Source organism: Ambystoma mexicanum, chromosome 2q, assembly GCF_040938575.1.
Source record: "Ambystoma mexicanum isolate Mex_15411 chromosome 2q, UKY_AmexF1_1, whole genome shotgun sequence".
Taxonomy (NCBI): Eukaryota; Metazoa; Chordata; class Amphibia; order Caudata; family Ambystomatidae; genus Ambystoma; species Ambystoma mexicanum.
Genome location: NC_090924.1, coordinates 534,981,572 through 535,558,287, shown reverse-complemented (window position 1 = coordinate 535,558,287; position 576,716 = coordinate 534,981,572). Strand labels below are relative to the sequence as shown.

General features: G+C 47.4%; 2 protein-coding genes across 4 annotated transcripts; both read right to left on the bottom strand.

Moving 5' to 3' along the window:
* Positions 1–144,095: 144,095 nt before the first annotated feature.
* LOC138568986 (melanin-concentrating hormone receptor 1-like) lies at positions 144,096–145,547 on the bottom strand. Its single transcript, XM_069646723.1, has one exon. The coding sequence runs from the start codon at positions 145,521–145,523 to the stop codon at positions 144,546–144,548; it is 978 nt and encodes a 325-aa protein (XP_069502824.1). The 5' UTR covers positions 145,524–145,547; the 3' UTR covers positions 144,096–144,545.
* A 154,242-nt stretch (positions 145,548–299,789) lies between these two features.
* On the bottom strand, positions 299,790–563,613 carry LDAF1 (lipid droplet assembly factor 1). 3 transcript variants are annotated; one of them, XM_069647673.1, is made up of 6 exons: positions 563,444–563,612; positions 452,517–452,584; positions 448,478–448,611; positions 353,898–354,066; positions 310,652–310,790; positions 299,790–307,574 (listed from the first exon to the last, which is right to left on the bottom strand). In XM_069647673.1, the coding sequence occupies exons 3-6, from the start codon at positions 448,568–448,570 to the stop codon at positions 307,478–307,480; spliced, it is 498 nt and encodes a 165-aa protein (XP_069503774.1). In that variant the 5' UTR covers positions 448,571–448,611; positions 452,517–452,584; positions 563,444–563,612; the 3' UTR covers positions 299,790–307,477. The 3 variants fall into 3 exon arrangements, with proteins under 3 accessions (XP_069503774.1, XP_069503775.1, XP_069503773.1); XM_069647674.1 differs by lacking the exon at positions 452,517–452,584 and having other exon boundaries at positions 448,478–448,582; positions 563,444–563,613; XM_069647672.1 differs by lacking the exon at positions 452,517–452,584.
* Positions 563,614–576,716: the final 13,103 nt, after the last annotated feature.

Here is a 576,716-nt window from a genome sequence, read left to right as displayed (position 1 = left end):
ATGTCATACAGTTCAAGTAATCCTGCATCCCTGTCCCCAAGACCTCCTTTGTTGGCTGGGCATCACATCTAGCTCTATCTCTATATCTTCGTTTTACATTGAACTATCCCCATAAGAGGGGTCCTCATTCTTCTGCCCGTGACTATCTCGTGCGGCGTGAGATGATGGTCGGAGCTGGGTTGGTTCCGTAGTGCATACAATGCCAGTGGTAGACAGTGCAACCATCCCTTTTTTAATGTGAGTTTCAGCTTGGCTATCCTCTCCTTTAACAGGCCTTTGAGCCACTCACATACGCCATTCCCCTCCGGATGATACGCAGACGAGAACTTGTGCTTTATACCAAGCAACAAGCTGATCTGCTCGAACACTGAATTGACAAAGTGAGCCCCATTATCTGACCTCATTACCTCGCACACCCCCCCCTCTAGGGAACACTTCCCTCACCAGAAATTTGGCAGCACAAGTTGAATCTGGGTGTGTACAGGGACCTGCTTCTATCCATCTAGAGAATGGATACACCACCACAATTAAATACCTGTACCCATTGCATACTTGGATCATGTCGACGTAATCGACATGCAGATGCTGAAAAGGCCCATTTGGCCGGGGGATTACTCCTCTCATTACCTTTAATGTGTGCCCAGTGGTGAACTACGGGCAGATAATGCAGTTCACCATGAAAAATGCAACATGCTATGCTAAATTTGGTGTAAACCAGTCGTCTGTGAGCGTTGCAGCGAGATTTTCTTTTGTCATGTGTATAGGGTAGTGTAATTGCTCCAATGCTACCTTCAGTAGGGCGACAGGCATTACTAATTTACCAGTGCTGTCTTGCCTCCACAATCCGTCAGAGGGGCTTAAAGAGCACCCACAACGCTTCCATAAATTCTTCTCCTACTGAGGTGCCTCCCCCTGGAGCTCCATTAGCTGAGTCTGCCCCATGTTGCTGTAGGCCTCGGGTGTGGCTCGTGCTACTATCATACGTTCATGGGTACGTGCCACCTCCACGTCCATGATCGTTTCATTCTTGGATGCCATCCGTTTGGCTTCTGTGTCCGCTTCATGGTTTCCACGTGACACGAAATCCATCCCTTTGGTGTGGGCGGAGCATTTCATGACCGCTATGCCCACTGGGAGCTGTAGTGCTTTTATCAACCTGTCCAATAAGGCTGCATGTTGCACTGGCGTGCCGTCCGCTCGGAGATAGCCCCTCCTTTTCCAGCGTGCTAAACATGCGTGCACGGTTGATGTCACATAGGCAGAGTCACTGTACACCATTACTTCCTGGTCTGCATGATTCTCAATGGCGAGTATTAATGCCAATAATTCTGCAGCCTGTGCTGAATAATGAGATGGTATTCGTGCACTAACGAGTACTTGAAACTCCCCGTTTGCCATGTGTTTTATTACGGCGACGCCTGTATATCTTTGTCCGTCTTCTTGGTTGATTCTTGAAGAACCGTCAATGAACACGATCTCACCACCAGCCAGGGCATTTTCTTTGACCCTGGGGATTTCATCATAGAATTCCTCATAATTCGCACAGTCGTGTATGGGTTCTCCCTCTGCGACTGGCTCAGCTATGAACGTAGCGGGATTTACAGTTTTACATCGAACTATTTTGATTGACGGGTTAGAGATAATCACCTCATAGGCGGATGCTCTCTGAGATGTCAGCGTGCCCTTTCGTTTTTCTAGTATGGCGAATAATGAGTGCTCGACATACAAGGTCATGGAGCATCCCATCACTATGGATGATGCCTTCTTGATGGCGAATGCGGCAGCAGCGAGATTTTGTTCGTATGGGAAGTGGCCTCTCATGACCGGGTCCAGACTCCCACTGTAATACGCTAGGGGCTTGTACCCCAGCGAGGTTCGCTGAGCGAGCACTGCCGTCATAAAATTGCCATCGGTATGTGAGAACAGGTAGAATTCCTCTGCATAATTAGGAATCCCGAGAACTGGGGCATTACAAATCGACCCCTTGAGTTCTGCAAACCCCTTCTCCATTCCCGCCGTCCATTCCATTTTTTCTTTTGTCGTCTGGGCCTTTTTTAGGGCCTGAAACAAGGGCTTGGTATATGAGCTGTAATCGAAGACCCATGCTCTGACATAATTGCACAGGCCTAAGAAGCTTTGCATTTGTTTTATCGTGAGCGGCTTAGCCGTGTTCATGATAGCTTCAGCTCTTTCCAGGGTTACCTTTTTCCCTCGTGTGAGATTAGCTGGCCTATGTACAGCACCTCTTGTTGACAGTATTGTAATTTTTCCTTATCAACTTTATATCCTTTCTCAGCCAAGATAGTCAGTAGCAGGACAGAGTCGCGCCTGCATTGTTCCTCAGTGATGTTGCAGATCAGAATGTCATTCACATACTGCAAAACAACACTGTCAACCGCAATATTGCTCAGGTCCATTTGCAGGACTCTGTTGAAAATGGACGGAGACTCACAATACCCCTGTGGCAATCTTGTGCTTTTCAGACGCATTTGTCTGAATGTAAATGATGTCAGATCTTGTGAGTCACGGTGCAATGGGATTGAGAAAAACACATTTTTCAAGTCAATCACCGTGAAATATTTTGCCTCAGTGGGTATGTTACATAGAATTGTGGATGAATTAGGGACTAGAGGGAACTCGGCTTCAACAATATCGTTTAATGCTCTTAAATCTTGGATTAAACGCCAAGACCCTCCCTTTGATTTCTTGACAGGATAAATCACTGTGTTGCAAGGTGATTCTGACGTCACTAGGATGCCCTGCTCCATCATGGCGGAAATTGTCTTTGTGATCCCTTCATCCACTTCTCTGGACATGGGATATTGTCGCGCTCTCTGTAAAATTGCTCCTAGTTTCAATTTAATTTTCACCTCACCTGCCCTCTTAAGGAGGCCTACGTCATAGGGCCCTGTAGTCCATACTGTGACAGATACCTGGGCCATGTCATCTTCAAAGTATTCTGGACGTATCAGTGCCAACATCATTCTCTGTGGTACCTCTCTTTTGATCATTTTGACCCAAAATATGAGACTCACTTCCACCCTTGTCTCTTCTAGGTCATGGTGTTCTTCGAACAGATCGTCATCGGTGACGTCAATCACTCAATACCCTTCTTCGATGGCGATAACCGCGCACCATTGTCTACCTTCGTCATCGTATCCTTCGACCAATACCACTTTCCCTCGCACTGCGGCATATTGTATCATTAAGGGAAATACTTGTCCCTCTTCTTCATGCATCAGTATTCTGGGTCTGAATAAGAACACATCAGGTGTCCTCAAAGTTCTATCTGCGAGGCCTGGCAATCCTGCCATGAGCACCCGCACTCCATATGCGAAGACATCTGGCTCTAACGGTATTGCTCTCATGGCTATACGTCCTGAGTATGCTCTGATCATTTTGCACACGTTTGAATAATGCATCCCTGGAGTGGAGCACGCTATACCATTCTCGGTAAACGAGATTGTCATATTCAACTTTGTCATCAAGTCCCGACCCAGGATGTTTACTGGGGTCTGACGTGAATACAATAAGAGTACATTAATTTCGCACTCTCCTACAGAGACAGGGAGTGCGTCTGTAAAGGGAACTCTACTGTGAGCTCCTGTGAAACTCTGAGTATCTATGGCCTCGCCGGACAAGGAAAACGTACCTTCTCGTATGCATGAGCGCGTGGCACCCATGTCAACTAAGAAGAAATATTCCTTGCCCCCTATGACGACATTCACCCTAGGTTCCCTATTAGGGTCTGGTGTCACTGATAGGATAGAACACATCAGAGTCCCCCGTGAGCTGTCCTATTTTATATATAGGTTCGGCCCACTGTATATTTGTGGATTTCCCCCATTTCCAGGGTTGACTCCCCCTCCGGAGTTAGTTCCCTGAGGCATTTGCGGCAGTGCCTGCTGGGATTGTCCCTGTGGCAAGTTCCCCATGTTCGAGGGTTGAACCACTTGCTGTGCACCTTGCTGCGATCCTGACGCCTGCTGCTGCATTGCGTGATTTTGTGCACCGCCCTGTTGTGGGACGGCAGGCTGGTTCACCATGCCTGCCCCACTTCCTTGGCCATTTTGCCACATGCCTTGGCTTCTGCACAGGCACGCCACATGTCCTGCCATTCCACACAGCCAACACACTGGCGGTGGTCGGGCCATCTGTCCATCTGGCGCAGCTGGACTGCCCATCTGCACATTTTGAAATCCACCTTGGTTAGCCTGAAAACCTCCCTGGTTACCTCGAAACCCACCCTGGTTACTCTGCTATCCTCTTCCTTCGAAACCCCTACCCCTCGGGTAAAATCCCACGCTACCCTGGTTATTCTGGGACGGGTTAGTCGCTTGTTGTGCGGTTGGTTCAGCTGGGCTTGTCAGCATCGCTCCTTCGAGAGCATACTTTGAGAGTTTCTTTTGCACCAGATTCGCCTCCTCACCCTTACGAGTTGCCTCTTTTTTTCGGTTGTTTTCTTGCGACAATCTACAGTAGTGTGCAATTGTCAACTATATTTCGGGCCATGATTTAGCTTCTACTCCTATCAATTTCTTGAGTTGCTTTTGCACCGGTTCAGTCAACCCCTGGTATAATATGTGGTAGAATACAGGGATAGATTTCGTCCAAGACTCATGCGTTTCGAGCACCCACGCGTCTTTAAAATTCTATATATAAATCAACAGATCCTCTGACTCTTTCATTTTCCGAGTCATTATAGCTCCCATATCTGAAGTGTCTGGATATAGCATTCGTAGCGCTTTCCACACTGCTGCTCTAGAATTATCAAATGGCGCTCCGTCATGGGAGGTGTTAATTATGGTTACCCTAGGGTAGCCTTCCCGTTTCCATACATCGTCTGCTCTTTCACCAAGTATGGCGATTAGGAGGCCCTTAATGTCCCCTATAGCTAAGGTGACACCCCCCGTCATTTTCTCTAACTCATGTATCCACTTCCCAGCTCTGATGTCAGCATTGGAAGCTTATTTGTTAGGTTCTCTCTGTCCATGTGTGGCCATGGAATATATTGCGGTCTTGCTCCCCCCTTTTCTAGCAGCGGGAATTGGAATGCGCAGTCGCCCTTCTCTCTTCCCATAGTCCTCTTATCCTCCGCTGGGGTAGCATTCCCGCCTTGCCGTCTACCTGGCAATGCCCTTAATCTGTCTGCATAGGCAGGTGCTGACGCCCCCCTCTGACCGTGGGGTGTTCCTTCATGTCGGCTGGACTGCGCGGCAGACTTTGATGTCCTAGTTGTAGATTTGCTGGCGTCTGACCATCGTACCCCTCGGTCCCTTGGGAGCCATTCTTCGCACCGTCTCCCTTCCTCATGTGCCTCATCCTCCGTTTTCCCACCGGAGTCAGATTCTGAATACTCCCAGTTTACACAACTCCTTGCATCTTCTTCGTTCTGCCCAATCTCCAGCCTGTCTAGGGACAATCCCCTGATCCCACTACTTCGGGTGACATCCTCAGTGTCATATAGCTGAGTGCTCTCCAAGCGCTCGTCTTCCCTTCCCCCTTGGGAGATTTGCTCCAGTCCCATCTCATCATATATTTTATCGATCGTTTCCCCGATGCTTCTGGTGTCGAAGTCATCTTCAATATTCGTCCCACTTATAGCTTGCACCGAGTCGTTCACAGGAAAGAATTCTTCTATGTCTTCCCATTCTACAACAGGATTGGGTTTTTTAACTTCCCACTCCAAATAGTCAAGATCCCGTGCCCTCTGTCTGCTCTTATGTTCTGCTTCGTCATCTACTTCCTTGCGTTTCCTCGCTTCTTCTCTAGCCTTGTCCACTTCCCTTATCCTTTCTTTTCTACGTTCCTTTGCCTTTCTAATTTCCTCATCTTCTCTTCTCTTCACTCTCTTCTCATGTACCCTTTGCTCTTCTTCCAACCTTTGCATATTCTGTTTGTACTGGTCGTAGGCTGCCTTCTGTTTGCGATCGAGCTGTTTCTCTTGCTCATTGCGATATAGCTGTTCTCGCTTCAGCCTATCCTTCCTTCTTATCCTTTTGTCCCTTATTTCCCTCTCTTTTTCTCTCTCTCTCCTTTGCGTCTCATCAGACCTCTCTCTCGGTGTCACATCATCACTTCCTTTTCCACCTAGTTTCAACAGTATCTGTCCTCCCATCCATTCGTCTTTTGCGAATGTTATCTCATCAGTTCTACCTTCGTTTCCCTTTCGTTTCTTTCCCTCTCTCTCTTTATCAAGAGGTGCACTAATCGGTGCCTGGTCCTTCCTTTAATCTTCGCGTCTCTCCTTGTCCCTCGGGACTGCAGAGGCAAGATTGTTTTCCTGTTCCTTTCCCTTATTGTCGTCACTACTGTACGTGGGCGACTCATATGCGGGATTGCTGTACCCTGTGGCTGCCTTAAGTTCTCTTAGCGGGTAGAGTCCCTCTGACTTACTTCCCTCGATGGGTGGCTCAGGCGGTGCTGGTGGTGCGGTAGGCGTCTCACCCCCCTCCGTGCATACGTTTAATATCCAGTCTGTGGGCGGTTCTTCCAAAGTTCCAGAACAGTGAGGCGTTTCTCTAATTTTTTACCTGTGTAAGTGGCATGTAGGTAAGTCATCATATGTTGTAAGACGGCTTTAGATAGGGACCCATTCTGTGGCCACGCCATAAACATTTTGTGAGCGGTACCCTTAACCCACTCTGTGCTGTACTTTTTGAGTTTAGGTGCATGCTTAGGTAGCTGCTTGCACAGATGCGCAAGTGGGGTAACTTCCTCCATTCTTAATTTTGTCAACGACAATATTTATACAGTTTTTTATCCTACCAACAGTATGATCGAGCACCAAATACGCAAGCTCCAATCCACTCTTTTCCCGCCAAAATGTATACTACCAATTTACTCAAGAACATCAATTCATTGGCGATTCCCTCTCAGTTACGGAATTGCGTAAAACCAAATTTCGTTTTAAACAATCAAGGATACAGTTCTTCTTACATTCACCATACAACAGAGCACATATGACAGACACTTGACAGACTAGACGGACACCAGCTGGTCACACATATACCTGCCTTCTAATTAATACCCCATCATGGAGTTTAAACAAACTCCTTTGATGCGTCTTTAAACGTCACTGTAGTCTAATTGTCCCTCATTATGTGGGCTATGAGTTCACGTTTCTTATGACCGCTGTATTAAAGCGCAGAAACAAGGCGTATCCTTACGTTTTTCTCTCGGGTGCCCCCCCCCGGTAACCTTATGTTTTTCTCTCGGGTGGTGCCCCCCCGGTAATCTTACGTTTTACTCTCGGGTGCCCCCCCGGATAACCTAACATTTTTCTCTCTTATACTTGATTCATTAACCCCTTATATATATATACAGTCTTCTCTACTTCTGACTATTTTATTTTTTCTCCGCCACCCTCCCTTACCTTTCCCTTACTTATTTTAATGCCTACATGACATTTGCCAAAGTAACAAGTTTACTGTTTCACTCACCGATCGCATTTTTTCCTCTCTGGAGCTTCGGGATCACCGCCCCTTCCTCTTCAGCCCCTTGCAGTCTTTTCGTCCGATTGGCTGCCCGTGGGAATGAGAAGGGTTATGCTTGGAAAGGTGGGTTCCTTCAGACCCACTGCAGATTTTTATGGATTTATACTATCATTGTCCACGGGAAGCTTCTCAGCCTACTCAGCCGAAATGGCGAAAGGACTCGTGATATTGCCGAAGACCTAGAGTTACTTCGTGCCGTCGGTCTATAGGTGTCTTAAAACTATATAGTATAATCAATAATCGATGGCCAAAACCATCCTCACGCTACCAAGTGTACGAGAGGGCGGGATATCCACTGACGGGCCCATAGATAAGGGCTCACCCTCTAGTACATGTGAGACAAAGATAGCTGCACCATGTGAGGGATGGGGGTGCAGGATTCACTTACTCCAACACGACTCAATAATGAGGACTCAGTAATTTGGCAAAGGGAAGTCAGTTTAATGACAAGTACATCAAACAGGGAAACAATTGGGAATCAGCATCGTTGCGATCACCTGTCTCGCTCCAACTTCCTCGAACTTCAGTTGAACAGCAACTTTTATGCATAAAACTCGTCATCATTGACGTCTAACTCTACAAAAACTCGTCATGCAATATAATTGGTTAGGAAAGGTAACTTAAGTATAGGTGCTATATCTGTATATGATAATAGACCATGCAGATTGGATAACTCTTATCGGGTGGGCGTCTACGCCCCTCCCTCTACATCACACGTGATAGACGTCACTACAAGTATGACGTCTTATTGGTTCTACTATCTATAGGACCCTAGATTACATGGTCCATTGTGATTGGGCAGGTTACACTCCTAGACATAAATCCCCATTTTAATTAGCAGCATGCAGAATGGACACCCAGGTGCCTGGTGTCCCAAGATTCACCCTGCCTCCCTTCCATCAATCAGTATCTTAGGGCTATGTGTCAATTAGTTGGCTGGGTATGGCCTCGAAACTGTAGCCTCTTATCAGGAAAAGTTATGGCATCCTCGGGTTCTGGATGACATTAGGCGGTGGTACCTCTTCGCGCCTGGCTGGTCACGTGTTAGTTCACCATGAATCTGCTTCAGTTTCCAGCTTTTAGTGTATTTAATTCTGCTTTGGCCCTGCCACCTGCATGGGCCTCCCTTCACGGGGCAGGCTGGTATTCTCTGAAGTTTCGATTCCTGTTAGCTGATGCTCTCTTCCCTTTCTCTGGTTGACCTCGATTTCCCAGGCATGAGCTGCTCTTTGTTGAGTTTCGATTCCGCTCCTTCTCCTGGCTTTGGCTGGGATATGAAACCAGGCCTGTTAGGCCTCTGGCCGCCTGGGCATACTTCTGTTTATACAAAATGGAGTCGCACTTGTATAGCGTGCCTTATTGAGGTAGATATAGTTGGCGCTTGCCGCTCTATTCTTTTACTAAGCATTGCAAGCAGTATCGTTTTCTTAGCTTCTTCCGTTCCAAGCCTATTTACATGCGTTTAACTGGTTGGTTACTTCCATCTTGTCTCATAGCAACGTTTCCTCACGTTTTAACATTGTCTGTCCAGGCCCTTGTGTCATTTCCACTGGCCTTCCATTAAGGCTCTTTGGGTCTCTTCATGGACCTTCTGTAGGTACTCTTCATTCCGTCTCAGCGGCTGGTACGGATGTCTGATAGGGTACCGTGCTGCCCAGGGCTGTCTGGTTATGGGCGCTTCAATAGGTATGGCTCTTCTGATGTACACTGTGCAGAGTCCCAGTGCAGCTCTCTGTTGGTTCATTTGCTCCTTATACGTCACATACCTTGGTGAATACGCTCCTGGTACCTCAAAATGGGGGGCAGGGGTGCAGGCCATGCCCGGGACCTCCTCTACACGACTTTCCTAGATAGAGGAAAAAATCTTAAATTACAAACACACAGCAAATGCAAAACATCCAGATTCAGATTTCATAGATAGAGGGGAAAAGCCCGATATGGCTAACTGCGACAATTCATCTAATGCCAGACATGGATAAAATATAATTGTGAGGGACGTGCACAGACTGCAAGCTTAGCTAATAGGAGTAATAAGTGTCAGGTCCTGTGGTTCTCAGGTGGGATTTTCTGTGTAACTAAGATAAAAACAATGTATGTTTTATACTGTTAGTGATTTGTTTTACACACAGTTCAGTTTCATTTACCTTAATTCTAATTGTACATCAGGAAGATTCCCCAAGCCATCATGGAGCTCAGGAGGCTGGGTCTTGATTGGTGGGAAGTAAGCCGTAAGATGATTGGCGGTTGAAAGGGTTTGGAGGCTGTGCTTGAGTTCTAAACTGCCTTTCATTGTCCTCCTTTAAACAGGAAGGTCCTGTTTTATGGATCTGGATCTATTTTGTAAGCTCCTATTTAGTCCCCTAATGTTGAGTCCAGGTTGGTGAAGCAGCTGAAGGAATCAGATCTTTGTGGGACAAGACATGCAGTAAAGTCTGGTGGGAGCGTTTCTTGTTAAAGCACTGTAAAAGATTTGACATTGAAGAGCAAGTGTTATTTTCTGTTTCAACTGATCAGTTTGTCTTCTGAAACAAGCAAGTTTAGTTTAGGCATTTAGTTAGTTAAAGACTCTGACTCCTGAGTGAGTCTTTAGTTTCAGTAATTCCAGAAGAAACTCAAAACCAAAGTAATCCAGCGGCAGTGTTTGTATTTTGAATGCGTATTTAGAACACTCTGTTTTAAAACTTAAGTGGATGCCGGTGAGCGTGTAGTGTTACTCAGTAACTGAGACACTAACTGGGTTACACACGCGCTGTCAGAATTATTCCTTGTTGCCGCTAGTGTGCATGAACTGATGTGTAGTGTATCACGGTAATGAAGATACAAATTTGTAAATTCTCGCGCCAACGGCATTTCATTCTGTTAGTCGCTCATGCGCATGATTAAAAGAAAGGTGTTTCCCATTCACGGAAGCATTCATTATTTGAAGCAAGCGCCGTCGGCATATTTATTTTGATTTTTGCCGTACGAGCGCTAGTTAAGGAGAGCAGTGTTTTACCCTCCTTAAGTAGGGTGTCAGACTCTGATGCGCATGTGTGGCAGCGACCGTAGTTAGTGTTTGTTTATTCGGTCATCGCGCGCATGCGTCTCGGGGTATAGCGTTTTCTTTTGAGATACAGTGCTTCAGAGTTCTTCAGTTTCAGTGAGTTAGAAGCAACAGAGAACTGAGCTCGCTTTTGTGTCTTGTGGCAACCAAAGAACCTAAATTTGAAGACAGTAGCACTGACTCTGTTCCTTTTTTATGACAACAAGTTAAAGACTTTAAGACTCAGCTGGCAAAGCTCAACTCTGGGGGCAAATTAAAAGTTGAATTAAAGAACAGAAGACAAAGACTTCATTTAGCTCAGAAAGCACTTTTTTCATTGGTCATCATTCCTTAAATGGACAATTCAATATAGACAAAAGAGAATCTGAGAACAATACAGTTTTCAGAAAGGAGTTTCTTCCCAAATCTAAAGAAGCTGAAACTTATGATGTGGGACAGTATTAATTCATCTTTCAGATATCCAGGAAGACACACAGGTATTGAGTCAATTCTGGGAAGTAATTTTGGAAATTAATAGTCAGACGGAAAGGTTTTAATCTCTTACTTTCACACCCTCTGCAGGAGAAGCTCGGCTGTTTGAAGAGAGAGTGAGTGACCTGTGTTCAGTTTTTTATTTTATTTTTATCCACTTTCCCCCTTCCCTTCGGGGTGTTGAGACTTCTGTTGTTTCTATCAGCAGTTGACTAGACATTCAGGAGGGACTGTGGGGCTCAGCAGCTCCCACGGATCAAGATTCAGGACCCGGACAGAATGAAAGGCCATTTTATAGATCCGCCTGGGCTGCTGAACCCACTTAAAACTATGGCAGGATTGGAGGAATTAACTAGAGAGATTAGGGATGAGCTTGGGTTTCCCATCAGGAGAATGAAAAACTGAGTAGGAGAGTAGAAGAGTTGGGAGAAGTAGTAGGTCAGATTCAGGTTGCGGTGAGGCCGCCAGGTTTGGAGTCAGGAGATCTTCAAGAGCAACCTCCAGTGTTGGTTAGGGAAGAATGGAGACTCAGAGCTAGAATGGACAGATTTTCAGAGGGGTTTGTGACACCAGTTCCATTGGCCCCTCTGGACCATTTTAGTGGGGACCCAAAGTGATTCCAGACCTTTCTTACCCAATGCAAGTTACATTTTCTTTGTAGACCTGGGAGGTTTGTAACGGAAGAGGCCAGGGTAGCGTTTATCCTCTCATACCTGTCAAGGGAGGCTGCGTCTTGGTCAGTGTTACTAGTCAGTCAGAAGAGTCCAGTTGTGAAGAATCTATCTTTATTTCAGTTGGAGTTCAAGAAGATGTTTGGGAAGAGGCAGTTGTCTTTAGAAGTAGATAGTGAATACTGGAGCTCCGGCACGGAGGAAAGGATTTAGTAAGCTATATCACTCAGTTTAGGTCACTTGTGATGAAAAGTGATTGGCCGAAAGAAAAGAGGACTACATTGTTTTATCCAGGTCTTAGGGAAGACATTAAGGATGCCTTGGCATATATAGTTGAGCGACCCAACACTTGTGATGCTTTGATCGATCTAGTTTTGCAGGTTGAGTTTAGGTTAAATGAGAGAAGAGGTGAGAAGAGGAGAGGCTGGGGAGAAAGTAAAGTGGTTCAGCGAGGTGACAAACAGAGGGAGGTTGTCAATAAGGATGACAAGAGTAGGGGAACAGAGGTTGGTAGAAGAATTTGAGGTCCTTTGTCCAAGGATGAGAAGGATAGGCAGAGACAAAATAATGTATGTTTGTATTGTGGGAGGAGTGGGCATTTTCTGAGTAATTGTCTGTACACTCCTAAAAGATCACAGACATCCGGTTTCAGAACGCAGGTTGCTGCCAACACTCTTCAAGCAGCTGTGCCACATATCACCATCAACGTATCCTTATTTTGCTTGGGGGAATTAAAGGGATCTAGTCCTGCAATGATTGACTCTGGGGCAACCGGGAATTTCATGGATAGAGGATTGGCAAATTTGGGGCAATTGTAGGAGTTTTTCTGGAGTGTTACCAAGACTTTGCAGATGTGTTTGATGAGATCGAGGCAGGTGAATTGCCTCCACATAGATCTTATGATTACAAGATTGATTTGGAGGATTGTGCTATGCTACCTTGTAGTAGGGTATATGCACTTACGGAAAAGGAGAATGAGAACCTAAAAGAATATTTGGATGAAAACTTGGCTAAGGGTTTCATAAGACATTCTCAGCCCCTTGCGACATCCCCCTTGTTCTTTGTTCCAAAGAAAGATGGAAAGTTAAGGACGTGTATTGATTATCGCTCTTTGAATAGGTGTTACGCTCACCTGATATCCACGGGGACGCCACCCAGCCCTGGTTGGATGATTTGCACTCTCGAACCCTCTCCCGGTCCCTTGGTAAGGCCTCTGGTTAAAGATGGGTCTGCAATATAGGAGAGCTGGATTCAATACCAGATTGTCTTTATGTTTTCCCACCTCCCTTGACCTCAACTCCTTCCTCCCCCTTGGGCCCTCTCCACACCTTAATATTGTAAAAGGTGGATTCTCCATCCTGCTCCTCGTGGCAGGGGCATGTAGATGTGGGGGGCGAGCAGCGACCAAGTTACTTCACTGGTGCAAGCCACCCCTGTGAGAATCCAGGCCTGCTGCGACTCCGTAGGTTTGCTGCTTTACAGTCTTTATATGCAGTTCTTATGTTCCTCTTAGTTCGAATAATAATGTCTTGCTTCTTTCCTTTTAGGTATGGAAAGGTATTTTGGTAATGTCATGCAGTTTGAAGATGAGCATGGGCCGGTAGGCGAAAGCGCGGTGTGCGCGATGCTGTCCGGTGAGTAATGCGCGATGCATGGCGCTGTTTCGCCTTTTATATTGCTAACCTGTTTCTTTTCTCTCCTTGCAGGTTGCGATGTTCCTCGCCGAGCGCCGTAATGTTCCAGCAATGATACTGACCAGGAGATGACTACCCAGGTAAGAATTGTGTGGCTTTTTTCATTCGGGAGGAAACGTGAGTAAACGCTTACTAATGCTGTCTTTCTTTCTCCTCTTTCCAGGTTATGGTATTCCCGGATGCATGCGGTGCCGGATGATGGAGTACGTACCTTCAGGTGAGTGGAACTGAAATCAGCGATGGATTGAAGACAGGATACTGTTCCAGGTAAGTTTCGTAGTGTTCTTTCTCTCTCTGCAGATCCTTGGTTTCAGGTAAGCTGGCATCAAAGAACTGGACACGGTGAGCGTTACGCTGCCCACAGCAGAATAACGCAAAACATGTTCTGCTGTTTGGGTGCGGTTTAAATAGTCTCAGGTAAAGTAGTCCAGGTAGAATAGTCCCAGACCGGCCACACCCAAAGTAGTCCAGGTAAAGTAGTCCCAGGCCTGCCACACCCAAAAGACTAGACCGCATAGCTCAGTTCCGTGTAACTGAGCTATGTGTGTGACTCCATGTTGGCTGAACCCCTCCAAGTTAAATAGTCCCAAGTAAATAGTCCCATTCTAATGTTGGTCTTCATGATGGTTATGAGCCTGACGCCAAAGGCTCCAGGACTGACTCCAAGAGAGTCTTGAATGAGGTTTTAAGGCCTTTGACCTGGCCCTAACTGGAAGGCTGACTTGCCAGTGAGGGCCAGGGGCAAGGGTCATGACAATAGGATTACCATTAAAAATCAATATCCATTGCCTTTTATTTCAGAGATGTTGGATCAGATTCAGGGAGCGACCATATTTTCTAAATTGGATCTCCGATGGGGTGTCAGGATCCACCCATGGAAGCTATGGCAGAAGTGGAAGATCACGCCGCGGAGAACCTTCTGCTAGCGGGCCAGTCCTCATCCAACATGGCCGCCTTCATTATTTAAGCAAGCCACGCCCCCCTCTCAGCGCGTTGTATCTGTGTTATTCCTTCGTGATACCAGCGCTCGACTAAATCTGTTTAAACCACCTCCTGTGCCTTCTGCAGTTCTCTTCCTCGCCCGCGTACCCTTGCGCTTGCTGGCTTTGCTTTGATTCCCCTTTCCCTTTCACGGCTCTCGTCCGTTTCACTTTCTTTAACTTTTCTTCGCTCTGCGTCTTTTCATTCACACTAGCGGCTAGCCGCCATTCTCGCGTTTCTACGCGTTCCTCCCTGTGCATTTCGTGGATCTTGCCGTATCTGGTAAGTAGGGACTTTTCAGCTTTCTTCCTATCTGTACCATATCTTCTGGGTTCGGAACGTTTCCCCGTTCCGGGGTTACCCCTCTTCTCTTTTCTCACTAAGCTCCTCTCATTGTCTACTTACCTACGTCCTGCCAATTAACCCACGGATCGGTTCCTGCCTCCTTTCCTCAGCTGTATCCATATTGGAGGACGGTCAGTCTTACCTGATCCACGATTTCCTGGTTCACGCCGGATCACGAACAGCCACATCTACCATTGGAGTGCATAATATTCGTCACGATCTCCGGAAGACTACACAGGGTTTTTTACTGTCCATCAGTCTTTTCCCTGTTGCGGGACCTTGGCTCCTCGGGGCCCCCCGAGACAGGTCCCACTCCCTGTCGAGGTGGCCTCCGAGGGAGCCAGGCCCTACTTGCACGATAGGAAGTCCAGAGACAAGCCCGCAAAGGAAGACACCAGGAGTCCCCGAAGGCCTTCCAAGCACTCCAAGGATAAACCAGAGGAAGCCACAGGTGAGGTGAAGGGTGGTGAGGTTCAACCATCTGACATGGGGTTACCATCTGGTTCGAGTCAGAGAGGGGGATGAATGGAAAATGGCATTCAAGACTCGGTTTGGTCTTTTCGAATATCAGGTTATGCCGTTTGCGTTGTGTAATGCTCCAGCTGCCTTTCAATTTTTTATTAATGACATTTTAAAAGAGTATTTGGATATTTTTGTGGTGGTCTATATAGTTGATATTTTAATCTTTTCCCCAGATGAGAAACATCAGAGTCATATAAAGTTAGTGTTGAAGAAGTTACAAGAACATAATCTCTTTGCTAAACTCAAAAAGAGTAAATTTCATACCAAGACAGTAGAATTTCTTGGGTTTGTGATCTCTCCTTCCGGGCTGCAAATGGATGATAAGAAGGTGCAAGCTGTCAGGGATTGGCCTTCCCCTACTAAGGTTAAAGAGGTCAAAAGTTTTCTCAGATTCGCCAACTTTTATCCAAGATTTATTGAGGGATTTTCCCAGATCATCACTCCAATCACAAGACTTTTGAAGAAGGGGGTGGAATTCTGTTGGAATGAAGAGGCAGAGAAGGCAGTTCAAGTTCTTAAGGGAAAATGCATCTCTGGTCCAATACTGCATCATCCTAATCCCTCCAAGGCTTTCTTTGTTGCGGCAGACGCTTCAAATTTGGCAATGGGGGCAATTCTGTCCCAACGACATGAACGTACTGGGCAATTACATCCTGTAGCCTTTTTCTCAAAGAAATTCTCTGAAGCTGAGTGTAATTATACTATCATGGATCGTGAACTTTTGGCTATAAAGGCCACCTTTATGGAGTGGAGACATTATTTGATGGGAGCCAGACACAAGGTCATGGTTCTCACGGACCATAAAAATGTATTATTTTTTAAATCAGCAAGAACTCTAACTCCTCGACAGTTACGATGGTCCTTATTTTTTGCCGATTTTGACTTTGTGGTAACTTTCAGGTCCGGGAAAATTAACTGGAAAAGCTAATAGCTTGTCGAGACAGTTTCTTGACAGTGAGCAAGATGTAGAAGTGAGCCCTAAACCGATTCTTCCACAGGATCATTTTATTTCATCAAATCTATCCTTCAATCTAGATTTGAAGAAAGAAATTCAAGACACCTTAAGTTTAGAAGAAATGGAGAATTGGGCATGTCAAGATCCAGTTAGGTCTGTGGTGGAAGGGTTACCTTATAGGGGAGAGAAATAGTTTCTTCCTAGGGAAATTTTACAGGAAAGGGCTCTGAAGGAGTGACATGATTCTGGTTTGGTTGGGCATCTAGGTTATCGCACACTCTACATTTGGTGCAAAGAAATTATTGGTGGAAAACTATGAGAGTGGATGTATTGAATTATGTTAAAAAATGTGAGGTTTGTGCCAAGGCCAACATTGCAAGTGGAAAACCTATGGGACTGTTGGAACCTCTCCCTATACCTCTGCATCCCTGGCATATTGTCTCTTTGGATTTTTTTGGTTGATTTGCCTGTGGATCATGGTTTCTCAGTAGTTCTAATTGTTGTGGATTTGTTAACGAAAGAAGCTAATTTTATTCCAGTGAAAGGTCAAGCTTCAGCAGCTATGTTGGTGCAAATGTTCTTGCAAGAAGTGGTTTGTTTGCATGGTTTGCCGAGTAAGTTCATTTCTGATTGTGAGCCACAGTTTGTTTCAAAATTTTGGAGAGCCTTTTGCAAGGAGCTTGGCATGGAAATTCATCTGACCTCTGGTTATCATCCCAAAGCAAATGGGCAAGTGGAATGAGTCAACCAAGAGCTGGAAAAATGTCTTCGTTGTTTTTGGCAAGAAGAAAGAGGATTGGTAGATCAACTTTGGATGGCTCAGTTCGCTTACAATAATTCTAGGAAAGATTCCACATCCATGTCCCCTTTCTTTTGAAGTAGGGGTTTTCATCCTCGCTTTCTTAGAGAATCAATTCAGAAAGATATTTCCAGTCCGGCAGTGGAGGAGAGGTTGCAAACTATGAGAAAAGGATTAGAGGAGATAACTAAATCTTTACAGTTCAGTGAGCAGAGTTATAAAAAATGTGCTGACAGGAAACGTAACATAAGTCCTAGATATGAAATTGGAGATTTGGTATGGCTATCCACACAGTTTCTTAGATTAAAGGGTCGGAATAAATGTAGTTCTCGTTTCGTTGCACCTTTTGAGGTTGAAAAGATTATCAACCCAGTGTCTGTAAGATTGAAGTTATCAGTAGGGTTGAAGGTGCATCCCACTTTTCATGTGAGTTTACTTAAGCCTGTGGTCAAGGGTACCATACTAAATTTGATCCCTCAAGAGGTTTCGACTGAGGGGAGTTCTGAAGAATTTGAGGTAAAAGCCATCTTAGATTCCAGGAAGTCTAGAGGAAGGATCCAGTATTTAATTGATTGGCTAGGCTATGGGCGTGAGGAAAGATCATGGGAGTTTTCAGAGGATGTCCATGCGCCAGGGTTGATAATTAAATTTCACACAAAAAATCCTTTTAAACATTGCCCCTGAAGACAGGGCTTAAGGAGGGAGTACTGTCAGGTCCTGTGGTTCTCAGGTGGGATTTTATGTGTAACTAAGATAAAAACAATGTATTTTTTATGCTGTTAGTGATTTGTTTTACACACAGTTCAGTTTCAGTTACCTTAATTCTAATTGTACATCAGGAAGATTCCGCAAGCCATCATGGAGGTCATGAGGCTGGGTCTTGATTGGTGGGAAGTAAGCGGCAAGATGATTGGAGGTTGAAAGGGCTTGGAGGCTGTGCTTGAGTTCCAAACTGCCTTTCATTGTCCTCCTTTAAACAGGAAGGTCCTGTTATATGAATCCTTTTTGTAAGACCCTATTTAGTCCTCTAATTTTGAGTCCATGTTAGTGAAGTAGCTGAAGGAATCAGATCTTCGTGGGAAAAGATAAGCAGTAAAGTCTGGTGGGAGCGTTTCTTGTTAAAGCACTGTAAAAGATTTGACATTGAAAAGCAAGTGTTATTTCCTGTTTCAACTGATCAGTTTGTCTTCTGAAACAAGCAAGTTTATTTTAGGTATTTAGTTAGTTAAAGACTCTGAATCCTGAGTGAGTTTTTAGTTTCAGTAATTCCAGAAGAAACTCAAAACCAAAGTAATCCAGCGGCAGCGTTTGTATTTCAAATGCGTATTTAAAACTCTCCGCTTTAAGACTGAAGTGGATGCCGGTCAGCGTGTAGTGTTTCTCAGTAACTGAGACACTAACTGGGTTACACGTGACGCGCTGTTGGAGTGATCCCTTGTTGCCGCTAGTGCGCATGAACTGATGTCTAGTGTGTCACAATAACGAAGACACAAATTTGTAAATTCTCGCACCGACTGGCATTTCATTCTGTCAGTCGCTCGTGTGCATGATTAAAAGAAAGGTGTTTCCCTTTCACGGAAGCATTCATTATTTGAAGCAAGCGCCGTCGGCATATTTATTTTGATTTTTGCCACACGAGCGCTAGTTAAGGAGAGCAGTGTTTTACTCTCCTTAAGAGTAGCAGATCAATGTATAAGTGGAATGTTCACCTCTTATAGGAAACTTCAGCAAATAGGTCAAATCAGGCAGTAGATAAAATATATAAATGGAATGTTCGCCTCTTATAGGGAACTTCAACAGTTACATATGGGTCAAAACAAGCAATGAGGGTAGAGCATAGGAGGCAAAAGGGTTAACTACAGTCATGGTATAGTAGCGATTGTAGATTGTGTGAATGGAGGCACGCTGTACTTGTTACGTGAAAGTAAAGGAATGCAAAATATGAGTAGGGCAGCAAAGGAGAAATGTAATTGCTATTCTTTTACAAATGTAAGAGATATTCAGACATGATACTTAGCATTGAGAGGTAGAAGTAGCGATTAGTGACAGCAACTGAATGGCGATATTACATACTGTAGCAAGATAAAGGAAGACAGTTCTGCATTTGTTGTCATGGCAAAGACCATGGTACTGATCAGTTCGATTCAAGTAGATGCAGAATTAGAATAAAGTTAAGATCTCTTAGTTGTAGCAAAGGCCGACTAAAGTTCAGAGAGTCTCAGTGATGTGTAATCACAGGTACAGACAGAAGGCAGTGCAGGATAAAACTTTGCGAGGAGAGAGACAAAGTGCGCAAAATTGAGGCAAAAGATTATGACTTCTGGGTTAACAGAGGGACGATCTCCTAATGCTGGATGATGAAGGATTGAGCACTACAGGCGGCGTGAGGGGGTGTTAGTGGGAGACTCTAACATTGTGGCATTACCTGATGTCGTATAGAGGCGAGTGGGTGGTTATAGATGGCCACAAGCAGGTATATGCAGTGAGGTCAAGGCCCGGGAAAGGACAGGGAAAAGCCAGGATAAGGCCTTGGAAGCTGGACCCGGCACCGCCTCACGGCTCGGCTGGTCCGCAGCATTTGTTGTTGCGGTGAACCAATCAGGTGGCAAGGAGAGGAAGTGCCTCTCGCCAGCAGCCAACTCCAAAACAAAGTGAAATTGTGGCGGCCAACTTCGACGCTCCGGCGTCTGCTTCCACTCGATGGAGGCTGCATTAGATGTGTGTCTGGGGGTGAAGGCACAACCATCCTAGGTGGGGAACACAGGGAAAAGACAGGATCAGGCCTTGGAAGGTGGCCTTCGAATGTTGGACACGGCTCCGCCTCACGGCTCGGCCAGGCCTCAGCATTTCTAAAAGGATTTTGACATTAAGGATTTTGAGTTTGTCATTCGAAGAGTTGATAGAGTTTATTTTTTATTTATGCACTTCAGTACATATGTGTGAAGCTATTACCAAACCAAGTTCATCGGGGAGTTTTTATCCACAGGAGTGCATTTAGGTCACCCACTGGCAACAGTGGGTTTAATTGCCATATTAAACCTATGGCAGGCAGTATTATAATGACGAAAGAAAAAACACATTTGAAGGTTCTGAACGTTTTTGTAATTATTGCCACTCGAACGTTAAAATTGTATTTTGATCAGTTAATAAACACCACTTACTTTTCACCCCACGTTCAAGACCTGTTTCGAAAATACGTGAGTCACCCCAAACTGGAAACAGTATCAATAGCAATATGAAGTGGCCCAAGCAGCTGTTGGTGTTGTACAATACATCATAAATTAATAGGTATCCAAAATGTTGTCAGCAGTGCTCAATTCATTGTTGCTGAAAACAATCAATTAGCAGATGTTTTTTTAAGAAATAAGAACACTATCTTTGCTCCCAGAACAGTGGCATAGCGTATCAGCGATTCCTACAAGTCACATATTTATTTGTGTGAATGATAGTAACAATACATTCAAAACTCCTGACCATTTTCATATGACTTAAAATGGGGAAAAGCCCACCTTCAGAATTCCTCTTCTAATGATCACATATTTGTGACTAATTATCTCATATTTGTGCTTTACTATCAAGAGTGGCGGTTAATGAAGAAGCATAATATGATTTCATGATTAAGATGTCACATGATCTTGAAGAAAGGATTATGAATAAGAAGTACATGTCTTAAGTGAGAACGCTGGTGTGGAAGGTTTCCCAGAGCAATGCCAGTGGTTCAGATTTATTCAAAACCTTCCACCCATCACTTTGTGGGTCATGTGTTCAATGAGAACACTGAAAGACAGCCATCCTGCTAAATGGATAACCATTCTGAATTAAACAGATGCAACGTGGATGAGGAAAAGTGTTCTGCACAGTGGTCACTGTTTGTATATTGGTTTTGCAATGTTGTATTTCCCTGATGAATGTCCTCCACTTTTGACCAAGTTCACAAACATGTAGGATTACTGTACACATGAGATATTTCACATGTTTCATTTAGTAATTTAGTTTACTTTCAGATTGTCCTTCAGTGAATTATATTATTAACGTGCCAGGTCCATTTGGCCTAAATTGTATGTAACGCTACTATGGAGTTCCTCATCAGGGCCTTGGCGGTATCCCAACGGTAATTGCACTGGGATACCGTCAACCCTATAAGCATTACCACAACTTGGCCTGGTGCAATTTGTGCCGGATCCGAGTTGTGGTGGTGCTGTAATTCCCCATTTATTTAGAGTCCATGGGACTCTATAGGGCTTTTCAGCACTAAAACCGCCGGCGGTAATAGTGCTGGCAGTTATAGTGCTGAAAATGGGCCCAAAGCTGGAGATTTACCTCTAATCTTCAGCTTTCCACCCAATTCGGGATTGGGCAAAGCTGTAATGCGGCGGTAATAGCGTTACCACTGCATTTTGGCCCCTCCTCCCAACCACTGATGAGGCTAGTCTTTTTTGTGCATCTGGAAACAATGTAACTGGTCGTTCTTCTGTGCAATAGATAATTTAACATATCTTATTATTTGGGGGGATAAAACTAGTCTTTCAGAGAGAATATGAGAGCATGCAGTTGTGATGAACCACACGGGTATCTACTTTTCAGATTACATAGTAACTTTTTGGGTAGGCTCTATTTCAGATGTAACATACTGAAATGGGTTGGTCCATGAACCATACATTAGATCTGTACTTGGCTGCCTTCTGTAGGTAAAGTAATTCTAAACACAAGCAATCACTGATGGCAGATGTATTTTCCAACTCGTTTTTCAATGGCTCAGCAGTATTATATTCTTAAATAAAATATTTTGTTAACTTTCTGCAGTGTTCTATCATAGCTGACATGACATTATTGCTTTTCAACAAATGCATTTAATTTGACAATAAGACATAACAGATAGTAAACTACTATGACGTGAGTGAGAGCTATTGTAAAAAAAAAAAAAACAGTGCCATCACATACACAGGTGCACCCTAATAACCCCAAATAAGAGACTCTCGGCATCACTGAGAAATGGCCCAAGCTCCTGTAACAAAGGCAAGCATGGAAACAATGTAATTGGCTTGCAAAACACTCCTATGCAACAGAAATATTCCTCACTTTATGGCAGTGATTAATTTACTAAAATGCATCATTATATGTCAGAGTTCAAAGTTGCACACGCTCTTACATCGTCAGGATTTTCCTACCATACCAAGATGGTGACTGTGAAAATAACGCTTTAGTTAAAATAGAAATTCCTAATGCAAAATGCAAGTCGATCTCTTCATAACAGAGCAGCTGATTGTAATGGATTGTGAGCCCCTTCCTCATATTCTTTAATGCAGCACAAAATTGGAAAAGACAACAATAAGTAGCATAGAAATAAAAGAAGTTCTTAAATGGAACATTCGCCACCTGTCTGCCCAACGTACATAATAACACAACACCAGGGGCGTTGCTAGGGGGGGCTAAGGGGGCTATAGCCCCCGATCTTTTGGTTGTAGCCCCGGATAGAATCTCAGGAGCTACAGCCAAAAGACTAGCTAGGCCCAAGTCCCAACAGTTCCAACATCAGCTTAGCCCCGGGTCTTTTCCAGACCTAGCAACTCCCCTGCACAACACTACAAAATGACTGATACTACAAAAGCGATTTCATCTTTCTGCATAACAGAACAGTTGATGGACGCCAGGGACGTTTTATGGACTGCTGCAAGAGCCCTGGAAGAGAGCTCAAACCCTCTCCATCCTGACTTAAACACGCATTGGTAATGCCAACAGGTTTGGCTTTTGTATAAGCACTTGCCAGGCACTGACGTAGTAGTTTAACTGACCATTTAGAGTAGCAGCTGCAAAATGGTGCGACTATCTGGGAATCTAATAGCAGTGCCTGGCAAACGCCTAATCCTTATACATAAGCCAAAACTGTTGGCTTTGCCAAAGCTTGTATTTAACAGGACTTCAGTAAAGGACACGCATATTGCTTATAAATCAGTTGCTGAAGACAGACCTGGTTAAGACATATTTATTACATCTGTAGCAGGATTACAACTTCAATTGAGTCATTAGCTCTCAGATGACTGCTTTGCAAAAACAGTGACAGGCACTTCAAGTGCGAGGTTTCATGGTAAGGCTCCCGGTGGTAGCTCTCTCAGTCAAAAGTTGTACCCATGCTCACCTCCATTTATTTTTTAACCCCCCCCCTTTACTCGTTTTCAACATTCATTTTAAACACCCCTTATTCCCGAAATCAAGGAGTCAGTAAAACAAATAAAACCACCCTTATGCTTGAACATGTCTTACCTAAACAGATAACCAGGCATTTGGTATTTAAACAATTCCTAAAGTCACTTTCACACAAGCTCCTTGTGAATAAAGCGTGCAAGCATGCAATGCATTATTAACACACTGTTGTGGTAAGTTAAAAAATAAAAACAGGTTTATGTAGTGAAGGTATTCACTAGATCAGTGGCTTTGGGATGCAAATTACCTCTTTGAAGAATGGAGATGACGCTTTGTATTGGAGGATTGGTACAAGTTTATTTATAACATTAAGTCCCAGGTAAATTATAGCAGGCCCCTCACAACAGAATCCACCCTTCTCTATCCAACCCGCTCCAACCGTCTCGCTTAGAACCGTTCCACCACCTCCTAGATTCCACATTCTACATTCCCACATTGCATCCCGCAGTTCTAACCTAATGCACTACCTAGATACTACACATCCCCTTCCCCTAAATTAAACAACTAAATATGTAATAAGAAAAGGCAAAGCCAATATTTTTCTTTTTTGTTAATAACAGTACAGATCAGTAGTATAACACCCAATTATAGTAGAAAACGTCTCAGAAATTAAATAACAGAAAATAATCATAGTAAAACATGTTGCAATAAAAGCAACACAAGTATCATTACATTAATATACAGTACTTATCTATACATAAGAATTCCTTGAATTTGGTGGGCACGTTGCGCACTTTGCACACCCTCGAACTCTGCTTACCCGCCTGGACAGAAGAATCAAACAATTCCTCATTCTGATCCACTTCCACATTATTATCACCACACCCATTGCTCACAGAATAATGTCTTCATCCATTGCCACACACCTCCTTGTTCCACACCTTACCGCCTTCTACCCTGACCACAGTCTTAAAACACTCAGTAACACTCAGTGGATTAGAAAACTTGGATTCTCCCTTTTTACTCATCCTCTCCCCTTCTTCACTCTCACCAAATCTCCTACACAAAAATCGTCCTTTTCCAAGTAATGCCACCCTTAAACCTTTTGTCATGCTATTCTTTATATTTTCTCTGACTCAGTCATATCCTTTTGGCCACCAAATCTTTATAAATAACTGGTACACCTAAATCGTCATTCAGCACAATTTACTGTTTGGGTCTCCGCCCCTCATCAACCTGAAAGGGGAAACACCTGTGGTACTATGCAGTGTTGTCCTAATACTCCACAATAAATACCCAAGACTGTCTTTCCAGTCCAAGCCGTTAGCTAACACTAACTGTATGCACTCATCAATCACTTTGTTTAATCTTTTCACCATACCACTACTCTTGGGATGATACACCGAGGAATATTTTCATTGAAAACCCATTTTGTCACCAAATTCATTAATCTCTTTACTGTTAAATTGAGAACCATTATCACTCATGATTACACTAGGTAATCCCTCTTTACTGAACACCTTTTCCAAAAATTCAATAATTCTTTTAGCTGTGATGCAATCCATAATAGCAACTTCAGGCCATTTGGTGTATCTGCTCACTAACACCAACAAAAATGTATTACCACTTCCCAAACTTTCATAAGGACCCATGACATCAACAGCCAACTCCAACCATGTTCATCCGGAACTGGAATAGGAGTTAAAAGCGATCTCTTGATGACCATATTTTTGTTGCAATTATTATAAACTGCACACAAGCGTAAACATCCCTCCACTTACCTGTCCATAGCTGCCCACCAAAACCTTTCTCTTATCTTTCTCTTAGTTATTGACAATCTTGGATGACCTTCATGGGCGAACCCTATGATCTCCTCCTTCAATATCTCTGGCGGAATCACTTTACTGCCTCTCATAATCAAATCACCCTCAACAATGAACTCATCCCTAACCACAGAATAAGCCTTAAATTAATCATAAATTTTGTCTGGCCAGCCATCCATTATCCATTCAGTCACTTGTTTAAGCATCATGTCTTTGGTCTATTCTTCTCTCCACCGTTCTATACTCACAGCCGAGAGCACACCACATACATGCACCCACACATATTGCCTATAATGTTCCACTCTCCAACAACAAGCTAATAATTCTCTCTCAACCACAGAATATCTCACTTCTGTTTCATGTATAGCTCTAGAAGCAAAGATTATGATTTTCTCTCTCCATCACTTTGAGATAAGACAGCACCCAATCCCTTGCCACTGGCATCTACAGTAATTGTACATTTCCTGCCCGTACAAAACCTCCTAACAATACTGCATCAATAATACATTTTCTAATAGTATCTAAACACTTTTCATGTTCACTGTTCCAAACAAATGTTACATATCTTTTCATCATCTTTCTCAATCGTTGAGTTATTACAGTGAAATGTTCTACAAATTTATTATAGTACTTTGCTAATCCTAAAAATGAAGGCAAATCATCTTTGCTGCTAGGATAAGGCGCCTTCTCAATGGCTTCCATGGCTTTAGGTTTGGGTTTTTAACCACCTTTAGACAGTGTGCCCCAAATAATCCACCTCTTCACTTCCAAACTTACACTTAATGTATTCTACGGTTAAACCTTTTTCTTCTCTTTTTTTAAAACCCTAAACAATCTTTGTTTGTGTTCTTCTGCACCCAATCCACACACTTATTTGTAATCCTGGAAAACAAACTCCAGATATCCCTTCCAAGAAATGTGACATTACTCTCTGAAATTCAGCCGCCGCCGAAACCAAACCAAATGGCATCCTGGCATATATATACATTCCAAATGGAGTGTGATAAAGCTATTCCGAAAGGAGTCTCTGCAGTAACAGGCTAACCGGCAAGGGGAAAGCTTAAGGATAGTAAGGCAGGACTGGGGAATGGATTGACAGCTTATTCTGCCAAGGAGATGCAGAGTTGAAGGACTAGGGTGCTTTTCTCTTCTAACTTGATCTCTCTGTGTTCTGTTGCTAGGAGACTGGAGCCGAGGAGAGTGAGACCGTTATTTACGAATGGGCATACTAAAGAAAAATGTAAAACCTTATTATAGAAAGTACCGCGCTGTTGCACCACATGAACTGTTGATCCTGGTTAAAGAAATTTCCTTCGTTGTTGACTACCGGCAGAATGAAAGAGACGAGGTGCTAATGACACTAATGCGTCTCCTTTCCGCGACGCTTGCGACGGAGGAGGTGTGTCCGTAATGTCCGCGATGAAGCGAACTGTAAGCAGAAAATGTTGTAAACTGTGAACTAGACTCGTACTTCAGAGCCAATCGAGGCGTTGACGCCGCCCAGAACGGGGAAGGAGCTGGTAATCATACGGAGGCGCGTCCTGGGAGGCCTATCCCTGGAAGAGTAACGCCCAGAAAGGGGAGGAGTGGTGAGTGGAGACGCGGCTCCCCGAGACTTTTCCCCACCGCGTACGAGCTATTCAGACTGAGAACGAATCGGTAAGGAAGTGCGACAGGAGGGTCTGCATATTGTCACGTCTCCTTCCAGTTTAACGAGGTTATACCCTATTATAAATGCCTGAAGCAAAGAGAGCGGGCGTGTAACGAAACATTTGTGCAAGTCACCTGCTACGAGGAGGTTTATAGAAATCACGAACCTTGGCACAGGACTCTGTCTCAGTATTTAGATTGTAAGACTTGTTGTTGGGGAACAATTCGCCTAGAAGGAAAAGAGAGGAAAAGCCAAGAAAAGGCTAAAGATAGTAGAGAGTATAGAGAGGCTGTGTCTTCTGAAGACAAACATCCTAATGCGGAAGAGATGAAGAGACTAGACTTTTCAATAAAGGAAGAAGGAAAACTAAAAGAGTAACAAATTTAAAAAAGGTTACGCAGTAGAACACTTACCTTCAAACAGAGAAGAGGGTCCTGGAGTATCCTGAAGTAGTCTACAGCAACACGTATCCTTTGAAAAAAAAGAAAGAGAGAAAGTTACCTGTTGACATCTTATTACTGTGTCAGTGTTTCACTCTTATCCCCACATACTGAATTATTGACATTTGGTGGCAGCGGTGGAATAAGGAGTGGACACCATGGAAGCCTTAATTAAAACCCTTAGTGAAGGTCAACACCTGTTACAACAAGCCTTACAGCCAGTGACGTTGCCAGGAACCAAATTTAGGAGGGGCACAGAGGGGGCCAAAGACAAAAGTCGGGGGCACAGACAGAAGTAAGGGGAGAACATGGTCACTGCTTGTCTTAGGTAGGGGGATACAAGGGTTTCACAGGGGGGGGCCCCGGCCCACTCAGCCCCCCCTAGCAAAGCCACTGCTTACAGCTACAGAGCCAACAGGCACAGGCTGATCGCCAGGCTTTTCAACAAGCTCTCCAAGTACAGCAGGTGCAATTGAAGCTACAAACGAACTGAGACATGCTCAAGTTCCAGCCACTGTACTTCAAATTATACACCAGGGGAAGACCCTGCACATTTCTTTGGGAACTTTGAATGAGTGGCCAGAAATGTACAGTGGCCCATAGACAGGTGGTGCCATTACATAGCACCGCTCATGACGGGAGAGATGCAGAGTGCATACCAGGCAGCAAACCCGACAGGTGTGATGATGCCTACCCCCGGAGCACCAAGCCAGGCCCAGCACCCCCGGGAGCAGGCATCATGCCCCCGGGTAAAAGCCTAGCGGCCCCTTATAGGGGCTCTTTGGACTCTGTCCTGGCGCCTTTGGCGCCAGGCTCATGTTGGACATCAGTCCTGGCGCCATAGGCGCCAGGCTCATAAAGGAAAGTGTTTGGTGCACTTACCTGATGCAGACCATGCTGCATACTCACCTGATGCAGACCATGCTGCATGAAGACCCAAGCCAAATGAGGCTTAGGAGGGACTATTTTACCGAAGGGACTATTTTGTTATTTGGGTGGGGCTGTGAAAGAATACTTACCTAGGACTTCTTCCAAGGCTATTTAAGCCATGCCCGGACAGCCACACGTGCTTCGCGTTGTTCTGCATCCCAGCAGCTGAACGCTCACCGTGTCTGCTCCTGCACCTAGACTCCAGCCACGCCCGCCTCGAACCTGGAACACCTGTAAGGAAAGAAGAGAAGAGAAAGGTGAAAACCAAGAACTTATTCAAACTTCTTACCTGCATCCGGAATCTTCACGCCAGCATTCTTGAAGAAAGACTTCCATTTAAAAGCATCGCGTTACTCGCTGCAGCGCCGCGCTTCACTCACCTGTTCTTGAGACATCTCCCGACTCCATCGCGGCTGTCAGCACCGGTCGCCACATCTCTGCACCTAGGGGAGAGAAGAAGAGACAAAAGGTGAGCAGAGGGAACACAGGAGGAAAGCCGAATTTTCAGCCATAATACTTACCAGCTTTTCTTGGTGAACCATTCCACATTTCGGGTCGGCGCCGCTTCGTTGGCAGGTACCGCACCCTAGCCCCTATGGGGAAAGGACAAAAGACATTACTGGGGAATTATAAAGACATTTAGAGGGGTCACCCTCATCACTAACTCACCTGATTTTACCATCGGCAATTTAACCCCTCAACGCATCGCCTTCGTTCTGCACCTGAAAATAAAGGACAGATCACAGGTTAGGAAGACAACATAAAAAGAGGCTCGCACTTGAACTTTTGAATCTTCATACTTACGGCGTATCGCTCAGAAAAGTCAAGTGGATTTTGCCAGCGCCATTCTGAAAACCAGTGAAGTAACTGGACGAACGCGCGCCCCTGCACCAGAAGCAGGATGGAGAGTTCATCCTTCCAAACCATAAGGTGAGCTTAAACCGGGGGCTTTGGAGGAAGTCAGAGAAGAACGAAGGGTGAAAGGGGGGAGCAAACACACTATTCTGCAGACAGTTAATCCCCTTTCTCATCTGCAGAAGGATATTCCTACGGGCCAGACAAGCAAGATTTGGGGGTCCTGTTCAATCAGTGGTCGGAGTTCTGCGCATCACGCTTGAAGAGGCCACAGCAACCCAGAGTAGACCAGCGCCTCCGTGGGAGCCAGGTGAGCGTTACAGAACACAAAGCCTTCCTACAAATTCCCACCCAGGCGCTATGGAAACTTCTGAGACTGACCAGTTGGCCCAACTACTGAGGGAATTACGGGCCGAAGTACACGCCGCTCGTCAAGAGACTAATGCTCTCAGGAGGGAAGTGATTGTAACAAAGGAAAGAGCTGATGACCTGGCTAGACAGCTTTTGCAAAGTCAAGCTGGACAAACTCCTTTACCCGGTTCCGGGGGAAACCCCGCTCCTGTGCTTTCCAGTAACCCGGTGCAGATTAATCTACCTGGAAACATGCCGCTGGCCCCACCCGAACGCTTTGCTGGGGACCCCAAACGATTCGCCGTATTCATGAATCAGTGTCGTTTGCATTTCCTATGCAGACCTGGGGCCTTCCCTAATGACCAGACCAAGGTAGCCTTTGTATTGTCATATCTCAGCGGCAGTGCTGCCGATTGGTCAGTTCCACTGGTAACTCAAGATGACCCGATTCTTCGTGATTTTCAAGGATTTCAAGCAAGCATGGAAAGGTTATTTGCTCGTCACTCCCAGGGGCAGGCTCTGGACGACGAACTTCTATCTCTGTGACAGGGCAATCAAGACCTCCTATCCTACATTGCAACCTTTAATAGACTAATTGTGGAAACTGGGTGGCCAGAGGATAAAAGAATCACGTTATTTTATCGAGGTCTACGCGGAGCACTTAAAGATGTCCTGGCCCAAGTTGTAAATCCGCCCCAAGAATGCTCAGAATATATAGACTTAGTGGTCCAATTGGATCACAGACTGCAAAACAGAAAAGCAGATCGGTCCAAGTTTGAGACCCGGGTGTTGGTCAAGACCCACGCTAACCTCAAGGGGGCTGAAGCCTCTGAGCCAATGCAAATCGGAGGGGTTAAAGGACCTCTAACTCAAAAGGAACGTGAAAGAAGACGGCAGATGCAAATATGTCTTTATTGTGGGTCCTCTGGACACTTTCTACGAGATTGCCCGGCAAAGCCGCCCAAGAAGGTGGTAGGAGCAGCTGATAAAATCCATGAATACTCTGTATCGGGAAACGACCACGCCCGACAAGCGTAGGGGTCCGCTTGCTGAGCTTGAAAACGAACTCTCAGACCTCGCATTTCATTGTGCCAATGGTCCTCGTAGATCGGGAACAGCCTAAGCGATTGCATGCAATAAAGGCATACATAGATAGTGGGGCTATAGGAAACTATGTGGATCGTGAATTGGTCTCCAGGATTAACCTCCCTCTGCGTCCTAAAACCAGCAAAGATGTCATCACCACTGTCGGGGGGAAATTCTCCCGGGGTCGGCTGGGCCGTCCGCGGACCTCCGGGCAGGGAGGCCCCAACTCCTCCCGTATATCTCAAAAAATGAGTATGAGACACACGCAAGAAGCAAGGTGATTCTGCTGTTTATTAAACAAAACGGCAGGGATGGGTCAAGGATCGTACGCGTCCGTCCTGACTCTCTTCAATCGTGGGGCTCGCAGGCCCTTTTTACCTTAGTATGACGCGCTACTTGCGTCACCTGGGAAAGTTAGCAAAAAACCTATCGCCACTCTGGATTGGTTCCTCGAGTGGTAGGGTTAGTATAGCATACGTATAGAGAGCGTTAATTGTGGTTGAGGGTCAGTTAGGTGGTATACTTGGGTTGTCCCTTCAATTTGATACATGAAAATTGTTACATGAAGACCCCTGAGGATTGGCTAATGTTAATGGTGTCAGTGATAAGAGCCCCATGTTCTGATTGGTCCACTCGCGAGCCCCCCAGTCTGGGACCATCGCTGTTCCCAGCTTGCGGTGCACCTGTCATTTGCAACAATGTATCACTATGGGTATGTGCAGACAATGTGAGGATTTATTCATATGCTGGAAGGCAGACTACTCCCCCCGCCGCAGATGTCCATTGAGTCGCTTAATTGTATCTGCCTGTGTCTTGAAACGTGGGATCCAGGCGCCTCCCTCCTCCTGGGCCTGGCACCCTGTCAGGTTCGGCTTGGTCACGTGAGGCGAGACCGTGGTTGAGGCAGAATTCTGCACAATTAATATTGCATTTTCCACTGTGTGCCTGGCTTAATTTTCAGGTGTGACCTTGGCGTCGGCTTGCGGCATGCGAGTTTGCAACATTGTGCCCTTGACTGTCTGCTCTCGCCGGGCTCATCTGTAACGCTCACCTGATTCCCGTAGAGGCGCCGGTCTTGACTGGGCGTATACTGTATCTTCAAAGGTGATGTGTAACACACGGCTGGCTCTTTGGGCTGGACCTCTGTGCACTGTATGTCCGACTCGAAGGGTAAGATGTCTGCAGATAGAAAATATGGGATTAAGGAACTGGGTTATTGAATGTCTCTCTCTTCTTCCCTTTCTCTTCTCCTGTAGAACCCCAAAGGTTAACGCTCTCACCTTAGGTAAGTGAACGCTGTGCTCTCCATCTGCCTCGGGGCAGGGTGCTGTAACCAGTTTCTTCACTGGATAAGGGGAGCAGGCCTCTTGACTTCAGAGGACTGCTGTCCATCGTTTACTGCACGAACGGTAAGTTTCGAGTAATTCTAATGTCTTTAAAGTCTTTAGTAATGATGTCTCTTGTTTTGCAGGGTTCCGGCGATGGCGGGCTGAAGTGAGTTGAAGATGGAGCCCGTGTGATGAATAGAAGCGCCTGGAAGCACGTAAGTAAGCGCTTGTTGCCTGCTTCACGATGCGCTCTAACTGTCTTTTTATTTTGCAAGTACAAGTTCGGAGCGGCTGCAGGGTGCCGGAATACCCACTGGGTTAGATGTGGAAAGGAGTAATGGCACGTGAGTATTAAAGTTCCCCAATGTCTTTAAACGCACCTTGTTTTGTCTTTCAGATGCGGGATGCAGCGCCGAAGGCCTCCGGAGCGTGCGAAGAGTTGGTAAGCTTTTGTCTTTCAGATGCCGGAATGCAGTGTGAAGACCTCCGGAGCGCACGAAGAGTAGGTAAGCCTTTGTCTTTCAGATGCCGGAATGCAGCGCGAGGCGTTGGTGACAGCCGATGGACCAGGTAAGTGAAGAGCTGTCACTGAAGACCGTAATGCTAACCTGTTCTTTCTTGTCTTTATAGGTGTTGCTGAAGACTGAATTCAGGATGGTAAGCCTTTTTCCTTAGGCCCAGGATCAGATGCAGAAGACACGATGAGCGTTCTGCTGCAGAGGATGCAGAATAACGCAAAGCAAGATTCATCCATCGGGTGTGGTTTAAATAGCCTCCTGTAGTGCTTAGGTGTCTCCTTCCACAGCCACGCCTAGGTAAGAAAAGAGTTCCTGCTTTCCAGAAGAGTTCCAGTGTTCTGAATCTAGGGAGTGGCTCCTGCCCCACCCAACAGGAAAAGTAGTTCCAAACAGAAGAGGATCAGAGGCTCAACTGGCAGGCAAGTAAGCAGCATGGTCTGCTGCAGGTAAATCCACCCAAGCATTATGAGCCCGGCGCTTCCAGCGCTGGGACTGGGCATATTTATGAGCCTGGTGCCACTGGCGCCAGGACTGGGTCCAAAAGGTCCCAATTGGGACTGGTTGGCACTCGGAACCTGGGTTATGGATCTGCTTCCAAGGGAGTTGGGAAAACCCTGACCTTTTTGAAGCAGAGATCATGACAGTACCCCCCCTCAAGGCCCCTCCCAAACCGGGCTTCTCCGGGGGTTTTGGCTTGTCAGGAAATGTTCGGTGAAATCTTTTGATTAGGCGAGGAGCGTGGACATATTCAGCAGGTTCCCAGGATCTCTCTTGGGGGCCGTAGCCTTTCCAGTCAATTAGGTAAAATAGTTTAGATTTGGAGATCTTGGAGTCCAGAATGCTTTTGACTTCAAACTCGAGTTCTCCATCAACTAGGATAGGTTTTGGAGATTTAGTTAGTCGGGTTTGAGGTTGCACGGGTTTTAATAGAGAGACGTGGAAGACCGGATGTATCTTTATGTGCGGGGGCAAGTCCAACTTGACCGCTACTGGGTTTACTATGGTAGCGATGGAATAGGGACCAAGGTATCTTGGGTTGAATGTGCGTGGCCCTTTTAGAGGTAGATATTTGGTGGATAACCAGACTTGATCCCCTACTTGATATTGAGGGGCTTCCTTCCGATGTTGATCTGCTCCTTTCTTGTATTGTTCTTTAGCCCTTTGAAGGTGAGAAACAGCTTCCTTAACGGCTTGGGTGATTGTAGAATGCAGGTAGTCTACTGCTGGTGTTTCAAGATCTTGGAGGGGATCCAACTGCGAGGTTCGAGGGTGACTGCCGTACAAAAGAAAAAACGGGGTTTTCCCAGTTCCCGAATGGACAGAGTTATTGTAGGCATATTCGGCTATCCAAAGGATGTCTTTCCAAGTTTTTTCAGTTTGTTGCAGCATGCAGCGTAAATACTGTTCCAGAGTTTGATTGGTCCTCTCGGTTTGTCCGTCGGTCTGAGGGTGGTGACTGGTCGATAGTCTCACATCAATTTGAGCCGAACGACAGCAACTTCGCCAAAAATGAGAAATAAATTGACTACCTCGATCCGAAATTAGAACCGAAGGAAAACCGTGCAGTCGGACGATGTTTTCGAGAAATTCTCGGGCCAGAGTTGCTGCTGTTGGCAAGCCTTTGAGCGGAATGAAATGCGCCATCTTGGAGAATAAGTCCACGATTACTAGAATCGTATTGTATCCGGAGCATGGAGGTAGATCGGTGATGAAGTCCATAGAAAGCGTATGCCAAGGGCGAGGTGGGATGTCAATAGGGCGTAAGAGGCCTGCTGGTCTTTCCTTTTGACTCTTGTTTTGGGCGCATACTCCACAGGACATTATAAAGTCTCTGATATCTTTTTTCCAAGACGGCCACCAGAAGTAGCGCTTGATCTTTTCTGAGGTCTTGGCCATACCGGGATGTCCTTCCATTAAAGAATCGTGATAACAAGAGATTACTTTTTTCTGTAAATCTGTGCTGGGTAGGTATAATCGTTCTTGGAAATACAATAAGTTGTCCTTTACTGCAAAGTCCTTTCCCTGCAGATGCCAATTCTGTATGTCTGCTGGAGTTACAAGTTGCCTGGCTTTATCCTTAACTTCCTCTATGGATTCTGTGGCGATTACACCCAGAATTCTTTGTTCGGGAATGATTGGTACAGGTTTAGGGTTGATCAAGTGTTCTTCCACTCCCATCCGAGAAAGGGCATCAGCTTTACCGTTCTTTGTACCAGGTCGATAGGTAATTATGAAGTCAAACTCGGCAAAGAATAATGCCCAACGGAGTTGTCTAGAGGATTGGGCTTTTGCGGTTTTCAAATATTGCAGGTTTCGGTGATCCGTAATCACAGTAACGGTGTGTCGGGCCCCCAGCAGATAATGCCGCCAAGCCTTAAAGGCAGACTTGATAGCCAGAAGTTCCTTGTCAGTAATCGTGTAATTGATTTCAGGAGGCGAGAATTTGCGGGACCAAAATGCCACGGGATGCAACTGATTGGTTACCGGGTCCTTTTGTGATAGAACTGCCCCCATGGCAAGGCTTGAAGCATCAGTTTCCACGATGTAGGGGAGTTCGGGGCGAGGGTGTTTTAAGATTGGTGCAGAGATAAATTTAGTCTTCAAATCCTGGAAAGCTTGTTCCGCCTCGGTAGACCATTCAAAACGTTTGTTTTTCTTTAACAAGGCAGTGATGGGCTGGACTATTCGAGAGAATTCGGGGATAAACCTGCGGTAAAAGTTAGCGAAGCCTAACATGCTTTGCACACCTTTTACGGAGGATGGTGATGGCCATTTGAGAACTGCATCGACCTTCTTTGAATCCATACGCACTCCGCCAGGTGATAATATGAATCCCAAGAATTCAACTTCAGTCACGTTGAAAACACATTTTTCCAACTTAGCGAAAAGTTTGTGTTGACGCAATCTTTCGAGGACCATTTTCACGTGTTTCCGATGTTCAGATTCCGATGAAGAATAAACGAGGATGTCGTCAATGTAAACAACAACACACATGTCTATGAGCTCTCTGAGGACATCGTTCATAAAATATTGAAAGGCGGCCGGGGCATTGCAAAGTCCGAAGGGCATGACCTGATATTCAAATAGCCCATACTTGGTGCGGAAGGCCGTCTTCCATTCATCGCCCTCTTTTACTCGTACCAAGTGGTAAGCTCCTCTAAGATCCAGCTTTGTATATATGCATGCTTTTCTGACTTGGTCCAGGAGTTCAGGGATCAAAGGTAACGGATATCTATTCTTAACAGTGATCTGGTTCAGGGAGCGATAATCTATACAAGTTCTAAGGTCTCCTTCCTTTTTTGGAATGAAGAACAAAGCTGAAGAAGCAGGGGACTTGGAAGGACGAATAAACCCATTTGCCAGGTATTGATCCAGGTATTGTCGAAGGTGAAGGTTCTCAGGCTCGGTGAGGGCATAAATTCTACTACAAGGAGGAGTAGATCCAGGTATCAGGTCTATCTGGCAGTCATAAGACCTATGAGGAGGTAGAGAGTTAGCCTGATCCTTCCGGAAAACATCTTGGTATTCTAGGTATTCGGGAGGTAACTGGGGAGTCTCTGAAGAAATTGCTGCCAGTGCAACACCAGGTGGAGGGTGAAAAGTAGAGACACATTCTGGAAACTGGACCGTTCTTGCTCGCCAATCGATCAGAGGATTGTGTTTCTCTAACCAAGGTATTCCTAGAATAATCTGAAACTGAGGGGCCTTGATCACATCGAACACGATCTTCTCATGGTGTCCATCTTGACTTACTAGCGTCACCTCTTGAGTGATATGCGTTACTGGCCCGGAGGCTATCTCCGTACCATCCACCGTAGTAATGACGTCCTTTACAGCCTTGGGACAAAGAGTTAGATTCATCCTCAAAACCATTTCATGATCCACATAATTGCCGATGGCACCGCTGTCGACGTAAGCTTCAATTGCATGTAATCGATCCGGATTATCAGGGTTAATGAGGACCATAGGTATCACGAAATGCGAGGTCACGGAACTGGTTTTCACGCTCGGCAAGAGGACCTCTATTCTTGTCGGGCAAGGTCGTTTCCCTGCTCAGAGTTTGTAACTTTGGTAACTGCAGCTCCTACTGCCTTCTTGGCAGGTTTCACCGGACAGTCTCGAAGAAAGTGCCCTGAGTTTCCGCAATAGAGGCATAATTGCAACTGTTTTCTCCTTTCCCGCTCCTTTTGTGTTAGAGGACCTTTCAGACCCCCTATTTGCATGGGTTCCCTGGAGTCTACTCCTTTGAAAGGAGTTGGCGGTTTGGAAAATACTCGAGCATCAAACTTGGAACGATCGGCCTTCCTGTTCTGCAGTCTGTGATCTATTTGAACGACTAAGTCTATATAGTCCGAACAATCTTGTGGGGGATTCACTACTTGGGCTAACACATCTTTGAGCTCTCCACGTAGACCTCTATAAAACAGCGTAATCCTTTTGTCCTCAGGCCATTGAGTTTCCACTATCAGTCTGTTGAAAGACGCAATATAAGCCAAAAGGTCTTGATTACCTTGTTGCAACGAAAGAAGCTCATTGTCCAAGGCCTGCCCCTGTGAATGTCTTGCGAACAGTTTTTCCATACTGAGCTGAAAAGCTTGAAAATCATGGAGGACCAGATCATCTTGATTTACTAGAGGGATCGACCAGTCTGCCGCATTGCCACTAAGGTACGAAAGCACGAAAGCTACGTTAGCTTGATCAGTTGGAAAGGCTGCTGGCCGGCATAAGAAATGCAACCGGCACTGATTGATAAATACTGCAAACCTCTTTGGGTCACCAGAAAATCGTTCGGGCGGAGCCAGAGGTACATTCCCAGGTAGGTTGATCTGCACTGGATTCATAGAGGATGTAGAAGGAAGATTTCCCCCAGATGCGGGTAACGGGGTCTGTCCGGCTTGTGACTGTAGCAATTGTCTAGCGAGATCATCTGTTCGCTCCTTGGAAATAATCAGTTCCCTTCTTAGAGCGTTCGTTTCCTGACGGGCTGCATGCACTTCTGCCCTTAGTTCCCCAAGTAACTGGGCTAGCTGGTCGGTATCCGAGGTTTCCATAGCGCCTGGACGGGAGTTTTGTGGTAGGCTTTGCGTTCTGTAACGCTCACCTGATTCCCGTAGAGGCGCCGGTCTTGACTGGGCGTATACTGTATCTTCAAAGGTGATGTGTAACACACGGCTGGCTCTTTGGGCTGGACCTCTGTGCACTGTATGTCCGACTCGAAGGGTAAGATGTCTGCAGATAGAAAATATGGGATTAAGGAACTGGGTTATTGAATGTCTCTCTCTTCTTCCCTTTCTCTTCTCCTGTAGAACCCCAAAGGTTAACGCTCTCACCTTAGGTAAGTGAACGCTGTGCTCTCCATCTGCCTCGGGGCAGGGTGCTGTAACCAGTTTCTTCACTGGATAAGGGGAGCAGGCCTCTTGACTTCAGAGGACTGCTGTCCGTCGTTTACTGCACGAACGGTAAGTTTCGAGTAATTCTAATGTCTTTAAAGTCTTTAGTAATGATGTCACTTGTTTTGCAGGGTTCCGGCGATGGCGGGCTGAAGTGAGTTGAAGATGGAGCCTGTGTGATGAATAGAAGCGCCTGGAAGCACGTAAGTAAGCGCTTGTTGCCTGCTTCACGATGCGCTCTAACTGTCTTTTTATTTTGCAGGTACAAGTTCGGAGCGGCTGCAGGGTGCCGGAATACCCACTGGGTTAGATGTGGAAAGGAGTAATGGCACGTGAGTATTAAAGTTCCCCAATGTCTTTAAACGCACCTTGTTTTGTCTTTCAGATGCGGGATGCAGCGCCGAAGGCCTCCGGAGCGTGCGAAGAGTTGGTAAGCTTCTGTCTTTCAGATGCCGGAATGCAGTGTGAAGACCTCCGGAGCGCACGAAGAGTAGGTAAGCCTTTGTCTTTCAGATGCCGGAATGCAGCGCGAGGCGTTGGTGACAGCCGATGGACCAGGTAAGTGAAGAGCTGTCACTGAAGACCGTAATGCTAACCTGTTCTTTCTTGTCTTTATAGGTGTTGCTGAAGACTGGATTCAGGATGGTAAGCCTTTTTCCTTAGGCCCAGGATCAGATGCAGAAGACACGATGAGCGTTCTGCTGCAGAGGATGCAGAATAACGCAAAGCAAGATTCATCCATCGGGTGTGGTTTAAATAGCCTCCTGTAGTGCTTAGATGTCTCCTTCCACAGCCACGCCTAGGTAAGAAAAGAGTTCCTGCTTTCCAGAAGAGTTCCAGTGTTCTGAATCTAGGGAGTGGCTCCTGCCCCACCCAACAGGAAAAGTAGTTCCAAACAGAAGAGGATCAGAGGCTCAACTGGCAGGCAAGTAAGCAGCATGGTCTGCTGCAGGTAAGTCCACCCAAGCATTATGAGCCCGGCGCTTCCAGCGCTGGGACTGGGCATATTTATGAGCCTGGTGCCACTGGCGCAAGGACTGGGTCCAAAAGGTCCCAATTGGGACTGGTTGGCACTCGGAACCTGGGTTATGGATCTGCTTCCAAGGGAGTTGGGAAAACCCTGACCTTTTGGAAGCAGAGATCATGACATCATTCTGCAGGGTCAGCAACTGTACTCTTGCTCATTCAATGTTCATGGAAGCTCTTGCTTGCGGCCTACTTGGGCCTGGTGCATAGGTGGAAACGTATGATACACAGCGCTTTAGGTTATTGTATCATATTGCTTTATCCCCAGTATCATGTCTTCGTTATATTTCTCATTGCAATGCATGGGTTTAGGAGAAGCGTGAGCAAGCATTTTAGATGAGTTCATTGTGCGTCTTGCGTTTCTGCATTTTGAAAAGCCTATGTGAAAAATAATAAAGATGCTCGTCAGTGGGTGTGTCCGTCACCTACGTCATAGCACTGAATATGTTCTTTCTTGTGGATTGGTGTGGGAGTGTCCAGTGTGCATGTTTGCACGGGTGTGCTGACCGTTGGCTAGGTCGTCATGGCATCTCTAACGATGTGTTGATTTAGTGTTGGATGGTTCAGTCGAGTTCATCCATGCCGCAGGTGTCGGCATGGGCAGGGCAGGCTGGTGGGCAGGCGGGTGGGCAAATCCGTATGTTCCTGTACCAGGGTATTTGGTCGTCTGGTAGATGGGCAAACTCCTCTCGTGGCGGGTGCCTGGGCCGTGATCCTCTAGGCCAGGGGTGTGAGGGGATTAGTGGGAGCCTTTTGTTCCATTCTCCCACTTCAGTCCCCCCTCTGGTCGACTTGTCGACCACAAACATATCCTTTTCCTTATCTCCTCTCACTCTCCATATTTTAGTTACTCCTCCCAAATGTCCATAGTGGTTGACATGGTCTTCAAATGACCAATACATATATACACAGGTTCCTCCAGGTGTGCAGTATACCCATTTCCCTATGTAGCTCCTTGGGTTTCTTGGGTGTTCGAGCTTCACAGATGGTGGTTGGTGATGATCTGGTTGCACAATTTCTCTCTCTCTTTTATTATTGTGCCTGTGTGTTGGCCATCATCTGCCGGCATCAAGGGGTGCATACCAACCATTTCGATCATTTCGTCTGTGGTGCGTGCCTTCCGGGCCTTCCAAAATCTTATTATGATCAGTGCAGCTCCAGCCAAAATTATGCATCCAACTATAATCTTCAGTCCGTCCGACAGCCAAGATGGCATCCATGACCATAATAGCGAAAACCAGCTGTCATCCTTTTTCACACCTTTACTTTCATCCATCATTTTGGAGTGCATCTGGGCCAGTTGTGATACTGCTTCTGTCAGTGTACCATTGTCAGCATCGTTAGCAGGAATGAATGTGCAGCATGATTGTCCTATCTTTGCGCCAACTCCTCCTTCCATTGCTGTAAGGAGGTCCAGTACATATCTGTTCTGTAGTGCTACCATCCTTACTGCTCGCAGTTCCTCTTTTATTGCGTTGAATCCATTTACTGTAGAATTAATTGTCATCATTAGTTCCCATCGAGTTATCTGGAGCCATTTTGCGTTTGCGTAAGCTTGTAGTCCCGGATGTATTATTGAGGAGAAGAACATTGCTGCTCTGCTGAATAGTCTGTGTTCTGGTGGGATTGAAGTGAGTGCTGTTTCCGACCTTCCCCATAGGTAATTCCCTGTCAGAGGTTCTCCTTGTCTCTTCTTTCTATTCAGGACAGTGTTGTTGCTGTTGTTATGGTTCTCTGGCCCCTTCTGAGGTTGTACAGATCTCTTTTTCCTCTTGTTTCCTTCATCCATTTTAGGGAAGTTCGCCACGTTCACATGTTTTTTGGGGCACCACTAGTGATGGTACATTAACATGTACCATTATGCATATACCATTCCACAGAGGGGGCAGTGTGTGGTATGCCTTGTCTCCGCAGGCCCAGTAATGGTCCATTAATACGGCTGTTCCTGCTCCCCCCTCAGGTAACTCCATCACGCTTGCACAGTTGGTGTTGTATCCCACGTCCACTTCTCCTCTATGTTGGTAGCATATCTTAGGTGCAGACAGCGGCAGTATGCTTATTGGGTCTTCATCCTTCTCTATCCACGTTAGCATGGGTACGTACTTGACCCAAGTCGTCCAACATCTGTCGTTGTGTTCAGCAATAGTTGTAGTATCCTCTCTTGTTACCATGTTGCTGCCAACCACTCCTATGTCCCATTTGTTGTCCAGGTACACCTTCCCTGTTATTATTACCAGTGGTCTTTCCCAACATCCTTGTTTACCAGGAACTTCAGTGGCGTACCAATCACATGGTAGCTATTGTAGTGTTACTTTCTTTGTTTCTCCTTTTTCAGGGCCACTTGTCATGTATCTAAATGCTTCAGCATGCAAACTGGTCTTGTGGTAACTCAAATAAGTCTTGAGGAAGTTGTTTTCGTATGGATATGTGTCTCGCGTTTTCCATACCAGGTGCACCGTCGTCCCTTGAAATCTCCCTTCCGTTTGGAACAGTGCCAAGTATACTATACATCGTGCTGTCTTTTCATCTATTTCCGTGACAACGAAAGTTCGAGAAGCGCTCATGGCGTATGGGATCAATGAGCAAACGTAGCAGCTGTCTTCTGTTGTCTGCTTACCTATTTGGGTCATGTGTTGGTACCACATGTTGTTCGAGACGTGAGCTGAATCTTGTATGTAGTTGTCAATACCTTTATTATCTGAGTATGTGCTGCGTTTAACTCTATTTCCCTTGTGTGGAATTTTGCTAGTACCACCTGACGTAACACCTGTTGCAGCCGTGGGTGGGGGTATATTAGGTTTGGGTACAGCCAAAATATTGATAGCATAACATTTCTGCCATACAGAGGCAGCCAAGAACCCGGTGATCATCAAAATACCTATCATCTTTATTACAGAGGCTAGTCTCACCGGCATTTTGCTCTTACCTTGCTGCAGTCCGGCAGCTTATTCTTGCAACGTTAAAGTTGCCCGCCTGAAAATTCTCAATATGCTTGTTATTAGTGTTAGTTGTTGTTTTCAAGCTCTCCCTACCAAGTAGTCGTTCAGTGCCCAGGCGAAGAGCTGTTCCCACGCCAATCTAAGCGATCTATCTCTTAGGGCAGGCAAGTGTTGGTGAAGATGGGGCATTGATTGTTCTATGGCCAAGAGAAATGCTGTGTAGTAGACACGTACCCTCCTTCTTTTCAGGTACTTTGGCCTTTTTATGTGATAGACAAATTGGTGTGATAGCTCTTCAGGGTAGTTATTGTCTGAGGGTAGCATCTACTCCTGGGCAATGAGCTTTGTTAGTTATCTGTTTCCTTAGCAGTACAATAATACGCGGTACCTGCATGTGCGAGAAAGAAAAAAGAGAACATTCAAGTGTTTACATGTGTATATGTGCAAGATAATGTCCTTCAGTCGGGTGATTACTGCAGTGGGTAGGGGGTCGATGGGCAGAGGGTTTAAAGCTCAACTGGCGGAAGTCTCTTTACTCTTTGATCGTGTGACCATGGGGTGGGCGGTATGGGAATTACCCTTCTCTATTTCAGTAGTTGTCTCTGGGGAATCTGGGGGGTGGTAGGGTATGGAGACACTTAGGTCGTCAGCTGTGGTAGAAGTCTCTTCCTCCGTGGGTGACGCTGTTGCTGTTCTTCCAATGGCCCTGTCGGTGACGCTAGGGCGGGTCTGGAGTTTGCAGATATTTACGTCGTGTAGGTGATTCCAAGCACGTTTGTCCTGTATCTTTACTGCTCTCGTAGATACTTCCTCTACCAGGTGGGGGCCAGTGAAGCGTGGGCTGTTCCACTTTCTGTTGAAATTGCGGAGTAGCACGTGGTCACCTTTAGCAATTTTGCACAGTTTTCCCTTTTCCAATTCTTTATCCGCGTCTTCTTGTTGATCACTCTTAGACCCGCCCCGCGTGCGCTCGAGCTGTTGAGACACAAACACTACACTAGTAATCAAAGAAGACACATATTGGTACATTTCATCACCAAGAACAGTTGCAGTGTTTTCATAATCTGTGAATGCTCTTGATGTTGGCGTTAGAGGAAGGCGCATTTGACGTCCGGTCACCACCTCGTGAGGGGTGAGGTGGTGATCTGAGCCTGGTCTATTCCTTAGCTCAAATAGGGCTAGCGGAAGGCAATACAACCAACTCTTCTTTGTTGTTTGCTGTATCTTTGCAATTGCCTCCTTCAGTAGGCCATTCAGGTGTTCGCATATACCGTTGGCCTGCGGGTGATATGCACATGCAAATTTATGCTTGATGTTCAGTAAGGATGTGATGTGCTGGAACATTTCATTAGCAAAATGCGGGCCATTATCTGACCGCAGTACCTCGCACACTCCCCACCTGGGGAAGACCTCCCCTCACTAGAAATTTAGCTGCTCTGAATGCATCTGGGTGTGAGCAGGGTCCTGCCTCAATCCACCTGGAGAATGGGCATACTACTACAATCATATACCTATTTCCTTGACATACGTTGATCATATCAACATAGTCAATATGGATGTGCAGGAAGGGTCCCTCTGGCCGGGGTATAGTACCTTTTATCACCTTCAGCGTGTGACCGGCCGTGAACTGTTGACATGTGAGACAATTGCTGATAAAATTTGTCACATGGGAATTTAACTCGGGACAGAACCAATCTTCCCTAATTCGTGCTGCAATAATTTCCTTGCCTGTGTGGGCTGGGTGGTGGAGTTGGCTCAGGGCGGTGTTCAATAGTGCCAATGGCATTACCATCTTTCCAGTGTTACTCTGGCGCCATAGTGCGTCAGTTGGTGACACTGTACATCCTCTTTTTACCCATATTTCTTTTTCTGCCATTGGTGCAGCCGCTTGTAGTTCCATCATCTGTGTGGCTGGGAGATGGGTGTACCCTTCTCTTATCAACATCTCCTTAGCTATCCCCCTCCCTCTCCCTCTCTCTAACTCTGGGGGGTTCCATATCTCACCAAAATATGCAGCATACTTCGCATGTGCGTCTGCTGCTGCATTCCCCTTTGAGATATGATCTTCTCCATTAGTGTGTGCGGTACATTTGACCAAAGCTAATTCTTGGGGGTCATTTATTACTTCAATTAGTTCAGCTAACAAGAGAGCATGTTGTACTGGGGTGCCGTCAGCTCTCCTAAACCCTCTTCTCCTCCATTTGGACAATCCTGAGTGGACAGTAGACGTGACATATGCGCTGTCAGAATATATAGTCACTCTTTTGTCAAAGCTTTCCTTCAATGCCAAGATCAGTGCAACCAATTCAGCTGCTTGAGCAGAGTAATTCTGTGGTAATTGTACGCATTTCATCGCCACACACACCGGTTCCTCTGTCATTTTTACCACTGCTGCCCCAGTTCTCCTTATCCCATCACTTTGGTCTATTGTTGATGACCCATCAATGAACAAGAGCTCACCTCCTTCTAGTGCGTTCTCTTCAACTTTTCTAGTACATGAGTACATTTCGGTAGTCTGCGTACAATCATGTGCATAGTCTCCTTCCTCAATTACTTCTGCTATAAACCTTGCAGGGTTAACCGTGCTGCATCTAACAATTGATAGTTCTGGTCTAGATAAGATTATTTCATAACCTCACGCCCTCTGCGTGGTTAGTGTGGACTTAGGCTTGTTCAATATTGCAAATAGTGCATGTTCCACAAATAGTGTGGTTGGGCACCCCATTGTTATTGATGATGCTTTCTCTACCGCAAAGGCAGCTGCGGCGAGACCTTGTTCGCAAGGGAAATGACCTAACATCACAGGATCCAAGTGGCCGCTGTAAAACGCTACTGGTTTGTAACCCATGCTTGTTTTTTGAGCCAACACTGCTTTCATTACTGCTGAGTCGCAATGTGAAAATATAAAGAATTGTCGTTCATAATCTGGGGTGGCCAGTACCGGAGCAGTTGATATTGCATCTTTCAGTTCATCAAAGGCCTCTTTCATTTCCATTGTCCACCCCAACTTTTTCTCCCCTTTGTTAGCTTCTTTTAACCCTTTAAGTGCCAAGGACGAGGTATCTCGTCCTTGGAAGTGCACACGCAGTGCCAAGGACGAGATAGCTCGTCCTTTTCGGCACCTTGTTTTGAGCGATCCCTGCAAAGCAGGGATCGCTCAAAACTGTAATCCAACCCCCGGGCTATGTGAGGGGGAGGTCCCCCCTCACTGCCCGGGGGTTGGATTTCCTTCAGTTTCACGCCGACGTGCGTGACGCACGTCGGCGTGAAACTGAAAGCAATTCCACCGCAGCAGCCATTTTCGGCTGCTGCGTTGGAGAGAGAAGGTGAGTGCCCTTCTTGTTCCGCCTCGATCTCCAGCTGTATTTCAAGCCGGAGATCGAGGCGGGTATCGTTGGAAAGGGGAGATCTTCCCCTTTCCAACGGTACCCATTGTGTGGCTTTGCTGCTCGCGGATCGGGCGCAGGGCGCCTCGATCCGCGGGCAGCAACGTCACGGATCAAACGAAGATCCTTTTGTGACGCGTGGGGGAGGGGGGGCTGCTTACTAGGTAAGCGGCCCCCTTCCCCCGTGGCCCCAAAGCATGGGGCCACAGCGCCAGGGACCCCTGGGGGCAGATGATCACTGCCCCCAGGGGTGGGGGAAAAAAAAAAAAAAAATCGAGGGAGGGAGGTGGGAGGGGGTTTTGGGCCCTGGGGCCCACTGGGCCACCAGCGATTGACCTAAAAGTGGTGTCCCTGGAAAGGGGACTTTCTCCCCTTTCCAGGGACACCACTCATATGCCGCATTGCTGGTCACGGATCAGCGCAGAGCGCTGATCCGTGACCAGCAACCCACTGAACCACCATGGATCTGTTTGCGAGTTGGGGGGGAGGGGGGCTGCTTCAGGTAAACAGCCCTCTCCCCCCCCCCCGGTCCCCAAAGCATGGGGACACATGAAAATGAACCCTGGGGGCAGATGGCTGACCATCTGCCCCCAGGGAAATGTATAAAAGAAAACGTGAAAATAATCCGAGGGATGGGGGGAGGTGGGAGGGGGTTTGGGGTCCTGGGGCCCACTAGGCCACCAGGGATTGAGCAGAAAGTGGTGTCCCTGGAAAGGGGACTTTCTCCCCTTTCCAAGGACACCACATATGAGGCATTGCTGGTCACGGATCGGCGCAGAGCGCTCGATCCGTGACCAGCAACCCACTAGACCACCATGGATCTCTTTGTGAGGTGGGGGGTGGGAAGGGGGCTGCTTCAAGTAAGCAGCCCTCTCCCCCCTCCCGACCCCAAAGCATGGGGGCACGTGTATGTGAACCCTGGGGCAGATGGCTGACCATCTGCCCCAAGGGAATGTAAAATAAAAAATAAAAATGAAATGATGGGAAACAGGGTTGGGGGAAGGGGTGGGGGCCACTAGCCACCATGGATTTTTTACTGAATGAAAGGAAGGGGGTGTCCCCCCATAGGGGGGGGTGCCCCCCCAACCAAAGTAGAAAGGGGGCACCCCTTGTAACCCTCCCTGGGGGCAGATATCTGTTCCTAGGAAGGGCCATCTGACCCCAGGGAGGGATGCATGAGGTGGGGCCCCCCCTATCTGCCCCCAGGGAGGGTTGCATGAGGTGGGGCCCTCCATTTGGGGTGGGGGGGGGTTGAGGGCCACCCCCCGTTGCGGTACATCATGCGCTGCCAATTTAGGGTGGCCCTCAGCCCCCCCTAAAAAGCAGCCTGTGGTTTTGTATATTTTTTTTTGTTTACCCAACTTTGCTTGGTGCAGATGGCCACATTAGTGTGGCTATCTGCCCCCAGGGTGCCCAAACCCTACTGCCCCATCTATTGGGGGTCCTGCCCCACCTTTTGGGGTGGCCCTCTCCCCCCTCACCCCAAATGGAGGTGGGGTGTACCTCACGCAGCCGTTTGGAGGAGGCCCAGGGAGGCCTGCATGAGGTGTGTCCCCCAGCCATTGGGGGTGGGGTGGGGGGGGGCACCCCAAAAGGTGGGGCAGGACCCCCAATAGATGGGGCAGTAGGGTTTGGGCACCCTGGGGGCAGATAGCCACACTAATGGGCCCATCTGCACCAAGCCAAGTTGGGTAAACAAAAAAAAATATACAAAATCACAGGCTGCTTTTTAGGGGGGGCTGAGGGCCACCCTGAATTGGCAGCGCATGATGTACCGCAACGGGGGGTGGCCCTCAACCCCCCCCACCCCAAATGGAGGGCCCCACCTCATGCAACCCTCCCTGGGCGCAGATAGGGGGGGCCTCACCTCATGCATCCCTCCCTGGGGTCAGATGCCCCTTCCTAGGAGCAGATATCTGCCCCCAGGGAGGGTTGCATGAGGTGGGGCCCTCCATTTGGGGTGGGGGGGTTGAGGGCCACCTCCCGTTGCGGTACATCATGCGCTGCCAATTTAGGGTGGCCCTCAGCCCCCCCTAAAAAGCAGCCTGTGGTTTTGTATATTTTGTTTTTGTTTACCCAACTTTGCTTGGTGCAGATGGCCACATTAGTGTGGCTATCTGCCCCCAGGGTGCCCAAACCCTACTGCCCCATCTATTGGGGGTCCTGCCCCACCTTTTGGGGTGGCCCTCTCCCCCCTCACCCCAAATGGAGGTGGGGTGTACCTCACGCAGCCGTTTGGAGGAGGCCCAGGGAGGCCTGCATGAGGTGTGTCCCCCAGCCATTTGGGGTGAGGGGGGAGAGGGCCCCCAAAAATGGTGGGACAGGCCCCCCCAGTGGGTGGGGCAGTAAGGTTTGGGCACCCCGGCGCCAGATTGGCACACCAATGTGACCCTCTGCACCAAGGGGAGTTGGGTTACCAAAGGAAAAAAATGAAAATGGTGGAACGCTTTTTAGGGGGGGCGGTGGGGCACCCCAATGGGTCAGGGAATTTTCTAATGGGATGGGGCGTTGACCCCCCCCCCACCCGCAATGGAGTGGGTGCCAAGTCATGCAGCCCTTCCTGGGACCAGATATCTGCTCCTAGGAACGGACGCCTCAGCCCAGGGAGGAGTGCAGGACAACCCCCCCCCCTATCTGCCCCCGGGGAGGGCTACATTTTGCTGGTGTGACCATAGGTAACACATGTTCTTTGTTTTGTTTACAGCTTTTTCTACCCGAGCAGCTGCAACGTTATGTGAGTACTGTTTTTTATTATTCTATGGTTAGGGCCCACTGTCAGTGGGGTGGGTGAGACTGGGGCTGGATTGTTGGTGGTGTGGGTGGGAATGGCCCGTCTGGGCAGATCACCTCCAACTGTCCTGGAGTTGCGGCTTGGCTGCATTACAGCTTTTCCCTTCGGGGAGGTATTAGCACACTGCCGAGACTCCTTGGTGGGGAGAAGCTGTAACGCAGGGCAGCCAGGGCTCCAGCAAAGTCGGCGGTAATATCCCTGGCCTTGGGCACCCTTCTCCCATGTGGGTCTTTGCTGGTGGTTCTGGGTATTACATTCTGGGCCGATTTGCGTAAGTCAGACCTCTGTGGATTCCCACGGGTGTCCTCTTTTGGGAAATGCATGGGGTTCCCTGTTTCCCTTGCTGGCTGCGACACCCTAGGCCCAAATCTGTAGGTTGCCCACATGAACAAAATGGGCAGTGGCGAATGGCTTGGGGTTCCCAGTCGGTTACCCTTTTCCTTTTGCGCCCCCGGTAGGTGCACCCACACATGTGAGGTACCGTTTTCATCGGGACACGTGTGGGGACACGGGAAGGTAGGCCACGTGTTGTGGGGGGCGTGTTTCGATGGGTGCGGCGAGCGAAATGTGCGGAAAAAGCGTTTTTTTCCCCACATTTCCGACTTTGCAGGGCTGTCTGGGTAAAAAAATCTGGGGCGATGGGCGCAAATCACACCTCTGCGGATTCCCACGGGTGTCCTCTTTTCGAAAATGCATGGGGTTCCCTGTTTTGCTCGGTGGCTTGGACACCCGAGGCCCATATCTGTAAGTTGCGCCGGTCGGCAGAATGTCGGAGATTTCCCTCTGACAACAGACTTGGGGTTTCTTGTGTTTTAGGCTTTCCCCTTGGCGGCCAGGTAGGTGCACCCACACATGTGAGGTACCGTTTTCATCGGGACACCTGTGGGAACGCGGGACGGTAGGCCATGTGTTGTGGGGGGCGCGTTTCGATGGGTGCGGCGAGTGAAATGTGCGGAAAAAGCGTTTTTTCCCCCACATTTCCGACTTTGCAGGGCTGTCTGGGTAAAAAAATCTGGGGCGATGGGCGCAAATCACACCTCTGCGGATTCCCACGGGTGTCCTCTTTTCGAAAATGCATGGGGTTCCCTGTTTTCCTCGGTGGCTTGGACACCCGAGGCCCATATCTGTAAGTTGCGCCGGTCGGCAGAATGTCGGAGATTTCCCTCTGACAACAGACTTGGGGTTACTTGTGTTTTAGGCTTTCCCCTTGGCGGCCAGGTAGGTGCACCCACACATGTGAGGTACCGTTTTCATCGGGACACCTGTGGGAATGCGGGACGGTAGGCCATGTGTTGTGGGGGGCGCGTTTCGATGGGTGCGGCGAGCGAAATGTGCGGAAAAAGCGTTTTTTTCCCCACATTTCCGACTTTGCAGGGCTGTCTGGGTAAAAAAATCTGGGGCGATGGGCGCAAATCACACCTCTGCGGATTCCCACGGGTGTCCTCTTTTCGAAAATGCATGGGGTTCCCTGTTTTCCTCGGTGGCTTGGACACCCGAGGCCCATATCTGTAAGTTGCGCCGGTCGGCAGAATGGACAACAGACTTGGGGTTACTTGTGTTTTAGGCTTTCCCCTTGGCGGCCAGGTAGGTGCACCCACACATGTGAGGTACCGTTTTCATCGCGACACCTGTGGGAACGCGGGACGGTAGGCCATGTGTTGTGGGGGGCGTGTTTCGATGGGTGCGGCGAGCGAAATGTGCGGAAAAAGCGGTTTTTTCCCCACATTTCCGACTTTGCAGGGCTGTCTGGGTAAAAAAATCTGGGGCGATGGGCGCAAATCACACCTCTGCGGATTCCCACGGGTGTCCTCTTTTCGAAAATGCATGGGGTTCCCTGTTTTCCTCGCTGGCTTGGACACCCGAGGCCCATATCTGTAAGTTGCGCCGGTCGGCAGAATGTCGGAGATTTCCCTCTGACAACAGACTTGGGGTTACTTGTGTTTTAGGCTTTCCCCTTGGCGGCCAGGTAGGTGCACCCACACATGTGAGGTACCGTTTTCATTGGGACACCTGTGGGAACGCAGGACGGTAGGCCATGTGTTGTGGGGGGCGTGTTTCGATGGGTGCGGCGAGCGAAATGTGCGGAAAAAGCGTTTTTTTCCCCACATTTCCGACTTTGCAGGGCTGTCTGGGTAAAAAAATCTGGGGCGATGGGCGCAAATCACACCTCTGCGGATTCCCACGGGTGTCCTCTTTTCGAAAATGCATGGGGTTCCCTGTTTTCCTCGGTGGCTTGGACACCCGAGGCCCATATCTGTAAGTTGCGCCGGTCGGCAGAATGGACAACAGACTTGGGGTTACTTGTGTTTTAGGCTTTCCCCTTGGCGGCCAGGTAGGTGCACCCACACATGTGAGGTAACGTTTTCATCGGTACACCTGTGGGAATGCGGGACGGTAGGCCATGTGTTGTGGGGGGCGTGTTTCGATGGGTGCGGCGAGTGAAATGTGCGGAAAAAGCGTTTTTTCCCCCACATTTCCGACTTTGCAGGGCTGTCTGGGTAAAAAAATCTGGGGCGATGGGCGCAAATCACACCTCTGCGGATTCCCACGGGTGTCCTCTTTTCGAAAATGCATGGGGTTCCCTGTTTTCCTCGGTGGCTTGGACACCCGAGGCCCATATCTGTAAGTTGCGCCGGTCGGCAGAATGTCGGAGATTTCCCTCTGACAACAGACTTGGGGTTACTTGTGTTTTAGGCTTTCCCCTTGGCGGCCAGGTAGGTGCACCCACACATGTGAGGTACCGTTTTCATCGGGACACCTGTGGGAACGCGGGACGGTAGGCCATGTGTTGTGGGGGGCGCGTTTAGATGGGTGCGGCGAGCGAAATGTGCGGAAAAAGCGTTTTTTTCCCCACATTTCCGACTTTGCAGGGCTGTCTGGGTAAAAAAATCTGGGGCGATGGGCGCAAATCACACCTCTGTGGATTCCCACGGGTGTCCTCTTTTCGAAAATGCATGGGGTTCCCTGTTTTCCTCGGTGGCTTGGACACCCGAGGCCCATATCTGTAAGTTGCGCCGGTCGGCAGAATGGACAACAGACTTGGGGTTACTTGTGTTTTAGGCTTTCCCCTTGGCGGCCAGGTAGGTGCACCCACACATGTGAGGTACCGTTTTCATCGGGACACCTGTGGGAACGCGGGACGGTAGGCCATGTGTTGTGGGGGGCGTGTTTCGATGGGTGCAGCGAGCGAAATGTGCGGAAAAAGCGTTTTTTTCCCCACATTTCCGAATTTGCAGGGCTGTCTGGGTAAAAAAATCTGGGGCGATGGGCGCAAATCACACCTCTGCGGATTCCCACGGGTGTCCTCTTTTCGAAAATGCATGGGGTTCCCTGTTTTCCTCGGTGGCTTGGACACCCGAGGCCCATATCTGTAAGTTGCGCCGGTCGGCAGAATGTCGGAGATTTCCCTCTGACAACAGACTTGGGGTTACTTGTGTTTTAGGCTTTCCCCTTGGCGGCCAGGTAGGTGCACCCACACATATGAGGTACCGTTTTCATCGGGACACCTGTGGGAACGCGGGACGGTAGGCCATGTGTTGTGGGGGGCGTGTTTCGATGGGTGCGGCGAGCAAAATGTGCGGAAAAAGCGTTTTTTTCCCCACATTTCCGACTTTGCAGGGCTGTCTGGGTAAAAAAATCTGGGGCGATGGGCGCAAATCACACCTCTGCGGATTCCCACGGGTGTCCTCTTTTCGAAAATGCATGGGGTTCCCTGTTTTCCTCGGTGGCTTGGACACCCGAGGCCCATATCTGTAAGTTGCGCCGGTCGGCAGAATGTCGGAGATTTCCCTCTGACAACAGACTTGGGGTTACTTGTGTTTTAGGCTTTCCTCTTGGCGGCCAGGTAGGTGCACCCACACATGTGAGGTACCGTTTTCATTGGGACACCTGTGGGAACGCGGGACGGTAGGCCATGTGTTGTGGGGGGCGCGTTTCGATGGGTGCGGCGAGCGAAATGTGCGGAAAAAGCGTTTTTTTCCCCACATTTCCGACTTTGCAGGGCTGTCTGGGTAAAAAAATCTGGGGCGATGGGCGCAAATCACACCTCTGCGGATTCCCACCGGTGTCCTCTTTTCGAAAATGCATGGGGTTCCCTGTTTTCCTCGGTGGCTTGGACACCCGAGGCCCATATCTGTAAGTTGCGCCGGTCGGCAGAATGGACAACAGACTTGGGGTTACTTGTGTTTTAGGCTTTCCCCTTGGCGGCCAGGTAGGTGCACCCACACATGTGAGGTACCGTTTTCATCGGGACACCTGTGGGAACGCGGGACGGTAGGCCATGTGTTGTGGGGGGCGCGTTTCGATGGGTGCGGCGAGCGAAATGTGCGGAAAAAGCGTTTTTTTCCCCACATTTCCGACTTTGCAGGGCTGTCTGGGTAAAAAAATCTGGGGCGATGGGCGCAAATCACACCTCTGCGGATTCCCACGGGTGTCCTCTTTTCGAAAATGCATGGGGTTCCCTGTTTTCCTCGGTGGCTTGGACACCCGAGGCCCATATCTGTAAGTTGCGCCGGTCGGCAGAATGGACAACAGACTTGGGGTTACTTGTGTTTTAGGCTTTCCCCTTGGCGGCCAGGTAGGTGCACCCACACATGTGAGGTACCGTTTTCATCGGGACACCTGTGGGAACGCGGGACGGTAGGCCATGTGTTGTGGGGGGCGTGTTTCGATGGGTGCGGCGAGCGAAATGTGCGGAAAAAGCGTTTTTTTCCCCACATTTCCGACTTTGCAGGGCTGTCTGGGTAAAAAAATCTGGGGCGATGGGCGCAAATCACACCTCTGCGGATTCCCACGGGTGTCCTCTTTTCGAAAATGCATGGGGTTCCCTGTTTTCCTTGGTGGCTTGGACACCCGAGGCCCATATCTGTAAGTTGCGCCGGTCGGCAGAATGTCTGAGATTTCCCTCTGACAACAGACTTGGGGTTACTTGTGTTTTAGGCTTTCCCCTTGGCGGCCAGGTAGGTGCACCCACACATGTGAGGTACCGTTTTCATCGGGACACCTGTGGGAACGCGGGACGGTAGGCCATGTGTTGTGGGGGGCGCGTTTCGATGGGTGCGGCGAGCGAAATGTGCGGAAAAAGCGTTTTTTTCCCCACATTTCCGACTTTGCAGGGCTGTCTGGGTAAAAAAATCTGGGGCGATGGGCGCAAATCACACCTCTGCGGATTCCCACGGGTGTCCTCTTTTCGAAAATGCATGGGGTTCCCTGTTTTCCTCGCTGGCTTGGACACCCGAGGCCCATATCTGTAAGTTGCGCCGGTCGGCAGAATGTCTGAGATTTCCCTCTGACAACAGACTTGGGGTTACTTGTGTTTTAGGCTTTCCCCTTGGCGGCCAGGTAGGTGCACCCACACATGTGAGGTACCGTTTTCATCGGGACACCTGTGGGAACGCGGGACGGTAGGCCATGTGTTGTGGGGGGCGTGTTTCGATGGGTGCGGCGAGCGAAATGTGCGGAAAAAGCGTTTTTTTCCCCACATTTCCGACTTTGCAGGGCTGTCTGGGTAAAATAATCTGGGGCGATGGGCGCAAATCACACCTCTGCGGATTCCCACGGGTGTCCTCTTTTCGAAAATGCATGGGGTTCCCTGTTTTCCTCGGTGGCTTGGACACCCGAGGCCCATATCTGTAAGTTGCGCCGGTCGGCAGAATGTCGGAGATTTCCCTCTGACAACAGACTTGGGGTTACTTGTGTTTTAGGCTTTCCCCTTGGCGGCCAGGTAGGTGCACCCACACATGTGAGGTACCGTTTTCATCGGGACACCTGTGGGAACGCGGGACGGTAGGCCATGTGTTGTGGGGGGCGTGTTTCGATGGGTGCGGCGAGCGAAATGTGCGGAAAAAGCGTTTTTTTCCCCACATTTCCGACTTTGCAGGGCTGTCTGGGTAAAAAAATCTGGGGCGATGGGCGCAAATCACACCTCTGCGGATTCCCACGGGTGTCCTCTTTTCGAAAATGCATGGGGTTCCCTGTTTTCCTCGGTGGCTTGGACACCCGAGGTCCATATCTGTAAGTTGCGCCGGTCGGCAGAATGGACAACAGACTTGGGGTTACTTGTGTTTTAGGCTTTCCCCTTGGCGGCCAGGTAGGTGCACCCACACATGTGAGGTACCGTTTTCATCGGGACACCTGTGGGAATGCGGGTAGGCCATGTGTTGTGGGGGGCGTGTTTCGATGGGTGCGGCGAGTGAAATGTGCGGAAAAAGCGTTTTTTCCCCCACATTTCCGACTTTGCAGGGCTGTCTGGGTAAAAAAATCTGGGGCGATGGGCGCAAATCACACCTCTGCGGATTCCCACGGGTGTCCTCTTTTCGAAAATGCATGGGGTTCCCTGTTTTCCTCGGTGGCTTGGACACCCGAGGCCCATATCTGTAAGTTGCGCCGGTCGGCAGAATGTCGGAGATTTCCCTCTGACAACAGACTTGGGGTTACTTGTGTTTTAGGCTTTCCCCTTGGCGGCCAGGTAGGTGCACCCACACATGTGAGGTACCGTTTTCATCGGGACACCTGTGGGAACGCGGGACGGTAGGCCATGTGTTGTGGGGGGTGCGTTTCGATGGGTGCGGCGAGCGAAATGTGCGGAAAAAGCGTTTTTTCCCCACATTTCCGACTTTGCAGGGCTGTCTGGGTAAAAAAATCTGGGGCGATGGGCGCAAATCACACCTCTGCGGATTCCCACGGGTGTCCTCTTTTCGAAAATGCATGGGGTTCCCTGTTTTCCTCGGTGGCTTGGACACCCGAGGCCCATATCTGTAAGTTGCGCCGGTCGGCAGAATGGACAACAGACTTGGGGTTACTTGTGTTTTAGGCTTTCCCCTTGGCGGCCAGGTAGGTGCACCCACACATGTGAGGTACCGTTTTCATCGCGACACCTGTGGGAACGCGGGACGGTAGGCCATGTGTTGTGGGGGGCGTGTTTCGATGGGTGCGGCGAGCGAAATGTGCGGAAAAAGCGGTTTTTTCCCCACATTTCCGACTTTGCAGGGCTGTCTGGGTAAAAAAATCTGGGGCGATGGGCGCAAATCACACCTCTGCGGATTCCCACGGGTGTCCTCTTTTCGAAAATGCATGGGGTTCCCTGTTTTCCTCGCTGGCTTGGACACCCGAGGCCCATATCTGTAAGTTGCGCCGGTCGGCAGAATGTCGGAGATTTCCCTCTGACAACAGACTTGGGGTTACTTGTGTTTTAGGCTTTCCCCTTGGCGGCCAGGTAGGTGCACCCACACATGTGAGGTACCGTTTTCATCGGGACACCTGTGGGAACGCGGGACGGTAGGCCATGTGTTGTGGGGGGCGCGTTTAGATGGGTGCGGCGAGCGAAATGTGCGGAAAAAGCGTTTTTTTCCCCACATTTCCGACTTTGCAGGGCTGTCTGGGTAAAAAAATCTGGGGCGATGGGCGCAAATCACACCTCTGTGGATTCCCACGGGTGTCCTCTTTTCGAAAATGCATGGGGTTCCCTGTTTTCCTCGGTGGCTTGGACACCCGAGGCCCATATCTGTAAGTTGCGCCGGTCGGCAGAATGGACAACAGACTTGGGGTTACTTGTGTTTTAGGCTTTCCCCTTGGCGGCCAGGTAGGTGCACCCACACATGTGAGGTACCGTTTTCATCGGGACACCTGTGGGAACGCGGGACGGTAGGCCATGTGTTGTGGGGGGCGTGTTTCGATGGGTGCAGCGAGCGAAATGTGCGGAAAAAGCGTTTTTTTCCCCACATTTCCGACTTTGCAGGGCTGTCTGGGTAAAAAAATCTGGGGCGATGGGCGCAAATCACACCTCTGCGGATTCCCACGGGTGTCCTCTTTTCGAAAATGCATGGGGTTCCCTGTTTTCCTCGGTGGCTTGGACACCCGAGGCCCATATCTGTAAGTTGCGCCGGTCGGCAGAATGTCGGAGATTTCCCTCTGACAACAGACTTGGGGTTACTTGTGTTTTAGGCTTTCCCCTTGGCGGCCAGGTAGGTGCACCCACACATATGAGGTACCGTTTTCATCGGGACACCTGTGGGAACGCGGGACGGTAGGCCATGTGTTGTGGGGGGCGTGTTTCGATGGGTGCGGCGAGCAAAATGTGCGGAAAAAGCGTTTTTTTCCCCACATTTCCGACTTTGCAGGGCTGTCTGGGTAAAAAAATCTGGGGCGATGGGCGCAAATCACACCTCTGCGGATTCCCACGGGTGTCCTCTTTTCGAAAATGCATGGGGTTCCCTGTTTTCCTCGGTGGCTTGGACACCCGAGGCCCATATCTGTAAGTTGCGCCGGTCGGCAGAATGTCGGAGATTTCCCTCTGACAACAGACTTGGGGTTACTTGTGTTTTAGGCTTTCCTCTTGGCGGCCAGGTAGGTGCACCCACACATGTGAGGTACCGTTTTCATCGGGACACCTGTGGGAACGCGGGACGGTAGGCCATGTGTTGTGGGGGGCGCGTTTCGATGGGTGCGGCGAGCGAAATGTGCGGAAAAAGCGTTTTTTTCCCCACATTTCCGACTTTGCAGGGCTGTCTGGGTAAAAAAATCTGGGGCGATGGGCGCAAATCACACCTCTGCGGATTCCCACCGGTGTCCTCTTTTCGAAAATGCATGGGGTTCCCTGTTTTCCTCGGTGGCTTGGACACCCGAGGCCCATATCTGTAAGTTGCGCCGGTCGGCAGAATGGACAACAGACTTGGGGTTACTTGTGTTTTAGGCTTTCCCCTTGGCGGCCAGGTAGGTGCACCCACACATGTGAGGTACCGTTTTCATCGGGACACCTGTGGGAACGCGGGACGGTAGGCCATGTGTTGTGGGGGGCGTGTTTCGATGGGTGCGGCGAGCGAAATGTGCGGAAAAAGCGTTTTTTCCCCCACATTTCCGACTTTGCAGGGCTGTCTGGGTAAAAAAATCTGGGGCGATGGGCGCAAATCACACCTCTGCGGATTCCCACGGGTGTCCTCTTTTCGAAAATGCATGGGGTTCCCTGTTTTCCTTGGTGGCTTGGACACCCGAGGCCCATATCTGTAAGTTGCGCCGGTCTGCAAAATGTCTGAGATTTCCCTCTGACAACAGACTTGGGGTTACTTGTGTTTTAGGCTTTCCCCTTGGCGGCCAGGTAGGTGCACCCACACATGTGAGGTACCGTTTTCATCGGGACACCTGTGGGAACGCGGGACGGTAGGCCATGTGTTGTGGGGGGCGCGTTTCGATGGGTGCGGCGAGCGAAATGTGCGGAAAAAGCGTTTTTTTCCCCACATTTCCGACTTTGCAGGGCTGTCTGGGTAAAAAAATCTGGGGCGATGGGCGCAAATCACACCTCTGCGGATTCCCACGGGTGTCCTCTTTTCGAAAATGCATGGGGTTCCCTGTTTTCCTCGCTGGCTTGGACACCCGAGGCCCATATCTGTAAGTTGCGCCGGTCGGCAGAATGTCTGAGATTTCCCTCTGACAACAGACTTGGGGTTACTTGTGTTTTAGGCTTTCCCCTTGGCGGCCAGGTAGGTGCACCCACACATGTGAGGTACCGTTTTCATCGGGACACCTGTGGGAACGCGGGACGGTAGGCCATGTGTTGTGGGGGGCGTGTTTCGATGGGTGCGGCGAGCGAAATGTGCGGAAAAAGCGTTTTTTTCCCCACATTTCCGACTTTGCAGGGCTGTCTGGGTAAAATAATCTGGGGCGATGGGCGCAAATCACACCTCTGCGGATTCCCACGGGTGTCCTCTTTTCGAAAATGCATGGGGTTCCCTGTTTTCCTCAGTGGCTTGGACACCCGAGGCCCCTATCTGTAAGTTGCGCCGGTCGGCAGAATGTCGGAGATTTCCCTCTGACAACAGACTTGGGGTTACTTGTGTTTTAGGCTTTCCCCTTGGCGGCCAGGTAGGTGCACCCACACATGTGAGGTACCGTTTTCATCGGGACACCTGTGGGAACGCGGGACGGTAGGCCATGTGTTGTGGGGGGCGTGTTTCGATGGGTGCGGCGAGCGAAATGTGCGGAAAAAGCGTTTTTTTCCCCACATTTCCGACTTTGCAGGGCTGTCTGGGTAAAAAAATCTGGGGCGATGGGCGCAAATCACACCTCTGCGGATTCCCACGGGTGTCCTCTTTTCGAAAATGCATGGGGTTCCCTGTTTTCCTCGGTGGCTTGGACACCCGAGGTCCATATCTGTAAGTTGCGCCGGTCGGCAGAATGGACAACAGACTTGGGGTTACTTGTGTTTTAGGCTTTCCCCTTGGCGGCCAGGTAGGTGCACCCACACATGTGAGGTACCGTTTTCATCGGGACACCTGTGGGAACGCGGGACGGTAGGCCATGTGTTGTGGGGGGCGCGTTTAGATGGGTGCGGCGAGCGAAATGTGCGGAAAAAGCGTTTTTTTCCCCACATTTCCGACTTTGCAGGGCTGTCTGGGTAAAAAAATCTGGGGCGATGGGCGCAAATCACACCTCTGTGGATTCCCACGGGTGTCCTCTTTTCGAAAATGCATGGGGTTCCCTGTTTTCCTCGGTGGCTTGGACACCCGAGGCCCATATCTGTAAGTTGCGCCGGTCGGCAGAATGGACAACAGACTTGGGGTTACTTGTGTTTTAGGCTTTCCCCTTGGCGGCCAGGTAGGTGCACCCACACATGTGAGGTACCGTTTTCATCGGGACACCTGTGGGAACGCGGGACGGTAGGCCATGTGTTGTGGGGGGCGTGTTTCGATGGGTGCAGCGAGCGAAATGTGCGGAAAAAGCGTTTTTTTCCCCACATTTCCGACTTTGCAGGGCTGTCTGGGTAAAAAAATCTGGGGCGATGGGCGCAAATCACACCTCTGCGGATTCCCACGGGTGTCCTCTTTTCGAAAATGCATGGGGTTCCCTGTTTTCCTCGGTGGCTTGGACACCCGAGGCCCATATCTGTAAGTTGCGCCGGTCGGCAGAATGTCGGAGATTTCCCTCTGACAACAGACTTGGGGTTACTTGTGTTTTAGGCTTTCCCCTTGGCGGCCAGGTAGGTGCACCCACACATATGAGGTACCGTTTTCATCGGGACACCTGTGGGAACGCGGGACGGTAGGCCATGTGTTGTGGGGGGCGTGTTTCGATGGGTGCGGCGAGCAAAATGTGCGGAAAAAGCGTTTTTTTCCCCACATTTCCGACTTTGCAGGGCTGTCTGGGTAAAAAAATCTGGGGCGATGGGCGCAAATCACACCTCTGCGGATTCCCACGGGTGTCCTCTTTTCGAAAATGCATGGGGTTCCCTGTTTTCCTCGGTGGCTTGGACACCCGAGGCCCATATCTGTAAGTTGCGCCGGTCGGCAGAATGTCGGAGATTTCCCTCTGACAACAGACTTGGGGTTACTTGTGTTTTAGGCTTTCCTCTTGGCGGCCAGGTAGGTGCACCCACACATGTGAGGTACCGTTTTCATCGGGACACCTGTGGGAACGCGGGACGGTAGGCCATGTGTTGTGGGGGGCGCGTTTCGATGGGTGCGGCGAGCGAAATGTGCGGAAAAAGCGTTTTTTTCCCCACATTTCCGACTTTGCAGGGCTGTCTGGGTAAAAAAATCTGGGGCGATGGGCGCAAATCACACCTCTGCGGATTCCCACCGGTGTCCTCTTTTCGAAAATGCATGGGGTTCCCTGTTTTCCTCGGTGGCTTGGACACCCGAGGCCCATATCTGTAAGTTGCGCCGGTCGGCAGAATGGACAACAGACTTGGGGTTACTTGTGTTTTAGGCTTTCCCCTTGGCGGCCAGGTAGGTGCACCCACACATGTGAGGTACCGTTTTCATCGGGACACCTGTGGGAACGCGGGACGGTAGGCCATGTGTTGTGGGGGGCGCGTTTCGATGGGTGCGGCGAGCGAAATGTGCGGAAAAAGCGTTTTTTCCCCACATTTCCGACTTTGCAGGGCTGTCTGGGTAAAAAAATCTGGGGCGATGGGCGCAAATCACACCTCTGCGGATTCCCACGGGTGTCCTCTTTTCGAAAATGCATGGGGTTCCCTGTTTTCCTCGGTGGCTTGGACACCCGAGGCCCATATCTGTAAGTTGCGCCGGTCGGCAGAATGGACAACAGACTTGGGGTTACTTGTGTTTTAGGCTTTCCCCTTGGCGGCCAGGTAGGTGCACCCACACATGTGAGGTACCGTTTTCATCGGGACACCTGTGGGAACGCGGGACGGTAGGCCATGTGTTGTGGGGGGCGTGTTTCGATGGGTGCGGCGAGCGAAATGTGCGGAAAAAGCGTTTTTTTCCCCACATTTCCGACTTTGCAGGGCTGTCTGGGTAAAAAAATCTGGGGCGATGGGCGCAAATCACACCTCTGCGGATTCCCACGGGTGTCCTCTTTTCGAAAATGCATGGGGTTCCCTGTTTTCCTTGGTGGCTTGGACACCCGAGGCCCATATCTGTAAGTTGCGCCGGTCTGCAAAATGTCTGAGATTTCCCTCTGACAACAGACTTGGGGTTACTTGTGTTTTAGGCTTTCCCCTTGGCGGCCAGGTAGGTGCACCCACACATGTGAGGTACCGTTTTCATCGGGACACCTGTGGGAACGCGGGACGGTAGGCCATGTGTTGTGGGGGGCGCGTTTCGATGGGTGCGGCGAGCGAAATGTGCGGAAAAAGCGTTTTTTTCCCCACATTTCCGACTTTGCAGGGTTGTCTGGGTAAAAAAATCTGGGGCGATGGGCGCAAATCACACCTCTGCGGATTCCCACGGGTGTCCTCTTTTCGAAAATGCATGGGGTTCCCTGTTTTCCTCGCTGGCTTGGACACCCGAGGCCCATATCTGTAAGTTGCGCCGGTCGGCAGAATGTCTGAGATTTCCCTCTGACAACAGACTTGGGGTTACTTGTGTTTTAGGCTTTCCCCTTGGCGGCCAGGTAGGTGCACCCACACATGTGAGGTACCGTTTTCATCGGGACACCTGTGGGAACGCGGGACGGTAGGCCATGTGTTGTGGGGGGCGTGTTTCGATGGGTGCGGCGAGCGAAATGTGCGGAAAAAGCGTTTTTTTCCCCACATTTCCGACTTTGCAGGGCTGTCTGGGTAAAATAATCTGGGGCGATGGGCGCAAATCACACCTCTGCGGATTCCCACGGGTGTCCTCTTTTCGAAAATGCATGGGGTTCCCTGTTTTCCTCAGTGGCTTGGACACCCGAGGCCCCTATCTGTAAGTTGCGCCGGTCGGCAGAATGTCGGAGATTTCCCTCTGACAACAGACTTGGGGTTACTTGTGTTTTAGGCTTTCCCCTTGGCGGCCAGGTAGGTGCACCCACACATGTGAGGTACCGTTTTCATCGGGACACCTGTGGGAACGCGGGACGGTAGGCCATGTGTTGTGGGGGGCGTGTTTCGATGGGTGCGGCGAGCGAAATGTGCGGAAAAAGCGTTTTTTTCCCCACATTTCCGACTTTGCAGGGCTGTCTGGGTAAAAAAATCTGGGGCGATGGGCGCAAATCACACCTCTGCGGATTCCCACGGGTGTCCTCTTTTCGAAAATGCATGGGGTTCCCTGTTTTCCTCGGTGGCTTGGACACCCGAGGTCCATATCTGTAAGTTGCGCCGGTCGGCAGAATGGACAACAGACTTGGGGTTACTTGTGTTTTAGGCTTTCCCCTTGGCGGCCAGGTAGGTGCACCCACACATGTGAGGTACCGTTTTCATCGGGACACCTGTGGGAACGCGGGTAGGCCATGTGTTGTGGGGGGCGTGTTTCGATGGGTGCGGCGAGTGAAATGTGCGGAAAAAGCGTTTTTTCCCCCACATTTCCGACTTTGCAGGGCTGTCTGGGTAAAAAAATCTGGGGCGATGGGCGCAAATCACACCTCTGCGGATTCCCACGGGTGTCCTCTTTTCGAAAATGCATGGGGTTCCCTGTTTTCCTCGGTGGCTTGGACACCCGAGGCCCATATCTGTAAGTTGCGCCGGTCGGCAGAATGTCGGAGATTTCCCTCTGACAACAGACTTGGGGTTACTTGTGTTTTAGGCTTTCCCCTTGGCGGCCAGGTAGGTGCACCCACACATGTGAGGTACCGTTTTCATCGGGACACCTGTGGGAACGCGGGACGGTAGGCCATGTGTTGTGGGGGGTGCGTTTCGATGGGTGCGGCGAGCGAAATGTGCGGAAAAAGCGTTTTTTCCCCACATTTCCGACTTTGCAGGGCTGTCTGGGTAAAAAAATCTGGGGCGATGGGCGCAAATCACACCTCTGCGGATTCCCACGGGTGTCCTCTTTTCGAAAATGCATGGGGTTCCCTGTTTTCCTCGGTGGCTTGGACACCCGAGGCCCATATCTGTAAGTTGCGCCGGTCGGCAGAATGGACAACAGACTTGGGGTTACTTGTGTTTTAGGCTTTCCCCTTGGCGGCCAGGTAGGTGCACCCACACATGTGAGGTACCGTTTTCATCGCGACACCTGTGGGAACGCGGGACGGTAGGCCATGTGTTGTGGGGGGCGTGTTTCGATGGGTGCGGCGAGCGAAATGTGCGGAAAAAGCGGTTTTTTCCCCACATTTCCGACTTTGCAGGGCTGTCTGGGTAAAAAAATCTGGGGCGATGGGCGCAAATCACACCTCTGCGGATTCCCACGGGTGTCCTCTTTTCGAAAATGCATGGGGTTCCCTGTTTTCCTCGCTGGCTTGGACACCCGAGGCCCATATCTGTAAGTTGCGCCGGTCGGCAGAATGTCGGAGATTTCCCTCTGACAACAGACTTGGGGTTACTTGTGTTTTAGGCTTTCCCCTTGGCGGCCAGGTAGGTGCACCCACACATGTGAGGTACCGTTTTCATCGGGACACCTGTGGGAACGCGGGACGGTAGGCCATGTGTTGTGGGGGGCGTGTTTCGATGGGTGCGGCGAGCGAAATGTGCGGAAAAAGCGTTTTTTTCCCCACATTTCCGACTTTGCAGGGCTGTCTGGGTAAAAAAATCTGGGGCGATGGGCGCAAATCACACCTCTGCGGATTCCCACGGGTGTCCTCTTTTCGAAAATGCATGGGGTTCCCTGTTTTCCTCGGTGGCTTGGACACCCGAGGCCCATATCTGTAAGTTGCGCCGGTCGGCAGAATGGACAACAGACTTGGGGTTACTTGTGTTTTAGGCTTTCCCCTTGGCGGCCAGGTAGGTGCACCCACACATGTGAGGTACCGTTTTCATCGGGACACCTGTGGGAACGCGGGACAGTAGGCCATGTGTTGTGGGGGGCGTGTTTCGATGGGTGCGGCGAGTGAAATGTGCGGAAAAAGCGTTTTTTCCCCCACATTTCCGACTTTGCAGGGCTGTCTGGGTAAAAAAATCTGGGGCGATGGGCGCAAATCACACCTCTGCGGATTCCCACGGGTGTCCTCTTTTCGAAAATGCATGGGGTTCCCTGTTTTCCTCGGTGGCTTGGACACCCGAGGCCCATATCTGTAAGTTGCGCCGGTCGGCAGAATGTCGGAGATTTCCCTCTGACAACAGACTTGGGGTTACTTGTGTTTTAGGCTTTCCCCTTGGCGGCCAGGTAGGTGCACCCACACATGTGAGGTACCGTTTTCATCGGGACACCTGTGGGAACGCAGGACGGTAGGCCATGTGTTGTGGGGGGCGCGTTTCGATGGGTGCGGCGAGCGAAATGTGCGGAAAAAGCGTTTTTTTCCCCACATTTCCGACTTTGCAGGGCTGTCTGGGTAAAAAAATCTGGGGCGATGGGCGCAAATCACACCTCTGCGGATTCCCACGGGTGTCCTCTTTTCGAAAATGCATGGGGTTCCCTGTTTTCCTCGCTGGCTTGGACACCTGAGGCCCATATCTGTAAGTTGCGCCGGTCGGCAGAATGGACAACAGACTTGGGGTTACTTGTGTTTTAGGCTTTCCCCTTGGCGGCCAGGTAGGTGCACCCACACATGTGAGGTACCGTTTTCATCGGGACACCTGTGGGAACGCGGGACGGTAGGCCATGTGTTGTGGGGGGCGTGTTTCGATGGGTGCGGCGAGTGAAATGTGCGGAAAAAGCGTTTTTTCCCCCACATTTCCGATTTTGCAGGGCTGTCTGGGTAAAAAAATCTGGGGCGATGGGCGCAAATCACACCTCTGCGGATTCCCATGGGTGTCCTCTTTTCGAAAATGCATGGGGTTCCCTGTTTTCCTCAGTGGCTTGGACACCCGAGGCCCATATCTGTAAGTTGCGCCGGTCGGCAGAATGTCGGAGATTTCCCTCTGACAACAGACTTGGGGTTACTTGTGTTTTAGGCTTTCCCCTTGGCGGCCAGGTAGGTGCACCCACACATGTGAGGTACTGTTTTCATCGGGACACCTGTGGGAACGCGGGACGGTAGGCCATGTGTTGTGGGGGGCGTGTTTCGATGGGTGCGGCGAGTGAAATGTGCGGAAAAAGCGTTTTTTCCCCCACATTTCCGACTTTGCAGGGCTGTCTGGGTAAAAAAATCTGGGGCGATGGGCGCAAATCACACCTCTGCGGATTCCCACGGGTGTCCTCTTTTCGAAAATGCATGGGGTTCCCTGTTTTCCTCGGTGGCTTGGACACCCGAGGCCCATATCTGTAAGTTGCGCCGGTCGGCAGAATGGACAACAGACTTGGGGTTACTTGTGTTTTAGGCTTTCCCCTTGGCGGCCAGGTAGGTGCACCCACACATGTGAGGTACCGTTTTCATCGGGACACCTGTGGGAACGCGGGACGGTAGGCCATGTGTTGTGGGGGGCGTGTTTCGATGGGTGCGGCGAGCGAAATGTGCGGAAAAAGCGTTTTTTTCCCCACATTTCCGACTTTGCAGGGCTGTCTGGGTAAAAAAATCTGGGGCGATGGGCGCAAATCACACCTCTGCGGATTCCCACGGGTGTCCTCTTTTCGAAAATGCATGGGGTTCCCTGTTTTCCTCGGTGGCTTGGACACCCGAGGCCCATATCTGTAAGTTGCGCCGGTCGGCAGAATGTCGGAGATTTCCCTCTGACAACAGACTTGGGGTTACTTGTGTTTTAGGCTTTCCCCTTGGCGGCAAGGTAGGTGCACCCACACATGTGAGGTACCGTTTTCATCGGGACACCTGTGGGAACGCGGGACGGTAGGCCATGTGTTGTGGGGGGCGTGTTTCGATGGGTGCGGCGAGCGAAATGTGCGGAAAAAGCGTTTTTTTCCCCACATTTCCGACTTTGCAGGGCTGTCTGGGTAAAAAAATCTGGGGCGATGGGCGCAAATCACACCTCTGCGGATTCCCACGGGTGTCCTCTTTTCGAAAATGCATGGGGTTCCCTGTTTTCCTCGGTGGCTTGGACACCCGAGGTCCATATCTGTAAGTTGCGCCGGTCGGCAGAATGGACAACAGACTTGGGGTTACTTGTGTTTTAGGCTTTCCCCTTGGCGGCCAGGTAGGTGCACCCACACATGTGAGGTACCGTTTTCATCGGGACACCTGTGGGAACGCGGGACGGTAGGCCATGTGTTGTGGGGGGCGTGTTTCGATGGGTGCGGCGAGTGAAATGTGCGGAAAAAGCGTTTTTTCCCCCACATTTCCGACTTTGCAGGGCTGTCTGTGTAAAAAAATCTGGGGCGATGGGCGCAAATCACACCTCTGCGGATTCCCACGGGTGTCCTCTTTTCGAAAATGCATGGGGTTCCCTGTTTTCCTCGGTGGCTTGGACACCCGAGGCCCATATCTGTAAGTTGCGCCGGTCGGCAGAATGTCGGAGATTTCCCTCTGACAACAGACTTGGGGTTACTTGTGTTTTAGGCTTTCCCCTTGGCGGCCAGGTAGGTGCACCCACACATGTGAGGTACCGTTTTCATCGGGACACCTGTGGGAACGCGGGACGGTAGGCCATGTGTTGTGGGGGGCGCGTTTCGATGGGTGCGGCGAGCGAAATGTGCGGAAAAAGCGTTTTTTTCCCCACATTTCCGACTTTGCAGGGCTGTCTGGGTAAAAAAATCTGGGGCGATGGGCGCAAATCACACCTCTGCGGATTCCCACGGGTGTTCTCTTTTCGAAAATGCATGGGGTTCCCTGTTTTCCTCGGTGGCTTGGACACCCGAGGCCCATATCTGTAAGTTGCGCCGGTCGGCAGAATGGACAACAGACTTGGGGTTACTTGTGTTTTAGGCTTTCCCCTTGGCGGCCAGGTAGGTGCACCCACACATGTGAGGTACCGTTTTCATCGCGACACCTGTGGGAACGCGGGACGGTAGGCCATGTGTTGTGGGGGGCGTGTTTCGATGGGTGCGGCGAGCGAAATGTGCGGAAAAAGCGGTTTTTTCCCCACATTTCCGACTTTGCAGGGCTGTCTGGGTAAAAAAATCTGGGGCGATGGGCGCAAATCACACCTCTGCGGATTCCCACGGGCGTCCTCTTTTCGAAAATGCATGGGGTTCCCTGTTTTCCTCGCTGGCTTGGACACCCGAGGCCCATATCTGTAAGTTGCGCCGGTCGGCAGAATGTCGGAGATTTCCCTCTGACAACAGACTTGGGGTTACTTGTGTTTTAGGCTTTCCCCTTGGCGGCCAGGTAGGTGCACCCACACATGTGAGGTACCGTTTTCATCGGGACACCTGTGGGAACGCGGGACGGTAGGCCATGTGTTGTGGGGGGCGTGTTTCGATGGGTGCGGCGAGCGAAATGTGCGGAAAAAGCGTTTTTTTCCCCACATTTCCGACTTTGCAGGGCTGTCTGGGTAAAAAAATCTGGGGCGATGGGCGCAAATCACACCTCTGCGGATTCCCACGGGTGTCCTCTTTTCGAAAATGCATGGGGTTCCCTGTTTTCCTCGGTGGCTTGGACACCCGAGGCCCATATCTGTAAGTTGCGCCGGTCGGCAGAATGGACAACAGACTTGGGGTTACTTGTGTTTTAGGCTTTCCCCTTGGCGGCCAGGTAGGTGCACCCACACATGTGAGGTACCGTTTTCATTGGGACACCTGTGGGAACGCGGGACGGTAGGCCATGTGTTGTGGGGGGCGTGTTTCGATGGGTGCGGCGAGTGAAATGTGCGGAAAAAGCGTTTTTTCCCCCACATTTCCGACTTTGCAGGGCTGTCTGGGTAAAAAAATCTGGGGCGATGGGCGCAAATCACACCTCTGCGGATTCCCACGGGTGTCCTCTTTTCGAAAATGCATGGGGTTCCCTGTTTTCCTCGGTGGCTTGGACACCCGAGGCCCATATCTGTAAGTTGCGCCAGTCGGCAGAATGTCGGAGATTTCCCTCTGACAACAGACTTGGGGTTACTTGTGTTTTAGGCTTTCCCCTTGGCGGCCAGGTAGGTGCACCCACACATGTGAGGTACCGTTTTCATCGGGACACCCGTGGGAACGCGGGACGGTAGGCCATGTGTTGTGGGGGGCGCGTTTCGATGGGTGCGGCGAGCGAAATGTGCGGAAAAAGCGTTTTTTTCCCCACATTTCCGACTTTGCAGGGCTGTCTGGGTAAAAAAATCTGGGGCGATGGGCGCAAATCACACCTCTGCGGATTCCCACGGGTGTCCTCTTTTCGAAAATGCATGGGGTTCCCTGTTTTCCTCGGTGGCTTGGACACCCGAGGCCCATATCTGTAAGTTGCGCCGGTCGGCAGAATGGACAACAGACTTGGGGTTACTTGTGTTTTAGGCTTTCCCCTTGGCGGCCAGGTAGGTGCACCCACACATGTGAGGTACCGTTTTCATCGCGACACCTGTGGGAACGCGGGACGGTAGGCCATGTGTTGTGGGGGGCGTGTTTCGATGGGTGCGGCGAGCGAAATGTGCGGAAAAAGCGTTTTTTTCCCCACATTTCCGACTTTGCAGGGCTGTCTGGGTAAAAAAATCTGGGGCGATGGGCGCAAATCACACCTCTGCGGATTCCCACGGGTGTCCTCTTTTCGAAAATGCATGGGGTTCCCTGTTTTCCTCGCTGGCTTGGACACCCGAGGCCCATATCTGTAAGTTGCGCCGGTCGGCAGAATGTCTGAGATTTCCCTCTGACAACAGACTTGGGGTTACTTGTGTTTTAGGCTTTCCCCTTGGCGGCCAGGTAGGTGCACCCACACATGTGAGGTACCGTTTTCATCGGGACACCTGTGGGAACGCGGGACGGTAGGCCATGTGTTGTGGGGGGCGCGTTTCGATGGGTGCGGCGAGCGAAATGTGCGGAAAAAGCGTTTTTTTCCCCACATTTCCGACTTTGCAGGGCTGTCTGGGTAAAATAATCTGGGGCGATGGGCGCAAATCACACCTCTGCGGATTCCCACGGGTGTCCTCTTTTCGAAAATGCATGGGGTTTCCTGTTTTCCTCGGTGGCTTGGACACCCGAGGCCCATATCTGTAAGTTGCGCCGGTCGGCAGAATGTCTGAGATTTCCCTCTGACAACAGACTTGGTTTTACTTGTGTTTTAGGCTTTCCCCTTGGCGGCCAGGTAGGTGCACCCACACATGTGAGGTACCGTTTTCATCGGGACACCTGTGGGAACGCGGGACGGTAGGCCATGTGTTGTGGGGGGCGTGTTTCGATGGGTGCGGCGAGCGAAATGTGCGGAAAAAGCGTTTTTTTCCCCACATTTCCGACTTTGCAGGGCTGTCTGGGTAAAAAAATCTGGGGCGATGGGCGCAAATCACACCTCTGCGGATTCCCACGGGTGTCCTCTTTTCGAAAATGCATGGGGTTCCCTGTTTTCCTCGCTGGCTTGGACACCCGAGGCCCATATCTGTAAGTTGCGCCGGTCGGCAGAATGGACAACAGACTTGGGGTTACTTGTGTTTTAGGCTTTCCCCTTGGCGGCCAGGTAGGTGCACCCACACATGTGAGGTACCGTTTTCATCGGGACACCTGTGGGAACGCGGGACGGTAGGCCATGTGTTGTGGGGGGCGTGTTTCGATGGGTGCGGCGAGCGAAATGAGCGGAAAAAGCGTTTTTTTCCCCACATTTCCGACTTTGCAGGGCTGTCTGGGTAAAAAAATCTGGGGCGATGGGCGCAAATCACACCTCTGCGGATTCCCACGGGTGTCCTCTTTTCGAAAATGCATGGGGTTCCCTGTTTTCCTCGGTGGCTTGGACACCCGAGGCCCATATCTGTAAGTTGCGCCGGTCGGCAGAATGTCGGAGATTTCCCTCTGACAACAGACTTGGGGTTACTTGTGTTTTAGGCTTTCCCCTTGGCGGCCAGGTAGGTGCACCCACACATGTGAGGTACCGTTTTCATCGGGACACCTGTGGGAACGCGGGACGGTAGGCCATGTGTTGTGGGGGGCGTGTTTCGATGGGTGCGGCGAGCGAAATGTGCGGAAAAAGCGTTTTTTTCCCCACATTTCCGACTTTGCAGGGCTGTCTGGGTAAAAAAATCTGGGGCGATGGGCGCAAATCACACCTCTGCGGATTCCCACGGGTGTCCTCTTTTCGAAAATGCATGGGGTTCCCTGTTTTCCTCGGTGGCTTGGACACCCGAGGCCCATATCTGTAAGTTGCGCCGGTCGGCAGAATGGACAACAGACTTGGGGTTACTTGTGTTTTAGGCTTTCCCCTTGGCGGCCAGGTAGGTGCACCCACACATGTGAGGTACCGTTTTCATCGGGACACCTGTGGGAACGCGGGACGGTAGGCCATGTGTTGTGGGGGGCGTGTTTCGATGGGTGCGGCGAGTGAAATGTGCGGAAAAAGCGTTTTTTCCCCCACATTTCCGACTTTGCAGGGCTGTCTGGGTAAAAAAATCTGGGGCGATGGGCGCAAATCACACCTCTGCGGATTCCCACGGGTGTCCTCTTTTCGAAAATGCATGGGGTTCCCTGTTTTCCTCGGTGGCTTGGACACCCGAGGCCCATATCTGTAAGTTGCGCCGGTCGGCAGAATGTCTGAGATTTCCCTCTGACAACAGACTTGGGGTTACTTGTGTTTTAGGCTTTCCCCTTGGCGGCCAGGTAGGTGCACCCACACATGTGAGGTACCGTTTTTATCGGGACACCTGTGGGAACGCGGGACGGTAGGCCATGTGTTGTGGGGGGCGTGTTTCGATGGGTGCGGCGAGCGAAATGTGCGGAAAAAGCGGTTTTTTCCCCACATTTCCGACTTTGCAGGGCTGTCTGGGTAAAAAAATCTGGGGCGATGGGCGCAAATCACACCTCTGCGGATTCCCACGGGTGTCCTCTTTTCGAAAATGCATGGGGTTCCCTGTTTTCCTCGGTGGCTTGGACACCCGAGGCCCATATCTGTAAGTTGCGCCGGTCGGCAGAATGTCGGAGATTTCCCTCTGACAACAGACTTGGGGTTACTTGTGTTTTAGGCTTTCCCCTTGGCGGCCAGGTAGGTGCACCCACACATGTGAGGTACCGTTTTCATCGGGACACCTGTGGGAACGCGGGACGGTAGGCCATGTGTTGTGGGGGGCGCGTTTCGATGGGTGCGGCGAGCGAAATGTGCAGAAAAAGCGTTTTTTTCCCCACATTTCCGACTTTGCAGGGCTGTCTGGGTAAAAAAATCTGGGGCGATGGGCGCAAATCACACCTCTGCGGATTCCCACGGGTGTCCTCTTTTCGAAAATGCATGGGGTTCCCTGTTTTCCTCGGTGGCTTGGACACCCGAGGCCCATATCTGTAAGTTGCGCCGGTCGGCAGAATGGACAACAGACTTGGGGTTACTTGTGTTTTAGGCTTTCCCCTTGGCGGCCAGGTAGGTGCACCCACACATGTGAGGTACCGTTTTCATCGCGACACCTGTGGGAACGCGGGACGGTAGGCCATGTGTTGTGGGGGGCGTGTTTCGATGGGTGCGGCGAGCGAAATGTGCGGAAAAAGCGTTTTTTTCCCCACATTTCCGACTTTGCAGGGCTGTCTGGGTAAAAAAATCTGGGGCGATGGGCGCAAATCACACCTCTGCGGATTCCCACGGGTGTCCTCTTTTCGAAAATGCATGGGGTTCCCTGTTTTCCTCGGTGGCTTGGACACCCGAGGCCCATATCTGTAAGTTGCGCCGGTCGGCAGAATGTCGGAGATTTCCCTCTGACAACAGACTTGGGGTTACTTGTGTTTTAGGCTTTCCCCTTGGCGGCCAGGTAGGTGCACCCACACATGTGAGGTACCGTTTTCATCGGGACACCTGTGGGAACGCGGGACGGTCGGCCATGTGTTGTGGGGGGCGTGTTTCGATGGGTGCGGCGAGCGAAATGTGCGGAAAAAGCGTTTTTTTCCCCACATTTCCGACTTTGCAGGGCTGTCTGGGTAAAAAAATCTGGGGCGATGGGCGCAAATCACACCTCTGCGGATTCCCACGGGTGTCCTCTTTTCGAAAATGCATGGGGTTCCCTGTTTTCCTCGGTGGCTTGGACACCCGAGGCCCATATCTGTAAGTTGCGCCGGTCGGCAGAATGTCTGAGATTTCCCTCTGACAACAGACTTGGGGTTACTTGTGTTTTAGGCTTTCCCCTTGGCGGCCAGGTAGGTGCACCCACACATGTGAGGTACCGTTTTCATCGGGACACCTGTGGGAACGCGGGACGGTAGGCCATGTGTTGTGGGGGGCGTGTTTCGATGGGTGCGGCGAGCAAAATGTGCGGAAAAAGCGTTTTTTTCCCCACATTTCCGACTTTGCAGGGCTGTCTGGGTAAAAAAATCTGGGGCGATGGGCGCAAATCACACCTCTGCGGATTCCCACGGGTGTCCTCTTTTCGAAAATGCATGGGGTTCCCCGTTTTCCTCGGTGGCTTGGACACCCGAGGCCCATATCTGTATGATGTGAGAGTGTGACATTTCCGGTGTGAAAACAGACTTGGGGTTACTTGTGTTTTAGGCTTTCCCCTTGGCGGCCAGGTAGGTGCACCCACACATGTGAGGTACCGTTTTCATTGGGACACCTGTGGGAACGCGGGACGGTAGGCCATGTGTTGTGGGGGGCGTGTTTCGATGGGTGCGGCGAGCGAAATGTGTGGAAAAAGCATTTTTTTCCCCACATTTCCGACTTTGCAGGGCTGTCTGGGTAAAAAAATCTGGGGCGATGGGCGCAAATCACACCTCTGCGGATTCCCACGGGTGTCCTCTTTTCGAAAATGCATGGGGTTCCCTGTTTTCCTCGGTGGCTTGGACACCCGAGGCCCATATCTGTAAGTTGCGCCGGTCGGCAGAATGGACAACAGACTTGGGGTTACTTGTGTTTTAGGCTTTCCCCTTGGCGGCCAGGTAGGTGCACCCACACATGTGAGGTACCGTTTTCATCGGGACTCCTGTGGGAACACGGGACGGTAGGCCATGTGTTGTGGGGGGCGCGTTTCGATGGGTGCGGCGAGCAAAATGTGCGGAAAAAGCGTTTTTTTCCCCACATTTCCGACTTTGCAGGGCTGTCTGGGTAAAAAAATCTGGGGTGATGGGCGCAAAACACACCTCTGCGGATTCCCACGGGTGTCCTCTTTTCGAAAATGCATGGGGTTCCCTGTTTTCCTCGGTGGCTTGGACACCCGAGGCCCATATCTGTAAGTTGCGCCGGTCGGCAGAATGTCGGAGATTTCCCTCTGACAACAGACTTGGGGTTACTTGTGTTTTAGGCTTTCCCCTTGGCGGCCAGGTAGGTGCACCCACACATGTGAGGTACCGTTTTCATCGGGACACCTGTGGGAACGCGGGACGGTAGGCCATGTGTTGTGGGGGGCGCGTTTCGATGGGTGCGGCGAGCGAAATGTGCGGAAAAAGCGTTTTTTTCCCCACATTTCCGACTTTGCAGGGCTGTCTGGGTAAATAATCTGGGGCGATGGGCGCAAATCACACCTCTGCGGATTCCCACGGGTGTCCTCTTTTCGAAAATGCATGGGGTTCCCTGTTTTCCTCGGTGGCTTGGACACCCGAGGCCCATATCTGTAAGTTGCGCCGGTCGGCAGAATGGACAACAGACTTGGGGTTACTTGTGTTTTAGGCTTTCCCCTTGGCGGCCAGGTAGGTGCACCCACACATGTGAGGTACCGTTTTCATCGGGACACCTGTGGGAACGCGGGACGGTAGGCCATGTGTTGTGGGGGGCGTGTTTCGATGGGTGCGGCGAGCGAAATGTGCGGAAAAAGCGTTTTTTCCCCCACATTTCCGACTTTGCAGGGCTGTCTGGGTAAAAAAATCTGGGGCGATGGGCGCAAATCACACCTCTGCGGATTCCCACGGGTGTCCTCTTTTCGAAAATGCATGGGGTTCCCTGTTTTCCTCGGTGGCTTGGACACCCGAGGCCCATATCTGTAAGTTGCGCCGGTCGGCAGAATGTCGGAGATTTCCCTCTGACAACAGACTTGGGGTTACTTGTGTTTTAGGCTTTCCCCTTGGCGGCCAGGTAGGTGCACCCACACATGTGAGGTACCGTTTTCATCGGGACACCTGTGGGAACGCGGGACGGTAGGCCATGTGTTGTGGGGGGCGCGTTTCGATGGGTGCGGCGAGCGAAATGTGCGGAAAAAGTGTTTTTTTCCCCACATTTCCGACTTTGCAGGGCTGTCTGGGTAAAAAAATCTGGGGCGATGGGCGCAAATCACACCTCTGCGGATTCCCACGGGTGTCCTCTTTTCGAAAATGCATGGGGTTCCCTGTTTTCCTCGGTGGCTTGGACACCCGAGGCCCATATCTGTAAGTTGCGCCGGTCGGCAGAATGGACAACAGACTTGGGGTTACTTGTGTTTTAGGCTTTCCCCTTGGCGGCCAGGTAGGTGCACCCACACATGTGAGGTACCGTTTTCATCGGGACACCTGTGGGAACGCGGGACGGTAGGCCATGTGTTGTGGGGGGCGTGTTTCGATGGGTGCGGCGAGCGAAATGTGCGGAAAAAGCGTTTTTTCCCCACATTTCCGACTTTGCAGGGCTGTCTGGGTAAAAAAATCTGGGGCGATGGGCGCAAATCACACCTCTGCAGATTCCCACGGGTGTCCTCTTTTCGAAAATGCATGGGGTTCCCTGTTTTCCTCGGTGGCTTGGACACCCGAGGCCCATATCTGTAAGTTGCGCCGGTCGGCAGAATGTCTGAGATTTCCCTCTGACAACAGACTTGGGGTTACTTGTGTTTTAGGCTTTCCCCTTGGCGGCCAGGTAGGTGCACCCACACATATGAGGTACCGTTTTCATCGGGACACCTGTGGGAACGCGGGACGGTAGGCCATGTGTTGTGGGGGGCGTGTTTCGATGGGTGCGGCGAGCGAAATGTGCGGAAAAAGCGTTTTTTTCCCCACATTTCCGACTTTGCAGGGCTGTCTGGGTAAAAAAATCTGGGGCGATGGGCGCAAATCACACCTCTGCGGATTCCCACGGGTGTCCTCTTTTCGAAAATGCATGGGGTTCCCTGTTTTCCTCGGTGGCTTGGACACCCGAGGCCCATATCTGTAAGTTGCGCCGGTCGGCAGAATGTCGGAGATTTCCCTCTGACAACAGACTTGGGGTTACTTGTGTTTTAGGCTTTCCCCTTGGCGGCCAGGTAGGTGCACCCACACATGTGAGGTACCGTTTTCATCGGGACACCTGTGGGAACGCGGAACAATAGGCCATGTGTTGTGGGGGGCGCGTTTCGATGGGTGCGGCGAGCGAAATGTGCGGAAAAAGCGTTTTTTTCCCCACATTTCCGACTTTGCAGGGCTGTCTGGGTAAAAAAATCTGGGGCGATGGGCGCAAATCACACCTCTGCGGATTCCCACGGGTGTCCTCTTTTCGAAAATGCATGGGGTTCCCTGTTTTCCTCGGTGGCTTGGACACCCGAGGCCCATATCTGTAAGTTGCGCCGGTCGGCAGAATGGACAACAGACTTGGGGTTACTTGTGTTTTAGGCTTTCCCCTTGGCGGCCAGGTAGGTGCACCCACACATGTGAGGTACCGTTTTCATCGGGACACCTGTGGGAACGCGGGACGGTAGGCCATGTGTTGTGGGGGGCGTGTTTCGATGGGTGCGGCGAGCGAAATGTGCGGAAAAAGCGTTTTTTTCCCCACATTTCCGACTTTGCAGGGCTGTCTGGGTAAAAAAATCTGGGGCGATGGGCGCAAATCACACCTCTGCGGATTCCCACGGGTGTCCTCTTTTCGAAAATGCATGGGGTTCCCTGTTTTCCTCGGTGGCTTGGACACCCGAGGCCCATATCTGTAAGTTGCGCCGGTCGGCAGAATGTCGGAGATTTCCCTCTGACAACAGACTTGGGGTTACTTGTGTTTTAGGCTTTCCCCTTGGCGGCCAGGTAGGTGCACCCACACATGTGAGGTACCGTTTTCATCGGGACACCTGTGGGAACGCGGGACGGTAGGCCATGTGTTGTGGGGGGCGCGTTTCGATGGGTGCGGTGAGCGAAATGTGCGGAAAAAGCATTTTTTTCCCCACATTTCCGACTTTGCAGGGCTGTCTGGGTAAAAAAATCTGGGGCGATGGGCGCAAATCACACCTCTGCGGATTCCCACGGGTGTCCTCTTTTCGAAAATGCATGGGGTTCCCTGTTTTCCTCGGTGGCTTGGACACCCGAGGCCCATATCTGTAAGTTGCGCCGGTCGGCAGAATGTCGGAGATTTCCCTCTGACAACAGACTTGGGGTTACTTGTGTTTTAGGCTTTCCCCTTGGCGGCCAGGTAGGTGCACCCACACATGTGAGGTACCGTTTTCATCGGGACACCTGTGGGAACGCGGGACGGTAGGCCATGTGTTGTGGGGGGCGTGTTTCGATGGGTGCGGCGAGCGAAATGTGCGGAAAAAGCGTTTTTTTCCCCACATTTCCGACTTTGCAGGGCTGTCTGGGTAAAAAAATCTGGGGCGATGGGCGCAAATCACACCTCTGCGGATTCCCACGGGTGTCCTCTTTTCGAAAATGCATGGGGTTCCCCGTTTTCCTCGGTGGCTTGGACACCCGAGGCCCATATCTGTATGATGTGAGAGTGTGACATTTCCGGTGTGAAAACAGACTTGGGGTTACTTGTGTTTTAGGCTTTCCCCTTGGCGGCCAGGTAGGTGCACCCACACATGTGAGGTACCGTTTTCATTGGGACACCTGTGGGAACGCGGGACGGTAGGCCATGTGTTGTGGGGGGCGTGTTTCGATGGGTGCGGCGAGCGAAATGTGCGGAAAAAGCGTTTTTTTCCCCACATTTCCGACTTTGCAGGGCTGTCTGGGTAAAAAAATCTGGGGCGATGGGCGCAAATCACACCTCTGCGGATTCCCACGGGTGTCCTCTTTTCGAAAATGCATGGGGTTCCCTGTTTTCCTCGGTGGCTTGGACACCCGAGGCCCATATCTGTAAGTTGCGCCGGTCGGCAGAATGGACAACAGACTTGGGGTTACTTGTGTTTTAGGCTTTCCCCTTGGCGGCCAGGTAGGTGCACCCACACATGTGAGGTACCGTTTTCATCGGGACACCTGTGGAAACGCGGGACGGTAGGCCATGTGTTGTGGGGGGCGCGTTTCGATGGGTGCGGCGAGCGAAATGTGCGGAAAAAGCGTTTTTTTCCCCACATTTCCGATTTTGCAGGGCTGTCTGGGTAAAAAAATCTGGGGTGATGGGCGCAAATCACACCTCTGCGGATTCCCACGGGTGTCCTCTTTTCGAAAATGCATGGGGTTCCCTGTTTTCCTCGGTGGCTTGGACACCCGAGGCCCATATCTGTAAGTTGCGCCGGTCGGCAGAATGTCGGAGATTTCCCTCTGACAACAGACTTGGGGTTACTTGTGTTTTAGGCTTTCCCCTTGGCGGCCAGGTAGGTGCACCCACACATGTGAGGTACCGTTTTCATCGGGACACCTGTGGGAACGCGGGACGGTAGGCCATGTGTTGTGGGGGGCGTTTTTCGATGGGTGCGGCGAGCGAAATGTGCGGAAAAAGCGTTTTTTTCCCCACATTTCCGACTTTGCAGGGCTGTCTGGGTAAAAAAATCTGGGGCGATGGGCGCAAATCACACCTCTGCGGATTCCCACGGGTGTCCTCTTTTCGAAAATGCATGGGGTTCCCTGTTTTCCTCGGTGGCTTGGACACCCGAGGCCCATATCTGTAAGTTGCGCCGGTCGGCAGAATGTCTGAGATTTCCCTCTGACAACAGACTTGAGGTTACTTGTGTTTTAGGCTTTCCCCTTGGCGGCCAGGTAGGTGCACCCACACATGTGAGGTACCGTTTTCATCGGGACACCTGTGGGAACGCGGGACGGTAGGCCATGTGTTGTGGGGGGCGTGTTTCGATGGGTGCGGCGAGCGAAATGTGCGGAAAAAGCGTTTTTTTCCCCACATTTCCGACTTTGCAGGGCTGTCTGGGTAAAAAAATCTGGGGCGATGGGCGCAAATCACACCTCTGCGGATTCCCACGGGTGTCCTCTTTTCGAAAATGCATGGGGTTCCCTGTTTTCCTCGGTGGCTTGGACACCCGAGGCCCATATCTGTAAGTTGCGCCGGTCGGCAGAATGTCGGAGATTTCCCTCTGACAACAGACTTGGGGTTACTTGTGTTTTAGGCTTTCCCCTTGGCGGCCAGGTAGGTGCACCCACACATGTGAGGTACGGTTTTCATCGGGACACCTGTGGGAACGCGGGACGGTAGGCCATGTGTTGTGGGGGGCGCGTTTCGATGGGTGCGGCGAGCGAAATGTGCGGAAAAAGTGTTTTTTTCCCCACATTTCCGACTTTGCAGGGCTGTCTGGGTAAAAAAATCTGGGGCGATGGGCGCAAATCACACCTCTGCGGATTCCCACGGGTGTCCTCTTTTCGAAAATGCATGGGGTTCCCTGTTTTCCTCGGTGGCTTGGACACCCGAGGCCCATATCTGTAAGTTGCGCCGGTCGGCAGAATGGACAACAGACTTGGGGTTACTTGTGTTTTAGGCTTTCCCCTTGGCGGCCAGGTAGGTGCACCCACACATGTGAGGTACCGTTTTCATCGGGACACCTGTGGGAACGCGGGACGGTAGGCCATGTGTTGTGGGGGGCGTGTTTCGATGGGTGCGGCGAGCGAAATGTGCGGAAAAAGCGTTTTTTTCCCCACATTTCCGACTTTGCAGGGCTGTCTGGGTAAAAAAATCTGGGGCGATGGGCGCAAATCACACCTCTGCGGATTCCCACGGGTGTCCTCTTTTCGAAAATGCATGGGGTTCCCTGTTTTCCTCGGTGGCTTGGACACCCGAGGCCCATATCTGTAAGTTGCGCCGGTCGGCAGAATGTCTGAGATTTCCCTCTGACAACAGACTTGGGGTTACTTGTGTTTTAGGCTTTCCCCTTGGCGGCCAGGTAGGTGCACCCACACATATGAGGTACCGTTTTCATCGGGACACCTGTGGGAACGCGGGACGGTAGGCCATGTGTTGTGGGGGGCGTGTTTCGATGGGTGCGGCGAGCGAAATGTGCGGAAAAAGCGTTTTTTTCCCCACATTTCCGACTTTGCAGGGCTGTCTGGGTAAAAAAATCTGGGGCGATGGGCGCAAATCACACCTCTGCGGATTCCCACGGGTGTCCTCTTTTCGAAAATGCATGGGGTTCCCTGTTTTCCTCGGTGGCTTGGACACCCGAGGCCCATATCTGTAAGTTGCGCCGGTCGGCAGAATGTCGGAGATTTCCCTCTGACAACAGACTTGGGGTTACTTGTGTTTTAGGCTTTCCCCTTGGCGGCCAGGTAGGTGCACCCACACATGTGAGGTACCGTTTTCATCGGGACACCTGTGGGAACGCGGGACGATAGGCCATGTGTTGTGGGGGGCGCGTTTCGATGGGTGCGGCGAGCGAAATGTGCGGAAAAAGCGTTTTTTTCCCCACATTTCCGACTTTGCAGGGCTGTCTGGGTAAAAAAATCTGGGGCGATGGGCGCAAATCACACCTCTGCGGATTCCCACGGGTGTCCTCTTTTCGAAAATGCATGGGGTTCCCTGTTTTCCTCGGTGGCTTGGACACCCGAGGCCCATATCTGTAAGTTGCGCCGGTCGGCAGAATGGACAACAGACTTGGGGTTACTTGTGTTTTAGGCTTTCCCCTTGGCGGCCAGGTAGGTGCACCCACACATGTGAGGTACCGTTTTCATCGGGACACCTGTGGGAACGCGGGACGGTAGGCCATGTGTTGTGGGGGGCGTGTTTCGATGGGTGCGGCGAGCGAAATGTGCGGAAAAAGCGTTTTTTTCCCCACATTTCCGACTTTGCAGGGCTGTCTGGGTAAAAAAATCTGGGGCGATGGGCGCAAATCACACCTCTGCGGATTCCCACGGGTGTCCTCTTTTCGAAAATGCATGGGGTTCCCTGTTTTCCTCGGTGGCTTGGACACCCGAGGCCCATATCTGTAAGTTGCGCCGGTCGGCAGAATGTCGGAGATTTCCCTCTGACAACAGACTTGGGGTTACTTGTGTTTTAGGCTTTCCCCTTGGCGGCCAGGTAGGTGCACCCACACATGTGAGGTACCGTTTTCATCGGGACACCTGTGGGAACGCGGGACGGTAGGCCATGTGTTGTGGGGGGCGCGTTTCGATGGGTGCGGTGAGCGAAATGTGCGGAAAAAGCATTTTTTTCCCCACATTTCCGACTTTGCAGGACTGTCTGGGTAAAAAAATCTGGGGCGATGGGCGCAAATCACACCTCTGCGGATTCCCACGGGTGTCCTCTTTTCGAAAATGCATGGGGTTCCCTGTTTTCCTCGGTGGCTTGGACACCCGAGGCCCATATCTGTAAGTTGCGCTGGTCGGCAGAATGTCGGAGATTTCCCTCTGACAACAGACTTGGGGTTACTTGTGTTTTAGGCTTTCCCCTTGGCGGCCAGGTAGGTGCACCCACACATGTGAGGTACCGTTTTCATCGGGACACCTATGGGAACGCGGGACGGTAGGCCATGTGTTGTGGGGGGCGTGTTTCGATGGGTGCGGCGAGCGAAATGTGCGGAAAAAGCGTTTTTTTCCCCACATTTCCGACTTTGCAGGGCTGTCTGGGTAAAAAAATCTGGGGCGATGGGCGCAAATCACACCTCTGCGGATTCCCACGGGTGTCCTCTTTTCGAAAATGCATGGGGTTCCCCGTTTTCCTCGGTGGCTTGGACACCCGAGGCCCATATCTGTATGATGTGAGAGTGTGACATTTCCGGTGTGAAAACAGACTTGGGGTTACTTGTGTTTTAGGCTTTCCCCTTGGCGGCCAGGTAGGTGCACCCACACATGTGAGGTACCGTTTTCATTGGGACACCTGTGGGAACGCGGGACGGTAGGCCATGTGTTGTGGGGGGCGTGTTTCGATGGGTGCGGCGAGCGAAATGTGCGGAAAAAGCGTTTTTTTCCCCACATTTCCGACTTTGCAGGGCTGTCTGGGTAAAAAAATCTGGGGCGATGGGCGCAAATCACACCTCTGCGGATTCCCACGGGTGTCCTCTTTTCGAAAATGCATGGGGTTCCCTGTTTTCCTCGGTGGCTTGGACACCCGAGGCCCATATCTGTAAGTTGCGCCGGTCGGCAGAATGGACAACAGACTTGGGGTTACTTGTGTTTTAGGCTTTCCCCTTGGCGGCCAGGTAGGTGCACCCACACATGTGAGGTACCGTTTTCATCGGGACACCTGTGGAAACGCGGGACGGTAGGCCATGTGTTGTGGGGGGCGCGTTTCGATGGGTGCGGCGAGCGAAATGTGCGGAAAAAGCGTTTTTTTCCCCACATTTCCGACTTTGCAGGGCTGTCTGGGTAAAAAAATCTGGGGTGATGGGCGCAAATCACACCTCTGCGGATTCCCACGGGTGTCCTCTTTTCGAAAATGCATGGGGTTCCCTGTTTTCCTCGGTGGCTTGGACACCCGAGGCCCATATCTGTAAGTTGCGCCGGTCGGCAGAATGTCAGAGATTTCCCTCTGACAACAGACTTGGGGTTACTTGTGTTTTAGGCTTTCCCCTTGGCGGCCAGGTAGGTGCACCCACACATGTGAGGTACCGTTTTCATCGGGACACCTGTGGGAACGCGGGACGATAGGCCATGTGTTGTGGGGGGCGCGTTTCGATGGGTGCGGCGAGCGAAATGTGCGGAAAAAGCGTTTTTTTCCCCACATTTCCGACTTTGCAGGGCTGTCTGGGTAAAAAAATCTGGGGCGATGGGCGCAAATCACACCTCTGCGGATTCCCACGGGTGTCCTCTTTTCGAAAATGCATGGGGTTCCCTGTTTTCCTCGGTGGCTTGGACACCCGAGGCCCATATCTGTAAGTTGCGCCGGTCGGCAGAATGGACAACAGACTTGGGGTTACTTGTGTTTTAGGCTTTCCCCTTGGCGGCCAGGTAGGTGCACCCACACATGTGAGGTACCGTTTTCATCGGGACACCTGTGGGAACGCGGGACGGTAGGCCATGTGTTGTGGGGGGCGTGTTTCGATGGGTGCGGCGAGCGAAATGTGCGGAAAAAGCGTTTTTTTCCCCACATTTCCGACTTTGCAGGGCTGTCTGGGTAAAAAAATCTGGGGCGATGGGCGCAAATCACACCTCTGCGGATTCCCACGGGTGTCCTCTTTTCGAAAATGCATGGGGTTCCCTGTTTTCCTCGGTGGCTTGGACACCCGAGGCCCATATCTGTAAGTTGCGCCGGTCGGCAGAATGTCGGAGATTTCCCTCTGACAACAGACTTGGGGTTACTTGTGTTTTAGGCTTTCCCCTTGGCGGCCAGGTAGGTGCACCCACACATGTGAGATACCGTTTTCATCGGGACACCTGTGGGAACGCGGGACGGTAGGCCATGTGTTGTGGGGGGCGCGTTTTGATGGGTGCGGTGAGCGAAATGTGCGGAAAAAGCATTTTTTTCCCCACATTTCCGACTTTGCAGGGCTGTCTGGGTAAAAAAATCTGGGGCGATGGGCGCAAATCACACCTCTGCGGATTCCCACGGGTGTCCTCTTTTCGAAAATGCATGGGGTTCCCTGTTTTCCTCGGTGGCTTGGACACCCGAGGCCCATATCTGTAAGTTGCGCCGGTCGGCAGAATGTCGGAGATTTCCCTCTGACAACAGACTTGGGGTTACTTGTGTTTTAGGCTTTCCCCTTGGCGGCCAGGTAGGTGCACCCACACATGTGAGGTACCATTTTCATCGGGACACCTATGGGAACGCGGGACGGTAGGCCATGTGTTGTGGGGGGCGTGTTTCGATGGGTGCGGCGAGCGAAATGTGCGGAAAAAGCGTTTTTTTCCCCACATTTCCGACTTTGCAGGGCTGTCTGGGTAAAAAAATCTGGGGCGATGGGCGCAAATCACACCTCTGCGGATTCCCACGGGTGTCCTCTTTTCGAAAATGCATGGGGTTCCCCGTTTTCCTCGGTGGCTTGGACACCCGAGGCCCATATCTGTATGATGTGAGAGTGTGACATTTCCGGTGTGAAAACAGACTTGGGGTTACTTGTGTTTTAGGCTTTCCCCTTGGCGGCCAGGTAGGTGCACCCACACATGTGAGGTACCGTTTTCATTGGGACACCTGTGGGAACGCGGGACGGTAGGCCATGTGTTGTGGGGGGCGTGTTTCGATGGGTGCGGCGAGCGAAATGTGCGGAAAAAGCGTTTTTTTCCCCACATTTCCGACTTTGCAGGGCTGTCTGGGTAAAAAAATCTGGGGCGATGGGCGCAAATCACACCTCTGCGGATTCCCACGGGTGTCCTCTTTTCGAAAATGCATGGGGTTCCCTGTTTTCCTCGGTGGCTTGGACACCCGAGGCCCATATCTGTAAGTTGCGCCGGTCGGCAGAATGGACAACAGACTTGGGGTTACTTGTGTTTTAGGCTTTCCCCTTGGCGGCCAGGTAGGTGCACCCACACATGTGAGGTACCGTTTTCATTGGGACACCTGTGGAAACGCGGGACGGTAGGCCATGTGTTGTGGGGGGCGCGTTTCGATGGGTGCGGCGAGCGAAATGTGCGGAAAAAGCGTTTTTTTCCCCACATTTCCGACTTTGCAGGGCTGTCTGGGTAAAAAAATCTGGGGTGATGGGCGCAAATCACACCTCTGCGGATTCCCACGGGTGTCCTCTTTTCGAAAATGCATGGGGTTCCCTGTTTTCCTCGGTGGCTTGGACACCCGAGGCCCATATCTGTAAGTTGCGCCGGTCGGCAGAATGGACAACAGACTTGGGGTTACTTGTGTTTTAGGCTTTCCCCTTGGCGGCCAGGTAGGTGCACCCACACATGTGAGGTACCGTTTTCATTGGGACACCTGTGGGAACGCGGGACGGTAGGCCATGTGTTGTGGGGGGCGTGTTTCGATGGGTGCGGCGAGCGAAATGTGCGGAAAAAGCGTTTTTTTCCCCACATTTCCGACTTTGCAGGGCTGTCTGGGTAAAAAAATCTGGGGCGATGGGCGCAAATCACACCTCTGCGGATTCCCACGGGTGTCCTCTTTTCGAAAATGCATGGGGTTCCCTGTTTTCCTCGGTGGCTTGGACACCCGAGGCCCATATCTGTAAGTTGCGCCGGTCGGCAGAATGGACAACAGACTTGGGGTTACTTGTGTTTTAGGCTTTCCCCTTGGCGGCCAGGTAGGTGCACCCACACATGTGAGGTACCGTTTTCATCGGGACACCTGTGGAAACGCGGGACGGTAGGCCATGTGTTGTGGGGGGCGCGTTTCGATGGGTGCGGCGAGCGAAATGTGCGGAAAAAGCGTTTTTTTCCCCACATTTCCGACTTTGCAGGGCTGTCTGGGTAAAAAAATCTGGGGTGATGGGCGCAAATCACACCTCTGCGGATTCCCACGGGTGTCCTCTTTTCGAAAATGCATGGGGTTCCCTGTTTTCCTCGGTGGCTTGGACACCCGAGGCCCATATCTGTAAGTTGCGCCGGTCGGCAGAATGTCGGAGATTTCCCTCTGACAACAGACTTGGGGTTACTTGTGTTTTAGGCTTTCCCCTTGGCGGCCAGGTAGGTGCACCCACACATGTGAGGTACCGTTTTCATCGGGACACCTGTGGGAACGCGGGACGATAGGCCATGTGTTGTGGGGGGCGCGTTTCGATGGGTGCGGCGAGCGAAATGTGCGGAAAAAGCGTTTTTTTCCCCACATTTCCGACTTTGCAGGGCTGTCTGGGTAAAAAAATCTGGGGCGATGGGCGCAAATCACACCTCTGCGGATTCCCACGGGTGTCCTCTTTTCGAAAATGCATGGGGTTCCCTGTTTTCCTCGGTGGCTTGGACACCCGAGGCCCATATCTGTAAGTTGCGCCGGTCGGCAGAATGGACAACAGACTTGGGGTTACTTGTGTTTTAGGCTTTCCCCTTGGCGGCCAGGTAGGTGCACCCACACATGTGAGGTACCGTTTTCATCGGGACACCTGTGGGAACGCGGGACGGTAGGCCATGTGTTGTGGGGGGCGTGTTTCGATGGGTGCGGCGAGCGAAATGTGCGGAAAAAGCGTTTTTTTCCCCACATTTCCGACTTTGCAGGGCTGTCTGGGTAAAAAAATCTGGGGCGATGGGCGCAAATCACACCTCTGCGGATTCCCACGGGTGTCCTCTTTTCGAAAATGCATGGGGTTCCCTGTTTTCCTCGGTGGCTTGGACACCCGAGGCCCATATCTGTAAGTTGCGCCGGTCGGCAGAATGTCGGAGATTTCCCTCTGACAACAGACTTGGGGTTACTTGTGTTTTAGGCTTTCCCCTTGGCGGCCAGGTAGGTGCACCCACACATGTGAGATACCGTTTTCATCGGGACACCTGTGGGAACGCGGGACGGTAGGCCATGTGTTGTGGGGGGCGCGTTTTGATGGGTGCGGTGAGCGAAATGTGCGGAAAAAGCATTTTTTTCCCCACATTTCCGACTTTGCAGGGCTGTCTGGGTAAAAAAATCTGGGGCGATGGGCGCAAATCACACCTCTGCGGATTCCCACGGGTGTCCTCTTTTCGAAAATGCATGGGGTTCCCTGTTTTCCTCGGTGGCTTGGACACCCGAGGCCCATATCTGTAAGTTGCGCCGGTCGGCAGAATGTCGGAGATTTCCCTCTGACAACAGACTTGGGGTTACTTGTGTTTTAGGCTTTCCCCTTGGCGGCCAGGTAGGTGCACCCACACATGTGAGGTACCATTTTCATCGGGACACCTATGGGAACGCGGGACGGTAGGCCATGTGTTGTGGGGGGCGTGTTTCGATGGGTGCGGCGAGCGAAATGTGCGGAAAAAGCGTTTTTTTCCCCACATTTCCGACTTTGCAGGGCTGTCTGGGTAAAAAAATCTGGGGCGATGGGCGCAAATCACACCTCTGCGGATTCCCACGGGTGTCCTCTTTTCGAAAATGCATGGGGTTCCCCGTTTTCCTCGGTGGCTTGGACACCCGAGGCCCATATCTGTATGATGTGAGAGTGTGACATTTCCGGTGTGAAAACAGACTTGGGGTTACTTGTGTTTTAGGCTTTCCCCTTGGCGGCCAGGTAGGTGCACCCACACATGTGAGGTACCGTTTTCATTGGGACACCTGTGGGAACGCGGGACGGTAGGCCATGTGTTGTGGGGGGCGTGTTTCGATGGGTGCGGCGAGCGAAATGTGCGGAAAAAGCGTTTTTTTCCCCACATTTCCGACTTTGCAGGGCTGTCTGGGTAAAAAAATCTGGGGCGATGGGCGCAAATCACACCTCTGCGGATTCCCACGGGTGTCCTCTTTTCGAAAATGCATGGGGTTCCCTGTTTTCCTCGGTGGCTTGGACACCCGAGGCCCATATCTGTAAGTTGCGCCGGTCGGCAGAATGGACAACAGACTTGGGGTTACTTGTGTTTTAGGCTTTCCCCTTGGCGGCCAGGTAGGTGCACCCACACATGTGAGGTACCGTTTTCATTGGGACACCTGTGGAAACGCGGGACGGTAGGCCATGTGTTGTGGGGGGCGCGTTTCGATGGGTGCGGCGAGCGAAATGTGCGGAAAAAGCGTTTTTTTCCCCACATTTCCGACTTTGCAGGGCTGTCTGGGTAAAAAAATCTGGGGTGATGGGCGCAAATCACACCTCTGCGGATTCCCACGGGTGTCCTCTTTTCGAAAATGCATGGGGTTCCCTGTTTTCCTCGGTGGCTTGGACACCCGAGGCCCATATCTGTAAGTTGCGCCGGTCGGCAGAATGTCGGAGATTTCCCTCTGACAACAGACTTGGGGTTACTTGTGTTTTAGGCTTTCCCCTTGGCGGCCAGGTAGGTGCACCCACACATGTGAGGTACCGTTTTCATCGGGACACCTGTGGGAACGCGGGACGGTAGGCCATGTGTTGTGGGGGGCGCGTTTCGATGGGTGCGGCGAGCAAAATGTGCGGAAAAAGCATTTTTTTCCCCACATTTCCGACTTTGCAGGGCTGTCTGGGTAAATAATCTGGGGCGATGGGCGCAAATCACACCTCTGCGGATTCCCACGGGTGTCCTCTTTTCGAAAATGCATGGGGTTCCCTGTTTTCCTCGGTGGCTTGGACACCCGAGGCCCATATCTGTAAGTTGCGCCGGTCGGCAGAATGGACAACAGACTTGGGGTTACTTGTGTTTTAGGCTTTCCCCTTGGCGGCCAGGTAGGTGCACCCACACATGTGAGGTACCGTTTTCATCGGGACACCTGTGGGAACGTGGGACGGTAGGCCATGTGTTGTGGGGGGCGCGTTTCGATGGGTGCGGCGAGCGAAATGTGCGGAAAAAGCGTTTTTTTCCCCACATTTCCGACTTTGCAGGGCTGTCTGGGTAAAAAAATCTGGGGCGATGGGCGCAAATCACACCTCTGCGGATTCCCACGGGTGTCCTCTTTTCGAAAATGCATGGGGTTCCCTGTTTTCCTCGGTGGCTTGGACACCCGAGGCCCATATCTGTAAGTTGCGCCGGTCGGCAGAATGTCTGAGATTTCCCTCTGACAACAGACTTGGGGTTACTTGTGTTTTAGGCTTTCCCCTTGGCGGCCAGGTAGGTGCACCCACACATGTGAGGTACCGTTTTCATCGGGACACCTGTGGGAACGCGGGACGGTAGGCCATGTGTTGTGGGGGGCGTGTTTCGATGGGTGCGGCGAGCGAAATGTGCGGAAAAAGCGTTTTTTCCCCACATTTCCGACTTTGCAGGGCTGTCTGGGTAAAAAAATCTGGGGCGATGGGCGCAAATCACACCTCTGTGGATTCCCACGGGTGTCCTCTTTTCGAAAATGCATGGGGTTCCCTGTTTTCCTCGGTGGCTTGGACACCCGAGGCCCATATCTGTAAGTTGCGCCGGTCGGCAGAATGGACAACAGACTTGGGGTTACTTGTGTTTTAGGCTTTCCCCTTGGCGGCCAGGTAGGTGCACCCACACATGTGAGGTACCGTTTTCATCGGGACACCTGTGGGAACGCGGGACGGTAGGCCATGTGTTGTGGGGGGCGTGTTTCGATGGGTGCGGCGAGCGAAATGTGCGGAAAAAGCGTTTTTTTCCCCACATTTCCGACTTTGCAGGGCTGTCTGGGTAAAAAAATCTGGGGCGATGGGCGCAAATCACACCTCTGCGGATTCCCACGGGTGTCCTCTTTTCGAAAATGCATGGGGTTCCCTGTTTTCCTCGGTGGCTTGGACACCCGAGGCCCATATCTGTAAGTTGCGCCGGTCGGCAGAATGTCTGAGATTTCCCTCTGACAACAGACTTGGGGTTACTTGTGTTTTAGGCTTTCCCCTTGGCGGCCAGGTAGGTGCACCCACACATATGAGGTACTGTTTTCATCGGGACACCTGTGGGAACGCGGGACGGTAGGCCATGTGTTGTGGGGGGCGTGTTTCGATGGGTGCGGCGAGCGAAATGTGCGGAAAAAGCGTTTTTTTCCCCACATTTCCGACTTTGCAGGGCTGTCTGGGTAAAAAAATCTGGGGCGATGGGCGCAAATCACACCTCTGCGGATTCCCACGGGTGTCCTCTTTTCGAAAATGCATGGGGTTCCCTGTTTTCCTTGGTGGCTTGGACACCCGAGGCCCATATCTGTAAGTTGCGCCGGTCGGCAGAATGTCGGAGATTTCCCTCTGACAACAGACTTGGGGTTACTTGTGTTTTAGGCTTTCCCCTTGGCGGCCAGGTAGGTGCACCCACACATGTGAGGTACCGTTTTCATCGGGACACCTGTGGGAACGCGGGACGGTAGGCCATGTGTTGTGGGGGGCGCGTTTCGATGGGTGCGGCGAGCGAAATGTGCGGAAAAAGCGTTTTTTTCCCCACATTTCCGACTTTGCAGGGCTGTCTGGGTAAAAAAATCTGGGGCGATGGGCGCAAATCACACCTCTGCGGATTCCCACGGGTGTCCTCTTTTCGAAAATGCATGGGGTTCCCTGTTTTCCTCGGTGGCTTGGACACCCGAGGCCCATATCTGTAAGTTGCGCCGGTCGGCAGAATGGACAACAGACTTGGGGTTACTTGTGTTTTAGGCTTTCCCCTTGGCGGCCAGGTAGGTGCACCCACACATGTGAGGTACCGTTTTCATCGGGACACCTGTGGGAACGCGGGACGGTAGGCCATGTGTTGTGGGGGGCGTGTTTCGATGGGTGCGGCGAGCGAAATGTGCGGAAAAAGCATTTTTTTCCCCACATTTCCGACTTTGCAGGGCTGTCTGGGTAAAAAAATCTGGGGCGATGGGCGCAAATCACACCTCTGCGGATTCCCACGGGTGTCCTCTTTTCGAAAATGCATGGGGTTCCCTGTTTTCCTCGGTGGCTTGGACACCCGAGGCCCATATCTGTAAGTTGCGCCGGTCGGCAGAATGTCGGAGATTTCCCTCTGACAACAGACTTGGGGTTACTTGTGTTTTAGGCTTTCCCCTTGGCGGCCAGGTAGGTGCACCCACACATGTGAGGTACCGTTTTCATCGGGACACCTGTGGGAACGCGGGACGGTAGGCCATGTGTTGTGGGGGGCGTGTTTCGATGGGTGCGGCGAGCGAAATGTGCGGAAAAAGCGTTTTTTTCCCCACATTTCCGACTTTGCAGGGCTGTCTGGGTAAAAAAATCTGGGGCGATGGGCGCAAATCACACCTCTGCGGATTCCCACGGGTGTCCTCTTTTCGAAAATGCATGGGGTTCCCCGTTTTCCTCGGTGGCTTGGACACCCGAGGCCCATATCTGTATGATGTGAGAGTGTGACATTTCCGGTGTGAAAACAGACTTGGGGTTACTTGTGTTTTAGGCTTTCCCCTTGGCGGCCAGGTAGGTGCACCCACACATGTGAGGTACCGTTTTCATCGGGACACCTGTGGGAACACGGGACGGTAGGCCATGTGTTGTGGGGGGCGTGTTTCGATGGGTGCGGCGAGCGAAATGTGCGGAAAAAGCGTTTTTTTCCCCACATTTCCGACTTTGCAGGGCTGTCTGGGTAAAAAAGTCTGGGGCGATGGGCGCAAATCACACCTCTGCGGATTCCCACGGGTGTCCTCTTTTCGAAAATGCATGGGGTTCCCTGTTTTCCTCGGTGGCTTGGACACCCGAGGCCCATATCTGTAAGTTGCGCCGGTCGGCAGAATGGACAACAGACTTGGGGTTACTTGTGTTTTAGGCTTTCCCCTTGGCGGCCAGGTAGGTGCACCCACACATGTGAGGTACCGTTTTCATCGGGACACCTGTGGGAACGTGGGACGGTAGGCCATGTGTTGTGGGGGGCGTGTTTCGATGGGTGCGGCGAGCGAAATGTGCGGAAAAAGCGTTTTTTTCCCCACATTTCCGACTTTGCAGGGCTGTCTGGGTAAAAAAATCTGGGGCGATGGGCGCAAATCACACCTCTGCGGATTCCCACGGGTGTCCTCTTTTCGAAAATGCATGGGGTTCCCTGTTTTCCTCGGTGGCTTGGACACCCGAGGCCCATATCTGTAAGTTGCGCCGGTCGGCAGAATGGACAACAGACTTGGGGTTACTTGTGTTTTAGGCTTTCCCCTTGGCGGCCAGGTAGGTGCACCCACACATGTGAGGTACCGTTTTCATCGGGACACCTGTGGGAACGCGGGACGGTAGGCCATGTGTTGTGGGGGGCGTGTTTCGATGGGTGCGGCGAGCGAAATGTGCGGAAAAAGCGTTTTTTTCCCCACATTTCCGACTTTGCAGGGCTGTCTGGGTAAAAAAATCTGGGGCGATGGGCGCAAATCACACCTCTGCGGATTCCCACGGGGGTCCTCTTTTCGAAAATGCATGGGGTTCCCTGTTTTCCTCGGTGGCTTGGACACCCGAGGCCCATATCTGTAAGTTGCGCCGGTCGGCAGAATGTCGGAGATTTCCCTCTGACAACAGACTTGGGGTTACTTGTGTTGTAGGCTTTCCCCTTGGCGGCCAGGTAGGTGCACCCACACATGTGAGGTACCGTTTTCATCGGGACACCTGTGGGAACGCGGGACGGTAGGCCATGTGTTGTGGGGGGCGCGTTTCGATGGGTGCGGCGAGCGAAATGTGCGGAAAAAGCGTTTTTTTCCCCACATTTCCGACTTTGCAGGGCTGTCTGGGTAAAAAAATCTGGGGCGATGGGCGCAAATCACACCTCTGCGGATTCCCACGGGTGTCCTCTTTTCGAAAATGCATGGGGTTCCCTGTTTTCCTCGGTGGCTTGGACACCCGAGGCCCATATCTGTAAGTTGCGCCGGTCGGCAGAATGGACAACAGACTTGGGGTTACTTGTGTTTTAGGCTTTCCCCTTGGCGGCCAGGTAGGTGCACCCACACATGTGAGGTACCGTTTTCATCGGGACACCTGTGGGAACGCGGGACGGTAGGCCATGTGTTGTGGGGGGCGCGTTTCGATGGGTGCGGCGAGCGAAATGTGCGGAAAAAGCGTTTTTTTCCCCACATTTCCGACTTTGCAGGGCTGTCTGGGTAAAAAAATCTGGGGCGATGGGCGCAAATCACACCTCTGCGGATTCCCACGGGTGTCCTCTTTTCGAAAATGCATGGGGTTCCCTGTTTTCCTCGGTGGCTTGGACACCCGAGGCCCATATCTGTAAGTTGCGCCGGTCGGCAGAATGTCGGAGATTTCCCTCTGACAACAGACTTGGGGTTACTTGTGTTTTAGGCTTTCCCCTTGGCGGCCAGGTAGGTGCACCCACACATGTGAGGTACCGTTTTCATCGGGACACCTGTGGGAACGCGGGACGGTAGGCCATGTGTTGTGGGGGGCGTGTTTCGATGGGTGCGGCGAGCGAAATGTGCGGAAAAAGCGTTTTTTTCCCCACATTTCCGACTTTGCAGGGCTGTCTGGGTAAAAAAATCTGGGGCGATGGGCGCAAATCACACCTCTGCGGATTCCCACGGGTGTCCTCTTTTCGAAAATGCATGGGGTTCCCCGTTTTCCTCGGTGGCTTGGACACCCGAGGCCCATATCTGTATGATGTGAGAGTGTGACATTTCCGGTGTGAAAACAGACTTGGGGTTACTTGTGTTTTAGGCTTTCCCCTTGGCGGCCAGGTAGGTGCACCCACACATGTGAGGTACCGTTTTCATCGGGACACCTGTGGGAACGCGGGACGGTAGGCCATGTGTTGTGGGGGGCGTGTTTCGATGGGTGCGGCGAGCGAAATGTGCGGAAAAAGCATTTTTTTCCCCACATTTCCGACTTTGCAGGGCTGTCTGGGTAAAAAAGTCTGGGGCGATGGGCGCAAATCACACCTCTGCGGATTCCCAGGGGTGTCCTCTTTTCGAAAATGCATGGGGTTCCCTGTTTTCCTCGGTGGCTTGGACACCCGAGGCCCATATCTGTAAGTTGCGCCGGTCGGCAGAATGGACAACAGACTTGGGGTTACTTGTGTTTTAGGCTTTCCCCTTGGCGGCCAGGTAGGTGCACCCACACATGTGAGGTACCGTTTTCATCGGGACACCTGTGGGAACGCGGGACGGTAGGCCATGTGTTGTGGGGGGCGTGTTTCGATGGGTGCGGCGAGCGAAATGTGCGGAAAAAGCGTTTTTTTCCCCACATTTCCGACTTTGCAGGGCTGTCTGGGTAAAAAAATCTGGGGCGATGGGCGCAAATCACACCTCTGCGGATTCCCACGGGTGTCCTCTTTTCGAAAATGCATGGGGTTCCCTGTTTTCCTCGGTGGCTTGGACACCCGAGGCCCATATCTGTAAGTTGCGCCGGTCGGCAGAATGTCAGAGATTTCCCTCTGACAACAGACTTGGGGTTACTTGTGTTGTAGGCTTTCCCCTTGGCGGCCAGGTAGGTGCACCCACACATGTGAGGTACCGTTTTCATCGGGACACCTGTGGGAACGCGGGACGGTAGGCCATGTGTTTTGGGGGGCGCGTTTCGATGGGTGCGGCGAGCGAAATGTGCGGAAAAAGCGTTTTTTTCCCCACATTTCCGACTTTGCAGGGCTGTCTGGGTAAAAAAATCTGGGGCGATGGGCGCAAATCACACCTCTGCGGATTCCCACGGGTGTCCTCTTTTCGAAAATGCATGGGGTTCCCTGTTTTCCTCGGTGGCTTGGACACCCGAGGCCCATATCTGTAAGTTGCGCCGGTCGGCAGAATGGACAACAGACTTGGGGTTACTTGTGTTTTAGGCTTTCCCCTTGGCGGCCAGGTAGGTGCACCCACACATGTGAGGTACCGTTTTCATCGGGACACCTGTGGGAACGCGGGACAGTAGGCCATGTGTTGTGGGGGGCGTGTTTCGATGGGTGCGGCGAGCGAAATGTGCGGAAAAAGCGTTTTTTTCCCCACATTTCCGACTTTGCAGGGCTGTCTGGGTAAAAAAATCTGGGGCGATGGGCGCAAATCACACCTCTGCGGATTCCCACGGGTGTCCTCTTTTCGAAAATGCATGGGGTTCCCCGTTTTCCTCGGTGGCTTGGACACCCGAGGCCCATATCTGTATGATGTGAGAGTGTGACATTTCCGGTGTGAAAACAGACTTGGGGTTACTTGTGTTTTAGGCTTTCCCCTTGGCGGCCAGGTAGGTGCACCCACACATGTGAGGTACCGTTTTCATCGGGACACCTGTGGGAACGCGGGACGGTAGGCCATGTGTTGTGGGGGGCGTGTTTCGATGGGTGCGGCGAGCGAAATGTGCGGAAAAAGCGTTTTTTTCCCCACATTTCCGACTTTGCAGGGCTGTCTGGGTAAAAAAATCTGGGGCGATGGGCGCAAATCACACCTCTGCGGATTCCCACGGGTGTCCTCTTTTCGAAAATGCATGGGGTTCCCTGTTTTCCTCGGTGGCTTGGACACCCGAGGCCCATATCTGTAAGTTGCGCCGGTCGGCAGAATGTCGGAGATTTCCCTCTGACAACAGACTTGGGGTTACTTGTGTTTTAGGCTTTCCCCTTGGCGGCCAGGTAGGTGCACCCACACATGTGAGGTACCGTTTTCATCGGGACACCTGTGGGAACGCGGGACGGTAGGCCATGTGTTGTGGGGGGCGCGTTTCGATGGGTGCGGCGAGCGAAATGTGCGGAAAAAGCGTTTTTTTCCCCACATTTCCGACTTTGCAGGGCTGTCTGGGTAAAAAAATCTGGGGCGATGGGCGCAAATCACACCTCTGCGGATTCCCACGGGTGTCCTCTTTTGGAAAATGCATGGGGTTCCCTGTTTTCCTCGGTGGCTTGGACACCCGAGGCCCATATCTGTAAGTTGCGCCGGTCGGCAGAATGTCTGAGTTTTCCCTCTGAAAACAGACTTGGGGTTACTTGTGTTTTAGGCTTTCCCCTTGGCGGCCAGGTAGGTGCACCCACACATGTGAGGTACCGTTTTCATCGGGACACCTGTGGGAACGCGGGACGGTAGGCCATGTGTTGTTGGGGGCGTGTTTCGATGGGTGAGTCGAGCGAAATGTGAGGAAAATGCGTATTTTTTCCCACATTTCGGACTTTGCGGGGGTGTCTGGGTAATAAATTCTGGGGCGATTTGGGCATATTATACCTCTGCGGATTCCCACGGGTGTCCTCTTTCCGGAAATGCATGGGGTTCCCTGTTTTCCTTGGTGGCTTGGACACCCGAGGCCCATATCTGTATGATGTGAGAGTGTGACATTTCCGGTGTGAAAACAGACTTGGGGTTACTTGTGTTTTAGGCTTTCCCCTTGGCGGCCAGGTAGGTGCACCCACACATGTGAGGTACCGTTTTCATCGGGACACCTGTGGGAACGCGTGACGGTAGGCCATGTGTTGTTGGGGGCGTGTTTCGATGGGTGCGTTGAGCAAAATGTGCGGAAAAAGCGTTTTTTTCCCCACATTTCAGACTTTGCAGGGGTGTCTGGGTAATAAATTCTGGGGCAATTTGGGCATATCATACCTCTGCGGATTCCCACGGGTGTCCCCTTTTCGGAAATGCATGGGGTTCCCTGTTTTCCTCGGTGGCTTGGACACCCGAGGCCCATATCTGTACATTGTGCCGGTCGGCAGAATGTCTGAGTTTTCCCTCTGAAAACAGACTTGGGGTTACTTGTGTTTTAGGCTTTCCCCTTGGCGGCCAGGTAGGTGCACCCACACATGTGAGGTACCGTTTTCATCGGGACACCTGTGGGAACGCGGGACGGTAGGCCATGTGTTGTTGGGGGCGTGTTTCGATGGGTGAGTCGAGCGAAATGTGAGGAAAATGCGTATTTTTTCCCACATTTCGGACTTTGCGGGGGTGTCTGGGTAATAAATTCTGGGGCGATTTGGGCATATTATACCTCTGCGGATTCCCACGGGTGTCCTCTTTCCGGAAATGCATGGGGTTCCCTGTTTTCCTTGGTGGCTTGGACACCCGAGGCCCATATCTGTATGATGTGAGAGTGTGACATTTCCGGTGTGAAAACAGACTTGGGGTTACTTGTGTTTTAGGCTTTCCCCTTGGCGGCCAGGTAGGTGCACCCACACATGTGAGGTACCGTTTTCATCGGGACACCTGTGGGAACGCGTGACGGTAGGCCATGTGTTGTTGGGGGCGTGTTTCGATGGGTGCGTCGAGCGAAATGTGCGGAAAAAGCGTTTTTTTCCCCACATTTCGGACTTTGCAGGGGTGTCTGGGTAATAAATTCTGGGGCAATTTGGGCATATCATACCTCTGCGGATTCCCACGGGTGTCCTCTTTTCGGAAATGCATGGGGTTCCCTGTTTTCCTCGGTGGCTTGGACACCCGAGGCCCATATCTGTACATTGTGCCGGTCGGCAGAATGTCTGAGTTTTCCCTCTGAAAACAGACTTGGGGTTACTTGTGTTTTAGGCTTTCCCCTTGGCGGCCAGGTAGGTGCACCCACACATGTGAGGTACCGTTTTCATCGTGACACCTGTGGGAACGCGGGACGGTAGGCCATGTGTTGTTGGAGGCGTGTTTCGATGGGTGAGTCGAGCGAAATGTGAGGAAAATGCGTATTTTTTCCCACATTTCGGACTTTGCGGGGGTGTCTGGGTAATAAATTCTGGGGCGATTTGGGCATATCATACCTCTGCGGATTCCCACGGGTGTCCTCTTTCCGGAAATGCATGGGGTTCCCTGTTTTCCTTGGTGGCTTGGACACCCGAGGCCCATATCTGTATGATGTGAGAGTGTGACATTTCCGGTGTGAAAACAGACTTGGGATTACTTGTGTTTTAGGCTTTCCCCTTGGCGGCCAGGTAGGTGCACCCACACATGTGAGGTACCGTTTTCATCGGGACACCTGTGGGAACGCGTGACGGTAGGCCATGTGTTGTTGGGGGCGTGTTTCGATGGGTGCGTCGAGCGAAATGTGCGGAAAAAGCGTTTTTTTCCCCACATTTCGGACTTTGCAGGGGTGTCTGGGTAATAAATTCTGGGGCAATTTGGGCATATCATACCTCTGCGGATTCCCACGGGTGTCCTCTTTTCGGAAATGCATGGGGTTCCCTGTTTTCCTCGGTGGCTTGGACACCCGAGGCCCATATCTGTACATTGTGCCGGTCGGCAGAATGTCTGAGTTTTCCCTCTGAAAACAGACTTGGGGTTACTTGTGTTTTAGGCTTTCCCCTTGGCGGCCAGGTAGGTGCACCCACACATGTGAGGTACCGTTTTCATCGGGACACCTGTGGGAACGCGGGACGGTAGGCCATGTGTTGTTGGGGGCGTGTTTCGATGGGTGAGTCGAGCGAAATGTGAGGAAAATGCGTATTTTTTCCCACATTTCGGACTTTGCGGGGGTGTCTGGGTAATAAATTCTGGGGCGATTTGGGCATATCATACCTCTGCGGATTCCCACGGGTGTCCTCTTTCCGGAAATGCATGGGGTTCCCTGTTTTCCTTGGTGGCTTGGACACCCGAGGCCCATATCTGTATGATGTGAGAGTGTGACATTTCCGGTGTGAAAACAGACTTGGGGTTACTTGTGTTTTAGGCTTTCCCCTTGGCGGCCAGGTAGGTGCACCCACACATGTGAGGTACCGTTTTCATCGGGACACCTGTGGGAACGCGTGACGGTAGGCCATGTGTTGTTGGGGGCGTGTTTCGATGGGTGCGTCGAGCGAAATGTGCGGAAAAAGCGTTTTTTTCCCCACATTTCGGACTTTGCAGGGGTGTCTGGGTAATAAATTCTGGGGCAATTTGGGCATATCATACCTCTGCGGATTCCCACGGGTGTCCTCTTTTCGGAAATGCATGGGGTTCCCTGTTTTCCTCGGTGGCTTGGACACCCGAGGCCCATATCTGTACATTGTGCCGGTCGGCAGAATGTCTGAGTTTTCCCTCTGAAAACAGACTTGGGGTTACTTGTGTTTTAGGCTTTCCCCTTGGCGGCCAGGTAGGTGCACCCACACATGTGAGGTACCGTTTTCATCGGGACACCTGTGGGAACGCGGGACGGTAGGCCATGTGTTGTTGGGGGCGTGTTTCGATGGGTGAGTCGAGCGAAATGTGAGGAAAATGCGTATTTTTTCCCACATTTCGGACTTTGCGGGGGTGTCTGGGTAATAAATTCTGGGGCGATTTGGGCATATCATACCTCTGCGGATTCCCACGGGTGTCCTCTTTCCGGAAATGCATGGGGTTCCCTGTTTTCCTTGGTGGCTTGGACACCCGAGGCCCATATCTGTATGATGTGAGAGTGTGACATTTCCGGTGTGAAAACAGACTTGGGGTTACTTGTGTTTTAGGCTTTCCCCTTGGCGGCCAGGTAGGTGCACCCACACATGTGAGGTACCGTTTTCATCGGGACACCTGTGGGAACGCGTGACGGTAGGCCATGTGTTGTTGGGGGCGTGTTTCGATGGGTGCGTCGAGCGAAATGTGCGGAAAAAGCGTTTTTTTCCCCACATTTCGGACTTTGCAGGGGTGTCTGGGTAATAAATTCTGGGGCAATTTGGGCATATCATACCTCTGCGGATTCCCACGGGTGTCCTCTTTTCGGAAATGCATGGGGTTCCCTGTTTTCCTCGGTGGCTTGGACACCCGAGGCCCATATCTGTACATTGTGCCGGTCGGCAGAATGTCTGAGTTTTCCCTCTGAAAACAGACTTGGGGTTACTTGTGTTTTAGGCTTTCCCCTTGGCGGCCAGGTAGGTGCACCCACACATGTGAGGTACCGTTTTCATCGGGACACCTGTGGGAACGCGGGACAGTAGGCCATGTGTTGTTGGGGGCGTGTTTCGATGGGTGAGTCGAGCGAAATGTGAGGAAAATGCGTATTTTTTCCCACATTTCGGACTTTGCGGGGGTGTCTGGGTAATAAATTCTGGGGCGATTTGGGCATATCATACCTCTGCGGATTCCCACGGGTGTCCTCTTTCCGGAAAGGCATGGGGTTCCCTGTTTTCCTTGGTGGCTTGGACACCCGAGGCCCATATCTGTATGATGTGAGAGTGTGACATTTCCGGTGTGAAAACAGACTTGGGGTTACTTGTGTTTTAGGCTTTCCCCTTGGCGGCCAGGTAGGTGCACCCACACATGTGAGGTACCGTTTTCATCGGGACACCTGTGGGAATGCGTGACGGTAGGCCATGTGTTGTTGGGGGCGTGTTTCGATGGGTGCGTCGAGCGAAATGTGCGGAAAAAGTGTTTTTTTCCCCACATTTCGGACTTTGCAGGGGTGTCTGGGTAATAAATTCTGGGGCAATTTGGGCATATCATACCTCTGCGGATTCCCACGGGTGTCCTCTTTTTGGAAATGCATGGGGTTCCCTGTTTTCCTCGGTGGCTTGGACACCCGAGGCCCATATCTGTATGATGGGAGAGTGTGACATTTCCGGTGTGAAAACAGACTTGGGGTTACTTGTGTTTTGGGCTTTCCCCTTGGCGGCCAGGTAGGTGCACCCACACATGTGAGGTACCGTTTTCATCGGGACACCTGTGGGAACGCGGGACGGTAGGCCATGTGTTGTGTTTGTGTGGTTTTCATAACGTTTTGACCCATTTGCTGGAGCCCTTTGTCTCACAACCCTTTCTTTTCCCAAATGTGACCTACATTTAGTCGCTGCTTTAGCCACCATACACTTTTGTAACCTGCACAAGTCACCTACCCTTGAAAAGGTCTGCCTGTGCTCTTTCAAAAAATGTATGGCTGCCGTTCCTCACCACATTGGTTTTCCCAATTTACACATGCTAAGTGCGTCTGGTCAGGCCGTGAGCGTAAAACTCCTGTGTACCATGGCTCAGTGTTTGGCTTGTGGTATTGCTTGTTTTGTACAAACACTACAAAAATGGTATGCTCTCCTAACTGCAAGAGTCGGGGGAATGTAGCGGAGCATTGCTTTTCTCAAAATTCATAGAAGCCATTGCCGTACCAAGCCAACCATGTCCAACACATACCTTTTTTTTCAGTCATTTTCCCGCTTTTCCCCCATTCGATGGCAGTTTCCCCTACCTAGTTGTTGCCTGACCTATACAAATCACCCCTTCCTAAACTTGGAATTTTGTCTACTTTTCAGAAATATATGCCTTTCTGTCCTCCAATTTGGCTTTCCTGCCCTTTTCTTCCATTCCGTCCATGCATGTCCAATTGGCAAAAATGGCAAAAATCGCCTACCTCTCACAAAACGGTTGATATCCCCATCAAAATAATTTTTTTCCATTTCCACTCAACCTGTTCCTGAAAGCCAACACATTGGGGAACTCAGCACAGCAAACCATTTGTTCCTAGCTCTTACAAGGAAAAAACCACAGGCTTCTTTGTGCATCATTTTATTGGCATTTTATGAAAAAACCCAAAATTTTCGCACATTTTCCTTATTTTCTCTCACCCCCCTACAGCAACCTGGGATTCCTGGGTGGCGTTACGACCGCCTACATGTGGGAAGAAAAGGAGCCAAATTTGGCCGAGATATCTCATGTAACAAAAAAGTTACAAGCCATTGAATGGCCACATACCAAAATCACCAAAAAAGGCTCTGGCACTGGGGAGAAATACCCATGGCACTTAAAGGGCTAATGCCTCAAGTAGGGGTCCTATGTATGAGCTGTAATCAAAGACCCAGGCTCTACAGTAGATGCACAGTCCCAGGAACTGTTGCAGTTCCCTCACTGTTTGGGGCAGCGGCGTTTTTGAAATGCCCTGTGCTCTTTGTGATGCAATCTTTCTTCCGTGTTGGGATATGAGCTGACCAATGTAAAGTACCTGTTCCTGACAGTACTGTAACTTTTCCTTGTCTACCTTGTAACCCTTTTCAGCCAATATTGTCAGCATCTTCAATGAGTCCTCTCTGCACCTTCTTTCGTTTGTGCTGCAAATTATTATGTCATCAACATACTGCAACACTGTGCTTTCCACTTCAATGTTACCCAAGTCCATCTCTATTACTCTGTTGAAAATTGAGGGGCACTCGCAGTACCCTTGTGGCAATCTGGTGTGTTTCCATTTTGTATTTCTGTACGTGAAGCTTGTCAGATCTTGTGAGTCTGGGTGCAGGGGTATTGAGAAAAAGGCATTTTTGAGGTCTATCACTGTAAATCGTGATGCCTCTGCTGGAATGCCACACAATATTGTGGCCGGGTTTGCTGCTATGGGGTATTCTGCTTCCACTATGTTGTTCAAGGGCCTGAGGTCCTGTATGAAGCGCCAAGACCCCCCTTTAGCTTTGCGCACTGGGTATACAGCTGTGTTACATGGTGATTCTGATGGTACCAATATGCCATTATTTATAAGGGCCGTTATTGTTTCATATATGCCCTCATCTGCCTCTTTTGATAGTGGGTACTGCTTCACTCTGGGGAGTATTGCACCTTTTTTCAATTTTATTCTTACTCCCCCTATACTTTTTATGCATCCCACGTCATAGGGACTAGTAGTCCATAATGATGTTGGTACCTTTGCCATATCCTCCTCAAAGAAGGGAACTGGGGTGGATGTGGGTGCTTCAAGTGCCATTGCAATTTTCTGTGCCACTTGTTTGTACGCCACTCTTAGCCATATTTCTACACTCATCATAAACACCATTTCACCTTCTTCCTTTTCTTCTGAGAAGAGCTCCTCATCTGACACCTGGGTGAGCCTACATCCCTCTGCTAGTGCTATCACTGCCCTCCATGCTCTTCCTTCTCTGTCTTGGGCATGTACTGCGATGTAATCAGCAGTTGCAATAATGCTCTCTATGTTCACTGAAATTACCTTTCCTTCTGGTTCTTTGGCTGGTGTTTCTGGTCTAAACAAATAGGCTGCTGGCCTCCTCCAGATCTTTCCTTCTATTCCTGGCATCCATGCAAATGCCATGTCTGTCCCGTACTGGAACAGTTCACCAACTACTGGCTCAGCCCTAATCACTGTCTGTCCACAGTATGCTTGCATAATTTGTCGTGCAGTGAGCATGTTAATTCCTGGAGTGGAGCAAATTATGCTGTCCTCCGTAAAGGAGATCATCATATTCAACCTGCTCATTATGTCTCTCCCCAGTATGTTTACTGGTGAGGCCCTAGAATATAAAAGCGGGACTGACATGTCATAATCCCCTATTGATAAGGGAATGTTATCAGTAAAGGGAACCAACCCCCTAGCCCCAGAGAATCCTTGGGTGTTCATGGCTTCACCTGACATCTTAAATTTACCTTCCCTTATGCAAGACCGGGTCGCCCCGGTGTCAACAAGGAATGATCATTTTTTGTCACCTATCGTTACCTCTATGCATGGTTCCTCCACACTATTAGGTGTTACCGACAGGATGGGACACACCAAGGCCGTCTGTGGGCTGTCCTATTGAGGGTATAATGATTGACCACTTCCTGTGTAAGGGTTGTGTCCCAGGACCGTCACCCTTCCCAGTTGTGTTTGCTGTAGTTGTGTATTGGTAGAGGTTATGTTATGGTCTTGGATTTGGGCAGGTTGCTGTACTTGCTGTACTTGGGGTTGTTGTGTTATCGCTACCTGTTGTTGTGGCAGTGAATATGTCTGTGGCTGTTGTTGTGTTACTAGTTGTTGCTGCCCATTTCCCTGTTGCAATGCCTGTTGTTGCTGGATGCCCTGCTGTTCCTGTGTAGGCCCTTGTTGTCCCTGTTCACCCCATGATGGTGTGCCTGGTCTCACTCTACACGTGCGTGACATGTGCCCTACTAATCCACAAATCCAACACACCGGTGGTTCCCTGTTATGCCATGGAAAGCTTCCTGGGTTGTCCTGGTATATTGGTTGCCCGGTGGGGTAGAAATTTCTAAATCCTCCCCCCTGCTGTTGTGTGTTATATCCGTATTCTCTCCCCCTCATCATTCCTCCCCTTCCCCTGTTGTAATTATAATACCCAGCTCCTGGCGTTGAGTATCCTCCTCCCATGTTAGTCGTGTATGGTTGGAGTGGCGGCAGCTGTTGTGTTACAGTCTGTGATGATTGTATTTGGGAGGGATCTTGTGCAGCCACTACTTGTGTGGGGCTTTGAGTCATTGTTGCAGGTGTAGTTATTAGTGCACCTTCCATCGTGTATTTAGTAAGTTTTTTTCTGTACTAATTTAGCCTCTTCCGTTTTTCTATCCTCTTCCTTTTGTTTCATTTTTTCTTGCCATGTCCTACAATGATGCACTATCGTCAGTTGTATTTCTGGCCATGCTTTAACTTCCATCCCCACTACTTTCTTCAGTTGTTTCTGAACTGCTTCTGGGAGCCCTTGTACTAGTATATGATAGAATATTGCTGGTGTCTTGTCCCATTGTTCTCTAGTTTCCATACGCCACTTCTCTTGAATTTCCTGGATATAATCAACAGGATCTTCGTTCTCATGCATCTTGCGTGAGGTAATTGCTCCTATGTCTGATGTGTCTGGGTACTGTACCCTCAGCGCCTACCATAATGCATGTCTGCAGTTTGCGAATGGTGCCCCATCGTGTGATGTGTTTGTTATTGTGACCCCGGGGAAGCCTGCTCTCTTCCAGATGTCATATCCTGCATCCCCTAATATTGATATTAGAAGGCCCTTTACATCCCCCACTGCCAATTTCTGTCCTGCGGTGTGTTTTTCCATTTCATATATCCATTTTCCCGCACCTCCACTTAATGATGGGAGCCTGCACCTTATATTTTCCTTGTCTGCATGCTTCCAGGGGACGTATTGTGGTCTAACCCCTCCCCTCTCCAGAAGTGGCATTAAGTTGTGTCCTGGTTGGCCCCTTGGGTCCCACACAATCGAATCCGTACACCCCTCCTCTTCTTCCCTGTCTTCTACATCGTCAATGGGGTCCATATTTCCCCTGCTCGTAACTGTTTCTCCTCCATCTCTTCCCTTTCTTTTATCATTTCCTTTATTTAATGTGGGCGTGTGTATTCGTTCTCCCTGCCTGCGTCCTGGGAGGTCTCTAAGCCTGCCTGCATAGGGTGTCAGTTCGTGGGGGAAGGGCGCAGGTTTAGATGGGCATGTTGCACGTAATGAGTGTGAGGTAGTGGAGCATGTGGGATGGGATGGTGAGGGTGTGGCTGCACGTGTCTGCCTTTCCGCTATTCCTTGCTCTTCCTCCTCACTTCCCTCCAGTTCTTCCTTTCTCCTGCAGATCCATGGTGATTCTCCATTTGTCCGGGTGATGTATAATTTATCTAAGCTTTCCCTTTCACTGTCTCTCCCTTCCTTCTCCATTCCTTCTCCTTCCTCACTGCAAAAGTCCTCCATTAATGGCAACCCCCAATCTGTCTTTTTCCCCCTAATCGTTACTGTTTTTAAGTCTATTAGATCCGTTCCTCCCTTGTCTTCTTTGCCAATTGCTCCCCTTTGTGCTGATGTTGTTGCTACTTCTGTGTCTCTGTATACATACCTCCTTACTTCTCTCCCCCCTCTCCTATCTTCTCTTTCCCCTTCATTTTTCTCCGCTATTTCTCTACCAATTTCCTCTCTTTTCTTTTTCAATTCCTCCATTACTTCAATACTCATCTTTTCCATTATCCTTTCTTCTTCTTTCTTCCTTTCCCATCTCGCTCTTTCCCGCTCTAATATACCCTCTATCATCCTCCCTTCTTCGTATTTCCTTGTCGTTTCTGATAGTAATCTCCTTCTCCATATTTCCATTTCCTTTTCTTTCTCTTCTTCCTCCCTTTTCTTGTCACACAGTGCTGCTCTGGATACCCTTTCTGCTACTGCCTTCACCCTTTCTGCTTCTCTCTTTTGCTCCTCAGTTCGTTCCCTCATTTTGTCCAACTCATTCTTGCTTTCTTTCCTTTCCCGTGCTCTCTCTCTTTCCTCTCTCTCGAGCTGCTTGATCAGTGCATTCTGCTCATCCCTTAATTCTGCTAATCGTTCTTCCAAAATCTCTTCCTTCTGTCGTAACAGCTCTTCCCCCTTTCTTTTCCCCTCTTCCCCTTTCCTTTCACTCTTCCTGGTGTTGTCCTCGTCCATTTTCCTTACTACCTCCTCCTCTTCTTCTGTTAATGAACCTCGTAATTTTAATAATACCTGCGCAGCTACCCACTCATCCTGCCCTATTACTGCGATCTGCTCTTTGCCAATCCCTCTTTCCCCTGCGGGCATTTTCGTGCGAGCTGATCCCGTTGTGCTACTCTGCTCCCTTCCTGTGTGGCTACCTGTGGCTGTATATGGTGGCGGGCTGTATGCCGGGTTCGAGTACCCCTCAGCCGCCCTTAATTGAACCATGTCTCGTAGTTCTGTTAAAGGATATAACCCCCCTTCCTCCTTTTTCACTACCTTCGCTAGGGGTATATCGTCGCTCTGTTCCTTTTTTATTTCCTTTTCGTTTATGTTGTTACTCTTCTCTCCTCCCTCTTCTCCGTGTTCTGTTTTCCTTCACTCTCTTTTTCCCCATTCTCCCCTTCCTCCTTAATCTTCTCCTCTTCCGTTGTTTCCCCCATAATGAACATTCTGTTTGGTCCTGGTCGGGACCCTTGGAACATCCTCCATAAATTAAACACCTGCACGTGGTGCATCCACTTCTTCCCCTTGTATGTGTTATGCAGATGGGTTAATAGTGAATGTTGGGTATATGGATCGAAACTGCCATTAGGCGGCCATGGTGTTGTCATTTTGTTGTCCGTCCCCTGTGTCCATTCTATGCTATACTTGATCAGTTTCTCCCTATGGGGTGACAGTGTTTTACATATGTGCTGTAGCGGGGTAGTGAGGGTGTTCCCCCACCCTCCCGATCCTGCCCCGTATGACATAGTAGCGCTTCACTTGTTATCCTTCCCCTATTTGGTAGCGGTTATCTTACTAACTTACTATACAGCCTTAGATCTTTACCTGGCCCCGTAAGTTTAGGGACTTGCGATAGTCCGCTAAGGAAAAATAGTAAAATATAGCATTTGCATTTGTATATTCTTTTCTTTCTTTTCTTCTTTTACCGAACACCTTTACGGCCCCCTGCGGCCGAGGCGCACGTAGCCCCCTGCGGCTGCGTGCCCCTTGTGACGTTCTTATACAGCCGTCCCACTTTCTCTTACTCCTCCTCCCCTTTCTTCACTTGCCGTGGCCGGCGTTCTCCGTGCGCAGCCACGTCCCCCTTTTCACCTTCCCCCCGATCAACTCGTTACCGTTTACCTCCGTTTCCACTCCCTTACCATAATTCTCTTCCCCACCACTCTCAGAAAGAAAAATGCCTTGTGTTCGAGATATCCTATGAAAGCCCTACTGGTGACGTCACTGATCTCTTCAAAACTACTGGTAAGTTCTTCATATGTTTTTAAAAGTTCAAAATATGCTTGCAATCTACCCCCGTTAACCCCACAGCTGTCTTCCTGTCACGCCTGGAACATGGTAATCAACAATATAATCGGACTGCGCACGCTGCGTCGCCTCGCGTGTGATACGCCCCTCGACAGGAGGGCTTAACCAGCCAATTATCTTCCGTATTAGGCAACCAGCTAGCTACCGCCTACAGGGAAACGTCATCTATCTATCGAGTTTCCTGCTCGATCAATAGGGATCCTCATCTACTCATTGATCAATAATTACCAAATCGTAGGAAACCGCACACACACACACACCCTTACACGTGGTCGCGACCTAGGCCAATCAGTGTCTACGAGCGGCCGCACGTGATGTTTTCGTGCTCCGCCCCCTCCTCTTCCGTAACGTAGCGGACTGCTCTCGCACTTGTCCAGCTACCATTCATTGCACCGTCAACACTAATTTATCAAACCTTCGCCGCGCACCTGTGTAACACCTCCCGCCTCCCGTATTCAATTCCTCCCCCCTCCCTCACAATTTCACATTGCTTGTTGTGCGTGGCATACTCACCAAGTTCTCTTGATGCGGGGCCGCTCGACTGCGTGCACCCCTCCAAGCGGCTCGCCACCTCCCCTCGTCTGGACCACGTCTGGACACTCGCCAACCGCGGGCGGGATACTTCTCAACCGGCTCCCGAAGGCCAATATCCGGATTGTGCTGTCCGGTCTTCTCGCAGTTCCGCGATGGTCCTGTAGTCCTCAAAAGGGGGCAGCAGCAGAGGGGGCCGCGCCGCCGGGCCTCCTCGCAACGGGAGTACTCGGAAAAATAAAATAAAAGCAGACCTTAAACAGATCTCAGCAGTGCCTCCAACTTGTCGGGGGGAAATTCTCCCGGGGTCGGCTGGGCCGTCCGCGGACCTCCTGGCAGGGAGGCCCCAACTCCTCCCGTATATCCCAAAAAATGAGTATGAGACACACGCAAGAAGCAAGGTGATTCTGCTGTTTATTAAACAAAACGGCAGGGATGGGTCAAGGATCGTACGCGTCCGTCCTGACACTCTCTCATCAATCGTGGGGCTCGCAGGCCCTTTTTACCTTAGTATGACGCACTACTTGCGTCACCTGGGAAAGTTAGCAAAAAACCTATTGCCACTCTGGATTGGTTCCTCCAGTGGTAGGGTTAGTATAGCATACGTATAGAGAGCGTTATTAGTGGTTGAGGGTCAGTCAGGTGGTATACTTGGGTTGTCCCTTCAATTTGATACATGAAAATTGTTACATGAAGACCCCTGAGGATTGGCTAATGTTAATGGCGTCAGTGATAAGAGCCCCATGTTCTGATTGGTCCACTCGCGAGCCCCCCAGTCTGGGACCATCGCTGTTCCCAGCTCGCGGTGCACCTGTCATTTGCAACAATGTATCACTATGGGTATGTGCAGACAATGTGAGGATTTATTCATATGCTGGAAGGCAGACTACTCCCCCCGCCGCAGACGTCCATTGAGTCGCTTAATTGTATCTGCCTATGTCTTGAAACGTGGGATCCAGGCGCCTCCCTCCTCCTGGGCCTGGCACCCTGTCAGGTTCGGCTTGGTCACGTGAGGCGAGACCGTGGTTGAGGCAGAATTCTGCACAATTAATATTGCATTTTCCACTGTGTGCCTGGCTTAATTTGCAGGTGTGACCTTGGCGTCGGCTTGCGACATGCGAGTTTGCAACATTGTGCCCTTGACTGTCTGCTCTCGCCCGGCTCATTCTGCAGGGTCAGCAACTGTACTCTTGCTCATTCAATGTTCATGGAAGCTCTTGCTTGCGGCCTGGTGCATAGGTGGAAACGTTGGATACACAGCGCTTTAGGTTATGGTATCATATTGCTTTATCCCTAGTATCATGTCTTCGTTATATTTCTCATTGCAATGCATGGGTTTAGGAGAAGCGTGAGCAAGCATTTTAGATGAGTTCATTGTGCGTCTTGCGTTTCTGCATTTTGAAAAGCCTATGTGAAAAATAATAAAGATGCGCGTCAGTGGGTGTGTCCGTCACCTACGTCATAGCACTGAATATGTTCTTCGTGTGGATTGGTGTGGGAGTGTCCAGTGTGCATGTTTGCACGGGTGTGCTAACCGTTGGCTAGGTCGTCATGGCATCTCTAACGATGTGTTGATTTAGTGTTGGATGGTTCAGTCAAGCTCATCCATGCCGCAGGTGTCGGCATGGGCAGGGCAGGCTGGTGGGCAGGTGGGTGGGCACATCCGTATGTTCCTGTACCAGGGTATTTGGTCGTCTGGTAGATGGGCAGACTCCTCTCGTGGCGGGTGCCTGGGCCGTGATCCTCTAGGCCAGGGGTGTGAGGGGATTGGTGGGAGCCTTTTGTTCCATTCTCCCACTTCACCACAGTTGATGGAACCGAAATTGCCTCTGGACCGGTAACACATTCCACAGCTGAGGTGACACTTTTAGGTCCGGACGGCCATCGGGAGGCAGTTGTGTTTGATGTAATCAAGGCTCCACAGTTTCAGGTTATTCTCGGAATCCCTTGGTTAGAGACACATAATCCTCGAATTGATTGGCGAGCGAAGAGAATAACCTTCCCGGATTGTGCACAAACCTGCTACCCAGAAAATCTGAAGATCCGTCTAGCATCAGTAACCTCTGTCTCCGTGCAACTACCTCCGGAATACCAAGACTTTCAGGACGTCTTCCAAAAGGAACAGGCCAACACATTACCTCCTCACAGATCGTACGATTGCCAAATCGATCTGGTGCCCGGTGCACAACCCCCTTGTAGCAGGATTTATGCCCTTACTGAACCGGAGAATCTGCATTTGAGACAATATTTAGATCAATACCTAGCCAATGGTTTCATTCGCCCGTCAAAGTCTCCGGCATCCTCGGCTTTGTTCTTCGTGCCAAAAAAAGAAGGCGACCTTAGAACTTGTATCGATTACCCCGCATTGAACCAGATAACTGTTAAAAATCGTTACCCTCTGCCTTTGATCCCTGAACTCCTTGACCAGGTGAAGGACGCTTGCGTATACACCAAGTTAGATCTCCGGGGGGCTTATCATCTGGTACGAGTAAAAGAAGGCGACGATACTTGGTTTTGCCAATTTTTATCGCAGGTTTATCCCGGAATTTTCACGTGTGGTGCAACCCATCACTGCACTCTTGCGGAAAAATAAACGTTTTGAATGGACCGAGGAAGCTGAACAGGCCTTTCAGGAATTGAAAGCTAAATTTACGTCCGCACCTATTTTGAAACACCCGAGTCCCGATCTCCCATATATAGTCGAAACCGACGCGTCCAGCTTAGCCATGGGAGCTGTCCTGTCTCAGAGAGACCCCGAAACCAACCAACTGCACCCCGTAGCATTTTGGTCCAGAAAGTTCTCGCCGCCGGAGATAAATTATGCAATCACCGATAAGGAATTATTAGCCATTAAGTCCGCCTTTAAGGCTTGGCGCATTATCTTCTTGGCGCCAGGCATACCATCACCGTGATCACTAATCGCCGAAATGTACAATATTTAAAAACTGCGAAAGGCTCAGTCTTCACGACAGCTCCGATGGGCTTTGTTCTTTGCTGAGTTCGATTTTGTAATCACTTACCGTCCCGGCTGTAAGAATGGCAAAGCGGACGCGCTATCTCGAATTGGAATGGGAGAAATGGACACAAACTCAGAACCTGTGCCGATAATTCCCAAACAAAGAATTTTAGGGATAACCACTTTACAAACCCTTGAAGACATTCAAGCACGGGTAAAACAATTCCTGGACTCTTCAGCCTTGCAGGATTGGATCAAAAGGGGGTCTTACTTTTCAGTCAACGATGGCTTACCTTACTTCCAAGGACGCTTATTTTTGCCAGAAAAGGAATTGCAAGAACTGGTTATTTCCCGTCATCATGATACTCTGATGGAAGGAAATCCTGGCATTGCCAAAACAGAGGAAAAAATTAAACGACAATTCTGGTGGCCTTCCTGGCGAAAGGATATTAAATCTTTCGTGATGTCTTGTGGAGTTTGCGCCCAAAACAAAGGTCAAAAAACAAAACCTGCCGGTCTTCTTCAACCCTTAGACATTCCACCAGCACCTTGGCACACCTTGTCACTAGATTTTATCACGGACCTGCCCTCTTGTAATGGATACAATACTATTCTGGTTGTGGTGGATTTATTTTCCAAGATGGCCCATTTTATTCCGTTGAAAGGATTACTTTCAGCTTTTGTTCTTGCCAAGGAATTCCTCGAAAATATCCGTTTGCATGGATTCCCGTCCATACTAGTCTCCGATCCGGGAAGCCAGTTTATTTCTCATTTTTGGAAAAAGTGTTGTCAACTGGCACAAATCGACGTAAGACTCTCAACCAGTCACCACCCACAGACCGATGGTCAGACGGAGAGAACGAACCAGACCCTTGAACAATATCTACGATGTATGTTGCACCAATCGGAGGGTAATTGGAAGGATATTTTATGGGTGGCTGAATATGCATACAATATCTCAATACACTCTGGAACTGGTCAGAGCCCCTTTTATACCCTATATGGACATCACCCTCGTACTTCAGACTTGGACTCACCTTTGAGCCTTGAAATGCCCGCAGTGGACCATTTGCATTCTACGATTACTCAAGCCTTCAAGGATGCAACTGCACACTTACAACATGCGAAAGGGAAATGTAAAAAGAATGCGGATCTGCATCGAAGAGAGGCGCCTCCATACCAAATAGGGGATCAAGTATGGTTGGCAACCAAACACTTATCGCTCAAGGGACCTCGGACTTTTAATCCAAGGTATTTAGGCCCTTACTCGATCAAAGCTATAATTAACCCAGTGGCAGTCAAGCTAGATCTACCAGCTAACATGTGGATTCACCCCGTTTGTCATGTGTCACTTTTGAAACCAGTGCAACCAGGAACCAGATTAATAAAGCCACCAGAACCAATCCAGATAGATGGGGAGCCTGAATTCGCGGTGAAGAACATTTTGGATTCTAAGATCTCAAAATCAAAACTTTTCTATCTAATTGATTGGAAAGGGTACGGGCCTCAGGAAAGGTCTTGGGAACCCAGCGACCACGTACATGCACCTCGGCTAGTAAAAAGGTTCCATCGGAATTTCCCAAACAAACCGAAACCTCCAGAGGGAACGACCTTGGGAGGGGACTTGGGGGGGAGTGCTGTCATGATGCCTACCCCCGGAGCACCAGGCCAGGCCCAGCACCCCCGGGAGTAGGCATCATGCCCCCGGGTAAAAGCCCAGCGGCCCCTTATAGGGGCTCTTTGGACTCTGTTTTGGCACCTTTGGCGCCAGGCTCATGTTGGACATCAGTCCTGGCGCCATAGGCACCAGGCTCATAAAGGAAAGTGTTTGGTGCACTTACCTGATGCAGACCATGCTGCATACTCACCTGATGCAGACCATGCTGCATGAAGAGCCAAGCCAAATGAGGCTTAGGAGGGACTATTTTACTGAAGGGACTATTTTGTTACTTGGGTGGGGCTGCGGAAGAATACTTACCTAGGACTTCTTCCAAGGCTATTTAAGCCATGCCCGGACAGCCACACGTGCTTCGCGTTGTTCTGCATCCCAGCAGCTGAACGCTCACCGTGTCTGCTCCTGCACCTGGACTCCAACCACGCCCGCCTCGAACCTGGAACACCTGTAAGGAAAGAAGAGAAGAGAAAGGTGAAAACCAAGAACTTATTCAAACTTCTTACCTGCATCCGTAATCTTCACGCCAGCATTCTTGAAGAAAGACTTCCATTTAAAAGCATTGCGTTGCTCGCTGCAGCGCCGCGCTTCACTCACCTGTTCTCGAGACATCTCCCGGCTCCATCGCGGCTGTCAGCACCGGTCGCCACCTCTCTGCACCTAGGAGAGAGAAGAGGAGACAAAAGGTGAGCAGAGGGAACACAGGAGGAAAGCCGAATTTTCAGCCATAATACTTACCGGCTTTTCTTGGTGAACCATTCCACATTTCGGGTCGGCGCCGCTTCGTTGGCAGGTACCGCACCCCGGCCCCTATGCGGAAAGGACAAAAGACATTACTGGGGAATTATAAACACATTTAGAGGGGTCGCCCTCATCACTAACTCACCATATTTTACCATCGGCAATTTAACCCCTCAACGCATCGCCTTCGTTCTGCACCTGAAAATAAAGGACAGATCACAGGTTAGGAAGACAACATAAAAAGAGGCTCACACTTGAACTTTTGAATCTTCATACTTACGGCGTATCGCTCAGAAAAGTCAAGTGGATTTTGCCAGTGCCATTCTGAAAACCAGTGAAGTAACTGGACGAACGCGCGCCCCTGCACCAGAAGCAGGATGGAGAGTTCATCCTTCCAAACCATAAGGTGAGCTTAAACCGGGGGTTTTGGAGGAAGTCAGAGAAGAACGAAGGGGGAAAGGGGGGAGCAAACACACTATTCTGCAGACAGTTAATCCCCTTTCTCATCTGCAGAAGGATATTCCTACGGGCCAGACAAGCAAGATTTGGGGGTCCTGTTCAATCGGTGGTCCGAGTTCTGCGCATCACGCTTGAAGAGGCCACAGCAACCCAGACTAGACCAGCGCCTCCGTGGGAGCCAGGTGAGCGTTACAACAGGAGACACAAATTACATGGATATGAAACGAGTAGTACTCGAATGCCTCGGACATGATGAGGAGGCTTATAGAATAAAATTCAGGGAAATCAAGTTACAGTCGGATGAAACTCCACGCCAACTCTTCTATCGCGTGAAAGAACTCTGAGACAAGTGGCTGCAGACAGTCACCACAACACCCCAAGAAATGTCTGAAAAAATTGTATTGGAGCAGTTCATTGAAGCGCTGCCTTTACCCATACAACGTTGGGTCCGACAACATCACCGACCCACCCTCATTGAAGCAGTCAATATTGCCTCAGCTTATCAAAAGGCAAGGCAAGCCCGATTAATCACTTATTCAGGGAGCCCCAGGCCGGTCAGTGGCCTATCCAGTACATCTGGCAGACCAACGAGCAACCAAAGATGGCCGAACTCCATGGTCAGGAGGTCTGACTGGGAAACTACTAGGCAACAACCAATTAGTGAGAATCCTGTCAGAATTCGCCTTCCTGGGCCTACTCCTAAAGGGCTCCAATGTTTTGAGTGTGGAGAATGGGGGCACCTAGCCAGATTGTGCCCTAAACACGTCAAACCCGAACCAATGGATGTAGGGTCGATTGAAGTTCCAAAAAGTGGAGCGTCCCAGAATTTTTACCTTCACCTAAATCACCTTATATATATACCTGTGATGCCGAAGTTGATGGTAAACCAACCAGAGCCATGAATGATTCAGGGAGCCTGCAGACCGTAGTAAGCGCTGATCTGGTAGGTGAAAGTGTGGATATGACTAAATAAATTCCTATTAGGTGTGTACACGAAGATGTAAAGAGTTACCCTACCAAGGAAACAAAAGTAAAAGTGGCTGGGGAACAAATGGGACTTAGGGCCGCTGTGATGCCTGTACTGCCAGAGCCTCTTTTAATTGGGTCAGACGTATCCAGTTTTACCCAAATAATAAAGAACTTAGAAGAGAATTGGTTAGAAAATGCCCCTTTTTACAATCACGAAATTCCTGGCACTAAGGGTAAAGTGAGAAAGAGCCGAGCTCAAATAAGGGAGATGAAGAAAGAGTGGGGAGAAAGAAATGTTCAACCAATTGCGGGTGACTGGAAAATTGTCACAACCCTTGACCTAAAACCTCACTGGCATGCCCACATGCCAGGTAGGGCCAGGACTCGGGGTTCAATTGGGGCCTCAGGAGCCTTGCACTTTCTTCATGGACTCTCCTGGAGTCAGTCCTTGCGCCTTTGGCGACAGGCTCATGTTCAGGATGGGAAACCTCCTTGAAGGGACTACTTTTTCTTTGGAGACATGCAGCAACATGGAGGCACCCACACAGTCTAGTTCTTAGAACCAGACTGTGCGGTGCAGTGTTTTAGGGTGTGGTAGCCTGGACTACTTTACCTGGACTGCTTTACTAGAGGGCTATATAAACCACACCTAAGGTGCTTTGCGTTATTCTGCAGCCAGCAGCGTGACGCTCATCGTGTCCAGCGACATGATACCAGCGATCCTTGCACAACGGACCTGCAGAGGAGACAAAGAACATCATTGTTAGTCTCTACTTACCTGTGAATTCCATCCCCCCTTCTTCTCGTCGATTGTCCATCCTTCTGCTGCCTGCGGTCATCCATCCAGTCATCAGAATCTTCAGGACACCACGAACGCACCGGAACGAAGCAACCTGGAGAGAGAGAAAAAGAAAGACAACGTTAAAACAAGTTACGCACAGCGCTAGCCGCAGTCATCACGAGAACCTCACCTGGTTGGACATTTCTAGGCCGGCATCGGTCCGGAACTCTTCGCACACCATAAAAGACCATCGCGACCTGAAAAGGAAGAAAGAATACAGGTTAGCAAGTAAAAGACAAAACCGCGCCGCACTTCACGCATTACCTACCAAATCTTTGTACGCTCTTGCGTCCTCCATTCTGGCAGGAGCTCGCTCCAAGCTGCGCTTTCACCGAACCTCCGTGCACCTAAGGGGCAATAAAGAAAGACATTAATCACAAGAAAGGAAGGCAAGGACATTTAAAGACTGCTGCAATTAGACTTACCTCCCTTAAAAGACACTTGAATGGGCTTGCACCAGTGAAGTTAACTGGATCGCTCAAGCCCGCAAAAGACTACGTACCCCTGCACAGAAGGCAGGACGGAGAGCATGCCAGACATCACAACAAGGTGAGGAGAGGCCCATAGGGTCGAATCCAGGGGCAGGTGGGAGGAGAATAAACCTGAACCTAAATCCAGTCCTCCTGTGCTTTCAGGCCCAACTTCCATTGCAGGCACCATCCGGGTTCGGGAAGGGTCCAGGGTGAATCCAGCAACCAGGGCTGAGTGGCGTCCCTGTGGATACCAGGTGAGCGTAACAAAAATTGATGAAGAGGGGGATAGTTTTAGAATGGCTCAGGAATTGGACCCCCTTTTGAAACATGGCAGAACGGCAGCCTGAGAGAGCTCACCTAAAAAGGAACCTTATTTCATTCAAGAGAAAGGTTTATATTTCCGCGTCATGAAGGATGAAGGTGGGAAGACGGTGCAACAATTGTTAGTACCCAGTAAATATTATAAAGCAGTGTTGGAGGTGGCACATGTACAGGTTGGAGAAGGACACCTAGGAAGGAAAAATGGCTGACAAATTCACCACACAGAACAAATTCAGCCAGAGTGCAAAAAAGAGGTGTGGTTGGAGGGACATGGATGGGAAAGTGAGGCAAATCCTATAGATTTCACTTAGCAATGGACATCAAATGGGTGGGGCACATAGCCAAATTACATCCATCCATCCTCATATGTCTTCTGCATTGAAAAGCATTATAAACCTACATTTAAAGCCCAAATTTCAAGCTCTTATGTTACAGCTCTTATTTTAATGACAATAGTTTCGGCTTTATAGGTAGCGCTTTCAGCACCACCTAATAACCAAAACTAAAAAGGAGTTCACTTCTGAGAGGCAGAATCAAGAACTGATCAGCAGTGGCTAGTGCCTGCGCAGTCTATGGTGCTATTGAACAGGGTATCTCAACTATTCAGAAGCAGTTTCCTCCTAATGCTAATAAACGGGTATAATGAAAACATTTCTAAAGTACTTACTTCAGCAAATTGTGGAGGTTATGTAATCTGCCATACATGTTTGCCTGTACACCGCTAAATTGCCACCATAGTGGCCGCTTAGCAATGCCTCTGGGGAAAAACTGCTGGGTCTACAAGAGACTCTACCCACTCTAGCAATAGACTTCTTGTTTATTAGCAAAATATCCACGTTTTATGGTGTCTGCATAAGATGAGCGGAGCCTCTATTCTAGCAAGTTCTAGAGGTCTTTAGTGCCACAATTGAGGAGGTCCTGTCCCCTATTCGAACTTATTCAATTCTTACTGCCTCATTTCAGGACACTACAAAATTGAACAAATGTGAGAAAACCTGTGCACACAAACATCCTGCGTGTCTTCCCAAATCTACATCATTGTGATTCAGGATTCCTGCACAGAGCAGGAAGCATGGCGGGAAATACCCGGTTTGTCTTTCTCCACGCCAGGAAATCCAGATGAGTCTCTGGCCAAATCTGTATTTTGGTTGTGGCTTGAGGGGTTTGGATCCTGATGCCATTTCTCGATTGTTAGCATTTGCTAAGAGCAGGTGGGATCCCTACAGAGATGTCATAGGTTTACATTTCTGCTGCCATTACTCATTGCCGCTCCATCTTGGGTGCATGGCATGCACGCCAGTGTTTGAAGCTCATTCTTCACTAGATGAATTATTAGTCAGTGGACACGTGACTCGCCAGCTTTCCTGTGATTTACAATGCAACTTGCGATACATTGTGGGAATCCAATGGATTCTCAGCGAATTCTCAGGCATCAGGGAACGGGGTAGCTACTGGACTCTTTCTGACATGTCCACGCGAATGAAAATTAGGGCCTATGTTTTTACCTATCTTTTTTTAAAGGCCTGGTGGGGCTTTATCAAATTAACATATTAATGAGCAATTGAGGGCCAACCCTGTATAAAATGGCGATGCGCTGTTTCTAAAGCGCACATAAAGATGCACATAAACACTCAATGGCCCGTTCCGGTTACAAAAACCCTACTTCTGTACTTGCAGTGGCAATGACTGACTGCGATGTCAGTTCCGGTGCATGAGGTCGAATGGCTGCGCCTCCACATGACGGCACTGCATGCCATCTGATAACTGCCAAATGATGTTGCCTGTGGTCTGAGATCCTGGGTCTATCCTGACACAACATGGCGAAGGATTCTACTGCCTGCCACTAAAATGGCAACAGCTGGCAAACGATGTGAGCACCAGTATACATGGTGGCAGTCACGGGCATAGTCCTATCCAGTGTCTAATGAAACACCACAACTATCGGTTTTGCCATGATTTTTTGGATGTGTTTGTTGTGTACTGGTTATTTTCATTCTTTTTTCTAGATTATCATATGCACTGTTATATAGGCCTGCAGCACGTCAGTGCCTATACTGTCATATGTGCCATACTGCAATGAAATAAAGAGAAGAGAATCATAAATAGAGGCTGTACCAGTAAGCAGATCAGTGGATACATTTTTTTTTAGAACAGTAGACCCAGTTGGCAGGAAGGATCAAGAGATTTGTATTCGGTATATTTTTTTGACTTGATGTTGTGGTGTTGCAAATGAGAGGGGTTCAACGTGCTCTGTTTAAAACAAAATATCTTGGATGCTATCATTTTAAGTTTATTTATTTCTTAAGTTTGTTCTGTTAGTATGGATGCGGGATTCGGAATTTTAGCAAAATTGGTTTGCTGACTATCTACCTAATTATAAAAAAGAATCTTAAAACATATGGAATTGATTAGATTAAAAACCTCGGATGCAGGCCACCACTGTTTCAAATGTGTATACAATGCATTGAATACATTTTTGTTTTTTTATTAAATTGACTGTACTCATGTATTTATTTTGAGCGTTTGCTATGCTTCAGAAATCCAATGAGATGGTCTTTATACTTGGGAAATGTGATCAGAAATTCAGTGGCTTGGACGTGTTCATTTTTAAGTCAAAATACGAAGATTTAAAGGATGTTGGTTTATGTGATGCGTGATATACGATTGTCGAAGATTCCGGATTATTTGTATTTATCTGGTTTTGTTTCCATCGCAGTCTTTTACGGTGTTATTTGGTTTAAATCGATAGTGGGGTCAGCCCTTGCGTGTTCTTCTCTAAAGAATGCATTTCTGGAATCAGCGGTGGACTTGAGGAAGTGCTTGACGTAGGAACTTTCAAGATTGGAGGTTTTTCATTCCACTGAGAGAGGGTTCCCGAGCAATGTGTGTATTTTTTAGAATGCATAGTGTATATTTGGAAAACATTGAACATCAAATTGTACAATTTAGGGTGTGCCCTGTTTTGAGAATTCACTTTGAAATGATAGTTGTTACTCTCCTTAATTAAGAACGGAAAGTCAAAGAAGGGGAGTTTAACCAGTTCCATATCTGATGGACGCTGGACAGGGACAGAAGCATCGGTGCAGTTTCACAAGCAAGTATTTGTGAGATATATATCCAGCATCAAAAGATTAAACGGTACATCCCCGTACGCGATGCTTGGTGAAAACTAAGGGCAGCACCCTCCAGACAATACAAATGAGGTATATCCAATAAGCAGATGCTGACAAAATTGAATACATTCACAACTCTTTCATTCACATTTGAGCCGCAAAAACATCTCAAAGGGGCCAGATTTAGACTTACCCCCTTCAAAGGAAGCAGTGGTTGAAAATCAGGTTGCTGCGGCCAACAAATTGAATGGATGAATAAGTGAATTGTATAGGCCTTTAAAAAAAAAAAGAATGTACTGCATAAGCAACATTGAGCGTTGTGGGAAGTCAGACATAGGATACGGGCACGAAGAAAAGAAAGAAATGCCTATTCTAGTCCTACCTCTAGTGATGATGATGATGATGGCTCCCTGTTCTAATGCATAACGTAAATGGGGCTTGTCAGGATGTCGTTTAAAAAATTACCTTCAACCTGCATCCCAAACCTGTTCTATCCGATTGCCTGCCATACCACTAACAACAAAGGAACAAAAAGTGGCCTATGGAAGTATTCTACTCCCTTCTTGGCCGGGGATGGTTGCATTTGACCACCACCCAGTTACAGTTCATTTCTTTCCCCTTCTTGGTTCAGGCTTCAGCCTGAAGATACAGTTCAAAAACCAGTTCTGTGCTTCTCGCAAAACTATGTAAAAGGGCAAAAGATGGAAGATGAGTTCTGTAATGTGGACGGGCAACGTCATATGTCCACATGTGTTCAAAGCAGACTGATGTGCCCCACGTATGGGAATGGGAAAATGGATGGCTGGATGCTCAGGTGAAGGAGAATGGGTGCAATGGAGTGTTGCCTTCAAAATTTTACATGGAGGCAGCAACCAAAAAAAGAGCCAATTGCAATAGGAGTGTCAAATGACTTTGATGTAACATCTTTGCGGGTGTAGTCTGAAACAGTGCCCAGTATGCCAGGTTAAACAGAATGCATGTCTAAAGAAGCATGCGCCCTGAAACACCTGTGTATGCCGCAATATAAATAAAATATCATATCATGCTGTAAAGCGGTAGCATTGCCATCTAAACAAATGGCTAAATAAATAGATTGGGAGCTCAATGTATGACACCGCTTGAGAGAGCAATGCGGGAAGTACATAGTGTTGGATGGCCCACGGCAACTCCTAGGGTGGAGAGGGTCTCAGGGAAAAGAGGTACACGTTTGGAAACCCTTTATACAATTATTCCGCTTCTACCCGGTCATTATATGTAACCAATCAACAGTGCCATTCAAACCTAGGGTGTGTGGCCCCAGTCTGGGAATCCAACACTGTCCCATTTTAGATACCCAATGGTTTACTGACTTCACTCTCTCATCCGCTTGATCCGTTCCTAGAAGGACCCAATTCATATTTTAGTCACCTCTAGGAAACGTTGCACCCTGGGTATCTGTGTGATCCCCAATCAGAGGTGTGATCGATGTTCAAGTGTTATTTTCTTGTACTGTGAAACGGCAACAGAGCGATAGAGCAATAGTGGACTCCAACAGATCATATCCAGGGGTTGGCAGTACCTCCAGGAGAAAGGATGATCGCGCACTCTTCGAGCATCCCTTTCTGCACCCGGCGGATAGGGTTAAAACATACCATTTTTCTCACATCTTCCAATTCTCCGAGTGTGGAAGGTCTGGTTGCACTGTGCCTCCATGCCTGCCGATTTACCGTGGACATGAGCTGCAGACAGGCGCCAGATCGGAACATCAGACAGTCATGTAATGCTAGGATTGTGTGGTTTTCCTGTGGACCATCTCCATCATGCCAAGCCGGAGCACCCCGCAGGGTGAAACATTGTAGAGCCATGCTACTGCAGGCAGGTCTGGTGGGGGCAGGCAGCTAGGACCACGATGGGGTTGGTTTTCTCCTTTTCACTGAGCTTTGCAAAATGCTTGCATGAGAAAGTGAAAACGTGTCTCTCTGCATAAATGCAGAGACCCAGAGGAAGCAATTCTGCGGCTCCTTCCACCGGATCGCTGCAGAATGCACAGGGGTCGGATTTTGAGGAGAATGTACCATGAAGAGCCAGCTCCGAGGACATAGAAGGGACTTAAAAAATTCAAATGGAACTATAATGTGTGACTTACTTTCTTTTGAGAAAGCACGCGTCAACACAACAGCAAAGCTAAGCTGCTTTTCCTTATTGCCGCCCTAACTAGCCCCAGCCCTCGCCCCACTCTCAGATCCAGCTGAACTCAAAGGGTCGCATGAAAGTTCTGTGTGAAACCCAATGAACAATGGGGCGCCATAATGCAGCCGGCTTCATCACGGAGGCTAGGTTATCAGTTTCTAGCAGGCCCATCGACGAGGACAATGTGGTAGGTTAACGCCGGGGCTATTGGAAAAGTTAAAGGGAGGGGGGAGAGGGATCTCCAGCATCCAGAAAAAGCATGCTGTCATAAAATACCATTGGGTTTGACAAATGGGGCCCATGTTACAGAACCTTTGCAACCAGTTCCAAACTGCCCCAATGCAAAGCGCATTGAGGCAATGCAGAGTGGCACTGCTGTGAGAACTGCACTGCGCCTGCGCGATGATTCTGCAATACAGGCCTGAAAAGGACACTGAAATGATGGCAGAAGAGGAATGAACAGAGGCAAGAAAGAAACTGTATTTATTACTGCTTCTTTAATATCCCCAGAGGGCATAACACCTAATGTATTAATTTATTTCGGCGGGAATTCACAAGCATAGAGCTGCAACCTATTTTATATACAGGGAAGGCAGATTGTATGATTCTCTGAATTATTCCTGCTCCAAGTGTAGGTGAATTATTAATTGCTTGCTACTTGATGTACATTATTAACTACTAGAACTGCCAGTCAGATCCAGGCAGAGCTCTTTTGCTCAGATCCTGGGCTCAGCGTGCACTGATGTGCTTATTAACTCCATGCCACTGCCCTTGCAATGTATTTCCATCCTAATTGGCAGTGAAACTGTGAAAGGGTTAGCGTTTTACGTCATAACGTCGACCATAAGTTACTCAATAATAAGTAATGCGTGGCAGAGGCTTAGGTTATCAGAATGGCGCCAGTTCTCGATTTTCTCCGAGGAGCACACCTTGAAACAGGTTCCTATGACTGCAAAGTTATGCTGGATTCCTCGAGGTAAAATGGCGCCATTGAACCTGGCGCGCCTCAAGGAGGCGGCAAGAACCCAGACAGACCGATTCCAGGAAGCAATTACGTTACCACTTCGTGGGCCTGTGGTGTGTCAAGGAGGCGTATCTTGACAAACAGTAACCGTTTCTGACAAAGTATGTCGAAGTAATTGGATATTTTGAGAGCTGGATGGTAAAAGGTGCTTGCTATTCCTTTCACGCAGCGGCTCCATCACACGATGCTGCAATATATACATACACGGGAACAGCCGTCAAAAGAAATGTTGCCTTTATGTCTTGAATGATGCAATCAAAGTAAACCGCAGTGATCAGAAAACCTCAGTCCCACTGACTGCCCTACAAACTAGTTTGCAGGTTTTTTCTCTTTTGCTATGCTTGGTCGATCCCATTCCCGTTTGCCATGTCGTCTCGGAAGGATAGCTTCGGGGCAACGTCCTTTCTTTGGACGCAAGACGACATGGAGCAACATAGGTTCGATCCCTGGGTCCGAAGTGCGTTATAAATAACCTATCATATCATGTTTGGTCCTCACACACCTCTGCTCTGCTATACCTGGTCCTCATGCACAGCTCATTTGCTATGTCTGGTCATTCACTTCTCTTTTGCTAAATCTGGTCCTCATACGCCTCTATTTTGCTATGTCTGGTCCAGCCCCTTCTCTTTTGCGAAGGCTGGCCCCCACGCACCTCTCTTTTCCTATGTCTGGTCCATGCACCTCTTTTGTTATGCACATCTCTTTTACTGTAGCTGGTCCTCATGCACCTCCCGCTTGCTGAGTCTGGTGCGTGTGCACCTCTTTTGAATGCCTGGTCCTCATGCACCTCGGTTTTGCCATGTCTGGTCCTCATCAGTGGTGGAAATGGAAAAAATGTGGTGGGGGATCCCACGAGTGCCGGGGTGGGGGAGGAGTTGGGGGGACTCAGGGGGCGTGGTCTAGAGGGGGCGGGGTTGATAGTGGCCATCCGATCAAATAAATACTTTTTAAAAAAGAAAGAAAAATAAGCGCCCACAACGGTAACATTGCCTTTTACCGCCGGCCAGGGCTTTAAGTGGGACGGGGCCGGCCGGGGATTAGCCCCGGCAGGCTCCGAAATTTCCTTTGAGGCGGGGCCCTGTGGGGCCCACTAATCTCCCCTGCCAGCCCCGGCCACTACACGAAAAGGATTTTTTTATGAAGCCTGAAGCTCTCGCTCGTGTGCGAAAGCTTCAGGCTCCAGAAAAAAATGCCTTTCAGCCATAATGGTGGCGCCGCACCTGCGAGGCATCCCTATAAGCAGGAGATTCCCGTGGGCCGGCGCCACCATTATGGAGAAAAGGCGAGGCCGCTGGAAGCTGAGGCCATTTTCCTGGAGAGTTTAAGTCTTCAGGAAAACGGCCTCTGCTTCCAGCGGCCTCACCCTTTCAGCCTTAATGGTGACGCCGCGCCTACCCAGCTGGCAAGGGGCAGCGCCACCATTAAGGCTGAATAGGCGAGGCCCTGTCCCCTGCCAGGCAAGCCTATAGAATATAAATGCAGAGATCAACACCCTCTCCCCCTGGGGAGAGGGTGTTGATCACTACAAAAGTTTGCCTGGCAGGGGTGCCATTAGCCCATTGAGCCGGGGCTCGTCAGGGGGGCGTGGCCTAACGGCCCGCAGGACCCCTGCAGTTAGGCCAGACCCCCTTGATGAGCCCTGGCTCATTTTGTTGTCCGAAAAAAAGGAAAAGAAAAAAAAACGCCCGCGAGGGTAGCATTGACTTTTACGCAGCTTTGGCACTGTTATGTTATGTTATGTTACCTGAATTTGTAGAGCGCACGGTCGCCCAGGGGCATCATGGCGCTGATGAGGAAGCTATCAAACAGAGAGAACAGTAATAGTCGGAGGGCTAGAATAGAGTAGTTTTCAGGGCTTTCCTGAAAGCCAGATGGTTGGAGATAGACTTGAGTGGCAGTGGAAGGGTGTTCCACAGCCTTGCCGCAGCAATGGAAAAGGCTCTGCCACCGAGTCTTTCTCGGTTATACTTAGGAACCACCAAAAGGTTGGTGTTCAGGGAGCGAAGATTGCGTTCCGGGATATAACGGACAAATTTGGTTTGAAGAAACTCAGCGCCAAGGCCCTGGATTGCCCGGTGGACAATGCACAGTGACTTGAACTTAACTCGCTGGGCCACCGGGAGCCAGTGGAGTTGGCGAAGCACTGGCGAGATATGAGCTCCATAGGGGGAACCTGTGGCCAGTCTGGCTGCCAGGTTCTGTATGCGTTGGAGACGTTGGAGAAGGCCCATTGGCTGGGCGAGGTATAAGGAATTGCAATAGTCCAACCGTGAGAGGACTAATGCAGCTACCACAGGGGGGCGCATAGCCTCTGGGATCATAGGGAGGACCCTCTTAAGTACCCTAATCTGGTGATGGGCAGATTGGCAGACCGTAGAGACCTGGTTTGTCATGGACAAGGAAGTGGAAAGAATGACTCCTAGGTTCTTTACTTTGTCCACTGGACAGGGCAGGGGGCCCAGTGAGGTAGGCCAAAAAGCAGGGGTCCATAGTGACGGGCAGGGGGGACAACCCACCAACATCACCTCAGTTTTGTCGCCATTAAGCTTGAGCCAGTTTTGGTCCATCCAAGCGCCGACTGATGTCAAACAGTCATGAAGAGAAGCTGAGGCCTTGGTGTGATCCTGATCTAAACGGATCAGGATTTGAGTGTCATCCGCGTAGGAATAACAGTTAAGTCCATACGAACGAATAAGGCAGACCAGTGCCCATATGTAAATATTGAATAGAATAGGGGAAAGAGAGGATCCCTGGGGAACACCGCAGGTGAGGGCACAAGGGACAGAAAGGAAAGGGGGCATAGCAAGGGTCTGAGTGCGGTCTGCAAGAAAGGAGGTAAACCAAGCCAGGACTGATCCAGAGATCCCGATTTGTGCTAGACGTGAGAGGAGAATAGGATGGTCCACTGTATCAAAAGCAGCGGACAAATCCAGCAGAATCAAAGCTCCGACTCCACCTGCGTCCGCAAGTCTAGACATGTCATCTTGCACTGAGACAAGCACACTCTCCGTTCCCCTACCAGGTCTGAAACCTGCCTGGGCAGGATTAAAGATCTTAGAGGATTCCAGGAAGGAGGAGAGGAGGGGCGTGACCAGAGATTCCAAGAGCTTAGACAAGAACGGGAGCAGGGATATGGGGCGAAAATTAGAGGGGATAGTAGGATCAAGGGACGGCTTCTTAAGCAGGGGAATAACCCTAGCCGATTTGAGTTCCGGCGGGACCAGACCAGACTGGCATGAGTTATTTATAGCCATTGTGACGTCAGACAGGATGTCTGGGGCAATAGTCTTCATCATACTTGCCGGAATGGCGTCCTCTGGAGAGGAGGACTTAATTTTAAGAATCGCTGCTAAAACCTCTGCCTCAGTAAATAGAGGAAAGGTGGACCAGCTGGCCGGGGGGTCAGTGGAGGTGAGTGGCACAAAGCTAGTAGTGCCGGAAGGTTGCGTGGCGAGAGATGTGGCGATGTTAGATCGTATCACAACGATTTTCGTAATAAAAAACGATGCCAGGTCATTGCATAGCTTTTGCAATGGTTTGACCATCGAGGTGAGGGGTTCAGAGGAGGAAAGTGATTGAACAATAGAAAATAGTGTTTTGGGTTTACACAGAGCACTTTCAATTTGTTGAGCGAAGAAAGTAGCTTTAGCCAGCTTAACATTGGCTAGGTAGGTGGAAAGACTGAGCTTGTACAGGTCTTTAAGCAAAGGGTTGTAGCTAGCCCGCCATTTGCGTTCGGCTTGTCTGAGTAGCAGGCGGGCGCTTTTTAGCTGATCAGTAAACCAGGGCTGAGAGAGTAATCTCCGACTCTGGGTAAGTTTAGGTGGAGCGAAAACATTAGCGGCGGAAAGCAGCGATGTTGAGAGCGTGGATAGAGATACCGGTCCCAAGGAGGTGCACTTGGAAACGATACAGGCACCGAGTGCCTTGGGGTCAACTGATCGCCAAGAACGGAGTAACGTCTTGGGGGGGCGAACTTTACAGACAGGGGTGGCTAGAATAAACGGGCATGAAATCAGATGGTGATCAGACCAAGTCACTGGCTCAATAAGGCCAGGGCCAAGTAAAGCATCATTGGCAAATACCATGTCTAGAGTATTTCCATGCAGATGGGTGGGTGCTTGGATCAATGGGCAGAAATGAAGATCAGAGAGGCTATCTAAAAGCAAGTTTAGTTCATCTGATCTTGGAGGGTTAAAATGCAAATTAAAATCACCTAATACCACAAGATTGGTATACTGCAGGTTTAGGGCGGCAATAAGGTCAGCTAAGTCTTTCCCAAAAGTTCCCATAGGGCCTGGGGGGCGGTAAATAAGCAGGAGGTGGGAGGCACATGATGTCGATAGCTCGCATCGGCAGAGGAGGGCTTCCATATTAAGTGTATGCGAGCAAGGTATCCGGCTCACCGTGTACTTGTCTCTGAAAATAACTGCAATGTCTCCACCGCGCTTGGGGGGGGCGATCATAGTGAATGATGCGGTAGTTGGGGGGGGAGAGCTTGCACTACTGTAGGTGCCGAGCTCGGTGTCAGCCAAGTTTCAGTTAGGCATAAAAGAGCTGGTTGCCTATTAATTAACAGGTCCCAGATTTCACCCGAGTGAGCAGGAAGGGACCTTGTGTTAAGCAGGCACAGAGTAGGGTTATCCGGCGTGGGCTCGTTGCTAGGAGTGCTTCTGGTGGGAGAGGGGGTGGGTGGGGTTGTGTTATGGTTCCAGCCAATTGGCCATCTGGTGCTGGGGTGGGCTAAGGAAATTAATACATTTCTATCTAGGTAGCCCTTCCAGCACGCCCCTGCACGGACGGGCACAGACGGGCTTGCCTTAAGCGCGCCTTCGGCGCGCTGGCGGCGCGCCCGCTGCGCCCGCCCGCTGCGCGGGCGGCCGATCCAGCACATAAGTGCCTGGAGCGGTATGAAAGCGAGGCGGGAGGCGGAGGCTGAGCCCAGGACACAGAAAGAGGACTGGTGGGTAGTCTGAGCCCAGAGGATCCCCTCAGCACTGCCGGAGGAATAAGCAGTCGCTCAGAACCTTCAGACATTCAATACCTTCATACATCCAAACATGTCAAAACATACTGCTGCACAGTTGTTATGCCAGGAAAACAATAATAAAAATCAAAGCACAATACTTTAAACAGATGGTTAAAAACCGATTTTGGGAACTGTCCTCGAGTGGAGCAGCTTCCTCAATGCGCGCGGGCGGCCGATCCAGCACATAAGTGCCTGGAGCGGTATGAAAGCGAGGCGGGAGGCGGAGGCTGAGCCCAGGACACAGAAAGAGGACTGGTGGGTCGTCTGAGCCCAGAGGATCCCCTCAGCACTGCCGGAGGAATAAGCAGTCGCTCAGAACCTTCAGACATTCAATACCTTCATACATCCAAACATGTCAAAACATACTGCTGCACAGTTGTTATGCCAGGAAAACAATAATAAAATCAAAGCACAATACTTTAAACAGATGGTTAAAAACCGATTTTGGGAACTGTCCTCGAGTGGAGCAGCTTCCTCAATGCGCGCGGGCGGCCGATCCAGCACATAAGTGCCTGGAGCGGTATGAAAGCGAGGCGGGAGGCGGAGGCTGAGCCCAGGACACAGAAAGAGGACTGGTGGGTCGTCTGAGCCCAGAGGATCCCCTCAGCACTGCCGGAGGAATAAGCAGTCGCTCAGAACCTTCAGACATTCAATACCTTCATACATCCAAACATGTCAAAACATACTGCTGCACAGTTGTAATGCACAATGTTCGCTACATGTACAACTGATTCCTTTCAGTTGTACATGTAGTGAGCATTGTGCATTATACATCAGTGCCAAAGCCGCAGTAAACGGCAAATGCTGCCGTCGCGGACGCTTTTTTTTTCTTTTTCTTTTTTCCAGCGCGGTTCATGGGCTTGGGCGCTGACTCTGGCCGGATCCCGAGATCCGGCTACACATCTGGTGGCGGATCTCGGATCCGCCGAGAGCCGGCCCAATGACCAGCACTGGTCCTCATGCGTCTCCCTTTCTACTAAACGTTTCAAAGGGATCTGAAACATAAAAGAGGTTTCCCGCTGCGTCCACCAAATGCGCTTCTTTGTTCATGGGTGACATCTCGAAGATCACTTTTAAGAGCCATCAAAGGGAACTGTGTGCAGACAACTTGCACGCTTGAACCTTTGAATGTTTGTAGACTTCACATGACAGTCAAATGTAACAAACAACCTCACTAACATTGTATAGTCCATTCACTTCGCTTTTGCTATATCTGGTTTGCTATATCTGGTACTCACGCCCTCCCTTTTGCCATGTCTGCTTCACCCACTTCCCTTTTGCAATATCTGGCACACATGCACATCTCATTTGCTATACCTGGTCCTCATGCGCCTCTCTTTTGCTATGCCTGGTCATTCACTTCTCTTTTGCTATGTCTGGTCATTCACTTCTCTTTTGCTATGTCTGATCATTCACTTCTCCTTTGCTATGTCTGATCATTCACTTCTCCTTTGCTATGTATGGTCCTCATACACCTCTATTTTGCTATGTCTGGTCATTCACTTCTCTTTTGCTATGTCTGATCATTCACTTCTCCTTTGCTATGTATAGTCCTCATACACCTCTATTTTGCTATGTCTTGTCCATTCCCTTATCTTTTACTATAGCTAGTCCTCATGCGCCTCTTGTTTGCTATATCTCGTCTATGATCCTCATGCACCTCTTTAGTTATATCTGGTACATCCACTTCTCTTTTACTATAGGTGGTCCTCATGCACCTCTTGTTTGCTATGGCTGATCCTCACGCACTCCTTTTGTTATGTCTGGTCCATCCACTTCTCTTTGGCAATATCTGGTACTCATGCACATCTCATTTGCTATACCTGGTCATTCACTTCTCTTTAGCTATGTCTGGTCCATCCACTTTTCTTTTGCCAAATCTGGTCCTCATGCACCTCTCTTTTGCTATGTCTGGCCCATGCCCTTTCCTTTTGCCATGTCTGGTCCTCATGCATCTCCCTTTCTACTAAAAGTTTCAATGGGATCTGAAACAGAAAAGTGTTAAGGTGTACGTCTCGCAACTTGGGCGTACCTCTGTTTCCGGATGATGTCCGCGTTGGGGAAACCAGCCTGAAATTCAGATTAACCAGTAGAGAATATGGTACAAGGAAGCGGCCTCAGCCCCGTCCTGATAGTACAGGATTGGACGGGGACCACCCCCCAGCACCAGAGATCTTCTTCTTGTAGTGACCTTGGTTGCTGTAGCTGGCACAGGCGAGACAGGCAACCAGGAAGTCGAGAAGTCCAGAGAGTAGAGAGCTCCGTAGAATGGCCCAGGGGAGAGAGCTCAGAAGATCGCCAGGAGAGCCAGAAACACACAGTTCAAAGGAGTTCCAAACAATAGTCAATGTGCAGGCTGTGGAAGGATGGGTAGCCAAGTTGACGGAGAGAGTCCAGGCCCAGGCACATCCGGAAGGTGTTGAGGTTAAATTGGAGCAGGCAAGTAGACTGGTACCCCAGCAAGGCAACAAGATAGGGACAACCAGGAGGCGACAGATTGACCTCAGGAAACCTCAAAGGATTTAACCAGGGGAAGGCAGTAGGTCCGGTGGGAAATGCTAGAGAACCAGGCTGAAGGGCTGGACGGCCTGGCAGGAAAGCAGGGACCCAGGCGGGCAAAACTGGAAGGTCTGGTAGTGGAACAAGAAGACCAGGCAAAGGAAGGGCAGGGATCCAGGCAGAGAAGAGAAGCAGGGCTGCAGAGTCAAACAGGAGCCGGCGGCGAAACAACGGTGAGTCAGGAACGAATCGCGTTAAGACGCGATTCGTTCCTGCACCCGATCGCTATTTACGGCCGCGGTGCGAAACCGAGGCTTGGAGCGCGAAGAGAACCGGGCATGCGCCGCGGTCCTTCCGAGGCGAGAACGAGGCTTGAAGCGCAAGCCTTCGATCGCCTTCGTCCACGGCTAACGCGTGCGCCCGCAGCCTGGACCGCACAGCTGATTGGGGCATCGGAGAGTCTCCCTCCCACTGATCCGATACCTAGAATAGAGCTGCCAAGGAACGTAGCGACCCGCAGCCTTCCAGGTACGTGTCCTAACAAAAAGTGGTTTCCATTTGTTTCCAAAACATGCGCTTCTTTGTTTATGGATGACATCTCGAAGTTCATTTTTAAGAGTCATCAAAGGGAACTGTGTGCAGACAACTTACAAGCTAGGACATTTGAATGTTTGCAGACTTCACATGAGAGTAAGATTAACAAACAACCTCACTAACATGTTATAATCCATTCACTTCGAAGAGGGATGGGGAAAGCCTATTAAGGAATTTGACACGAAGAAGGCCAGGAGATACCGTGAGTGCCCATACTATTTTGGACCTATTCCTAGTGCTCCAATGATAGATAAGTATGTCGAAAGGTACCCCCTCAGCCGGCCCTACAGGCCAGGTGCGGTACAAGTCTACTCCAGAGTGGATGAGGAACCCAAGGTTGCAACTAAGGCGACCCAATTGACAGTATTGATTAAAATGCCAAGAAATCACGTTACGGACGTCGTTAGAGACACCACAATTTAGCAGCTTTAGACATGAATCACACGTGCATTCACACATCGGGACACAAACACACACTTGAATACATGAAGAACACAAGCGTACAGTTCTATAGATAAAGGACAGATACATATACATACGGTCACTGCTTTTATTATTTTATCACGAGCTGAATGCAGCAATACAGAAACCGCAAGAAGCAGGAGATCCTGAGTAAAGCTTGCAGATGCTTATATGTAAATAACCTTATGGTACTGCAGGAGCACCTATGGGACCTGACAGAGCCAAGTGTGACTAACTTATGGAGAATATAGAATAGCATGGACACTGTAGGAACCGCATAATGGTTTAGGAAAATTACAGTAGGCCACAAGCCTCTCAGCAAGAGCTGAGCTGAGTTGAATTCAGGCTGCACAAGAGCAAGCGTGTGAGAAAGGACCCACTGCCAACGCCACCAGATACAAATGACATTCCATTCCCTGAACGACAGTAATACCAGATGCAGTAAATACAAATCATTCTTCATAATTCAGAGCCGTAGATCTCCATATCATGGTCTCTGAAACATGTGACCTGGCCGACTCAGACAATTGGCAGAAACCAGCGCTGGGAAAGGGAGTTGATCTCACACTGCCAGACAGAAGCTTGCGACAAAGATGTTACAATGTGAGACAAGTGTTGCGCGAGATGAACAAGCACTCTCATAGACATAGGTGGTACACACAAGTTACAATGCAGACACATAGTTCTTATTATCTTGAGAAGGTACACCAAGAGCTGAGAACCTTTGCAGATCCCAGGCCTGGGGAGGTCAGCTCTAGCCAATCACAGTTCAGACTCCTAGGGGTGGGTAGCAATGGGCAAGAACCAATGGTAAGACCCTCACACTGCAACATTGTTAGAGATAGTGATTTGGGAATGGACCAGGCCAGCCACCTGAAATTCTAGAGCCAGTAGAATAACATGTTTAGGGGATCATATAGGTCATTAGGCTCCTGACGGCCAATCTCAGATGGCGATAGGTTTTCTGGAGAGGGGCCCAGGTTGTGATGTCACTATGACGCAACTTCAGGACAAACCTGGCCTGCAATCCAGGAGACGTTGAGTGGTCCACAGATTGCTTCTATCCTTGTACTGATCCCTGTTGGTTTTTTGTTGTAATAAACCGCAGTTTGAACTTGCTGTCTGACTGGGTCTACATTCCTTTTGGGGGAAGGTTTTGGGCCTTCCAAGAGTCTGCGAACTCCTAGTGGCCGTGTAGTCTACCTGGGAGTTTGACCCAACAAGTTGGTAGCCAGAGGATGATTGGCTGCACTAGCCCGGCACCAGGTCGACTCCTTCGCCGCCAGACCGGAGAGGCTGCAGGACCCTTGCATATTTTGAGAGACAGGAAAACGTGTGCCTGTTTAAAGGTTGTCAGGAGCCCCTTGGAAATCATCCTGCCCGAGATCAGCGAGTTGTCCTGGCAGACCAGGAGGGGTAGGTGAGCACCTTGACGGGGAGCCAACAGCCGAGCAGTGCCAGCACAGCACGGAACATAAGTATTGATCCAGTACGACAGCAACTGTGGGTGTGAGGGAGGATATTGAGTAGTGTGAAGTATTGTTCAGTATTGTCGAGTATTGGTGAAGTATTGTTTAGTAGTGTTATAGTATTGTTTAGTGTTGCTGTAGTGAGTAGGGACAGGAGCAGAGGTAGAAGTCCCTGTTCTATGTTTAGGGCACATTCAGTCTGCGAGGAAAAAGGTTCTGGTGAATAACCTAGACTATTGACTTAAAGGCTTGGATGACAACATTTATGTAAGTAAAATATTCCTGTGGGTTGAGCGTTTTAGTTCGGGTCATAGATTATGGTATCCCTTTGAGGGTTAGCAGAGGAGCTAGCCTAGATTGCTTAAGGTGAGTCGGCTGGTTAAGTCTCTTGGAAAGAGACGTTTACCATGTTAGGCGACACAACAGGTGCAGTTCGATCACAAGAGAATATTGGTATACTCTGCCTGGATAGCAGGAAGACAGCTATGGGAGTTTTGTGTGGGTTTGGGAGTAACGGGTTATTATAGTTTGTGTGGGAATCTTGATTTACCTATATTGTTTTGATAGCTTGATGATGTTACCCTTAGGTTTGCAGCTAGGACACAGAGAATTTGAGACGGTGAGGAGCTAGAACTTCAGATTGGCAGACAAGGTGAACCAGTGGCGGTGCGCGGAAGGCGCATGCGTAGGATTGTGGTTGTGTGCCTGAGGAGGCAGCGATTGTGAAGGAGGGGCAGTGCGCGGAGCACGCATGATAAGTTGTAGAAGGTAAATTAATAAAGCCATGGCCACTGTGTGGAAGTTTCTCCAAGGACGTGCAGCAAATCGCTATTGACACACATACAGGGTGTCTACAAAGGGAAGAAATTGACCAAACGCATGGCTATATTTGAGCTGTGGCACATGTTTCAGGAGGGAGAGAGGGATGCTGCAAGGTGTCAGTGGATTCTAAGCCTCTGGAGGTGAAAGACCAAGGGACCCATCTCTCTGTACCTCCCCCTGCTCCTCCAAGTGTAGTATCTGGTGACAGAGATGATGAACAGGGAATGTATCCAATAAGGGAACTAAGGGCAGCCGAGGGGTATTGAAATCTGACATATAAGCCACCACCATACATTAAAGAGGATAAGCAGAAAGGCGCGGAACAGCCAGCTAGTGATGCAGGGGCGAGCAGTGAGGCGCAGCAGCACGTGAAGGAGGAGTTTGAGGGCATACGCACGAACGAACGGTTGGCAGCGCAGGCACTCTTAAGGCTTCAAGGGAAGACAAATGGGGAGGCAGAAGGGGCGACCGAGGCAATAGAAGGCCTGGAAAGGGACAGCAACATGACAGATTGGGCAGAACTGATGGAAGAGGAGGATAGAAGGGGGAAGGATGGGAAGGGAGATTAGAGCGTGAAGAAAGAGAAGAAGAGAGGATAAAGTGAAGCGGGAAGACAGGGAGTTAAGAAAGGAACAAGAGAAGGAGCACTGGGAAGGGAGCGGGAACAAATAAAAGAAAGGGATCTCAAGGAGAGGAAGAGATTGGAAAGGGAGATGAGGGAGAAAAGGGAGAGAAAAACTGGAGAAGGCAGAGGGATGGAGAGAGATAGCAGAGCAAAAAAAACGCAAGTTAGCAGAGAAGTAGCAGAGGAAGTCGCAGTTGGCCAGATTGGCGAGAGAACAAGCATGCAGGGCGGACAAGTGAGAAATAAGGGCGGTGAACACACAAGCAGCAATGGATAGGGACAGGAATAAACAGGAGGAGGACAGACGAACAGAACCAGACAGCACATAGGGACAGCTCACGAGGCAGGAGCGTGACATAGGGGTGTGGAGCAGGCCTAGGAGCCTGGCAGCAGGCAGCAAATATGATTTAGAAGACATCGACCTTAGCATGAAACCCAACACAGACTTGACATAAAGGAGACTAAGTTTTGCCGATGAGTTTTGTAGCAACATGCACGTGGATCTGAGAACGAGGACAAACACAGCGGGGATGAGAGGCGGGAGCAGTACCGATCACAGTCCAAGGGTCTGGGGACAGAAAAACGGGTGTCATGAAAGTTTAGGATACATGCCCAGGGAGGAGAGGAAGGTGGCTCATACCAGCAGGCACGATACGCAGATGATCTTTGTACCTCACACAGCATGTATGTTAACAGACAGAGGGATCCCCCCGGACGCAGGAGGGGGGAGACAGCCATAGCATGCTCAAGAAGATGATTTTCCAGAGCTTATGACGATAACAGGAGAGTACCCTCATTAGAACCAGTAGATATATGCACAGATGTTGAGGATGACAGAGGGCCTCGACAAATAAGACTGTACCAAAGGACACCTGAGGAGGTGACGGCATATACGCAGATGCCCTTATTGGAGAGAGGGGGGTGAGACCTCAGTATGTGCAATGGAATCACACAGGCAAGGAGAATGTGAAGTGTAAGTTACCATCATTGAGCGCGGGAGCGGGGAAATTGATTCATGAGATGGAGAAGATGACAGCTTGTCACAGACTAGCAGTGGGTGACATAAAGGGACTATTAGTGCCGATATTAGGAGACGCAGCTGATGGTGTATGGAAGAGGACACGGTTCCCAGGGGTGACGACACAGAACACAGCTCACAATGGAGCGCCATTTGCAAACTGCAGGGCCGCAGTATTGCACGCTTTACAAACACTATACCCAGACAAGTCAGACATTGGGGCAATTACGTCACATAAAATGAGGGAAGATGAAGATCCGGTACAGTACATTCAGGAGATCCAAGAGCTTTGGCACCTCAAAAGTCAAGAACCCTGGGACAAAACTATAACAATATTTTATAACATTTTAGTGCAGCGACTACCAGAACCAGTACAGAATAGTTTCAAGAAACTGGTGGGGATGGAAGCGAAGGGATGGCCAGAAATACATGGGGGTACATGGGGCGAGGAAGTCAGTAACAGGGATTTCAAGGAAGGGGATTACCAAGGGGCATGGCTTCAGGTCATAGATGCATCACAATCAAGGGGGTTTTCAGGAGGATTTCGGGGATATGGACAGAAGATGGAGCAGAACCTGGGGGACTTTTCAGGGTTTTTTTCAGGACAACAGAGAGAGCCACCACAGTGCTGCATTTGCGGCCAGCTAGTACACATTTCACGGGCATGTCGATTTAGAGGGACACAACAGAACTGGGGAGAGCAGGGCCAGCAGCAATATCAAGGAGGCCAAGAAGAATATTATGTACAGGATCAACAACCACAAGGGCAGATGCAGGATGCATATCAATCGATGCTGCAAGCAAAAGCACAACCACCAGCCCAAGCACAGCCACAAGTACAGATGTAGGCCCCACAGATGCCAGCACCGATAACACTGATGCCACAGATTAGGGGGAGTACACAAGAACTAGCACAGATACAAGATGAAAGCGCACCGGCACAGGTGGCCACAGTAGCAACAGTACTTGTCCAACGACTGGGAGGAGTTACAATGGTGGGGAACAACCCCTTCACAGGGAACGGGGTATCTATGTACCCCCAATAGGACAGCCCACAGACAAACTTGATGTTTCCCATCCTGTGGATCATACCCAACCCAGCAGAGGAACCTTGCATAGGAGTGGCGGTAGGTGACAAAACATTTTCCTTTCTTGTGGATACTGGGGCGACTAGGTCATGTATTAAGGAAGGAACATTTAAGTTGTCAGGCAATGCCATGAACACTCTAGGATTCTCTGGGGCTCGAGAAGTGGTTCCTTTTACTGATAATATCTCGCTATCTATAGGAGATCATGACTTATCACACCTTTGATTTACACTCGACAGACACCTGCAGACATACTGGGACGAGACATCATGAGCAGACTAAACATGACTATTTCATTCACAGACAAAGGCATAGTGTGCTCAACACCAGGTATGCACATGTTAAATGTAAAGTAGATTGTCCAAGCATATTGTAGATGCATGGTACAGAGGGGGGTGCCAGTGGACCCAGCGATGTTTCAATATGGGACTGCCATTGCCATTGCATGGATGCCAGGCATTCCAGGGAAGGTGTGGCGAGTTCCAAGCGAATACCTGTTCAGGCCAGAGACACCAATGGATGAGCCAGAAGGAACAATAGTGTCAATAGAGGTAGAGACAGTGTTGATAAGGGAGGATTGGATTGCAGTGCATGGACTAGATGACGCTGGGAGGGCATGTAGAGCAATAATTTCAGTTGCAGAGGGGTGCAAGCTAACCACAGTGACAGATGATAAACTATTTTGAGAAGAGAGGCAGGAATTGGAGATGGTGTTCGAAATTATTGTTACCTATTGGTTACAGATACATTATAGAGAGGTGCCACAGAGAATGGCTGTGGCGCTGGAGGCGCCACCCTCATTTTAGAAGGAGGACATGGCCAAAGTGCCCAGCAGTTTATGGACCACAACTCCTTACGATGTGGGCTGCATAAAGAGCATAGAGGGAGTGAAGATTAAACTGAAACCAGGAGCGATATTTTTCCAAGAGTAAATCAATACCCACTAACCAAGGAAGCAGATGAATGCATTTAAGAAACAATCACAGCTCTGATTGAAAGAGGCATTCTGGTACCATCAGAATCTCCATACACCACAGCAGTGTACATCGTGCGCAAGGCCAATGGGGGGTATTGGCGCTTTATTAAGGATTTAAGGCCTCTTAACCATATTGTAGAAGCAGAGTATCCTATAGCAGCAATTCCGGCGACAATCTTGTGCAGCATTCCAGCGGAAGCCACCTGTTTCAGGGTCATTGATTTAAAGAATGCATTCTTTTCAGTGTGACTACACACAGACTCAAGATTTAACCAGCTTTATTTACCAAAACCAGAAGTGGAAACACACTCCTTTACCACAGGGGTACTGCGAGTCACCATCTATCTTTAACAGAGTGATCAGATGGATCTAAGCAACATACAGACAGAAAGCACAGGTTTACAGTATGTAGACGAAATTTTGATTTGCAGTGAGACAGAAGACGAGTGTAGAAGGGACTCAGTACACATGCTGACCGTGTTAGCTGACAAAGGATACACGGTGGACAAGGCTAAACTACAGTTCTGCCAGAGGAGGTGCTATAGTTTGGACAGATTACATCTAAGGACAGCTGACACATTGCCCCAAAAAGAGCAGAGACAGTACATAAAACACCCCAGCCCACAACAGTAAGAGAAATGCAACAGTTTTTGGGGTTGTGCAATTACTGCAGAGAATGAGTCTTTGACTACATCACATACACCAGGCCACTACTGGGCGCTCTGAAAGAAGCACAAAGGGGAACAAAGACACTGACATGCACCACAGAGATGACCGAGGTTTTTCCAGAACTGAAGGAAGCCATAAGTATTGCTCTAGTATTAGGGAGCCCGACTATAAAAAATGATGTTTTTTTCGTTTTTGCACACTGACAGAGTAGTGAAGAAAGTGGTACTGACACAGAAGACAAGCATGGACCATAAGCCAATTGCTTACTACAGTGGACAACTTGACCCAGTGATGAGAGGACATTATCTGTGCGAACAATCATTTGCAGCTGCAGCCTTCGCAGTGGAAAAGTCATTAGCAGTGACAATGGGGTGCACCGCCACATTGTACATAGAGCACGCCCTCTCTGCGATACTGCATAAGCCAAATAGCACACTGACCATGCAGAGAACATCAGGGTATGAGGTGATACTATCAAATGCAGGACTGAAGATAGTAAGGTGCAAGACTGTAAATCTAGCAATATGTTTGGCAGATGTCCTCGAGGCAGGAGACTATGCACATGACTGCACAAAGAACAGAGATTTTCAGTGAGACACATAAAGTGGAGGAAGACGCATTGGAATGGGGAGACGTGCTGTACATTGATGGTTCGTTGACAATTGATCAAACTGATGGGATCAGACGTACTTGGACTGCAGTGGTAAGACTGAAGGAGGACGGGACAAGCGAGGTGGTTGTGAGTGCACGATTATCATCCCCTTATTCAGTACAGACAGCAGAACTAGTGGCTCTTACATTAACACTAGAAAACAGCATAGAGAAATGTGTGCCAATTTATTATGACTCTGCCTACGTGATGTCAACAGTATACTCAGGACTGGGCGATGGCTCGGGGGAGGGTTCAGGAGAGCAGATGGGACCCCAGTGCCGCATGTGCTATTATTGGGCAAAATGATCGAGGTGATTGCATATCCAAAACAGGTAGCCCTAGTGAAGTGCTAGGCCCACACAAAAGGGGAAGACCCTATCTCAAGAGGAAATGAAGCTGCAGATTATGAGGCAAAGTGCGCAGCATATTTTGGGCAATTGTGGGAACTGAAGGAGAGACCCAAGGCTCAGGGAGGTTTGAGGAACATGGTAATGAGGAAACATTACAATGTTCTACCAGAGACACAGATTATGGAGTTGCAGGGAGCTGCGCCCCCACAGGAGAAAGAGCTATGGATCAAGAGAGGATGCTCCATGTCTCCAACAGATGCCTTATGGAGACAGAACAATACAGGGAAAGTGGCCATGCCAGTAGCATTACTTTCAACAGCATTAGCACAATTGCATTATCCAACACACAGGGAAGGAGGTCATTGCTACACGCATTGGAGAAACGTGGTTTTGACCAAATTTGAATGAACACGTAGCTGATTTCATGAGTAACTGCTTTACCTGCCAGCAGTTTACAGAAGGGCATACTTTGAGAGGTGTGAGAGGAGCCATAGCAAGACCGTAGGCCCATTTCTGCATCTCTACTTGGACTACGTGGACACGGTCCAAGTTTGCCAAGGTTACCGCTATATGATGCTGGTTGTCTGCCCATTCTCTAGGTGGGTCGAGGCTGGGCCCTGTTCCCATGCTGACACCTTTAGAGCGGCCAAGTTGCTCATAAGTTGCTGTTCGGCTGGAGATACTGTCCAGAGACTTTGCTCTACACGTGGATTTTGCCTGCTGCACATTACCTGCTGCTAAGCCACGCCCCCTTACCCATAATTCAACAAAAAGGAGAAGTTGCGCGCTCCGAGCAAGTTGCTCATAAATTGCTGTTCGGCTGGAGACCTGTCCAGAGACTTTGCTCTAAACGTGAATGTTGACTGCTGCATGTTGCCTGCTGTATGTTTATGGACTTCATTTGAAAGCCTTATATTACATAATACTATATTAACCTACATTTTTGAAGCCTAATATAAAATTTCCCTTGCATTTTTAGGCTAAGCCACACCCTCTTGCCCAAAATTCAACAAAAAGGGGAAGCTGCACACTCCAAGCAAGTTGCTTGTAAGTTGCTGTTCGCTGCTCGCAGTGCAGCACGCCAGCGAGCCGCTTGGGGAACAGTGACTGTCTGTTATTAACACAGCGTGCTACGCTTGAGATCTGCAAGTATTTATTATTGGCTAGGCTGTTTCTGGTTTTGGGAGGAGGGGTTTAGTGGTGAAACAAAGCGTTACACGTTGTGCTCTTCACGTCAGACGGGCTGAATGCGTTGAAATCAGGTATGCCTGCACATGTGGCCATTACACAGGTGACGGTCACGCTTAATTCGACCACCGTGAAAGCTTTGCCTGTTATTGTGATCAGAAGAAAATTAACTGGTTTATCCTCTTTCATGCTCGGCAAAAGGAACACAGCCGAAGATATACAAGATTTCTGCCATCCCCGGTTGCAGGGGGCTTGGGATGCAGCAAATGGGCGTATACGGCCAGTGGACTCAGAGTCTCCTCAGGTAGACACAGTAAATGTTTCTCTTACTGACACTCAAATCATGTCAGGGGCTGGCGCTCCGATGGCTGTGCTGTGTATTGAAGCCATATTTGTTCATTTAACTAGCCAGCCCCCTAATAACAGCTTATCATGTGATGTTTTTTCCTAATCATAATTCCATGTCTAATGCACATAATGAAGAGTTTTGTAGATCTAAGGTTCTGGCGGAGGTTAGTCCTTCTACGCCTTGTCACAAGGAAAGGGGAGAAATTAACACCTCAGTTGGTCTCCAGGCGTGTTTCTCTCCTATCACTGTTCACCCTGTGAGTCATAATGATAGCATGGATCAATCTCATAGTATGTTTGATCAAATCAATCAGACTGCTGCTAACCCTTCTTTGTCTTTTATTCACCCGACTCCACGAAGATCCCAAGCCCTCCCCATTTCCCCCTTGACCTCCCAGTCGCCTCATTTTGCTGCAAAGAATCGTTTGCCTCTGCTTCAAAGTACACTATGCGATGAATACTGTGCTTAATAAATATAAACAAATTGCCAAAAGCAAGCATAAAGCACTCATGGCGAAGAACTCTTGTCCTGAATACTATGCGCCTCTGAATGCCTTGATTTCGGCGATATCCGTAGCTGGGGACAAAGAAGAGGCAAAAAGTAACATACTTAATCCACCCTCTAGTCCAGTGAAGACCCTAATTAAAACAGCTGATACATTGGGCATGCCAGCCCCTAGGGGTTCTAATGTAGCTACTCCCCACTCGGACATTAACATGGCCAAAGATAACTTACCTCAAATATCGACTTCTCCACACTCTAAGGACTCTAACATGATCAGTGGCATCTTACCGCAAATTAGAGCAGTGATTCAGACATTGTTAGAGGAATTTCTCTCACTACAAAAACAGAGCATGCTGAGGCCTGGTGCCAGTCTCATAAATACTACTGCACCGGAAGCCGTTTATGAAATTGATGCTCCTCTCAAAATGGCATCTTGTGATACATCTAGAGATGTTTTCTCAGCTAGACACCTCATTCCTATACAGTCCCAAGGTGAAGCTCGGACTGTTCAGTTACCTGAATCAGGCCAAAATAATCCATTGTTTTATAATGAAATGCCGGCCGGCTCCCATTCCTGCCTATGGTTTAAATAGATCATCTGTACTAGCCATTTTTGAAGAAATTGCGAGCCTACAGGACATCACTTCGGTTGACATCACACAGGTGGAGTTTCTGAATGATAAAGAACTCCCGATAGTGAGAATATGGATGGCTTCAAATGTGGTAGGAAATGTTATTTGGAAAGTCAAAATGGAACTGTTTGCTTTAGTATTTGTTCTAGCTCAGGATCCTATACTATCAAAAGGGGAAGTACAGCGTGGCCAGCTGAAGACTGTAAAATCCGTCTCTCCTCTAAGAATTCCCAAAATGTATAACCAAAATCAAAATACAAAGAGCCTGGGTCCAAATTGTAACGAGGACTACACGAGGCTGTAACTAACTGAGGTTCAGGATTTAAAGACAGTTTCACTCGCAAGCTGGAACACTTGTGGCTCTGCAAACTTATTTGGCTGGAGTGTGATGACTATTTCATCCTTCCATATAATAGCATTGCAGGAGACCTGGCTGATTGAGAAACCAGTGTGGAATGGTTCTGAGATCATTCTACAGTCAGCCAAGTCAAATGGTAAAGGTCATACATCATCTGGCCTGTTGGTAGCAGTGGCAAGTAATAAGGGCTTAGAGATCTTTCCTTGGGCGGCCCCCAACTTTTACCTACAGATGGTAAGAATTAAATATCAGAGTGGCTTTATAGCTTTAATTAACATTTACAGTCATCCTTTAGCCATTTCTGATAAAAGCATTTTGGGAGAACTGGAACAGCTTTTATATACGGCCTCTCAAGCTCCAGAGATCACCAACACGGCCTTAGCTGGTGATTTAAATTTACAGTGCCTTTCACGAAAGAGCTCAAAAAAAATCTTGCTTGTCAGAGGTGGTTGTCCCTTATGTGAACTCGACAATTTCTCATGCTTAATGGAGCGTTTGGAAGCAATAATCCGCCTAGGAGTACTTGGCAGTGTGGCAGAAGTGAATCTATCATTGATTATATGTTCATGGATAGATACACCCAGCCTACCAGTTAACGTGCGTATCTTGCCCTTTTACGCATGTCAATATGGCAAATACGGATCATTTAATTTTGTACTGCGTACCGTGTACGCTTTGATTTATTCATTAAAAAAACATATTTTCCACCACTAGATGGCACTGTAGCATTTCTTTTGTCAGCAGCATAGCCTTCTTATGCAGGATGGTGAATTTCCAACTGAAAGACCAAATCTGTGACAGCTAAGCGAGCAACAAAATAAAGCATGCACCCTGTTAAAATGTGTTCATACCCATAACGTATGTGTTGGATAAGTTTTACTCTCTTGAAATTGCATTTACGCTCTAATTTGAAAAATCATGCGTAAAATACTCCCACCTCAAAATCTTATCTGGAGCTTTTGAGATTTTATCACAGGTGCATAGTGACCATGAGCTGTTATCGGTACAATGGGGCGCATGTTTCAATTTCTTCAAATTCCAGGCACAAGAGGTAACAGCCATCATTAAACATTAATAACGCTAGGACGCGTTTCCGATGGAATGAACAATCTTTACAATTATTGAAAAATAACATTGAAAGCGTGTCCTTAAGCACTGTTTGGGTCAGCGAGCAATATACTTCAACCTTGCAGGTGCTCTGCTACTCATAATTACCATCAGCCAAAACATGTTTTGACCATGGCGTGCAGACATGGAAAGCTGAGCTAGGTAGGGATAAAAAAAAACTAGCTCTCTTCCTGCCTGCTTCCTCACTGTTCAAACATTAAAATGTAAATATAAGAATTGGCTATGTATGCATAAATCTGACCTTTACCAACATAATGGTGAAGTTATGTTAAAGGCCATGTACTCTAAAAACACGGCTGAGATTTGGTCCTTACTAAATGTAGTCACACACTCGAGACAATTGGCGGTCCAGATAAATGGTGTTTTACAGCATGAATGGATTGCCTATAATGCCAAGATATACGAATGTCCTGATGGTTGCCTGGAATGGACCTCGGGGGCAAGTACCAGCTAGAGTAATTTGGAAATTTTCAAGGAAGACGTTCTTTTACATAATGAAATCTAGCAGTTCCAGGGCCCCGACGGCTTGAACAATTTGATGTTCAAGCAACATCCCCAGTTATGGGCCAAGATCCTTTATAATATATATCAACATATTTTGATGACTAACATCATCCATGATTCATGGAGATGCTCAGTGATTGTACCAATTTTTAAGAAGGGCGATCGGTCTTCTCCTGATAATTACAGACCGATCGCCCTCCTTGATGCTCCTGGGAACATTTTATTGAGGTTTATATTAAGAGACTTTAATCAATGGGCATCTCAGAACTCTCAATGCGATCTCTTTTCAGACCGGATCCATCGCAGGAATGGGAACCGCGATCAATCTGCTGACAATCAAATCTATCACTTCTCATTATACCACCATGAAACAATCATTATATTTAGTCTTTGTCGATCTGTGTGCAGCGTTCGATTCTGTATTGAAAGAGCTGCTTTTTGAGAAGTTGATACTTGCGGGTTGTCCCACCTATCTTGTTGGTCTGATTCGAGCTTTGCTTACCAACACCAAAATACAAATCAGGGTGATTTTAGAGGGTAGCTTGTCACCTTATATTAACACGTGATGTGGGCTGAGACAGGGTTGCATTCTTGCCTCGGCCCTCTTCATCTTCTTAATTTCAGATATCCAGAGAGCTTTTGACGAAATACTTTCGGATGGTCCTAAATTGGCCACCAAGGTCGTCTCTGCATTATTGTATGCTGACGACTTAGTCCTAATGTCAAAATCACCTCAGGGCTTACGATTGTTGAATGCATTGGCTACATATGTACAGGATAATCTTCTCACCATCAATTTAGAGAAAACAAAGATCATGGCTTGCAATGGAAACAACAAGCGTGTAAAAAAGAGTTACAGGTAGGCGCTCCAGGGTAAAGAGCTAGAATGTGTTCATCAGTACACATACTTGGGTGTGGTCATTGCAGAACATGATGATGACAAGGTGCATTTGAAATGCTTGGAAGCTGAGTTGAACATGTCTATTTCGCAAGCAGTTATAATTCAAAATAAATATGGGAAATATTTGGTGATACCTGCCCTTCTGTTTTATCTGCAAAAGGTGACCCCCATACTTTTGTATGGTCCAGAAATGAAAAAAGTGATATCTGAACTAGTGTGGAATAGGCCAAATATTGGAAACGTCTGCTGAAACTGCCTAGTTGTGTCCGCAGTGCGTGGATCAGGAATGAATTAGGTTTAATATCTTTATATGCAAGATACCTGTGGCAATTGATGGCACTATTTAGAAAATGTATCATGGTGATAGAATCAACATTGTTAATTGGTATTTTATCTAAGCATGAGTTTAGATCTGACGATCTGTTTGTGTGGAAATGGAGAATGATAGTAATTCAGGCTTTAGCAAATGCAGATATTTCACTTGATGTTCTGATTCAGAATCCGACAAGGGAAAAACACAAATTGTTCCAATTTGATTGGATCGAGACGAGAGTCAAATGCCTGGCGTATCGGGACTTCAGAAATCAGACGTTTGGTGACAAAAAATTTAGTGACCCAGAACCGTATTTACATAGATCTCCTTCTCCGCTACACAGATCTGATTTTTTGCATTTTAGGTTCAATTTATGGTTAACTAAAGAAGTTCAGGACAAAAACAGAAATTGATCCAGCACCAACAAAATGTATGTCGTTTCTGCAAGATCATAGGCAAGGATGAAACATTGCAACATCTGGTGGTTAACTGTGAAGCACTTACGTTAATGCGCATCCAGTATTTAAAATCGACTGTTGAAGAGTATAAAGAATAATCTCCAGATTTTCTGACAGAGCTAAGTGTGACTAACTTATCGAGAATATAGAATAGCATGGACACTGTAGGAACCGCATAATGATTTAGGAAAATTACAGCAGGCCACATGCCTCTCAGCAAGAGCTGAGCTGAACTGAGTTGAATTCAGGCTGGACAAGAGCAAACGTGTGAGACAGGACCCGCTGCCAAGGCCACCAGATACGAATGACATTCCATTCCCTGAACGACAGCAACACCATCTGCAGTAAATGCAAATAATTCTTCATAATTCAGAGAATCGCAGAGCTCCATATCATGGTCTCCGAAACACGTGACTCGGCCGACTCAGACAATGGGCAGAAACCAGCGCTGGGAAAGGGAGTTGATCTCACGCCACCAGACAGAAGCCTGAAACAAAGATGTTACAATGTGAGACAAGTGTTGCGTGAGATGAACAAGCACTCTCATAGTTTAAGATGGTACACACAAGTTACAATGCAGACAGTCTTTCTTATTACATTGAGATGGTACACTAAGAGCTGAGAACCTTTGCAGATGTCAGGCCTGTGGAGGTCAGCTCTAGCCAATCACAGTTCAGATGCCTACGGTTGGATAGCAATGGGCAAGAGCCAATGGCAAGACCCTCACTCTGCAACATTGTTAGAGATAGTGATTTGGGGATGGACCAGGCCAGCCACCTAACATGTGAGAGTCAGTAGAATAACATGTTTAGCGGATCATATTGGCTATTAGGCTCCTGACGGCCAATCCCAGATGGCAATAGGTTTTCTGGAGAGGGGCCCAGGTTGTGACATTACTATGATGCAACTTCAGGACAAAACTGGCCTGCGAGCCAGGGGACGTTGTGTGGTCTACGGATTTCTTCTATCCTTGTACTGATCCATGTTGGTTTTTTGCTGTAATAAACCGCAGTTTGAGCTTGCTGTCTGACTGGGTCTACGTTCCTTTTGGGGGAAGGTGTTGGGCCTTCCAAAAGTTTGCAAACTCCTAGTGGCCGTCTATTCTACCTAGAAGTTTGTTTGTCCGAACAACTTCTCTTTTGCTATATTTGGTACTCATGCCCCCCGTACCTCTATTGCTATGTCTGGTCCATCCACTTCTCATTTACTATAGCTTGACCTCCTGCACCTCTCGTTTCATATGTCTTGTCCTCATGCACCTCTTTTGCATCCACTTCTGTTTTGCAATACCTGGTACTCCTGCACGTCTATTTTGCAATACCTGGTCCTCACGCACCTCTTTTGTTATGTCTGGTCCATCCACTTCTCTTTTAATATTGCTGGTCCTCATGCACCTCTCGTTTTCTATGTATTATCCACATGCACCCCTTTTGATATGTCTGGTCCATCCACTTCTGTTTTGCAATATCTGGTACTCATGCACATCTATTTTGCTATACCTGATCCTTATGCACCATTGTAATGTCTGGTCCATGTTCTTCTCTTTTGCCTGTATGGTCCTCGTGCACCTCTGTTTTGCCATGTCTGGTCCTCATGCATCCCCCTTTCTACTAAAAGTTACATAGGGATCTGAAAAAAAAGAGGTTTCCAGTGGCGTCCGCCACATGCGCTTCTTTGTTTGTGGGTGACATCTCGAAGTTCACTTTTAAGAGTCAAAGGGAACTGTGTGAAGACAACTTGCAAGCTAGGACCTTTGAATATTTGCAGACTTCCCCTGACAGTACAATTAACAAACAGCATCACTAGCTTTTTATTTAAAATGAATGACGTCACAGATGCAAATACATTATTTTCTGCTCAGGTGCGCTTGCATATTGCTTTTTCCTTTGAAACAAGTAGGTGATACATATCTATTATGCATCATATATAAACTCGCTGTCAAGTGTTTCAAGATGCAAAATACCATAACGCTTCTTGCCGACACGGAGAGCATAGAGATGCGCCTCATGCATGAAAGCCGCCATGCTGGGGTCAGTGTCACAGAAACCAGGCGCAAAACGCTGAAGGACATATATCAAGACCATTCATTTCGCCATTAAGAATAAATGTTGCTGATGAGATCCATGACTGTAGCTTACTGTCATGGAGACCACGATGCCAGAGACCATCGTAATGCAGTGGACATGCATGAAGACGTTGATTCCAGAGGCGTGCATTGTGGGGATCCCTACACCTGGGATATCAGGGGCAGTTGCGATGATCTAGCTCTCCGCAGAGAGGGGAGCGAGGCGCAACAGCTGTTGTCCGCTGCCATGGGTTGGCCGATTGTGAAGATGGTTGGGAGCAAGGCCTTCAGGAATACCCTCCGCAGGTCTCACAGAGACAATGAACCTTCGCCGGAATGTTTCACACAGGATAATGTAAACAAAGGGATTCAAACAGCTGTTGGCGTAGCCCATGCTGATTGCCACACAGTAGGCATAGTGGAAGGACAGGGTGGGTTGGCTCATTGTCAACTGAACCAACTGCAAGAGATAGAAAGGAGCCCAGCAAAGGAAAAACACCAGGCAGATAGCGATGACTATCCTGGTGACTTTCCTGGTCCTAATTCTGACACTCCGATGGGCAACTACGGCCTCAGAGGTGGACATTTTCAATAGGATCCGTCTGTAAGCCACCAAGATCACAGTCAATGGAATAGCAAAAGCAAGGAAGAACTGATACAAGGTATACCAGTAGATGTCTCTTTCCGGATGCGGGAGTCGAATGCCACACCCCAAAACCTCTCCTGGCAACGGAATCAATCTAGCGTACATCCAGACCGGCGTAATGCTCAACAAAGACAACAGCCACAAAACGCAGATCACTACCATGGCAAACAAAGGCTTTCTGTACTTGGCAGAGGTAAACGGGTAGACCGTGGCAAGGTAGCGATCAATCGACATGGCAGTCAGTATATATGTGCTGGTGAACTGGCTGTTGGTGTCCAGAGCAGTGATAATGGTGCACATGGTTTCTCCAAAATGCCAAACCCCGTTGCCAAGGAGCTGATGGATGAGGAAGGGCATCCCAAGAAGAAAGAGCAGGTCCACGACCGAGAGGTTGATGATGAAGATGTCGGGGACACTGCTGCTGCTGCTGTTCCCGCACTGTAATTTTGACTTCTTGCACACCGTGCCAAGTACTATGCCATTGCCTATGATTCCCAGTAGGCAGATGATGGCAAACAGGATTGGCATTATAAAATGTGCATAGGTGGCAGTGCTGCGGCTATCTGGAAACGCAAAGCAAAGATTACTATACAAGCAGATATTCAATGAAAATAGCACACATGCAATAAAGCTCAAAAACCTATAACCAAGGGTTACTAAATGTGGAAGTTAGTACTGAATGAAGAAATCGATTGTGAGTAACTAAAGCAGGTACAATTTACAGAGGAAAGAAAGGTAAGTAAATGAGGCCGGGTTATTGTGGAAATGACACTGAGGAGTTGTGACTAAGTCTCTTTCATGACTCTACCATAGATAAACACACGAGCAGGTTTAGGAACTGCCACGGCCTACGGGACCAGCAGACAACTACCAACTCAAAAGCGAGTTGCAAAACCAATGTATTAAATAACATACAGGCCCAGCGCTTGGGTTGTACCAGGTAAATGAATGGGAGGGTTTTCACAGAAATGGAACTAATGGGAACAATTGCAGCTTGAGGAACATAGTCCATCCACAGCTAAAGGAAAGTCACTCAAAGTTTTTGGGGTGTGACGTATCCCCCTCACTACTTTCTTGATTTTGAGGCGTTCTGGTGTTGTGGACTTCTCTGGTGGGTTATTCCACCTGCCAGGCTCAAGGGGCCCAGGCATGCTTCAGGTAGTGCCACACCTTCCCAGAACTCACTGGACCCAAGCACCATTGGGTCTGAGGGCTCTCCTCATTCTCCTCCACTTCCTCTGCTCTTTATTAACCTCTCCAGGTCTTAACGCCCTGCTCCGCCTACTTCACTTTTCAACCTCCTCTTCGGGACTTTCCACTCTTCTTGGCTTTCCTACTCCTCCAACTCATGTACCCTCCACTCTCCTCCAGCCTCTACTTCCCACGGAAGCTCCCTCTGCTCGCCTTTCCCTCCTTCCACTCTCCTCTCTCCTCACTTCTGCTGTCTCATTTTCACCTTCCCCTTTCCTCACTCTCCGCTCATTGGCTTTGTATCACCAACTATTGCCTCTTTCTAACACCCAGAACTGGCACTGACTGGCAGTGGTCTGTACAAAAGCACAGACCCACCTCCCGGGCCCTCACATTGTTAACTGCTACGGTTCCGGCCCTGCAAGAGCATGGATTGGTTCTCTGAATTTAAATCATCCATCACATCTGTCATGCATTCTGGCACGTCTCGCTGAGCAACTGTGAGTTGTGGCAAGTGCTGCTCGCAGTTGCTTCTTTGTTATGCTTCAGAAGTCCATGTTTCCAATTAGCAGCCCTGACCCACAGCTAAAGGGTGCAGCTTGGGATGCATGGTGGCGGGCCAAGGGGGAGAGACACCAGAAAGTTGTGAGATCCAATTGGCGGTTGACGGCACAGGGCCGTAATTTTCAGGTGTCGCCGCCCGGCATGGGTAGCGTTGGGTACAGGGCTCTCAGGCAAGGTATAAGAGTGCGAGCGTGTGGTGCTCTCCCGCCCGAGATTGGTAGAACTGCAGAGGCAGCGCAGTTGGTAAATTTCCCACCCTTTCTCCCTGTAGATTGGGGTTCTGGAGTAATTTATGCAGTAGTCTGGGCACATTGTAGTGAATTGAGTTATGGAATTAACATTTGGGGTCACTGTAAGAGTGATTTGCTGCTGATTTATGTTATGGTCCAAGGTATGGCACGGGACGGTGAGGTGTCAGGCCAGGCCCGCATTGAGCGATCCTCACCTGTACATGCAACGGAGGAAAGGAACTGGAGGTCTGGTCAGTTTCCAGTGTCATCTATTACCTGCTGGCGCGTTCCCCGGAGTGTGACGATGGTCACTGCCACTCCCTCACATTCAAGTTGGTGATTGATGATGTAACAGTTCATGTGATGTCATTCATGTATAGTGTGGTTGCATTTTGGTGATGAAAGATAATAAATGCGGCCTATGCCTTCCAAACAATATCTGTGTCTGGTGTCTCTCACTGGCCCTGCCACGTACGTCTCCCTCACCTCAAGATACACTGTCCTTGCACCTTGCAGACTCAGGGGGTTTGGGAGAGCAGAGGTTTACAACATGGGTTCACTCGAAAAGATGAGCACGGGGGGGGGAAGGTGGGTGGGGAAGTGATGGAATTAACATAACCCAAAGGTGCCGGGGACTCCATTTAGAGACAGGATAGCTCCATTTCATAACCAAAGCCATTGGATTTAGGGGTTGTGATCCTTTCCCCTCTCTGGGTGCCAATTCATCTTGGGGTACCACTTTTCCTTGATTCGAAGTCCCTTGGGTTCTGGTGGGCTAGTATGTGTCTCTAGGCAGGCAATAGGCAGAGTCTGAGGACCCACCCTTTTCCTCCTCCAGGCCATACATTGCAAAGCAAGTGGTGTCACCTGGCACCTATGATCACGCCAGTCTCATCACTAAGCCCCAAGCATGTAACTCTTAACACTGTTTGAATTTACTGGTGTGCATATCATATGTAAGATGTTTTATGTTTTGCATACAACTATTTTGTTTTGTTTTACCTATACATTTTATCTTTGATCATTCACTCATCAGGAACTGCATCTGGGAAAACAGTAGCTAGTACATAGCGGAGCATAAATAAATGCAAAATAAATAAATGATAACTTCCACAGGAGATGAACGCCATAAATGTCCATTATATAAGAGTGGTTACGCTTTAAATATCTCCTAGGTGATTTTTGGTTTCAAGCAGAGGCGTTGCTGGGGAGAGGGAGGGAGGGAGGCTATAGCCCTGGGTCTTTTTGGTTGTAGCCCCAGATAGAACTTCTGGGGCTACAACCAAAAGGCTACCTAGCCTCTAGTCCCGACATTAGCGTAGCCCCTCTTTTCCAGACCTAGTAACATCCTTGGTTTCAAGCAAACTGGGCTCTTATTAGCTACAATCAGAAACTAAATAGCTCCCAACACTTTTGAAGCCTGGTATTAAATGTAGAAATAATAAACGTGGGAGGAGCCAGAACGTTCATGTGTATGACCCAGCTTGCACGGGGTGCGATGGGTGAGGTTTGGCTTGGCTCTAAGAGCCGAGCTTGTGCTTGGCCGGCAAAAGACCCATACCTGCTGCCCTGTTCCCACAACCCCACAACCCAAGACCTATACCTCATGTCCTTGCCCCAAAAAACTATTGATTCTGCTCCGGGGCACCCCATCTCCCTGACTCCCCACCCCACCCCACAAATCCATACCTTGCAACCTGCCTCCACAACAGCACCAAACCCATGCCTGGCATCCTGCTTCCATATTCCCTTCACCCCCTCGCAACACACTACCTATACCCTGAGTCCCAATTTTGGCAGATGCGACACAGTGAGATAGAATGGTTTGCCCAGTATCACACACTTTAATTAAGAGGCGAAGTTGGATATGCACCTTTGGACAGTTGACCACATATATTTTATGAAGAGAAGAAAAGAGGATCCAGAATGGGAACCCTCCCGTCCCCTGCACACTATTGTTGTACCGCCATAAGATGGTTAACCATTCGATAGTTAAGGATAACAATGTAGGTCATGAAGTGTCAATTGAAGGAAAACACTGGTTATTTATTTGTTGTGAATGAAAAACACAGAAATGTAATAAATAACCAATATTGTCAAACAAGCTGTATGTACAAAGTTCAAAGTAAACGGCTGACGCGTTTCGAGATCACAATCTCTTCTTCTTGAGCCAAAGTTGAACTTCCCATCAAATATATGATAATTCTTCTGAAGAGAGATGGTACATTCTGTGTTCAAAAGGGATAACTTGCCCGTCTTGGAGTGCAAGACCCAATAGTCAGGAAAAAGAAATCCTCTTTTCCAGGTGTTCGCTTCTATAGCCTTCTCACAGTGGTTTCTCACTGTGACTTCCCTATGCCCAGTTATCTGCTGTTAGCCGTATCAGCGCTGAAAAGTGCCCTTTATCACCCGCTTAGTGATAATTAGAAGTATTGTGGCGTCAGACGACCCGCCGGTGCACTGCACGGAAATCCACTGCAGATACTAGGCTGCACGTTCGTCTCGTAGAGATCCACGGCAGGGGTATAGAATAGAAGCTAATTCAAAGGGCGACTGTCTCGGAGGACGAGTGGAATTCCCGCGTCCGATGTCAAAGGAATGCTCCTACATGTTAAGAAAGCTGTGTGCATGCCTCCTGTCTCGGAGGACTGCTACAACCCCTGCGTATTGCCTTCAAACCTTCTGTGTTGTCAGGGGAACATAGTAGGACGCCAGAGTCCTTCTCTGTTCCCCTGGCAAGTTATCAGTTTTGAACACAGAATTTAATATCTCCATCAGAAGAATTATCATATATTTGATTGAAGTTCAACTTTGGCTCACGAAGAAGAGATTGTGATCTCGAAACGCGTCAGCCGTTTACTTTGAACTTTGTACATACAGCTTGTTTGACAATATTGTTCATTTTTTACATTTCTGTCTTTCTCATTCACAACAAATAAATAACCAGTGTTTTCCTTCAATTGACACTTTATGACCTACATTGTTATCCTTAACTATCGAATAGTTAACCGTTTTATGGCGGTACGACAATAGTGTGCAAGGAACGGGAGGGTGGTTCCCATTTTGGATCCTCTTTTCTTCTCTTCATATGTGTGTTGGTGGTTCTGTGCCAGTACCACTTTTTCCTCCCCCACACCTTGAAACTCTTGAAAAATTATATATTTATAAAATTACAACAGATGAAAATCAGGAGTGCTCTGACAATTTCTCTTAACATATATTTTATTCTCTGATATAAATATGTGTTAATTTTTGGCTTTAAAGAGTTAAAGTAATGCTATTTTGTAGACATTATTTGCACAAGTCCCTTTAACAAACCAACCTGACAAATCTTGGTTTTCTAGTATTAGGCCTTTATTTAGATCCAACGGTTAGAACTAGTTCAAACTAGGTTTAAGGAAATGAAGCATTTTAAGCCTTTGTTAAAATCCATCAGGAATCAACTTTTTTATGGTTTTTATATGAATCATGAGTCGAGTTGAGCATGTTAAAACTCGCCCCCGCCCCAAAAGAGGCCACTTGTCAAATGCATAGTGCCATTTTTAATTGATGTGTATTCTATTAATAACCCCATGTCCTATGTTTCTATCAAGTAATATCCATCGCCTGCCTATTTTTCGGGTTTATGCGATTGTTACGAAAAGAAAAAAAGGAAATGGTAGAAAACCTCCCGGATCATGATAAATTCATTTTGTAATCAACATCGAAATAGTACAAAAAAATAGTTAAGGAGTGCGGCCAATGGTTACTGGGGGAGTCTGAGAAGTGTATGTTCGCTGGTAAAACTTTGGGAGCTACCAAGCATCTCAGCTTTGCTTTTTGGTGAACAGTGTATATTTCGGAAGGATTTAAAAAAAAAATGAAAATATCATCTGAAACTGAGTGGAGCAGTGCCGGCCCCAGGTCTGCCAGCGTCCTGTGCGAGATGTACATGCCACTGTCATGTAAAGTGTCAGTGAGTGACAAGGGCGCCGCCAGCTCTCACAATGTAAAGTGTCATGATGGCCCTTTACATTGTGTGAGCTGGCGGCACCCTTTATTTGTGGCGCTCCTCTGTGTGACCGCACCACTTGATCGCCCCTTGAGCCGGGTCTGGAGTGGAGGGGGAAGGACTGTCTTGCTGTAAATAAATTAAGATTGCTAAAATGATGGATTACTATAAATGATCCTCTCCAGTGGTTGGTTTATATGGGTAATTCGAAAGGTCCAGATTTGAGGAGGCAAATTATTTGCGTGAGATTGAAAGTGCTAGGCATTCATGGCAGGGCCTGGTGCTGGAGCGGTGGGTGCTGGAGCGGAGGCGTGGGGCAATCAGAAATTGGTATTGTATTCTTGGTGGGATTGGGCATTTGCTCCATTTTCCGGTATCAGGTAATATTATCCCCAATAATATCATAATAAGGCCATACATATGGTCCTGGGGTAAGGCCATAGATGATATTATTAGTGGGGATAATTTATGGGGTAAATGGGACTGGGGGTAAGGGGGTGTCCCTCGCTCCCTTTAAAAAAATATGGTGGTTGCGGGGGTGTCCCCCGCATGTTCCATGGGTCATTATCGCCGGATATTCTTGTATGGCGATATTTTTGCAGGGATATTAACACATGGAACCAATTTTCCGTGGTCCTGTTCTAAGCATACTGTCTTGAGAAAGGTCCATATTGCCCCCCCCCCCCCAAACACCCTCAGCAGACGTGGCGTGACACAGAAGTAGATCTGATGGATTTGCTCAAAATGACTATTGTGTAATTTTGCTGCTAAATTTGTAAAGGTGCTTTTAGAATCAAAACAAATAAATAATAATTTAATCAAGAACGCGCATGATGTGGAAACGAACTACAAGTTCCACAATACATTACTGAGACTCCGCATGGGAAAGTGAAGGGGAAAAGTATATTGGGAAATATACGGGGATGCATTTGTATACAAATAGGGCAGGGCACATGGTACTTTTATTTGTTTAAACTGATACTGCCAACAGATTTATTTCGATATGTTTTGACTTGTTTGTATGCATTCTCCTTGTCCGTAACAAAATGTTATGTTATAACCAATGGAATTGGTCCCCAGGCACTCTGGCGGATCTGTAAACAGGAAGGGTGGGTAGGGTTAGTCGGGATGAGGGGAGAAGGAGAGTGGGAGAAGTGGGGTGCTGTTGGCAGCTTCAGCTCGGTATACATCGAGTGCTGGGCTTTGGTGCTAGTATCGGATCGGGCGAAGGCCTCGAGTGCTGTTGGTGAAGTTTATGTGTTGTTGGTGCCGTGTGGTAAAGTGTGTGCAGATTGCTGGGAGAGAGATGGTTGTGTGGTTTTGTGTGGGTTTAAGTATGCAGAAGATTGAGGGTTGGGTTAGTGGGATCAGTATCCTGATTTAGGTACTTATGGTTCTGTTAGAGTTGTATACCTGTTGGTTGGGATGTTGCTGGTTCCTCGTGGGCCGACTCGCTTTGGTGCAATTGCGCTGATCCAACTGTATCCTATTGAGTGTGGTTTGGATTGGTGGGTGCGTCTGAACCTGATCTTCAGGTGTGGGACCGGGTGGGTGATATCTATTCTCAGGTGATCTAGTGTGACCATGGTCGGTTGAGGCTTTGAATGGTTCAGGGTCGGGGTTGTGTTGATGTGTTGTCCTAGTGGATCCGTCTTGGTGAGCTTGTGTATTCAGACATTCGTATCCTTCTGTCCTGACTGGTTCTTTGGTTTCCGTGGGGTGAACATCCTCGGGACTGTTGTTTAGTTGTAGTTTGTGTGGTGGGGCATTGTTTTCTGCTTTGTATTGGTGGACCGTGTGTAGTGATGAAACATTCTGTTTCTCACCCATTGCATTGGGGCCCATGGTGCAGTGCTTAAAAATAAAACTGAATTGAAGTTGGAGTGAGAAGTGGTCGTCGTGATACCTTGAATTAGTTGCACCACATAGATCTGCACATTTGCGATCTACTTGCCTCATCATGCACTTTTCCACGTTAACATCACATGCAAAGGGCAGCCAGTGACGCTCTCTGTTGGGGGCTAATAACAAAGGTTGATGTTCCTCAACTGCAGAACACATGACATGTGGCATCTCAGAGTGCATCCTTTATTCATGACTGGATACCCTCTAGGTCACACACATTCCTAATTCAGTTTCCCGGGCATCTCGTCTGCCCTGTCACAGGCAAAGCACATGCAAATACGCAAAGCAAACAGGACTCGTAACAAACAACTGCCTGTATTCTAGAACCTGCTCATTATATAACCTGCCCACTGAAAGAAGACATGGCAGGAGGTGAGGTGTGCTTACTGTAGTGCAAGCCTTGCATTCGGTGAAGGTTGAACACAGTACCTACCTGGTTTTAGGCGATGGATGCTCACAGTATACTACATACCTTTATTAGATGTTGAATGCTCACTGACATATTGTATTCAGGTTATAAAGTAGTGAGAACTTGGCATGAAGTGAGGGGTCGCTAAAGGGTACACACTGCACATAACTGGCCTTTGGTGAAGCGTACTGGCTTGAAGTTAGGTGAAAGGTGTGTCACCTATACTTCATACCTGTCATTAAGGGAAGAGTGCGTCACTGAGTTCGGACCACCTTCATTGGAATATATTCGCCAGCAGGGCACCTTTCCCGGAACCGCAGCCTGTTTGGAAATGGCACATGAGCTAATTACACCGTGCAAAGGCACGGGAAGTGCCAGCTGTAGTATGAGAAAGGTAAGGAGGCTGACAGGGCTGAAATTGGGGTGGGGCAAATGAGCGCCCGCAGCAAAACTTCCGAGGTGTACAGTTTCCTGGAAATGTACTGTGATAGGTTTATCCAAAATCTGGCCACATTGTCAGAGCCACTCTGGAACCTAACAAAGAAGGAGTGTGCATGGAAATGACGCCCCCGGAACACTCGGAGCTCGAGAGCATCATGGGTGCCCTCACGGACAACAGCACATTGGCGGTTTTGGACCCAGGAAAAAATTGGCAGAGATCGTGGACGCGAGTCAGTTTGATTTAGGAGCGGTGCTGCTGCAGCCCAACGCCAATGTGTAGGCTTGGCCAGTGGCATTTGCCAGAAGGACGTTGTCGGCGACAGAGCAGAGGTACTCCAAGATCAAGAGGGAAGACCTCGCAGTGCTCTGGTGCTGCAAACAATTTCACCTGTACATCTCTGGTAAGCCTGTCACAGTTGCCACAGATCACAAGCCTTTGATATCGATCCTGGCTGAGACGTCCTCTAAACCACCGGCCCGTATCGAGAAATTGATGCTCGTCCTCCAGGAGTATAATGAGGAGCTAGTGCATCGCCCAGGATGTGCCAATGCAGCAGATTACCTATCCAGACACCCCATCACATCGGGTCAGGGTGAGGGCAGTCGCAAGGAAGAGGAGACAGAAGAGTTTGTATGGTTGCTCGCAGTGGCGGCGATGCCCAATTCCATGTCTCTAGACGACATCAAGGCGGCATCAGAAGAAGATGAGTGCTTCCAGATCACGCAGATTGCGGACAGGAGTGGTGTGTGGAAGAGAGTCCTCAAAAAACTGGACAAGCATACATGCGAGGACCGTCGGGCACTGAACAGCTCTGGCATGTGCGGAATGAGCTCACATACATTATGGATGGGTTTGTCCTAATAGGGTCCCGGATGGTGATACCGGAGATGCTGGTCTCAATGATGATAGAGTTAGCGTACAAAGGCCACCATGGAGGAGCCAAGACCAATGTGCTTTTCTGCATGAAAGTCTGGTTTCTAGAGCAGGAAGACAAAGTGGATGCATTCATCAGGAGTTGCGTCTAGTGTCAGGCGGCATCCCCCCATTGCAAGGAAACTCGGATTGAGACCATGGACTGAAACTGCCTGCCATGGGATATTGTGCACATGGACTTTGGGTCCACGTGTCGACACACACATTCTCTGGTACTGGTGGACAAATGGTCAAGGTACCCTTAGGTGGAGTTTGTGGAGTTAACATCCCTGGCCAATGTCGTTCCGGTGCTTGAGAAAGTGTTTGCCACCCATGGGTTACCCACGAAAGTGTGCACTGACAACAGTCCCCCTTTCTAGAGCAGGGGTTTCTCAGAGTTTCTGCAGTCGCAAGGAGTTTGTCATCGGAAGGTGACACCTGTATGTGTGCGAATGGGGAGGCAGAGAGGTTTATGCACACCCTGAACAAGGTGTTTCGAATAACGCATGGCCAAGGCGAATGTGAAAGAAGAGAGCTGTACCAGTTTTTGTCTGAGTATTGCACAACCCCCCTCCCAGTGTTCCACCGGAATGCCGTCAGCGGAAGAGCTGTTTCAAAAGATCCCAAGGGGGCTGATAACTAAATATGCAACTTGCAGCACCAGGGGTCATTGATGACCAGGAGGTGTTTGAGCGAAGGAGAGTTGCTAATGAGAAGGAGAGTGATCGTCAAGGCCTCCAAGACTATTCGTTGGAAGCTGAGGATGAAGACGTACTACACTCCAGGCAACCCAAAGGAAAGTTGTCTCTGCCACATGGGCTCCACCCGTTTGCATTGTGGACATTACAGAGGTCACTGGTCACAGTGTCGGATGGGCAGGACACAGTTACCAGGAGCTTCAGCTTCTTCCGGAAGTTGGTGGAGTCGCAAAGCCAGGTGGAAGGTTCTCCAGAAAGGTGGACGGAAAGACAACCGTCGTGGGTGCAAGCCGAGTATGATGATCTGGACCAGTGGAGAAGAAGTTGTAAATGGCCCAGCTGACCAGGGTGGAGGCACAAGTTAGTGTAGGTATAACACTGAACAGAGCATGGAACAACTGTAAGCCCTGCAAGACTCCCGAAGTCGTCCCGCATGCCTCCAGGATTTTGAAGTGAACGTTCCATCAATTTAAGAGAACAGTTTGGTGCATTTGCTGACACCACATGTTTCGTGGTACCTGTTTGCATGTGTGTGGTTATTGTTTTGTTATGGAAAGGGAGGAGTGTGGTTTATGTACCTTTAAAACGACCATGATGTGACACGTCACGACACATGGGAAATAAATGGACAGCCCGTGCTGGAAGCTGGCATTACGGCAACAGTGCCCCGACAAAGAAGTGGTATTTTTGTGGCATTCCTTTCGTCCGTGTGCATGACTGTCCACAGTGAGGGGACGGCCTGTACCAGGATTCAGACATAGCCCCAACCGCACATAACAGGGGGGAAGTGGATAGACTTGCAGGAGGAAATGGAGTGGCGTCTGTTGGGAAACAGGAGGATGCTTTGGTGTTGCCCGTAAAAGTCTAGGGAGATGGGTTTGTTTGGTGGGGGGTGGTTGCAATGAGAACAAGGTTGTGGGTGTGTCCCCTGCATTAAAAAAGGATGCAGAGGGGAAACAGGCTCAACAATAGTGTTTACTGCAGCGTCAATGTCTCAAGACGGGAAGGTTCACGATTCTCAGTCTGGGCACAATCACAATCACTCTCTCCACTCTCGAGGTGAAGAGCTACTTCCTCACCTGATGATTCCGGTGAGTTCTTGCGAGATTGCTCTCTTCCCTGCTTATTTTTCGTCTCCTTAATCGTCTTCCATTTGGTGAAGAGATAGACCCGATCTCCCGTGGAGGCCATGGAGCCGAGATGGGGGACAATCTGGGCGGCGCGGATCCCAGGGAGACAGACCGTAGGGGGAAAAAAACATGTACAGTACAAAAAAAAACAGTGAGTACTTACGTGCTGCTCTGTTAACCGGCAGCAGAATGTAGACTCCAGTAACAACAATCTCAGCACTGCAGGAAGCAGAGAAATGGATCCGGAAGAAGACCGGTAAGAAGGAGCAGGCAGAATCCAAGCGGCGAAACCCTCCAACAGGAGAGAGTGGGATGAGGTGAAGGAGGGAAAGCGAAGGGTAGAGAAATCAGGGGGGAGGAGGAGAACATACGAAGGAAGCACCAACAGCGTTTGACCCAATATTGGTGCTGTGTTGAAATAGTGCGGGGGCCATCTTGGGAAACAGACTGCAGGTACGCTTCAGCGTGAATGTGATGCAACCAAACAGGAAGGCTGCTGCCAATGTCTCCAGAAACTCCATTGGTGCGATGTGACACAATGCCAGGCACAGGAAACAAGGCTTCGGCAGAACTGGCCTGTGTGAATACATCATAGATCCTAGCAATGTACTGAGTATCTAGCATTAAACAAAGGGTTTCGTTGCTGTGCACAAGCAACCATGTGAGCAGGATAATTGACGGCAGAATATTTGGAGTAAACTTTGGGTGTAAAGCACAGATAAAGCTAGGCCGAAACACATGTCTGGTGCTGGCGTTGGTACGCTTGTTCAAAGGAGGATTGTCTATCCTTTTGTTGCTGGACTGCTCAAGTGGGCTGGACAAAGTCTAATATGCAAATGGATATTCCTCCTTTGTGAAAGGTACAGTGAGCTAAAACATGCGGCTGCGGACTCTGAGTGGGTACATTCCTACAGAACAGGTTATCATGCCGTGTTCTTTCTTGCAAAGGGGTGCCCTGACCTCTTTTTGACTGCAACAGGAACTTGGGGTTGGTCACCCTGAGTTAACTAGGGCTATTCAGACATAGATCCCTTGCTCACTGTGCTCAGAGAGGCATTGCTCCACTTCACTGATGAGGACTGACTAGGCCGAAACACATGTCTGGGGTTGTTGTTGGTACTCTTGTTCAAAGGAGAATTGCCTAGCATTTCAGTGCTGGACTGCTCAAGTGGGCGGGACAAAGACTGATAAGCAAATGGAAATTCCTCCTTTGTGAAAAGCAGAGTGAGCTAAAACATGTGGCTGCGGACTCTGAGTGGGTACATTCCTACAGAACAGGTGATCATGCCGTTTTCTTTCTTACAGAGGGGCCCTGGAACCACTTTTTGAACACAGATAAAGCCAGCAGATCTGGCTTTGTAATTTAAGAGGTTATCTTTTTTTCTGCCAGGATTTTACAAATGAAATCGTACGCTCTGTATGTCGAAAACCAAACCTATTGGCTTTGCCACTGCTTGTTTACATATACCTGCACCCTGTTGCAGACTTAATTGGCTCTTCCAGCTTGAACATTTTCATCTAGGCTGACTACAAACAAATTCTGTCTGCATGGTTTCCTTCTAACTATGAGAGTGGGGCTACTTTTAAGAATTGCATAGTGGATCTAGGACCGGATTGGGGTCCCCTATCCATCCCAACTGTACCAATAACAGAGACCTCTGGTTCCGGCGAGGGATAACTCTGCTCCAAGCTTAGCCTTTATCAGCCGGCAAGACTTCTCCAGTCGTCCTCAAACTGTGCTTAATATTCCAAGGTTTTGTAGGAAGCGAGCAGGAGGACGATCTTTTTCTGTCTTCGCCTTGACTGAGGGAGCTTTGTGATATCACTGACCATCTTCAGTTTCATAGGAATCTGAAGACACATCTCTGAGTTTTGAGTGAGTCCTTCTGTTCTCTCCAACAGTTGTGTGTTAGCGCCTTATTGCCTTAGGGCCTTTGCTGCACTCTATAGATCTTTATAGATATATACCCTCATAGGACTGCCTTTTGAACAAGATTGGCTGCAGGTTTATCAAAGAATAAGAATCGGTTTGCTAACCAGTAATCCAAATAACAATGATCAGCCCTTCACCAGGCTGATCCTAAATAACAACAATTATGTCTGGGTAAAGCTTCACTTGCGGGAAACTACTTATGGGTCAAAGTAGTCCACTTTCGGAAGATCATTCTGCCAGTCATACACTCCAGTAAACATCACTGAGCAATGACCAGCACCTACACATCTCAGTAGTTACCAACTGCCCACAACGGCTGTTTTTTTCTTCTCAAAATCTTTGTCGTGTTGAGGTATTTCAGGCAACAGACTTCCGCTGGCAGTAGGAGTAGGTGCTCCTGGCCTGCTGGATCGCTAACTCTGTCTGTGTCATAAACTTACAAATGAACAGAATTACGACATTCCACCTCATAAAATCTGAAGGGGTAGGGATGGTGGTTGTTGCTGGGGATCCAATGCAAAACAGGGCTTGGACAAGGTAGAAAAGATCATTAAGTACACAACCTTCTGGCCATGTGGTGGGAGGTCACCTACAGGTGCTGTAACTGGGGTGCTCAGCCTAGGAAGAAGGGCTGGAGATATGCCTTCCTCAACATGAACACACAGAAGGGACTGGCCATTGCAGTTTAAGGGACTGTCCCTTCCATGGTCTCCTGTGGTCACAGGGCCATTGAGTTATCTTATCAGCTGCGGATGTTTGAATGTAGAGTAATTTCCTTAAAATTACTTCAAACAAAACAGAAATACTGGTGGACGGGTTCTCTACCTTGGACCTCAACAAATGCTGACCTACTGCTCTAAAATCCTGTGCCAGCCGCTCTCCTTCTGTAAAAACACAATGGGCCTCATTTCGAGTCTGGTGGAAAAAATACGGTGTTACCATGATAGCGGTCCCACCAGTTCTGCCACCGCGGTGTGCCGGAAACAAGGTAGAATTATGCCTTGATGGCCGCACGCATCCCCTATCTGCAAAACCGGTGCCACCGCCATCACAGTAACACTGATGGAGACGGATGTACTGCCACCAAGGTAGGTGATGCATCTGCCTCCACCGGTGCATGCCAGGTGTACTGACACCACAGACATGGAGCCGGAAACACCGGAACTGGAAAGAGCCCAGCAGCGATTACAAAAATCACAATCCACTGCAATCTCCCGGTGCTGGAATCCATCCACACCTTCTGAGTGCCTGAGCCAATCAAGAGACATGTCAGCCAGGATTCCCCAAACCCACCAGCACAAGCGACGATTTGATGAGGCTGCGCTCAACATGCTGGTTGATCACATTGGAACTTTTTTATGCAGACCAGCGTAGCAGCACGCAGCTCCGTAGAAAGGCAATCTGGGCGGAAGTTGCCCAGAAGGTGACTGCTGTGGGGGTGACACCACACAGTGTCAAGGACTGCCATAAGCACAACCTCCTTGCTGCACACCACAGGGACTGCATGGCTACAGGTGGCAGACCATCCTCACCCATGAAGCTGCTGCCCTGGGAGGAGAAGTGCAGCAGTGTGCTGTATATGGAGGGTATTGAGGGAGACGGTGCAGTGGAGGCGGGAGCCTGGACACTTGTTGAGGCTGGTGAGTACATAAAGGGCCCAAATTTCAAGCGCACACCTGCCCACCCTGCCCCCCCCGTACCACCACTGCACTGAAATGGCCATAGCACTGCCCACATCATCCAGACCCGACCCAGGACTACCTACTGAATGTTGCGCAAAGCAGGTCACATGCCCTGCCTCCCATGCATGCCCTATACCCAACCACATGACTGTGTGGGTCCCGAAACAAGTGTGCTTGTAAATTCACCGGCACACATGTCACTGGACCGGCACACACCCCATGATACCCCATTACAGTGGCTGCAAGGGTTGCATTGCCCAACAGGCCTGTCCCTGGCAGGTGCAGTGTGCCTGGCATGCCGAGTTGCCATGGAAGCACTGACACCATCAACAACGTTGCTGCTGCTTCCGTGTACCCATGCAAATGTGGATCAAGAAAATTCCCGGCACCTGACTTGCCGGCCCCTGGACATGTAATAGTCCAGTGGCACTGGGAAGTCAGGCACTTGTCATTGTTAATGGGTCCAGCAGCAACCCGCCGGTAGCACCGGTAGGGTTAACACCGGATACATACTGAGTGCCAGTGTCACCTGCACACTGCATCACACCCACCCCCTCCAGGGACACCCGTACACACCTGCATGGACAACATGGGTACAGCATTGACCATGCACCCAGACCCCACTTCCAATAACCAGCACCTGAGAACAACTCATAGGCAGCCTCTACTGCCAAGTAAAAAAGACAGAATCCACAACGCAGACACTGTGCATCTTGGCAGCGAGTACTGCATGTGTGCCTGCCGTGCTGCCACTGCCACCACAGCACAACACTGGTAGGCCTCACCTGCACGCACACATGGGCACACACCCACCAAACAGTGTCCCTTACATGGCCCTGTCAGCCCTACCACGAAAACCCCACACACATCCTGGGCATGCAACCAAGTCACAATTTGACTCCTGGCATGCACCCCACCCCCCGAACACCCTCCTCAACACATCCCAACTACCTGCACACAGGCAGGCTGGCATGCCACTACCCACAGCCTAATGCGGGTGTACATGGCAGCAGTCCCAGCACAACTCACAGTGCCTGCAGCTGTGGCCACACAACACATGCATGAGTTTGACATACCATGCAGCACTGCATGCCCCACAATGTAAAGCTGCACAATCACCATGTTGTATGTAACTGGACAATTGTTAGTCAGCCAGGTCACTGACATCATGCCTTTCATTGACGCACAGGAACATCACCTGACACGGATGGTGGCCAACCTGATACATCGAGGGACACCGGATGTGCAAGGCATACATCACAACACGTGTCAACGTCCTGTGGCAGTACATCTGGCAGTGTGGGAGATTCATAGTTGGGAGTGATAGTTGGGGAGGGGATGAGGGAGGGTACTTTGGGGAGTGGGAGGGTGGAGGGTAAGTTGGGGAGGGTATAAATGGTCCACCTGCTGTTCAAATGCTTAATTTACAATACTCTTGGTTCTGCATATAAATCACGACTGGTCATTTCGTTTCTGCATGAGCATTAAGTGTTGAATAGAAGTGCTCAAAAATACGTGCCACCAGTTGTGCACCATGTGCTTATGAGTAGTATTCTAAAGAAGTTGTGTATCAGTGGATCCCGTGCATGTTGCCCATCCATGGCCTCCCACCAGGGTTGCAATGGCACCCAGTCATCGTTGTCATCCCGATCCTCCTACTCAGCAGGGTCCATGTCCGGGGGGCAGTGCAATGTTGTGTCTAATACACATGTTGTGGGCCATTGCACAAGCCAGGACAATCTTGCTCACCCTTATGGGGCTATACATGAGGGCACCGCCGGATCTGCTGAGGCAGCAGAACATTGCCTTGAGTAGTCCAAATGTCTATTCAATAGTGCCCCGTGTACGGATATGTGTATGGTTGTAGGCCTCTTCATGCATGTTCCGTTGCTGTCTAACGGGTGTCATCAGCCATGGAGTGAGGGGGTATCCGGCATCACCTGCATGGGAGTGACAGAAGGGGGATGGAATCATTGTGGTGGCAATTTCATGTCAGTAAAGTGTGCATGTACCCATTTCCCACATTTAGTTAGAACAAGACGTAGCACATGCCACAGATGAGCCTAGTAATTGCTGCAATGTCACATATACTGCCATAACCACATTCAAATGGTTGGTCACTCATTTGATATGAGACTGTTCGGCGTGCTCACTGTCTGCAGTCATAAATTGAAATGGCATTCAATGCTTTGTGTTTTTTTGCTGGTATGGAAACAAGGGTGCGTGGTTGCCTAATAGGAACCTTGTATCTTGTACGGTGCTAACAAACTGCCTACCGCACCTGCAGCGCCCAAGAGGACTGACACTGCTGTGCGCTGCTGGCCCGGTAGGAAGTGTGCTCACTAGAGTAACTTCAACTTTTTCAACGGTGACAATTCTCCCATGTCCATATCCCCATTGTGTACTCTGGCACTCCATGGTAAGGGGGACTTGTAATTTACCGGCACCTGGCAGCGGTAAGCCAGGTGCATCTAAGGTGTCTGGTGTCCGGCACAACCCCAGTAGGGGCACGGTCGGGCTTCCCGTAGGCCTCCGGATGGGGCCCATGTGCGTGTTCTCTTTGATGTCTCCCACATATTGATGCCCAATCCCACTGCTTTGTTCCTTCGTGTTGTGTGTTTTGCTTGCTTCACCATGCTATTTTACATCTTCTGAGTGCTCATATGTGAATTTGCATGTCTGCGATCACAGGTACAATTTGTATCATGTAGGCACACAGATGTGCATCGATTTGGGATATATGAACATGTGTGCAGTGATACAGTTGTGTAGGCATGTGTACTGGATACATGCTGTGGGGTTCACTGATGGTGTGTAGGATCGCATCCATTTGATTTGTCTGTTATGCAGGCGGTGGGGCATGTGCACAGTCTTTTAGCAGGCACTTTTGTAGGTTGTCTGATGTATTCTGTTACATGTGGTACTTTTGTGTTGCCTCATTTGACTTCTAATTGATAGGAATTGGGTGTGATCCATATGCCCGTTTGGTACATGCGTTCCATGCCTTTGAAATCAGGGATGCTAGGATTTGTGTTTTGGGTTGCATTTGCCACATGCTTTGCTGACTGTGCTTTTACCCCCATCGCCCCCAATACAAGAGGTCATGCATTGGTCATTCTACTCACCCAACAGCCAGGTGCACTCTGGTCAGTGCCTATCCCCCCCACTAAACAGAGGTCATGCATTGGTCATTCTACTCACCCAACAGCCAGGTGCACTCCGGATAGTGCCTATCCCCCCCCCACTACACAGAGGTAATGTATTGGTCATTCTAGTCACCAGACAGCCAGGTGCTCTATGGTCAGTGCCTTTTCCACCCCACTACACAGAGGTCATGCATTGGTTATTCTACTCACGCGGCAGCCAGGTGCACTCTGGTCAGTGCCTATTCCCCCCCCCCCCACACAGAGGTCATGCATTGGCCATTCTAATCACCCAACAGCCAGGTGCGCTCTCCGATGTGCTGTGCCATGTACCCTGGCAATGTGGAGTTCTGCAACAGCATTGACTCGTGTGTGGATCCCGGAAAGTGTGCACAACAATGGGTTCAGAATCACAGACCATCTGCACATTGAGGAGGAGGAATTGTTTGCGGTTTCTATACACTGCAACAATGGCATGTCTGGCCAGCAACTCCACATGGGTTCAATCTAACGCACCAATTCAATTGGGCATGCCTGCCTTGGAAAACAGGGGTGTGCTAGACCATGCAGCTCACCCACGGTGTGTTGGTATGTGCCGGTTGCAAGGAATTGCAGTACTGACACTACGTCAGCAAGGGGGATTGCAATCCGTATATTTATGAGGCTGCTGATATCATGAATGAAGGTGACAATTGACGTTATGGTCTCCCCGTCAAGCCGGTACAAGGTGTAGATTTGGGGTTAGGTTCCAGGGCGAGGCCCTGATGCTGGCTATTGGTGGCTGCCTGCGGGGTGCTACCTGCTGCCCATTGTTGTTATGCATGGCCAACTGGTTCCTCATTCACCTCATGTGCCTACACCACCTCCTCTGCCTCTCTACTGCTTCATCCTCAATCCCACCTTGCAGGTTCCCCAGCCCAATTGCTGCTATAGCGACTGCCAGCATGGTTTTGTGGGGAGGTGGTTTGGGTGTGGGTGTGGTCCTTTTGTACATTCCCAGTTGTCAATGGTGTGCAGCTGGGCTGATTTTGGACACTTGCGGCCTGTTGCTGCTCACCTGGCATTGCTAAACGCCTGGCCCGCGGTGCCGGTATTACAGGCGCAGTGTTCACGGTGCTACCAGCATTTTTATGGCCAATGTTTCTGTGTAGGCAACAATCTGAATGTGCCCATACTAACGCTGTGCTGGTAATTCGGCACTTCCGGTGACTCTTTCCGTAGTTTACAGTCACGGTGCTTCCCGGGTGCAGTAGCATCCTGGGTGTCACTTTGCGGTCATGGTATTTCTGCACTTGCGACTCTGAATGTGCTGGTCTGGAAAACTGTGTCAGTAAGGTGCTACCGGCACCGCTCTTTCCAGACCGGCATACTTTTAATGAGGCCCAATGAGTCTTTCTTGACAATGACCTCTCGTTGATTCCTAAAATTGCCAAGGTAGTTAAAGCACAGTTCTTACATTTGAAATTTATGAGCATGCTCTTCCCTTATTTAGCAACAATGTAACTGGCTCAGGATATCCTGCCTTTGGAACAGTCCTACCTGGAATGTGCTTACACTTAACGTGTCTATTTGAGTGCTGAGTAAGAGCTTCTCGCTAGGCTGCAAAGAATTCAGAATGCTGCTGCGCATTTTCTTTCTAGTGCAACAAGCTGTGAGCAAAACTTGCCGGATATATGGCCTCCCCTCCGATTACTAGTACAGAAATCTATTCTTTTTAAAAGGCTCTATGTGTTTCACTGTGCATACTATGACAACGTTACCTGATGAATCGAATCCAATTGTTTCAGAATGCAGCGGCTAGAGCAATCCTGCACCCTCCGGCACGAGCACATATGTCACTGCTTCTGAGACAGCTGCATTGGCTCCCGTTTGAGAAGCAGATCTTGTTCAAATCATTGTGCTTGGTGCATCTGGCATTCTACAAGTTAGGGGCTGAGTACCTTCAGGAAAAATGTGTTCCCTATGTTCCTGCCCGCCCCCTCCGGTCCCAGTCTGCCCTTCTGCTATCGGTTCCCTGTGTCCGACTGACACAGACTGGTGGCTGTTCCTTTTCCGTGGCTGCTGCAAGGGCTTGGAATGACTTCCCCTGGGATCTCTGAGCTACTGCCAACCATTTGGCTTTTCGTCAGTCTCTGAAGACCCTCCTCTTTTAGGTGTCCATCTTGTTCATCCACTCCCTCATCTCTACTGTTTTTCGCCAAGATGCCCTTGGGCGTATGTGCGCTGTACAAATACACTTAACATAACATATGACACTGGTACTTCCTTTCTACTTCCTTTCTCACACAACGCCTAAACATATGTTCACAAGCAACTCTTAGACCCTCGGTCAAAAAGAACCAGAAATGGTGGCAGGGCTTTCTCCATTCTAGTCCCTTCCCAGAGGAACAGCGGGCCTCTTTTAATTAGATGCACAGGGAGACATCTTCAATTGTATAGAGGAAAACCTGGCTATTCCTTGTCTCAGTCAGGCACTTACTAGCCACCCCGCCCATTCCATATCTGTAGCATCAGCACTGTGAGGGGTCAGAAATGAGAGCGGACACATTGTGGTAGTGTTTTCAACATCAGACATCTTTATTAAAATAAAAGGATTGGATAAAGGCCTCTTTGTCCCTATCCTAAAGAGAGTTTCCCTACCTAGGAAACTAAAACTAAAGATCAGTCTGTCTCGTTATCAAAATTATATACACTGTCCTTGTGTCCAAACATACTAATCTGACCCTCACACTAGAAATGAACAACTAAAGGTGCAAGGGAAGTGTCGCTGATGAAGGTTTGTTAAAAACTGTTAAGGAACAAGTAGATAAGTCCAACAAAACAATCCTTAGATCCAGAGGGGGGTTCCCTTCCCCGGGATGTCTCAGGTAGGATGGCAAGAGTGTCCTTTCCAAACAATAGTTCCTTACGGATGGTGAACATGTAGCTTTCAAACAACAACTTCTTAAGGATGGCAAAAAGTATCTTTTCAAACAATAATTCCTTAAAGATGGAAAATTTGTCTCTTTCAAACAACAACTTCTTACAGAGAACCTCCTAGTATACTCCCCTGCCAGGAAGCCTCTAGTGGGTTCATCAGATTCCCTGGTATACTCTCATGTCAAGTATCTGCCTAAAATGTCTTATTCCTCTGTATATTTCAAGGGGATCACCTGGTGTACTCCCCTGCCAGGGATCCCTTTTGGAGCTTGCAGATCCCCTGGTATACCTCCCTGCCAGGCATCTGCTCCCCAAATGCTCACTGCCTGATATAGTTCTTTTAAAGTTCTCACTGTCTTCCAGTATAGCACAGTTGTATTCCTTCACTGTCTATACTTTCTCGGTTTGCAGTACTACTTGTTCCAACTTTCCCCACATTGAAATATCATATATGAAGACTTGTTGAAGTTCGGTCTTTTAACTTTTTCAGTAGTATTCATCTGCATTTGGTAACAGTTGCTCCAATTTTACCCATACTGATATCTCATACATGGAGACTTGTTCAAGTTATGTCTTTTAACTCATTTACTAGTATTCATTGGCTTGTGCCAACACTTGCTCCAACCTTCCCCATATTGACATCTCATACATAAGGATTTGAGCAAACTCTGTCTTTGTATTCTATTTGGTCTGTATTCAAAATGAGTTCTTAATTGCTCACATGCCTGTCAGTACGCTATGGGTTGAAACAAGGAAAAGTGTCTACATCTAGAGACACTCCCGTCCCCTGCACACCATTGATACTGATACACTATCAGTCAATAATAATGAAAATAGAGTGTATTCTTCTAATAAGTCAAACTTTAATCGAAGCAAACAGTTCTAAATACTGTAAAAATCACTTCAAATCAACATAAAGGAATAAAGGCATTCAATACATAGAAATAAGCCATTGATCATGAGAAGAATATATACAAATTAGCAACTGAAATAATGATATACAATCCGAATTTTCAAATGATGAATTTCGTAGTAGTGAACTCAGATGATCAGATGCTCTACGCGTTTCGGGGAATAACCCCTTCTTCAGGAGCAAAGTAATCTGAAAATGTATGCATCAAAAGTACAACATCAGTATATTGTTTCACAATGTTAAAACAAGGATGTACACAAAAATTGAGCAATCCAACACCGCTAAGTGCAAGAGTACAAAGATTTTAACTGATTCACAAAAGTACATGAAAATCCACATTTAGGTACACATAGGTGATCAAGATATAGAGATCGATTTAACCAAGGGTGTGACTCCAAAAAGAGATGGGAAAATGAGTAGGCTCAATAAAAGCGAATACCTGAAATAAACACGGGCGTGCTGAATCTGATGTACAGCGGTACTGTGTGGAGAAAAATCCACAAACTGCTGAGGTGCAAATAAACTTTTTTCGAGGTCATAAACCTGGTGTAAAAAATAAATGAATATGTACAGCCACTTGTGTGAGACAAAAACATTTCAGGTCAAAGAAAATTATAACCTGCTGGAGAGACAGTTAACAATCGAGCTGCTTACCACAAAATTGAGCCGCAGTCGCTTAACTATATTAAGATAGTCGGGGTTCCAGCCGAAGCAATCAGGAAAGGTCCAGCTTCAATCCTAGACACTTCAAGAGTCAATCGAGGGAGTACCCAAGTAATGCCAATCTTGTGCGGAAAAATACAAGTACTGTACTACGTGTACCAAAAAGAAAAAGAAACAAGAATTACCACTTAGCTAAATTAAGCATCTAACTGTAGCAAAAACTCTTGGGCTATAACTCTAAAAATGTACCATACAGGTAAACAAACAAAGAGCAAACCAAAGAAAACGCGTGAGGCAGTTAATGCACATGGAGTGCACACCCAAGATAATTACCAAAAACTGAGCAAGGAAAACGTAGTCCAAGGTACATTCATTCAAAGCACCAAGTGACAAAAAGTAAAAAGGAAGCCTTTAACTCAGCGCACGGATGAAAGTGCCCCACATAAATAACAAAGCCTAAATAGAACTTCCAAACTCACCGTGGAAAAACGCAAAGAACATCCACGCACGTCACCGCTCCAGTAGCTCTGCACGCTGATGCCGGACGTGTGTTAAGTAGTAATGACTCATAATGAGTCATATGACAAAGAGATGTCACGTGACCCAAAGGTTGTAGACGGAACGTTCTAATCGCGGAGGCATAGGCGGAACAAACGGCAGCTGTGCACCACTGAATGCACAGTGTACCGTTAGTAAAGAGCAATAGTAAAAATAGAAAGGAACACTTGCATTTAGAGGAGGAAACAAATATAAACTGAAATGCGGCGCCATATATGGAGAACTAAGTCAAGAGAGCCAAAAAATAAATCTAAAGCGTGAACGAGCACCAAGTTAATGGAAGTATATCCACAACACCTGGGCAAAACAGATGATGAAGGGAAATAGGTGAAAAAGGCAGCGGATAAATAAAAAGATAAATGAGCAATGAATTCCTAACCAATTACTAAAACTAAGCAAGCAAATAAACGTACTGCGTAAACAATGAAACAAATGTCACTCTGGGACAGCGTTTCCTGCTCTGCAGACTTTCTTCCAGCTCTCCTGATGGCTCCACGCTCACCCACCGGTCAGCCTGCTGTTTGGGAAGCACCGCGCTCCCGGTAGCTTTGCTCCTGCTTCTGGCTCCCCAGCAGCTCTCCCCCAGTGCCTGCCATGTCCTCCCTGGCCTTGCGACATGCTTGTAGGTACTTCCTGCGAGTGGGAGGCTGAAAGCGCCTGCTTTCACCAGCACTGTCTGCTCCCATGCTGCTGCCTTCTCCCTTGGTTCTTCTTCTTTCATCTTCTGTGGTATTTACCTTTCTTCCTCCATCCTCCAATGCAAGCACCATTTTTAAATATCCTGCCCACTTGAACCTCATCACAATTAGCCTGCATGTTGAGCTTAGTGTTTCCTTTGATCCACATTAACTTCTTCTCTTTCTTCCTCGTCTCAGTACTTGAGGCTTTATGGGAGTTGGAGTCCATAGGCTTTATAGGACTTCTAAGGTGATTTTGTTTAGGATTTTTGTTTAGCACAAAAACATAAGAGACAGCAGATGTTATGTGTGTGTTATGTATATATGAGGTGTGCTCAGAATGACATTATGCCATCAGAATTCTAGGTGTCATAGGCTTTTACTCATAGGGGGGGGTAGTATACTGCACCTCTCCCAATGGAGTCATCACCTCCTCCCTGTAGTTGTCCCCTACCACATTACCCTCCCTCATAATACCACACCCACGGTCAGGATCAGGTAGCGGCTGCCACCCCCTGGCCATGTGGGAGTTGGCCATGATTCCAGGGAATCACTGATGACTGCAGGATTCATCACAGCACCAAGAGGCCAATTGGAGCAAAAGCAACACCAATTGAGGAACATAACATAAAATAACATAACAGGAGAGCACACATTTAAAGAAAATTGCACATCCCAGAGAAGAGTTTACAGACACCTAAACTTGTTGCATGTCATGTGCAAAGAGTTTTTTCTTGCATTCTGTCACTAGACGCCCTGCATGTATAATGTGAAAGCAAAATTAAAAACACCAGAATCTAGAGAAATAAGCATAGAGGGTGCACCACACAACATGTTAAATCTCCTGTGTTAGAACATTTCTGCACACACCATTATGTACATTGTTCTCTGCACCATGACCTACAAATAATACAGGCAGCTCAAACTGCCCATGTCCTTATCAGGCCTTGCTAGGCCATGTTATGCCTTGCCATATGGAGCTTGATTGCTTGTGCCCTTCGCTGACCTGCTCAGCATTCGATTTTGTTCTTTATACTGTACTGCTCCCAGGTGCCGTGTGATTCTGCTGCTGGGATTTGCTCCTGTGTGTCCCACTGTAATTTTGCTCTTGTGCGTCTGTCCCACTGCAATGTTCCCCCTCTACCCTTTTAATCCCTCGTGCCCCACTTGGATTTGGTGCCCAATATAATAAATGCTCCACCATAGTTTTTCTCTATGATTCCCAATGTAATTTGCATGACTGACCCTGGGCTCTCTGGACTACACACTCTGAACTTCACTCCCTCCCCACTACCTACTTCGTTCCCATTGCTGCATGCTCCCTATGGGTTTCACTTATTTCTACCCACTTCTTATCCCACTGCTGCATGCTCCCTGTGGGCTCCGCTTCTCCCTAACTACTTTGTTCCCACTGCGTCATGCTCCCTGTGGGCTCCGCTCCTCCCTAACTACTTTGTTCCCACTGCGTCATGCTCCTTTTGGGTTACACTCCTCCCTATCTATGTTGTTCCCACTGTTGCATGCTCCCTATAGATTCCACTCCTCTCTGTGTTGCTCCACTCATATCCAGAACCTGGCACTGTAAGAAAGACTGGCCCACTCAAGCGTGCATCAAGGCATATTCTCATAAGTACCTTATCCAAAGGGCATCAGTAAAAAAGATGTTGCTCAGGGGGCACCCCAACCGAGGTATCGACATGCCAACACCAGATAGATGGACCAAGTAGCCCAAAAGGCCCTGCAATAGCTTTCTCAAACTACGCTCAAACACGCTATGCACATAACAACTAAGCCACTCACAGAGAGCAATTGAATAATATGTATTTGTTTGCAGTAGAAATATAAGATGTCACCTGTCAATCGCCACCACTTTGAGGTGCTAGAATAACCCTCCCAACAGACATCCAGCAACAGAATGCAACAACTCCTAATTTCCTCCCTCATCTTCTCTAGACTGTTCTACTGCTCCACTCTTTTCTTTGGTCTTCCCTCCACTCATCTAGCCACTCTTAAATCCATCTATCATTCTGCCATCCGTTCACTATGCCATCTCCCTCCTCATGATTCCATCACCTCTTCTCTCTCCTCTCTTAGCTGGCTCTCCTTTCACTCCCATTTCAAATTCAACTTTCTCTGCCTCGTCTTTAAATCCCTCTATGGTCTTGCCCCACCATACCTTTCCTCTTTCCTTACTTCCTATACTGTCTCTCGCCCAGTCGGCTCTGCTGATCTCTTCCTACTCAGTGAATCCGAAATAGTGGAATCGATCTGAGATCCTATGCGCTATTGACCACCCTCACCATACCAATAGTTCCAATGTTCAAGTACGGCAGCAAATGCCCGTGTCCCACAGATCTCCCACTATGATCTGCACTAGGGTAAACATAAAGATTAAAGTATGGATCGGGCAGATTGTGCTCAGATAGATCAGTCCAAGAGTAATGGATAATATAACAAATAACAAAGTTCAGTTGTGTAGATCAGTGGTTTAATCCACATGTCAATTGGTTGATACAGCCTGGTACAGCTGTGTTTCGACCCTTACAAGGTCGTTATCAAGGCCTATTCGGAAATTCAAGTCATAGAATCTTGATAAATGTTGTAGAATAGATATATATTGAATTAGTATGGTGTTCACACTGGTAATTGTTGCTGAAATATTCTTTTACCTTAGAATCGAAAATTGCCATATATGTAGCACCAGCAAATTCCCATTCAGCTGAGCTGGCGGTGGATTTAACCCGGGACGTTATCTGAATGAATATATAGACACAATCCTATTGATCAAGGCATACTTGCCCATGAGATTTGAAGAGGGGACAACAACACCAGCTCACCTGAATGGGAATTTGCTCCGCAAGACCCCATCATGTGGGTGTCCCTCAAGACTCAGTCTTTGGCACTCTCCTCATTACCCTATACACCTCCTCCATCGGCAAATAATTTCTTCTTTTGGCTTTAACTATCACCTCTTTGCTGAAGATACTCAGATATTCTTCTCCGTCCTCTTCTCCGCCCCTGCAATCTCCGAAAGCATAGCCCACTGTCTAACCGACATTCATCACTGGATGGCTCTCTGCTGCTTCACTCTAAACTATTCATAAATGGAAGTCATCCTTCTCCCTGACTCCAATGCCAACCCCCCTCTCTCTTCTCCATTCTCTATCCCCTCTAAACTCTACACTCGCTCAGCCATGGCTCACCACATCAGGGTTCTCTTTGACAGCAAACTGAAACTTGAACAGTTCATTGCAGTTACTGCAGCCAGACACAAACTCCTAAACATTAGAAAAATGTGCTGGCAAGCCACTCAACTAAAACCCTCATCTCTTCTCTTGTGCCCAGCAAACTGGACTACTGCATGGGACAACATCTTACGCAACCCCCTCTACTCTTTTTCACCGCTCAACAAAGGCCTCAATTTTGTGACATGCAGACTTTTCAACCTATCAGCGTGCCCCACCCCACCTCTACCAACCGTCACCAGGCTGGACAGCTCTCCATGCAAAATTGCTCTCTCTTTAAATTCCGTCTACTAGTCTAAAATTCAATCTATGGTCTTACCACCCTTTGCCTCACTGAAAGCATCTCACGGTAATCCATCTCTCATGGGCGGCGCAGGCGACAGGGCCAGTGAGGGACACCAGACACAAATATTCTTTGGAACACCCTAGGTTGCATTTATTACATCAAAATGTGACAGACCCATGATGTCATCAAACTACTATGTCATCAATTGTATCATCATGATGTCATCATTACATCATCAATAACGTCATCATTACGTACTTGAGTGTGGGGAAGTGGCAGTGGCCATCGCTCCCCACGTTCTGGGAGGGCCCTGAGGGAAAAATGTGATCCCCTAAACCAACCAGCTCCCTAGACCCGCTCCCTACTTGCACGACTGGTGAGGACCGCTCTGTGAGCCCCTGACATGACACCTCACCATTCTGCACCATTCTGCACGGAACCTAACCTGTGACCATAACCTATATCAGCAATAAATCTCCCTTCCAGTGACCCAGATGGTTGAGTCCATAGCTCAATTGAATGGAATTTGCCCCAACCTACTGCAACGCACCCTCACAACCCCTGATCTAGAGGGTGGGTGGGCGTGAAAACTGGAAAATGCTGCCATTGCAGCTCCACCGGTCCCAGGCTGGGCAAAAGAGAGGGAGAGCACCTTTTGCTCCCTCTCTTTATACCCAACCGGGACCCTTTGGTTCTCTACTTCCGACCCCAATAAGCCATCAGGCACCGGGGTGATCCCACCCCCATTCTGGTGCCCGTCCCTTGCTGGCCCACCCCCACACTTCCCAATCCGCTGTCCCGGCTAAACACCTGGACAGCTCTTGAACTCTCTGCGCCTCGACTCTTTATAACCTATCCGTCCACCAGCATCCTTGTGCCTCCTGACACTTTTTCTCCTTTCCCCTACTTGTCCCACTCCATTGGAATACCCCCCCATACATCAAAGCCACCTCTTCAGTGGAGTTCTTCAAAACGAGGCTCAAACTACACCTGCAAACAATGGGGGGGGGGGCCATCCCAACACTCGCTCTTCTATCCAAACTAGCCCCACAATCCACTTCTCCTGTATTCTGCCCTCAGACTACTCTATGTAATTTGTAAATACTGGTATCAGGCTCTCAAAGTGAAAAATGTTGCCCTGTCCTCCCGTCCATATCACTGGTTAATACTCCTATTCGTGCCCCTTCACCACCCAAGTTATGTCATTCAGTACAATAATGCTCTTCTCTAACAACACCTTACCCTGGGACTTGCCTCTACTCTGTGTTACTGTCAACTTTACAAATCATTTCTGTTCATAATGACACACTGTTCTTAAATAAATACAAACATACAAGTAAGCCTATTGCCTAAATATGGTGTCCGGTCAAATGGTCGAAAATAAAAGATCGAATGACCATTTGATCGAATCAAAATGGTCGGAAAAAAAAGGTCGAATTTTTTTATTTAATTATTTATATATTTTATTTAAGTTTTGGTTGCTTAAAAATATTTTTAATAAACAAAAAGGGGGGTTGGGGAGGAAACCCCCCATAAAATAATTTTTTTTTTAAAAAATGCAACCTTTTTTTTTCGACCATTTTACTTCGATCAAATGGTCATTCGACCATTTGGTTTTCGACCAACTGACTGGTAACCCCTAAATATCAAACTGTGTAATCAAGAAACGAGGGCTCTACTCCCGGCTTGACCACTTAACCAAATGATGTGATCCTGGGCAGATCATTTTACATCACTGTGCCTTTTTGTCCTTTGCTGTGAGTATTGGGATCATCTAAAAGTGATACAAAAAGACTTATTTAAATGGTTTAATAAACTACAGTATTGCACTCGCTATAATATTAAAAACATTAGGCTTCATTACAGGTCCGGCAGCAACCCTGCCGGTGCTACCGGCAGGTTGCCGCCTGATTCGTAATATTTTACCGGCGCCTGACTTCATGGTGCCACCGGCTTATTATGAGTCCGGTGACCCGGGAAGTCAGGCACCAGCAAAATATAAGTCCCCATTCCCATAGAGTCCTCTGGGACTCTATGGGAGTGGGGACACAGAAGCTCCATCACTGTTGCTTCCGTGACGGGTCTGCCTACCGTGGCCGCTGAGCCTGGCCAGGTCAGACCTGTCAGGCGCAGTGGCTCCAGCAGGCAGACCTGTAAAATGCCGGTCCGGAAACAAGAGTGCCGTTGAGCTTAACGGCACCCTTGTTTCCGGACTGGCACGGTCCTAATTAGGCCCATTGACCTTTTAGTGAGACCACGCCATTGACAGATTTGTGTCTTAGCTTGCTCATATTAATGCCATTTGTCGGGCAAGGCTTAGTCTCCTTAAAGGTAAATGAAATAAATAATACTTTCATATTTGGCAAGTGGTTAAGGGCAGGGTCAGATTGGCTCCTCAGCCTTTCGGCTTGTGGCAGGCCCGAAATCGTCCCTGGGGAGTGGGAGTTGGAAGAAAAAAGAATTGAAAAAAAAAAGAAATTCAAATTCTTTTTTCTTTCAAAAAGTCTTTCATCCTTCTTAGGTCGATAAATGAGTACCAGCACAGGTTGGGTGATATCGTATGCATATTTTTTCTATAAAAAAAGATCTTAAGCGTAAGTGCTATACAATAACATATCATTTGGCCTTGGACGTCTGCTTGCATTCACAGTAATTTGGTGTACTTAGGTACAATGCTATTTGATGACACTTCCTGTTTTGTCAAGTGGTGAAAGGTCGTGTCTCATAGCTTCCCGGGATGTCACTTTGGGGTGGGGTCAAATGACATCACTTCCGGTGCTGTCATCAGAGGTCAAGGGTCGTGAGGCAAGGGGTGGGCCACTTGTTTTTGGGTGGCTGGGCCTATTTCTTGTCCCAGTCCGACCCTAGTTAATTAAGGGCAGGGCCGGTCTTGCAGGCGGCTACCTGACCTACCAGCCTCTAGGGGTCGCTGCCGCCCGCAGTCCGAGAGTCCAGGCGCGATCATCCCGCTATCAGTTATTATGAATGATGATGCTTCCCTGCTGTATCATTTAATACAGTTAATACTGTGGTGCCTTATTATTTTTTGACTGCACCTCAAAATCGATGCAGACTCAATCTGAGTGGCTGAGCACTGCCACTGTCAGTCTGCGTGTGTGCTCCTGCTGGCTGCTGCTGTCCAAGCAAAGCCAGGCACCACGTTGATTTTACGATGTTAGCACTGCAGTAAATAGTAACATTTGTTGCTTTGATTTCCCTGGTGGCCAGGCCTGACCACACGTGCTCTCCCTCTGCGCATGCACTTCAAGGTGCCAAGGGAGTGTACTGATTGATTACATGATTGGACTGGGCCAGCAGTGGATGGGCTGTGTGACCTCACCTGTGTGATGTTCAGTTGGCGGACAGACTTAATTGCCCACCATCAATCACCAATCGGGCTCGGAACGGATCAAGGCCCAGACGCCCAGGCAGGACATCCAGGAGGCAGGCAGGCGCCCAGCGGCCCCGGAATAACAATGTTAACCGTGCACTGTCATTGGTAAGATTTTGTCCTGCTACCCACGGTCTGGCTGGCACAATCCCTCAGTGCCACTGGTCTCGCTTCCATATTATCAATTTGGCCAGGTATCCGGCCTTGTCCTATTTGTTTGTTTTTTCCTGGTAGTTTGAGCGAGGCAACATCATCCAACTTGCTCCGTCCATATCGGAGCACATTCTCTTATAACTTATTAAAAATCTTGCCTTTAATAGCCTGACTTTCATGTTAAGAAATGCAATAGATTATTAAACAGAGCCTCTGTGAACTGTACGTCCTAGCTACGCACTGGCCGGATTATATCTGCTCTGGTGAATATATGGGAAAGGATGAAAAACTAAAAGTAAAGTTTGGAACTAAGCAAATATTTGTGCAACTATTTCTAGCAACAAAATGCTCTGCGCCCCGTGTATCATAAAAGCAATGAAGTGCTGTGCACTTAGTGGCATGAGGTGAAAAATGGTACTGTAGTGATGCAAGGTTTTTGTAAAAAGCGCTGGGCGGACGCCTAACCTTAACATGTTCATAAAAGCCCACGCTAATAACAGAATGCCAGCCAGTCCTTTGCTTAGGTTACGCAATTATGAAATTTCCCCCCCCTCCTCGCCCCCCCACCATGTGCACGGCAAATGATGCAGCGCTGGGAGCCGTTGTGGCTCCTCGCCCACCTTCTCCTTGGAAATGCACAGATTGTGCTTGTAGCAACTTTGGGCAAAAGTCATGCTATTGCAGAGGTGGCACCCACGCGCATGAGAACACGCTGGCATCAGGGAATGCTCTGGCACCGCAACCCTGCTGTGTACCAAGCCAGATGGGCATGCTGTAAACGGCAGAATGCGCAGATGCATTAGAAATCCCAACACATATGTTATTCCTGGGATTTTAATACATTTGCGCTGCAGACTCTGGGGTGACAGTGCATGCAGGGTGCCGAATGATGGGTTAGACACAGTGGCTTCCAGAGACCAAACACAAACATTTAACACTAGCGCAGCCATTACAGGTGTAAGAGGCATCTGATCATCAGGAAGAGACTAGTTTAAAGGGGTTATGTATTTGTATTTATTAACATTTTATATAGCAATTTGCGCCAAAGCACTTTACAAAAGGACAACAGGAATTACAATAAGCAATACGTAGTAACATTTGAATCAAGTACCAGAAAACAGTATAAGGAACAAGGGAGGGGGGCGTGGCTACATGGCCGCGTGAGTGGACGTGTTTCTGGACGGCTCCCACAGATCCGACATTGATCCTTGGATATGAACGTGCTTCACCTTTGCCACATGAGCCTGCTGCACACCTATGGATGCATGAACGTCGGGGGCACGAATGGAGCGCAATGAGGGCCCGATCCGCGGTGTGACAGGCTTGGGACGGTTGCTGGAAGATTTGGGGAGCCCGAGTCTCGGGGCCGAACAAAATGGCGGATGGTGAACAAAGGGCCATATAAACTGACCGCTGCGTCGCAGGGAGAGGTGGCAGGCGAGGCGCAGTGGAGACCGAGCCCGGCGTGTGTGCCAGCGAAGGAGGACCTTTGAGGACAGGATGAGACACTGCCGGGCCGTAACATTAATAACAGCCTAAAACTTTACTAAGCCCGGGGGCTGCAAGTTGTGGGGCTCGCCCGCACTCCTTTGTCACAACACGATGACCAATAAACCTTTAAGAACAAAGGGTAAGCAACCCACACTCGACGAATACGCTAGATCGTCACTGGGTGCTGAAGGGGCCAGGAGCCAAGACAAAACCCCCATCGGGGGTACAGCCACCATGGGCACGAACCAGGAGATCCTTGCTGCGATTGCTGATCTGAAAGTGGCCTGGGAGACCAAACTGGGTCTGGCCATGACCGAATTAAAAACGCCTCTGGAGCTCAAAGTTGGAGCAGTGCAATAGGAGGTGAATCTTCTCCGACAAGATGTCCGATCATTGGCGGAACACACGGAGAATTTAGAAAAAGAGGTGGCCCCGAACACAGCAGACTGCGCAACCCATAAATCGGAACTTCACTCCCTAGTACAACGCGTGGGGAACCTTGAAAGTAGGGTGGAGGAGGCAGAAGGACACGCCCGAAGGAATAATATCTGCATCGTTGGTCTGCCGGAGGGAACTGAGGGACCGAACTCCACGGAATACATTGAATCCATGCTGCTGCAGGAGATAACCAGTGGTGTGTTGACCCAGGGGTTTGCTGTTGAGAGGGCGCAGAGGGCCCTGATGAGGAGGCCGCCGCCGGGGACCCCTCCTAGGCCGGTGATCACCAAGATCCTGAACTACCGGGATCGTGAAAAGATTCTCGAACATTTTTGGAAGGGCGGAACAATACAAAGGGGGTCAGCACACATCACCGCATACCCAGATTACACCTTGAAGGTGCAGCGCAGACGCATGAACTTTGGGACTGTGAAGAGAGGATTGCGTGAATCAGGTCACAAGTACATGCTGATCTACCTGGCAAAATTGAAGGTGTTCCACAAGAACAGAACTTTGTTTTTCGAGACCCCGGAGGATGCCATGGGATGGCTGGACACGCAGAGCTGCCCCCAAGAACCGGATATCCAGACAGGAGAAGGAGAAGATAAGTAGCAGAAGTCTGGGGCACCCAGGGTGTCACAGCCAAGGACAATGGGACTGGAATATAGTCTGAGATATGGCCTATGGGTGGGTGTTACTTGGGCCATATGTATGTAGGATCCATTGGCACCGAGAAACTTTGATATCAGGGCGGGAGCCTTACAGAGCCTGCCCTCATACCGCCATAACGAGAAGTCTAGTTAGGTCACCAGTAGTCCGGTGACACCCTGCCGGGTTCCTGGCCTCGGCATTCTGAGGCAGGACCAAACACGGGGGAGCCTGAGATCCAGGGATGGAGCTGGGCACGTGTTGGTGTTGGGCAGGGTGTGGGAGGGATGGGGTTGGGTGCAGTGGTTTAAAGTTGGGAAAGGGCGCGAGGGGGGAGTTTGTTGGAAATGGGAAGGGAACTAGCCAAATTTTGTGTCACTTCAGACAGGAGGGAAACTGGGAGGGGAGGCGGGATACTCCATAAATGGCATCGGGTAGTCTTAGAGTGGTCGCTTGGAATGTGAGGGGCCCCAATAGCTACCTGAAGCGTAACAAAGTGATGATGTACCTGAGAAGGATGAGGATCAATATAGCATTGTTACAGGAAACCCATCTTACTAGGGAGAAACTGGAGGTGGTCAGGAGAAAGTGGAGGGGGAGCGTTACGGGAGCCACATACTCAGCTTACGCAAGGGGTGTTCTCATATGGGTGGCACCGCATGTACCATTTCAACTGATTCAATCCACGGGGGACCCAGAAGGCAGGATGATAGTAGTGCAGGGGATGTTGGAAAACCGAGAGGTGAGCATTATAAACGTATATACGCCCCTAACCAAGATACAGCGGCCTATTTTAGGACTCTATATGGGAAAATTAGCCCCCTGCTGGGTGGCACGACCTGTGAGGAGGGGATTTCAACTGTACACTGAACCCTAAATTGGATAGATGAGATGGCAAACTATGCAAACCCACCCCGGCCGCAAAGGCGTTACAGGCCCTGTTGAGAGATTTTGGACTTGAAGACGTTTGGAGGCAGCTGCATCCAGCGGACAGGCAGTACTCACACTGCGCGGCACCTCATGATCTGCACACAAGGCTGGATTATGTGTTTGCTACGGCTGGGTTAATGGGAGAAATGATAAGCGTGGAATACAAGGCCAGAGTGCTTTCTTATCACTCCCCCTTAATACTGGAGTGGCGACACCAACCCCCTAGAGCGCGAATCCCAACGTGGAAGCTCAGAGCTGAGGCCCTGCAGGACTCGGGATTCTGGGAGGACCTAACGGAGGCAATCACTGAGTAATTCGATATTAATACCGGTAGTGGCAATCTGAGGGAACCGTGTGGGAGGCATTCAAAGTTGTAGTACGCGGCGTAGCTATATTAAAATCAAGAGGGCTCCACGGGGGCATAGAACGGGAGTTGCAGAAAACGGAGAGGGAGCTGGAAGACATAATGCATAAGGCAGACACCACTCGGGAGGATGGGGTAAGGGTGAGGCAATTACAACAAGCCAGCAGTGAGCACTGGGATAGATTATGCAAGTTGAGCTACAAGAAATATGTCGAAAGACAGCATGCGGGGGGAGACAAGCCGGGCAGATTGCTGGCCTGGTTATATAAATGTGAAACATCACAACCAGTGATCAGGGAAATTAGGGGAGACGAAGGCCAGATTTGGAATATCCAAGAGGGAGTAAACGAAGAGTTCCTTAGATATTATAAGCGCCTTTATGAGAACATAGGAGAAGATAAGGCCCAAGAGATCCAGGACACATTAGAAGACATAGGCTTGCCCACAGTAGATGACCTGGAGCGGACAGACCTGGATGCTCCAATCACCTTAGACGAACTAGAGATAGTGATCCAGCACCTGCCCACATGCAAAGCTCCGGGGTCGGACGGGCTCCCCAGCAGATTCTATAAAACATATAAACAAGAGCTGCTCCCCCCGCTGCTGGCCATGCTTGATGAGGTGTTTGAGCATGGTAGGTTGCCGGAGTCCCTACGGGAGGTGGTGATCATCCCGCTCTTAAAACCAGGTAGGCCAAGCACATATTGTGGGGCTTATAGACCCCTATCGATGCTTAACCAAGACAGCAAAATCCTCACGTCTGTGCTGGCAAACAGGCTTAAGCGAGTCATCGGGAGACTGATATACCCCGACCAAACAGGCTACGTCCCTGGTAGAAATATAACTGACAACCATATAACTGGCAATAGTTTCACTGGATGTGGTTAAGGCCTTCGACTCAGTGAGATGGCCCTGGCTGCTAGCGACTCTTAGAGAATATGGAATGGGGCCGGGGTACCTAAGGTGGGTTAAAATGCTATATAGTTCCCCAATTGCAAGCGTCAAAACGGGTGCTACTATCTCGGATAAATGGCAATTTAGCAGGGGCACTAGACAAGGCTGCCCTTGGTCGCCTATGCTATATATCCTAGCGTTGGAGCCACTGGTAGTATGCCTCAGACAACAATATGAGGAGATAGGGATCCATACGGTGGGAGGCTCCCATCTTATATCCTTGTATGCCGATGACATACTTTTATATCTACGTTTCCCAGAGGAGAACCTACAATATGTCCAGGAGGTGATGGAACGATACGCTACCCTCTCGGGCATAGCAGTGAACCCCAAGAAATCCAGTTTGTTTCCCCTGGGGAGATATAGAAGTGTCCTACCGAGAAGCCTACCGTTATTGCCAATACCCTAGTGTACCGAGACGTTCTGATACCTGGGAATTGACATTTACCACACGACAGGAGAACACAAACACAATACAGAAAGGGCAGTTGAAGGCATTAAAAATAACATGGGATTTTGGTCCAGACTACCCCTGGCCATGATGGGGAGAGCGGCTCTGATTAAAATGGTAGCCCTGCCCAGACTGTTACACTTCTTTGTAAACATCCCATATGTGATCCCCTAGCGCTTCTTCGCCAGACTCCACAGCTTCTGCAGGGGGTTTATATGGCATAACTCCAGGAATAGAGTGGCCCTCTGGAAACTACAAAACTCGTGTGACAAGGGTGGTATAAACCTACTGAATTTCGAGTTGTATTACTTGGCGGGACAGCTGCAATATGTGGCCAGGTGGTTGTCTGAGCAGGAAACGGCAGAAGCTAGGCTGTTATATAAGGATCCTGCTCCCTACTTCCCTAGAGAGACTTTGTGGTTGCCTAAGGCGAAGTCACTGGGAATGGCGAGGCTGCTTGTGCTTGGCTGGGAGGTGTGGCATAGAGCATGGCGGACCGTGGGATGTCCGGCGCCGCTCTCCATGCAGGTACCGCTAGTGGCGCTATGCAGAGATGACTCCCAAATGATAAAAGGGGTCCATAAATACTGGGAACCGGCGGGTCTGGCTACTCTTGGGGACATATGGCAGGAGGGGGAGGCGCTGGACTTTCAGAGGCTAACAGTGGACACCGGTGTGCACAAGAGCCAACATATTACCTATTCCAGAATCATCAGACAGGTGCGAGAAAGGTGGCCTACGGTAGTGCTAGCGGAACAACCTGATGCTACCATCGAGACGATGTATGACATCTCGGAGGGTGGGCATGAAATATCCTGCATATATGAGCTACTGGGAACCAGGGTGGGGAGGGAGTTGTTCCAACTGAGGCGAGATTGGGAAGAGGAGGTGGGGGAACCCATGTTGGATGGGCAATGGGACAGAGCCCAAAAGTATCATAAGAAGGTGTCCCAAAACACGAGGCTCCAGCAACTCCAATTATATATCACTCATAGAGCACATTTGACCCCAAGCAAAATTGCGAGGTTTGGTGGCCCGGTGATACAGAAATGCCCTAAGTGTGGGGAGGAGGAGGCGGGGATGCTACATATGTTTTGGGCTTGCCCAGAGGTGGGAAGGTTTTGGGCAGAACTGAAAATGCGCTTGGCAGAGAAAGGTATCACGCTGGAGGTGGAGTCAGCTTGGGCATGCATGCGTGGGGGCTTTCCCAGACCATGCAATCTAAGGCACATTAGCAAGATGAAGGACCTGGCCTACATCCTGCCCAAAAGGAGGATTGCAATGGGCTGGAAAGCAGCCTTCAGGCCTAGAATTGAGATGTGGTGGGCTGACCTCATGAAGTAGGCAGAGGCAGAAACGGCCGCCTGTTATGAGGCGGTCAGCAGGTGGGGGAGGTGGAGGTGGGACCACTGATAGCATGGAGACAATTGGTGGTCTCGATGGCGGGTCCCCCCTAGGTCGTCCATAGTGATGATGATACGGAAGAGACAAAGGCAGCGGATACGTCTGAAGATGAACAGGCTGATGATATGGACACAGGGGCTCGAGTTAATAGGGTGGGAGGGGGAAGGACAGAAGAGTGTACTCTGTAATGTAATGCTGTAAAACTTAAACATGGAAGTCCTAATTGTTTGTAATGTTTGGTGTGTTGTTTAAAATAATAAAAAACTAGTTAAAAAAAATAAGGAACAAGGGAGCGACTGGCTGAAATCCACTGCAAATCGGGAAATATCTGGAATACAAGGAGAATCCCATTGTGGTCAGGTGCCTGGGAAAGCAGCACAGGCAGTGGCTATCCTATCGCAGCAGCTAAGGGAGGTAAAGAAAACCATGGACATGTCCCTTGGAGAGACACCAAGAGCTCTTCAACTACACTGCAAACGTCTTTGTTCCTGCTAGAACTGCACGAGTACAGAAGACCCACAATAGTGCACAACTGCACATAGCCAGTTCTTGTCGCTCCCCGTAAAGCAAAAGGAGTGTTGTTATGCGCAATGTAAGGAAACAAAGGCAAAGCCCTGCCATCACAGGGGCGCCGTGTTGGGAGGGCAGGGTGTCCTCCTTGATCAATGTTGGGGGCTTGGTGCCCAGAGCTGTCCTCCTTGATCAATGTATCGGTATCAGGGAGCACTAAGAGGGCATACAAACGGGCTTTTGGCGAATTGAGGGAATTCTGCATGAGGCAGAGCTTGCTAGACATCTTCCCATAAAAATGCTGCTAAACGTTTCCTAGGTCACCTGTACTCGGGGGCGAGTCAGTGGGGGTAGCAAGGACAAAGATGGCAGCCATCGGTTTCTTTGCAGGGTTACATGGAAAGTCCCTGCCATCCTCCGATTTTGCTATAAAGAAGGCATTGGGGGGTCGTAAGAGGGCAGTGGCCCCGGATAGGGATAGTAGGAGGCCGCTGGACACAGAAAAGGTGGTACGACTAGTGCAGGTTCTGGGGGGATTTGCAGGTACGACTGGGAAAAGGGGTTGGTCAGGGCAGTCTTTGTGACAGCATTTTTTGGGGCCTTCAGGATTGGAGAAAGGGTGGGAAGTTCCACAGTGGATTGGTCTGGGGGTCTGTCCAGGGATGATCTTTCTTTTGAGGGGGAGGTCCGGGGCTCACATTTGGCTGAAAAATTCAAAAATGGATCAAGAGGGAAGGGGTGCCAGGATAACTAACAACGCATGCCCGAACTGCGATTTGCCCCATTACGGTACTAGGGGCACACCTGTGCTTCGGGGGGGGGAGTCAGGCCCCCTTTTTCTGCACAATGATCGGCCGTACCTACCCAGGTTTCAGTTTAGGAGAATCTTTGAGAGCCTTGAAAAAAACGTGACTGGGGGCTTGGGTTTTCCCCCACATTCATTCAGAATAGGGGCAGCCACTACAGCTGCCGGGTATGGGGCTGGCATGGGGCAAATCAAGACATTAGGGAGGTGGCGATCTCACGCGTACAAAGGTTACATCAGACCGCACCTCCTGTGCTGAATGAAGGGTATGGGCAGGATTAGTTGTAAGGGACTGTTAAAAAATAAAGTTGTTAATAAAAATGCAAAAATATTCTTTTTGTCTTGATAAGGAAGGAGCTGGTGAAGCCAGTGGTATGGGTCATGGGGGAATCCTTCATCCGGAAAATGGAGCTGCGAGTGCGAGAAAGACTGGGTCTGATGGATGAGGTGGCAGCAGCGGACATTCACTGGAATTATCAAGGGGACCAGCGCCTTCGTTGGTGGACAGGCAGATGAGAAGGGGTTTGCCAAGCCCTGCGCTAGTGATTTTGCACATTGGGGGTAATGATCTGACTAGGTTGGGGAGAAAGGAACTCCTCGTACAATTGACATCGTTGTTCGCTTAGTTTGTTAGGAATTGCCGCAGGGCCTTGAACGCTTGGTCTCAGATTATTCCCAGGCTGTCTGGGGTCTGCCCTTGGGCAGCACGCCTGTTAAATATATCCATAGGTCCTTCTCAAGGCTAAGTAGTTTGGTCCGGCGCCCCCTATGGGGTTCTTGTTACAATTGGTCCTGTGTTTACAGTGGCTCTGTTGGGCCCTGCAATGCGAGGAGTTCCTTCTTGTCCGCATTCGGCAGCTTGCACTACTTAGCCTTGAGAAGGACCTACGGGTCGAAACACGTGTCGGCTGACCACATGGGGCAACCAGAACCCCCTTTTTTGTACCCACTAAAGGTGTTGACAACCTAATAAAATAAAACTAAACATGCTACAAGTCTAGCACTTCAAACATAAAATTGTGTGGACAATATATTTTTCCATATATAGGACAAAGACAAGGTTTTCCCTCTTTTTCCTACCAATCAAACAAGGTGTGGGCTGCACCTCAATCCTAACCTGTGATCTTGCCACAACCCAAACAACCAAGGAACCCTATTACCAGAGCTCAGCAAGGTCGGTTCCAACCTAGAGCCCATACATACCGTTTTTCCTACTGTTAAATATCTAGGCACACAAATTGAACAGCGAGCTGGCCCAGATGTCTGGTCACCTATGGCTTTTTCACATCATCAGGAATGGCTTACTGAGGCGCCCAGGGACTTCTCATCTGGATGGAGTGCATCTTTCGCTGCACAGAATTGAACTTTTATGGCAGAATTTTGCGGATTGCATAAAGACTTTTGCATTGGTTGGGGGCGTGGACCAAAGGGGGTCCGCACCCCTGTGGCGAGTGGCGGAGGACTATGGGGCCACTGAGATCCTTTTCCAAGGGACTCCGGAGCCAGAATGGGACACAGCAACCGCAGGCTCCCAGCAGGGGAGGTGGCGGAGAGACCAGAGGGCAGCTGGACCCGGTAAGAAAGGGGGGCTGCCTGTAAGAAAGGGGATCTGCCTCCCGGTGACGCCTTCCATGTAGGGCATGGTGGGGAGGGGATAGGGCCTCATCACCATGCAACGCCCCAGCAGGGCAGAGAGCCATGGGTTCCCCCTGGACCACTTGCCAGTATACAAATATTGCTTATGGATATAATGTTTTACATGTCACATCACCTTTTTGGGAGTGCATTTATTGTTTGCTGTGAGATTAGAAATGTGGCCGGTTTGGCATCCAAATAAGAGATACGTGTGTTGTGTGTTCTCCTTTCACCGAGGCACGCCCCCTTGCTCAGCCCAATGGGAAGTTCCTAAAGAGTACACAGTCTGTTTAAAACAGACATCATGTAAATACACTGGACAGTGTAGGGGGAGTGGGGGAGGGGCAGGGGTTTCATGGAGAAGGCACAGGTTTCAATAGCCAACTAGAGCTGTATTGGGGCTTTCAGAAGCAAAAGCCCCTTCATTTCTTATCACCTAAACATTAATGCTAATTCATCGAGGCTTGCTGTCTTTCCACACTAACGGAGAGCTACCCATTTAGTCCATCAAGGTAGTCCTGAGGCGCTACTTGTAATGCCAACCTTTGCCAGGTACCTGCTGAGTGGTATCCAGGATACTGCATCCTTCAAAGAGCAGGGGTTGTGAGCTCCCCCCCCCCGGAGTGCAGTGCCCAGTGCAGAGCGCAGCTGAATGCAGGCCATGCCTTCTTGCAAAAAATAAAAACCTTCCAGAAATCCCCTACCATATGGGCTGCACTATCATGGTGCACCGGTCCACATGGACTACGGTTTTTCTACTGCCTGTAGAAAAATATCCAGCATTGTACCAACAAAGGCTAACACTTTCATCAAATATAAATGTTTTAAAAAAACTTCCCATACAATAACCACACTCAATTGCATTATGAATTCAATTTCTTTGAGCCATGTGCCATATTTTAAGTAAATAATCAGCTACCCACTCCACTATTTGGGGATTATCACACATAGAACAATATTATTAAGCTTTGTGAAGAGTCCTCCTAAATTGTTACGGGAAATTGACACAGCGACTTTCCCAAGCACCAATTCTCCGTAATAAAAAACAAAAACTATAGACCAAGATGCTGCCACAGAGAACAGTCAAAGGAGTAGGGGGGGGGGGCCCTAGGGGAAACGCAAAGAGTTTCCCCTCTGGGTTATTTTGGGCGCTGCACAGGCCAGCAAACTGGCCTGGTGCATAGCACGTCCCCAGGGGTACTTGAGGCGGCAGGGAAAGTTCGGGAGCAGGCGACGGTTAGGACGAGCGTTTGTCCTGGTCGCCTGCTTCCGAGCATCCCCTGCATTCTGGGCCTATTAGTTCGGGTTTAGCAGAGGTGAGAAGTTTGGGACTAGAGTTTAGCTGGTGGCAAGCAGGCAGGAATAGCTGTAGGTTAATTTTGTTTTTATTTAATACTATTTGTTGCATAGCCGTGTTGTGTCCAGCGGCTCCTCCGTCATCTAACTGCTGTGGGGGGCGTGCTCCGGTGAGGACGAGGGATGTCTCCGGGATGTCCCTGGCATAGTCCCAGCTGGCAAGGTCCGTGAGGGCAGTCTGCGTGTTGCAGCGGGCCCCCCTTTCTCGAGGACCGAGCGGCCTCTGAGCGGTTAGGGGCCTGCTGGGTGTTGAGTTCCAGCCCTCGGCGTGCGTGCACGAGGGCTGGAGGAGTTAGGCAAGGCCGCACGGCCTGTGGCAGAGCTCCAGCGGGAGCTTCAATAACTCACACGCACACGAGTGGATGGTCTGCCCCGGAACTGCCTCCCGAGTGCGGGGGCGGGGCTTTTATTTGGCACGCCCTGCGTCACCGCATAGCGGGACGCAGGGCGGAACATAACATTCCTCCTTTATTATAAAACAAACAAACATAACACTAACTTGCATCAACTGTGAGTGCAAACATCTGCTCACGCTCTTAACCAATAAGTGCCCGGCCATAGTGTCCGTGGTCCAGGTACCTCACACTACCACACATAGTCATTTAACTTGGCCGGCGGTCTCATGGCTGCTCTCAGACCGTACCGCCCTTCTCGGGGGCTGCACCCCCCGGCTCCTGATCTGGCTCACCTTCACTGGTCAGGTCCTCGAGGCCGGGGGCCTCCAGCGGTTCCCAGGTTCCATCCGCCGCTCCGGTCTCATCCGGGATGGACCTAGGCTCGTCTTCGCTGGGCTGAGCGTCCTCCTCTTCCAGATGGCACTCACGGTCAGTCCACAGGTTGCGAGGCACCGCCTTGAACCACGACGAGTTCCTCGTCACTTGACGGTGTCCTCGGGTCACAGTCACCATGGTTCCGTGCCGATCGCTGACGGTCCATGGCAGTTCCTCGTATCTGGTGTCGAGTTTTGATTTGGTGGGGTTTCGTAGCATGACGACTTGGTCCCCCACCTGGTGATCGGACTGCCTCGCTCTCCTCTTGCCACTCATGTGGTCATTGGCACTCCTCCTCATTTCCGTGCGTCCTTCATTGACCTCGTCCGGGGTCCTGCTTGGATGGTGCGGAATCGAGGATCGGATGGCGGTGCCGAACATGAGATCCGCCAGCGGTATGCCGGTTGTGCTGTGGGGGGTAACCCGATAGTTCCTGAGGAATCGGTAGAGGTCGACCTTCCATGGGCTGGCATTCGCCTTGGATACCCTTAGCACCTTGTTAATGGTTCTCATGAAGCGTTCGGCGTCCCCGTTGGCCTGGGGCCACCTAGGCATGATGTGGTGATACTTTATATTAAGGTCCTGCAGATAGTTTTTGAATTCCTCCCCGGTGAACGGTGGCCCATTGTCACTTTTGATGGAGGTTGGTAGTCCGTGAGTTGCGAAAAATTTTTCTATGGCTGGAATGACCACTTCCGCTGCTGTGGATTCGACTATTTCAACTTCCGGATATCGGGAGTGGTCATCAACGGCTACCAAGAGGTGGAGGCCTTCCCGTAGCTTGTAGAAATCAATACTGATGGCCTCCCACTGAGAGCGGCCGCGTGCCGCCGATAGAATTGGTTCTGGTTCTGGCGGGGCTCCTGTTATCTGACCGGCTAGGCACGTACTGATGAGTGTCTCGACCCGTTCCTCGATCTGGGGAAACCATACCCTGTGTCGCATGCAGGCTTTTGTCCTTGCCAGCCCTTGGTGTCCTTCATGCGCTAGGGCCACTATCCTGTCTTGTATTCTGAGAGGGATTACGATGCGGTTACCCCTTAGTATCCCTCCGCCTTCTGTGATTGACAAGTCTTGCCGGACGGTAAACATGCCGGACAGAAATCCTTTTGCTTCCGCTGTTCTGTTGTGTGTGTGTGTCTCATGAAGGTTTTCCAGTCCCCTGAGATTATGGCATCTTTCACTAGATTGCAGCAGGGATCCTTGTTGGTTTCTGCCTCGATGTCTTCGATGCTCACCGCCTTTGGTCTCATTGCGCGAACCACTTGGCATATATGTTCCTGTGTCTCTTCGGCCACTTGGATCTCTTGTTGGGTTGCCGCTCAAGGGTGCCTCGAGAGGAAGTCTGCGGGGTTTCCACTGCCTGGTTGGTAGATGAGATCAAAGTCGTATTGCTGGAGATGTAGTAGCCATTTGGTGATCCGTGCCGGAGGGTGTGACGACGTTCCCATGAAGATGGGTAGTAGGGGTTTGTGGTTGGTGACTGCTGTGAACCGCCGCCCATATAGGTACAGATGAAAGTGCCTGCACCCCCACAGCACTGCGATGGCCTCTTTCTCAATGTGGGAGTACCTCTGTTCGGTTTCCGTGAGGGCTCTCGAGGCGTATACTATCGGTCTTTTCTCCCCTTCTCTCGTCACTTGCATTAGGATGGCACCGAGCCCAACGGGGCTTGCATCCACGAACAGTTCTGTGGGCAGTTCGGTGTTGTAATACGCCATCTTGGTGTCGACGGACAGGGATTCTTTAATACTTTCAAACGAGTCTTGGCACTTCTGCCACCAGTCCCACTTGACGTTTGCTTTCGTCAGTTCCCGTAGTGGCTCAGATAGGGTGGCCAGGTTTCGAATGAACCTCCCGCAGTAGGTTGCCATCCATAGGAAACTGCGTACTTCTGTGGGGGTCATCGGTGGGCTTGCCGCCTGGATGTCTGCGACCTTCTGGGCATCAGGGGAGATGCCCGTGCTGCCAAACTTGTAACCAAAAAAAGTGATTTCCGATCTGAGGAACTCGCACTTCTCCCTGTGTATGGTCAGTCCAGCCTCTTGTAGTCTGCCCAGTAGGGTATGAAGCCTCTTGAGGTGCTCCTTCTTGTCGGGGGCATGAATCAGAATGTCGTCGCTCACGTTGAGGACCCCAGGGATGCCCCTGATGACCTCCTGGATAGTTTGCTGGAATACTTCAGCAGCAGATGAGATCCCGAAGCTCAGGCGTTTGTATCTCCTTAACCCCAAATGCGTCGAGAATGTTGTGATGTAGCGCGAGTCTCTGTGGAGTTTGAGTTGATGATACCCCGCTTTCAAGTCAACTTTTGAGAAAACACAAGACCCTGTGAGGTCCGCCACGATTTTGTCGATCGTTGGGGTGATGTGGCGTTCTGGTTTGATGGCAGTGTTAGGTAGACGCATATCAATGCAAATCTGGACCTTTCCGGGCTGTTTGGGCTTTCGCGTGACGACCATCGGGGAGACCCATGGTGTGGGCCCTGTAACCGCCTCTATAATGCCAGCTTCCTCCAGAGCCTTGAGTTCCTGCTCCACTTGTTCTCTCATGTGGAAAGGTGTCCTCCGATGCCGTACGGCCTTCGGCTGCACTGTTTCGTCAATGTGCAGCCGGATGGTTTTGCCCTTCAAGCAGCCTATTCCATCTTGCAGCTTAGGGTATTGACTTAGCATTTTCTCGACCTCTTCGGCCTCATCAATGTGGCAGATGAATTTGACCACTCCCAGATCTTCTGCGGCGTCCCCACTCAGGAGGCTTTCAATTCCTGCCTTCACGACATAGACTTTCGACCATAGTCTGTTTTCGCCGTGCTCCAGCGTGGTGCGGAACCTGCCCATGACTGGTAGGGGCTTCCGGCTGCCGTAGGCATACAACAGCGTGTCTGTGCTTTTCAGGACTGGTTGAGGCTTTAGAGTCTGGAATATGCTTGTGGGCATAACATTCACCGAAGCGCCGGTGTCAATGGTCATGAGAATGTGCTGGTCTTGGACGGTGACCATGCACTTGCGCCTTCGGACAGATTTTCTTTGTGTTTCTTGACCTTGGCTTAATGCGAACACCAGGTATATCTTTCTTCCTTTCCTCTCGTTGTCCTTGCCGGGATCCTGCTGCCCTGTCGAGATATCATCCCCTTCTTCCTCCGTGGAAGAGTTGGCCACTGCGACCCTCCTTGCACTGGCTTGCTTCTTTTTCTTGGTCGCGTTTTTGTCTGAAATGTTCTGTGGGGGCTGCGTGGAGGCACCCGACGATCTGCACACCTTTGCATAATGATCCTTACTGCCGCAGGCGCCGCAGGTGGTGCCTTGCGCAGGACAGTTGCGGCGTCCATGCCGTGGGCCACCACACCAGCCACACTCTGTGGGCCCAGGAATGCGCGGTTGCCACCTGTTCTGGCCATAGCCCCCACTGTATTCATCCCTCGAGGATTGTTTGTTGGTGATCTGGGCAACCATGGCTGTGTTGAGGGCAGGTTGCAGTCTGTGCAGTGTGGCCACCATGTTGGCTGCTCTGGTGTGGGCTAGTTCCTTTTGTCGTCCTAATTCAAGGATTCGTTGCAGGGGGATGGCTCTCTCGCTGAGTATTAGGCGCCTTAGTTTTTCTGATTGTACGCCGTTAATGATCTGCCTCCTGATCTCCTTCTCAACATTCGTGAACTCGCAGGACATGGCCAATTTTCTTAACCGAGTGTGGTAGGCATCCAGGGTCTCGTCTGCTGCCTGTATGGTGGTGCAGAAAATGAAAGTCTCATAGTCCGGGTTCAGTTGGGGGAGAAAATGAGCCGTGAGGGCATCTTTTGCGCTTTGGTATGCATCTTGGCCATCGGCCACATCCAAGGAGTTGAAAATGCGCAGTACCTCGTCACCCACACTGAGTAGTAGGTGCGCCTTCATCTTCCTGGCCGACGTCACATCTTTGCACTCCATCGAATTTCTGGATCCACAGCTGCCATCTGGGTCCACTCGAAGATGGGTCGGTAAAGGGGTCAAAAGGTTGGACCAGTGTCGATGAGCCTCCTTGTGTGCGAGGCTGTGGGGACGTCAGCAATAGGTTTGCCGCAATTCTGGACGGCGTGGTGGGCCCAGGGGTGGACGTGCCGGCCCCCATGTCGTCGTGTACCTGTTCAGTGCTGGCGTGAGCTCTTCAGGCAACCACTAGCGCGGTGAAGTTGGGCCTTCCCTGGAGTTGCTGTGGTGTCCAAGCGCTGTGGCGGAGAATTCAGGTGCTGGTTTTCCCATGTGGTTCCGATGCCACGTTGTGTTGGTGCTCCTGGTGTGGGAGGCCAGATGTCAGATGGCTCCACACTGCCCAGCCATCACTTGTAGGGCGAGTGATGATGAGAAGATAGAAGGAAAGAAAGAAAAAAAAAATGTTTTTTTTTTCTTTTTTTGGGGGGGGTGGGGTGGGTCACGTGTGCGATCCCCCCCCACCGGATGTCCAAAAATTTGGCTGCGATGGCTGCGGGCTATCTAGGCACCGTGAACGCCGAGCGCGTGTTTGTCCTCGTTCCACCTCGTCGCCATTGTTGAGTTCCAGCCCTCGGCGTGCGCGCACGAGGGCTGGAGGAGTTAGGCAAGGCCGCACGGCCTGTGGCGCAGCTCCAGCGGGAGCTTCAATAACTCACACGCACACGAGTGGATGGTCTGCCCCGGAACTGCCTCCCGAGCGCGGGGGCGGGGCTTTTATTTGGCACGCCCTGCGTCACTGCGTAGCGGGACGCAGGGCGGAACATAACACTGGGGTATTGGGGTGGTGGGGGCTTAGGGCCTGGTGGGGGCTAGTGGCACTTTGGGTTTGCTGGGGGAAGTGTGCGCTGGGCCAGGAGCGTTGGGAAGCTTCCGGTCTGATGGACAGCTTCCTGTTTCACGGAGATGCACGCGGTGATGGAGCTGCAACCCGGGGCTGTAAATAAATAAATAAATGAATTCAATAAAAAGATGAATAAAGAGAGACAGTGATCAGGCAATTGAAGCTTTAGTTTTCTCATTGGGGGTACAGGGATTTTTAGTCTGCTGCTTTACCCCTCCAGTGGGTTAGCTGCAAGCTTAGGTCCGGGGCAATAAAACATTTTTGTAATAATAAATAAATAAAGTGTAGGCTATAAAGCCTGTCTACGGGAGGAAGAATTGTTTTTTTAGCAGGCAGACGGTTACTTTTGCAGCCTTATTAGGGGATATCTTATAAAGGGCCTTTTAGGTTTCCTGCGGGCACGGGGAGTTGCTGGGCTTCAAATAAGAAGCTTTCTTCCCTGCTGGTCAGCACTCTATTGGGAGCAAGAGGCTCGGGGCTAACTGTGAGGTGGTTCAGTGGGGCAGTGCGCAAGTACCCAGCAGCGCTGCTTCAGCAGGATGGTGGGTCAAGGGTCGAAAAAGAAGGGGCTGATCGATGCCCAGGCTTTGAGGGAGGCCCTGGCTATTATTAGCAAGGAGCGTCTAAGGCACAGCTTAAAGGTGCGGTGGAGGATGTTACGGGGAGAAGCAGGACAAGGGGGGAAGACCACAGCGTAGAGCTGCAGCGGATGGGGCTCTTGCTGCAGTGGTGGCTTGCAGCCAGGCGGCCGACAGAGGGAAGGCCTGGGAGACAGGGGGCAGGTGGAGCAGGAGGGAGATTCCCAGGAGAGTGTCTGAGGGGGCAGGTGAGGTAGGGGAGAGATCAAGGAGGGGTTTGGGTGATAATGACTCGGTGGAGGAAGCAGGTGATAGGAGGTTGGTAAAAGGTGCAGGGCAGGCAGTGGATGAGGATAGGGGTGCCAGGGTGCAGACAGGGGTAGAAGTACGGAAAGGTAGGGGAGGTAAATACCTGCAGAAGAGTCCGTGAGGTAGAAGGAGGGAGGGGTCGCCAGAGAGTAGTGAGGAGAGGGAGAGGTGAAGGACGGCCTCCCCGGCTAGGAGGACTTCAGGTGGAGGGCATGGTGCGGCCCCCGTGGTTCCAGAGGAGCGGACAGGAGAGGGCTTAAGAACAGCCCCTCTTCAGGATTTTCGGGAGCAGACTGGAGGGCGCAGCACAGCCCCTAGCGCGGAGGACCAAATGTGGAGGTTACTTCCCCTCGCCCGAGAAGAGAGGAACAGGCAAGGGTTTCTATTTTTGTCCACGCAGCAGTAGCCCATTGAGGAAGGAGTGGAGGCCAGTCTGCAGACGTGCAATGGCAGGGCAGAAAGAGGTGAGCGGTAGGGAAATGGTCAGCGGCATGGCATAGGGGAGACAAGGGGTTGGGGGTAAGAAGGGAAGGGGTAGGTGTGCAAGGGGCGAGGAGAGAAATTGGCCTACAGGCTGTGGGGGCCTTGGAGGTGGAGAAGAAAGTTTCTTCAGTGGAGGTGCAGACAGACAGGGCGATTGAGCCTGGGGCTCCTGAGGTACAGGTGCCAAAGGATAAGGATGCAGAGGATAAGGGAAGGGAGAAGAAATTGCCATACACGGGCATTACGAAACCATCGGGAGTGCACTTGAAGACATCAACAAAGGATAAAATATGGGCAGGGGAATTTGTGGACTTGTTCAAGCTATTACACAGGGAGGTCAGAGCCAAGGAGGGTTCCAAGGAGGAGGAGAGGGAATTGGCCTCGCGTCCAAAGGTGCCAGTGACTATTGAGAATTGGACGTCAGCTTTTATCATCTATGCAAGTGTTTATTGCGAAAAATTCCCGGAGAGGTGCGTGGCTTTGTTGAAGTATATGGACGTGATTAGAAAGGCTTTCACGAGTTTTGGAGGTTTTGCGTGGGTACGCTATGACAAGGAGTTTAGCGCAAGGTTGGCGGAGGACAGCCAGGCGGTCTGGGGGGGGTAGATATGGATCTCTGGTTGCAGTGGAGGGCGCCGACGAGGCCTGCTCCTACGGTACACACGGCAAGTGCCTTAGCCGTGCCTTACCGGCCCTTTCTTGGTCACCCCACTCCCGAGGGGGCAGGTGGAGGAGGCAGGGGTCAGCAATCCGCAGCTTGCTGGGCCTTCAATAAGGACGGCTGCACAAGGTCAGTGTATAGGTTCAGACACGAGTGCAGCAGATGTGCGGGTCGGCATCCGATTACGCATTGTTTTCAGACAGGGGGATAGAGGGAAAGGGCGAGGAGCGGGACAAGGAGGTGGGGGAAGGACCGTATGCCAGCTAAAGTGGGGTTTTCTGGAGGTGGGCCTCAGTTTATCAGAAAAGGTGGGGGAGTGCAAAGGTTGGGGAAAGGCTCGCAGGGGTTTTTTAAGCAAGTTATTAAGGGATGGGGTGAGGTGGAGGTAGTTCATGGGTCAAAGTTAGGTGGACAAAGCGTTGCCTAAGGGTTAGTTATTTCCCAGGTGCTGGGGCGAATTTTGATGTGGGGGTGAACCAAGGTAATTGACAGAGGGGGCTAGGTAGGGGGGGCAAGTGGCAGGGTGACCCCAATGGAGCAGGGAGTACAGGAGTAGAAGGTGGGCGAGCAGGCTTGGGGGGGACGCGAGAGGTTGATAGCAGCAGAGAGTCAATGCAGAGAAACTCACAGAGGTTTAAGTGGATTTCGCAATTTCGAGTGTACAGTAGTAGCCCCGGTGCGCATGTGGGTAGGGGACAGGGAGCGCGCTAGTGCGGGTTTTCAGTACGCACATCACAGGTGGAACTTGGCAGGTGAGGTCAAGGGAGTTGCAAGTTCGGCTTGGGCGAGTTGAAGTATTTGCTGGGGGGAAAAAAGGGATTATATCAGAGTTGGGGCTCGAGTAGGAGCAGAAGGAGAGAGGCACTCAAGAGGACTAGGGGTGCAGTGAAGCTACATGAAGGGGCAGGTTATGAGGAACGGACTGCATGGACAGGGGTGCTCATTTGGCCCTTGGTGCAGTGGGGGGGGGGGAGATGAGAGGTGTCTGCATGGACGGGGCTGTGTGAGGGCCCCTGGTGCAGTGGGGGAAGTGTTGAGAGGGGACTGCAATGACGGGGGTGCACAAGGGCCCCTGGTGCAGTGGGGGGGAGTGTTGAGATGGGACTGCATGGACGGGGGTGCATGAGGGCCCCAGGTGCAGCTGGGGAACATGGTGTAATGGACGCAAGGTGCTGGAGGGGCAGGTTATGTGGATTGGTCTGCATGGATGGGGGTGCAGGTTTGGCCCTTGGTGCAGTGGCAGGGGGGAGAAATGAGGAGATGGGCCTGCATGGTCTGGGGTGCACGTGTGCAGAGGCCCACGTGTACCCCCATCCATGCAGGTGCAATAGTAGTAAAGTGATGGAGGGTTGGGGCAAGTGAGAACAGGAGATTTATAGGATAGAGGAGGGAGGAGGGAGGAGGTCTAAGCGGGGGTAGGTGCATCTGAAGGTAGCAGGTTGGGGTTAGCGGAGGACAAGGTTAAAAGTTTGCGACGGTGGAGGTCTGGGAAATACAAAGGGGATCTGGGAAAAGGTGCTGTCTATAGGGGGGACAGGGGCAAAGGGGAGGGCTGAATGTTTGGGGGGGTTGTGGTATTAAAGTGACAATGTTATTTCTTTTGCAGATACGGCTCGAAGGCCGGGGGAGATGCCGCAGATTTGGTTTGTGGCCGTTCTATGGTGAAGTGGGCTGGGAAGGAGGATGAGAAGAAGGTTTTTTGATGCCCAATAGGGTGCAGTTACAAGGTGGCGCTGGTGAGGTGGTCGGGTTTAAGGGGGTTTCGCTGGGATCAGTTGCTGCCTAGGTTGGCGGGGCTGTGGGAGCGCGATGGGGTTCCAGATGGGTTGATAATACATGCGGGGGAGAACGATCTAGTACGAGACACTGGTGAAAATGAAGAGAGATTTGGTATGAGCGGGAGATATGGCCAAGGCAAGTTTAGTATGGACAAAGCTGTTGCCAAGGAGAGTATGGAGGGGAGCGGTAAGTGAGGGAGCAATAGAGCGTACTAGGAAGAAAATAGACAGGGAGATGGTAACATTTTGTGGTTTTGTGGCAGTAGGGGTTTTGGAGCATAGAGAAATAGTGTAGGAGGACTTTGTGGTTTTACGGGAGGATGGCGTTCATCTGTCAGTTTTTGGGAACAGTTATTACCTTTTGGATATGACCTTGCAAGTGCATAGAGATAATAAAGAGTTGGAAGTAGAAGGCAGCATGGTATAGGTGGGGCAGAAAGAACAGCTCAGTGGAGCGTTTTTCTGTTGCCGGGGGCATGACCCCTTTAGATGAGGGGGGAGTGAAGCACAATGGGGGAATAGTGCGGAAAATGATGGGGGGGGTGCTGTTTGCACAAACGGGCTACCACGGGGGAACAGGTATTTATGATGGTGCGGCATGGCCCCGGGGAGAAAGCGGGAAACCTTGAGAAGATGGTAAGGAGACGGTAGGGAGCAAGGGATAGGTAGGGAGGAAGTTGAACTGATTTAATTATTTAATTGTTGGAGGAATTGAAACTGTTTAATTACTAAATTTGTTTGGCAAGTTGTTAAAACAGTTGTGTTAGTCTGTAAGGCCAGAGAGCCAGGTTAGCGGTTATTTGTCAGCATTGACCTGTCACATTAAAGTGACCTTTTCCACTACAAGCGAGTCTGGGTGTTTTGTGCAGTAAGCCCAAAAGTTTCTTAACTATTTCCATGTGGGCATCAAGCAGGAGAGTGTGCTGGAGAGGAAAGATAAGTGAGGGATGGGATATGATAGGTTATTTATAACACGCTTAATACCCAGCGGTTTCTAAGCGCAGACCCGGGGATCAAACCTGTGTTGCTCTGTGTCGTATTGCTTCCAAGGCGAGCATGTTGCCCCTCAGCTATCCTCCCAGCCACATAAGGCTCCCCTTTGAAACACAAATGTCTTTGTGCTCTCCTCATGACACTAAGAAACAGACCTGCACGCAGGGCTGGTGGTACTTCCGGTCAGAAAATATCAATACAACAGCAAAGCTATCTTGGATTTTCCCTCCCTCCCCAATAACTTAACCCACTCCCCTCTCTTTCGGAACCACTAGAGTGCCTAGAGATAATGCAAATTACAGCATTGTGCTGTAGAAATCCCAATAACATAACATAACTAATGGTGCAGCTGGAATTTAGCCTCGCTGCAAGTCTTTCAGGCTGTGCCATGTCAGGTACAAGATACTTTGCCAGTCTTGAATTCTTGCACCACATCTCCCTACAAATGTTTTTCACTATTAGCACTTTGGGGTCACCTACATGCAGTTGATAGGTTTTTGTTTTCTTAAGAGAAATTGTCACTGCGACTTTCCCTGATGCCAATTCTCTGTAATAAGAAACAAAAACTATAGAGCAAGATGCCGCCACAGAGGACAGTCAAAGGATCAAGTTCCTTAACTATTTCCATGTGGGCATGAAGAATGAGAGTGTGCTGGAGACCGGAGAGAAAAGGTAAGTGAGGGGCGGGATGGGGTGTCGCACTTCAGTGAGTCTGGGGGAGAGAACATCAGTGGAGGGTGAGGGGAGGACAAAGGGGGGGGGAAGGGGCCTGGGGCACTGGCCTGAGAAGACATAAAATGGCAGACACCTTGAGGGGGAGGGGTGTGTGCTGGTGGCTGAGAGAACGCAAATGGTCACTGATGGATTCTGCAGACTCCAGTGTAATCTGCCATCTTGGCAATGATGCACACAGAACTGAGTGGAGATGCCTGTGCATCTGCCCAAGAAAAGTATTTTGAGGCATTTTCTGAATGTAAGATGCTTAAATGCAGCCCTGAGTGAGACAGGTAGCTTGTTCCAGTGGTATAGGCCCCATACACTGAACACTCTTCCTCCTCAGAGTTGGAGAGTAGGAATTTGTGATCCAGTAGCAGGAGTTTGTGCTCAGCATACTTGTCCCCAGGTAGAATAGTTCACAGCACTATTCAGCCCATTCTTTACAGGTCTCCACGCCTGCATGTGTTTGCTCCTGCTATAATTACCCATAGTGTTACCTGCAACACAGGTTGCTAAACCTACTTCAATCCAGTTTCATCAATGAGCCTAACACTGCCGACTTCTGGATCATTTAAGAAACACGTATTGAAAAAGTGACTAGTTCTGGCTTTGTCTGGTTTGTGTTGTGTGCAGTGAGCACATTAGTGTTGGACATGAGAAGGATGAGGGGTTTGGGATATTTGCATGGTTTTATGAGTATATGCATGCAGGTTTGTAATGCTGTAGAAATTGGGTGCTTTGATGTTGCACAGTAGGACCTTCTACTCAGATGCCCCACTGTATACCCAGGTTTTGCACTAATTGGCCGGATTTTGCTATAAAAGGCCCATGCACTGTAAGTATTCAGACCATATTACAAAATTGCTACCATATGGCCATGTGCTACTACTACCTGCCTCGTATTGCCATAAGCCAACTTATGCTTAAGCTGTGGCAGCGTTTTCCATGTTCTGCCAAGGAAGCATTTTCAAATGCTCAGGTATTCCACGTAAATGCCATAGACATGATATTACAAAGGAGTGTGGGAGCCCCTCTACTGAGAACGAACATGAGTCAAATACCCTGTTCTATGGAATTTCTTCCACTCAGAAGGGTCTACAACCACGTTTTAGCTCACTGCACCCTTCACAGAGGAGAAATATCCATTTGCATATCAGTCTTTATCCCACACACAAGATAGTCCAGCAACAAAATGCTAGGCAATTCTCTTCTAAACAAGATCACCAATACCATCAGCAACCCCAGACATGTGTTTCGGCCTTCTTGGGCCTCAACAGTGAGGTGAAGCTGAGCCTCTATAAGGCAGTGAGCAAGGGGTCCACGACTAGATAACCCTGGGTTATTTAGGGGGAAACCCCAAGTTTTACATAATTACAAAAGGAGTGTGGCAGCCCTGCTACTGAAAACATGCACATGCTCTGTCACCATTTGCAGGCATTCACTCTTATGCACTGCACACACAGAGCAATAAGCATCTACAGACTTGCACTCTAATAGGCATGCGGAAATGACTCTTGCACACAAATATGGACTTGTGCACACACTCACTCAGAGCCACCTACTAGTGTGCATACATGTATGCAATCACACTCATAGGCACAAAACAAGACATACACACACCCACGCACACATGCAGAAAAGTTACTTTTTGAACACATAATACAGGTAACATTCTAAGATGTATGCCTTTTTTATAGCATTTGTATTTCCATTTAGTTCTTTATCAAGTGCCCTATTTACAACATTTGTAACATACATTTTTTTTGGTTTTCATTTTTGAGGGGGTGGGTGGCAATGATGCTTCCCGCCTGGGATGCAATCTGGTGTAAGACCAACCCTGCACTAAAGTCACGGAGCCCAGGAACGAAGGCCAATCTTTACCGACCGCAAACCGCGCTGCAGTGACCCTGCATCTGTCCATTCCGTAGATGGTACAAGAGCCTGTGAACACCCATTGTAAATCTACACAAAACAAAGAGGACCTTACCTGGGCAACCCGCACGTGCAATGTCCCACCACTATGAACACCGAGTAGCTCCCACCCCAGGCCCGTAGCCCACATCTGATATTCCTGCACATACCTAAACCTCACTAGTCCTGCACCCAAGGCAGAATGCTGGGCCCTCCACCGCCGCGATCAGGGCCGTTACCCTGGGTCATGTCTTCTGTAGGAAAACCGAAAGATGCTGCTATTGCAACTTCTCTGGTCCCGGCCTGGACAAAAGAGAGGGAGAGCACTTTTCACTCCCTCTCTTTATACCCACCCGGGACCCTTTGGTTCCCTACTTCTGGCACCGAGCGGCAGCGTCTGCCAGTGACGTCGCCATGCCGCCCAGCACTGGGGTGGTCCTCCCCCCATTCTAGTGCCCCTCCCTTGCTGGCCCACCCCCACACCTCCCAATCCTCTGTCCGCTGTCCCGGTTAAACACCTGGGCAGCTCTTGAACTCTCTGCGCCTTGACTCTTTATAACCTATCCGTCCCCCGGCACCCTTGTGCCTCCTGCCACTTTTGCTCCTTTCCCCTACTTGCCCCACTCCATTGGAATACTCCCCCCGTACATCAAAGCCATGTCTTCAGTGGAGTTCTTCAAAACGAGGCTCAAACTGCACCTGCTGGCAATGGGGGGGGGGGGGTTGTGATCATCCCAACACTTGCTCTTCTATCCAAACCAGCCCCACAATCCACTTCTCCTGTATTCTGCCCTCAGACTACTCTATGTAATTTGTAAATATTGGTATCAGGCTTTCAAAGTGAAAAATGTTGCACTGTCCTCCCGTCCATGTCACTGGTTACTACTCCTATTCGTGCCCCTTTACCACCCAAGATATGTCATTCAGTACAATAATGCTCTTCTGTAACAACACCTTACCCTGGGACTTGCCTCTACTCTGTGTTACTGCCAACTTTGCAAATCATTTCTGTTCATAATGACACACTGTTCTTAAATAAATGCATACATACAAGTAAGTCTATTGCCTAAATATCAAACACTGCAATCAAGAAACAAGAGCTCTACTCCCAGCTTGACCACTTAACCAAATGATGTGATCCTGGGCAGAACATTTTACATCACTGTGCCTTTTTGTCCTCTGCTGTGAGTATTGGGATCATCTAAAAGTGATTATATTATTATTTTCAATGGTTTAATAAAATGCAGCATTGCACTCACTTCAATAATAAAAACACTGACTTTTTAGCGGGAGCACACCATAGACAGATGTGTGTCTTAGCTTGCTCATGTTAATGCCAGTTGTGAGGCAAGGCTCAGTCTCCTAATGGTAAGTGAAATAAATAATGCTTTCATATTTGGCAGGTGTCTAGGGGTGGGGGCGAGCAGGGACGTGGAGCGTGCCATGCAGAATTCCGGCTAGGAGGCATGAAAGGGTGCGATTATGCATCCTGCAAATGTAACGCAATGCATGGAAGATAATGAAGCACTCTCCACACAGCCAGTCTCATCAAAATACCATCTCTAGTATGAACCCAATTAGAGCTGTGCAATGCAATGGAAAACCGCTTGAATAAAATAAGCAATTGTGGGAGGTTTTCCGCCGTGAACGAAATAGACCCATGCGCATAAGTATGAACAAATTAATTGATGCATATGTATACAAACGTATTGTAAATGAACGACCACACACGTGTTTATGATTATGCTAATATGAAATAACTTGTTCAATATAGATAGATTTTGTATTTTGTGTATTGGCAATGGCTACTGAGCAAACTCAAGTGAGAACCCACAAACACAAAAAAACATGCACATAAAAAAAAAATGGGTATAGGAGCCAACTCCCACACGCCTAGCAGTACAATATGCACCTTGTTTTCTTTCACCTGTTCTCTCTTTCTCTATCCTCTTCTCAAACCTTTCCTCTTTCCCATACCTACTGAGAGAAGAGGTGGGGAGACGCGACTCACAAGTAAACGAATTTCATCACGCAGCTTTCGGAGAAGCCTTTGCTATCACAGACGTTATTTGCCTGAGCCAACAAGGTTTCCAGTTTAGGAAGGAATATAACGGCGTACACGAGATATTAACTAAAAGGTGACGCGTGCACCCCTAGACAATCACCTACCAGAAAATGAACTGTTTGTGCCAGCCACTGGTACGTCGGGGGTCACGTTAGTCGCCTGCATTTGCTCAGAGTTGAAATCCATCTGTTTCCGAGGCGGCAGTAACTTGCAGAGGAATCTGTAAATAAGACCGACTTTTGCAAAGCACTAGAAAAATACTGCGTGATCCTGAAATGCCTGCGCGCCCAAACCCCTCTGAAAAGGATGTCAGTGGGAAAGAGAATACATTTACCTCGCTCTACATATGCACACGCGCAACTATATGGAACACCAGTCATATCAACTGTCAGCACCACCTCCAGGCTGCGGTGAAAGACTTTAAATAAATCAAATTGTGAAGTGGACAGCCACAGCATCTCATTTTGAAATAATTGAATGCGAGACAGCGAGCGAGCACCTTTCCTCGCCTGACAAATCGGGAGACGGCTGTTTATTTACGTCAATCATTAATAATATTTCATATATTTCTTTTTTGACAAACGAGGCAAAAGCAGTGAAGTAATAAACACAATTGCCATCTAATCTGCCACGCGCCCCGCAAAGCTCAACAATGCGTGAAATTCATAAACTCGGCTCATGTGGGGTTTAAAAAGCCGCAGTGTCGAACTATCCTCCGCCATTTCGCAGCGTGTTGAAGTCTTGAGCGGCTATTATCCCCCTCCCGCCCTTTTCATTTGTTAGCGTGAAGGACTCAGACAATCCCCATTGGCCTGGTTTTTCTTTAAGTAATGGGGCCCTTTTGTTCCCTGGCACGCGGCCCCTTTGCGGATTCCAATTAAGTAATTGAACCTCACCTCAAAGTCGTATGCGCACCTATCTGCAATGGGCGACAACCGGCGGAGATCGGTTGTTGCTAACGAGGAGGAGAGATAATCCCCGTGGAGGCCGGAATGGCAGGCAATAGATTGACTATCGGAATGCACCAGTGTACGGCCTGCCCTACAGCGAGTAAGCCGTCACTCTTTACTGTTTGAGGCTTTTTAAAGTCTGCTGCTCTTTCTGGTATTGATGTCATGTCAGTCAGGCTATACAACCGTTAATCTTTCAACAACGGCACATTGCGTTATGAAAGTCTAGAACCTGAATGTTATTGGCCACAAGTAGGAAGCTAGGTTGGAGCCTACTTCAATTCCGATTAGTCCTAGTATATGAAGGACAGTTGTGATACTATCAATGGCACAGAGGTGAGTATTATGAACTCAACTCTTTTCTTTATTCATGATGGCAGCAAGAAAAAACAAGCGTTGGCAATGCCAACAGTTTGGGATGTTGGAAAGGAATGGGAAAGACACTTGCCAGGCACTGCCGTAGTGGTATCAACTGGCTATTGATGGTAGCAGGTGCACAATGGTGCAAGCATACCTGGGTATTTAATAGCAGTGCCTGGCGAATGTTATACACAAGCCAAAACTGTTGACTTGGCCAATGCTTGTTTTTAACAGGACTTTAGTTAGGAAATGCATAGTGCTTATAAACTGAGTGGCTGAAGGCAGACCTGATTGACATTGTTATTACACGAATAGCAGCTTTACAACTCCTATTAAGTCATTCAATCCCAAAAGACTATTAAGAAAACACTGACAAGCATTTCAAGTGCAAAATTTGATGGTAACGCTTTATTAAAGTGAGCTAAAAACTCAGGTAGAAATAGACTGGTTATTCTCAAAAGGCAGTAGTTTTCCCTATCTTTAAAAAGAGCTTAACATCGGACCCGGACAACTACCGGCCGATTGCCTTATTAGATGTGGCAGGTAAAATCTTTGTGTCAATATTACTAAAAGCTCTATCGAGTTGGCAAATGGTCTCGAGACATCTAGACCCATGCCAGGCCGGGTTAGTTAGGAGTATTGGCCCGACACTCAATAGGTTTCTGATAAACTTGTTGAAAGCAAAAACAATGCAAATAAGGGCTGTCAAATATCCTTGGCCTTCATTGACCTTTCAAAAGCCTTTGACTCTGTTAGAGGAAACTTGTTGTGGTCAATACTGGAGCAATGGCAACGTCCAAAAACAATTATGAACAATATCAAAGACCTCCATCAGGAAACATCCATTAAGATTAGATTGGACAAGTCGGGCACTTTCACCAAAGCTATTCCCACAAGACTGGGATTGAAACAAGGATGCCCGCTGGCACCTGAACTCTTCAACTTATTTCTATCAGACATTGAAGGTGCTTTTTGTGACATACAGTCGTTTCCACCAAAGATCTCGAATAATGCTATTGGAAGACTCCTGTACGCTGACGACATAGTCATAATCGATCAGACCCCAATAGGACAACAGCGTCAGCTTGATTCTCTTCAAATTTATTTGGAAGGCAATAAACTGACAATAAACCCTGGGAAATCAAGGATTATGGTCTTTGGTACAGGAGAGAAAGCAAGAAGCAAAAAGTCATTCTTCGTTCCTAAAAGGCCAACAAATTAATATAGTAAAAGAATGTATATACTTAGGAGCATGTATCAACAATAGTAGATACGAAGCACAGAGAACAGCTACATTGTGGAAAAAAGCTAAAAATCTGGCAGCTCAAGGACGGATCCTACTAAAAAAAATACTGTCGATATTCATTAATTCCATTGGTACAATACTATCGATCAAAAGTGATACCAATCCTGATGTATGGTGCAGAAACATCTTTTATGTTGCCAGAAGATGTATGGACACGACTACAAGGTCTCTTCTGGAAAACTGTATTGGGACTGCCAAGGAGCATTCCCATCACCATCGTAAGAAGAGAATTAGCTTTAACCTCACTTAAAGTAATTGTTCTAAGGAAATCACTTGCTCTGTACCGGAAATGTTTAGAAGAAACACCAAAAGGCATATTTGCAATCTTAAAGCAAGCATTACAGGATTCCAGAGAGAAACCGCTGACAGAATGGAAAGGCATCTGTCAGATTATTCTCACAAACATAAACGAAACAGAGGATTCAATGCTACGTGACCATGACAGGATAAAAAAAAAGTTATATATTAACGATTGGATAAACACACAACAATCAATCTACAAACATTGTAATGAATTTTGGTCTTGGCCGCGAAAACTAAACCAATTGCCAAGATATGTAAACATTTTCCAGAATCCATTCCCAAAATTGCAATACCTTTGCCTGCGGCTCAACATCTTTCTGTCAAATCTGCGGTTAAACGAGAGGAAAGGTTCTACCGTCATGCCTACATGTAGACTTTGCCGAAAGGAAAACGTAATCGAATCTATTCAACATTTGATCTTGAGTTGCCCTGAGCTAAAAGCTGAAAGAATTGGAAATTGGTGACATTCTGAAGCAATACGGCAGCAGGTCCACTGACGAATGGTGGCACATTTTAATAGAGGGAGAAAAAACGCATGTCATTTTGGCAGTGTCAAAAGTCTTGCTGCTAATTCAGGTTAGACTTGACTTGGTCAGAAGTGGTGAAAAGGGACTCCCTTGACTGGCCAGGAGACTATACAAGTGCATGACCTCTAAGTCTGATATAATGAAACTTGATCCTTTTGTTTTTTTTGGTTTTATATTGAGAAGTTTTTATGTAATTAATAATGACAATAACAAAGACGTCGCTTATTTTGGCAAAATGTTTTTCTAAATTGTAAGCCATAACATGCCAAATAAAAGAACATTTATTTTTAAAGTGAGCTCAAAGTGTTCCCATGAGGAGTTGTTTTGGGCGGGGAAGGGCAGGTTCTGGGTGAGAATGGCCATAGGGGTTACCATGTCCCTGGGCAGTCAATGGGTGAGCAAATAACCAAACACTTAGAGGCTTTGTGTCCCTCCTCACATGCCATTTCCCCCTATCTGCATTCTAATGCAATAGTTTTGGCTTTGCCACCTAATAGCCCAAACTAATGAAACAGAGCTACTGCTCCCACAAATCTTCCCTCTAACCATCCCCCTTCCAATCCACCAATCATCTCCAGTTCTCCTATAAAGGCATGCTGAACTTCCTGATTGTCCTCTTTTCGTGCGGTGCGACCACTGTACCACAAACTGGACGAGGCATCAGAAAAAGATTCTGCGGATAACCAACTGCCACAGACAGTTAGTAGAAGGACTGTCCATCCTGACCACCACAATCTATGGAAGAAAGAACACTGATGAGTTAGGGAGCGTACAGGAGGGATAATACTTGCCTCCGTGCCATTAATAGAATCACAATAGTCTGTTGTTTACTAGCACTAATAAGAATTCTAAGGCATGGCATAGAGGCTCTTATTATGCACTTATCAAAGCCGTGAAAAACCCACAACGAAGTGCGCACAATAGACTTGCAATACAAAGTATAAAATGACGATGCATTGATCAAATCAGCTGCCTACATAATATCCTTCAAGCTAGCCACAGGCCAAAATGCCTCAGAGTCTATAGTGTATTGACCCCAGCCTCCAGCATGGCATCCTCGACCCACCTAGTCAAAGTAAGGGAAGAAACTGCAGCAAAGGGTTTGCGAAAGGATAGAAACAGGGTGCCAGAGGATTTCCACAGGGCAGCCGTCACCAGTTCATATTGTCGGAGGCATTAAACAACACAATTTGGCATTTTTAGGATAGGCAGGAAAGTCAATCACTTTAGAGGTCATCTTTGTACTTTGGCATAAATAAAAGGAATCACCAGCAGAAAAAATACTTGACCTTTAAGATCCAGAGCAGGAAAATCCGCCACCCACCTCAAGACCACCAGACACATGAGAGTCACCAGTTTTGCGAATGACTGTTTATGGGTCAACTGGGCACTGGAAGGCCATCACTCGAATATGCAAAGAACCACATTAACGTCCTTCATACACGAATAGTGTGGGGCACTGGAAACCCGACCCGAACACCCTCGAGCAGGTGGCAGACTAGCAGATGCTCCCCCCAGCGGATGCCCCTCCACCAAATCATGGTATGTGGAGATAGCCGAGTGGTAAAGATTCACTGTTCTGTAGGATGGGGAAGAAGCCAGATCAGCCAAAAAAGTCAATACCACCACTACAGGGGCTAAATTAAGATCAGCTGCCACTCGATCACACCAATGAACACAAGCTGCCCAGGCTGACAAATAACTTATTTTAAGAGATCTGAGCATACCAAGGGGCCATGAATTGGCAATAAACTAGGAAGTCAGGACAGAAAGGCGCTGTAGGGACCATCGATCCCCGAAACGAGCCAGGCCACCAGATGAAGGGAACCATCCTGCACCAGTGGGTGGACCTGTGGGGGCTGCAGAGAAAATCTGGGCACATTGGAAGGACTCACAGAACAGCCGTGAGAAGATTTAGAACTAAGGGATACCATGGCTGGTATAGCCACTACGGTGCAATCAAGATCGCTATTGCCCCCGTGCACTACACCAGAGAAGGATCAAGGTAAAGGGGTGGGGGGGGGGAATGCATACATTATGCAGTGCCCGAATCCTGCAACATCGCATCCCTTTCCAGAGCATCTGGATTCAGACTCCAACTGAAGAACAGTGGAAGCTGAGCATTCAGCCTGGATGCAAACAGATCAATTTGACAGGGCCCCTACAAGACTTGCAGTGCTTGAAACAGCATGGGGGCAATCTGCCAGATCCCGCCAGTGTCGGCACCAGTCGGCCACACTGTTGGCGACCCGGGAATAAAGACCACCCAGATGTTTAGTTAGTGAGGAAGACAAAGGTCCCACAATTGCTTTGCTAGGTCCGACAGAAACTAAGACCAGGTACCCACAATTTATTGATATAATAGACTCCCTATTGACTGTCCATGAGAAGGGAAATGACGCAGCACCACCATTTTCTGGCAAAACAGCTGACCGCAAATGATCCAGCTAAAATCTCTAAACACTTGATATGCCACGGTATTCCTTGCCGGACCATAGTCCTCCAGGGGAATCACCACTGGAACGTGACCACCCCCCGCCCCCAGTCTCTGAGGCTGGTATCGGATTGTAAGACAAGTCGGGCTGGTACCAAAGGTTGCTTGGGCATTCCATGCATCTATGTGGTGGAGCCACCATTCTAACTGTTCTTGTGCTTCTACAGAAAGTTGCACCCAATCGGTTACAAGGAACTGAGCTATGTGGTCTATTCCTTTGGGTGTGGCAGGCCTGGGACTACTTTACCTGGACTATTTAACCTGGACTACTTTACCTGAGACTATTTAAACCGCACCCAAACAGCAGAACATGCTTTGCTTTATTCTGCTGTGGGCAGCGTAACGCGCACCATGTCCAGTTCTTTGATGCCAGCTTACCTGAAACCAAGGACCTGCAGAGAGAGAAAGAACACTACGAAACTTACCTGGAACAGTATCCTGTCTTCAATCCATCGCCAACTTCAGTTCCACTCACCTGAAGGTACGAACTCCATCATCCGGCACCGCATGCATCCTGGAATACCATAACCTAGAAAGAGGAGAAAGAAAGACAGCACTAGTAAGCGTTTACTCACGTTTCCTCCCGAATGAAGAAAGCCACACAATTCTTACCTGGGTAGTCATCTCGTGGTCATTATCATTGCTGGAACATTTCGGCGCTCGGGGAGGAACATCGCAACCTGCAAGGAGAGAAAAGACAGGTTAGCAATATAAAAGGCAAAACAGCACTGCACATCGCGCATTACTCACCGGACAGCATCGCGCACACCGCTCTTTCGCCTACCGGCCCATGATCATATTCAAACTGCATGACAACACCAAAATACCTTTCCATACCTAAAAAAGGAAAGAAGCAAGACATTATTATTCAAACTAAGAGGAACATAAGAACTGCATATAAAGACTGTAAAGCAGCAAACCTACAGAGTCACAGCAGGCCTGGATTCCCACAAGGGGTGCTTGCACCAGTGAAGTAACTTGGTCGCTGCTCGCCCCCCACATCTACGCGCCCCTGCCACGAGGAGCAGGACGGAGAATCCACCTTTTACAATATTAAGTTGAGGAGAGGGCCCAAGGGGAGGAAGGAGTTGAGGCCAAGGGAGGTGGGAAAACATAAAGAAAATCTGGTATTGAATCCAGCTCTCCTATATAGCAGACCCATCTTTAACCAGAGGCCTTACCAAGGGACCAGGAGAGGGTTCCAGAGTGCAAATCATCCAACCAGGGCTGGGTGGTGTCCCCGTGGATACCAGGTGAGCGCAACACCCTCCATCCAGAGCACCTGTCTTAATGGGATCCGGTTTTCCATGACGGCTTACCCTTTGTACAGGACAGACTATTCCTACCCACACCAGACACACATACTCAGGCCTTAGAATGGTCGAATGATGCCCCGTCAACGGCCATCCAGCCCAAAAACGCACCTTGTCTTTGCTTCAACGTTGGTGGCCTTCTATGCAAAGGGATGTCAACACCTAGGTAAACACCTGTTTGATTTGTGTGCAATGTGAAACCAGAAAAGGCCGCCCTTTAGGTCTGCTCCAAGCCTTACCCATCCCCGCCCAGGCCCTGGCCCACGGTCACTATGGTCTTTGTGACTGACCTACCCAAGGTACAAGGTTTTGATACGGTTTGGGTGGTTGTGGATTCTTTCACCAAAATGGCCCACTTCATTCCCTGCTCAGGGATACCCTGCGCTCCCACTTTAGCGGGTTTGTTCTTCTGGGCTTTTTTTCTGTCTTTTTGGGTTGCCCACTATTCTCATCTCCGATCGAGGTTCCCAGTTCACTTCCAGATTCTGGCGGGCTCTCACCAAGTTGCTTGGCATTGACGCCCGGTTTCCGTCCTCCTACCATCCTGAGATGGGCGGGCACACCGAGGGCGTCAACCAAGCGATGGAACAGTATCTGCGCTGTCTGTCCCTGCAGAACCAACAGTCCTGGTATCAGATGCTGCACCTTGCAGAATTTGCATACAATAATGCCCTGCATTCCTCCACCGGTTCCTCCCCTTTCTATTCCCTGTACGGACAGCACCAGCGTACTCTTCCCTTCCCCGATCTATCCACCTCCAGAACACCTGCTGCTACGGCCTGTATCAAGGACCTGTCGCTCATCCATGCCCAGACCCTCACCCATCCCTGCGAGGCACAGGCAGTGATGCATTGCGCTGCTGAAGGGAAGCGCTCCCGAGCCCCTCCTTATGCCCTCGGGGACAGAGTGTGGCTTTCTACCCGACACCTCCGCTTGCCTGGCTGCCCCAAACTGCTTCCCCAGTTCATTGGTCCGTATAGGATCACCAAGGTTGTGAACCCTGTGGCCTTCCGTCTCTCCTTACCGACTGCCTGGCGCATCCACCCCATCTTCCAATCTTCCCTACTCAAACCATGCCCCATCTCCAAATGTGTGATCCTTCCTCCCGCTCCTGTTCCGCAGGGTGCCCCCAATGAGTACCAGGTCAGTGCCATCCTTGGGTCCCGTGTCAGTAGGGGGCACTTGTACTATCTGGTGGACTGGTTGGGTTTTGGTCCTGAGGAACGGTCTTGGGAGCCCGCTAGTGAGGTCCACGTCCGCTCGTCTCCCGCTTTCATAGGGACAATCCGTCCAGCCCACGGGGTTGTGGGCCTTTGGGGGGGCTCTGTCATGCAATCACTTTCCCGGCATTCATCCTCCAGACACTCCATGACACGCCCACTCAGAGGTCTCGCTCCCCCACTCTGCAGCAGCTGGGTTACATCTTGTCAGCTCCTCGGCAAACCGGCCCACAGACACAACGTGCTCCAAATAGGACATAGTGTTCTGGGCGGCTGCGGCCACTTCTGCACTGGCAATTACCCTGACGTCTGACAACACACCCATCGAGTAGTCGCGTTTCCATGGTACCACGGCTCCGTGCTTATGTGACAGGCAAGCCACGATCATATGCTTTGGAATCAATGGCAACACTATACACAGCTACCGTTTGTGCCACACCGCGCTTCTCAGCTGTTATTTCTTCAGTGTTTGGTGTTTCGTCCTCGTACTTTGTTGTCTTTTCTGGACTTTGGACCTCGGATCACAGATTCCTGGATTGCTTTTGCCTCGCCCACTGTCTCGTCGTTTTCTTCTGCTTTACTTTGCTGGAACTGCTTTGACTCCGGCTTTTGCTTAACAGACTGTTTTGGATTTTTCCTTTGGTACTGCTCCTCACTTGCTGCTTACCCGGTAACCACGACCTTGGCTCACATACTTTGGTCTCTTTGGTGTTCGCTCTCCTTGTTACTCAGGCGCATCCAGTGAGTGCCTACCTTTACCCAGACAAGCTGCCACGGGCACCTCCTGCTGCTGCAACATCACTCACTGAGGGTACAGATAACACCGCCCTGGGGGGAAACTGAAGCAACATTCCTGTTTCTCTTTTCTCCCTTCTGATTACCCTCCAACATCCACCGTGGTAGGTGCCTTTGCTGTTACATTGCCCTGTTATTGCCTTACATCTTGGGTCTTGCTGTGTAACTTGCCTGTTTCCCTTGCAGCCACTCGGGGGACCCGGTGTTGCTGTTCCTACCACCTGTGGCCCTTATAACTGAACAGCAGGTTTTTTAAATCTCTGTTCGGTGCTTGGGGACGGAGGTAAACTTAATCTACGCAACTCCCGAGTCTTGACACTTGCACAACTCGTTAGGCCTCTCAGGGTTCCCTTCCCCATGCTTAGGCCCCTTCCATCTTTTAACAAACAAAGTTCCTCTGATCAGGATGTACCTTTTGTTTCTTACACAGTTCTTCTTAGGCCTCTCAGGGTTCCCTTCCCCCAAGCTTTGGCCCATTTCATTTTTAAACAAAGTTCTCATAGTCAGAATGTACCTTTCACTGTACAGTTCTTACATGGGGTAGTATCAGAGACTTTTGAGAACGCTGGGCTCTTTGCTTCTCCCAGGCGTGACCACTCTGACCTGCAACCCCTCTCCTTGCTCTGCACCTTTCTTCAGGCACCTTTTCTCTTCTGTGCCTCTTTCACTCTGTTCTTTTACACTTCACAGTGCCTCCTGCCCGCCTTCTTTTCTATCGTGCACACCTACACCCTCTTTTTATCTTGTGATGCCTCTTGCACCCTTCTCTTGCCTTTATCGTGCCCCTGGCACCCTATGTTCCTTTGGTTGTGCACTCTTGTACCTTCTTGTCACTTTCTCATGCTGCTCGCACTTTGTTGTTTTCACCTTCGGGTCGCTCGTACCCTCTTTTCACTACCTCTTGCTTTTACTTCCCCTTTTCAAATCTGTCCAGTCCCTAGCACCCTCTTTCCTGCTTCAGGTCACTCACACCCTTCTTTCTCTTTTCACAGCTCATTTTCCTCTTATTTCAGCGCCCCTAGCACATTTTCCTTCAAGCTTTCTTTCTCTCTTTCTGCTTGTTTTCTGTCTCTCTTGCTTTCAGCTTTGTTTCTTTCGTGCCGCTTTACACTCTCTCTCTGCTTGCTTTACGCCTTTTCACAATCTCGCACTTGCCTTTCACTCCGTGCCGCTTTTCTCTCTCATTAACCTTCACAAAACACACTGGGCAGCGTCGTATTGACAGGCGGTCCCTCAAAGATACGTGGGGTTGAGGTCTAACCACCTGTCCCTCAGACTTCCTGGGGGCAGGCAAAGGGCACTGCACTGAACACTGCTAGCAGGATGCAGGCAGCCTCACTCAGGTTCCTTGGAGACACAGCTACCTCACCACATTGCAGCCCCTCACAGACACCGGGCCAGCATATCCGCACGCTGTTCTTCTCCAGCCTTCAGCGCCCGCACCTCTCTGCTCCTTGGCTTCTCTGGTCCAGACGGCATCCCCAGCCTGCTCATTCTTTGGAAAAAGACCACACCTTTTATAGTTGTGAAAATAGTCAAGTGGAGTCAGGTTTGAGTGATAATGAGAAAATGCCTGAGTATGCCTATCAGTGGGACAGTTTGATTTCTTTCTATAGCCAGTTTCCCTTACATTACCCATGTTGTTCCTATGGGAAATCTTCACTACTCCTAGTTGCCTGTTCCTCGTCCCAGTATTAGTTGGAAATCGGGGACAGGGAGGGGGGGGGAGATGGAATGGGTTTGGAAATACCCTATTAAAGTTGAGGGAGAATGTTTTGGGGTGTAACAGAATTGGAGATTAGATTGAATTCCTGTTTCTTTATTAGGGAGTAAATATTGACTGTATGAAAATCCCCTACTCTTTGTTACGCTCACCTGGCTCCCACAGGGGCGTCGGTCAGACCCGGACTGCTGCGGCCTCCACCACCGTGATGCGTAGTGCAGAGATGACAGACTGGACTGGCCCTCCTAATCTCGTCTGCTTGACCCATAGAAGGATTCTCCTGCAAGTGGAGAGAGGAATTTAGCCACCTGTGGATTCTAGTGATGGCACCTCCCTGCGCTCCCCACTAATCACCTCCGAAATCCCCTTCCAGTACTCTCACCTTATATTCTTGAAAGATGAGCTCTCCATCCTGCGTGGATTGCAGGGGAGCGTACATACCAGTTGCTTCTCTGGTTAGAAGGCGTTGGGGAGTTCCGGACGAGAGTTGACTCTGAGGTTCCTGGCGAAGACCAGTAAGTATAGAGTTCATAGAGTTCAATATGTCCGATGTTCACTCTTGTCCCATTCCTTTCTTATCTTGCAGTGGAGTTCGAGAAAAGATGGTCTTGTGGCAGTAGATGGCATTCAGGTAAGCGTCTGTATTACCCGATGCTGTCTGGTAAATGATGCATGTATTTAACGTGTTGTTTTCTCTCTGTTTTCAGATGCAGCGTTTGAAGATGTGGAGAGTTAAAGAATAATGCCTCCGGTGGTAAATCAGGTAAGTCTATGGTGGTAAGAGAGATTGTATTTGTTGGCTCTTTCGGCTCACCTGGTTATTTCTTTTGTCCCCAGATGCCAGAACCCGGCGAAGAAATGATGGAGGCAGCGCCGGACCGAAAGGTGCTATGAAGAATGGTGAGTATGGCGCGGCGCTGCAGCTGGCGATGCGACGCGTGTAGAAAGAATGTCCTTTCCAGGTGCTGAGACGTGATGGTTCCGGAATCAGGTGAGAAACTGGAATAAAGTTCGTTTTCTAACCTTGCCTCTACTTTCCTTCTTCTCTAGGAGCTCCGGATTCAGGACGGGCGTGGCAGAGGTCTGCGTGCTGACTTGCAGGCATGGTGAGCGTTACGCTGCTGGATGCAGAATAATGCGAAGCGTGTGTTGCTGGTCGGGCGTGGTTTAAATAGCCTCAAAATGAGTCCCAGGTAAGAAGTCCCTAGAACCACACCAGAGTAAAAAATAGTCCCTGTAGTAAAATAGTCCCTTCCAGGATTCACATTGGATTGGAGTCATTTGCAGCATGGTCTGCCTGAGGTAAGTAATGACTATGAGCCTGGTGCCTAAGGCGCCAGGACTGAACCCAGATAGCCCATAGCCGGGGCTGCTGAGGTTTTATTAAATGTCTAGATGCCTGCTCCCGGGGCTGATGGGCTTGGTCCAAATGCCTGGGGGTAGGCTTCATGACACGCTTGTCTTTACTTAAGGGGAGGTTTGCCCCCTTCCTTATTTCTGCTGGTTGATTATACAAACAGGGGTCTTGATGATGTCCCTGCTTCCTGGACTGTTAGAGGTTGCATGAATCTCGACCTCAGAACTCTGTCCTTGTTTTATATGGGTCTTCTTCCTTCCCCCTCTTGGGCACCCGACTCCTTTCTTTCTCCATCTTGGGTCATAAATGATAGGATTGGAATCAAAGGCCACGACACCTGGATAAGAGTTACGAGATCAACATATTCCACAAAGGCATCCAGGACTTCTGCTTCCTTCTCTATTGTCCCGTCAGAATACAGCTTCTCACCTGGGGTATTCACACTAAGACAACCCCGGACTCCTCTAGCCAGGTGATTCTCCCTTGCTCGTCCAGCCCCAGTGTTGGGATCCAAGAGTGATGGCCCTCCCCTGGCCACCTGAATAGAGGACTCTCTGGGTCTACATGGGCGAATACCACCAGGTTTCTCACAGCAAATATATTTGCAGAGTAATTCATCAGTTGTACATATGATCTAGTATATTCTTTCTGTTTCTGAGTAAAAAGATATTATCTTCTTTTTTTTATATACATGTTTTGGGTTCTTTCTCTTTGCATACTCTTGCTCTTTCTATTTTCATTTGAGAATGTCAGTAAAGTTGCTCATTGATGCGCCAGATTCTAATGTATAAAATCCAATCGAAGACAAATATAATATGTCCAGGTTTTTATCTGTACCTGTGTGTGATGCATTTCACACTGAAAATATGGTGTCTTTTTGTTTGGTTTTGCTGCACATTTAGTATATTATTTTATATGGTTGGAGCATATAAAGGGGGGATATTCGAGGGAGGTGTACAAGGGGTGGGTGTACACATCAGAACAGGGATAATAACACAATACATGGAATATATACTAATACCTGACCATATGGGGACGTGATGTCACAAAAAATGAAAAATGTATTATCAGATGCAAAGTAACATATGTCAGATGCAAGCATATTTAAACATTTTAAAAGACAATCTAGGAAGATATATGAAGAGCATAGAGGTTTAGGTTTTGATATGATAGACGACATGCACCACCCGCAGATGAGTAACAGCTGATACGAGGACATGAGCTCAGTGGGGTAACAGAAGGTAAATGTCAGATGTCATATTTGCTCCTTACTATCACATGATTTGCGAGCACCCAAGGTATTGATAACACAGGAGGTTCCATTTTTGGATGCTCAATGTCTTGTCCATCTAGCACTGTGCAGATTGCGAAGCACATTCCAAGCACACAGTATACACCTTCTGATGATGGATCCTGATGAACAGCAGTGTGCCCGCAACACCAGAAGCATACAGTGTTTGCAAAGATCATACATGCAGCTAGAAGCAGTGAGGTTTGTGGCCAATCAGTGGGAAGAGACTGTGCTCAGCTGTATGGCAGGAGCACTTATAGGAGATAAAAAAATAATTGATTCAGAGGGTGAATGAAGCACATCAAGAATACTGGGGGAATGTAACGCTCACCTGGTTCCCACGGGGGCGTCGATCGGAACTGGACTGCTAAGGTCTCCACCAGTGTTATTCGTAGAGCAGAGACGGCTGACTGGACCGGCCTTCCTAGCTTCGTCTGCTTGATTTGCAAAGGTAGTTTCCCTATTGTTTGTAATGATGAACTCTCCATCCTGCACCGAGCGCAGGGGCGCGTAGAATCCCAGATGCTTCACTGGTTTGAAGATTTTGGGCGAGTTCCAGACGTGTTGGACTCCGTGGTAAATAGCAAGGAGCCGTAAGTATAAAGTCTATAAAGTTCAATTGTCTGTTATTCACTCGTTTTTTTCCCTTTTGTATTGCAGCTTGATCCGAGAAGAGTTCACCTGAAGTGCTGCAGGTTGCGCGTGGGTAAAAGTCTGTATTACCCAGCGTTGTCCGGTAAAAGCGAAATAAATGTCTTTAACAAATGCTCTTTCCTCACACAGGTGCGGCGTTAAAGAGGTGGAACGCTGATGAAAGATGCCTAGGGGAGCGGTAACTCTGGTGAGTACAATATGGTTGCTTTGATTGTCTTTGTTAGCCCCCGGCTCACCTTGTTCTCTCTGTCCCTTCCAGGTTCCACGGATGCAGCGGTGAAATGATGGCTGCAGCCCTGAACCGTGGAGATGCTGACTGGTAAGTATGGCGCGGCGCTTCTGCTAGCGATGCGGTGCTTTTATTTCCGACATGTTTTTTCCCGTTCTGGAGTGCGGCGAATTTGGGAACAGATGAAGATTAAAAGGTAAGCTCTTGTTCTTATCTCTCTTTCTTCTAGGATGGTGTCCAGGTTCGAGGCGGGCGTGGCAGAGGACTGGATGCTGCAGGCATGGTGAGCGTCACGCTGCTGAAGTGCAGAATAACGCGAAGCATGGGCTGATGTTCGGGCATGGTTTAAATAGCCAGCAAAGTAGTCCCAGGTAAGAAGTTCCCCAGAACCACACCCAGTAAAAAATAGTCCCTGTAATAAAATAGTCCCAAATAGGCCTCACGTGGGCTTTGATTCATTTCCTGCATGGTCTGCAGGAGGTAATTAATGCCTATGAGCCTGGCGCCTATGGTGCCAAGACTGATGTCTAATATGAGCCTGGTGCCTAAGGCGCCAAGACTGAACCCAGATAGCCCCCAGCTGGGGCTGCTGGGGTCCCAATGAATGTCTGGATGCCTGCTCCCGAGGCTGCTGGGCTGGGTCCGGATGCCCGGGGGTAGGCATCATGACAGGGAAGCACGTGGCAAGGTTAACATGGATCGAAGCAAAAGAGAAGCCGGTGAAGGTGTAGAAACAAGAAGAATATCAAATGTGCTTCCATAATGCAGGCGGTGACTCTGTGGGTACCCATGACAAGTGCAATGTGACAAACATTTCTCAAGAAAGGAACAGCTGCACTGGTGGATACCTACAAGGTCTGTGGCCAGCAGGCGTTCTTGCATCTCCCACTATTATGGAGGGGCATATGCTTGCTGACAACGCTGCACTCAGCTCTTCATGTGATCTCAGAAGCGCACTAAATTATGAAACCAGGGAGCTTGGGTACCCCACATCATCACCAGAGCCCACTGCTTCTGCATCCCCACTACAGCCTCCTATCTTCCGAATTCTGCCAGAAAAGGAAAACATACTTTTGAAGAGGTCTATTTATCATCAATCTCAGCTCAATTGCTCAACGAAATACCTGATCAATACAGACTGTATAATAAAAAAGAGACATTTTTCGCTTCTCTGTTAATGCCAGGGATACAAGCAGCAGCCAATGCCAAATGGCTGCAAATAGTTAGATGTGAACTGATACAGCTGGTGCATGACACTGAACAGGGCTTTAACGCGATTTAAAGTGGAACTGAGAGCCATCCAGTTAATGACACTACAGAACCGGTATGTGCCCGATCTGTTCACAGCCATGGAAGGAGGAGTTTGTAAATAAATTGGAGAATCCTGCTGCAGTTACGTGCCCTCAAATGATGCAGTGAATGGCTCTCTCACGTAAATAATAGAGGCCATGCACACTAGAACATATGCAGATGGAAGTTGGGTTCCAGAAAAGTGACTGGTTCGATGATATTTTCTTGTGGGCACCATCGTGGATGGGAGCGATCGTCAAGATAGTAGTGCCAGTGGTGGTGTTGTGTTGGTGATTTTGTGCAAATGCCAGTTGGGACTTCGATGCTGTGCTAAGGCGATCCATCATAGTGTGATGATGATGATGGTTACAATTGGGGTAAGCAGTGCACCTCGCAGTACAAAAGATGGGCGGGTACAAACAGATGACCCAAATAAGCCATGCACGGTGAGAATAGAGCAAAGTATTGATCCCCTGGAACCGTTACCACAACCCCACCTGGCCACGAAAATTATGTGGAGCACTGGGTAGATTTAGAAGGAGATGACGGCTGCATAAATCTTACCTGCACCCTGGAGCAGTATGCTCAAGCAGGAGAAAGCCTGCGCTCAATATGTAGAGTGTGGGTGCCTAACAAAGGTACATGGACATATGAGGAGGCTGAGAGGATAGCAACAGAGTTAGTTAATATAGGATTAACGAAAGGGGGGAATGTTGGAAAACACAGGCGAAAGTCCCAGGCACCGCAGCGATTCAGGACATGGCGATTATAGAAGGAAGCATTGCAGGAGAGTTAGGAGATTGAAATGGGGAGGGGACCCACTTATAGAAGTTAGATTGTAGTGGAAATGTAGCCAATTGTAACCTTGGAACTACGTGTGTAAGCAAACGTAAGAGAGGCCAGAATGAATCTTCAAAGACCAATCCCACAAGATGAGGCGTGAGGGCTTGAGGCCCTTGCCAGTCCAGATCCTTAAGTTATAGCGACCCGAAAACCCCCAAGTTTCAGACATACAAATTGGAGTACACTGATCAGCCTAATACCCTTGGCCATAAAACTTTAAAGTGACCAATTGATCAGGAAGATCAAAGAACAAAGACTGGCTGCCCCCACCATCAGTTCATGTTATCTGTGCTGCAAGGTGCCAGGGGAGAAGGTAACAAATGTATGCAGTGGGTGTGAAAGATGTGGCGAGCCAACGTTTTTGGAAATGGAGCGGGGGTACACATAGTTCTGAGAACGTTATCACAACCTCCAAAGTATCCGCTTCACTCATGTCCTTGGTACCAGGTACACTATAGAGTTGTGAAATGATGACCTTTGTAAATAATTGCAAATTACTGTCTTTATACTGGATGATGGCAGAAGATGATCCCCAAGTGGACAGAAGATGTCGGGACCAATCACCTGGCATCGCGTATGGAGCAGACTATATGTGTATGGGTCACACCAACAAGCTACTTTGATTTGTAACTTCTGCGATGTACGTCATTTGTGATGCTGTGTACATTTGTGGAGCTATTGCTCATGCTGTTTTTGTCGGAGCGCTCTGTGGCAGCAGAGCCATTTGTTGGCACATCCTTGTATTTTTGTGAGATTAAACCTTGTTCTCCTTGCAAGAGGTGTGCTGGGCCTTTTTCCCAAGTCGGTTGTATTTTTTCCTCATGTGAGCATTGATGGGTTACTCCACACTACTTCAGAGTTTGGGGTTCCTGATAAACTCCACAAAATCCATCCTGAAACCTACTCAATGCATCCAGTTTCTAAGCTTCGGTATCAATTTGCTGCATTGTGTCCTTCTCCTTCAAAGGGTCCGCATCAGGAAAATTCACAGACAAATCAAAATGATTCTCAACAAGGGTTTACGCTAGGGTGGGGTGCATCCATATTCTCAACAAGGATTTATTCTCTCTTAGACTTTTAACCAGAGTTATAGGAGAGCTGGCAGCTTAAATTCAAGCAATCCTTCCAGCCCCCCTTCATTAAAGAGCTCTCCAAAGGTTAAAAGCCAAACACCTCCTCAGGGAAGCTTCCTGTTCCAAACTCATTTGTCTCTCTTTAGATGCAAAAGATGAACTTCTTTGCAAACTGAAGCAAAGGGAGGCTTGGAACGGCAGAGTGATTTTTGGCCTTTCTCCAGATATTATTGTGGAGTCAGACGCCATCGCTCTGGGTTGGGGTGCAAGGGAAGAACTACTCCTGGAAGGTTTGTGTACAGTGAAGAGCTTGTTGAAAGAGAACGAATTGAGGTGTACTACTTCACATGGGTAATTTATCAGTGGTATGTTACATCGGTCACTTGGGGAGAACAAGATCAAAAGGCCTAGCAGATCTCACCAGAGAGTTCTGGCACATTTTTCTAAACAGGAACATTTTTCATCAGACAGAACATCTTCCGGCATTAGCAAATACAGTGGCGGATTGGAATTCTAAGTACCTTCAGGATGGGAGTGATTGGAGGCTGGAACCCAATCTGTTATTCCTTCTGGATGCACTTTGGGGTCCAGTTCACATAGACCTCTTTGCCTCCCACCTCAATTGCCTGTTTTCAATGTTTTGCAGTTGGTGCGCAGACCTGGCTGCTCCAGCCTTGATTGCCCTTTTACAGGTTTTTCCTACGGGATTTTCTATGCTTTCCCTAACTTTTCAATGATTGGGAGGGTGCTAGTAGGGGTTTGCAGCAGGCATCTGTGATTCTGGTGACCCCCTTTGGCAATCCCAAAGGGTCATTCCTAGCCCTCCTAGAGTTAGCAATGGATATTCCCAGACCTCTTCCCTTTAACCCTCTCCTACTCGCAGATCCAGATTGTCTTCCTCACAACATGGTGATCCAGGGCCATTTACACCTCATGGGCTGGAAGAATGTAGTGCTTTCAAAGGTCTTTCAGAGTATTCTTTCCAGGTCATCAGGGATTCTTGAGCTACATCAACAATAAAAGGTGTACTCATCTGCGTGGGATAGATTTGTATACTGGTGTTTGGATGGGCACCTGGATCCTGTATCAGCTCCTCCAGTACAGGTAGTATACTTACTGGTTTCCCTGTTCAAAGAAGGGAAGGCTTATAGAACAGTTAATGCCTTTTGGTCAACTATTTCTGTTGGACCTGTCCTAGTTAAGGGAGAACCGGTATGCAGTCATTTTGTGATTAAGAAGGTCACTCCGTCAATAAGGATTTAAAAAAAAAAAACTATGGCCAAGTATTCATTTTTATGTGATGTTAATCTTTTGTTTGATTTATTTCAGTCATTGCCTAATAAGGATGCCCTTTGTTTCCAGGAGTTATTTACTAAATCTATTAAACGAGTATCAGACGTCAAGGCTTTAGACACAGACAATAAGAACTAAATATATGCCCACGTCAGTTTCATAGCCTTACTTTAAGGGGGATTTTAACCTTTGTGAGGTTCATTGTCTGAAATGTTATGATCAAAAGGCTTTCTCAGTGAGGCCTCCTGCAACCTCTCAGCTGCTTGTTTCGGATTTGCAAACGTCATACACCGATATTTATGTTGGCTCTGTGGGTTAAATGGGTGATGCAAGAAGCCGGTTTTGAAACCTCCCTCTTTGGTGCCCACTCCACTAGGGGAGCTGCTTATGACATCAAAATCAGCTGCTCTGGGGAATAGGATCAAACACATTTGCAAAGTATCTGAGTGGTGCATGGAGTGTACATTCACATTTTACCATATAACAAATGAACATGTGGCTTTAAATGTTTTGCAAAGACTTGCATAATAAGAAGCCTCCAGTCTTTTAGTAGAGTCGCTAATCCCCCTTACTAACATGAATGAGGGTTTAGATTATATTAAAAAATACCCAGAGGTGAGTATTAACCCTTCAACTCACCCTTGTGCTTCTCAATTGTGTTGCGATTTTTCAATTTGAGGAAGTTGCAGCCAGAATGGTGTAAAAGAGGAGCAGTTGCAACATTTCAAGCTTTGTTCCATGTCCAACTGAATCGGCTGCATCAGGTTTTGGATTTCCTGTGGCCTTATCAGACTTTAATGCAACTACAGAAGAAAATGAGCACATGGCGTAGTTTTATTTTATACTCTGTTGGTCAAACACAGAGCTCATCTAGAAGTTCCATCTTTTTGACATTTCTTGATGTCCTTATGTTACGATTCAAATATGAAATTAAGGTTTTTGGTGAAAAAACATTTTTTTCAAAGGTATCTTTGCTGCTGGTTTTAATCAGTAAAGATGTTAATGCATAATAGTCACCTGCCTGTCTTTGAATAGGATCTAAACCCCCACTCACGTTGGTGAGGGGGATTCGTCAATCCTTCCCTGTCCTATCTTGATGAAACAAAGTATATGCAGACCTCCTGGGAGTCAGAGTATTGTCTACCACCTCCCAGGAAAGGAAGACCTTGCTGTTTTAACATATACACAGCCAAAATGGTTTCCTTTTCCTGGGTTGAGGTGACTTACTGAATGTGCCTCCTCTGGGATAGATAATCTGGTAACTGGGTCAGGATCTGTATAAAGGGAAAACCAAAATAGGGAAACAGATTTAATAAGGATCTCCAATAGGGCTATGATGATATACAAGTTTCCCCTTACCCTCCTAGAATTACCTGAAGTAACCTGGTCCTTGCATGAACCACCTTCATTATCCACAGTATTTCCTTCTGCTGTCGTCACAGAGGCAACTTTTTCTGTTTTCTTTGCATACAGGAATAAACATCTGCTGCAGGGTTTCTCAAGATTTTAGCAATTAAATAAGGTGGCCGGGCGGAGCAGCACGTGCATTACAAAAAATAACTGAAGAGACTAATCGCCTAAACAGAGTCCTAGTCGGGACTGGAACGCCATAATTCTGTAGTTGCAAGACATAGCAGTCTGCCTCTATACCCTTTATGGTAGCAAACGTGATTCTAGTCACTTGTGGCATACGTGAGTCAGTGGAATCATGACTGGCACGTCTGTCGGCCATCTTGGATGTGGCACACTGAGGTTTCTACTAGTGGTCATTTTGGAAGGGGCTTGGATGTGTTGTTATAACTGGTTGCAGAGCCGCCACATAGCGCCATGTTCACATTAGTTGCAATAAGTGCAGTAATAAGGGGTGTGTGGCTCCAAACAGAAGTGTTTCCAACAGTACGTCCCGTTTAAGGTACCCTCAAGGGAAAAGGAGAGTACTCCAACCTGGTTTTCCGAGATTACTTTTATGAAATAAGTGGAGAAGTCTGGGGGCATGAATAACTGTCTGTAATACATGACCTATCCTCTGGCCCGTATCCTTTCCAATCAACTAAATACTCAACCCTCTTCCTAGATCTGTGGGAATCAAGAATCTTAGAAGTCTAGTATTCTTCCTCAGGACCCACAGCTGGGAGAACAGAATTCAATCTGTTTTGGGATATTTGGGAGCGTTCTACTGGTTTCAATAGTGATACATGAAAAACAGGATGGATCTTGTATGACAAGGTTAAGGCCCATCTCATTGCTACTGGATTTATGACTTTCTCAATACAAAAAGGACCAATGCAACATGGTTTCAGTTTATAAGGACAGGCAGGAATGTGTACGCATCTTGTGGAAAGCCAGGCCTCATCTCCAGGAACATAACCGGCGCCTGGGAGATTTGTTTATCTGTGTATCTTTTGGCATTTTTCTGAGCTTTCAATAACTGTTCTTGAGCTTTCTTCATTCCTTCCTGGAGACCATTGACAAGATCCTTAGCAGCTGGTATAGGGGAGGAAGTAGTAGAACTCAAAGACAAAGAAACCAGACGATATCCATAGGTAGCATGAAAAGGGGTATCTTGCAATGAAGTATGGAATGTATCATTATATGCGAATTACACAACTGGTAAAAATGAATCCCAACTGCCACAATGTTTGGTGAAATAGCATCTCAACTACTGGCCTAGGATTTGATTGACCCTTTATTTCGGACCATCACTTAGCTGCTCCCTGAACGTGGGTAGGTGTTCCCAGCGCTGCTGCCGCCTGAACTTGGGAAAAAGCTATCCCAAGCATGTGAATTTATTTTCCCTCCATTTGTGTTCTTTCTTTCGGTTTCCCGACCTGGTTTCTTTCTCTTCCCATGCCCTTAGCTGTGACTGGCCCCTCGCTCCGAACTAGTGACCGGAAAGATGTGTGTTTGCACCAGAGTGCTTTAAACTATTGTTTGGAGTCCTACGCTGCATTTTAGCTGCTCCCTGAATGTGGGTAGGTGCTCCCAGAGCTGCTGCGACCTGCACTTGGGGGAAAAGCTCTCCCAGGTGTGTGAATTTATTTTCCCTGCATTTGTGTTCTTTCTTTCAGTTTCCTGACCTGGTTTCTCTCCCTTCCCCTCCCCTTGGTTGTGATTGGCCCCTCGCTCCAGACCTTGTGACTTGACCACCCCTCTTCAGGGGTTTTCCCTGAGCAGCCTTGACCAGGCAGCCAGTGAAGGGCCACAGCAAAGGGTATCTCCCCTTCCTTGTTGGCTCCTGTTCACCTGTGGATCCCTGACAGGACATCCTACAGCGACACTCGGGGTCAGGTGGTACGTGCAGGGAGCACATCCATTACTGTGCTCCATGCCACTTCCACTTTACTATCAACCACTCCCAATACTGTGTTGATCACTGTACTGTTAAGCGGGCCATTCTACTACACTGCATTGCCAAAACACTGCTCATAGAATACATGGGTAGATTAGCCTATAGCTATTGTTTATATTTTGAACCCAAGTATACCGCTTGTCACAACCCCGATCCAGAAGAAGGGTCTCCACTAAAACCAGAAGGGTCTCCACTAAAACCAGGCATCCTTGGCCTAGGCCTTCTTGGCGCCAGGCTCATACTTGATAAAGGACTGGTATTGGGAACTACTTTATTTCAGTGTCAATCAACATGGAGGCATCCACATAGCTTGGCGCCTTGGAACCAAGCTATGCGGTATAGTATTTTTGGGTGTGGTACCATAGGAACTATTTTACCTGGACTACTTTCTTGAAGCTATTTAAACCACGCCCGACTGGGATAACACGCTTCTTGTTACTTTGCAATTCTGCAACGTGACGCTCACCGTGTTCAGCTGCACCCGCGAACCTCGGAAGAACAGCATCTGGACATCGTTAGCAGCAGCTTACCTGTAATTTCATGGTTAGCTGTCCACGGCTCTTGAGATCAGCATCCTGGAACCAGCGCTCCTCCCGAACCGAAGGATCTGCAAAAAAGGAAGAAACAAGGCATTAGACATTTTTACGATTTAATGATCTGTTCCGAAAAGCTCACCTCGCAAGCCGCTCCTCGACCAGCATCGCCTCAGGAATTCCATGCACCGGGTGATCACCGCAACCTGTGGGAAGACAAGACAACAGGTTAGCAAGAGGCAAGGCATCATAGCGCTGTGCTAAGCGCCTACTCACCGCATCAAGGTGCTCTAAAAAAGCCATTACATACCGGAGAGAACCAATTCAGTCTATGCCACATATTGGACTTCCGCGCACCTAAGGAAGAGAAAAGACATTAGTTAAACCGAAAAGGCATGCAAGGACTATTATATAGCACAGCAATAAGACCTACCTGAAAGACTCAAAGCGGGCCGGCATCAGTGAAGTAACTCGATCGCAAATGCCCACCAAGCACAACGCGCCCTGCCAAGAAGGCAGGACGGAGAACACACCTGCATTAAAAACAAGGGTATATGGGGTGGTGGGGGATTGTTTACCCCAGTTGCCCAGTCTTGAACATTGCCCACCTGTATTCCAGGCAGAACCCTCGGGCTGGCCACACCTGGGAACCGCAGAGAAGGATATCTGAATCCCAACTGCTGGGTGGCGTCCCCGTGGAACCAGGTGAGCGTAGCACCGCTAGAACTGCTTACAGTTCTGAAACCAAGCAAATTGTAAGTACTGCTTATGTCCTGAATCTAGGTGCATTGTAAGTGCTGCTTGTGTTTAGAATCTAAGTGCATTTTAATATTGCAAGTGTTTGAAACCTTGGTGAATTTTAGTATTGCTACTATTTTGAATGTAGGTGCACTTTAATACTGCAATTGTTCTGAATTTAGGTGCATTTTAATATTGCAACTGTTTTGAAGCTAGGTGTGCTGCAAGACTGCAATTGTGTTGAATCCAGGTGTGCTGTAATTTTGCAATTGTTTTGAGTCTACATGCATTTAATTATGTGATCATGCCTAGCCTCAGCTCCAAGGCCAACCTGCACTCCCCTGTTCTCTGCCCCCTCAACCACTTCCGCTCCTGCCTTCCCTTCATGCCCCTTCATCACTAACTTCCTGCTTCTCCACCACCTCTTGCCTCCCCACCAACCCCCTTTCACTCTCCACCACCTCCCTTTCCCCCTCAGTCACCCAGCCTTCCCATGTCTAGCGCATCTCTAGTGCAGCCCTAGCAAAGACCCCTTTTTCAGCTGACCTGTCTACACTCACACATACACCTCAGGCACCATCACACTGCTCAAAACCCAGAAGCTGCTTTCATTGTTATCTCTCATCCCAACATGCATCCCTTATTCTCCCTCCTAGAACCCTTGCTTCTCTGATCTCCTATACACCGACAACCTCCCCCTTTTCCTAACCTTTTCCATTCACTGTTCTCCTCCCCTTCCAACTCTCCAAACTCCTAGTACCCCTATCATCTTGTGCACTCTTCCTGCAGTCCCAGTCCACCCCCAGCATCTACTCCTCTCCATACCCCCAGAAACACTCTTCCCAACCCTGATCACCCCTCCACTTCCCCTGTGCACCCTGTCCGATTGTCCTCCCCCTTGAATCCCCACTTAGAAGTTCGCCTCCCCAGCATGCTATCCCCTAAACCTAGTCACCCTGCTCACCCCATAGTATGGGCAGATCACTCAGCCATATTCTTCTCTCTTACTTCCCCCAATCCCCCAACCCCACTTACTCCAACCCTTACCCCATACTCCCTCCAGAACAAGGTCATTGTTTCGCCAGACCAACCTAACTCCCTACTCTCCTCCCTTCCCACTGTTGCTCCCCTAGGAGGAAATACCATCTGTTGACCCCTTCGACCGATGGCTCTCTGATACCCTCTCCCCCTCACCTCTGTCAGACCCCCCTCCCACATAGCATGCCCTTCCCTGAAGTGGTTCACACCTCCCTCAAATCCCTGAAAACCCTCAACCACCACCTGGAACGTAAATGGTGGGCTGATCGGTTCCCCTTAACAAAGCCACCCTATCCAGGCAGATCCGGGCCTACACGGCCAAAGTAAGGAAAGCCAAAAGATCTTTCTATAGTTCCCAAATATCCAAAGCCCTCAACCCAAGCAGGGAACATCATAGCATCACCACACAATTCAAAGCCACTTCCTGCTCTTCCCCATTCACCCCCACTCCCAATAACTCTGCGATGCACTGTCAGATCATCTTTATAACATCACTATCGAAAGAAACCTCACCATCAGCACTAGATTAGCAACATCCCCAGCTCACCCTCTTGCTCTCCCACCCCTCCTGTCCCACCCCTAAACCTCCTCTTCCGCTCCTCCTCTATCTCCCATCCAGAATTCCTGAAGCTACTGTCAAGTAGCCACCCCTCAGGATACCCTGGAGACCCCTGCCCGCCTTTGCTCCTAAAAAGCATTCTCTCATCAACTTGCACAGTCAGCATTGCTAGATCAATAATTAACTTTTCTCCAACATCAGGCATTTCCCCAGGAGTTTTCAAAACCTCTCATGTCTAACCTTTACCCAAAAAGTGCACCCTTGACTTCCTCCTCCGATTCAACTACCACCCAATCTCCAACAACCGCTTCATTGCTAGACACTTACATCACACAACATACTCCCAACTTTCCCTTTACTCAGAATCCCCCAGCCTCCTCGACCCATCTGGAGCAATCTGGCTTCTGTAAGAAACCCAAGGGTATTCTTCCTCTACTAGTGAGTAACCAGGGAAAGGCCATTGCTATTGGATCCTGATCCTAGGGGTGAAGAAGCGAGGGAGGATCACCTGGGTCGAGGGTCCTTGAGGATTGGAGCGGGGAATCCTTGGGCGAGATATGGTATCCTCCTTTTCCCCATTGATGACAAACCTAACCCTCCCCTGATGTTTATGGGCTATTACAAGCCAGTCCCCCTCATTTATCCACACATGACCTTTGACAGTCCTGGGACGAGGAGGAGGCGGCGACTAGGAGTTATGCACATGGTGGCAGAGTCACGAGGTGGCGAAGGACAAACCAGAGGAGCTCAAACAGCACACCCTAAATATATCCTGAAAGAGTAAAGGAAAGCAAGTGAAGGTAATTTGCGCACAGGAGCAAGGAACCTGTGTGAGACATTGAAATCCTGGGGAAGGAAACCCTGAGGCTTGGCAAGTTTATATGTGTTGTCTTGGAGTTGGAGTCTCAAGGCTCCCTTTGATTGGATTGAGGTATTTGAAACCTGGGGACGAGAACCCCCAGGAGTGAATGAAATATAATCCTTTGAACTGAAGAAAGGTAAGCTGAGAGGAAGCTGTGAGATGGAAGAAGCCGAGCACTTCAAGTCGAACACTGTTTATTTTGACTTTGACATCCCTACACATTTGTTTTTCTAGTGGCGAGGGCGAGAATATGTTTTGGACACATACAGACGATTAAATTGAACTCTTTCACTCAGACTTACCCTAGTTTCGTTCAGGTAGAGAAATCCCACCTTAGCATAGGGCAAGTTAGCCTTCAACAATCGTGACATTTAAGTTAATTTTATATCATTTGTTTGAACTTTAAGTCTGTTGTCTTGCTTCATGAGGCCTTCACACTTCAGACCACTCCATGGAACTGAACCCTTCCTTGTATCTATCTGGGATGACATGAAAAGAACAGCAGACTCAGAAGAATGTGCTGCCCTTATCCTCCTTAACCACTTGGCAGCATTCGACACAATCAACCACGTCACCCTCAAAGACAGACTCTACTCCCTAAGCATTAGGGACTTAAGATGGATCTCCTCTTTCAGCTATAACTGCTCGCAAATCACCATCCTCCCTCCCTTCTCCTCCCCCTTCTGCCCTGTCTCTCAGGGGGTCCTTCCCTTCAGGGAGCATCCCTCACCCCCATCCTCTTCAACCTCTACTTAAGCCCCCTCCCCATGCTCATCTGCTCCCACCACCTTACGTGATACAACTATGCCGATGACACTCAGACCATTTTCAAGATTTCGAACTCCCCAACCTCCTCGTACCCAGACCTCGCCTCGTGCCTCACAGATATCAACCACTGGAAGACGGCCAGCCACCGCCTTCTCAATCTGGGCAAAACCAAAATCCTGATTTGCAGCAAGACAGCACTCCTCTGCCAACCCAATCCCCTGCTGCCCTACCTAAGCCCCCCTCCAGCTGCATCCACCTCAGTAAAGAACCTGGGATGCACCCTCAGCTCGGGCCTTACTCTCTCTCGCCACATCAACAGCATCTCCAGATGTTGCCTCTACCACCTCTGCATTCGCAGGCAAATCTTCCCCTCTCTCTCCAACCCTCACAGAATCCATGCAATCCTGGCCATCGTCTCTCGGCTAGATTGCGCCTACTCGCTCTACCTAGGCGCCCCGTCTCCCAGCTCAGAAAGCTCCAACGGATCCAAAACTGTGCAGCAAGGCTCCTCCTTGCCCTCTCCCCAGGAGAACACATCATCTGCACTCAGGCTGCTCCACTGGCTCTCAATCAGCCAAAGGGCCACTTTCAAAGCTATGTGCATCACCCACTGTGCCCGCCACATGAAAAGCCCTGAATTCTTCCAAAACACACTCTCGCTACCAACCCAACAGAATCCTCAGATCTGGCTCTGCACACCTCCTGGGGGTTCCCCATTCAATTTCACCAGACTAGGAGGATCAGATTTCTCTGTTCAAGCACCCACAATCTGGAACTCCCTCCCTTTCAACATCTGCCTCCAAGAGGACCACCTCACCTTCACAAAGGCACTAAAAACCTTTCCCTCCTGCAACCTGACTTTAGCCCTGCCATTCTTTCCCTGGGTCGAGTCTCGTGACCAGAGACACTCGCACTCGATGGCTCAACCAGGATGCTCCTGCCCAGGAATCCAACAGGGGAATGGGGGCGGTTATCAGGGACAACTCCCATCCGCAGCTTGCTCCTTCTCCCGTAGGAAGCCCCATCCAGGCATCAAAACCAACCGACAGCAACAGCCAGGTAAGGTACAACACCCTAACTATCATTGTCAGTGGTTGCATGCGGCAAGGCGACCATTAAGGTATATACATTGTGTTCTTTAAAGCTGATTGTCATAGTACAACCAGTGTACCAGCACTATATGATTGCAGAATGCAGCCAGGCACGAACATATGTGGATGAAGAATACACCAAGTGCTTCAAGGTACCTGTGCAAAGTAGCCATCACCTATTCCCAGGTCTTTGCAGATTACAGAATGCAGCCAGCCTCAAATCAACGTAAATGAAGAATACAGCCAATGTATTGATTCTAGGTACCCATGTAGCCCTCACTTAATTCGAGATCCTTGCAGAATGCAGACACTATATCACTTCAAGTGAACTCAGAATGTAGCCATTGCTCTGAATAAGGTGAACGCAAAATAGTCCTTTATGGAATTTAAGCTAATTGTACAATCTATCACGGATATGAACCTAGGCAAATGTTAGCTAAGCTTGGAACCTTGAAGAAGGTAGAATATAGCCAGATAATGAATCTAGAAGAATGTTGATGCTAACCTTTCCACTGATCCTAGGAGCGTGTAGAATTTAGACCTACATTAAAGCAAGTTGATTTGGAGTTTAACCATCATATCAATTCTGGGTCACTGCTTATAACATAGAGCATGCATTTAACCTCTTATTCTCCATGCATAGGGAAACTAGCCAAAGGTGGGGCCACAGCCCTGCACGCATCTGACATCACACACAACTTGAAGACACTTCGCACAAAACCTCTGCCATAAGAATGCAGCTACCGTTCACGACAAAAATTAAATACGTAAATGCACACTTAACTTCTATCCCACTCTCGCTTAACCCCTCTAGAACACTTATCCCCACCAATCCATATGCCAGCTTGACACAAGTGTATAGCAGGGACTTGGCCACCCCTCACATCTTAAGCACTGGCCAATATGCACACATGCATACTAGCACCTCCTCAAATTTATTCCCATGCCCCAACTCCAGTCCCCCAAGGGTGTTCAACCTACAGTGCGTTGTGACCATACTAATGGTGAAATGCACTATACAAATGACGCACAAATGGTGCACTACTACTTATATCTCATAGTACAACCAGTGTACCAGCACTATATGATTGCAGAATGCAGCCAGGCACGAACATATGTGCATGAAGAATACACCAAGTGCTTCAAGGTACCTGTGCAAAGTAGCCATCACCTATTCCTAGGACTTTGCGGATTACAGAATGCAGCCAGCCTCAAATCAACGTAAATGAAGAATACAGCCAATGTATTGATTCTAGGTACCCATGTAAAGTAGCCCTCACTTAATTCGAGATCCTTGCAGAATGCAGACACTATATCACTTCCAAGTGAACTCAGAATGTAGCCATTGCTCTGAATAAGGTGAACGCAGAATAGTCCTTTATGGAATTTAAGCTAATTGTACAATCTATCACGGATATGAACCTAGGCAAATGTTAGCTAAGCTTGGAAACTTGAAGACGGTAGAATATAGCCAGATATTGAATCTAGAAGAATGTTGATGCTAACCTTTCCACTGATCTTAGGAGCGTGTAGAATTTAGACCTACATTAAAGCAAGTTGATTTGGAGTTTAACCATCATATCAATTCTGGATCACTGCTTATAACATAGACCATGCATTTAACCTCTTATTCTCCATGCATAGGGAAACTAGCCAAAGGTGGGGCCACAGACCCGCACGCATCTGACATCACACACAACTTGAAGACACTTCGCACAAAACCTCTGCCATAAGAATGCAGCTACCGTTCACGACAAAAATTAAATGCGTAAATGCACACTTAACTTCTATCCCACTCTCGCTTAACCCCTCTAGAACACTTATCCCCCCCAATCAATATGCCAGCTTGACACAAGTGTATAGCAGGGACTTGGCCACCCCTCACATCTTAAGCACTGGCCAATATGCACACATGCATACTAGCACCTCCTCGAATTTTTTCCCATGCCCCAACTCCAGTCCCCCAAGGGTGTTCAACCTACAGTGCGTTGTGACCATACTAATGGTGAAATGCACTATACAAATGATGCACAAATGGTGCACTACTACTTATATCTCATAGCTTTGTAAGAGTTTTAAAGAAAGTCAAAACAAATTGAGACCCTGTATCTATCAGGATGGCTTGAGGAAGCCGATGGAAGTGAAAACTGAGTTTGAGGAAAACTTAAGCTAATTGGGGAGCGTTATGTATCTGTGGTAGGGCTATAAAGTGTCATAACTTAGTGAAAGAAATTAAGATGGTTCACATCACAGTGTAACCTTCAGTCTGGGGGAGGTCATTGATAAAATCCACAGAACAACACTGCCATGGTCCTTCAGAGATAGGTAGCAGTTCGAGCAGGCCCACAGGGGAACTATGAAAGGTTTTGGAGTGTGCACAAACCCCACATCCTTGGAGGTAGTCCTTAAGTCTCTTTGCATGTGTTCCCACATGTGTATTGTGAGGGCGCAGAAGAAGGCACCCGACCAGGAGGTGCAACAGTGGTTGGCAAATACTTTTATTAAATTAAAAAAAATCTAGCTATCCCTACCTCTAAGAGGGGTTTCCCTGCCTCAAACCAAAAACTAAAGGATCGGTCAGAATGTCTGTAACTGAAAAAGCACTGCCCTAAATCAAACCCTTGTCTCTGTTTCCTTACACTACAACTAAAGAGTCTTAATCAAAAGTACAGTTCTCTCACAAGGAGAATGACTCCCTTCTTCTTAAAAGAAAGTCTCTTCAGTACTCCAATAGATACCAGGGGGAATGAATCCCTTCCCCTGGTCTTGGTTTACACAAAGTTTCAGATGTGGCCTGGAGAAATGACTCCCTTCCCCTAGCTTCTCTGGTAATGTTCAAGCTGGATCCAGGAGGAAGGACTCCCTTCCCCTGGATAATGGTTCCAACAAAGTTCTAAATGTGCCCAGTGGGAATGAGTCCCTTCCCCTGGGTATTAGTTTCAATACAATTCCAGTTAAAGTCAGGAGGAATGGCTCCCTTCCCCTGTCTTCTTAGGTAACCTTCACAACAGTTTCAGGCTCTCCTTAGCCCATCAATGGTCTTTTCTTTACCACTATTTGGAGGGTTCATCCCTCTGATATTTGGTTCCCAGACATTGTTCACTCCCCCTTTCTTGTCAGGTCCACTTGGTTCACTCTCCTGCCAAGTACTGTCACGAGGAGGATGACTTGTATGCTGGTATAGGTCACTTTGGTTGGGTGCCTATTCTTTATTAGGCCCACTTGGTTCACTCCCCTGCCAAGTACTGCCATGAGGAAAATGACGCGTATCAATATAGGCTGCACCTCGGTTCGGGTCCCAGATGCTTGGTTATCTTCCCTTCTCACAAGCCCCACTTGGTTGACTTTCTTCCCAACTACTGCCACAAGGTGCTTCTCATCATGCTTCCCGTGCAGTTTATCTCTTTCGCACTTCCAAGCCCCTACTGGTCCCGTGCCACGCCTGTTACCTTTGTTGGCTCTGGAACTCTTGGCCAGTTCTTCCTGGATGCTTACGTCTTCTTCCTTGGCTGTAAAAACATCTCTGGCTTCTGCTGCTCTCGCGCCACATACCTTTTTCCTGGTTTCTTCACCAATGGTGTAGGTATCGTTACTCAACCACTCTGTCGACCTCTAAGAGTTTGCACCGCCGTTCTCCAGGCTCAATTCACGTCCTTGACTTGCTCCACAACACTGGGCAAAGAACTCCCATTTTCGGCTTCTTGCCTTTGGGAGCAGACTGCTCTCAGGTTTCCCACTGTGTCTTCTGCATCTCCTTTGAACTTCCCGGACTGGACGGTCATTCGTGGTGGTATGTGACTATTTCTCAAAGTCCTTTTTCAGTTTTCATGTAATTCTCAGGATGCCCCACTCCGCAGAAGTGTATACCATTCCTGTATCTTCTCTGTGCCATTCTTCGTGGCTTCTGGGGGCCACCTCATCTCAGTACTGGCCTTGCTGGTAATCTTCTTGCTTTGGGTGACCCTTTTCGTGCCAGTACTGGAGTTGTTCATACTATCTGTAATGTTAGAAATCTTTTTCGTCTCAGTAAAAATAACTGGTATAATGTTGCAATAACAAATAGAAGTGCTATCAAGGGGGGGTTGATAGAAAGGTGGTAACGGGCTTGAGAGGGTTAGGTTCGGGGTGTTGTGCTGACATTTACCCAGGTGGTCATCCTTGTCCCGAGGAGGGGAGTCCCTCCCCATGAGTTCTGTCTGCATTACATCACCCCTAGGAGGAATATTTGGTAGGGGCCTCACCTCCCAAGCCTCATGAGAGCGGGCTCCACCCCTGGGAGAATTGACGACACAGTGAATTTGCATAGAGGAATAAGCACCCTAGAGTTCTTGTTGCCAAGGGTGTAAAGGCTTGGTCATGAGCATCAATATCTTATCACGGGTGATGAAAGGAATACCCTGGATTTCCTCACTGGCACCAGCATATCCACTCAACAATGCATCCCCCTTGGTGTTTGTCGCTCCTGGTTTATAGGTGACTATAAAGTCAAAACATGTGAGGAAGTGAATCCATCCATTCTGCTGTTTATTCATGGCAGTGGCTGTCTTTAGAAACTCCAGGTTTCGATGGTCTGTGAGAACTGTTACAGGATGTTTAGCCCCCTCTAATAAGTGTTTCCAAGTTCCTTATGGCATCCTTGATGTTTAGGGGCTCTTTTTCAAAGATGCTGTAGTTCTTCTCGGCTTGGGGAAGTGTTCTAGAATGGTACGCTACAGGATGCATAAGAACGGTCGCTAGGTGCTCTCTGAAACTTGAGCAGAACCATCTCAGGTTCCGGAAGCTGCTCAAGACTTTCCTCTTTGCTTCTGCCTTCTCTCTTCCTCTTCCTTGCTGATCTCCTGCCTGTCACTGCACTGGTTACCTGGCTACCCTCAGAACCTCGGGCCCAGGTCCCTGCCCACCAGTTGCACACCTGCACTGCTGCCTGGCAACACTGCACTTTGGGACTGTATCTGTTACCCTATAGTCCCCTTACCAGCACTTTCAATGACCTGCTGCCTGCACTTAACCCTTGCACTACCACTTGCTGGCCGTACTTAATTTTTGTTTTATTTTTTATTCCATTGCTTTGTCGATCATATGTCCTGCACTTCTCCCCCTTCCCTTCGCCTACGCTTCTCCCTTTTTCCCCTCCCTGCACTTGCGTAATCTCAATGTCACTGGGCCTAGTAAAATCATTGTCTTGTTCCCCCTTGTTCCCTTCCCATGCCTCATCGCACCTTGGAACACGTGTGTATAGGCACGCTATAAACACAATATCATATCAGGGCCCCTAGAGCGTAATTCAATTAATCGGCTTCTACATTGAGGATTTAAGTGTGGAAAGTTTGCAACAAGCCTCACCACAGAGTACACATTTTAATAGTAGGAGTGTTATCCTGGCATGCGAGTACACCAGGAAAGAGACAAGTAGTGGTTAGTCCTGGCAGGTTAGTGGAACAGGAAGAAGCTTGAAGTACTGTGAATGTGGTAGATGGTGTGGTGGAAAAGAAGTGGCAACTCCACTACTGTATGTTAATGAACTGTTGTATAACCATCCTGACTAAAGTATAACTTTCTGAATGAACCATCCCGACTAAGGTGTTGCTTATGAAGAAGAAATGCGATTTGAAAAAAATGATTGATCTACAGAGAAAAGAAATTTGACATTAACTTATCGACTGGATGCATGAAAAAGAGAATCTTTTTTTGTTTCCGAAGCAGAAGGTTGCGAAAACTTTAACAATTGTCTTAAGAGTGAGAACCAATTTTGGAACTGAGATAAGCACTTTGCCAAGTGAAGGACATACTGGATGAAACAACTTGTGTATTTTACCTGGAGTGGAACTTGGCTAGTGAAAAGAACTTTCCCAAAATTAAACTTTGGTTTGAAACAACTTGATTGATCCAGGGGAAGGGGATCCAAACCTGGTCACAATTCTGTTTATAGTTTTTTTGAATGTTTGAATACATACATTATTTTGTGAAGTTTAAACAGCCAAATAATTCCTGGATGATTTTGTTGCATTTATTTTTATTAGTGTGCAGGACAGATATTTTGGGGCAGTAGGTCACTTTCCTTTAGCCTTAGTTTGTTAAGTAGGGAACTCCTTGTTAGGCTGAGGAAAGGTAGGCATTTGTCTCACCTTTTATTTTTTTTATAAAAATGGTAACTTGTGAGAAAGCTCCACCGATGTGTCCATCTCGAATGTCTGACCTCTTACAATAAGCAGTGGAAATGTCAACACTGTGTCCACGTCCTCCTGACCAGCCACATACCTAAAGAGGTCCCGGAGCATATAATTTCAGTGGAGGGTTCAAGGCTTATCTCTGCTCATAGATCGCATAAGACCCACATGTTAAGCATGCTTCACCAAAGCAACCATCATTAAAACACCTGTTTTGATGCCATTGCCACTCCCAATTTCCAACTCATTTTAGGTATTCCATGGTTAGAACAACACAATCCCAATATTGATTGGAAGAAAAGGGTGATCTTGTTAAACACCCCTTCTTGCCAAAAATTGTTGAACCATTTGCCAGGACCAGACATATCGTTGTGCCACAATGACTACACTACTTGCCACAAGATTTGGAGACCTATGGTTGGGGCCACCCAGATGGGAGAAATAGCCCTAGAATATTCAGAGTTCAAAACAGTGTGTCCCTATTGAAGCAAATAATTTGCCCCCACAGCAGCCATATCATTGTAGGATTGTTCTCATCCCAGGGGCTAGCATTCTGCATGGAGAAACCTATGCTCTTCCAGAAAAATAAAATGGGATACTCAAGACGTATGTGGATCAAAACCTAAAGAAAGGATTTATCTGTCATTCATCCTCCCCAGCTGGGGCTTCTATCTTTTTCTTTCAGAAGAAGGAGGAGGAGACAGAACTAAGACCTTGTGTGGACTACAGACAACTAGACGCCATCACTGTCAAGAATCAGTATCCCCTACCATTGATACAAATCCTACTAGACCAAGCCAAGGACCGCAGTATATACAGCAAACTCGACCTCCGCTATGCATATAGCCCAGCAAGAATATATCCTGTAGATGAATGGAAGACAGTGTTCCACACTCAATTCAGCCAGGGTTGTGTTATTCCCCTGCTACCTTTTAACGTATACATGGTCATCTATCTGGACGACATTCTTGTGTATTCCACTACTTACCATAAACATTTATTACATGTCAAAAATGTACTCCAAAGACTAAGGAAACAGCATTTGCATGCCAAGTTATCTAAATGCCTCTTTCACCAAAAAAGCACTGCTTTTTTAGGATGCATTCTTTCCCTATTGGGAATTGAAATGGACCCTACCAAGATTGACGCCATTTTAACATGGCCCATACCTACTAATGTAAAGGAATTACAATATTTTCTTTTTAGGTTTTGAAATTAAGCCCGTACATGTAATATTGAACAGGTTGTTGAACATGTATTGTTGATCTTAACGAGAATCGTGGTCGGTAACATTTTACTTGTGCCTCTAAACAAGAGTGGTGAACCCCGAGTACAATTGACTTGTAAACTTTGTATTGTAATTTACTGTATTTGCACTTTAAAGTCACAGATAAAGTGTTATGCACTAGTCACTTTGTCTTGTACGAGTCACTTTAATTGAATATGTATTTTTAACTTTTTTGTATTAAATAAATGAGAATGTATTCTTCCACACCAATGATGGTTAACTTTGTTCATCAGGTTGAATACTCCGACAATATTGACAACCTATATACATGGAACTCTGCATGGACTTATTTTAAGTCCCTAAACCATAGAGACCCATACGATAGAACCGCATGCAAGAGATTGGGAGTTGTTATAGTGTTCTTGCAGGTAACCAAACACCTTGCCTCAATCAGCGTGGTGGTTTGACATCGTTGATTGGGTGCTATGCCCACCACAAAGCTGTTGTGATCATGCCATCACCAGGACTTGGACTCCCGTCTCCTCAGTGCCTGTGAAAACCAGCCTCTAGCGTTTCACTTCACTCATGTTCAGACTATTTCTGAAAGTCTCTGGATCCGCAGCCGCTCCTTAGCTCCACTTCTCTCAGCTGTCAGAGGGCTTCCCCTGCTTAGGCTTTCTCACTGCTTCACCAGTCTACCTTTCTCAGCTAAATGGAGCTTTCTCCTTAAAATGATAGATTCTTTTTCTTGTTCGTGATGACATATTGTGACTTTGTCTGGAGGCAAATCCCTGGATTTCATATTGTTCTTTATTTTTGATAGTCCCACATATGCCATTAAAGTGAATGGCTTGGGGAGTTCCTCACAGGAATGAGAGTTGTTGTCCCCAACGGGAAGCCTCCATCGGTGAGGTCCAATTTGCCTCAGGCCCCCGGGAGGGTGTTGCAGTGTGGGCTCAACTAACTAGTCTCAAGGGGGGGGTCCCTTGAGTAAAAGGGAAGAATTCTCTGAATTCGTCACAGGTAGTAAGTCTATCTGTTGTTGTTTGGCAAACCCTATGGCAATAAACTTCCAGGTGGCCTCAATGTCTACTTGAGCAGTGATGTTTTCCCAGTGTCTATCATGGAGCGCAGTTTGATGGCAAGATAGAAACGTGGAGCATGAATAGGTAATACGAGATACTGAGTCGGGATGGAATTGGGTAACGCTCGTTAAAACTTTCACCATCTTCAACAAGCAATATGGTTATCCGCCTTTCCTCCATTTCCTCTCCTACATTGATGGACGGTATGACCCAAGTCACCACAATAACACAATAGATTCATTCTACGTCTACGATTTCTCTCTTCTGAAGTGAGTGGGTCTTGGACGCTTCCTCATTGTATTGGTTCCCCCTCAATTGAATGAGGAAGGGGCATTTTCAATGGTAATTCCGCCATACATGGCCAGAAATTCAGCAGCTCATAGCTGGAGGTGAATCCTCCAGCTTTCCACCCACCTCCTAGTTATGCAGTGCTGTAATTCAGTGGTATACATTAATACCACCCAATTCTTAATGCAGCGTAAAGATTCAACGTTGCCTTGCAGGGAAGTCATGGTCTGGAATAGCATAACTTTTTCCTGACTACAGGCTGCTACTTCTGTTTGTAATTTCTGTACCGCCAAGGTCAGATATTTGACAGTACCTTCCATGACTCAGAGGAGAAGGTTTACAAGGTCTTGCAATATGTCAGATCTTGATACAAAGGATATGCAGACCTCATGGCAGCCACAGAGTATTGTCTACCACCTCCCAGGAAAGGAAGACCTTGCTGTTTTAGAATATGTTTTTTAAACCATTGGGGCCTTGAGATATCAACATAAGTTGCCCTGCGCCTATGATGGTGTCGCCTGCCTGTGAAGGAACGGAGACTACCCCTTGCTCCGTGCTAATAGTTAAATAAAAGGAAGCAGACCTTCTTCACTTGTTTAGCAGCGGCACAATAAATACTAGACAAGATTGTGATCAGTAAGTTTCGATGTTTAATTTGATATACATTTGTAGCCCTTTGTGAGACACGTGTTTTGGCAAATTCTATGCCTTTTTCAATCAGGGCAAATAGTGATTAGGTTTCTGACAATTTTGTCTGTAGTGGTTGCACAAGAATAACAGGTTGAATCCCACCTCTAAAGTTCACATTCAGTCTTCAAGCGTCGGCAACTGCCAAGGGGAGATAGGGAGGCCTTCTAAAGGTCTGTTAAAAAGAAAAGATATGCAGGACATGATATCATACATAGCTCTCAACCATTTCTGTTGCAAAGGCGGGTGAAATCACCCGATTTTGTTTTTGGCGGGTGAGACGCCCATTGGAATTAATGGGCGTGCAGGAGGCTTGGCGGGTGAGTCAGCCCTTTACAGGGCGGGTGACACCCACCAAAAGCGTGTGAGTTGAGAGCTATGTATCATAGGAAAGGACACTCAGAGCTGAAGTTCATGAGGATAGTTCCCAATCTCTTCTGCAAAGGAACTCCCCCGCAACCCCCCCATCTTATACGTGTTACTTTCATTCACACGTTCACTTAACTAATTATTTGTAGAATTACCATCCACTTCCACATTCACCCACTGCACACCTATAGCCAAAGCTATGGTATGCACTCTCGACTACCCACCCATTCCATCCAAAACAGCCTATGCTGTTTTATTTTACATCTGCATACCCTTCTCTGATCCAGGTGGTACTCTGCATGTGCGCCCCAAAGTACTGTCTTTTGAGAAGCCATTACTTAATTTCAGCTTCAATTGTTGCAGACCCTCTCCTTCGACATGACAGAGAAACCAGGCTCACGCAATACATTTTTGCATAAGTACCGTAGGCAGTGACAGTTTATTGCATTGCAACAGAATAGAATAAGGCAGTGTTTCCCCTTAGACCATCAAGCAGCACTCTCCCCTCCTGCGCTCTTCCAACCGAGATCCTCACTTTTACAGACTCACCAGGCTCTAACGAATTAGAACCGAAACTTGAAAAAAAACAATGAAAGCTTTGTACCTCTATAATGCCCACAACGATTTGCTGCTGACGTAGGTGTACTCGTCACACCCATCATCTGATCTTGAACCTTCGAGAAAGTCCAGTCTAATGGTAGCCACCTGTGGTCATCCATCACCTTCTGCAATGGTACCTTTCCGTTGCTCACACATACGATATGATAGGTTATTTATCATACCCAGAGGTTTCTAAGCGCGGACCCGGGGATCGAACCTGTGTTGCTCCATGTCGTCTTGCTTCCAAGGCGAGCACGTTGCCGCTGAGCTATCCTCCCGAGACAAGGACCATTGATCCTTCACACTGGCGGCTCTCACCAATTTGAAAAGGTGCAACACCAAGGCAGGGTCATTGCATAGCAGGCGTGGCCAAATTTCCTTTGGCGGCAGAGCCCAGATCTGCCACACACCCGATTTCAGGGGCTTAAAACCAGTGCAATTTCAAAAACACATTTAGATCAGAATCGAAAAGCATAGGCACAGTAGAAGTTACTAAATATGCCTTTCTTGAAATTTAGTGCATTTAACTTTGGTTGTTGACTACTTGCGTCAATATTCGAAGCGTGGCATGTTTAGTCTAAAAGTAAGTCCTGTGAAAATCTATAAAATGATACAGCCAACAGCCAACAACCAAATGCCCATACTTCAATAATTGAGTTGGATGTAAGAAAGTGGCAAAATAAAAAAGCACCAAAAGGAATCCCTCCCAACAGACGACCAGCCGTCTACAACCTATCAGCAAATCTAAAAGTGCTCAAGTGCATTTGTTGGAATTTCCTCTTCTCCATGTTAACTGGTAAAGTTATTATTCACAATACAAAATACCCCAACCGTTTACATTAAGCTTTCGCAAGCACTACAAGGTCCATGAAGCAGTCACGTTTTTCCTTGAACACATCAATACATTCATTTAGCTCCACTGCATTACACAGGATCTGCTCCATCCACATGATTTCCAGAGCCTTCAGTCTTTCTTGCTGCATTATGCACCAGAGTTTAGTTTACACAAAAGCAAGTTTAGAAAATGACATTTCCACACATGTACTTCGGATGGGCAACGTAAGGAACACAACCATCCCCTTCCTGATGAATCTGCAAGTGATGCAAGGATGTAATAAGTTCTTTAATGGAACAAAGAGTTACCTGAAATATGCCATCATGTCTCATCTCATCATCATTAACTCAGTGAAACCTTACAGAAGTCTGCAACTCTCATTGGGTCCTCACTTGAAGGAAGCACACTGCTTTAAGAGAACATTTGCAAATCCACTGACTTAAGAAACAATACCCTGTGAGAAATAGTTTTTTAATCCAGACTTTGTGGTGTCAAGCACCCTATTGTAGTGCTTCCTCATGTGCTCCTTTACCGTAGAAACGGAGTGTTTGTTACCTGTGTTGCCATCCTTCAAGTGCGTTCTGGGAGTTTCTCTACTAGCGGCCTATATCCTGGGTTAGAGTCTCAACCAGAGTCTTTAGCTCACCATCCTTTCACAGAAGAGAAATGTCCACTACATATCAGTCTTTGTCCTGCCCAAGGGCAGTCCAGCACCAAAATGCCTGGTAATTCTCTTCTGAACAAGAGTACCAACAGCAACCCCAGACACGTGTTTTGGCCTGGTTGGGCCTCGTTAGTGAGGTGGAGCTGTGCCTCTCTAAGAACAGTGAGCAAGGGTTCCACGTCTGGATTACCCTTAGTAACTTAAGGTGAAAACCGAAAGCTACCTTAATATGCAAAAACAAGTGACACTCACTATTCGGTTTCCGATTTCTAGCACTTGGATGTCAGCTGCCACACACTCGTTCTCAAGGTCTGTAAACACACCATCACAGCCATCCTGCATGCTCTGGATGTCAAATTTTAGAATGGTTATGGAAGGATTGCAGAATGGAGATTCTGTCTGGCCTTCTTCAGTTCCTTGCTCAATTTATTTATGGCATTCAAAAGTAGCATTTGTCATGACCAACAGATGGTCTTTGTATCGAAGGTGGAAAAGGATCCCTGTGTATTGCTGGAACGTTGCACCGGGGAACGTAACGTGCAGGTCTAATCTTCAATCAAGATGGCGCTCCATGTCCTTATTCCAGACTACGCACAGCCCGAAGCGTTGCAACCCTTGTGCTTCGCACGGGAAGACACTGTGCTTCACACTCCTTCCTTGTGCAATCCATGAAACTCCTCTCACCTGCTTTCTTTTTTCAATCTACTTTGCGGATCCTCCTGCGCCCTGTCTTTCCCTTCTTGCTCATTGCATTTACCCTTCTGTCTTTGGTTTAGTCCGTTGCATATTTACTCTGTGTGAGGCAGAATCACATGCAGTAACCTTTGGGAACACTACATGCAATTAAGACTACAAGTGTGAGTACAAATTCACCTTTGGTACAAGCCTGTACTACACAGTAAAGTGGCAGCGATGGCTGAACAGTCAGACTTATCTCAAGAGTTTAGTGAGCAGTAGAACAAGTTACACATAGGGCCAACACATACAGTGATTTAAACACTTTACTCAAGGTTTCTTGGTAAAAGAATACACATTTATTTACACAGTCTGTATGAAAACATTACACTAGCAAGAGCAGCTCAATATCAGACACTAATATACTACAAATACACCACCAATAAGTTACTGAACAAGTTCAGCTCCCCTGAAGTGGGAGCAAAATGGCACTTCGGATACTTAATAAAGGGGTAAAAAGACAAGATTATAAGAATAGACAGCCCAAATACTTTCGTAGTCAGGGCAAAGGGTTTCAGTAAACTACAACCAGCAATTCAGTTCATAGGCCTGGGCCTAAGTCAATGGTTAAGAGTCTTTGTGTAGGATAGCACAGTTTTGGTAGTAAACGGTTAAGTCTTTGCCACAGAGTTCAGAAGAATTTGGCTAAGCAAAAAGTTTGACGAACGTTTAGGGAAGGACAAGCCTTCAAAGTTGGGAAAGTTCCACGAACTTTCGCGATGGCTGAAAAGATTTCCGGACCGCATTTGCACAGTACCTTTGTATTGAAGAAGAGCTGTAGCTGAGGCAGTTGTTCCTGGCAGTTCGAGCAGATTTCACTGTTCCTGAGCTTCAGTCGTGGGGACAAGGACAACGTCGGGAGGTTCCTGCACTGCCCAGGGATGAGGCCACAAGCTTAGCTAAACATCGGTTTAAGGTGCGAGTGCCTTAAAGTCCATGAGCTGGTTTCCTTACCTCTGGCTATCCGGGTTTTCAACAGCACTCTGAAGAAAATTCGACCAGATGGGGACGGTGTCCAGGTGGCTTGCAAGTTGGTTGTTCCCACCAAACTCAAGGGAAGAAGTTAACCTTGAAGGGCTTCTCAGTCGATGGAGTTTCAGGCAATTTGGACCTGCAACAGGGCTTCACCGGTCGTCCAGGAGTTGGAGCAGTCCTCTTCCTTCAGCTCGTTTTCGGTTCTTTCGTTCCAGTGGTCAACTCTGCTTTCCAAGTCCCAGAGACCTGCTTTTGAACAGTCTCCCCCCCCCACCTTCATTCCAGCCTGGCTGTCACTCACACAGCAGCCGGCCAATCACGCCAGAGCGCATTCAGGTCTCTTAGGAGACTAATCACAGGTAGTTTTGGGCACCTCCCTCACATCCTGTCCACTCCAGACACTCAGGCGCCAGAGGAGGGCTTCAGCACTGAAGCCCGCCAAAGGCCAACAAACAAAGGGACCAAACCTGGTTTGGCACGCAGAGATAAACACAAGAAGGACCTTTCCCAAAAGAAATGGTGAAAAAAGTCGACCAGAGTCTGTTTTTACAGATAGGTCTTGGGCACCATATTGAAAAACATGGCCGACCCGATTTTTAGCTACCGTTGTTCACGGTCAGGAAAAATCATGGTAGTTTGATCTAAACCACTGCCACCAGTCATTTAAAGTAGGAAATGGTAACATTTGACTGCTACATGAGTGTTTTAACTCAGGGGAAGCTAGGCAACCCCTCCAGCACTCTATAGTAAATTAGTGTGTGCTGGGTCAGTAAATTTAAAGATACTAGTAATGTCAGTTTAACTTTATGTGCTCTGGGAGACAGTTAGTCCCAGATAAGGTATTTAAACCTTGGGAAGTCTAAAAGACATCTCTGTGCCACTGCACTGAAGGCGCTGTGTGACACACAGAAAAAGATGATGCCTATGGAGTTGTCTTAAAACTCCATAACCAAAGAACACCAAAGTAAATCGCATTGAAAATGAAACGTTCAAAGCCCCAAAATATAGCAAAAGAGCTGGAGGGCTCAAAGGTAGTGGCAAGTTAGCACTTGTGTGAGCATTTTCCCCTAACACTCTGCTCCTGACTTGGCTCCACGGCACTGGACTGCCGTGTTCATTACTCATCTTCCAGCATTACCTTAGCAATTTTCTTTACCTCGGAGGGAGCCCCTGCTCCCTGTTATTTTACTGACCTGTTTCCCTGCTGCCGGTTACTCTTCAACTTCTGTGTCACTGAGGGCTTTGTTCAGTCTACAGTGTATTTCACACTAGCATTCCTCTGTTTGGAAAGGACTCATGCTCTTCAGTGACCAGCCTTTCGTCTGGAGGATTTTCTGCCTTCACATGCTTTTTCCCCACTGTTCTCTCTAATTGGCATTCCCTAGGTCGGGCCATTTACACCAGGCTGGCACAGTGGCTGCTGAGAGGGACAGACTGTTTCTCTACAAGGAGCACCAGCCAGCGAGATGAAGAAGAGAGAGGGAAACCAGTAAGAAGAAATTGAATCCAGAACCTTTGGAAGAATTAGGTGAGAGCTCTGGCAACCATTTTGAGAGTTTGCAATGCCCCATACTTCAATCAAGATGGAGAAACATCAAGAATTAATGCAAGCTGTAGAGGGACTCTCTGTGGAAGTTCAGCACCAATAGGCTGAAAATGCTTCACTAAGACAAACAAGTTACTCTCTTACCTGGTAACGTTCTTTCGATGGGATGGTCCGACGACGTATTCCTCATTTATCACATGTAATGTCCATAGCTGTGCTGCTTTGGAAATGTTTTCAGCAGAGTGTGCCCTGCGTCAATGTAGTCGGGCTGATGTCTCTCGAAGGCCTCCGACAAGGGTGACATAATTGGCTGTTGTAAGTAGCACACAGGGCACCCATAGCCTCAGTTCATGTTTTTCCCCCTCACAACATGTGGCACACGTGCCCACAATACAGCATCAACTGCCTTAGCCTTTTTGGAACGAAAGCTGTAAGGGCATGGGAAATTCTTGAGAGGGGTAGGCTGGGAGGGCGATGAGGAATACGTTGGAGGAACATACAGTCAAAAGAACATTACCATTTGGTAAGTAACTTGTTCTTCGAATGGATTGTGTCCTCCAACGTATTCCTCATCTATGACAGACTCCCAAAGCAGTATCCTTGAGTGGAGGAGGGAGAAGAATTTAGACATACCCAATTAAATGGCAGCGTAAAGCACTGCCTTACCAAAGGCAACATCCTGAGCTTGGGCAGTACCCAGGGAATAATACTTAAACGTGTTTATGGAAGACGACATTGCAGCATCACAGATGTTCTTTACCAGTACACCCCTCTGTAGGGCTGTCTATGTGACCCTGGTGGAATGAGCCTGCAAGCCCTCAGGAGGGTCCTTGCCAGCCAACCTGTAGAATTCTGAGATAGTGAGGATGATCTACCTACACAAGGTCGGTTTAGAAACAGCCTGGCCCAATCGGTGTCCGGTATACCCCACAAACAGCTGGTCATCCACTCCAATTTTAGACATTCTAGAAAGATAAAAGCTCAATGCTCTCCTAGGATCCAACCTATGGAGTCTATCCTCGTCCTTACTAGGATGCCGAGGAGGATATAAGGCAGGGAGCACCGCCTTCTGACTTAAATGAAATTCTGACACTACCTTAGGTAGGAAGGACAGACGTACTCTCAATACTACCCTGTCCTTGTGGAACAAAGTAAAGGGTGGCTTAGAAGGAAGTGCCTGCAACTCGCTCACTCTTCGAGCAGAGGTAACTGCAACCAAGAAAACAGTCTTAAATGTCAACAATCTCAACGGACAAGAGTGCAAAGGTTCAAACGGAGCACCCATCAGAAACTAAGACCAAATTAAGGTCCCAGACCGGCACCGAACACATTTGTAAGCCCTTTCAGAAATGCAGTGATCAGTGGAATCATAAAATAGGAGCATTGCTCGGATGAGCGCTTAAAGATTAAAAGCGCTGCCAGTTAACCTTTAATGGTTCCCACCTGAAGACCCCTGTGGGCCAAAGAAAGTAAGAAGGAGAGAACCTCCAGAATTGAGCACTGAAAAGGATCAACATTCTTTCCTCTGCACTAGTCACAAAACATACACCAATGGTACAGGGACTTTGTTGCTGGCCGCATGAACGAAAGCAACACCTCCATCACGTCATCCGGGAGGTCCCAATCCTTAGATCTCAACCATTCCGAAACCATGAGTGAAGGTTGAGATTCTTGACCTCTTCATGGAGAACCCAACCTTCCTCTCGCGAGAGAAGATCCTCTCTTTGGGGAAGATGTATGGGAGGAAAGATGGATATGTCTAGAAGGTCTGGGTACCACGCTCTCCTGGCCCAATCCGGAACAATCCGGATCATGCAGGTCCCAAACCGTCGTAACCTCCTGAGAACTTGAGGAATGACAGGGATCGGAGGAAACGCGTACAGAGCGGGAATAACCAATCCACGATGAACGAGTCTCCTAGAGCTCCTCTCGGAGGAAATTCCCCTCGAGCAGTACCTTTCGCACTTCCAGTTGGCACCGGTCACGAACAGGTCCACCTGCAGGGTCCGCCAAAGGGCGAAAATCTCCTGAAGAACTTTCTGAGCTAGTTCCCACTCATGGGAGACTGCGCCCTGCCTGCTCAGAGCGTCCGCCACCATGTTCTTCACTCCGGCCAGATGAACCTCTGCTAGGGAGATTCCTTCTTGAATTGCCCAGAACCAGAGCGGCATTGCCTCCCTGCAAAGAGGCAGTGACCCTACACCTCTCTTGTTGAGGTAATGCATAGCCACTGTGTTGTCCGTCATTATCAGGACATTCTTTCCCCGTACAGATGGCAGGAAAGCCTTCAGTGTTAGCCTGATTGCTCTCAGCTCCAAAAGATTAATGTGTAGTTTGGACTCAAATGGAGACCAACGACCGCTGATGGTCAGATCGTTGGCATGAGCCCGTTACGAACGGCCACGGTTGCCAAAAAGGTTCCCCCCTTTTTTATTTTTTAAAACAATTTTATTTAATTTTATTCAAACAAATAACAACCCCAACTCAATTTACAGTGGTTACATATCTTGCTCATAAATGCACACACATTGTTACTTTTTCGCCCACTGTATTTCCCGTCCCACCCCCCTCCCAAGCCTACTTTCTCCCATTGTCAGTCTCCACCTCTTGTGGTAGGGAGACCTCTTCAGCCACGCTTATTGTATCATCATCACTTGGTCCATCATACGAGGACCCAAATAGCTCTGCTATTAATTGTCTCCAACCCGCTAGGGCTCCTGCTTCACCCTCTATGTCCCACTTACACGCTTCCTGCCCTGGCGCTGTTTCTGCGTCCGCCCACTTCTGCAAGTCCCTCCACCACGTCTCCACATTGGGCTTGTGGCACGCTTTCCATCCCATTGCAATCCTTCTCTTCGCCAGTACATATGCCAGATCTTTCAATTTACTCACATGTTTAAGCTTCCGCGGTCTGGGAAACCCTCCCAACAGGCAAGCCCACACCGTATCCACCTTCATGCGGATTCCCTTGTCCTCCATTTTCTGTGCTATATCTCTCCAATATTTCGCTATCAGTGGACATGCCCCGAACATACGCACCATTACTGCGTTTTCCTCATTGCATTTGGGACACACTTGGCTTCCGGCATTCTTAAACTTAATCTTAAGTGGCGTCAGATATGCTCTGTGAGTTATATACAACTGAATTTGTTGCAGCCTAGCATTTCTCAATACTTTTTTATGATACCCCTGAGCCCTTTCCCACATCCCATCACTCATCATATCCCCAACATCCTCCTCCCAGTCCAGTCTAAGTTGCAACTCTTCCTTGCCCACATGAGTCATCATCATCTCGTACATTCTAGATGTTTCATGCCCTCCTTCTGCTATATTATATATCACATCTAGTGTGGTGTCCGGCTCCTCTGCAAGTTCCACCTCGGACCAGGTATCTTTAATTCGTTGCACCATCCCATGATACGTAATATATTGCCCAGCACTCAACCCCGTTTGTTCCACCAACTCCTCAAATTCCAATATTTTCCCCTCTTGCCACACATCTCCCAATGTTGCTATTCCTACCGGTTCCCAATACTTCCTAATCATTAACCTTAGTTACTTTTCTGCCCCCATCATTGTGACCAGTGGGATTTGCGGAGAGCACAGGAGAGCACATGACCGGCTTGTCCATCAACCGGCACGCCCTCTGCCATATCCCCCACCCAAGGCCCAGCATCCCCGGACGACCTCTTAGCTCCCGCTTGGGTAACCATATCATTTCTCTCAAAAAGTATGGGGCGCAATCGCCTTGATGCAGCCTATGCTCTAAAGTAGGCTCCGCAGAGAGCCATTTGGCTACATGTTGCAACTGGCTTGCTACATAATATACTTCCCAGTTAGGTAATTTAATGCCCCCTTTCTCATGCGGGTTTTGGAGTTTCCACAGGGCTACCCTGTTCCTCATCCCGTACCATAGGAATTCACTGCATATGCTGTCCAACTTAATAAAGAAATGCCGGGGTATAGAGTATGGGATGTTCACGAAGCAATCCAACAGTCTAGGCAATGCCACCATCTTGAGCATCGCCCCACGTCCCATCATTGCTAAGGGGAGTTTCGCCCAGAACTTCATGCTGTTCTCCAGTTTCCGAACCGTTCTTTTTGTATTATGCCTATGTTCGGCTTCTGCTGTATGATATATGTCTATCCCAAGGTACCTAAAGGTTGTGGCCTCCCACGGTATCTGGAGTACGGGCAAATTCTCCGCCAAGAGCCCTCTATATCTGCCCAGCGGGAACACACAGGATTTACTTGGGTTCACGGCTATACCTGAGAGTTCAGCAAACCTCCCCACCACTTCCAACACATACTGCAGATTCTCCTCTGGGTAGCGCAGATACAATAGCATATCGTCTGCGTATAGTGAAATTAAATGTGATGTTTCCCCAATGACAATGCCTATTGCGTCATATTGCTGCCTTAAATAAATCGCCAGAGGCTCCAAGGCCAGAATGTACAACATGGGGGACCAGGGCATCCCTGTCTGGTCCCTCTCTCAAGTTGCCACCTTTCAGAGATCACAGTTCCTGTCTTCATTCTCGCTAATGGCTCACTATATAGGAGTTCTACCCAGTGAAGATATCCAGGTCCCATACCGTAGTTGGCTAGGGCCGCCTTCAGCCAGGGCCATCTGTCAAATGCCTTGACCGCATCCAGCGACACTGTCGCCATTTCGCTAGTGTCCCCTTCAGTATGTTCAATCACCCAATGGAGTCGCCTCAAATTATTCGAGATATTCCTATCTGGGACATATCCTGTTTGATCAGGATGAATCAGTTTGTTTATGACCTTCTTTAATCTGTTTGCTAGAACCGCTGTTAAAATCTTACTATCTTGGTTTAACATCGATAGGGGCCTATAGGAACCGCAGTCACTACCAGGCCTGTTTGGCTTAGGGAGTGGTATAATAACCGCTTCGCGCAGTGATTCCGGTAATCTCCCAACTTCATATGCTTCGTTAAGCATTTCCAGCAGTGGGGGGAGAATCTCCGCTTTATATGCCTTATAAAATTTGCTTGAGAGTCCGTCAGTTCCTGGGGTGTTACACGTGGGCAGCTGCCTCACCACTTCTTCTAGCTCTTCTAGAGTGATCGGGGTGTCTAGCTCCTCCCTTTCTTCCACACTAATTTGGGGTAGCCCAATGTCTTCCAGTATGTCTCCTATCTCCCCTCTTCTGCTTCCCGTCTCGTCTCCGTACAAGCGTCTATAATAGTCTGCAAATTCTTGATTTACCCCCTCTTGCGTATCCACTACGGCGCCATTGTGTTTCACTATTGTTCTGATTGGGGGCCTTGGAGTCTCGTTTTTGTAGAGCCACGCAAGGAGTCTTCCTGGTTTGTCGCCTCCAGCATGTTGCCTTTCTAAGTACTTTTTATAATTAAGATTACATAATCTCTCCCAGTATCCTGCACATTATTGCTGCAGGCCCAGTGCCATTTCTGTATCTGCCTTAGTGTTGCTACCCCGTTCCAATACCCTCTCCAATTCCCTTTCAGAGTCCTGTAATTTGGTCAGAATCCCATCCTGCAGTCCTTTAGACTTGGCTATGGCAATTCCTCTCACTACCACTTTAAAGGCTTCCCAGAGTGTGCCCGCTGTCTTGACACTGCCAGTATTTATTTCGAAATAACTTATTATTTCCTCTCGCATATCCTCCCTGAATACGCTATCTTTAAGCGCTTCTGCACGCAATCGCCATGTGGGTATTCTTCCCCAAGGGGGTCGGAATTGCCATGTTAGCAGCAGTGGCGAGTGGTCTGAGAGGACTCTAGCTTTGTACTCCTCCTGCGGTATTTTGGTCAGTAACTCCTGCGTGACAAATACATAGTCCAGTCTTGTGTATAGGCCCTGTGGGGCTGCATAATGTGAATATTGTCTATCCTGCGGGTGACGTGTTCTCCATGCATCTGCCAGCCCAAAATCTGCCAATAGTGCATGTAGTGCCTTTGCAGCCGGGGTGGGTCTAACTATTTTATTGTCTGATCTATCTATGGTGGGTTCAACACACAATTGAAGTCTCCCCCCCACAATATCGCTCCCCCCACGCTGCCACTGAGTGTACTATACAGGGTCCTAAAATACACAGCTGTACCTTGGTTCGGGGCATAAGTATTTACGATGCAGATCTCTCTATTTTCCACCATCCCTCTCATGATCACCATCCTGCCATCCTCCTCTACCTGCGAGCCCAGCAACTGAAACGGAACATGTGGGGCCACCCATGTGATTACCCCTCTTGCATAGGCAGAGTATGTTGCCCCCACCACTGTCCCTCTCCATTTCTTCCGTACCACTTCTAGTTTGTCTTTCGTTAAATGAGTTTCTTGTAACAGGGCTATATCCACTTTCTGTCTGCGTAGGTACATCATTACCTTGTTCCGCTTCAGATAACTATTGAGCCCCCTAACGTTCCAAGTGACTATCTTAAGGTCTCCCATGGTTCATCTCGTTTTCTGTGAGGTGTAGGCTCACCCCATAACTCTTCCCCTTCCCTCCCAAATACAACAACTCTCCCCTATCCCCAACTCCACCCCACTGCACACAACCCTTCCCCTCCCCCCACCCTACCCGGCCCCAACAAATGCCCAGCTCCATCCCTGGATCTCAGGCCCCCCGCGTCTGTTCCTATCCCGTAAGCGAGGACTAGGATCCCGCGGGTCGTCACCGTGCTACCAGTGACCTAACTAAATATACTACTGAGGGGTATTAGGATTGCCCTCCAGGAGCCCCCCCTCACCTGAACTAGGATCATTGCTTTTCCAGGGTCCCACCGGCCCCTGTTTGTCACACCACATTCCCACAAGCTTTATTTTAAAACGCTCTAATCAAGTCCCAGTGTCCAAGCCATGTCCCAAGGGATGGCCCATTCGCGCATTACTTATCTCCTGTGATTCCCGTCTGGACATCCGGTTCTTGGGGATGACCCTGCATGTCCATCCAGTCCATCGCATCTCTCGGCGTCCCAAAAAACAGGGTTTTGTTCTTGTAGAACACTTTCAGTTTGGCTGGGTAGAGCAGCATGTAACAGTGGCCTGCCTCTCTCATCCTCCTTTTCACCGTACCATAGTTCATCCTGCTGCGCTGCACGTGCAAAGTATAATCCGGGTACGCCGTGATTGTCGCCGAACCCCTCTCGATCTTCCCTCCCTTCCGGAAAAATTCCAGTATTTTTTCCCATTCTCGGTAATTCAGAATGTTAGCGATCAGCGGCCGTGGGGGGAGTACCTGGGGGCGGTCTTCTCGCCAAGGCCCTATGGGCCCTCTCAATTGCAAACCCCTGGGTCAATGCACCGCCAGTTATCTCCTGCAAGAGCATGGTTTCCACATATTCTGTCGGATTAGGGCTCTCTATTCCTTCCGGCAGGCCAATAATGCGAATGTTATTGCGCCGAGCGCGTCCTTCCGCCTCCTCCGCCCTGCTTTCCAGGTTGCCTACTCTCTGCAGAAGGGCATGGAGTTCCGACCTGTGGGTGATACATGCCGCTGTGTTCGGGGCCACTTCCTCCTCCAAGTGTCCAGTGCGCTCAGCAAGCGTCCGCACGTCTTGTCTCAGCAGGTTAACTTCCTCCTGGACTGCTCCGACCTTTAGGTCCAGGCCCTCCTTCAGTTCAGTCATTGCCAGGCCCAATTTGGTTTCCCAGGCAATTTTCAGATCCGCTATCGCCTCCAGCACTTCCTGGATCATGCCCAGTGTCTCCGCCACTGCCGTAGTGGAATCTTGGATTTTGCTCCCCTCAGCACCGGGGGATGATTTAGCATAAGCCTCCAGCGTGGGTTGTTTGTTCCTGGGTCTGACCACTTTAGAGGTCATCATGCTATATTGTGCAAGCGTGAGCGAGCAGTGCCACCCTTCGTGCTACAAGTCTGCGTGGCGGCGAGCCACTCTTGGCGTTGCAAGGGCCTCTATCACTATGTTCTGGTGTGGCCTTTTGCTTGCTTCTCTACCAGAATGGGTAATGTCCTCCCACGTATCTTTGCACCCTCCGTGCCGCACCCCGTGTCTTTTTGTAGTCCTTCAGTTGGCCGGTGGTCTTGTACTTCCAGTGGCCCAGCGCACTCCCCCTTCAACCCTCCGTCGGTCCCGGGGGCCATCCAGTCAACAGACCAGCCCAGAAATGTTGGCCTCACAGTCTTAAACTGGGGAGTCAGCCGATGTTGTGGCTGGGGGACAGCAATTGCCCCAAATTGGTGCGATGCCGCTTATACTTCTAGGAGGTGGCCCTCCAAAGTGTGCCTGGTTTCCAGTGTTTGGCCCGCCTCACCGTGCTGGCCACCACATTTCCCGTGGGCAGCACCTCTACCTGTGATATGGGTCGTGCAGGGCTTCTGTTCTGAGCTGTGAACAGCCTTTTTAATCAAATCAGGCCTTCCAGCTTCCCTGTGTGCTGCCACTGCTGTATTCCCTTTGCTCTGATCCCAGGGGCCACCGCTACTTTGTAGCCAGTCTGCTTACCAGCTCCATTCTCCAGGCGCAGTGCTCGTTTCTTAGGAGATATTGACACAGTGCATCTCCGGCGACTTCCATCGGCGGCTTCACCGCGGGTCGGCGTCCGCCATCAGTCTACTTTAAAACATTTTTTTTTTCAAATGCTTCCCCCCCTTTCAGATCTAATTAAGTTCCGGCCGTGTGTGCGCCCGCTCGGGGTGTACGCTTCCTCGGATACTGTGACAATCAGCAGGGCTCACGTTCCGTTATTGTGGTGGCATCCGCAGAGGTCCCGAAGTTCCCTTTGTCCGCACCGCCATTTTGTGTTCAATCCGCGTCGGCGCTTATTAATTTGAACGCCTGGATCTTCGCTGCAGTGCGTCGCACATGTCCCACACTTACAGCGAGTGTGCTCACTACTATCATGGGCAGGGATGTTGTTTTCCAACGCCGGCAGGGACCCGCAGACTCTCTTATTTAGACAGATCGGTACAGGATCACGGGAGCTCTTCCGGAGCATGTCCCTCTACATGGCCGCCTTAGCCACGCCCCCAAGGTTCCCCCCTTCATGAGATTTTCCTCGCTGGCCCACCACAGAAGATCCTGGGAGACATTGACCGGAACATAAAGCAGATCTGACATCTTTCCTAAGAACTGGGACCATGACTCCAGACAGCCCACTGAAGGGATTGCATTCTCAGCCGGCACCAGAAAAATGCAAGATGCCATGAGGCCAAGCAACCTTGAGAATTCGAAAGCCGGAAGATTCTGGGCTTGTTGAATTTGGTGACCAACTGGAGAATGTGTTGAGCCCTCAACCTTGGGTGGCGAGCACATCCCCAAGGACGTGTCCAACACAGCCCCGATGTACTGGAGCTGCTTGGAAGGTGTCATATGAGACTTCTTGAAATTGAGGGAGAAGCCCAGCTTGTAAAGGGAGTGGCAGGTGACGCGGAGATGATCCAAGGCTTGTTCAGGAGAACACGCCCTGGTCAGCTAATCGTCCACGTAGGGATAGATGTGAACCCCCCCCCCCCTCTCCTGAGATGCGCTTCCGCCACCACCATGAGCTTGGTGAAGACCCTTGGGGTGGAGGTCAACCCGAATGGCAGGACCCAAAACTGATAATGTGAGCCGCCAACTGCGAACCTCAGGTATTTCCTGTGCTTGAGATGGATCAGCACATGAAAATAAGCATCCTGCAGGTCCAATGACACCAACCAATCCTGAAGTTGAAGAGGCTGAAGGATCTGAGATAGAGTGACCATCTTGAACTTGTCTTTCCTGAGGAACTTGTTCAAGTAAGTCCAAGATGGGTCTCAGTTCTCCGTCCTTTTTGGGAATAAAAAAAATATGGGGAATACCAATCCTTGTTCCTCTCCGCCACAGGCAGTGGTTCTATAGCACCTTTCTCTAGCAGGGTTCAATCTCCTGCACAAGCAGCGTATCCCCCGGTGGACTGTCGTGAGGCCGTCGTAGAAAAGGAAGGCAGTAGCAGTGGGCTATTGTTTCCAGAGCCCACACATCTAAAGTAATGGCTCGCCACTCTTCTAGATGTTGAGACAGCCTGCTCCCTACCGGTGAATCATGAGACAAGACCTCAGAGCGCTTTTGAAGCAGCTGCGGCAGTGCCTGATGGCAAAGAGGCTGCTGCTTCAGCAGCTTTGGCACCTCTACCTCATCCACCACGAGGAAACTTACATTGGCCCCTCTGACTGTTCATCCCTCTCGCCCTTCCAAATGAGTAGTAGCGAAAGGAGCCCCTCCATTGCCGTCCCCTAGGACGAAAAGGCTGAGGTTGACAAACAGCTGCACCCAAAGAATTGTCAGCTGCTTTAGAGGTTTGCAACTTCTCAAGACTTTGCCTTGCTGCCAAACAGAGGAGACCCGTCAAAAGGCAGGTTGAGAAGACAAGCCTGCACATCTGGTGCAAACCCAGACTTCCACAACCACGCAAACCTGCGCATCACAGTGTTCGTAGCCATGGACATGCTGACACTATCTGCAGTGTCCAACCCAGACTGAATGGATTCACATATGGCATCCTTCACAATAGCCAGAAAGCAACCCCTTTCTTCCCCTTCGGGAATATGCTCAGCTGCTAAAGAGATGCAATTCCACACAGTGTGCGAAAACTTTGCTAAGGCACAGGTGGAGATGGCTGATTCAATGCCATACTCCCAGCAGAAAATACCTTGCGAGCCCATCCATCCATGCGATTATCGTATGGTATGGTTTGCCACCTGCTTTGAGGTTGCCATAGCCACCTGAACAACCAAACTCTCCGGAGTGGGGCGTGTGGACAGGTAGCTGGGGTCGCTACTGGATGGGTGGTATTTCTTTGTTAACGACTTGTTCACCGCTGGAATACTCTCTGGGGTGTTCCAAGTAGCAGCCACCCTCTTTTGCAACGCCACATCAAATGGCAATGCCGGGTCAGTGGTCGGACCCTGATCCAAAATATCAGTAAGATCATCTTAATCAAATTGCACAGGAGGCCTGGATCAGCCCAGGTACTCTACAACTCTCAACATCAATCTCCGATAAGAGGACATGCTCAACAGACCTGAAGTGACTTTTTCTGCTTATGAATTCTTCCGGGACATTCATCAAGGTACTACGGGTTTGCTAGCCTACGTGTCCAATTTCAAGAAGACTGCTACTGAAGCAGGGTGGTCAGAATCAGCCCAAAATAAAATATTCAGGCGAGTGTTAAACAAAGATATAAAAGGATAAATTGGCAAGGGTCCTCGTCCTTCCTCCTTTGCTGAATTGTTTTCTATGGTCCTTCAGATAGAATTCAGACTACCGCAACATTGAGAAGAAAGAAGAAGAAACAGAACAGTCACACCTGTTGCTCGACCATCCGTGCCTTCAGGAGAGGTCCACGTTCAAGAGAAACTTATGCAAATTGGAACTGCTCGTGGTCATTTGTCTCCTGCTGAAAGGAAGCAGAGAAGGGATCAAGGATTATGTCTGTATTGCGGATTTAAGGGTCATCGTCTTGGGTACTGCCCTGAGATCCCTCCTAGACACCAGGGAAACTAAAAACCCTGATCCTAGAAGGGACAGTGATCTGGGGTTTTAATATTTGTCCCTCTACGATATCAGAAGAACTACCAGACACCATTGATAATAGACTCATGGTTCTTTGAGTCAAGATAAGGCTTCAAGGAAGACCTGCCTTGGAGGTTTTGGCTCTCCTGGACTGCAAAGCCCCAGGTCTCTTCATGGATACTCTTTCAGCAGAAAAAGAGAACATACCAAGAAGAGACAATGTGGATTCTCAACCTGTGCAAGGGGTTGATGGACAGTCTCCAAGTTCTGGTCCTATCACACAAAGAACTGTTCCGATATCCATGGATGTTAATAACCACCACAAGATGTTAATATTCAATCTCATTCATGCTGCCCACTTCCACATTATACTGATAATACCTTGGCTTCGCAAACACAATCATCAGATTGATTGGTCCACCAATACAGTACAATTTACTTAAACCTTGTGTTCGAAACACTGCTTCGAAGATGCACTTGCTCACCAGTCTAAAGTTGCGGTCGTACAGGAATACGCCCATCAGTAGTTATTCACTGTGTACCTCCGGCCTATAAGGATTTCTGCGATGTCTTTGAAGATAAGGTGCTGAAAGAACTCCCACCTCATCCACCTGAAGACTGCTATAGTCCTACAGGCAGACAGTCTTGTTCCTTATAGCCGTGTGTATACATTGTCCCTTCTGGTGAAAACAGCGCTCAAAGAATATCTGGACAACAACCTCCAGAATGGGCTGATACAACGATCAAAGTCACCAGCAGGAGCATTGCTTTTTTTTTTGCACCGAAAAGAGACACAAAGGAACTACGACCCTGTATAGATTACAGGGGTTGGAACAAGATTACCATCCTAGACAGCTTTTCTATGCCACTCAAACATCCTGGAGGCAGTACAGGGAGCTACAGTTTTCACCAAACTCGAACTTTGTGGAGCTTATCTCCTTCGTATCCGTGAGGGTGATGAATGTAAGACTGCATTCCGCAGAACTATTTGGTCACTTTGAATATCAAGTAATGCCCTTTGGTTTTGTGAACACCCCAGCTGTCTTCCATAGGTTTATGGACAAGATGTTTGCTGACCTTCTCTTTCACTCCATTATTGTTTACCAGGAGGATATTTTGGTATATTCCAGGGATGAGACCATATCAAAGAAGTACTTTACCGTTTACGCTTACATAACCTGAATGTTAAAACCCCAAAATTGTCATTTTGAACTACAATCAGTAACATATCTTGGCGTTATTCTTTCATGTCATGGTCTGGAGATGGATCCATGTAAGACCTCAGCCATTCTGCAATGGCCATCCCTCTCTTCAGTCAAGGACGTACAGCGTTTTCTTGGTCTGGCAAATTTCTATCAACGTTTCATCAAGAATTCCTTGGCTACTGTTCACCCCATTACCAGTCTATTGAAGAAGGATGTCAACTTCTTAAGAATTACTTCCGTTTGGCTCCCATTCTTACCCAACCTAACCAGTGGTTGTCTTTCGTAGTAGAAACCGATGCCTCACTAAACGCCATGGGGACAGTACTCAAACAAGTCAGTACCAACGGGTTGCAACATCCAATGGCATACTACTCTAGGAACCTAACTCCCAGAGAAATTAAGTACTCTGTGATTGAAAGGGAGTTACTCGCTATCAGTCAAGCCTGTTCAGAATTGCGACATCTTCTGTCGGGGGCACTTCATTCCTCTGAAGTAAGAACTGACCACAGAAACCTTAAGGTTCTACAACACATTGAATGCCATAACGGTCGTCAAGCTCATTTCTTTTCTCAATATGATTTTGTTCTAAGCTATCTACTGGGTAGTCAACACATCATTGCTGATAGTTTATCCTGCAGCTTGGATCATAGCTGTGATGCTCCGCCAGAAGGAGAGAAGATATTGCTAGACAATAGGTTCATATTTCGTATCAATTCTTTCTTGCACGCTATCCGAAGGGCTACCATTGGCTTCAACACCACAGGTTTGAAAGAACTAGAAAGGGAGATCAAGGAAAGGGACAGATTATTGTACTACAGGCACCCGGCCTTTCATTCCTGACAGAGCATTACAAGAACAAGTCATGTCTTGGCATCATGATTCCAAGACTGCAGAACATTGGAGGGGTCACTGCAACTTGTGAGTTGATTAAAAACACATTTTGGTGGGCAACTCTCAGGAAGGATGTACAAGAGTACGTTCTGACATGTTCTGTACGTTCTTGAAGCAAGTATACCACTATAAAGCCCTTAGGGGAACTTCAACAGGACTCTACCCCAAAGGACCATCGTTGTATGTGTCTGCCGACTTCATAGTGGACTTAACCCCATCACATGGTTGCACTGCAATAATGGTCACAATCAATTCCTTTAGCAAGATGGCCCATTTTACACCACTGACAGGAGTTCCATATGCTCCACAAAGGGGTAACATATTTCTAAAGTAAATCTTCTGGTTGCATGGCTACCTTTGACTATTTTGTCTGACAGGGGACCGTGGTACAACTTTGAATTCTGGAATTACGTTTACCAAGGAGATGGAAATGAATACACCCTATTTTTAATTCATCATTGTTAAAGCAATGCAAACCTGATAAATACCATAGAAAAAAAGACTATGCAACCTGTACCTACGTTCAAGGAACCAGAGGAGTACGAAGTGTCTAGAATCTGTGATTTCCGGTACAACAGAGGATCCCTGCAGTACCTTATACACTGGAAGAGATTTTCAGTAGCCAAACATTCTTGGGAACCCTACTCCAACGTTCATGCGCCTTTGCTGGTTTACCGATTCCATCAGGCTTACCCATGGAAACCTGCCCCCCCCGAATTGAATGGGGGCATTCTGTCATGACCAGCAGATGGTCTTTGTACCGAAAGTGGAAAAGGATTCCTATATGTTGCCAGAACGTTGGACCAGCAAACTTAATGTGCAGGTCTAGTCTTCATTTAAGATGGCGCTGTGCGTCTTTCATTCTTGACTACGCACGGCCTGAAGCGTTGCAACCCTTGCGTTTGTAGGGTACAAAGATGTGCTTCATACAACTTTCTTGTGCATTCTGTGAAACTCCTCACTTGCTTTCCTCCTTCGCCCTGTCTTTGCAGTTACACTTTTAAAAGCAATTGTTTATATAAACCTTTATTAAACATAAAGTTCTCAGGTTACATTAAAAAAAATAATGGTAAAATACACTGAAATGACACAAATTGTCCCAGATAAAGTGGAATTAAAACAGATAAAAATCTTAAATAAGACTCAAACATAACTACTAAAAGTAGATATTACAGCACTTCGCCACAGGACCTCACTTAACATGACAAAATAGCATTAACATACCCAGAAGGATTACTGGAACATCAGGAGAGAAATACTTTCAGCCTGATGCCCAGTTAAAATGCTACCATTGTTCTCCTCATGAGTTGAGGTGTTAAGGCTTTGATCAGAAATTCAATGGCACAGCCTCATGATTTAATCCCACCCTCCAGCAGGACGGGTCTCAGGTACAACAGCCTTAACCGCTTGAAGGGCTTACAAAATAACAAGAAATGGGATATTGTCTCCTTGGGAGGACCGCACAAAGGTCATCTAAAGAGTCAAGGCCATTCCATTTAAAAGTAAAAGCAGTGATTGGCAAGATTCCTAATCTGACGCTCATATATAGCAATCTTCTATGGCGAGGCCTAATTTCAATCAAATAGGTTTTAAATCCATTTATGTATCTCCGAGTTACACTTCTGTCTTCGGTTTGGTCTGTTGCTTATTTACTCTGCTCCCGACTCCATGGCGCTGGACTGCCGTGTTCCTTACTCTCAGCATTACTTTACCAGCTTTCTTTACCTTAGAAGGAGCCCTTGCTCCCCGTTATTATTTTACTGAACTGTTGCCCTGTTGCTGGTTACTCTTCCACTTCTGGGTCACTGAGTGCTTCATTCAGTCTCCAGTGTATTCTACACACGGATTCTTCTCTTTGGAAAGGACTCCTGCTCTTCTGTGACAAGCCTTTCGTCTGGGGGGCCGGGGAGATTCTGCCTTCACAGGCTTTTCCCTCACTGGTCTCTCTAATTGGCATTCCCCGGGTCTGTCTGTTTACACCTGACTGGCACGGTGGCTGCTGAGAGGAACAGACCATTTCTCTACAAGGATCACCAGCCAGTGTGACAAAGAAGAGAGGCACACCAGTAAGGGGAAATCGAATTCAGAAACTGGAAGAATCAGGCAAGAGCTCCTATGACCATTTTGAGAGAATTAACATATGCAACCATTAAACAAAGTGAAAACACTACAGGTTTTGGTTAAGCTTGTTGCTTGGACGGTTGTTTTGCTACACTGTGGTTCTTTACTGCTCTTGCTGGATTCCTCCAGTTTATGCACGCAGCTGCTGTGAAAGCAGGATCCAACTTTCCCTTGGCATAGCTGACATTGTGTCAAAAAAAAAATTGGACAAGGAAAGCAATACATGGCTTGTCTTTAATGAATATTCCAGCCATGAATAGTCTTAATTAATCAACTCTGAGCTACAAGTTCTCATTTAACTGTTAGTGTATTATTTCTGAAATAAATAGAAAGTACTGGCCAAACTGAGCAGCGGAGATAGTAAAATACTTGGCCATCTGATGGTGAGGGGACAGTCAATAGTGAGACTGCTCCTGAAGATTACCATGTACTGAAGCGTATAACAAGGTGATTGATTATTCATTTGCATAATGAAGGGTCTCTTAAAACGGAACGAGCACAAGGAAGTGAAAACATGTGTCATATGGGAATGGGTAGTCTGCCGCACTGTCCGCTTCCTTCATGCAAACCACACTCACATAGATTCATGCTTCACTCATGGTTCAAAAGCTGAACATTTGCTAATGATATTTGACTCTTGGCATGTAAAAAATGATGTGCAGTGTGTATGTATAGAATTCAGATGGCAAGTGCCTTCTGGCTGTATAGATGCGTGCAACTTGAATATTTGTCCCCTCTTCCCACATGAGCACAAATCGGACAGCAAGAACAGTACCATATGTTTCTATCCCATTCTTGCTAAAAATGAGAAACTATCACCACAACAATGTTCATGCTTCCTGTCCTCAAAGATCATCATGAGGCTTGCTTCATCAATACAGTGTTGCACCCACGACCAACTTGGCGTGGTCAAAGACACATGACCACATAATATGCTAGCAGTGCCACTAGAAAAGTTGTTCATGCTACTTGTGCCCAAACGCCATCATGAGGCTAGCCTCATCAATATACGGCAGCGTTGCACCCACTATCAACTTGGCATGTCCAAAGACAATTTTGTTAGTCCCGACCACATAATATGCTAGCAGTGCCACTGCAAAAGTGGTTCATGCTACTTATCTGGCTCAGCTCTCTGAAATGAGCACCATCATCTAACAATTGCAATCCCCAAATCTCCCAGAAACAAATAGTTTCAGCTACCCATTCTTAAAAACATACAACCTGCAGCACCAAACATACGGACATACCTACCAAATCACACATACAATACAAAAGTACTTACGGTTTATGTCAAGATGATCATGCAATATCTACCCAACATTGAACACACAATACTGGGAATTGAAACAAATTATCCTGAATTTTTAAGCCTTTGCGAAAAAGGAATATGGCGATGACCAAAAGCTTAGAAATTGATTTAAAGATACTGAAATCTGCATGTTACATACATCACACTTCAGCATCCACTCAGTCGGCTAAGCTTCTTGCAGCATGATGGAATCTGGTTCAATATGTGAATTACTGCAGTATTGTGGGATTTGACAGTGCATGTTTACTAGAGAAATGTGGAAACTAGAAATGTATGTTGTAGGATATTATAACAGTGAAAATCCACAATGATAGCTCATGCATCAAGTCTCAAGCTCAAATCCCGGAATGGACAACCCAGTCCTATAACCTTCCACGCTTAGCAAATTAGGTATTATTATAATGGGTAATAAAAATGAGTAATTATTACAGTGATTAGAAGTGGGAGGAGTCTGACATGAAGCACTATACAAAAACTATTCTTATTTTTTTCTATGATGTGATTTTTGGTATTGGGGGCAGTATATGCTATGGTGTTGTCCGGGCTGGGGCCATTATTTGCCATGAGGACGGGGGAAAATGTTATTTTTCGTTGATCATGTAGTGGCATTTGTAGACAAACTTCTGAGCTGTTGTCTACATGGGAATAAAATGTATCGCTGGGCTATGTGGCAAATCCAGAGAATGTGTCACTTCTCAGACTTGGGAGGTGAGCCCACTCCACAAAACACTCCCCAGGGAACAGAGCAAGTAAGATCTAACTAGGAGTGAGCCCCACCACTCAGGGGACAAGGAACCCCAAGTGGCCAATTCCATAATATCCCCATTTACACCGATTTCCCCAAGTCTTTGTAGGATATATGGGAATTGATAATATTGGGGGAAAGGGCCGTTTAAATGTGCTGAGATGTGTTGCTGTCTCCTGCTTGGGGCTTGAATCAACTGACCAATGGTCGTGTGTCGTGTCTCTTGCTGCAGGCAGAGGACTAAAAGCATGGAGATCCCTACCTGGAAGAGAGGAGTAGCTGACGCAGAGGGAATCGGAAGCTTGCATCAAGACAACTGGAGGGGAGACGTGCAGAGGAGAAGCCGCTGTGACCGCACAGATTCGACGTATCCTGAAGGCAGGACTATGATGCATACGAGGTGGATGCAGAGTCCACGGAATGCTGCCGAGCCAGGAGCACTGGACGCCCCAATTTCAGAGGCCTCTGGAAGGCATAAACCGCCTATCAGAGCAGAAGCGTGACGTGCCCAGATGGAGGCCACAAACAGAAGGAAAAGTGAACCCGAAACGTGAAGAGAGGGGTTTGATATAATAAGATATGGCATTTGTAACACGCCTGTACACAAGTGTCTGTCTTTAAAATGAGAGAAACCATCCCCCCAACCAAGGAGACCTAGCATACACATTATTGTTATATTCTTAGTGAAAATAATGCATAGTTCAAAAACTTTACAATCTAACTCATACACTATATTTGTCCAAAAACAAGTGATACCTCGTGTTCATGCAAGTAGGTGTTTTTGCCTTAAAGCCAATAATAAGCCCTAACTCTAGCTTCCTGAAAGACAATGCTCCATTACCCCTTTGTATGTCTAATTTAACACAGGTAATGCTGAACCCTTTAAATTAATTGAATCACTATTGTGACGTCCTTGAAACATGTTGTGCTACTTGCCAATTTCTGTCTTTGTTTTTAATCACTCGTATATATTCTAATATTGTTGACTTCATTTTCTTTATAGTGCTGTCTGGACAAAATGCTGGGAAAAATGCCAGTAATTACAGTTTGGCATTTTTTATGGGCCGAGTTACTCTAGTCTTCCAGTAGGGGCAGTGGACAAACGGCGGAAAAATCACTGAAGCACCGGCACTGTGCAACATTGCCAGTGCTTCAGTGTTCCCATGGAGTCCTATTGAACTCCTTGGGAATGGGAATTTACTGTTCCACCGCTGCCATCCGTAATATCCTTGTATTACTGGGATATGAGGTGGCGGAAATGGTAAGCCGAGACTGCTGGTGGGCCCGGCGATCTCATAATGAGGTCATAGTAATGAGGCCGTAGTGTCAGCACGCTTCCGTTTATGTCCCCCATAATGCCATTTTGTACGTCATTGTGAATCCCTTTGCTTATAATATGGATGTGCTCATGGGCTTTGCAACGGGAACACACTGGGAACACCTTCTCTTGTCAAACAAACTTTTTTGTTCTCCAGATTTGATCCAAGAATGTATTATAAGATAAAGGTGGGGATCAATCAGATTTATGGCACATCTATTTAAAACACAAATCGCTGTGCATACTCTGTGAATTTGCCTGTGAGAAGAATGTTGAATGCCCCATAAGGGCGATGGTAATTCAACAGGAGACACCAATGCTCTTTGCAGGGATGCATGCTGAGCATAGGTTGCAGCGCCATACCAGGAGCTAGTCTGTTACAGCTAATCCTTTATTCTTAAATGATAAAGTTAGAATATCCCAGCAGACCCTATCGTTCATACCCGACCATATCAAGCGCAAAAGCAAAGATATCAATTTAGTAAAGAGTTTTTTGCCTAATTGAATATGTTTAAAAAATAAAAAAAATACGATCATTTGGGTAAAATGACCATTTTTAAAAGGAACACTCTAACCAACATAGATCTCCACAGTCCAGTCCACTCCCCAAACTTATGATCGGTAGAGTTAAATAGTTCAATTTTTTCAGTATACACATATTTTTATATCTAAGCAACATTTACCTCAAGACACCTAGCTTCAGTCCGATGCCATTGAAAGCCACAGGAATCACCCACAAGTGGAACTATAGGGCTAAGTGAAAACACTCAAACTTTGTCCAGTTTTTTCTTGATGCCACAGTGTGCTCCAAATTAAACTATTGTGCCATTTACAGGCACTATTGTCCACACATAATAATCTGAGAAAGCATTGAGCATAGAACTTTAACAGGTAGCTAGGGTCGCTACTAGATGGGCTGCATTTTTTGGGGAGGTTTCTATTGACTGCAGGGCTAGATTCTGGAACCTCCCAGTTTGCCATTACTCTTTTTTGGAGTGCTACATGAAAGGGTAGTATAGGGTCATTTTGTGGACCTTTGTCCAATATGTCCGTAAGATCGTCCTGCCCAAATGGAGGAGTAGGTCTACTCCATCCTATCAGACTTCTATATGATGCATCTGCATGATCAGCTGGGTCTGGCTTCCCAAAGTCTAATTCTGGAGAAGTGTCAACCCCACTAGCTGTTTGTAGGGTATCATGCAGCTCCCCGACTCTGGTCTCCTTGTAGATGAAACTTTCTGGGACATTAGGAATATCCTTATGTATATTAGGAGTATCTAATAATTGAAGGCCAAAAGGTGGGTTGTCATCTGCTGTCTCATAACCCTCATATACTGAGGTTAAAGATCTGAAAAAGTCCTTTCTAGGTAAAGGTTCAAAACCCTTCTCCTGAGGTTTTTGTGGCCAAGGCGTGGATGACTCCACTGCAGGTGTCAATGGCCCTCATTACGACCCTTGCGGAATTCGGAAAACGATGGCGGAAATGCAATACCGCCATCGAATAGCGCTCGGTGCGACTATGACCCGTCACCGCAAAGTACGAAGCCATTAGCGACACCGTAGTGAACGCCAACGCTAACTGCACCAAGCACGCGCGCGCGCGCCATGCCAAACCGTAAATACCACCATGGCGCAAGGGTACGCTAATTCCGACCCTAGCGGACATGTACCTAACGCCATCAAGCATGGCGGAATGTACCATTCCGCCATGGTGAGAAGTACGGCATCGCGAATCAACCGTAAACGGCCCCACTGAGTGCCTGTACACCGCTCCCTGGCCACAAAGTACAACTCCCCGTAGGTGCAATGAAGTCACAATGCAACCATTGAAATGTACAAGTCACCCATGCATGCCAACGAACAAAAGAAACACAACAGGGGCCAATGGGAGCTGCAGGGCACAGATGGCACGAATACAGAAGCCATCCCAATGGACATGACCACAGTCCCCCACCAAGAAACGCACGCAAACACAGGCACCTGTGACCAGCAATATTCTGAGAATCACATCATTCCACCAGTCCACCTGGCTGACCGGCATCTGTTACACAAAACCCAATCCCCCGCCCCTGAGCATGACAACATTCAAACTGTCATATTGGCAGCCCCCATCCCTGACCTCACGGGCTTCGTAGGCAAACGCGCCCAGTACAGTACCACGCAACTAAACTCCGAAGCTGGAACCCAATGCAGATCTCCTCACAATACATCGCCCCCCAAATAGGCATATGCCACATCACTTGCAAAGAAGAACGCTACACGGGCCAAATCAGAATAGAAATTTAATGCACATCAAAATCACCAAGCCCATACAGCCATCAGGCCATGAACTCCAAAACACTTTTCACCATTGTGGGCTGCATCCGCAAGAAATGACCAGCCACTACTTGTGTGACGCCCTGTTCCCTCATGGTACACAGAGCCACATTCACGTACGAAAAGGCAACATGGAAGCGCACAGAACCGCAGGGCCGTCCCAATGGGGAGGCACTAGTCCAGCTGAAAGGCCGAAATGTTGCTCCGAGCCACCAGTACTGCGTAAGGGCATGTGGCCCATTGGCGATCGTCCCATAAGATCGTAATGCTGCTCCACTGATTAACACGAAGCAGCAGGTGTCGGGAGTAAAACCCATCTGCAGGAGTGGCATACAGATGGCAGTGGCAAAAGGGGAGGAGATACCTGTCAACCAAAAGAAAAGAAAAAGAACAGAATGGCCATCAGAACTACATTCGAACAACTCACTTCAATGATCACACTAAATCCACAGCCATATGCATGCTAGCCCACTCCAAAGGATCATCACCACCCCAAAACCACTTGCGACTCAACCATCTATATCGAGGTGCAAACACCATCACAAACGAGTGTACCTGTGCATGCGTCTGTCAAAACAGAATCCATCAGATGGGAATGTTAACCTGCATGGACACAAGTGTCTGAGGGCGCGTCGAGACAGGGAGGGCTCAACAAGGCCAGATAGACGATGGTCCCACTATGGCAGCCCTGAATCACATAGCGTAGGGGAGGCGGATAGATCCCAAGAAACCCTGTACATGGCAAACTCTGTATCAAATCACCTGCCCATGCATCCATTCATCATTCCCTCATCCCGGGATTAAAACGCCTGAATATTTACTCACATAACATTAGAAATATCCATTGAGTCTGTGCGTTATGCAGCCTGCAAAATCCACAGTGCCCCAGCCCGTAATTCCAGTGTAGTGAAGTAACATGTATTTGGGAACGTCCGGCCTCATCGCCCACGTCGCTATTGCGCATCCCAAACTATTCATATCAATCATTGCATCCTCGCCATGGCCCCTGTCTCAAGGACATTGAACAATAGTACGTTATATTTGCAGTCAGACCTGTGGGCATTTCCTCGCCGCTAGCTGAAAACCGAAAGCGCCGCCCTTCGAATTCCTCATTTGCAACATCACGTCGAAGAGGCATCTGTGGCCGTTTGAAATCACTAATTATTCCATCGAGTGCGGCTGTGTGTGAAAATGGCAACTGCCTTCACCCACAAATGGGACGCCCCGCCCGTCGTTGCAACTCGGTACAGTGATGCATGAGGGCCCACCGTTACTCGAGTACTACGTTCCACTGACCCTTCACAAGTCTGTTCGCGACTGCACAGATAGTATGTGAAACAATGGGACCACAGCAGAATGAACATATCAACCAATCTTACACGGCCATCGGGTACAAATACATGATTGCAATAGCAAGATGCCATTCCCCGAATTGCAGCGTTGTGCGCGGGACGTGCTCGGCCAAAGGGGAGAGCAGTTTGCACAGGTGGAATTAATCACCACAGGTGGAGGCCATACAGCCTGAAAACACATAAATTGCACAGCCAGTCTCCTCCCACAACCACACCGAAATGCTACCGGCAGGACTCGCGATGTTGGCCCTGGGGGACCTGATAGCACTGCAAGTACTCCAACTCCAAGAAGAAGACGAACACCAACTACAACCGGCCGCACGGAGGAGACGCAGGAGGAGGCGGCGGCCAAGGCAGGGCCAGCAAGGGCCGCCAGCACAGCCACTACCACCACGCAGGCAGCCCGCAATCCCACGCCTCCGAGCACATCCGTTCAACCTCACTGATGAGCAGATCCACACCCTCTACCGTCTGGACCGGGACACCATAGCCGCCATTGTGGACATGACACAGGCTGACCTTGTCAGCATGATAGATAGCCCAACCGCCATCCCACCCCTACTGAAGGTGGTGTCTGTACTCCACTTCCTGGCCACAGGCACCTACCAGCACACAGTCGGACAGTTGCATGGCATTTCTCAGCCACTGTTCTCACGGACACTATTGCAAGTGCTCGATGCCCTCCTGCAGCACGCAGACGACTACATCTCTCTACCACGCTCGGAGCAGGAAATTACCAACACAAAAGTGGGATTCCATGCACTTGCCGGCATACCGGGTTGCATTGGTGCCATCGACTGCACCCATGTGGAATTGGTCGTCCCACATGCCATGGAGGCCCAGTACCGCAACCGAAAACAATTTCATTCTCTGAATGTACAAATGGTGTGTGACTCCAACAGGAACATTACACATTGTTGTGCCCGATTCCCTGGATCAACCCATGATTCTATGGTCTTGAGGAACTCTACAATACCACGCTACATGGAGCGACACGCAGGGAACAGATCCTGGCTACTCGGTGAGTCTCATTACATGCATGATAATGTGGGCTATGTGATTCGGCAATGACCTGGCAGGAAGGGGGGGGGGGGTGTGCGTACGTAGCAATGGCATTCCACATCATACGTTTCTCGTCCACATACAGGTGATGCTGGATATCCACTGAAGAGATGGCTCCTCACACCAGTCCGGAACCCACGGGACCAGCATGAGGACGACTACAACCATGCCCACTCACGTACCCGTGTAGTCATTGAACAGGCATTCGGCCTACTGAAGGGTCGTTTCCGCTGCCTCAGCAGGTCTGGCGGGGCACTCCTGTACCGCCATGAGAAGGTTGCAAAGATGGTGATGGCATGTGTCATGCTCCACAACATGTGCGTACGTAGAAATGTGCCCATGCCCCCTGACGCAGAACTGCAAGCACCTGATGATGGTCATGATGAGGGTGGGGATGTGGCAGCACCTCATGGAGTCTGCGAGGCACCGGAGGGCCGTGACATTCGTCAGCATCTCATTGATGTATGCTTCTAGCACTCACGCCTGGTGGCTGATACATGGACACGGGACTCGTGGCACTGTGTGTGTCTGGGACATGCACAATATGGACTGTACGCCTATGATGGCCTAGTACACAAAGATCAATGTCCACACATCTCATTGGTTGATCGTGCACTGCTTATGGCATATGTGATATCATGTTGTACACCCTATCGACCCGCCACCCAAGTGAGCCCAACACACCCCCTCCACCCTCCTACCTCCCCCCCGAACACCAGTGTCCAAAGATGCTCATTGTCAGTGGCCAGTCGCTATTGCAAGCCCCCTCTGCGGGTATCAGGGGCACCCCTGCCTGTGGAGCGCAGGTTCCTCCCAGATCTACGTTGGGGGCTGCCCTGGACGGAACTTGCAACGGATGATGTCTCTGCCTGCTCACGTCCATGCATGTCCCTAAGGGTTTGCGAGAGCTCAGTGAGCACACGGCGCACTGCGGCAAGTTCGGCACATACGTCCTTGGATGTCGCATGCAGTTCCCCCCTCAGGCTCTCGGTGCATCTCTCCATTTGGACTCCCAGGCTCTCGGTGCTACTCTCCATTTGTGCCCTTAGTGTCTCTGTACCTCTCTCCATTTCTGCCCTAAGTGTCTCAGTTGATGTTTCTATGTCTGCCTTAGTGCCCCCACATTCATCGGCATGGTCCTTGAGGAGCGTGGCCAGTTGCTGCTGTTGCACGATTAACTGGTCGAGGGACTGTTGCCTCTGCTGGGCCATGGCCATTTGCGGGGGTGTCACAGAGGGGCTGTTGTCCTCATGTTGCCTTGCCACAGGGCTTGTGGGGGATGGCCAGTCGTCGTCTTGTGGGTGCCCCTGCGTGGTATCCTCATGTTGTACGGGATGGGACAGACAGGGGGATTGGGACAGGTCATGGATGGATCGGACTTCGACATCCCCGTCTTCTGTGTCGGAGCATGCTGCCATCAATGGGGTGTCACCTATGGTGCTGCTGCCACCAGAGGCAGTGCCTTCTGTGGCATCCGTTGGGGGGACCTGTGGTGGTGGTGTTGTGGGCATGCTGGCTGCTGGGGTGCCTGTTGATGTTCCCTCCTCTGTGCTGCCACCTGATTTGTGCTGCTGCCGTGTCTTGATGCGTGCAGCTGAGGTGGAGGGTCTTTGGCCGTTGGTCTTGGCCCTCTTTGCAGGTGTGCTGGTAGGGGTGTCCTGAAGCTCGTCGTTTGGATCGGACCCTGTGGTGGAGTAAAGGAGGGCGAGGGTTATTGATGGGTCTGTGGGAATTGGAATGGCATTGTATCACATGCATTGGGGTGGTACCTGAGGGTGATTTGGGTCGGGGCCTTGGAGGTGCTTTCATTTGTGTGTGGAGTGAGGGTGCAGTTGTTTGGCAGCCTGCAGTTAGGGTGTGCCTGCTGCACGTGTAGTGCGTGTTTTAGGGGTTTTTAATTATTTATGTATTTATTGTGGGTTTTAACGTGCGCTATCAGGCCGATGTGTGTGGACGTTCTCCTGGACATGTGTTTCTGTTGCACTATGTGGACGCATGGTACTTCACATGGATGGACTTTGTGGATTTGGCATTGTTTTATTTGGCCCACCTACCTGAATCTTCGGATGTCTGCACTCCTTTCTCCATCCCTCCGACTCCCTCTATGCTCTCCATTCCGATGGTGGAGGCACAGATTTCTTCCCAGGGGGTCAACTTGATGGGTGATTCAGGACCTCCCCCGGTGGCTGTGGCAATGTTGCGGTTGGCAGAGAGTATGCTGCGGACGCGTATCCGCAGGTCGTCCCATCGCTTGCGGCATTGCTGTGGGGTGCGGGGTGCGGTCCCCACCGCACTTACCCGCTGTGCCACCAGAGCCCATATGGCCTTCTTGTTTGCAAGTGCCGTCCTGGTCATTTGCGTGCAGAAGACGACGGCAGCATTCTCCTGGAGGGTCTCTGTTAGCACGGTGAGTTCCTCACGGGAGAAGTGGACCTGCCGCTTGCGGTCGCACGCTTTCTTCGCTACTTTTCCCATTTTTCTTGGTTTTGCTAGGGTGGATGACGGGTTGGGGTGTGTTTCAGGGTAGTGATTTTAGTGGTTGTGTGGTTTTAGTGGTTTTATAGGTGTACGGCGGGATGTTTCCTGTTCCGGGCCCATGTTTTAACTTCCGTTTCCGTATATTTCCGGTCACCGTACTTTCCGGTAGGCGCACACTGCGGTGTCCGCTGTGATGGGTGGCGGTATTGCACCTAGGGCGCCGTACGGCGGCGGTGTGGGCCGTTTTGGGGTCATTTCCGCCATCGCGGACTTTGCACTTCCGCCATGCCGTGGTGCTCGTGTCCCGATGGGTCGGAATGGGCCGCACTTTGCTCCTTCGTGCAATGGCGGAAACGCTATTTACGCTGTGGCGGTCCGGTCAGTCACTTTCCGCCAGGGTCGTAATGAGGGCCAATGTCTTGCTTTTAGACTAAATTGGTGTTGATGTCCGTGGCATCTATGGTATCAACAACGTACTTTTGGATTTGTGCTTCGGAGTACTCGACCCGGACGCGAGGGTCGCAGGGTTTTGCATTGGCCTTATGCTCATCATCGACCGGAGCATGGCCACTTTGTTTGTGTTTCAAGGGGGGCAGGGCCGCCTTCTCGAAGATTTTTACTTTTTGTTTCCTGAAAAGGAACCACTCATCCTTGGTGGAGGATTTAGTCAGGCATATTATGCTCCTTTCCTGAGAAGTATGAGGAAGAAGGAGAGGAAGAAGAGAGTGGTCTATGCCTTCTCTTCGACGTTTTTGATGAAGAGAAGTGTCTGCTGCTCGAGTGGGATTGTTTTTTTAATCTTTTTTATGAGAAGATTAATCTCTTGACTCATGGGATGACCCAAATTTCAATGGAGTGGAAGGGGATTTTGTGGCACTACTACCCACTGACAGTTGTAAGGAAGGCATGGTTATCAGAAGCACGACAGACAAGGAGTATAATCCAAGGGTGGTTTTTTTATTAAACAGTTTCAGGTTGAGAAACATACCTACTCCAAGCCTAAATTTAACATGGGAGCAAGCTACAACCATCAAAATGAAGTGGTGTTGTGTCAAAACAAAATGGCCTATACTAATAAACATATTGCCAAATCCTTACTCTACGTAACAAAAGGGTGTGGGACAATGAAATTTATAACAAAAGAGTGTAGTACAAAACTGAAATGTCCAAAAGGGGTTTCGATAGTTCAGGACTGCTGAACTAGTGTACTCCCGTACCCACGTTACATCACGAGACAAGGCGGAACAGTGGCATGACTGAGCACCCCTTGGGCCCATAGGCATCGGGAAGCAGTTTCTTCAGAAAAGGCAGCAGCCCTCGAATCAATGTCTTTTGCTTGGCATGACAAAACTTTCCCAAGCTTTCAGTATGCAAGATTCTCCTCTTTCCCGGCTACCTTGTGATACCCCCTTCGTTGGGTTCACCTTAGTTTTCACACCACTGTGAAGCCACTTTGACAAAATGCGGGATTCGCTCCCCTTAGCTCTTTCTTGTCATCCCTCTGTCAGGTTCACACGTGCCTTTACAACATAGTTCACTTTACTTTACATTTTTTACTTCATTTCCCACTTGTCAAAGACGTTCGATTGTAGGAGGATTTTGCTTGCACCTTCATACGACCACTTTGACTTTCTTTTACTTGAGTATGTCTCTCCTAAGGCCTTCTGGTATTTGCAGTCTTTCCAATGATCTTCCTTTCAATTTAACAATTTCACTCTGGATGTCGGGGCCTTTCGAGAAGGTAATATTCTTTTACCGGACCACTCTGATATTCTTAGCATATTTCAGTCCTAAACACATTTGCAATGTTGCAGTCTTCCCTTATGGTTTTCTATGACACGCAGATTCTGCATTCATTGTTCTGGTTACAATGTACTTTCGCTCGCGGTTTCACAAAACCCTGCGAGCCTCATCAAATGCTTTGGTATCTTTCACTCAATAACGCCAGACAGTCTTATAGTTCTCTCACCTGTAGCACTCTGTACCATTCGTTCAGTGTTTCCTTGAATCCAAGGATATCGGTACAGCACAGCTCGCCTCCTCCCAATTCAGTTGTTCACCTGAAGGAGGGCCCGCCTTCACCTTGTGCAATAGCGCAGAGGTTTCCTTAGAAAAGTTTGCGCAACCTTCACTCTGCAGCTGGCTGGACCACAGCCCTACTCTCGCCTCTTGGCCCCTTCTGCCCTGCTTCCATAGTAGCTCCAATTCCACAGGATCCGCTCTCCTGCAGCTTTGCTGGTTCTGCTCACCTTTCTCGCCTTGCCTCTCAAGTGCTGTCTTGTTCTGCCTTTTATCCCAGTGGGGAAAGGGAACAGGATTCAGGTGTGAGTCATCAAGATTAAGTGCCCGACTCAGCCTAACCCTGATATTGGGGACATGTCAAACGGACTGGTAGTGTTCGAGTGTCTTTCTCTGAAGCGCTTTGTCTGTGCAGCAGTGTGTGTGTGTAGGAAGGGGGGGGATAAGGTACCTAGAGAGTATATAGAATGAGGGTGTGCTAAAGGGAAGTGAGTGTAAGGATACCGTGTCTCTCCTCCAGGTGTCCCACTACCACTCCCGAGGGACTCCCCCCCAAATTCAGGCACCGTATGGATCCAATGGCGAAGGCCGTGCCCCGGCCACCTGGATGACAGATCCCAAGGGACTAGCCAGTGAGACACCCTTTGGTTTCTCACACATTTTAGCTTTACGCTCTTTCAAGGCCTTACCTGGCATCAACTGACAGGATTGACAGTCGGAGGTTACATGCTAGACGGCCAGGCACCAGATGCATATCTTATGTGGGTTTGTGATGGACATTTTAGCACTGCATTTAAGGCACTTTTTAAAAACGGTTAGTAGGTGTCGAAGACAAGGCCATGTCGAAGCATTTTCCAATGAAAACTGAAGCGCGCCGTAATACTCGAAGCTATTGCATGCATGGAAAAACAGAACTAAAACTACTGGGCGCTGTGCATGGTATATATACACTCGATGACGTCAACCGAGCTGGAAGCCCTCGAGGGACATCAGGTGGACTGTGTGGATGCACAGTGCCCTCTGTCAAGAAGAACATTTTTACTGAAGCTGCAAACAAAGATACCAGATGAGGAATACATGGGAGGAGACAGGTCACAATCCATTTGAATATTGCTTTCTCAAGACCAGCAATGAAGAGATTAGCCTAACTGAGGGAGTGGAGGGGACGAGGGTTGTGTGGAGAGGAGGTGGTCCGCAACATGTTTTTGTACTGAGACTTCACAGACTGAAGCCACCTCACCAGATGGCAACATAACAGCCTAATTTCAAATATAGCTAGAGGTAGGACACAACTGTAAAAGCTCACAAGGCATAAGAGTTCTGGAATCAGCAGGCTGGTTCGGAGCATGGTTTGACAAATTGAGAAAATCCGGATTTTGTTCTCAAGTCATTCTAGTAAATTTGGAACATTGACTTCTTTATTGATAAGAGATCAGCTTGTCAGGTTCACAAATAATTTCAAGGTGCAGCACGACTCCCAATGAAAGATACTTATTTGGATTTAATTTCATTTATGCAGTGCTTCCGCTGCACAAATAAATACAGTACAAAAAGAGGAAATGAAGAATTCTAACATTAAAAAAGATTAAGATGCCAGCAAGAGCGTTTTAAGAGAAGAATTAAAAGAGAACAGAGATGAGGATGAGCGAACAGAGGAAGGGTACTCCAAAAGTTGGGAGCCAGCAGAGAGAAAGAACAAAATCGAAAGGAAGCCCATGGGGGTTTTGGTGTAACCAGAAGAAAAATACTGAGCGAAGAGAATTGGTAGGAGTATAGAACAAGACTAAGGAAGCCAGATAGGCAGGAGCTGGACCATGAGTACATTTAAACACAATACACAAGAACTAGAATAAAAGACAGGATTCAATGGACAGCCAAGCAGTGATGCAGAGTCAGAAGCTTGAGGGGTCCGTAAAAGAGTACAAATAGCAGAATTAAAGATAGAGTGTAGGGGAGCAAGACGATACACAGGAAAACCGAGAAGCAGGGCAGAACAACGATCAAGCCTACAAAGAAATAAACAAGAAATAAGAAGCTTGGAAGCAGAAAAAGTCAAGAGGATGAATTAGCCAAATGTTGAAAAGCTAGTAGCCACAGGATCTAGCAGTGTCACGAGATGTGGGACTTACAAGTTACATTAGAATAAAAAAATGACTCCAAGATTACGAATTGAGGAGGAGAGAGGGATGATGGAGGGAGGAAAAAGAATTGAGGACAGAGAAAGAACTATATATAGAATAAGAAGGAAAGAAAATGATTTCTGATTTAGAAGAGTTAAGCTGGAGGAACCACAAATGCATGCAGCATTGGACTGCTTGAAGACAGTTGGAGACGTTATTAATAGATTCTGAAAAAGACAAAAAAACCTGCATATCGTCAGCGTAGAAGTGATATGATAGAATAAAGAGATCAATGATACAGGCAAGCGGAGCAGTGTAGAGGGAAAGTAAGAGGCCAGAGAACGGAGGCTTGTGGAACACTGCGTTTAAGAGGGGTTGGAGGTTAAAGGTGCACAGCCCAGGAAACCGAGAAAGAACGATCCAGAAGAGAAGACTGAAGCCCGGTGAGAGCAGAACCAGTAATACCAAGAAAGGAGAGCGAGGTCAGAAGAACAGAGTGATACACAGCGTCAGAAGCTAGAGAAAGAGCTAGAAGAATGAGAACAGAGGAGAGTTTTGAATGAGTAGAGAGTTAGAGACGGCAGGTAGAGCTGGCTCTATAGAATGAAGCGGGTGAAAGCCGGATTGAAAACAGGAAGAAAAGAGTTGTGATCTAAATAGATGAGAGTTGTGCATACAATGTATGTTCTAATAGTTTAGAAAGGTACGGGAGACGAAAGATTGGCCAGTAATTAGATCGTAGTGAGGAGTCAAGAGTAGGTTTTCTAAAGCAGCGGGAGAATGACTACATGTTTAAAGGAAGGATAAGTAGAGTATAAGAATGAAAGATTAAAAGGAAAGTAAACTATGAGAGAAGGCTAGGGAAGACTTTAGAAATCAGTGCAAGAGAATAAAATCCAGAAGAAATGCAGAAGAATGGGCTCTGTAAATAAGGGTAACAGTGTCTTAGGGGAGAAAAGGAAGGGGAGGACCAACGAAAGAAAGGAGTCGGAGGGAGGGGTTGTCTGAAGGGAGGCCCTCAGGGTACTCACCTAATCAGAGAAAAAAGTAGGCAAGTCATAAGACGATAAAGGAGAATTGAGGGAGGGATCAAGCCGAGGGGGAAGAGAGAAGACTGTCAAGAGACTGGAAGAAGCAACTTGGATGAGAAGAAAGAGCTACAATAAGATTAGCATAGTCAAGTTTTTGGGCATTAACTATTGCTGTACAATAGGCAGAGTGAAGACCTGATAAAACATGAATATTAGCAGTGTGTTCAGATTTTGTTCCATTAGCGCCCGACACAAGATCTGGTGTAAGCCAAGGTAGGGGCTTACAAGAGGGATGGCGGGTATTAGAGAGATTCAGAGTAGAAGGAAGAGCGGAATTAAAAAATGAGAAAGAAGTCAAAGGAATGAATGGCAAAGTGAGAGGGGATGAGATAACAGATTAAAGTGAGTGAGCAAAGTCAGAGGGATTAAAGCTGTGAAGATCACAATAAAGGACCGTAGAGGAATTGAGGAGGGGGATAACAGGAGGAGGGAGAAATGGACAGGAAAGGTGAGTAGAGGAAAGATGCAAATACAAAGTCTACACGAAGAAAGAAAGGAAAGTCCAGAGGCAGAGGAGACGAGAGAAGAGCATCAATGTCCTCACAAAACGAAGTGAGAGGACAAGGTGGACGATGGATAATAGGAAATGCAATGGGAAAAGGGTAACTGAAGCGACAAAATGATATTCAAATGAAGGGAAGGTCTGCAAAGGATTGAGGGGGAGAGAAAGGCATAAAGATAAGGTGGAAGAGGATACCAGTGCTGCCTCCTACCCCAAAGAACAAGAGGAATAAGAGGAAGCAGAAGAGGAAGAGGTATTACAAGGAGAGATCCAGGTTTCTGTGAGGCAGAGGAATTGCAGGTTGAGATCAAGAAAGCTATCAAGGATAAGGTGTGATTTATTACAAACGGAACAAGCATTCAATATAGTATGAGGTCATAAAGGAGAGCATGTATCCTGAAGGTTATTAGAGTTCCGGGTAAGATACTGAGGAGCAGTATAGAAAGAACGATAGGTAACACCAGTAAGAATGTTGAGACATGAATGAAATGAGACGATTGAAATAGCACAAGGGATTAAAGAAACTGCTGCATACATCATAGAAATGAAAACTAATAAGGAAAAGGCCTCCACAGTTATTCCATTAAATAGAAGGAAAATAAAACCACAGAAGCCAGCAAAGAATGAAAATGTTTCGGGTGTGGGAACACCAGGCACATAGTGAGTCAATTTTGTCCGGCAAAGGATAGATCATATCTTGGATGCAAAAAAAAAAAAAGGGCATTTTGCATGAATGTGCAGAAAGAAGAATAAACGCTATTGAAGCTGCTAGATTTGCTGGGAAACATTTTTGAGATAATGTCTATATGAGAAAAGTCCACTGATCACCATTGAACATGATGGAAAAAGCATTGTCATGAAAGTGGACAATGGATCACCATAGATAATTTCTAAAACATTTGTGAACTTGTGAAACTGGAATACGAGAGAACTTTTGCAAGCAGGTATCAAACCATTGGTTTATGGTGAAATAAAAACTGATCTGGTAGGGAAGCTCAATATGTACATATCAAACTAAGAAATAAAGTATCAAGCCTGAATGTGTCGGTGAGAAGGGATCCCCTCTTCAGGGATGGAAAGAGCACAGTGACTACACATCCAGATAGAAGCAGGGGTAAATGAACTCATCACTGTTGCTAAAAATAAAAAACAGATAATTGGTCAGAAGAATAGCCAGAGGAAGTCACTGAGGAATTAGGTGAACTATCAATTAAGCTCAAGGAAGGAGGAACTCCAATAGTACATAAAGTTAGGACTGTACTGCATAACAAGAGAGAAGTCTTAAGTAGAGAAATTAATATTATGCTACAAAGAGGCGTGATATAGAACAGAGAGCTTGGAACGGTTATCCCCAATAGTCCTGGAGGCCAACAATGGGGAATTCAGAGTTTTTGCTGATTTCAGGAATTTGGATGAGCACATTTAGGATAGACATCCTCTATCCAATATGGCAGAAAGTCTAACACTGTTAGGAAAAGGAAAATATTTCAGTGTGGTGGATCGGTCTTCAGCGTACTATCAGTTAAGATTATCAGAAGTATGCCAACATTTATCATCATTCATCACATCAGAAAGGGCTTTCAGATTTGTCAAATGCCATTTGGGTTAGCCTCGGCTGCTGCAGTCTTTCAGAGAGTCATGGAGAAAATCACAGAAGGCTTAACAAATACAGTTGTATTCCAAGACTAAGTGTTAGAGTATGAATGTTCAAAAGAAGAGCATGATGGGGTCCTTGTAGGAGTATTAGAAAGATTAAGGATGGCTGAGGCACACAATGCAAAGAAACAGATGTAATTTGGGAGTAGAAGTGGAATATCCGGGACACAAAAAATATGTGAAAGGAATACGTCCCAAGAACAGCCTGGCGGGTTTAATAATAACAATAATTTGGCATTTATATAGCGCTACAAACCCTCAGGTATCTGAGCGCTGCTTATTATTACCCACGGTGTGTGGTGCTCATTTATCGACCTCAGAAGGATGAAAGGCTGAGTTGGGCCCTGCCTGGGATTCGAACCTGCGTTAGCAGGCTCTGCACGGATATCAAAGCAAGCGCTCTACTCGCTATGCCACTTGACCAGCTTCACCAGTTTGGTGAGGATAGCGCCTTCGCATGAAGAGAAGTACCAATTGAGGTAGTTTTTCAGAATGGCTGAATGTTACCAAACATTTGTCAAATGCTTTCCTATCAAACCAACTCTTCTACTAGCATTGCTTAAAAAAGGAGTAAAATCTGTTGAGTCTGACCAATGCGAAATGGCTTTTGATCAAAGGAGAGATTATACATGTGTCATCATTAGGACATTTTCAACCATGACTACGTACAGTTCTCATCTTAGATCACAGTGGCATGCGTTAGTTAAGAATTGGTGCAGTCACACTCTGCGAGACAACACTTATCTGCTTGGTATTAGATAACCCACCTTTTGGTATAGGTCTGTACGACACACATTGTTAGTGTGACTGAGCAGCCAGGCCTCAAGAGGGGTAAATGTGAGCTGTAGAGTTGTACAATAGAAATTCGTAATTACAAGTACTTACACTCAAGGTTTCAGTTATAGTTATTCATTTAATGTCAGTTTAAATAAGTATTTTCTTAAAAATGGCAATTCTTTGAACAATTCAAATACAATTTAAAATTACATTCCAGAGTCAAATAAAGTTAGTGTATAATCTTTGGATATGCTTCATACACTACTCCTACACCCTGAGGTGACGTCAATCACAAGGATAGTGTTTGCATATATATATATATATATATATATATATATATATGAATAAAAATCACACTAAACTAATATACTTTTGTAGGCTCTGAGTTGCAGAAAGGAAAGAGTTGGGGAAGTAAAAATGTTAGAACAATTTCTCAGTAATTGTGAGGATAACTGAATCCTCCAATGAAGTATAGATAAGCCTTTCCCAGCAGTACCAATATACAAAAAGCTGCCACCTATGAGGGACAAACAGTATCAGTCAATGGATTCGGAAGAGTGCCTTTAGGGAGCCAGGACAGCCAAAGTCATTTGGACACATTCTATGGATCTGATGCACTTCTTGGATAAAAGTCTTGCACAAAGTTAGAGAGTTCAGGAAAGTCACTTGGGTCACAAGCTGTTAAGCCTGTGAGAAGCGAATTGGAATCAACTTGAAAAAAGGTAGCCAAAGCAATTCCCCGGTGAGAAAAGCGCAGCAAAGGCAATAAGGTAAGTACCCTAAGCCTAAACAGTACCTCTGGTTAGAAGAAGAGTGGTCCAGCTGGATTCCGTCTTGCTACAGCGGTGCAGACCCGGGGTCCTGAGACTCAGTCTTGGGGACAAGAGGGAGGACATCTGGAGGGCTCCTGCGGCAGTACTCGGGAGGTCTTTGGCAGCTGCAGGCTCTTTTCGGTTCAGCTGCACTTTGCGGTTTCAGTGCTTCGCAAACAGCACTGATATGGATGACAGACACTGGTCGGGCTTTCCTTGCTCCTTCGGTGTGCACTCTGGTGAGGGGACTCTGGATCTAGAGGTCCTGCTTCTGGAGGATGCTTATGAGGCTCCTGGAGGTTCTAGCAGGATTCGTTCTGTGGCAGACGTTGCACTCGACCCCTGACATTGGTCTCCCACAGCAACAGAGAGGGACAGCAAGTCGGGGATGGTGGTCCAGTGGAGTTCACCTCAGTGTTAGTTGGTCCCACTAACCCAAGGGGAGAAGTCATCCCGTCTGGAGCTTCTCTGTCTAGATGCAAAAGGAGGTCAGCACAGCAGCAGGGCTTCACCGGGCAATTCAAAGGTGCATGAGGTTGCAGCAAGTTTGTTCACGGTTTCTTTGTTGGGTGTTTCTCCCAGTAGTCGACTGCCTGTAGTCCCAAAACCCTCACCTTTTTAGCAGGTTTTTCCCATTCATGCACAGCGTTGGCTATCAATCACAAAGCAGGGTGACTGTCCTGAAAGGACAGTCAGCCAGCCATTCAAGACTAGTTGCATTCAGGCATTCTTAGAGATAAAGGACCGGGGAGTTTCAGGACGCTCCCTCACATCCTGTCCTTCTAGACACACAGGAGCCAAGGGCGGCCTTCAGGGCTGAAGCCCGCCAAAGGCAAGACAAACAAAGGAGTCAAACCTGTCTCAACACACAGTAAATCCCAAGAAATACATCACAAACAGAAAATGGCGAAAAAAGAAGGCAGGGGCCATTTAGACAAAATGAAGGTTCAGCCTGCAGTAGAAAAGCACAATGGTAAGTAAACCACTGCCACCAGCCATTTAAGGTAGTGAGGGTAACAAAAAAGGTTACATGAAAACATAGGGTAAGGCGCTAGTAAGTAACCCCCCAGCATTCCACATAAGATGGTGAATGCTGGACCTACAAATAGAAAAAGTAAGTAAAGGTAATTTAACTTTACTCTTCTTAGGAACTGTAGTTCACCCAAGAAAAGGTATTTAAACCTTAAAGAAACCCAAAGGATTTCTCAGTGACACTGCACTGAAGGTGCTGTGTGTCACCATACAAAAAGCAGATGCCTAGGGAGTTTGTCAGACTCCAAAAACAGTGAAAACACAAAATTCATATCAGTTAACAGATGAGTGCGTAAAAAAAAGGTCTTCCTCACTACAGGGTTAAAATTAAAAGGTCCTAAATCCAGCAAAAGAGCTGGGGGTATCTAAGGTGGGAGGATTTTTGCACAGAAATGAAAATCCTCCCTAACAGCATGGGGGAACCTTTATCACAATATACACTTTAAATGGGTGAATCTGTGATAGCCTGTGTGTCAGTGGAAATAAAACTTTCTGTAGTTGAAAGGGAGGCAACGCCTGCATTTTGGGCAAATCATTATTTAAACTATTATTTGCGGGGTTTTCTTTTTGTGAAGAGATCAGACCACAGACCATTAGTGCAAACATTTTCTAACAAGGGCTGCATGAATGCATCACCTAGGATATCCAGGTGTCTTTTAGGCTTACAATCAGTGATATTTACCAGGTGAAAAGAACGCTTCAGCAGATTGTCTGTTAACCAATTTCATAAGATACAAGTGAAGTGGGTTTTCCAGCGGGAGATGTGGTAGTAGTGAATGGGTTGGCTATTACTGCTGATAAATGGGGGCAAGCAGAAGGTGCGGATGATGTAGTGGGGTGTGTCAAGGAGTGGACAGTGAGCGGCTGGCCAGAGTGTGACTTTAGGTAAGAGTTAGGACCATGGTATGCATTATACATGAATTGAGCATCATTGAAAAGTTGGAGAGCGGATCCACCACTTGGATTATGAGACAGAATCACAGAGCTGGCTAGTGTGGGCCATCTGGGATATAATATCACAAAAAGGAGGTTAAGACAAAGCTATAGGTGCCCTAATATGGATGCTATGGTTGATGGGAAACGTAGTGTCAAGGGTGTGGTGCGAGTGTTAAATCAACAGTGGTTAGGGAGACTTCGCTAATAACAGTACAAGTCCTTACTGAGCAGTAGGCCAAGGTGGACGCTGATGTGATGGGCCCAGTTTAAGGTTTGGGGTGGGCAAGCACCATTTTTTTCTTGTGGATTTCTAATTCTAAGGGGCTAGAATGGAGAGAGGTGGTGGAGACTACACCGGTAGAAGCTATACAATCTTTTGAATCTGTTTTTTTAAGGAGGGTTTTCCCCCAAGTAAATAGTAACAGATAATGGTGTGCAACTTACTTCAGAAATGAGGACGACATTTCTGGGCAGTTTTGCCATAAGCCACACTTGCACAGCTTTGTATAACCATCAAGCAAATGGATTGGCTGAAAGGATGAACAGGATGATCAGAGGAGGGATGCAATTGGTAATCAAGCTGCAAGGGTCCCATGGAGAGAGTCACTTAAACACATGATTTGGGCATATTACACAACTCTTCACGCAGTAACGAAGGCATCTCCATTTATATTTCTAATCAAAGGGAGCCCAGCACTACTCTTTGACCTGATGGTTTAAGGTTCTTGTTGTTGTACGAGTAGACCGACTAAGAATAATGCAAGTGATTCAGGAAGGACAAAACCATTATCGACAACGGTTTGATCAAGTACACAAGTCAAGCAAAGAGTTTAGAGAGTCTGAGATTGGTTGTGAATATTAAATCCCAGGATCAATCACATTTCTCAAGAAGACACGTTCCTAGGTCCAAAACAGATAGCAGTGAGGAATGCTGTGGTGATTGTGGCAGGTGAGGGAAGTGTGCTGAATGGGTAAAATAGTGCCTTGTGAAGCATAGAATGGGCAGCAGAAGGGGTGGATGGTAGATTTAAGGATGATGTGAACTCTGAAAATGAAAGGGCCAATAAGGAGACCAGGGTCGATCCCACCAACAGTACCAAGGTTGTGCTTGGTACAGAGAGGCGTATTAGTGTTCCAGGGAAGTCAAACAATCCAAGTGGGTAAAGGATTTTGTACGTAATAAAGTGTAACACTTAGTGCAAAATGTTTTGTGCAAAATATCTTTCTATTGTGTGAATGCAAATTACATATAGGTTCCTGTTTCTGTTCAGCAAATGCTAGCAACAATTTCTCAAACATGTGACTTTTAGAGTGCGTGGACTTTACATGCAAATGTATAAAGGTTTTCCGTTACAAGTGAGGGAGGGAGATGTGCTAGCTTGTGGATCTGTAATTGTGACGGAAGTTTGGAATGTTGCAAGTGGGAGTCCAAGAAGTGGAGCTGTAGAGATGTTGGATGGAGGGCAGCTGAAGGAAGATGGGGGCTCCTGCTCATGTCATCTGTAGATGGAAACAAATACACAAGTAACTTACCACGTGCCGACGTAATGCACTCCCTTATCCACAAAGCCCTATGTTCCAACCATTTCCAGATGGTCTACCCCTCCTTTCCCTCTCCTGCTCGCTTATTCCTAGTGAATGTACTATTGTGAAAAAACTCAAAAGCAGCTTTTGCTTATGTAGACTACAACACAATCAGTGATACTATAAATGTATATTCTGAATTGCAGGTAATGTCTTTAATACAATCGAGTTTTAGAATTAAATTGCATGTAACTTGGTTAGTAGCAATCCTATGCATGGTTCTAGAGATTACATCCATGTCATTTTTTTACAAGCCTTGGCAGACATGGTTCACTCGGTCACCATAATTCACAAATAAAGTTTGAATTTCTGCGTTTGCCATCTCCCTGGAAAGCGAGGTGCGGGGTGTGCGATTCACACACAGCTACACCACTCTTGATGTTTGCTTTAACATCCAATTGAACTATTAACCAAAAACCTGAAAAGGGAATTTAAAGATGCATGCAAGCGTGCCTTTAATGAATTCAGACCTCAAAGTATAAAACTACTACTGGATCAAGTGATGAAGTGAAAATCAAAATGAATGGCAGACAGCACACCGATGGAACTCGTTTGCACGCAATACAGGGAATAAACCTAATCAAAAACGAGTTGAAATTGTAATATTAACGGGTATTTCAAGATGCAAGCTACTGGCCATCCATACAAAAATAAAATAAATCCCTCACCACCTTAATTCTATACAGGCAGCACACCATTTCTTACTCACCAAGAGTCAATTATCACTAGCCAATGCAGAGTGCACATTTTGCCCCGACTAATATTTTTAATTACAAATTAATAACATTCACAGACATAAGGAACAAGTTACTTACCTGTAACTGTTGTTCTCCAGCATGGGTCTGGCATGGATTCACATGCTCATGAATATTCCCCGTCATCGGGCTGGGAATCCTCGGTAAAGAAAAATAAAATCACTTTCAATTTCGTTTCTGAACTGTTTTTCTACTAATAACCAATCACTGGTCTCTGGGTCATACTGCCCCCAGCCAATGACTGCCCTCTACCTAAGCCCCTCCTCGGGCAGCCATCTTCAGATTTGGTAGCACGTAAAGTGGCAGTAGGACCAAGAGAAGAGCAGCAGAGGGGTAGGCGTGAGGGTTCGCATGTGAATCCATGCCAGACCCATGCTGGAGAACAGCAGTTACAGGTAAGTAACTTGTCCCTTCTCCAGCATGGGGTCTGGCATGGATTCACATGCTCATGAATATAAGAATACATAGCAGTACACAAATGCACAACCACGGGAGGTGGCAAGGCTCAACATTAAGCATTACAACAACTCAACATTAAGCATCTCTTACCTCCTCACCAGGCTCACCTTCAAGCGAACAGGTTGTGCAGCACTGCCTGGCCGACTCTGCACTCTTCCCTGGAATCCCAGTCAACGCAGTAAAATCTCGTGAAGGTGTGCGTCGACCTCCATGTAGCAGCCCTGCAGATGTCGAGCAGGGGCACACCAGACAGGAACGCCATGGTAGCAGCGATCGCTCTGGTTGAATGGGCTCTCGGACCGCCGGGCAATGGTCGGGCTGCCAACCGGTGACAGTGCATGATGCAGCCAGAGAGCCATCTGGAAATGGAAGCGTTAGAGAGGGCCTTCCCTTGGTTCACAGGTCCAAAGTTCACAAACAGCTGTGATGTCTTCCGAAGACTCTTCGTACGGTCCACGTAGAACATCAGTGCTCTAGCCACATCCAGCGAGTGCAAAGTCCTCTCAGCCGGCGACAAAGACGACGGAAGAAAACAGGTAGCACCAAGGGATCGTTATGTTGGAAGTCCGACGGCACCTTGGGCATGAAGGAGGGGTGCATCCTCAGCACCACCCTCGTCTCGTGGATTGTCAGGTATGGAGGTTTACAGGAGAGGGCCTGGATCTCTCCCACTCGTCGTGCGGAGGTGATGGCCACAAGAAACGCTGTCTTCCACGACAGGAACTTCAACGGTGCCGAATGCAGAGGCTCGATTGGAGGCCCCCTGAGCCTAGACAGCACCATGTTGAGCTCCCACGCCGGGGCCGGAGCCTTCACCGGCGGGAACGATCGGAACAGTCCCTTCATGAACTCCTTCACCAGGCGATGAGACCATATGGATGACCGCCCCAGAGTTCTGGTGTAGCGGGAGATAGCCGCTGGATGGATCTTGATGGAGGCATGTGCCAGCCCCGCCTTGGCCAGCGATAGCATGTACGGCAGTACCTGAGGGGCCTTAATCTGCAGAGGGTCATCTGTGCACGGCACCAGACAGAGAACCTCTTCTATTTGTGTCCATAGCACTTGAGAGTAGAGGATGCCCTGGCCTTTGCAAGCACTTCCTTGTAGTCCGCCGGGATATCGTATCCTCCAAACTCTAGTGCTGCAGGAGCCAGGCCTGCAGGTTCAGCGACCCCGGGTCGTGGTGGAAGATGGCACCTCCATCTCTGGCAAGCAGATCTGCGTCCGTCGGCAGTTTGATTGGGGGGGGACGCCAACATGTCCAGAAGGTCTGGGAACCAAATCTGCGTCAGCCACGCCGGTGCAACGAGGATCATCATGCACCGGGACTGTCTGAGTGGATTGATGAGTCGCAGCAGCAACAGCGGGAACGTATACAAGAACAGGCTGTCCAGGGGAATGAGAAGGCATGCCCATACTCCACGGGTGGGGAAACCTGCTGGCGAACCTCTGGCACTTGGTGTTCGTCGTCATCGCGAATAGGTCGATCTGGGGATTGCCCCATCGTCGGAATAGGAGATCCACCGCAGCTCCCAATCGTGGCACGAGCGCAGCTCTCTGCTGTGTGAGTCAGCAATGGTGTTTCTTATTCCTGCCAGATGGAAGGGTACCAGAAACATCCCTTGGGCGACGGCCCAGTGCCACAGATACTGCGCTTCCTTGGATAGGGCTGGGGATCTGGTGCCCCTTGCTTCCAGATGTAGAACATCGTGGTGGTGTTGTCGGTGAAGACCCTTACCACCTTGCCCTTGAGGGACAGAAGGAACGACCTTAGGGTCCAGAACACGGCTCGGAGCTCCAGGACATTGAGGTGTAGTGATCTCTCCTCTGGGAGCCAAAGGCCTCTTGCGGGGAGATCTCTGGCGTGCGCTCCCCATCCCTCCAGGGAGGCGTCCGTCGTCACCGTTTCCTGATGTACCGGGGTCTGGAAGTCCATACCCGCCGCCAGATGCACGTGGGTGCCACACCACCGAATAGCTTGGCAGAAAGTCTCGTTGAGTGAGATCCTGTCTTCGAAACTGCCCGCCGCTTGCATCCAACGGGCGTCGAGGAACTCTTGCAGAGGTCACATCCGCAGCCTGCATAGGCGCACGAGGTAGATGCACAAGGACATCATGCCGAGTAGGGACTTGATGGACCTCACCCAGGCCACGTCCATGGTCAACAGCTGTTGTACCCTGCCCAGGATGGCCTTCGTCTTTTCCTCTGACGGCAAAGCCAATCGCGCCACCGAGTCGAGCCTGGCTCCCAGGAACAGGGCGACTTGCGACGGTAACAAGTGGGATTCCGCGAAGTTGATCGAGAATCCCAGATCCGTGAGCAGTTGGACCATCTTCGCTGTGTAATCGACGGCAAGTTCTCTTGCCTTTGCTCGAATGAGCCAATCGTCCAGGTAGGGGTAGATGTGGATCCCCTGCAGGCGCAGCCGCGCCGCCACTGGAGCTAGACACTTGATGAACACTCTGCTTGCTGACTTCAATCCGAAGGGCAGGGCCTTGAACTGATAGTGTTGCCCGTGGACCACAAATCACAGGAATTTTCGATGTCCTTTTAGAATGGGGATGTGGAATTAGGCATCCTCCAAGTCCAGCGACGATAGGAAGTCGCCCTCCTCCATCTGTCCCAGCACATGCTGGAGGGTGACCATCTGGAACTTCTGGGACCTGATGTACTTGTTTAGACGACGAAGGTCCAGGATGGGTCGCCAGCTGCCGGTCTTCTTTCGGACGAGAAAGCATTGCGAGTCCACTCCGGAGCCGCAGAGCCTCTTTGGGACGAGTTTGATGGCCCCCTTTTCTTAGCATCGCCGTACCTCCAGCAGCAGTTGGGGGACGTGGTTTTCCTTCCTGGCCATGGGTGGAATATGGGGACACCTCTTTTGAAATTCCAGGGTGTGCCCGCGGGCCAGGGCATCCAGCACCCAACGGTCGGTGGAGATGGACTCCCACACGCTGACGAATTTCGCCAGCTGGCCTCCCACCGGGGTGCTCAGGAGGGGGCCCGACGCCACGGTCGGTTCAATCCTGTTTCGTCATGGCCTTGCTGCCTTTGCCTCCTTGGCGACAAATGGATCCTCAGTCTTGCCACGTCCTCTGTAGGCCTCCTGCGATGAGTAGTGGGCCGCTTGATGGTACCACGAGGTACCACTGCCAAATCCTTTGGAGGCACCTTGCTTGCCTCCGGAGTTCCAAAAGGACAGCCGTCGTTGTTGCAGAACACTCAAGGCCCAAGCCGTCTCGGTGTCCGCCTTGATGGCCTGCAGAGAGTCGTCCACTGTCTTGCCGAACAGGTAGTTCCCGTCGAAGGGCATGTCCAGAACCTTGGTCTGCACGTCTTGGTGGAAGTCGGTGGCCTTGAGCCAACCGCATCGGCGAAGGCAAGCGCTGTTACCCATTTGACGAAAGCCGGTGACGGCAATATCCGTGGCCACCGTGATGGAGTGGTCCGAAGCCACTTCGCCTTCCTGTAGGATTTCCAGGGCCTCAGCCCACTTGTCTGGGAGGAAGTCCAGCAAGGGAGCGATCTTGAACCACAGCTCCCTGTCGTAGCGTGCCACGATCGCGAGGGCGTTGGCCGTTTTAATCGTCGTCGCTGCCGACAAGATGACTCGTCGTCCCATGGCATCCAGCTTCTTCCCCTCGCCGTCCGGTGGGGAAGTTGACGCTGTCGTCCCCGCCGCCTTCATCTTGGCCACCGTGGAGACCACGGAATCCTAGGACCGCAGTGCCCTGAGACACATAGGGGTAGAGTCCGGGACCCGGTATTTCTTCTCATACAGGTCTCTCCTGGCAGAAGCCGTGGATGGGTTCTTCAGGAGCGCCAGCCCCTCGTCCCAGATGTCGTCCAGCAACGGGATTGAGAGGAAAGTCTTCCTCTTGGCCTCCCGCCGCTGGTAGAGGAAACCTTCCTTCTTCTGTTCTTCGGGGCAGAACTGGAAGAGCTCGGTTGCCCTGGCGATCATGGCGTGGAAGGAGCCAATTTTGTCGGGTGGGGTGGCCCGGGTAGGTGGTGAGGGGAGGTCCATTCCGGCGACCACCACCGTCGTCGTCCGTTGCCGTCTCCGTTCCCGTCTCGTCCCTCGGAGGAGGGGATGGGGTGAAGGCTGAGAGGGGGAGGAGGATGGACTCGCCTCCGCTTGCTAAGCAGGCTCCCCGACGGACCAGATACCGCTGGGTCCTCGTGGCAGGGGTAAGGGCATTCTCGTCCTTATCTCCGTGCACAGGGTCTGTATAGCCATCAAGATCGCTCCTGAATTGTCCTGTGGTACGGGTACAGGTTGCAACGGGACCGACGGTGAGGGTGCGGGGTCCTCCGCGGCCCTATCTTCCTCGTCAGCCCCCTCATCGCTCTCCTTGTCGGCCTCATCGGGATCCTTCCCGTGGGCCTTGGATTCCTCAAACTTCTTGCCCAGGATCCTTTGGACGCTCGCCAACTCATCCTCAGAGCTGGTATCCGTGTCTGTTATGGCTACCGTGCCCCCCCCTCTTTTCCCTGCTGGGGTTTCACAGGGGTCTTCTCGATAGGCAGACAAGACGATTGCCTCCTGGGTGGCAGGGAAATTAGCCCCTGAAGTCGCCTCCACTGGGGAAGCCTCTTTAGGCTTCGCCAGGGCCTCCATGACTCCCTCAAATGAGGCCTTAGCCGGGTGAATCATGGCCTTCACGACCTTGGGCGTGCCTGAGGCCTTCACCTTGGGGGGAGGGTCACTGCCTCGCTCTCCCTCGGCTGTCTGTCGGGTTCGACCGGGGCTTCTCCCGAAGCTTACCCGGGTTCTCCGACTTCCTCTTCACCGAGCCAGAGCGCTGGCTCGTGGTTGATGGCGTCGGTGATAGTGCGCCATGCCTGGCAGCCGAGGAGCCCGACTGATTGGCACTCCCGGTGCCCGCGGACTCACGTTGCTTTGCCTTTTGTTGGGCACCCCGTCGCTGGAGCGCCCTCAAAAGGTCTTAGAAGACCGCTCGTGTTTCTTCTTCTCACCTGCTGCTGGGCTCCTCCCTTACAGCCAGTTGGTGAGTCGAATACGACGATCCTTCATCGTCAGTTCGGACATGTTCTTACAAAACACACAGTCCTTCTCCACGTGCGATTTGTCATTGTGAAGGCAGTAGAGGCATCAAGAGTGTTCATCCTCCTTAAAGAGGTTTTGGAGCCCGCAACCAGAGCAGCTCCTGAACAGCTTGGATCCAGTAGGCGTCATTCTTCCCTTGTTCTGGGCCATGTCCACGCAGGGTAGGCCTCAAAGATCTTCTGGAATCTTCCGAGAAGTGGAAAACACAACGAAAAAATGCCCTTGAGGGGCGTAGAAATTTCCGAAAACTGGTCCCCATTAATCAGAAGCGAAGTTGGTGGAGCTTGAGGCTCGATTGACCGAAAATATAAGAGTAAACGCAGTAAAAGCTTGAGAGCTACAACACGAGGACTCCCAACACTTGAACGTGCGGTAAAAATCTGAAGATGGCTGCCAGAGGAGGGGCTTAGGTAGAGGGCAGTTATTGGCTGGGGGCAGTATGACCCAGAGACCAGTGATTGGTTATTAGTAGAAAGACAGTTCAGAAACAAAACTGAAACTTATTTTTTCTTTACCAAGGATTCCCAGCCTGACGACGGGGAATATTCATGAGCATGTGAATCCATGCCAGACCCCATGCTAGAGAACTATACGATTACAGGATAATGAATGAAACAATATTTATGTGCATGTAAAGGTCAATGATCAAACCTCAAATCCATTTATATAGTTTAAGAATAGTGTTCAATCTCAATGATATACATTGAAAATTCAAATTCATTCAATGTGTAAATATATGTTTAAAACAACATCAATGTTTATCTTCGACAGACAGAATTTGTATTTATTTTATTTGACATTTGTATGGTGCCTATACGGCAGAAAGTGTTTCCAGGGTTCACAAGACAAAAAGAGGTGGGGGGTGGGCAGTAAACAGAGGAGAAAACAACAATGCTCCTACTAGGCCTTGTGACATTCGGATCATGCAAGTGTAGTATCAAGATGTGCAGGGGGGAGGGGACAGATCAGGGCGAAGAGATGGCATAGGGTGAAGGGAGAAGTGCTGGAGGGAGGGTGCTCAAGGGGCTGGGCAAATGCTAAAGGGTGCAAGGGAGGGGGTGGACCGGCCTCCGAAGGCTAATCTCAGAAGGGTGCCCGAGGGCAAGTGCAAGTAGGACGGGACGTGGGGGAAGACTGGTCAAAGGAGGGTTTGATCCCAGTGATACTCATAAGGGGCAGTGACAGGGAGAGAGGGAAGGAAGGCCTTGAGAAGCCTCCAGAACTTAGGGAGATCCGGCTCAAGTCAGAAAGAAGCAGTGATGCCATTCCAGAGGGAGGGTACTGGCAAAGAGATATCGACCTCCCACTATCTGCTTGGAGAAACGTCTGATGTGCAGAGAGTTGGAACTAGAGGATCGAAGGACTCTAGCAGGGAGCTATTTAAGGAGAGAGAGTTGGATGTAGCAGTGGAGTCCCATAAACTCTTCTTCAGGAGACATTCTAGTAGGTCTTCCTTTTGGCTTTCTTTAAGAAAGAGAAATCTTCTTCAGCCCATTTCAGATTTTACTTTCACATGTGGCATTTCTAATCAGTTATTTATTTTGGTGTCAAGATTAATTACCAGTCCATATTAATAGGTGTACACGGTGATTTAGAAATGCCACATATGTATCAAGTTTATTAACTGTTTCTATTATGAGCAGAACTCCTCAACTCAGCACCTATGCTTGTTGCAGGCAAGAAGGTGCCACTTCGGAAAATAGTTTTTTTTTCTCACAAACAACCTAACAGACAGGTTGAACACCTCAGTTAACACTTCTAAAGAGCCAGTGAGAAACTAAGAAACATCAGGCTTCTGCAGAATGTCACCCCATTCCTGTGCATTACACCACCAATGGCCACCGAGGGGCACCTATTAAACACCCTATGGATATTATAGGGCTGGGCAACCCTCACCTGTTAGCAATACGTAAAGTAAATAAAGGGCATTAAGGGACTGTAAATCTCTCACCCATCTTGACCACACACAAATAAGGGAGCACGCCTTAGGGTGTTATGGATGCTCACACTCTACAACTACTAAAAAACAGGAGGTACTTCAGTAGCTTGTGGATAATCAACTTCTGAGAGCACCAGGATGGAGAGGGTACTTTTGCGAAAAATGTTGTGCTTCTAACATCTCCAAGTTGCTAGGGTCTTCCAAACCCTCGAAGAATTACCTGAATATAACCAGTTCTTGCTCATGCCTCCTTTCATTCAGTTAAGTCATGACATGGCAAGGAACAGAAAGGGCATGACAAGGGATAACAAAAAACTGGAAGTTGTGAAGCATGAAAAGACCTAAAGGAAAATGTATCTTAACCACCTGCTTGTGGTGACATTCTATTTCTTGTCGAATGTCACCACATGCACAAACGACAGTTGGAAGCTTGTCGCAGCTGGGGTCACTTCTGATACAATGAACATACCTTACTATATGTAGCGTCCACTCACTGTTACATGATTGGCAACAATGTGGAGGAGACGATGGAGGAGTGACCGCAGGCGTCAGCAGAGAGCCTGCAGCAGGTTCAGTTAGGAAAAGAGACATACAACAAGCAGTATACGTCATCCTGGAAGCAGGCATATGGGCTGTGTGAGAGGCTCAGACTGCATTGAAGGAGCCCCAACAAAGATGGTAAGCAGTACTGAGTGAAAGCGCTGTGATGCCTCGGTGCATCAGCACGCATCATTAGGTCACGTGGTGCATGGGGCGGCGCCCATATTAGAGCCAGGCAGCAGAACCTGAGTGCACTGAAGTGGGCACAGTGGCAGCCATATTTAATGCAGTGTAAGGGGATTCAATCCAGCACTACAGCTAAGTCAATGCCTAGTCTGGGATACTGAATGGAAACCCTTATTGATATATCTTTATGTCCAGTTCATGAGTTCTGGATGACTACCCCTATATAACACCCCTCTCTTGGAACCCCCCTGATCCCACTGAGCCAAGAAGTAGTTCTGTTTTTCAAGTTTAAACGGTTTATTTGAGAATGTAAACAATATATATATCACACTTTATAATAAATTAATAATTAATATCACACTTCAGAACATGAGCAGTTAACAACAATGGGTAATGTTCTACTAATAAACTGATTTGATTACCCAGGAGTAGTATAAAGGATGAGGTAGCACGCTTGGGAATAGGAACAGAAGAATAAGGTGGTAGAGAATGCTTTATCTAGTTTCAGATGGATGCAATGTTGAATGAAAATGCAATACAGAAAATACTCAATATGATTTCAACAAAACAATGTAATCACTTTTCTCTGGCAATCCACTCCCCCCCCCCTTATGCAATGTAAGGAAATGAAGAGGAGAGCACACAGTTCTTAGAAATGCAATCAAATGTAATTCAGTTCACCCCAGCAAGCTTATACAACAATAGGAGTTTTGAAACACAGGCAAAATGCTTTGAATATGGTGACAATGCAGCGGGAATATGCTGAAAATACTTTTAATTCCCTTCAGGAGGTTCAGGGTGAGTGGTATCTAGTTAATATGAGTTCAGGCTCACTTTAGCAATGATTCAGAGATAGTGATTAAGAGGCAAACAAATTTTTAGCAAGGAAAGAGATGACTGCTGATGGTTACACGTGGCTGGATTTTTAACCAAATCGCGGTAAAATTCGCAAGTGCGTGAATCGCGATTACGGCAAAAGTATAAGGAGTAGCAAGTCGGTTCTAAGCTTTCAGAGGAAAGTTAAACCAAGTTCCTACCCCAAACGGTTCCAGAGATACAGACGATTAAATAAAGGTAGTTTTTCGGATTTGAAATTTTAAAAGTTCAAAGCGACAGGTTACAGCTTGCAGCTAGAAAATGACAGGTGACAGTTCTACTTAGGTTAAATAGATTGAATTATATTATATTAAACTAAGGGATATGTTCTGAGTTTTGCTGAGTACTCACAAGAGATTTTGGACAGGAAGGCGACTTTGTCACGGATCCGGTCACTGCGCACAGCACTTCACAGCGATCTGGTCTCCGGTTCAGAGTACAGCTCTGCTTTCTGGGTCACCGGCACTGCTCCTGGATCTTGGGTTCTGCTGGTCTGGTCTAGCACCGGTCTGCACGGCTCCTGGTCCCGCTTTCTCCGGAGACAGCGCTAATCTGCACGGCTTCTGGACACTGCTACCGGTCCCGGCAATGTTCTAGGCAGGGAATTCAAACAGCTCGCCCGGCTGTTGATAGTCTGCAAATGATTTTTGGGCCTGCTGACAAATACTTTTGCTTGCAGTGGGCCTTCTTGGTTCAAAGTTCTGTAGTCTATGTTTAGCTTGGAAGTCTAAGTGTAGGATCTCTGGATGTGAAGTCGTCGGTCAGCATGCTCCGCGGCAAATGGAATTGAGTGTCTCTACCTGTCCCAGCAGTCTCTTTTTATGTGTTTTGAAAGTGGGTGGAGAGGCTAGCTTTCTATGCCCAACCCCTTCAGAGTTCTGATAGGTTGGAGAATTCTTTGCGTTCTCACTGGAGAACAGGATTGTGTGTCAGAATGATGTCATTTAATGGCTTGCAGAAAGGACACTCCCCTGTCAAATTACACACAAATCTATATTTGACCTAAAGACATATTTCATAGATACACAGTGGTTTGAAATTACATGCACCCATCACGGATCACATGAGGTATACTCTGTTCAAACTCTGTTTCTAAGAGCTCGCATTCAGAACTGGCAACATTTTGCGTTTTTTAACTGGTTTTGCAACATTGGTTTTTCATTAAAAATGATACACATATACACGGCCTGTCCATACATACTCCAGTAAATTCCCATGTCTCTAGCTTAAACACAGAGTCTGTGGTGTCAATAAATAGCAGGGTTTTGCCCCAGAACATCACACAAATTCCCAACGCGTCTTAAAACGTGCACCGAAAAATCACAAGAATTATGGTATCATTTAAATAATTTTGACAAGTCCGCACTGTGAGTTATACATCTTTCTTAGAATCATATTCTGGCCAACAGGGGTGTGTCTTTTCAGGTCACATGGTATAGAAACCAGTTTATCCAGTTTCTGCCAAGTTCAGAGACCCTGCCCCTCCCAGCTTCTGCCAAGAGGAAGCTGTTTTACGGTCCCCCCAATAAACCATCTGCCTGAGTCAAGGCAGGGCTTTGTTCAAAAGGAAGCCATTTACGACCACCCTAATAAACCATCTGCCTGGGCCCGTTCTTTAGTTTCTTGCAATCCCCTGGTAATTCAATCAGAGAGTGTGTGACCTCCTTTTGGAAGGAGCAACAGAATGCAGCCAGGCCTGGGAATGCATTTGTTGGGCAAGCCCCACTCCTGTCGGGGGTAGCTGTCTGGCAGAATTCCAGTTTCCTTAAGCCAGGTTTCAGGTAAAATGTCACTTTTTGTTCCCCAGTTTAAGTCAAGACAATTTTTACATATGCAGCTAGAATGCTGATTCTAAGTTCAAAACTATGACATTTTAACAGTTACAAACTATGTGACACTCAAAAGTAGGTCACTCAGTTAATTTAAACATTTTCGATTTTTGGTAGTTTTAAATCCAGTTTCAGTTAGGCTGCTGCAGACCTGCAGAGCTCAGCCAGTCTTGTTATGAACATTGTTTTGGGGCTCTTCAACTTCCGAGATTTAGTATGCACACATACTTCATTCTGCCAGATGTCCGCTTGTGTTCAGTGAGATTTTTAGATGTGTTGCAATGTTTGAAAATAGGCATTTTGAGCTGGCATTCAGAGAAACCAAAGGTAATTTTAAAGTGCAGTTTTTCCTTTGGCACACATTTCACTCATGGCACCCCGGCCCATCCTGCTCGCACTGGTGGGTGGCAAGTTAGGCAACCATTTTAGTGTGCACAAACTGTGGTTCTCCTGGATTTTGGCGCACATGTGGGCTTTTTGGCCATCTTGGATTTTCTAAGCCCACAGCACCAAATGTTGCAGCATGATAGCTCAAACATGGGTCAGGACACCCAACAGCAGGCAACTTTCAAGTAATAGTACAACATCTGGATGCTCCATAGCACGAGGAGAAAGGTTGATTGGGTCAATGGGACTGGCAGAGAATAAAGTGGAATCACAACAGATATTACATCTGTGTTGCAGCTGACATATTGGAGTCAGGCAGACTCAGACATCACCAATAAGCCAGTGTACTGAGGTCACCAAGGAACAGGGCAAATGTTGTGCAAGCTCAAGTGTGGAAATCTACATATCAGGGATAAACTGTGTATAAGAAGCAAACCACACAACACTACCATGCATAAGTGGACTGTGTGACTGAAAGTGGCAGTGCAATGTGGAATACCACAGCGGACCAGGGAATTGAGGAATACATTGCTGTGGATCCTTGGAAAACAGATCTTGGGGGAAAAAAAATGCAAAATGTAGAGCCTCCACCAAACCTTTTAGCTAACCCAAGATAACCTACAGTACTGTAGGAGGATTGCAAGGGTCTATTCACATTTTATTTTGTGGCCTCAGGGTGGGAAAGATTTTCAGATGAGCAAAAATGTTCAACTCTAATGTGTTGTTTGGGTGCTGAGCTAGTGAACATAATAAAGAAGTTAGAGTAAGGTGTGGAAGGAGGGGATGATAGAAGAGGTGAAGGAGGAGGGTTGTATAATAAAGCCATGAAAAAAAATAGAAGCACAATTAGATTAAACAGACAAATATGGTGCTAGAAAGATAAACATTTTTCACAAGGTAACAAGGCGTTGGTAAATATGTCGATGTACTTATAGTGGATTTAAGTTATTTTTTTGGCATTGAGTGATTTTACGGAGAGAGAGGACTAGTACATACATGACCAGTTGATGATACACACATCTAACCCACAGATTCAGGAACTTTGGCAGGCTAAAAATCCTTTGCTGCAAGAGGCTGTGTCAACAGTGAAGTGAAAATGAATTAACAAGTACATGTTTGAAGGGCGTGAATGTCAGAGTGGGGAAGGAAAATATACAATTAATGAGTGAGTGAAGGAAGGAACATGAAGTGGAAAATGAGGAGAGGAAAGTATATGTTGTAAAAAAATGCCACAAGAGGCAAAGAATGGACAATGCACTAGGTGCAGGTTTGAAAAGCATTCCATGAATGCAAAGGGGCCTTGCAATGAGGGTACCCTGTAGGAAATGTGGAAAAAATTGGGCATTTTGCCAGGCTATGCAGGACAAATAAACCAGCAGGGAATAACAAAAGTGTGAAATATGTGGGCGAGGAGAAAGAGGAGTGTTATATCAAAGTGGTTAAGATTGTAGGAACAGCAGAGGGTGATTAGGAGGATTATGTGCCACCAGAGACAGAAGTCAAACTAGCGGGGGAGGTGGTGAAAATGTTGGCAGACTCAGGAGCGCCATACACGATAATACCAGAGTAGGAATGCGCATACACTACATGAAAGTTTCATAAGGCCAAAGGCATACAGTGGGGGAAGAATCAAAGGGATTGGTTTTGTGAAGGATACCATCACATATGGTGGGAAAAGCGTGAAAGGAAAAACATATATAGCAATGGAGGGGAATTGTCGAATTGACTGGCGGCACCCGGGAAGACTGGGGGTGGAACTGAATCCAGAGAAGGAACAGGTGAGAGTTAAATGAGACAGATTTTCCCATGAAGTAGGATTGAAGTTCAAGTGAATTGAGGGCAGGGGCAGTACCATGTGTGCACAAAGTCAGAGCAGTGCCTTTGGGAGTAAGAGAAAGCGAGGATGGCACTTTAAGACTATATCAGGCGGCAATAATTGAGAACAGTGAATGGTTCTCTCCAATGGTGGTTGCTCAGTATCCTGATGGATGTATAAGAATATGCATATATTTGAGAGACCTTCCTACAAATATATGAGTGGATAGATAGCCATTACCTAAAGTTCAGCATCACTAAATGGACATGTTGTAGAATGCATACAGACAGGGGGAACAAAGAGGAGTGTGGCAGAGTGGAAAAGGGTGTTCAGGATAATGGTGACGTGTCGGAGGAGGGAGCAAAAGCGGGAAGTTGTTATAGAAGCCGTGTGAGGAAAAGACCAGTCAAGTACGATGAATATGTTATGTATTAACAGTTGCAGTGTCTAAGTGATAATGTGGCAACTACATATTTATTAAGAATCTGGTGTGTGCACCAAGTTCAAATTACGTAGCGTAGTTTAAATGATAATGTTAAGAATGTTACAGCAGAGAACTTGTTTTTCGGATCTTACCAATGTAGTACGATGTACAATAGAGAGTGTATGCTTGTATAAATTGAAGCATATAATGTGGTATCTTAACCTGCACGTGGTGACATTCTATTCCTTGTTGAATGTATGACAAATTAAGGGAATTAGTTATTTTACCAAGGGGGAGCCCCCCCCCCCGCCATGAAGCTAGGGAGGTGAGCCTGCTCTACAACACCCTCCTAGGGGTCGAGGCAAGTGGGACCTCACCAGGAGAGACTCCCCCTTTGGGGACTAGGACTACCCTTCTAGTGAGGAACTCCCCGATGACCTCGAAGTGATGGCTTATATGGACTTGTACAAGATACCAAACTGTTATCTAACTCATGAAGATAACGTGAAGTTATATTATGAACAAGAAATGGAAGATATCCCTTTAAATTCAAGTCTCTAATGGGCTGCAATGAGGAGGCTGAAAAGGGATGCAAGACCAACGAGAGAGAGGCGAGAGAAGGCAGAGAGCAGAAAGAAGACCCGAGAACCACATGAAAAGCTCCCTGTGTGTAGCAGAACACAGATGGTAAAACAAGGAATGGGAATACCAGCAAACCAAGTGGCTAATTAAGCAAAACTGGTCCTAGTACAAATGGGAAAACTATTGAAAATAATCCAGTGAAACAGAACTGTTTGAGACAAGACGGAACACAAAAACCATAGAGTGGGAAATAAATAAAAGTGGAGGCTGATCACTAAAAAGGCAAGGCCCACCCATACCTTGAAGAGAAGAATGAGAGCACAAGAAAGATAGACAGTTGGGGAGAACAAACCTATAAAGCCAGGAAACTCAAACTCTTATATGAAACTGCACCCTGGGAATGCAAAAATGGTAATGGGAACTTGGGATACAATACAAGAGATAAGAGTAACAGATTCAGGACCCGGACGCAGTGGAGGACCAGGAACTATTTGCATATGGTCTTTTGAATAGAGAAAGGGAAGTGAGACCAGGAAGAATAAGGAGAAGGGAATTGCTAACCCCTTAAAACAACCGCATAACTTGATACTTTGGATGACAAGATACTATTTGCATATGGTCTACAGAAGGGAGTAAGAACTGAGAAGGAACTTGGGACAAAATACAAGCACCAGGAGAAGGGAATCATTCTCCTTACCTTAGTTATAATCGTGGTAGGGTCAGTGAGCTTAATTGGGTCAGAGGACGGGTTTGTTTTTGGACATTCATTCTGACTGATGAGTACCTTTGTTAGAATGATAGGCAGAAAACACCCAATAGTTCTAAGGAGAGATATGCCTTATTTTACTTTAAATAAACTGCACAGTAAGAATATGCCTTTACTGAGTCTGTGTCCTTTTTTTATACTTTATTTTTGTTTTCATAAACATACATCAACCAACATAACCAAACCCCTGCCCCCTAGTTGTTGAATTCAGTTGCTTTGCATTTACAATTTCTTAATTTCAAACAAAGCATAGACAGTCAGTACAAACATCACAAATATGAAATCCCCAAATCTTTTCAAATATGAACATTTTTTTCCCGACCATAAATTACTCTTTTCATATCTGCAAACTTCATCATTTCATCTATCCAGTCCTCCACCTCAGGTGACAATCCCGATTTACAACCTCTCAATATCAACTTCTTGGCAAAAGAGGCCCCTCTAAATAACCATTTTCGTTGTGAAATGCTTCGATCTTCCATGAATTCGTCAAGCCCTAGTATTAAGGTGCTGAAATTATAGTTGAAGGTTTGACCTAACATTCTCAAAAATTTCACAGATTCTCCTCCAGAAGTTACTTACTTACACACACACCCGAAGCATGTGTTCCAATGTTCCTATCCTATGAACACAACCCCAACAATCATTCTTATCCAACAAACCTCTCTTGTGTAAACGTTCAGGAGTCCAATACACTATTCAGAATTTTACACCGACGTGATCTCTCGCACAAAGTGAGAGAACACAGGCAAACATTCTTACACTTTCTTCCATCATTCTTTTGTAATCGCACACTAATCTATTGCTCCATTCTTCCAACAGTAATCAGTTATCCTTTGACTTGGAAACGATCAAACTTCTATCTATTCGCCAGCCCACCTCAACCAGCCTTGTTACTAGTAGTTAAAGCTACAAAATCAGTGCCCTTCTTAGAGTCTATTTCACCAATAGCTATTTCTAGTCTCTTCTAATCACATAGAGTTCAATTTGGTATTTTGCACATATCTTTAACTTCATTAAGGGTTCGCCATCTGCCATTTTGTCTCAGATCCCCAATCCATTGTATTCAACCCAAGAACCAATCCAGCCAAAAAGTGTTTTCCCACTTTTCTTTATTTTTGGGTTGTACCATATAGAGGAGTCTAGGACCTTAAATGCGTTCTCGCCTAGTAGATTCATAAGCTCTTTCCAAGAACTCCTCAGAAATGGAGTTGTGGGTTCCACTTTACTTCCTGGTCTGGATGTAGTAGACAACATAGCCCTTAGTGTCAGTGGCCTTCCTCTTTCGCCCACTCATTTGGTTCCTTCTCCAAGAACGGGGCATAAAATTGTGCCATGAATGCCAGATGCTATGCGTAAAAATTCAGCACTCCTAAAACACCTTTCTCAAGAGGTAACTGCAATTTCCATCATTTCATCCTCAGAGGTTTGTTGTCCCAAAGAAAGCTCTGTTTAAGTCCATCACATTCCTTCCAATATCTTCTTCCAACATTCAATGGTAATATATGCTCAAAACATGTGTTATCTTAGGTGTGGAGTTTAGTGCATTCCCCCTTAAGGAAAGATTCAGTAATGTCCACCTTTCTAAATCCTGTTTCAATCCAACGCTCAATTCCTTCGTATTCTCATGAACCATTCCTTCTAATCTTTTGGTCATCTAGACGCCTAAGTATCTGATTTTCTCTGGGCACCATTTAAATCCAAGATAAGTAACCCACCGCTTATCACAAGTAATTGTCAAAGGCAAAGCGTCCCACTTTGCCCAGTTGATCTTGTAGCCTGTGCACGTATTAAAATCCGAAATAATCTTCATCAAAGCCGGTAATTAATTTCCCAGGTCTCTCATCACCAGTAACAGGTCATCAGCATATAGCCATAATTTCTGGCCTACTCCTCCATAGCATATGCCTTGTATATATCATTCTTGTCTAGTGGCAGCCGCCAGCGGTTCAAATAAAAGCAGGGACAAAGGACACCCCTGCCTAGTTCCCCGCACTAATTGAAAATTTGCAGATCTCAAACCATTTGTTCCTAGATCTGATGTCGGGCAGGAGTATGGTAGTTTAACCCAATTTATAAAGCCTTCACCCAAACCCATCCTTTCGAGCACGTCATACAAGTAAGTCCAATTCATCCGATCGAAAGCTCTCAACATCCAGAGAGAAGATTGCTATATCATCACATTTATATGCCATTTGGGATATAGTTTGCAAACGCCTTCTAATATTACCAGTTGCAGGTCTACCCTTAATAAATCCAGATTGGTTTACATGTACCAGCCTCAGCAACAATACCTCTAATTTTGCAGCCAGGGTCTTTGACAATGTTTAGTTGTCCTCATTCAGCAGGCTTATTGGGCGATAATTTGCTGGCAATGTCTGGTCCCTATCCTTTTTAATTAATGTAATTGTAGTATGGTGAGTTGACTGAGGTAACACTCCTTCATTTAGTGAAGAAACAAACATGTCCCTTAAGAGATTTAGAACAGATTCCTACATAATTTTATAGAATTCTGCCGGGAGACCATCAGGGCCTGGTGATTTCCTAGAAATCAAATGCGTAATAGACTTTCTTATTTTGTCGATCGTTAGTTTGCCAAGAAAAATGACATTTTATTTGCAGATAATGAAGTCTATTTAATTGAATTTAATTATAAATAAAACTGATGTTAAGCAAAGGAGGAGTTCTAATAAAGCACCAGCACTGGGGAGGGGAAGAGCACAAACCGAATGTAATGCCTTGTCCATATGTGACCAGGAGGTGGTTTTCCCACTAGCATTTTCTTGCCATTGTAGCACCTCCTTCACTTCAGAGGTGGACTTCTCTCCATCAGGAAGTGATATTGTCATAATTCCAGCTTTATTCATTCCTTTTTCTTTGGCCAGATCTTAGCTGCCTTAAATGACCTTCCTTTCAGTAATATCTCCTAAGGGTAATCTGGATAAATAAAATTTTTTTCCCTTTAAAACTGGTACTTCCTTTGATCCTTGCAGCCTGTAGCAGATTCTCCTTTGCCCTTACACTGGTAAAGGCTATCAGAATTCGTCTGGCTCTGGATGTGGAGAATGTCCCCAACTATATAGGCAAAATCTATATAACTGTTTGTAATCAAATCATATCCAAAACAGTCTGTGAAAATCTCGAACACAAATGCCAATATATTGTCAGTCTCCCGCATTTTCCTCCACTCATACCAGACTTCGTTTCCTTCCACACAATTTCAAGTCCAATTCCAGAGATTTAGCCTTTTCTTTTTGGAGCTCAGCTTTTAGATTATTATAAGCTTTGAAACATCCAGTGATCTCCACCCCCAGGGATACAGATCCAGCTTCCAGTTAGGAACTGGGGTATCTATAAGAGGAAACCTTCCAATTAAGATCAGAGAAAGGACCTCATCAACATATTGAGCAACTTTCAGCAACAGAGCGTAGATGTCCTTGGTGTTGGGGACTTCAGTCATCTTGGAGGTCTGCTTAGGCTTCTTGGGAACTGGGTTTTCTGCCACCTCAATCTTTTAGTGTTCATTATCCTTAAATTATTCTTATAGGAGAGGATGCAGGAGCTGATGAATTAAGCTGCTGTCTCAGCGACCAACATTCCGGAATTGTCAAGTCACTTTCTGAGTCTGTGTCCTTCTGATCCTCCACAAATGTCAACAGGTGCAAAAACAGCAGGTGGTGGCAAGCCATGCTGGTCACGGCAGAGGTCACTTATGATACAACCAACATATCTTAATATATTGAGCATCCTCTCGATACTACAGAAAAACAGCCTGGCAATCAGGCGGTTTCTTATTGGGCCTTTTCATGGTCAGCCATACTAAATGCATCCTCTCCTTTTCTCACTCTGTCAATGGTTGCATGAAAGGGCATTAACCCCCTATCTAAGGGCCCTCCGCTGTTACATAATCACTCAACGCTCCTAAGATCAGCAGTCTCTCACTGCATTCCCGTACCAGTGTTGCCTCAAAGGGACGTGGAAGTTAAAAGTGAATCAGTGTCACCCAAACGACAGCTACACTATGGGAAAAACGAAAAGGCACAATACAGCTATATCTGGCCCCAACATAAGGGGTGATAATGAGATATTATGGAAACTTGTCTAGCAATATCCAATACAGATTCCATTCATCCATTTTATTAAGGGCATTTTTCTCAGTGTGGACTACAGAGAACCAGAGTGCTGTAACAGAGAGACACATCCATGTCTAACAGTAAGAGATACTTCGAAAAACTCAAGTGGGGAAGAACATATAGCTCAAAGCCATTAAATTAAAAGCATGTCAGTGTGGGATCAGGGTACATTCATGATCACGACTGTACACATTTAGTGAGGGTATGTTCAAATAAGAGAAATTGTGTTTTGCAAACTACAGAGCTAGCTTATTGGACACAAGCTGGAAGCCAATACAGAATCGTCAATGTGTGAGAAGTTTTCAACTTTCATTTGACCATGATCAGACAGGCAGTTGCATGGAAACGGTCTTCAGTAACGCCGGGGCGGTATCTGCCAGACCAGTGAAGTGTGTCCTCCTGTCTAAATGCGGTCTAGGACCTGGGCTAGAAATGGGCTACGTGATTATGGGTTCTTGGTGTAATCAGATGTTAATTAGCAAGTTTGTGAAATATTCTTCTGTCATTGGATCTCAGTATTGAGTGTGGGGTAGGTGGAAAGCAGAAGATTCATTCAGAACTGTACCTTCTTACATGACTTTAGACAGGTGTTCCAACTCTTACACAACAGGGATCTTCTAGAAAATGTAAATAGCTACTCTGTCGAAAAAACCTGTACGGTTGTACAGTTAGCAGCAAATTAGGAGTTAGAACGGCCTACTAAGCTTTCCAGAGTCTCATGTAACAGCCACAGAAAATCAACTACATCCTTTGAGAAAGGCAGCGTTTTCTGATCCTGCTGGTTAATACAGGCAGGGTTTTACAGGTAGTTCCAGATGTCTATCACAATTGTGCTGTGTTCCACAATTCAGGGGTTTTGGCACACCAAATTATTTCTTTTGAATTCACTCAGCTAAAGCGTCAACTTTATTTTAGCCAATTGTATAAACCCTTCAAAATTAACTACATCAACGTTTTTTCTAAAGCGGGGCTAATGCGTTTAAAACAATTTAATCAAATGACGCCCGTTTTGGAAGAAAAGCAATTGTAAAAAAATAATTAGCTTTCATGATCTTGATTTTATGTCACAGTGTTTTTGCTCGACAAGCGCCAATTTGAGCAACTTGAAAATACATTGGAACATTACCTTCAATTGGATACATATTGTTTATGTGTTTAAACAATATAAAAAAGACAAGTTATTAGGAAACACATTATTAGACTACTCATGACCATACATAGAAGACATATGAAAAATGTTACGAAAATAAAATATGTATGTGTTAAAAAATATTGTAACATTGCGTTTTTACAAAACATACATTTTAAGAGGCTTTCAAAGCCAGTCAAACACCGATTTCCCACCAACAGTAAAAAAACAGACCTTTAAATTGTAACAGACACCAAAGGAAAAGGAGTGATAAACATGGATCGGAGACTTAACTAAAATGCTAGCAAATATAAGTGCAATTTGTAGGCAATTGTCAATATATTTACATAAAGTCCAGAAGGTTTAAGTTTAGACTAGTTAAAATATTGAAAGAATAACTTCGATATGGTGGCAGGCTTTTTTCAGCAAGTATTTTAAAACACAAATGTATTTCTGATAAGAAAATATAAAGCAATTTTGTGTAAAATGTTAATTTGTCAGTGATTAAATAGCAATTGCCAATGTGAGAGTAAGGAGATTAAAGAATAGGAGTGTTTATCAGAAGTCCACAAACCCCTCAGTGCAGAATCAAATTAACCCACAGAGAATGGTGCTCGAGTTACCAGCCCTCCCTTGGTACTAAAAATTAGGTGTTCTAGAGCGGGAACCGGAATTAAAGGTAACATTAATGGCCATTGTAAACAACTAAACTGTTGAGTTTGGATTCTGGATTCAAGTCTCCCAATATTCAAACAGAGGATAAGAGCAACATTTAAACTGTGGGAGGACAAAAGAAGATGTGAATATTGGTTGAATTTTGGTTTATAGTCATGTTATGGGTGATGCAATCAAACCAGGAAAAACGGAAATGGCTTGTCATCTGAAATGATTTTCCAGGGACAAGAATCAATTTAGCTTGCAACTAAGTGAATGGCCAGTGTTGAAGTGTGCCGAGATCTTTGTAGAAGGCCAACAGTGACTTGTGAATACATACGCCAAAAGCATGCAATGTCCACATTTGGCCTTCCATGCCGGTTACACAAGGCAATGGACACAACCAGTGCAACCAAGTTCAAAAAGAGCTCGGATTGTGAGGCAGGTAGATTGAGTTAACCAACACTGTCATAACAGAGGTGCCTGTGGAGATCTGCCATCCTACAAAATAATGCAATGTTCTACAATAATGCAGTGTGCGTACTGCTTTCTAGCGAGGCACTAAATATACACTTAAGGATTCTTCAAAACTAGATTTGTGTCAACAGTCCTTTGACTGCAATACTGAAGACATGATCAGATGACTATTCCTAATACCTTTTTGCCATGTCGGGATCTTGTCTTTTCATATGGAGTGTAAAGTTCCATATTCCCGTGGCACCAATGACTGCACCCCAGAAAGCAACCGTACTCAAACTACATATCGAGCATGGGTGACCCTTCCCATGCTGCACTATAGGCAGATCCACTGCAAAGCTGCCTCACCACATTCATGGCCCAGGCATTCAAGAATGTCCATGCCACAGCATGTGGCCATAGCCCACCTCCGCCCCTAGACATGACTGCCATGGGTACCCTATCAATTGCCCCACACCATCATGTCGAACGTGAGGAGCCGGCATAGGTGGACGAAGAAGGCAATATTGGAAGTAGAATCATTGACGATTAGAACAACAGTGTGGAAAAGGTTCAGGTAAGGTGAGCGGCCACACAGTAACATGTGTTGAAATATCTGAAATATGTCTGAACTGGGCAACGTCTGAGATGTAGGGTACGACAGAATGAGATATAAGGGTGTGGGAATGTGGATAGGACTACTGGTAATTTGGCCATATACGTTTGAGGCTGGGTTAGGGGAAAGATGGATAGTGGACACATGTGCCCTTTGTCAATCATAGGAGGAAATACAATGGAATAACAACCAACGACCTAAATGCATGCTATATGTTAATGCGAAAAGCAATGTTTCTGGGTCTATGTGTGTGAAGGAAAATTATTTAGAACTCAAGAAAAGAGCTGGTCGATCAGGTGTAGGCAAAGGAATTATTGCATTTTGCATTGAACGCACCGACTAGCTTGATTAATAGGGAATACTAACTGACCAAAGTATTATAATCTAAAAGCTGTTGTGTTGATATAGTTTCTTTAAAACAATGTGAGGGGCAAAGCGTTACTCATTCTTCTGTCTGGGAAGACCACTGCAACATCTCAGCCAGATTCATTGTCTTTGCAGCTCATTTGACTGCAACCAATTTGCATCTCTGGAAAAGTGGGTCTGTTGCTCAGTATTGGGGTAGGTCAGTAGAAGGGCATGTCTTTCGTTGCAGTTTTGCTTGTATTCCTTCAAGAGCCATTCAAAACTTGCAAACTTAAATAGTGACCGTTACCCAGTTTAGAGAAGGAACAGTACAAACCAAAACAAAAAAGATCAAGGCTGAAATGCTCAATTTACGAAGCTTCCGTTTTCTGCAGTTGACAATATTTTATATTTTGATAAGCGACCATCACAACATTCAAGGATAATTTGCTGCTGCACGATTAAGCCAATGGGGTCTCTGCTAGTCACTCTTCGAGCTGTTCACTGAAGTGTCTTCCGAAGAAAAAATTAAACCAGGCTGTAAAGAACTCCCATGTTCGCGATTCTTTGCACAGGTCCTAGGTAGTGAGAAAAACAAATAAAACACAAAATTTGATTAATCAATATTATTGACATTTTCCCTATGCTTAAGTTCACTACAGATATCTGTTAGTGCTGTCTTAGTCGGGCCTCTAGCCCACACTTTGCTGAAAACATCACATAGATCACGCAACAGCCACATGCATTATCTCAATTGTGTAGCCAGCTTAAACGTGATTGTTAAAATTACTTTGGCAGCAAAAGACACTAAGGATGGAAAACGTCAGTGGTTCTGCACCAAAAGGCAGGTGCAAACTTAAGATACCTCCCTACATACCGTCTACTGCAGCACATGATCACAGCTGTCAAATGAGCCCATGATGAGTGTCACTTCTGACAAGTCATGTTCCTTCAGTCAACCCCATTCGGCATGATGGAAGTTGTTGGGCCATATCCAAAATAGGAAAAGCAAAGTTACAATAGCTAGAAGGCAAAGTGCAGTTGCCTGAGAAAGGTTGATCGAAGGAGGCCTCTGCACTAGAGGCATTTGGACACACCACCACCACCGCCACCTACGGACATATTTTCAGCAACACTGATGGCAAGCTGCACGATGCAGCAAGATCCGTTGACGTGGTTAGGAAAATATGGTCAGTTACTCGTTAAAGTTTATCAATATAATTTGTGCTTCGAGCTTGACTGACAATACCCAATTTCATGGCTAGGCTACTGCCAGTGGCTAATGCTCTCTGGAGAATACTGAATTAAACAACTTCCTGAAAGTCCAGGGGCCCCTGCGCACCATAATATGGAGTTAAGACCCGATCTGGCAGGCCGGATAGGGTTTTAAGGCTATTATCACACTGGGTTACCCCAAGCGGTAACCCGGGGTGCTAAATGCAAACAAAAAAAAACAAGTATTTTCATTCAGTGAACGGGACACCACGTGTGTCCCATTCAATGAATGAAAATACTGTCTAATGATGGCCGCCATGGAAATGGAAGGCGGGGCTCCATACGGAACCCCTCTTCCATGTCCACAGCGGCCACGGAGCATCAGCATAAGCATGGTGGCGGTAGAGGGGCTGCCGTTGAAAACAGGTAAGTAGGGCAGGGCTGTGGAGAGAAACATTAAAAATATTCAAATGAAGGGAGGGTGGGGGTAAGATGGTGCTGCGGGCCTGGGAAGCAGCCAGTAGGCTGCTAAGAACGTGGGCTGAGATTAGCGGTCTCAGCCCACGTTTCGAGCAACCTGATTGATTGGCTCCCACGCCCGGGGTGCTAATGAGGATTAAAGACAAACAAACCACTAACGGTATATTGTGTGGCAGCAATTGGAATGCAGCCATATCTCCCTGTGGCTACTGGAGGATTGTGATGAACTCCACCACTACTGTAGTATGGTCTTTACCATTTTTTGATGCTCCAGATAAGTACCTGCTTGTGGAACAAACCGGCTTAAGATTCAAGACTGAATTACCAAACCAAATGAATTCAACCATTGTATTAATGCCAATGCAGAAACAAACCTCTCCTAATCGGTGCATCAACAACGACCAACAAGCGGGTTTAGCCCTCATTGTGAAATAGAGGCTGGAGAGAGTCACACAGTGTATGGAATTATGTCTGTGCTGTGCCGTTTCAGCAGAACCAGAGAATAAACAGTGACAATAAATCCACTTCATGAACTCTTTGTTGCTGGTCAATAAATGCTCTAAAGCTTTCAATTAAACTGGAGTGCTGGCAGCTTGTACTTTATTTAAGCCAAAGAACGTTCATAGCAACACGTGTTTTGGTGATGTAAGCTTTGGCCTTTAGCCTATTTGACTGGACAAAGCAAGGATCAGAGTGTGCAAGATAGCTACTTGCTTGCTCTGGCGTCTGGACCGACCTGCATCACATCACTCAATTTACCATCGAATCAGTACGCAAGGTACGCAAGTTTAAATAATGTGATATGTCTTGCAGTCACCCTTCTGGGAGCAGAAATGCAGTGCCTAAAACTGTATAGCACAACTCTGGCTCCTACTCGATATCAACAGTCAACTCTTGATGTGAAAACGGAAGCGACATACAGACCAGAACTGCATTTTAGTGTTGGATGGGAAATGCTGCAGAAGGCGCGGGGGTATTAGCTTAAATTAAATTGTAAAACTAAACTTCGGGGGTGATGTAAGTTACAAACAGTGGCCACAAAATGACCCAAAACTGAAACCCGGATAATAATGAGGAAACTAAACTGGTCTTGTAGCGGACAAACACTCTTTAATTAGTAACCAAAAATACTCCTTTAGATAACTTAGCTACCCTCGAGGGAGGAGAGTTGCTAAAAAATGCATTGGAAGCATTCATTTTGTATATTTGTAATAAATCGTAATCTCTCCCCCAGCCAACATCAATGCTTCCCGAATGCCTGCCAGGCACAAAGCACTGCCTAAATAAAAGCACTGCGGCCGATGGAATATGTGTAACATAGGTCACCCGATACACTGAAGCACCTTTTCTAAAAGGCATTAGGTTTCAAATCTAAAGACCAAGTGGGTTTTGAAGCCAGTGAATGCGATTGAAGACGGCAGTGTGTGCTCCTCAGCACAATGCATGGACATTGTAGCCAATCTCGACCTCAGGAAACAATTTGGCAATAGTGCCCATTTCCCTGGCACAAATGATAGTGCACACTACTGTATAGTATAGGGTGGCACTGACCGCATTTCAGAATGATGCAGTGTCCCGCTGAAGTAGCTTTGGTTATCAAAATTAATGGTAACTTCCTAATGATTTGCCGCACATGACATGTTCTCCCTGAATTGATAGCTGCGAGATGGCGCAAGGGCAGATGATGGCAAGGCCTGGCACAGGTCTATCCAATGCCTGTACAAATGCAAACACTTCCAGCATCTTATGGTTCGAAGCAATGTTAATTGTGGGGGAATTCTTGGTTTGAGCGTACAGGCCACATTATACCATTTAACGTGTACTTCACTTGAACGATGTACGTATTGTCTGCATGTCAATATTTCACTATAACTGTAAAGGTTAAATCCTTTCTTCATTATTTTTCTGTGCATGCTGCAAGCAAACCTTTTAATACACTAAGGAATTTAGAAGCACTCACCTTGAAAGGTATGCATAGTTGGTTAGACTTGAAATGGCAGCGTAGCACACGCTAAGCACTCCCGAGATTGCAAAGGAAAGGACTGCCAACACACACAGGACACAAAACAAGGCAACACCGCCCAGGGACATCACAACACCTGAAAAAGAGAACCACAATTTGCTACAAGACGTGAATCTGCACACATTCATCAAGGAGACGCATGACACCAGGACACGAACGCAGCCCAAACACCCAAGATCAGTTATTTGCAGCTGTAACTCAAAGGAAAAAAAACATTGGCAAAGCCAACAATTCTGGCTCGTGTGGATGCGTAGGATCCGCATTTTCCAGGTGCTGCCATAACGGGACTCCCCGGCTACAAGAGGGCAACAGATGACAAATCGTGGTGATATTATGGCAGTGCCGGACAAATGCCTATGTAATCCTGATAAACGAGCCAAAACTATTGCCTTTACCAATGCCTGTGTTAACAGTAATGCTGTCCCAGGAACAGAGCCCGCTTATACGTCAAGTGGCTGAAGTCCGTTTTTATTAAATCAAGAGCTAGTTTATTGCTGAAATTAGGACATTAACTTTCAGAACGCTGACCAGAAAGCACAGGGATCCCAGGGTCTTGTGATTTGGGAGGGGCAGGTAGTGAGTGGGAATTGTGCCACAGAGAATGGGTTGGCGAAGGGCAGTCAATGGGGAGTGGGGGTTTTACCAAACACCCACAGGTTCAGTGTTCCCTCCTCATAGCTCCTGTGTTACCTTCGCTTCCCAGGACCACTGTTTCCGCGGCAACTAATAGCCCAAACTAATGAGGCGTCTTGGACATGAGGATCTGCCATCGAAGCCTTAATTGTTCAAAGAATCAAATCTCTTCCTTTCTGTATCCTGTGCCCAACTGAGCCATCCACACAATTCACGATTGAGGCCAGGAACTTTTTCTTTGAGGTTGGTCAATTGTGCAACTACAGTCTGTACTTTTGCTATGTTGGTGCAGTGCTCTGAGTTTAATAACTTCCACTCTCCGATTAGAAGAGCTCTGCTCCAGTTTGCCTTTATAGGCCAAGCACAAAGAGAAACTGGGAGGCACATGGTCTCGCAATGAGGTCTGTCGAATATTTTCTTAACTGGTCTCTAATCAGCAGAACATTTAAAACAGAAAGCAATTAGGGGAAGGTGGCTGAAGAAAGCTGTGAGAAAGGAGCGATTGTCGTCCAAGGCAAATTATTTAAAACGTGCGACTGTTGGGTAATTAGAAAGACCAGGTGTGGTAACACTGAATACGACTTGAAACGATTATTAAAAGCAGCTGAACGTATCATGCATTTTCCTTCCCTGTGCATGGTTAAGTCTTCAAAGTAGAGCACTTGGAAGACATGTGGGTCTTCATTAAAAGGAATGGGAAAATGAAGTCACAATCACACTTATTCCTCAAATTGTTTTTGGTGACTATTCCACTCGTCTCTTTAAAACACAATTATTTTAGCTCTTGAAGAGAAACCTTAAACATGTGTACAAACTAATGCTGCATTATGTGGTTAACAGTCTTAATTTCAGACCCGGGTTCACTCCTTATGGTGTGATCCTCAGCAAATCGCTTGTTTTCACGTCTGCTAAAATTGAGAGTCCGCCGTGACGCAGTTTGCAGTGTATGCTATTCAAAAAAGGCTCACTGATGGTTCACTATATTATTGACGTTTCATATACAATTATTGTCGCAATATGGCACACCACAAAGTTATTGGCCTCTGGGATTACTCATAGCAACTTCTCGCAATTTAATTTGGCTAGGTCACTCTTGACTCAGGCTTGACAGTCCCAGAATAAAAATTCTGGAGTTTGTCCTGGGGTACAATGTATAAATGTTACCCCGACAAATAAGCCACCAACCTTCCAAGATTGCCAGTTCACGCACTTTCACAACTGAAACATTACATTATTTTCCAACTAGACATGGAAACAGAACCCAGTTATCACAATCCTCATCACATACTCTTCTTTTGCAGAACTATTATCCTCTTTACAGGACTGACATACACTAAGGTGCGACACAAAAGATCCTTCTCCCACGACATCTCTTCCCCCGCGATTCCAAATAGCATGCATTTCCCACTTTCCTATCATCTCATCTCCCCCTTGCTCCTTTTCGTTTCTCTGGAAGACTTCTATCTGAATACTCTCTGCCCGGGCACATCGCCCCTCCGCAGACAAGCCAAGGTGTTCCAAAACTAATAGGGTGAGGATCTGATGGAGTAGGAAAATTCGTTCACGTAACACAACATACATTCCTTGATGCCTTAGAGTATGCTTACTCGTTATGCAGCCCTCCAGGTCACCATCAACTAGGCTGGCTAGTGCTGATACGATTGGAGGTCTAACATCTGGAGGGCTATTTAATGAGTAACCATGCCTTCGAGTATTAAAGGCCGAGGTCATCTTTTTCGGCGACCTGACTTTGGATGCCAATGCATATGCAAATTAGAGGGCCAGCATATATTTTGCAGCACAAGGCCTTGAAAAACTTAGTACCAGCCCTGGAGAGGAATCTAACCAGTCAGTGCACTGCATAACAGTTCTACAATTGTGTTATTTTTTTGTGCTGAATATTCATTGTAAGAAACTGGAAAAGTGCGTTTGCCCTCACAAAAATAAAATCCCTTCTAAAAACGGTTATGAATACAGTGAAATCATGGGCCTTTTGTTTTTCTTGCTGGTGTTGGGAAAAGGGGCCAGAGGCTGCATGGGGGAGAAATTGTGTTTTTGGGAAGGTGGGAAATGGAGGGTAGGGATAACATACACCAAATGGCAGAAATGGCATTTATGTGTGGTCCTGTGGCATGTGACTAGGCTCAGTTCCCTTTCCGTTTGCCTCTTTTAGGTGGGTTTCCTTTTAACATTTATTTTCCGGAGAGTTTCGTCCAATTGAAACCAGATAAGACTACAACTCTCAGAAATCATGGATTTGCTAAATAGAAGCCCCTGACTGAGGGGGTCAGGGGCCGTGGTGGGAAGTGTCCTGTTGACCTCGAGTTGTCTGACCACCCTATGCCAAACACTGGGAAATAAGAACATTATTTGTGCAATTTGGGCGAAGTGTTACATTTTTATCCCTTCTTATAACCACGGGTTTTAGGCAAAGGAGACAGGAGATGGAACAATTGGAGGCGAAAAGATCAGAGGAGATGGTTACATCGCAGGGGAGGCTGCCGATTAATGAGGGGATTCCTCACTTGTATAAAAATCCTGCTTCCACAGAATGGTGTCAGTCGAAGACAGCCCCTCATCCGGATGGGCGTCTAGCTTTATTCACATTACCGAGTTATCACGTCCGTCTACACCGCACGCCTGTAATGGTGAGAATGTCTCAAGAAAAATGTATGACATCACATCCCTTGTTAACCATAAACAAATGAAACACATACAGAACTATTACGCTCCCAACATAAACATCACCCCCACCCACAAGCCTGGTTATTTATGTATAATGCTAAACCTTCTTTTCCTGGCTAATCAATCATGTGGTCTTCTAGTCTCCTGAGGATGTGTCAGTGTTCTCTTTTCTGATATCCTGCCTGTAGCGATTTCCTCATTTCGTCATCAGGAATCTGAATTTCATCGTCTTCCGACAATGAGATTCCTGCATTCATCATGGGCGGTATTGTCCGGGTCATTCCCTTCCAGAAGTGTCATCTTCCTCTTGCAGGTCATTCATCCGTGGGTGAGGCTACTTTTCTAAACCAAATACAGTTCTTCATCTCTCTCTCTCTCCCCCTCTCTCCCTCTCCCCCACAACACCTTCTTGCAGTCATAATGGATCATTTCCAGCCCGCGACGACCCATACAAGCAGATTTGTAGGTTAGACAGTTTGGGCACCAGCATCCTGTTGCGAATGAGGGCCGCGTCACCAACTTGGACCTGCGACAACACCAACCTCCTTCGAACAGACACTTTAATTTCTCGTCATCTGCATGTTTCTCATATGGCACCAGGAACCTCACTATTGATTCAGGAAAGCTTCTGCCAGGGCAAAACCTTGTGTGTGGTGTTGTCGAACATGCCAGTAGAAACATCACCAGTGCTGTGTCGAGCACTGTCCAATTTTGAAGCCCTATGCTAAAAACCTTATTAAATGTGCACACAAATCGCTCCACATCACCATTCGCACTGGGCAAGCACGGCATGATGCGCATGTGCTTGATGCCATAGTCATTAAAAGCCCTTACTCTGGAAGGGGGAACAGTTGTCCGACCGCCGGGTTACAGACAGCCTGTGGGCTGCAAATACTTCTGACACAATTGGTATGATTCATTCAGCAGCGGTTGATTGAATGCACCACACCTCTGGATATCTTGAGAATTCAACAAGAATTAGAATGAAATCAAGGTTCTGCTTGATCGTCCCAAAGTCTATACTAACAGCTTGCCATGGTGCAGTGGCTCGCACCGGGAATTCAATCAGGGGTTGTTTGTTAGGCTGGCATGAGGCTTCCCACTGCCTAGTTGCGCTTCCACATACTTTTCCAGTTCCGGAAACCAGACCTGTCCCCTCAATCTTGCCTTGGTTTTTGTGGCACACTGGTGGCCAGTGTGTGTGATATCAATTACCTTGTGAGGAGAGCTGGAGGAATTGCAATCCTCATGCCCCTAAACAAAATTCCATCTGTGCCCACAGATGGTTCTTACCGCACTTTGCACAGGAATTGCCGAAATAGCCTGGTTTCCAATGTATATCTGGCCTGGTCTGTCAGGACTGATATCCATTGACCATCTCTCAACTGATCAACTACTCTTTGTAGACCGCCGTGCTGTCTCGTAGCTTCAGCAATGTTGTCGAGTGACTGTCTTGGGCATTGCTAGATGAGTCATATGCATCAATGCTTCAGCTTCTTATGGTACTACTGCCAGACCATTGCCTTGACCCAAAGAGTGTTGCGACAGGTAATCTGTAGGATTGCCCGCTCCAGCCCTGAATTGTGGTGTTACCCCAAAATGGTACAACTACAACATCCACCTCTTCAACCCGAGTGGGGGATGGAATGCTGATCCTTGCAGTATAAGCAATAAGGGTTTATGGTCCATTATGATGGTAACTGGGAGCCCAAACACATAATGAAAGTGTATGCAGCCCCACAGTAGTGCTAGCACCTTTCTCTCAGAGTATTGGTTCCCAGTCAGAGGTAGAGCTACCGGGTTAGCATCAAACAGTAACTGAGCTTTTTCTCAGCTCGAAGAAATCCATGGTTGTTTCCACCATCAACGCCAAATGCTTTCTGAGTGGAGGATTTTCATGCCCAATTTGAGTACTTCTTGATGAGGGCACAGAGGCTCCGTAACAGTGGCAAGATTTGGAATTAACCTGTTACAAAAGTGAATCATCCCAAGGAAGATTCTTATTTCCAATGGATTCATCAAAGGTACGAAGTTTTGAACCACTGCAAACTACTCAGGGTCTACTGATAAGCCTGCCCCCTGAAATGAAAACCCAAATAACTGCATCTTGGGTTGCAGAAATTACAATTGTTTGTGCATTATTAGCCCTTCTGTTTTAGTTGTTGGAACACTGCATCCACCAGCAACAGATGCTCTTTTTCAGACTGAGCAAATGACTATGTCATCACTGAGGTTGAGGACGCCTTTGAGCCCCACCAGTACTCTGTGCACTATGTGCTGAATACCCCTTGTAGCGAAACAGTCAAATATGGGACGAGAACCTCCTAATTGGTCGCAAATCTTTGTAAAGAGGAATTTGGTAGTATCCAGAGCAGAGGTCGGTGGTAGAGAATATCGTTGCCCCATGAAGATTCACCAAAATGTCAGTGTCAGTGTTGGTTGGGTGCCTCTCCCTTTTGATGGCCTGGTTTAAGAGTCTCATAACTACTGTGGCAGATCAGAGGAAGGACACAGACTAGAAAATGCCTATGCTTATTATACTTTATTCAAAAGAAAAGAGAACACTCCTAACTTTCCCTATTCTATGGGTTTTCTCTACCTAAACAAAACTAATTAGGGTGATTGTCAATAGGTCCAAAAGGAAGATCTGTACACTACCCAAAACGAATCTAAGCAGACCCTACCACTACCGAAAACAACTAAGGCTCAGGAGAATGACTCCCTTCTCCTGTGGGCTGATTTTTCATCAGATATTTCCCAAATTCTAATGTCCAGTCCTCTCTAGGACTAATGAAATTATACTAATAGTGATTATCTTCCTTGTTATTAGTTTGTCTATTTATCATCTTGTGTGGACATATTGGAATGTTCCAATTAGAACTCTCGCTTTCTTGATACACGGTACACAGTTGAGCTTTACCAAGACCAGTACAACTGTTCCAGTGATGATTCTCACTCTTCTTCAATATTGGTTCTTTACTGGGACGAGTATGAATGTTCCAGTAATGTTTCTCACTTTTTGATATTTGTTCTTTACTGGCACCAGTAGGAGTGTTTTACTAATGATTCTTTTTCACTACTTGGTCATTTACAGGGACTAGTATGATAATTCCAGTATCTATTCTTACTCTTCTTCACTACTGGATCTTTACTGGGACAGGTATGAGTGTTCCAGTACTGATTCCCATTCTTCTTCTGTACCTTTAATATTTGGCACTCACTGGGACAAGTACGATTATTCCCTTTGTTACTTTCGGTTTCCTTCCCGGGTCTCCCGCACTCCCCCTTACCTTTTTTTTTGGGATCATGTCACTGTAACTGTGGTCCACACGTGAACTTCTTCTGTGACTGTCAGTTTGGCATCTCGGCTCTCTGTCTCTCCTTAGTTATTCACGCTCCGCCATGCCTTTGGGAAAATGGTCTCAGCGTTGTTCCTGGAATTCTAAGTTCACAGACCTTCGGTCACGCCACAACTTCTTACTGTATTCTTTGCCAACTCCAGTCGTTCATTTTATCTCAGTTACCACAGGTTAAGGTTGCACTCCAGCTCTCTCTCAGGCTTGGGAGTCGTGTGTTCCAGTCTCCTTCAGCTACGCCTGCACAGCTGATTTGAAATTCTTGGGCTTCTCTATCTCTCTATCTCAGCTTTCCTCCCGTTCAATTAAGGATGCTGCCACTGGACTTCCATGGCATAACGTCAAAGTCCTTTCTCACTGTTCTGCTAGTGATTTTTAGGACTCAGGTAGTTTTCTACATCTCAGTACCAGAGACGTACTGCTTTGTACGCAGGTGAAAAGGCAATCCGCGATGCCGTAGAGTTACCTGCTGGATCATGTGGTCAATGTATAACCTCGCAACTTGCCCCTTTAGGCAGCCTACACCTTAGACTAGATCATTGTATTCCGCACAGTGTTTCAATGTCCGTTTCATAAACATTAAATACTAAGTGCACAACCCCCAGAGTTTCAGCTGTGTTGCAGCTCAGCAATGTATCTTTAGCATCCAATGTAATGTAGCAAGTTAAGTTTCAAGGGGTGTGGAGTTGTGGGATCGGGACTAATGGTCCCCTGTGCACCTTGTATTTGTGGTTAGAATTTAGCCTGCAGCCCAGAACATGGTTTGTCCGGGAACCAACTCCAGGATCCCTGAGTGATTGATGCTTGCTGGGGTGACAACCCTTGTTAGGTATGGGCGCTGGCTGGATCCGTGTGTCCAATCTTAGCAGTTAAGCTATCTTTTTGTCATCTAGTAATAGTCCAGTCTTTAGGTTTGTAGACATGGTGTTTTATTGGTGTATACTACCAAAAACCGTCAATATGGCATTGTGAGCCAAAAGTGATGAAACAAAACAGCTGACGCGCGTTTCAACCAAAGTCTTTCTCAAGGCCGGGGTGGTAAATCAGGAGGCTCCTGATGGAGCTAGTTGCTGATCACCCGCGTAAGGGTGCCATTAGGAGGCTGAGTAGCCTGATCCGGTGCCGGGATCGGCGAAGCAATCCAGACGCGGTCCTGTAGGAAGTGAGTCAGTAATGTAGAAAGTTGCCAGGGTAGAATTTCTGTCATGCACAACTAGAGTATGGCACACTCCTTCCAACAGAATTGGGGAATTTCCTCCATATGTAAAGATACTTATCTTGGGCCTGGGTAGTCATGGAATCGGTTGAAGTTTTTGAAACTAAGCCAACGGCATAACATTTACTGATACATCTGTATCTATCAACACCGGGACCTACGTAGTCAAAATAGTACAGCACATCTAGGCTGTTGTTTATTCTTTTGTAGCCCCAATGAAAGTGTTCATATACAGATCTTCAGTGTCTGCAGTGAAATTCTGTTGTGATGTCTTTTGAAAGGTTTGCTACTTTCCTTCCTTGTTCGACCTTTCGGCTGCTGTCCAGTAAGCTGTGTCTGGGTCAGGGGCCATGGTGCCCTGCAGACGTTTGCAAAATGTCCAGTTTTCCCACAGCGGCCACATTTGCGTCCCATAGCAGGACACCTTGTGGGAGAGGTAGCCCACCACCAAAAACTCCCATTTCTTTTTTTTGACAACACCACAGAAGTTTGCTTGCTGTGAAGATCTTCCTCTGGTTTTTGGAGGATAGCGCAGGAGCAACGTGTTCACTTTGGAAGAAAGACGACACGGAGCAACTCATGTTCGATCTCCGGGTCCACCCATATAAGCCTCTGGGTATTAAGCACGTTTTAAATAACCTAACGTATCATATCTGTGCACAAAGGAAGCTAGTCATTCAGGGCAGTTTGTAGACAATTTGGCACGGAGGGCAAAACACTAGAATGCACCTTCCAGACCCACAACGCAAACGCCGCCCCAATGTCACAGACCCGTTGCAACATAAAGAAAGCTCGAACAAGTATTACAAGTTGCAAAGGAAACAACAATATTTACTACCGCAATTCCCCAACATATTCATTATTTTCATTTATGTGTGCATTGTCTAAATAAAGGGCACTCTTCTAGATTTTTGTGATACGTGCCTGTTACTGCTTGATCTAACTTTCTTTTCAATCATGTTGCTCTCAACTGAACTTTGTAATATGTTTAGCATCAGGATTAATTTATACCCCTCACAAGTATCAAGAGCAGCTGGGAATATGACCAGGATCCTCCAAGTGACCTCGTATTTTGAAACAAATGTTTTTGTATGGTGCATATTACCACAAACAAAATATTTTAACTATCCACAAGCCACAATTGTTCACTGTCTGTGCTTGTCTTCAGTGTGTGCACGTTAACATTTTTCACATTAAAAGGAAATCTGCCTGTTCACCTACCCTGCCAGCCATAAATGCCAGTGCACTAGTCAGTGTTCTAATCTTAGTCTCTATGATGACGTCCACTCGTCCGAGCTGTTCTCCCCTTTACACACGTGTGGCGCAGTCAGACATGACTTCTCTAGGATTTGAATAAATGGAGCAGCAGTTGCTGGCAAATACCATTCTGTGTCGTCGTGATTTTAGTACAAGTGAGGAATCCCCTCACTAATCGGCGGCCTCCACACCAATAGAAGAACTGGCGATGAAGCAGTGTAGAGACCCGCTTGTGTCCTCGCATGAGCAGAGTGTGGTGAGGTTGCTCGCGATTGAGGGGATCACACTGGAAGGTTTCACCGGCTAAACATCAGTCATCTGGGCGAGGGTATCCCGCTGGGTGGAGGTATATAGCCCCCCCGACCCCTGGTTCCCAAGGTGCCAAGGTGCCACCAGACACCCATTGGTGAACGTGTCAGGAGCCCGTTGTGCACGTCAAAACATGTTGGCGGCAACGGTTATTACACCCTTTACATAACATGTTACGAGGGAGAAGCATAGCTGCTGCTTCACCTGCATCTGGCTGGACTCTCGTCCACAATACAAGAGAAGGCTTGGCCATGGAGGATGGCGCATCATCCTCAACATCAGCAGGTCTGTGTGCCGATGGTGCGTGTTCCAGAGAAATGAGAAGTCAACTCCACGCCCAAGACAATTCCACAGCTGTCCTGTGCCCAAATTTTATACCATGGGCAATCCAGCGTCCCTGGGGCCAAGATGGCTGCTGGCGAAGGAATGCCTTCAAATATTTTTTGTGGCTGTTGAAATTGATGATTACAAAAAGAAATCTGTTAGTTTTCTAAGTAGGCAGCAAAGTATGTAAACTGTTCAAGACTCTCTCTCAAGGCGTGGGTTTGTACACAGATGCTGGAAATGTGCTCACAAATTACTTCATGCCATTGGTGAATGTAGATTATGAGAAGTTTAAGCTAAGACAAGCGACCCAGGATCCCAATGAGTCACTGGACGCCTTTACACATGACTGCGGCACCTAGAGGTGACAATGCCTTTCAGGATAAGGAGCGGGCGCTGCGAGGACGAATCATACAGATGTGCTTCTCCACACAACTCTGGAAGCAGATAATAAAAGAGCCAGGGCTGACATTACTTTGAATCCTCTAACTAGGCGATGCCCGTGAGCTGGCCACATCAAGGGCCATGCACATGGAAGAAGCCATGAAGGTCTTGAAGGTGGAAGATGTCCCAGCAATTGATGCTACTCCACGAAAGAACTTCCTTTCCAGAGGTTGAACAAGATATGAAACCGCAGCGTTTTCCAACACAATAACGTTGTATTTATGTTTGCGGTCGCTTCAAAAGCGACCGCAAACATAAATACAACGTTTTTAAAGCTGCGGTTTTATTTCTAAGTTTTCCGGACTCCTAGTGCTTATTTTAAAAAAAAAAAAAAATAGCACTTACCGAGATTCAGCTGCAGCTTTCCTGCTCTGGTCTCCGGTCCCCGTCCTCCGCGTACAGCACTAATGAAGGGAAAGCCACCCAGCGGTAGCTTTTGTTTACTACAGCTGGCTGGCTTTTTCTTCATTAGTGCCGCAAAAGCAAAAGCCAGCACAGGAGGGCATCCATTTCACAAAATGGATGCGCCCATGTGGTTGCTTTTGTGAAATTTGAGCTTGAATAGCTCAAAATTTTACATAGGAAGTTTTAAAAAAGAGAATGCTAGTATTTATTTTTATGTTGCCTATCTATTTTTGAAATAACATTTTTTACTAGACCATGCCTTTAATATAGCAATCGGACAGAATCAATTATAATGACCGTAGCAGAGATGTGTGCAAACAAAAGAACAAAGCCGGTTTAATGCTCTAATAAGCACAATACAAGATGCGCACCGTTAGACCCCCATTGCAACTGCACTAGCCACAATAGTAAATGAAAACTTGCCTGGAGTCAATAGGCTAAGCAATACAATGCAGGCTCAGTTACAATGTTTGTTTGTTTATTTGATAAAGCGCAACCAAACCCTTAGGTAGCTGGGCGCAAACATTTAAAGTATACTTAGAGCTTAGTTACATAGATGATAGTGGTACATACATACAGGAGAAGTAAGCCAAGTTACTACCACCTAGTATACAACAAGACAAGTGGTCATATACAAGTATTACAAGATTACACAGCAAAATTACATTCTGGTGTGACATAGGTGACGACTGCATTAAGAGCGATATGCCTAGCATACATATGATGGCGAGTGTTGACAAGGTTAAAGTAAAGGCAGTGGTAAGTTGAGAATTTCGGGTAGGTTAGGAATCATTAGACCGAATCCAGGAAAGGGTTTTACGTATAAAACTAGAGTAAGGTTGATCTGATCAGAGATCCTGAGGGTGTGAATTCCAGGATTGTGCGGCTATGACTGGGAAGCTAGTGCCACCAGCTGTGGAACGTTTAAATCTGGGGACCTCAAGGGTATGGATGTTGGTAGATCTCATGGGGCGGGTAGTGATTCTCTTGTTGATTCTTTCAGCAAGGTAAGGAGGAGCTATGTTGTTCAGACATTTGGAAGTGAGAGAAAGTGTTTTAAGGAGGATCCTATCATGAATCTTGAGCCAGTGGACCTTTCTTCTGAATATGCAAATATTTTCTCCGATGGGAATATTTAGGGCTGCTCTGAGGGCATTATTTTGAAGTCTTTGCAGTTTGTCAATAATATACTTGTTAGCTCCTGCGTATAAGGCATTGCAGTAATCCAGTCTGGATTATTATAAGTGCATTTGCCAGGGCAATGCAGCTCTATTTGGAGAGAAACGGTCTACTAGCTCGGATAAATTTGTAGGTGTATGCTGTAGAGGATGTAAGAGAATTAACTTGCTTCTTAAGGCCAAGTGCAGAGTCAAGATAAAAGCCAAGGGTTTTGACTGGGGGCATTACTTTGATAATGTTGAAGGAGGCATAGCTCAGGTTAAGTTTTTTCATAGCCGTCTCTGAACCTAGGATCACTAGCTCCGTTTTGTCATCATTCAGGCAGAGGCTGTGGGAGGCCATCCATGCCTGAATGAGGAGGTATATTTTGTTAACAATGGCCGAGTCCTCCATGAAGTTGCCCGAAAGGGGTATAAGGATCGGGGTGTCATCTGCATAGTTAGTGTAGGTGACACCCAGTCTGTCCAACTTGTCGAACAGGGGCTTAGTAAAGATATATACATGGTAGGAGAGACACATGATCCCTGATGTACACCACAGGAGACTTGTATGGGATCAGCCGCTGCTGATGGGGAGAAGACTCTCATTGTACAGTTGGCTAGGAAGGACTGAATCCAGGTTATGGCATCACTTGAGAAATGGGCAGCCGACCTAAGATGCCAACAGGTCAAAGGCTGCTGATAGGTCAAGGAGGAGTAGCAAAGCTGATTTCCCATAGTCCTTCAACTTATCAATTTGAGTCTTAAGGTCTATTAATGCGGTTTCCGTGCCATGGAGAAGGTGGCAGCCAGATTGACGTGATCCTAATAGGTGGTTGGCTTCTAGGGAGTCCTTTATTTGCAGGTAAGCTAATCTATCAATAATTTTAAGTAGAAAGGGGACTGTGGTGATAGGTCTATAGTTGGTTGGGATGGGCGGGTTTAGCGTTTGTTTTTTGAGCAGTGGGAGTACCGAAGATTCTTTAAGGTTATTTTTTTATTTTATTTGTTATAGCTGCCTTGACAACTTTTCAAATTTTATCATACACATATCTCATATTTTACATTCTCCTTTCATCGTTTCACTAATACAAGTCAACATAAAACCGTTTAAGTACTGGGAAAATAAAATTGCCATACTGAGAATACATAAAATTCCTTATATCAATCATGATCTATCACAGACATCACTTACATTGCACATCGTTAATTCAATTCATGGGTACAAGAGGCGGGACATCACAATATCATAGTGAGTCTCATCTACTTGTTACATAAGCGCCCTTACTCAGCCACTTTCAAAAGTTAAATTATTTCCCCTTATGATTCTTCCAGTCAAGGTAACACCATTTGCAAATATTGGACTATTGCTATCTGTATCCTTGAGCGAGGACTTGAAAACAATAAATGCCACATTTGATCACTCCCCATGTAACTCTGTGTACTTATCAATCCCTTGGAACACCTTACCCGAACTTCATTTAGGGCTTCACACTCTACTATTAGATGTTGAAGAGTTTCTCTTTGATGTAATGCACAGCAGTATCTACAATAGTTTTGCTCCTGTGTCAACATTTTTCTTTTACAGAGTACATCTCTCGTAATCCATAAATTTAATCTGAACCTCAAATAACCCATTCACACTTTCGGGGATGGACTTTTCAATAAATAACTCGCCATAACCCCATATCTTTTTATCCCGAATAGGTAGATATTAATGTCTTTGTACTGTAGACATCTTGTTAGGTTCACCGACCAGTCTGCCAGATATATTTTCACTTTTGCCCTGTCCGGATTTTGCATCAACAACCCATAGTGATGTCTGCCTCTGCCAATTTGTCTGGTACATGATTTCTCCACTCAATAGCAAATGGACTTCCCGACTGTATCAAATAGTAGGCTATCACCTCTAAGATGTTATTGTTTGTCAGACCTAGCAAACATTTGCGAAAGAACGCACACTGCTTCCACGTTACCTGCGCATACATGGATAGGATGCCAAATTCATGATGTAGAATCGCTATCCAAACACTGGTTGGTAAATGTAATATCTGTTTCCAATAGACTGATTCTAACAAATCCCAATAACTCCTTATTTTGGGCTAATTCCCTCTACACCATATAGCACAATTGGTAACACCTTCATCTTATAAAACAATACTATGTGTTTCAAAGAAAACTTCCCAAATGTGTTGATTAAAACTCGTGATTGGGAGATTAGATGCTGTAGTTTGTACCTTGCTGCTTGCTCCTCAATTTGTCTCCTTTTTTCATTATTGATGGATACCCCCAGATATTTAGACTGGATAACACTTACTAGCTGAGAGTCTTGTAACTCCCATGAGTACTTCTTACTCTTTACACCAAGCTCATTACTGCACCTTAATATTTGGTATTTCTCGATATTAATTTCCAAATTATTTGCTTGAACATATGACCCCAACTGCTTCAACATTCTTTGAAGGCCCTGTGGCGTTTGTGACAACAGTAGGAGGTCATCCGCGTGAAGCAGATACAGAATTTTCTGTTCACCCCCCACAGTTAGTTATAAAATTCTTCACTTAAGTCCAATATGAAGAAGTTAAACAAAAAAGGCTGCTAAAGGACACCCCCGTTTTAGGCCTCTTTGCGTCAAAATTGAAGGAGATAACCTACCATCTAGAGAAATCCGAACCCTCATTGAAGTGTTCGTATGGAAGAGGATTATCAACGAGAGGAGAGATTCTAGACAATCATGTTTTAATTTCCCATATAGGGTGCTTCTATTAACGGAGTCGAAAGCAGCTCTGAAGTCAATATACCCCACATAGAGAGGCTGCTTTCTCTCCGCCTGCTGCGCTTGGATCATACTCAAGGTGATAATATTTGGGATAGTTCCCAAGCCCTTCACAAACCCTGATTGTAAGGGGTCAGTAACTTTTTACTCCTCACCCATGCCTGTAACTGTTGAAGGATTAGCCTACGGAATAATTTACCAGAAATATCTAAAAGAGAGATAGGCCTGTAGCCACTCGGAGCCTGTCTATCGCCCTTTTTGTAGATTGGGACGATGATCGCTGGCGTCCAGGTCTCTGGCAAAGTCTTTGTGTTCACCAATGAGAAGACCCTATATAAAAGATCGAGGCCCAGATTTCTGGGTGCTTTTTCGAAAGGTGGTTTGAAATACCATCCGGCCCACTTACTTTGGAATTACTTGCTGTTCTGATAAGTTCTAATGTATCTGACTGGTCAAACTCTAGATGGAAAGCGGACAATACTCTCAGGTGCTCCACTGTCTGTTTATTCTTTACCTGGGCATACAATTGTGTAAAGTGATCGACCCATACATGTGTGAGCACTGCCGTCGACTGCATTACTAGTTGTGGAACTGCAACAACCTGGTTTATAGCTGTCCACATTCTAGAGATGTTTTTACAATGTTTTTAGCATCTTAGCGCAATCTTCCTGATACATTGCTACTTGATGCGACTTCACCCACTTTCTGTAGCGCGTTCTAATCCTGTTGGTTAACTGTATTCTGCGCGACATAGGCTCATTTCTCACCTGTCTCAACTCTGCCCGACACTGTGCTTTCTTTTCTCTAACCGCCATATCATGAGCGTGCAGGTGTACTCGAGACCAATTTACTTTATGATTTTGCTGTTGTACCACCTGTATTAAGTCAAGGTATACATGTCTCATACTTCCAGGCGGATTACCCTTTTCTCCTTGATCGCGGCTTAACAGGCTATTCAGTTGTACTACTTCTTTCTCTGACCATCAGAGGTGATTCCCTCCCGCATTCAACACACTGATATTTTGCAAGGAGTCAAATTCATTACTTTCAAGTGGCCCTCTTACCCCCCATTCCGCGGTCAGAATATTATGGTCACTTGCCTTTGTTTTGATCACACAGAAGTTTATCACCTGCCACATAGCCTCTACCGGCGGTATATCCGGTGTAAAAGCTCCATTGAGCATACACAGGCCTCTTGCTTTAATTAAGGAGTTTCATTTAGTGTGTCTTGCTTTATTTCTGTTGTCTATTTTATCCAGATAATTTAAATTTAGATCTCCCGCCAAAACCAGTCCACTAATCTTTTGATCTTCCATTACTAGGTCTAACATGTAATTTAGATCTTGGAAAAATGTATCGTCGGACATGGCAATCGGGTTCCAGTAAGCATTCAGTTTTGCGTAACCTTCATTTACAGACATAACTTTTACCAGTAGCATGTATTTACTTGAGGCAGCCCAAAATTACGAGGCCAACCCCCTCCCCATTTTTCCGAGCCGTTAACATGCCCGAACTTGGGCGTCCAACAAGTGGTTTATGTGCAGCATTTATGTGAATTTTGTGATTTTGCCAGAGGTAATTCTGAGAGCCAAGTCTCTTGCAGTAGTATTATATCCCATTTGCTTAGCTCACTTTGATCGTTGTTAATAAGGTGTTTAAACCCCCTTGTGTTACAGCATAGGAGGGATACCCTACTTTCTTGCCCATCTTCGTCTAGTTACTTCTGGTTCTGCTGGCAACTGCACACACACAGGGTTTTCTTCAGCTGTCGTTCCTTCATCATATTTGATTCGCCTGCTGTTTTTGCTTGCACCTTTTCCTGATCCTTTCTCAAGGGTTGTTCTAGGTTGCCTTTTGGCTCTATGCTTAGTGCAAAACCCAGTTTAAACAGCTCCTCTTTAGCCTTCCAAGTTAAATTATGGACAACCCTGAATTTAATCCAGAGTCTTACAGAATTTAGGCATCCTTTACTAGTAAATTCAACCAGTACTATACCCGAGGAAACAATGTCCTCCAATTGCAGGATCTCGGAAAATATGGCCATCATATTGCATAGACGTGGCATTCTACACGATAGGACCAGAGAATAGGGTGCTGGAGCTACTCTGAGAATTCCTTAAATTTCTAACCTCCCCCTATAGCCGTCCATCTTTGGAACCCAAGTGTGTTGTTTGCAAATTTTGCACCACCAATTTGCTCAACGCACTTTCTATTAGACGTGCAATGGTACCCGTCATATCATTCTGGCCCCCATCGAGTTCTTTTTGCAACATTCCACTGGGTCTTGAATACGTGTACAATCTGAGAAACGAATGGTGTAGGGCCTCAAACAATTTCAATGGTATCCAGGTCTAGTAATGTTTGTTTTTCATGTTTAACTTCTAGTAGTAGGTTTAGTGGAATACCCATACAGTGTGAAGTAACTGGTTTCACAGGGTCATCATATGTAATCCAGCTTCCCATATCTCGCACCTACTCACTGGAATGCCTTACCTCCCACCATCCGAAGTGAGGCCTCCCTCCTCGCTTTCCGCAAAGCAATGAAAACCATCCTCTTCTCATAAGGTCCTTCATAGCGGCATGAATACCAACCATAGGACCCACTGCTTAATCTGTATTGACCAATCAAATAAGCTGTAATGATACCCATGTCTGTGTTTGTATGCAATGTGCCATTTACTGCTACCACGTCTGTACCTCTATAACTAAGCTCATGCAAGAAACAGCGCCTCAATGCCCTTGGGCTGCTGCGCGCTATATAAATAAATAAATAACTTAATTTGATTGGTCTGCAATTAACCAAGACCCTGAAATAACAAGGTAAATTGTTTAATAACCTAATCTTTTGCATTACAAGTATAAAGCATCATGAGGCAATATAGGATGTGAACCAACCCCCATTTATAATGTTGATTTAAAGGAGCATACATCCTCCTAGGACCTCTACTTTAATGATGTAGATGTGCAGTTGGGTCATCATTTCTTTAAAGAACAGATCGGAGAGAAAACATTTGCACTTGAATGCTGCTTCACCGATGATATTCACTGGGTCTCCTGGGTCAATGAGTAATTCTACTTTATCACCATTAATTTACAGTAGAATAACAGGCTATGTTCAATGGCAGTATGGTTTCCCAGAGTGAAAACACATCCAGGTTTTCTTTAATCGCTGTCTTGATAATGCGATTTAGCTTCAAGGTATTGTACTTTCTGATCTGACTTAACTTTTTCTGGTGATCGGCAATTACAATTTGAGGATTGCTGCTGGTGTTAGGACAAGCGATATGTGCAGGTCGAAGAGTGATATTGAAGTTCAGATGTGCGTCTGAGATTTGCTTGATGAGGTTGAATTTTGAATTCAGAAAGGACTGCCACCTTTAAGCGCAAAGTGTTGGTTTATGGTTTATAGGCTCTAGCTACGGACTTAAAATGGTTTTCCGAATTGGGGTTATGTGGAATTTCCACTGCATGGCCCAGACCTTCATGAGGGAAATCTTATCCACATGAATAACCGGTGTACTTGAAGGCAGTTTCTGGCTTGTATTTACTTGCCATATTGACGCTGATGTAGGTTTGGTTAACAATTGTATTCATTGCATCTGCTTGTACGTCTCTTGCCATGCAAGCCATGTTTAAGTAGTTTTTGGGAGTAATTTCTTTCTGAAGGTAGAAGATTAATATTGATGATTTGCTTGCAACTGGAGTGCTTGTTCGTTGGAATATTTGTCAAAATCACAGTATTTTAGGTATGTTCATAATCTCTAATGTCTCACCTTTTGCTTGAATTGGGGTGTGAAAAATGAGTCTCAATCTACTTTTTTTGTGGGGGGTTTGAGGGTTGAAAAGACCACTCAAGATACTTGGTTAGGTTATAAGGTTTTCAGTAGGTTTGTAGTCATAGGTAAATACAATAGGTTATAATACAGGACAAGTTCATGATAACAGAAGCATCCACCGGTCCCAGCTGTGCCAAGCTCAGTTTCCAACTGCTGCAATAAGAACTTAGGCACTCACACAATAACATTCTCGGTAGAACACTCTGATGCGAACATTCCAGATACATACTCGCACATAAATAGGCATTGGCTACAAACACAGGATGGTTAAAACATAACAGGCGAAATATGTATTTAAGCTCTTAAGCTATAAAACGTGGCTGTTGCATCTTCTTGTAGTTCATACATTATATCTAGTACCAAGTCATAACGTAAGCAGTGTTGCCTAGCAATTGGCTATGCAATTCTGTAGGTTTGCAAATTAAATTGATACTTGTGTAGCAAAGCTAGCTATTTGTTACCCTGTTACATGAAATCACAGCTTGCCCTGCATTCCTCTTACCTCAACGGCTCTATACCCTCTTTTCTCTGTTCACTTTAAGTTCAAAGGGGCCTTTTCACGTGGCTACAGAGCACTTCTATTACCATGCATGATTCTGTAGAATATTGCATGCCTCTTGTGAGTTTACCAACATACTCGATAGGCGGTTCCGTTCCCAAACCTGCTAATGCCCTCTTGGACTAAGTTAGAATTTGATGTCCCTCCTTGGAGGTTTATCGTGTTCGCGGTGTGATCATTTATAAAAACCGAAGTTATTCAATCTGCTTTTAAATTAAGGCAAATGCAAGAAGGGACATTTAATTGTAGATTTATATAGTTGTCCAATATTCTTCATATTGTGTCATCTTGAGCTTTTCTTTGGGGTTGCCACTTTGTTTGAAGGAAAAACTGGATTTTACGCACCGTCCCTTATCACACTCCTTTGTATAGATTTAAAAAACGTTAGTAGATTAGCAAGGGGTTGTAAAAACATGCTTTCAGTTTTGTTAATGTACCTATAATCATTTGAAAAAAAAAAAAGCTATAAGAATTATGTACGGTTGAAAATGAAATTCAAACCATGATATACCATTGAAACATCCTGTACTCTATGTACTTATACGCCAAAGTCCACTTCTATACTTCCTTCCGTGCATCTCTCCCATTCCACTCTAACTAAATAACTTCACTCCCGATCTTGTTTTTATAAGCAAAGGAAAGGTGAAACAGCAATTTAATTTTGAGGCTGAGATCTAAACGTGAACCTTATGTGTGCTGATAATGCGCTTATTCCCGTGCTGTGTGCATTCATTATGTAAGTTCGGCTAATGAAAAGAAATACCAACCCAAAATGTATGCACGTGATCTTACTTTAATTTAGGAACTGAAATATAGAAAAGAACAGAATAATAACACAAATCATTATTGTATTAATATTGTTACCATCCTTATTTCTAATATAATTTTTTTTAATGAATCATCGCATGCCGAATAAACACTGCTTTCATTAAATTTAATAATAGTTGGTGACATTGTCCAACTGCATTACTCTATGCATTTATTCCCTTGGAAGGATGGGAGACGAAGAAACGTTACTGCATGAATGATGCACTTGCATTTCTGCAGTGAACACTCAACCCAATGAGCTGTCGTAGTACTTTGCTATACAAATCAATTTCAGTTAAAAAAGGTCCATGTCGGTGCAATTCTTTTGAAGCGGCTAAAGTTTATTTGGCTGATGGTGAATATCCAAACTGTAACATAACTTCTGACGAATACTTATTACTAAAATAACTTCTTTAGAGCTGAATTAATGATTTTGATTTGCATTTATTTTGAAAACTCGCTGCTCTGGCTAAGAAGAAAGCAAGATGTACCTACGCTCTTGCTGCCTCCACGGGATGTTGATGACCACAAATCCTGCTATGATTAAGTTCTATGTGAAGCAGTGGTCAGTTTTGATGACTTAATTTACTTTCAGCACGTGTCTAGTTAGACAGTCGCTGCTTAAACACACTAATAGCCAGGGTATGGAAATTACCAAAGTGAACAAGTAAGATGAAGTACCTTCTAAAAGTTTATTGTAATGCAGGTCCGTGATCAGGAAAGACCCCATTAACAGCCGGGCCAGCAAGAAAGTGACAGTTGAACTGACAGACTGTATATGTCACAGCTCTTCTGCGCGAGGAAGCTCAGCACAAGTCATCTTGCGCACCGAAGTATACTACATAAGATCCCCCATATTGATAGCATATAAATATGAATCTGTACAGAGACCATCATACGAAAAGAAATATAAGTGACAAAATAAGCTTAGGTGCAGGAGTTACTAGAAATGGTAACATGAACATATGAACGAAACAAATATTAGAGATATACAAGATGAACAAGTTACTCTCTTACCTGGTAATGTTCTTTTGATGGGATGGTCCGACAACGTATTTCATATCTAGGACAGTAATCACCACAGCTGTGCTGCTTCAGAAAATCTTCGGCGTCTGCGTCAATGACATTGATACGCCACCCTCGAGGACCTCCTCCGACGTCACTGGATGTTATAAGTAGGACGCACGACGCCCGTAGCCTCAGTTGTAGTTTTTTCCCCCAGAACGTGTGGCACAGGTCTTCTGCAAGTCTGACACACAAAGCCTTGCGGAAACTAAGCTGCAATCGCATAAGAAATTCTGTAGCAGGGAGGGAGCGATATGGAATACATCATCGGACCATCCCATCGACGTATTCCATATCTATGACAGACTCCCAAAGCAGTACCAATGCAAGGAGGTGGGAAAAGAATTTAGAAAACCGGAATTTAGAATGCCCAATCAAACTTTGGAGTAAAGGACCGCCTTGCCAAAGGCCAGATCCTGCCCCTGGATGGAATCGATGGAGTAGTGACGTACCAAAGTATGTAGCGAAGCCCAGGTGGCTGCATCACAGATGTTACGAATAGGAACACCCCTCTGTAGGGCAGTAGAGGTAGCCATACCCCTGGTAGAATGGGCACCTAAGCCGACCGGTGGGTCCTTACCCGCCAAGTGGTAAGGCTCAGAGATAGCCAAAATAATCCAGCGAGACAATCTGTTTCATCACAGCTTGTCCCAAACGCTTTCCAACGTAACCAATGAAGAGTTGATCGTCCACTCTGACCCGGGACATGCGTGAAATATAAAAGCTTAACGCTCTCCTATGATCAAGAATATGGAGCCTCTCCTCTTCCTTACCAGGATGTGGAGCGGGATAAAATGCCGGAAGAACAACCTTCTGGCCTAAATTAAATTCCGACACCACCTTCGGAAGAAAGGAAGGACGAACTCTAAGGACAACCCTGTCCTTATGAAACACAGTGAAGGGTGGCTTAACTGAAAGTGCTTGTAACTCACTCTGCGAGTGGAAGTAACCGCAACCAAAAATACAGTTTTAAGAGTTAACACTCTCAAAGGGCATGAATGCAAAGGCTCAAACGGAGCACCCATCAGAAACTTGAGAACAAGGTTCAAATCCCAACAGGGCACCTGGAAAGGTGACGGAGGGAACACATTAGTGAGCCCTTTCAGAAGCTGAGAAATTAAAGGAATTTTAAAATAGGAACACGCTTCAGACGAACGCTTAAATATGGACAGCGCCGCCAGGTAACCTTTAACGGTACCCACTTGCAAGCCCCTGTGGGCCAAAGAAAGCAAAAAAGACAGAACCATGGGAATGTCACATGCAAAAGGATCCACATTCTTAACCCTGCACCAGTCGCAGAACTTACGCCAACGGCAAAGGGACTTTGTTGCTGGCCGTCTGGCCGAGACCCACACCTTCAACACATCTTCAGGGAGGTCCCAATTCTTATACCTCAACCTTTCAGAAACCAAGCATGAAGGTTGAGGGATCTGACCTCTGCATGGAGAACCTGACCCCCCTCCCGTGAGAGCAGATCGTCTCGGTAGGGAAGACAACGTGGAGCGCAGATGGACAAGTCGAGAAGATCTGGGTACCACGTCCTCCGGGCCCACGCTGGAGCAATGAGGATCATCCGGGAACCGAACCTCCGTAACCTCTGCAGTACTTGCGGGATGACGGGGACTGGAGGAAACGCGTACAGCTGTGGGATTGACCACTCCACCACAAACGCGTCTCCTAAGGCTCCTTATGGAGGAAATTCCCGCAAGCAAAACCTCTCGCACTTCCGGTTGACACTGGAGGCAAAGAGATCCACTTGAGGGGTCCCCCAAATGGTGAAGATCTCCAGGAGAATCTCCTGAGCCAACCCCCACTCGTGAGAGATCGTGCTCTGCCTGCTCAGAGCGTCCGCCGTCTTGTTTTCGTCTCCGGCCAGATGAACTGCCGAGATCGAAACTTCCTGCTGGATTGCCCGGAACCAGAGATGCATCGCCTCCCTGCACAGAGGAAGTGACCCTGTCGCCCCCCTTTTTGTTGAGGTAGTGCATGGCCACCGTGTTGTCCGTCAGGATCAGGACATTCTTCCCTCGCACAGTCGGCAGAAAAGCCTTCAGGGCTAGCCTGACGGCCCTCAGCTCCAACAGACTGATATGGAGTCTGGACTCCGACAGAGACCAACGGCCGCTGATTGTCAACTCGTTGGCATGAGCTCCCCATCCCGTGAGGGATGCGTCCGTCACAATCGTCACCTCCGGCCAGGGTAGCCAAAATGGAGCCCCCTTCATCAGATTGTCTTCGACGGCCCACCACAGAAGGTCCTGGGCGACCGAGGACGGCACCTGAACAGGGTCCGACATCCTGCTGGAGGACTGAGACCACTGGAGCTTGAGTGCCCATTGCAAAGATCTCATGCGCAACCTGGCCTCTGGCACCAGAAGAATGCAGGATGCCATGAGGCCGAGCAATCTCAAGAACTCGAATGCTGGGAGACTCTGGGCAAGCTGAAACTTGTGCACCATCTGCTGAACGTGAGGAGCTCTCACCTGGGGAGGAAAACACTGCCCCAGGGACGTGTCGAGCACTGCTTCGATGTACTGGAGCCTCTGAGTTGGTGTCAAATGGGACTTCTTTAAGTTGAGGGAGAAGCCCAGCTTGTGGAGGGAGTGGCAGGTAAGTGACAGATGCTCCAGGACTTGCTTTGGAGAGCGTGCCCAAATCAACCAAACGTCCAGGTAGTGGTAGACGTGAATCCCCCCTTTCCTGAGGTGCGCTGCCACCACTACCATGAGCTTGGTGAAGAACCTCAGGGCGGAGGTCAATCCGAACGGCAGGACCCGAAACTGAAAGTGCAAGTCGCCAACCGCGAACCTCAGGTACTTCTTGTGCTTTGGATGTATCGGCACATGAAAATAAGCATCCTTGAGGTCGAGAGACACCAACCAGTCCTGAAGTTGAAGGGCCTGGAGGACTTGAGAGAGAGAGTAACCATCTTGAACTTGTCCTTCCTGAGGAGTTTGTTCAAATCGTGCAAGTCCATGATGGGTCTCAATCTCTTGTCTTTCTTGGAAATCAAAAAATAAGGGGAATACCATCCCTTGTTCCTCTCCGCTACAGGCACCAGTTCTATGGCACCTTTCTCCAGCAGGGATTGAATTTCCTGCGCAAGGAGCGGATCCAGACTCTTCAAAGAGAGATTCCCCGGTGGATTGTCTTGAGGCCTCTGCCGGAAAGGAAGACAGTAGCCGTGGGTTATGATCTCCAGAACCCACACATCTGAAGATGTGCGCCAGCCTTCCCCTAACCGGTGAACCATGGGACATGGCCTCATGACTGAGCTGAAGCGGCTGGGGCATTGCCTGAGGGCAAAGAGGCAACAGCCCGAGCGGCCTTGGCACCTCGAGTACCTTGTTTTCCACCTCTGGCACTCCTACGGTGGCCCCTTTGAATGGCAGCTCCTCTCGCTTTATCAAAGGATGAGTAATAACAAAAAGGAACCTCCCCTCCATTGCTGTCCCCTAGGACAAAAAGGCAGAGGTTGGCGAACTGCAGCGCCCAATGACTTTGCTGCAGCTTTGGAGGTCTGCAACCTCTCAAGGCTTTCATCAGCCTTGCTGCCAAAAAGATGTTCCCCCGTCAAAGGGCATGTTGAGGAGCCGGGCCTGCACATCAGGAGCAAACCCCGAATTCCGCAACCACGCAAATATGCATATCACAGTGCTCGCCGCCATGGACCGGCTGACGCAATCTGCCATGTCCAAACCCGACTGAACGGCCTCACACATGGCATCCTTGCCATCCTCAACCATGGCAAGGAAACCATCCCGTTCGTCCCCTTCAGGAATATGTTCAGCCGCTAAGGGAACACAGTTCCACAGAGAGTGCGTGAAACGTGACAAGGCACAAACGGAGTTGGCCGCCTGAAGCTCCATAACCCCTGAAGAAAACACTTTCTTCGCCGAGCCGTCAAAACGCTTGTCGTCCCCATCAGGAGAGTTGGTAAAATACGACACCTGCTTTGCCTGGGGCGTAGCCGCCTGCACCACCAAACTCTCCGGAGTGGGGTGCTTGGTCAAGTAGCAGGGGTTGCTGCTGGGTGGTATTTTCGCGGCAAAGACTTGCCCACTGCTGGGAGACTCTCTGGAGCAGTCCAAGTCGCCGCCACCCTCCTCTGTAGAGCCATATGGAATGGCAGTACCGGGTCAGTTGGTGGACCTTGGTCAAGGATATCCGTAAGGTCATTCTGAAGAAAATCCCCAGGGGGAGCAGACCATCTCAAGTACTCGGTGACCCTGGACATAAGGCGCCGGTACAAGGAGTCGGCATGAGTGCCAGGAGAGGTGTCCAACCCACTGGCATCGTGCAGGGACTGCAGCAGGTCCTCAATTTGGCTATGGCCCGAGAGAATCTTGTCCGGCACTGTATCCGGAACCATGCCATCATCAGAGCCCTCATCCACCTCTGAAATAAACTCAAGCTGGCGCTAAGAAGGCCCAGAATGTGGAACAAAGCCATGCTTGACCTCTGCCAGAGCCTTTCTAGGTGGTTCCACCGAGCCCCGGGGAACCCCCGTTGAAACAGCCTCGAAAGGCGTTGAGGGCGTCGAATGAATCGGCGTCGACGCCGAACGCGGCGCCGACAGCATCGATGGCATCAACACAGTCCTCGAGGCCGGAGCCCCGAGTATGTCCCTCAACAGCCTGGGCACCGACGACTTCTTCGGAGGCGGGGCTTCGAAAGAGTCAGTCGACGACCTTGGTGTCGACGTCTTCCTCAAAGACACCGCAGGTACACACGGTCTCGAGCGCGTCGAGGACCGGGACCTGGAACGGGCATGACAAGAACGATTCCCCTTGTTCAAGCGGGACCTCTCCCGCGAATCATGCCGACCACCCGAGCCCGAAGGCGTGCGAGCGGTGTCTCTCAACCGATCACGATTGACCCCACTCGGAGGCGCGGACGGACCAGTGCCCTGCGATTCGAGAATCGCCAACATTTTCTTCCCTAAGGAAGCCCATTCCTCCGGCGTCGCAAACTTGGTGGGGTAAGCGACCCGCCGACGGGCGGAGTCCTCAGATGAGGACGGGGAAGGTGACCGATGACAGCGCCTCCGGGAGTGCCTCGGAGAGGCAGAGGAGTGGTGGGACCGACTCCAGGACCGAGACCCACTGGAGTTCCGACGACGACGCAGAGTCGCCACCTCGAAGCGTCCGTCCAAAGCCCCGCAGACCTCGACTTCTGTGGCTTGGACACCTTACCTACCGATAACTTCTTACGCTCCTGCAAGGCTTTGGACGTGAGCAACTGGCAGTCGCCACAGTCATCTGTGTCATGGGCCTCCCCGAGGCACCAGAGGCAGGCGTCGTGCGAGTCCGTAACCGACATCTTGGGCCCACAGTCCCCGCACTTCTTCAAGCCCGGACACGGTGTGGAAGACGAGGTAGACATCATCACGAAGAAAGACTTCACAATACGAACGGGTTCGAAGAACCGAGAAAGAACAAACTCCAAAGAGTCGAGGGGCGCCGAGATCTCCGAAGTGAACACGGAAAAAAACAGAACTGAGGCTACGGGCGTCGTGCTTCCTACTTATAACATCCAGTGACGTCGGCCGTCGGAGGAGGTCCTCGAGGGCGGCGTATTGACGTCATCAACGCAGGAGCCGAAGATTTTCCGGAGCAGCACAGCTGTGGTGATTACTGTCATAGATATGGAATACGTCGGAGGACCCAATCCCCCTCAAAGCACGTCTTACTCATGATGCCTGGAAGAAAACATCATTGATACATTTCATAATCATTACATTTCACTGGTCTTTTCCTCATGCAGCATGTGGTGTCCCTACCGATACCCTGACTAGCTCCACTGATTTCTTCTACTACAGATGGGGAGCAGTTGCAAGTGGATCTAGGTCACCTGGCCTAACCCACCTTCTTAGCCCTGCCTCTTACTTTCTGCTTGTAACTCTTCAATCAAGGGCATCTCTCACCCAGGCATCCAAAGCGAAGAGCAGATGAAGAAAAGAGCCATTCCCGTTTGGACCAGGAGGACCCAGGGCCCAAACCCCTGCTAAGACAGAAGTTAAGTATGCACCAACATGTGTTTGCTCCCTCTGTCGCCAGAGGTCATCCCCACCATCATCAGGCAACGTCAACTTCTCTGGGGCGAGTACAGGTGCTCCGTGGCACAGTAAATTGTGCATTTGTAAAAGTTTTATTCTTGCGCACCAGCGCGTATGCGCCTGCTTCCTCTCCCTTTGTCCCGGTTGCTTCCTTGTTTGCTGGTCCTCCCCTGTCTCTCCCTCCCACTGCGCTCCCAATGGTTTGCAGGCTCTTTAAATTGGCCAACCAAGTCAACCCCTGCCGTGGCAGCCCCCTCGGCCACGGACCCGAGGCCAAGGACAGCTCCAGTGGTGTCTGCCAGTTTCCGCAGTGGTAGCACATGGTCTGCAGCCATCGACCCGCTGCTACTGAACAGGTAAGTTGAATCTGGGTGTGTTGTATTGTGCTGTGCTAAAAAAACCTAGCATTTTTCCCCCTTTTGGGAAAGTCTAATCTGTGTTTTGGATTGTGCTGTGTTTAAATACTTGGCAAACAACTTGGTCGCGTGCGAGCTCCCTCGCATCGTAGGTCCCTGCATCCTGTTCCACCCCTGCACCTCCTTTGTTTCCCTTCCTTCTTCTTGCATCTCAGCCCTTCTTCAATCTATTGTGTACTATTCTGACACTGTCCTGTGCTCCACTGTTTTTCTGCAATTACTTTGCATCGCCTGCATTATTCTTCTAGTTTCCTGTTGTGTTCTGTGCCTTGTTGACTGTATTGAATTGGCGTTTGCTCTCTACGGTTCCTGATATTGTGTTGCTATCCACGGTTTGTGCCATCACATTACAATTGCCTGCATTCTTCACTTCTAGGCTCCCTGCCGACCTCTGTGTTTTGCTTTTGGTCCTGTATTTCATCTGTTTTTTTTACTTCCATGTTTCCTGTTGTCATTTGTGCTTTGCCTTGGTTGTGTACTATATCTTCATTCTCTACTTCTAGGTTCCCTGTCGTGTTCTTTTTCTTTGTGATGGCTCTGTACTGCATCCGGTTTGTTGTTCTTGTTCTTTGTTGTGCCCCCCTCTCTTTGATTCCCCCCATGCCTTCCTCCTGCCCCCCCGTATGCCCCTGCGTGACCTCCCCCTCTCTCCCTGCCAGGGCTCCCCTCTCCCTGACCCCCCTCTTTCCTCTCCACACACCCTATGGTGTTCACTGTCTCACCTTTCCTTTCTAACTGCTTTTCTATAGACTATCCTATCCCTCTCACTAAGGCTGGCAGGAAGAAGTTCAAAAGGGACATCCTGGTCTCCAACCCGGGCCTCCCCATCGCCGATAAATATACCAGTGCCTTCTCCAAACAGACCCTTACCGACATACTCTTTGTCGGTCCCTCTCAAGATCCATGACCCCCCCCCCCCCCAATATGGTCTCTGTCCCCTCTCCATTTTCCTCTTCTCCCTGGCCCCTCTTCAACTCCTCTAAGACCATCATTAATGTCTAATTAAATGGCACCATCTTGGTCCAGTGCTCTCAGGCCAAATTTCCTCCTCTTTGAAAGATGCTTCCCGCGCCTTATCAACTTCCTTTCCTCTCCTGCTATCCCTTCTTATCCCTCTCTGGCTACTCTGCCACCTCCTTCCTCTGCCACCTCTTCGGCACACCCTGATGCTTCTCTGGCCACCCTGTTGTCTCCCTCTGCCACCACTCTCACACTCTTCTCCCTCTCCAACTACCCTGCCTTCTCTTCCTTCCTACTCTGCCCAAGAACTTGATTTGGATGTACTTGGTCTCACCGAGACTTGGTTCAAGGCCAGCCCTGTCACGAGTTTCCACACTCTCCTTCCTGAAGGCTATAGGATCCTCTCCGAACCCAGAATTAACTGTCCCAGTGTGGGTGCAGCCCTGATTTTCCCCAGAGTGGATCCCTGCTTCTATCATTCCAATGCAGCACTACTCTCCTTTGAATGCCTGGTCTGCAGGCTCTCCATCTCTCCTGGCCTCTCTCTCTCTCTCTCTCTCTCTCTCTCTCTCTCTCTCACTGTGAGCACCATCTACAGGCCGCCTGGGTTGACCTCTCCTCCACGCTCCTTGCCTCTACCTCCGAACTTCTCCTCCTCTGAGACTTGAACATCCACCTGGATGCTACCAGCCCTTCTTCAGGACTCCTTCGCAACCGCTGCGATTCTGTATGCCTCCATTCTTCCCTCTGGCCCGACTCACTGTGCAGGGCACACCCTGGATGTTCTGATCTCCTCAGAACTCCCCTTCTCTAACCCCGTCACCACTCCTCTCTCTTGGAGTGATCATCTCCCTCTCTCTCCCTGCCTCCCTCCCATCCTCCCTCCCCCCCCCCGCAGTTCAAGCCGACTCCAGCACAGATCATGGATATCTACCTTCTCGGTCATCCAACGCATGAAGCGTGTGTCTGTTGAGGCTTTTGCCGCTATTTTCTCGCCTCCTGCACAGTTGGCTGACTCACACCCTGACACAGCCCTCTCTAACCTTCATCTCTCCATCTCCAACACTCTGGATGTCCGTGCCCCTGTCATGAGGATCCAATTGAAGCCCAAATCTAAGTACAACTCTTGGTACGATTCCAACCTTGCCACCCTTAAAGTCAAGTGTAGGGCAGCAGAGGGGAAGTGGAGGGCCTTGGGCGCACCCCCGACAAACTGGCCTGCTCCAAAGGTAGTACAAAGACTGTCCTCTCTAGAAAGAGAGCCTACATCCAAGCCCGCATCTCTGCTGCATCTAACAACTCGGCCGAACTTTTCAAAATCTGCAAGCAGCTGGCCAATCCTGCTGCAATCTCTACCTCTCATGTCCCCTCCCAGGTCCTCAGCACGGCCTTGGCCTCTCATTTCACTACTAAAACTCAGGACATCCTGTCCACACTCTCTTCCTCTAGGCCGTCTCTCCTCCTCCTTTCCCCTGTTCACCCCCGATGATGTTTCTAGACAAGTCCGATCTATGAAAGTCACATCAAAGCAGGTTCTCCCCTTCTCATCTAGAACAATCAAGGACCACATTGACACCCTTGGACGATTTCTGCAGTCACACTAAAACATTCCCCTCCCCCTCAAGCACTCTTTTGCACCCCCTTCTCTCCGGCTACCCATCGCCTGATCTCTATCACTCCTTTCCTTGGCAAACTCTTGGAAAAGCTGGCCATCTCCCAGCTTAATCTACATACCAAATCTGCTGGTTGCCTCAATGACCACCAGTCTGGCTTTAGAGCTGTCGGAAGAAAGGAAACTGCTCTCCTGAACACCCGTGAAGACTTGCTCTCCAATCGTGACTCTAATCTCCCTTCTGTTCTTATTCTCCTTGATCTATCCTCTGCTTTTGACACGGTCAACCATGTGATCCTGCTCATTCGTCTCCGGGACAACCTTGGTATTACTGATCAGGCCCTGGCCTGATTGACCTCCTTTCTCACCGACCGACCCTCTCAGGTCCAACTGGGGTCTTTCCTCTCTTCCATCTCTCCAGCTACTTGTGGTGTTTTCAAGGGGTCTAACCTCTGTCCCTGGCTCTTCAACCACTACCTGGCACCTCTTGCCCACTGCATCGCTACTTTCTGCTCCAATTTTCAATGTTATGCAGATGACAGTCAGCTCTCTTTCAGGCTCCCCTCTGCCACCTCTGCTTCTTCCCTCAAACCAGACTGTCTGGCCACAATTCAGGAATTGTGTGCCGCCAATGATCTCTGCCTTAATGCCACCAAGACTGAGATCCTTCTCATTGGGATACCCGATCCCTCCTTTGCTCTCTCTCTGGCCGCCCACTCTAGGCCCTCTTCCTGCTCCTTCCTGTGAGGCTAAAAACCTTGGTGTCATCTTCGACTCCACCCTCTCCTCTCCTCACATCTCTGACGTCTCTAAGAAGTCCAACTATCAGCTGCACCTCCTCAGAGGTATTCTCACTTTCCCGCAGAAGCTCACTGTCTCCAGAGCTCAGGTCCTCTCTAGGCTGGACTATTACAACAGCCTCTTTCTAAATCTTCCTGCCTCTGCTCTTCGACCTTTACAACTTATCCAGAACAGGACTGCAAGACGTGTCCTTGGCCTCAAGCCCAGGGATCGTATCTCTCCAGCTCTGAAATCTCTTCAATGGCTCCCCATGGCTGCAAGGATCAACCTCAAGAGCCTCTGCATTGTCCACAAGGATTTCTGGGGCCTGGGACCGTTGTACCTCCAACTTCCTCTTCCAAAACATCTTCCTTCTCGAGCTCTCCGCTCATCCAACTCCGAGTCTCTGAGGGTCAGACGCTTCTCCAAGCAGAGAGTTGGGGGCAGATCCATCTGCTCAGCTGGGGCCTCCCACTGGAACAGCCTCCCAGCCCCTCTCAAACTTTAGCAGCACCACCTCCAGTTACAGAAGCAACTCAAGACTGCCCTTTTCGCTTCCGCTTTCTCTCCCATGCTGATGCACCGGATTGCTCCTTGTACTGGTCACCCACTGAACTTGGGCCTAGGCTGCTGCATGTCCCGCTGCCCTCGCACTGCCTCTGGGCTCCCCAGCACTTAAGGGTCTGTATCTGCAACCCTACAGTCCCTTCTCCTCTGCACCTATGAGACACCTGCTGGCTGCACTTTTGAGTTAACTGCACTTCCCCCTGCCTCTCCTCCCTGGCACTTCTCCCCTTTCCTCTTCCTCGCACTTGCACGATCTGAATGACACAAGGCCTAGTAAGATCATTATTGTGTCCTCCCTTGTTTACCCCTCCTCGTCTTGTCACAACTAGAAACACTTGTGTACAGGGCCGTTATGAATGCCACTTCACATCATACTAATGGGTTGAAACCTGTTGGCAATAACCGCATGGGTTAATATTCTCTGATCACCTCTCAATTTAATTTCCACTCATTTTTCACTTGTACAGGAACCTCCTTGGACCATTCATCCCCCACCTCATTGTACGGGATGTTACTCCCGTTACTATCCCATGCTTCAGGGTATTTCATAACAGCCATACAGCTCATGCTCCAGCATTTACCATCACTGGGCAGGACGGGTTTCTGAGCCACCTTGGTAACTACAATAGGGTCAAAGTATGGAGACCATCTTTTGGGTACTCTAAAAGGCTTTTTTTTTATCCTTACTGTGTCTCCCACTTTTAATCCTTGCTCCTTACTCTCATCTCTTCCCCTAGCACTTTCATGCCGATTCATTAACCAATCCGGAAAAATATAAGAACCCATATCTCTACATCTCATCATGCAAAATTGAGATATGCCCGTTAATATATGTGGTGTGTCGCGATGTGCACTCAACATGTGTATGCCTTTTTTCTACTCCTGTCCACTAGCCGAACACAGTTGTAAACCTGCTTTGATTATGCGATTTGTGCGTTCCACTAAGCGGTTTGCTCTTGGATTGTACAAAGCAGTACAATTGTTTTCAATTCTATGAAGTTCTAAAAATTGTTTCATTTAATTCGATACTAACTGAACACCATTGTCAGATACAATCCCTTTTTTGGATAACCTTCCCAGGCAAACAACTTTTCCAGAAATTCAATTACAGTTCCTGTAGATATGTTATCTACAAACTCGACTTCAAACCACCTGGAAGCGTAGTCAACTACCACTATTGCAAACGGATTCTCTTTCCCTAGTCTGCACCAGAGGGCCCATGAAGTCTGTTGCAATCTTCTCCCAAGGCCTCTCCGGAATGTCCACACTGCCAGTCTCCACTTTGTGTTTTCAAGGCTTTGTCACTTGCCGAACATGGGATACAGTGTCCCACCTCAGCTTCTACCATAGAATCCATTCCCGGCCACCAAAACCTTGACCTCAATCTTCTTTTGGTTAGACTTATTCCCAAATGACCATTGTGAGCTCTCCTAGTAAGTTCATGCTGTAATGATAAAGGGGAAATCAGCCTCTCCCCCCGAGCTAGACCCCACTCCGAGCTGCTCACCTCATCTCTGAATTTGTAATAGGGACTATTTTTTGCTTCACTTGTGCACCTACCTTGCTCTATTCCTACTACAGCCTCTCTCATCTCTTGGTCTTCTTTCACCCCATCGAAACACAAATATTTCAAAAAGACATCACAAACTGAACTCCTAATTTGTGCAATCTACTCATCTCCTACATCGTCCTGAGCCAGCACCCTCTTCATGGGTGCTCTTGATAAAAAATCTGGTATAAGGTAATATTATCGCCACCAATAATATCGCCATATATATATATAGTCGTCAGGAACGGCCATAGGCGATATTAGTGGGGATAATTTAATTTGTGCATTAAATGGGAGCGTGGATATTAACACATGGAACCAAAAATCTGCAGCAATACACTGTGAAATTGTCACTCTGTAATGCTGCTAACCACATAGCAATTCTAGGGGTCGCTAGACCTTATCCTTCTGTAGAGAATAGATGTATAAAAGGCTTGCGGTCGCTCCCAATTTTGTAAGGTATGCCCCATATGTAAGTTTTAAAATATACAGAAGCCCAGTAACATGCAAGGTTTTCACGTTCAATGGTCGAATATCTTGATTCTGTGTCAGCTAGAGATCTCGATTGCAAAAGCTACTGGCACTTCCTGGCTCAAGACCGCCCCCAACCTCGACGCACATGCATCCACTGACAATAGTTTCTGCCGAAGGGTCAAATCTATACAACGTGGGTGCATTTGCAATTCCTTCCTTAAGACCTCTGAAAGCAGTTTCTTCCTCCATACCCCAACTGAATTCCTTTCTCTTCTTAAACAAAGCTCTAAGCAGTTGGCTTTTTACCGCCAGATTCCCCACAAATTTGGAATAAAACCCCATTAACCCTAAGAAGGATTTCAGCTCATCTTTGTTGGTAGGCAATTTCACCACCACAATAGCATTCGCCATTTCCGGGCGTGGAATCATACCCTCTTTGGTGAGCTTATGCCCCAAATACAATACTTGATTTTCACTAAATTGGCACTTGCATAACTTAACCATCAAACCAGCCTTTTCCAGTCTCGTTAATAAATCATACACTCTGGTATCATGTTCACTTTCATTCTTTCCCCCAATTATTATGTCATCCTGAAAACACTTGACTCCTGGTATGGCCCCCAACATATCCTCCATGATCTTTTGAAAACAGCAGATGCCGATGCTTACCAGAAAGGCATCCTTTTAAATTGGTAAGCACCCATCGGGGTGATGAAAGCCGTTAAGGCCTGAGATGAAGTTTGTAGGTCAATCTGGCAATATGCTGATCAAAGAACCAAAGTAGTGCACCATTCCACTTCCGCCATGGTTATTAGCATCTCATTGATCTTAGGTAACGGGTGTCTATTGACCAAAATAGATTTATTGAGGTCCCTTAAGTCCACAAATAGCCTAATACAATCCCAATGTTGAGTGACCACGATTCACTGCTTTCAATGTGTTCTATTATGCCTTGCCCGCACAGACCCCGAAGTTCCTCCCTCACTTTCTCTCTCACACCAAATGGAAGGTTGCGTACTTTGTGCACAGAAGGTATGGCACGGGCAGACAATTCAATCTTATTGCAATATGTGTATGCCATGCCCAAACACCTTCTAGAACCCAATGCCCACCTCTTCAGCAAATTTCTCCGCCCCATTTAGCTCTATTGCTTTGACCTGCATAGGTTTGCCTGGATGTGGTTCAAGGCCCAATTTCCCTTGATGCCACCAACCTAACAAATGATCACCTTTGGCAGCCACGTACATGTTTGCCCTTATGTTTCTGTCACCATAAGCAATGTCACACCACACAAAACCTTTGATATCAATCCTTCCCCCACCATATGCTCTTGGCATAATGTCAGTGTTGTGGAATATATGGTTTTTGTCGCTCCAGATTTCCTTGGATTTACCTTCCAAAAACTATGGTATATGTAGATCCAGAATCGGCTAGTGCTTTGAGCAGACACCCCGCAATTACAATTTTCAGTTCCGGAGGCACATACTCATCCTCATCCTCATCATCATCATTCTCTATACCTCCCACAGTATGTACAATTTTGTTTGCCCACTCACTTCTCCCTTCTCCCACAAATTGAATATCTTTTTCCACCTCCATAATTCTGTTAAATTTACACAACCTAGCGAAATTCCCCATCTTGACAACGTCTACTTTTCACTCTCATGGCTGGGCATTTCTTGAGATTCATGGCGTGTTTCTCAAACCCTGCACCTAGTGTGTTGTCCCTTTTGGTTAACATGTACATATGCATTATTCCCATCAGACAAAATATGTCCACTAGCACCATAACGACCCCTGCCCCTTTTGGTGTGTTACTTTAGATTCATCACTAGCACACAATGTCTTCCTCTATCTACTATAGCTTGTACATTCTGCTTGTTATTCTTAGAATTCACCTGTTTTAAACACATGCAAGTTAATTCTATTCCCATGGCTATTGCCAATGCAACCAGTAAGGGAGGATTCTTTGCCTGCCACAACCTTTCTTGAATTTTAGGGTTAGACATATGCATCATGAGTTGATCTCTTATATACTCACCTTCATTACCTGTAAATTCACATGATGCCAATAGCACTATTAAATCAGCTACAAATGAGTCCACTGCCTTCCCCACTCCGTCTTCTTGAAAAGAACGTATACCACCTCTGTAAGACTATATTGACCCGTCTACCAAACTGTACTTGTAATTTTCTTCATTGCCATTGATTAAAACCCTTCCCCATCACCCCTCCCACCATCAGCTGCACCATCAGCCACAACATCAGGCAATTTTTTGATAATGCATACTGCTTCTGCTCCCAGACAACACATTCATGTTGAATACTTCCTCTCATCCGATTACCTTTCTTCACCCGATGCCACAAAATAAAATGTAAACAAATCTCTCCAATCTTCCCATGGTATTAAGGGTTCCTCAGGTGTAGCCAAAAATGTGGGTGGTGGCTTTAGATTTTGCATGGTGCTATGCTGACTAATAACTGAACAGTTCATAGCACAGTTATACGGATGAGGATAGTCTCCAGGATGAACATAGTTCTCTATTGGCACAAACTCAAGATCCCAGCTCTCTCCAGACAGTGGTTCCCTCCACGACACTTCCAGATGGTGCTGGGATAGTCTCTCACTCCAAGAAAAAAATCACACAGGGGATACAGGTGCTAATAACCTGGATCGATTCCCCCAAAATTAATCCTTGTGTTTCCATTTGTTTTTCTCTACCACAGGGTAAAACTACAATTCAAAGGTATCTTCTTATTGTTCACCTTGAATATACCACTGACCACTCCGACTTTCCTGAATGCTTAATGGATTTCCCAGGAATCCACAATAAACCAAGGAGAAAAATAAATGTCTTCTTTTAATCACCACTGAGGGAGCTGTGGGTGTATTATGTAACTGCCTCCAGAGGAACTGAACATGGATCATTTGAAGCACCACCCACAATAAGCGTGAGGGACGTACACCGGATATCTTTCCTTAAGCCCCTCGTTCTACCATTAGCTCCTGCTTTATGCCTCCTCCTCCGTCTACCTCCCTGCTTCTCCCGCTATGAAGTGATTAGCAGCCCTCAAAGCCTTGGGCTGCCACCTCTTATCGTCTGGCATGCTCCCGCCATATATTACAACTTGCTGTCCCTCAACAGCTGCTCCGAGTTACGGGGAGCCACGGCCCGCAACACCAACGAACTGCATCAAACCCAGCTCACCTCATCAGCGGCAGAGCATGCGCCTTGCGAGTTCCTTGGAGAGCGACTCAATACTCTGGGCCGGACAAAGCCAAACAGGGATGGCAGACAGATCCTAGGATGCGTGCGGTGCTAGCGGGGTATTCCACCTCATCCCATACCTCGTCACCATTCTAATAGTGAACACCTAAAATGAAGTACATTATAAAAGTTTATTGTAATACAAGTCTGTGATAAGGAAAGAACACATTAACAGCTGGGGCCAGCAAGAAAGTGACAGTTGAACTGATAGACTATATATCAAAGCTTTTTATGCGCGACAAAGCTCAGCCAGAGTCATCTCGCGCACCAAAGTATACTACACACACCTCAGTATCCCTTATACAGACCTGCTCCCCCCATATACCCTTTGCTTCCACCAATCGAGTGCCATTGCTTTGATTTCACAGCCCCCTCCCCACTCCAGGGTCCCCTCCTCCCCTTTCGGTGCCCCATGTATCCCCTTGCCACACACCTCTCCCCGTTCCCTCAGCACCACCACCCTCCAAATGTATTTACATGCCCATATGGGTATTATTTCTTCACCTAAGCAAGCAGATGTCAGCAAACTTGACATTTACGGTCAAAGATCCAGTTATATAAAATGTTATGTGGATTGGGGTAGAGGGGGTCCTGCATAGTTATGTTTTTCAACTGGTTTGCTTATCAGTGTACTGTTAATCATGAGCATGCTTGTACTTTCCTGTGCAGCTACTTTTCCACTGATAAACACATGTTCTCATTATTAGAAGGCCAATCCGGTGTGTGCATGGTGTTAAAGTTGGTAACTAGAAGACTCATGCGATTTGCATATCACATTGCCTTCTCTCTGCGCTCTCTCCCCCTCACTGGACTGCTCCTTGCACGCTTGCTCCCTCGCCCCTCCTTGTATGCTCCGTCTCTCTCCCTCTACTTTCGCTGTAACTCTCCTGCACCATTCCCCTTTGTGCCTTACTCTCCCTCTAAACGTAGCACGCAGTAAGATATTCCCTCATGCATCATCCTTCCATCTTCTCCACCTGTCACCTTTTGCTCGCTGCCATTACTTTTTCTCTCATCCTTCCTCTCACATCCTTGCTTTTTCATAACCCTCCCACTCAAACTTTCTCCCTCATTTCATCTTGCTCATCATTAATGGCACCCTCTCGATGGCTTCCTCTTTCTCTATTCCCCTTTTCATTCTCTTGCACATCTGTGTTAGGCAGAATTGCATGCAGTACCCTCTGGGACCACCACACACAATTAGGACTACAAGTGTAAGCCAAACCAACCTTTGGTATAAGTCTGTACCACACAGTTTTTGGCAGCAAGCTGACCAGCCAGGATTATCTCAAAGGCATGGTCTAGTAAAACATTTTATTTAAAAAATAGATAGGCAAAAAAAAAAATACGAGCATTCTCTTTTTTAAAACTTATGTAAAATTTTGAGCTATTCAAGCTCAAAATTCGCAAAAGCAAGCACATGGGCGCGTCCATTTTGTGAAATGGATGCCCTCCTGTGCTGGCTTTTGCGGCTCTTATGAAGGAAAAGCCAGCCAGCTGTAGTAAACAAAAGCTACCGCTGGGTGGCTTTCCCTTCATTAGTGCTGTACGCGGAGGACGGGGACCGGAGACCAGAGCAGGAAAGCTGCAGCTGAATCTCGGTAAGTGCCATTTATTTTTTTTTTAAAAATAAGCACTAGCTGCGTTTTATTTTCTACGTTTTCCGGGCTGGAGGAGCCTGAAAAAATTATAAATAAAACCGCAGCTTTAAAAACGTATTTATGTTTGCGGTCACATTTGAAGCGACCGCAAACATAAATACAACGTTATTGTGTTGGAAAACGCTGCAGTTTTTCTTTCCAAGTTTCTCAGGCTCCTCCGGCTCGGAGGAGCCTGAGAAACAAAGAAAACACGCAGCGTTTTCCAACACAACCGCGTTGTGTTTCTGCCTGCTGTGGCTATCACGTTGGGTCTCCGGTGCTCTTCTGGGGGAGCACCGGAGACCCAAAGTGAAAGCCACAGCAGGCAGAAACACAACGCGGTTGTGTTTACATGCCGCGTAGTGTTTCTGCCTACAGCTGATTTCCCATTTGGGGCTCTCGGGGAGCCCCAAATGGGAAATGCTAAATGCTGCGTTGTTTCTGCCTAAATCTGCTTTCCCATTTGGGGCTCTCGGGCTCCCCGTGGGGAGCCCGAGAGCCCCAAATGGGAAAGCAGATTCAGGCAGAAACAACGCGGTTGTTTTCCGCAATGCTGTGTTGTTTCTGCCTGAATCTGCTTTTCCATTTGGGGCTCTCGGGCTCCCTGTGGAGAGCCCGAGAGCCCCAAATGGGAAAGCAGATTCAGGCAGAAACACAACGCCGTTGTGTTGGAAAACGCTGCGGTTTTTCTTTCCGAGTTTCTCAGGCTCCTCCGAGCACAAAAACGTAGAAAAAAAACTGCAGCTAGTGCTTATTTTTTTAAAAAAAATAAATAGCACTTACCGAGATTCAGCTGCAGCTTTCCTGCTCTGGTCTCCGGTCCCCGTCCTCTGCGTACAGCACTAATGAAGGGAAAGCCACCCAGCGGTAGCTTTTGTTTACTACAGCTGGCTGGCTTTTCCTTCATTAGTGTCGCAAAAGCAAAAGCCAGCACAGGAGGGCATCCATTTCACAAAATGGATGCGCCCATGTGCTTGCTTTTGCGAATTTTGAGCTTGAATAGCTCAAAATTTAAAATTTTACATAGGAAGTTTTAAAATAGATAATGCTGGTATTTTTTTTTATGTTGCCTATCTATTTTTTAAATAACATTTTTTACTAGACCATGCCTTTAAGAGTGAATGTGAGCAGTACAAAAGGTTACACAGAGGTCTTTCAATCACAGTGGTTCAAGTAGACACTTATACTCAAGGTTTCTTGGTAAAAACACGTATTAATTTATTACACAATCATTAAGAAAACATTCACTAGAAGGAAGCAAATTATATACCATTACACTACAATACAAAACTAAGTTTGAGACAGTTTGAACTCTCCTGAAATAGGAGCCAAATGGCAGTTCAGTTACTTAGAAGTGAACAAAAGGCATAAAGGTAAGTAGAATAGATCATATATACTTGTGAAACAGTGCAAATAGTTTCAGTTCACAAGAAGAGTTCAAATCAAGTCAATAGGCCTAGGCCAAAGTCAATGGGCTAGTGTTCGGGATAGGAAAGAACACCAACAGTAAAGTCTTTGGAAAAGTTTTCAGAAGTAGTTTAGGTGAAAAAGAATCATATGTTGGGTCACAAGCTGATTAGGCCTGCTAGTGAGAAAGTTTCATGAACTTTCACAGCGAGAGTGGCGTTCTCTCAATCGGGTTGGCACAGTACCTTAGTATGAAGAAAGAAATGCAACTGGAGTCGTTGGTTCATGGCAGTTCCTGCAGAATTCACTGTTCCTGAGCCTCAGTCGTGGGGACAAGAGGTACGACATCGGGGGACTCCTGCACTGCACGGGATCGTCGGAAAACACAAACAAATGGAGTCACTTCAGTTCCAATAGCTGTAGATTCAAGCACACAAGCTGGTATCCCTCTCCCTGTTTAAGCCTAACCAGCTTTGAGAATGGTATCCAGGCGGCTTATGAGTTGATTGGTTCTACCAACTCAAAGGAAGCAGTCGTCCTTGAAGGGACTTCTCTGTCGAGATGAACTTGGCAATTCGGACCTGCAGCAGGGCTTCACCGGGCAAACAAACAGTCTAGGAGTTGCAGCAGCCGTCCTCTTCCAGCTCTTATTCGGTTCTTTCGTTCCAGTGGTCGACTCTGGTTTCCAGTCCAAGAGACTCACCTTTTAAACAGTTCTCTTCCTTTCATTCCAGCCTAGCTGTCCCTCACCCAGCAGGGTGGCTGTCCTTGCCGGACAGTCAGCCAGCCAATCACGCCAGAGTGCATGTGGACTCTTAGGAGACTAAGCTCAGGGAGTTTTGGGCACCTCCCTCACTTCCTGCCCACCCCAGACACTCAGCCGCCAGAGACGGTCTTCAGTACTGAAGCTCGCCAAAGTCATAAGAACAAAGGGACCAAACCTGGCGCGCAGAGACAAACAGTAGAAGGACCTTTGCAAAAAGAAACGGCGAAAAAAGAAGACCGGGCCCTGTTTAAACAAAAGGGGGCTTAAGGCGCCATCTTGAAAAACATGGCTCCTGTGATTTTTAGCTACTGGTGTTAGCGGTCGGGAAAAAACCATGGTAGTTCATTGTAAATCCACTGCCACCAGCTTTTTCAATAGGAAAGGGTAGCATTTGACTGCTACATGAGTATTTAGACACAGGGGATACCATGTAACCCCTCCAGCACTCCATTTTAAGATTGTGTGTGCTGGGTCTAGGAATTTAGAAAGACTACTAAAGTCAATTTCACTTTACATTCTCTGGGAAATTGTAGTCCATCCCAGAGAAGGTATTTAAACCTTTGGGAAGTCTAGAAGACATCCATGTGTCACTGCACTGAAGGTGCTGTGTAACACACATGAACAGATGATGCCTATGGAGTTATCTAAAACTCCATAATTAAAGTACACAAGTGTAAAACACATCAAAATACATGAAAGAGTGCGAAAAAAGGCTCACGCTCTTTTCAGGTAAAAAAAAAAAAAAATCAAGTCCTCAAAATCCAGCAAAGCTGCTGGGGTTCTCTAAGGTGAAGGGAATTAGCACATTTATGAGAATTCTCCCTAACAATCTGCATCCCTTCTCCTATCCTCCCTTGAAAATGTGCACACTCCTCCTTGTACCCTAGTGCCTCTAAATGCAGCTAGCGAAAGACTGAAACACTCAAATATTAAAAGCAATTCAAAGAAATGGGGGAGGTGCTTGTCCCGACTGGCAATCCTTTCAAAGAGCAGTGGAATTGGGGATAATTAATAAAAAAGAACCCAGAGGATGACCCAGAAGGATTGAGCTCTTGAGAGTTCAGCTGTTGGGCCTCACAGGTGTTGCATTTACCATGGAACTCGACTCAAACATGCCTGAAAACTCACAATCAGTTATAGGCTGAAGATATGGTAGAAAACACTGCTTGGGGCATACCCCCCCAGCCTGACCTAGTGAAATTCTGGATTGGCAGCTCACTGTGGGAGAGAACACATTTCAACCTTTGCAGTCTTCAACGATATGGCTCTTAAATATTTGCATAGTGGGTCCGAATTGGCGGGGTGTGAGATGCTTTGCATCAAGGGCATTTTACAGAAATAAGATTGGTTATTACATGGGGTCTTCAATGTGACCTGCAACACAAATGTGACCCTAATGCAGTCAGTCATAAATGAAAATGTTGGGAGGAGGTTGTGAGAAACCAAATATGGATTTCCCATGAATTAAGCAGATTTGCCTTCTCTTGACACCAGACAACGTAGCACATGCAGCGTCTTTGGCATATGCCTGGTCCCAAGAGTTACAAATTCAAATTGAAGTTGCAGAGTTTATCACCTTGTGGGATCCGATTGAAAAGTTTTCTATTTCCCATGTTCAGATCGGACTAAGACTCTCCAATATGTTGCCTTGGTTGCAAACCTTATCGGTCGCTGTGTCATTTATTTTCGTTATGCCCCAAAATGAGGACATCCAGTGGTGGGGGGAGTGGAAAGAATTTGAAGATTTGTTTCTCATTGTATCCCTCCAGATTGACCTGCATTTTGGCTCTTTGGTGAGGCCATACTGCTAACAAACAAACGAACATTCTGTTTTCACAACGTTGATTTCTGCCATACAAACTATACTGCGTTTATGGAACACTGAAAATGGCCTTGTATCCGGCAACAGTACATTCATCTTTCACTAACTGCAATGGCTAAAAGACTAAGTTCAACTAAAAGACTCTTCCCAAGTAAATTAGATCTGATATGGAATGTATACACTATGTTACTGCAAGAGTGGGAAACATATTGGGGACGTGCCATCGCCACTTATTTAGAGGATAAGCACTTCTTATTTCTAAGTAAGACTATACTTTTTACAATGAGACTTGGGAGGCTCAAGGTCCCGATTGGCTGTATTTGAAAGGTACTTAGTAATTTTTTTAAATTATTATTATTATTATTAGAGTATTTGAGGGCAGACATAGCATTGGGAAGCAGCAAAGCGCTTTACAAATCATAGGGCAAGAGTCAGCAACCTGGGACTCTCCAGATGCTTTAGACTACAACTCCCATGATCGCTTACCATGGAGTAAGCTGGCTAATGCAGATGGAAATTGTATTCCAAAACATCTGGAGAATCAAAAGTTGAAGAACCCCGTTATGGGGCAAGAGGGAGGTCACAGTGATGGAAGCAGAGACACAAGGTAGCGGAGAGCTAACGGGGGAGGACGGGCAATTTGGCAGCAAGCGATCGACAAGCAACCAAGACAACGGTACAGTCTTGTGGAGGATGCGTGGGTCTGCGTGTTAGCATGTTGCTTAAGAAGAGTGATATTTCATTAGCGGGAAATAATCAACAAGGTGTTAAAATGATTGAAGAACATTTTAGTGTACTATACATGAATGCAACCGCCTGGAACATGTAATGATTCTGCAAGCACGCTCATGTAGTGTAAGCTGTTCTTTGACTTGAATGCTGGTTGTATTCTTCTGAATCTTTAAAGGGAATAAAATATATAAAAAGCAAACAAAAAGAAAATGATGTAGGGGAGTTCCCTTTTAACAACAGAAGGAACATAATGGTACAAGTGATCACTGCTGAAAATAATGGATCAAGAAATGTGCATATACCTTCCATCAGTATGACCATGATGCAGGCTGCCACGCCTGTCCCTACCAAAAGAATTAGGAACAAGCCAACTGGAATGGCCGACATCACAACAAACACCAACAGTGACAAAGAGACAAATGGATGTTCCTCCAAGTATTGCCCAACGGGAGAGCTCATGAACGCTACAACCTGTAAAAAAGAATAAGGAAACCGGAATCAGACAAGAACATGCAAGATGAGCACAACTATATTTCCAAGCAAAATGGGTTACTAAATTAACCAACAGTTCTTCATTTTGGCCACCCTTCCATAAATCTACACTATTCCCAAATGCGGAGGTGTGAGAAAGAATCGGAAAACATTCCAGCAAGGAACATTATTTTCGTATTCACTCTTAAGGTGTAGACATTTATAGGGTAATTCATAGATTTCAGCGCAGAGGCAGCGCACGCGAGCAGTGCAGAGAGGTAGCGTGCGCCAGTGTGCGCAAGCCGTGTGCGCTAAACAGCATTCTGGAATATCAAAGCCATTTTGAGCGCTGGCGCAGAGAACATCCCGCAGCGCCAGTTACGCCCCCCAAAAAACACCCCTTGCGTAAGGATAAGGCATTGGAATTCCCCAATGCAGCGCGAAGGGCTGCGCTAACCCTGCACCAGTTCACAGGGCTGGTACAGTGCATTTGGGGGGTGCGTGGGAAGTTTCACATGTGATAGGGCTTGGGCGAGCGGGGTACGTGTATTTTGGGGGTGCACGGGAAGTAATACATGCGATAGGCCTTGGGCGAGCGGGGTACGTGTATAACGGGGGTGCGCGGGAAGTAATACACCCGATAGGCCTTGTGCGAGCGGGGTACGTGTATTCTGAGGGGTGCGAGGGAAGTTTAACACGCGATAGGCCTTGGGCGAGCGGGTACATGTATTCTGAGGGGTGCGTGGGAAGTTTCACACGCGATAGGCCTTGGGCGAGCAGGGTATGTGTATTTTTGGGGTGCACGGGAAGTTATACATGCGATAGGCCTTGTGCGAGGGGGTACGTGTATTCTGAGGGGTGCGCAGGAAGTTTCACACGCGATAGGGCTTTTGCGAGCGGGGTACGTGTATTTCTGGGGGTGCGGGGGAGTTGCACACGCAAATTGGCAGTGTGGTTCCTCCCAGGTGTGCCCTCTCCTCCCTCCCCAGACCCCGCAGGCAGCCCATCCACCTAGGCCATGCCCCGCAGGTAGCCCATCCACCCTGGGCATGCCCCCCCAGCCAGCCCACATGTCACCATGCACCAGTGAGCACCCACACCCACCCGGCAGTGAGCGGCACCTGCCAGCAGGCCCCAACTCATGTCCCCCCCCCCACATGTCATCTTGATCCACAATCATGGCCCTCATGGCCACCCAAATCCCACCGCACGCCACCCCTGCCCAAAGAACCAACCAAGTATTACATCCACCCCACATTGAAATGCCCATTACATGATACAACCCAAATGGCATGTAGGTACATCGACAGACAGACAGTGAATGTGAAAACCCACATCGTGACATGCATGAAACCAATGAGAGAATACCACACATTGAAGTATGAAACAAAAATGTATTCAACACAAAATGAAGGGAATCAAATGAAAACACACAATAATGGAAATAAGAAATAAAATGCAGCATGTCCCAAAATGGAAAAAAATATGAAATCAGAATCCAAATGAAAATGTGCCCAAAGTCTCCGTCCAACAAAGCAAATCCAAAGGGAAAGAAATAATTAAAATCCACTGCTCCATGGTGGAAAAAAAAAGATAAATCCACTGTTCAACTATATACAAATAACAAATCCTGGGTCCATGAGCCCAACCATTGAAATCAAACCTACAAAAAAAACGACCTAATAAATAACTGTCTACAAAAAGGTGGGGCAAAGTCCAAGCGCTGCAAATGAAAGAAAAACAAATGAATCCTAACACTAACTAACTGTATACAATGGCGGCGGGCAAGTCGTACGGCTCACTTGCCGATTTCCCGGGCCAGGGCATCATCGAACTCCTGTTCTATGTCCTGGAGGTGGGCCTGTTCCATGGCCCCGAGGTTTCGCATGGATAACGCCATGTCCAACTCCAACTCCCTGCGAATTGCCTCAAGGCACTCGGCCCGCCTCAGTGCCGTGCACATGGAGTTCTCCGCTCTGACCATAGTGAGCCGTGCCTCTTCCGCCCGCCGCCACTCCGCATCCATGTGCTGGCCCAACCGCTGCCACACGGAAGACACTCCCAATCCAGGGTCCTCCTGCCCTCCGGCCGATGCCTGCCCCTCTGATGTTGATGGCCCTGAGCAACCTCATCGCTCCCACCTTGAGCCTGCTGCTGCTGTGCCTGTGCCCTGCCTCTTGATGCCTGCATGTCCTCCTCCTGCTGGGGTGCAGTTGTTGGTGTGGCCACCCCTGCTGTACCTCCGACTCCGGACTGTGGCAGGGATGTGTCCTCCACCAGCCTGGCCACTGGGTCAGAGGCAGCTCCACAGGGTGTCCAGGTGATACATGGGCCGGAAGATGGCACAGAGGACGACTGACGCATAAGGGGTTCAGGTGAGGAGGGGGCCGGTACAAGGTCCAGCAGACGGAGGAATCCAGCACTGGTGACCCGTCCTAGTAGGTCGACGCGGTCAACGAGGCATCCGAGATAACGTGCAGTGTCTTCACAAAAACACTGCAGGTCATCCCGCATGCCCCGTTGACGCAACGCTACCCCAGCCAGGACAGGCTCAACCCAGTCCCAGATTGCCCCTTCTGCAGGGAAAGGAAGGCCAGTTGTTGTGCGCTCATCCACTCCCTGAGAAAGGGTCTGGACGTAGGCATCCCTGCTGGTGCGGGATGATGCAGTCACAGGATCGGGGACAGGATTACACACAGGCACCTGCGCGGCGGCCTGTGCTTCCTCTTGTCCCTGCCCCTGGACTGCACCACTAGCACCAGTGGAATCCCCCCCTCCAGACCCTGTGTGTGTCCCTTCCACGGCATCCTCAACCAAACTCCCCCACCAACCTGGATGACTCCGTGCCATCTTCCTCCATCAGACCCTGTGGGGTCTCAGCTGTCCCTTCTGCTGCCGAGGAGTCCACCTCCAACCTCCACCTCTTGGACCTACCCTCGGCAGCTGCGGCCACGGACGTGACACCAGACTCCTCACTCCCCGATGAGATGACAACATGGGAGGAGGGCCGGGCCTTGCGTCTCCGGCTGGCGGTGCGATTCCTGCCGCTTTGTTCCACAGCACCGTCTCCGCCCTCTTCATCAGTTGACGCTGCAGACAGGGAGAGATAGAACACAGGCATCAGGGCACTGTACAATGGTCTGATAAACAGTTGTACATGAGTGGCAGTGTCAAACTCCAGACATGGCATCACACTCCCCAACACACATGTCATTTCAACTCACACACATGAGCACATCAACAGGAATGTTGCACCAGGCAGCACCATCCATACACAAACAGCATGAGCAGCCGGAGGTGAGCCTCACCTCACATGCAACACGAGGAGTGCAGAACACATGCACACACACAACCAGACATACATGCATCTGTACATCTCCACCACCTGTCGCAGTGATGAGATCGCCATCCATGTCACATCTGGCAATCAGCCTCCTACATGTCAGTATCACATGCATCCATGGTGTATCACAGTTGCACATTTGTCAAATAAACACACACACGTACATAGTGCAGATACATGCAGGTGGAACCACCATCTATGTGTGACACCACAACCATGCCAGTGTACATACACAGAAATGTAAAAATGTGTGCACCCACACCTGCATTTGGCCAGCATGCTTACCAACACATACACCATCAATGTGTCTCACACATGAGAGGACTCACATGGGGCAGGCTCATTTCCCTGCACATACACATGCCTACATGGCCCTACACAGACATATGTACAACCTGCACACTCCTGCCACACCTCAACATGCATAGCGTCCAATCTGTACGCATGAACACTTACCGCTCGACTCCAGACGGGTCTGCCTCTCAAGGACCTGGAGGTGGAGCGCTGGGCGAATACATTCCAGGACCCTCATCTGGTTGTTGGTTAGGCGGACCCAGCACCCCTCGGCATCTGCTGCCTTCAAGAGGCGCCGGGCCTTGTTGGAGGGTCCCGGACCTGAAGTGCTCCCAGCGCTTCCAGACGTGTTGAAGGTCACGGACTGCCACCCCCTCCACATTGATGGCAGTCACGATGTCCATCCAGAGCCTCTTCCGCCCTTCATTGTCGGCGCGCAAACTTCCAAAGAGGGCATCATACTGCTCCAGGACTTGCTCCACCAGGATACCAACTTCACTGCCACTGAAGCTGGTAGCCCTCTGCCTCTCTGGCCGGGGGTTGCCAGTGGTGCCAGATGTTGTTGTATCTGACATGACAACCCCAGAGGTAGGTGTGGGTGGGCAACTGGGTCCTGGGGCTGGGCTGTGGAGCGATTGAATACCAGTCTGGAGTCTTCTGTTCCAGCAGGGGTGGTCACAGCAACTGCACCCCTGCAGATGGCTGACGTGCAGGCAGCAGGCATATGGGCAGCAGGCAGGCAGCAGCAGACGGCAGGTGGGAGCGTGCTCGGGGCTCTGGGGGGCAGGAAAATGGCCTTCTGGGCAATAGCTTGGTCTTGTGTGTTGTTGCGGGGCCAGCTTGATACGGAGTGATTTGGCACGTGAAAAAACTGCACTGTAATTTGAGGAAAGGCCCTTAGCCCGTAAGCGTGTCTGACGTGATGCGCAAGACCGTTTCCCTCAACACGGGTGCATGTTGATCGTGTGCAAAAACTGCACATCCGGGTGTCACTGCGTGCAATTGGAGGAAAGGGCCTTAGCGCGTATGCGCGTAAGTGATGTTGCACGTGTGGGCTGGCTTAAAGGGTACGTGTAGGACGACATTTTCTTGTATGTGCTTTTTGTTGCAAGCGGGTGATTCTTGTACTTCTTGTCGGTACACACGCGATAACTTCACAACGGTTCCAGTTCGTACTCCCTGTTTACTCAGACAGCATTCAATTCTTTTTTTTTTGGCGGGGGTGTTTCCAACGCGCACATGCGTGTCTTTTTCACGTTCTTTTTCCAGGCAGACTGTGAGTGACGCACGTATTTTCCAACTGTGGTTGCCCCCGTGTGTTGTGCACCCATTCAGAGGTCATTGTAGGCTGCATGTACCATGCGTATGCTTATTTTTGCGTTTCTGGGGGCCACAGCGTAGTGCGGGTTCATTTTGCCACGCACGTGGTCTACCAGGGGTTGCATGCACGTTAAATATTGTTTTTGGGGTGGGGGCGCTGCTGCGCAACAAGATGGCCGCATAGCCGAGGAGCTCCGCTCCGGCATGAATCCTTGTAAACACTTTCACCCGGATCCAGAGTGCGTCGAACCCCCTAAATAACTGGGCTGCCTCTCGCCATATCCGGACTCCTGTGGGGAAAATCCCGGCTGAAATCGGACATTGTGAGCCCACGAATGAGTGAGGGCTGCGGGCTCGCTCGCCTGGGCCGCCACGCAGCTCCACGGACTGCTGCGTGAGAGCCGCGGCTGGGACCGCCCCTGTACTCCTGTCCTGAGGCCCTTGTGGACGTGAACAGGCACCCGCTGAGCTGCGGCCCAACTTCCCGGACCCGATCCTTCGGTGCGAGACGAGACGGTGGACCCCTGGCGCTGCCCTGGAGCCGGAAAGGGCGAGCGGAGACTGCGCTGCCCCACAGGAACGTGGTTGGGCAGGCGCCGACGTGGCGATCTTCGAGCCCTGGTGGGTTGTCGGGTCTGGCCCTGCGCCGCTACGTGGGAGAGCAGTAAAACAAACATACTGAGGGACATCCTTGAACCGCCGATACTCTGCGCGGCGTCGTTGGGCCCTCCGGCTAACACACCCGCCACTTATGGACGAAACATTTGGCTGGGAGAGGGCCCTTCGTGGAGCTTGCCCTGCCCCCACGTTGTGAAGGAAGTGCTGGGGAGATCCTCCTGTAACGCACACCAGCGCTGGCTGGGAAGCAACCTGTTTATTACTGACCTGCACATAGTTTGTTACTTTCCTGCATTGGAGCTGGGCATTGTCATCCTTCGTGTACACTTGGGGAGACAAAGTGCGTCTGATATAATATGGCGGGCCCCTGGACGACCCATGGTGGATGTGATCAGAGCCCTCTGATTCACTGCGGGCCCCCCCGCGGGTCAGCCCTCGATCCCGTTGCTGCTCCACACCAGTGCCATTAGACAAATCTCCTACTGCGACACGCTGAGGCACGAACTCCAGACTCCCTCATATCCCACATTATGCCCAGCAAGAACTTAAATAAGAACAGAAGGACCGGCCCTATGGATTCGTTCACCAGTTCGCAGACACCCCCTGTAAGTCCGGATACGCCGCCCCCCACCGCATCCGTACTGTCGGAAGACTCCAAGTTCGACCACCTACTCACCACAGTACAGAGCGGATTCCTGGCCATAAATGTCAAGCTCGATGACATCGTATCCACAATTGGCTCACTGAAGACCCGAGTAGACAAGGAAAGTGCCAGGATCACCGAAGTAGAGGGTAGAATTGGTTTGAACGAGGACTCCACCCGCCAAAACACCCAGGACATTACCCACCTGAAGGGGGAAATGGACAAACTCCGTAGCAAATGCGACGATTTGGAGTCTCGTTCCAGGCGGAACAATATCCGCATTGTCGGCCTTTCAGAATCGTTCTGCAGGGGCCCAATGGAGCTTCGGATCGAGGACTTGCTGAAATCCCTCCTTGGGGAAGAGGCCTTTTCATCTCAATTTCTGGTAGAGAGGGCCCATCGCTCTCTCGCCCCACCGCCTAGACCTGGGGCCCCACCCCGTACTGTTATAGCCAAACTGTTAAACTACAGGGACAGGGACGCTGTCCTACGACTGGCTAGGGAGAAAGGTCCCCTAAGAATTGGAAATGATCACATCCATATTTACCCGGACTTTTCAGCAGGGGTCCAGACTCAAAGACGGTCCTACGAAATAATTAAACGTCAACTGCGACAAGTCCCCTATGCCCTTCTGTACCCTGCTAAACTCCGAATACAGCATGGCGGAAGAGCGCACTTCTTCGAATCCCCTGCAGCCGCCCTGTCCTACATGGAAGCTTCGATACCCCTTCCGCCAGGGAGGCAGGGTGCCGACCAGGATGGCCTGCATCAACCGGTGTAGCCTGAATACTCATCTTACAACGTGCGGCCAGATAATTTGGGGGACAAGTGAACTGCCGACGGCAATGGAATCGAGGGGGGTGGAGACGCACCTCTGCCTTCGATCCTTGAATGTAGCCGGATGTGTTGCTGCGCACGACCCCTTTCTTTGGGTTCTCCCACAAGTTAGTAATAAGAAAAGGGATCATCATCAAGTTGGGTTTGATGTGGGAGGGGGTGGGTTATGGCGATATGGGTTGCCACCTGGTTCTAGAGGCCGCGGTTGATGCCTCAAGATGCCCCTGTTGGGCACTCGACACAAAGCTTCTCTTAGCTGGTTATCGGTTACTTTTGGTTAAAATTGCACTCACTGGCTCGCTCGCTGTCCCATGTTATCACTATGAATACAAATGGCACAAACCACTAGAACACCCCAGGGGCTACGATTGAAACTAATCACGTGGAACATTCGAGGGTTTAACAACAGAGCAAAGGCTAGTAAGGTGGGCGCATACATTAATAGACATCATCCGCATATTGTAATGCTCCAGGAAGCCCACACACACGAAAAAATACTTAGGCAATGGGGTGGCAATAGACATTACACAGAATATTCCTCTCAGAGTAGAGGGGTCATCACACTGATACACCCCTCCTTGGAGTTCTCCACCGAAAAATGCAGGATAGATCCACAGGGAAGATATGTGGTGGTCTGGGGTAGCTTGGCTGGGATAAAACTCATTTTGATAAACACATATGGCCCAAATATGATGATCCGCAGTTCTATATACAGCTTCTTACAACGATAGGCCTTACAACTAACGCCTGGGTCCTTTGGGGAGGAGATCTAAACACCATTCTCGATACTACATTGGATAGGTCCTCCAGCAGGCCTAGAGCTCTCACTAAAGCGGCAAATGTTATTCGACATGCCCTCGAAGAGTTCACCCTCTCTGATGCCTGGAGGGGTATACATCCCACTGAGAGGAAGTACTCATTTTACTCCTCAGTGCATGACACTGAATCTAGAATAGACTATTGGCTAATTTCGTCCCCTCTGGTCAATTACACGGAACAATGCGAAATCCTTCCCCGTACGCTCTCGGACCACTCCCCGGTCACCTTGGCCATACTGTTCCCTGGCACAGATCGCCCAACACAAAGATGGAGGATGTCCCCCAACATATTAAAAGACCCGAATGTCGTGGAAACTCTCCACACTGACAGAGGAATTTTTCCAATTGAACAATGGCTCTGTAGACAGCTGGGCGATCTTATGGGAAACATTTAAGGTCTGGGTGAGGGGCATTCTGATGTCCAAGACGACTGGTCTCCTTAAAGCCGTGAGAAACGAACTGGACATCACAGAATCGCGCTTGCAGACACTCGAAACTGAATATAGTATGACACACGACAGGCATATCCTGTCTGACATCAGCGCACATCTCCAAACGTTCAACGATCTGGCGACCAGGGAGCAACAGTACATGGCCACTCCCATCAGAGCACGCAGATATGGGGAGGGTAACAGAGCAGGTCACCTCCTAGCCCGTATGCTCCGCTATGAACGCTCCCATACCCCAATTGCGAGCATCTTGACAGAGGGAGGTGCAGTTGTCAGTGGCGAGAAAGAGATAAATGACGAATTCTCACGCTACTATGCTGACCTATATTACAATCATGATAGTAGTACACAAGAAGAAATACGTATATACCTGAGTAAAATTGATCTCCCTAAATTAAACTTGGAAGATAACCAAATCCTTGAGCAGCCTATAACCTGTGATGAAATAACTGAAGCAATTAAATCACTGACTTCAGGTAAAACCCCGGGCCTGGATGGGATAGGTGCTGAGTTATACAAATCCTTCTCAACGATCCTTGCTCCTGTCCTCACCCGCATATGGGAAGAGGCCATCGTGGTTGGCTCGCTCCCAGAATCAATGACAGACGCTGTCATCACAGTACTCCTGAAACCTAGACGTCCAGCCCATGATCGTTCCTCTTATCCCTGTCATTGATAAACACGGACGCCAAAGTCTACGCAAAGGTTCTTGCTAATAGACTGCTTCCTAAAATGGCTACGCTGGTTCATCCCGACCAATGTGGTTTTATACCCACTAGATCCACGGCACTAAACTTGCGTAGACTGTTTTGCATTCTAGCACAGATTAAACCACAAGCGCAGGCTGTAGCAATATCCCTAGATGCAGAAAAAGCGTTCGATTCAGTTTCTTGGGTGTATATGTTTGAGGTTCTCCATAAATTTGGATTCGGCCCTTACTTAACCAGTTGTATTGGGCTCCTGTACGCGTCACCCAAAGCCAGGGTATTGACCAACCGAACACTGTCTAACCAAATCTCACTACACAGAGGGACAAGACAGGGTTGTCCCTTCTCCCCTATACTATTTGCTCTAACAATTGAACTGGTGGCGGCAGCAGTTAGGGCAGTACAGGAATCCAGAGGCATATATATGTCAGGGGCGTACCAAGCCATCTCGCTGTATGCTGACGACGCTCTGTTATATGTTCGAGAACCTGAGAAAAACGTACTTCCTATACTGGCCGTAATAAATGACTTCACCCTACATTCGGGGTACAAAGTTAATAAGACCAAATCCGAAATCTTTCCATTGACCAATGCCACCACCTGTCCCACAAACACGTATGGTCTCGCATGGGCTCCTGAACACATTCGATATTTGGGAATACAGGTCTCCCGTGACAGCACCTCTCTATATATAGACAATCATGAGACCACTCTACAAATCATATATTCAAAACTCCAGATCTGGGCTAATCTCCCCATATCCCTGGCTGGCCGAATAGCGGTGCTCAAGATGACCGTGTTACCTTAACTCCTTTACATCTTCTGCAACGTCCCTATCTGGCCGGGCAGACCATTTTTCGACAACCTTCGATCTATGGCTACAACCTTCGTTTGGAATGGAGGGGCAAATAGGATAAGCTGGGCCAAATTGGTCGAACCTTATGAAAAGGGAGGCTTCGCGGCTCCTGATTTCGAACTATATTGTCAAGTAGCACAAGCCCACTATGTGAAATTCTGGCAGGACCCCTCGGACACTACACCACACGTACCCATAGAACGCCACTCAGTCCGCCCAACAGACCTGCGTTCAATCATTTACTCAAAAAGACAGAGATGACTGCAAATTTGACCCAACCTCCTGCACGATCGCAGCATGGAATGCAATCAGTAAACGACTTGGCATAGATGACCCCTACGACTCACAAGCCCCGCTTTGGAATTTCCCAGGCATCGCACCCACATATGACATTGGTATTCAAAAGAATTGGCTCCCAGAATATGATTTCACAATGAAAACTATGTTCCCAAACGGTAAATTTGTGACTCTCGAAGATTTCGCAGAATCGGTCGGTGAGACTCCCCTAACAATCCTACAGTTCCACAGAATGAGAGCAGCGTTCAAGAAGCGCTGGCCCACATTTCCAGATGAACCTCCAGAGCACGCATGTTACCAATCTCTGCACTCCCAGACTGGTACGGGGGTGTCCAAACTGTATACCCTAGTCCAGACGCATACGGACACCTTGGCCACCATTAAGTCATCTTGGGAAAAAGATATGGGCACTGTTATTGAAACAGGGAAATGGTCCAGATACTGTCTCCTATCCAAAAAGATATCGTTAAATGCTTCACTTCACCCCGGCAAAGATGGCAAAGTGCTACGCTAATGTGCCTGACACCTGCCCAAAATGCCACGCCCCTGGCGCAGACTCCTTCCATATGTACTGGGATTGTCCTCCTGTAGCAAAATTCTGGAGTGAAGTAGCAAATACCCTAGAAAGCATCACACAAATCCCTGCAAACCTTTACCCCCCGAAATACCTATTTGGAGACATCGGAAAGGTCTCGGAAAAAATTAGGAGATTATTCAATGTTGCCTGTGCAGTTGCAAAGAAATGCATCCTACAGAAATGTAAAAGTACACAGGCCCCGACATTGGGACAATTTCTCTCTACACTGGTATATGTGAACGAATGTGAAGAAAAGTATGTGGGATTGTTGCCCGCTCCATGCAAACCGAAAGACATTTGGGCGCCGCTCAGGACGTATCTAACCGAAAATTCCTCGGATACAGAGAGCTCTGATAGTGACAGTGTAAACGAACTATAATGCTTTTCAACCCTATGTAGCACTTTTTCTCCCCTTATGCACACTTCTGTCTGTTTTGTACCTATGATGTCGTATGTCCGAAAATATAATATTAATCAGGAACAACTGATGCAAATCTGAATGTACATAACATGTTTGTAAAGAATATGTGAGTTTCTCAGCGAGATAGCCGTGTTATGCAACCAAAAATAAAGTTTTAAAAAAAAAATATATTGTTTTTGGGGTGCCTGTGCGTTGCGTGATCAGTCATCTTCCCCCAGGGGTCACAGACAGCCTTGCTAGAGCACTAGGGTACGAATTCCATCTAGTACCCTACCCCTTTCACCCCAATTGCACAGGACAATTGTTTCCTGCAACTCCCATACGCACAACAACATCAGTGCCATGGTTGGGAGGCGACCAAGCAGTTAGGGAGCTAAAGGTGGCCGACCTCAAAGAGGTGGGCACGGTAGGGGACGTGGCCAGGATGTGCAGGGTGGTCCAAGAGGCCAGTGTGTGAAAGACCAATCAGGGACACCTATGACCCCCCCCCCCCAATGGTTCGGGGAGATGTAGCTGACACCATCCCAGCTCAGCCCTTGTTAAACTGGCCCATATTGTCAACAGAACCGGCACAGGATGACTCCCAGGCCGACTTCCGTGTCACCAACTCTAAGCCACGTGTGGCGGTGAAAGTTGCTGTCACCAGGCCACGTGGATCTGGGGCAGCAATGTCATCTGCTGCCCCAAGTAGCCAGGGTGAGGAGGCTGCAGGGGCAGCTCAATCCACCCCAGCTCCGAGTGTCCCAGCCGAGACAGTGTTGGTCCAAGTGCATCACACCGAGGTTGGTCCTGCCAACATCACCCAGCAGCCAATGCCTGCAGTGAGACCTTTGGTCATCGTGCCTTTGGCAACTTCCAGTGCCCAGTCCACCTGCGTTCCTGCCCCTACCAACCAGAGCGGCGTAAGCCACTCAGGGTCCGCACCACCATCCAAGAGGAAGAAGGGTGCTCTTACAGTACAGGCTGGGACCTCAGACACGGCTACCCACTCCGGCACGTCAAGGAAGCCTAGTTTCAATGATGCAGAACTAGAGGCACTTGTGGGCTATGTGTCGGCCCATGGCCGCGAAACGGTGGTGACTGCAGGGTGCAAGACTACGACTGCTCAACGTAGGGCCCACTGGCAGACCATCGCGGACCACATTAGTTCCCTTGGATTTGTGAAGCGCACAGCTGATGATTGCTCCAAGCGCTGGAATGACCTGAAACGCAGAGCAAAGAACAACCTGGCTTCAAATCATGCCTCTACTCTGGTGACTGGCGGTGGGTCTCCACCAGAGGAGGAACAAGTGGAGCATTCATCACAGAGGATCAGATCCAAGGCGTGGGGGACCTACCAGATCTTGAAGCAATGTCCGGTGAGTGACCATGCATGTGTGTGCAATCCATGTGTATGTTGCTTGGGTGATGTGTTCTGATTGAGTGCCAGGTGAGGCTGTCTAGTCATGACTGCTATGGGTCACCCATGTGGTCCCTCAAAACCATTCCCCGGCCTTGTGTTTCTGTTTCACAGTATCCCTTCTGACCGCAGTTCACTTTTTTGCACATGATTAATCCACTTGGCCTTCAGCTGTCCTCTTGCCACAACATTGTTCATACTGTTTTCCTCTTCATTCAGCCAGATTGATGAAATGATTAGCATATTTACCAGACATTTTTGTGGCCTACTGTCCCAAATGTGACATACTTCTGTCATAGATTACACCACACAATGGCCCACATTTCTTGACTTATTAGGGGAAAGATTTCTACAATCAGGCTGATTGAGTAATGTGCACCTACGCATGGCCTGCACACTATCATTTTGGGACCCTGTTTGAATGTTGAACATGACAATTGTATCCTCTCATGCCCAAGTGACCAACCATTGATGTTTCCATGTGCCTGCCATCACTGCATCAGTGAACACTGGCTTTGTTGCAGCGTGTGGCACATGCATGTTTACTCACTCTTTTTTACATGTTTAATTTCATGATGTCTATCTCACATGGATGGGTGACAGTACTGATTTGCTACCATCTGGGTGTCCTTGTCAAATCTGCCATGGCTATGGTATGTGCCGTCTATGTGCTGGCATGTGTCATGTATGAGGATTGTCCATGCCACTCACAGGCTAATGTTTGATGCCAGTGCCATCCAGCATGCAGCACGTGTTGGTTTTCCATCTTGCAGTCATCAGTGTGTGCTTTTTGCCTCCCCTTCCAACTCATTGACAGTGCATGCATGCCAGAGTTATTGTCATGTGGGACATGTGTCATTTATGTACTGGATCTCTGCCTTGTCATGCCTATGTGTGTGTGCTATGGTGCTCATGCCTGTTTCCATTTGTTATCTTTCATGTTTTGCAGATGATGAGGCACTCGATGCTGTTGAGGAGGAGGAGGAGGAGATGGCGCAGACCCAGGAGGACTCACAGCCACAACCGGGCACCAGTGGAGGACGTAGGGTGGTGGTGGGTGAGAGCCCATTACTCCTACAGACCATACTGTTCACAGGTGTCTCTGGGTACTCCTCCGGAGACCTCTATGAATCAGGTGCTGAATTGGACATTGAGACATATGTGCCATCGCAGGTGAGTGTTTCTGGCAGGGATGCTGTTCTGTCCAACCCACCTGCACCGGGGGTAGACCCCTCTATGGGGCATTCAGTGTTGGAAAGTCCGCCTGTGGCGGTTACGGATGCAGGGTCACACTCCACATTATTTGCTCCTGTTCCTGGGCCAGCAGATCAAAGGAGGAACGCAGTCCTGCAGCCTCAGGCAGTGCCAGCACAGCAAGGTGCACATCACCTTGCCCAAAACAGGTGTGGTGCCCGCCAACGCGGTGGCCGTGCGCCACCAGGTAATACTGTGTGGGAGAACTCCATGTACACTATAGCAGCACAAAAGGGGGCATCGTGTGAACTGATGGCTCAGGCAATGGATAGGATGGCCACTTCCATTCTCCCCCCTGAAGGCAGATGGAGCTCCAGCAGCAGGCAACAGAGTCCATTTGCCACTCACACAGAGAGGACATGTTGGCATTAGACAGGGAGCGACGGGCTGGACTGGAGACTCTGCGCATAGCCATATCTGTACAGTCACAGGCCCACGCACACTCTCAGCTGAACTCCAGGCAACCAGTCAGGAGATCCAGGCATCACGCGAGGCCATGCAGGCAGAAATGCGTTCTACCCGTGAGGTGCTGCATGAGGATCTCCGTACCATCATCCTGGAGAACCAAACCTTTCAGACCCGCATGCTTGCTGCCATGGAGAAGCATGCCAGGGCTTTGCGTGGTCTTCCTCCCATATCACGGCCACCTTCTAATGTAACACCAGAGGGTGATGACAGCGACGGCAGTTCTCCCACTGTAGCATAGCTGTGCAGGCCATGAGTCCATGGAGGTATTTTTGTTTTTTCTCAACATCCACGCATGTGGGTGTTGGGGTGCACCCTGTACCTCGTCCGTCCTGGGTGGCCTCCCCCTCCACCCCCTGGTCCACACATGGCCATTTTTGATTATTATTTTTTTTTTAAACAGTGTGGTCCTTTGTGTGGCTCCCATAGGCATCCACTGTGTATTCCAGCTGGGCACATACAGGCTTGTCCTGTCTTTGGGTTAGATGCTTGGGTTCCTGACACACCCCCTCCTGCTTCCCCTTTCCATGGGCTTGCAAAGGTTGTGACCAAGTGACAGTAACTTACACAGTGACATTGGGCTCCCATAAGTTGTGTGGACAGACTAGTCAAAACTGTGTATACATACCTAGTGGGTATTGTTATAGAAATCTCCACTGCATGGTGGATTTATGTATGGTTCTACATCCATGACTTTTTCCTTATATACATGTACCTTCTTCGTGTCTTAACAAGCCCGTCTACTTTGCAGATGCAGTTCATGTTGTATGTAATACACTGAAACATTTGCCTACCACCAACACTCTGCAGTTGGAAGGGGTCGATGTGCTGTCTTAGTGAGGTTGTGACACTTGCACTACTTTGATTTTTAATTCTCATATATTGCCACTGTTTGAACATGTACTGATGTTTTCTCTTGCGGGTAAGTATTTGTTCATGTGTGTTTTTTTTTATTCATTATTGAGAGCAAATTGTCTGTGGCCTGTTTCCACTTAGGACAGTGCACTTTGTAACACTTGTGTCATGTGTTGTGCATTCATTTGGTTGCTTTCACATTGCATGCCATGCCATGGTGTGTTGGGGAGGTGTTGGGTGACATGCCACTATTTCGATGTGGTATTTTGCAAGGGGGGTAAGTCATTCATGCTGCATGAATTTGTGCCTTTTTGTGACACAGCATTGGGTGTCTTTGAGTAACTAGGGATACACACAATGTAGCACTTCCAGGTGAACAATCTCAGGCTGGTATGGTTGTGACAGTTGACTGTCCCTTTTGTCATCATCATTGATTGTGAGCTGGTATGTGCCAGGCCTGTGTGCACTCTGCAGGGGAGGGATTTTAGGTGAAGTAATTTGCCACAAGTTTGGTCTGGGCTGCCTCACCACGTGCCCTTTCACCTCCCATGCGCAGCCGGCGTGCATGTGGTTGGGGATGTGGGGGCACCACCACGTCCCCTGGCACGCCCTGTCGGGTTGCAACGTTGTGCAGGACACATGCTGCCACTATGATCCTGCACACTACTGGGGGCGCATATAGCAGCTGCCCACCAGACGGTCAAGGGAGCACTCCGAATGTGCGCACCACTATGCACCGGGTTGCAATATGGGCTGTGTTGTATCTTACCTCGGGTGTTGTGGTGGGGTTCCGAATTGGCGTCATCATGTACATGCTCAGAGGGTAGGCACTGTCCCCTGAGGAGGTGATAATGTTTGTCATTAGTGGGGTTGTCCCGTTTCTCAGTTTCTGACATGCATGCATGTGCAGAGGCATTTATACTCACCAATTGTGTCGCCATGCCGGCCAATTTCCAGGTCCCGGTTTAGGGTGACATTCTGAATATGAAACCATCATGGCTGGACCCTGGATAGTTGGCATATACTGAGGTGATGATTCCCTTGGCATCACATACAACCTGCACGTTGATGCAATGCCAGTGCTTGCGGTTCTGATAGATATGCTCAGTGGCCCTGGGTGTACGTAGAGCCACATGGGTGCAATCAATGGCACCTAGGACTTTGGGGAAGTGTGCCACCCCGTAAAATTGCTGGACAAAGCCTGCCTTTCTGCAGGTGTTCTGGGCATGTATATGTGCCTGCGGACTGAGGGGCGTGCAGTCATGATGGCCAACATCTGGTGTAGGCAGCGTGACTGGGTAGCCTGTGACACCCCCCCCCCCCACTATGGCACTTGTACGCTGAAATGAACCAGTAGCCAAGAAGTGCAGTACATTGAGCACCTTTTCCAAGGGGCTCAGTGCTTGCGAGCACAGGGTGGGTGATGTGAGGTTATCCTCCCACTCCCTCACCAGGTCTAGGATTATGTGTGGTGGAAACCTGTACCTCCCATAAACCTGGTCATCAGGCATCCCAAAAAGGCTGGTCCTGGGTAAAAAAAAAATGCGGGGCCTGGCTATCCTCCTCCTGCGGTGTCCCACGACCACTGCTGCGAGGAACGGTATATTCATAGTAGCGTATGAGCTTGTTTGTGCGCACTTTTATTCTGTGCGGGGTCGCTTACGCCTGCTTCTTGCTGGCGTACGTGTTTCCGGATTAGCGCGTCTTTTTTGGCGCACACCTTTCCCCTTTTCGATTCCATGAATACATGTTGTTAGCGTGCGTGTGGGCGTTGCGAGCATTTACCTCCTGTACTTCCCCTGTAACGCCCACATTTTCACGCGTTGTTTCCCATTCCGCGTGTTACGCCCAGTGTTCCGCCCACTTTTCTTGTGTGCGCTACACTATGTGCTCTTTCCCTGTGCGTGTAGCGCACGCCATTTAGTGACATGTGCGCCCGCGTGCGCTACCCACGGATTTAGCGCACATCCCAGCTTTTACTAGCGCAGCGCATTCCATGAATCGATCAACGGCTGTGTGCTCGGCTTTGGCACGCGTGCGCTGCGATTTTCACGCTTGCGCTCCCCTTTTCGGCGCACATTTTTCCATGAATTACCCCGTTTGTTATCGAAAACCTTAAACAGCACCATGATGCTTGGTTTCTGGAGCCTGTTTGGGTTATTTTGGGAGAGGACAGTGATAGCATTGGCATTTTATAAAACATGACAGCCTCGAATACCTTTATTATTCTTATTCGGGGTGGTTGTGAAATCACTTCTGATCTTTAATTTTAAAAAATGACATTCTTACAGTGACTGTAATCAGTTATTACAGTTGGTTAGGACATCACAATGCTAGCTGCTGGAGCTAAAATTCCAGCTAACTAAAGCGCTTAATTAAAAGCAGCGGCCAGCTTTTCGGATTACTTTCTTCTAAAATAGCTTTCTTTGACACTTTTAAGCCATTCATTGACAAATCACAGTTTATGCTAGTATGCTAATTTTGTGCACGACCGAAGTACAACTCTGGAAGGAATGAATCTATCTGCAGGTTATCATTTATTTTAAACCACATAACTGATTTTAGGTGCATTTTATTTAACTGCAACACATTACAAGTTACCCATCAGTTTTTTTTTAATCCAAACAGATGCGCTGATTAAAGACTGTTTATTATATGCATCAATAATTAAAAGATCTATTACATTTTATTAATTAAGATGCCTGCTATTAAGGAGATGGCACTGTATTATAAAAAATAAAATATTCCAAAACATTATAAAAAGGAACTTTACCTTAGGCCTCATTGCTCCGTTTGGTCATGGAAGGTCTGTGACTTGCAGCACCCTCATAATGTAGCATAAGGGTACTTTATCTCAAATACAAAAAGGGATGCTGGAAGGGTTACAAGTCAATGTAAACAAGAGATCCATAGTGCAGGAACACTTAAAACCAACCCATTGTTTTTAATTCTGCAGCATGGATCGTATGTGGAGTTGTTGGATGCTTCGAATAGAGAATCAAGAATGCTATATACAGATTTTTATGACAGATAGTCCAATCGTTACAAAAATCTCCTTTTCCAAATAGCAATGCTTACAAAAGGGGAGTATGGTTGCATACCATATCTCTGCAAGAGTGTCTCTGCAACACTAGCAATAGCCAACAGTTTCCATAAGGTAGCTGTACTTGAATGAGCAGTCATTTTGGGAAAGAGAGATGGCCTCGTTACTACGAGAATATGGGAAAGGCCCACTGAAGATCTTGCTTTAAAAACAAGTGCTAAACTTTACACCACACACAAGCCACTACAGAATAGTTTCCCAGAAAGACCTTGGTCCTATTGCACAATCTACAAAGACGGTCACGCAACGCAATACACTGTTAGTTGATGAACAAGGAAATGCAGACAAAGGATGGGCCATACTAGGTTACAAGAGGTTATCAATTTAATGGTAAAAGAAAGAAGAAAAAGGTATCTGAAAAAAGAATGCAGAATTCCTGAGACAGGCAAAACCCAGAGTGCCTAATTTTTATATTACGCGAAGATGCATAAAGATCTGAATTATACCCTGATATGTCTAACTGTACAAAGATTGCCTCAGTACTGAAAGCACTGTCAAAATATGCAGATTTGTTCCTAAAAAGAAAACATACCAAAGATGCAGTCATTTGTACAAGGCAGTATTTACACAATGAATATTGTGGACGGAACAAGAATACAAATGAAAGATTTGTTCCTAATTGCTACGGGCAAAGAATCACTATATAATAGAATCCCACAGGCTGTCACAAGAGATTGTTGCCGAAAAACTACAAGATCCTCCAGATGAGGCATCTAGGGAATTGATCATATTTCACATGAAGTAAGCTCTGAAAGAACATTATTTTCAATTCAATGAAACATTTTATGATCCGATAGGGGGCGCAACAAGAGGGCAGGTGATAAAGGGTAAATGGTAGTCCAGAATGTGGGAAATGTATATGTGGAGTTTTAAAAAAAAAAAACAAATATACAAAAACAATCTCTTTGGAAAACATCACATGGCACAGATACACAGACTATGTATTTTTCTTTATTTGTAAATCAGAAGACTACGCAAATTAGTTTTTATTAGGGCTCAAATACATATTTGAAAAGTACATCTTTGGTGGGTGACTAACAGGTGCATTTCTTGGACCTGGTCGAATATAAGATCGAAAATAGATTGGGCATAAGACACTATAGAAGACCCACAGGGGAAAAAAACTCTATATCGCATTAGGATACCTTTCATCCAAAAGCCTCAAGAGACAACCTCCCCTATGGTCCGTTCATTTGATTACACAGGAACAGAAATATAGCAGAACATTTAGTGACAACTGAGGAAGAGAGCGTATTGTGATAAAGTTATAAGAAAAGCAAGGACACGAGCCATCACTCACTGTGAAGCAATCAGAGAAAAAAAACAAAAAGATACACACAAGGATTTGATTCCCTTTGTGAACACGTATTCAAAATTGGCATATTAAAATGAAAAGGATAGTTAAAAACATTGGAGGAGCGTCACACAAGCCACAATACCTGTACAGTTTGCAAATAAAAGAAGAACACCCATCAGATCTGGGGAAAGAAAGCAATGATGCTGCTTCTCTGGTATCACATTGTATGCTTATGGGGCATAGAGAGTATGACCCAAGATGGACCGTGCTAAGAAAATGGCCACTACAAGGATACAATATCCTCATATATTGAGAACAGACTAATCGCCAGCAGGAAGAGCTATACAAAAGGCATGAATGATCTAGAAACACGTACATTAAGCTAATACATTATAGGGAACGTGGTAAAATCTGTTACCTTGGTCCCTTTAATTCATAATATCTCCTTGTATAGCTCAGCAATATGGTACGTACAAATTGGAATTCATCAGCTGGAGAAACACAATAAGGAAATAAAGGTACACAAGTGATCCCTGAAATATCTTTGTTCTTCTTTATAGTCTTTCTATTGGGGTGGTAGAATCCAGTCCAGTTTAAAGTTTACGTTTTCCAGGCTGTCCTCTACTGAAGTATAATGCTTCTGTGGGAAGCAATATATAATATACTAGAAGCAGCAGTGTGCACAAGAGGTGCTGAAAATAAAGTGACAAATTCAGAAAACAGAAGGAATCATGTAATTAGTCATTGTGGGAGTCAGTGTGAATGTTGATGAAGAGCTACTTCATACCACTGCAAACCAAGAGACAGAAAGTTCACAATTATTCTAAAGTATTTATATGGCCAGTAGTATTGTAACTGTATTTTTTCATATTTTATACTATCGGGTAAATGGAATCCCTTAAATGTGCAAATGATGTTTTTTCCCCCAGACCAAGATGATAGAAGACCCAAGACCCTCCAATAAAATCAAAGGAACGGTCTAGTTCTTGGGAATAGGCCACATGGTACATGAATGGAAAGAATTCGGGCCAAAAGTTCAAAAGAGGCAAACTAGTGTAAACAATTCAGGAATGTATCAGCATTTTTGCACTAGGGCAACGTTTGCCCTAGTGCAAAAATGCTGCAGCAAAAAAATGTATCTTTTTTGCATTAGGGACATTTTTGCCCTGGTGCCAATACCATGCCAAACTGCAGTTGTCCTGGTACAATGTTTTCTTACATGTCCCAGTGTTTTAAAAATGGTGCAAACATTATCCTAGTACTAATATCGTGCCACTTTGCACTTGCATCGGTGCAATCTGGCCACAGGAAACCAGCCAGTGTTTGGCCACCCAGTAATTACTTGGACAATATTTAGGCACACTTCACACCTTATTGTTCTCCTCAATACAAAATGTACTGCATTTGTCATTGCTCCAGAGTGACATCCGTTTGTTACACACAATCAAGGAAATTACTAATAAAGCTGCATTGATGGGGGGTTGACGGAATTAGGTTGCACCTTAAGCTATCGGGCGTGCCCTTCTTCAGGTGCATATCCTCCACCTGCTGCAGAAAGTACTTGTCTGATTTTATAGGAACTTTGCCAGTCAAAACAGCTGCTAACACACGTTTCGTTTGCACATTGATATTGCTGCTGGTTTTTACCATTTGATGACACTTAATTTTACGGGTTTAACTTGCAATTCCTGGGCGTATACACTTTTTTACTATAGATATTAGCAGCATGAATATCACATGAATTTTCTGCAGTTCTTACATTTTGTTAATGCACTGTGCACTTTGTCAATCTAGTGGAACACCAATACGTTTGATCTTTATCCTTGTTGACCTATTGTTGATTTGTGCAACTGTATAAATTGTGCTAAATCTGTTAAATGTCTGAAATATTGATTTTACTATAAACAGATATACTCCATTTTACATTCATCTTATTGCTCTTAAGTGAAGTAGATTGATTCTATGTGAAAAGGTCTCCTGGGAAAAAGTCGCCAAGTAAGCCTTATTTACTATTCCAACTCCAGTCCTAGAATATTTGGGAAAAGGGCTTGATTTTCTTGGGAGTGCAAATATGGGGAAATGTAACCCGCTGCCAATCTTTTCTTAGGCGACTATCACCGGATACCATAGAATCATGGTACAGAGGAAGGCCACCATGTGTTTCTTCCTTTTAGCAGGTCAAACACTCAGCAATAACAAGTAACCCAATTGAAGAAGCAAACAAGTTAACAAATGAAACTGAGACTCTGGAGCTGCTCAGATCCTGGAAAAGAGAACCCAAACATATTGCCCACGGGTCAGTTACATTGTGCTATGTAGGAAGATGTGGATTTTCTAATAACCAATATTGAATATGATGTAGTAAAAAACACTGAATAAAAAAAAGAGAAAAGGTCCAAGAGTCAAAATATCCCCATAAATGCTAAATATCTCATGTGCTACCCAATTACGAAATCTCAAGAAACACGGCGCAATAAGGACGCAATTAAAGTTTCCCAGTAGAATTGCATGAAACATTAAATGACCAGGATAATCGGGTAGAGCCATTAGAGAGTCCTGAACAAATATGTCAAGATAATATTAACACATCTGAAATTGCTTATGGCTACAATGAGGTGATAGCCAATGTACGCGCCTCCAATGATTTGAGGCTCTAACTGTTGAACCCTTAGAAATTGAGGAAAGAACGATAAATATTGCCCTTGCATATGAATACCCACAGAGAATTCCCTATGGTGTTACCATCCAGGGATAGTTTGTTGGAGATGAATTGCGATATGAATCTTGACCCTAGAAAACAAGTTGACTGTCGCAAGTGGGCATGGTATTATCAAATACAAAATCTTCTCTGATAACATATCCGCCACATGTGGGCGTGCCAACAAATTAGCAGAGGACATGCTGATTTTTAAAAGACACAGTTGGAACTCTCCAACAAGGATGAGAATATCTAAGGAAACTGCTGATAGCCCATATAGTTAGGCAGAAGAGCATCAAAAGGTATGGTTTACCATACTGAACCTATGCCGTCATCTGGAATGATAGGTGACAATGATCAAGATGGTATAGATCTCACCAACACACAATTAAAACGGAGTGCCCGTACCCAATTTAATATTATCTTCCAAGATTAATAGAGCCATTGAAAATCATGTTACAAAAAAGGAAAGAGGATTACAGGTTTGGCCTAACAAGTAACAATTGTCTGATAATTAACAAAAGACCTTTCAAGCTACAGGGGGCACTACCTGCAAAAAACAACCTTTATGTCCGTCCCTGTGGCAGTAGTACTTTTTATAAGACTAACATTCCTAAATTTGACGCCAGAGAGAATGAGGACTCACTGAGAAACAAACGCATACACTGGCTGAGGCATAAGTGGGACTGCCTCAATTATCCAAGAGGCTTATAGGGTGCCTACGATTTAAGACAGAAGTAGACACTCCTAGATTACATCTGCTTTACACTGAAGAATAATTTAATCTCCAAAAGGCAACTATCTTTTAAAATACAGAACTCTCCCTCTGCATGTGTCATATGTACAACTCAGACCCAGACCCCTCGTTAATCATAGATGACACCAACCTAGAAATAAAGCGGTTATAGAGGCACACTCTAACATGGCTAACAGTAAGGCTGTGACAGAGTCTACTTCAAAAGTAGATTCTGGAGTTGACTGCCCATCACTTGATATTGATTGTGGGAATCCTCATGCAGCTAATGATGGAGAGTACTTATTCATCTTCATTGTAGTTTGAAATACTTTCATGGAACATTGCAGGGCTGTGGAAAAGCATTCATGAGTTTTGGTGTGAATGTTTGTTTATTTATATGGCACACCGGACCAGAAGGTATGAGGGCGCAAGCATTACAGGTATATTCTTAGCTTAGTTACAGTTCAGTACATTATTTACATTATTATATACATTACATTATTATATACATTGTCATCCAAGGGCACAGCGAGTGTGTGCCTAGAGACAGTAGAATTACAACAGAGTTCCAGATTGAGAGATTTTTGTAGTAGTTACCGGGTGTCGGTTATTGGTCTTTGTTCTTAAGCCACTGGATATAGTTACGCCTAAATTGGTGGTAGGTTTGTGGTGCTCTGACGGAGGGAGGTAGTGTGCTCCAGTGTTGGGCTGCTTTCACCTGGAAGCTATTGCCGCCCATTTTCGCTCGCTTGAATCTGGGAACAACGAGCAGGTTAGCATTGCTGTTTCTAGTGTCTCTGTTGGGCGTGTATCTGGTTATTCTGTCTGTTAGATAACGGGGAGCTGCGTTAAGGCATTTGTGGGTAAGGGAGGCTACCTTAAGCAGGATTTTGTCCGAAGTACTGAGCCAGTTGTGTGTTCTTCTGGTATTCGAGATGTGTTCTCTTTTACGGAAGCTAAGTGCTGCTCTGAGGGCATTGTTCTGAAGGATCTGGATTTTATTGGTAATCTGTTTGTTAGCGCCTACATAGAGGGAGTTACAATAGTCCAGTTTTGATAGTATGAGAGCTCTGGCTAGAGTAATGCAGCTTTGGGTGGAGAGGAAGGGTTTGGCTGAGCGTATAAACTTGCAAGTGTAGGCTGTGGTGGATGCCATGGAGCTGACCTGTTTATGGAAGGAGAGGGTGGAATCGAGGTAGATGCCAAGTGTTTTCACTTCCTTGGCTACCTTGATAGAGTTGCCGTCTATGGTGAAGTTGGAGTAGTTTATGTCCATTTTGTTTAGGTTCGAGGCTGATCCCAGGATGATGTGTTCGGTCTTGTCATCATTCAGGCATAGACTATGGGATGCCATCCATGCCTGGATGATGAGGTACACCTTGTTCACCAAGGCCAAATCCGTGTTGTAATCTCCCGTCAACGGGATGAGGATTTGGGTATCATCAGCATAGTTAGTGTAGGTGGTACCCAAACCGTCAAGATCATCAAACAGGGGCTTAGTGAACACGTTGTACAGTGTGGGGGAGACACATGACCCCTGCGGGACCCCACATGTGATGGGAATGGGGTCAGCGGAGGCCGTGGTAGAGAAGACGCGCATGGATCTGTTGCTCAAGAATGATGTGATCCAGCTAATAGCATCTTGGGAAAAGTGGGCAGACGAGTCTAAGTGGCTACATAGGATTTTGTGATCAACAAGGTCGAAAGCTGCCGAGAGGTCTAGGAGGAGCAGTAAGGCAGTTTTCCCATTATCTCTCAGAGTCTCAATTTGGGCCTCGAGGTCGATGAGTGCAGTTTCTGTGCCGTGTTGGGGTCTAAATCCTGATTGCCAGACTCCTAGGAGGTGGTTTTGTTCAAGGAATTTTTGAATTTGAAGGTAGGCTGTTTTGTCGAGGATTTTTAGTAGGAAGGGGACGGTGGTGATGGGCCTGTAGTAGGTGGGTACGGCTGGGTCGAGTGTGGGTTTTTTTAGTAGGGGGAGGACCCAGGATTATTTTAGGTTGTTGGGGATAGTACCTGAAGAGAAGGAGGCGTTGATGAGTTTGGTAATGAACGGGGATAGGTCTCTGGCTGCGTCTTTGATGATTTGAGGTGGGCATAGGTCGCCTTGGCAGTTAGAAGGCTTGAGGCAGAGTATGATTTTTTTCCACTTCTAGCGTGGAACCTTGGAAAAGCTGAAGCGAGTGAGGGTGTTGGGGGGAGGGTGTTGAGGGATGGTGCGTGGGGGGGTGTTGATGGGTTTGGAGTAGGATAAAGTCTCTTTCTTGTTGTTAATTTTGATTTGGAGGCCTGCAACTTTGTTGGATAGGGCATTTTGGATGCTGGTGCACCATTGTTTGTCTTTTTTGCAGGTGTCTGGGGCCGGGATGGGTGTTTCTAGCTCTTTTAATATGGTAGTGCTGGATTTGGCATGCAGTATTCTCAGGTTGTAAGATTCTTGTTTGGCGAGGAGGATTTATTTTTTATAGGTGGAAACTATTTTGTTGAGGATCAGCTTGTTGCTGTCTGTGGGAGCTTGTCTCCAAATTTGTTCCTTTTTGCGTTTCTCCGATCTGAGGGCTTTTAGGTGGGGCGTGAACCAGGCATTCAAGTGTTTATTCGGCTTGGGTTTTCTCAGCTTTAGTGGTGCGATGGCATCTAGGGCTAGGCGCATGCTATTGTTGTAGCTTTCAAGCAAGAGGTGGGGGTTGGAGTTGGCAGGGAGTTGTTTCAATGTGGGTAGAATAAGAGGGATGAGTTTTTCTACAGTTCTATTTCTCGCTTCTAGTCGGGATGGCTGTGGCTAGGGAGGTGTTAGCGATTGGGCTGGGCGCTTCAAGTGAAGGAGAGGAGGCGGTGGTCTGACCAGGGTTGCGGGGTGATGGCAGTGATGGAAATCGTGCAGTTGTGGTCAGCTATCCAGTCAAGGATTCTCCCTTTGTTATGAGTGGGGGTTGACACTCTTTGGGTGAAGCCTAGTTCTGACAGTGAGTTATTGATGGTGGACGCTTGGGCGCCTTTAAAGTCATTGTAGCCAAGGTTAAAGTCTCCTATGAGGAGGCATTGGGAGGTATTCTTTAGGTTCTTGGAGAGGATGGAGTTAAGGTATTCCTCGAAGGAGCATAGGGGACCTGGGGGTCTGTATAGAAGGTGGATGGTGATGGTTTGGGAGTTAGTAGTGGGGAGTTTGGCTGTGAGCAATTGTAATATGTCATGGTATTCACCAGTACCATGTTATTTGCTTCTAGAAAATATGGGAAAATGAGCACCAATGCTTGCAAAGGTGTGCAAGCTCTAGTATATCTTTCCACAAAGAAAAAGTGGCTAGACCAAGTGGGGGTCTTCTTACATGTGTAGATGCTTCCCTTAATACAAAGTAAATGACATCATGTCTGGGAGTAATGCCTTGCAAGTGCTGCAAGTCAGTTTAATAGACTGGAGGAAAATATTTATCCTGAACATGTATAATGGACACTCAAATGATCATGGAATGTAAACCATACAGCTAGTTAAACTTGCGTGGAGATCTGGAGAGATACAGTGGGAAGCCAAACGCTAGTCCTCCTGATGGGCGAACTGAATAATCAAATTGAACCACTGACTTTAACTGATGGCTTACTGGACGAGGACGATGCTGCGTGGAATATCTAAATTACAGGCCGCAGACTCGTTAATCTCCCAGATTATCAGCAAGAGGAACTGATTATCCCCAGCATTCAAGAACAGAGTCGTCCAACAACGTAACAAAGTTTAACTGCTTTATTAGAGAGCTCTCATGCAGGAGTTCAGCAATGGAAAATAGAGATTCTCCATGACTTCTTCCGATGATCTCAAACTTATCAGCCCTTTTTGTTACTGTATGACATCACAAAACAATAATACTTCATGAAAACCTACCATGGAGAGGGATTGGTTAGTAAGGCCACCTGTGTATAGGATATATACAGTATTAGTTCAGGGATCAGATGTGCATATCTGGTGCCTCCTCCTGTGACCACCCTCTAAACGTTGCGACTATGACATCTCAGGTTAGTGTACTGAAATTGGGCTGTGCAACAAAGTGTGAGCTTAATGTGAACGGTGAGAAAGGATTGCTCAGGGTGTCTTCTGAGCCTTGGTGCTCTGGAAAGCCACCAGCTAAGTGCAACTATTCAAGGTAGTGAGAACGACCCAGAAGGTGCTGCATGTCCTTGATAAGTTACCATCTCCAATCCTCTATGCCTTAAGACAGAACATTTAAGAATTGAACCTGGTATTCCTTTTATATCACCCTGCTTTCAGTCGGATGGGAACAACAGCCACCGTCTTGATCGAATGAACAGGCTCTGTTGCTCAGGTCTCGATCATGTGCCTCGGACCACAAATTTGACTTTTTCCTGTCTGCAATTATGAGGATTTTTAGCTTTTACTCATGCAGGTGTCCTAGCTCATCTGCTAATATGAAATGTGTCCCTTTCGGTGACCTTAGCAAGGCCGTGCACATTAAGCACTGGAAACAGTGTGAACGTCTCTGCGAAATCAGCATATCTGCCTCTCTGCATTCTCAAATTCTTTCAGCATCTCCCATTCACTTCAATGCCCTCATGGCCTCCATTTTGACTTACATGGCCGACCATGTTAGGTGCATTTAGCTTCAGCAAGCAGGTCATATCCAGGTTTATGCGATTTGAGGGTTTCTGCTCAGCAAAATTGTGTGCGCCCTGTAGCCAGGTGAGTCATGATCATGTTCTTTGCGCTGCCAGCAATTTAATCTAAAGGTTCGTGTAGCTTTATGCAGGGATGCATATATGCAAAATGTCCAACACATCTATGTCATGATTCAGTCGTGATGTCATTAGCTTCAGTGCGGTCTGGATCAGCCTACCTGCTCCACTGACTGCACTTTTATGTTTTCGGTGAAGTCATTAGGGTATGTCTGAATGGCTGTCTAAGTGAATGGCATTTCTCACATCTCCAGTCCATCAACAATGTTCATCGCTCATTTCTCTGGCTCCCCTGATGAGTGCGGTGGGTGTAACGAGGGCTACGTTTAGGTCTCCCTCTTCATATCCCTGAATTAGCATTGTGCAACTGAAAAAACATCCATAACCTTAGAGCCAGCTCATATTTGGTCCTCAGTGGGGCTAGGTGCATGCAATGGAAGAACTAAAGGGGACTGCCCAGCGACTCACACCTATGCTGTTGTCAATCGTTCAAGTTTGTTCTTGTGGAGCTTTTTTTATGGCAATGGGTCGAGGAATTCAAGGTCATTAATATATCTAATGGTGATTGTCGCCTTCGGTCATCGACGCTAACCGCAAAGTTAAATTTCAAAGAAAGGGTAGTCGTGCAACTAACGTGCCAGAAGAAATAATTGGGCTTACCATATAGTCGATCATATGGGTTTATCTAGATAAAGATATAGTAATCCCTCTTATTTATAGAAATATAATTGAATGCTGGAAAAGATCCCTTTTTTTACTTTCCAACTGTTTTAATCAAACCACTTTGGCAATATATGAAGGCATTTGCGCAGTGGTGCAAATATGGACTTTCAAACCTAAAAATGCAATAAAGTGCATTTCTGAGAAGTAGCCAACACAGTTAACTAAAGAATGCAAGGCTGCTAAGAATGAGCTCTTGGTCGGTGTTAAAAAATTAAATATTGTTTGTGCCAATTACGTAGCTCATAGTAGGAGTAAATACAAAAAATGGTTAGCTACTAAAAAACAAGAACATGCTGAAGAAAAGTGGAAGATGCTTTTCCAAGCTAGGGATGGCACTGCAGCTTTCTGAAAGATAGTTGCTACCGGCACAATGGAGAGCAAGGGCCAGCTACATGTTAACACCTTTGAACATTTCAAAAAGCTCTACAGTGAAATAACAATTTGGAATGCTTCAAAATGATATTCTACTTAAGAGTACATTTCAGATTTCAGAATGCATGACCTTTACTCTGGACAAGGTCACTGTTGCTATTGAATCTCAGAAAAGAAGCAAAGCACCAGGACCTAACAAGATTCCTGCTGATATATTTAAAAGTGAACCATTGAGCTTTGGTCCTGTATTTGTGTAACTATTTAATGCTATATCTAGAAATGATGATACCAAATTCTTGGACAACAGACACAATTGTGCCGATTTATAAGAAGGGACAACAGGAAAAGCATTAATGACTGAGCTACAGAGAACTGCTTGATTAACCACCTCCAGGCTGGGTTTCAGACAGGTGAGAACACAGTAATCAGAACATTAGATTTGTTTTCTTCTTGTACCATCATTAATAGAAAGTCAAGTTATATGTCCTGTTTGTAGACCTTGACACATTTGATGGAGAACCACAGACCAAGCATTAACAAACATTAAAGTTGGGCATACCACCATCATTATATAAACCTATATTGGCATTGTACACAAATAATATGGCTGTTGCTAGGTGGCGCCTGGGGGGTTAAGTCATGGAACCATTTGCCTTGCAAAAGGGATTGCAACAGGGCTGCATGTTTGCCCCCAGTCTCTTCTGTTTATTTATAAAAGGTTTCATTCATTCTGGGTTATCGACCCCAAAGGATGCACTCAAATTAGGAACAGGCAAGTACCCACTTTTGTTTTTTGCCAATGATGCGGTCCCAATATCACTGATCCCAATTGGCTTGAAGCGGCGGTTAAGTATAATTGATCAGCTTTTGCAACAGGATGGACTAGGAAGTTGCTCAAAGAAGACTAACGCAGCAAAACGTAGCTGTGTTTGGACACTGCAGATTATCCAAGCAGACCCAGATAGGAGACCCCGCAGTGGATGAAGGATGCTTGCAAGGAAGGCATCCGGATGGTGAGACAATAAGGCCATAAGCAAATCCGCCCCACAGAGTGAAGCACCCATGAGAAACCCCGAAGAAGACAACAAAACTGGAATCTCACCAGAGTAAACAAGACGCGATAATTGGAAGGGACCAAACCTAAGTGGCAGCAAGTTGTCTATGCGGAGAGACAGGCCGGTTCGTAGACTAATACGCTCAGGACGCATATGAGCGTGTAAAGAGGAACTATCAGCATAGATATTAGGAAGATCAACCCCAATGAAAGGTAGATATCCCTAAACAAAGGATAAGAGTGCCACTGGCTGAGAAAGCAAAAGGGTAGTGAGGAATAGAACCACCGACCCCACCTGCTTTGAAAAAAGAAATCCTTAAGCAGAAATGAAACTGTATGATCAGTATGTGTTCTGTACACCCGTTATGAATTTTCTAGTTAGAATGTATAGAAGAATGAGTGAGGAATGAAACGTGTTAGGTTATGAGAGGTGTGTGAAAATATGGATGACTGAATAGGATCACTGTAATCACTGCATACTAAGGACTGTTGTGTGTCTTCCTGAGCTCGAGGATGAACAGAGATCAAGATCTGTTGAATTAATCTCAAGAAGAAAATAGTAATTAGTATTGTACAGACCATACAGACTGATTGTATTGCTTTTTAAAGCAACATTGCATGTGGTGTACACATTTCCTTTAAGAAAAAGTAAAAAATTAGTATTTCTTGGTAATTAACTTTTCGTCATTTTATGTGGAATGAATAAAGATATATATTTTTGTAGTAACTTAAGGATTCATAGAGTTCCTTCTCGACATTGGGAATGAAAAGTGAAAGTGTACGTTATTGATAAAACTAGTTGAACCTAGTCACATGAGCCAATTGGTGAAAGCATGAAAAAGCAAGGGGCCATCTAGACAAAGTTGATGTACCATATCAAAAATGAATGCAATGTCACTGGGCATCATGGGAGTGTGTGGGGGTTAACTTGCTTTGCAGGCCGATAATAGTTCTAATACAGGTAAATAGCATAATTATCTAGGAATTAGATTGATGACTTGGGTACATTTTAACTACATATTGAAACATCCAACCTAGTGCCAACAAAACATATTTTGGCAATCTGAATATCCTCAAAAGAATATGGCAAGGCTGCATTAAGCCCCATACTAATATATAAATCCCAGTCTCTGCAGGCTGCTTTATATGGCGCAGAACTCCGGGGACATCATTTATGCCTGACCTGCTGATCACGGAAAATAGCTTCTTGAAAACATCTCTTGTCCTCCCTAAGAACATTGACTACAATGTCACAAGAAGAAGTTAAGTAAGCTATATCAATCATGATTGCTTTGAAGCCTGGCCTATATTTACTTCAGTGCTTTCCTGTATTTAAATAATGTTGGCAGGCTCCATAGTCCAAGGACGTGTCCCAAGATGGCGACACATCCCTGCACTGGTGTAGACACGTCAAGGATATGCTAACCTATCTGGGGTACTTTGAGCTTTGGGCAAACCCTTTGTTAATTTCAAAAGGTGTTAAACAAAAATGATTTACCATACCAAGACAAAGAGGAAGAACACACAATAATCGAAAGTTCTAAATCCACTATTACGGTACTGGAACCACAAATTAACCTTTGGGTTCAAAAAGATATTTGGATATAGTGAGACCTTTGCTTGCATGTTGCTGTGATGCCAAATTTAGATTTGAGATCTTAACCTTAACTGATCAAAAGAAACTATGGTCCGAGAAAACAGAACAGTGTTTTTATTTATTTATAATATAATATAGCCATACATACATAATACAGTACAATACAAATCCATACATTTCGTAAATTGTTATCTACAATTCACTAAAAACATTCTACACAAAAAGAAGAAATGTCATCATTAATTGTTCAACACCAGCATCAATAAAATGTCAGCCACACAATTCCAAAGCTTGTTCATGTGATAAATAAGAAAAAAACATCTTAGTAAAATTGCCACAGAATCAGAATCCACCTCAAGCGGTTTGTGAACAGCTGCCAAAGTGTCTTGGCAAGAATAATCGCAAGGCCTCGCACTCCAACAATAAATACTTTGGACTTTCAACATGGTGTCCCCACATAAACGACAACAGGGCCGACTTTCACAAATGCTGTTCTTTCTAAAAGAGTGCATATTTCAGATTAAACTTAATTCGTAAAAAAGTCCCTATAATCTGGTTAGAAGGATAAATCAGCAAGTAGCTGGCACCACCATATAAGACAAGTAAGCAAATGGTCAGAGTCAATGGGAATTAATTCTTAGTAGCCATGTTTATTTTGCCCCCGACCAGCCCTGCATAACAGCTTGGCTTACTGGCCAAACAGATGGTCAAATCCTCAAATGTGCGACAAAAAGGTAACCTCTTACATTCTAGAAGATCAAACCGAGTAACCAATTGATTACAATAAAGGGGGGGGGGTTCCTTCAGCACCGTTGGCACTCTTACAGTATAAATTAACACTGCTAATCATGCATGCACAATTTAGTGAGTACAACTTTTTCCAACAGTATGTACTCCATACAGGTAGGTAGCATTAGCAAGGATTGAATACTTTGCCATAACTGATTGCACCCAGATGTCAGTCCCATACAGTAGCATAGGGTGAATCTTAGCTTTATACAGCCGGATTAGACTTATCAAGGAGCACCCCGCATTCTGAGATGAAAATTGCTTTAGCCCAGTGATAACAGATTTAACCCTAAACTGCAACCGCTCCAAGTGGGAATTCCACATCAGTTGGTTCTCAAATATTAAGCCAAGATATTCATATGTAGTGACTTGCTCAACTTGATGGGGCCCCAGAGTGATGCAGGAGCGAGGGAGGTTTTTTGGTTTATTAGGGCAAAATATCATGGACTCAAGTCTTTCCCAACTTGAACCTCAGCCCATTAGTTACACAGTATTGGGCTAAGCAGTCTAAAGAGCTCTGTAGGCCCGACAGAGTCAAGTCGAGAAGGATCAAATCATCTGCGTAGCCCAACCAAGGAACTGTATTTATCCCTCAGTCTGGGCGGCACGCCCAACAGACTCTCCAAAGCCCCCGAAAGATCACTCCAGCATAGATTAAATAACATGGATGCTAAAATACCCTCCTGCTTTTGGTCAACATGGGGGTCATCTGGATTGCTGGTGTTACCATAGTTGTCCAGTCTCACCTTAACTGTAGTATTCAAAATAATGGGGCAACCGACATTCTTAATAAGCCGTGTGGGATACCCTAGGCTAGTAATTTCTTCCAAAGTCTTTCCCTTGGAACTGTATCAAACGCGGCACTCAAGTCCACATAAACCACATGGACCCGACCTTTCCGTACTTTCCATGTGTAATGTATCACGTTCATTAAGGTCAGATTTGTAAGTGTACCAGCTCCATGTGTAAACCCCATTTGAAATTTAGGGATGATTCTTTTCCGAGGCCTAAGAGCCAAGTACTAAGAGCAGGACCTGCGCAAGTACTTTAGATGCAACATCCAACATAGCTAATAGCCGATAATTTGCATCATCAGATCCACTGCCCTTTTTGTGGATCAGTACCATAATACTTTTTAGACCTGTGCCAGGAAAAATGTTAATATTGGAAACTTGTGTAAACAATTTGTAGAGAACACCCCATCCGGGGGATCTAGTTGCTTTAAGAGATTAAATGATTTTACTGATATCACACAATAGCAAATTAAACTCCCAGATGGCAGAATCTGAGTTATCTTTTTCCAAGTCATTCAGACATTTTCCTATATTAGTACACAGATAGTCCTGCTAGACTTCCGTGCCAACGTCTGAAATGACACACCTATTTTTTTTTTATCACAAGCTATGTCCCAAAAGTGCTTATCATTGTTAGTTAATATGGCAGTGGTTAGATCAACCCACTTTTTTGTTATTGATAAGCCCCCAACCATGTGCGGTAAGCGCGTTTCCTGGAATACAACCTTTCTGCCATGCCTTCGATGGCACTAACCTTATTAACAATTTCTCTTAGATCTTTTCACAATAGTCTTGCCATTTAAAATAGTGTTGTCAAACCATTTGATTGAAGAGCCAGCCTCTGGCTGATCGAGTTCACAGTGGTGTCTTAATGATCTCAGCCAATAAAATGGGATATTTTATAGTAATGAAGTTAGTGGCAAAATTACGACACTAACACTATAGCTCACGGTCAGTACTCATGAATCCATTGACAGGATATGATAAAGTAAAGACATTCACTTTAATCAGTTTCCTGTCATTCCAGATAAATAGATTATTTGCCTGGCTTAGCTGCAACCTAGGAGCATATTAAGTGTAAGACGATGAAAAAGAAGAGCAGATTTTCAACAAGACCAACAATGGGAAGTGGTCACTCTTCACGTCGAATGATCCAATGGCCAACCTCCTCAGTTATTAAAGTCAGGTTCATAAAAGCGTAGTCTATAGTGCTTGCAGCGTTAGATGTAACGCGCATATAATTGCATGGTCTATCAGATCTGCACCAACCATTCAGCATGTAAAGGTTACAGCCAGTTAGATACTGCGACCAGTCCTTTTAAGCACGTATAGTTTGCTTCAATTCAGCCAAAGGCAAATCATCAGTATCATATTCATTTGGTGGAATCCTAGAATTAAAGTCACCAAGAAGAATAATTGGGCTAGAGCCGTCAAAGCCTGATATATTTACCACTTTATCTTGAATAATGTTGGTATACATCCTCCTTTTTGGAACTTTGCAATTATGTGCACCAACTAAGGGTTATTTGTTCTTGATGTGACTTAGGGTGAGATACTGGACTGTTCTGGTCTGGCTACCATGTATGTACACTTTTTCAGGGACTCTCTGGTTGATTGTTGCTGCTGCTGAAGAGTATTTTATTAGCCTTGGGTATTCTTGTTGTATCACATCACCTCCTATAAAAAGGGGGAGGGAAACCTGTTTCTTTAATACTTTTTTCCACTAAATCTGGTGTTAGTCAGGGAACTCACCCAGTCGTAAGCATTAGTGAGCCTCTTCAGTTAGCTCCAACTAACTTCTGCTGGTCTGGCGAAAAGGTAGCTACTGCTAATGTAGACCTAATACACTCTCAACCTATTCAGGTAGCTACTAATAGTAGGGGAGATGGGGCAATCACTTTTTGTAATAACTCTAATTTAAGGCAGACCATTGCAGTGGAGGATTGGACTTGGCTATCCTCGTTTCTCCCCTGTAATACCTATAAGCAACCCAAACTATACCTGCAAGATATTATCCTGGAATACCAGAGGCCATTCTTATCTATTTATGGAGGATGGATTGCTTAGTAATCTTACGCCCCTCACTATAATAGCACTCCAGGAGACCTGGAGAACATATGAGATTGTTTTAGTGGGTAGAGTTACAATCCAAATCCAGGCCAACAAGGCACCAATTGTAGGGCCGAAAGGGCGGATTATGGATCGGTTGCTCCTCAGCTTGTACCCTGACTAATTTGAATGTGTTTTTCAAATTCATTCTGGTGGGAACACTAGGGTGGGATAGCTTTGAGATGAAAAGTGCAAGGTGACTTATAATAAACACCTACGATCCACATCAAAGTGAAAACATCAGAATGGTGAAACAAACTTTGAATCTTAACTGTTCGAACAAATATGCTACCCTCAGCCTCAGAGGTCATGTTTCTCGGGCCATACAATGTAGGAGAGTCAATCATAGAAGAGTTGCTTTGCTCAAGACCGGGGTAATCGGAGTTAGAAGCGATGATTGGTAAGGCGAACATTCCAACCTGGGGCGTAGTAATTGTAGATTCATGACAACAGTATTTTACAGCTTTAGTTCCACATGGCATAACCACAGACATGACCTCCAGAGTCTTTATAATATCGGCCAAATGTGGTTCAAACTGGTGCATATATCTTCAATAATGACAGATGTCAATAGACACTTTGCAAGTCTTTTTTTTTCGATTGCTGGGTTCAGACATTGCCTTAGGATTATTAGCCATGGTTAAAGTAGTATTAATCTTCATGTTTTCTTTTTAGCAAGGGCTCCTTGCTTCCTAATTTTGGTACTGACAGATGCAAGATTAACCCCAACAGCAGCACTTCTACCACCCTTTTCCTGTCAAGGCATCAGGCCAACACCAATTAATTATCCCTTAGGGGCAAATCTACTACTTGAGTGTTGACGTTCATTAGAACTAACAAGCACCAACATGGTGGGTTTGATAGCATCAAAAGCAATAACAGGTCCACTATTCAATATTTCCCCCTCTCTTTTACCTCATTTAATTTGTGGTGAGCCGGTTATTAACAACCACATTTTCAGGGGTCTATTCTTCAATTGCGTAACTATGGGACCAGCAACATTCGAAATAGGTATTCTAGTATACGTCAGATGATTCAGTTTAGAGCGCAACCGTGTGTGAATTCACAAAGGCAGTTATTGTGGGACATTTATTCAAAAAGATCACTGATCAAGGATTCAAAAGACTGAATATGTTCGCATTTATCAAGAACCGTACTATCCAGCCGTTTTAATACTTCGAATTGGCTGCAGGAGGAAGCGCTGGAATTCGAAGCATTCTCAACCAAAGATGATTCGGGTGGAGGCACGCAGGCCCCGAAAAATTAATCAGACAAGGTGATTTGTCCAAATAAAGTCCAGTCACAGAATGGTCTACTGTTACAGGGGCCAAGTCAGCCAGAGTAGAATTGTGATCCAATTTTTCGTTCCAGGATGAATTGTTGATTCAGAGCCAAACAAACTTCTCCTCGACTCCATAGATAAGAGTTACGGAACTATGTCGCTAGAGTGATTGTCCACCACAATGTTAGGCTTATTAGGGCTCAAATTAGCTTGAGGTATGGCTATATGGGTGACATCAGAGCAGCCCTGCACCGGTATTTATTCAATATCCACCAGGGGGATGATAGAATTCGCTAGCTTGCTTCCCAAACAACTAAACGAGGGAACAAGAAAGCCTCGCATGGTGGTATCGGGGGCCTCGGATTCGCTCAAAGTGCGCCAGACAATATTTTGTCATTTTCAATCTATTATTCGCCAGAGGAGCGTAATATTCTTAGGCAGGCAACCCCTATTGTTGCCGTAAAGCATAGAGGCATGAATTATCATCAATGTTAAGACCTGAACTTACGTTAGAGGCAATCACTTTGTTGTTGACCAGAGCAGGAGATCAGTGAGAGCTTACCATATCCAGTGCCGTAGTAAGAACGTCAGGCACCGTCACTCGATCCAGTTCAGTCTTCCGCTAAGCTAGGCCACCAGATGACAGTGTTACAGCGATGCGTGCTGTGCGCTGAGCGTCAAGGTCCCAGATGGCCCTATGTGCAGCTCAAAGGGCAATGATTGGCCCTGCTAGTACTGCAGAGGCCAATGAGAATTATAGTCCAGTAGTCACAATCACAGTCACAAGATGAAGATTAGCCATCAACACGGCAGAAGAATAATTTCCAAATACAACTGATCATTGTCTATCTTGTTGCAATGCAACGGAAACAGAAGAACATTTCCTGGTGCTTTGCCCAATATTTATGTAGTACAAAAGATTATACTTAAGAACTGTATTTTTTAATGCTGGAATTCCTACAATTCGCAAGGCTAAGCCATTTTGTAAAAAAGCCGTCAACCGTTTAAGAATCTCCCTTAGAGCATAGTTATATAGAATGGTGTTTATGAAAACAAATTGATTCCATACACCTACTATTTAGCAAGATGCTTTTACCCGTCTCACAGGTCTTTATGGTGAGAATTACTTGATTTAGCCTGCTCAAACGAGCATGACCTCTGTTATTCATTGCTGCAATTTTCATCTTATACAGTTCATTTCCTTCCAAGTGAAAATATCTTTTTAATTTAAACAAATGTTTAAATAAATATAGATTTAAAACGACCAACTGTCACGCCTCTGGGCGTATACAAATGCATGCAGGGGCCAACAGGGGGGGGGGGGGGGTGGTGTGTGTGTGTGTGTGAGAGAGAGAGAGAGATACTTCCATGGTGTGTATTGTCTGTAAGTTTTTCTGTGCACGAGTCCAGATTAGACCCCTGGCAGTGCAGCACATCTTTATCTTTGGTGAACACGACCCATGGGATACCCCCATGGCACCCATGGTTAGGGGTACCCAAGCATGTATTTTTGGGATGCAGTGTGTTGCCCACAGAGCAGGGTATGGGCTGGTGGCAGGTACATGCCGATTTTGCCCTGGGCCTCCTCCATTTAGGGGACACCCAGGCACTGCCATAGGCATCGATGGATTCCTGAGCAAAGGCAAGATGGCCACTGTAAACCTCATGGCTTTCTGCATTTCCCTCTGGTTTCTCAAAGTCCTGAGAAGCCCTGGCTCTGTCCCCCTTTCCTCCCGATTGGATGTTGGGTAGAAGGACCGTATATGGGTCTGGGGCTGCCCTCACTTATTTTGGATAGACCCTAGGGGTGGGCCTGACTGAATGGAAAGAGGAGTCAACTCACATTCTCTGTTGTGGTTGTCTGGTTCTGGCTGTGTGTCACAATGCCTGTGGTCCTGCCAGAGCCAGACCTGTCCGAAACTGAGTGAATGCAGTGTGTACTCTGAAAGGCTGTAAATTGTTCCCAATACACAGCCACCGTTTTGGGAGAAAATACTGAATGCACTAGTGTGCGATTGGCTGACTGGGCCTAGCTCAGCCTGAGAGAATGGGAGAATTTGTGTAAATCAGAAGACCCCCCTCACTTACTTCTGTGTTAGAAGCTTGGAGTTTTCCTGGAAGCCTGTATCCTGTATCCAGCTGGAGGAAGACTTTCTGCTGTTGCAACTCTTTATCGAATCCAAAGGCTGCTGTGCTGATTCAAGGACTGATCGGAGAGGACCTGGACAGACGACCTCTTCCCGTAGCTACGAGGGGACATTGTGCAACTGTTCTTCACCAGAAATGTCCTGGAAGCCAGTCCGGAGTGCCTGCCATCCTGCAGAGCTAGCTTTGTGAGTCCTGAAGAATAGTGACTGGACATCTTGTGCCCAAGAAGTCCACCAGCATCGTCCAGGGTCCTGAGGCTGTCCGTGACCACTGTGGTGTATCGCCCAGAAGAGGGGGTGCCCTAGCTTAGTGCTACTTGACGCCAGGAGTTTGCCAAGTTCCAACCAACTGAAGAAAACTTCAAGTGGCACTGCAGACGCAACATCTGTCCACTTTTCCACGGCTGAGGAAGTCCAGCGTCGGCACCTGCACTCTGTACCGAGGAACAAGTCCTGAAGGTCCAAACTAGGTGGAGGCCCGCAGAGTACAGTGCTCAAGTCCAACTTGCCAAAAGCCATCCTGTCATCTGTACTGTGACTGCAGCACCGAAGAAGCAAACGGTGGCAAACTGCAAACCAGCAAAACCCAACATCTACTTCTGTCACTGCACCCTCCGCCATCGAAGATCATCAACAAAAACCAAAGCACTCCTACTCGCCTCCGAATCCTTGTCGAGGTCGACAGCGAGTTTAATCTTTGTGGGACATCCACAGCTGGCGTAGTAACCAGACCAAGGATACCACCACAAGAGACCATCACTGTTGCCTATCCAAAACTGCTTGGTTGCCTTCTCCTGCTCGAGAGCAACGATCCAGCAACTTCTTCGAAGGCGGGGTCCATCCTCGAGGGACATCATCAAGTAATGCTGAGAGACTCAACCACTTCGCCTTCCTGGGCACCCAAGGTGCTGTGACGAGGAAGATGGGATTCCTCCTGCAGCGGTAACACCAGGGTTGTAGGTGCGCCCTAAACCCCGTTCCCTTGGTGCTTCCCAAGTACTTGGTGGGTTGCAAGAACTAGAGAAATAACAGAATTATTCAACACATAAGGACTGGGCATTAATATAAAAGCAAAGTAGAACTTATCTTTTATTGCAGGTTGTCACGGTTTTATTACACTGCACACTCCAGCCAGGGACTCCTTCCCCCGACAATGAATGGGGAATACAATAAAGCGCTTTTTATTTTTAATAAACCACGGTTCTTTTCTGTTTGAGTAGGCCTCCAACCTGTCTCGCTCCCAACCTCCACAAACACCCTGTGTCACAATGGACCAGTAATTAGGGCCACATAGAAATAAAGTAGGAAAATTGGTTTTGGTGAGAAAGCAAATGCAAAAGGAAAAATAAAATGGCAAATGGAAATTCGTTTTACACTGGATTTACGACAGGCAGCTCAGAATAGGGAAATCGGTTTTCATTGACACGGACAGAGACACAACAGATAGACTTGTAGGCACAAGGGATTGCTCTGAATGGGACTACAGTTTGGGATTTTAATAGGACAGATGCAAATAGGAATTTGTGGGGTAATGCACACGATGCACAGGCAAATTCGGTTTTCAGTTACTAGGAGATATTCTTTTGAGGCAACACTTTAAGGACTATAATTATTAAAGAAAGACACCAGGGACACGGGGGTTAATTTTTGAATTTTAACCAACTTGTACTGTGAATTTCAATGGGGGAATTAATTGATTTACTTAAAAATATGCTAAGGATTTACACAGACAGCGAGAGGTTTACCAAAGGGAATATGCCAACATACACAGGCTAAACACAGATTCTTCTATGGGAAGGTGACTGAATTACACTAGCAATGTGAGGTCTTCAAATGGGTTTTCAATGGGTTCAATACTACAAAAAGGAAGGGCGTATGCAATTTAGGAGTGAGGTTATTTGCTACTTACAAAGTAAGTCTTGGTTTGGGATTCTGTAAGGGCAGCTGGATATCAGGACACTTCGGACAGGTAGGCAAAGGGTCTGGTCACTGAACTCTCAAAGATGCTATGGTTCAGCTGCCTCCTCTCCGTCCTTCTCCTGTCTCCCTGTGTTTGTGTCTGACTTAGTACATTCCCCCTTATATAGCCCAAATGACATCACTCACTTTACAATTGTCATGACCCTTACCCTTGGCCCTCATTGGCAAGTCAGCCTTCCAGTTGGGGACAGGTCAAAGCCCTAAAACCTCATCAAAGACTCTCTTGGAGTCAGCCTTTGGCGCCAGGCTCATAACCATCATGAAGACCAACATTAGAATGGGACTATTTACTTGGGACTTTTTAACTTGGGGGGGGGGGGGGTTCAGCCAACATGGAGGCACACACATAGCTCAGTTACAAGGAACTGAGCTATGCAGTCTATTCTTTTGGGTGTGGCAGGCCTGGGACTATTTTACTTAGACTACTTTACCCGAGACTATTTAAACCACACCCAAACAGCTGAACACGCTTCGCGTTATTCTGCTGTGGGCAGCGTAACGCTCACCATGTCCAGTTCTTTAATGCCAGCTTACCTGAAACCAAGGACCTGCAGAGAGAGAAAGAACACTACGAAACTTACCTGGAACAGTATCCTGTCTTGAATCCATTGCCGACTTCAGTTCCACTCACCTGAAGGTACGAACTCCATCATCCGGCACTGGATGCATCCTGGAATACCATAACCTGGAAAGAGGAGAAAGAAAGTATTAGTAAGCGTTTACTCACGTTTCCTCCCGAACGAAGAAAGCCAGACAGTTCTTACCTGGGTAGTCATCTCCTGGTCAGTATCATCGCTAGAACATTACGGCGCTTGCCGAGGAACACTGCGACCTGCAACGAGAGAAAAGACACAGGTTAGCAATATAAAAGTCGAAACAGCGCAGCTCATCGCGCATTACTCACCGGACAGCATCGCGCACACTGCGCTTTCGCCTACCGGCCCATGCTCATCTTCAAACTGCATGACAACACCAAAATACCTTTCCATACCTAAAAGGAAAGAAGCAAGACATTATTATTCGAACTAAGAGGAACATAAGAACTGCGTGTAAAGACTGTAAAGCAGCAAACCTACAGAGTCGTAGCAGGCCTGGATTCCCACAGGGGGGGCTTACACAGTGAAGTAACTTGGTCGCTGTTTGCCCCCCACATCTACGCACCCCTGCCACGAGGAGCAGGACGGAGAATTCACCTTTTACAATATTAAGGTGAGGAGAATGCCCAAGTGGGTGGAAGGAGTTGAAGCCAAGGCAGGTGGGAAAACAAAGACAATCTGGTATTGAATCCAGCTCTCCTATATTGCAGATCCATCTTTAACCAGAGGCCTTACCAAGGGACCGGGAGAGGATTTGAGAGTGCAAATCATCCAACCAGGGCTTGGTGGCGTCCCCGTGGATACCAGGTGAGCGTAACAACAATCTAGGGGGAGTATACTATAATTACCCCTACCCCTCGGATAGGACAGTTTACCATTCCTCTCTCTGCCCCCTGGCACGATTGGTTCAAGGGAAGAGATCACCATCAGTCTATTTGCATTTATTACCCTTTTTTGTTCTCTTGGCCACTTTTTGATAAAACCCAGTTATGTCTCATAACTTCATATTTCTACCAGCCCCTGACATATACAATATATATACGGTTTGAGTGGGTCATAGGGAATTAGGTAAGCCGATCGCCAACTCCGTACAAGGTAGCATGGCCCTTTGGCACAGTTTTGTCATCTTCATCAAATGTATAACAGTTATGACCCTGCAAATGATCAAGCATGTTCCTAATTTCACCTTCCATCTTTCTATCAAATCTCATAATGGTCACATCTTCCGAGCAGCCAGAAATTAGTCTTAACTGGGCATTTTAGTCCCCAAAATCCTAGGAAAATGCACTTCAGCTCTTAAAAAGTGCCGGGAAATTACATAAAAACATAGCATAAAACAAAATTATTTCTCATTCTAATTGCTACAAAAATGACTTTCCGTTTGCATTGTTTCAAGGGCTGCTGTTCAAATGAAATGGAAAGCAAAAGCCATGTCTGGTTGTAATGTTGAAATCTTTACCTGAATTAAATGTAAAACTATGGCCGTTTTTGGATGTAGTGCATAACTACATGTCATTCAGGTGAAACAAAAGCAAAGCAGGGCTGTTTTTTGGATGCAGTAGTCCAATGCTTGCCACTCATGTGACAGGGAAAGCAAAGCACAGCAGTTTTTGGTGACAGGGTTCAAATGCAATGTTTCAGGTGAAGGGGATTTCTGTTTAGGGCCTTAAATGCTCCCCACACCAGATGTGGGATGGGGTCATGGGGAATCTCCACACAGTGCTACCTTTGGACTCTAAAAAAGCATTCTAGCAGTGGTGTGAAGTATTTGCTTGCATTTCTAAAGTTGTGTTTTGAGGTTCATACAGTGCTTAATAATTTCATTGCATTTTATGACCTACACCAGTTGGTGCATTATTGCTGAATGTAAGAATAACTGTGGTACCACATAGTTCTGTATATGTTGTGTTAATTCCTCACGATTACTCCCGATTCAATGTACGTCTCATTCTGCACTGCCTTCATGCACTCACTAGCCTTCCCCCTAACCTTACTTTGTTCTTTTGTATCTCTGCAACTGTTGCTCAGCATTTTTGTTGCACCCTTCTGCATCCTCTTCCTCCTCCTCGATCTCCATGGTGCAGGACCCCAGAGAAGTGGAGTGGAGGCCAAGAGGAGGACCAGCAGTGCCCTCCCAGAGCCCTATTTGCAGGAGAACTCTGGACCGGTGCCATTAGAGGAGGAGGTAGCACCGGCGCTGTGGCAGCAGATCCCACACCGATTTCCATTAAAGGAGCCAGGTCAAAGGGGACTGAGCGACACAGGCTCACTCTGAAGGTCTCTGGCTCCCAGAAAGAAAGGTGGGGCACTGGGGATGGGATCCAGTAGTTAGGTTGCACCTTCACGAAAATACAGACTGAACGTTGGAGGGCTTGTGACAAGAAAGCAGTGGAGTAACTTTGCTGAAAAAGTTGGGGGGGAGAGGGGGACATGACATCTGAAGAAAAGTTGCCCCAGCCGAATGAATGGGGACAGAATGGTGTGCCATGAAAGTTGGGGGGACAAACACCCATGTGTCCCCCCTAGAATTACACCCATGCAAGAAAGGTTAGGAGACACGTAGTTCATCTCCCACTTTCCCTAGACCCAGGCACCTGGGAGGGGAGGGAGGGTTATGGGGGAGGCAGATATCCAGAGACCAGTAACGAAAGCAAACAGAGGTGAAGTAGTCCTCATGGTTATGTTATTTAGATCAAATTTCAAAAGCACAGGGTAAAACACAATCCAAGGAAGGAAGGAAAGTGGCACAGCAAAGTAGAAATCCGGGCCCAATGCAGTCCCTCTGACAAACACTGAAGAAGAATAACAAGCTAAATGAAAGGTATAGAAAGAAGAGCAGGGGACCGTTAAAGACTGGGATCCGCAAACAGTGATGCCTGTAGGTGGTCATTATGGGGTCCTATTTCCCACCAGAAATTGTGAGATTGGTAGTTAACAACCAGGAGGGAGAGGAATTATCCAGGTGAAACATTGGGTTGTATATCTCACTGACACACTCACCAATTGGCAATAGACGAGGGAAATTGGAGTAGAAGGAACGTTACACATTCTCTCATCAAGAACACTGGAAAATAAGAAAACCTAATGTCTACTCCGGTTTCACAGAGATGGCCCAGGAGGGAAGGGAAGGGTGCAAGGCAATGAAGCAAGACAAGTCTATCCTTGCGGAACTTAATGCAATGAGGTAATCGATCCAAACCACAATCTCAGAATTGAGGTGAAAAGTAGAGAACATCAAAGACAGGGTCGAAGTTTTTGAGAACATCCAGTTATTCAAAGATCTCCTAGAACTGAAATACGAGAAAAGACTTCGGACATCTGAAAAGCAACCTGACAGTGTATTTAGGTTGGATGATTTTGAAAACCGCAAATGAAGGTGTAATGTGTGTATTTCTGGAGTCCTGGAGGTAGCAAAGGAAATCCCTGCTCAATTTGAACAAGAGGTGCTGCTAACAGTGGATGTCCTTTTCGGCAGGAGAAGTAACAAAGCTGCAGGAGAAGAGACAATACGCGTGAAAGGGGACCATCCTTTCACTCAAATAAATGGAAAAATACGGATTAAATCAAAACAAAATCACAGGGAAACTGCTGGCTCCACATGAAGGCGAGAGGTCTGGTTTGGCAAGGCCTCCTTTTGCAAGTACACCACAAAAGGGAGGTAATCGAATGACCCAAGTTCCAGGCTCTAGGAAATTCATGCAAGTTATCCTGGGTGGTGGTGGTGGGAACATCCTGCTTCAATGTACAACGTAACTGAGGCTGCCCATTCAGGCCTCCTCGCCGTGATCCAAGAGTCAGCTAAGCCCTGTTGGGTTTATGTTCAACATATGCTTTTTGCCATCTCAAAATGGCTGCACCATTATTAAAGCCTACAGCTGCCTACTCTGGCACTCCTATGCTCCTGCCTCTACCTGGTTTCTATTGGAGGTTGGATACCTTTTTACAGCCAACCAACAAGAGCCGGCAGGCAACACAGGACCCTCCTAAGGCCCTGTTATCTTCCGTGGCTGCCGCAGCTGCCGGTGTGACACCTTCCTTCAACCCGAGGCATTGCCCTGAATCTGGTCAATGACTTGACATTTGCAGCGACTTGAGGACCACTGTTTTGGTACTGCCACAGAGGATGGCCTTTCAAGGGTAATACTCTGGTTATGCATCCCTTACCATGACTTCCTTACCCCCATCTGTATCCGAAGGAGCCACTTGACTGTGGTACGGCTTTCCCAAACCTGGTCGATACCCTGCTGTCCCTCATACTATACCGGTGCCTACCATTCCTGTGCAACCATGCTAGACTACCTACATTTCAGCAAACTCCCTGGTACACTTACTTTTCATCCATCTCACCTGTCTCAGCCTTGTCGACAATTGAGCTCTACCTTAAACTGCAACGTAACCCTCCTAATTGCACCCATACATCCTTGCGCTGCCTGTATTACAAGCTTACATTCTATTTTGCATATCCTCTACTCCTCACATGTCTTGTAATCCCCGACTTCCTTTACCACACTTTGCCCTCCATCTACCGGATTATGCCTCCCAACCCAGCGTTGCTTATGTAACCCGACCCCCACTTGTTTATGACTCCAAGTATTGCATTGCACTTTTAAACTGCCTGTGCCTTACTGGATCCTTGCCTCACACTGCATTTGCAACCGCTCTGTGCCCATTTAATCTGCTGCATATGTTTCACCCTGCTACCTACCCCTTTGTGACCTTTGCCTCGCATAATGTAGAGGTACGTTGCTTGATACAGTTTTTGAGTGGAATGTTGCCTCACACTATAACACAGGCTGCCTGGCACCCACTTGATTATGACCTTCTAGCCTACTTATCAGGTTTGCATCCTACCTGACCTGCAGTCTAGTGCAGACTATTTTGTGTACCTGCATTTTACCCGACTGTCTCTTGCTTATTTGCCTAACTGATTTAGCCCCTTGTGCCATGCCCAAGTACTCTACTTTGAGGAAGGTGATGTGCACCCATCCATATGCTGCTTTTTACCTACCTGCCCCTGAATATTTGTTGTTGCCCCCTGCTCCATGAGGTAAGGCATTCCAATGTTGCATTTTACCTACTTGTACCTGCATACTTGATCTAGCCCCGTTAGGTGAGGATTCCCAATGTGTGCACCCATCCTAATGTTGCACCTTACCTATTTTACCTGCATATTTGATGTAGCTCCCGTACCATGGGGCCAGGCTCTGCCAAAGCATGCTTCCTTTAATTTGACAATTTGAACTTAATGTAACTATCGTTGCAATACCTCAGGGTCTTGGGCGCTGCTATTAATGCTACAATATAATAAATGGCATTATTGCATTCCGCTCTGACTGGCACTTCCCCCGCCCCCACCTCTCCCACTCCCTTGTACTTCATGTTACTGCACTTGCACAATCTGAATGTCAAGGCATAGGACCGTTTTTTTTTCTTTCCCCCACATAACCGTTGTCTCCCCCTCCCCTCCGTCCACCTTTGCCTTGTTGCATCTTGAAACTCCATTTACTTTATAGGTGAATTATAACTATCCAGTAAATAAATTATGGAAAGAAAACGGACAGGGGAATTAACTACCTTATGGTGAAACTATAGGCTTTGTTGGGGAACACAGCATGGCTCTGGGTGGAATAGGGACAGTTGAGGAGCCATGTCATGACCAGGGACCAAGATATTTTGAAGAATGGTAATTGTGCAATAATTAAAGTAGACACAGGGGCTCGGGTCGTTACTGGGACTTGGAGAAGAGGAGGGGCTGAGCTCTTACATCTGGTGTACCAATTTGTGCATGCAAGAAATGGGTAGTCTCATGGGAACGAGGCCGAAATCGATTGAAGGGAAGCGGATAGGGAGGAGCCCCTTGACCACCTGTTCTGCTAGCAGCTAAGAAGCCATTCTCAGGAAAAGAGGGCTGTGGGAGGGGCGTTATGGGGGAAAAGGGTGGGAAAGGGCATGGAAGGTAAAGACAGGCTTTAGAGTTTTGAGACTGGTTGATAGATTTCCAGGTTGGACAGAGATGATTCAAAGAAAGAGGCAGTGCAAGGAGTTTCCTGGGAAGAATAGTGGTGAAAAGATATCTCTAAGACGAGTTGGTTGATAATGGAGGACTATCTTAAAAGGGTTGGAAAATGGCAACCTTTAATGTAAAGGGATTGAATACCCTGCACAAGGGGTCGCAGTTGCTGAGGGAAATCCAACAATCTTTAAAATAAATAAATAAGACCTTTTTCTCCCAAGCACGCCAGAGAACATCCTGCATTGACCTCTTTCTGATAGAGGAACATTAACAGCCTTATAATTACAAGGGCAGAGGTAGTGCCCATCATGTGATGGAACCATAATATGGTCGTAGTGAACCTGCGCTGTCCAAAGGAGGAGAAAGGGGTGGGAAGCTGGCAATATAATGCCCTATTGATGAGACACACTTTTCAAAGAATACTTTGAAGATGAAATTGCAGGGTACTTTGAAACAAAGGTTACAAAGGAAATCTCCCGAGGAATAGTACGGGAAACAGCTAAGGAGGTAGTACAGGGCCTATTACTCTGAAGAATAGGGCCGAGGGGACGCAGAGGCAAAGCTAAGAGGAGATCAAAACATTACAGAGTGATTTGAAGGCCAAAGGTAGTATTGACCATACCCGGCAGGGGGAAAAGGCAACTACCAAAAGGAAAGATCCAAGTAACTTGCTATTAGTGAGACCTATAGTAAACTAAATTTCCTGAGACAGAAATATTATGTGAAAGGAGACAAAGCAGATATGTTGTTAGTGCATAGGCTTAGGAATCAAGGAGCAGAAAGGAGGGTTGGGGAAATTATAGGAAGAGAGCAGAGAAAAAGATTGACATCCAGAAAGATATCAGGTTTTGTGGACTGCCATTAGAAATTATATTCTTAGAGAGGAATCCCAGGTGCAGAGAATGTAGGTTTTGGAATACCTAAATCCGGTATAACAATTACAGATACTGGAGGAAACCATTACAGAGCTTTAGGCTAAGAAAGAAATAAAGATTATAAAGCCCCAGGGTTGGATGGATAAACCGTCCAGTTTTATAAAATCTTTGTAGACCTAACCAGGTGTTGCAGGGGGCAGGCATTCCTGTAACATTCCTGGAAGGCATATTGGTCAAACCAAAAGAGGGGGAAAGACACAAAGTGATGTGGTTCCTATAGGCCAGTCCCTTTGCTTAATACAAACATTAGGATTTTGAGCAAAATACTGACCACGAGGTTAAACGTAGGCCTACTGAATGTCATCCGCCCGGATCAAGTAGTATTTGTCCCGGGAGGCAGGTGGAAGACAACATCAGAAAAGCTATAAACCTCAAACCCTATGTGAGGTACATGAAGGAACTCAACTCGCCTCTCCTCAAACACAGAAAAGGCTTTTGGCAGGGTGGAATGTCAATGTTTAGACAGTGTGATGCAAGCATATGGATTTGGCCAGAACAGGGTGAATGCACTGTAATCACAGCAGATAACATGGCGAGGGAGGGACATGGCAGAGCTACCCTTTAGCTCTCCCCTGCTGTCCACCACAAACATTGAATACTCTGGCGGAAAGAATAGGAAAGTTGAGGGATATGTGGATATTCAGAAGTAGGTGAGGGTGAATATAAACTTGGGCTCCTGGATAACGATGTGCTCCTAGTTACTACAAGACCGGTCTCCTCATTAGTCGCTCTGAAATAAGAAAGCGGACTGAAAGATTTCACCTTCAGAATCTGCAATGAAGGTTTTAAATATACAGGAGTGCGGTTGGGAGGTGACAGGGCGGGGGTGGGTTCGTTGATCCTCATTTTCCATCCCTGTAGAAGGTATTCACTGCACCCTAGGTTTGGATTGGAAGGGGAGTATAAATACAGTTAAGAGGAATGTTCTTACCAGGCTATTTTTCCCCTTTAAATGCTCATAGTAGCAGTTCAAGGGGAAGTTCTTAATGCAAGTTAAAATGTTATATAGATTTCTCTGGGCAGGAAAGAAGGTGAAGATGTCCTATGCCCACTTGGTCTTCCCACAAGATGACGGGAGTTCATTTCCCAGATTTTGATATTCTACAATTTAGCAAACCACCTCAGGACATTGCTCTTCTACCTCAGACCAGCAGGAGCTAAACAATGGGTCAACCTGAGAAACATGGTCATACAAACAGTGATGGTGAGGGTGTGGCTGTTGGTACCTAGAACATTCTTATCCAGGAGGTTTACACAACAACCAACATTGGGCCCCTTACAAGAGGGTCTGCAAAAAAATGTAAGGCCACAGAATTTGTCAACATGACCGTACATCAATATGATATCATTGGGTATTAAGCGTGTTAGAAATAACCTGAGTTTTCTAAGTGCGGACCCTGGGATCGAACCTGTGGTGCTCTGTGTAGTCTTGCTTCCAAGGCGAGCACATTGCCCCAGAGCTATTCTCCAGAGACAAATATGGGCACCATCCCCCATTTTTACTACATAGTTGTACTGGAGAGATTTCAAGCCAGGTTTGGGGCAGGCTTAAAAGGGCCGGTCAGGTCGGGAGAGAAGGAAAATGCATAGAAATGCCCACACTGGAAAGGGAATGGAGTATAGGGAAACTCCGTTTTTCTGTATATGCAGCTGAAGGGGCTCCCGTCACAGAAAAAGTGGAAAGAAAATCTTGCAAAAGCCTTAACAAGATTCAAACAGATTCTGGCCGTGTACCCTAGAAACAATTGACTAATCTCAGCAATCTACAGGTGCATAAATAATGCACAGAAGGGGAATTCAGTAGACCCAATGGATTCATGTGAAAGACTTGGGGGGGTTCCATTTGCCAAAGATGTTTGGTCCCGCATCGGTTCTAGAGCTCATACAAAGTTGAAGGAAATTTAGTTCAAACTCCACGGTTTAAAACGGCTACATAGATGGCAAACTCCTCCAGCCAAACCTGCCGGGGTGCATTTAGATAGCTTAGATCTGCATTGGCAAAGTTGCAGAGAGAAGGGTACATTTTCCGATATTTAGTGGTTGTGTAAAGTAATACAGGACTTCTGTGCCAATGTTCTCACACAGATAAAGGAGGTGGGAGGACAGACAACGACTCAAACAATTATGAATGTTGTTAGGCATCTCCTGTCAAGAGGAATGTAAAAAAGACTGCTCACATATGACATTTGATTTTAGATCTTCAGCTTTTGATCTTGTAGATCATGATCTCCTAGCCGAACAACTTCAATCAGTCACGGGATGTTCACCAAAAGCTGCTCTCTGGATCTCTTCATTTCTAGTTCCAAGGACTGCACGAGTCAGTGTGGGCGATGCTTCCTCTGCCCCTTCCCTTATCTGCGGCATCCTTTAGGGGTCTTGCATCGCTAAAATGCTGTTCAACATCTATATGATCCCCTTCTTGCTCCTGTTCCTCAGCTTAGGTGTGCTGGTGGCTAATTATGACGACGACACTCAAGTTGTCATCACACTTTCAGGCTCATACTCTGCGGATTTAGTAACTCCGAGTACTATTTACAGGTCCACCCATGTCTGGATGGCTGTAAATTCACAGGTATTAAACACAAGTAAAACTGAGCTTCTTATCGTCGTCCCAAGCCCTAAATTGAGATCCCTGCCAGGAGAGTATGCAAAGTTTATAATCGTGAACACGCCTATCATGGTACAAATAAAATAAGTAAAACCAACATTTTACCAGAAGATTAGATTTAGATTTTATCATGGAGTACTTGCCTCTCTGTGCCATCGTATCACAACACTGGCATACCATTAAGTAGTACTAGTTGCAGTAAATTAGGAATTAGGATTTAGATAATTAATCATCAGACAATTCTGCTACCAAATCTCAAAACACATAGCACAAGTCCTGTTTGCTTTACTGTGTAATTGGCAAGGTTTGGGTGTTAAAAATTAAAATATATACAGAAGAGATCAAATGTGAAGACCTGTGTAGAGGAAAAATGAACATTGTAGGAGCATTGAGTGACTCACCCTGCAATATTAACATCCCCTTCTGCAGCATGCTTAAGGAAGTGAATCCGCTGAGAGTGGCTGGTAAATGGTACACAAAATCATGTGTTGTTCTACAGTTCAATTTCTTCCATTTAAAGTTTCCAACTATGTGGAGCTTTTCTGATTCTGTACACAGTTAGCCTTTATATTTGAACTAGTTATCAATGCTATATTAGGTCTCTATGTGATGAGCTTGCACTGCCGGGGCAATTAATTTTTCTTGTTCTATGTGGGTGGTGCTCGCAGTGTATGCTATTCCTATTCTATGTGAGGGGAGTCTGAATCACTTAGCCTCTGACAGGCAAGTTTTGTGATGGGAATGCAGAGTACTGATGCCTTTGCGGTTTCTGTTCTATACAAGTGTAGCTGGAATTTCTGAGGCCCTTCATTTACCGGTTCCTTATGGGGGTTCTTACACTGCTCCATCCCATGCAGTTGCTTCTCTATGCAAGTGGAACTTCTACAGCTGTGACCAACGAGCAACCTGTGGTCATCTCGTACTATTGAGATATATGATGTTCCAGTTCCATGTGAGGAAAGAATGAGCCAATGAGGTGGATAGCATACTGTTTCTATATTGGAAGGTGAGTGTCCACTGCTGAAACCTATGTTGCACCTTTTCTGTGTTGTTGTACCCATTCTTTGCATGCAGGGCAAGCTCAGAGTGTTGGTGCTCATCTGTTCCATTTGCGAGAGGGTGCCGATCTACTGCACACTGTGCTGTACCTGTTAATTGTGAGAGCAACATGTGGACTGCTGCCACATAATGATGTTCGTAGTTTTAACTTTTTGATGCGTTGGCTGGATGTCGCATACTTTTTACTCTCTTGTGAAGGAGAAAACTCATTTTTAATCTCTTGAAATCACACTACTTAAAATAGGGAGTAAAATACTTGCACCTTAAATTCTTATCTGTAGCACTCAGTATAATATTTGTGCTGTATTAAAAAATAAATATTTTCTCTCGAAATCCCAATAAAATGCTTTATGAAAAAATACACCCAGCAAATAAGAATTACCTTTTGAGTATAGAGGCACAGTAATGCAATCAAACGTCTTCCATCTTGACATTAAACAACTTCAGTATGACTGCCCTCAAGTACAAAAGTGAGCATTTAGGCAGACTAGTAATAGAATCTCTGGAGCGCTCCCATCCCACCTCTGAACAGCAGTCCTGAAATCAGCTAAAGAAATGCTTGTAATTCACAAATGTCTACAATTGGACACAATTATGTCAAGAATCCAGGGTGTAACATAGAAATTGTCCTGGTATAAGGAGGAACAGCACCAAACAAACCGTGCTAAGGAGCAGAAATTCCATCTTTGATTGCTTCCTTTCATGAAAAGTTTTCCTATTTTGAGAGGTTCTTTCCTCTAGCTTTTTCCTTCGAGAGCCTCATCGAGAGAGCGGGTTACTTTTACCGGTGTTTTACTGGTGTTTGCAAGTTGCTGACCTGAAGTCTGAAGGAAGCAGGAAGCGGTAAGCCTGAAGCCTGACGTAAACCCTGCTCGCAAACCACCCTCAACTGCTCGCCCCTACTTGCTCCTCCCGAGTCCAGCAGCCCAGCAGCCCGTGAGGGGCAACGGGGGTGAGGCATCCGGCACCCGGCACCAGTGCGAAGGTCTGGTGTGGCACTAAAGGGGTAAGGCTCCTGTTCTTGCTCTCGCTCTCAGGGCTCCTTTACAGGGCACTTAGTACCAACTACTAAGTACTAACAGTAAATAGCTAACAGCTAATAGCCATACATACAGCAACTAAGCTCCCAAGCAAGCCCCCTCCACATTAAAACTGACAACTTACCCTCATGCGGGGTGGGGGCCATACTTAATTCAGATTTTAAGGACAAAGTTGTCTGCTTGGATAGACATATCTAGAACAGCTAGAATAGCTTGGTAACTTAAGCTCTGCACCTGGTCGGGAGACTTTGGGAGTTAATCCTTTGATCCGGACCAGAGCACGTATTCCATCTACATCTATTTAAACATTGTACCTTCTATAATTACACCTATAGGAGGCCCCTCGGCTTGGCTAACAGGCTTGGCCAAACCGCTTCATGCTGTGCTCATTTGGGGAATTCGGGAAAATCATGGCTACCGAGGCCCCAAGTACAGACGAAACCTTGGTAGGGGGGATTCCCAGTAGCCTTGACCTGGAGCTTATGCCAAACTATCCACTAGAGGCACGAGTGGATATAGGGCAAAAAACAGAATCTGCCCTGAATTTGTTGGATTCTGTGAGGGATCTTGACCCAGAGTCTGGCCAAATGCCTGAGGCAAATATTCTAAATGATACAGGGTCAGAATTACTCCAAGATGCCCACAATGATACACATATTAATGCTGAATATGTCCCTAAGGCAGCTACCATAGAGTCATCTGAGACTCCAGACAGTTGTCCCTTGACCCTTAAAAACTCTAACAGCATGGGCCTCCCTCTAGCCAACAAGGTGACCACTACTACTACAGATGAGGATGATGACCTCTAAATGGCAGAATTGCCTTGTGAAACAGCTTCGCCCACTGCTTTACCAGAACCCCTGGTACAGAAAACCTTCAATAACTCATATAGAGGCACCTCAAATTGCCCAGTTTGGAAACCTAGTGGCTTAAGTTTTGGCTCCCATTTTGGTAATCCACGACATGTGTCAAGCGGCACCTTCCTGAGCACTACTACCCATACGCAACCTACAGTTGTTTATTTTGGCTCAAGTAAAAGTGGGGGTGCTTCACATCAGAAAAAACAAGAAGCTCTACCTGGTAAAACTAGACAAACTTTGATTACCCAACACGTTATTACCAACTATGGAGATTAAAATGTGGGTAAATCGAACTTGGAGCCTCTTGGTGAGGAGGAACAGGCCCTCGCCATTGATAAACCAAACACTAATTCACTCTCTTGTCTGGTCGAGGTGGAGAGGTTAAACTGCGAAGACGAGGAAATTCAGCCCAGTGTGAGGAAGAGAATCAAATCTACAGAAAAACAAGGAAGGCCTTCAGATCTTCTGCCTCCACCAGGGACTAGCTGCCCCAGGAAGCGTCGTAGGCTATCCACAGCGACGGAGGCAGACTTGAGGTCAAATGCGTCAATATCAGACAAAGACCTATCATTGGACATGGTTGCTGCTCAGGTGGAGGAAAAGTTATCTACAAGGGCATCCTTAGATGTGAATATGATTGCAGCATTTTCTGACACCATGAGTCCTTTTATGAAATTGTATGAAAGCATTGCTGATCAACTAAAAGATCAATCCACCTTGATTGCAATGCTCCACTCCAAAATGATTTTTGTGGAAGTGTTCATTTCTGCCCTACCTGAAAACAAGCAAAAGTAGGAAGAACATATTACCAACTTTTTGAAGTCTATTCTGGATGCCTTGATCAGAGACAAGGAAAAGGAGACCATCTAGATCAAGCTCCATTCAAAATGGTACGATTTTTGACACAGCTGAGAGAAGCATCTCTGTAAGCCTGGGTGCATCGGAAATAAACCCGAGTGCTACAACATCCTTGCCAATTCCAGCCTTAATCTCCATTATAGTAGTGGACAATCTCGATGGTACTGACAAACTCTCTGGGGAAGGTAATAAGTTGAGCCTAAAATCAACCAACAACAGCACACGCAGGAGTAAACATCCAGAGGATTTCATGCCCCCTCCAGGGGGAATGGAACCTCGTCGGAGTGGTGGCTAACCAGATCCCTGGGACCTCGAAGCAGATCTCCAAGAGACAACATGGAGGGATCGGCAACCTCGAGAGGAATCTCAGGAAACCAAAAACGACCAAGGGTGTCAAACAGCATGTCATCCGAAACTATTGAGATGAGTGAGCCACCTGCAGCAGCGTCCTCAGCATTTTCAAAAACGTACGACACCTTTATAAATGGTGGGGACACGGGAAACAGCCCTAGAGGGTAGTCTGGCACGGGAAAGAAATGCCCCCGGCCCAACAAACTAACCAAACATGTGAATTTTGCCAAAACAATTGAGAAAAGCAAACAAGGTCCTCATCCTGTCACAAAGAACTTCAAGGACTTGGCCCACCAACAAAGGACCTGGCAATAGGGGACCCACACATCACGAAACTCAAATCCAAATGAAGATTCTTTCACAAGCGTAGAAACTAGAAGGAACCCAACTGGTTCAAATAACATAAGACCAAAAAATGCCTCGAACTGTGCAGATCTGGAGGCCTGATGAATCTCCCTGTGTACTCTGCTGATTGGGAGGAGGTCCTCGGGATCGACACCTGCTTGGAAGACCGTTTAAGGCACTTATAACCAACAATGTCTGGGCATCCTCGCCTAGCATTCTACTGGAAGCAATTAACTTTGAGGGTATCGACTGTGAGACATCATGTGATTCTGATTGCGAGGATCAACACAAACTGCCCTTGACCTTGCCTGCAACTCCCCGTTTTAAAACAAGAGTTCACGGAAGCAAATACTTTAGAGAGGAGACCCCGTAATTGGGGGGGGTGCAGATTCACGAAGTTCGAACAAAATAGCAGGGCAACTGATAAACAATCAAAATGGCCAAATAGGAATCAAACTATGGACAACAGGAAATTCGAGAACAGAGCCCTAAAGGAGATAACATCAGTTCCCACGTGCCTGCTATTAAGTAGAATCCTTAGCATTCAAGACAACCTGGTTTTAAATAGAGCTAATATCTTGATGCTCTTTCATAGCATTAATACACTGTCTGGGTTTAGTACTAAGGATATCCTACTAGTAGAATTTTCGGATGACTCAAATTATGACAATGTTATACTGCATCTTGCATCTATGGAAGTGAAAACCAGATTAATGCAAAACACCGACATGTTAAAAAACAGGGGGTTATCTCTCAAGGCCATACCAACCTCACACCATGAAAGAAGAGAAGAGGAGAGACCACAGACTTGGTTGCCGGCCAATGATTGCCAGCCTATTAGCAAAAATTCAAGACTGGGGAGTGGGAAGACTGGCAACGGTGCAGGAAACTGTCCTCACAGTGTAAATAAAACTCTACACGACGAAAGGCTGAGTAAAACCCATGAAAAGTTCAGAATTACGATTAACAACTCCAGCCCGCGCAGTGGGTATGCCACGGGGGCCCGTGAACACTAAGGATGGGAACAACTGGGACTGACTGGCTAGCACATTGTCTCGAAGATCATAATGCCAGGGTCCAGGTAACAATAAACCCCCGCCCTATGTTAATTTGGGCTGCTGGAACACGAGGGGCTTTAAACATTTGTTGGGAGAAGGTAGTATTTGTCTTAGAGACTTTGATGTCATCTGTCTCCAGGGGACATGGCTGCGTGTTCAACCAAAATTTGAGGGGGTTGTAGTCCTCCTGAATCCGGCTACAAAGGGCCCAAAGGGTAGGCCGATGGCGGGCCTACTGACTGCAATCAAAGAGTTGTGGTTTTAGAGTAGTATGGTCAAAAAACATTTCACCATTAATTCAAGTTCTTTTGCTGGAATATCAAACTGGGGAGGATGACACTACAAGGTCAAGTCTGGAGGAGGTTGACAATGAAATAATTAATAACTCCAACATGAACGTGATCTTATGTGGGGACCTAGATATTCACTGCTTCAACAACTGTGGCGTCCTCATAAATCATTATACGAGCAACTTACAAGAAGCGGAAAAACGAGGATTGTCATTCAGGAAAGAGCTTCAACTAAGAAACATCTCATTACTAAACGACTCAATATCGGGGGATATTCTGCCAACTTCTACATGGAGGAGAGGGTCTGAATCCAATGCTTTGGACTATTTCCTCGCCTCGGAAAACCACCATGCCAATGTAGTGGTACTGACCATTATTGATACACCACAAAGTGATCACAACATGTTGCAGCTATGCCTCGAATTGGGCGCAAACACACAGCCTGTACCGGAAGGAAACATTCTGGAAGTCCAGTCAGGAAGAAATAGACTATCTCATAATAATCAAGAGACTTAAAAGATAATGGCAGACCAGAAGATATAGACTGCACACAGTCTGACAATCTACAGGGAAATAATGTGCCCAGGCCGAGTCATGGGTTTTTGCCATAAATATAACTTCCACCATGAAGTTGATCCAAGGAACAAAGAACTAAAAAGATTACTAAGGGCGCACAAAAAAACCCTCATCAGGTTCCATATGCAGCTGTCAAGAAAATCAGGACAACGCATAACAATTGGTTGAAGCATTATAGACTATCCCTAATGCAATTTAACGCAGAGCACTTGCTGCAATTGGTTGCAGCCAAAGATTCAAGGGAAATTGGGCAAATCGTTAACATGTTGGATGGCCCTCAGCAAAGTCTTATTACCAACCCCATTTCAGCGAAGGATTGGATGGAACACTTTTCTAGACTCTTCTCAAAGCCCAACTCGCATAAATCTCATAGGAAATTCATGTTTCAGATGGGAGTTTGGAACTGATAGAGAGGACATTCTTGCCTTAATCAAAACCTCCAACAACTCCAAGGCAGCAGGCCCGGATGGCCTCACGCATTTGACTTTAAACAGCACCCTGAGGAATGGGCATCCTTCTTACATTGCCCATTTCTCTTGGTGAAATCAAAACGTAACATTCGGCCACATGGACAAAATCTAGAATTGTACCCATCTTTAAGAAAGGTGATAGGTCTGTGGCAACAAACTACAGGCCTATCGCCCTTTTGGATGTTATCAGGAATCTTTTTGCCGCTTTGTTCCTGAATCATCTCACAGATTGGAGCCGGGACTCTAAACATCGGGACGGTTGGCAGGCTGGGTTCGAAAAGGGAATCGGAACATCGTTGAACCTTTTCCAAATCAACTACCTGAAATGGAGAACTGCAAAGAAGAACAGTAAAAATATATATCTTGCATCAGTGGACCTGTCACAAGCGTTTGATTCAGTTAATAGAGATAGACTTTGGCAGAAGTTAAGGGAGTGGGGCTGTCTGGCAGATCTACGTAAGGCCATGGAGGCTTTTCATTCAAACACCAGCATTCACATTAAACTCAATAAAAAGGGTGATATGGCAAAACCGATTAAAACAGGAGTGGGCCTCAAACAGGGTTGCCGCCTAGCCCCTGCTATTTTCAAACTGTATATCTCAGACATGGGCGACGCCTTCACAGACATTAGGTGCTTTCCACCATGTACCGCAAGTATCCCAATGAACAGATTGTTGTATGCCGACGATGTTATCCTTTTGAATGAAACCCTGATGGGGCTACAGCGCCAATTGGATGTCTTGGCATCCTTCCTGTCTTCCAACAATCTGACAGTAAATGCTACCAAATCAGCAGTGCTCATTCTTGGTAAGCTAAGGTGCCAATCGCTAAAATTTAAGGGTTGATACATAAACGGAGATCAAATTCGTGAGACAACCGAAATGCTTTACTTAGGTATACCAATCAATGCAAGCTGCAGTGAAGCCCCAAGAGAAGTAGTGTTGAGGCGTAAATTGAAGATGCTAACTGCCCAGGCAAGATTGACTGTAGGCAGATACTGCAAATTTACACTGGCTCCTCTGCTACGTTTTTATACCATGAAGGTAGTCCCTATTGTGACCTGTGGGGATGAGTGTTCTCTCCAGTTGAGTTGGAATCTGTGGCAAATTCTAGAGTGTCTCTTTTGGAGAGCCGTACTCAACCTTCCTAATTGTATGCCGATGGCAGTGATAAGGAGAGAGTTTGGACTTGCATCTCTAATCACCTATATTAGTTGGACATCTCTCTCCTTCTTTCGTAAATGCCTGCTGCCTCCACCGGATAGTGGATTTGGGTTGTTGGGACAGGCGCTCAAGACAGGAAGAGAGCCATTACTCGTCGATTGGAGCATTAAATACGTGGGACTGTTGGACTCAATAGATACTACAGAAACAATACACATCGAAAATCCTGATCTTGTGAAAAAACATCCGAGTATGACTGGATTGAGTCGTCCAAGTCAGCACAGTCGTCCAAACTTTATGGGAAATACTGTGTTGCCCTGAACAAGCGTGGCTTAACTCCGCTCTATCCGAGTAGGTTTCTGTCGGCTGTGCTACGACGACAATATCTCAGATTGCGCCTCAACATTTTTCTGACAAAATAAATTCTTGAAGCAAGGAAACCGAAGAGTACTAGACACTATAACTGCAGGCTCTGTGGTCACAAAATGGAAACGCTTTGCCATCTTATTATGAGCTGTCAGGGCGCCATGGACATCCGACGTGAACAATCGAACTCTAACAAAGACAGACATTTGGTTGCAACTTCTACAGGGTTCAAGGTTATCTGTAACCTTTGCCCTGTTAGAGATGGTATCAATAATTTTCTAAAAGGTTGAAGATAACAAGTGAAACTTAAATTTACAAGAGCATATTGATTATTTTTGGGTTTCAGTCCCATTGATTGTATTATGTGGTTTTATTATGAGTTTTATTTTTTAAACTGTAAATGGTAAAAAAAAAGCTTCTTTTGAAGCTAAATGCTATTATAAAATAAATATATATAAGAATACATTAGTGTGTTTATAAGATCTCCACCTACATGAATTCTGTGGGAATATCTAAACTACGTGCCAAAATGCGATCAAAAGAATTGGCTTTGCCCGAGTTCCTCCGTCACACTATAGAGCACAGAGCTATGTGGTTCTGTAACCATTTACCTCTTTGATGCTTCACTAAAAGGGTGTCACTTTACCAAATGTATTGTTTTTAACAAGGTTTCGCTGATGAAAGCAGGAGTCAAACTCATAAGCCAATTGAATTCAATAAAACCAAACTCACAGGAAAGCAACCAGAAATACTATAAAACAGTACAAGCAGAAGGAATCCATGACAAAGGGAAAAAAATGACATTCGCAGAACGGTTTGTTTCTGGAACCACCCAGAATTTTGAATGAGCCATTTTGCTGCCAGGGGCTCCACTCACTCTTCTGCCGCAGATCCTCCAAGCCGAGGGTCAGCTCCCACGCAGCCCTCCTGAGGGCTGGCGTCTGCTGGTGGAGAAGGCCCAGTCCTCTGCCACTCAAGGGACTGATGACTCGGTCGGTTACCCAGTCATTGATGAGGTCCGAATGTGTGGCTGTTTACCCATAGGTATCAAGTGCTCTTTCCTACCCATATTGAAGTGGAGCGGGAGCCCGGCATTGCCAGTGGCCAGAGTAAAGTCTACATCTAAACGTCAGTTTACTCATCTGGTCGCTCACCATTGTATGCAAGCGGCAGGAACGGAGGTGCATATCAATCACCTGTGAGGGATCGGTATAGGAGCACAGAAGAAACAACAAATATAGAAAGAGGTTGATGGGGTCTACCTCTAAGTGACCGTCGTATTAATTTTGTTTAAAGGAAGAACAAGTTACTTACCAACTGGTAACGTTCTTTCGACTGGATGTTCCTCCAACGCATTCCACATCTTTGACATGTAATGTCCACAGCTGTGCATTTCGGAAACATTTTCAGCAGAGGGCATCCTGCATCGATGGCGTCGGATCCATGTTCGAGGGCCTCCGTTGAGGACGATGTCACAGGATGTTATAAATAGGACGCACAGCGCCAATAGCCTCAGTTCTGTCTTTTCCGCGAACGTTTTAACTTTGTGAGACTCTGCGCGCCTCGTGTGTTTTCTTCATTGAAGATGTCATTCTCATCGACCCCTCCGACTCCGCGGTCCGGAATCAAGACCTGCCGGGACTCCAAGTGTAAGATGTCGCTCACCGACCCCCACCGCATTTGTTTGTGGTGCCTGGCCTTGTCGCACGACACTGAAGACTGCTCGAAATGCCAGTCGCTGACTGCCAAGACCTTGCGGGAGCGGAAGGGGAGCCTCCAAGTAGGCAGGGGCTCTAAGCCCATCAAGTCCTGGACTTCCAAGTCCAAGGGGGTTTCCACCGACGACTCGAGGGGCGACTCTCCGCGTCGGAATGATTCCCGGGGATCTCGGTCCCGGAGTGGTTCCCGCCACCCGTCTTCCTCGTCCCGTCACTCCAGGAAGCACTCTCACCGGTTGCCTTCCCCGTCCTCCTCGGGGGATGGTGCCTCGAGGAAGGTTTTGTGCCCTACGAAGTCCTCGACTCCGGAGAAAAGGGTGGCATTTTGAAAATCCATTATGGCAATTTTTCAATCGCAGGACACGGGTCCGGTCGCACCTTCTGAAGAAGCCGGCCAGGATCGGTCTCGTTCTGTGACTCGCACGCCTTGGGCTCGGGTTCACGATGCGACACTCAACGGGAGCCATCGAAGTCCCGTACGGACAAGGAATCAAAAGGTCGCAAGAGGCATGTCTCTAGGTCTCAGTCCTCCTCTCCAGCGAGACCGCAGCAACCTATTGAGGGCTCAGGCCGGTGTCGACTCGTTCGGCGCAATGTCCGTCCGATTCGGACTTCAACGCTTTGCCGTCGTATCAGCCCACATATCAGCATCATATTTATTACATCCTGGGACATGGACCCGACGCCATTGACGCAGGACGCCCTCTGCTGAAAAAGTTTCTGAAGTGCACAACTGTGGACATTACATGTCAAAGATGTGGAATGCGTTGGAGGCCACAATCCATTTGAAACATAATTACCCAAAGACCTTAACTTCAGGAAAGCTCTCCGACCTCGCACGACTTTCCCACGCATCCAATATTTACTGTCTACAGATGGCTTGTCCCATCTTTGGTTTTACGCTCCTCACTCAGTAAGTCAGTCAAAAAACACATTTTTCCCAACAAATCTTTCAAGCCAGCTACCCCTAGACAGAGCTTTGCAGGGGACTTGCCGAACCTTTGAAACTGGCGTATTCCAAACACCATCCAAGTTCTGTCACAAAAGATCAGATAACTTGGCCACCTTCCTTCATACCAACATTTTAAACTTAGGGCAAAATATGTCACGTTGCAATGCTTCTCCCACATCCTCCATCTACCAACCTCCACCCTTCTAATGCTTTGCTCTCCTCTCCTACTATCAATTTGAAATTCTTTTCAACAAACGCAAGCCAGTCGATTCCCTCTTTTCACCTTACTAGACTTTGGGAACCACACCTTCAGCTCTGGCGCAATGGCCTCTTGAAAGAGGTTGTTGCTGATCTACTAATTCGTTTTTTTTAAACTACAACATTATGATTATTCCAACTACAGATCAATACAAAAACTTCTGTTCTTCACCAAGCTCCTCGAAGGCGCTGTGTCATAATCATAGCTTGTAGCTTGATTATGTGGCCGAGTGCTGTTTGGTGGTGTTTACATCTGTGTGTAAGTTCAGTGTTCTTACCTGCTTGAGCTCTGAGATCATGTAGAATCTTTAGGTCTCATGGAAGGTTGGCAGGGTTTGGGGTTCCGGGATTCTAGGAATGACAGTTGAAGGCTGCTCTGGTCGAGTGTGGATGTCCCGGTACTTCCTTCATGGTACTTACTTACCTGTAACTACCTTACGTAATAAACCTGTATTATAATTTACCGGACCCTAGTATTTCCATTATATCACGCTGCTTGTGAACTCATTGAAAATAACTTCTTCTTGGTTCCTCACCCAGCAGGCTTCTGTCCCCACTCATGGGGCTCAACAATCATTCAATGACAGCGGTTATCAATGGTGTTGATGCTTTGATCCTTCTTGACCTCTGGGGCCTTTGGCATGGTTTACGCAATCTTCCTAGAATGTGGCCAATCCCTTCTGAAACCAGTCCTCCTTAACCTGCAGTACTCCACTTATCCTCCCCTCATAATCAAACTCTACATTTGCCTCTGTAACATAATTTGTTCCTTCAGATTCAATTTCCATATGTACACTTTGAGGGTGTAGAAGAAGACTGACAAGGAGGGATCATTTTGTGGGCTACAAACTCTTATTAAATCAATAAAGAAACCTGTCTCCCCCTACTTCTAGGAGGCTTGTGCTGCCTCAACTTAGGAAAACTTGGGTGAGCTGTCAGAATGTCTCAAAATTAAATGTTCTCCATCCGAAACCAACTAATCTAGTCCCAACACTATAAACATAAGTCTTTAACTAAAGTGAAGTTTGTGTTTCCTTCACCAGGAGAAGGACTCCCTTCTACTGGTGTATTGTTTCCATCTTACAATGCAAATCATTTCTTCGATGTTCGATCTCAAAGGACCAGGGGAATGACAGCCTTCTCCTGGTCCTTCCAAGTTCTCCACAGTGGTCTTTAAGCACTCCCACAGAAAACTTGGATTAGTCTTCCATTTACAGCTCTGATGAGGGAGATGGTTCCCGTTCCACTCTTACTTAGGCAATGATGTTTGGCTGACCACTGTGATGAAGGAGATGATTCCCGATACACTCTGCTTGAGCAGTGGTAATTGGCTGACCACTGCGATGAGGGAGAGGATTCCTGATTCACTCTGGTTCAATGGCATGGTTCGGGTTGTCACCATTGTGACGATGAAGCCAACCCCCGATGTACTCTGGCTTCTTGGTTTGGATTCCCCGACCCGTCCCAGTCGTCCCATTAGTTTGTTTTCTGCTGGGACACAGCTCTGCTTCTTCCCTGGGTCACAGGTTCCTTCCTCTACGATTTCCGACACAAGTTAGAACTAACGGCCCACCGTTCTGCGGTTGTGCCACCACCCCGATTGCTTCTTATTTCTGCTAAATCGGCTCCCAGCCAGCGTCCCGTTCTTTGCGGCCTTTGCCTGGAGAAACAGCTTCTACGGGTCTCCAGTCCTCCCATTTCTATGCAGGATGAGCAGTCTTTAGTCTGTTCTTAGTTGTTTCTTTATATCGTTGACTCTGCCCTTGCGCAACGTCAACACCATCTTGGAAAGTTTCTTTGGCACTCTTCATACCTTCAGTGAGCCACCTTGTTGCAGTACTTGATTGGTTTGCCATACGGCTTCTCATGTTCTTCTTTGTCCCGGTATTATCTACATTTGTCCCAGTAATGGCTTTACAATAACATAGTTCCACTATTAATGGTGGGAGAAAAGGATGACCATGAGGGTGGGGAGTTATGCGACAGGGATCTAGGGAGGCTTTTCCCCAGGTGGATGTCCTTATCCCAAGGAGGGGAGCCTCCCTCTGTGAGATCCTCCAGCATATTACCACCCCTATGGGGATTATTGGGTAGTGGCCTCACCTCCCTAGCCTTATAGGAAAGGGCTCCCCCACCCCCCCAGGCAGAAGTGACAAGACCTGGTGAATCATCACAATGCTCACGCCACACAGATTTTACACAAAATTGGACACAAAATACAGGATAGGTCTGTTGTCCCTTAAGTGCAAACTCTTAAATGGGTTCATATCTGCTGAAGCTAAAACATTAAAAAACTAAAATTCAGCTCATTGGCGAAGGCCCACATCGTTGTAGCAAACATCTTTGGCCCCCCTGCCTTTGACAGCTACTCTGACAGATTTAACAGCAGAGTGACGGCAAAGATCTAGGCTTCATCATTGACTCATATCTCTCCATTTTTGGCTATGTGAACTTAGCCACCACATTCTGACTTATTTCAACTTATATTCCCCAATGTACTTTCCCCTTCTACCCTTTAGTGACAGTACTTGTTGCAAGTAGCCCCATTTCGACCCATCTATATTATTTGCCTGGGCCTTCAATCTAGACACTGTTCACCTCCAAAGAGTGTGAGCCTAGCAGTGCACTTCTTTTCTAACTCCAGAACACATCGCACAGGTGCAATCAACCTCCTATCAGCTCAAAGTGCGAAAAAAGTCCAATTCATCCTCTACAGAACTCTGTGCTGCAGGACTCAGAACATTTGATTGTTCCAAAACTCAAGACCAACAAGAGAGGAACAGTTTTCTCCTATCTAAGCAACAACCTATGGAACTCTTCCCCATTTCACTCCTCACCAGATTCAGAAAGGAACTCATTTACCTTTCCAGAGTGTAATGTCTCTTCCCCCCAAATGGCTTCAGACCCTGCGGTAATGGCAATCTTTCATAAACAGATGCAAGAATTGGAACTGCACACTGCTGGGAAACACTTGAAACCGGTGTGCTTCCGACATGAAACTACTCTGCTTTATGTAATTTATGAATTTTTTATCTCATATTTTGGGGGATTTGTTTACCAAGTGCTCCTAAATTTGTCACGTGAGGGAACTCTGGTGCAGTAGTACAAAGAACAAGTTAATTACCCCTGATAACATTCTTTCGACTGGATGTTCCTCCCACGCATTTGTCATCTTTGCTATTCAATATCCAGCTTCAGCTGCTTTGAAATTTGGCAGAGGGCGCTGTGCGTCGATGCAGTCTACTATGTCCCTCGAGGGCCTCTGTCTTGAGGATGATGTCATTGAAGGTATATATAGCATGCGCAGAGCCTGTTGGCTTCAGTTCTGTTTTTTTTTAGTAGAACTACCCGCATAAAAATGGGTTTGTCCGTACTAAGCTTTGAAGGAGCGAACACTGTAATAGCATGGGAAATTCTACTGTGGGGTAGGCTGGGAGGCCGATGTGGAATACGTGGGAGACCATCCAGTCGAAAGAACGTTACCAAGGGTAACTTGTTCTACAAATTGATTGTGTCCTCCCACATATTCCTCATCTTTGATACTCCCAAAGCAGGGTTTGTTTTGGTGGAGGGAGTAAGAATTTTATCAATGGATTCTATGAACCGAATTGAGGAGGACATATTTTTCAAAGCTTGCATCCTGACTGAGGGAAGAATCAAGGCAGTAATGCTTCTTGAACGTGTGTATTGAAGACCACGTAGCTGCCTCTCAAATGTTTATAATAGGAACACCTCTTTGCAAAGCCGAAGAGGTAGCCGTGGCCCTGGTGGAATGGGCTCTCAAGCCTTCTGGAGGATCTTTGCCTGCCAGCCTGTGAAATTCTAAGATTGCTAGAATGATCCATCTTGATAAGGTCTGCTTTGTTATCGCCTGACCCAGTTTGTCACTGGTATAACCTATAAAAAGTTGATCATCCACACGTAGTTTGGACAATCTAGAAATGTAGAAGCTTAGAGCTCTAAGTGGATCTAATTTGTGCAACCGCTCTTCCTCCTTACCAGGATGAGGTGGCGGGTAAAAAGTGGGTAACAATCTTTTGTTTGACATGAAAATCTGAAATGATCTTACGCAAAAATGAAGGCTTAACCCGCAGGACAAACTTGTCTTTGTGGAATACCGTAAAGGGTGGTTTAGATGATAGTGCCTGCAACTTACTCACTCTACAGGCAGAAGTTTGTGCTACTAACAAAATGGTCTTGAACGTTAGTAACCTTAATGAACATGAATGTAAAGGTTCAAACGGTGCACACATCAGAAATGTTAACAGCAAATGAAGGTCCCAAACGGGAACCTGCGGGAACCTGAAAAGGAGATGGACGAAACACATTGGTGAGTCCCTTCAGAAATGGTATCATCAGTGGTATCTTAAAATATGAGGTTTATTCAGACGAGCGCTTAAAGATGGATATCGCTGCCAAATAGCCTTTCATTGTACCAACCTGGAGCCCCAGATTGGCTAGGTACAGTAGAAAGGATAACACCTGTGGTGTCTTGTATAGTAAAGGGTCTGCATTCTTGTCCCTGCACCAGCTGCAGAATTTGTTCCAATGCCAGCGGTACAAGGACTTTTTTACTGGCCTTCTGGCCAAAGGAAAATCACCATTTTGTCATCTGCGAGGTTGCAATCCTGGTCTCTCAAGCTCTCAGAACAGAAACAATGCCTGAAGGCTGAGTGTCTTGATCTCTGGATGGAGAACCCGACCCTCCTCTCGTGAGACAACGCCCTCTCTTGGTGTTAGACAGATGGGAATTTCCAGAAGGTCCGGGTACCACATACTCCCAGTTAATCACAAACGCGTCGCCTGGAGCTCCTCTTGGAGGAAATTACCTGCGGAAGTACAATTTGCACTTCCGGTTGACATCGGTCGCGAACATATCCACTTGAGGGATTCCCCAAGGGGTGAAGGGAAGGTCTCTCTAAGAACTTCCCCGAGCTAGTTACCCCTCCTGGGAAACTGTGCTCTGCCTGCTCAGAGCATCCGCGGCCGTGTTCTCCTCCCCTCACCCCCGGCTAGGTGAACTGCCAACAGGAAGAGTCCTTCTTGTACTGCCCACAACCAGAGCTGCATTGTTGCCTCTCTGCACAGTGGTAGTGACCCTACGCCACCTCTCTTGTTGAGGTAGTACATGGCCACCATGTCGTCCGTCATTATCAGGAAATTCTTTCCCCTTACAGAGGACAGAAAGGCCTTCAGCGCAATTCTGATTGCCCTCAGCTCCACATGATTGATGTATAGTTTGGACTCCAATGGAGACCATAAATCGCTGATTGTGGGCTCCCCAACCTTTGAGTGAGGAGTCTGTTACTACTGTGATCTCTGACCATGGTTGCAAAAAAGGTTTTTACTTCAGAATATAGTCCTGCAGGCCCACCACAGAAGATCCTGTGCGTCCCTGCTTGGAACCTGAAGTAGGTCTGACATGTTGCCCGAGAAATGAGACAGGCCACTGAGTCCTGAGAGCTCATTGAAGGGATCTCATTCTCAGGACAGTCTCTGGAACCAGAAAAATGCAGGATGCCATGAGGCTGAGCAACCACAAAAAAAAAAAAGTCAAAGGGCGGAAGACGCTGGGCACATAACCTCGGGTGGCGAGCTCTTTCCCAAAGATGTATCCAGTATGGCCACGGAGAATTGAAGCTTTTGAGATTGGTGACATATGGGACTTCTTGAAATTGAGGGAGAAGCCCAGTCTGAAGAGAGTGGCAGGTGACGTTGAGATGATCCAGGACTTGTTCAGGAGAACGCGCCCTGGTCAACCAATCATCCAGGTAGGAGTAGACGTGAACGCCCCATCTCCTGAGACTCGCAGCCACCAACGCCATCAGGTTGGTGAAACCCTTGGGGCGGAGGTCAGCCCGAAAGACAGAACTCGAAACTGATAATGAGAACCACTAACGGCAAACCTCAGGTATTCCCTGTGCTTGAGATGGATTGGCACATGTCATGATGCCTACCCCCGGGGCACCAGACCAGGTCCAGCAACCCCGGAAGCAGGCATCAAGTTATTTTGAGCAAGCCCAAAAACCCCTGCTAGGGGCTGTTTGGGTGCGGTCCTGGCGCCTACGGCGCCAGGCTCATATGGAGAGTCAGTCCTGGCGCCATAGGCGCCAGGCTCATAGTAGAACTTACCCGATGCAGACCATGCTGCAAGCTTACCTGATGCAGACCAAAGGAGGCTTGGAAGGGACTATTTTACCTTGGGACTATTTTTTACTCGGGTGGCGCTGGGGAGGAATACTTACCTGGGACTACTTTGGAGGCTATTTAAACCACGCCCGAAGAGCAGTACACGCTTCGCGTTATTCTGCATCCAGCAGCGTAACGCTCACCGTGTCTGCAAGCCTGCATCCAGTCTTCTGCCACGCCTGCCTCGAGTCTGCAGCTCCTAGAAAAAGGGAGGAACAGAACGAGAAGAGTTTAGAATAAGAGCAAAACCTTCGATCCTTACCTGAATTCCGGATCCACCGCACCTTCGAGCTGGAAGAAAAAAGCATTTTACGCGTGCCGCCTCGCCTGCTGCAGCGCCGCGCTGAACTCACCGGCCTTTGCAGCATCCTCACGATCCACCGCATCCTTCTGCACGTTCCCGCCGCACTCTGGCACATAAGGGGAACACAAGAACAGCAAAGGTGAGCCAAGGGAAGAAACAGAGGCAATAGTAACTACCCCCATAGACTTACCCGATTACCGCCGGGGGTACTATTCCTCTTCACGGGTCGGCGCAGTCTCGATTGCATCCTCGCTGTACCCCAGCCTGTAAGGGGAACAAAAGGACAACAAGGTGAGACAAAGGGACAAACAAGGGGGAACTCTTCTCACCACAATAGACTTAACTAATTTTCCCGCCGGAGGCATTATTCCCCAAACTTCATATTTTCTCTCCACACCTGAATAAGGGAGCAAGCAACAGGTCACATTCTGGCCTTATTTTATTGAACTATGTAGGATAAGCCAAATCCTTACCTGAACTTCGTCAGATACAACGAGGAACTCTTCGCTGGGGTCAAGCTGCAAAACTGCAAGAAATTGGACAAGAGTGAAAGTCAGACATGTGAACTCCTACATACTTTTCGGAGTCAATATTGTTCTGGAACTTACCAATTCCTTCGAGCCAGTGAAGCAACTGGTTATAAATGCGCCCCTGCGCTCAATGCAGGATGGAGAGCTCATCTTTTCAAACAATCAGGTGAGACTATAAGAGGGGACATCAAAGGTGATCTGTGGGGGGGGGGGAGGAACAGCAGGGGTGGGGGGGATTTACGCTCAACTCCACAGGTGGTTAATCCCCTTTCTCTATTTGCAGAATAATATTCCTACGGGACAAGCAAACAAAGCTAGGTGGGCCAGTCCGTCATCTCGGCCCTACGCATCACATTGGTGGAGACCACATCTGTCCCGTTCAGATTGACGCCTCTGTGGGAGCCAGGTGAGCGTAACAGCACATGAGAATTAGCATCTGGATGGTCCAATGACACCATCCAATCCTTGAGTTGGAGGGCCTAAAGGATCTGAGAAAGTGTGACCATCTTGAACCTGTCCTTCCTGAGGAACTTTTTCAAGTATCTCAAGTCCAAGATGGGTCTCAGTCCTCTGTCCTTCTTGGGCATTAAGAAATATGGCGAGTACCATCCTTTGTGTCTCTCTGCTACAGATACCGGCTCTATAGCACCTTCCTCTAGCAGTAACAAGATTTACTGCACAAGGAGCTGATCGGGAACCCTCAAAGAATGGTTCCCTGGTGGATGGTTCGGAGGTCTCTGAATGAAGGGAAGGCAGTAACCTTGGGCTACGGTTTCTAATGCCCAAGCATCCAAAGAAATGTCTCTCCATTCTTTCAGATGCAGAGACAGTCTGCCTCCCACTGGGGTTTCGTAAAGACCTCAGAGGTTTCGAGGGGGCTGAAGCAGTGGCTGCTAGTAAAGATGCCCATGCTTGAGTGGGCTTTGCACCTCTCCCTCGTCCACCACAAGGGAATCTTCTTTGGCCTCTTTGACCAGCCATTGCGCTCTCTCTTCCAACAGAGGAGTAATAGCAAAACAATCTACCCCTCCAGGAAGGGCCACTGGGGCGAAAGGGCTGAGGCTACCCAATAGCTGCACCTAAAGATTTGGCTGCCGTCCATAGAGGTCTGCAGCTTCTCAATGATTTTGTCAGCCATGCTGCCAAAAAGGTGAGACCCATCAAAAGGCACGTTAAGGAGTCTAGATTGCACATCCGGTACAAATCCAGACTTCCTTAACCATGCAAATCAACAAATTACAGTGCTTGCTGCCATGGCCTTGCTGATGCGGTCAGCAGAATCCAGACCAAACTGAAGAGACTCGCACATGGCTTCTTTGCCGTCTCTAACAATAGCCAAGAAACTGTCTCTTGCCTCCCCTTCGGGAATATGCTTAGCCGCCATAGAAATACAGTCCCAGAGTGAATGAAAACTTTGCTAAGGCACATGTGGAGTTGACTGACTGAAGAGCCATGCTCCGCATAGAAAATACTTTTCTTGCCCATGCATCTACCCTTTTGTCATGCCGATGCGGTGGGATGGTTGGATAAGGGGCCTGTTTGAGGTTACAGTAGCTGCCTGCACCACCAGGCTTTCTGGGGTCAGGTGTTTTGATAAGTAGTTGGGGTAACTACTAGATGGGCGGTATTTTCTTGTCAAGTTCTTGTTTATTGCCGGACTTGACTCTAGAATCACCCAATTGGCAGACGCCCTTTTTTGAAGAGCAATGCGGAAAGGTAAAATGGGATCCTTTTGCGGACCCTTATCAAGGATGTCCGTTAGATCATCCTTCTTGAAGGGGAGATAAAGCCTACTCCATCACAGGTAATCTACAACCTTAGACATCAACTGCCTATATGATGCATCTGCATGTTCATCAGATTTAGGTTTACCAAATTCCAACTCTGGTGAAGTGTCCTCTCCATTGGCTGTTTGTAAATTTTCATAGAGGTCTTTTAGCCTGGATTCCTCTGATAAAAAGCTAACAGGGACATTTGGTGTACCATACTGTAACCCAAATGGTGCATTGTTATCTGATGGCTAAAGTAACAAAGTAATCCTTTCTAGGTAAAGGAGTGTAATTTTAATCTGGTAAGGGCATCAAAAGGTATCAAAAAATGTGAACTCTATGCTCGAGGAGTCAAGGTCTTCAATTAAGTAATTTTGTGAATTCGATGGTGTCGATGGAGCCATTGTTGTTGATGGGCTGGCTGGCATCGAGGACGCAGATGACGCCTACTACCTCGACTTATTCTTTGACTTGCGGCTCAAAAGATCCTTCGATGATTTCTCAACCGGTCGAGAACTCAGCGGCTTTCGATGTGGATCTGTCCATTATTCCAGGCTCGAGGGTGCGCAGCTTTTGGCTCGAGCCCTTTCCTTACCGGCTTCAGAAGGCGCAGTAGGAGCATGGCTTGATGAGGCTTTTAGTTTTTCAAAAATGTTCAGCATTTCTAACATGAATGCTTCCCATTCGGCAGGAGTGCAGGCCTTTGTGGGAAAGGAAATAACTCTCTCAGGAGAGGAGTCAGACGAAGAAGTCGTAGTGGACTTATGGTGCCTCTTCTTTGACTTCCTCTATGACGTGGAGTGGTGGGAGCCACTCCTCGACCTGCACATTTTCGCCTTCTTCCTTAAACGAAAGTCTCCTTTCGCATAGTCCGAAAAAGGTTTCTTCAACGGGGTAGTCGATGGGGATTTCTAATAAAGTTACTTACCGTAGTGACTACCTTACTCCTAGTCCATAGTCCCCTTTCCTCCATACTTATGGGACATTCCTCCGGCCTGTGGGACGGGACTGCGACGGGAAAGGATCACTATGTAAAAAGCATCACATTGTTCAAAAATGGGTCCTTCCTTGCTTGCTTTTTACGGGGGGGTACCGCACGCAGCTGTAACCCTGCCCTCCTTAGCTCCGCCCAGCGCATCTACCATCAGTCTTTTTTTATCGCCAGTTCTGAGACCTTCAAGCAATAACACAGGAGGCTTTTAAGAGGGGACGGCGGGCGGGCGTAAGGAAGGAAGGGGACTATGGACTAGGAGTAAGGTAGTCACTACGGTGAGTAGCTTTATTATACTCCTACGTCCCGTCCCCTTTCCTCCATACTTATGGGAGATTTCCAAGCACTCCTCACAGAAATTACGGGTGGATGGAGAACTCCTTATTGAAACAGGTTTTTTAGCACAGCTTGACCGAACTGAGCATCAGCTCTGGAGCTCAGGTCTAGATAGTAATGCCTACAAAAAGCCGATGGGGAGGCCCACGTAGCCGCTTTCACAATGGTCCCACAGGGGACATACTTTTGGAAGGCAACAGCAGCCGCCTTGCCCCATACAAGATGAGCATGAATCCCTTTTGGAGGTTGAAGGCCCTGAACAGCGTAAGCCTCTGCAATACAGGCAGCAATCCATCTGGAGATGGTCGCTTTCAAGACCGGCTTACCTTGCGGTTTACCGAAAGTCATCAAAAGCTGAGAAGAGTTCCTAAACTTAGATGTTCTGTCCAGATAGAACTTAAGAGCTCTTCTAACGTCTAGGCAATGCAAAACCCTTTCAGCCTCTGAGGCTGGGTTTGGGAAGAAGACAGGCAAGAAGATTGACTGATTCAGATGAAAATCAGAGACCACTTTTGGAAAGAAGGATGGATTCGTCCTCAGGACAACCTTATCCTTATGAAAAACCAGGAAGGGATGCTCCACCGACAAGGCCTGGAGCTCACTCACACGCCTAACTGAAGTCACTGCAACCAAGGAGGACACTTTCCACAAAAGGTACTTAACGTCTACCATAGCCATGGGCTCAAAGGGAATATGGCACAAGGCCATAAGAACCACATTCAGATCCCACGTTGGATGCGGTTTGCGAACAGGAGGGTAAAGGTGGATGAGGCACACAAAGTTTCTTTTAATGACTGGATTTGACAGTGAAAAAGAGCACTGATCCGTGGACAGATAAGCGGCAATAGCCGACAGATAAGTCCTGCAGGACAAAACATGATTGCCAGACTCTGCCAGATGTGAGACAAAGGACAGAACTGCGTCGATCGTAGCCTCCCTGGGGTGAAGCTGCCTAGCCAAGCACCAGTGGCAGAACCATAGCCATTTACTTTTATACTGAGATCTCGTGGAGGGCTTCTTGGCCGCCTGAATAATGCGCATGTTGTCTGCAGACAAATTAAGGTGCTCTGGATCTGAAGGCACCATGCTGCCAAGTTTTTCTTTTATTTTTGTTGACCGAGGCATATAGCATACACATACATCGGAGCAGTAGAAACAAATTTGGTACATATATAGATGAATACAAGGGCATATAAGCAAGAGTAGAGCAACAGTAGTTGAGTAACGACATATCACGGATCATCAAGTTCTTAAACAGAATGGAGAGGGCTGGGAGGACTTGTCCACCGAGGAAGTGTCATTTAAGCTATTCAAATAGCTGTTGAAGGCGGACCATATGTTTTGGGGGCGAGAACGGGATGGGAGCATACCCAGGAACGCTTCCTCGCAGTTTCGGGACCATGCGAGTAAATTTAACCATTTCTGGAATGTATGGGGGGTAGGGCTCTTCCAGCTCTGTAAAACACATTTCTTGGCCACTACACAGCTCACTTTCAGGAACTTCACAATGTCCTTAGCCCCCCTCAGGCTGCCACACCCCAAACAGAACCCCCATCAGGTCAGGATCAACAACAGAATCAGTGATTGCAGACAGTGTCTCTATGATCTTACTCCAGAATGTGTCCAGTTAAGGGCAGTCCCAAAACATGTGTAGATGGTCAGCACCCTCTGCGCCGCAGCGAGGACAGAGCCGAGGATCAGAGCGTGCAAACCTCGACCATGCTGCCAAGTTGAGCAATTGTGGGGAGGGGTGCCACTACTGCCAATCGCTCTGGTGAAACAGGTTGGGAACCATTGGAAGCCTGATCGGTGCACACGCTGAAACTCTGAAAAACAAAACCTGGCCGGCCACCACATAGCTATGAACAGAAAAGAACAATTTACTGTGTCACTTAGCTTGCAAAGCGCCCGAGGAATCAGGGACAGAGGCGAAAAAGCATAGGCCCTCATGTTGTGCCAGGACATCGAGAGCATCTCCCAGCGAGGAGGCTGCCAGCCCGTTTCTGGAGGCATACAGGGGAAGCTTCCCGTTTGTCGACGTCGCAAAGAGATCCACTTCTGGAGTGCCCCAACAATGAAAAATCTGTAAGAGTTGTAAAGGAGGAAGCAGGCAGCCAGGTATATGAAACTAAAACAGCCTTTATTCAGGAAAAAAAAATGATAATATAGCTCAGGGTTCCAATATAGCTTTCATCTTCTGTCTGTAGTAAGGATGAGCCTTGCAAAAGTGACGCCTAGTCTTCGCATGCCCAGAGGATCTCGGGTGCAGCTCTCTCTCCCTCTTCTCAGATATTCTGCAAGAGATCGGGAAAAACACACACAGTCTGTCATTCGTTTCACCCTTATATAGGGGCTGGAGTCGGCTGGACCAATCAGGAAGACTATGTTGGGTTTCTCTATAAATTTCCCCATAAGCCCCGCCCCTTTCTCTTTGATCGAAGGTTGCCACACCGCCTCACCCGTCAATGCCGGAAAACCGCGAGGAACCCCCGTCTCCAAGCAAGCCGGCACTGCCAAGGCTCCCGGAACGCTGCAGCTCAACAAGGAAGGTGAGTGACAGGTGGGGAACCGGGGAAAAGTTACTGTTTCGTTAATGTCTATTGCGTTTTCCTGCTGTGTTGAAAGGCGAACCGCGTGGTATGCAGCTGGAGGGGACGCGTGAGCGCGTACGGCACTGTTACCCTTGGTCCTGTCTTCTCGTTTGTCAGGAATGATGTTCAAGGGATGTGTATAAAACAGGGGAGCGGGTACTGCCGGGGCATTCTCATTCGCGTCTCCTGTGACCTCGGCTCCAGGTGTTCGCTGCCGTCAGCCGCATGTTGGACTGAGCGGGCTCTCACATTGTCTCACTTCGCTACTGTGGTGTTCCAACTTCGGCAGCCCCTCGGTCTGTCCTTTTTCCTTGTACTCCTCCATGTTCACTTTCCGTTCACAGAGGACCTCCGTGTTCAGTTTCCACTCGTAGCTGACCATTGTTCGTCAGCTGAGGGCATCTGCAGTAACATTCAGCTGGCCCGGGATGTGTACTGCCACCAGACCGATGCCATGCTGAACCGCCCATTCCCAAATCTGAATGGCAAGATCCACAAGAGGAGGTGACTTGGTACCCCCTGCTTGTTGATCTAGAACATGGACACCACATTGTCCGTGCGGACACGGACCACTTTGTTGACAAGTGATTTATATGAAGCTGTCTGTCCTGCAGCGACCAGAGATCGGAAACCTGAAGACGATCCAACGTCACACCCCAACCCAGAAGGGAGGAGTCTGTCGTCCCCGTCAGTAGCGGGCAGGGGTCTTGAAAAGCAACGCCCACCAATAGATTGTTGAGAGAAGACCACCACAGGAGGTCTATCCTCATGAAGGATGGAACCAGGATCATTTTAGAGTCTGGATCCACTGCTTGGCACAAAGAGCTCCGAAGAGCCATCTGCGTCGTCCTCATCTTGAGACGAGCAAGGGGAAGAGCCAGCACACACAAGGCCATGAGGCCCAGAAGCCTATGGAACCACCAGACCGACATGCTCTCAGACCACAAACACCGGACACGTGGCCAACAGATCCGCCATTCTGTCCCCGATCAGGTATACTCTGCAGTCGATCGTGTTCCAACGAAAACCCAGGAAAATCAAGTCCTGAGAGACCGTCATGGAGGATTTCCTCCAGTTCACTGACAGCCCAAGGAGCTGGAGGAGAGACTGAAGGTTGTTCGAGGCTGACAGAGGACAAGGACTGCGCAGCAGCCAATCGTCCAAATACAGATACACATGGATACCATGTAGCCGAAGATAAGCTGCGATGACCGACATCGTCGTAAAGCACCCTGAAGGTCCACCACGATGAGCCAGTCGCCCTTCTGCAAAGAGGACTTTATCTGACAGGGGGTGATCATCTTGAGAATTTCTCTTGAGGAAGAGAGAGAAACGGTCTAGGATGGTGCGCAAGCCAGCCTGGTTGGGCACCGTAAACAGCCGGAGTAGAAGCCCTCCCCTCGCTCCCCAAGGGGAACGGGTTGCACCGCCCTGAGATCCTGAGCTTCTGGATCTCGGCTCTAAGGGAGGGTGACCCTGACTGCTGGAAGGGAGGATTGAAGGGTGGCGTAGGGGGAAATGGGGCAAGCGGAAGCCCGCCCGAGCGACTGACAAGACCCACCGGTCCTCGGTGATTGTCTGCCACGCCTCCCAGTGAGGTGCAATGTGCCCTCCCACCGGGGTCTCGTGCGAGCACAGAAAATCCTCATTTAGCTGTTTTTTCGGTGGCTGTACCACCAGAACCTGAGGAGGAGGGCGAGGATCGAGAGAAAAACAAGCCCTGTTGCCGACGCCGACAGGAGTTTCCTGTTGGGAGTATGGACTCTACGCGTCTTCCGATCCAGAAACCCCCGAAAACCAGAGGAAGGCCGAGGCTGCGAAAAGATCCTCTGCACCCTGAAAGACAGTTTCACCAAGACGGACAGGGATTTGGCGTCAGAGTGCTGTCCTTAGTCTTGGTCAGTTCAACGTCTGTCGATGAATGAAAAAGCTCTTTGCCATCAAAAGGCAGGTCCAGAACCTTATCATGCACCTCTTTGGAAAACTTTGTGGCACGAAGCCAAGCCTGACGAGAGGTGTCCACGCCAAGCATGAGGCCACAAGCCGAGGTGTAGACATGATGCGCCGCAGCCTCAAGCATATCCTGCACCAGGACCCGGTCATCTGACAAACCCGCTTTAAAATAGTCTTGTTTATCCACGGGGATGAATTCCTCAAATTCCGACAGACCTTTCCACATTTTCATATTCGCCCCCGCTAACACAAGCTCCGCGTTCGCTTGACGCAACTGCAGGGCTGAATTAGCAAAGATCTTCCTCCCCAAAGAGTCAAGAATCTTGTCCTCTTTGGCCAGAACCTGTGCTGCCACTGTAGATGACGCTGAAGCCAGTCTGGATTGTAATGTTGCAGCCGCCACCACCGTGGATGAAGGGGGCGGACAAGACGCTAAGGCCACCTCTTCCGAAAAATGAAGCCCATAACAAGCATCTATCGTTTAGTTAACAATCAGTCCAGAGTGTGGTTTATCTCAGACCTTTCAGACCTCGGCCAAAACGTCCTTCTGGAAGAACAAGCCGGTACGCTCCAGAGGAGACCAGGTGAACGCCCCAGAAAGCACCCCTTCCTGGGGAGCGGGTGACTCGGGTACTGGAACATCCAGAAGACATGTCCAGCACGCGGTCCTGGAAGGCTCTAACAGAGCGGGGCTTGTCCTAGTTGTCCTGATCCCCCTGTGTGTCATCCGATACATTCAGGTCAGGCTGCGTCGTATCTGGCACCTGCTGAAGATTTGTCCACTGGAGGCAAGGGAGGGAGAGCTGGAGGCGGGCCAGCCGGTTGAGGCAGAGCTGCCGGAACCACCGGTGCCGCAACTGGAACCCACGGCGCAGGAGCCACTGGAGGGCATATTTCCCTAAACAAACCTCAGAAATACTCCTTCTCTGCATAAGCCTTTGAAATCTTCCGAAAAAGGCATCCTCCGCCGACTGTTTAGTCATGGCAAGAGGGGGCCTCTCATAAGCGGAATAGCTCCAGGGACGTAAGGGAGAGGGCTGCCAAGAAGGTTCTTCTCCACTCAAATCAACTAGATCAATGATGCAGATGCCGCAGGGAGCAAGACGGTGTGCGGTAAAGGCATCCGAGCGTTCCAGTCATACACTGGACGAAAAGGATGCGCACAAGGAAAACGATGATCACCTGAAAAACCACTCACAGCACCTAAAGCCGATGGCGTAGGTGTAAGGGAGGAATCCAAAATGGCAACCGTAGTCATGGCGGGAACAGCCGCCATTTTTGCAGCACCCGAGGAGAACTGCGACACATGTGGGAGTGAGGATGTGGGAGTGAGGCAGGGGTCTCCACAGGCGGGTCAGGGGTCTTCATTTTAGCCTTGACACAAGGAACCTCAGCAGAGCCGGTACTGTGTGGCTTAGGATGTTTCCGAGACATGCTATCAGCCAAATTAGCCTCCAATGGAGGGACCTCGGCCATGCCAGTAGCAGAGGAATTCCGGTCAGACACCTCACTCTGTGCCCCCCTCGACAGAACCGGTGGCACCACCTGAGCGGGAACGATGAGGAGCACACCTCACCGACAAGACCTTTACAGGCCTCTCAGAACTGTCAGTCACCTTAGCCCCAAACAGAGGAACCTCAGACCAGCGTTCGGTAACAGCCCCCTCACGAGGGGCCTCTAACCTTAGTTCGATACAGAAAGCCTCCACAGAGGCCTCAGGGCGTACCCCAGTGTCTGTATGGGAAGCTCCAGACAAAAGGACTTCGAAGCAAGCTCCGGTACCCACCGCCTCAGTAGAACTGGGCCCAAAAACAGCCCCCAGAGGAGGGGCCTCAGATTGTAATCTGGTGTCAATAGGCCCCTTACGGAGGCCCTCCGAGAAAACTCTGGTACACTTCTTAGGCCTAGAAGGCACCTCAGGGGAAACCCCAGTAACAGAGCTTTTGAAGCTCCTCCTGGACTGGGAAGACCCCGGGAAGGAGTCCCCCGGCCGGGGTGCTCTAAAAACTAAACAACTTACCGGGCGTCTCTTCTTTTTGTCGATGAAACTTTGAAAATGCAGAGGAGGAGTGCACTGAAACACCTCCTCCCAACGCTCCAGACGACGTTTAAGAGCCCGGACCGAAAGGGAATCACAGTAGAAGTATGAGTCCCAACGGTGGTCCGGACCCAAACACTCTAAACAAAGAGGATGGGGATCCGTCCTAGCGAAGTGTCGATCGCAGGAAGAACAAATAGGAAAATCTAACTGAAGCGGCATAGATGGACTACTACACGACCGCTAAGGAGCAGAAGAGAAGGACACTGGAAGGAAAAAATCTCCCAAAGATGCAAGTGCGTCCAGTCCCGATTGTGCGGAGAAAATGATGGGGGCGATGCACTGGGCAGAGCTAAGGAGGTCAGGGTTATGGTCGCGTGCGGTACCCCGCATAAAAAGAGAGGAAGGACACATTTTTGAAAAATGTGATGCTTTTTACAAAGTGCTCCAGTCCAATCCCACAGGACAGAGGAATGTCCCATAAGTATGGAGGAAAGGGGACAGGACGTAGGAGTATTGGTGTTTCTACCTACCGCTAATTTCCCCCTTACACTTCTTCCACAAGTGTACTCAATGCGGATAGGTTATATACATTTTGTAACCGCAGCCTTGACACTTTTTAATCCTGGTCTTCGGGGTAGTCAGTGTCAAAGATGAAGACATTTTCTTATCTTTCGCGAATGAAACGATTGAAGTGGGCCTAGTTCTTGAAGCGTAACCTTACTTGGAAAAACGGAACGGAAGCCAACGAGCACTGTGTGTGCTATACATACCTTCGATGACATGATCCTTGAGACGGATGACCTTGAGGGACATCGATGTTGACTGTACCGACGCACAGGGCCCTCTGCCAAAAAATAATTTCCGAAGCAGCTGAAGGATTCCATAAAAAGCTTGTGCTTTTAACAAAGGTCAGTAGGGCCTGAAAAGAGTTTGTCATGTGATTCACTCCCTGCAGTTGAAAGACGAGAAGGGTGCAGCATCCTTGCTTTTATTCTGCTATAGCAGTCTTGGACCCGCTACCTTTGCTTAGGGTCCAGTTGAGCACTGGAGACTGAAACAAGTGCAGCGCTCTATTTCTGTCCAACAAACTGGTGTGAGAGGAATGAGAGGCTCTTGCTTGCCCGAGATCCGAACAGGTATTGTGCAAGACTGGAACTAAGACACGATGGGGACTAGCAATACCAAATGTGGTGGGGATTGTGGCAGCTGTTCTGGTAAAGAGTCAGGGTTGGCATGAGATCCAGTCAGGCGCATGAAGCACTATCTGCACATGTTGCTAGAGTATGGGAAAAGGCTTCCCACCCAGGTGGCAGCTGTAACAACTTGGTTAGTGAAGCTTGACTGGTAGGTTTTAAAGGGATAGTCTAGTAAAAAAATTTATTTCAAAAATAGATAGGCCACATTAAAAAAGAAAATACTAGCATCCTCCGTTTTAAAACTTCCTATGTAAAATTTTGAGCTATTCCAAGCTCAAAATTCGAAAAAGCAAGCATAGGGGCGCCGCCATTTTGTGAAATGGAGGCCCTCCTGTGCTGGCTTTTGCGGCACTAATGAAGGAAAAGCCAGCCAGCTGTAGTAAACAAAGTCTACCGCTGGGTGGCTTTCCCTTCATTAGTGCCGGGACTCGGAGGACGCGGACCGGAGACCAGAGCAGGAAAGCTGCAGCTGAATCTCAGTAAGTGCTATACAAAAAATAAGCACTAGCTGTGTTTTTTTTTCTAAGTTTTCCGGGCTGGAGGAGCCCGGAAAACTTAGAAATAAAACCGCATCTTTAAAAACGTTGTATTTATGTTTGCGGTCGCTTTTGAAGCGACTGCAAACATAAATACAACGTTGTGTTTGTAAACGCTGCGATTTTTCTTTCCAAGTTTGGAGGAGCCTGAGAAACTCGGAAAGAAAAACCGCAGCGTTTTCAAACACAACCGTGTGTGTTTCTGCCTGCTGTGGCTATCACTTTGGGTCTCCGGTGCTCCCAGGGGAGCACCGAAGACCCAAAGTGAAAGCCACAGCAGGCAGAAACACACGCGGTTGTGTTTACATGCCGCGTAGTGTTTCTACCTGCAGCTGATTTCCCATTTGGGGCTCTCGGGCTCCCCGTGTTTTCCGCAACGCCGCGTTGTGTCTGCCTGAATCTGCTTTTCCATTTGGGGCTCTCGGGCTCCCCGTGGGGAGCCCGAGAGCCCCAAATGGGAAATGCTACGTTGTCTGCCTGAATCTTCTTTTCCATTTGGGGCTCTCGGCTCCCCGTGGGATTCAGGCATGATTTCGGTTTTGCAGATGGCTTAGTCTACAGTGTGTTTTTTCACCCTTCCTTCATGCAAGTTTTGGTTGTTCACCTTGTTAGGTTCTCCCGCTTCCATAATTTCTGGCTACAGTTTGTTTTGCACTACTTAAGAGATTCTGCATGGTTCTTCCTTTTCTATTTCAGCCCTCCCACATTTACAGTGGGAGCCAAATGTACCTTACACCTAGTTGAATTGTACAGATTATTTTGAAGGAGGAATACATAGCATTAGTTCCCTGGCGGACGTTCGTCCACTGGATACACTTAAAGTGATTGGCTCGTTTCAGAGCCATACCACGGTGTAATCCTGTGGACGCACGTACGTGCCTGGGTATGGTCACGGCAGGGACGTAGCCACCCCTTAGCCAATGAGGAGGCTCGCAAAGGGGCACTCCCCACTCCGGGCCTCCCCATGGCTGGAGGCTGCCTTCGTCCCCCGCATGGAACTCAGGTAATTAATTTTTTCCTCCACCCTATTTACCTTCTTTTTTCTTTTCTCGGGAGCGAACACGCTGGGAACACTTCTGTTCCCAGCGCGTCCGCTCCCGATGCGTGCCATGGAAAGGGAAAACGGACTAGGTTTTCCCTTTCCTGGCGGCCATTTTATTTTATTCTTTTTTCTTTTGTTATGAAAACGCAGCAGCGTTTCAGAACAGAAAAAAAAGGCCATTAGTACCCCGGTCTAATGGGCCTGGGTACTAATGGCTATAAGCCCCTCAACAGCAGGCCAATACCGCCCACGGTAATGCCCCCAGGGCCTCGCTAACTGTAACTAGAGGGCTCTGGGGCATTACCTGGGGTGGTGTTGGCCCGCTGTCTCGGGGCTTATTGCCACAATATGGGTACTTTTAAATCACAGGGTTCGGTCTTCCTCACCTAGTTTCCCGCAATGCCCTAGAGTTAAGGAAGCCCTCTATGACTGAGATTATTGAGGGATTAGCATCCAGAGGACTCTGTGGGAATACCTTCTGGATCACAGTTTGCCAGAACCCATTACATTGTGCATTAGGATGAAGGCAGGTGCAAATCACTGAATTGGGATGGTCAATGGCATAGAAGAAGTCCAAAGGAGTCAACAGCTAGGGCAGAGACATATTTCAATAGGCTGTATCAGTTACATTCTCAAGCAACGCTTGTGGCTTCCTCCAGCTCAGAATGGGCTGGCTGCAGTAGGGTTAACAATTTTACCACCTCTTTATTCAAAGGTACTAGCGATCCAAAGACTTTACAGACAATTTTAACCCAGCGACAACTACATTTTATGAATCTACTTCAACCATTTAGTTCAGTGATTGGTAAGGTTACCTTATCTTATTTGTCAAAATATGCCGCAATACAAGCAACAATTTATTTTGAAGCAATCTCTGGTTGCAGGATTACTATTTTTTTTTTATTTTTCTGTTCGAGAGATTTTCTAAAGACCAGATTATCTAATTTTATGTGAGGGGAATCGAGAGTTTGTAACCTGTATTGAACATTATCAACAATTTGTATACGTTGGACCGATGAGCCGGTTATCAATGTTTTCTATAAAATGCCTCCAAAAAGAAGGTGCATTATTTATATTTTGTCTCCAATCACAGCACAGTTGTGGAACAGTGTAGACCAACATCCATTGGGCGTGCAACTTGCTTCCAGAGCACTCTGCACTCAAATTGATGATGCCAGCTTTCTCCATTCTAACAAGGGCTCCTTAGAAGGAAAGATCTGAAAGGGTCCTTAAGAGTGACCAACACTGCTGCCATCTAGTAAGTTGCAGAGAATTAATTTTGCCATCGAGCTCTTGAACAAAAGCTCTTTCTTGGAAGGAAAATCCAGATAATGAAATGTAAACTTAGTGAGAAAGAACAGAAGCATGGCCTAAACACAGTGCTGAAGGGTAGTTTAAGGATCGTTGAGTGTGTGTGTGTGATGTACTGGAGGAGTAATGGCACCAAAGAAGGTCTAAGATGCATTAGTGTTTCTAAGAACATTGTGATGAACCGCAATCGTGTATAGATTTTACTTCAGTAGGTGATCAGGGTACTTGCTATCCCCGACCATAGGTTTTTTGGGCACCTCACCATTAAGGGGTCAGCAATTTGCAGATTCTTTTTTAACTTGTGTGGTTCTTTTCAATACTAGAAGGCACTGTAAATAGATCATTCTCATGCAGAGTGCGCATAAGTATTTGCTCTCTCTCATGTAGATACGTGGACACTATTGTATCCAGGTAAGCAAGACTACTAGTCAGGTCTCCTATGTTACCTGCCATTTCATCATGAGCGGTACTGCCCCAAACATATTCTGACCATTCACTGCTTCAAGTCAACCTTGTCCTGTCCAAATCATATCTGGCACGTCCCCCTGGCATCTCAAGACTATGGCCCTTTGTGATGTGGCTTTCCATGGTGAGACCCGCACTCAAATACTTTCTTACTCTGAGCATAATGCAGGTTTGTTTTCCTTTAAGCTTAAGGCGTTTAGCTGCGATACTTGCATGGCAATTGAGGGATGGAATTTGAAAGACTAGAAGATGGCAACATGCTACTTTGGATACTTAGCTAAAAGATGTTGAGACCAATTACTACTACATACTTAGTAACTACTAAAAGGACACTCCTTCATACTTTAAACATACAATTAGATGCCTACCGCGATATGGCGGGCAGATTGAGTTTGACGACCAGGCCAAATGTTGCAAGAAGAGTTGGCTAGGGGGATAAGAGGATAGATCAGGCAGAACCCTGGTGTGGTAGCTTCAGAGAGAGCAGACTGACATTTGGCACTGAAAGATGGAGAGTATTGTCCACATGGACCACTCTGATCAAGGAGACATTGAAGTACTATGCCACTTTATATTTTCAGTGTGAAGTGGTTTGCGGTCCCCGATTTGACAGATTGCCTATGTCAAATGCCTCTTAAATGTCTGGACAAATATACTGCAAAATCCTTCAATTAGCCAATAACGTGCAAGAGATCCTTCATATCACACACCTTTATCAAATCAACTCAGACCTCTGGCTCAAACAGGTTACCATCTGAATTATTTAAAAAAGGCAGGAAACCAATTTCAAACAAAAGAAATTCTGAACATAAAAAATAAAACACAGAGTGACATAATTTGCAGGCTATGCAAAGGACAGGTCAAATCGCTTAAGCATCTTGTCCTGTTTTGCCCTGGCCTGGAGGAAGAGAGGCTGAAAATCCTAGGATCCGAGAGTGTGAAAAGAACAACATGGCATCATGAAGAATGGTGGAGTGCATTCTTTGATGGCTCCAATAAAAAAATAACTTTTTGCGTTAATCTTATTTCTGAATGAAATGGATAAAAAATGTTATACAACAGAAATGGTCTAAGGGAAATATGCTTGGACTTAACTTATGAAGGGAGTAACGAGACAGAAGATCGAATTACTCCTCTCTTCGACTCTAGACTGAAAAGAAATGGAAGAAATATTTCCTTTTAAAAAAGTTTGTAATAAACTAAATAAAAAATAAAAATAAAATAAAAAATATTTAAAATATAAGTTTTAGCCCTCCTTCAAATACTAAACCTTTTTAAGGATCTGGGAGGAGGCAATGGAAGCTCAATGCCGTGAATTCCCCCCACCCTCCAATCTTAAAAATGGTATGTCCAGCTCATACTAGTGGGGTTCGTTTGTCCATGTAGTGTTATGCAGTTCATTTTAGCAATTGGAGCAATTTCAATTTTGACCCACAAAATCAAATCTATGTGGAATTCACAATGCAGTACTCAGGCTGGTATCAACATTTCCAAACTTGAGATTGCACGTAGTTAAGGATTCTGCAATATTAAATTGCAATCCAAAGTTTACCATTGAGTTTATGACCGGACACCTCCCAACCACATGAAACATTAGATAGAAACACATATGACCTACGTCTTCCCAGCATAAGGAACCATAGCTTTGTATGCCAGCAACACTGGAGCAGCTCATACCCTTCTCCTATATTTGCACCTCAACTAACCACATTCCAGTACACCGGAAAGGTGTGCAAAAGACCACTAAAAAAGGGACAGATACAAAATGACAACAACACTGTTGGAATGACAGTTGCAAGGCAGACTACGCTGAAGGAGCCATACTAACAGTGGCACCACCGATTATTTCTGACCCCACCACCACGACTAAAAGCAACATGCAACAGCAACATGCTTACCATCAAACTCCAATGTCATGAATGGTTCCATACCAGGCCACACAGGGGGCATAGAATTGCTTACAAATGAAACTATGGTGTCCCAGAATGTTACAAAAAGTTAACGCCATGAGGGAATATGAGGGAATATTTCTCAAACTACTCTCCGCCCGCAAAACCATCCGGCTCCCCGCTACACCCCTGCCCGGCCACAACCCTCAAAGAAATATTCGCATCTACCTGCGCAGGAGAACACGCAAGAACCATCATAAACTACTTCCTCTCCTCGGGAATTTTTCCCCGGCGCGTTCAAAACCGCTCATGTCAAGCCTCTTCTAAAAAATCTTCCCTCGATCCTCTCAACCCCAAAAACTACTGCCCCATCTCAAACACCAGGTTCCTTGCTAAACTCATTGACCGAACCGCCTACTCCCAACTAAATGCCTTTGTCGAAGCCAACTGTCACGATGCAGTCACTCAAGACGCCGACAAGGCAGCCGCATTCAGGAAGTCCGGTTTCATGGCGGCGCGGGTCGCACTCACCATCAGCACCCGTGCCTGTACGCAAACCGTACTTACCTCCTACCGTCAGCCTGGCCCGACAACCTGCAGCCTCTCACTTGTCATGGCGCCTCTGGCCTCGGTGGCGGTGGAAACGTCCATGGCGGCTCCGTGCCCGATATGTCCTGCCCCAATCCTGGTTGCTTACATGACATTATTGTTGTTGTTTTCCTTACGCTTACATGCACAACAGTCACGTGACGCTGCATGATCATGTGACCAGGAAACTATGGTCACGAGATCAGCAAGTCAGGGGATTTAAGGAGCACGATTCATTCGAACAGTGCTTCCCAGCTGTTCAGACGGCGATTGGCGATCCTCGTGTTCTACTGATCCCTGTATCGATTTATCTTGTTTTTTGGATTTGGACTCTTCTTTGGATTACTACTTTTGGATTGGTTACCTGGTTGGACTGATTACCTGAATTGCCTTGATCTTAGAACTTGTTCACTGGATTGATTTTGTTCTTGTCCTTCTGCCTTGGTGAAATTGGACTAGAGTATCAAACTCCCTACGCTTTGTTGAACCTTGCTCACGTACTAACTGTAATTTCATCATCACGGTGGACTCCGATTAATTAGGGGTGATCCTCACCTCATATTTTGCTGCATCTCAACATCCCAGGGGGAACAGTTAGGTTTACAGCGGCAGCCAGTTGACCCAAGGGTAGGTGTATCTTGTCTTTCCATTTCCAATAGTCCTGATCTCATAATTTGGATATTTTGATGTGCATACTTAACCCTGTATTTACCTTGCAGCCACCCGGGACCCAGTGTTCTTGTTCCTACCACCTGTGGCTCCAATCATTGGTCAGTGAGTGAATATATTCTTCTCTGACTGGTACTTGGGGACGGAGGTATTCTAATCTACGTGGACCTCAGATCTTGACATCAACAATCTCCTAGACCCCGCTCAACCGAAACCACCCTAACCTCAATCTGGGATGACCTTAAAAACACTGCAGACTCTGCGGGATGCGCTGCGCTAATCCTTCTTGACCTATCCACCGCCTTTGACACAATCAACCACTCAATCCTCCTCGACCGCCTCCACTCCCTAGGAATCCGTGGAAATGCTCTCAAATGGATAGCATCATTCCTCAATAGGAACCAAATAACCCTACTCTCCTCCTTTGCTTACCCCGCCCGACCAGTCAATACCGGAGTTACACAAGGAGCGTGCCCATCAGCCCTCCTGTTCAACCTCTATATGTCCACCCTCCCACAAAATAATCTGCTCGCACAATAGCCTGTGCTACAACTACGCCGAGGACACCCAACTAATCCTAAAACTCCTTAATTCAAAAACCAACTGCAAACCCAACCTCGCTGCCTGCTTCCTTGACATTGATCACTGGATGACCACAAATCGCCTCCTGTTAAATCCCTCCAAAACTGAAATCATGGTATGTGGCAACACCAAACTTCTTCCACACCCCCTACCCTGGCCATCTACCATGGGCAATTCCCCCAACAACCTCAACCTCAGTGAAAAACCTTGGATGCACTCTCGTTGCTGAACTAACCCTCGCGCACCAAGTCAACAACGTCTCTAAGTCCTGCCACTACCAACTCAAAATTCTTAGGTGTATTTTTCCATACCTCTCCTTTCCAAACAGACTCGGCGCAGATTTTAATGTCAAGACTGGACTATGCTAACCCCCTCTACCTCGGAATCCATGCGTACCACATGAATAAACTACAAAGAGCACAAAATGCTGCAGCCAAACTGCTACTAGCACTTGGCCCAAGAGACCACACCTCCCCAGCTCTCAAAACTCTGCACTGGCTTCCGGTTCCACGAAGTGTGACCTTCAAAACCTTATGCATCTCTCACCGAGCTATGCATAAAACCGGACCTCAATATCTGCAGGACAAACTAAAACCCTACCATCTACCATGCCTTCTAAGATCAAGCTCTGCCCGCCACCTTGTGGTACCAAAAACCAACTCAGTCAGATTAGGCGGATCATCCTTCTCAGGCCTGGCCCTCCACTCTGTGGAACTCACTTCCACCCCACATCCGACTCACCGAAGACCTCATGTCTTTCCGCAAACTACTGAAAACGTGGCTCTTCCCCTTAAAAAAAAAAAAAAACTGACTCTGAACACAAACAGTATAAGAGCAACAATAATAAGTAGCCCGTGATTGCTGTATCAAAAATCAAAAAAAATGTAAATACAAATTACAATCCATCATCGAGACCTGATCGAGAAACATGGAAAACTAAAACTGCTAGTGTAAATTAAAGCAAATAAACTGAATAGAACGAATGAAGTGGATGAAAGAAATTATGTAGTTGCAGTGGGTGAAACGGATGAAAGGACGGATCGGATGAAGCAGACGGAGCAAGCGGATGGAACGGAGCAAGCGGATGGAACGGAGCAAGCGGATGGAACGAAAGAAGAATCGGATAGAATGGACGAAGAAGGGATTAAAAGAAGTAACCTGAATAGATGAAATTTAATGAACAAATGAAATATAAAGTACGGACCAAGTAAACGAAACAAAGTAGATCGAACGCGTGGAAAGGATGGAGTGGACAGAAAAGGTGACTGAATTGAGCAGAGGGAGTAGATGGAACAGATGGAGCGGACAGAACACAGCGGATCGAACGCACAGAACGAATCAAACGGACAAAGTGAATTCAAAGGATGGAACAAAGAGCTAGCAGGAATAAGTCTACTTGTCAAAACGAAAGGATGAAGTGGATGGACCAGATGAATCAGATGGAACGGAGTAAATGCACTAACTGGCAGAATGAATGTAACAGACTAAACATGTACCGTGGTTAGAATGGATGGAGCGCGCGGAACGGATGGAGTGGGTAGAACTGACCGAAAGGATGGTAGAGGTCGAACAGATAAAACGGATGAGTGGATTGAACGGGTGAGACTACAGAGCTGATTGAACGAATGGAAAAATGAGTAGCTTTAACGAATGGAACAGATCAAATGGACCGAACGGGTGCAGTGGACGAAACAGATACAGTAGGCAGTACAGATGGGGTTGATGAAACAAATGGAGCAGAGGAAACAGCTGGAGTAGATCGAGCTGATGGAGTAGATGGAATCGATGAAGTGAATGGAACAGGTAGAGTATGAACAGATGGAATGGACAGAACAGAAAGAAGTGGATGGAATAGATGGAACTGATTGAGTTGAACAAAAAGCTGGAATGGATAGAACAGATGGAACAAACAGAGCGGATTGGAGTGGATGGAATTGATGGAACAGGTGAAGTGGATAGAACAGGTGAAGTGGATGGAACAGGTGAAGTGGATGGAACAGGTGAAGTGGATGGAACAGGTGAAGTGGATGGAACAGGTGAAGTGGATGGAACGGATAGACCGGAGAGAACGAATGGAGTGGAGAGAACGGTTGGAGTGGAGCGAACGGATGGAGTGGAGCGAACGGATGGAGTGGAGCGAACGGATGGAGTAGATGGAACGGATGGAGTAGATGGAACGGATGGAATATACGGAACGGACAGAACAGATGGAGGGCATGGAAAGGAGGGAGTGCATGGAACGGATGGAGTGGAGTGGATGGAACTGATGAAGCGAGTTAAACACATGGAACAGTTCGAACAAATAAAAAGGATAGCACAGATGGAACACACTAAACCGATGCGAAGGATGAAATGGATCAACAGATTGGATGGAATAGTTTATGTAGATGAAGGTTCGAATGATGAAATGGAAGGAAAGACTAGTAAACTAAATGATGAACCAGACGAAATGTATGAACAGAGGAAACTGAGTGAACAGACAGAGTGAATAAAATAGATGGTACAGATGAGCGCTCGATCTCAAGCGCCTTCCTGAAAACCACCATATCACACTACCACGCTTACTCTCTCCTGTACACCACCACTCAATTAGAACACAGCGATACTATGACACATTCGTTATAGCTGTTCTCATACTAACACCCGCCACATACTCCACATCATCCTAATTAAACACAGCTAGCTGAGCACACAGCGCTAGCCTAAGCGTCTCCTCAGGTGTAACGCATCCAGAAACCAGTCTGGATATCAACCCACCAGAATGAACACATATTCCTGACCTCCCAACCACCACACCTACCGCTAAGAAGCAGCTATCATGCAAATGCCACACCAGCTGCACACATATCTGGTGCAACCACGCATATTATGACTCCCCCTCTCTCTCTTGCTCTACTGACTTGAACTACAGTTCCTGAGGGCGTTCAACCTACCAGCGCCTTTAGATCACACCAATGATCCATAAGGCGATATACAAATGCAAAGTAACATAACATAACAATATACACACACAGACACTCATTCGGGCATCCGGGGAAGCAGGCACCCTGACTAACTTTGATAGAGGTGAATTGGGCAGCATGTTTGGGCAGCACTTGCAGATTTCCGGCGCTCGCATAAAACAAGGTAAGCCTTCTAAAACTAGAAGCATATGCAACATTTTTGGCACCCTTAAGTTGTTCAGTGCAATACATTCACTGCATACATTTTTCAGAGCAGAAAAAACATTGCAATGCAATTCACCTACAATACATATGTTATGTTATAGCGCACCGTCGCCAACGGAATTGGTCCCCAGGCGCTCTGGCGGATCTGTAAACAGGAAGGGTGGGTAGGGTTAGTCGGGAAGAGGGGAGAAGAAGAATGGGAGAAGTGGTGTGCTGTTGGCAGCTTCAGCTCGGTATACACTGAGTGCTGGGCTTTGGTGCTAGTATCGGATTGGATGAAGGCCTCGAGTGCTATGGGTGAAGTTTATGTGTTGATGCGGTGTGGTAAAGTGCGTGCGGATTTCTGGGAGAGAGATGGTTGTGTGGTTTTGTGTGGGTGGTTTTGTGTGGGTTTAAGTATGCAGAAGATTGAGGGTTAGGTTAGTGGGGTCTGTATCCCGATTCAGGTACTTATGATTCCGTTAGAGTTGTATACTTGTGGGTTGGGATTTTGCTGGTTCCTCGTGGGCCGACTCGCTTTGGTGATGTTGCGCTGATCCAACTGTATCCTGTTGAGTATAGTTTGGATTGGTGGGTGCGTCTGAACCCAATCTTCAGGTGTGGGACTGGGCAGGTGATATCTATTCTCAGGTGATCTAGTGTGACCCTGGTCGGTTAAGGCTTTGAATGGTTCAGGGTTGGGGTTGTGTTGTCCTAGTGGATCGGTCTTGGTGAGCCCGTGTATTCAGATGTTCGTATCCTTCTGTCCTGACTGGGTCTTTGATTTCCGTGGGGTGAACATCTTTGGGACTGTTGTTTAGTTGTAGTTTTGTGAGGTGGGGCATTGTGCTTCCTGCTTTGTATTGGTGGACAGTGTGTAGTGATGAAACATTCTGTTTCTCACCCATTGCTTTGGGGCCCGTGATGCAGTGCTTCCTTTCCCTTTCTATGTTTTGTTCTTAGGGCTGTTGGGGAAGGTAATAGTTAAGGTCATGGTCCTCTTGATGATTCGTTCTAGTCATTCTGTCTTAGTTTGCTATGTGTACTGTCTTTGGTCGTATTGCGACTGTCTCCTGTTTGGTCCTTTAATATGTTGTGGGATATTTACCTCAGCTTTTCCCATTGATTGATCGGTGTATATCACGGTCGCTCTACATTCATTGATGTTTTTAGTTATGTCGGTGCCCCTGTAGCCAGTCTTTCTAGTTAGGACGTGAAGAACAGGAGGTTTCTTGCGTTACGTATGTACTTTGGAAGGTCGTTCCAGGTTTTCGGGGCTTGGTGAGCGAAGGAGGATCCAGTTTTCTTTTGTTGTAGGGCTTTGGTTTCAGGCGGATGTCCAGGCTTGATCTGAGCGTTCTTGTTGGTTGTTGTAGGCGCAGTTTGTCTCTTAGGAACTCAGCGCCTTCGTTGTGAACTGCTCTGTTCGTAATGCACATTGTTTTGAATTTTATTCATTGTTTTATTGGTAGCCAATGTAGTGTGTTTTCAGCGCTGGTGCGGTGTGTTCTCTTCGGGGTAGTTTTAGAAGAAGTCTGGATGCCGTGTTTTGAATGGGTTGTAGTTTTTTTGGAGTCGTTCAGGCATGCCTAGGTATAGGCTATTGGCGTAGTCTACTAGGGACATGACGAGTGCAAGGATGGTGGTCGTTTTGTTGGTGAACGATAGGAACAGTAAGATTCTCTTTGCCGCTCGCAGGAGGAAGAAGCATTTGAGGAGAGAGTTTACTTGTGGCTCTAGCGTGAGATTATTGTCCATCAGAACCCCAAGGTTTTCTTTTTTCTTTTTTCTTTTTTTTTTACAATCGGCGAGGGTGCTGGGGTTGTCCCAAGTTCCCTTGACCAAGGGATAAATTGGTTTTCTCCTCCATTTTTTTTGACGATCATTATTTCAGTTTTGCCTGGGTTGATTTTGAGGGAATTGGAGTTCATCCAGAAGAATACATTGCAGAGGCAGTTCTAGCGTTGAGTTTCTTTCCGGGTAGTCTTGTATTTTGAAGATTATTTGTGCATCATCAGCGTAGTGGTAGCAGGCGAGGCCATGGCTTTTGATGATTCTGATCAGTAGATACAGGTAGATGTTGAATAGTAGCAGGGAGAAGGATGATCCTTGTGGTACTCCAAAGGTGGAATCTCTCGGGCTGGATTTGAAGGGTTTCATCCATACAGTTTCCGTTCTGTTAGGAAAGATTTGATCCATAGTAGGGCGGTGTCTGTTTTTCAAAGTCCTTCTAATCTCGTTATGAAGGTGTCATGGTCGACTGTGTCAAATGCTGCCAATAGGTGTAGGAGTATCAACGCAGTGCTGTTGTCCGAGTCTGCGTTGATTTTTAGATCATCCTATATTGAGAGTAGAGCCGATTCTGTTCCTCTCAGTGGTCTGAAGCCAACTTGTGTCTGGTCTAGTAGGCCATGCTCTTCTATAAACTCTTGGGTCGTTTTGTATATGTACGTTTCAAGCAGCTTGGCTGTATACAGGATGTTGGAGATGGGTCTCTTAGTTGGAGGTCCTCTACGTTTCCGGCTGTATCTTTGAGTAGTGGCCTGATGTATGCAGTTTTGAAGGCTTGTGGCACTTTCCCAGTTGCGATGGAATGGTTGAGGATGTTCCTGTGATATTCCATGGGCGTTCCTTTTTTAAGAATCGATTTGTATATGTCTGGTGGGCAGGGGTCTTCGCGGGACCCTGAGTTATTGCTTTAATTCACCAGTTTGACTAATGTCTCTATTGTTATTTCCGGACAGCTTCGTAGTTTGTTTGGGTGCTCCTCCCGGGTGTAGGTTGAGGTTGTGGTCAGATCAGACGGTCTGCTTTGTATGGTTTGTTGGATGTTGGTGATTTTGTTTTTGAAGTGGTCTGCAAGGTCGTTGCAGAGTTTTAGCGGACGGAGTTGGTGTGTTGTTACATCCGGAGGGTTTTTGATTTAGTTTATGATTTTGAAGAGTTCTTTTTGGGTGTTTGGTACTTCGAAGATTCAGTTGTCGTAGTGTTTCCTCTTTGCTTTTTGTAAGCCCGGTTGTGTTGTAGGAATTTCAGTTTGTTTGCTGCGTCGTTTTGTTTTCCCCAATCAAGTTCTAGTCTTCGGTTTTTTCTTTTCATGGTGCAAAGTAGTGGGGTGTTATAGCGCACCGTCACCAACGGAATGTAGTGGGGTGAACCATTTTGCCATAGACAGTTTATTAGAAGCAGCAAAGGGTTTTTCTTTGGCGATGTTTTCTATAGTAGTTATAATCCAGGAATGCAGCAGGGTTACCTTTTTGTCCAGGTCATCATCTTCCATGAATGTTGGGTGTGGTCTGTTTAGCCCCAGGAGTTCATTCAGGTTGGAGTTTTTGATGGTTCTCCAATTTCTTTTCATGTTTTTCGTTGTTTTGTCCGGTTGATTGTTAGCCTGGTCATTTTGATTACAAAGGGGATGATGAGGTGGTCACTGCAGGGTATTTGAATTGGGGGTGCCGTGGTGAGGAGTAGTTTGTTAGCAAAGATTGCGTCAAGAGTATACCTTGCCGAGTGGGTTGCTCCTTTGACTAGTTGTTGTAGGTTCATTGCTGCTAGTTGGCCGATTAGCGATTTTTGTATGGTCGTGCTTTCGTATATTCGTAAAAAGGTACAGATAGTATGTTTGGAAAAGGGGAGAATAGTTTATATTGAGTCAGTGGGTGATTAAGAGAACAGTTGCAAGGGTTGCCCAGATACTGATGCGGCAAAGAATTTGAAAACTTTGTACAAAAAGGAAAAAGTTCTGCGCTGAAAGAATTAGTGAAGCCAACATATGGGGCCCCATAACTGGATACACGAGTTTGTGCCTCAATGATCTGTTCTGTTCACCCTGGAGCATGATATCGTGTGGTTTGCCCGAGCAGAATGACCTCCATACATGTTTATAAAAACGACATCATTTGATTTTGATTTAACAGTTACACTTCAAAACTTACTCTATGCTTAATGTATTCCCTGGGGTATGCTATGATCCATGAGAATCTTGAAACATACAAACCACTTCTGGCTATTTTAGCACAGCACTTTCTGCAACTCAGCCCTAAAGCGGATCTTCAAGCTTACAAACAGCATTAGTCTCTGGACGAACTAAAATCTGAATCCAGATTACCACCCTGAAAAATTACAATCCAGACAAAATTGGCTACACAAAGAGAAAATATGAAACACTTTGATCATCTACTTTAAAGACTGGGTTTTAAACTACAGGCATTTAAATGAGAAGAATCAGAAAACAAATACATAAAAGCAAACCTTAGAGTTGCTGTTGATAGCTTGCATTACTGCGCTCAGCTGCTTCTGTAGCTCTTGCATCTTCTCTTGATATACACTTTCCTTAGTCGTCATTATATTCGGTTTCTGTCAAATTAAGTTCAGTTTGCAATTACCTTAAAGTTTAAAGAAAGAGGAAATAAGCTTGTACATAAAACATTTATACACATGTTATACAAATCTAGCATCCAGACTGTGAGCCTAAAGCTCCAGCACCCAAAATGTAAAGTAGCTCAGGCAAACCCACCATAAGACTCCCCAAACCTACAGCATCCCTCACTCTGGAAACATTTGCTGTCTTTTATAAAGTTAGGCTATGCAACTATAGTTGCAGTGATGCGCACACACCAGAAGTATTCTTAATTCTGCATATGGGTCAGGGAGTAAAGTTGTGTGGAAAGGGGAGCCTGGTGTGCTCGTGGTGGTAGGGCGCATTTAGCAGGGCTGTGCTATGTAACTTGGTAGTAGAGATATAGGGTTCTGATGTTGGATGACCATTGAGAGGGGTGTTCAATTACCATTTGTGGGTGGCTCAGGTGGTATATATATTGTGCATTGGAGCACAGAATATGAGCATCATGTTTGTGCAGGAAGCAGCTAGGGACATCAAAAGGGCAGGTTGGTGAAGAGAGCAGACAATGTCAACCCCATGCAGCAGATCAGATTATGGCATAGCAACAGATGAGAGGCGCAACATGCTAAAAACTAACTTGCGGTCATCCAAGTGCCCATTTTTTCACTTTCTGACTTTTCTACTTCTGTGCTGGGGATGTAGGAATGAGGGTGGAGCTGGCCAATCTGACTGCAGTCTGTACCTACCCTATTCATTCCCAGGCCATTTGTACAGCACTGGCTTCTCATTTCACCACTAAAACTCAAGACATCCTGTCCACCCTATCCTCTCCTCATCGTCTCCTTCTCCCTCTCCCTCTCCCTCTCCCAGGCCCCCTCCAGCCACCCTTCCATCTCCTCTCCCCTATAACACGTGATTATGTTTCTAGACAAATGTGGTCTATGAAAGTTTAATCCAAACGGGTGCTCCCATGCTACTCCAGAACCATTAAGGACACCATTGTTTCCCTCGCTCCAGACTTGGCCAATTTCTGCAATCATTCCTTTGCCACTGGATCTTTCCCCTCTTTCCAAGCACTCCCTTGTGAAAAAGCCTACTGCCGATCCTTCCTGCCCGGCCAACTATCGCCCGATCATCACTCCATTCCTGGGCAAACGTCGTCAGAAACTGGCCATCTCTCAGCTAAACCTCCACACTGAATCTGCTGGCTATCTCCATGACCATCGGACTGGCTTCAGATTGGCCAGAGGCACGGAATCTGAACTCCCGTGAAGATCTGCTCTCCAACCTTTACTCCAGCTCTCACTCTGTCCTCATCCTCCTTGACTTCTCCTTTGCTTTTGACACAGTCAATCACGCCACCCTGATCTACTGTCTCAGTCTGAACCTTGGCATCACTGGTCAGGCTCTGGCGTGGCTGACCTCCTTCCTCTTGGGCTGACCCTCCCAGGTCCAACTTGAGTCCTTTCTCTCCACCACCTCTTTCCACATGTGGTGTTCCCTAGGGCTCCATTCTCTCACCCTGGATCGTCAATGTCTATCTGGCCGACCTGATCTCTACTTTCTCCTCTAACATTCAGTGTTATGCGGATGAGACAGCTCTCTTTCAGGCTCCCCCAGATTCCTCTCCCTTCTCGCTCATTCCTGACCGTCTATCTGCTATTCAGGGATGGTGCCCCTCTAACGACCTCTGCCTTAATACCAGTAAGACAGATTCTTCTTATTTGGGACCGCTGCTCCCGCTTTTCTCTGTCCCTCTGGCCGCCCTCCTTGGGCCCCCACCCCTCACCCTTCTGTGAGGCAAAAAAACCTTGGCGTCATCTTTCTCTCCAGACATCCCAGACCTTGCAAAGAAATCCCACTTCCAGCTGCACCTCTTCAGAGGTAACACACCTTCCCCCCAGAAGCACACTGTCTCCAGAGCTTTAGTTCTCTCGAGGCTGGCCTACAGCAAGATCCTCTTTCTCAGTCTTCCTAACTCTACTCTTCGTCCTCTTCAACTAATCCAGAACAAGACTGCAAGACCTATCCTTGGCCTCAAGCCCAGTGACTGCATCTCTCCAGCTCTGCAATCTCATCACTGGCTCCCGGTGGCCATGAGGATCAAGTTAAAGAACATTTGATTCATCCACAACGCTTTCTGGGGGATGTCGTCCTCTCTATATCAAACACACTTCCTAAATACCTTGCTCAGCTACCACAAACTCTCTGCGGGTCAAACTCCCTCTGGAATGGCCTCCCTGCCCCTCAGACTTGAGCTGGATCACCCGATGTTCCAGAAGCTGCTCAAGACCTTCCACTTCTCTTCCTCCTCCTCCTCCTCCTCCTCCTCCCCTACTCATCCTGACTGGTGGCGTGGTTGCCCAGAGTTGCACAAGGTACTACGCCCCTGCACCTCTTTTACCAGTCACCCTGCACTGCCTTCTAGCCTACCCAGGACTTCTGGTCTGGGACTGCACCTATGTAGTCTTCTGCCATCCTCACACTTACTCAGAGCCCTGCTGCCCTAACTGCACATTCCCCTCGTACCCCTTCCTTGCACTTCTCCCAACACCCTCTCCCCTGCACTTCTCGTTGCACTTGCACGAGCTGAATGTCACAAGGCCTAGTAAGATCATTTGTCCGCCCTCCCCTCCTTGTCTTGTAGCGCCTAGAAACACTTGTGTATAGGTGCGTTATAAAAATATTAAATGTAACCGTGGTAAAATAAGGAAATGCAGTACTTTTCCAATTTCAGAGACGTGAAGTGGCTGTTACGGCTTATAATATGCACAGGTTGGGAACTGTCCTCACAGAAAGTTTCTTAGGGCCAGGACAGAACTGACTCACCTATCAACAGCTATTTGTACTACAAAGGGTAAAAAGAAATAGAGCGGGTGGCTTTCGAAAGTAAGGTAGGATGGACCGATTTATACCCATAAGTGTACACTTTGACACGATTTAGCTTGATTTGCAGAAGTATCAAAATTTAGTATGCATACTGGTGAAGCTAGCTGTAAAAGCTACGAAACTACATGTGCTTTGGCCATGCTGGCTTCTTCAGTTTGCCTGGTCATTTTCTACCACCAATTGATAAGTAGGCCTTCGACTCTAGGTTTGCTCTCGTCTGCCCATTGCTGGCCCATGAAATCCACCCATTTCCTGACTTCTCTCGACACACAGGCCTACTTGATCTGTCCCACAAATAAGCTCTGGGCATGATGGGTAAACCAGAGTGTACCAGATACCAGCCTATGCAGTTAAATAGCATTGATGTTTCTCAGGAAGGCAACCCTTTAGGTGGTGCTAAGCAAACAGCATTTTCACTGTCTTTGATATCAACCATAGGGTTTCTAGAAGAACAACATTTGGACCATCAGTGATAGCAGTCCTTGTGATTATGTTAAGTAAACAACATTCAGGCAGTCAAGGACCGACTGCACACAGACTATTATTATCAGTGTTATTTGGAATATGTGGATGCACAAGACGTAAACAAATCTGTGAATGAAAAGCAGCAGCTAGTGTCATGGTTTGATCATTATCACTGAAACAGCAAATATGGATTGTGAAGCTCCTAGTTGCGTTTTCAACCTCCTTCCAACAAAGTAAATAAAAAACACAAAGTAAAGCATTTTTTGAGTTTTATCGCATAAGGTGGTGCAAATCGACACCACATGTGCAAAACTAATGCTACAGAAAAGAGAAGGAAAGGAACGTTTGGAAGCAGAATAGCTGATTATCATGGCAACTGCATTGTTCGTGGCATGCATTAGCTGAAATCCAATTGGTCATTTTGTATGAATTTGAGTTACATCAACCAATCAAGAGCCGTTAGACAATTAATGTGTGCATCAATCAGGAGAGATGTTGGAAGGTGAGAGGGCTTGAGTGCTTCCTTGGCTGTGGAGTGCAGTCACTTGACTTCCTTTGCTTGCCTGACATTAGAAGAACAAGTTACTTTCTTACCTGGTAACGTTCTTTCGATGGGATGTTGCGACGACGTATTCCACGTCTATGACAGGTAATCACCACAGCTGTGCAGCAACGGAAAATTTTCAACTGATTGATTTGGCAACAATATAAATCAAAAAAGAGCATCTGGTTGTTGACCTGACTGGACTTGTGTTGCAGAAGAGATTAGGAAAGGGGACAGACAAAATCTGAAAAATTCCAACGGTAGTAGAAAAGGAACATGCTCAGGTGTGTGTGTAGTGGTGAAAGCTGTCACAAAGACATGGAAATAGTTTTGAAAGAGTATCAAGGGGTATTTGAACACAGAAAAGCTAGCATTTGTAAGTGCAGCCACAGCAGATTCCAAACTCCACAGGACCACACTGGCCCACAAGAAACCTTACCCCATATGGCACCACAGTATTTCATTAATGAGAATAATTCAGAAATTGATGAAAAAGGGCATTTGAGAAGACCGCATGCCTATCACTAGAAGCACAAGTTACTTACTTTCACTAATGCTATTTCTGATGGACACAATTCCTCTCAATGATGCCTTTTCTTAGAAATATCCACTCAACACAGGAAAACTCGTCAGCAGGTGGTGCCTTTCGGGTCCATCCTCGAACATATCCTCTTGATGGATAGTGCTCATGCTGAGGTGGCGTCATCAGCGTGCCAGTACAAAAACGGCTGCACCATTTTCTTCAGTTCCTTTTTTCACAGCAACCGCACCGGAATGTGTTTTATTTTCAAACACGTCTTCGAAAAGAAATTGGGCTTCAAAACCAGCAAAACATGCCACCAGTCAATGTCAGTCATGGAGCCCCACTCCTCAGGTATTTTCTCTCTAGGGAGAGACCATGAAGCCATGGAGTTCGAGTCCTGTCAGACGACGATGCCTCAGGCTCTGAAGGAAAGGCTGGCAAGGCTACAGATGGCCTCTTCAAAATTGGACAGCAGGAAAATCTTCCACAAGAAAAGAGTGACTGTCCCCCGACTCTTCAGACCAGCGTTCAAAGTCTGAAGAAAAAGAAGCTGAACCAGCATTCAAGACGCTATTCCTCATGGAAGCTTACAAGGCACTGTTAGAGGTCCAAGGAGCCAGATAAGTCAGAGCTTCCCACGGCATCATCCTCAAAAGGAGGAATGAAAGGCGTTTAGAACCTCCATTGAAAAAACACGACCTCAAAAGTGTTAAACATTGCTCCCACAGATTCCTCAACATTGAAAGATTCCAAAAGACAGGATGTCCAAGGAGGAGGGTATGGACGTATCTGGACGTATCTTAAGTCAGCATAGATTGGAGGACTGACTTTCCTACAAAAGGCATCATCATTGAAAGCTGAATCAAGCAAATAATGCAAGGAGTGAATGGAAGCCCAAGTGGCTGCATGGCATATGTCTGCTACAGGTACACTACTTTGTAGAGCCAATGTAACTCATGTACCCCCTGTAGAGTGTGCTCTTACACTGTATGGAATCTGTTTTTCAGCAAAGACATAACTTGAGGTAATGCATGGAATAACCCAGTGTGAACGGGTTGTCTTGGAGACCGCTTTTTTTCTGACCATTGTAGTTCACGAAAAGCTGCTCTTGTTTTCTAAACTCTTTAGTTGTGTTCAAGTAAAATTTTGATGCCAACACAGGGTCAGCATCTCCTCTGTGTTAGATGGGTGAAGGAGAAAAAAAATGGAAACCATTTGGGACAGATGGAATTCTGTCACTACTTTTGGTTAAAAAAAAAAAAGCGGCTTTATTCTTGAACAGTTTTTATGGTATTGTAGAAAGATAAAGCCTGCAATTCCGAAAATCTGACTGGCATTAATGTAATCAGGAATGCTCCTTTAAAAGACAGAGCCTTAACGAACATCAGCGTAGAGGCTCAAAAGGGGCTGCCATTAAACAAATTCAAATACCATGGTGGAACTACTGTCTGAGATAACCACTAGAGTCTCAAGAACAGTCCAAGGGTTTGTGTCGATTGATTTGTGGGGCGTATGGCTGCCCCTCACTCTCTTGCCTCCCATGGGAGTCAGACCCCTACTACTGCAGTTCTGTTACCACGGGTTAGTTCTACTGCCCAGTAACCCCCTACTATCCAATTTTTTGCTCGATATGATTGAGATCTTCCCTATATGCAGGCTCACTCACTCCATCTGGGGCTTCCCAACTATCCCTAGTCTATCCCTAGTCTCAACACCACAGGTTAATTTTTCTAACAAAGTTTGGAACAGTGCCGGAGATACTGTAAGAAATGTCAATTCCGCACACTTGATCTCACCTTTCCCTTCTACATGGTCTACACCCCCAACACAACTCCTCCCCACCTTCGTGTCTATCCCTTTGATGTTTCACTCGGCCCCATTACTACCTCTACCCTTTCAAGTTACCTTCCTGCTGGTCCCTACTCTCAATCCACTACTCTGCCTACACTGCCTGTCTCCTCAAACCACTACTACTCTCCTCTCACCACTGCTAACCTCATCTCCCACCATTACTACTCTGCTTCCACCACGACACACACCCTAACTCAGAGACATGCTTCACAGTCACACCCTCCAAATATTTTCAGCTACTCATTCACCACACAAACACATATAATCAAACTACAAAACCATTATCACTCCTAAACGAATACCTCACCTTCTCCAACACTGTTCCACCATCCGCAGCTCCTTCCTTCTTCCTGCAGGTCTCTTAGTCGTCGTCCTCCACTGCTGGCCCCACTTGATATGCTCTCCACTTCCCGTTTCCTCTACCCTCTTAAATACCCCTCTCTTCTCAGGGATCGGTTCTCTTCCCCTAGCCAATCTGGCTCGCTTTCCCGACCTGAGATGTGTATATGCAAAGGGAAGCTTGCAAAAAAGAAATAAGCACTGCGTGCACTCACCTTGTAATGGCGGTACATCAAGTCTCTGAGAATAGTTCACATTGTGGGGGGGGACAGGGTCCATTATTGTAGGGAAGTCTTTGTCCTACCCTGTGATTAAGTGGATGTGCACCGGAGCCTTTGGTTGAGTACCCAACCAGGACAACGCGGTCGCTGGTATTGACAGTATGCTCGTGGGTTCCCGTTGCGTCTCTCTCACCTGCTGTTTCCCCACGTGGATCTACGCTAATGCGAGCAGGCGAAAGAGTGGTTTGGTAGGACTTAGTTCTTCCCTGAACTGTATGATGTAACTGCTGCCTCTCAATCGGTTTCGTCAGTCTGATGGCCTTGTGCTCTGGGGGATCTGAAGCGGACAAAAACACTGGTGTGCATCTTTAGCATGAGACATTAGGAGAGGTGGTTCTGCACAGATGCATATGGGCAAAAGAGGGGATGGGGGGTTTAAAGGAACTTGGGTCCACCCGGCCATTACTACAGGAAGAAATGGACTTCAATCTCCCTCCCCACTTTCAGACAATGTCAGGTCCTTGACATAATACAAAAGGGAGATGGAAACATCGTTAGAAGCCCAGTCTAAAATGGTAAAACTAAGGGCATCCTAAAATGAGAACCCCGATTGAGTGTGCACTTGAATATAGAAAGAGCTGCCAAATAACCTTTGATTGTATTTGCATTAAGGCCTGACGTGGCCAGTGGGAACAAGGACATGATAACTCGCAGTGGAACAGGACAAAGGGTCAACTTGCTTTTCCATCCACCTGCTTTCAAATTTCTTACAGCAGAAACATATATTTACTTGGTTGAATGGCGTCTTGCCGAGAGCATCATCCCAAGAACAACCTCCAAGAGCTCCCAATCCTTGTACCTCAAGCGTCATGTCTGGAACTTGAGAAGTTAAGAATCCTGGAATTGAGGTAAAGCGCCCTGCCGCATGATTGGGTCAATAGATCCTTCCTCTAAGGGATGTTTCAGGCAGGCCAAAGCAGAATGTCCAGCATGATTGGGTACCAGGTCCTTTGTGGCCAGTCCGGCGCAAGATCATGGTTATCCCCTTCTGCTTCAACTTCATCAGCACCAGAAGAATCGGTAGAATGCAGTGGGTTGGGGGAAGAAGATCAAGGCGCATAAACCAGGACAAAGTCCTATGGCATGCCCCGAGAGGTCCCTTGTGGAAACGCCCTATAGCAAAAGATCTTGCATTTTTTGGTCAGGTTGGTCACGAACATGTCCATTTGGAATGCCCCCAAAATGGAGAAAATTGTTTCCACAATCTACTCATTCAGCTCTCACTCATGACACTCGACGTAATGCACCCAACTTGGATGTTTGGACTGCCGGAGAGGTGTGAAACAATCACTGACCACCAGTTCAGAATCACCCAAAAGCACAGCAGCATGGCCTCACAGCACGGCTTTAGATATCACACTCTGCCTGCACAGTGGAACCATTGATTGATGCAAGGAAGGATCGCAGTGCCAGACCTACTGTCCTGAGTTCCAGTAAATTGGTGGGGAAGGACCTCTCCAAGCCATCCAACAGACCGCTCACCGTAAGATCCTGCAGATGAGCTACCCATCTCTTCAAAGATTAATCTGCGACAAACATGAATTTGTGCCACAGTTGCTGAAATGGGAACCCCGCCAGAAGGAGGTTGGCTGTGGATGTCCATCAAAGAAGGTCCCTGGAGGGTTGTGGGGAGACTCGAATAACCTCCATGTCCGCATTGAAGTAGGATCACTGGCTTCTCTGGGACCTCAGACCACATCCGTAGTCTTGCTTTCGGGACTATGAAGATACTGTACACACAATGAGTCCGAGCAACCACAATGAGCCAGAGCAACCACAAAATAAACCTCTGAATGCTTGTCACGATTTCTGGTGGTGGGAAAGCCCTCTATCTCTACATATCCAGAACTGCACCTATAGACTAAGCTTTTTGAGGGGTCAGAAAGGCTTTCATTCGGTTGATGGAGAAACTTAATGTATGCAGAAGACTGCAAGTTGTTAAGTCCTGGAAGGCACCCTCTTCCGCTCTAACCCACAAAAGGTGATCGTCGAGGTAAGGGAAAACGTGAATCCTCTTTCTGTGAAGGTGAGCCACTACCAGTGTCATAACCTTTGGGAATAGTCTCTGGGCTTAGGTGAGGCCAAACGGGAGCACTGCAAACTGGAAATGAGTAGTTCCATCACAAAACAAAAAGGTCCTTTGGATGTTTGGCATGGATGGGGACATGGAAATAAGCATCCTGCAAGTCCACAAATCCCAGCCAGTCCTGATGTCCTATGGCATGCAGTATTTGTCCCAGAGTGACCATCTTGAATCAGTCCTTTCAGATGAGATTGTTGACGAGTTTAAAGTCTAAAATGGGCCTGAGGAATTCATCCTTCTTTGGAATGAGGAAGTAGTGGGAATACCAGCCTTTGCAGACTTCCTCTTCTAGCACAAGCTCCACCGCTCTCTTCAGCAAAAGCTGAGAAAGTTCTATCGGGAGCTGTTCCGGAAGAGGAGAATGCAATTTGGGTGGGTTCATTTTAAATGAAAAGCAGGCAGTAGCCCTGGTCCACCAGTTGTTCCCATCCATTAGATGTTACACTGAACCACCACCCAAAGTGTCTTACAACCCACCCCCCACCCCTAGGAAATTTGTGCAGAAAAGTTGAGCAACTTGAGGGGTTTTGGAGCCTGGGATCCTGAAAAGACAGAGGCTAGTGGTCTATAGAACCCCCTTTCTTCAGTGGGTTGTTACCTCCGAGTGAGTCCTCGGTCTTTTGTAGGAAAAGTGTACAGCCTAAACCTCCCTCTTACAAATCTGGTAGTAGCGGTAGATCAAGCAAAGCCTAATGACCGAGATGCTTCCTTGGACTTTGTGGGGGATTTTGACAGCTTTTGTGCCACAAATGTCAGGCAAATGTAGCAACTTACTTTTCACATGTTGAGCAAAGTTGCCTGTTGTTTTACCCATAAAGTGTGAAATGATTTCTACCCCTATTTGCGAATCTGGCAATGTGTCCTGTCTACTTGCCTTCTGCAAGCCTTTCTGCAGTTGCAAAAAGGAGTCTAAAGATTATGAATTCTTCAGGCCAAGTCTCGAAATGTCAAAACGTTAGTTGAAAGCCTGTAGATCTTCCTCTTCTTGCTCTTTAAACATGCACTCAAACATTCTCATTTGAGAAACCCTATCTCTGGGTTTTAAGAATAAAGTATCCTGCTCTGAGATCGAGTCCTCGATAAGCCTTCTCCCAACCGGAGCTTTGTCTCCCCACGCGGTCGACTGAGTCAACAATGTTATTTTTTGTAGGTGTCAGAGCTTTGTATACTGAAGCAGATGATGCAGACACTACGTCTTTTAGAGAGATTATTTTGCTTGTGTGTTTTACAGGTATCCGAGCTTTGACACATGTGGGAGCAGTGTTGGCCACGTCTTTTTCTTTAATCACCTGGAGAAAGTGTTATTTCCTGGGGCTTGTTGGAAAATCTTTTCCAAAGAGGTTCCGAACGCCACCCATTTCTACTTTGAGGATGCTGTGGGAAACTCTGGCTTACTCAGCTGCTTGGACCTTGAACAGTGCTTCATCAAAGAAGAGGGAAAACGTGTTTGAGGGGTATGATGAGCTTCTTGCATGGTGGTGGTGCTGCATTTTCTTTGAATGATGATCTGAGGATTCAGGGGTCACTGACCATTTTCTTGATTAAGATTTTCTCGGTGTCTCAATCCTTTATTTTACGGGGGTCGATTTGGACTACACCAAACTTCCAAACTTTCCGTCAGATTCTTCAGCATCATCGGCTGACAAAATGGACACACTGTTTAATTTAGTGGTTTTTCGGTAGACAGAAAAGACAAGGAGTGGGGCTCTGTCACAAACCAATGGTATATTTTACAGGCTTTGAAGACATATTTTGAAGACATGTTTGAAAATAAATGTTCCTGATAAGTGACATCTAAGCATTTTAGTGCATTGCCATGGAAAAAAGTAACTGAAGAGAATTGCGACAGATGCCTCTATACTTACAAGACGATGGTGCAGCCTCAACAAGAGGAGAGATGAGGACGGAGCCATGTGTCCATTTGAAAAACAACACTGTCTTAAGAGGACGGCGTCACATCAGTGGAGCTTGAGAGTGGATCAGAGGTTGAAGATCTAGCAGCTACAGTGAAGATAGTGGCTGCTTCTTCCCTCATCCCAAATCCCACCCTGAGTTCATAGCAACAATAAAGCCCTCTAATAAGTGGCATGGCATATTCTACATTCATAACTTTTTTCCAGAGCCACTCATGGTAGAAGGTAAAAGTTACATTTCCTTTCATTTTGATGGAAATATCCTGATGTGTTTGGTATTCCCCTTGAGGTTACGAGACTCGTATTTCACAGCACAAAATGAGACATTTAAAACATATTTCACCCGTCAAGAACAGGTAGTACATAAAAAAACATTACAGAGCATGCTAGTTAACTCAGGCATGCCTCTCAAATTCTAAGAAATTCCAAGAGACCTGCAGGGCGAGTTCCTTAATTTACATAATCAACCTGAGTGAAATTCACTCACCTCATGGTGATGGGTGACAACATATTGCCTATTGATTTCTGTAAAATGGTTCAGGGCACCATGAGCACACTTCATATTTGCCACCTAAAGGCCATCCCTGCACAGTAAAACCTATTTAGCATTTAACCCTCTTCTCTCATCAGTTTGAGAGAGGGAAATACAAATCACTATATATTGCTTCAGTCGTTTAACAGCGGATTTTGATGCAGTCAATCGTAATCTGTTGTGGCTTAAGTTGTATGAATGGAATCAGTGAACCTTTTACAGATGATAGTGGGCTTATATTCTAACACCAAGATCCAAGTCTACCTGAATCAACCTGGCCATTTATCTAAGATTGTAGACTCACATTGAGGTGTTAGGCAGGGATGCATTTTGGCTCCCTGCCAGTCCAACCTATACATGGCCGATATTGTCACACGCAGGGACTGCTGTTGTGTGTGTGGAGCCATTGGCGTCTGGTCGGCCATTAGACCGAGCCATCACGCTTCCTCGCTTCCCGCGGTCTAGTCTTTTTGGCGTTCTGCCATCTGCAGCCCTTTTACGTGGCCCAACACGGAAGCCTGCGCGTTGCAACCTATTCGCGTTAGGCTTCCAGGTTGGTACGCTGTGTTTCTCTCTCTCTCTCCCCCCTCGGCTGTACGCTGCTTGAGCTTCTCCCTCCTCTGCCTTTCCCAGCCCTGCTCTTTTTCCCTTGTTTGTGCTCCGCATGATTCTGTGCTTTAACGCTGTGCCCATTCCGGTGTTTGTTGCCCGCAGCTTGTTCTCTGGTGCTCTTGCCCTATTTTCTCACCCGATTACCTGGCCATCCTTTGCTTACCCTCGGGGGTATTTTCCCTTACCTGGGTTGTACTCATCAGCTCAGTAGAAGGTTGGAGCATCAGATCAGCTCTGACTCTGCAAGCCTCGGAAACATTCCACTCGGCTCTTCATTGTGTTATCAGACTGTCCAAACCCAGCCCAGGAAGGTTTTTTTTTATGCCTAGCGGCTTTTTCCCCTAATCTGGTCTGCTCCGGTACGGGGGGCCCTCTTGACCCCGGGTCTGAGGGGCAGGGTGGCTTCCTTCCGAGGCAGACCTTATCTTCAGTCAAGAGAGAAGGCCCTTTGGAAGAAGAGATTTGGAGTCGATCCTGAGGAAGAAACCACAGGTGAGGAGGAAGGGGAGTGGGGTGACCTGGTTGTAGGGGCGAAGTTGACAGATCCTGGAAGTTCGCATGACAGATATAGGAAAAAGTCTATTAGCAGTTACTTTTGTCTCTCCCAAATTATGCCATCTCCGTCCAGGGTGGCTTTCTGATGACTACCTTCTCTTCGATTGTATACCATTGGGTCTACAAAGACAATTTAATACCTTTAAAGAATGTTTAATTGCAAATTCGGTAAAGGTGAATCCCTTAAAAACTAAAATATTATAGTGCTGAACATCTGGAAAAAAGAAAGAAATCACGTGGTCTTTGGGGTCGGAACCAGTTGAGAAAGAGTCTTTGATTTATTTGGGATTCCCAATTTCTTCCAGGATCAGTGCTCTGAAGATTTATTCCTGGATTAAAAGTCAGGAGAGTGCTATGGCGATGCAACAGATGGTGGATGCTAAATATGGGAAATGTACCGAGACCTACAATGTGTTACAGTAATTTAGGTACTACCTTCCCTTCATAGTATGGGATTGACACCTATCCTGTGGTTGAAGCTTTATTGAGGAGACCTGTTTTAAGGCTCCGCTCCTCAATCCAGGTCGCAGCCATAAGGTATGAGCTGGGAGTTGTTTCATTGAAGGCTAGAGCGAATTGGAAAATTCTCTCTCCTTTAGAAAATCCTCGTCCCTCCTGATTTGGGGGAAATTCAACAAGACTTGATTTACTATCCATCTCAAATTAAAACTATTGTACAAGATGGATTGGATATCTACTATTGACACTATGCATGGTTATTCCTCCCTTGTCCTAGCAACTTATCCAGGTCGGTCCACTAGGTCATTATTTCTTGTTCGGTGGAACTTGATCTGGACTAAATCAACTCTTGTACATTATGGCATGTTAACAGAGGAACAAAACATACGTCGAGTTTGTAACGAGGCTCATACGCGAGACACGCTGAAGCATTTGTTATTAACCTGAACAAAGCTCCAGGGTCAGAGATCAATTTAAGAAATATTATCATATGTTTTTAACTTTCTGAATAGAGTCACATTGGACAGACTGTCTAGCTGGACCTTCTACTTCATTGGTAGTGCAGCTACAATTCATTGTTAGTGGCAGCTACTGGGTTTTTTTTAAAGCACTGAAGTAAGATGTTAATTCAATTTATTTGGAAGATTCTGTTGATAAGTCAGATGAAATGTGCATTAATTATTTGTAATGTGTATTTTATATGAATTGTTAGACACATTTTGAAATGGATTGTGTTTTTTTTTTAATTATGTCTTACCTATGTAGGTTGTATAAAATGTTGATTTTATATTTTACTAAATAAAAAGATAAATTCAAACAAAAATTCTATTCTCTTCTTCCCTTTCTCACCTCAATGTTCAATAGCTCAGTTCAATCCTCGGTGTTTCCCCCTCCTCTTTCAAACATGCTGCAATACTTCTGATTATCAAGAACCCTTTCTTAGACCCTTCAATTCCCTTGAATTACCGTCCTATACCCCTTCTCCCCTACCTCTCTAAGCTTCTGGAATGTGTAGTTTATTCTCAATTCTCTTCTTTTTTCACTTCTAACTCGCAAGTTCTTTGTTTTCAATCTGGTTTTCATCTTCACCACTCCACTGAGACTGATATACTTTCTGTCTGCGACTTCCTCCTCTCTGCACGTTACAGTAAGCACTCCTCACTCCCAATTCTCCTTGAATTGTCGGCAGAGTTCGACTACTTTCTCTTACATACAATCACTTTTTTCTCTTGGCTTCTCCAGTCGCTCCTCATCTGTCTCCCGGGAAGGTCCTCTCCCTTCCCCATTACATCATGGTGTCACCCAAAGTCAGTTCTGGGTAACCTCGCGTTCTCCCTCTACACTGGCCCTCTTGCTTCCATTATCTCCTCCTTTGGGGTGTTGCACCATCTTTATGCTGACACCCAGCTTTTTCTTTCTTCCTCTTCTTTTTCCTCCTCAAGCCATGCCACCATATCTTCAGGTCTTTTAGCCATCCAATCTTGGATGGCTGACCACTACCTTGTTCTCAACTCCTATAAAACCGATGTTCTCTTCCTTCTGGCCTCTATTGTTCGGCTGCAACGGCATAGTCAGGTGAAGAGATTTAGACTGCAGAAAATATATTAGCAGGCAACCAAGTGCTAGCAGTTCTCATTGGGCGCAGCAGAATGTGCATGTACCCATTTGTAGTTAACTTTGCCACATATTAGAAACACCATACAGCCATACAGAATGAGCAACAATGCATCTACTTTGAGGTTGCAGAGGTTAAAGATAGGGTGATGTATTTTACATTCAGCGGTAATGTACAGTGTAATGTTTTAAAGGATGTACGAGTAGGTAGCTGACATAGGTACGATGGAGTGAGATAAATGTTGCAGTAAAGGTGATGTCCAGGGTCTAAGGTAGCAGGAGTTACGTCATGTTGGATTTTAGGGCATGTTTTCAGGAATTATGAGAAACAGGCTTAACATGGAAAGGAATGCTGGGTCCAGGGAGGAAGGGTAGGGATGCACCCTTTGAAGGTTAAATTCATGTAAGCAGGGCATGGGTTTGTGTGATGCCAAGAGGCTTGGTGAAGATTCAGAGCACTACTTCCCTCACCTGAAGACAGGTCATCCTATTGAGGAGCGGAGGTGAAGCCAATACATTTATCTCCAAGGTTAGGGGGCCAATTGTGCGTGCCACACGTCCATACGGCACCATATAGCCACTTTTGTGAAACACCTGCATCCAAAATGCATTAACAGTATTGCCTACTTTCCGTTTCACCACAAGCACTTTTACTGTGATGGATGCTATAACACACGCATGACCTAGCATGGCCACATACCCAGGACACCTTTAGCATGTTTGTTCTAGGCACTTGGGCCATTCCGCATTAAACTCAAGATAGTGAACTTTGTTTTTGGTGTATACACTGAGGATGTGCAGTCGCTCAGAGTTGCATTGGAAGGATGAATGGTGAACCAGTTTGACTGCACATAGATTAAACTGCCCAGCCGGTAGCACTTGGGCGCATACCATTCCACCTCAGAGAGCAAGTTGAACACGAACTTTAGAAGCTGCTGCACTTCGATATATAACCTATTGATGGTCCCACCCCATGGGTTTCCCCAGATTGTCGCAGCGTGCAAGCCAAAGCAGCCCAATTACGCATGCATCGGTGTGGACATGCGCCTTCCCAACACAGCCATAAAAAGGGAGAGGTATAGCACCCCCACGATCGATGATGTGGTAGCGGACTTCCAGGGGACAGTTTTCTTTTCTAAAATTTGGATTTAAAAGCCAGGTATCAGTTGGTCCTGCACCCTGCTTCGCATTACATCACGATATTTACCAGGCATAAGGGCCTCTACCCTTACAAGCGGTTAAGATTTGGAAAATCCTCAGCTGCAGGGGTTTCAAAACTAAGCGAAGGGTGTGTTGGTAGGCATACAAGGAGCTATCACCATAAGTGACATGGACGATATTCTGGCATATGACCAATCCGAGGTAGAGCACCCGAAGTGACTGGAAAAGGGGCTGGAGAGGATCCGTTCTCTGCGCCAGACACATAATAAGGACAACTGTGAGTTCCTGCAACGAAGACAGAGTTCTTCGGGTTTGCATTTCAGGAAGGCAGCATGTTGGCGGATCTCGCCAAAGTGCAAGACATTAAGAGTGGCAAGCCTCTAGAGAACGTGGTGCAAAGTTTACTGGGCATGGTGACTTGTGGGTGGTTCATCAAGGATCTTGCCACGATCCCGGAGCCCCTTTGAAATCTGACGAAAAAAAGAGAATGCCTGGCAATGGACTCCCTCGGATCAGGTCGCGTTTGATGACATAAAAGGGGTGCTCACCGCGGGCAGTACAATGCCATTTTTTCATCCCAGAAAAATGTCAGAGTTGATTGTGGACACAAGCCCGTTTGGCATAGGGGCAGTGTTAACACAGTAACAAGGGGAGAGGTCAAGCCTGTATCATATGCAAGAAGGGCTTTGTCACCAACCGATCAACATTATTCACAAATTGAACGTGAAGCACTAGCAGTGGTGTGGGGGTGCAAGCACTTCCATTTGTATATCTATGGAAAACCGTTGACAGCGATCATGGACAAAAAGCCTCTCATTCCGATTTTGGTTGGGTCATTGTCCAAACTGCAGGCGCAAATTGAAAAATGGATGCTAGCCCTTCAAGAATATGTCAGTTTGGTATATCGCCCAGTAAGCAATAATGTGGCAGACTAATTGTCAAGGTCGAGAGAGGAACAGTGTAAAGATGAAGAGTTTTTTTCAGCCGATTTCAGAAAGCACCATCCCAAATTGCATGCCAGTTGAAGAACTGAGGATCGAGTCGGAGGACAATGAGGGTTTCAAAATTATGTAGACTGCAGTCACCAGTAGTGAATGGGAATGTTTGCTGGCAAGTTTAGACAAGCACACAGAGAGGGCCAGCACAGCACGTGAACAGTTGTGGTGCATCAAGAATTAACCTGCTTTCACTGTGGACGGTTAATTGCAGAGAGGGTCATGGATGGTCGTACCCTCCAAGCATATCCCAAGAGTCATGGAATTGGCACACCATGGTCATCAAGGAACTGCCAAAATGAAGGCTCGACCGAGGCAGAAGGTGTTGTTTTCTCGGTTGGCGGAGCAGGTAGACTAGTTTGTTAAAGTCTGTGTGTGGTGTCAACCGCCACTCCGGTGCAGAAGCAGCCCAGGATCGAGTCATTGCCCTAAAGCCCCAAGCCATGGGAATGGATACATGTGGATTTTCGTTCCACTAGCGGGGACACCCATTTTCTGGGATGATTGACCAGTGGGCCGATCTGTGCGTGATGATCGTTAGGTTGCAGGTTCGAATTCCGCCAGGGAAAACTCAGCCTTTCGAGGTCGATAACGCAGTACTGACTTTAGTTTGTGATAATTGCGATATTCTATGTACAGCGCTTTGCCAAAAGTGCTATATAAATAACCATTTCACCATGAGATTAGGGAGTCCTTGCCTCTCTGCACTGTTGTATCATAACAGTGGCATACTATTAGGTAGTAATAGCTCCAGGAAATTAGGACTTTCCTCAAACATCAAAAGACAATTCTGCTATCGAACCTCAAAACACAAGACAATTCATGTTTGCTTTACAATGTAATTGGCTGGGTTTTTGTGTTGTCAACATTTAAATATATACAAGAGAGATCAAAGGGCCGGACCTTTGAGAAATAATGAAAGGTGTATTCTGTCGCAATGCCGAAAGCGGTTGCGCAATACTGATTTCCATATAGTTTTTGCACACGTCGGCTGGATGTCACATACATTCTACGCTCTTGCAAAGATGAAGTCATTTTGACTCTTGAAATCACATTTACTCTCAAAGTTTAAAAATGAGGAGGAAAATACTCTCACCTAAAAATTTTATCTGGATCACTGGTTACAACAATTTTATGTTAACGCATTTTGAAGGCTGAATACAAAAAGCAGACATTTGTTTTCTGCCGATTTTGTGTCACCTCCAAAATATCCCACTCCAACATCGCCCTTGCCTCCTGTGCTCTGCCTGGACTCTTTCACGACCTCTGCGTCTCTCTCTCACTCACTATTCTCCCCTCTAGCCCGACTCACTCTGCAGGGCACACTTTGGATGTTCTGATCTCCTCAGACCTTCTCCTTTCTGTCCCTCTCTCCACTCCTCTCTCCTGGAGTGATCACTTTCTCCTCTCTTCCCACCTCACCCTCCCTACCCCTCAGGCCAAGCCACTTCCATCGCTGTCACCTACCTTCTCGGTCATCCGACCCATGAAGCGTGTGTCAGTTGAGGCCTTCGCCGCCACCTTCTCACCCCCCCTCCTCCTCTGGCAGACTCTCACCCTGACAAAGCCCTCTCCATGCTCAACTCTGCTATATCCGATACCCTTGATATCCTTGCCCCGGTCACGAGAATCCGCTTAAAGCCCAAAGCCAAGTGCAACTCCTGGTACGACACAGACCTCGTCACCCCAAAACCCAAGTGCAGGGTGGCCGAGAGGAAATGGCGTGCTACATGTGCATCCTCTGACAAACTGGCCTACCGCCTGCTCCAAAGGCAATATCGGCTCTCTGTCCTAATCAAGAAGAGAGCTCATATCCAAGCCCGCGTCTCTTTGGCATCTAACAACTCAGATGAACTCTTTAAAATCTGCAAGGAACTAGCCAATCCTGCCACAGTCTCTACCTCTCCTGTCCCTTCCCAGGCCCTTTGCACAGCACGGACTTCTCACTTCATCTCTAAAACTCAGGACATCCTGTTCCTGTCCTCACTCTCCTCCTATCCACTCCCTCCCTCTACTCCCTGCTCTTCCTCTGGCCCTTCTGCAGCCACCTCTCCTCCCTCCTTCTCTGCCTTTCCCCTGTTCTCCGCAGATGAGCTTTCTAGACAAGTCCGATCTATGAAAGTCTAGTCGAAACAGGTTCACCCCTGTTCCTCCAAAAGTATCAAGGACCACATTGACTCCCTGGCTCCTGCCCTGGCTGATTTCTGCAATCACTCCTTCGCCACTGGAGTCTTCCCATCCCCACTGAAGCACTCCCTTGTGCACCCTCTTCTTAAGAAACCCTCTGCCGACCCTTCCTGCCCGGCTAACTATCGCCCAATCTCCATCACTCCCTCCCTGGGCAAGCTCCTGGAGAAACTGGCCATCTCCCAGCTTAATCTCCACACTGAATCGGTTGGTTGTCTTCATGACCATCAGTCTGGCTTCAGAGCTGCCAGAAGCACGGAACCTGCTCTCCTGAAGATCCATGAAGACCTGCTCTCGAACCTGGACTCCAACACCCCTTGCGTCCTCATCCTGCTTGATCGCTCCTCTGCCTTTGACACGGTCAACCATGCCATCCTGCTCAATCATCTCTGTCATAATCTGGGTATCACTGGTCAGGCTCTGGTGTGGCTGACTTCTTTCCTCTCGGACCGTCCCTCCCAGGTCCAACTTGGGTCCTTCCTTTCCTCTATCTTTTTCTCTACCTGTGGCGTCCCCCAGGGTTCCAACCTCTCTCCCTGGCTGTTCAACCAATACCTGGCATTCCTTGCCCACCGCATTGCCGCTCTCTGCCCCAACTTTCAGTGCTATGCGGATGACACCAAACTAATTTTCAGGCTACCCTCAGCCTCCTCCTCTACTTCCCTCATCTCCGACTGTCTGGCTGCTATCCAGGAGTGGTGTGCCACCAATGACCTCTGCCTTAATGCCAGTAATTACACCCGGTCACTCCTTTCCTGTAGCTGTCTGGCCGGCCTCTCTTGGCCCTCTTCCTGCTCCCACCTGCAAGCCTAAAAGCCTCGGGGTCATCTTCGACTCTGCACTCTCCTTCTCTCCTCACATATCTGACGTCTCTAAAAAGTCACACTACCAACTGCACCTCAGAGGTATTCTTCCTTTTCTCTCCTTCCACCAGAAGCTCACGTTCTCCAGAGCCCTGGTTCTCTCAAGGCTGGATTACTGAAACAGCCCTTTTCTAAATCTGCCTGCCTCTACTCTTCGCCCTTTGAAATTTATCCAGAACAGGACTGCGAGACTTGTCCTTGGCCTCAAGCCCAGGATCGTATCTCACCAGGACTGAAATCTCTGCACTGGCTCCCAGTGGCTGCGAGGATTAAGTTCAAAACCCTCTGCATCGTCCACAAGGCCTTCTGGAGCCTAGGGCCTCAATACCTCCAACTCTCGCTTCCTAAATATCTTCCTTCTCGAGCTCTTCGCTCAGCCGCCTCCAACTCCCTCAGGGTCAGTCGCTTAATCCAAGCAACGAGTTGGTAGTAGATCTCTTTCCTCGGCTGGTGCCTCTCTCTGGAACAGCCTCCCTGCCTCCCTTAAACTTGAGGAGAACCATCTCCGTTTCTGGAAGCAGCTCAAAACCTTTCTCTTTGCTTCAGCTTTTTCTCCTCTTCTGCTCTGCCGACCGCCTGGCTGTTCCCTGAACTGCACTGGCTACCGGGACACCCTCTGATCTCGGGCCCAAGGCCCTCCCCCGCCAGCGTCACACACCTGCACTGCCCGCCTGGCAACCCCCGCACTTGGGGACTGTTTCTTTATCCCTACAGTCCCCCTACCAGCCCTTGACACCTGCTGTCTGCACTTACCCATTCACTTGCCACATGCTGCCACATGTACTGCACTGTCCCTGCCCCCCTGCCCCTGCACGCACAATCTGAATGACACCTGGCCTAGTAGGATCGTCGTTTGTCCTCCCTTTCTTCCCCTCCCTTGCCTTGTCGCGCCTTGAAACACTTGTGTATAGGCGCGTTATAAATGCCATATCATATCATGCCACTCCCACTCTCTGGCTGGATTGCAATGAATTCAGGGGGTGGCAGAGGGGTCAGTCCCCCCCCAAAAGCACTCCTTTCATCCCCTGCCAGCCCCTTCCCACCCCAAAAAATTTCCCCTCAACCCCCACCAATCACAAACACACACATCCCACACCCCGCCCCCTCCCCCTCCCTGCCTCACCCCAACATTCTCCCTCCTCTCTCACACAGAAACAAAGACAAAAACACAAACACCTCACTCCCGTAACTTCTCTCGCCTGGCTGCGCCCGTCAGCCCCTGCGTGCACTCATGTGCGGCAGGGGCAGGAGTTTGATTTAGAAAGACTGCTCCGAGTGGTCTCCGAGCCATCTTTCTAAATCTATTTTGTTTTTCTTTGTGTAAACAAAAACTATTTTTTCACCCCATACGATTACAACTTTGGGCTACAGCATGCAATAGGATGATTCATCATACTAAATTAATCTCTGAATTATAGGAGAACATTTTTGCCTCCATGGGTTTGTAAGCAAAAATAAAAATAACCACACTGTACTAACAACCCCTGCTCCGCTCTCCTCTCCAACATACCCCACACAACCTAACGTGCCAGCCCTAACACACACACACACCACACATCTGCCAAAAGAACAGCCAGCCACAAACAACCCAGACACTGGACGTAGCCCTTCCAGACAAAATACCCCAGTGCGCACAATCCAAACACCCTCAGAAAGCCAACATGCACAGATTGCAGTTGCTCCTGGTTCTGCAAGCACCAACAGGAGCACAACCTCGATCATATTCACTAACCTACCCTACCCAACCCACTTTCTGACAGAGCCACGTGAGCACCTGGAGACCATGCAAATGGTAGCACTGCACGGTACAAATCAACTTAACATAACCAGCAGGTGTGATCGTTTCCATGAATCTTTACTGCTGCATGACTGGGAACCTCTTTCCAAAGATGGTCACCGTACCATTGACATAGTTTCTGAAACAGTGCTATGAATTAAAATATTTGCAACTTTGGAAAGAGATTCCCAGTCATCCAGCAGTAAAGCTTCCTGGTAAGGATCACACCTACTGGTTATGTTAAGTTCATTTGTACTTTGCAGCGCTACCATTTGCACACTATTTCTATATATACCACTTTTCATACTATTCTCTACATTCAATCCTCTTCAAGCTCAATGGTTTGTCAAAACAAACATTTACTGGAACAAAAAATACATAGTTTAAACAGCAAGGCTAGAGAAGAATACGAATTAGACCTGGCAGATTCCAGGAACATGGATGAAAGACGCATTTCAAAGAAGTGGAGCCATGGGGACTTTGCTCCAAAGTCAATCGGTCTGGTTTTGAAAAGGTAGCGCCCAAGACTTTTCGGTCCTGTAAACTGTCCTTCCACAAAGAAATCTTACCGCACACATGGCCCTTTCCAATGTTGCTCTTCGCTTCCTAACTCTGCAGCGGGTGATTCAAGCACCTTGCACCCGGTCACTTCTTCCCAATCTCCCAAGCATGATTCTTCCCCTCTCCCAAGCTTGATTCTTTTTAGAATTTCTGATCACCCCGAGCAAGGGCCAAGCTTTGCTTACTAGTTCTGTCTTCTAGCAGGCTGGAGAAAGTGAAAAGTCACATATCGCAAACTTATTTTTAACGTCTTTGCTCTTGCAACTGCATGGCATTTCTGCTTATGGGAATCGAGTCAGACTTGAATAAATGTGAAACCAACGATGCATGTGTTGCTGAACAGGAACAATAGGTTTGCAGCTGACTGGAGATGGCAAAGGATACATATAAATGTAGTATATTGGCCCAAATGCAAAGCAATTTGTTTTCAGTGCAGGAGAGGAGAGCCCTTAATGCAGAGACACGTCAGTGGATGGCCAGCCCTCAGAGGGGGCGCTAGAGGAACAGCCAGCATTGCAGGCCACCCCTCTGCTCCCCCGCTTGCCCCCGGCGTATTCATCGCCTCGCCAGAGAGGCAGAAGAGGCAGTCCCCTGGTCCATCCCGAACCGGCTCGGGACCAGGGGGACCTTTAAAAGTACCAGGGCTGCAGAGACTTGTCCTCTTTGAAGTCCCGGACGAACACCCACCCACCTACTCCTTTAAGTAGCTTCAGTCAGGGGATTGATTATGGTATAATAAGATGGTGTAGGGATATGATTTAGCAAGCAAGTGTCTTGAGTGCCGTTAGTACTACTTTTATGCATGTAAACGCTTTGTGTGAATTAGTGTGTCGTAACAATTTTTTCGGTTTATAGGTTGCACGGTTTTGGTGCCAATTTTCTTTTTCTCCCCCCATCACAGGCAGCGTTACAGTGCGGTCCTAGCCGGGGAGGAATTTTTGCTCCGGTACCCACTGGCTTCGCACGATTTAGGTGTGGGGTTTGTCGGGCACTAACACCCCCACCCCCCTTGCGAACAATTGCGACTCGTTAACTGAATGCAGTGGTCCCTGGTTTATTCACTCGGGAGGGACCTGCTGTCTGTCAGTTTGTGAAACCAGAGGCAGATTTCTGCTACATAACAATCGGAAGTGACATGGTCACATGAGGACAAAATACTGGTGAAAGCCTGGAAATTGAAAGGGCCGCCCAAAAGGTGTTGTAGGCCATTAAGTCTCGTGTTGCTTTTGGGTAACAATGAAGAGTGAAGATTCCTGTCCATATTCCATGTTTTCAATACTGATCAACTCTAGAAGTGAAAGTTTCTCGAAAAACTGCAATGGATTTTCTAAGCAGGTTCCCCCCTGCCTCCTCCAACCCCCCTCACCCACCCTCAAGAGTACACCAACAGGATAAATCCTATAATAGATACCCAACAGATCTCAAACTGTGCTCTGATGTTAGACTAAGGATCAACACAGGACGAGACAGGGTTGAACGAAAGAGGTTTATTTGGTCGAAACACAGGTAGAGTTGGTTTAAGAGAAAGTTACCTCTCCAGAGTGAGATTCAGAGCTAGTCGAACTGGAATCAAGATAAAACCATGGTGCCGATTCAAAGTTGCACTATATTATAGCTTGTAGTGAGGGTGACCTTTTCTGACCACTGCATCAAGGTTACCCCCATGTTATCATGGCCGAGGGGTTTTCGAAATCCACCCTGGCAGTTGCAAGCATACAATGGCCCTCCTGAGCTGTGGTAATCTGGTCGGTCGGTCTCTCTCCAGCATCTACTCTGATGATTTTTCAGTCCGTCATTACAAGCACGAGTCATTATGCCAATGACAATTTAGCAGGTCATCTCTGTGGGCATTAGAATGGGTGGATGTGCTAAGCCGCGCCCATATAGTGTCAGGAACTTAAGCAGCCTGTGGGAAAGAGTGAGGCAACCATTCTTGAATCAGGTGCAACGGTTATGCCGGCAATCAGATTCCGCCATATGTCCCTCCAAGTGTGTGGCAGTCTCCTTTCAGGCTTTTAGCTGAATGTTTTGGCAGCTCCAGCAGTCTTTGCCGTTTTCACGAACAGGAGGTAAATTGAAGCTCATGTTTGGCTCTAAAGGTGCAGGACTCTTCCATGGTTTTGCTTCCTGGTTTTCACATGGGAACGCAGTCCCAATTTAAACACTTCACAAACTTTGGATTGTGGGGCATGCAGGTGTCCTGGCAACAAAGGTTGGGCACTGATGAAGAGGCCCTGGTAGACCCTACTATACCACCTCTGGGTTTTGATCATGCAAGGGAAAAAGCCTTGGCAAAGCCCAACAATTTTAACTTCAGCCAGGTACTGGCAAAAATGGTCCTATCTGGCCATAAAATATCAACAGCTGGAAAACGGCGAGGATACCCGTGCATAGGATATCAATGCATCGCAAATGCTCGTTTAATACCTATATACAAGCCAAAAAAGTTGACTTTGCCAGTGCTTACCATTAACTGAACTTCTGTGAAAGGAATAGATTCGAGGACACATACGGCTTATAAATCAAGTGGCTAAAGGCATAATTGGCTAACACATTTTTTAATGAACTGGTAGCACATATACAGATGCAACTAAACAATTGCATCTCAGAAATAACACTAGCAGAACCTACACAGCACAACGTTTGATGTTACAGTGCGACAGCGGTAGCCCTAAGTGAATCAAGCAGTGTTTGATTTTGTTAGAGGATGGGAAGGCAGGTAGTGGGTGGGAGAGGAGCATAGGGATTAGCATGGGTGGTCGGTCAATGAATGGCCAAAAAGCAAAAACACCCATATGTTGTGTGCCCGGCTCACATTCCATTTTCCTCTGTAGTACAATGCCATAGTTCAGCTTCCAGGCAGAGCTGAAGGGACATTTAATAGTCAAAACAAACAAAAAGACAGGTCTTCCCCTTTTTGGTTAAAGGGAGGATTAAGTTCAGTACTGTGGCCAAAGTGTTAACGGAAGGGCAAAGATGGCATGTGGCAGAGACCGCCCACTATAGGAGGTCCCCTACCTGGCTGCATCATGCAAAGAAATCGGTGGATATTTTATTTTACAAAATATACATGGAATTGTGTCAGTAGCTGCGGAGGCTCTCTGACATCTGCCTGACCATTGTGGATAATAACCGGATCACTTAATCCTGTAAAGCATTCCCAGTTGGGATATACAGTTTGGGTTCTTACTACAGCACAACATTGAGCAGCTTCCACCTTTCTTTGAGAAATACATTGATCATATACAATAAGTAGAAATGCATACTAATAAGTTTGAATTTGGCTAAGACGATTGCTCACTGCGTTAAGCACATGCCGCAGGGAACCGCATTAACACAAAGGTCAGCGATTTCAATAACTACGGTGCTTTAAAACAGGGTAACTGCACAAGAAAGCAGTGGTGATGTTTTGTGTACGAAAGATTTATTATCAGGTTAATATGCATAGGGAGGAGGAATTTATATTGCTTAAAAGTGATGTTAAGGCCAATTCAGTATACCAAGAGAATTGACATATTTACCTATGTAAGATTGTGCAATGGAAAGCATATATTGTTGAACTACTCATAACTGTACTGCCAATGCTTTTTGTATTTGAAATCATTAAATAAACGTTTTTTTTTTTTTAAAAGAACTACTAATAATATAAATAGGATGTAGGTCTAGATCTCGGTGCCCCCCCCAACAAGCAAAACAATTAGGCAAGAGGGTACAATTCCAGCAATGAAAAGCAGAATGTTGTAGTCGGGAGAGGCAGCTAGGTAACCAAAGAACAGACAGCGTAATCAAAGCATCTAGGCCTATATCTTGGCTTTGTCACCAGACAATACTGTGTTCCTTGACAGATCTCATCGGGCTATCTAGTACTTACTGTGCAATCTTTGATGAAACAGTTTGCACTCAAATTCCATACATAAAAAGAGAGCAGACAGTGGGCAAACGAATGATACTGGAATGTGAGCCAGTGTGAGGTGGGACCCGGAGTGGAGGGGGTGCCGGGAGGGGTAGCGGGACTCCGGGGTAGCGGGACTCCGCGGCAACGGGCCGCGAGACAGAAAGCACAGCCCCATCCCACCCGTCCGCCCCTGGACTCTACAGGATCGAAGCAATGGGCCGCGAGACGAAAAGCGCGGCACCCTCCCACCCAGCCTTACCTGAACCCGCCAGGGGTGACGCCGGGGCTTGCAGCCCGGGATCCGGGTTAGTGGCGGCGAGTCCGCGGGGAGCACGAGTGGTCGCGGAGAGCCGGCCCACATGGCCCGCCGAGCGTCTCTCACTGCCAGGAAGAGAGAGGAGGGCGAGACGGCTTGCTCAGCGGGGCGGTCCGCTCTGGAGCGGCCGCGTGCACGAGCCCACATGGCGGGAGGGAGAGACTTCCAAAGGGGGGAGGGACTCACGGGATGGAGTTGGCTGGGGGCAGGACTCTCCTGGCAGGCAGCAGAATCAGGCACTTTGGGAAACAACGGCAGCCTTTAAAGGAGGCGGGACATGGCTATACCAGTCAATGGGAAGCCAGATTGACAGGGGAGGTTTTCATTGGGGGGGAAGCAAGTCACTCACATCACATAAAAGCCCGGGAACTAATCCAGCGTTTGTTGATTTTCCTAGTCATACGAGGAGGACGAGGAGAGAAGGAACAACTGGTGGACCTATCCGGACACCAAGGAGACTTAGGAGGGTTTAAGTCACGTCCCTGGAAGGCAGCCTAAGAGTGGAGTAACTCTCAAGGAGTTTGTGGACTATATTTTCTTTAGTTTAAAATCACAAGAATAAAGTATAATTTCAGCAACCCAAACCTGGTCCGGGTCTTGATTTCTACATTGGCGATGAAGGTGGGATTTGCGACAACGCGATGGAGACCCTAATTAAAACCCTGATGGATGGCCAACAGCAGTTGCAGCAATTAATACAGCTGCAAACGCAACAGGCAGTGGCTGACCGCCAGGCGTTCCAGCAAGCCATCCAATTACAGGGCACCCTACAGACCACGGCCCAGGACAAACAACATGAGAACATTATCAGGCTCACAGATGCAGTGACCAGCACGAGGAACCAACCCATGGTGCCGTCCACCCTGCTCCAGAAGTATAAGGAGGGAGAGGATCCAGCCTTTTTCTTCACAAGTTTTGAGAGGATTGCAAGAAATGCGCAATGGCCGCCTGAACGCTGGGGACAGTATGTTGCTCCCTTGTTATCTGGGGTAATGCAGGGTGCATATCAGGCTGTGAACCCCAATGGTAACACTCCATATGGGGAAATTAAAGCAGCCGTACTGGACCGTCTAGGCCTGGATGAGGAGGCCTATCGCCTTCAGCTAAGGGACACCAAGTTAAGAAACAGAGAGAGTCCCAGGCAGTTATATTACCGCATTAAAGATCTGACAGAGAAGTGGATGCAATCCCCCACACCAGCCAACCAACCAACCCCTCCTGGATAAGATAATCCTGGAACAGTTCATAGAAGCCTTGCCGGGCCCAATGCAAAGATGGGTTAGGCAACACCACAGGCCTACATTGGCGGAAGCCGTGGACATTGCGTCGGCTTACCAAAAGGCCAGGTATAGTCGCTTCCCCTCAACAAGTATACCAGGAAGGATGACATCGTCAAGCTTTGAACATCAGATACAAAAGGGCCCAAAAGTGGCACACACCAGATGGAGGCAACCGGAGGAGGTTTCCAGGAAACCAGAAGAAAGGAAGACTGGATACGAGGAGAAACAGTCACCCATAATCCCGGGATTTCGACAACCCCAGTGCTTTGAGTGTGGTGAATGGGGTCACATTGCCCGGTTATGCCCCAGAAGGAAGACCACAGAGCCTATGGAAATTGGCTACATGAAGCCACATCCGGAAGTACGTAGCCCTGGTCCATACATCGTGGATATAAGGGTGGATGGACGACCGACCCGGGCGCTGCTGGATAGCGGAAGTCGACAAACAGCCATATCTCCCACCGTGAGTAATAACCCTAATTTACCTAACATTTCTATACCGATAAAGTGTATACATGGGGACATTAAAACATACCCGATGAGAGAGGTACAGATAGAGGTGAATCATGAAACCACTCAATTAAAGGCTGCCGTCCTTCCTACCCTACCCACCCCAGTGGTCCTGGGAACAGACCTGCCCCACTTTGGTAAAGCACTAGATGAAGAAAGAGCGAAGAGTAACAGAACCACGAACATCGGAGACTCTAGAAACCTTCCCGGACATAAAAGACGGAATAGACTAGAGTGGTGCCAAGCCAGTTACATGACCCGACCCATTAACTGGCAACCCGAGGATCATGAGGACTCCCTGAGGGGGGAAACCCTAACTGATCCCACCCTTCGGGTAGCCCATGAGAGAGCGGCCAATGAGAAAGATCCAGACGTAACAAAAGGACCTGGCTTTCTGTTCCGTCACGGACTATTGTACCGAAAATATAAGGCGGACGATGGGACTGTAAAGGAACAATTGGTATTATCAAAACCCCATAGAATGGTCATAATGCAACTGGCACACAACCACCCCTGTGGCGGACATATGGCCTCCCTGAAAACGCAGCAGAACATCCTGAGACGCTTCTACTGGCCAGGCATATACGGGGAAGTATCCAAGTTCTGTAAAGCGTGCCCCCACTTGCCAGCTAACAAGTGGTGTCTTACCAGCAAAAGCCCCTTTGCAGAAGATGCCCCTTATTAACGTTCCTTTTCAGCGGATAGGCATGGACATCGTTGGACCAATAGAACCCGCATCCCGTGGATACAAGTATCTACTAGTCATTGTTGACTATGCTACGCGGTATCCAGAGGCATTTCCCTTAAAGGGAACATCAGCCCGACAACTATGCGACCAGCTCATTCCCTTCTTCGCAAGAGTGGGGTTACCCTCGGAAGTTATCACCGACCAAGGGACCAATTTTATGTCCACCTTACTTCGGCAGGTATGCGAAAGACTGCAGATACAGCAGTTACGCACCTCGGTATACCATCCCCAGACTGATGGCCTTGTCGAAAGGTACAACAAGACGATCAAGAAAATGATACGGAGAGTGACCGGGTCAGATGGGAAGAACTGGGACCGCATATTGCCCTTGGTCTTGATGGTATTACGCGACACCCCATAGTCGTCTACCGGTTTTTCTCCATTCGAGCTCCTTTTCGGAAGACAAAACTGAACCATCTTGGATCTTGTAAAAGAAGAATGGGAGACTTCGGTTGAGATCTCTTTAACAGAGTACACCGAAGAATTGAAGGAACATCTGACAGCACTCCGCTCGATGGCCGAGACAAATCTGGGACACGCACAGACAAACCAAGAGAAAAACTATAACAAAGGAAGTCGGATGAGAACCTTCCGAATAGGAGACCAAGTACTAATCCTACTACCCACCAGTACTAACAAGCTATTGGCCAGATGGAGAGGTCCTTATGAAGTTAAGGAGGTACTCAGCCCTGACGTATCGGATCCACCAACCCGATCGTGCCACACCAGACAAGGTATACCATGTGAACCTGCTAAAGGCATGGACCGCGCCTGTATTGGTAGCCACAATGGATACCGGTGAGGATACCTCAGAACAAAATGTGAATCGTGAACAGGGCAAGCTAGAAGACGTGCAATGGGGAACCATCTTGACTCCTTCCATGAAGTCAGAACTTTTGACCACACTGTCACCCTTTGGAGGAGCGTTCTCGGCCTTACCAGGGAGGACCGATTTAATCGAACATGAGATCAAAACCGATCCCGGACAGATTGTTAGGCTAAGGCCCTATCGTATTCCAGAAGCAGGAAGACTGGTTATTCGAAACGAAGTAGAAGAGATGCTCCGTATGGATATAATCAAACCATCAACCAGCCCATGGTCATCCCCGGTAGTGTTGGTACCAAAGTCTGATGGTACAATTAGATATTGTATGGACTACCGACAAATACAATTTCCAATTACGAAGCATATCCTATGCCACAAATGGACGAGCTGTTGGAAAGGCTAGGATCCGCCAACTTCCTAAGTACGCTTGACCTAACTAAGGGTTACTGGCAGATTCCCTTGAAATCCACGGACCGGGAAAAGACTGCCTTTACAACTCCCCAAGGTCTATATCAATTCAAGATTTTGCCATTCGGGCTACACGGTGCACCAGTCACCTTTCAGAGACTGATGGATGTCATACTACGTCCCCATGAGAATTATGCTGCGGCTTACTTAGACGACATCGTCGTGTATAGCACGACCTGGACAGACCATGTACACCACTTGGAACAGGTGGTGTCTGAGTTGTTTAAGGCAGACCTACACATTAATCCGAAGAAAACAGTGATAGGGGCACACGAGATGAAATATCTGGGACACTTGGTAGGCGGAGGCACGATACGACCACAATTCTCGAAAATCAAGGCCATTCACGAGATTCCTACTCCATCCACGAGGAAACAGATCCGTGCCTTTTTGGGTTTCATAGGCTACTACCGTAGATTTATCCCAGATTTCTCCTTGGTGGCAGCTCCACTAACTGACGCTTTGAGGAACAAAGGGTCTCCTGATTTGACCAAGAACACCGCTGCTTTGGAAGCTATCAATGTCCTAAAGCAGAGGATCACCTCAAATACAGTACTTCGGTGCCCCGACTTCCATAGTCAATTTTTTCTTCAGACGGACGCGTCGAATCAGGGACTGGGAGCAGTACTTTCACAGGAACAAGAGGGCGAACTTCAACCCGTCTGTTTCGTGAGCAGGAAGCTCGTACCTCACAAGGAGGCCTATTCCACTATTGAGAAGGAGTGTTTGGCCATCAAGTGGGCGGTGGAGACCCTCAGGTATTACCTCTTGGGTCGCTGCTTTACGTTATATACCGACCATGCCCCCTTACAGTGGCTCGCAAGACATAAGGATACCAACCAGCGGGTGCTTAGATGGTTCCCGTCTCTACAACCGTTCGATTTCCTTACCTTACACAGACCTGCGGGTTTCCAGCTTGTGGCTGTCTATCTGTCCCGGAATGCTCCCTTGCCCAATTGGCCAGGGTTTGTGATGGGGAGATGTGAGGCGGGACCCGGAGTGGAGGGGGTGCCGGGAGGGGTAGCGGGACTCCGCAGGATCGCGGCAACGGGCCGCGAGACAGAAAGCGCAGCCCCATCCCACCCGTCCTCCCCGGGACTCTGCAGGATCGCGGCAATGGGCCGCGAGACGAAAAGCGCAGCCCCCTCTCACCCAGCCTTACCTGAACCCGCCAGGGGTGACGCCGGGGCTTGCAGCCCGGGATCCGGGTTAGTGGCAGCGAGTCCGCGGGGAGCACGAGTGGTCGCGGAGAGCCGGCCCACACGGCCCGCCGAGCGTCTCACCGCCAGGAAGGGAGAGGAGGGAGAGACGGCTTGCTCGGCGGGGCGGTCCGCTCTGGAGCGGCCGCGTGCACGAGCCCACATGGCGGGAGGGAGAGACTTCCAAAGGGGGGAGGGACTCACAGGATGGAGTTGCCTGGGAGCGGGACTCTCCTGGCAGGCAGCAGAATCAGGCACTTTGGGAAACAATGGCAGCCTTTAAAGGAGGCGGGACATGGCTATACCAGCCAATGGGAAGCCAGATTGACAGGGAGGTTTTCATTGGGGGGGAAGCAAGTCACTCACATCACATAAAAGCCCGGGAACTAATCCAGCGTTTGTTGTTGATTTTCCTAGTCATACGAGGAGGACGAGGAGAGAAGGAACAAATGGTGGGCCTATCGGGACACCAAGGAGACTTAGGAGGGTTTAAGTCACGTCCCTGGAAGGCAGCCTAAGAGTGGAGTAACTCTCAAGGAGTTCGTGGACTTTATTTTCTTTAGTTTAAAATCACAAGAATAAAGTATAATTTCAGCAACCCAAACCTGGTCCGGGTCTTGATTTCTACAGACAGCTAAGGGCCTAAGAGAGGAGCGAGCTGAATAAATGTCAGTTATGTCGGATGAGCGCATTTTGATGTCACCATATGTCAAAAACGGTTCGCTCCCCCCATCCCCAAAAGGATTTCAAGTGTTGTTCTTCACCTCATTAATACTAATATGCAAGCCTGTTAAACAATAACTATATACAAGTGACCTGATCTCACAGTCTGCTGGGTGTATTTAAATCTTGTAAATACAGTAGTAAAACCCAGAGGAATTGGTTCTTCTTGCATCACTTGATCTACTGGTCATACCACTTCCTTTTATGACAGAAAATAAAACTGCAATCATGCCTTCTTGCATAACAAACTTCTGGTTGCCCCTGTCACAGCCCAGCGTTACACTTCTGAATAAAATTATTTTTTTTTCAAACCAACAAGCGTTGGGTGTTATTACACATAATAAAAACGAACACATAATAAAAAACCAGACGGTTTTATGATTTTGAACAAATAATTTATTTATAAAAAAGACATTCAATACATAAGGAAAATAAAAAGTTATGCACAAACAGTTCAATGCAGAGAGGACAAAAGTTCTAAGTGTAAAAGCATTGTTAAAAATATATTATGACCGCTTGAAATTAACTCACCGCAACAAAATGTACTTCTTCACGGTCCCTGAAGAGGCAGTCAATTTCATCGAAGCTCAAATCCCGCTAACAGAACCGGAAGGGGATCCAATGGACAACGACTAAGGCGATGTCCCCTCGTCCCTTACGATGAACTGTTCTCCAAAGCGACCTGCAATCTTCCCCCTACCGCTCGCTGCGACCCTCCACCTCTGTAGCGTTTGGAGACATTGGTGCCAAACTGCCACCACCTTGCTGGTACCATCTATAGAAGGGAAACATGTCTCCAGATCACCACACCACAACCCCACATGCGTGGGTCATATCCCAGCAGCCAGGTTGCGCATGTACCCATCACTCCTGGCCCTCGTCTGCTTAGATCTTGCATGTTAATGATATGTTTGTTCTCCAACTGAATGTATCTAGTGCCGTTTAAAGATGTATGATGGCCAATCGCAACAATATTAATCAAGGTTGGTTACACGGCAGCCACAGCCTCCTTTGCAGCTGCAATGTTTTCAAAAGCAGAGCTTTTAAGGTTGTGCCCCTGTTGGGCTACTGGTCGAGCGCTGCCGAGTTGGGGATGGCACGCAATTGGTTGCTCCTGGGGAGGGGAATTCTGCACTGCTAGTTGGGATTGGGCGGTGGGGGTGGGGTAGTTGGGGAATTTTACACAAAATCTGGCAGGGAGGAAGCGACTGGTGCTGTGCGGTGGGACACTTGTGCTGCAGTGGCGCACAGAAAGATAGGCCGAGACAGATCCTTCAGTTGGGATGTTCCATAGTCTTCACCCATGTCCATTAAAATGATGACGTGGAATATTAGGGGGTTAACTAATTTCACTAAGGCTCGCAAGATCATCGCCTATGCCCAAAGACATGGAACTAAGATACTCCTACGCCAGGAAACGCAAGCTCTGAAGCACCTGGCGTCAAACCTGGCTCAGACCTGAGGCCCCACCTGGCTGGTTGGGAATGCCTGCTGGGAAACACGTATGGGCCAAATATTGACTCCCTGGAATTCTTTGATGAGCTCGTCTCTCTCCTTGCCAGATACGTGGGGGTCCCTATCGTGTGGGCGGGAGACATGATCCTCATTCTAGACAATACCCTTGATAGAACGGGCAGCACCCCCAGAGCCGTATCCCGAGCCGCAAGACGTCTCAAAACACATATGACGTCCCTGAATCTGCATGACGTGTGGCGAACACTACATCCCCCTAGAAAGAGATTATACCTTTTTTGTTACACAGTCCACAACAGTGCGTCAAGAATAGACATGTTTCTGGTGTCCGGCTGCCAGATGGGCAGGATAACTGACGTCAAGATATTAGCGCGCACTCTCTGATCACTTCACGGTGCTGATGCAGATCCAATTAGGCTCTTCCCTGCCCACCCGCCCAGCCTGGCGTTTCAAATCCGAGGCCTTGCGTGACAGTTTTTAAAGCTGAGATCCTAGCTGATGTAAACACCATTTTTGACAACAATAAATGACATGATACCTCCGAAGGGACCCACTAGGAGGCATTCAAAGTATACATTAGGGGTATTTGCATATCTAGGGAGGCGGGGGTACTAAAAGCCATTAGACAGGCCCTACACGCTTCTGAAACTAAACGCAAGGCGCTAGAGCGCGAACACGCTCCAGCACCCTCCCCTGCCGCCTTGGCAGGAGTTAGAGCGGAGCTTTAACTGTTTGAATGTCACGCCCTCCGTGAAGTGCGCTACTATGCTCGCCCACTGGCAGCGTGGCAATATGGTGAGGGAGACAGACCGGGCAGAACTCTGGCAAGACTGCTTTGCGCAGAGAGAGTCAAGACCCACATAGATAGCATCATAGATGCGCAGGGCACTAGACACTGGTCCGACCAAGGTATCCTTGATGCCTTCGCTGACTTTTACATGGACCTATATAGCCCCCAGCGGGACCACACAGCCCATGACCTAGACGACCTTCTCAAGCATATCCCAATGACCCTCATTTCCCAAGATACTAAAGAACAACTTGATGCCCCATTTACCTTGGAAGAGATTGTTCAGATTATCTCAGACCTGCCCAAGGGTAAGGCCCTGGGCCCCGACGGGCTCACATCAGAGTTTTACCAAGAATATGTAGCAATCCTGGCACCTGTACTCTACGAGGTGTGGGCTGAATCGCTCTGAGTAGCCATCCTCCCGAGATCCTTAAGAGAAGCCCTAATAACTGTTCTTCCCAAGGCTGGGAAGCCACCAGATGAGTGCGGATCCTACAGGCCTTTATCGCTCATAAATACGGATATGAAAATATACGCTAAAGTAATAGCCAACAGGTTTCTTCCAATCATGCCGCACCTGTTCCATCCGGACCAAAGCGGGTTCGTCCCTGGCCGTTCCACTGCCCTCAATATTCCCCAACTCTTCAACGTGATGTCTAGAATCGACCCGAAGGCCGACGCTGTAGTAGTCACACTAGACACCTAGAAGGCGTTCGATATTGTCTCCTGGCAGTATATGTGGGCTGTGCTGGGGAAAATGGGGGTGGGACCACGAATGCTCTCCTACATAAAACTGCTATATATGGGACCTACGGCTATGGTCCTGGTGAGCTCCATGACGTCTCCTCCCTTTCAGCTATATAGGGGTACCCGAGAGGGCTGTCCATTCTCCCCGATCCGATTTGCGCTCGCCATAGAGCCCATGGCAGACAGCGTCGGGGACGGACACACACGCAAAGGGGTACGCATGCGCGACAAACCTGAAATCATCTGACTTTATGCTGACGATGTACTTTTATATGTCAGGAACCCATCTATATATCTAGACCCGATCATCCATGATATAACCAAGATAGGTACATAGTCGGGCTTCACCATCAACTATTCTAAGTCAGAGATATTTCCCCTCACAGCGGCAACGCAGCAACCATCATGTGAGTTTCCCTTAAGTTGGTCCCCGGATGGCATTAAATATTTGGGGGTGTAGATGTCACTATCCAAAACCTCCTTGTTGGCGGATAACTAAGTTGCCACGGCGCCGCTCAGAGTAAAAAATGGAACGCTGGCAGGGCCTCCCATTATCGCTCGCGGGCAGATTATCCCTGATAAAAATGATAGCGGTCCCCAAGCTCCTCCACTACATCTTTACTAACGTACCAATATGGCCGGGGAAGCAATATTTCAAGAAGTTCCACGCGGCGTGCGCCCAATTTCTTTGCCACTCAGCCGCCGTCTGCAAGAAGTGGCGGCATATGACCCATCCCTATGAAAAAGGGGGCTTTGCGGCCCCTGACTTGACACTGTTTTGGTTTGCGGCACAGGCTCAACACGCCACACACTGGTACGCGCGTTCACGGCCCCCTCCCCCCACACGTGAAAGTTGAAGAGCTGGCGGGAGAGGGGACCAACATCATGTCCCTAATATTGCACCATGCATATCAAACTGATGACCAGGCTGACCCAGTGGCCACCACGACCAAGGCATGGAATAAATTGTTGCAGTCACGACCGGAGCACCGCCCATACTATAATTGGCTCCCCATCTGGCAGTTTCCGTGACTCTCCCCTACACACGATGGTCACCTCCTGAGACACTGGTCTGACTTGGGCTACCGGGCCTTAACAGATCTATACCCCGACGGGAAATTTGTCACCCCTCAGACATGGTCACCTGAGCACTCTGATTCCCCGCTAGAAATGCTACAATACTTCAGGCTGAGGGCAGCTGTCCGTGCTCACCCGAGATCCAGTACATTGCCAACTCCCCGGGCACCAAGGGCATCATATCCTCTCTGTATAAAATGCTGTTGGAAAAGTCGGGGGATATAACCCCCAAACCACGGGAGGAATGGGCGGGAGACCTGGGCTTGGAAATTTCGGACGAAATATGGAACAAGATGTGCGCACTTCCGCGCAAGGTCTCCCTCAATGCCAGGTTTAGATGCATACAGTATAAACTCCTAAATAGACTATACTACACGCCACACAAAGTAGCAACATTTGCACATACCCAGGCCCATACCTGCCCCAGGTGCAGATCTGAGGGGGCAGATCACATCCACATGTTCTGGTCCTGCGAGGCATTTGGCATATTCTGGACAAATGTAACAAATGCTTTATCAGAAATAATAGAGACCCCGGTGAACCCTGACCCACTGGCTTGTTGTTTGGAATATGGACTGGGGATGTGGAAAAACTTTTTTTTTCAAATTCTTGAATATAGGTGCCATGGTGGCAAAAAAATGTATATTGCAATGCTGGAAGCGCCGCTCACCCCTGACATTTGAAATGTGGCTACGCTCCCTCACTTGGACACAAACGTGTGAAGAGGAATACATTGGTTCCCTCCCCATGGCGGCTCGACCCAGAAATGTGTGGACTGAGTTTTGTACCTACTTGAACAAGAGTGACAGCGATGAGTGGGCAACTGCCCCCTCAACTAACCTGCCTGGAAGCCCCTATGCCCTGTGCTCGTTATGCTTCATCGCTCTGGTGAATGGACCCCTCTTTCAAAGTGCTATGTCTTGATGTATGTTGATAATATAATGTTGCCCCTGTGTAGCGCAATACACTGCATGCTGTGTCTGTTGCAACTTCCTGCCAATAAATAATATATATATATATAAAATGACAAATGGTTCAGAGCTTGTCACATCACATGTGAAAATAAAAAAAACATTTTTGAAAACACAAGCTTTAAATTGGGCCTGAACTTACTTCGCATTATACATATGAATGAATAAAATAACAGTTATGCGTGTTAATATACATAATACATAGGACCGCATAATAAAGAGCCAGACTAATTTATGAATTGTAAAAATGTGTTTATATGAAAAAAAAGTAATTTAATACAGAATGAAAAAACATTTAAGGCAAAAGAAAAAAATGTAACATGGAGGTTCAATACTCAAATACTCAACGCTCAGACAAACAGCTAGAAGGACAGGTCATGTACGTGACATAGTTGATTTAGAAAAAGGCGACATGGCAGGGGCGTTGTGGAATAATGAAGGGGCTCATAAAGATTAACATTAAAAATATTTAATAGCCATAGGGGTACGTCAATCCGCTTATCAAACACAACACTGAGTTTTGTAGAGTGACAGTGCTAATATCACGCTGTTTTTTATTGCACAATGATGTGCAACAATGAGACTTTGGGGTGTTACAAGCATCTGTTTGTTTAAAGGACTGCACCAGCTCTTTCAAACTATCAAAATGTATTGTGGTCGTGTTGATAACATTTAACGATATACCTTTTACTTTCATGCCGACGGTTCCTAGAGATGTGCGATAGGCGTATGTTTTGGGGCCAGCGGATACAAACTCCACAATGTATTCTTCAGGAGCTAGCTCAGAAGTTAAATCCCCTAGATAATTGACGGTGGGCGGGTTGACATTCCCAGGGCGGCTCACAAAAACAATGCAATCGGTATCGTGATACAGAACCCACTCTTGTTCCATCACACCAAACAGTTTTAAGTGTGCCTGAGCGGATGTGAACGCCACTATGAATAGGGTTGTGTAGTCTGAAGATGTTGGATATTCCATGCATCTATGAACATGCAGCTGCTCACGTCGTAATTATCATCAAATAGATAGGCGTAAAGCACATCAGGGTCTGTGATGATGGATGTGTTGGGCAAACTAGCTCTTTGTGCAAACTTACCCCACAAAGAATTAAGGCATCATTTTTCCAACAGCCACCGAGCAGGGTTGTGTTCCATATGCAAGTGTATGCTCTGATGTTTATAATCATCAATGTAAGCCCACTCCCTGAGCCACTGCACAGATGTCCAACAAATATTGTCCGTAGTGCATTTCACCACCGCCGGTTAGGGCGTACTGTATAGAGAGGTTGTCCGTTTCAGAGATGTGCAAGAGCCACTGAATAGACACGTCAAATAATGTTTTTGACGTCCGTGATATGAATTATAGGGCAACAGAACGATTTTTTTTTTGTTTTAGATATAGCTGTGTGTAGATCTACATACAAGTAGCCAGCGTAGTGCTTTGAACAGGATACTTCACCCTTTATAGGTGTTTCAGGAGTCATTTGAATGATCCCTGTCCTTGGACAAATTACAAGCTTGCCTTAAAATGTTGGCATTTTCTTGACAGTAGGCCCTTAACTCCTGGCGAAACACATTGTGTTAATTCGCCTTGCACCGTGCCACAAACTGGCCTTTTCGCTAAGCATCATGTTTGGAATGCCATACGGGTCTGGTGTGGAAATCAGACTTACGTAGTTCTGGTTAGCAGCCACATGAGTCTAACAGGGAAGAGCTATTGAAAATGTACAGATGTCTGGCACAGATATAGTATGGTTGGTGGGTTACACTCTTGGTGAGCCTCCATATCATACTATGTAGTCCTCTGCTTTATCTTGAGGTCTACCGGCCGACATGCAACAGGTGTTTATCCGTGATGACAACAGAAACGTTACACACTTTACAGATTATTCCAGTACAGTTATGACTCTCAGGTAGACATTTTTCACAGGCGGGGCAGTCAATGCACGGGCCACACACGGCCAGCCCCAATCCTGCTTTTTGAATGTGCGTGTGTAGACAGCTCCAAGACCGTGCAAACGTGTAATAGGGAGGACTTTTTTCAGGTTCTTCATTTAAGCGTTTGACATTCCTCTCAAACACAGGCGACAATGATACTAACAACTGTGTCTGTTTTTGGAAATGTGGTGTCAGTGCGACAGACATTTAGCCCCCAGCAAACCTTTTAAAATTGATTACACCGTAAAAATGGCTGTCGTGGTGTAAAACATACAGCGTGTTTCTGGCCGTTTCAGCAGTTAGCGGGAAATACTGCATCACCCCATCGTTAAAGTAAAGTATCTTGATGGGTCTATCAAAATATTCTGCAAAGAAATTCAGCGGTCCAAAACCTACAGGTGTGTCTGTCGGGACCACCAGCTTCTTGTGCACTTGGAGAGCTTTCGCAGGTATAACAGTGTCATTTTTGCTCCGTGGCTCGATTAAACCTATGAGACTAGACGCCAGGCAGAGATTTCAAGGGCCCGTAATCAGAATTTAGTGATCAAAATTTTACAACCATCTGCCTTTGGATTTTATGATGTGGCTGTGCAGAATTTTGCTTAAAAGTTAATAAACACTGCCGGAAGGAGGTGAGACAACTGGCGACACAATTATTTGCGGCACAACACACAAAATCAAAGTCTTACACTGCAGAATCTCTGTAAATCCTCCAGAAATTCTAAAACACAGAAAGTACCCCAATGGAATCGCCTTGTAAACAAGGGTCCATTTAAACCCTCAGCCTCCATTCTTATTTCAACAAAATCCTTGGGACCAACAGTTTACAATATTTGCCGATCAGTTTTTACACAGCCTTAGTTTTAACTGTTAGTCTGTGCCCCAGTGAGCATAACTGGTCCAAGTTTAAATTCCTCGTAATGCTTCACGGCGGAGAATGTTTTATAACTTCTTGGATAGGTCCACACCCTCAACAAATAAATAGAAGAGTTCAGTGTCTGGGGTGTTGATGCCTGTGGTGTACTAGCTCAATCACGCCTGGATATAACCAATCTGGCCTTTTTTCAAGATTTTAAATAGGTGACGCATCTGAGCTCGATGGTCTACTTAGGCCACTACCACATGACGGTACTAGTAGATAATCAGTGAAAAAAAGGGAATTTCAAAGCGTTCACCATACATTCCAAAGTGTTCAGACTTCATGTCTAAAGTGCGTTTGTTGGTCTGTGTTTATTTTTCATTTGCTGCAGTATAAGCATCAAAGGAAATGTAAACATCGGGGGTGGTGGGGGTTAAATTTTCATGTTGTAAAAAATTTCCCAGCTCCACATGCTTTACCACTGCTGAAGGACACACGGTTCATAACATACCTCAACTACCACTCAGGGGGGGTAATCGTAGAAAGTGTTACATTTTGTATCCTGCATACCTTGCATGGTGAGCTTACAATAAAGAATGTTCATAGGGGAGACTGAGGAAGGGGTTGAAGGGTCTGGCCCAACCCAATGGTCTTGTGTTTGGCACACCTAATTTGTTAGAAGAAAGCTTTGAATGATGAGACTTTAATGATGTTGCTTTTGGCAGGGAGGCTCTAAACATTCAAGGACAATATGTAATATGTCACTCCCTCGTATTTTCTTACTAGAGTTCATGAAAATCTTTTGGGTAGTAGATGTTGTTGCATCTAATGCTGGTGTGCTCAAAGCACTTTATTATATCTTTACTTAGACATGTATTTAGCAACATAAAAACATATTCAAAAAGTGGAGCATATGCCTTAATGCCAGTAAGACTAAGATTCTACTCATCGGCACAACAACTCTCTCTTTCCCTGCAGCTCTCTGGCCAGCCTCTCTTGGCCCTCTTCCTGCAAGGCAAAAAACCTCGGGGTCATCTTCGACTCCACACTCTCCTTCTCTCCTCATATCTGACGTCTCTAAAAAGTCACACTACCAGCTGCACCTCCTCAGAGGTATTCTTTCCTTCCTCTCCTTCCTCCAGAAGCTCACGGTCTCCAGAGCCCTGGTTCTCTCGAAGCTGGACTACTGTAACAGCCTCGATCTTAATCTGCCTGCCTTCACTCTCCGCCCTCTGCAACTCATCCAGAACAGGACTGCGAGACTTGTCCTTGGCCTCAAGCCAAGGGACCGTATCTCTCCAGGACTGAAATCTCTACACTGGCTGCGAGGATTAAGTTCAAAACCCTCTGCATTGTCCACAAGGCCTTCTGGGGGCTGGGGTCTAAATACCTTCAACTCTCTCTTCCTAAATCTCTTCCTTCCCGAGCCCTTCGCTCATCCGTCTCCAACTCCCTCAGGGTCAGCTGCTTCTCGAAGCAACGAGCTGGGGGTAGATCTCTCTCCGTGGCAGGGGCCTCCCTCTGGAACAGCCTTCCTGCCTCCCTGAAACTTGAGGAGAACCATCTCCGGTTCCGGAAGCACCTCAAAACCTTCCTCTTTGCTTCTGCTTTCTCTCTCCCTCTCCCCTGCTAAATTCTTCACTGAAACTGCACTGAATCTGCAACTGGGCCACTCTCACCTACCTCGGTCCTTGGAGCCACTCTCCACTTGCACTGCCTCCATGGCAACCCCTGCACTGCGGGACTGTCTCTGTATCCCTACAACCCCCCCTTCCCAGCACTTGTCTGCACTTACCTTGCACTTGCCACCAGCTGGCCTAATTTATTTATTTTTATTCTACTTACCCTGTACTGCACTCCCCCCCGTCCCCTTCCCCTTCCCCTTGCACTTTTTCCCCTCCCCCCTCCCCCTGCACTTGCGATCTAAATGATACCTTGCCTAGTAGGATCGTTGTCTGTCTTCCCCTTGTTCCCCCCCTCCCTGCCTCGTCGCGCCTTGAAACACTTGTGTATAGGCGCGTTACAAATGCCATATCATATCTATTTAGGGGTCAAATATATGTTGTATAACTAAATAACATGAATTTAACTTCGGCTATACATTGGAGTTCGCCAACAAACCATGTACAGATATTTAAGTGCAAGCTTCTTGGGTGAGGTTAAATCGCAGCGCGTAGTTAGCCTTTCAATCTTCTATACGTAGATTAAAAAAAACACTGCTGTATCTGAGAGTGTATGTACAGCGCTGAAGCAACACGTGAAAAGCTACAAATGAAATGCATGGTCTTCTCTAGCGTACCTAGAAGTAGCAAACAAAAACATGTGACAGTTTTTGCATATTTTCTTCAACAATGTGACATTAAGGACTAAATACATCCACATCATTCACAACATATCTTTACAAGTTATGATGAATCATCCAACATATAGTGCCACATCTCAACACCCTGATAGAAAACAACGGGGTGCTGTTTGTCAGGCACCCCAGAACACCTGTTCTTGAGGCCCATTGATAAATCAAAAGAACTCCGCTCATCGAGACCTCCCCCCAGGCATTCCTCTGGCCCTTTGATGAATCAAAAATAAAGAACAACTTCATGCGTCAGGGCCCCCAGGCAATCCAGCGGCCCTTCTTATCAACAAAGATGACTGACCCACGGGCCCTCAAAACAATGCTTCACATTCTGTAGTGCTGGTTCTGGAGCTCATAACCACTATCTGTAGCACCCAGTGCTCGATAACCTGGTAGCGGCAGCTCCTCTGGTGTATAACCCCTGGCACTGATGCAGCAATGGGCGCCATCACCCCCACTATACCTTGTGCTTGCGGATAGCGACGAGGTCCAAAAACCCTGCTCTTTTTCCTTCAGACATTTCCATAACCCTCGTTACTGGGGCTCTTTAAACTAGCCCAAAAACCATTCTCCATTGTTGGTGGGAACCCCAGGCCTGTGGCTTGCAGCCCCCCCCCCCCTGCCCCCTCCCGAGAACCAGCAAGTGGCACACTCCACAAATCCTTGCCACGAAGATCCAGCATTGATGACTGCGTGAACCCAGACGACACATCCATGGGTATTCCTAGATTCATGCCGTTAAACTTAAGCTGCTTGCCAGAGGCCACATGCCACATACAGTGCGGGAACAGCACAGAGATCATGATGATTTGTCCAGCCCCCAAACACCATTCTCTGGCCCTCAAAACACCCACAGATTGTTTAATTATGTGTAGAAATGTCTCTAAATCCAACGGGCGTCGATTGCCAGGCTCCGCCGGCTGTTTTTTCAGCATGCTACAATGTTCACCTACCATGTTAGTAACACACAGCGTTTTGCAATGTCCGCATCAAATTAAATCCAATGTTAAAACCAAGTACAGGTCCCTAAGAAATTGAAATTGCAATCAGTTTAAATAAAAAAAATCGCAGCTACACCACTTCAAAAAGGTGTGATCTTTGGCAAAACAAAATAATTAATAACACTTTAAAAAAACAACAAAAAAAAACAAATCCACCACCTCTTGGCGCGTGTCAAGATTGCATAAAACACTGCAAAAGTTATAACCGTATTTTAAAAGTCCTGGCACACTTCTACCTCGCAATTGTGTTTTAAAGCAGCCCTAGTTTTCACCTCTTCCGTCAATTAGTTGCCACTGCAGGGATATCCTAATCAGGTGTTCTATCACTGAGGTTTACACTTTTCTTTGTTGCAGTCAGAGACCCCCTTTTAAAAAGGGGCGAAAGCTCAATGCACAGATGTATGCATTTTTGTTTAGTTTGCAAAAATTGGGTTGCTTATCAACAGAAGCAGAGCATGGTATTTCCTGCATACTGCTTCCTATGTAATATGGCAACATCTAAAGGTTCAACCTACAGATGCTTCTTGTGCCGGCCGTTAGTCACAAGTTAAAAATAGCTTTGCTAACGTCCATTAGTTCTAGTTGGTAAACAATGTGTATTCCAGCAATCTAAAAATAAACCCCATCTTTGCTTTTTGCTGATGTGGCTAGAATATATCAGTCACCACATTCCTGGGATTCCCCAGGCCTTGTCTGAACATAAAACTCCTACAGTGTTGATTCACAGCTCTTCGGTGAGTCGCAGAGGGACACATGTATGCCGCACGTGAGATGTTGCAGACCCCTTAGAAACAATAGTTTGACTTTTGTACAGGCTCTGGGAAGCACAATTTACTTGTAAAGTAAACTGCTTTTCATTATTTACACTCTATATCAAAGCCAGTTCATACAAGATTGGAATACATTTTAATGCAGGGGAAGTTCATATACAAAATGTAAAATATTTAATATTAATAAATATATATATATATACACATTTCTATATAGGAAAAAAATGTTATCTAAAATTTCTATTCAAAAATGATTTTTATATAAATGTATATACCAACAAATCATATTTGTATATCCATTTTTATATTAAAAAATATCAACATTGCTGGATATCATTTTCCACTTCCTATAAAAATTATATGAAAATTATTGGGGTTCAATAAAATAGCCATCAAAAACTTTGATGGGGCTTAACAATTTGATATGAAATGTATATCCTCTGCCTATCACCCCAGGGTGAAACCCCTATGCAACATCATCACTGCATCACTCTGAGAAACCCTAGATTCACAGTCCCTGTCTTCAAAGCTGAAGTCACTCGATCAAACAACATCGGCAAGCATCGCTTCCATCTTTAAATAAAATGTATTTTCACTTTATATGAAAATGGATTTATAAAACACTTTATAGCCAATATACTTTTGATATAAAATCGATATGAAAGAGGTTTATCCTTTTTATATCAAATTAATATTAAGTTCATACCAAAGCACATCAAAAGGGGGCAAACTAAGACCAGAAGCAGGGGGCGTACCCACCTGTCAAAATTTAACATTGTGCAAAAAGGGGGACTTCCCTTCTACTACTTACGCACTACGCAGGACTGGATTTTTTTAATAGAAAAAAGATGTAGATTAGACAAGAGGTATGGGAAGGGGTTCTGAAAGCAGAATGGGGCAGGAGAATCTTAAGACCTAGCAGACGGATTAGAAAGAAGAGCCCACTTCAAAAAGGGACGTCAGCACACGTTATGATAAAGAAACTTGCAAGTTATTACAAAAACAGAGCTCCTGAGGCCACCAGGGGGCGCAGGCAAGATGGCCGCCTAAGCCTTTGGCTCCATTCGATGCCCTGTGAACCATGCAGAGTTCATGAGGAGAGGGGGATCTAACCCCTAATACAGCCTCAGAGATCGACGGCTGAACCAGACACCACCCTGAGGTAGCAACTCCATATTTGAAGAGGCCCCCTGAGCCGAGATAATTGAAGTGTTGTTCGAGGTGCCCCTCCCCCACATTCACGCCTTCTGCACAACCAACGGAGGGACCGGGGCCTCGGGGTGGCGCACTGGTGTGTTATGAGGCAGCTGTGCGGGCGGTTCGGGTCCTCACACACACACACGGGGACACAGCCCGCATTGCGCCGCTTCTGCGCGGACATGGCCCCGGAGGCGTATAAGACCTGACCCCGTGGACCAGCGGTGCGGAGCCCTCCGGCGGGCCTGGCTGAAAGTGGACATTGGCCCGCGGGACAAGGGGAGGGGGAGGTTACCCCCTCGCATCGCTGGCCGCTCAGAGGCCGGAAAAGGTGGTGCTGGGCTGGTGAGTGGAAGCCCCCCCTTTCCTCCCGTCTCAGCTGGTGTGCGTGCTGCAAACTCCCTCCCCCCCGGGAGATCTTTTCGGGGGGTCCCAAAATCTGTGGAGGATCACAGAGGCCTGGGTGGGCTCAGATGTAGGGCCCGGACATTCCCGCCGGCCCTCCCCGTCCCGAGTGACAGCTAGCTACCTGGCAGTCAGAGGAAGAGGAGCGGACCTGCGCAAGTCCCCCCCCCCAATTAGCACAAAACGTGTGATCGTGCTGGTGGTGGAGACACATAGCGGACCGGAGGCGGTGTGGACCCAATAGAGACACTTGGGAAGAGTTACACACGCACTCCCTACAGTGCGGGCTGGTTTGTCTGGGTGGGGGCCCCCTCTTAACCCCCCCCCAACCCGGCTGCAACATTGAGGTGCTGGCCTCTTCTATGAAAAAATGTAATTCGATGGAACAGCCCCTTGCAAGCAGATACGCACAGCTCCCTGCATGTGAAACTCCACCTGGCCTCACGCTATATTGTCCCATCATCCACCCGAGGGGGGACACACCACGCCAGAGCTTACTAGCCATTGAGGACCCCACGCTGAGACCTGGGGCCGAGTGAAAGGGGTGGGCCCCGCAATCCCCTCCAAGTCTGCTCCCCCTGCTGCGGCACCACTTCTAAACACACGGGACCCCATCGCCCAGGGTCACCAACATAACACCGGGGAGGTGGACACTGGAGCATCGCTGCACTTGGTGGCTCTGGCAATGTCGTGACTCGACCCACATGAGCAGGAAGGAGGTTCTATCCAGATACCAGTTACAGGCAGCGAGGGTGAGATGGCGTCTAGGGGCCTCCCCGCCCCTACCCCTGATCTCGGGAGGAATACAAACATCTAGATGATCCTGGAGGAAATTCGAGGGATAAGAACGGACATGGGGGCCAAACTGGCAGACCTCAACGAAAGTAACCACGCTGGAGGATCGCATGGAAGGGGTCAAGAACAATCAGCTCTCCAAAGCACTACTGGAAACCCAGATGGCGGCAAGGTTCATGGACCGGCAGAGTCGAGATGAAGAAATGCAATTCAAGGTCGATGACATGGAAAAATCAGTAGAGAAGAAATAATCTATGCATCTTTGGCTTGGCGCAATCGGAGGGCAAAATCCTGCTTGGCTTAGAAGCAAGGTGCAGTACATTATAGAGATTGTCTTGGGTGCCGATGCAGGAGAGGAGATCATACTGGACAGAGTCCATCGTGCCGGGGGAGTGAGGGGCCCCCGCTCGGTACTGGCATGGCTACACTATTACAGAGACAAAGGAAGGATCCTGGATAGGGCCAAGAACCTTAGGAATATACAGTATGGCAAATCCACAGTGGCAATTTTAAGGACCTCTCGGCCCTCACCCTGCTGATGAGGAAAACATTTGGCAACCTCACCAAATGGCTACAGGAGAACGGGGTCAGATATCGTTGGGGTCATCCTTTTTATCTGGCATTTGAGTGGAAGGGGGAAAGACACCATCTTGTGTCTGAGGAGGACATCCAGAGGGTCACGGATGATCTTGTGAGTGGTCAGCCCGGCCCCTCGGGCGACCGGAGTGGGGGAGACAGGGACCTCACCCGAGGTCCAAGTGGTCCGGACTTGTTTAAGGGGAAGACAAAGGTGAAGGGGACCCGTACATTTCAGAAAATTAGACACCCTTCCTCTGCTTCTGAGGGGCACTTAAAGTGACTTTGTAACTGTTCTCTGAAGTGTTGGGCCTGTTCTTGAATTTGTGGCCCCATGCATAAAGGTTGCAGTCTCTGGGGGTGGATGGGCCTGGGTACCAGGATGTGACGAGAAGGCTCACCAAGTTATGTTAATGTTATGTTTACTATCATAGGTGGGGATCCAATTCACCGATTTCGTTGATAGCCAAGACGCAGATGGGGGGTACAACTGGGAGACCCGGATTCATTGAGATATGTGATCTAGGATGGTTTGGCTTCGAGGCTCGGGGCGATACCCCCGTTTTTTGATCGAATCGGGACAAGGAACGAGTTCCTGGTGGTTCGTTGACTCAGCCCAACGAATCTTGGGTGACGGAGACGGACACCTTGAAAGGGGAAATGGGAGGGAGGGAAGGAATGTAAGATTGGGATGGGGGAAGGGTTTTTACAGAAAAGAATCGAAAGGGATCAGCCTGATCAGACCATGGCTTTATGCATCACGACGGGCATTAAATTGAATACAAAGTGAAGTGTTTTCAGAAGACAGTATAAAGGATGATAATGGTTGTAGGACAGATAGGCACACTGAATGTCAAGGGCCTGAGCTCTCAGAACAAGAGATCACTAACTAGCAACATGTTCCGTAAACACCAATTGAAAGTCCTCTTCCTGCAAGAACCTCACTACAGACAAGGGAGGGAATCAATGATAAAGGGGAGGGAAATTGGAAGAAAGGTCTCTGCCTCCCACAAGAGTTCTAAGAAGGAGGAGGTGGGCATACTCTTGGGCAAGTCATTCCACCTCACGGGAACAGAGACCAAGACAGGCTTTGGGGTCCGGTTCCTTGGGATAAAAGGCAATTGTGAGGGTGAACGGATTACATTAGCAACCTTATACGCACCCAATGTAGGGCAGATACGATTTTTGAACCAGAGCTTCAGGGTAATGGATGACTGGGCAGAGGGGGCTATGATAATCGGTGGTGATTTCAATCTTATAATGGACCCCCAACTGGACTGGTGGTCGGCAAAGGGAGTGGGGACTAAGGGGACATCCAAGGACAACATGGCCCTACAGGCCCTTTTGAGGAAGCATTACCCTTCCACATCCCCTGCCACCAGGAGGACCTGGGCATCATCCGGATGCAAGGTAGGACCCTCGGCACCCACCTAAATATATTGCGACCCAACATGCTTATTCTCGCATTTCGTCACGGATCCGCTTTTTGAGCTCCCACAATTCCGACTTGAGCAGCCTGATCACTGGCACTGAGTCGGATTACAGCGGAGGCCAGCCATTGTGCATTTACATGGTCATTCTGATCTGGGCCACCATTGAAGCCCACGAGGCTTCGCCATTACAAGATGGCCGTCTGCACTTTTCGTCTTGCCTCAAGAGCCCTAACTAGCTCCCAGGACTCATCCAGGACTTACCTCCTTGTGTGATTGGCTGCCAGGGATTATATCCTGCCAATCCCTTGCCGTCCGGCAATAAACCGGTCCACCCCCGAAGGCACACACCCTAAGACCCCCTGCTGTCCAAAGCCTGTCCACAGCCGTACATGCTGTCAGCCAGCCACTATGCCTATGAACTGATAAACCTGCAAGGATAGTCCCAGCGACACTGAACACTTGCAAAGGTATTTCTAACATGCAAAACATTATTTTCGACCTTGCTTAGGCTTGTTACTGACCCGGACTGTTGAACCTTGTACTGTTAATCCCTCATCATGCTTCTTGTTACGTTTGCTACGCGTGCTGTAAACGTGCAGTAAACCTCTGCATGCATTAACCTATGCTTTATTGCTAAAATGATTGTTTGGAACCGCCGCTTCATTGTTATGCATCACCCTATCAAGCCACTTGTAATTAGTCCACTGCCGCTTTCACCAACAGCAGCTGCCCTTCACCTCCGCCCGTGCACTTAGTGGCATACGCCCATAACTGGGGCCACAAACAATTGCCTACCTAATATGCTTAAGGCACTGCAAAATTAGCGTTGCAGTATTTACATAGATATTTATTTATGCACATTTGCCTGTACACACAGTAACCTCAGTCATGAATAATCGCGCATGCGTTACGGGAATATCTACTACACTAGCTTACGTGTACCACTCTCACTCCTGAGTGACCATCCGGCACCCCCTTGCCACAGATCTATTTATACCATTACACTGTATGCTCATTACAGCATTGTATAAATAGCGCTGCCTACCTCAAGAAGTCGCTGAGCTTTGTTTTGTTTGCAAGTATGTACAACAGCATCACTCAAACTGCTTTTACCTATAATCCTCCGTTTAAATTTAGCCACTTTCTTAGCCGGCCTAGCTTTCTATTGCATAGAATCTGCCTTAAATGTGTACCCATTGCCACCTGCTGTACTAGCCTAGCCTTTTACCTACTACTTTCAATCTGTACTAGCCTGCCTTAGGCTTACTGTGGTATTTTTTTTTTTTTTTTTTTTTAAACTTTTATTTTTGCTGACAGAGGCAGATAACATACACACTTACATCGGGACAATAAGAACATATTCAGTGTACATATACATGGATACATGAACTTATATGCAGAAGGTAGGCAACGGAGGTCAATTAGCAACAAAACATGAGTCACCAACATCTTAAACAGCGATTGAAGAGGACCGGGAGGACCCGCCGGTCCAGGAGGTGTCATTTAGACTATTCAGATAGCTATTGAAGGCAGGCCAAATATTATGGGGACGGGAACGGGTCGGGAGCATGTTGAGGAATCCCTCCTCGCAGTTCCGAGACCACGTAAGCAGATTCAGCCATTTTTGGTATGTCGGGGGGGTCGAGCTCCTCCAACCCTGCAAGACACATTTCTTGGCCACCACACAACTCACATTCAGGAACTTAACCACATCTCTAGGCTCCCCAGGACTCCACACCCCAAACAATGCCCCCAGTGGGTCAAGATCGACCGTAGAGTCGATAATTGTAGACAGTGTCTGCATGATCTTAGACCAGAACGTGGCCAGCTCCGGGCAGGCCCAGAACATGTGTAAATGGTCAGCTCCCTCGGCACCACAGCGAGGGCAGACCCGGGGATCAGAGCGTGCAAATCTTGATATTCTACCCGGTGTATAGTACAACCTGTTGAGCAGTTTATATTGTATAGTGCGGTAACGGAAGTTCAAAGACACCCCACTAGTATGAGAGCACATTTTCCCCCACAGTTGGTCAGTAAGTTCCGTCCCTAGTTCAGCGGCCCAATCCTCCCGTGCCCTAGATGGTCGGGGAGGGGCAACGGACAGCAACAGTTTATATAATGAGGAGACCACTCCGCGTGCACCCCCCGAATTTGCAATGTAGGCAACCCCAGGGGAGTCCCGGGGCTCAGCAGGAAAGTCAGGCCACGCGCTACGAAAGGCCGCGCGCAGCCTGTAGAACTGCAGGAGCTCCATAACTGAACCAGAATGCCCCGGCCTCCACGTCTGCAGCGTTATAAATTGCCCTTCTGGATAGAAGTCAGTGAGGGCGCGGTACCCCAATGCCTCCCAGTGCCGCGCCACTGCGGTGTCGTGCGTGGGTTCCAGCCCGGGAACATTCCAGGCGGGGAGCCACTTGTAATATGGGTGTTGTTCATCACAGGTTGCAAACAGCTGGCCCCAGGCCTGTACGGTGGCCCGGACCGGATCAATAGGCGAATCCGGTTCGTACTTCCTATTCAGAATCAGGGACATTATGTTACAGCGCGCCCCCGCTAGGACCTCCAGCTTGACGTGAGGGCGGGGTGGGGTGGGGGTCCAGGGTACCAATACGAAGCGAATTGTGCCTGAGCGGCCGTCCAATATTTTAGCAGGTCCGGGGCCGTGAAGCCCCCTCTGTCATAGGGCAGACACATGTCCGACCATTTCTTACGTACTGCACCAGAATGCCAGAGGAATTGTGCGAGTGTTTTATGAAGGTTTGCAAAGTATCTCCTGCCTGGCCAGACGGGGACATTACAGAAGATGTATAATAGCTTAGGGAGCAGGATCATTTTCACCAGTGAGAGTCTACCGGCCAGTGATAGTGGAAGGGCACGCCAGCGCACGATTTTGGCCTCAGCCTGCTCCGCCACTGCCCGGTAGTTATCCGCCAGCAGTGTTTCCCTGGTCCGGGACACCTGGACCCCCAAATATCTAATCCCCCGCGGGGACCAACGCAACGGGTACTCTGTAACGGGCTGTGACGTGGAACTAGTAAGGGGGAAAATTTCAGATTTGGTGTAGTTAATGGTGAACCCGGAGTGTGTGCCAATTCGGGTAATATCACGTAAAATCGGGTCCAGGTGCACATTCGGGTCTCTCACGAAAAGTAACACGTCGTCTGCGTACAGCGAGACGATATCTGGGGCGTCTTTTAACCTAATCCCTCGGTATGCATGCCGCTCCCTAATATAGTCGGCCATTGGTTCTATTGCCAGGGCAAATAAGATCGGGGAAAACGGGCAACCCTGGCGGGTGCCCCTGGAAAGAGGGAACAGGGCTGACGCCTGGGAGTTAACCCGTACCCTAGCCACCGGGGAAGTATATAGCAATTTAATGTACGCTATCATATTTGGCCCTACACCCATATTTTCCAGTACCAACCAGGTATATTTCCAGGACACCATGTCAAAGGCCTTCTGGGCATCCAGCGTAACAGCCACTGCACTAACACCCTGATCCATGCGAGCCATGACATTAAATAATCTTCTAACATTGTGGGACGTCGACCTCCCGGGGACGAAACCTGATTGGTCATCGTGCACCATATAAGACATGACCGGAAGAAAACGATTGGAAATCACTTTGGCAAATATTTTGGTGTCCAGGTTCATCAATGAGAGGGGCCTGTAAGATCCGCACTCATCAGCAGGTTTTCCCGGTTTAAGGAGAACCGTGATGACGGCCTCCCGCAATGTCGGAGGGAGGGTGCCCAGTCGGAGCGATTCGTTCCAAACTTCCAGTAATTTGGGGGCCAAGATGGCTACATGCTCCTGATAAAATTCTGCTGTCAGCCCGTCCGGACCAGGGGCTTTTCCCTTAGGGAATTTGGATATTGCCTCAACTATTTCCTCCAACAGAACGGGGGAGTCTAATTGGTCTTTAGTTGTGGGGGAAATGAGTGTCGTAGGGATCTGGCTGAGGAGGTCACGCATTTGAGACTCGCTATGTTCAGGGGGCCGGGAGTATAGGTCAGTGTAGAAGTCTGTAAAAACTTCCAAAATCCGTCGATCAGTCAGTTGGTCCAACCCCGACCTGTCCTTAATACTAGCAATCGGTGTATGACCCCACTCGCCCCTGGCCACCGCCGCCAGTGTCCTACCCGGCCTGTCCCCTTCACCGTATTTGCGGGCCGCCTGCGGGCGACTGAAATATCGAACTTCCCTGATGGCCTGTTCATTAAAAACTTGGAGCTCCTCACTAATCCGGGAAAGAGTAGCTGGGTCGACAGATGTAGGATGAGCGCTCTCCAGGTCACGTAATTTGGCTTCGGAGCGGGTAAGAGCTGCTCGTATGGCTCTGAGTACTCCCGCCTCCTTCGATATGGACATTCCCCTGATGTAGACCTTGAAGGCCTCCCATCGGACCCCCAGGGAAGTGGAGTGGGATAGATTAAACTCAAAGTAGGACTGTATGTCTGCAAGAATATCCGCCTTGAATACTATGTCCTGGAGGGCTGAAGACTTGAAGCGCCATGTGTTAATCGTGGGAGCAGGAACTCCCAGGTCAACGGCCAGCTGAACAGGAGAATGATCCGATAAGGTGCGCGCCAAAATCTGAATCTCAGCCACCCTACCCAGGAGCGTACTAGACAAAAAAAACATGTCAATTCTCGAGGAGCTGTCGTGCACAGAGGAGTAATGAGTATATTCATGCATTAGTGGATGCATCACCCGCCATGCATCTCGAATATCTAGCGTCGCACTATGCGCTAAGAGTCTACGCGCTGCACCAGAAAGCAATCTGGGGGCAGTGCCCGTTCTGTCCAGTGTGGTGTCCATTATAAAATGCATGTCCCCGCCCCAAATAATCTGCACTCCCGCATAGCCCAGTAAAATCGCTGCCAGCCGATCGATAAAATCAGGAGAGTCCACGTTAGGACCATATGTATTAACTAACAGGTATTCCCTATTATCCAACGAGCAATGTAGAATAATATATCTTCCTTCTGGGTCTACATATTTCTTATGAAGTGCAAACTTGAGTGACCTATGAACCATCGTCAGAACCCCCCTGGCCCGGGACGAGTAGGAGGTGAAATATCTATTGGGGCCCCAGGATGGAGCCATGCATCTGGCCAAGTGGCCCTCAGAGTGCGTCTCCTGTAGGAGTAAGATTTTACAGCTATGTCTGTTGGCGTAGGCCATAATCTTACGAGCTTTGGTATAGTTACTAAGACCCCGAACATTCCAGGACATCACTACAGTTGCCATTACATGTAACTAGGGTGCATCCCACACTCTCTGCCGTAGTCCAGCTAGTGATTTGATGGAGTCCCCACAGAGGTGCCCCGATGTAGCGCTTTCTGCCATACTACCCCCGTCTTTTTTAATACAATCCCAAAGATTCCCAACATCACCACCCACCACCCTCACTGCCCACCCACAAATTGCAGTGAAAATTGTCCCCCACCCAAAACTTGAGTCCCCAGCCAAACCAGCGTCAGGGCCAGTAGGCAGGCCAGGGTCCCCCAACCGGGGGAGAACGGAGAGCACTACCCAACAGGGATATGCCCATACTTTGGCCCAACAGGGGCCACCCAGCCTTAACAGCAAACCAAACACAAACATTGCAAACGCAAAGGGGGCGCTGTAGCCGTGCGGACGGCTTCTTAAGCATCATATAGGACGGCATGTGCCGTCGAGTCAAGTTCTGCAGTAACGGATCCAAGTTCAGGTCTCGGATTCCCCAGCGCACAGATGAGATCAGATGGTAGTGGAGGAACAGTAAATGAATCCAAGCAGGACCAAACAGTATACGAGGGGCAAGGAGTGACGTCCAAGGGACCAAAGTAAACCCTAGGCCGGATGGCCACCCACAGGATCTAAGCTGCTGAGGTTGTAGTACAGTATTGCCACCATCACATTCCAGATGAGCGGAGGTAAATGGTAAGGAGAATAGAGCACTACAGGGAGTGTCTACACGGCAGCCGCGGGATCATTTCTTGAATTATGCAGTGGTATTTCCGACTCGATGAACCTCACCGCCTCCTCAGGGACCGTGAAGAAGTAGAGTTTTCCGTTGTGGGTCAACTTCAGTCGAGCCGGGAATAGGATAGCGTATGGGACATTGCGTTCCCTGAGCAGCTTTTTGACGCCAAGAAATTGGCGCCTCTCCTGTTGAACCGCAACAGAAAAGTCGGGAAAAATCCTGACGGTATTGGCTTCCATGCGCAACTCTCCCTTCTCCCGTGCCAAGCGTAGGATGAGGTCCCTGTCCCGGTAGTTCAGGATCCTGGCGATGATGGGTCTCGGAACATCGCCAGGCCTGGGCCGAGGGGACAGAGCTCGATGTGCACGCTCGACTGTAAAATGCGGTGACAAGGCTGGATTATCCAGCAGATCCCTGAGCAAGCTCTCGATAGCATCCTCCATGCGCCCCTTGAGTGCGTTCTCGGGAACGCCAATAATGCGTAGATTATTTCTACGGGAGCGGGATTCCAAGTCGTCACACTTAGACTTAACCGCCTTCATGTCTCGTGACAGGGCCGCAACCGTGGACTGCAGCACGTGTATTTCATCCTCGTTTGTAGAAATCCTACTTTCAGCCTCTGCTATTCGAGTCCCAGCTTGATCTACCCGTGCCTTGAGCGAGGCAACGTTGGCATTTATATCGTCCAGTTTCTCGTGGAAAGAGGCGAAGTTTTTGGCCATTGACTCCATGATGACTGTGAGGTCAGGCCCCGATGTTCCGGCGTGTGCCTCCACCCCAGACTCTTCCAGCGAGGATGGGGACGCGCAAGCATCAGTCCTTGACACCGCTCTAGCAAATTTATCCATAGATCCTCCCTTGGCGTTCCCCTTCAGTTTACTCGGCATGCTGGATGGTGGCAAGGCCAACATGGTCAGTGAGCGTCGCCCGCGAAGAAACAGGAGGCGTGGGACTCAGGGATCAAGTCAGGATATGGTAGACAGCCGGCAGGCCCACCAGGCCTCCACCGATGTAGTTGCAGATGACACTTGTAGTGCGCTGAGTGCACAGCAGGGACCAGTGGAATACGCAGGCAAAGACAGGGTGGCCGCCGGTCGATCAATAAACCGCGGCCGCCCCCGGGAACACAGGCAGGAGGGCACCAGCCCAGGGGAGGTGGCAGGCGTCAGGCAGATGCGGCGTTGTCAGCGGACGCTCCCCAGTATGAACGTGGGGGCCAGGGCCGCAGGGCACCCACCATCAGTGGGCATGGCAGAGAACAATCACCCAGCGCCTCAGGGGCATCCAGCACGTAGGCGCTGCGGTCCAGCGACGGAGGCAGGGCTGGTATAGTCACGGGGGATCTGGTCCCCGGATTGCGCGGAACGAGGAGAGCGGGCCGGCCCAGGCGCACGGGGCCACAGGTCTGGCAGAGGCCGGGGGCACCGCACCCCCCACAAGGCCCGTCCCCCCTCCGCTCCTCACCTCGACAGCGCAGTCCCCCGTACGCGCTCAGGCTCCCCAGCACAGCGGTGGAGGCTCCAGCCCCAGAGGCACTGGAATGGGCCGGGGCGCGCTCCGGCGTCGGCCCCCGGCAGCAGAGTGTTGGTGTGGCGGCGTTTCCCCGAGAGGGGACCGCCGCAGTTGTTGGCTCAGTGCCAGCCTCCCGGCCAGGCAGTGGATCGCTCCGCAGGGCCCTCTGGGGGGATAGACAAGGCGCCGGTGCGGCGCGCCGGGAAGAGGAGGCGAGGCCCGGGTATATGTCGCAGCCCCAGCCAGACCCAGGCCTCCAATGAAACGTGGCCGTAATCGGCCTCCAAGTGTCCGAATAAGGCCAGGACCTCGCCAGGGGCTGCCCAGTAGACAGGGGCAAGTGGCCAGCCGCGACAGGAGCGCAGGAGGTTCCGATGTTCGCAGATATTAGCAGATGTAAGCCGGAGCCGCACGGAGCTCAAAAGCTAGGCAGCCATCTTGGACTGCTCCACAGCGCCACCTCTTACTGTGGTATTTTGACCCGATAATATGCAATTTGAAATATGTACTCTTCATCACCTGCTGTACTTGCCTAGCCTCTAGCCCTCAAGTTCTGTGCCACCCATACATACATCTGCCACTGTCGGTTAACTTCCTGCCAGTCCCACAGCTATCCAGCTACTGGCTAGTCAACCCTAACCAAGCCTCGACTATGTATGCTATTGTCATTCACCCTTTACATTGAGGCCCCAGCTACTGTATGGAACAAGATAACTGCAGTAACTGTATTTTGTGACTTACCCGAGACCCTTGGTCGCCTGCCACTGTATTTTGTAACTTACCCGAGACCCTTTGGTCGTCTGCCACTGCATTTTGTTACTTACTGAGACCATTTGGTCGGCTTAATGCCCTAACTACCTTGCTCTCCTCTACCTCCCATCACGATGTGCCTTAATAAAACCCAGATAGCATCTCTACTGTGCTTTACCAAATTCAGCACCGCTATCATTATGTCCTCCTATAAATACGCACCGTGTCTCACCATGGACAGAAACAACAGACTTCGAGCCAGATTACCCCGCCTTTATGAGCCCATATGTCATAGCAACAAGGCCTCTAGCCCCCATTATAAACCTACCTCACGGTACAATAAGCCACATCCCAACCCAACTATATTACACAGCCCAAACTAATTCCAATAAAAACTCTAAACACACCTAATGTAAACATACTATCTAGTGCATTGATCAATGCCAGGTCCTTAGTGGCCCACACCACTGAAATAGCAGACACTATTATCTGATCACCTTGACCTCTTGGCAGTCACTGAATCATGGCTGCATGAAGCAGCAGGTCCAGCACTTTCTCGAGCTATCCCTGAACATTACCAACTAATTAGAATGGATAGACCTAACAGCAAAGGACGGGGCTTAGCTATTATAGCTAAAAACCAACCTTGCTATCAAAATACAAGCCTCTTCTCCTCTCAAATCATGCTAACTCCTTATAGCCAAATTGCCCATCTCCAACTGCCATATACTAACCATCTACCTAATATACAGGCCACCTGGCCCCATTGGGACCTTCGAAGAAGACCTATCCAGTCTCCTAGCAAATAACATCAAAGACTCGTCACAAATCCTATTACTAGGCAACCTTAACCTAGGATTTAACGACCCAGATGACAAACCAGCCCAATCTATAGCCACTATGTTAGCTGAACACGGCTTAAACCAAAAATGTTTTCACCCCAACTCACAATAACGGAAGGGCCTTGGATTGGGTCGCACCCTGAATTGTGATCCCGTTATTACCAAAATTACCCCCCCCCCCCCGATATTGGACAAACCACTACCTCATCCCAATAGAGCCAAAAAAAACAACTCCAGACAACATCATACCATTGCTACTACCTAATATCAATGCTCTTCCAAACAACCAGAATCCTGAGCTCTTAGTATAAAGCTACAATAATGCTATGAAAACAGCATTTGACACCATTGCTCCACTAAAACTTCAAAAGAGTAAACACGCTCACCTAAAGGCTTGGTTCACCCCACATCTAAAAGAATTAAGAATGCAAAAAGGGACATTAGAGTCTAAATGGCGCCATACCCCATCTGAAGAAAATAAACTGCAACTTAGACTCTTCGCTAATAAATACAAAAAAGAAATCCTACTTATAAAAAGAAATCTCTTTAATGAAAGAATTTGTAACGCAAGCTCCAACACGAGAGAATTATTTACCATCCTAAGGGAGCTGGAATCCCCCGTACCACCACCTGACAATATTGCTAAAGACAAACAATGGTGCACCAGCATCCAAAATTCCTAGCAAATAAAATGAAGACACCCCAAACTAAAATTGTCTTTAAAAAATTTTTTAAGAAAAGACTCCCTAACTCCAAATGAAACATTACCCATCACCATTCCCATGACCACTAACTCACCTGGCCTCAACCCCTTCAAATTCAAAACAATATCCATCCCGGAAACTGAAAAGATCATCGCCTCCCTCAAACCATCCAATTATAACAGTTGCCCAGCCCAGTTAATTAACGACACCGCAAGAGACCTAGCCCCTTCATAACCAAAGTGATCAATGCCTCCTTCTCCTCCGAAACCATCCCAATTAACCTAAGAGTCCTGGGTCCTACCCCTCCTCAAAAAGCAAACTCTAGACCCGGCCATTCCCACCAACTATAGACCCATCAGCACGGTACCATTTCTCCTCAAGATAATAGACAGAGTAGCAGGCTTGCAAATCCAGCACTCGAAACTAACCAACTCCTAGGCACACGCTAATCAGGATTCAGACCGCAAAACGGCACAGAAACTGCCTTAATTGATCTTGAAGTACAGATTGACAAACTCAATGACAAGGGAAACACTGCCATGCTACTCCTTGATCTGTCGGTGGCCTTTGATCTGGTGGATCACGCAGTGCTGTGCAAACATCTGGCATCGGCTGCTCACTTTTGAAATGGAGGCTATAGCTTGGATCCAATCATTTTTGGACAACCGCACAAAGAGTTTTCTCAACATTGGCATCAGCAGACCCTATCAAAATAACCTGCGGTGTACCCCAAGGTTCTTGCATCTCGCCAACTCTATCCAATATCTTTACTAAGCCCCTATTTGACAAATTGGACAGACTGGGTGTCACCTACACAAATTATGCAGACGACACCCAGCTCCTCATTCCCCTTTCGGGCAATTTTGACAAAGATACGCCTTGGTAAATAAAATATACCTAATCATTCAGGCATGGATGGCCACACATGGACTATGCCTGAATGATGATAACACTGAAATTCTACTTCTCGGATCCACTGGCAACTTTAAAAAACTTAGCCTCGACTACACAGCATTTAACATTGACGGCAACATAATCACAGTTTCCAAATCTGTGAAAAAACACTAGGTTTTCATCTTGACTCAGTGCTAACACTAAAAAAACAAGTCAACTCCCTAGCATCCTCCAAAGCCTACACCTGCAAGCTCATTAGGGCAAGCAGAGCCTTCCTCACCCAAGCCAGCTGTATTATCATTGCCAATGCCCTAATACTTTCTAAACTTGATTATTGCAATGCTCTGTATTTGGGAGCTAACAAGTACATCATTGACAAAATTCAAACATTACAAAACAACGCCCTTAGAACTGCCCTCAACTTACCTTCTAAAGAACACATTTCCTACACTAGAAGAAAACACAAATGTCTCAAAATCTGCGACAGAATCGGACTTAAGACAGCATCACTCACCTTCAAATGTCTTAATAATGCAGCCCCCCCTTAAATGGTAGCAAGAACTGTGAGAAAAACTTCAATTCGCCCTTCCAGAACCGCCAACTCCTACTGCCTTCAGACACCCAAATTTAGACCAAAAAAAACAGGCGGCAGTAGCTTCCCAGTTAAGGCGGCCCAATACTGGAATGCCCTCCGACTTGACATCAGAATAGACCAGTCCTGCTACAGCTTTAGACGGAATATACTTGCATGGTTACATTCCAATGACCCCCCAAGATTAACCATGGACCAATCCATACCCGACTGTACATATGTATATTCTTTAATTGACACATCGTGATGTCAAGTATATGATTATACTTGACTTTGACATGTACTGATACAATGTATATGCTTATGCTGTGCCTTGTAACAAAGTTTTTAAGCAATCCGTTTTCCTGCTCTCTAGCGCCGTTACCTTTGGGTTTGGCGCGCCATATAAAATCAATAAACAAATACTGGGTAGACGTATGGCATAGATTCTGTCAGGATCCGGGGGTATATACCTTCTTCTCTCCCCCTCACCATACATATACTCGAATTGATCTCCTACTAATTTCTGAAGAGGGAGGAGGGGACATTGCGGCGCCAAGAGTGGAAGCAATCACATGGTCCGACCATGAACTCCTGGTGACCTATTGGTCAATACCCGTCACCCAGAGAACCTCTAGAAGGCGTTGCAATGATACGCTCCTGAGAGATCCGTTTTTTAGGGAATCCCTGAAGGAAGACATGATGCATACTTTGAAACGAATGATGATGGGGAATCCGATATGGTGATGTTTTGGGAAGCGGCGATGGCCACTTTTTGGGGTCTTCCGATTTGGGGACTTATTGAGAATAGTCTCCGTGAAGAATTGTTGGCCATGCGGGTCAGACTCACCCGTGAGGGGGGAAAACCGATAGACACTCCTAGGGTAGATGAGAGAGAAAAGACAGGCGTTACATACGGTCCTTATTGGGGAAGTGGTTAAGAAGTTGAGGTACACAAGGCAAAAGGTATTACGAACAGGGGGGCAGGGTGGGGACCCTCTTGGTATGAAGAGCGAGGGTGGATTTGTTAGGGATAGGGGAGGTAACATATACAAAAAAAAAAAAGTGAAGAAATAGCGGAACACTTTGCGGAGTTCTACAGAGAATTATATACCAAACAAGGAGACGAATCAATGGCAGAGATCCAGGCATATCTGGCCAAGCATCCCCTGCCTCGATTAACGGCTTCGGAACTTGAGGGTCTTGAGGGTCTTGAGAGGGGAAATAACGGTGGAAGAGGTTAAGGGAGCCACCAAGAGGTTAAAAACAGGTAATGCCCCGGGAGGCGATGGAAACACGGCCGATATAAACATTGTCAATCCATTCTGGCAAATCCGTTGGCCAAGTTGTTTGACCAAATTAGAGACCAGGACTCCATCCCACCCACATTCTTACAGGCCCAGATAGCGGTGATACCAAGTTAGGAAAGGACCAGGTGGACTGTGGCCCATACAGGCCTATTTCCCTCCTGATCCTAGACGCTAAGATATTCACCAGAATTCTGGCGACACGGCTGGAGGGGTACCTCCCTCGTCTGATTAACCCAGATCAGGTGGGGTTTGTGTTGGACAGACAGGGCTCAGACAGCATGCGTAAAACCCTTCACATACTGAACTCAAGGGTGGTATGGGAGGAGGGAGCTCTTTTCTTAGCCCTGGATGCCGAAAAGGCCTTTGACAGGGTCAGCTGGGCCTTTATGGGTGAGGTCTTCTCGTCTCTGGTAATGGGGCCTAGGTGGCGGGGCTGGATGTCAGCTTTATATTCGGCTCCCTCTGCCAGAGTGGTGGTGAGTGGGACGGAATCAGGGATGTTCCCCCTTGGGAGGGGCAAAAGGCAGGGATGCTCGCTGTCCACCCCCTAATATACACACTAGTCATGGAACCCTGGGCGATTTCAGTTCGTAACGATGTGGGGATCGATGGGGTTAGAGTTGGAGACTCACTCTGCAAGGTAGGCCTTTTTGCTGATTATGTACTGCTTTACATTACTAAACCATCTCAGACGGTCCTCTGGGTACTGCAGAGTTTAACACACTATGGAGATCTCTCTGGGTTCAAGGTCAATTTAGGGAAATCGGTGGCGTTCCCGGCGGGCAACCTACCAGACACAGAAATAGAAGTACACTATGTGAAGGGGCTTCCTTTCCAGATCCAGCAGGAAGGGTTTCGGTATCTGGGTGGTCAGGTGACGCGCAACCCTGATGACCTCTTCCCTAATAATTTCCTCCCCCTCTGGACTGCGATAAAAAAGGGACATAGTAAGGTGGGCGGGATCTCATGGATGACGTGCCTCAATTTGGTGAAAATGGTGGTTCTCAAATTTTTGTTTCTGTTCCAAATGCTTCCGATCCAGGGTGCCAAAGACATTCTTTACAGGGTAAAACGAGCCCTTCGAAAGTTTCTCTGGGCAGACAAGAAACATAGGATCTCCTATGATGTACTCACTAGGCCTAAGGGGGATAATGGAGTGGGGTTCCCGGATCTGGACACATTACAGAGCCTCCCAGTTGAGAATATTGGCGGACCACTTCACTCCAGGGACAGAGAAGCAATAGGTAGCCTTGGATAACAGGTTGCTTGCTCCGGTAACACTGGACGAATGGCTGTGGGCCCCTAGGGCACGCATCCCCAGAAGAGTCCTGCAACATCCGGTATTAGGGGATCTTATGGTCAGTGTGGAAGGGGGATACTTCAGGTGGCTTGCGACATGGCCTTCCCACTGAGCTGCATATGGGCCCCTCCTATCTGGGACAAAATAGTTGACCCAGGTGCGTTTCGCCAATGGTATCAGACTGGTCTCAGTAGGACGGGCCAAATGTGGGTGGGAGGTTCATTTGTGTCTCAGAGAGCTGGAGGAGGCCCGGGGACCGAGCAACCTCTCCCCGTTCCGCTATCTCCAACTTAGGGGGGTGCTTTCTGAGCCATCTTGGGGGGATACCCTTAGAAGAGAATTAACAGATTTTGAAAAACATATTTCTAGGCAGGGATGATGGGGAGTAATATCCCAACTTTACAAACTCCTCCTTTTCCCAGTCCCGAGAGACGTAACACCAGCGAGGACACAATGGGAGAGGGACCTAGGGGAAGAAATAGATGACAGGAGGTGGGCTACAATGTGTAAACGTGCCAACCGATCAACTGCCTCTCCATTTTCGACACCAGGCCTTAAAGGTGTTACACAAATGGCACTACCCCACCAAAGGATAGCCAGGATGAAGGAGGGATACGTGTCACGATCCATGCCCCCGACCCCCTCCGGTATAACAGCCCCCTGGCAGCAGTGGGGCTAAAGCCCTTCACACTGGCCCCAAGGACCTTAAAACTCCATCAGAAACATACAGAGTCAGTCCTGGCGCCTTTGGCGCCAGGCTCATTATCAGGAATAACGGAATACCAGTTTTGGACCTTAATCCAACATGGAGGCCTATTACACAGCTCTGTTCTTTAGAACCAAGCCATGCGGTCTAGTGTTTTGGGTGTGGCTGGGCCTGGAACTACTTTACCTGGGCTATTCAACCCACATCCAAACAGCAGAACACGCTTCGCGTTATTCTGCACTCCTGCAGCGTAACACTCACCATGTCTAGTTCCCGCTCAGCTGCTTCTCCGGCGGCCCGATCCTGAAGCCCTAGATCTGGATTCCATTAATAACCTGGAAGAACAAGAACAGCATTAGCGAGCAAGAACACTTACCTGTGAAGTAACCGGCCTTGAATTCATCCTGCGCTTTGCTTATTCGCCGCAACCTACAGAGGTAAAGAAACAAGCATTAATAACAATTCTTGCCTGGGCAAGCAGGGAGTCCTGGCAGCACCCTGCGCTTCTCTTACCTTGCCATCTCCGGGTTTCATCGCAACCTGCAAAGGAGAAGGAACAAGGTCAGCATTAACAAAAGCACTTACCTGGGCAAGCAGCGCTTCGATCACTCATCACTCCGGAACATCACTGCAACCTGTACAAAGAAGAGAAGAGAACACAGGTTAGCAATTAACACCAATAAACAGCGCAGCGCTCCACGCATCAATAACTCACTGTGGTCTTCGCCATCGGCATGGCAACTTCGAGATCGCAAACATCCCTGTGAAAACAAAAGAGACATTGTTAGGGAACAGCGTAGTGGAGCAAGACTCAGAGAAGACAGAAAACGGAGGGAAAAGAATAGACAGAATAAAGACGGAAAAGACATAACTCACCTGGCAGACAGCAGGCAGAGTCGGAGTCACAGCCGGTCTGCACCCGACATAAGGGCACACGGACCAGTGAAGCAACTAGGTCCACGGAAGGCCCTCACCAACCACGTGCCCCTGCACAGAGATGCAGGACGGAGAGTTCAACGCACAAAACCCTAAGGTGAGCAATAACTTCAAGGGAGGGGATTTGGACCAGAGGGAGGTGGGAGTCCACCCATCACAGAACCAGTATCTTAACCCTCCATTCTCCTGTTAGAGGCGGTACCCAACGTCTGGCACAACCAATCAGAGAGGGGTCCGGGATAGCGCTTAGACCTCCATCCAGTATCGTGTGGCGCCCCGTGGATACCAGGTGAGCGTAACAATACGAACCCACTGTTGGAAATGTAGGGTTGAGAAGGGGGGGGGGGGACTACATACATATGTGGTGGACCCTATGCCCATGGCTGCTCCTTTTTGGAATAGATGTGAAGGGAGATCTGGAGGGAACCCAGGGTCACATGCTTCAGGTGATGCTGGTGGTCGCCAGGTGTTGTCTAGCTCAGAAATGGAAAAATCCATGCATGTCCAGGCTATCTAGGACATGGAATTCTTAACACACCTTATTGATGAATCCAAGTCAGACATTGAAGGGTTATGGCTTCCCTTTTTTGAAAAGTACGGACGCTTCGCTTGATACGGTAATAATGTACATGGGGTGAACCCCAGACGTGGAAGACCACCAAGAATAGTAAACTGCTATGACTAAAGGTCATGGGAGGAATGGGCCATGGAGTCAAAAAGAGTCAAGCCCAAGAACTCGGTGTGCAATTGAATATAATCCTGAAACACTATTTGTGGCTCTATAGATGCTGATGGTATTGGTGCTCGGTCTATGGCTGTGGGAAGAGAAAGGAGAGGGCTGGGGGGAGGGCTACTGTTCCAATTGTATTTTGGAGAATAAAAGTTGACTCATAACGCACAACGTTATAATCTGAAAATGTTGATAAAACTTTGATTTTCAAAAAAACAGCTCCTTCACACACGATATTGGTCTAGACAATTTTCAACTCAAGGTACTTCGATACAAGTAAACTGATTAAATAAAAAAATAAATAAATAAATAAAAGGAGGACTCAAATCTAAAAAGGGTCAAATGTGTCCAGAAAAGTGACGTTTTACACCAAATGTTAAAGAGGAAGCCTCAGAATGAAGAGAAGAGTCTAGAGTGAGAGGCTCAAAAGATTGAATGAAACCTAGAATGGTCGGTTTCAAAATGTAAAAAAGTGTTACAAACTAACAAGCCCCTTGCTAACTCAACCTCAGGTTGCAGTCTTGCCTCGTACCCAATGAACCCAAGAAAATAAAAGTAAATTTTTTTTTTTTTTTTTTTAAAAGGGGGTGGGGTTGAACAACAGAAGACATTACTATTTTTTTCTGCAACGTTCAAGTTCCCGTTCGGCATAACCGCCCACCCCCGCAGTCTGTTCTACACCAGCAAAGCTGTTATACACCTTCCCGACTTCTCCACTGTAAATTGCTACAAGAAAACATGTTGAGCCCTCCAGTTTATTCCCCAGGCAGTGCAGAAGGGGCTGACACCTCCAGGGCAACACCATACAGACCTTCCACTAATGGATGCAGAGCACTGTATGGTCATCCAGGCCCCTTTAACACAATCAACAGGAACAAACACGGATGGGACCAATTAAGAGACTAAGCACGCCCAATGGACGCTAATGGGTCTTAGAAATGTGATTAAAAGAATGCAAAAATTGGAAGACCTGGTGTGATTTATATAAGACTTACAAAGAATAACAGTGTGATATCTCGGACAACATGAATTAACTCCCGACAGCTAATTTGTCCGCAGAAGCACGACAGCAATTCATTGAACAAAGCAAATGGCCAACTACAGATAACAGTATAGAGCAAATGGCCAACTACAGATAACGGTATAGATAAAGGTGCGCAATTATAAATGGCACAAATTAATGTAGCAACTAATTGAGGAATGCCCAAAAAACACACTGGCAAAACATAATAATCTCCACTACAATGGGACACATATTTGTGTATTTTCAACATTCCAATATACAAAAACCCATGTATGCTGCACAATAAAATACAACCTAAAATGTGCAGTAGGTTATCCGTGTAGGCTGGCAAGCAAACCATTAGTGGAACTGGTGACATAAGCAAATAGTTGTGTTGCATGCCAAAGATAGGGAAGTTCTTCTTCTTCTTCTTCTTCCTCCTCCTCCTCCTCCATCACCCCCCCTCCCCGCAGGAGGATCACCTGGGGTCTTCGGGGAGTGGGACACCCGATGGCGAGAAGCAGTATTCTGGTGACGCTCGCTCCCACTCCCCCCAAAACCTTTACCCCCATCCTGCCCCCCCAAGCTATTTGGGAACTTTCCCCCACCACCCCTCCATTCCCTTCATGAACACTTTCACACAGACAGCCCTCTCTGGGAGAAAACAGACTCACACCTGAGCATTGTACCGGTCATGTCCCACTACTATGGTCAGGAAAGGTCAGGCAATTACTGGTAACCACTCACAACAGACTTCTATTAAGCTTCCACACACGGATAAAAGTTAGAGTACGAGAGCACACTGAGTGAGGCAAAGCACATGAAGGAGCAGCATTTTCCAGATGGCAGCTGAACTAGGGGCAAAAGATGGCAAACCAAGAAGCATGCGTAAGGAGGGAAGATACCCTTGATCTTTCCGGCGAGAAACAGTTACTTTCCAGAATCCTTCAGATTAAAAAGCTAGGGCCAGGAAACCAGACCGACAAATCCTACATTGTGTGTCGGAGATACCCGGGGCCCTCCTGCATGGCTGACCGAGTCAGAGGAGGAGCAGCAGCCACTGTGGTACCATCCTTGGCTCCGGGATCAAAGCAGCGCCATATAGATCAACACAGCCGATGAGTTGGGGAGAAGGATGCAAGGCCGGTCTGTGTTGAAGTCAATGTTGCAAGCAGAAACATTGTATAAAGTGTGCAGGAATGAAGATTGGTAACACGTGTGATGAAAGACTGGAGGAAAGCTTAATTGCTGATGGATGTTTGAACTTTAAACAGAGAAAGATACAGGACAGTGGTCCGGCAACGCGAGTGTGACTAATAGAAGGTCTCTGAGGTATCCAGCCAAGAAGTAGCATAAGCGAAAATAAAAGATGAGAATGAGAAATGAAGTGAAATCGAAGTGGTCCTGCAACGGTTCAAGCAGAATCCATTGCACAATCGAAAGTCTTTGATTTTTGATACAAAGAGGAAAGCTTAGAAAGTGAGATTACATGGACCGAGCCAGAACGACAGAGACCCTTTATGAGCATTGTGTTTAAAGGGGTCTGAGCCTGAATGAGGGAGATCCGTGGTCCAAGTCCGATCGAGGGAGCCCAATTGTTATCCTGGTGTTAAAAGGGGGTCGAGCCTGAAGGAGGGAGACCCATGGTCAACAGTGGACCAAATAACTGAAAATCTTTATAAGAAAGGAACTTGTTGCTTTGTTACATCAGGCCCTGTGCAATAAGAGACTGTTATTGGGAAAGAGACTTGGTAGAAGGCCCCGAAAGCTATGCTTTGAACTATATCCTTATGGCAGAGAAGCCAGAGTGTGTGCAAAGCTCCAGCATGCCACCTTGTCCCGTGCTGAAAATGTGGGAAAGGGAAGCCAACTTCTGAACTATCCGACTATCATTTCTTGAACACTTCTTTTTTGCATACATTGTTGTAACACACCATTTGTATTCAGAAGTAAGGACTGGCAATCAGGTTTATTAGTATAGGCTCTTTTATTTTGACAGACTCCACTAGGACTGCCTTATTATTATTTGATGGTCGCAGCTTGCTCCCAACCTTAGATTTAGGGTTAGATAGGGATTCAACCAACCCATTGAAATTCAATAAACACCCTTAAACTGTGATCACTGGTGTCTGTTTTCACTGTTTGATACCATGCCTTCCTTACACTGCCAATACCATTCCTGGTCAAAATCCACAAAGAAACCACTAATTCTCCTGCAGAACAGAGTTAGCCGTCTTGAGAGGCAGGTTAACGCGTCATCCATAGCTACTGCCCCTCCCCCAGCACAAAAGTGCAGAAGAATATTAACATGGCATCCATAAAGACATGAAGAACACCAACATAAGCAATGGGAATGCAGCATGAACAGCACGCAAATATAGCTCACTAACAGAAACACAACAGTAATGGGCAGCCATCCAAAATGGAAGCCACAGCACTCTTTCAAGTTAATGAAAAGCCTCAAGACTTTAAGATGCTTAAATCACAGAAATACAGAGCTCAGGCAGTAGCTGGCAATCAAAGCCAAGGTTACTGAGGAATTAGGGAGGATACGAACGCTGCAGAAAAGGCACAAGATTATAGTTCCCAGGACATAAGACTACAATGCATCTAATTAAAGTCTGTAAGAGCACAACCGACCATTGTGAGCCAGATGCAAACAAATCAAACCCAAGAAGACCCCATAATGAATAAGTGTCCCCGGTGTTAAAAGGAAACACAACACTCCGATTAATATTCGCTCAAATCTGAATACATGCAGGGAGAAATAATTCCAAATGCAGTCTCATCACATGTGACCCATAATTGAAGATAGTCGATTTATTAGCAATGGACACAGATAGGACATCACCCTCACTCCTCACGCATACTCCCAGACACGAGGTGCCACACAAAGCCAACTACAAAGAAATTATTTTGGCTCATAGACGAGGAATAAGGGATGGCATCTTCTTTAATTGACAGGAAAGAAGTTAGCAGACCTCTCTGCCTCTACTCCTGCCTGAATCAGGTCTAGATGACACGTCAGTTGCCCAAGGTTAGTTAGTACTGAGCCAACCAATCAAAACTGCAATTCTATGCAGCCCAGTATGTATTATGCCAACCAATAGACTATTGTAGAGATTATTGTCATCAATTTAGAGGGGGACTCGGGAGGAGCCATCAGATTGTTATTAGAAGTTTAACCCTTAAATAAGGTATAAGTAGTAAATCCCCTTGATCAATTGCCTCACCACATAGGGTTTTAGTACAGTACGATGCCAATGACGCGAAAGATCGACTTAAAAGCTGTTTTTGATAAACATGTGGAGAGCTTCAAGATTTGTATGCTTGCATGAGGACCCCATTTTATTTTGAGGTCAATAAAGCTGGGTTTTGCCTTGCACTTTGTAAATGCCCGTTATTGTGTTTCGTTTGATCTAGCACCAGAACCTCTTTGTACTTTTGGGGCCTTCCCAAGCGGTCTTTACAGCCGTTTCTGCCCTCCCCCAATTAGGACAGCCTAACAGAAGGTAACCTCATCATGAATACTTTAATTCCTGTTGACCAAGAAGGCCAATTTATGCAACGAGTAATTGAACCTATGTCCGATAAGGGCGGGTGTTAGCAGGTGGGCTATATAGGGGTGAAGATTTTTCTAGTGCCCTGCTTTCCTCTGCCAAAGCTGTTGGCATGTTTTTTTTTTTAACTCTTATATTAGTTAATTTAACCATAACAAGAAATACAAAAAACAGAAAAGAAAGGACGGCAGTACATTTTCAGACATATGAGGTGGATTATAGTGGTGGCAGTTAACAGAACTTCAGTGAGTTAATCAGCAAGCAAATCACACAGGCGGTGCTGCATGCTCTGGATATTAAATAGGCCACATAGGACCCCCCATATATTCTTCGGTCTAGCAGAAAGGCGCATCGTGACCCACAATATTCAACCTCTACATCATGGTAGTACAAAATTTCAGATTTCCATTGTGTTTTTTTTTCCCCCTTAGGCTCATATGGCTTTACAAATGGAAACCCTTTTGCCTACAAGTGTCCAATTTCAAAACCGGAAAGAAAAAAGAACAAAAAAAAAAAAAGACAAATAAGAAAGGACCAGGGAAGGAATAACACATAAAAACAATTTTCTATGTTGGGATACAGTTCATCAATGCGTCCCATTTCATCTCTAAGGCCTGAATGCTTTTCAATACTATTTTCAACAACTTAATCAGAGCCAAAGTGGTCGAGATAAGGTCCCCTGCTAATATTTCTCTCCACTAGTCGTCATCAGCGGATATTGCTGGGTGCGGTTATTCTGTTAATTGGTATATGACAATCTGTATCACTAACCTGGGCAGACTGTGGTTCCCAATGAAGACAGCCAGCAAGGAATTGGAAGATCTCCCGTGGGAATCCTGCTCCCCTCTCTCCCGCGGTCGAATGTCAGGGAGGAGGAACTTACAATGAATCCTGAATGGTGTCCACTATAGGGCTGGACTACTCTCTGAGGTTCGAGGAAGACAGAGAAGTTTGCCCTGCACAGCTTGATCGGTAGCGGGGCTAAATGTAAAAAAAGACTGGATATCCAGAAATAGATAGCTTGGTGGGAAGGCTGATGACTGGAGGATAGAGAAGGATAACGGCAACACTCACTGTCGAGGACGGGACTTCGCTCAAGGTACTAACAGAAGGAGCGGTAATCGGCCAGAGCGTAAGGTAGGATTCCTAGGAGCGGATTTACAGAGCGTCGGTAAAGACAGTAGAGACGCATTTGCTTGATGCTCTTCCTTCCTGATCAGGTATCACGTGATCCGTCGCGGAAGCGGCAGGCGAACGTGAAACTAGACCGCTGCTTCCAGTATGAAACGCTGTAGTGTCGGTAGTTCTCACAATAACATTTCCTACCGTTCTTCCTAATCTTTTCCTCTGCCACCATGACCAACGTTGGTAATATGTAACAGGTACCTGTTGAACTCTTGGGACAGCAGGAATGTTTACATCTTTCATTGCAAAGTAATAACAGATGTTTAAGTGATTCTGAGGAGGTCTTTTCTTCACATAATCTGCATGTTATCACTCCTTTGGTTGCCATTCTTCAATTTAGTACGTCCCCTAGTAGGGAACAAATTTAATCTCCACCTCAAGAATTGGTCTCTAAAATGCCAATTCGGAAATAGACGTAGATATTTTGGAATGGTGCTTAGACTTCTGGCTTCTTGTAGAGGTTTTCCATATGAACTGAAGGACTGTCTTTCCTCTCGAGTCCAATCCCATATGTACATTTTTTTTTATTCTGTCTGGATTATTTACCAGAGTGCTGTCTGATTCACCCAAATCTATTAAAATGGCTTTGCAGATAGAGCTCCACTCCTTGAGCATTAGTTTTGTTGGTATCTTCGCAAGCTTTCTTTAGAGTCATGAATCCTCCCCTTGGCGATTCTTCAATACATTTTCTGTATACTTCTAATGATTTCCAGGTCACTGTTGCTTTGATTTATGTTAGACCTAGTTCCATTCGGACCGCTTGGATCAGTATACTTTTTCGGCAGCCTTAAAACTCTTTTCCAAAAGATGCATTCCAACTTTGGACAATTTCCGGCTTGGAATGTAAAAGGAGTTTCCGCTCCATAGGTGAGAATCAGCACCACCCTCATCCTGTAGAATGAGATAAATGGAATTATTGAGAAACCGCAGAATCTCTTCAATAATAATCTTCCCTGGCTCGCCAAATTGGTGGCTTTTAATCTCAAAGATTCTACTCTGAGAGTGTCTGTTTTGCTGGTGTTCAAACACTCTCCCAGGTATGTGAATCTTTTACCTCCAAGATCTTACTGCCAACTCGGTACCATGCCGTAGCCATTTCTAGAGGCCCACACGCGGCCTCACCAAAAGCCATTATCCACGATTTCTCAGTATTTAGTTTCAAACCACCGGATTCTACATATTTGTGAAGGACATCTAGCTGGCGTTGCAGGCAGATTGGAATTTGATCCAACAGTACGTCATCTGCATATAGAAGTCTGTTGATGGGAGTTCCAGCTATTTTAGGTGGAAAACATTGAATAGTATGAAACTCTTCTTTGATGTCTGAAATGAACAGATTAAACCGTTCCGGTGCCAGTGAACATCCTTGTTTGAGACCCTTGTTGGTAGGATTTTCAGAAGATATAATAAAAAGGTCCTGACCTGTCCAACCTGATCCTTACGTTGGTTCCTAAATAAAGTTATTTTATGATCTCCAGGACGTCACTCGGACAACCCTGTTCATGCTTGTTTCATAGTTTACGGCGTTGCACTGTGTCGAAATCCTGTGAGAGGTCTATGAAGGCTAAATACAGCCTTCGACTTTTGTTCCGCTCAACTTGTTCTTTCAAGATGTTAATTATAAAGATATTCAGGTGTGTGCCTATATGTTTCACAAACCCGGCTTGCCACTCGTCTCGATGCCCCATTGCGATGCTCCAGGTTTTTAAGGCCTTCAATACAAATTGTGCAAATAATTTTCCCGGTGCATCCAGCAGCGCAATTGCCCGATAATTTGAAGGTTCAATCCTAGCCCCCTTCTTGTAAAAATTGGAAATGTTACCGCTCCCTTCCAAGAACGCTATATTTTTTGAAACTTTAGTATGTAGCTGCACCTGGGTGCTGGTGCCATGACGCTGAACAGCATGTCCCTTCCCCTACGATGCACGGATAGCATCTGTCCCTGCGTCTCCGTGGACAGGGTTGGCGAGCACCACAGGCATGGCTGGGTGACCCGGAGGCTGGGTCGTGTTTGCTACAGCTGCCCCTGCAGCTTTCTGACCCTGTTGGGTGGGGGGCATAGCTCTCCCTACACGGGCCCGCACACCTCCGCCACCCTGGCCCCCCCTTTGCCTCCATTCCCACTAGTTGCCCTCCCAGTCATGGCACAGATGGATTGGTGCTATGGGAGGTGCAGCTATCGATTGTCCTGGGCAATTTGAGTGAGGGGGCAGTGTACGTGATATCAAAGAACCAGTGTGCCTCAGCAAGGCTCGATGGAACACCTGGGGAAAAAAATAAAATGAGCCGCGTAACGCACAGGCACCCCCAAATATGAAAAATATGTGTACGCCACCCCTCAGCAGCCCACGTGTAAAGAAAAAATCTAACGCAGTACGCTGTGGCACCCAGCAACACAAAAAATATTTACGCAAAGAACACGTAAGCTACAGTGATGTTAAATAAGGGGTTATGCAACACACAGGGGCACCCACAGATTGCAAAATGCGTACGCAACTCACCTTCAGCTTCAAAAGTACACGCGCGTGTCCGCGGAGGCAATCCCCCACCAAAAGGAGAGGCTCGCATACAGTGAAGAGATCGCATGGAAACAAAGTCCACACGTCTGTCCGCTATAACTCTTGCAAGCGTTGGATGTTCTCCTACGCACTATATCCTGATCCTGAACGCCATGCCCAACGTTTAGCGCATGTCACAACTATGCGCTTAGGGCCTTTCCTCTGATTTCACGCGAACGTGCCGTTTCTGCATGTGCAGAGTGACGGTTTCCGGCTGGCCTCCTACAAGCCAATTTCCCTGCCTCCAAGTGCCCTGAGCTGCCTCCTACGAGCCATCCGCTGCTGACTGCCAACTGTGTGGGCCTGCTGCCCACGTGCCCTGCAATTTTGGTGCCTGCTGTACAGCCATTGCCAGAGCTCCTGTCATTCGACCTATGACCACATCTGCTGATCCAGAAGACTCCCGTCGTGCCAGACCACCACTCCACAGCCCAGCACCAGGACCACCATGCCCACACACACACACACACACACACACACACCTGCGCCGGGGGTTGCCATGTCTGAATCAAAATCATCCGTGGCAAGTGGCAACCCCCCGGCAGCGACGCAGAGGGCTGTCGGCTTCTCAGCCAGGGAAGTTGACATCCTGGTGGAGCAAGTCCTGGTGCATTACGATGCCCTCTTCCCCGGACCATTGCAAGTCGGCAAGGAAGGCCGGATGAAGATCTGGGCGGACATCGTAGGTGCCATCAACGCGGAGGAGGTAGCACCCTGCGACTACATCCATGTCCACAAGCTCTGGGAGGACTTCAAAGCCAGGACCCGCAACAAGGCCTGGCGCCTTGTCAAGGCGGCATAGACCAAGAGGGGCGCCGGGTCCGGTTGACCACCACCAGCAAGCGGGTCCTGGAGCAGTTCTATCCGGTGCTGTATGCCCAGGTCAGGGAATTAGAACTCTGTCTGGAGTCGGCTGGTAATTGCCCATGTGTACTTGTCCACCATAGTACATATTGATGTACTGTTGTAGTGTGCACCTTGGCCTTATGTCTCTTGTACAGATGTCTGTGTGCATGTCCCATACAGTGCTGCATTTGTGTCCATTCCAGCATGTGTAACATCAACAAGGTCTCTGTTGCAATGTGTGATGCGCGGCAGCATATAACAACATGTGCATGGTTGCATACATGTGTCTGGATGTGGCCATGTGAGAGGTGTGACACGTGTGCTTTTGGCAGCATCATGGACATGCATGGTGTACATGTGAATGTGTCTGGGAAGTGAGTGTGTGACTGGCCAACAATCCTGGATGGATATTACTGGAGCATTTGAATGTGTGCTTGACTCTTGCTGGCAATTTTTGCTTCAGTGGACTCTGACGTGATAGTTATGTGGCCTGCTTCATTAATGTCAGATGATGTGTGTGAATGCAATGTGCATGTCCCATGATGCATGTGAGGGACATGCACAATATTGAGGTGCTGATAGGGACTTGTCCAAGGATGTGATGGTCTGTTGTGAAGGACACATGATTGTGCATGTGCGTTTATTGCACAAACTGGTGTGTTGCGGAGAATGATGATGGTTGTGACCTTTGCCAGTGCATCTCATGTACATTTGTTCTGTGCAAAACAGACAGGTGTTCAGTTCCATGATGTTTGTGTTCTATGTCTCCCTGTCCACAGCGACGATAGAAGAGGGTAGAGAAGGCGCTGTGGAGTAAGGCAGAAGGGATGCCTCTACCAAGGTTGTCAACCGGTTTTAGCAGGGAAACTAATTTGCCGCTTTCTTCAGGACTGTACAATGTGCCTCCTACGGGCACTTTATTTTGACATAAAAAAAGACAGTCATTGAATGTTGCGGTCTTCCAATTTCTTTGTCTGGCATGGGCATCTTCTACATTGCTGGGACATCTCGTCACAAAGTTCACTCCCTAAAAGGGGAAAATACACACATCAGGAATCTGGAATGTACATGACTGCTGTACTTTCTAATTCAATATTTTCAGTGTTTCTTACCGGAATATATGGCCTTTGGAATATAGGCGTGATAATTCCAGTCTCTTTTTGTGTGTTGCTAAAGGTCTTGGATACCTGTCAGTTAAATGGCCTTAGGTCAGTTTATGCCTAGATCATAATGCTAGCAGTCTGCTTATAATGATTTGTTTGTAAAGGGTACAGTTGTGGACACTTACCCTATTGGTTCCACTTCAGCTGCCTGAGTAGTTATTGTGACCTTCTGTGATTAGCAGTCCTTCTCTTGTTGTTGATGGACTGTACCTGTAATAATGAGGTAGTATGAGCCAATTGTTATGTGCTTGAGGTTGTAGCCTAATATAACATCCCGAGGTTACAGTGCTTAACTAGTCACTCCCATGTTTATCATTTTTACAAACCCGGGCTGTGCTTCTTGGTCAGTGCTTACTGGTGTATCTGGATCACTCCTACCTGTGAGGCACGCGGGATCTTATCCCTGATGAGTGTCTGCATCAGAGGTTCTAATCCCCCATAGTCATTCTGTGCGTTGGCAACAGGTACCGTATGCCGTTTGTTAGTCTGTTGGCGGTCCCATCTTTTCGGTTTCCTGTTATTACATGGTTGCCCGTTTCAAATTTCTCTACCATGCATCATTGATCTCAAGTGACACTCTTGCTGTTTACCAAATGCCTGTGGATCTAGACAGCTGTTTTCACCCTTATTGCCATATACAGGAAGTAATTAACATTACTGTAGGAGGTGCGCAATTCAATCGCCTGTTGCGTTGGTTCTTGTGCCCAAGTGTTTACATACCCGTGCCGGGAAGAAAAGTAAATACTGCGCAGGTGCTATTAGCGGCAGATTTCACAGTTCTGTAATCTTTACATATCCCACTAAAGACTATAGACTAGACACAGTGAACTGTCAGTTTGCCTGATGGTTGGCTAGTGTCTCGCTGTGCCCGTCTCCTTATTTCGCCAGAGTAGATTGCAGGTGCCATTTTGGGAGGATATTCCTTTTGTATCATCCTTCCAGGACTGAAGTCCTTTTTTAGTTTTCACATATACACCAGATCGTATTTGCTTCAGTGCTATGTAATTAGATTCTACACCTCGCATATGCATAACTATTATTTGTTTGTAGCACCATTCTTTATTTATTTATTTTGGCGTCCATCCGCTACACGAAATCAGTGTTCACTCTTTATCGGTTGGTGAATTTCTTTTTGGTGGGAATAACAATTCTAGTCTTTTTTCAGTGTCCATGATACAGTATTTATTGGTGATCCCAATAGTATAGTAGTAGCAGTATAGCACTGTGTATAGTGCCACGTATTTTCAGTAAGCAGAGTTTAAGTATCATATTAATAATACATATATGTCTTTTGCAGATAATATATGTATTGTTCTGCCTCTTTTTTGTATAATGACAAATCGTGTGCTGTGTAGTTATAGCAAGTGCGACTACTGATATTCATTGGTCACTGCTACCATATGTATTACAATTATGTAGGCTATGAATATCAGTATTCACAGAACTGCTAAGGTTTGCCAACATATTCCTTCGTTCAGGCCAATCAGGTGGCTCTTAAGCCTGAATATCCACAATGTCTTATTACAGGGGCATTTTATCAGGTAGACTACATTAGAGGTATTGCAGTTAGTCAGCACCCTCTGTTCCCATGGCGTGTTCCACCCGATATCAACAGTTGTAGTCCTTTTTGTGAAGGGACAGGCTGAGCATGAGCCACATGGTGTATGGCCCGTGGCTTTTGGCCAATTCCACACTGTTAGTTGGTTCTGCATCATCTCCTTCTTCTGCTTGTAAGTTTGCACCAGACTGTCTCCTATATGGAGTCTTCTCTTAATGGCGAACCTCGGGGTGTTACGATTATTATCGCCTACATTCAGGATGTGCCAGAGTCTTTTCACCTCTTTCTTAATTCGATTCACTATGGGCGAGCGGCTGAACACTGCTGTGATCTGCTTATCTGGCTTTTTCTTGGGATGTTGTTCCAGGGTCACTTCTCTTGGGATGTTTCACGCCCTTTTCCTGGCATGTCTTATGATTTTTTCTGGATAACTCCTTTCCCGCAGTTTTCTCACCAGTCTCTCTGCTTGTGTGTCATATTCACTACGGTTTGAGCAGTTGCGTCGGAAACAGAGAAATTGCCCAAAGGGTACATTTTCTTTTAACAATCTTTGACGGAAACTGTTGTATTCCAATAGTGAATTGCGGTCAGTTATTTTCTGGTAGACCATTGTTTCTATTCTTCTCCCTTTTCTCTGTAGTTTTAAAATCGAGGAAGGTCGCAGTTTCCTTGCTGCATTCAAATGTAAATTTAAGAAATGGATTTTGTAAATTTAGCCATTCCGTAAATTTCTGAAATGTTTGTTCATCTCCATCGAACAGCATCAGCACGTCGTCAATGTAACGGTGGCAACTCAGAATCTTATTTGAGAAGGGGTTGGAAGGATGGTAAATTACCTGTTCCTCAAAGTCGGCGACGTATAGATTTGCTAAGGCTGGGGCAACCGTTGCCCCTATTGCGATTCCCGAGATTTGTTCAAAGAATTTTTCTTCTACTATAAAGTAGTTCTTAGTCAGGGTTAGTTCTGCTAGTTGCATAATGAAACAGATGGGTATCCCCATCTCTGGATTTTTTGCCCATAGTGTTTTTTCTATAATTTTCAAAGTTTCTCCCTGGGGTATCTTGGAGTATAATGATTCTATATCCATGGTGACAATATATATATTATCATTGTCCAATGTTAAGTTGTCCAGGTATGTAAGGACTGCAGTAGTGTCCTTAGTATATGATCTCATTTTTGTCACTTCCTCCTTCAAGAAATAGTCCACAAATTGAGACAGAGGTTCTAATATAGAGCCAATGCCTGACACTATGGGGCGTCCAGGAGTGGGTGTGATGCCTTTATGTACCTTAGGTAGGGCGTATAACGCCGGACATCTGGGATGCTTAGGGCAGAGGAATTCTGCCTCTTTTTGGCAGATATATACTTCTGAGAGCGCCTTCTCGATAATTGGATCGATCAGTTGTTTCAAGGCCTCCGTGGGGTCTCTGCCAAGTCTTCTGTATGTGGTTCTGTCATTTACCAGAGTCGCTACCATATTGTTGTAACTTTCTTCTCCATAACCACTATGGCACCCTCTTTGTCAGCAGGTTTAATTACGATGAGTTTGTTGTTCTCCGAGTGCCTGGCTCTCAGTTTTTTGCAAATTGAAGAAAGGTTTGATCTCTTCTGATTCAATTCTCTTGAGCAGGGCCTTCTCAAATGTGATGGATTCAGGAGAGATAGAGTGTGGGGGAGGGTAGTAGATGGATTTGTTGTGGAGATTGGTGGCACATAGATTCTCCCACGTGGTTGAATTCGCAAAAAATTGTTTATAAGGATCTTTCTCAGTTGTGGGACTTCAATCCGGACTTCAAAAGGGATTGTGTTTTCTTGTGGGGACAAAGGATAGTCCCTTTTGTAATACTTTTAGTTGTTCCTGTGTCAGTGTTATATTCGATAAGTTGACCACCAAAGACTGTGCCGTGTTTGTAATACAGTCTCGTGTTTTCCAATTCATACTCTTGAGGCGTTTTGTTCGTACCAGCCACGTCCGTGATTGCGAGTCACTCGCGGCGACTGGTCCTGCCACCAATCTCTTGATCTCCCTCAGCCTCCAACGCACAGAATGACTATGGGGGATTAGAACCTCTGATGCAGACAGAAAAATAGGCGAGACACGCATCAGGGACAACATCCCGCGTGCCTCACATGTAAGAGTGATACAGTTACACCAGTAAGCACTGACCAAAAAGCACAGCCCGGGTTTGTAAAAATGGTAAACATGGGAGTGCCTAGTTAAGCACTGTAACCTCAGGATATTATATTGGGGTACAACCTCAAGCACACAACAATTGGCTCATACTACCTCATTATTACAGGCACAATCCATCAACAACAAGAGAAGGACTGCTAATCACAGAAGGTTACAATAACTACTCTATATATCAAGGCATCTGAAGTGGAACCAATAGAGTAAGTGTCCACAACGGTACCCTTTACAAACAATTATAAGCAGACTGCTAGCATTATGATCTAGACATAAACTGGCCTAAGGCCATTTTAAAAAAAGGTATCCAAGACCTTTACCAACACATAAAAAGAGACTGGAATTATCACGCATATATTCCGGTAAGAAACATTGAAAATATTGAATTAGAAAGTACAGCCGTCATGTACGTTCCAGATTCCTGATGTGTATTTTTTCCCTTTTTAGGGCGTGGACGTTGTGACGAGATGTCCCAGCAATGTAGAATACGCCAGTGCCAGACAAAGTAATTGGAAGACAGCAACATTCAATGACTGTCTTTTTTTATGTCAAAATAAAGTGCCACTAGGAGGCACATTGTACAGTCCTGAAGAAAGCGGCACATTAGTTTCCCCGCTGAAACCGGTTGACATACTTGTCTCACTAAATTCAGCAAGTGAGCATGTACATAGGACATACATGTTTTAGAAACCCAGTGGGATCGGCTCCACCATTTGGCGGACGGCCTACGGAATTTTTAAAGATAAGTCACACTGAAGGACAGCAACGCCAGTAAAGAGGATTGTTGACTGCCCAACAGTGGCAAGTTTTAGAAGTAGGAAAGTAGTGAGCCAGGCTAGGGTGAGCTGTCTTCACTGTCCCCTCATCTAGATAGGCGAAGTATTAGCGCCATACTAGAAATAACATTGCAAGGGACAGTTAGTTTTCTGTATAGGGACATTTACTTATTTGTAGGGACTGAAGCGAAAGGTCTAAATAATTTACAAATTGATACAATTGAGTCTGCTCATGATGTGCTAGCATAAATGAGGAAGGAGACAGGATCTATAACCCATGTGACTTCAATTGTATTGAAATTCCTCCACCAAGCACAGACGCAAGGCCCAGTCACGCTCCCGTACTGATGACGTACTGTCATCTTCAGGGAGCGAAAAGACTGGTGCTGCGTCCGAGCCAACGGCCGAAATGCTGAGGGTAGGTCTTAGAGGGTGAAGGTGGTTGTGGACTCCTCAGCAGTGGGAGGGACAGGTGAGCCCGCACAGGGGCAAGACACTGCGTAAGACGGTGGGGAGGCATCCAGGTTGGCAGGGGTGGAGGAGGCAGCATCAGCCGAGCCCACGGGGCCCGGCGGGGGTGATAACGTGGGTGTGACTGGTCCAGTCCAGACTCCGGGGCAGGAGCCAGTACAGGTCGATGTGGAGAGGCCTGTGACTGATCCTGCTCCTGGGACTGCGAATGCATCAGTATGCACCTGCGGGCATGCCTCAGGCCGGACCCATCCACAGGTGGAAGATGTTTCCACGCAAACAGAAACACCAATGCCTGCGGATTTCACCAGTCAGGACAGTGTGAAACCTGTGCTAGCCGGTGTCATGAGGCAGACAGGCACCATCCGTGATGATGTGCAGGCTTCCAATCGGGGGTTTGCATGTCATCACAATGAGGTCGTCCGTCTCTTGAACTGGCTAGCACATTACCTGGTCTTGCAATGGGTCCGTGGGCTGGCCACTTATGTGACACCCCCCGCTCGTCTTCCTCCTCTGTGCACCAGTAGTCCTCCCTGCCGTCTTCTGGCCCAGATACCACCAGAGCCCCTTGTGAACCTGTCACAACCCCACCGGCCAGTCTGGTGGAGATCACATCCTTGCCAGAGTTGGAAGTTGAATCAGCAGATGTGGTCACCATGCTGATCCAGCAGGCGACAGGGGCTGTGCCAATGGAGGATAAGCATGCACCAAGGAGCAGGGCACATGCACGATGGCCCCGGCGGTTGACAACATCCTGGAGGCTATCCTTGAGGTGCAGGCACCGGGCAATTTGGCAGCAGCAGACTCGGAGTAGGAGGCTACAGGACTCTGGGCTTTCAACAGCAGAGGGGCAGGAATCGGCAATCAGGGAGGAGGCAAACGTGGGCCTTCCAACAAGGATATCTTCTGTGTTGGAGCATTTGGGCCAGCAGATCGGGGAAGAGCAGCAGCAGGCACAGCCGGCAAGACACACCATGGCCAGGGCAGAGATTACACTGTGCCGGGCAGAGAGATGGGCGGAGGTCCTCAAGGAGACTTGCAGGGAGTTTGAGAGGAGAATGTTGGAGTCCCTGCAAGACCTTGAGGGGGAAGCCGAGGCCCGTCTAGGGGAAGTGGACGCAGTGTTTGATGATGCCCTGGCGGAGACTATGAGGGAGCATGGTGAGGAGATTGACTAACCTGCTGCCATTGTATATAGTTCTTTAGGTGTACGTTTCTTTTATTTGGAGTTTTGGGACTTTGCTCCACATTTTGTACATAGTTCTTTTTTAATAGTATTTCTTAACATGGTTTTTGGGACAATGGACCCTAGTTGTTTTTCCCGGATCCTTTTCTGTTCGCCATGGAGGAATGTTTTTTTTTTCATTTGGATTTACATATATGGACCGCATCTTTGAGTATTTTTATTTTTTTAAATTTCATCCAATATTTTTCCGTTTTCACAATCTTTTATTTCTTGATTTGTTTCATGCAGATTTTATTTATTGATTTGACTAAGTATGACTTTCATACTGATTTTTAATATATTTTTCACCTTGGAAATCAAAGTGGTGTCTGGTCTCAATGGTTTAGAGCAAGTTTCACTCTTCCTTAACACAATTCTGTGTCCCTGATGCTGACCAATGTTGTTCATGTGTGTGCACACATGCATGTGTGATTTATGAATTCCAATCCCATGGGGCATGTTCTGGGGTGCATGACCAATGGATGGGTGTTAAGGCGCACTTGGTGTGCAGTGTGTGGTGGCATTTCATTTCACATGTGCTGCATGAATGTATACTGCTCCACAGTGTTTTGGGATGGGGGGATATCCCATGTTGTTGCCGTCACAAGTGTTGGGGAGTGGGGGGAGGGGATCCGTTAGGGAGAATTCTCAACATGTGCTAATTTCCCTTACCTTTTGAGACCCCCCAGCAACTTTGCTGGATTTCTAGGATTTGATTTTTTTGCCTGGGAAGAGTGTGAGCCTTTTTTTCCTACTCTTCCATGTATTTCGAGGTGTGTTTTACTTTTGTGTTCTTTGGTTATGGAGTTTTAAAACAACTCCATATGCATCATCTTTTTCTGTGTGTCACACAGCACCTTCAGTGCAGTGACACAGGGATGTCTTTCAGACTTCCCAAGGTTTAAATACCTTCTCTGGGACTGACTCCTGTCTCCCAGAGCATTTAAAGTTAAACTGACTCTACTAGTCTCTTTAAATTCACAGACCCAGCACACACCATCTTCCTATAGAGTGCTGGAGGGGTTGCCTAGCTTCCCCCGAGTCCAAACACTCATGTAACAGTCAAATGTTACCCTTTCCTACTTTAAATGGCTGGTGGCAGTGGTTTAGATCAAACTACCATAATTTTTCCGACAGCGAACAACAGTGGCTTTAAAATAATTAGGTCAGCCATGCTTTCCAATATGGCGCTCAGGACCGATCTGCACAAACAGACTCCGGTCAACCTTTTTCACCCTTTCTTTTAGGAAAGGTGCTTCTGGTTTTTGTCTCTGCGTGACAAACCAGGTTTGGTCCCTTTGTTTGTTGGCCTTTGGCAGGATTCAGTGCTGAGGCCCTCCTCTGGCGCTAGGGTCTCTGGGGTGGACAGGATGGGAGGGAGGGGCCCGAAAGTCCCTGTGCTTAGTCTCATAGGAGACCTGAATGCACTCTAGCGTGACTGGCCGGCTGGCCGTCCATCAACCTCCACCTTGCTGTGAGTGACAGCTAGGCTGGAATGAATGGGGGAAACTGTTTACAACAGGTCTCTGGGACTTGGAAAGCAGAGTCTACCACTGGAATGAAAGAACTGAAGACAAGCTGAAGGAAGAGGACTTCTGCAACTCCTGGAAGACCGGTGAAGCCCTGCTGCAGGTCCGAATTGCCTGAAACTCCATTGACAGAGAAGCCCTTCAAGGTGAACTTCTTCCCTTGAGTTTGGTGGGAACAACCAACTCGTAAGCCGCCTGGACACCATCCCCTCCTGGTCGAATTTTCCGCATAGTGCTGTGGAAAACCAGATAGCCAGAGGGAAGGATACCAGTTTGTCGTCTTTAAGGCACTCGCACCTTAAACCGACACTATGCCAAGCTTGTGGCCTCCTCCCTGGGCAGTGCAGGAACCTCCTGACGTCGTCCTTGTCCCCACGACTGTAGCTCAGGAACAGCGAGATCTGCTCGAACTGCCAGGAACAACTGCCTCAACTACAGCTCTTCTAAAAAGGTACTGTGCAAACACGGTCCGGAAATCTTTTTGGCCATTGTGAAAGCTCGTGGAACTTTCCTCAACTTCGAAGGCTTGTCCTTCAGTAAACATTCGTCTAACTTTTCGCCTAGCCAAATTCTTCTAAACTCTGTGGCAAAGACTTAACCGTTTACTACCAGAACTGTGCTACCCTATACAAAGACTCTGAACCATTGACTTTGGCCCAGGCCTATGAACTGAATTGATGGTTGTAGTTTACTGAACCCTTTCCCCTGCCTATGCAATTATTTGTGCTATTGATTCTTATAACCTTACCTTTTTACCCCTTTTAAAAGTATCTGAAGTGCTATTTTGCTCCCACTTCAGGGGAGCTGAACTTGTTCAGTAACTTATTGGTTGTGGATTTGTAGTATATTAGTGTGTATATACCAAAAAACCTTGAGTAAGTGTATATTTAAATATATGTATTTGTTGGTCCTTTGTGTAACTTGTTCTACTGCTCACTTAACTCTTGAGATAAGTCTGGCTGCTCAGCCACTGCTACCACATAACTGTGGTACAGGCTTGTACCAAAGGTGAAATTGTACTGACACTTGTAGCCTTAAATTGCATGTAGTGTTCCCAAAGGGTACTGCATGTGATTCTGCCTAACAGGGGGGGTTGGGGGGGGGATGGGGTTTGAGAGACATGAGGCGTGGCCTGCCTGTAGGTTGCCGTCACAGGTGTTGGGGAGGGGGGGGAGGGAACATGAGGCAGGGCCTGCCAGCGGGCTGTGGCTACGAGTGATAGGGGGGGGTCCCATGTGGTGTGGGCTGCCTGCGGTCCCGGGTAATGGGGCCCCCCCCCCATGTGATGTGGGCTGCCAGTGGGGTGTGGTCACGGGTGATGGGGGCTGGGGTGTGGCAGTGCCGTGAGGAGGGGTCAGCTTCCTGTGGATTTGTGCGTGTTCTGCGGGGTACGCGCTGAGTTTCCACATGATTTGTCTGGGGGTGCGGGTGGAGTGATCTCGTGGAGACTCATTGTGTACCCAGTCTGCAACGGATTTTCACACGATTTGGGTGGGGGACTGTATGCTGGACCAGGGATGACGCGGGGGCTTGCGCCTTGTTCAGCATTTCACTGGCTCTTTTACTGCACATGGGGGGGGGGGGGGGTGTTGGGGTATTACTGCCGTAGCTTGATGTTCCTTGCGCCATGGCTAGTGATGCCTCGGTTAATCCATGAATACACGTGCCGTGCAATTATTTCTTTGCACCATGGCTGGCGCACGCTCCTTCTCGGAGCGCGCCACTTGCGCCTATCCTGCACTGGATTCTATGAATTGGGCCCTACATATGGCAGCAGAGACAATAGTTTCTGCAGCTGCATTACCAATGGATGGGTGTTAAGGTGCACTTGGAGTGTGCAGTGTGGTGACATTTCATTTCACATGTGCTGCATGAATGTATATTGCTCCAGAGTGTTTTGGGGTGGTGGGGTGTCCCATGATGTTGCCGTCACAGGTGTTGGGAGGTTAGGAGGGGTGGAGGGGAATCATGAGGCGGGGCCTGCCCGTGGGCTGTGGTCACGAGTGATGGGGGTCCCATGTGATGTGGGCTGCTTGTGGACTGTGGTTATAGGGGGGTCCCATGTGGTGTGGGCTGCCCAAGGGCTGTGGTCACGGGTGATGGGGGGAGGCACATGTGTTGTGGGCTGCCTGCGCGTTGTGGTCATGGGTGATGGGGGTTGGCGTGTGGCTGTCCCATGAGGAGGGATCAGCTGCCAGTGGATTTGTGCGTGTTTCGCAGGGTAAACGCTGAGTTTCCACATGATGTGGCTGCGGTGCGGGTGGAGTGATTCTGGAGACTCATCGCGTACCCAGTCTGCAATTGATTTTCACACGATTTGGGTGGGCGGGGGGCTGTATGGTGGACCAGGGATGAAGCGGGGGCTTGCGCCGTGTTAAGCATTTTGCTGGCTCTTTTAATGCGCGTGGGGGAGCGTTGGTGGCATTACTCAGTCAGCTTGATGTTCTTTGCGCCACGGCCAGCGATGCCTCGGTTAATCCATGAATATGCGTGCCGTGCAATTGTTTCTTTACGTCATGGCTGGCACACGCTCCTTCTCAGAGCATGCCGCTTGCGCCTATCCTGCACTGGATTCTATGAATTGGGCCCTACATATGGCAGCAGAGACAATAGTTTCTGCAGCTGCATGTCTGAAAATCAAAGTTATTTAAATTACAAAAAAGTGTCAAGCACGGAGCAAGTACTGGGTTAAGATACGATCTCTGTTTCAAAACTGTTTTTTGTGGCCAGCAAATTTAGATATATTGTAGAAATCCGGTGCACTGGCAAACATTACATGAATAGTAGGTAACCTGTGATCCTGAATACTTTATTCAAATGCTAAATGTGTTATACAGATGAAATACCAATTTGATGTGGCTGAAAACACCAAATAAAGCTTTACAAAAGAAAAATAAATGTTTTTAAAAGAATTGTTTTCCAATTACAAATTTCAACTAAATTCTAAAATTAAATACAACCCATAAATTATATTAAAATAAAATCCACGCTGGCATTAAAACCTTTTGTATATATTACTATGAAACGCAATGTGGTAGATCTTGAAGTACAACACAACATGCCTTCTCAAGTTAGATCTCAACCAATCATTGCATGGTAGGAAAATCACAGACGGGGAGGAGAAAAATCAGATGACTGCTTCGGAGTCAGAGACCTCATTTAGAGCAGGGCAAACACACGTTTTGTGCCATACTGCACAAGCATGATCCCATCAAAGACACCAGAATTTGTCAGCGGAGTCTACACTCCCTTTGCCCTTCAAGCACACTGTCTGGCCTTTTGTACATCCATTTAAGCCATCAATGGAGAACAGAGCCTTGCTTTGAGGCTGTTCAGTACTCTTCTCATCTCCAAGATGCTTTCCCTGGATCAACCTTCAAGACAGGGATCTTAGACACACTTTATGCCTTCTTGCACCGCCTTTTGTAAGAAGGCCGCTGGCCGGGCATTAGGTCATTTTGTGAACTATTGTTGGATTCATCAGTTATGTCAAACATTTAATTTTCAATATTCTGCTGAAATGTTGGGTGAACAACTTACAAATTATTATACCTTTCGAATTAGACTATGCTTAAAAGTATGGAGTGATCCATCAGGAATACTGTACTAACAAACCATTCCCAAAACTCTAGGACCAACGTTGTTCTTTCTGTTGGGTATGCCTTTTATCTCATTTTCAAGCCTGGTCTCCTCTTCACACCAGAGCAGATGGGCCGATAAACCTGGGGCTGTTGCTCTGTGGTATGACCTTATGCGTTTGGGTGCCAGCCTGTCTTCCAATGATATGCATACATCCACTCAGTGCTGTGAGGGGTCAGACTGAGAGACGGACACAAAGTTGTAGCTTTCTCAAAGTTTGCCAGATGTATTAAAAGTAAAGAAGAGCACAATAAACGCTCATCTGTCCCTATCCTAACGAGAACGTTCCTACCTAGCAAACTAAAGATGACCTTGTGTTCAAACGTATGGGACACCAATATATACAACCAAAGTGCATAAGGTAAATGTATCTGGTTTTAGTTCAACAATAACTGTGCACAAGTTCAAACTTCTAAGTCTCACAAAGGACCCCTTGTAAACCGGGTGTGGTTCCCTTCCTCGGAATCACTTCAACAAGACCTTTGATAAAGTTCAGAATCAACAAAGTTCTATTCAGTTCAATGCAAAATGTCTTTTCCATCCAATACGTCTTACAACTTGGTAAAGTAAATGTTCTTTCACAAAAGACTTGTTCAAAAACCAAAGCAACTGTCTCTTCCACAAGGTATTCTTCCCAAGATGTAAAACGGTTATAAGAAGATCACCATTATTCTTCCAATTAACAACAATTAGCAAATGTCTTTTGTTATATAACAGTTTGTCAGGATGATAAAGTTGATCTTTTCTTTCCACAACCCTTTTTTACCACAACCACATACTTCAAAGCAACTGTTTCTTCCCTGGTTTACTCGCCCAACAGGAAGAAAGCTCCTACAACTACAAATGGTCTCTTCCGCTAGTGGCAATATTTGCCCCAATATTCTCCACACCAATATCCCAAGTGATGAGGATTGTACAATGTTTGCCTGTCTTTATAATGTCTTGGCTATAATGTCTAGTCTGATAGCATGTGGGTTATAGGTTTCCCCAAACTGGTATCTCATGAAAAAGAATTTGCACTGTGTTGCTCTTCTTTTCCCCTGGTTCGGTATTCAAAACTGTCTTTTACTAATAAATGTTCTGCTCTGAGCGCCACAGGGTTACCTCCCTCTTTAGGCCAACTAAATGGCTTCTTTCGGCATCTCCATGTCACTCCTGGATGCTGCATTGTAGTATTGGTGAGGGCAGGACTTTGAGGAACCGTCAGACCTTCTGCAGTCCGGCAATACAGTTTACAGCTCTCCTGTGACTGCTGTAGCCTGCATGCCCTTCTCTGGAGCTCCACAGGCTGTGTCGGGTTCCCATGTCCTTCAGCACACCCCAGAGATTCACATCAAATCGAAGAGTCTCCTGTACGTCTGGGCTTCCCTCCCCGCTGCCGTCTTCCACATGTTTGCTTCGTACTGCGCATACTCTGCAAAACTGCACACCTTCTCGTCTCACGTCAGCTTCTTCTGGTGCTTTAACTACTGCTTCAATTTCAACTGCTGTTCGGCCTTCAGTGGCTGTACGGACTTCCATCTCTTGGCTGCTTCTGCTGAACCCTCCTTCACCTGTGGATCGTTTCCACATTTAAGTGTCCCCACTTAGGTGAAACAACTAGACTGCATGGTCTGCTCAGTAGCACCATTGATCATCATTAACTCTTTGTTCCTCTTCCTTGTCCAACTACCATAGGCATTATGGGTCTTGAAGTCCACAGTAGTTTTAGGCTTTTCATAGTTATTTAGTTTTGATTGATTGTTGAACTGAAAGCAGATCTAGAAGAGGTTATGTGAATGATATATGCCCTGACATTGGGGTTGGGACATCACAATTTGAATTCCCAAGGTACAAAAATGTACTCTGTTCAGGCGACTTCATAGAATGTTCTTTGGGTTTTCTCACGAGAGGGACTTGTGCAGTGACACTATGCTATTAGATATTTGGGAATTATAGGATCCTTATAAGAAGAGGACCACTGTGTTTCTGCTAAGGGAGTCACCACTTTACCCTGACAGCCATCTCCTCCCACGTGGTCCTCCTCATGATGCCACCTCCAGGGTTAGGATCAGTTAGCGGTTGCCTTCCCCGAGCCACATGGGAGAAGGTTTTAGGCTCTGGTTCAGTGAGGACTCGCAAGACTCATCACATTGCCTACCAGGTTTTGGGGTAAATCTGCCAGTTTCAAGAAGTAGCGTTCCCAATTTTCTACAATTGAATCCCACTGCATGGTGATGAGCAAGGACACACATTACAATCTTCTTTCAGTATTGGGCATCGTAAAGCAGTGTGGCCATTCTTGAAATAGTGTTTTCTGGCTATGAGGGGTCTTTAGGCACCCATCAAATGCTTTCTACTGCGGATAACCGTTCAATTACATGACACGCTTGGGGATAGGCTATTGGCACATGCATTGCGTTGGCACTGTACCTGGGTTCGTCTTTAAAAATGTTATACTGCCTAGACACATTTGCAATTCTCCTTTTCTTTCAACCTCTATTGTAGTGACATTTCGGGGCAGACACAGGCCCATTATGTAATCTTGGGATTTAAAACGAATTCTAGCAAGACAAAATAAACACCAAAAGGTTTTACTTTAGGTTGGAAGAATATTTTCAATTTAGTCCATCTGACCATCCCAATCCTTCTCCACTCTTTGAACCAACATTCACCTTTCTGTAGTATATTGTGTCATGAACCGCCGATTGCGTCCATTCTGGACATCGTGGTCCCTGACCCATAGAGGACTGAATTCCGTGATCCTTCCAACATGGCCATTTGGTGCAGAACACAGCTTGCCAGCCTTTACGCGCTACGTTCAACTTCCTACAAAACAGTCAGGCCCCCGCGGCTCTGCGTGTCTCAACACTACCGCTCAGTGTAATCAGACCTGTGTCGCCGGAGTTCGCTTGGTGCTTCCTTCCGAGTCCTGTTTCCCGATTCCTTGAATTCACTTCCTTTTCTATTTTTCCCTTTTCTATTTTCCCTTCCTCGAACTTACCCTACCGTGCATTCTTCCTGGATCTTCTCCTGTGCTCGGGTCACGGCGTTCCGTGCCTCTGTGTTCAGACATTGTTTCCTTCCTGGTTCCCGGTCCTGGATATCTGAACACTACTTGGCATAGGACTGCTATCCTCACGCTGGAATCCAAAGACCTGCACACTGGGCCTGTACAAATCCCGGACCGTGCGAAAGAACACATCCAAGAAAGTCGCAAGCAAGGAGAAACAGGTGAGAAGGGGAGAAACTTGTGACATATTGTGGACTAGGCCACATTCGGCCCCCAACTTCCAAGGGTTTTTTCCAAGCACCAGTGATTTGAGGGTGTTTGCCAGAGCTGAAACCCAGAAGTTATTTCTAAGCATCAGCACATATTTCAGAATCATCTCAATTATGACATGCTATTTTAACAACTTAATATCAGTCTAAATCACAACAATCAATAACGGTGTAAGGCACCACAGCACTGCTGTGGTCGTGATCCAGCTTCACGAGCGAGCCAGAAGGCGACAGAGCTGGGTGTTCATCGTTCCACACACTGCTATAGTCTCTACGTGACATTGGTGCCACTCCTACGTTAATGACTGGCAAATGGGTGGATTGGGCGCGTCGTGTATGCAGCAGACCATCACAGACAGTACTATGAGCAACTCACTATTTCAACTGCCAGCCAGACCCCTCACGTACATGCGCCAGAAGCAGTATGATGCTGGCTTTGCTGCACCTCTGCAGGTGGGACTCAGCAGGAACATACAGGGCCTTGTTAAGATGGTGTCGTGACCCTTGCCGCTGGCCATCACAGGCAAGTCAGCCTTCCAGTTAGGGCCAGGTCAAAGGCCTTAAAACCTCATCCAAGACTCTCTTGGAGTCAGTCCTGGCGCCTTTGGTGCCAGGCTCATAACCATCATGAAGGCCAACATTAGAATGGGACTATTTAACTTGGGGGGAGAGGGGGTGGGGTTCAGCCAACATGGAGGCACACACATAGCTCAGTTACAAGGAACTGAGCTATGCGGTCTTGTGTTTTGGGTGTGGCAGGGCTGGGACTACTTTGGGTGTGGCAGGCCTGAGACTATTTTACCTGGACTACTTTACCTGAGACTATTTAAACCGCACCCAAACAGCAGAACATGCTTTGCTTTATTCTGCTGTGGGCAACGTAACGCTCACCGTGTCCAGTTCTTTGATGTCAGCTTACCTGAAACCAAGGACCTGCAGAGAGAGAAGAATACTAGGAAACTTACCTGGAACAGTATCCTGTCTTCAATCCATCGCTGACTTCAGTTCCACTCACCTGAAGGTGCGAACTCCATCATCCGGCACCGCATGCATCCTGGAATACCATAACCTGAAAATAGGAGAAAGAAAGACAGCATTATTAAGCGTTTACTCACGTTTCCTCCCGAATGAAGAAAGCCACACAATTGTTACCTGGGTAGTCATCTCCTGGTCAGTATCACTGCTGGAACATTACGGCGCTCGGCAAGGAACATCGCAACCTGCAAGGAGAGAAAAGAAACAGGTTAGCAATATAAAAAGGCAAAACAGCGCCGCGCATAGCGCATTACTCAACGGACAGCATTGCGCACACCGCGCTCTCGCCTACCGGCCCATGCTCATCTTCAAACTGCATGACAACACCAAAATACCTTTCCATACCTAAAAGGAAAGAAGCAAGACATTATTATTCAAACTAAGAGGAACATAAGAACTGCATATAAAGAATGTAAAGCAGCAAACCTACGGAGTCGCAGCAGGCCTGGATTCCCACAGGGGGGCTTGTACCAGTGAAGTAACTTGGTCACTGCTCGCCCCCCACATCTACGCGCCCCTGCCACGAGGAGCAGGACGGAGAATCCACCTTTTACAATATTAAGTAAGGAGAAGGCCCAAGGGGGAGGAAGGAGTTGAGGCCAAGGGAGATGGGAAAACAAAGACAGACAATCTGGTATTGAATCCAGCTCTCCTGTATTGCAGACCCATTTTTAACCAGAGGCCTTACCAAGGGACCTGGAGAGGGTTCGAGAGTGCAAATCATCCAACCAGGGCTGGGTGGCGTCCCCGTCGATACCAGGTAAGCGTAACAGATGGGCCCTTCCACTTTTTCTTCTGACATTTATTTATTTATTTATTGTGCATATGTTAGGCGCTAATACCGCAAATAAATTATGTTTCAAAGCGCACACAGGGCAACAGGGAGGGAACATGGAGGGAACATGCGATAGAAAACAAAGAATACACTGGAGGATAAAGACGAACCTACTAAACCTTGTGAACATTCAGAGCGTGCAAGTGCAGAGAGAGGGGAGGGGAAGAAGGAGAGGGGGGATAAGTGCTGGAGTGCTCGTGCTCACAAGTGAGCAGCAGGTGAAAGTGCCCAATGTAGGAAGTGCTAGGGAGTTTTTAGTTGTAATAAATAAATGGGTAGGTGCAGGCCTACAGTGACGCAGGCTAGTAAGTGTCAAGGCAAGTGGTGTTTGTAGGCAGAGGCTGAGACTATAGGGTGTGGCTGTGGGGGGGACCAGGGCCCCAAAGGATACACAAGGGCCCTGGTCACCAATCACAGCGACTCAGATTAGCAGAGGAGGGAAGAAGGGAAGGAGGAGGTGAAAAGGAGAGTCTTGATGAGCTTCCGGAATTTGAGGAGGTCCAGATCAAGGCAAAGAGGTGGAGGCTGTCCATAAGAGGGAGCCAGTTGAAGGAAGATCTGCCATGTCCTTCTGTGAGAGTATTTAGTAAGAACAAGTTGCAGATAGAGTGGTCCCCAGCCCCTGACAGCCTTATGGCTGCCATCAATTATGTTAGCTCATCACCAGTACTTGCAACCTGCAGGGTCCCACAGGGCTCCTGCCTTTCGCCCATTCTCTTCAACATTAACATCCTGACGCTGCTGGGGCTTCTCGACGACCTGGGCGTCCTTTATACCAACTATACAGATGACACCCAGGTTGTCCTAAAGCTCTCAGACACCCACTCCCTATACACACTGGCCATGAATCTACCCTACCATCCTCTTTTGCCCTGAATTCCCAAAAGAAAACCAGAGCTTCTAGTTTTTGCATCTGGCCACATGCTTAAAAAACGTGCCCCCTCCCAGAGTACAAAAACGTTGCCATCGCCAACATCACCATCCCAGTGGCCAAGAGCGTAAAGACCCTGGGTGTTATCTTATGTGCCAAACTGACAATGAGACAACATATCACCCAGATCCGGGCATCCTGCAGCTTTATTAACAAGCCGCTTAATCACATTCGCCCATCTCTCACATAGAAACATCTCTCTTAGCCTTAGCCCTCGTAAAAATTCACGCCTGATTACTGCAAAGGTCTACTGTCCGGTACCTCCCAATCCAACCTCTCAGCATTACAACTGACCGAAAAAGGGGGCAGTGCAAACAATCTCGGGTCTCTCTAGACAAGATCATAGTACCCACGCAAGGAGGGAGTTGCACTGGCTGCCCGTGAAGCATCATGTGTCCCACAAGGTCCAGACTCTGACCCACAAATCTCTGGCTCATGAGGCCCCAACATATCTTGTGGGGCACCTGGAGTCCTACCAGCCATCAGCACACTCAGGTCCAAGCCAGACTCTACCTGCCTAGATTTAGGCTGGTTAGATTTGGAGGCACAGGTTTTGCCGTTCAAACCCCACGAATATGGAACTCCCTCCCACGTGATTTAAGAAAAATCCAAACGACAAATGAGTTTAAAAAAAGGCTGAAGACATTTCTATTCAACAGCCCTTCTAACCAAGCACCGATTTCCTTACATACATCGCCACTGACTGCCCTCTGTTGTTGTTAGTCTTTTATTGTCTTACGTGCACCCTAAGGCCTTCGGGAGAGATGGCACGTTTCAAAAACTTAAAATAAATAAATACATTTGAACTTCCTCCTTGCAGCGAATGGGAGCCAGTGAAGAGTGTTTAGGGCAGGAGAGATGTGGTCCCTGAGCTTGAGACCAAGGATAAGTCTTGATGCCCTATTCTGGATTAGCTGGAGGGGTGGTAGGGAGAAGGACAGTAGATTCAAGAGAAGGCTATTAAAATAGTCTAGCCTAGAGAGAACCAGAGCTCTGGTAACTGAGCTTCTGGGGGAAAGTGAGAAAACTGAGAATTCCTTTTGAGAAGGAAGAGTAGAAAGTTTGAATTCTTGGCAATGTCCTGGATGTGAGGGAGGAAGGAAAGAGGAGTCGAAGAAGACTCCCAGGTTTCTGGCTTCCGATGAAGGAGAAGGAGGAGCCCATAGAGCATGACTGGGGGGAAGAAAGAGGGAGCAGGGGTCCCAATAGGAAGGATCTCAGTCTTGCTGGCAATTGAGGCAGAGATTGGTGGAAGTGCAGATAGGACTGGATGGCAGATAGGCAGTCCAGGATGATGGAAGTAGCAAGAGGGTCAGCAGGAAGTTTGAAGAAGAGTGGAACGTCATCTGCCTAGTACTGGAAGTTGGGGGAGACGGAGGTAATTTATGTGTGCCAGTGGAGCAAGGTAAGCGTTGAAGAGCCACGGGGAAGAGGTTGGAGCCCTGGGGGACACCACAGGTGCAGAAGGAGGTGGGTGAGGAGTCGGTGCCCAAAATATCCTGGGAGGGAGGGTCAGTTAGGAAGGTGGCCAGCCAGTACCCACTCCGAGATACCTAGGGTATCATAGAGACGTTTTAGGAGGATGGAGTGATTGAGCATGTCAAAAGGTAGAGGTGAGATCGAGTAGAATGAGGACAGCTGGAGAGTTAAGAATCCAGAGATGCAAGCAGTTCTTCACGGGTGCTCAGAAAAGCAGCTTCCGTGCCTCAGGATGCTCGAAAATCCAGATTGATGGTTGTGGAGAACGCCAACAAGTTCAGTGTGTGAGGTAAATTGGGGCAAGGCCAGCTTCTCCAGGAGTTTCCCCAGGGAGGGGCTGATAGAAATAGGGCGGTAGTTAGCTGTGCATGTAGGGTGTGCTGAAGGTTTTTTCAGGAGGGGGCGCACAAGGGAGTTCTTGAGGGAGAAGGGGAATGATCCGGTAGGAAAAGAGTGGTTGCAGAAATCAGCAAGTGAGGAGGCAAGGGAGCCAATGTTGTCCTTGATGGTTCTGGAGGAGAAAAGGGAAACCTGTTTGGAGAAGTCCTTCATAGAGCGGACAACTCTGGTGACCTCATCAGGTGTGACAGGGGAGAAGGAGGAGAGGAAGAAGGAGGGTGGGAGGCCATAGGAGGTAAAGGGGTGGGTGGGGGCATAGCAAAGGTGCGAAGAGTTCAGCCATGTTGTTGGATGCACCAAATACCCATGCGTGTATGGGCCTTTTCTTGGTATGGATGGAGAGTCTGCATCGCCTTTGGAGTAGACTGTAGGCCGGTTTGTCGAAGGCGAGCCTGAGGTTTGCCACTTCCGTTCCGCAGCTCTGCACTTGCGTTTCAGAGCTGCAAGTTCAGAGTAGTACCAGGTATTACACTTAGAGGCAGGTTTCAGGTGCATCCTCGTGACTGGGGCAAGAATGTCCAGATGAAGGTTGCTGAGAGCAGAGTCGGAGGTACAGTCTGGGGAGGGGGGGGGGTGGATGTGAAGGCAGCAGCTGACACTTGTTTCTTTGGACTGATGTTCGTGAACTAGATGGGCAGGGCAGGGGAGGGGGAGGTGCAGCCAGAGGGCAGAGGGGACCAAGGTAAGAGGAGATAAGAGAATGGACAGACCAGGAGAGAGGTGCGATCAGGTGGGTGGGGGGAGGTCAGAGTGGATGAGGGCATCAGGAGGGTGTCCTGCTGAGTGGGTTGGACCAGAAGGGATAATGGTGAGAGAGCGAGGTACCGAGGTCAAGGAAGCGGGGGGATGCTGTGACGGAGGAGTCCAAATGGATGTTGAAGTCCCCCAATAGAAGGAGTTTAGAGGAGGTTGTGAGGCGACGGGAACAGAAATCAGCCCATTCAGAGAGGAACAGGGTTGTAGTGCAAGGGGGCCTGTAGATAGTGACAATGGTCAGAGAGGAGGAGGGCGAGATGATCAACTTGTAGATCAGGCTCTCAAAGGAAGAAAGTAAGGCTGGGTGGGTATGAGGAAGCAACCCACTCAGGGAAGATTAAGGCCATCTGGATTAAGGCAGTCAAAAGCTGGCATTGAACCATGTCTCAGTAAGTGCGAGAATGGCAAAGGCAATGTCTTCAAGGCGGCCTCAGATGTCGGTGTAGTGTTTGCTGGCTGAACAGGCGTTAAGTGTGGCCAGGTGAAGGAGGTCGCTGCCTTTGTTTTCTGAGGAGGAATACGGGGCGTGCTACAGCTGGGGAAGGGACAGGAGGAGGGACAGAGAGTGGTTGTGGGAGAGGCAGGTGAGGGAAGGAAGTTAATGAGGGATGGCAGGCACCGGTCAAAGAGAAGGAGATTGGGTTGAGGACCGTGAACCAAGATAGTGCCAGTGTGGTAGACATTAATGATACAGCGTGATGATGAGAAGCCTGCCAAGAGGACTTCCCACTTGGTGCAACCATTAATGGGAGAGGATGTGAGAGGGTAGAGATGAGATGAGGAATCCATAGATCTGGGCAGGGGACAGAGAAGAGGATATTAATGAAGACCTGCCTGGAAGTTGTGCTGATAGTTGTCTGTGATGGGTAAGCCAGGGTTGGCACTCGGTGTCTTTTTATGAGCTTTTTTCTTGCAGGCTTCGTGAGAGAGGTGATAGTGTAGCAATTAGAGAAGATAGGAGAGATGGTAAGTGCCATCCGCGTAGCAGAGGATAGTTGAAGGAAAGATGGTTGGCTGGTTCTGGTGTATGGCTGGGAAATTTATAATGGTAGCTAGAATAAATTGTAAGTGGTAGTAACAGAGGGACGGGGCAGGATGTAAAACGTTTTAGACCTATATGCAAAGTCATGAGTACTGTGTTTAATGTGATCTGCTGCCTTCCCTACTGTATCTCCCGTTTAAATAGGCACCCCTGCCAACTCACCGATTCTTAAACTCTCACTGACAGTGGACTACAATCAGTGCCGCACTGTTGGCAGAGCTATTTGTGGGGCAGAGGGACACCGGGCACCGAGAGGACAAAAACCGGCCAGCCAACAGAACCAGAAGGCCAGGGAAACCGTCACTGCCAAGCAAGAGAGCTTGTGCGGAGTGCTCACCAATGAAAGATCTTTCTGAGATGCTTCACAGGAAGGCTCATCAATTCAGTAGTTAGGTCTGCATTATTATGATTTCACTGTCAAAAGAAAGCACTGTTGCTCCATTTTCTGTGGATCAAAAGTCACAATGTCCCATTTGCCACCAACAGAATCAGAGGGAAATTACTTAAATAAAATAAATTGTGTTTAAAGAAGCAATTAAAAATGGGTCTTGTTTCAAGGAACAACATAACTTATGTATGTTACAGGATAGATTTGTTATTTTGGCATTTACATCACACGCCCGCCACTATAGGTGCACACAGCACCCCCAATGAGCAGTTTAAAGTTGTAGTTAACACGTCAAATAACCAATGTGGCAAGGGTATGCTAGAAAAAATTTGAGCCCGGGCACTATTTGCAAATTAAGCACCACCTAGCATATCTGGGTCGCTCTCATGCATCCAAACATTACATGGGCAACATTGTCCAAGTCTGCCTTTATTAGTCTAAATGTTCCCATACACTTTAGAACATAGATCTTTCTTTTATGCATTATTGGTCGATCGAAACAGGACCAACATTCAGCCATGCCATCACAACACATTTTTCACAGCTGTAGCTCGCCTTTCCTTTTGTCTGTGCCACTCATTCTCTCTTTCCCATCCTCCTGCACCTTCTTATGTCTAGATACCCCAGACAGGGAACATTTCCGACAAGCCTAGTACCCACTACAAGACTACTACGGTTGTGACCTGCTGTATTATAAAGCATTTGTAGACTAACCTCATTGCCCAGTTACTCAACCCCAATCCTAATTTAGGCACCATCTTGCTTCACTACAGAGAAGATGATGGATGGGATTCTTCTTGTCCCTTATACCACCAGTGAAGCACTAAGAGGTCCTACTGCCAGACGTGCATGAAGCCATGCCACCAGTCTTCGGCAGGTAAAATAGGGTTCACATCTCATAGGATCAATGACTCCTCCCATTTCTCAACTACATTGAAGCACTGAGGGCCCAGAAGATACACTCAGAAAGAAGAGGGCAATGCAGATTAGCGTCCCAAGGGTGGGAGGGAGTAGGACATTTTACAGACAGTACCTCTACCAAAGAGTGATCAAGATGATACAGCCTTCAAAGTATCATATTGTACAAGATGGCATTTTATAACAGAAACCAAACCAAAGGGGAAAGAATCAGCATATGATGAAATAACGAGCCTGTGCGAATTTGGGTGCTGCATGCAATTTCAAACATCAGACAGATTGCAGGATCTGCAACATGCTGGTGGTGCACATGAAGGATCCCAAATTCAAGAAAAACAGACCAAAGGATTTACCTTAAAAAGGACAGGCTCACATTAACACACAAACGACTAAACAACTGTGTAGAAATAGGAGACCAACCAATTCAACACATGGTACTGAATGGGCAAAGGAAAAAATAAGAATAAAAATAAGAAAAATAATGCATGACCAGAACAAAAAGGCCAAGCAAGAGATCAGGTGTTGCTTTTTTCCCCCCTCTGCGATAAAGAATTTTACGGGAGTAATACATACACTAGGAACAGAGAGTGTGTGATATGTGGTTGCATGTGTGTCATCCCTTCTGAGCTCAGCAGGGGCATCCCAGTTAAGAATGGAACAGTGAAGGGTGAAAACCAACAGTTGACCAGCCTCTTTGCCCTTTGCGTTGTCCTGATACTTGTCTTTAAGTACCCATTAACGAGTCTTCTCAACTTCACCTCACGACACCACACCACAGCTTCTCATGTCATCTCTTCCTTTCCCTCCTAATTCTCTCTTCAGTTCAGAACCATATTAACTCCCATCCCGTCATCTTTCTCCACTACTCCCTAGTCTCAAAACTTCAATTGCACTTCCTCTTCTCCCATCACCTCTCTTTTTCTCAGACTCAGCATCACTATGCTTCTAAATCTCAACTCTCTTTCTACTGCTCTTTGGATTGCACCGTATGCAATAAAACCTCCTTTACCTCCGACTTCTTCCCTTCTCATTCTCATGACCTCATTACCCTTACTGAAACCTGGACCTCCCACTCCGACTCTGCAACCCTTGCTGCCCTTCATGGCCCTGCCTACATCTTCATTCACACTCCCCGCCCCACTGGCAGGGGTGGTGGTGTAGGACTGCTTTCATCCTCTCCAAACTTTCCCTCTCTCCTACTCCCGTTATCACTTGCTAATTCTCCCTCATTTCAATACACCCACCTCCACAATCACTGTCCCCCTACAACATACATATTGTCTTGCTCAACTGGCCCCCTGGTCCGGCAGGTCAATTCTTTGGCCACATCTCCCAACTAATTGACTCTCTCCCTCCCGTTCACCACCTCATGGTGATTGAGGACTTCAACCTCCCCTCTCTCTCCCTCTGCTGCTCTATCCATCTACTTTAACTCTGTTCTACTTAACCACTCGCTTCTGTCCACTCCTTGCCCACCTTCAATTTCCATTGACCTTATTCTCATATCCTCTCACCTCCAATATCTCCACCACTACTTCCCCCTCCAAACACTATTGTCTTTACCTCACTCTCCACTTCTGCTTTTTCTTCCTCACTATCGCACAGGTTTCCCTCCCCCACACTCCCTAACTACTGCTCTGACCTACACCACTCACTCTCCAAGCCAATTTTAACAGTGCTTTTATGCTCCCTTGTCACACTACCCTCTCAAATCCTCCCCTCCACGGACTGGGATTACAACACTCAACCGCACCCTAAAAGCAACAATGCAGAAAAAGCTTTGCACTTGGCAAAGGTCAAGACACCCCTCCAACTCTATCCCACTGTTCTTTAAAACTATTCCTCTAATCTTGACTGACAAACGCGACTTCCATCTTACTCTCATTTCATCTCAACCTAGGCGCCTCCAAAAGTCTCAACTCAATTCTCTCACTTCCATCTCACCTACTCTTTCTGCAAATGATCTTGCACTCTACTGTGCTTCCAAAATGTATACCATTCACAATAACCTAGCAATTTACCTTTTATCCTCTTCTATCCCCTCCTTACTTTTCTCCACCACCCCTACCCTCCTCTTCCACTAGGTCTTCCTTGCACTCACCAAGCGTGATGAGATTCTTGCCCGCTCCTCAAGGCGACCCCTTCCTGTGCCCCCACTGACCCTGCACATTGTGAAACACACAGCTCCCAGTGTTGCACCACATCTTGCCTCCCTCTTTAACAGCACTCTTGAAAATGCCACTTTTACCTCATCTTACAAGAAAGCCGCCGTCATCCCTCTCCTTAAGAAACCTGTTCTATATCCCAACTGCCCTGCCAACTACCGTCCTGTCTCCTACCACGCTATTCCAAAATCCAAGAGAGAATAGTATTCAATCCATTCACGGAGTTCCTCGATACTGGCAACCTCTGGGAGCCTCTTCAATCTGGCTTCCAACCTCTGCATTCTACTGAGACAGCTCTCAATAATGTCAGCAACTTCATCTCTTCCACTCGTCATGCAAATCTTTCATATATTCTTATTCTTGTCAACCTCTCGGCTGCCTTTGATACGGTCGACCATTCTGACCTCTCTACATTCTCTCTCCTTGGCATCAGAGATAAGGTGACATGTAATTTCCCATGTTAGCCCAGGTTAGCCATGCTCCGAATCACATGAGGTATGAGCCATAGACCCAGCATTGTTGCCAAATACACAGTGCGATGTAAACACTTCATATTTAGTAAAATACAAGAAGTGGGATTCGCTTTTGCAAAGTTGAAGTACAGTAGTTTCTTTTCAGTAGTCCGGGCTGGGTGCTAGCGACCTTGGGTCCGGTAAATTACAAACCTCTTCCATAAACTGTTCGCTGCTCTTTGCAGGCTTTTTCAATAGCCTGGGCTGAGCACCAGCTACCTAGAGTCTAGCACACCACAGGCCACTTGTATAAACAAAGGCTGTTTGCTGGTACGTAGGTGTTTTCTAGGGCAAGAGCCAATGTTCTAGCAAAATAGAAGAGATCAGGACACAAGAAATACCCGTCCTAGTTGTACTTTCTGCCCGCAAACACTTTCGTTAGAAAGATTCCTAGTGCTGGGTCCTTGGCTAATATTTATACAATAAAAAAGGTGCTATGCGCTAAACACCTGTTGGAAATATTCCTATTGTTGGATGACGATTTTGTCCTTGCTATTGCTTACACACCAAAAAAAAGAAGAAAATAAAACTCACTGATATTTTTATTTAGAAAGATTTTCAGTGCTGGACAGACTTTTTGCAGGTGTGGAATATGGAAGGCCCAAAAGGTATAAATAGAATAAGCTTCAGACCGGGGTGGCAGGGCTAGCAAGGGAAAGATGCACACAGCTGGAAGACTGAAGAGAGCACATAGGCTTTATAGTTTTCTTAGATTTGAAAGCCACCAGGCTGAATTCTGGCTGTTTTTAAGCATTCTAAGTCCCTAAAGCACGCTACCCATTGACTTTTGAGCAGAACTTAGATTCTGTTTAAGATGCTTGGGAAACAATTTTACCCCCAAGGCAAATCCACAAACCACCTAAGAGCAGACACCTTATTCTGGGTTGGCTATATGCTGGCCCCAGCTACACATGGAATTCTTTTTTTGAAGCATGTTATCCTATTTGATACTATTTTGATGAAGTTAATGGTGCATTAATATGTGGTTTGGTTTTTTTCCCTTGAAATGTGGATATTCTCAGGCATCCAGTCTACTCAAGCCCTCTCAGCTCCCTACCTTCTACAGTTAATGAGTATGGAGGCCTTTTACCCTTCATTTGATTTCACATTGGAAAATGTATTGGATTGAGGCAGATGCTTGAGGCAGATGCTTCTATGAGGTTGCCTATCAGGATATTGCGAGGCAGGTAGTTGGTTTTTAAGGAGACTATGATTTCTTGGAGACGGATGATCAGCCTTAGCCTTCATTGAGATAGAGGCAATGACAATGATTTTCAGCTTTTTCATTAATTATTTCCATTAATTTCTTTCCCTTTGGAAGTTTATACTGGTGAATATTGGAAGGGCATGAAAGCATGCGAGGTTGAAACTTGCCACCAGAAGTTAATGAGACTGCAAATTGATTCTTCGAGGTTGAAACTTGGTTGAGGGATAATGCACATAAAGTGGCTAGGAGCAATTTTGTACCAGCAGTAGACAGTGGGGTGAGAAACCAACAGACCTTCGATATTGAGATTCAGCATGCCAAACGATACATGGAAGGTTATTACAAAGATCAAAGCCAGTCTAAAAGGTGGAGAGCAGCCTAAAACCGCCCCCATTGAAATAGTAATCATAAAAAACTAGAGACATTGGCTAAAAACGCACTAAGTAAGCAAGATAAAAAAAATCCTGGGAAAAAGGTGTGCAGATCTTCCAAAAAGGGATCATCACAAAATATGGGACATTCTGACGCTGACTTAGGATGTAACAGACAAAAAGTTAATAAATCCCATTCCAGGGCACATTTGGCATGCCTATGTAAATAAGAAATTCTAGCCAAACCTTGTTGCGCACAGGGATCCAAATGAACCTTGGATTTTACTTTTGAGCCGGATGGGGGGATACAAGAGGCCATTGTTAAACTGAAGGCCTCGAGATCACCCAGCCCGAACAGCCTCGCCAATCCAGCAAACTGGGAGCAGGTTCTGTTAATACGGTTTGCCCGAGTCGGTAGAGAGCGCTCAGTGATGCCCTTTTGGCGGCAGTCTGTGTTTGTACCGGTACATAAGAAAGGAGACCGGCTGGATGTGAAGAACTACAGACTGCTGTCCATGTTGGACGTCACCGGGAAGCTATTTGCCTCGTTGGTATTGAAGGAACTGACTGAATGGACTGAAAGGAACTTTGTTCTTCACCCCTTTCAGACGTGTTTCCGTGCTGGATCAGGTACTATACATAATATCCAAGCTCTAGCATCTCTAGAGCATCTTATACAAGAAGCGCGTAGTAAGGATGCCCGGCTTTATACATTGTATACGTTTGACTTCAAATCAGCCTTTGACCAAGTAAACGGGGCTACTCTGTGGGCTAAAATGCAGAAGATGGGTTGCCTTTCTGGGTTACTCCAGATGGTTATTGAATTACATACCAATAACCAGGCACAAGTTTGTCTGGATAACAATGGAACTACCAACAGCAGAGGCATACATCTTTAGAGGAGTCAAACAAGGATGCACAGTGCTCCTTTTTTATTCAATCTATATATATCCGATCTCCTGGGTATATTGGAGGCCAAATCCTCGTGTCCACCAAAAATTGGTATTAGCCCCACTGTTGCAATGCTATGTGCGGACGATTTAATCATGTTCGCGAGAACTATATCAGATATGAAAATATCATGCGATGAGTTGGGGCAGTTCGCGACCAAACATGATTTGGGCATACGCCTTATGAAATCCCAGATTATGCGAATTTAAAAAAAATAATAATAATAATAAAATGGGTTCAGGTAAGATTCGAGACTGCTGAAGATGGCTAAAGCTCAGGCAGGTTTTTCACTTGCTGGGGTCATTCTCCTCAACAAACAATGTTTTTGCCAGACAATATTATATGGCCTTGAAGTCTTAACATTACAGGACCTAACATGGTTGGACAGGACCATGGGCGCTTTTTGGTGAAAGATACTAGGCCCCCCCGGCTCTCATGTCCAGTCCAACTGATGGAACTGGGTCTCATATAATTGCAGTGCTTGGTATGCAAGGGTAGGGGCCAGTTACATATAAAAACCAAAATGAACCCTAAATGTGGGCTATTGAGATGGTTGTGCGGCACCATAAATCGAAAGTACAGTGTGGGAAAAAGGATCTATGATGTGTTGATGAAGGATCTTTTTCAACAGATTGAATGGTGGACGGACTTTGAGAGCTATAAGAGTCAGGGGGAGATAGTAAGGGCTTTAAAAAAAGAAGCTGAACAGATGGGATTGGCAAAAGAATTATTCCCATCTGGAGAAATTGAAAAGTTGTGACGTCTTAGCCAAGACATCTCATACATATCTGAAACCGCAACCGTACCTAATTTACCCAGACCCTGATGCTCTTAAGAATGAATGAACGAACAGCCAGTGCTGTCCGTTTGTGGCACAAAATTGGTTCTAAACTCTAGAGAGTGGTTTTGTCCGATATGTAGGCTACAACATGTGTCCGAAACAGTTAAACACGTTCTTACAAAGTGCGTGAAATCGGCCCCAGTATACATGTGTAACCTGTACATCTGTATGATACAATCAAAACTGAAACCTTTCGGTTATACTGTTTAAAAGTACAATCTACGCCTAGCCAATTGACACTGTACCATATATGGAAACATGTAAAAATGTCTTTATCCTAAGGCTTAAAATTGGAAGACACACCCCCTCCTCTACTGTACGATTAAAGCCACATTGTCTGTAGCAGAGTAATGGAAAGCAGGAGGATTAGAGTAGTGGAAACCGGGAGGATTTATCCACTCCGTTATCTACCAGTAGGATATATGGGTCTCATTTGGAAGCTTTTTATTGATATTTTATTCCTATCGCGCTCATACACAAGTGTTTCAGAGCGCAACAAGGCAAGGGAAGGGGAACAGAGTAGAAACAAAAACAACGATCTTACTATGCCCAGTGACATTGAGAACGTGCAAGTGCATGGTAGAGGGGGAGAGGGAGAAGTGCATGGAAGGGGGAACAAAAGGAGAGTGCGGAGCAAGGAGGAAAAAAACCCATAAATAATAATAAATAAAAAGTCAACAAACAGAGGGAGTGCAGCCAGCAAGTGGCAGTGCTGGGTTTATGGCAGCAGGCTGGGTAGGTCTGATTGCAGGAAGAACAAAACAAAGGGGTGGGGGCTGTATGGGTACAGATACAGACCCCAGTGCAAGGGGTGGCCCGGAGGCAGTGCGTGCGGGTGGCAAGAAGAGCAGGTACCTGGGCCCGGAGTAAAGAGGGTGGCCTGATCGGTATGTATGTTTGCTTGCTTCTTTGGTGTTTGTATGGCACTGATTAATTTGTTAATACTGATATTGTTATGATGTATATTCTACTATGAATTTCGAACCTATGGAGATTTTAGCATTTTAGTCAATTGTTTGTAGCTGGACTGTAAAAAAGGAAATTGATGTTAAAGTAAGATGTTCCTAAATGGTGTTTTAAATGAGATTATGATGATTAAGTTATGTAATGTTTATGTCAAGATTATTATTTGTGTAAAGCTCTTGGAGCTAAATCACAAGATTATTAATTACTATCATGCTATATCGGAAGATCAAGGATCCATTGTCGTCGATGATCTTCACCATGGTTCAAGAAGAGATGAATGCAGGAAAATGTAAAATGCTGGCTACATGGGAGATTAGGTGTAAATCAATCCTAGATGACTGTGGCAGTAACATTGAAGAACTGATCTTTAACCCCACTAAAAGCAAAAAACGACTGGATGAAACAGACTGGATCAATACGTTAGAGAAGGCATCTGTCTACAAATTGACCAAGCAATCTGCCGATATCGATCAGAAAATTGAACGAAGTTCAACCCTTCCTCATTAAACACCCAAGCAGAAAAACACGATCAACACTCCTCCGGGCCAGGTTGAATCTACTCCCCACAAATGAGATCCGAAAAATGAGAGGCCTTTCGTCGTCCAACACCTGCCACTTTTGTAACTCTACTGAAAGCATCGAAACACTGCGTCATCTTCTACTATCATGTCCGGACACACAGCTTTACAGATCTCCATATTTGCTCCATAATTTGGAGAAAGCCTACTTGACAGAAGAAGCTCTTTGGTGGAAACGACTTATAGGGGTCCTTCGACCATCCTGGACCATAGCGGCTACCAAAATTCTGGATCTAATTTTCAAGGACAAAGTAACAGAACTCTCACCAGACACTTAAATCAACTGAACCTTGAAGGGTGCTTCTTTGCACTCTAAGTTTTGATCTACGGAATTAAAGTTGCAGCGCTTTAATGTACGTTTTACTCCTTTTCCTGCCCCTAAGTTTTTTTGGAGTTTATTTTCATCGTCTTCTTTTCTTATCATCTGCTTCTTTTTGGCTGTTCGTATTGTATTTTTTTTTTTAATCTTGCAACTAACTTGTAAAAATCACTTCGGTGATTGAAACTCGTAAATAAAAAAAATAAAAAAATACTTTTTGCATTTTAAGTGTGTTGTCTACAGTGATGATAACGGTAATGTTCGTTTATTACAAATTTCTCATAATTAAAAGATTTATTTTTTACATGAGTGTAAGAAGCATTCATGGAGTGTTCATTACTTAAATGATAAGTATTTGAACAAGAACTTTAAGAGTGGAGCATCCTAAATGCATTGTGTATTGAAGTGCTATATATGGTACATGTCTTTTAATACACATATGAAGGGTTACTGTTTGTTTGTTTGTTTATTTATAGGGCGCCAGAAAACCCTTAGGTAGCTGGGCGCACAGAATAACAAGAATACTTAGCGCTTGGTTACAGGTTGGCATGTGTTATATACAGTAATTACATTATATACATTCTTTACATGTAAGGATAGAGCTAACATATTATACACAGTAAATACATTATGTACATTATACAAGTGAGAGTGGAGGGGAACGTATGGCATCAGATCACTGTGCATATGGTCTCAGATTTCAAAGGTCATTGGGTTACTAGATGGGGTGTGCAGTGGACTATTAAAAATATGTGACATTGGTAAACCCCTCCTGTGGTGATGAATGAGTAGCAGCCACCCACTGCAGGGGGATGATCGCCTTCTCTCATTATGGATGCATAGTGACAGGTATATGCTTTTCCCCTAGCCCTAGTCCTACCACAGCCCTTGCTGGAGTAATCAGGGGGGGTGGATGCAAAGCTGTGAAGGTAGGGATGATTAAATAAAATTAAAAAATACATCAAAGGCTCTCCCTCGATTTGCTTCATACCTTGCCCCCCAAAACATTTAGTTGTCCTCGAACAGCTTTACCACCCCACTCACCGGGAGTTACCCAAGGGTCTGAGCTTCTTCTACTTTTCTTCACTCAGCTCTTGGCACCCTGGTTTCCTCTTACAGCTTCTCCTATCAACTCTTCACTGACGACACTCTGATCTTCTCCTTTCCCTCCTTATCCGACGAGCTGTTGCCGGAAATGGCAAACTGTCTCTCCACCATCAAATACAGGATGACAACTCACTTGCTCATGGTCAACTCATTTAAGACTTAAGTGCTCTACTATCCGTAGACTTGCCCCGCCCTACCCAGCTGCTCATCTCACTCCCTACTCTCCTTCTCGCTCGCATCATCCTTGGCTCACCTCCTGGCCACCACTTGAGTCCCCTGGGCTCCCTCTCATTTCCACTCTCTCTCCTTGCTACACCATGCTCTTTCTCTCCACACTACCCAGACTCTACCACTATTTACATCCAACCTCAAAGCTCTTTCCTGAAGAACATGTTTCCTAGTACTCTACACTAAAGCATCACCCAGTTTTCCCCTCTTCCAACCCTTCCTGGACAACCTTACAGCACCTTCCCATTACCGGTCCATCCTTAATTCAGCACTTCCTCCACCATCCTATTCCTATGGCATTCTGTCTGTCCTCGCCCCTGCTTTATGTTTCCATCTTCACCTGCAACATGTGGTCTTAGTCATATTCTCTCATCCCCATTGTAGAGGACCAATGTCCTCCGGAGCGTTGGCAAATGGTTTCCCTGTGGTTTGTGTTAGGGAGAATTCTCATTCATGGCTAATTTCCCTTACCTAATGAGTCCCTCAGCAGCTTTGCTGGATTTCTAGGATTTATTTTTTTCACCTGGTAAGAGCGTGAGCCTTTTTCCCCCACTCTTACATGTGTTTTGCTGTGTGTGTTTACCATGTGTGTGATCTTGGGCTCTGGAACCTCACCTACTCCATGAGCATCATTTTTAGGTGTGTTACACAGCACCTTCAGTGCTGTAACACAGGGTTGTCTTTTAGACTTCCCACTGACTCCATTTTTCTGGGACTGACTACTGTCTCCCAGGAACATGTAAAGTTGCCATTAACTTTATGTAGTCTTTATGTAGTCTCTTTAAACCACAGACCCAGTACAACCCATCTTACATGGAATATTGGAAAGGGTTAATTCCTATCCCTTTTTGTCTGTTTCGCTCTCTTTATATCAAGACTTGGCTGGTGGCAGTGGTAATTACCCTAATTTTTCTACCGCGGTTATCTTATATAACCATGGTATTGTTTTAGGCTATTATATTAGCCTCGAACATAAACCCGCTTGACCAAATACATTTTATTTTGGCTCCGGCTGGGCTTAGTCGCCATTTCTTTTTGTTAAAGTCTTTCTCGTGTTTTTCTCTTTGTGCCAAACCGGGGTTGATTCCTTTGTTCGCCGGCTTCTGCACAGAAGCCCTCCTTAAGGTGCCTCAAAGTCTGGGTAGGCAGGATGTGAGTGCGGGGTCATCGGACCCCTGCCATGGGTTCCTTTGGTAACCCAAGTCGCACTCCTGTTTGATTGGCTGGGTGACTGTCCTTGCCAGGACAGCCACCCTGCTGGGTGATTGACAGCCAGGCTGTATGAAGGAAAACTGCATAAAAAGCAGGTCTCTGGGACTGGAAAGGCAGAGTCTCCACTGGAACGAATGAACCAACGAGGAGCTGATGGAAGAGGACCCCTACAACGACTTAATCGCCCGGTGAAGCCCTTCTGCAGGTCCAAATCTTCAGAATCCGAGGACAGCGAAGATCCTCCAGGAAACTTCTTCCCGTGAGATGGTGGGACCAACCAGTTCGCCCAAACTGCAAGCCAGGACATCTCCTCTGTTCGAATTCGCTGTACAGAGCTACAGTGGGCCGGATAGCCAGGAAGGTCGGACCCTGCTTGGGTTTTAAGGAGTGCACCTTTTATTTGGTGCTTTGCTTCTGGTTTCTTCCCTGGGTAGCGCAGGCCCTCCAGTCTTCCTACTTCTTGTCAATCCGACAGTCGCTTCAGGAACGTGAGCCTGCAGGAACTACCAGGAACGTCCGCCTCAAATACAGCTTCCTCTTAGTTTTAAGGTACTGTGCAAATCCGGTTGTTTATTTCGGCAAGCCCGTGGTGAAAGCGTTTGAAATCTTTCTCCAATCTGAAGGCTTGTCCTTCTCTTCGAACTAACATTTCTACCAACCAACCTCGTCCGGACTCCGTGGCACGAACTTTAACGCAAACTACCTTGAACCGTGTGATCTTGGGCAAAAGACTTTTGACCCATTGACTGTGGCCCTAAGCCTTTTCTACCCAATTCTATCACTGTAGTTCCTTTTTGTTCAATTGCCCTGAGTACTTACCTGTTGGTGTGATTTCATTTCTATTAACTTTGTCTGATCCCTTTTAAATTGCTGGAGTGCCATTTTGCTCCCACTTCATATTGTGAGATTAACGTGTCTGGAATGTGGTGTGGTGTATTAAGAGTGTGATTTTTAAACTGATTATAGTGTAATGTTGTACAACTGAAGAGTAAAATAAATGTATATTCTTTTACTTGAAAACCTTGAGTTAGTGTTTGCCTGAATCATAGTAATTGCTGTCCTTTGTGTAACTATCTGATACTACTCACTTGCTCTTGAGGCAAGTCTGTCTGCTCAGCCATCGCTACCACTTTAACTGTGTAATAAAGGCTTGTGAGGTGAATTTGTACTGTCACTTGTAGTCTTAATTGTGTGTGGTGGTCCCAAAGGGTACTGCATATAATTCTGTCTAACACTTTGTATACATAAATAGTGCCTCTTCACAATGAGCTGCTGCTAGAAGCAAATGTAGTGTGTCCTCACTGAAAGAGGGTTGAAAATAGAGACAAAGAAGACACCACTGATTGAAATGTACTTTGGGACAACCAAAGGGGGGGTGGCACATTGCTTGGAGATAGTCGATGGAAACAAAAGTTGAGCAGATGGCAGACTCTTACAGGTTCATGGTGCGGTCTATGCCAAATGCATACAAGAAAATGGTACGACAAAATTGGGGTTCAATTCCAAAGTGTTTGGAAGTACCAATGCTGATCTTTTACGTCATTACTGCAGTGCGTTATGGATTCAGGGAAGGTGTACTTCACACAACATGGCCCAGTTATCAGTATATAGCACAGAGACCTCACGAAAAAGTCAGTGGCATGCACCAAGGGATAAGGGATTAACCGGTACACGTAAATGTGCGAGAAGATTCTAGAGCACCACATTGACATTTTCTCCGAATGAGTTGGGTGTGTGAAAAAGTTGCTCACAAAATAGAACTGTGTAAAGGAGCCTAAACAAAACCATCTGGCAAGCTCTCACAGACCACCTACTACATGGTGACCAGAACATAGAAGGGATGACGGGACCAGAAGAGCCATAGAAATGTAGAAGCCAGTGCTTGTTTTAAAGTTGGTCTCTAACGGCTCTTGGAGGGAAAAAAACAGAAATCATTACACCTGCTAAACAAAGCAGAGTTAAAATAAGAGTTGCAGAAGGGAAATCTTACCTAGCGGATAGAGAGGGCTACATCTACATGAGCGCGGGCTGAATTTTCAAAGGCTGATTCCAGTACCTATGGAATGGCAGTGACCCTTATTCAGAGAAGGAGAGAGGCAATGGAAGCAATGACATTAGCTGCCAGAACACAAGAGTCTAAAAAGAACCTTTAATTAAGATAGAGAGATGTTCACATCTGTGTGGACAGTTACTTACGTCAGAACATATTCAAGGGGTTGTACTGTGGGATGTATTGACCCAACCCAGCTGTACTTCCCCCCACATCACCAAGCTGCATTTCAGCAGAAACAACAAAATAGCTGTGCTGGCTCCAGTAAGCACCATTGCACCAAAACTGTGTTTTGCAGCAACAAAAAGATGGCTGCACCATCTTGCCAAGCACATATTGGGCAAGATGGAACAAGGGGGCACACTAAGGGAGCTTGCCAGTATGTTCTTACATATGCAAAAGAAATAGAGTGAAAAAGCAGCGCCGTTTTGCTACCAGCCCGTATAGAGACACATATCTTGTCTTGTCTTTTTCCTTATCCTACTCTCTAAGTAGTCCTATTTACACCCTGGTAACTTGTTGAAACTGTTGGAATTATCCTCATATCCTGTCCTTAATGTTCAAGTGCTAGCGCCATCTCTTTTCAATTTTGTCTGGTGTAAATTATAAGCCCTTAGTTATATTTGGGGTAATCAAACTAATTTCCATATATTTTATTGTTGGGGTTGAGCACTGGCGTGATAAGGTTGACCTTGTGAATCAACCTTGGAGCTTACTGTGTTCCTCCTTAACAATATAGCCTAGATAATGTAGTGTAAGTAACATTTTCTCTTTCTTTCAAAACCGATTTTCTCACTTTTGACTGCTCCATTTACCTAAAAACGAACCTCACTCTACCTTCCAAATCCCTCTCAATTTACCAGCTAAAAACCTATTTTCACCTCTATATTGTCCCTGTGATAAACCTCTATGCCCCAGCCCAAAAACTGCACTCCAGAGCAAGAGTATTTCACCCATTTTTATTAAAAACCGTTTGGGTAATTTAAAGCGGGAATTGGGGAAATTGCAACTTTTCAACATGTCATTTGGCTGCAGACATGTTCGAATTGTATGCATTTTGCTGATCCATTGCCTTGTGAGTGCCAGTGATATAACATACCTGCTATTGTGATAAAACATATGTATATTATAATTAACCACACATTCATTAATTATTTGTAAAATTCGAGTGTTATTTTAGGCCTTTGCTAAGGGTTTAATATCAGTTTGTTTTTGCCTCTTATTCTGTGAGGGAATTATTCCCGACTACCTGCTGCTTCTTCCTATCCACTCAGAATTCGAATAGTTGTAGGTTGAGGGAACATTTCAGGGGGAAACCTTAACTTGGGTGCTATCTATCCTCATCCAAAAAGTGCTCCTATTCAGTGTACTTTGTATATGTTCTAGGAGAAGGTTAACCAAGTGTGTTGCTTCCATTTTCATTGTAAATATCACCCAATTGGCGATTACTGGCCCATATTAAAAAATTGTATGATTCTTTTGAATTTTAAAATAATTAAATATTGTAGGTTCACCAACCCGCCTGGTTCATGGTCCATTGTGACCCGCGGTATGATACGAGTTGTGTACCATCTCAAATTGAATTTGCATAAAATAAAGAGAAAGGCATATACATTGAGCTACATCCTTGGCTGAGACCAAGGTGCCTGTCACCTGATTGAAATATTTAACAGTACATTCAGCAGCAACTGACCACAAACCTCTACTAGATTGTTAGTCCGAGTGTTACCAAATCTTCCATCCCACAAGTAGTAGCAAAAGAGCAAGAATACTTTTCATAGTAGGGCATTTACCCGAAGAACAATCAAGCTTAGTGGGGCATTTACCCGAAGAACAATCAAGCTTACCGAAGTCACATCTACCCTGCAAGGAACCTGTGCTGCCAACATTTTTATAAACAAAATATGTAGCTGCAAACCTGTAAGAAATCTTTGAATGATTAGCAAAAAAGGAAGAAGATCATTGAAGGTGAATGGCTGGAAGCAATGGATGCATATGACGCACTATAATTAGGCCCGTTTAAATTTGTCTGACATACGAGCTTCAAGATTACAGACATTTATTTCAAACTCCACAGAGCATGCGATATATCGATGAGTTAAAACAATAACCCCATTCAGGTCAAGAACTGTGATCAGCACCAAAGCCAATGAAGGACACCCAAGACCAACTGTCACCAACCGCAGGGAGAAAAGGTAGAGGATTGCCTCGAATGAGTAGTTATCAAGTACAACAAGTGTTACACCAGTCATAAGAGACATCACTGCAGGCAGTCTCCACAAAAGAGCATTGAGAGAAACTTCAAGGACACGCTTTACCAAAGAATCGATAAGCAACAACAAACTCGAACTGGTATCCAATGATATGGTGACCGTATTAAAGGAATGGAATATCCAGCAACTCAAGATGGCCCTTTAGCACCCACAAGTGGGCGAGTAAAAAGGGCAAATAGATTAAGTAGCCTTCATTTAGCAAAGGTGTCCTGTAAAGACCCAAAAATGACTGCCCTGGAAGCAAACGATTCACATGTTGATGGCCAACAAATTTACAGATGCGTTGCTGCTCCAAGGGCCCTACTTTGATTCCACCTGGTTACTCGATGCCAATGTGGAACACAGTGTACAAAAAGAAAAACCCTAGGGCATTAAAATAAAAATAACTAAAGATGTACAAACAAGTGGTAAGACAACCAGTACAGCTTCTTTAAAAAAATAAAACATTCCTGGTGATTGGGTCAAGAAAAATTGAGCCATAACAAGATCTACTCTGAAGAGAATCAGAAAAACTCAGCACAACTCTAAGAACAGAGCCGCTGACACCAAGCGGGAGGAACAGAAAGAATCAGCAACTCTATGAGAACCAAGAGACGTAACTGACGGCGCTCAGTGGAGAGGTTCCATGTGTTAATATCCCCGCAAAAATATCGCCATATTTTTCCGGCAATATTAAGGCATGGAACCTGCGGGGGACACACCTGCAACGGGGACACCGCTGCAACCCCGTATTATTTTAAAAGGAGCGGGGGACACTACCGCAACCCCGCTCCCAAAAAAACCTAATATTATCCCCACTAAAAATATCGCCTATGGCCGTTCCCGACGACCATATATAAGGCAATATTTTTGGTGGGGATAATATTACCCGATGCCAGTGGGGAAGACATCCAGGGTCCATCAGCAGCCAGTCACTATGATGGAACTTTGCTGGGGTCAATGAACGAATACAAGAATGGTCTTGAGGACGAACGGCTCTGAATTTAGCAATATTCCCTCTCACTCCTTTGATGCTATGTCAAAGGGAGATATGCGTGTGTCCTCCCTTCCCGGTGACCATGTGTGACATTTTTATTTGCAAACAACCAACCAGGCTTATAAGTACCACGGGCAAATGCCAGTTCTGCACACAAGACGACTTTTCTTATCTGAGAAGACTGAAACCTAGTGTACATTGAGGCAAACTATGCACACACACTTGTTGCATCCCCTAGAGTGAACCAGGATTCCCCGTCACCAAACATACTACATGGCTGTAGCAGATTTAAGGCACTGACCCCGTGGGCAAGAGCACCAAAGGACTTTGGCCAGGTGGCAAGTGGAGCTTAGGGTGTGGGGCGTTACTAAGTGTCTCAAGCGCGACCATTATGAACTTTGTAAAAAAGTCATGCGGATTCCAGAGGAATCCATTGGTTTACCGTCAGGATAAAAATAAAATGCTGGCAGAAAACCATGGAAATTTGGCACACGGTTCATAAAAAGCTGTGTTCTCCAACTTCGCCTGCCAGATCATACAAAATACTGTAGGGTATCAAAAATGACAGTAACAATGTTTCCTAAAAATAATGGCCACTACACGGACTGGTAAAATGTCACCCTATAAGTGTAGCTTATTTTCCTGAACGGAAGGCCACAAGTTCCAACATGCAAATTAAAGAGAACCTTAAAAAAAACCTGCTAGAAACAAAAAATGCATGACAAAGTCATTATTTCACACAGCTTGTTCTGTACCTCCATAATTTCTAATCACCCAGCAATCAAACTAAAATAGCTTTTTAAAATCTTATACAATTCTATGAAAAATACGTTTCACAGCATAGTAAATGCCAGATACCTGTTCCCATCACGGATTACTTCCTGTTGTTAAGGGTCTGTTGCTGAGACATGTTAAACAGATAAAACCTCAGTGGGAAGTCATGTGAAGGCCTGGCTGTGCGTATTTTAGGTCAGAAGGGCAGAGACAGAGGGCCCTCTGGGCATTTGCCCATTGTCCGACTTTTACATCTAACTCAGCTGGCTGGACCTTTGTACACAGTTCTTTGCTTACATGTTAATTCGTAGAACGAAATACCTTCTCTCAATTACTCAACCTCAATATTACTTGCTTCGGCGGCTAACATTTTCCCAAAGTCACCCTCCAAAATATTCATACAGTACTTTCTCATTAAGTTGCACAAACATTCTAACGTCTGCTAACAAGAATTACAACTCTGAAAGCTTGAGAGATAACATTTAAGGGGTATTTGAAATCCCATACCTTGAATTGCATTATATTTTGTATAAAGGCTACACATAACCAAATATACCAATAAAGAAAGGGAAACGCCCTGGGCTCTCATTTGTCAGGTTGTTGGTGTTGTCAACTAGTAACCACTCTACTGCCTACTCTAAATGAATGTGGGACCAGAAATCAGCTACCAACTTCTCATAGCTAGTTTTCTGGGACGACAACCGCGGGTGACAACAGCGCTCCACCACAAAAAGTGCAACTAATCTCAATGTCGGAGTGCAAGCAGAACGTTCCCTGAAGTAGTCTACACATAAACCTTAGTAAATACGGGGATTTTACCGAGTACTTGCGGATTGTGCCTTCTAATTACAACTCCTGAATCAGATTGTTGTCCACTCATCTCTAGAATGATGCTTAAACTCCTAATGGCATGGGCGGTGCATCCGCAGCTGCAGGAGCTGAAAATACTCAGGATGCCTTCCAGTTGTTGCCGTGAAGCCCATAAAAAAATAGCACGAAGCCAGACGTCGCAAGCCAATACTACATTCATTGAAATTTGTCGGCCATGTTGCCACTTGCAAAATGTCCACTACGATCATAAGTATATTAAAATGTTAAAATACATTATTCGTTGTTGAAGATATACACATAATCACATACTGCTTATATTTCTAAAACGTAAGTAGTAGTGCAATAAAATCATGTTCTTAATAGCAGCAAAGATAGATATGATAAACAACTTATTTAAACGGTTTTGTTGAAATGACAATTAATTTAAACAATCGTACTTCCGTCATAGGATAGGGTAGCGTATCTTCAATTTACTGAACGAGTTCTGAAATGTAAATCTGCGCTTAAATTGGTAGACATAAAAAGAGGGTTCACATTCAGCGACCATTCCAAACGTAAACATAGAACGTACAGAGTGCTCTCTCAGTCATCTGCCAGCTTCTCAAAGGGTGGGGAGACGGGTGTTCGCTGAAACGTGGGTCATTCACGGGAGTTTCATTTTGTTGATTTAACTAAATGCAGGGATTACTTATCGGTAATCTTCATTATGCCTATTCCTTTTCCTCCTCGTCACAGTGCTTTACTCTATAAAGGAGTCAGCAATCACCCGAGTCCCTCATAGCATTTCTTCATTTTTCCCAGTCCCCCTCTCGGTATAAGCATACCTCCACAACTCCTGTTCATACCTGTGGTGTTCCAGACTCTCAGGCAACACGTGAAGGGAGGGGGGAGCCCACCCCACGTGGTGTATAGGAAGAGGAGGGGAGAGAAGAATAATAGACGTGCACGCGCAGGAAACGGCTAGTGCAACCCACGACCCAGACACAAGTATCTGTGTGTTATTGTGTGTGACAAATAGTAGGCCGCTGCGTTCCCACTCAAGCTGGCCTGCACGAACATGGGAAACTCAAACAGCTTTGGTGACATGGGTAGAACCGCAACCGCACATGGTGGAGCCATCTCCAGCCTCCTCCGGAGCAGCCGCCATATGCTGGAACCGCCTGGGCCTGCAGGCAGCGCGCACCTGTCATCAGTGACTGCGATCGAAGCTGCTCAGGAGCATCACGACAAAAAGGCATAGCCTGGGAGACTCATAGAAAAAAGGAGGTTGAAAGCAGCAGGTGAGCCAGCACAAGTTCATGCCCCCAACAAACACCTCCAGACCATACCCCGCCCCAGAAGCCTGGTCCCAACCCCCAAGGACAGCAGAGCTCGGGTGTAAAGGAAGGGAAAACAACCATCCCCGATAAAAAGAAACAGCCCCAAAGAACACCGACCAGATGAGAAAAGACAGCTTTCTCATGATGGACAGCCCACAGGCTCCTCCATGAGACCATTTGACCCATACGCACCAGGGGCTGCGCTGCGCTGAGAATTATGCATCCAGCAGTTTGAGCTACACGTTAAAGCAAAGAAAATCACAGAAGCAGAGGAGTTACAGACTCTGCTGAAGCTCAACCTAGGTATGCTAGCGCTGAGGTTATTTAACACACTTCCCAATAGAGGGCAAGCTGATGACTATAAATCAGCAAAGGTTGCCCTGAATGAGAAGTTCAAACCAGAATTGAACCCAGATCACAAACGCTTCCAGCATGGCCCGGCAAGTACCACAAGAGAAAATCGATGATTTCCATGCCCACATCAGGGAAATGGTCCTAGGCTGTGAGTTCCCGCACAAGGAATTCACAGTGCATAAGCAAATCATTCATGGGATCTCAGAGAAGTTGCACAGGGCAATCCTATCAGAGAGGAACCTACCGCTAAACTGGATCCTGGCAATGGGCCGACAAAGGGAACATACTGACGAGCAAGTCGCAGCAATCGAAGTAGCAATGAGTAGCCTGCCAAGTAACAACTTCAAGGAAAAGGAAAGCATTGCAGCCATCAAATCCAGGTCTGAAGCGAGGAGACCTGCAACATCTCGCCGCATCGGCAAAACAGGCGGCAAGAGTCGTGCAAATGGTGCAGAGTGGCGTGGCACATGGGTGAACCTTGTCCAGCAGTAGGCGCTACCTGCCGAAAATGAAAACAACTAAACCACTTTGTGGCAGTCTGTCTCAACCCACGCCACGGGAAAGAAACAGGGTGGCCAAGCACCAACACCTACAAAAGACAAAGGCAAAGCGAGAGCCGCGGCAGCAGATCAGAAACAATTCAGTGACAGTGAAGAGGAGGAGACGTCAGAAGAAGATTCCTCACCTGATAGGCAAGGAAGTCAGCCCAAGAAACACAGCGAGCAAGTCCACATGATCTCAGCCATTGAACCAGCCAAGAAAACTCAAAACAAGAAGAGAACGAAGTCTGAAGAAATTAAACCATTACCTCAGCTCCAAAACAAGAAAGTGCATCTTTTTGCATATGGGTGCAAGAAACCACTTCCCGTAGTAGGATCATTTAGATCAAACCTAACACACAACAGAACCAAATCTATAGGACCCGCATATATACAGTCGACGTGGGAATCGAGACCCTCATGAGCTGTAAAACTGCCGAAAAATGTCAAACTGATACACTTTGCATTCAGGATCAACCCACCGAAATCGACAGACAACTTGAAAAACATGCCAAGTTACTTAAAGGGGCGAACAGTCAAGCGACCATTGAACCCAGGGCAGTATGACATCAGCGTGTCCCATTCCATTTGTGAGCAAATCCTTGGAAATTGAATTAGAGAAACTAGAAAACATGGGGATCACTGAGAAGACTTCTGGACACACCCTATGCGACTACCAAATGTGGCGAGAATGCCACATAACACCAACCATTGGCGAACTGATTGTGGATCTGACATGCGCAGCAGTGTTCAGCAAACGGGTCCTACGTTCGGGATAGCTCCATATATGCCTGGCCCGTCAATCAAGGTACAGCACAAACTTCTCGTCCCACCTCGGCCTCCAGAGGTATTGCAGGCTGAATTACGTAATATCCTTGGCGGCCGAGGTATTCCAGAATGAGATCCGGAGAGTGCTACACGATCTGGCTGGCACGACCAATGTTGGAGATGACATACTGGTCTACGGGAAGTATCCACAGGAACACAACAACTGTGTAGGAGCCGTATTACAACGACTGGAAAAGTGCGAGATCAGAAAGAGGGAACTCGCCTTCTTTGGATATGTGTTCAATGCCGGAGTGTTGCCTGAACCAGCCAAAGTCACTGACATTAAAGGGGCCACAGTCACTAGAAGCCTCCGAAGTCAGAAGCTTCATGGGCATGGCCACAGTCACTGCCCCTCTGTGCAAACTGACCCAAAAAGAGGTGTCATGGGAATGGGACAAAAAGCAAGAAAAGGCTTTCCAGCAGATCAAAGACTCACTAACAGGAAAAGCAAAGAGGGCGTTCTTCAACACTGAGCTGAGCACCAAACTGTGGGTAGACAGACACCTGCCCAATAGGTCTGGGAGTGGCCAAGTCCTCAAGTGGACCAAGAAGGCACCATATCCCCATCGCATTGGCCAGCAGAGCTCTCAACAAAACAGAACAAAACAATGCTCATATCGAGAAAGAAGCTCTGGCAATACTGTGGGGGGTGCCGGCTTTTTCAGGCGCACCTCCTTGGCCAGCCAGCCAAAATATTCACTGATTATAAACCTCTGATCCCAATATTCAAAGGATCAGCACCACACCGCCAGCCCAATTGGAAAAGTGGATGCTACAGCTGCAGCCTTTCAACATTGAGGTTGTATACCGTGCAGGAGCAGATAACCCAGTGGACTATCTGTCGTGGCACCTACGACCAGCCAAACTACAGGAGCAAGAACACACGCAAGAGACTGAAGAACACGTTTGCCACGTATTAGCATGCACTTGCCCAAAAGCCATGACTCTACCAGAGATAATCGAAGAAACAGAAGAGACTTGTGCCTACAGTGAGTGAAACTAACACCCTCCTGTCAGCCATAACATGCTGCACTGCAGCAGTGCAAGAAAAGCTACACGCCCTGTTTGGGATTCGAAATTAGTTGACCATCTTGGCCAAAGGTGTCATTCTAAAAGGGCACTGTATCATACTACCCGAAGCGCTGGAAGAACAGGCACTCCGGCTGGCACATGAAGAACATCAAGAGGTAGTGAAGACCCAAGCCTACTTAAAGTCCTGAATCTAGATACACAAGGTCCAACACAGAGTCCTGGCCCTAATCAAGGCCTGTGTAGCCTGTCAATCCTCCCAATGGCAGATGGCCTCAGAACTCCTAGCCAGCACCCCGAATCTTTGCAAGGTGGCCAATGAAAGCTATCTACTGGTGACCATAGATGAATTCAGCAGGTACCCACATGTAGAACCTGTGAAGTCCACAGACACATCTTCTGTCATAACAGCCATGGAGAAAATGTTTGCGGTTCACGGCTTGCCAAGTAAAATCAAGAACAATAACTGGTCCCCATTTACTAGCCGGGAGTTGCAGAATTTCCTGGAAAATCTCAACATCAGTCTCCACAAGATCACCCCATGCTGGCCGCAAGCAAATGGGGATGCTGAAAGATTCATGGGATCTTTGAAAAAGGTAATATGAATTGCCAAGAATCAACAGCCATGGCTACCAGCAGTGTACCACTTCCTACAGTCCTACTGGCAGACCCCCCCCCCCACACTGCTACTCGAATAAGCCCCATTGCACTGATGTTCTGGGTGTCAATTCAGGCAGAACTTCCCCTCCATCTGAACTGGGTGGTGCCAGAGATGGAAATTGAGCAAGTTGAGAGTACACAGAAACAACATAATGAGAAGGAGAGTCAAGCCTGCCAGGCACAACATCGGGAGCGCCAAACAGGAGACACAGTGCTAGTAAAGAATCGATGTCCACCCAAGAAAATGATGATGTCATATGAATCACACCCTTGGACCGTTGTGGAGACAGACCATAGCATGGCGACGGCGGCCCGGGGATGAGAGGTTGTCACCCGAACATAAAATCACACTTCCGCAAGGAGCCACAGCTAATGTGGAAAGAGAGAATAGCTGCAAACACGGAGACTGATGAGCCGCCGGTTGGCCAAGAGGAAACCCCAGAGGAGAAGAAAGGACAGATATGAACAATGCACCGATGACACAAAGCCCCCATTCCCTGTGCCCCACGAGCTAAGGGCGTCAACCCCCCCCAAAGCAAGAGAGAGGATCCCGCTATCCACTGAGAGAATGTCCCCAACCATTATCCAGACTATGAGGATACGTACTCTAGGGGGTATACCACCGAAAGACAGTGTCACTGTGATGAGCGCGCTAGATGCTATGTGCCATACACCACTGAGCTAGACAGGTACTACACTGATGTTTCACAAATTGTTTCACAAATGTAAGTTTGGGAGGAATGTGGTGTTACAGTTGTGAAAAACCAGTGGGTGTTTCACGACCTAGTGCCCGGGGATCACATACTCAGGTGGCCATAGAAGGACCATTGCTTTTGCATCCCGACCCTGGGGGTGGACAAGCGAGGGGGGATCACTTGGGTAGGGGCTCCTCAGGGAGTGAGAGTTAAGCACCCAATGGTGAGATATGGTATCCCCCTTTTTCTGTAGCCCATTTAACCCCTATTCCTGCTTATTTTATGAGAAACTACAGCTTCCATAATTCCTCCCCACATTACATTATCAACAATACTGAACCGAGGAAGATGAGGAATGAGGTCAGACAGATTACTCTTACTGAATTTCAATGGCTCTGTCCCTGTAATAAGGCCAGGCAGAGTCGGGCACGTAATTCTAACTATGTACACCTGCCACTTGTTAACACGCCCGTTCGGCTGAATAAATGGTGGCGCGGACAGGCACAAAGTGATAGAGGCTAGTTATGAGAAGGAACAGCTATTCCAGGGTTCATGTGAACCAGGCAATGGAAGTTGGAAGGTCAAGGCCTGATCCACAGTTACGAAGATCGAGAGAGAGCCACCCGAAAATTCCACACTTTCAGGAAGCCGTAAGCGTTTGCAGACTGAATCCGAGTGAGCATAGGAAGGAAACCTTCAGGGTACTTGAAAGCGGCCCGCGACTCTCCCAGGTGAACGACAGAGCTGGGGAGGAACAGAGGAAACAGCCTTCACTGATGTATGAAAAGCGCTGATGAAAGAAGACCGATTAGCACAACCCGTGAGTTATCGAAGGCAACAAAAGTCTGGTTTGTGTCGAAACCCAAAAGTAACTAACTTAAAAGTTGAAGGTTGCGCTTGTGCCGATAAAATGCATAATGAAAAGGACAATTTGTGAATTGGAAAAGGAATGGATTCAAAGTAACAGAGTGGTTCTGCGAGGCGAAATCGCACATTCAAATGTCTCTGTGAAATGTTCTGAGTTGAACGGGAACCTAAGGCAAAAAAACTGCAATCCCGAAAGAAAGTTGAATGAATGATAAGTATGTGAACTCTGAATATGCCAATAGGGCAACATTTATTAACTGTGAACGAAACTACAAATACCAAGAAGTATTGGTATTTTATATGAGTTTGGTCATACATAGCTCCATGTAAAAACCCTGCAGTTTCGAAAGGCTTTGATAGTGAAAAGACGTCTGAGACAAAACATGGGGAAGGGAACCCCACGAAGAGAAAAACAGGCTTGAGCCCGGCAGAGGGAAGCCTGTGCTGAACTGTGTGATAAAGTGAAAGGTGAAAGACAGGCTCAAGCCCAGCAAAGGGAAGCCTGTGCTGAACTGTGTGATAAAGTAAAAGGTGAAAGACAGGCTTAAGCCCGGCAGAGGTGAGGCCTGTACAGAACTATGTGATAAATGAAGAAATTGACTGTGATAAAAGAGGCAGACTCCCACACGGTAGAGGGAAGCCTGTGTTAGATTGTGGGAAAGTAAAGGTCCAAAGTGAAAATGTATATTTGTGACAAGGCGGACAAAGCCTAAGGAAGTGATTGAACTTTCAGAAGCTTGAAGCCCAAGCATGAAATGGTAATTTGTACAAGTAAGCCAAAGTGTGCAAGACTGAAAGAACTGTTCCATCCACCTATACTTTTTAGGAAACGCTCTAAACCCTGTGCTGCTGAAAGTGGGGCAGGGAGTTGTTATTTAAGCCATTCTGACATTTCTTTTGAGACACTATTTCCCTTTTGTATTCCCTTAACACATTTGTCATTTTGAGTACGAGGGCAAGGCTAGGTTTTTTTAGTATAGGCCTTTTTATTTTCAACTAAACTGAGTTGGACTGTTTTGTTATTTATTCTATCGTTAGGGCCAGTTAGAAATTCTACCAACCCAACCGAAATACCGAATAAAGGATTTTGAAACTTGTATCTATTGTGTCTGTGTCTACTATTGATACCATGCCTTCCTTACAAATTCTTCCGGGCAACACGTGATGGGAGAGGTAGCCCGCCCCACGTGGTGTATAGGAAGAGGAGGGGAGAGAACAATAAAAGACACATGTGCGCCAGAAATGGGGCCATGGGACCCATGACCCAGACACAAGTGTCTGCGTGTTATTGTCTGTGTCAAATAGCAGGCCGCTGCATACCTGCTCGTGCTGGCCTGCACGAACATGGGATGATGGGTGGACCGTCCATGGGAGAGAGAGGAATGTGACCCAAAGAGAAGGACTAGATGTCATGAAGATTACCAGTAAATGCTTTCTGCATTACTTTAACACCCCTCTTTTCCTCCTCCAAGTCATTTACTGAATAAAGCTTACCCAATACAGGACAGGCCACCCTAGAATAAAAAAGGCACATCCAAGATACTGCAAACCCAGTGATCTTTAATTACACCACAATTCAAGGATGAACAGCCTGCCATACTAGTTCACTAATCTGTCCACTGCGGGATAGCCAGTTTGTACATTTTAGTGAAGGTATTGGAGGAAGCCCAGGTAGCTGCCATACAGATATCCTCCAAAGAAACCCCACTCCAAGTTTCAGCCAAAGCGGTGGCCATACCCGTGGTGGAGTAACCACGCTACCAGGAACTGGAACCCCAGATACAGAAAATGCCAAAGCAATGGTTTCTTTAATCCATCTGCTGAACAAAGCAGTCATCCCCAAATAACAAAGTAGAACTTCCCTTGACCCAAATCCACCAGTTGGGAGCACACCTCCAGCCCCAAATGAGAAAGAAGACATGGGATCATGACCTCCTGGGATAGATGAAAAGTGGAGACCACCTTAGTGTAGAAGGAAGAGTCACATCTCAAGACTGCCGCCTCAGGAGACACAGATAGGTATGGGGGAGGACACAGCGGAGCCCGTAATTCCCGAATCTTGCGATCTGAAAGAATAGCAGTCAGAAAAACATCTGCTGCCTCTAGAGCTCAAAGGGGGAACCATGAAGGCCTTGAACACCAATGGAAAATCCCACAGAGAAGCAATGGTGCAAACCTTAAACCTGTGTGGCTGGGCCAAGGACCGAGAACGGTGAGTGGCCCAGTTGCAGATTGCAGATTCAGTGCAGTTTCAGTAGTATTAGCAGGGGAGAGAAAGCAGAGGCAAAGAGGAAGGTTTTGAGGTGCTTCCGGAACCGGAGATGGTTCTCCTCAAGTTTCAGGGAGGCAGGAAGGCTGTTCCAGAGGGTGGCCCCTGCAGCGGAGAGAGATCTGCCCCCAACTCGTTGTTTGGAGAAGCGGCTGACCCTGAGGGAGTTGGAGGCGGATGAGCGAAGAGCTCAAGAAGGAAGATATTTAGGAAGAGAGAGTTGAAGGTATTTTGGCCCAAGGCCCTAGACGGCCTTGTGGACAATGCAAAGGGTTTTGAACTTGATCCTCGCAGTCACTGGGAGCCAGTGTAGTGATTTCAGTCTTGGAGAGATACGGTCCCTGGGCTTGAGGCCAAGGACAAGTCTCGCAGTCCTGTTCTGGAGGAGTTGCAAAGGGCGTAGAGTAGAGGCGGACAGATTTAGCTAGAGGCTGTTACAGTAGTCCAGCTTCGAGAGAACCAGGGCTCTAGAGACAGTGAGCATCTGGGGGAAGGAGAGGAAAGGAAGGATACCTCTGAGGAGGTGTAGCTGGTAGTGTGACTTCTTAGAGACGCCAGATATGTGAGGAGAGAAGGAGAGTGTGGAGTCGAAGATGACCCCGAGGTTTTTTGCCTTGCAGGTAGGAGCAGGAAGAGGGCCCAGAGAGGCTGGCCAGAGAGCTGCAGGGAAGGAGGGAGTGGGAGTGCCGATGAGTAGAATCTCAGTCTTACTGGCATTAAGGCAGAGGTCGTTGGCGGCACACCATTCCTGGATAGCAGAAAGACAGTCAGAGATGAGGGAAGGAGAAGTGGAGGCCGAGGGTAGCCTAAAAATGAGCTGGGTATGGTCCGCATAGCACTGTAAATTGGGGCAGAGAGGAGCAATGCGGTGGGCGAAAAGTGCCAGATACTGATTGAACAGCCAGGGAGAGAGGTTAGGTCCCTGGGGGACACCACAGGTAGAGAAAAAGATATCAGAGAGGAAAGACCCCAGTTGGACCTGGAAGGGTCGATTGGAGAGGAAAGAGGTCAGCCACGCCAGAGCCTGACCAGTGATACCCAGGTTATCACGGAGACGGTTGAGCAGGATGGTATGGTTGACAGTATCAAAGGCAGAAGAGAGATCAAGCAAAATGAGGATACATGGAATGTTAGAGTCAAGGTTCGAGAGCAGGTCCTCATGGATGTTCAGGAGAGCAGTTCCCGTGCTTCTGGCAGCTCTGAAGCCAGACTGATGGTCATGAAGACTACCAACAGATTCAGCATGGAGATTAAGCTGGGAGATGGCCAGTTTCTCCAGGAGCTTGCCCAGGAAGGGAGTGATAGAGATTGGGAGATAGTTAGATGGGCAGGAAGGGTAGGAAGAGGGTTTCTTAAGAAGGGGGTGCACAAGGGAGTGCTTGAGAGGGGATGGGAACACTCCAGAGGCGAAGGAATGATTGCAGAAGTCAGCAAGGGCAGGAGCCAAGGAGTCAATGTGGTCCTTGATAGTTTTGGAGGAACAGGGGTGGACCTGTTTTGACGAGACTTTCATAGATCGGACTTGTCTTGAAACCATCGCCTCTTGGTCCATGTACTTGCCCTTAGATTCTGTCTTATCCTGACAGATCAGATTCAGCTGAGGAGCTCCTTGTGCTGGAGGAAGAGAGGGAGGCACTTCTGTTACTTGAGCTGGGGCTCCTCCCCCTCCAGGAACACTGTTCTTCCCTCAGCATTTCTCTGATAATGGCCTTGAGCTTCTTCCTGGATTGCTGACTCTTTACCTGAGAAGCAGGGGAAGAGGAGCTACTGGACTCACTGTTCGTATCACACCCTCTCCTGCTTTTCTTATGAGACCCTACAGCTGCACACTGAAACACAGTGGTGCCACCGAATCCAAACACACACACCATGTAGCCTTATTTGCTTCTCCTTATGTGCCATGCCCTAGCCTACCTGGGGGCAGTAGGGAGTGCTGCACAGATTATAGGGCAGTGGCATTGAAAGGTTATTAACATTGCTAGAGATCAGTTTTTGAGTGGCGGGTGGGGGTGAAAAAGGCACAACTCAACAGGTAGGCCTTCTTTACCCCTTTAAGGAAGCAGCAGGCTGATGGACAAGGAAATAGACTCAAGCCTAAAGAGGGATGGGTGGGAGGCAGCAGCTTCCCCAAGTCAGTGTTATGGCAAAGCAACATCTTCTTTAAATTAGTACGTTAAATGTTGCAAGATGCAGGCTGCCATTGGTTGCGAGCTCCTTCAGGCCATCACTTCGGCCTCTGCCAATATCCATCGATGTTCTTATCTCCTCATTGCCTTTTACTCTGGTTTCCTCTACATAAACGTTTTTGTCAACAAGGTGCTAAACCGCTTTTTGGCAGACATTTAGTATTTCAGCTCCGTAGCTGCCTGTACCATTATAATCAGCAGCTATTAACACATTGCTGCTTTCAACTGTCTCCAATTTAAGCACCGCAGGGTGTCTCAGACTGATTTTCGCAGCTGTAGGCAGGGGCCCCAAACACCATTTTGAAATGGGCTCCCATGAGTCCTGACGCATCTTCAGCCGACCCTGCTGATGGAGCAGGCTATACTCCTCAGGAGGGATGTGAGCTCTGTAAGGAAGGCATGGTATCAACAGTAAGACAGACAGACACAAGCGAACACAGTTCAAGGGTGTTTATTGAACTTCAAAAAGGGTTTGAAAAACGCCTATCTACTCCTAAATCTATGGATTGGGGCAAGCTACGACCATCAAATAATAATAACGCAGTCCTCGTAGTGTCTTGTCAAAATAAAAGAGCTTATAATAATAAACCTGTTGCCAATCCCTACCTCTAAATGCAAATTGTGTCAGAAACAATGTTACAAAAAAGAAAGAAGTGTTCACAAATGATATGTCAGGATGTTCATGTCGTTGGTCTCCCATCCCCAGGTTTTCGGCATGCGACAAGGTGGTACACTTGAGCTTAGCACAGTCTCTGGCTTCTCTAGCACGAGGATACAGTTCAATCATTAGTATACGGGCCTTCTGTGCCCAAGCCTCTTTGCCATCAAAGTCTCTTCACTCAGAGGGCTTGATGCAAAAAACAAATGATAATGTTCTTTTCCAGATTTTCAGTGTTCAATTCTTTAGGCGATTCTGTGATTTACGTGGCTGTGAAAGCTGTGTCTCCCCTTTCTCTTTTCTTCCCTCCACACTCTCCTCACCTGAGTCCTCAGAGTCACCGGTGTTCTGTAGGTTTCGCCGGCTCAGGTAATCCCGTTGTTTTTTAGGTAGCACTTGCCTGTCTCGGTGAGAAGCCACAGTGACCGCTGACTGGACAGCCGTCCTGGGACCCCTTGACCGGGAACAGGCCGGACAAGAAAGGGAAAAACCCACAAGTGGGAAAAAACCCTTAGGAAGTTCTGGTAAAGAGGAGTGGGACGAATCGAACTGGAAGCTGATGCGTGATCCACTGGTTAGAACTCAGGAGGGATATCCAATGCTCCAAAGAATGGTGGAAGGAACCAGGCCACGGATAAGTTGGGAGCGGTGAGAGAAAGAGAAAAGAAAACTGATGGACAGAGAAAAAAGGAAAACTGGAGAGCCGCGAGAGAAAAGAGCGGCAAAGCGAAAGGATAAAAATAGCACGCCCGCCGCCGGAGCGGCGAGTCTAGAAAGAGAAAAAACAAAGAAGAGCCGAAGGATCGGCAAGTACAAAATGCTGCAAAAAGCAAAAAACTGCCGCTGTAATCAAACAGCGAAATAGGTAAGAGGAAAAGAACTCCTATACCAAAACTGAGGAGTGAGCAAGCAAAGGAGACCCGCTGCAAGTCGAGGCTAGCAGAGGGCAACGCTGGAGAGCGCAAAAACACGAGCCGCTGGAGAGAGCGCCAGCAACGGTTGAAACGCAGCGACTGTCGGGCTTGGATGACAGATAAACTGCCGGCAGTGCTGTGATTGGTGGTGGTAGGTACTAGATACAAAGAAAGGACTAAATGGCTCTACCTGCCGGAGAGCCTCCAACGTGGAAGGAGCCGCCATCCGCGGTAGCGGTTGCGGATGACAGTATGACCCCCTCCCCACCTAACCGCCCCAGGCTTCCCCGGATAGCGGCGGTGAAAAGTAGCCAATAACCTTGGTGCATGAACCTGAGAAGCCGGTTCCCATGAGTCCTCCGACTCCGGGTATCCCTTCCAGGACAGAAGGTACTCAAGACGTCCACGATAATACCTGGAATCACGGATCTTAGATACCTCATATTCCTCAGGCTCCGAGGACTTTGCTAGTATAGATCTGGGGATAGTTCTCTGGTGAAGATCGGGATGGTAAGGTTTGAGAAGAGAGGAATGAAAGACCGGGTGAATGCGGTGAAGAGAGGAAGGAAGCCGAAGGCGGAAAGCTACAGGATTCACTTTAGAGAGAATAGTGAAAGGTCCCAGAAAACGAGGAGACAGTTTAGAAGGCCTTGTCCATCTAGGTAGAAACTTGGTGGATAACCACACCTGATCCCCTGGCTTCCAAACAGGACATTCTTTCCGATGTTGATCGGCACTGGATTTCGTCCGTCTTCTGCTAATCTCTAAACTCCGCATAGCAGAGGTTTGGGCCTCCTTGATATTTCCTAATACCTCTTCCACTGTAGGGGAGTTAGTATAACTGGGAACCTCCGGAAATACTGCACGAGGGTGAACCCCGTAAGTGCAGTAGAAAGGAGAGAGTTCTGTCGAGGAATGTCTAGTATTGTTGTATGAGAATTCC

What these genes read in the sequence shown, in the direction of transcription:
- LOC138568986 (XM_069646723.1), bottom strand. Translation starts at nt 145,523, where the DNA reads ATGCCAATCCTGTTTGCCATCATCTGCCTACTGGGAATCATAGGCAAT.
- LDAF1 (XM_069647674.1), bottom strand. Translation starts at nt 448,570, where the DNA reads ATGACGACTAAGGAAAGTGTATATCAAGAGAAGATGCAAGAGCTACAG. An exon ending in CATGGTCATACTGATGGAAG is followed by an intron (nt 310,791 to 353,897) that starts GTATATGCACAT and finishes TCTCTTTTTCAG; the next exon opens with GTGTTGTGATGTCCCTGGGC. An exon ending in AACTATGCATACCTTTCAAG is followed by an intron (nt 307,575 to 310,651) that starts GTGAGTGCTTCT and finishes CTCACTACCTAG; the next exon opens with GACCTGTGCAAAGAATCGCG.